At 38.9% G+C, this 532,494-nt stretch overlaps 29 protein-coding genes, 5 long non-coding RNA genes and 3 other non-coding genes across 45 annotated transcripts in view; 15 read left to right on the top strand and 22 right to left on the bottom strand.

Annotated features, from left to right (window-relative positions):
• LOC134670730 (beta-1,3-glucan-binding protein-like) overlaps positions 1-1,977 on the top strand; it is a 6,524-nt gene extending 4,547 nt beyond the window's left edge. The window contains exons 6-9 of the mRNA XM_063528540.1: positions 202-302; positions 708-828; positions 1,282-1,412; positions 1,750-1,977. Of these exons, the coding sequence (XP_063384610.1) occupies positions 202-302; positions 708-828; positions 1,282-1,412; positions 1,750-1,941 (545 nt within the window). The 3' untranslated portion in view covers positions 1,942-1,977. The remainder of the gene's footprint in view (positions 1-201; positions 303-707; positions 829-1,281; positions 1,413-1,749) is intronic.
• A 312-nt stretch (positions 1,978-2,289) lies between these two features.
• On the bottom strand, positions 2,290-3,930 carry LOC134670539 (uncharacterized). The gene is made up of 3 exons (XR_010099081.1): positions 3,831-3,930; positions 3,128-3,202; positions 2,290-2,473 (listed from the first exon to the last, which is right to left on the bottom strand). It is a non-coding gene; the product is annotated as an uncharacterized LOC134670539 (long non-coding RNA).
• A 9,147-nt stretch (positions 3,931-13,077) lies between these two features.
• On the bottom strand, positions 13,078-15,440 carry LOC134670732 (ankyrin repeat domain-containing protein 12-like). Of its 2 annotated transcripts, none has more exons than XM_063528541.1 (2): positions 15,286-15,440; positions 13,078-14,796 (listed from the first exon to the last, which is right to left on the bottom strand). In XM_063528541.1, the coding sequence occupies exon 2, from the start codon at positions 14,315-14,317 to the stop codon at positions 13,664-13,666; it is 654 nt and encodes a 217-aa protein (XP_063384611.1). In that variant the 5' UTR covers positions 14,318-14,796; positions 15,286-15,440; the 3' UTR covers positions 13,078-13,663. The 2 variants fall into 2 exon arrangements, with proteins under 2 accessions (XP_063384611.1, XP_063384612.1); XM_063528542.1 differs by having other exon boundaries at positions 13,078-14,799; positions 15,290-15,439.
• Positions 15,441-21,920: 6,480 nt separating this feature from the next.
• Positions 21,921-129,689, bottom strand: LOC134670743 (uncharacterized). The gene is made up of 17 exons (XM_063528560.1): positions 129,330-129,689; positions 73,101-73,236; positions 71,305-71,482; positions 59,267-59,653; positions 58,776-58,897; positions 41,015-41,284; positions 40,323-40,639; positions 38,650-40,203; positions 38,153-38,378; positions 35,548-35,676; positions 34,648-34,795; positions 34,052-34,193; positions 33,354-33,473; positions 32,269-32,464; positions 30,097-30,250; positions 29,427-29,605; positions 21,921-24,060 (listed from the first exon to the last, which is right to left on the bottom strand). The coding sequence occupies exons 1-17, from the start codon at positions 129,514-129,516 to the stop codon at positions 23,943-23,945; spliced, it is 4,563 nt and encodes a 1,520-aa protein (XP_063384630.1). The 5' UTR covers positions 129,517-129,689; the 3' UTR covers positions 21,921-23,942.
• On the top strand, positions 24,566-28,542 carry LOC134670850 (facilitated trehalose transporter Tret1-like). Its single transcript, XM_063528669.1, has 4 exons — positions 24,566-24,582; positions 25,592-25,768; positions 26,129-26,342; positions 27,297-28,542. The coding sequence occupies exons 1-4, from the start codon at positions 24,566-24,568 to the stop codon at positions 28,425-28,427; spliced, it is 1,539 nt and encodes a 512-aa protein (XP_063384739.1). The 3' UTR covers positions 28,428-28,542.
• Positions 129,690-134,986: 5,297 nt separating the features above from the next.
• Positions 134,987-148,569, top strand: LOC134670740 (RIB43A-like with coiled-coils protein 2). The gene is made up of 9 exons (XM_063528556.1): positions 134,987-135,161; positions 136,157-136,297; positions 137,254-137,408; positions 140,642-140,777; positions 142,290-142,394; positions 145,372-145,511; positions 146,495-146,582; positions 147,345-147,451; positions 148,373-148,569. The coding sequence occupies exons 1-9, from the start codon at positions 135,039-135,041 to the stop codon at positions 148,512-148,514; spliced, it is 1,137 nt and encodes a 378-aa protein (XP_063384626.1). The 5' UTR covers positions 134,987-135,038; the 3' UTR covers positions 148,515-148,569.
• Positions 148,570-150,778: 2,209 nt separating this feature from the next.
• Positions 150,779-162,458, bottom strand: LOC134670538 (histone deacetylase 11). The gene is made up of 8 exons (XM_063528347.1): positions 162,339-162,458; positions 162,108-162,231; positions 161,721-161,831; positions 161,053-161,144; positions 155,460-155,664; positions 153,808-153,974; positions 153,117-153,225; positions 150,779-152,144 (listed from the first exon to the last, which is right to left on the bottom strand). The coding sequence occupies exons 1-8, from the start codon at positions 162,344-162,346 to the stop codon at positions 151,959-151,961; spliced, it is 1,002 nt and encodes a 333-aa protein (XP_063384417.1). The 5' UTR covers positions 162,347-162,458; the 3' UTR covers positions 150,779-151,958.
• LOC134670537 (uncharacterized) lies at positions 158,567-159,646 on the bottom strand. The gene has a single exon (XM_063528346.1). It carries the CDS (start codon positions 159,638-159,640, stop codon positions 158,573-158,575), a length of 1,068 nt encoding a protein of 355 aa, XP_063384416.1. The 5' UTR covers positions 159,641-159,646; the 3' UTR covers positions 158,567-158,572.
• Positions 162,459-162,697: 239 nt separating the features above from the next.
• On the top strand, positions 162,698-169,517 carry LOC134670728 (dynein regulatory complex subunit 4). The gene is made up of 12 exons (XM_063528538.1): positions 162,698-162,854; positions 163,218-163,391; positions 163,654-163,758; positions 164,463-164,618; positions 165,078-165,251; positions 165,379-165,457; positions 165,947-166,130; positions 166,498-166,621; positions 167,105-167,253; positions 167,948-168,046; positions 168,749-168,823; positions 169,296-169,517. The coding sequence occupies exons 1-12, from the start codon at positions 162,804-162,806 to the stop codon at positions 169,435-169,437; spliced, it is 1,512 nt and encodes a 503-aa protein (XP_063384608.1). The 5' UTR covers positions 162,698-162,803; the 3' UTR covers positions 169,438-169,517.
• Positions 169,518-169,537: 20 nt separating this feature from the next.
• On the bottom strand, positions 169,538-173,059 carry LOC134670729 (vacuolar-sorting protein SNF8). The gene is made up of 4 exons (XM_063528539.1): positions 172,702-173,059; positions 171,342-171,543; positions 170,431-170,577; positions 169,538-169,695 (listed from the first exon to the last, which is right to left on the bottom strand). Exons 1-4 carry the CDS (start codon positions 172,967-172,969, stop codon positions 169,563-169,565), a joined length of 750 nt encoding a protein of 249 aa, XP_063384609.1. The 5' UTR covers positions 172,970-173,059; the 3' UTR covers positions 169,538-169,562.
• Positions 173,060-173,155: 96 nt separating this feature from the next.
• Positions 173,156-179,332, top strand: LOC134670727 (uncharacterized). 2 transcript variants are annotated; one of them, XR_010099120.1, is made up of 3 exons: positions 173,156-173,629; positions 175,957-176,145; positions 178,356-179,332. It is a non-coding gene; the product is annotated as an uncharacterized LOC134670727 (long non-coding RNA). The 2 variants fall into 2 exon arrangements; XR_010099119.1 differs by having other exon boundaries at positions 173,158-173,629; positions 178,981-179,332.
• A 25,401-nt stretch (positions 179,333-204,733) lies between these two features.
• Positions 204,734-204,806, bottom strand: Trnar-ucu (transfer RNA arginine (anticodon UCU)). Its single transcript has one exon. It is a non-coding gene; the product is annotated as a tRNA-Arg (tRNA).
• A 264-nt stretch (positions 204,807-205,070) lies between these two features.
• LOC134670737 (uncharacterized) lies at positions 205,071-231,978 on the top strand. 2 transcript variants are annotated; one of them, XM_063528550.1, is made up of 17 exons: positions 205,071-205,354; positions 205,465-205,559; positions 206,245-206,401; positions 206,859-206,984; positions 208,308-208,453; positions 217,155-217,238; positions 218,418-218,540; positions 223,525-223,686; positions 224,920-225,339; positions 225,957-226,025; positions 226,644-226,702; positions 227,370-227,504; positions 228,228-228,316; positions 228,927-229,017; positions 229,716-229,814; positions 230,436-230,593; positions 230,901-231,978. In XM_063528550.1, the coding sequence occupies exons 1-17, from the start codon at positions 205,168-205,170 to the stop codon at positions 231,878-231,880; spliced, it is 3,180 nt and encodes a 1,059-aa protein (XP_063384620.1). In that variant the 5' UTR covers positions 205,071-205,167; the 3' UTR covers positions 231,881-231,978. The 2 variants fall into 2 exon arrangements, with proteins under 2 accessions (XP_063384620.1, XP_063384621.1); XM_063528551.1 differs by lacking the exon at positions 217,155-217,238.
• LOC134670736 (uncharacterized) lies at positions 208,905-214,610 on the bottom strand. 3 transcript variants are annotated; one of them, XM_063528549.1, is made up of 3 exons: positions 214,348-214,610; positions 213,806-214,235; positions 208,930-213,339 (listed from the first exon to the last, which is right to left on the bottom strand). In XM_063528549.1, the coding sequence occupies exons 2-3, from the start codon at positions 214,208-214,210 to the stop codon at positions 213,274-213,276; spliced, it is 471 nt and encodes a 156-aa protein (XP_063384619.1). In that variant the 5' UTR covers positions 214,211-214,235; positions 214,348-214,610; the 3' UTR covers positions 208,930-213,273. The 3 variants fall into 3 exon arrangements, with proteins under 3 accessions (XP_063384617.1, XP_063384618.1, XP_063384619.1); XM_063528547.1 differs by lacking the exon at positions 214,348-214,610 and having other exon boundaries at positions 208,905-213,339; positions 213,806-213,949; XM_063528548.1 differs by having other exon boundaries at positions 208,927-214,235.
• Positions 231,902-235,637, bottom strand: LOC134670745 (uncharacterized). Its single transcript, XR_010099124.1, has 2 exons — positions 232,581-235,637; positions 231,902-232,262 (listed from the first exon to the last, which is right to left on the bottom strand). It is a non-coding gene; the product is annotated as an uncharacterized LOC134670745 (long non-coding RNA).
• A 1,219-nt stretch (positions 235,638-236,856) lies between these two features.
• Positions 236,857-253,934, bottom strand: LOC134670738 (ankyrin repeat and LEM domain-containing protein 2 homolog). Its single transcript, XM_063528553.1, has 13 exons — positions 253,781-253,934; positions 253,432-253,672; positions 251,524-251,679; positions 246,881-247,044; positions 246,373-246,513; positions 244,581-244,754; positions 243,734-243,886; positions 243,144-243,322; positions 241,689-242,749; positions 240,991-241,112; positions 239,561-239,696; positions 238,926-239,052; positions 236,857-237,034 (listed from the first exon to the last, which is right to left on the bottom strand). Coding segments are annotated over exons 2-12 (2,520 nt in total). The 5' UTR covers positions 253,664-253,672; positions 253,781-253,934; the 3' UTR covers positions 236,857-237,034; positions 238,926-239,050.
• Positions 253,935-254,498: 564 nt separating this feature from the next.
• LOC134670726 (WD repeat-containing protein 18) lies at positions 254,499-255,959 on the bottom strand. The gene has a single exon (XM_063528537.1). The coding sequence runs from the start codon at positions 255,853-255,855 to the stop codon at positions 254,533-254,535; it is 1,323 nt and encodes a 440-aa protein (XP_063384607.1). The 5' UTR covers positions 255,856-255,959; the 3' UTR covers positions 254,499-254,532.
• A 3,167-nt stretch (positions 255,960-259,126) lies between these two features.
• On the top strand, positions 259,127-303,547 carry LOC134670742 (malignant T-cell-amplified sequence 1 homolog). Of its 2 annotated transcripts, none has more exons than XR_010099123.1 (5): positions 259,127-259,271; positions 300,869-301,021; positions 301,220-301,320; positions 301,770-302,113; positions 303,394-303,547. XR_010099123.1 is itself a non-coding variant. In XM_063528559.1 (5 exons), exons 1-5 carry the CDS (start codon positions 259,261-259,263, stop codon positions 303,473-303,475), a joined length of 549 nt encoding a protein of 182 aa, XP_063384629.1. In that variant the 5' UTR covers positions 259,127-259,260; the 3' UTR covers positions 303,476-303,547. The 2 variants fall into 2 exon arrangements, 1 of the variants encoding a protein (XP_063384629.1); XM_063528559.1 differs by having other exon boundaries at positions 301,770-301,971.
• Positions 261,022-265,405, top strand: LOC134670725 (adiponectin receptor protein). The gene has a single exon (XM_063528536.1). The coding sequence runs from the start codon at positions 261,379-261,381 to the stop codon at positions 262,537-262,539; it is 1,161 nt and encodes a 386-aa protein (XP_063384606.1). The 5' UTR covers positions 261,022-261,378; the 3' UTR covers positions 262,540-265,405.
• Positions 303,548-304,268: 721 nt separating the features above from the next.
• On the top strand, positions 304,269-321,429 carry LOC134670724 (electron transfer flavoprotein-ubiquinone oxidoreductase, mitochondrial). The gene is made up of 15 exons (XM_063528535.1): positions 304,269-304,328; positions 304,693-304,797; positions 306,839-306,951; positions 307,871-308,069; positions 308,827-308,918; positions 309,477-309,636; positions 310,148-310,260; positions 311,395-311,614; positions 312,604-312,759; positions 315,764-315,888; positions 316,419-316,536; positions 318,336-318,443; positions 320,021-320,134; positions 320,722-320,796; positions 321,227-321,429. Exons 1-15 carry the CDS (start codon positions 304,295-304,297, stop codon positions 321,313-321,315), a joined length of 1,821 nt encoding a protein of 606 aa, XP_063384605.1. The 5' UTR covers positions 304,269-304,294; the 3' UTR covers positions 321,316-321,429.
• A 153-nt stretch (positions 321,430-321,582) lies between these two features.
• Positions 321,583-325,074, top strand: LOC134670723 (uncharacterized). The gene is made up of 2 exons (XR_010099118.1): positions 321,583-322,545; positions 323,261-325,074. It is a non-coding gene; the product is annotated as an uncharacterized LOC134670723 (long non-coding RNA).
• Positions 325,075-325,772: 698 nt separating this feature from the next.
• Positions 325,773-392,461, top strand: LOC134671007 (uncharacterized). Its single transcript, XM_063528827.1, has 5 exons — positions 325,773-325,891; positions 389,445-389,680; positions 390,766-391,003; positions 391,585-391,740; positions 392,195-392,461. The coding sequence occupies exons 1-5, from the start codon at positions 325,853-325,855 to the stop codon at positions 392,459-392,461; spliced, it is 936 nt and encodes a 311-aa protein (XP_063384897.1). The 5' UTR covers positions 325,773-325,852.
• LOC134670722 (cytochrome P450 6B7-like) lies at positions 331,659-334,166 on the top strand. The gene is made up of 3 exons (XM_063528533.1): positions 331,659-332,786; positions 332,945-333,198; positions 333,988-334,166. The coding sequence occupies exons 1-3, from the start codon at positions 331,672-331,674 to the stop codon at positions 334,164-334,166; spliced, it is 1,548 nt and encodes a 515-aa protein (XP_063384603.1). The 5' UTR covers positions 331,659-331,671.
• LOC134670536 (cytochrome P450 6B2-like) lies at positions 345,782-348,192 on the bottom strand. The gene is made up of 3 exons (XM_063528345.1): positions 346,952-348,192; positions 346,289-346,542; positions 345,782-345,974 (listed from the first exon to the last, which is right to left on the bottom strand). Exons 1-3 carry the CDS (start codon positions 348,064-348,066, stop codon positions 345,796-345,798), a joined length of 1,548 nt encoding a protein of 515 aa, XP_063384415.1. The 5' UTR covers positions 348,067-348,192; the 3' UTR covers positions 345,782-345,795.
• On the bottom strand, positions 352,551-355,461 carry LOC134670849 (cytochrome P450 6B2-like). Its single transcript, XM_063528668.1, has 3 exons — positions 354,344-355,461; positions 353,266-353,519; positions 352,551-352,789 (listed from the first exon to the last, which is right to left on the bottom strand). Exons 1-3 carry the CDS (start codon positions 355,459-355,461, stop codon positions 352,611-352,613), a joined length of 1,551 nt encoding a protein of 516 aa, XP_063384738.1. The 3' UTR covers positions 352,551-352,610.
• On the bottom strand, positions 356,522-359,022 carry LOC134670721 (cytochrome P450 6B2-like). Its single transcript, XM_063528532.1, has 4 exons — positions 358,772-359,022; positions 357,764-358,656; positions 357,152-357,405; positions 356,522-356,705 (listed from the first exon to the last, which is right to left on the bottom strand). The coding sequence occupies exons 1-4, from the start codon at positions 359,006-359,008 to the stop codon at positions 356,527-356,529; spliced, it is 1,563 nt and encodes a 520-aa protein (XP_063384602.1). The 5' UTR covers positions 359,009-359,022; the 3' UTR covers positions 356,522-356,526.
• Positions 383,769-384,934, bottom strand: LOC134670846 (uncharacterized). The gene has a single exon (XM_063528665.1). The coding sequence runs from the start codon at positions 384,858-384,860 to the stop codon at positions 383,913-383,915; it is 948 nt and encodes a 315-aa protein (XP_063384735.1). The 5' UTR covers positions 384,861-384,934; the 3' UTR covers positions 383,769-383,912.
• Positions 392,462-393,413: 952 nt separating the features above from the next.
• LOC134671005 (uncharacterized) lies at positions 393,414-398,257 on the top strand. Its single transcript, XM_063528826.1, has 5 exons — positions 393,414-393,520; positions 394,340-394,866; positions 395,681-395,839; positions 396,954-397,132; positions 397,927-398,257. The coding sequence occupies exons 1-5, from the start codon at positions 393,451-393,453 to the stop codon at positions 398,255-398,257; spliced, it is 1,266 nt and encodes a 421-aa protein (XP_063384896.1). The 5' UTR covers positions 393,414-393,450.
• Positions 398,258-399,174: 917 nt separating this feature from the next.
• Positions 399,175-405,057, bottom strand: LOC134670711 (uncharacterized). Its single transcript, XM_063528526.1, has 5 exons — positions 404,912-405,057; positions 403,371-403,537; positions 401,246-401,417; positions 400,222-400,317; positions 399,175-399,319 (listed from the first exon to the last, which is right to left on the bottom strand). Exons 1-5 carry the CDS (start codon positions 404,954-404,956, stop codon positions 399,176-399,178), a joined length of 624 nt encoding a protein of 207 aa, XP_063384596.1. The 5' UTR covers positions 404,957-405,057; the 3' UTR covers position 399,175.
• A 2,450-nt stretch (positions 405,058-407,507) lies between these two features.
• On the bottom strand, positions 407,508-417,979 carry LOC134670534 (fibroin light chain-like). Its single transcript, XM_063528344.1, has 7 exons — positions 417,891-417,979; positions 411,762-411,850; positions 411,190-411,385; positions 410,485-410,616; positions 409,239-409,336; positions 408,467-408,611; positions 407,508-407,845 (listed from the first exon to the last, which is right to left on the bottom strand). The coding sequence occupies exons 1-7, from the start codon at positions 417,924-417,926 to the stop codon at positions 407,759-407,761; spliced, it is 783 nt and encodes a 260-aa protein (XP_063384414.1). The 5' UTR covers positions 417,927-417,979; the 3' UTR covers positions 407,508-407,758.
• A 10,150-nt stretch (positions 417,980-428,129) lies between these two features.
• On the bottom strand, positions 428,130-481,732 carry LOC134670532 (uncharacterized). 2 transcript variants are annotated; one of them, XM_063528340.1, is made up of 4 exons: positions 481,728-481,732; positions 437,029-437,074; positions 435,838-436,201; positions 428,130-428,313 (listed from the first exon to the last, which is right to left on the bottom strand). In XM_063528340.1, exons 2-4 carry the CDS (start codon positions 437,068-437,070, stop codon positions 428,162-428,164), a joined length of 558 nt encoding a protein of 185 aa, XP_063384410.1. In that variant the 5' UTR covers positions 437,071-437,074; positions 481,728-481,732; the 3' UTR covers positions 428,130-428,161. The 2 variants fall into 2 exon arrangements, with proteins under 2 accessions (XP_063384410.1, XP_063384411.1); XM_063528341.1 differs by lacking the exon at positions 481,728-481,732 and adding an exon at positions 478,030-478,033.
• LOC134670533 (uncharacterized) lies at positions 448,685-503,153 on the bottom strand. 2 transcript variants are annotated; one of them, XM_063528343.1, is made up of 5 exons: positions 503,150-503,153; positions 452,712-452,753; positions 451,030-451,072; positions 450,018-450,176; positions 448,685-448,876 (listed from the first exon to the last, which is right to left on the bottom strand). In XM_063528343.1, the coding sequence occupies exons 2-5, from the start codon at positions 452,745-452,747 to the stop codon at positions 448,776-448,778; spliced, it is 339 nt and encodes a 112-aa protein (XP_063384413.1). In that variant the 5' UTR covers positions 452,748-452,753; positions 503,150-503,153; the 3' UTR covers positions 448,685-448,775. The 2 variants fall into 2 exon arrangements, with proteins under 2 accessions (XP_063384413.1, XP_063384412.1); XM_063528342.1 differs by lacking the exon at positions 503,150-503,153 and having other exon boundaries at positions 452,712-452,824.
• Positions 460,315-463,203, bottom strand: LOC134670531 (uncharacterized). Its single transcript, XR_010099080.1, has 3 exons — positions 462,847-463,203; positions 461,840-461,882; positions 460,315-460,512 (listed from the first exon to the last, which is right to left on the bottom strand). It is a non-coding gene; the product is annotated as an uncharacterized LOC134670531 (long non-coding RNA).
• Trnat-cgu (transfer RNA threonine (anticodon CGU)) lies at positions 461,674-461,745 on the top strand. Its single transcript has one exon. It is a non-coding gene; the product is annotated as a tRNA-Thr (tRNA).
• On the bottom strand, positions 466,080-468,892 carry LOC134670560 (uncharacterized). Its single transcript, XM_063528367.1, has 4 exons — positions 468,770-468,892; positions 468,159-468,222; positions 467,804-467,913; positions 466,080-466,244 (listed from the first exon to the last, which is right to left on the bottom strand). The coding sequence occupies exons 1-4, from the start codon at positions 468,809-468,811 to the stop codon at positions 466,131-466,133; spliced, it is 330 nt and encodes a 109-aa protein (XP_063384437.1). The 5' UTR covers positions 468,812-468,892; the 3' UTR covers positions 466,080-466,130.
• Positions 484,135-484,206, top strand: Trnaq-cug (transfer RNA glutamine (anticodon CUG)). Its single transcript has one exon. It is a non-coding gene; the product is annotated as a tRNA-Gln (tRNA).
• Positions 503,154-526,660: 23,507 nt separating the features above from the next.
• On the bottom strand, positions 526,661-528,724 carry LOC134670530 (uncharacterized). Its single transcript, XM_063528339.1, has 2 exons — positions 527,535-528,724; positions 526,661-527,187 (listed from the first exon to the last, which is right to left on the bottom strand). The coding sequence occupies exons 1-2, from the start codon at positions 528,339-528,341 to the stop codon at positions 526,723-526,725; spliced, it is 1,272 nt and encodes a 423-aa protein (XP_063384409.1). The 5' UTR covers positions 528,342-528,724; the 3' UTR covers positions 526,661-526,722.
• Between the last annotated feature and the right edge of the window lie 3,770 nt (positions 528,725-532,494).

The raw sequence follows: 532,494 nt of genomic DNA, 5'->3' as shown, positions 1-532,494 counted from the left end.
CGCGAAACCTACTCACCCCGTTTTACGGTACCTATCTCTAAAGAAAGACGACGCGTTATAAGGCCCTTCCCCCAAAGACAGAACACACTCGTATGGTTTTAAAAGCCCTTCCGCGTAGACGAAGTATAATCGTTTTCAGAAAGACGTTTATTATTACCAGTGGACGTCTTTCGTGTTATTGACTCCTTATTTATTTTCTAGAGATATTGCTTGAGCCGTTATTGAAGAAGTTTGGAATTAACAGCAGGAACACTGGTATTCTGAAGATCGCCAGCGCTCGTGGAAACGCCAACCTGAATAAGGTATATTATATATAATGTTTTATTCAAACATTGTATAAGTACCTACATCTTGGTTTAAGTGTCCTACTGATGGACAAAGCTCTCCCCTGTTCCTCGAAACTACTCTTTGCTGTATGTATCCAAGTCGTTCCGTCATCTCTTTTTTAATCCCCGGCAAACTTATGAGGTCTTAGTGATTATTTATGGTATTTAAACAAATGAATGTCAGTCATCGTATACGTATGTAAGTATATAGGCATAGCAGCTAAGTCCCTAAATCCGCATTGGGCTATAGCTCAAACGCTCTTGTAAATACATTGAGGAGAGGTCTGTGCCCAATAGTAGGTAGAACATGTAAAAGCTGGCTGTGCGATATAAGTATAATAAGCGATCTACCAAGGGAATAGAATTATTCAATTCTTGCAGAAGCTGTACGGAGGCCCCGTCCTGGACTCGAGATGCCACGACGCCCTGCTGGTCACGAAACCAGAACCGGAGACGGCCTGGAGTAATGACTTCCACGTGTATTCTGCCAAGTGGACTCCTGGTGAGTCTTCCTCGCGTTTTCATGGGAGCTCACGGGAGCCTGGGGTCCGCTTGACAAGTAATCCCAAGAATTGACGTAGGCACTAGTTTTTACGAAAGCGACTGTCATCTGACCTTCCAACCCAGAGGGGAAACTAGGCCTTATTGAGATTAGTCCGGTTTCCTCACGATGTTTTCCTTCACCGAAAAGCAACTCCAAAGCAAAGCAAAGTGTCCTGGTGAGTGCAAAACTATAATTAAAATGTCGAAATATGTTCTCCTAGCATTAGGGGTTTGGGGTCACTTAAAATTCAATGTTTTTTTCTATGATTTATAGTAAAAGCTTATAAAATCAGGTAGTTAAGTTCGTTAGTAGGTACATATAGTAAAAGTTGCTCAGTACTTGTAAATAGCCAGACCTTGGAAAAACTTCCTATAAAGAAACTCAAGAGTAAAAACTGTCTTTTTTATCCAGAATCCCTGGTCCTGTCCGTGGACGGCGAGGTATACGCGACCGTGGAGCCGGCCGCCAACGGGCTGCGGGGCAAGCTTCCTGAGACCTGCTCTGGTGACCAGGCCAATGGCATGGCGCCCTTCAACGAATTCGTAAGTCCTTTCCCTTTCGAGAATCCATTGATATACGAACTCCAAATGCTTCCAGGGATCGATTAGCTACGAGGCTGTGGCGTCTCCTCTAGCTGTGTCACTGCCAACGTCGTGCCATAATAATCTAACAGATAGCGTAAGGGAACTAGAACGCAATTAGTAAGAGACCTACATCGCGCTTACGGAGTTTTAAATGTCAGTTGCTATATATATAACTTCCGACCAACTCTCAGCGGACTTCGGTCCCCAGGCATAACACCCGCCTGGAGAGAGTACTCTCTATTGCCTCTCTACCTTCCACATGACAACAATACGAGTATTACTCTTTTTATTCCAGTTCTACCTGACCCTCGGCGTAGCAGTGGGAGGTGACGCTGAATTCCACGACTCGAACGACTCCAACTCCCCCAAACCCTGGAGGAACGGCCAGGTCAACGCCGCCACCAATTTCTGGAAGAACCGCTCCTGGAAGGCAACCTGGACCCAGCCCGAGCTGGTGGTCGATTACGTAAAGGTCGAAGCTTTGTAGTCTAAGGGCTGTTCACGTCTTGAATACTGTTAGTGACTTTAAACTTTTAACAGTCCTAAAATAAAACGATATAAATTATTCGTTGGCCTAATTCCTTTCCTTTCTTAATTCGATTATACATAGTGTTATGCAGTGTTTTTTTTCGATGACGAGCCGACAGCGCCAAATTCAAACTTACGAATGTCAGTACCAACAATCACAAAAAAGTGTGATTTTACAATAATAAACTGAAATGTTGATTTTAGGTAAATCAGTGAATCAGAGTAACTAAGTCGACCTATAGTTTGTGTAAGAAAACTAAAATTGATCAGAAACTAGAGTTAGTTAAATGGTGGAAGTGAAAGTCAGTTTTAAACTTAGAAGGAATTTATTGAATCACAAGAGACAACAATGGAACAGCACTATAGTGACGAAGAAAGTGACGGAGAATGCGACGGGGAAGCAGTTCTCCAGCGCAGCCGCGACGCGCGCGCCGAGCGGCCGGCGCCTGCGCGTGCGCGGTCGGGCCTCGTCCATCTTTAGCAGCAACCACCTGTTGACAGTTACATAAATAAATATACATGCAATGTTTCCCACTGACTTCCATTATTTTGCGGGTACGGTTTTTTGCAGGATCCCGTTTTAGTAGTATAGGTGGTAATATAGTAATTTTCACACGAGGATTCTGTTTGCGGGATCCCTCATGCATACTACAGAAAACGGGATCCTGCAAAAAACCGTACCCGCATAAAACTGGACGTCAACTAATAAAACAGCTCTAAGGTGACCAGTTGGAAAAAATAGATATTTATAATCCCTGCTAATATTTTACAAATGCGATACTCGATAGTCACTCTGTCTGTCTGTTACCTTTCCACAGTTAAATCGCTAAACTAGATGGAATTTGGCATAGAGATAGTTTGAGATTTGGGGAAGCGTATAGGATACTTTCCATTAATCATCCTCATATACGCAAACGAGGTCGCGTTGCGGGCAGTGCCGCTGCATATAAAATAGGAATAACTATTAATTTCATAGAAGTTTGGCATTTAAAATAACACTTGCACTGCGTGGACTATCAAAATCGTTGCAGATTTCTCTAAAGCTATTTTGGTAACTGTCTATGTGATGCGGCCCATAATTGTTAATAATGCTAATAGCTTAATAGATTCATATTTTGAAAAATAAACAGAATTTGAGCAAATACCTTTAGAGGAACAGTCGTTGCAGCCCTTGTCCTTGCAGCCGCAGTTGTCTTTGCAGGTGCCGTCCGGGCAGGAATCTAGAAACAGTCAACACTTATCATCATTACCTACACCTTATAAAACAAAGTCCTCCGCCGCGTCTGTCTGTTTATGTGTTTGTTTGTATGTTCGCGATAAACTCAAAAATATTGAATGGAATTTGCATGCTGTTTTCACATATATATAGAGTATATATATGAGTAGTTATGTATAGAGTGATTCTTGAGGAAGGTTTAAGGCCTGTGCACACCGGCTGCGTGTGTGTGACGTGCACGTGCGGCGTTGTAGTATACAGATCCTTATGAGAGACGGCACACCGCTTGCGTGACGTGTGCGTGTGCGGCTCCAACATTTTAGCGCACGCACACGCGCACGTCACGCACACGCAAGCCGGTGTGGCTCGGCCTTTAGGTGTATATGATTTGTTAACCCGTGCGAAGCCGGGGCGGGTCGCTAGTAGGTACAAAATTTATCAACAGATGATTAAACAGGAGAAGAAACTGCAACAGCAATTCTCCTTGCAATGACAACCGACAGAATTGTGACAGAAAAAGCTGTTAATGAACGAGTAAAACCCAAATAACACAATGTAGAACAAACACTTCTTTGGACAATATAATAAACGTTAACGACTCTAGTATGTAGCTTAGTTCATTAAAATCTTACCTTTGCAAGGCTCGCAGGGGGAAGGCATGATGAGTTGTTGATCTTTGGTTTTATGAAACTGTGTCGATTCCGTCAACCGGTGACGTTTTATACGACTGCAGCACTGCAAAAACATTCGGAACAAGGTTGGACTTATTGTTCAGCACAAATATCCGGACTCTTTGGTCTCGCTTGCTTGAATTTGGAACAACAAGTGTTTTCACACCTGGATACAGTGGATACTGTGATATGCCATAGAGGGGTCTAAAAGATCACTGTGTTACGTCTTTCCTGTAGATATACACAAGAGTTAAGGGCTATAAAGGTTAATTTTCTTATTTAACCCTTATCCACGTGAAAAGAAAAATGTAGGTACTTACAGTTCGCGCGAACACACTAGTTTTCTCTCCTGTGGGCAATAGTTAACAGCTTGTGGGCATGTAAGTAATGATTTTATCATAGTTCTCTAAATAAAAGGAGGACCTTTTCACGTGGATAAGGGTTAAATAAGAAAATTAGCCTTTATAGCCCTTAACTCTTGTGTATGTCTACAGGAAAGACGTAACACAGTGATCTTTTTGACCCAGAGAAGTTTCCAAAATTGCGAAATTTTAGCAAATTATCAAGGAAATCGGAATTTTCCTTTTCTAAATAAAAGTCTCCTCTCGTGCCTTAAATTTCCGGGAACTTTCCTAACTTTTTGCAAACATTCCGCAACTTAACTACGTAGTGAAACAAAAATAGGTACCTTCTATTTTTAAGAGGTCCATGACTTCCGACGAATTATCGTTTTAACAAACGTTTCAAAGAGGTATTAAAGTATTGTAGTATTAATGTAAAGATATATTAAATTTTATAATATTTATTTACGATACAAGTGCGAAAAATAGGAAATTCTCAACGAGTGGTGAATTTGAAAACACGACCAGAGAGAGTGTTTTAAATCGACACGAGATGCGAATCTAGACACGCGGCAGCGTGTCAAGCCAAGTTCAAGCAAAGGAACTGGCTAGCCAGCGCCAAGTGTAATATTACACGAACCACTTGGTGCCACTTTTGACCCTTCTATAACTCAAAACATCTTTAAAGTAAACACATAAAACTACGTGTGTTTAATTATATCCATAAGGACATCTAGAATCCCAAATTTCATGAAGCTAGCTCAAACGGTTATAAAGATATGAAGGTCAAAAAGTCGTAAATTTTAAGACTGACTGACAGACTTATAGTACCTAAACCTAATCTACTTCCAGATGACCTAGAAGGATGAAATTTGGAATCCAGCTCAGTTATTGTGTGAAAACGTAGGAAAAAATCTAAAAATAAAAAAAAAGTTATAAAATAGGGGGGGTCCCCATACAAAAAAACCATTTTTTATTGTGACTGACATATAAGTACCTAAACCTAACCTACTTCCAGATGACCTAGAAGGATGAAATCTGGAATACAGCTCGGTTATTATGTGCAAGCGTAGGAAAAAATCTAAAAATAAAAAAAAGTTAATGAATAGGGGGGGTCCCCATACAAATTTCTTTTTTATTGTGACTGACATATAGTAACTAAACCTAACCTACTTCCAGATGACCTAGAAGGATGAAATTTGGAATCCAGCTCGGTAATTGTGTGTAAGCGTAGGAAAAAAATCTAAAAATAAAAAAAGTTAAAAAATAAGGGGGGTCCCCATACAAAAAACCTGTAATACGCGCTAAACAACCGGCCAACGGTGTGTCGTTGGCGTCGCGCGGCACCACATAATTAATACAAAGAACAGAAGTAAAAAACATGCAGCGGAAACACAAGAAAAAACACTAAATCTCAATACCTGCCTAGTTTTCTTTACAAAAAGTATTGATATCCCATCAAAAACATAAATGTAAAAAAGGAGAGCCAAGTTCAATACAAAAATTATGCTTGGCTGTGGGGTTCGACGCAAAAAGAATGGAGATCTAAATGAGTGCCAAGTTCTATGCAAAATCCAAATAAGTATTTATAGGAACAAAATAACATTATAAACAAGTATTAAACTCTATTTCTTTGCTTTACTGGATACCTATAACAATTGCTGTTATTTAAAAAAAATGTGAGATCTTAAAGTAGGTTAGATTTGGCTTGGCCAGTTTTTATCAGAATTACTAAATATATATGTTGAATAACTTTATAAAATGACTGACTTTAATACTTGTTTATAATGTTATTTTGTTCCTATAAATACTTATTAGGATTTTGCATAGAACTTGGCACTCATTTAGATCTCCATTCTTTTTGCGTCGAACCCCACAGCCAAGCATAATTTTTGTATTGAACTTGGCTCTCCTTTTTTACATTTATGTTTTTGATTAATACTAATAGACCAGCAAGCCCCGGAAATGGTACATGAAAAAGCGAGCAACGAATCTTAACAGTTTGTTTGCTATCTTTAATACTGAATTTATAGGAACAAAATAACATTATAAACAAGTATTAAACTCTATTTCTTTGCTTTACTGGATACCTATAACAATTGCTGTTATTTAAAAAAAATGTGAGATCTTAAAGTAGGTTAGATTTGGCTTGGCCAGTTTTTATCAGAATTACTAAATATATATGTTGAATAACTTTATAAAATGACTGACTTTAATACTTGTTTATAATGTTATTTTGTTCCTATAAATACTTATTAGGATTTTGCATAGAACTTGGCACTCATTTAGATCTCCATTCTTTTTGCGTCGAACCCCACAGCCAAGCATAATTTTTGTATTGAACTTGGCTCTCCTTTTTTACATTTATGTTTTTGATTAATACTAATAGACCAGCAAGCCCCGGAAATGGTACATGAAAAAGCGAGCAACGAATCTTAACAGTTTGTTTGCTATCTTTAATACTGAATCCAGGCATCTGGCAGCTGTTCATCGGTGTCAGACAAGTCACGTGCACAGTGCAGGCAACCTGAAGGATGCAAGTTTTACAGCTCTGGGTTTGGTAATGATATACTTATAATATGTATATCATAATAACGACAATTTGCATAACGTGTATACCTACGTGTTTTCACATACATAATTATAATCACGCCTATTGCCCGGAGGGGTGGGCAGAGACCACGGATTTCCACTTACTACGATCCTGACATACCTCTTTGGTATGTCAGGATCGTAGTAAGTGGAAATCTTCATACACGCCCGCCGGTTTAGGGTGCTCTTGACCTGGCCTTTCTTCAGGATTTCCCCAATCTGATCAGAGAAAGTCTGCCGAGGTCTACCCCTTCCAACTCCCACTTCAACTTCTCCCTTATACACTCTCTTTGTTAGCCTTCTCTCACTCATTCTTTCTACGTGTCCAAACCATCTCAACATACCTTTCTCAATACGTGTTTTCTGTAAAAGTAGAAATCTTATTGTCTATTTGAATTATAGCCGGTCAAACAAGTTTATCAGTTGAAAAAGGCGCGTAATTCACATTTTCTATGGGACGGCGCTAACCCTGCGCGCCTACAGTAGTATCCAGACGGTCCTGACCAAATCGGTTGATTTGATCAGGAAAATAATTTGCGGCAATTACCAATTTTTGATTTATGATGATATTAGAGCCGTTTAAATTGAAAAAAATGCCCCAGAACGAAAATACTGGCGTCACAAATTGGTATTCTTGCGATCGCACCTCATTGTATCGGTAATAGGTATCGGTCATTATCGGCGGTTGGATTCGGCGAGCCAAATTGGTGTTTGCGTCCGCACGTCCTGATTCGATCGGGTAATTCAATCAGATTGGCGAAAAATTTACTAGTCTGGAACGCTTACATTTTTTAATTTGTCGCTCTTTTCTATTGACGGAAATTGCTTGACAGAGTGTAATTAGTCCAATTTTATTTTATTGTATTTATTGCAGTTAATGCATGTTAGATATTAAGTAATGTAATGCCAATTGGCACGTAACGTTTATCTGTAAGTGCTAATTGATTGAAGTGAATAAATAAATAATGAATAATTTGACCCAGGTTTCCTTGTTTCCCCAATTATATTTTCCCGGAAATTGTGTAGTTTTCCAGCGACACGCACGATTGGTTGTGACGCCTAGCGAAAACCATTGTGGCATTTCCGGTCCTTACAGCTTCAACCTTCGTCTTAAATTAATGAATGATATTTAAGAGTTTTGCATTATTATACTATATCATTCAGACTCTGAAAATCGAGGGAATCGTTCTGAACCATGTGCCAGACTGTAAAAGGTAAGATTTATTTAAATTAACTTTATTCAATTATTTAACTAACGAATATTCGTTTTTATTATTATCTTAATAAATTGTTAATTAAATAAATATAAGGCTTCAAAATATTATTACTTACCTAAATGTACAGATCGTATCAATACATAATTATTATAAACGTTGTAAAATACAACGCAATGAATAATAAACTAAACGCCTAAAATTTTATCATAGCAAACGCGCCTTACAAGCATTGCGAAAGAACTTACTACTATTAGTAGGCACCATCATCTATTCATCTCATCTGTCATCTATCTTTCATCTATTGTAGTGTGTAGTTGTATACCTAGAATCAGACCGTGAAAAGTCTGCAGCGATTTTGATTGCCCACGCAGTGCAAGTGTCATTTTAAATGTCAAACTTGTATGAAATTATGACGTAAAAATAACACTTACACTGCGTGGGCTATCAAATCCGCTGCAGACTTTTCTTGGTCTAACTTTACCTACCTACTTTATCATGTCGGTTTTTTGATATTTATAGCTTAAATGGCTTAGACGTTTAATATTTGTTAATTTCAATAATTAACTGTATTATACGTAGGTATATGTTGTTGTGTCCTTACAGAGGGCGTCACTTAAACTAACCCAATTATATGTAGGATTGTAGGTATCTTCATAACTGGGTTGTAATAATATGCATTAACGATTTTATTCTATTTCGTTCTATTTTAATATTTAAAAAAGTAAGCTGCCTCATTTTAAAAATACATAAAACCTTATTTTATTACAGAATCCGTTCATCAGCAACAATATGAAGACACCTCAAAATCGCAACCTAACACTAACATGGAACCCGTGAAACTAGAAAAAACCGTCGAGATCTGTCCACCCGACTGTCCATGCCGAGAGAAGACCAGCTCCACCTACCTACCCCTCATCTTCAATGTACTTGGCGTCTTATTTGCCGTGTTCGCAACCTATATGATGATAACTACGGATTCCAACCTTTATCTGATATTCTGGATATGTTATTCCGTTCTTAGACGTATGATGGGAAGAAACAAAAGTTTGAAGATGAAAGATGACTGATAAAACTGTTATTTTAGTGTCTGGATGTCTGTTACCGGCGTCGAATTATTTATTCAAATGTAGGTACCTTAAGTAATTGTAAGTAATTTATTGAATATTTATTGATATGTAATTTAAGTTTAAAAAATATATTTATTTCAAATATATTAATTTGCTCATTATACTTATTGCAACGTCCTTATAATAAAATTAAAGTCAAGTTTTTGATCTACCCTCATCCTTACCTTAGCATTAGAAATTTACGTACTTTACCATATAATAATGACCACATAATATAACCTGTGATTAAACTTATTAGGCTAGTAGCAGTTACCTATAAAACATGGAAACACTGGCATACAAAAATCTATTTTATTAAATAAACCTAAGATTCAAAATCCCTTGATAATTACAGACAAAAGTCCAGTCAATTGAATTAATGTAAAGCGAAAAATCAAGATCATTTCTTGCGAACCTCCATTTAAGTTTTTTATAGTGTTTTTTGTCTAATTTGTCAGATGTCTTCGGGTCGGTTGTTTTTTGGGCGTTCGTTCCAAGGCCACGGTTCTTGGTTTTATTCTCACCCACAGAATAAGTTTTGTGAGATGAGTTTCGACTTCAACTTTGTTATTAACTTATACATACATAATACATACGTAATTTACAACAGGTAGGTATTTGAGAGAAAAGTAACAATAATTAACAATCGATCATGTAGCAATCGGACAATAACGAAATCAATAAATAAATAGTTCACCTAAGTACCTCCATTTTATAATTTCCTCAACTATGTCTTGGGGTCCAAAAAAATCACGTCGGAACTGCGTAGTTACTTGTTGACTTCAGTGGTCACCAACCTTAGGCACCAAATATTATAGTCTGTTTATTTAAACTATAAAGTATTACGCTATACATTTTCTATGCAAGAAACAACCTCGCAAGGCTAAATGTAGGGTACTTTACAATGTACCTACATAATAATGATTCCATCACCGTTTAGTTAAAAAATTATTACTAAAAATGTAAAAAAAATTAAATAACAATATTATAATATTGTCTACATAATATTTGTTGTAATCTAATTAGAGTAATTAGAACAGAACCTTTCATGAACCAAATAAAGTAGCTTTTCTTTTGTTTCTTTATTTACTTTGTGGTATGGTGGCTGTCAACCACTGGAGTTAGGATCATTCAACTCCCATAGCGGAACTGTTTGCTGCAAAAACCTATCTCCGCTCCGCCCCGCTCCGCTCCGCCCGCTAAATTGCTGCAATGGATAAACTACCGGGAATTACAAGAAGATGTTATCATTGCTGTGGTGAGAGTTTTCAAAAAAGCACCTCTCTTCTTCCTCGCGTTATCCCGGCATTCTGCCACGGCTCATGGGAGCCTGGGGTCCGCTTGACAACTAATCCCATGATTTGACGTAGGCACCAGTTTTACGAAAGCGACTGCCATCTGATCTTCCAACCCAGAGGGTAAACTGGCCTTATTGGGATTAGTCCGGTTTCCTCACGATGTTTTCCTTCACCGAAAAGCGACTGGTAAATATCAAATGATATTTTGTACATAAGTTCCGAAAAACTCATTGGTACGAGCCGGGGTTTGAACCCGCGACCTCCAGATTGCAAGTTGCACGCTCTTACCGCTAGGCCACCAGCGCTTCCAAAAAGCACCTATAGTTCGTTTTTTTTAGCATTAGAAAGAACTTGCAAGAAGGTAAGCGATCTTGACAAGTCTTTTAATTGAAATACGTTTTTTAAAAATCAGTAGCTATTACTTATGAAAGCAGAAGAATATAAATGATTGTATTAGATTCATAATTGTTACATATTTGCCGTGACTTATTTTTTAAACGTGTTTTTCAATAAAAAGACACATCAAGATTGTTTACCTTATTTCTAATGCTAAAAAAACGAAGTATACTCGTCAAAAATATAACTGAAGATAATAATTAATTTGTATGAAGAATAGGAAGTCTAAAGAATTCATAATTTTTAAAAGTTGGTTAAGAATGTTAACATATGTTTTAATTATTTGCTTGTGTTACAGGGCCCACACGGTATTTCAGAATCTCGGAACAAGCCTATTTGTGTAAGGTCACAATATAGAATTTCAAACATCTTTCTTAAATTTTCTTGTCCACTATATATATAAATCTTATACATAAACTTATAAATCTTGTCCACATACCTAGAGTCACAGGGACGACATCCTATTTTTTTTTATAAAAGTGTAAAAAGTGTGATGAAAATGTAGGTAGGTATGTAAATTGTAGATAAAAATAAATAATTAAAAATCAGAAATTGTGTGTGTGGTTCAAATTATCTCCACTCGTTGCGAATTTCCTACTTTTCGCACTTGTATCGTAAGTACTATTATTATATGTCGTTTATGAATAATACACCCATGACATACGGACGTCCATCATGAGGAAACTTTCCATCTTTGCCATTACATGGAATCCTCTAAACGTCCGTAAAAAAGTAAACGATTGAGCTATAGTTGAGGTAACATGCGCCATTATTATACAGGGTGTTTGGTACATCGTTTGCCAAATTAAAACGGCAGATAGCTTGAGTCATTTGCTATCTTCTAATGTTTAGAAAAACAAAATTGGCCATGTTTTTTTTTAGGGTTCCGTACCCAAAGGGTAAGACGGGACCCTATTACTAAGACTTCGCTGTCCGTCTGTCCGTCTGTCTGTCACCAGGCTGTATCTCACGAACCGTGATAGCTAGACAGTTGAAATTTTCACAGATGATGTATTTCTGTTGCCGCTATAATAACAAATACTAAAAACAGAATAAAATAAAGATTTAAGTGGGGCTCCCATACAGCAAACGTGATTTTTGACCAAAGTTAAGCAACGTCGGGCGTGGTCAGTACTTGGATGGGTGACCGCACTGAGAAAATGAAATGGCTAGAAATAAATAAGTTTTTGCTGTCTACAACCGAGTGACTTGGCTCGGAGGGAGCCTGCAAAGTTCGTTGTTAAAAATCAAAGAAGTCAACTAGGTTAACGTAAGTTGGTAAAATTCTGCAATTAAATTTATTAAAAGTAAATAACACGCGTTTATATTGACTAAGACACTTATTTGAAAACAAATTAGTACTTGGTTAAAACAACCAAGAACGTTTAGCAATAATTGCTTGTTTGTCAATTACAAAGCTTTATTCCGCATTTTAAATAAGTCTTGGTTGTATTCAACTAAATAAATTTTAACGAAGCCAAATTGGTACTTTGCTAGAGCTTATTTTTTTTCGTGCGTTTTCTTTTTGCATTTTTTTCCGTTTTTTTTTTGCTTTATGGTACGGAACCCTTCGTGCGCGAGTCCGACTCGCACTTGCCCGGTTTTATTTTTACTACTACGCAAGTAATAATTTGAAATTTACGTAAAACTATCATAAAAGTGAAAAAAAAATTATGCACCAAATTAAAAATTTCTAGGCCTGAGAAGATAGCAAATGACTCCACCTATCTGCCGTTTTAATTTGGCAAACGATGTACCAAACACCCTGTATTGTAACTCAAGTCTCAACATTGTAAGGTCCGGTGGGTTTCCAAAGTGGGATCGCGGCTAAACCGGTCGAGTTTTTGTTTACGGCCGATCATTTTATTGTTGCTATAAGTTACTTATCTCTGTCGCGCTAGGAGCTGGCACACTGTTTTAGTCAACTTTTTTAATACGGTCTATTATGTTATGCGCGAGATGGGGGCTATTCATAAATTACGTCATTTCAAATTAGGGGGGGGGTCTGAACATCGGATGACGGTAGCATGAAGTAGGAGGAAATGGGAAAAGCGTTATAACCACAATATTTGTGAACTGTTAAGTGTTAGGTACCTACTTTAAATAGGGATAGAAATATCTAAGTGTTGTAATGGGAGAAAATATAATTATATTTAAAAAACCTCAACTATTGCGCCCTTATTTAGGCCCGATTTACACATTGATTGAATGTAGCGTTATTTTTCATTACTTTTTAGGTAGAAATAATAAAAAGAAAAAAAAATTATAAATTCACATTTATATAATTGAATCATTTAATCACTGCTAACAAATTGTTTCGGTATTTAATAGACATTTATATTATAATCCAATGAAATGATTATCAGACGATTGATGTCGTCCTAGACATTTAACATCGAGATAGGGTAATATTTAGATTTGAAAATTTCTGAAATTCATTTCAACAATGATATAGACACTTATTAGCAATCAATATGAAATTGTTAAATTCAATAATCCTAAACAGTCGGGTGGTATTCAATCTATCACATTAACATTTGACGCCAGAGTCAAAACTCACCTCCTAACATCCTTAAACTAAACTTAACATAGTTAAAAATGAACACAATTAATTAAGGTACTTTTGTTCTAATATCATCGAACGCATATGGCGAAATATTAATTAAGACCCAGCTTTACAAAGATCTTATTTCAATTAGTAACGCTAAAAATGCAATTACAAAAATTGATCGTGAAGAACAATAACAAAGACTAACGGATCTCTATAAAGCCAAAGCTTAATGAGTGAAGAAACAGGTTGTTAATGGCATCCGTTAGATAGAAGAATGAGATTTCGTGTAAAGCTCAAGCAGGCAAGTCGAAGTTGGATACATGGACTTGTGGCACGTGGTCAGGGTCGGTGGTCGGCTTGGTCTTCGCGTCGCAGATGCCCACCTCCTTCAACTTCCATTCCCATTCCATCACTTGTACAGCGTGGAGGGTCTCGGCCTCGATGTGCTGCCGGCGCAGCATACCTTCCTTAATCTTCTCCCACTTATCGTCCACCTCCTGGAGCCACGCGTTGATCTGTCGCCCGTTGCAACGCCCCCGGCGAGTCGTTCTGTTCTCTTCTTGCTCTGGAGGTATCTCGGTGTATATCTCCTTCCCGCGCAGGATTGTGCAGACAGAATAAGGCATCGACTGATTGCTCACGGCCCTCTCGGCTCGGCCGTGAACCCGTAAAATTTCCTGCTCGACTGCCAACACCAGCTTTTCTTTTTCAACCAAATGCTGGGTGACTAAGCGAGTGCGTTCCTTCTCTTGGGAAGTAAACTCTTCCACCATCTGTGGTGGAAGTGTCGTCGGGATTTCGATCTTGCTTTCCGGGTTTACTGTGGACTGTAAGGTGTAAGTGCGTCTATTCATCAGATAATTGTTAAAGTCTTTAGGGGGCTTGGGCTTGACGGGCAGGAGGTTCTTCTGGCGAACTTCGATCGTCTTTCGAATGTGTATGTACATTTGGTAGGCATTGGGATGGTTTGTTGCTTCCGCTCTTACTTTATCTAAAGGTTCGTTTTTAGATATTTGAGTGTCTTTGGTGGCTCTTATTTTGCGTTTGCGCGGGTGTATGTCGATGGGCTCGGGGCGTGCGCTTGCGACGGCCGGGGCCTCATCTTGGGCGGGCGCGAGCAACGCGTCGGGGGTGATCGGTTTCTCCCTGTCCTTCTCCTTGTCGGCATCGCTGTTCCTGTGGGCGCGGGCGAGTTTCTGCGCCACCTTGCCGCGTTGTGGTCCGGAGGGGCGAGCGCGGGTCGGCTCCTGGCGTATCGCCGGCAGCGGAGCGCCGATCGTCCGATTCCCCCACGTAGCAACTCAGTTATTGACCCGAGAGCGCACTCGTCTGTGCTAGATGTCTGGGCACCGCCTGCGCGCGCAGCCGCTCCGCACCGCTTCAACTCTAGATATACCAGCCTAGCCGAGATGCCGGCGCCTTGTGACTCCTGTAAAGGTAAGCAACTTTTTAAGAACTGGAATATTATTTGCAGTGTGGTGAAATACTGCAATTGAGTGATGTGAAAAACACGTGGCGTTACTTGTTGTTGTTTTGCCGGCGGAAATTAATTTATTTATGTGAATGACGCAGTTACGTGAACGCTAAATATTTAAGTAGTAAGTATTGTATTTGTAGTTAACTTTCGTTACGGAGCTTATTATATTTAAGTCTAAAATGTCTTTTATAACGCACTTTTTCGAACGTTAAACGTGAACCAGTTATATTGTTTCATATTTGTATAGTACCTAAATAAAATAGCAGTGTCTCAAAATAAATCAACAAGACACCACGAACATTACCTACACCAATCGTAAATATTTCAATGCAAAATCATATTTTGTACAAATAAACACCACAAATTAACATCAAATCCAATTCGCACAATTAACATCAAATCCAATTCCAATTCAAATAATCTGTTGAACAATAAAACTCACCCAATATCCTCAACTTTCACAAGCCACTTAACACGTTAACTGCGATAAGTGATTAGCAATAAACCGGGTAGTTGGATACAGCAACTTGTTATGTAGTGCGGTGTAGCCGGACTGCGCTGTGCAGCGGCCGAACGTCAATGCATTTTTGATCCATAGAGCAGCCTCCCCCCGGAAGTTGTCGCATAGCCTAGGATACAAAAGTCTCCTTAAGGTGGTTCGCCTAGGTTACTCAAAACTTAACTCTCGCTAGATGGCACCACTTTCGCAAAATTTCAGGTTTTATTTTTTTGTGAAATGGTCATGGTATTTGTATACTTAAAAGTATGTTTCGCGCACTCTTTAAATAAATATTGAACAATTAAAGTAAACATTGAATACTTCATTGTGCAAAAACCACCTTTTTAATTCGACGGAGTGTTGCTGTCACGCTTTTTCCTAGTATTACTCACACATGCAAACAGTGTTTCCGTGATCCTTGTAGTAGACAATTTCACACAACGTAAGTATGTTGCATTGCAATAGCGTAACGGTATGTTCATGGAAATAACTACGTGCAAGAGGATTGGGGTTCAAGACTGGTGCGAGTAGGTAATTTCTTTTTGTTTCTCCTTTGTGTTATCTTACCTTTAAACGAGCAATTATTATATATATGTTACTGTAAAAGCCCGAAGTACGGCAAAACCTAGGATTTACCGGTAAAACCTAGGTTTTACCGATGCCGATCGGTAAAAGCCCGAAATGTTAAATCTTACTAGTTTACTTCGGGCTTTTACCAACACCGATATGGTAAATCCTAGGTCTTACCACGGCAACCGGTAAAGTTTGAATCATGCACTGATTCTTGAGATTATTAGATGAAAAGTAGGTAGGTTTGGATCTCCCGGTTCTGCTGAAGGTGAAAGAGAACTCTACTAGCCTGCATCGTGGCTAGGCACCCAGGTTTAGGTATAGTTAACTTTAAAACCGAATCTGCAGCTGGCCACTTTATTGAGTAATAGAAACGCGTTCCGTATGTGTTTCGCTTTCCAGATGACCAGGGTGCCTAGCCAAGGTGCCAATGGTTTACGCTCCGTAGCGACTGAAGCGCAGCCGTGTCTGTCGCATTAATATGGCAGAGTGATAGAGAGAGGTATTACCCTAACGTTCGCTACGGAGCGAACGACTGGCATCATGGCTAGGCACCCAGATTTAGGTATAGTTAAGATTACCGCCGAATCTGCAGCTGGCCACTGTATTGAGTAATAGAAAAGCGTTCCGTATGTGTTTCGCTTTCCAGATGACCAGGGTGCCTAGCCAAGATGCCAATGGTGTACGCTCCGTAGCGAACGAAGCGCAACCGTGTCTGTCGCATTAATATGACAGAGTGATAGAGAGAGGTATTACCCTAACGTTCGCTACGGAGCGAACGACTGGCATCTTGGCTAGGCACCCAGATTTAGGTATAGTTAAGTTTACCGCCGAATCTGCAACTGGCCACTGTATTGAGTAATAGAAACGCGTTCCGTATGTGTTTCGCTTTCCAGATGACCAGGGTGCCTAGCCAAGGTGCCAATGGTTTACGCTCCGTAGCGACCGAAGCGCAGCCGTGTCTGTCGCATTAATATGGCAGAGCACAGATATAGGAATGAAGTATTATATGCTCTGAGTGGCAGAGTGATAGAGACAGGTATTACCCTAACGTTCGCTACGGAGCGAACGACTGGCATCTTGGCTAGGCACACAGATTTAAACGCTTTTTAAAAATCAAAAAACTATTACTTATGAAAGCAGAAGAATATAAATGATCGTATTTGATTTATAATTGTTACATATTTGCCGTAACTTATTTTTAAAATGTGTTTTTCAATTAAAAGACACGTCAAGATTGTTTACCTTATTTCTAATGCTAAAAAAAACAAACTATAGTAATAATTGTGTTTTTCATTCATAGACAAAATCCATTATTTTATCCACAGGAAATTTTATATATCTCTTTTTTATTGCAGTGAGGATGTCCTGATTGTAAAAATAAGAGAGATTAGGTAGAGTATAATTTCTAATTTTCTTTGTCAAAAATAAACGAATACGTGTAGCCCATACCATACTTAATCAATCGATTTATGATAATAAGAAAAATTAAATAAAAATAAAAAAACAATACGAAATTTAGATGTAACAAAAATACAAAAAGTTATGTTCCAGCATACAATTGACTGGGGATCGAACCGGGAATCTTCCGTTTGTAAGCAAAAAAGCGACTGTTTGCATAACACGCCATGATAGTTCTTAGCTAAGCTGACGAACTTCGGGTACTTATTCTCGCTTAGGTCAATTAAGTACCTGTCAAACGTCAGTGTCAACAAAATTGCACTAAACATGACGGCACTCCAAATTCGCGCCGTGGTCAGCCCGGCAACGTCGGAAATGGTATGGCAACGTCGCAAATGTATCTGTACACGACATTTGTGACACACACATACGTAAAATTGATGAAAATTTAACTATGATTTTTGCATGATTTCTGTATGAAACATTGTTTTCCTGTTAATTTCGCGCAAACGAATATTCGAAGGAAGATAAATGCGGAAATATTTATGTACTAATAGTGTGTAGTTACTTAATGAGCTTTGATTGAATTTTGTATGAAAATCGAACCACCTTAACAAAACATAACCATAACGATCTAGTCATAACTAGGCTGATTTCTGGAGCAAGACCTACTTTACTGAAAATTGTGCCAGTATATAATTTTGCTTGAGAATTTCTCTGATTTAAACATATTTTGAAAGACTTTGAAAGACTTAATAATAAAACATTATTAAATCGGGTCTCGCGAATTTATTTTGGTACCTTATATTTTTGACGTTTCGAGTTTTAAATGTTATAATATAATTAATAAAATAACTATATTCGACAGACAAATACTAAATAAAAAGGCGCCGAATTATTGATATTGATAATTTCCTCGAAGCTTTAAAATTGAATTCGTAGTAAGTTTTACGTCGTTACAATTTGTTTATATTATATACAGGTAGATATATTTTACCTATGCAGGGATAGTATATACATTCAAAATAAAACTGCAAAAACAAAAGGAAGGTAGGCAACTAGGCAGTCCTACTGTTAAGATCTAAGATTGACATTTTGATAAACATATACCTACTTACTTATTGTAAATATTGTAAAAGTTTCGGCACAAAATGAAGGAATTCCAGTTGAAATGAGTAGGAAGGTAATAATTAAAGAGGAAATAAACCCATAATGTAAACCTTCATTGATAATCTCTCTAGAAACGGTGTCGTCACGCCATCTAGCCAATGACTTTTTCTTGATTTCGTGAGTGACGTTTATGGCATTTATAGTTTTATACAATAGTTAAAGCGACAAGGTTTTAAAATAGTGGCCTAGGAATCAAATTGGTTAACTGTACCTACTTGTAACGTATGATTTAATTATCGAGTGATCAAATCGATTGCACTTTGCTTAGAGACGTTTGTAGTTGAACTATGCCCGGCTATTTCTGGACCCAACGAGACTGTCTGGAGCATTGCAATCATTGTTACTGTCTCCGTGCTGTATACACGGTATATATCTTGCTTAGGCTTAAGGATGACTCACGCTAGACCGGGCCGGGACCGGGCCGGAGCTTCCGGCGCTTGATTTTCTGTAGAAAGCACCACGTGATCACCGATCAGCCGTCATAGAAAATGACATATCGGACGCCTCGTCTAACGTGAGCGTTTAGCTGTGTAAAATGTAAAAAAAATCTATGGTTAAAACTGCATCATCCATCCAGTGGCGCCCTCATTGGGGGAACTTTGTTTGCAATAAACCAATTAATTTCTGTATAAATCAATATATTACTATTGTTGACCTACAGATTCCCCAACTTTTGGTCTTTATCGCATAGTTTTATTTTTTGCTTTATAATTATCAACTAAACGGCAAACATGTGGCATATGGTACTTATGGTGGCCACATTTTTCCTAGTTAGGATGCCACTTAGGACATGACACTCAATCATAAACTAGGAATCCTCTAGACCGAGTTTAGAGCAATTACTTCATGCAACCGATGATGCCAAAAATGCGGGAGTGCGCGGGACGAGGAGAGCAAAGTTTTGTGCCGTGATTGGTCCGTTCAAAGACACGGACGTCACATAAAGACACTTTCGACTCTAACATGGAATAGAATTACCATATTATGCGTGGCAGAGGGGGTAGCGCGACTATGCTCAGTCTGGTGGATGTCTAGTCTGTGCACTCAATTAAGTAAGGTGTGTGAAGCGTGTTAGTCAGTTGTTGTACAGTCGACTGTGTTTACAGACACGTGCGGCGGCGGCAAGGCCGCGTGCGGGGCCAACTGTACCTGCGGGCCCAGCTGCGCCTGCGGCGACGGCAAGGCTTCCGGTATGTCACCGTCTAAATGTTTTCTATTTTAGGGTTTTTTTTACTGTTCCAAGTTCATATGTTCTTAAGAGCCTCCAAAATTAAATAATTTTTTTTTTTCAAAGGAATGAATTTTAATTGGAAAATTGTTACTAAAATATATTTTTTTTATGTTGTAAGGTTTACTCGGGTAATTCCGAATGTCGAAAACTGTCGGATAATTCCGAAATGAGACTTTTATTATGATGGAATTAAGGGTGATTTTCATCTGAATTTCGGAATTATCCGACATTCGGTATTACCCGAATACACCTTACCATCCATAACTCCACTTGGTATGGCGATAACCGATAACATAAAGGAAAGAGGCGAATATTTTAGGGTATCCATTGATTTTTTTCATAACAAATATACAATATCTTGTCAGTAGAAAAAGGCGCGAAATTAAAATTTTCTATGAAACGATATCCCTTCGTGCCTTAGGAACGTCGTGCCTACATTTTTCTAATTTGCCGCCTTTTTCTACTGACAAGGTCTGCTTGACCAAGTTTAAAATATTTATGATAAAAAATAACAATGATATTCATCCTTGCTTTCAAGATTATTTTACGAAGTTACCGCATTGCACTATACCTAAAGCCGGATACTCATTAGCGAGCCGTAACCGTAACCGTTGCATGTACTGTAACCAAAAAACATAATGTACGTACACACTATGTTTTTTTGGTTACAGTTCATGCAACGGTTACGGTTATGGCTCGCTAATGAGTATCCGGCTTAACTTGACCTAAACTGCAAAACGTAATTCAAGACCAAAAAAAGTATAAAATGTTGCCACTTTTTTACTAGCGCGTCTTGTATTTAAGTACAAATAAGTAAATAAAAGTACTTTTTTAAATAGCAGGAGTAAAATTACTAATGAATAAATTATCTTAGCGTGATTATTTATCAGAAGGAATTTAGTATATTTTACAAACAAATTATTGCAGTGGCAACATTGTCTTACTTTTTTTGGTCTTGAATTACGTTTTGCAGTATAAGTAGGAAATCTAAAATGACATTACTAGAAAAGTGTGACAGTGTGTAAACATTGTTTTCCAGGTGGGAAGCCATGTTGCCAGGGTGGGAAGAAATAAATCAGCTATAATAAAATGTAATTCTCCGCTATATGTATCCTATTAACTGCATAATAGAATTAAGCTTAGAATATAGAACTTATATTTTAAACGATAAACCTTTTTGCTATTCGCAACACATGCTTATATTCTTTTAATTTATATAATTATGTATCTACTTAATACTTAGGGTAGAATAACACTGCATTGATTCTACGTTGTCTTAGACTTTGAATCGGCGACAGCGTTACGTGAACGAGTCAGTGTGATTTCACCTTTAGATTTGTTAAAATGGATGCTATGAAATTTAAATCTAGGTTTATAATATTTAATGCTTAAACATGTTAAAATTATATAGTTTATGTTTGTCACGTTCAGTGTTGGATAATCTTGTACGAAAGAAATGGTAGTACTTATAATACTCATTAACTTAAGTAAGTAAACTCATGCACGATCACGCATAAAATGTAAAATTATTTAGTGCATAGTTTAGTTTAGTAAATAAATGTTTAAATTTGAAAGGAGTCTATTTTCTTATCCGCCTCCTAAGGGTTACTTGCACCATCTCACTAACCCGCGGTTAACCGGTTAAATCTGGAGTTACCATGGTTTCCAGTAAAATTTGACACTAGGTAACGGTTTAACCGGTTAACCCCGGGTTAGTGGAATGGTGCAAGTGGGCCTTAATGTCCTAAACCAGACGTGGCTCACTCCGCGATTTCGTCCGTTTCGTCGCTTTGCTACAGGTAGCTAAAAGTACATCCGTTCGGCCCCAATTTTGGGGTTTGCCATAAGCCACGCGTAGCGCTGTCGCCACCTAGCGGCCATATCTGTGCTGATCGTGACAGACGCGTTTTGTTAGAGAGTGAGTCTTCTGTACCTAGTAGGTACTATTACTTATTCTGTGCCTAAACTTAAGTTAAAATAAAACACCAGGTTCCAATAAAAGATCTCTTTATTATAGGTACTTAAACGACGATGTATATGAATACAATATCTCTGGAAGCATCTGACGGGACTCGGAACATTAATCATGACACTTCTTTCTTACCAATAGGTGCTACATCCTAAAAATATAGGAATTTGATTAACATTTACATTTATTTAGTTACATATACATCGCAACAATATAGTAATAAAACGAGAAAATCAATAAAAAAGCTTTATTAACTAAAATTTCATCATATCCGTAAAACGGCTAAGAATAAAAGTTAATAACCAATTTATGTCAAGTTTAACTTTTTATTAACATAATTAATGATTAATAGTCTTATTTAATAAAATCAAAATCAGTCTCACACCAACTGCCATATTCCAATTTTAATATTAAAAAAAAATATAATTACTTAAAAATGGAACCTGGCTGTTGATGTTGCCAGTTTTTAAAACGGGCCATATAAAATCATCGTTGTACAATGAAAAAATATATGCAACGTAAAGGTAATATCGAACGATAATAGACAATCCACTTACACTAAGATTTTAGAGAAACATTTTTGAAACAGTATACTAGACCTCAGATTATAAAGACTCCCAATTCTTACAGAAAATCATCGGGACTAATCGGAATTACTCCATGTTTTAGATCAAGTAATTCATTCTACAGATGAAAATATTGCAAAGAAATTCTATAGACATTTTCAAACTATGTTACCGACATTTCCTAAAGGCGGGATTCCACCAGCGTGCGGCACTGTGCAGCCAATCATATTCAGTACAAATATGCTTTTACCGCACAGTGCAGCACACTGGTGGGATCCCGCCTTTATTGTTATTTTACAGCAGTCAAAGTAATTCGATATTTCTACAATGACTTAAAAATACACATGTTCAAGAGAACCGGCCTTATTCATACTTGCTTATAGCTTATGTTTGTTTCTTTATTCCATACAATGACATATCACTCATACTCCGTTATAATAGGAGTCCCGTTTTGGAATTATTCATTACTTTTTTTTTGTTTTTTTTTTCTTTCGAATTTACCCCAATACATTTTACATTGTATGCTGGTAGCCTTTATGGAACCCAATAAATTTAAGTTCTAACTGAAATTTTCTATAAATAAGACTGGCACCTTTTTGTGTCACACGTTTAACTCTTACTTTAAAATTAGGAAATCTGAACAACATTTATAATTGGTAATAATGGACTTTATTACTATGTATATTAGAACCGCCATAGAAAATATTTTAACTTGACGCAATAAATATATCTACTGTTCTATTTTCATATGTATAAAACAGTATAATCATACAATCAACAAAACATGCAATTATTTGTATAATAAATGGAACGTACTGTTCCTGTTACAAATGCATTTTAATAACACGCTCGCATAAAAAATAACGTATGAAATATAGCTATACATACCTATTTCATTTATAGTAGAAAAAATAATTATCAATATGGCAACCCTAAATATATATTTTTTAATCTAATCACACTCGCACAACACTATGACTTGAATTTCGAACGTACAAACTATGAGGTCAAAATATTCACCACATTTAAAATCTATTCTCGATCACAAATATTAAAATAATCACTGAAACATCACAATAATATTTCTGCGAAAACTACAACAGATATATAACTACTCTGTCAATGTACGATTCTGGTCATTGAACAATCATGCAATTATTTAAAAAATTACAAATCTGTAACCTACATCTACATGTACAGCCATTTTGACTCCTAGGCCACTAGGACTGTACGTACTTGTACGTACTACGTACACTACGTATCCGTAAAATTAGCTTAAAACAGCCGGTAAGTTTGTCGAAAACAATATTTTTGACAATAAAATACCACTGAGTCAAGTAATGTTGAAATGGCTGCCTATTGGCGGATATCATTTAATCAATTACAATTAATCAAAGACCAGTGTCCTACAGCTTGCCAAAAAAGAGTAGGAATTAAAAAGTGGCAACACTAGTGTCGTCCCGTTTTCTTATATTAATTGGTTTGAAAGGGACGACACTACAGTATTGCCACTTTTTAATTTCTACTCTTTTTTCCAACCGAGAAAATCGAAGTTCGCAAATTGCGGGGATTTTTCTCTGTCACTCTATAATTACGCCTTCATTGGAGTAAAAGAGAAAGATCCCCGCAATTTCGGTTTTTACGGTAGCCCCTCTGTACCGTGAAGCAATAATTCGACAGAGAGTTTGTCTATGGCACGGGCTCCTCGTCAGTCCCCTCCTCGGAGTCGTACACCGGCGCTCCGTTCTTCATTTGAATCACAGACTTCTTCCGGTGTCTATGCTCTTTCAGATCTTGCTCGATGTTTCTGGAATAAAAAAAAACGTTTAACCACTGAATAAGTAAATATTTTAGTCACGTTGAAAGTAAAGTGGTAAGACGGGACTGAACAAATCGGTTGATTTGATCAGAAATCAAATTGGCGTCAATCTCCAATTTTAGATTTATAGTGATATTAGAGCCCTCTGATTGAAAAAATGCCCCAGAACGAAAATACTGGCCTCACAAATTGGTATTCTTGCATCCGCGCCTCATTTTATCGGTAATATCGGTCATTATCGGCGGTTGAATTCGGCGAGCCAAATTGGCGTTTGCGTTCGCACGTCCTGATTCGATCGGGCAATTTAATCAGATTGGTGAAAAATTTACTAGTCTGGATACGCCTTAAGTAGTCACGTTGAAAGTACCTAAAGCCCCCTCCAGACTATGCGCGTGAATCAGACAGCGAAATCGGCTTCGCCCGCGATTCACGCGCATAGTCTGGAGGGGGCTTATAGCATAAGCAGTGGTATTTTACTCGTTACCTTGTACGAATGTACGCACATCTTCAGTAAACAAACAGTGCGTTAATAATTTACACAATTGCTGCCTATTTAATTAGAATCATGATTTTTAGGGTTCCGTGGTCAACTAGGGTCCCCTTAGATTTAGTTTCTGTCTGTCCATCGGCCCGTCCGGCCGTCTGTCCATCCGAACAGAGGGCTTACCGCGAACCACGTTCCACGTGCCTCCCTGTCACACTAACTTAGGAATTTACAAGTGCGACAGAAGGCAACACGTCGAACGTGGTATCATCGTTAGTAAGTACCTACACATTATGCTAAACTGGACTATTTATGCCATAACAGTTTAAGCTCAAGGTTAGTTATTAATGTTATAAGTGTTAGTGTTAGGTTAACTTATTAGTTTTATAGGTATTAATGTTATGGATTATGTTGGTCCGAACTAAACAATTTTTTTTTATAACAGATTATGCCATAAAGAATTCTCAAAAGTAAAATTATGTCAAAACAAGGGGAACCATTTTTACCTACATATAAACATAGGTAGGTAATTTTAACATTCAACGCGAACCCGCACTGTGCCTACATAATTACACGGCAACCACGGAACCCAGAAGATAGCCCGACATGCTCATGGTCGGTTTTAAAATTTTGATGGCATTGATATGTAGGCCCAGTTATATTCTCTACGCATTGCGTTACATATCTACCAATAAAATTGATAACAATTGCCGTTATGAGTGAAAAAAATAAGAAAATATCCCCATTTTTAAAACAAGTAAGTGGACAAAGGTCGCGCGATAAACACTTAGATATATGTATTTACTAACTTCTGCCCGCGACTCTGTATGCGTGGAATTAGAAATTTGGGCCGCTTATTTTTTAACCCACCTATATATTATTCTTGCGTCCGCACCTCATTTTATTGGTAATATCGGTCATTATCGGCGGTTGAATTCGGCGAGCCAAATTGGCGTTTGCCTCCGCACATCCTGATTCGATCGGGCAATTTAATCAGATTGGCGAAAAATTGACTAGTCTGGATACGCTTTAAAGTTTGTATGTATTTATTCAGTGCTTCGTAACATCGTCGGTATGCTGCAGCGTCATCAGCTCTTGCGGCTGCGGCATGGGGTTCCCAGCAGTGCTCCTGCCGCAGCTGCAGGGCCCAGGGTCTAGCATCCCAATCACTCAAGACCAGGCCTCATGGATAGGTAAGCGCAGATATACACGGTGGCAAAAAAATAACTGCATTCCCGTTACCAGGGACGTTTAAGGATTTTACTGAGCAATTTTCACTATGGAAACAACCCCGACATCGCAAAAAAACATTTCTCTCCCATGGAAAATGTACCAGCCATATATGAAACATGCTTTTTTCCCGATGTCGAGGTTGGTCCCATAGTAAAAGTTGCTGCAAAACCTCTCTGGCAACGGGTATTTTTAGCCACCATGCATAGATAGTGAGGAGACCCAATAATAATAGCAGTATTCACGCCAAATGCTACATTATACATCAAGTATGAAAGCTTCCAGTATAGTGTGAACTTAGCGTAGTCGGAGTAATCATAAGTCCCAGAGTAATTTTTGCAGTTGTGAATTTAGAGACTTCTTTTATTCGACAATACATCTGTTCCTGTATTTGTTGTTTTTGCTGACAGGGTCTGTAGAAATGTTGCCGATGTTTTTGGGCAACTTCGTCGTGCCGGCGGCGATGGCGCGCGCGGGACGGCGCGCGGCTCACCTCGCCGTCATCATAGTCACACTGATCAGCTGGGCTATATTCATCCTTGCTACTAGTTATGAGGTAAACATCATCAACTGCTCCTGCCTTAGAGATATACAAGTCATCATCACAACAGCAAAAGTAATGGTCGCGCCGCCATGTTTTCCATGCTATCAGCAAAAGTTGAGATAGTCAACGAACAACTTCCAACTATCCTTATCCCTTCATGGTGTCAGACGCCATTGTGTGCATGTCTGGTCATATACCGTACTATATCTGCCCGTCTGCTGGTATCCCGCTGCGAGTCAATGTTTAGGTACTCTCTCTTGATGGAAAGATGTGTCAAAAATTGGTTCTGCACTGCTGCACTGATACTAACATATAACAATGCTTGATCATTAGACAAAGACAGGCTACAGTCGGTAAGTATCATCAACAAACTTTATGTTTATAGAAACTTCATTATTCCGTGTTTAATTGGGTGATGGTGGATTGCCCCGCCCAACCCCCAGCATATGTGGTAAAATATGCGAAATGGAGGCCGGCAGACGTGGGCATTTTTTCCCTTCCCGCTCTTGGATATCGACACATGAAGGGTCAAAAATTTGAAATCATTACGAATCAACAAACCAGTTGAGAAACTAAAATTTCCAAATCACCTTAGAAATAACGGAGCTATGCCTTTTTAAATAAGTAATTGTATTGTTCAGCAACTTAGGATGCAGTCTCGGTAAATTAGGACTTATTTATTTATTTATTTATTTAATCTTTATTGCACAAAAGAAAAATCTTATAGTACAAAAGGCGGACTTAATGCCACAAGGCATTCTCTACCAGTCAACCTTAAGGCTAAGCAGAGACTTATGATGAAAACCAATAAATGGTCAAGGGATCTCTGTAAGGAAATGTGTTTGGAGTCATTGTACCTATTTGTTCTGAATATCACTGTTTGAAGAAGTAATTTTTTGTTTGCCTCTAACTTAGTTTAGAAGTTAGTGTCACATTTATTCGTTTAAAAACATTGCTCTATTTTAGGCGATGTTGGTTGCAAGGATCCTCCAAGGTGCCGTAAGCGGCATGATGATGCCTCTCCGCTCTGTACTGGTCAGCGAGTGCTCCAGCCCGCTCTACCGCGGCGCGTTCCTCACAACTGTCTCGCTCGCACAAATCATGGGCATCATGCTAGTCCACCTCATCGGCACATTACTCAGCTACCAAATGACTGCACTCGTCTCTATGTCCTTCTCCATCATAGCTTTAATCATGACGGTATGCTCTCCCGAGACGCCCAGCTGGCTCGCGACGAGAGGTCGACACGACGAGTGCAGGAAAAATTTCATGTGGTTACGAAGCCAGGAAGAATTACAAGAGTTAGAAAATATGATACTCGCCACTAAACTGCACGAATCCAATGAAAATCACCAGCTTAAGATATTTGCTTTCGCGAAAAGGGAATTTTATAAACCCATTCTGTTAATGAGCGCATTGTTTAGCATGGTGAGTTTTACAATTGGGACATTGATGGTTGTGTATCCCATACCTCTTTTGAATGTTCTGATGAGTTCTGATGCCAATACCTCAGCTTGGATGGTAGCGTTAGACGTTCAAAGTATTATGTCTAGCATCGTCGCAGTTTACGCTGTTCATAAAATCAAAAGAAGAACTTTACTTTTTATTACCGGGGCCTTATGTGTCGGCACGCAAACAGCGATCGCTGCTTACGCCTTCGCTAAAGCAAAAGACTATCTTCCATTCGACACTATCTGGATACCCGGGACTCTCGTAAGCACGCAAATGATATGCTTATATATAGGTGTCATCCCACTAGGTCCCGTGATTGCTGGCGAAGTATTTCCGTTGCGATTTAGAAGCTACTCTGAAAGCATTAGCTTACTGTCGTTGTTTGTGACCGTCTTTGGCGTGCTGAAGACGTTTCCTGATCTTTGTTCGGCCGTGGGTGTTCATGGGACGTTAGCGTTGTACTGCATAGTTATTGTAGCGTGCATGGCAGTGGTGGGGATGCTGCTCCCCGAAACGAGTGGTCGCACACTGCAGCAGATCGAGGAACATTTCAGAGAGGGAGGCAGGTTGTTGCCAAACGAAGCTGACATAAAGGAAAATGAACCGTTAAATCGATCGCAAAGTCCAGTCAAACAATCCGCCTAAGATTCAAAAAGTCAAGAAGACTAATAATGCGTAAGCGTAATAAAGTGGTATTCAACGAATTTACTTTCTGTACTTTTAGCTGAATATACGCCTAATTAATATTATTCATGTCATTTTCTTTAAGTGAACGACTTTTATGTTATGCAGAACTGCATAGTAGAAGACTTCTATAGATGCCCTAAACTTATTTTGAACTTAAACAGAATATACACAATTGAGGAAGTATATCCTACGCCGAGTCAGACGACCCAACGGAGCCACGCTGTTACCTAATGCCAAATCTAATGTTTAATTTGTCTTTGGTTTTTATTTGTATTTTTTTTGTTGTTTTCTTGTATTCTTAATTTGTAGTTTCACAGTGCCTTAGTTTTTAGGGTTCCGTACCCAAAGGGTAAAACGGGACCCTATTACTAAGACTTCGCTGTCCGTCCGTCCGTCCGTCCGTCTGTCACCAGGCTGTATTCACGAACCGTGATAGCTATAGACAGTTGAAATTTTTACAGATGATGTATTTCTGTTGCCGCTATAACAACAAATACTAAAAACAGAATAAAATAAAGATTTAAATGGGGCTCCCATACAATAAACGTGATTTTTGACCAAAGTTAAGCAACGTCGGGAGTGGTCAGTACTTGGATGGGTGACCGTTTTTTTTTTTTTTTTTGCATTGTGGTACGGAACCCTCCGTGCGCGAGTCCGACTCGCACTTGCCCGGTTTTTTACTGTAATGGTGTGTCACTTATTTGCGTAGGTAATAAATAATATGTACCTACATATGCAAAGATCTAAATAACTGATCATAGTGATCATGATCAATTAATTGATCATAGCTCAGAGAGATCATCACAAAATCATCTCATAACAGTTGTAACTCGTAGATAGCCCCTATTTGGCCCCTTGGCCACAACTCCGAAATATCCGTCCTAGTTCCCCGGTTAGGCAGAATGCCTAAATGCATTACTCAAGTAAAAAAAAAAAAAATATTGTAGAGGGGCCTACCTTGCGCTGATCAGTGGATGCAAGGCGCTCTTAAGGCTGCTGAACAGGTACGGATGCAGTCTCTCGTGCAGTGCCAGCACATCTCTCGCACAGTCCAGTTCCGAGATGGAACGCCGCACTTGTACCGATTCTGTTGAATGCTCACGTTCTTGCCTGGAAGTAAATATTAGCAGTTTTAGCTAGTTACACAAACAAAATTTTAAATAAAAGTGTTTAAAGTAATAGGCGTTCATAATATTCAACTTGTAAATTAATGGATATTTCGGCTGGTTTTAAATATGAGTAACAAATGAAAAATATGGCGCTTAAGCCTTTGAACGCCTCAGAAGGTTTAACCTTTAACCCATTGTTTGGCAAAAACGGCTACAAACGCGTATGGTAACAATCTGGCATGTTATATCTATATATACGCCATTAATCCTGGTTCACACCGCGATTTCGTACATGAGGCTCACACCAATTTTTGTGTCTAGCAATAGTAGTGCCACGATTACTCGCGCTTGCGCCACCTGGCGGTCATATCTGTCATAATAGACGCTATACGCGTTTTGTTAGAGAGTGAACCTTCTGTACCTAGTACTACGAGTATTATTTATCCTGTGACGCCACGCCTTTGCGTATACATAGCGCCAAGGACGTGTTATACAGTAACAGCAAGTATAACAAAAACTAACCCATCATTGTCCGCGTGGTGCGCTCGCGCGTCGGGAATCGCCTGCGCCGCCCCCGCGCGGAGGTCGGGCAGCGCGCGCGCCGCGCCGAACGCGGCCAGCGCGCGCGAGCGCACGTAGATCAGCGGCCGGATTATGCGCAGCGAGTGCTCCCTGGAAATAACAGGTTATGTTAAAGAAAAACATATAAGTGGTAAGAAAAACGTAAAACATTGCACATAACCTTTCCGCCTGGTACGGTTGTCTGGAAGAGATCGCTCTTTAGCGATAAGACCGTTGTCTACCTCTACATATAATCAATTGTTCTTTTCTTTTGTATCTTTTTACTGAGGTGTGCCAATAAAGAGTACCTATTCTATCTATCTATCTACCTCGCCCTCCTGTCAATTGTAATCAAGAACACTTTATTTGATGTGGTTCTTGTTCAGGCTTCCCAAAAAAATCTTACCCATGAATCTAAGGAGGAATCGGAACTAACATTTCTGGAATCTAATAATAAGGTTCTCAACATTGGAGCTTGAAAAATACCTGACAAGAGTGAGGTGTGACTTTGTGAATTTTTTGGGAAATCTCACAAGCAATAACGAAAGTTTCCATTTAGAAAATAGGGAATGCCGTTTCCCATAGGAAATTGTTAGTGTCTGAGATGTAGATATATCGTAATTTTGAAGCTTTTCATCGCCACATCAGTAAGGACTGATTTATACGGCGCGCAAACTCGTATGCGATTTTAGTTACATTGAGGACTATTGGTTACATCCAATTCAGCCGACAGTCAAATACCGCAATGTAATGAAACACGCATGCGAGTTCTGGTACAGTTAGCCAAGAAAGTGGTCTACCACTTTTCGACTCTATCATCTGATTCATAGAGTCGAAAAGTGGTAGACCACTTTCTTGGCTGACCGTACCATGTAAATGGGCCTAAGGCACTGGTCCCACCGCGAGCTAGTGAGCTATGAGCTATCGGCTATAAACACGAACAAAAGATAATCACTCCCGTGTAAATAAAAGAGACACGGCGATACTTATAGCTCACCGCTGGGCGAGTAACTATAAATATCGCCGTGTCTCTTTTATTTACACGGGAGTGCTTATCTTTTGTTCGTGTTTATAGCCGATAGCTCATAGCTTACTAGCTCGCGGTGGGACCAGTGCCTTAAGTAATCTGTAACACAAACAATTTGGAGGTATATTAAGTACATTTGGTCGTTATATTACATCAACTTACCTCACTTTATAGTGGGGTTTGACAGCGCCGAGTACGTCGCAATGGCAGAGACTGAGCACTAAGGTGTCATTCTCCATTTCCAGTGACCCACTACAAGCAGCGTGTGGGAAATGGATATGACACTTGTATTAGAAAATTACTCTCAAGTGTGATACATTCTTATCTACTTAAATATACACTGTAGGTATTGAAAGTAGTATCAAACTTAAGTGTTTTTGATTAATGCAGCTTCGTGGGTGCAACTAACATTCCTTTATAATCTTACCTTAATTCTAAAGTGTGTTCTGATGATTAAATTGCTTCGTTACGCCTAATGGACAATCAATAACACACTAAAATCTATCATGATTATATACAGCTACTAATATAAAATCAAAACTCTTGATACTATACCTTATTTAACTCCACCGTCCCGGACGCACAACTAAGAAAATATTTTTGTTCGCACCGTTTGAGGTATCAGGTATCCTAGTTTACCTGACTCTCTATGAGCATCTACCGTCCTCAGCGCCCCATGGAAGGCGCTAGCTATGAACGCTCTCGCGGCATGGCCTAGATGTCGTGCGACGGCAGCGACACCGTCGCTATGCGCGGTTTTAATAAAAAACTACTTTACTACCTCATAAAACTCATTTGAAACAAAAATTTGACGGCCCCGGTTGCACCGCTGAGAATTATCAATGACCGCGTTTTACTGCGGTTAAATTGTGAACTTACCTGACTCGATAATGAGCTTTGACAGTCCCCAGCGCGCCGCCGTGGAACGCGCTAGCTATGAACGCTCTCGAAGCATGATCCAAATGTTGTGCTACAGCAGCTTTGCTAAAAAACTACTTTACTACCTCATAAAACTCATTTCAAACCAAAATTTGACGGTCCCGGTTGCACCGCTGAGAATTCTCAATGACCGCGTTTTACTGCAGTTAAATTGTAAACTTACCTGACTCGATAATGAGCCTTGACAGTCCCTAGCGCTCCGCCGTGGAAGGCGCTAGCTATGAACGCTCTCGCGGCATGGTCTAGATGCTGAGCGACGGCCGCGACGCCGTAGCCGTGAGCGGCCGCCGCCGCGTACGCGCGCCGCCGGACCGCGTGCGACGCCCAGCGGTGGAGCTCTGCGCGGTTGCTGTTACGCCCTGAAATACAAAGGGTTAACTGTTAGGCCAAAAACGTTATTAGGTATATCAAGTCTACGAAAAAACCCTAGATGCCACGATATCATGTGGCATTCGTAAGTACAGATCGCAATTCGTAATAAATAGATCCGCAAAAATGTTGTTCTAGACTGGTTACTATTATATATGTTCATTTGAAAATTTACTGTGAATTAAGCACAAATAACTTGAAAAACAACACTATCACATTTGTTTCGTCACTGACTCAATATTATATAATATATCTTCATTTGAAAATTTACTTTGAATAGGATTAATAACTTGAACAACAACACTATAACTTTTGTTTCGTCACTGGGTGGGGTCGTGGGGTCTGAGGCACTTCGTAAATCAAACTAGCAAGCTTTCTGATTAACCTAAAATTGATAAATAACCAGCAATTCTCAAGACTTTTTGAAGTGCCTAGCTAAAAGCTATATTGAATCTTAGATTAGTGAATGAAATCCTTCGTAAGATCCTGTGTTGTTGAACAGTGTCCCTTACATATAATTGATCGAACTAACTCCAAAAAAAATATTCAAAAGGTGTCGGAACGTCTGATAGGTGTGTCGGGGGACCACAGTCAAAGCGGGCTCCTTCTTTGCGCAAAGCTTGAGTCTGGCGGTGCAAAATCAGGTCAGCATTCTGGGGTCTATCGGCCCGATTCGAACTTTGACGTTTTTTATTTGAAGAAACATCACATTTGACACTGACATATCTAATACATATCGATTCCAGTTCTATTAACTGACGTATCTTAAAGTTCGAAGACCAGTAAGTTGGAAACAGGGGATTTGAGGGAGTTTGTTTTTATATTTAGTTGTATTTTAGTTTTAGTCCCTTTAGGTTTTAAGGTTTAGTTTTAACTTACTCTGCGAGTCCTCATCGTCCAGCTTGTCCTGGTATATGAGTTTCACGCCCAGGGTCCGGCAGTACGCCATGAGGTGCAGCGGGTCCACGTCCGAGTTCGACTCGTGCACGAATAGCGCTCCTGAAATTTATAATGGAACTTCTTTACCACCACAATAATGGTCTACAACAGTTACCTATAGACCGCGGGCCAGGAACAAATATCGCCAGTCATCGCCTCCCGCTTGATACTTTGTCAGATGATAGTTTAGATGCTATCATGGATTAAAAAATAGTCAGCAGTGTATCACGGTGGAAAGACCGTCAGTTAATCACATGAACATGTAATTTTTTTATGGCAATAATAAAAGTTACTATTCTTCTAAATCTGAACGAGAAATAACGACACTGGATTAATTTAAGGATGTTAGATGAGCTATATCTACTAAGTAAAATGACAAAATTTTACGTATTTACTATTTTAACTGATTTCCATTGGCTAACAAGATCTGTCGAGTGGACGCACGGCAAAAGCTAAAATGCTGTAGGTCGTCCATTAACTAAGGAGAGTAGCAAATAGTGCAAGAAGCTTATAAAATATACTGGCTGCAGAAGAATTTTGGTTAAAACAAGCTGATAGGTGTTACTTATGTATTTCAAGACCACAGGGTCTTCAGGGTCAGGGTCAAGGAACAGTCCTTGACTTGTAAAAATACTTACCGATGCTAAAGTGCGTGCCCTTGGACCTCGCATAGAACTGGTACTGATGCATGGTGTGGAGAAGCGCGATGGAGTCCCGGCCTCCTGACAGGCACACCAGCACCTTGTCGCCCGCTCGGATCATGTTGTATTCTTGAATCGCCTGGAATTACAAGAGTTTGTGTTCATTTCTGGTTTAGTTGGTAGCTAGGCGATCTTCACACTGATGCCGCAAATTTTGATAGCTATAACTGAACAGCGCTCATAGGTATGCACATGACGTGCGCTTACCTAAGTGTCGCATCTTTGCAGTTTATATTTGGCTAACTTCGGTGAAAACGTGATTTTTGCCGTGTAGGTTGCGTGACCCATCTACCGCGCCGCATACTTAAGGGTGCATGGTATTTCTCCTATCCAATTTCTTTGTCCAATGTGTATCTCACTTAAAGAGAATGAGACGCAATGACAAAGAAATTTGACAGGTGGAATACCAACCCTAAGAACTTTTCCAAATAGATTCGCTACTAAAAGCATTGTTTGCAGTCTAGGGATACGTTCTTTCAATCTTTACTCAAAGAACGTAGGTATCCTTTTGTCATCTCTGTGGTGGGTCTCACCTCAACCGTGGGCTTCCACACATCCTTTGGAGGGCAATGCCACTTGCCCTCGTCGTCCAAAGTGAAGTCGGGTAGCGACGTATCGGAGCACGCACTGCTGTCGTCCTGCTCTGACTCCTCCCAGCAGCACTCAGGCTTGAACAAGCTGCTGTGGAAGAGGAAAACAGAAGATTTAAATAAAGTCGATATAATTCTGCAAGTATCGCTCGGGCTGAAGCAGAAAAGCGGTTACATATGCTGGCCAAACACTTAAAATTCTGCCATTTCTGCCGGTTTATCAGGTTCGCAAGTCGCCGTGGCTATTTTTGCTCAGCGTTGCATTTTGAAATAATTTAATTGCCATGGTTACTCGATATATTGTCTGTGGTAGTACCTAATAGCAACGAATTAGAGCTCATTATATAGGTAAAGCGTTATGTTATTGCTATAAAAACTAAGATGGGTTAAGGAACTCGCGGAACGCTCTAGGCTACTAATAAGAAAATAATAGAAAGCCAAAACAATAACGTTTATTCCAAAGGCCACTGAGATTTAGCCTTGACATCCACTGAGATCATCAGCCAGGTCACAAGTCTAGATCAAATTTGACTTCTGGCAATTTATCCTCTTAGGATTTAAGAATAAGAATAAGTATAATATTTATTGGTAGAGAAAAGTGCCTTTATGGTTTCATTAAGACGTTGCCTTCAGAAACAATTTGCAAAGAAAGATAAACAAAGGGCTGCCAAATGCAGAACGTATTTATCAAGAACCAAACTAACTACATAGATGTTTACTGTTCACGAAGCTCAGACACGTTGGAATTGGAACAACCAAGAATAAAAAAATGAAAGAAAAATCAGATGATCTCAGTACACATCACGCTCTCTGCATAAAGGGCAGTATTAGTGATTCCCTCACCCTTTCTCAAAGAGCTCGTCCCGCGAGTCCCTCTGGTCGGTCCCGTAGCCGCTCGACCCGCTCGAGCGCGAGCTGTTCTCGGAACCGCTCGACGCGTTCGAAGATCGGCTCGACCGTTTATCCTTACATCTGCAACGGGGAACACTTCGACTTAGAAGCTGCTATGGGGTTGTGCACAAATCACGCGAGATGTTTTCGGCTCCTTTTTGACCCCCAGACTCCTTGGTGATATTGGGTGAGGTTTTAGGCTACCCCTCCTCCCCCACTTGTATTTTTTTGATTTTTTTTACCCGACCGGTCAAAGCCACGCGCTCCAAAATTTCGTAAAATAGACTCGCTACCTATTTTGAGAGCGAAGTGACCGAAAAAAAGTGATTTGTACACAAGCCCTATTGTAGAATAATGGACCGCAGTAGGACGGACGATATGGTAACATTTTTTAGGGGAGTCCGTTGTAAAGGTCAGCGAGAGATCGATTACTGTCTTGGTTTAAAGGAAAAAACCTATGCTTAAATGTAGGCATTTCAACAAACTGTAATTAGGTATATTGATGAATTTGAACATCATTGAAAGGGTCTAGCCGCAATCCTACAGTGAAACTGCCCCTGGCTGAAGTGTATACCTTTCTTAGGTGCGTTAATTTGTCGTATTATAAGATATCTTTTTACCAAATTCCAAGCCTAGAATCTCCTTGGTTTGGCCAAAAAAAAATTTTTTTTAAAACGTTTTTATTTTTTTGTCCCTAAACTAGTGGTTCGATTGTTTTGAAATTTGGATATTACATGCACTTAATAGCAGCATTTAATTTTCAGCTTAAATCCAGCTAAAAATCCAGCTTCTTACTTGTTTACACTTCAGCCAGGGGCAGTTTCACTATTGGATTGCGGCCAGACCCTTTAGATAAGTTATTAAACACTGAAATGAAGCACCATAATATTCAATAAGTAGGTAATTATTACTACATTTATTTTCATTCACATATGTACGTTCATCGTAAAATGCGTAGTAGGAACGTTTTCTCGATAATGTTTTGTAATTTAACCGAGTCGAATCAATTTTTTTGAACACCAAACAGTCGAATTAATTTCAATCGATATTCCTCCGTGGAACAACAATAGCGCGCAATAATATTGAAATGCAGTTATGGCTCTACAAATAAGATTGTGGCAGATATTTTTGAGCGATTCGTTGTGTAAGATATTGCAGGTACCTACATAAGAAATACGTATTTTACCAAGTACGGCAAATGTACCTACAGATTCCGATATTCGTCTTCGATAAATAAGTAAAGTCAAATATGAGTAGATAGGTAAATAAATTACAATCGCCTAGTGGAATATCTGAATTCGTCAATCATTAAATTAATTCAAAAGAAATCAAATCAGACCAATAAGATCTTTCTCGAATGGTCGGCGAAGGTCGAGCGGCTTGGCGCCGGCACGCCGATAACGTTGGCACTGCCATTTGGCACCGCTGGCTGAATAGAAATAGTTGGGATTGCCAATAGATGCATTCTGGTTATGATAGAGCTAATACTGCTCTATCTACTGGTGCTGATGCGCCTCGCACTGATTGCTTGAGAAATCTCTTTTGTTATTGATCCAAAAAATCTCATAATTTTAATTTAATTCATATCGATATTATTATTCTTTAGATTATAATTTCGGTATTTTCGGACATCACGTTATCAAAAATATACTTCCTATACAATACAGGTACATAGAGTTAGACCAAGAAAAGTTTGCAGCGACTTTGATAGCACACGCAGTTATTTTCATACGTCAAACTTCTATGAAATTATGACGTATAAATGACACTTGCACTGCGTATGGTATCAAAATCGCGGCAGACTTTTCTTGGTCTAACTTTATAATCTTGCCTAAATGCCGACCGAAGTTTTACCAAAGTACCTATGGTCGTCATTTATCCTTTCTTCCGCTTCGATTAACCCTTACATAATTAACAAAATTGTCTACTTTCACACTCTAATGAAAAAAAAAAACGTTTTTATTTACATTTTTATACAAACATGAAAAAGAATTGCCAACAAGTTGATAATGTAATGCTCGGATAATAGAACTTAGTTGTTGGAAAGATACTTACATATCTCGATCTTTCAGACATCTATGTTATAATATAATGAGCCTCATTGTCTGTCTTGCTCATCAACATAATTACATGAACATTAAAATGTGTAGCGGAACAAAAGGATAAAAGACAAAGTCAGAAAGATAATTTGTCCGTAGTCTAGCGTAATAAATTGTGAAATGAAGCATACCAGACCGCCTGACGGATTGCCAACAATCACAGAAGCTAATTTGCTTTGAAATTGACACTGGCTAAAACTATTGCCAAGTTTTACAACGAGAGTATTAATCTTTGACTAACGGTTTTTTCTTATCGATTAACATTTTGTCAGATTAATACATTTTTACGTCTTCATGTCCCCAAGAAAAGACAATCAAGCCTGACAGGTTTGCTCGAGACTTTTTCGATCGACCCAATGTTTGTACGGGAAGAGAAGGGTAGGTACTTAAAGTACAAAACAACCAAGCAATATTATCTCAAATCTAGTTATAAGACTTATAAGACCAATTAAACTGACCTGTCTTTATTCTCCTGGTCGTCAGGTATGTCAAAGACCACTCTTCCTTCAGCAACCACTTCACTGTATCTCTTGGCGGAGCGTCCGTGGTCACCTGAACACACTGGCACCCCCTCGATGATGTCTGGCACCTCGCTTTTGTCATGTTTTTGGCACATTCTCAGTCTACCTTGCAGCTTCTTGGTTTTGTTGGTTGTTGTTGGGTCAGAAGACGTTCGCCATTTTACTGTAAAAATAATTTCAAATTAATATCACAATGTCGCATAGGTTATCCGTTCATGCGGTCAAAAGATAAAACAATAAAATCTTGTCGTTCAAAAGCATTTTGATCAATAAAATGCAGAGCAAAACTGGACAACAACTGTACAAAACTAGATTTCATAAAAACAATGAATGGCACTTGTAACAAAGCCATAGCGTAAATTGATTGCTGTTTTGATTGATTTATATTACTAGAATTTTCTACCGTAAATTCTTGCTAAAATATCAACACTTACCGAACTCTAAATATGAATCAGTCTCAGTGTAACACATGTTAATTCCACTGTCTTGTGAGCTGACTGAAGGATTTTGGCACCAATGTTTTTTGACAGAACAATGTCTACAGGTCGTGTCTGTGCAAGCTTCGTCGTCAGAGAGTTTGTTTGAGCTTATCGACTTGGGCATGTTTGGGGAGTTCTGTGACGTCACCACCTGGATAATAGTTTCTGGCGTTGAAGTTTCACTGGAGTTAAAGGAAATATTGTGCGGGCCCGAAGCTTCGTGCAGAGGTGTACACTGAGCAGATTTTGGCGATGGCGAGGATGGCGATCTTTTGAAGCATCTATTTTCTTCTTCCATATCCAACTGAGTCGGCAGAACAGGGCTTGTAGGGCACTTTCTCAAACACTGCGATGTTCTTTTCAAATCTAATCCTAACTCCGGCCCAGATCCTATCCTCTTTCTCCCCGTTTGTGAAGGTGAACTCTTTCTGGAACTATTTCCGGTGTATTCAGGTGATATCATCTCGTCAACCTGATTAACCATTTCCCTGATCTCGCTCTTGACTTCAGAAGCCATTTCCTTTGACATTCCCATTAGATACTCAGCTACATCCATCACTGATACAGAATTCCTATCACTCTGACTAGAAATTGAGTTTATACTAACATTCGACTGATCAAGCGCTTCAGAATTTTCCAAAATATCATCTACCCTGGATATTACTTCGCGGATTTCTGACTTAATCTCAGTACATATATCTTTTGTCATCTCTTTGACATAGGCCTGGAGATCCTCAGATGTCTGCGATGTCAAAGACGTCGTTGGAGATGAGCGTCCAAGCTGACTACAGTCAGATGTGCTGCTTTGAGTACTAAAAGGAAATACTGGAGGTGAGATCATGGGATCATCCAACGATTGGAGATCAGTCTGACTCCCGCAGTTGCAGAAACTAATTTTCTCAGTGATACTGCTTGGACTAGTTTCCTTCAACCCGAGGTTCAGTTTTGTTTGGGCACTGAATGCTACAGCAGGGCTATCTGATCCTAAACTATAGCATCTCGATCGAATCAACAGAGGCTGTGCTGACTGCGGACACAGGCGAAGAGGCGATATTGATTCTCCAACAGCAAACTTAACTGGATGCGACGTCGGAGTACCTTCTTCCTTCGGCGGCGTCTCTCTAAGGCTAGACTCTCTTGAATAGAACTTTTGTTTCTGCTTTAATCTAAATATCTGACAGTCGTCGATAGCCGAAAGACTGAAGTGACGCGGCGAAGAACCTAAGATAGGAGATGAGGTGATATTAGCTCTCGTGTGTAGACTCTTTCTGGCCCCGGTGTATCCGGAAGGATCAAATGGCACAATATGCTTGACATTCGCTGACCGCCCCAGAAGAAGGTCATGGGCCTCTTTGGGTAACATGAACCAGCGCAGATAGTCGATCCGCGGGTTGAAACTGACTTCCGGCTCGGCTGTCGAACATTTCATTGCCAATTTCCTTGCCCGGTTGAATAGATTTCTGGCAGTTTGCAAGCATTCTGTGTACGTTTGCGGGAATATTCCAGGACCTGAAATAACCGTTTACATGTTTAATGATTTACAAACAATGCGGCTAATAAACAGTCGCTGACATAATTAGCGTAGATATAAACATTCCCACAATCATTACGCGTCATTGTGTGCTTACCCGAGACTCTTCTTTCGTTGGCCGTAACTTTTCCGTCATTGAACCTCAATGAATACAGGGATTTTCTGTCTCTTAGTGTGGAGCATGTGTGGTGTTTCCACTGTCCCGTCTGCGGGTTCACCACGTATTGCGGCAATATCTTCCATCCTTCAGTAGCAACCATTTTCAATGCCTCAAGGACGAACGCCAATTCGCTATCGGACATGAAGTATTGTAGAGAGACCCTGCAGAAGCCAGGCCTGAGGTGCTCGTTGTGTATGGGTACATCAGGAAGCTTGACAGCGCTTAGTTTCCTCACTCGTGCTATCTCCTTTTGTCTGTAAGATTAGCGAATTATTAACTACCTGGATGTGAGCCAAAACTACATTCATCTGAATAATAGACAGTGTTTAGTGATGTACTAAGTAAATTTCCCTGTCGTCCTAATATTTGTTTTAATGTTATGTTAGCTAAATATTTTCGGCACCTTAAAGCCGATCGAAAAAATGCGAACAATGACCACGGTTAAAACAATATTAACTTTGCGTTGTTTGCAAACTCAAATCATTTGGGAATTATTTTCAAACTTATATAAACATCTGCAAACACCAAGCCGGTACGTGTCGAACCTATGACAATCTTAGGTGCGAGATGTTCAAACCTTAATTGAAATCATATTGTGTTAAAGTCACTGCTAAAAATACTCTACTCACGTTTCGACATGCAGCAGTTTCTCATATTCCTTCAACAGTTGGTCATCAATGCCCAGTATATCCGAGCCGTAGTTCAGGTTACTGTCGAGCCCTCCCCTGGCCTGGATACCGAACACGTCGTTCAGGACCGCGCACACGAAGTTGTGGTGGAGGAACGTGCCGCGAGGATGCTTCACCATGAGGGAGAAGATGGGCAGACGGCGGGCGGTCGGAGACTCGCTGCCGAGGAGGATCAGCTCAGGAATGTTCTTGATGTGGGATAGGACTTGTCTGCAACAGAAGAAACAGGAATTTAGGAAAATTAAGCTTAACGGAAAGTTCAGGCAAAGTTTACGAATATTAAGACACTTTCGGCGCGATTCGCGGGAAATTAATTAGAGATTAACTAGATATAACATATGTGACGTTCCCCGGATAAAGGTACCTTATGGCGGCTGGCGCTTACGTCGCATAGCGCTTCAATAATATTATTGCGGCGCCACTAAGGTATCTAGTTAATCTCTAATTCATTTCCCGAATGGCGCCGTTTGGGTCTTGACGTACCTACTAAAAACAACAACTTGGACAACTACCTATATACAAGTGTTAGTGGATCCTTAAGTTTGTTTTAAACTAAATTAAGTCTGTTGATTCTAGTTAAACCATCCTTCGAAGTCCTCAGACCACTAGATAAGGACATTTTATACAATTAATAATTTAAAAGTATCTAAAAACTCTAAGACTCCTAAGATTCCGTGTGGTCTTAATTTATATGCAACAGTATCGCTCCTCAGAAATTCAATGCAAACTTACTGAATGGATGCGGATATGGCTGCGGCTTGGCAGGATATTGGCAAGTATCGTGATGAGAATGGAAAGCTTATTAGGTATCTGCTTGAGTATTCTTATTGAGATCTAAATATCACACATCATACGATCAACAACATGATAGTGGTCGATACACTTGTTAAGCACGGTTCTGTTATTATACGTATAGAAGATTTTTTTATGAAAGCAGAACCAGGCGTGGCTCACTCCGCGATTTCGTCGCTTTGCTACAGGTAGCTAAAAGTGCATCCGTTCGGCCCCAATTTTGGGGTTTGCCATAAGCCGCGCGTGGCGCTATCGGCACCTAGCGGCCATATCTGTGCTGATCGTAACAGACGTGTTTTGTTAGGGAGTGAGTCTTTTGTACCTAGTACTATTATTTATTCTGTGGCAGAACTAAGAAAGTATTGGCTGTGTGAAAACTGCGTGTTGAGGGAAATAGTGACAGCAATGTATGGCAAAATGTTAACTGTCGATGGCCTATGGAACGACTTTCTCATAGAATTTGATAGCCGGTAGTTATCTAAATAATAAGTGATAACTAACAATAAGATATACCCACCAGAGGCTTTGAAAAACGTAAAGAGTAAGTATAAAAATAATGTGAACTAGTACGAAGGCGATAAAAACACCTATTCATAAACTAGTGCATTAATTGTAAGTACATAATTGTTTGGTAATGAGGTAAACAACTACAAATACCAACCTCATTGTAACTATTGTTACGCGTTAATAATTATAAAGTGGATCTGTGCAACCATTGTACTCGTATCGGCTCTTAGGCAACGTGTGGCTGATAAGGAAATACAAATAGTTTGTTTCAGTTTTATTTTATTGTTCGTCACAATAAATATTATTTGCTTACATTTGAACATTTTGACTAACGTTTACTACAGTAATGAACAGGGGTAAACAATATACATATAAAAATATGTCATTTATTTCAAACCGAAATGCAATCACAATGTTAAATGTTGGCATTTTCCCCAGCAAAAATAAATATTTACCTAGTGTAATTGGGAAAGATCTCCGGTTACTCACCATTATTCAATAACTACAGTATATGCATTGAAGTTAATTGAACCTTCATAAAACTTATTGCCAAAGGAGATACTCATAGTCATAGTCTACCGTTACCTACACTGTTGTTTATGACATGAGATATAATCAAATGTCTAGACTTCTAGAGTACCTACTGATCTACTGATAACAATCTTGTTGATACCCTTGGATAACATGCCTAATTTCAAACCCAGGAACAACTTTTCCAATTTAAATTCAAGCCAAGCCTATCTAAACTAGTTGTAGACTGGAGATTTAAATCTTTGTAATTTGGAGATGTCAGCTCTTGGATGGTAGCCAACCTACCGCGAATTTAAAATGGCTCATGTACACCCAACTGCAAAAGTGCATGGCCTATTTATGAATGAATTCCATGTATAAGTAATGCCTCTATGCACTTTTGTAGCTAGTTGCACATTGAGTTCTGTCCTGTATATGATATTTCAACAGGGAGGTACTAGGATTAGGACCTATCGGAAAAAGACTTGGTAACGTTTTTTTTTTTAAATTTAAACATTGGTATTATGATGCATATCTGCATCGTAAACATAATATATTTTGTGTAAATGCAATATGTATTCTGCAATGCTGAGTGGTCTACTTTTCAAGGCGTCCTGGGATAGTAAGTCAAAAATATTAAACTCTTTGGGTTCTGATTCAGTACTTTAAGGGGCCCACTGATTAACAGTCCGCTGGACGGTATCGGCCTGTCAGTTAGAACAAAATTTTGACAGTTCCGAACAAGTGACAGGCCGATACCGTCCGGCGGACTGTTAATCAGTGGGCCCCTTAAACCAGTAGTAGAGTAGATCGTGCCTACTTATTTGTGTTGCAAGTTAGCGCAAATCTGGCATACCTATGTTAGTTTATTACAGACACATAAATACCTACCTAAATACCTATGATATCGCTAATGGATTTCATCTAATAAGTAAAGAAATACACCTATAAGATTAACACTACAATAACCCGTGCAACATGTCCGTGCCATGTCAATGGCATTTAAACTGTTCAAAGAACTATTGAGAAAATCTTCCGGCTACTGCTACGATCACATAAATATTGGCACGGCGGGAACGCATGAGCATCCTTAAGTCGATACTAGACATGCGTAAGAGTATTTTTTATAAGGACTTTAAGATATAACCCGTGGAGTACCATAGTTTCAGACGTGTGACATTAAGTCCATTTGGGTCATAGCGAAGCGACTCATTATCAGACGTGTTACCACAGATCAATATGGTTAATAGTTATTTGTACAACAAGAGATCAAAGTTTGATATTTCTTCGAGTGCTTATTTTGAGTCCCGTGCAAGCGAAAGATTCTATAATATATTCTGAGTGAGACAAAATGACTCAGTGAGCAAAATCGCATTTTGCTCACTGTTTTCAAGAAGCAAAGTACCCTTGTTCGAGCTGCTGAGGTGAAAAATTTCTTTGCATTAACTTGTTCGCCGGGTTAAATTTGTACTTACAGCTTTATTACGAACTCGCCCAAAACGTGCGACTGAAGAGAATTTGATCATCAATCATTTAAAGTGCGCATCGATAACCGCGTTTCGACAAAAAAGGTAGTTATGAATATTTTAGTCTATACTTTGATAGAACGCCACGTCGCTTTTTACAAGCTTTTATTGAAATTGTTATTTTCAATAAATTTCTTGTCAGAAAGATGGGAAGATCAAAAATGCTGACTTGACTTCGTGGATTAAATAGTCCAAAAGCGGAGAAGAAATTCCAGAGAAAAAAGATAACTCGAAGAGGATGGATAACGAGAGTTTGCCGTGTGGCTATGGCTATTAAGATTTATCTTAGTCAAGATCTATCAATGTTTCAAGATACATAATATGTGTGAACCCAGCATTATAAGAATCGCTCAGTGAACTATTAACATTCTCATTGATTATTCTTCCTACATCAGTGGCCTTGGCTCCAACACATTTAAAACTACTGTTACATTTAATGTAACTACATTTATAACCCTACTACTACTACCTTAGCAAATCGAGATCGGGTCTAGTTCAAACTATTAGTTCGAACGTGAAACTTGCGTGAGCAAGGTCAGTGGGCGAAACAAATTGATTGTAAATATTGTAATCGCAATGATAATAATTAATAACGTTTGAGACGTCTGATTAATAACTATTTTAGATGTACCTATTTATTTGTATGTATACTTATTGTAACTAATAAATTTAGGTTTAGGTTAAACATTTAGGTTTAGCAGGTAACGTATGTATTGTAGATACAAAAAATACGATTGTGAGACAGCAACTTATTTATTAATCAACGAAGAACTTGATCCGGTTCAGTGACTCCGAGAAAATTGTAGCATTGATAGATGTTCCAATGTATCGAAAGGTTTCACTTAATTACAACCCTAATGGCTTTGAATCTGAACACATGCGTGCGTGGATTGCAAGTCTTCAATTGAACACCATTTCATAGAGCGATCGTCGTTATTTTCCCGTGGCTTAGAATGTATCGAAAAGTATAATAGTCACGGACTTTTAACAAGCTTGAGAGAACATAGCACTCGTAAAAAGGAAAATTTTGACAAAAAGCTAGTCCCTATCGTACATACGTTAGTTTGTTAAAAAGCGTGGGTCAAATCTTGGATGCAAAATTTGACACATTTCCCGATTTCCGATTGAACTGAATTTTTTTGCATATACTCGTCCTTATTTTGAATCGGATGACAATGCAATACTTATTATGATGAAATGGAGCTGATCTGGTGATGGAGAGGACTCACAGGGACATGGGAACTCTTGTGATAAAACAACGCAAATTTAGTGTTTGTGGTTGTTAGAATTGTCTCGATGAGTATAGTTGCCCGTTGAAAGAAAAGTACAGTCAGCGATATTTAAAATCTTGTTACAATTTTTTTTTTGCCAAAAACTTATATCAACAATATCCATCATCATCATCATCATCAATATCCATCGTAGGCCACGTCTACGCCTCGGCTAGTCTGTGGCCATGAGTAAGCCCATCCATAAAAAAAAAATATCATTGCTTCGATAGTGGAGTGGAAAAGTAGGATGGATAATCTATGACGCACTTCTAGCTGTGTGGGAGTGCATTTGCATGAATAAACGTTAACTTTACATACCCATTAAATTAAGTATTTAAATAGCAGAGTGCCCAGTTGCAGAAACTAGATTCAACGGACTGATTTTATGCTAAAACTAGCGGAGGGAAAGAACTCTGGCAAACTAGTGGCAAACGGGATCCTATCATGAACCGTGATTCTGTTGCCGCTATTGTTATAGTACTAAAAACATAATAAAATAAATATTTAAGTAGGGCTCCCATGTTACAACAAAGGTGATTTTCTGATAATGGTACGGAACCCTTCGTGCGCGAGTCCGACTCGCACTTGGCCGGTTTTTTTCATTTATTTAACGGGACAATGACGTGATTGCATGTACTATCAAAATATTTTATTATATTCACAATGTCTAGGGAACCCCACCACACTATTGTATGTAACACCCGAACTGTTTCATCTCATGTTTACGTCACTGCGTTCTATTTCCATAGGTCCAGGCGCCAGTTCGGACCAACTTCATCTGAACCCTGATTACATAAAACTAGTATGAATTCACGGGTCTTTGTTGGATAGCCGCGTCCAGTCCAGTTTCCTATATTGCGCGATTTATGATGCCACGGTTATAAAACTGCTACAATTGCCAATGTTTCCAGTAGATATATGCACGTAGGATTTACACGCAAATGAGCTTCGTTATACAATATATGTAGGTACCTACATGTGCGTTCAACATTCATTAAAAATATCTCATGAAAGAAAGGTAACGAATCAGAGGGGTCTCGTCTCGAGTAGCGGCTGAACCTCTAGTTTTTCCGCACTTTAAACAATTCTTTACACTTTAGACTGCCTAATATTCATCTAAGATTTGTACATAACTACCTACATGTCACATACATTATACAGGTAACAACATATAGTTAGTCAAGTTTAAGGTGAGGTTGAGGTTGGCCCAGGCCGATTTAGGGATGACTCACGTTAGACCGGGCCGTGTCCGGGCCGGAGCTTCCGGTGACTTTTTTATGACATGACAGTCGATCACGTGACGGTTTCCATACAAAACGATGGGCCGGAAGCTCCGGCCCGGACACGGCCTGGTCTAACGTGAGTCATCCTTCATGGTGTTCATAATGGTATCGACTTGGGTCGTCCCATTCGTTTTTCGTCAAGTTCTTAAATTAGTCCTATTCTGCTTTCGTCACGCATCCTACATTGAAAGCCACCGACGATTGTGACGAATGTAGAATGGGTGACGAAAGCAGAATAGGACTAATTTAAGAGCTTGACGAAAAACGAATGGGACGACCCAGGACGATACCTTCATAATGTCCCAAACAACTTCAAAACCACAACCGATTATGATAAGTAGGTATGAATCCTTTCAATATTTCACCTTAATTTGCTTCATCATCATCATCTCAGCCATAAGACGTCCACTGCTGAACATAGGCCTCCCCCTTGGACCTCCATTCGTACCGGTTGGAAGCGACCCGCATCCAGCGTCTTCCGGCGGCCTTAACAAGGTCGTCCGTCCATTTGCTTACATTATGCCTATTACAGTATGAACACGAAGAAATCAATTTGAGTTTGAAAAGTATATTTATCTGCATAATAGCACTTGACAAACAATACAAACCACATTTGCCAAAAACGTAATTCATCGAGGAAATATGCAGTGACTGCCAATGCCAGACTCATAAGACATGACACGATACGAATACGATTGGTACCTATCTCATAAAATTATTAATAGTGTTCTGTCTGCGACAACTGAATATGTCCTCAGCATTCAAAACAGAAGGTCATTAACCGATCCAATGGTAAGGATTATGAGAACAAAATAAATCTTTTAAATTAGAAGTTTTTCATGTTTATTTTATTTGAATATTGTTTACACCAAAAACAAAACGGTAGAAGTTTAAAATCCTACTAAATCTAGCCCCTGAGTTATCTTTACATTTCGGATCACTTTGGATATGCTAATACTTAACAATAACATGATTTAAAACAGGATTAAACTTAATTGGGCCGTGCGGGTCTAAAGGTCCTAAAGTACAGAATAAATAATAGTACTAAGTACAGAAGACTCACTCCCTAACAAAACGCGTCTGTTACGATCAGCACAGATATGGCCGCTAGGTGGCGATACGAACGGATGTACTTTTAGCTACCTGTAACAAAGCGACGAAATCGCGAAGTGAGCCACGCCTGCCTAAAGCGAAAATAGAATAATGTATACATTTGGTTTATTTTCGTAAGTCAGTACTTCAATGTATCTAAAAAGACGCACTGAGTATTCAATGCCCTTTGGCGCCCACTCGTCTACAAACACCACAGTTACTTACGTAATCAAACCTACAGCGGACTTCGTCTACAAATAGTTACACTCACCAAAAACAATCCAATGTAATCATTATGTAAAAGAATAACCTACATGTCTGACCTACATGGAGCCCAGTTTTATATGTCACGTGGCAGGAAAATCTTTTGATCTAGTTTCCAAGTTATATGTCACTTTCGCGGAGTTAATGTATTTGTCTGTGTAACACAAGCGTGCAGTGTTAGATGTAAAAGCATAATATATCATCCGAAAACTTCTTCTAAATGTTAACACGTCTTGGTGTCACTGAGGTGTGATACATTAATTATTTTGTTGACACCGTTGTAATTATGCAATTTAAAAGTAAAGCAAACCGAAATTCATTCGTGATTCCAGTTAATCCGACTACAAACTATGGGTACCTATTGTACCTATTGTACTGTACTATTGTATGTATTTAATTGCACGCTTTTGTCGACCTTGACCAAAAATCGAGAATTAATACTTATATACTTTGCTAAAAATGCGCGCAATGACTTCACTCAGGAGTAAAATTTGTTTAACCCTCCTGCCTTGAAACCTTCGTTCGCACGTGGTTCAATTTTGGAATCTTTCGCTTGCTCTTATATCAATATTAGCAGTATTAGCACGAGTAATTAAACAACTTTGCCCCCTTGTAAAACAAATAACTATTATTCTACTAATAAATATTTATATAAAGTACCTCAGTAGCTATAGGTCTGCACCTAGCTATTATTTTTATGTTTCTTCTCCAGTACATTGGTACCGCCTTCAGCTATAAAGAAGGTCGATAAAAATTAAATTTTCTTTGCAAGACGTCTTATATCGATGCATCTCGCATGCAGTCAGCTAGACTGGGGCAACCACGTGTTAACTTGTAGGGATGTGTATTGTGTTATCGGGTCATATTAAATACATATGTATTTTTCAATTTAGCGTGAAGTCATCCATTTTTGCTCTGTAGGGTGAAATTGCTCATTGAGAAACCATATATGGGCCATCTCATTGAGTAGGGGTATTCACGTCATTTCAAATTAGGGGGGGGGGGGGGGGGGCTGAACATCGGATAATGGTAGCATGACGTAGGAGAAAACGGGATCATTCGAAGCATGATTTTTGGATGATTTTAGGGGGGGGTAGAGGGGTCAAAAATCGACAAAAATCGATGACGTAATTTATGGACAGCCCCGTATCATGAATATAAATTACGAAATAAAAGGACTGTTTTACGAGCCCGTCTATTGGTTAATGTTTATTTATTGACGGTTTAAACAGAGTACGATCCTGATTTAACAATTCGTTACGGTGTTGATCTTATTATGATACGACTTTGAAGATCGTATCAAAACCAGTTCAAACTCATGACAAATTGTTGAATTAGAATCAACCTCCAATTTTGTTAATATAAAAGAAAAAGAAAACGGTACTTCGGTAAAACAAAAACGCTGCAAGTTAAGACTGTCTTACTGTGTGTTATGCGATTACTCGGTCATTTTTAAAATTATTTTTATAACTAAAATATTTTTACGCAAATTTAGGTAGGTTCGAAGACAGATAAGATTGGAACACTAATAAAGCTTTGTAATTAGATTTATCCATTTTTCATTTCGTTCTAAACACTGTAATTTCAGTAATTTGACAATTACATTTGGCAATGATTACTCCTCAACACTCTTTAGGAATAATCATTGCCAAATTTCACTGTTTAGCTATTTACTCTAATGCACCTTGCTTGGTCTTTTTATGCGTTTTTCAAGGATAAAATGTCTTTTTTTGTATTTTATTGATCGCCAAATGCAGGCATTGCCTTACCATTTAAAAATATAAACCGTTGATAACCTTTTGCCAAAAATAACTACGTACGCTTACCTACAGTTTACATTTGTTATTCCTCGATACATTTTATTGTTCGATGTAAAATATTTTTTATTTAGTTAAATAGGTTCAGTGTCACGCAAAATAGGCGCAGGACGTCGAGTTGCGGAAAAGTGCCCGTACTACAATACAATACAATGCAATACAATACAAATACAATAGGTTAGGTACAGTGAACAACGTTATTTATTGTACGTAAACCTAATCGTGCGTTATTTTTCTTTGTCCATTGCTGTATTTTCAAAACATTTTCGACAATAAATGACTTTTTTGTTGTATTAATGAACATCTTGAATTTAAAGCTGCGAGGAGACAACAAACTTCCGAGTATCATTAGTCACTCATGGCCACGGGTACAAGAATCTCTTGTTTTTATCAGCACTTGCTATTTGTAAGACAGCCCTAGTCCGGAATCGAATTCAGGTCATCTCGACACGCGCCCTCTAACTGGCTAAATGGGTCACTGGAAATAGTCCGTTGCTATGCAGTGGCGACAATGACCGAAGGACAGTGGTACATAGTATGACATTCTTTAGTGACCAGGTTTATTACATCAGTCATTAAATAACTGTTAATAACTCTAGCAAGAGGTATTTTACCTTGGGTTTGAAGGGTAACATTGCAGTAGACTCTTATAAGCAGACATCGTAAATTTTATAACATTTTTGGTGCAGCGTTAACACCACTCGTGTTAACGAAATTGGTATAGACGATTCCAACTAAAATGGTAAATTAAGATTAATATTAAAGTAATTAACGCTAATTAATCATTAGGGTTGAAATTGTTTATACCAATTCCGTTAACACCACTCCGCTGCACCGAAAATGCTATAAAATTTACGATATCTGCTTATAAGCATAGAGCATTTAATAACCGGAGCGGAGTTGCTTTTAAGAGCTTATCCCTCTGCCGAAAACCTTGCACAATTGTGCAAACTTTTGTATGGACTGACATTTATCTGACATGGCTATTTGTACGTTACATACAAATCATGTAGAAATAGCCATATTTACAATTGACGCAAAAATATGACAGCCAAGGCGTCTCGAGTTACTAAATGCTCTAAGCTTATAAGACGCACCGATTAAAACCGTGAGGTATAAAGCTTAACGTATTATATTTTAATTGAATTAGTATTTTTCTGTTATTAAAAGCACAGCGAAAGTCGTACAAAGAAAGAAAATGCCAAAAAAAATACGTTCGGTCCGGTTAGTCAATATTTTTATTTAGGTATAATTACTTGAAAAACATACGTGTGAACACTACCTGTTTGATTTTCTCGACTGTAAACATTATTTTTAACTTGAACCAATATTCCAACTAATATTTATATAGGTACATGTACATTCTATATTACATGATATTACTGAAAGAACAAGTAGGTACCTATCTAATAAAGAAAGAAAATTGTTTTTTCCGACCATTTTCCTGAAATTTCCTGAAGGAAACGAGGCAAATGCAATGAAATGGCGCCTGAGCTTCCAATTGGTGGGAAACGGTTCTGGGGAAGCGGGAAATTCACCCATCCGCCACCAATAACGCCCTTCCTTCAATCTACAGTAGTTTGCAGAAATTTACTGCCTTTTAGTTAAAATTTCATACGCTAGATTAGACGGTCTACGGTTATAAAGTCTACGGTATTTAAAATATGATTTAGTCGCAAGATTTGCACTGGACTGTAGAAATTATCGTACTCGAATAAAATACCCGTCAGCTTTTGTGAATCCTCGCACGATCAGACAGAAAGACGAGTCAGGTGAACTGTTTTATGGCAGTTAATTTTTTTGCTTTTCTTACCTTGTACTTGTTACTATACGGTAATATTTGTCCGAGTAATCTGACAAAAGGAAAAGTCGGTCTTTTATTTCACTAAGCCAGCTTTTTACTTTACCCCGTGTTTTACCCGCTGTGTGATATGACAATAAGTGCTATCTTTGAAAACCGCGTTAATTTTACTTACATAACAAGTAATAGTTATGGAAACTACTACGTTTTTCTACCCGTGGAATCTTGTCTCACCTGAATTGGCTCACTGTTTCTATGTCATTACTCATTACCTAACTTGTTACTCTAGCCACAGAATAAATAATAGTACTAAGTACAGAAGACTCACTCTCTAAAAAAACGCGTCTGTTAGGATCAGCACAGATATGGCCGCTAGGTGGCGACAGCGCCACGCGCGGCTTATGGGTTTCCCCAAAATTGGGGCCGAACGATGTACTTTTAGCTGCCTGTAGCAAAGCGACGAAATCGCGGAGTGAGACACGCCTGCTCTAGCTGTAAGTTTTCCTAACAAATCAAATAAAATAAATATAAATAAAGAGATGAGTCGCTTTTACACTTAGCTATAATAGTATGCAATTGTTGGAACGTGGCAAACGTCGACGATAAATGACAAATACGCGACTATCACACTCTACGTGTGACTACTGACGTAAGTCGTATCACTCTTCTATACAAAGTGATCACAAAACACATTCGCCACAAAAAAACATTGTTAGGTACAGGTTACCTAATATAACACATAACACATACTAACTACTTTATTATGCATAAGACCACAATGTAGATAAAAAAACTATACCTAGTTTCATACGAAATTTTTGAAGCAAATGTGGATTCCTACAGAATGGAATAGTACGTCTTATAAAAAAGGATGAAGAATCCAATCCAGGATATACCCACTTTATCCTATTCTTTACATACAAAAGAAAAGATATTCAGAAAAGTTCAATTTTTAAACAATTCAATACAGGTCAAAAGGTAGCCAAATACAGCTGTCTCGGCGCCCAATACGAATTCGTCGCATTTGGCGTCGAGACGCTTGGTTCGTGGGGCAAGGCGCTCGGGAAAAGGCTAAGGGAGGTAACGGGCGACCCCCGCGCGGGCAGCTTTCTCGCGCAGAGAATTGCCATCGCAATCCAACGCGGGAACGCTGCCTGCGTGTTGGGCACCCTCCCGAAGGCACCAAATTTTGATAGGTATTTTTAATTTTTAGTTTTAGTTATTTTAATTGTAGTTAGTTTTAGTTTTATATTTCTGTTTATGGCTTTTAGTAATTTAAATTTATATTAATACTGACATAGGAAAAGAACGATAACTCTATACAATAAAATGTCCCCTTTAATATGTAAATTCAATACAGAATCAAAGTTTACGTATTAAAATGGGTTGATTTCCGCATACAGTGCCTCGGCGTTATCGCAGCCAGTGCGACAAAGTATACATTGTTAGACACAGGTATTTGCTAAGTATCGTTTGCTTTGACAGTTTGCCTACAATCAGTATGTTTGTTTGTACGGGCGGAAGGCGCCATCACGCGCCGTTTGAGTGTATCGTCGGTATCGACATGTCATTGAGACATCTTCAATGCAAAATGACAATAAATTGACTTAGCTTCGTCGGAGCCATGTCAATAAATTCACTAACGCCACAATCTTGTTCGCATTATGTGACGAATAATAGTATTCGAGTACGGTTATGCGTGGGAATGTTAGTTTATTTTCACAACTAAATTAGTAACCAACGCATTGAAAATAAACGCCGGTGGTGGTCTGCTCGCGTTTCCTTCAGTCCAAGGACAAGCATGGGTAATTACTAATTAACAATGACAGTGAACACGCTTCTCAGCGTTTGAAGATATGTAGTTTGTTTAATAAATTAAGAAATTTGCAAGTTCTTAAGCTATACAAATAGATGAAGATATTTTGCAGGAAAACCCGTCACATATTTACACTGTCCATACAAAGGAAGAGTTTTATATAACGTTTTCTTCAGTAATTTCTTTGTAAGTAAAGTAAGTAGATATACATGATTATATTATTGTTGTTGTTGTTGCTGCTACTACAAGTCTGTGCTTGAGCCCTTTTGCTGACACACTTACGGCTCGATTCGGAAAATGAATTAGATTTCTACTAGACTTCAACAAGTTACGATATAATTTAAAGATATTTGTAAGATAGATATGTCAAATTTGACGTTTCCGCGATTCTGGAGGTCCTTTTGAACGATTTTGACAAGTTATGACTTAAATATCCAAGTCACATCTAGTCGATATCTAATGTAGATCTAGTTGATCTCTAAATCTTCTCTAGATATTGTTTGTACCTTATTGTTTGTTTCTGCTTATGTGTGTTTGTAAATAAAATAATATATTATTCTTCTTCCCTTTTTTAACTGGTTACCCAATCTGAGAGCGTTTTCGGACCGGTACCAGATCGGACAATGTGAATGCGCTTTTACAATTTCTATACTTCATTTTATATTTACTTTAAATAAAAGGCTACATTGTACCAAAAGTTAATTCAACGTCATGCATAGAATCGAACTAGATCCGGGCCAAAGTCAACAGCCCCGCTTGTTTGGCGAAGCCGCGCAAACAAACTTAAACTAACAGACATCTATCCACGTGTCCGTCTGATCTATAAGCCATTTCTAGTCTGATTTGACCTCTAAGCTCGTAAAAGCGCGTAGATATCTAAGGTCACTTATACTGGTTTTCTTGGTGGCAACGAGGTTAGCGTCATGAGTAACATAGGATAGGACATGTATTCCTATTGCTAGCTTGGAAAGTCAAACGTTCGAGCTTTTTAACCGTAATCAAAAAGCGCACTAAGAGCTAACGTTGCGCGCGTTGTACCAAGCCGTCTGTAATCTTAATACCTATACGACGATACAAAAAAACCGGGCAAGTGCGAGTCGGACTCGCGCACGAAGGGTTCCGTACCATAATGCAAAAAAAAAAAAAAAAGCAAAAAGAAAACGGTCACCCATCCAAGTACTGACCCCTCCCGACGTTGCTTAACTTTGGTCAAAAATCACGTTTGTTGTATGGGAGCCCCATTTAAATCTTTATTTTATTCTGTTTTTAGTATTTGTTGTTATAGCGGCAACAGAAATATATCATCTGTGAAAATTTCAACTGTCTAGCTATCACGGTTCGTGAGATACAGCCTGGTGACAGACGGACGGACGGACGGACGGACAGCGAAGTCTTAGTAATAGGGTCCCGTTTTACCCTTTGGGTACGGAACCCTAATTAGAAATCAATCGGGCTGGGGCGGGTCTGCCACCAACTCATGGCAGTAAATGCACCAGCAGTTGAACACGTCCGTTTGACTGTTCAAATTCAAAATTTAGGCAATGAAGTAGGCAACGACAGTCGAACCGAACTCGCATCAAGAACTATTCCTAAACGACCTATTCACAGCTGCACAATACGTTAATTTGTCGATTGAGTCGGGTGTGCTACAGCCTGTACGAATATGATGGTCGTTCTTGTCTACGTGACAGCGTGATAAAACAGTGTCCGTCACTTTCAATCCCGCGGTGTTAAAAAGCGCCAGTTATTTTGTCTCGTGGATAAAACCATCCATAATACGCCGGCTGCCCTTATACTAGTTCGCCTAACAATACGGTTCGCCTGTGCTTTGTAAGCGATTAGTAATAACGTCACAGTTGACACGACCCAATAGAAGCTGTGATTTTCCATGCGAATGTCGATGCAAATTGTCGCCTAGACGGTGATAACAGATGAATAGATAGTAGATAACGAATACAAGTTTCAATAATATGCCATTTATATTATAATCTGGAGGAAATTTCCAGCCGTTTTCTAACTTTTTTATTATTATCTATTACGTATTTGCATGGGTTAAGAGAATTTTTATTTTAAAGGATATTCAATTAAAATCCAAGCTATCAGTAACTTTTATCCGTATATTAAATCGAGAAGTTACGACTTTTACGAGATTACACGAGTAGGCACTAGATATATTCCTAGGTAACAAACGCTTATTTATTGCTGACCGTACCTATTTAGAGGTAGCATACTTGTAAAAATTTAGCAGTAAATTGAATTAAAATCTCTTAAATCAGTTAACTCGCTCAATAGATATTAAATTACATCAAAACATGGTCCATTTTCAAACTGAATTATTTAAAAACTGTTACTAATATACATACATAACATAAGTAAATGTATTACATAAACTAGGTATATTACGGGCTCATTTAAAAACAATACGCGACACGGTATGTCCGTACATGCGATATTTAAAAAGTAAAACATGTCACATAGATACCTAGCTACTTGTAGCATAAGTAGTAACCGTCTTTGAAGTCTTAACATTATCTTTGTTCCACCTATTGTACTGGTATCATAGGCTGGTAGTGGTAGGTATCCTACTTTAGCTATCAATAATACTGTGTCAACGGAACATAGGTATCACCTTTGTTTATGTTATAACAATGACTAAAACATGTGTAATGTCGTATTTTTATACACAGAAACCACAACAAAGGGCATGTGTTTCGTGCAGTAAAAGTAGACTATATACCTACAATGATCTTATAACAATAAACAAGCGCGAGTCGGACTCGCGCACGAAGGGTTCCGTACCATAATCCAAAAAAAAAACAAAAAAAAAGCAAAAAAAGAAAACGGTCACCCATCCAAGTACTGACCACTCCCGACGTTGCTTAACTTTGGTCAAAAATCACGTTTGTTGTATGGGAGCCCCATTTAAATCTTTATTTTATTCTGTTTTTAGTATTTATCGTTATAGCGGCAACAGAAATACATCATCTGTGAAAATTTCAACTGTCTAGCTATCACGGTTCGTGAGATACAGCCTGGTGACAGAAGGACGGACGGACGGACGGACAGCGAAGTCTTAGTAATAGGGTCCCGTTTTACCCTTTGGGTACGGAACCCTAAAAAGGTTTTTGTAACTATCGCTTGGTCTAGCTGGTGTATTAAAAACTTCGGTACCTTATCCAGGATTTTTTCAAAGGGTCAAAATAAGGCAGGTTATAACAAAATAGATAACGCAACGGAGAACTCACAATATATATCGGAGATGATAATGAAGACGATTTTTCGATTATATAGCCATGATACATACCTATTATATCGGTAGTATTGTGATAGATAGATAACATAAAGCGACGCCATAAAGACGGCTATGAAATAGGATCCCCTATTGTTGTCAAACAAGAGACATACCAACGTATAACAACTACGAATATTCCGGTTACCTATGTTTACAGAAATGAGTGAATTATAGGTAAGTAGAAGCACAGACCGACACGTGAATTATGGATGGCTATATCCACGTGATAAAATACCTAAATGTCACTTTTTAACATCACGCGATTGAAAAAGATGGACGCTGTCACATAGACAAATCGTCACTAATTTGAAAAAATCTCGTATCTCGCACTGCTACTCAAAATTAAAACGCAGCAACTCTGTAGGTATGCATCCCGTACATAGTCACCACATTTTTCTATTGATTGACAGAAAAAAACACGAGTTTTTTATTTTTCAAAGTATTCACGAAATACGACTATCGTATCCGTACATTATGAGTGTAATCGATGAAAGATAATTTCAAACGATTCTCATAAATTTTGTAAAGTCTGCGACACTCATCAGTGACTGCTGGCACGTCACGTGGTTGATATGTCTTGATTCTATCTTGTTTACTCGTACATAGTTATGAGGTTCATTGAATTAAGTTGTTAAAATGATAACTTATTCAGTGACTGCTGAAAGCCTTGGAAGTTTTCGGTATAACGATTGTGGTTCAGAAGTTACAACATAAGTAATTCAACATACAAATTCCCAGAACTAACTCAATTCCCTTGGTGAGAAGGAATTTATTGGATTAAAGCGTTAAGGGATCGATTCATACAACGAACTTTGAGGTAAGTAAAGTAGCATAAATGATAAAGTAGTAGAGATTTGGAAATATACTTTAGATTTTATATTAAGTAATAAATAAGTTTGTCTAGAACCCGAAACCTAGATATAGGTTAGCCATCTCTAAGTTCTCTAACACGGTTTTGCTTTTAGCTAAGTTATTCAAACAATCGCAATTTCTATTCTTGCGATTGTTGTAAGCGTGCGACATAACGGATCGTTCTCACCATTACTAAAGGGGCCCACTGATTAACAGTCCGCCGGACGGTATCGGCCTGTCAGTTGTTCGAAACTGTCAAAATTTAGTTCTAACTGACAGGCCGATACCGTCCGGCGGACTGTTAATCAGTGGGCACCTTAATCATTTTATTCATGTCTTAGTCTCAGTAAGTGCGTTTGTAAACGTAGGAAGCGCTTTTATTTCAAAAGCTTATCAAAATGTTATCAAAGCATGTTAATTTAACATTGAACAAGGTAAAAGTTACTCTTAGGTTGAGGAATCTTTAGAACAGCACAGCAATGGGACCCGGCTATATCCAAGCGATATCGCTGTCAATCTCATTGGGAGCATTCCACGGGCTGTCCCGTACAAACGCATTGTATTTCCTGTGTTGCGACTTTTTTCTCGGCATTTAAAGCAGGCGATTATTTCTCTGTGCATATTTTTACCATTTGTCATAAAAAAGAAAACTCTTATACCTTTAAATCTTCAGAAACCTCGCGTTTGTACGGGACAACGGTAGACAATTTCGTGGAATGCTCCATTGACGGAGTTAAATATTTCAATGGGGGCGCAGCAACTCAGTTTGATGTTTAAAACAGTGTCATCGCTTTTTCCCCGTTCCTGCAGTCACAATCCGAATATAATCTTAAACCTGTATAGCTATGTGTGTAATGTAAGTAAATTAGGTTACTGACCTGGTAATGTTGTCCTGTCTGTCCGCAATCGTCTGCAAGCTCACAGCATCTCGCAGCTGCATAACGAGGGCTGTTCTGACCGCGTCCGTGCATCTCCACTCTTCAATCCTTTCACAGAGAACCTGTCGATATTCATTTAATTCACTTTTTGATTTAGCTAAATCCGAGTTTTAATGAAAAACTAAAAAAAAATGTTTAAAGTGTCATTATTAAAATGATTAGGTATTTGAGCGATTTTCGTCTGTATTTGTGCTGCCAAAGAATTTGATCCACCAAAACTCGAAAAGTCTACTGTGGCTAACAGAACAGTTTAATGAATTTAATATCGTTTTCGGTTAATTTAACTATCCATTTTCAGACTCCATCGACAGACCATCAGCTCGATGGTACCAAATTAACTATTGTACAAAAGAGAAATATTCTTTCCTAATATCGGCAGATATGAAGTAATCTTGCTCTCATTCAAACTTACCAAAAAATCAATTTCTTACCTCAACATCATCAGAATAAATCGGAGTATTTCTAAACACGTCCTTCTTGACAACAGCCACGTACGGCCCTTGCACTCCTCCCACAAACTTCTCACAGTTGAAGAACAACGCATCCTTCTTGACCATCTCCTCTTCGACCCCGGGGAATGTCGGGTTCATATCAACCGCACACGTTGGAGCTACTAAAGTATAGTCCCAGAAGGCCCAAGCGCCGTACTGGTGTAATAGGAGCGTTGTAGCCACGTCGTCGGCTAAAACTCCTGTGAGCTTGGATGCCGCGGGGAAGAAGCCGATCATGCGCTTGCCTGTTCCTGAGTATCTTTGAAGCTTCTGTTCTAGGTTGTTCAGGTCGATGAACCCTTCTTTTGTTTCTGGGATTTTGACGATCTGGAAATAATGATGTTGGTTAGCGGTTTGACAAGACAATGTACATAATAGATTCCCCATCGGCACACTAACCTCCTCAACGATGGGTCGTGTATTAATAATAACTACTGTAACTTTCTTATTATTCAATAAATTTAAAAAAGGAATAAAGGTATTGAAGGTAATGCACATTTCATAAGTGTATTGGTGATCTGGTGGTGGTACACATCATATCTTATCATATTTATTTCAGTTCTTGTTAACTTCTAGATTTCATTGATTACTTCGTCTTCATGGCTTATTTCGTGATCTTCAAGATGCCTAAAATATTTATTTGTGATATCAAAAAAACTCTTTTTAACCTCGAGATTGAATACCAGCCGTTAATCTTAAAGATGACTGATTTCTTGCAGATTTAATCCAACAGATAAGACAAGATTTACTTGTATTCATTACGGCCTTACAAATGTAAGTTATTTTTGGGTTTGCTAGGTGGCGTGGCGTTACAAAATGAAACGCAGAAGATTTCTCGTGATCAAGTCCCGTTATTCCACAAATAAATGGCGCAAAAGCCTCGCTAGCCCTCACCACGCACAAGCCACTTATCAGAATAGTTCCCGCTTTGATTTCGTCAACTCCCAAGGGCGGTCCCTACTTTGTCTCGTAATATTTCATGGAGCAGAAAATGTCTTATTCAAAACGCCAGGAAAGTTATGTAATAAAATCACCCTGCTAAACTTGGAAATTTTGTCTGGATTAACAATTTCAGCCAATCTTAGTTTTAAAACTATATTCGTCAATTTAGTTACCAAAAGATTTTACGATACAATAACATGGAAAATGTCAAACAAAGCATAAAAACATCAGTCGCAGTTCTAATTGCGTATTTATTCTAAACAGAGTTACTTCTGTTAAGTGCGAATAGATTAATTGGCTCCCACAAGGACATTAGGTGCCATAAAATCAAACTAGGTACGTACCTAGTTACCTACCTAATAAATAGGTACCTATTAAAATCGGTAGTTGTGTTTGTTCCTATCGTGGGTTCAAGGCTTTGTTTGCCCATTTTTATTTTATATCTTGAATATAAAAAAAAAAAAACTTTTTCTCAAAAATGGACGGCAAAGTCGACCTTGCCGTCTAAAAAATAGGTCGCGAAGCGCGTAGTTTATGGTCAGTCAAAATTTAAAAAGTTAAAAACATTGCAGTCTCGATTTTGGGACTGCAATGTTGCATACAAATTCCATTATTTGTCGTGTTCCAAACTTTTTAAAAGTTCTAATGGCCATATCAAATAAAGGCACCGGCCCATTAAACAGCCAAACAGATGATAAGTACAGCGACTATTTAGCTGTCTCAAATAGGTTGGCGTATTTTTGGCAGAAAAATACACTTCTATTTTTTTATTAAAAAAATAAAAAGGCGGCAAGGGCTTTTTTCTGTGAAAATATATACGTAAGAACGTTGCTTTTGTAAAATATTTCTATGATATTTATGTTTCTTGCACCATTTTTGAGAAAAGCACTATATATGACTCGGCTGGAAGGCTACTTGCTGGCTTCGGATTCAATTAAACGGACTCCCAAGGTCGTCCGTTTAAAACGAATCCTCAGCCTGCAAGTAGCTACTTCCGAGCCTCGACAATAATGTACTATTATTCACAGTAAATACAAACTTACTCGTACGTAAAAAAAACTACCAAATTGAGTAATGTGGAATGACCTTCTGCTTTATTTATATCCACTCGGCCGTTCACACAAACCGATTTGAATGCAAATTCGGGCAATCGTCCTTCAAAATTGTAGGTATTACCTGTGGGTATAGGTACTTACTTATATAAATTTACATTATAAAAGTATGTTTTGAAGTACATAAGGTGTATTCGGGTAATACCGAATGTCGGATAATTCCGAAATTCAGATGAAAATCACCCTTAATTCCATCATTATAAAAGTCTCTTTTCGGAATTATCCGACAGTTTTCGACATTCGGAATTACCCGAGTAAACCTTAATAAAAACTATAGGTATTAGCTTGATACCTAAACCTAAACCATTTTTCTATTTCTTTTTTGAGGTCTAAATAATAGGACTGTAGAAACCTATAAATACTCGTATCAATAGTATCAATACATTTGTAACATATAATTTAATAAACTCGTGCTCATGTGTTTTTACAAACATGAGGAAGATTGAATTAATATTACTCGTATTCTACACACTTTTATTTTTTAGCTTAGCTTCACTTCTCTTTCTATGGTGCTTCAAATCTTGTAACTTAAATTTGGACCACTTCCGGGTGTCTGATTGAGCTGAAATTTAGCATTCTTACATATTTCCGATGACAATGCAATTATATGCTAACATGGAGCTGATCTGAAGATGCAGTTGGAAGGTAGCCAAAGGAACTATTCGACGGAAAAACATAAACACACTGAGTTTAGGCTCATTTGAAAGGTCTCGAGAAGTACTTGATAGGCAAGCAAAGGAGAGAAAGTACAGACGGCAATAAAATAGTGTAAGTATGAAAACATATTTTTGACGGTTACTTATTTTCTTACATCTTTATGTGCCTCAAACTCTGGACATTACACGAAATAGGAAAGTTTAGACTGATGATGCCCACCATCTGGCAAGTATAATTCTTCACAATTATATATGTTTGTCTACAACTACTAGAAGCATCCTTATGTATTTGTAATAAGGCTTACGATGTCCGCAAACAGTGTGTTCGATGGTACATACAATACAAAAACATTGTCAAAGTAATTAGTATATGTGCTATTTGCTAAACTATTTATGTTAATGAGCCTTCTTATTATGTTTACCAAAACAATGTTTTTTATTACTACGTTTTGTGACAATAACAACCCATAATTACCAAATATTACTGAAACAATACAAAATTAGTAAATTCTACGACTGAGTTTACTTTTCGCAAAATTGAGGCTTTCAAAAGTAAATCTTTTAGTTTTTAGTGTAAGTATGCCTTAAGTGTTCTTATTTAAATTGTAATCTGCCGTTTTATTCCTGCTTTCAGTTCATAATGTGTCGCAATGGGCCGTATATTTTGAACTAACTAAATGGTCAATAAACTTTTCAACTGCAGATATTGCCTTCGTTTGCGGATCATTAGCAAGATCTTCATACAAATATAAGCCTTATGCCGATGCTATAGGATAGAGATTAGCCAGACAATAGGTGTTGTTATATTTAAATCAATTCAATGTCACTAAACAAATTAGACGGTGTGGGTGTCAGATGTTGATGATTATAGGATTGTTGACTACATGTGATGAAAATAATACCTACTGCAGGTTATTTTTGCCTGCTCGTGTAATTGGAATCTTATTACCTTATTCATTTAAAAAACCGTATTAGAGGCATGACGATTGTGCGCATAACTTTCTATAGCATATTATTTAGATTTAGGTACCTTTTATTATAAATTCTCTAGAATTCCTCAATATTCTATGATGTATAATTATGTATAAACAAGAACATTATAAAACGAATTCCAAAATCTATGTTTCAGAGTATTAAAAATTACCTCATGTAAGTTAGCAGTCTATTGCCATGCTTTTAAATTTTATGAATGTTTGAACGACCTGAACACATAGGTAAGTAAAGGCTTCTAAAATCAGTACACAGTACAGTATTTATTTTATCCTGTTTTCAGTACCTAAGTATTTGTTGTTATAGCGGCAACAGAAATACACATCTGTGAAAATTTCAAATGTCTAGCTATCACGGTTCATGATCTACTGGTGACAAACAAACGGACGGAGAGACGGACAGTGGAGTCTTAGTAATAGGGTCCCGTTTTTACCCTTTGGGTACGGAACCCTAAAAACAACCACGTGTTATGTTTCTGTTTCCATGTAATCGTCAAGAAAACATAAAGATGGATTCTGTTCTGCAATACACATTAAGTATACACAAACTGACCTATTTGGCCCGCGTACGCTCGTCCCAAATAGCGAACATATTGCGACTAATCCGACTGCAAACAAACACAAATGCCAGTTGTACTTGTATTACAAAAAGAAAACATAATATCACGCGATTTGACATATTTATGTTGCATGATAGCCGTAAGAATAGAATTAGGTAATATGTTATTGTTTTCTGTATAGTCTGCGCTCTAACCGGGACAAATGCTTGAAACGTGATCGATAAAAGGACTCTTGGTTAAGTATTTAAAATAAATACAACAGAATGGTGATTAAGTATTTAAAATAAATACAACAGAATGGTGACCTTAAACACTCCTTCTTTTATTAGGTTCTGAACTATTTTGGTTAATTTATATTAAATTTACTTTTAGCGTTTATTTTGGGCAGTATCGTTTTATTTTATTTACTTAAATCAGTTTCAACAACTGGCTTGTTCAAACCCTTTATGAATAAAGTTGGTGAGAAGTATATATGGTCATAATTAGAGTAACAGAATTATAAAAACGTAAACGTAAAAAATAACCTCTAACACTGTGATATAGGACATATATTACAGTTTAAACGAATAAAAGAAAACCTACGAGTCGGGTTGGCAAGATGCAACAAAATTTAAATATGCTAATACCTACTAAAGTAGTAACCAAGCCTCTAGATAACCTTTTTATTTATACATATAGGTATCTAGCGGTGCCTTTGGTTCCACCCACATGGAATTTGGTCTCGTCATTTTCTGTCCCTTCTTACAGTGAATTTCCAAAAATAAAGTGGCTTATTTCCGTCCTCAGGACTTATTTAAGCTTTAACACGCCAAACACCCAAAAATACCTACTTATCGTCAAAATCGATACCGTGAAAAGTTAACTGACAGACAGATTTTTTTTCGCATCTAGGTACTGTCAGCAACAGCGGTTGCTAAGCGGGCGAGGTGTTCAAAATTACCTTGACATGCTCTTATTCTCTTAACAATAAAGTCGCGTCAATATCATTTTGGACACCTCGCCCGCTTAGTAACTTCTGCTGCTGACAGTACCAAGATTGTAATCTGATGGGTCTGTGTAAGTAAATGAGATATTTGACCTGTAACTTCCAGATAAACTCAGATAACACTGAAGAAGAATTTCTGTTCCACCAGAAAATTCCTCAGCTGCAGATTTTCTTTTCACTTCGAATATTTGCTTCTACCATAGATTCCAATCAACAGTTTATATCACAAGTTTTCTCATTTCTCCCCCAAGCGGCATGATGGTACTAATATCAACATTAGCTGTAAATAAAGAAGAAATGAAACTCAAAATCCGAATTTCATAATAATTATATTATTTCATAATAAAAAGTGTAGTTAGTGTCTGGTACCATCGCTGGGGCTGCTAGAATCAATCACAATAATTGGAGCATACGCTTTAGGTACCAACAACATTCATTCCATTTCATAGATAGTTCGTTTTCGAACTCATTGCATTGGGATTCTTATATTTAGAATCAGTTTCATGGTTTCCAAATATATAGTCCCAATAATGCTCTATTTTAATCCCTCCAAGTGAGAAGACGACATTTTTAAATAAAGCAGAAATCATAATATAAAATTCCATTCTCATTTGTATGCACGTCTTGTATTCTCAACATATAACATAAATACAATAACAAGGTGCTAACAACAAACTGGCACGAGAATCTGTGTTATCTGTGCGATTGTTTCATTCCTGTACAAATGAAGATATACAGAAGTACCGATCCATAAGTACCTACGCTTAAGTCGATTCAATCTATAGAGGATTCGATCGTCGAAACTGACGTAGTATCGGCACAGACAACTGTAAAATACGGGTCACTACAAATCACTGTCAATTCACAAATCAGAGCATTCGTAAAGGAGTCCCAAATGACTTTATAGAGAAGATGAGATAAAAGTTTAAGTGCAAAATCTTTTGTAAATCTACTGCCGTATTTCCAATAATACGGTGTATAATGTCACATTGATAAACCTGCACGAGTCACGACTGATGTCCAGCCCAGTATGATGTTCGTATTTGTCTACGTGACAGCGTGATAAATAGTCTCTGTTAAAAAGCGACTGTTATTTTGTCACGTGAATAACACCATCTATAATACACCTGTAGGGCTAAGATGGTCGGCTCTTTATCATTTGTCACCATGCCTGTCACGTTCTAACAAATTTATAAGTGCGAAAGTGATGCATGGCATGACAGGGGATAAAAATGCGACCATGATACCGCTTCTGGTGGGTTCCTCTAACTTAAACCAAAGATTCTGAGTAGTGCCCTTGTCGGCAGTCTATTTAGCATGCGGCTCGCGTATACGCGTCTTTACGACCGGCAAATTCCTATCGTTATCAGAAGTGCAAACCGTGGGCCCGATCACGCATTTGCCATGCAATGGGTGAGGTTATTCATGATTCATGATGCAGTTTTCTATATTATAGGTATTCTATAGTACAGCGTATTCAACTTTTTGTTTATGTACTTCTCCTTCCTTCCTTGCGTTATCCCGGCATTTTGCCACCGCCTGGGGTCCGCTTGACAACTAAGCGACGATGACAGTAGTTTTTACGAAAGCGACTGCCATCTGACCTGCCAACCCAGAGGGGAAACTAGGCCTTATTGGGATTAGTCCGGTTTCCTCACGATGTTTTCCGTCACCGAAAAGCGACTGGTAGATATCAAATGATATTTCGTACATAAGTTTCAAAAAACTCATTGGTATGAGCCGGGGTTTGATCCCGCGTCCTCCGGATTGCAAGTCGCACGCTCTTACCGCTAGGCCTCTAGCGCTTTTTAATCTCCCTACCATTTTTTTTTTTTAGTAAAATGCTACAAGAACACCCTCAAATCACAGAAATACAGTTCATTCCTTTGGCGTAAACCGACCCATCAAAGTAACAGGCACTTCAAATGTTCCTATTTCCGCCTCGTAGTGGCAGTGTCAGAAAAGTTCACGACTGACCCATTTTTCACAATACAATATCATTTCAATGGCTTACCAAGCGCAAGCAAGTAAATCCCTAATCCAGTATGAAAGTACTCTCAGTTCACAAATAGTCTAAGAGGTCTAGGGGTCACATTACACTGGTATAAAAGAGTCAAGTAGCCCGCAACATCAATGACACAGCCAGGGTCGACACAGCTGCAGCGTGTATCATTTGCGCGAATAGATGCACCGGACGTGACATTCAAAGACGGAATTATTATTTCTGTTGGACGGAGGAAATTTTGAAAGCAGTTGATAAAGGCATAACATAACATGAATAGTTGGCTGATTTAGACTCCAGTTACGATCGCCATTTTCGGAATGTTTAACGTTTGGAGAATACATTTTTCATCGCTTGGCATTGCGAGGCGAAAGAATATGTAGGCCATGGTAAACGAGGAGGGTGAGAAACACCCCGTCAGGTAAACGTCCCAGTGCTCGATATGCTAATGCTGAATAGTTAACTAAGTTGACACTCTTTTGTCGCCTATATTGCTTATGACGTAGGACTAGGTATGTTTAAAGATGACATATGTACTGGGACAGTGACAAAGTACCTACCTTGGGCCTTGTAGTTTCAAAAATATTACACGACTTTGTCATTAGAATATCCTTACACACCCTTACATAAGCATAGATAAAATTTACATTATTTAATAATGTTTTATCCCCTGAGTCCGGATATTAAGGGTAAATGACTAGATATACGAGGTTCATATGCGACCCAGATTGGGAATTTATGTCACTTGAGAGACCCTCCATAAATTTTCCGATCCTAAGTAGGTAAACCTACGCGCATTTCATCTTACATGTTATCGAAACGCTGACCTTCTCAATCGATTTTATGCGTAACCCGCTATCGATAACTTGCTCGGATATCAAAAGTGCATACGATTTCTATAAAACTACTTACTAGATTTCACCGAATCAACCAGCCATTTACAGAGTGATTTTGTAATGTATGACCATACTTTGCTGAGTGAATATGTATGTCATACACTGTATGACATACAGGACTCATACTGGACAACTTTTACTATGGGCCCAACTCCGAAAACGCAAAAAAAAATTGATATCTCATACAATTCAGTGAATTACGGTCATGTCAATGTTTTCTATGGAACGTCAGTTTTGTTTTTGCGTTTTCAGGGTTGGCTCGATGGTAATAGTTCTTCTGTATGACGTACGGTACAAGTCGTAGAACTTCGGACCTTATATCAATGTTCACAATTAAACTCTTTAATTTAAAGGATGGTTTTCAAACTAAAAAGCGAGGCATTCATTTCGAAGGACGACCACCGGTAGTCATACCCATACACGGATCGTTAGATTTCATTTGCATAGGTATGTTTTTTTTATAATTCAGTTGTTATTATTATAGGCAGCCCCATGTTATAATAGGGTTTTAAAAATATCCCTTCAAGTACATGAAGTGAATCTAGGACGAGCAATTTAAGCATTCCTTATAGTAACGCGAGGGCAACACGCGACAGCCATTATATGTGGGCTGGCGACCCAAATATGGGCATGTGTTATAACGAAGGTATAGTAAACATTTCGGACCCGCATACCGCAAAATGTTGTTGTGTAGGTAACGTTTTGATGTAACCTGCCTAAGTACCTACTTACATTATGTTTTTATATGTGACCAGTCCGCGTTTTGAGGACATAAGTGGAACGACCGATATAAAATAATCTCATTTTTAGTGTCCTCAAATGCGTCATATATGTATGTATAATGTTTAGGTACTTACAGATTTAGTTATGATCAAACAACAAACAACATTCTTCATCCATAAAGATTAGATTGGGCAGAATTGGTGCAGAGTGCAGACAAGCAAAATTTCTACCAAATACATGTTTAATTACCTCGTATACTTAGTACCTACCTCTTACACCTACAAATAATTCGTTTGTTCATGCTGATTCGGAAGACCTAAGCAAATTTAAATTGCTCTTTTCATCACTTTGTACGTGGGCCATACTGAAAGTCTCTGGATTCTGATATATGAGACGACCGACATAATTTTTCTAAGTGGCCAGTCCAGGAATTTTCGGTATGCCCTAAGTACTGCCCGATTCGAGCTTTAAGTTACTTTACTTAATAGATCTCGAAACGATATGGATTAGATGAGTCAGTGTCAAAGGTTCCGTTTTTGTTTGAAGAAACGTCACGGGTGACTCTGACATATCTAATCCATATCGTTTCTAGATCTATTAACTGACGTATTTTAAATATCGAAACGGGCCGGTAGTTTACAATGACTGCAAATTATTTTGTGACTGTTTTAGCTTTTGCAAAAACATTCTTTTAGCTAAGATGTCACGATACGACGATAATACTCTTGTTAAAGTGTTCTTCTGTTGCTTGTTGACCTTAAGTAGAGAAGGACGGCACGATAGCCTAGCCCCGGCGGGAGCTAACAGTCTAGCGGCAAGGCTCTATTCAGTTAGTTTTTCTGGGCATTTTCCGCAAATCGACATCCAATGTGTCTATTTTGCGTGAAACGAGGTAGCCCTACTCTAACCACCACAGCTCCTCTACGAAACCTAACTCTACCCTCATTATAGAGTTTAGGAACTTAACACATTCGCTGCCAGCGACTCGCTAGGTGGGTTCTCTGTTCATAGGTGCTTTTTCGCTACAAACGGGAAAAGTTGTGTTATTGGCTACGCTATACGCTTGTAGCACGTGGCTCCCGCTGGCAGTAAATGTGTTAAGCCTTACCCTTGATTTATCTTGAACCTTGGAACCTTACGCCTTGGCCATGAAAAAACGCCCAGAGGCCGGGGATAGTGCCGTATGTACTTATGTAGTTTGCACAGTTGTATGATGTGTGGTGATACTGGTAATCGAAAACGCCATTATCTATCACAGCGGTTCTCAAACTTTTTTGGTGACGGAACCCTTTCGGCAAGCGAAATATTTGACGGAACCCCAAATTAAAATTTTTCGTTCATCACTGCGGACCAGATATACCTATAGAAGAGCTGGTTTTTTTCTTATTATTACAAGTATATTTTCGCGGAACCCCAACAGAGGAACACACTTTGAGAATGGCTGATCTATCACTATGAAGCGCTGGTGGCTTAGCGGTAAGAGCGTGCGACTTTCAATCCGGAGGTCGCGAGTTCAAACCCCGGCTCGGACCAAATTTTTCGGAACTTATGTACGAAATATCATTTGATATTTACCAGTTGCTTTTCGGTGAAGGAAAACATTGTGAGGAAACCGGACTAATCCCAATAAGGCCTAGTTTCCCCTCTGGGTTGGAAGGTCTGGGAAGGAAGAAGGATGGCAGTCGCTTTCGTAAAAAACTAGCGGGATTAGTTGTCAAGCGGATCCCAGGCTCTCATGAGCCGTGGCAAAATGCCGGGATAACACGACGGAAGAAGAAGACAACGCCATTATCAGCGTCGAGTGAGCGTTTTTCATGCCCTCTGAGTTACGACACTTACGAGTCTTACGACAGATAGAGATACCTATACTTCGTTTTTTTAGCATTAGAAATAAGGTAAACAATCTTGATGTGTCTTTTAATTGAAAAACACCTTTTAAAAATGAGTTACGGCAAATATGTAACAATTATGAATCTAATACGATCATTTATATTCTTCTGCTTTCATAAGTAATAGTTTTTGATTTTTAAATAGCGTTTTTCAATTAAAAGACATGTCAAGATCGCTTACCTTCTTGCAAATTCTTTCTAAAGGCCCATTTACATGGTTCGAGTTTCTCGCCCCGGCCGTGCGATTATCGTAGCACGAGGAAAAATATAGTATCATGTAAACTATACGTACGATATCGCAAAAGACGGAGCGATAATCGCCTCGCCCTTGATGATTGGATGTCTCCGTGTAAACAAAATATGAATGCGAGAATCGTACTTCGAGTTCATGTGCTATTCAGTCGCCATCATGAGTGTATTTTTAATCCGTATTTTATTTTCATTTTGGACCAAACTCTTTAATTGCCACCTCATGCAAAAATGAATAAAGTGCATCCCTGTTTATTGTTGTTGACTTATGTTTATTGTAAGTGACATATTTAAGCATTCGTAGCTTTTATACATCTGAAATAACCTTACGTATGTTGAAGCTCCAAATTTGTACGTGTTTTTGGGAAATTTCAAATGTTTTATTGATTGCCATAACTCAGAACAAAGTTTTTCTTTTCAAAATGCTGCTGTCTCCCGCTAACTTTTTTTTCTTTAAGTCAATACCATTCCATTTTAGCTAAGAGCCATAATAAAATAAATGCAACTTACTCGTAAATGATATTAATATTAAAAATAATTTGAGTAATGACTAATATAATTACAAATATATACAGTATGGTGGTAATCATTAGTAAATAATCACGTAATTTGACAGGTAAAACTCGTATGAAAATCGGTTCGCACCGATTCGTGCGATACTCGCACGTACGTTAAAAATGTCATACGAGGACCAGTTTAGACGAGTCGAGAAATCGTATGGGAATATCTCCCTGGAATGCAGCTCCCCGTGTAAACTATTTCGCCTGGCGATAATCTCCGTTCGAGTATCGCATGACATAATCGTAGGCGAGTTTTTATTTCTCGCATGAGTGTAAACATTTTTATACGATAATCGCCTGACGATTATTGCATACGATAATATCATACGATTTCTCGCCCCAAAACGTGCGAGGAACTCGCACCATGTAAATGGGCCTTAATGCTAAAAAAAACTATAATCATGTAGGTACTGACCTCAGCATCGAACTCGCGCCACACCGAGAGCTGCCGCTCTGTCTCGCGCGCCGACACGAACAGCGCGACGTTGCCAGGCCGCAGCGCGCGCAAGAAGCGCGGCAACGACGCGCCGAGCACGACAGCATCGTCGGCGCCCGCGCCGACCGCTGAGCGGATTATCAGCTTCGATTCCGATCTGTGGTAACAAGGAGAAACATTCGTTTTAAATGTAGATAATGGAGAAAGTGGCATACTACCGTATTCGAACTTCAAGATATTCACAAGAGACGACACGTACTAGATCCATTCTAGATACGTTATAGTTTAGATATCAACTAGTTCTCTTTTGCAGCGCAATTCGGGCAACCAATGTCACTTTCACGTTAGATAGAGTAAGCTATATCTATTAGATGTGAATTGGATCTCTAAGTCATATCCTGTGGAAATCGTTCAAGAGTATCTCCGGAATCGCGCAAATGTCAAATTTGACAGGTTATAACATAAACATATCGTTATCGCATCTTGGTGATGTCTAAAAGATATCTAATAGATGTCTATTTCAAAATCCGAATCGGGCCCAATGACAGCTGACTGTAATATCACGTCACTTTGCTACGTTTGACGATATAGGCTTACACTTTTCACTGCTTTTCAGTGCGCATGACACAAGTGCTGCCTCATGCATTGTCGAAAGTTTTCGCTTAATAGCGTGCTACGTGCTACGACGTAGCATTCGTAGCACTCCCGACTACCTCACCTGTAGATCTCACTCTGCGCAGTGCGCAGACGGTGTACGGCAGGATAGTACATCCAGTCGCATGAGTCGGAAACCATGACTAGCCAAGTACCTATAGCCACGCACCCGTACCCCTCTAGCTACTGTATATTGTACTACAATAATTGTAGTCGCAATCACTAGGGGAGAGCGGGGTTAAACGTGCCGGAGGTAAGTTGATCCGATGGGAATAGGAACGCAAGTAAACCATGGAGCGATTCGTATGATGTTTGTCGCGAAAAGTCAGACCACTATGCGGTTGCAGGAGCCGTTTTCGTTGCTTCCATTATAGTGGAATAGTAGTTATGGAAAATAAATCAAAAACGAGGGCACAACGAACCCCACGGATAATCACATTTTTGGTTTGGATTTTTTTTACTATCTGTTGATAGTACACAACAAATGATCATATATTTCGACGAACTGCAAAATACTCTTTTAGCGTGTGTGAACTGAGATTTAAATATTTGACGGATAAGTTATAAATTTTACGGGATAGTATTGAAGAGTCTCACCTGTAGATCTCACTCTGTCCCGAGGTGTATGACAGGGCTGTACATCTGGTCGCATGTGTGGGCAACACATGACTGGCGACGTACTCCTACACCCATAGTTTCAACACTACTGAAGAGTCCAATAGTCTCACCTGTAGATCTCACTCTGTCCCGACGTGTACGACAGGGCTGTACATCTGGTCGCATGTGTGGGTAACACATGACTGGCGACGTACTCCTACACCCATAGTTTCAACACTACTGAAGAGTCCAATAGTCTCACCTGTAGATCTCACTCTGTCCCGACGTGTACGACAGGGCTGTACATCTGGTCGCATGTGTGGGTAACACATGACTGGCGACGTACTCCTACACCCATAGTTTCAACACTACTGAAGAGTCCAATAGTCTCACCTGTAGATCTCACTCTGTCCCGACGTGTACGACAGGGCTGTACATCTGGTCGCATGTGTGGGTAACACATGACTGGCGACGTACTCCTACACCCATAGTTTCAACACTACTGAAGAGTCCAATAGTCTCACCTGTAGATCTCACTCTGTCCCGACGTGTACGACAGGGCTGTACATCTGGTCGCATGTGTGGGTAACACATGACTGGCGACGTACTCCTCCAGGCACTCCAGCGCCCGGCCGGAGCCATTGTAGTCGCAGTATACCACTGGAAGGAATAAACAACTTTAGAATGATTTTATGTGAAGACACAGAGAATCTACTATTAGTTGTAAAATAATTATAAGCAATATGACTGAATTTACAACAGGATAAATAGGATAATTATTACGATAAATGTATTATTGTATTAACTTGCTAAATTATAATGTGTTTTTTGTGAGTGAAAATTAATTAGCTTGAACAATGTTTGCCATATTTCACGCCTGAAACACAGGGGATCGTAGTTCAGGCACATGTAAACTATCACTATTTTTAAGTCTTTGTATGAATGTAACCATGAAATACGTTGTTTTTTGAATAAATTATGTTTATGCTTATTTCGGAAATCGCGAAGCGTCTGGTTGACGTAACTGGTGACTGAAGAGCTGGCGGCTACCTCGCACAACGTATCAGCATTGCGGTACAGCGGGGAAATGCCGCCAGCATCATTGGTATAATGCCTTTAAGATTTAAGCCAGTTATTAATTGATTTTAAAAATACCAATACCACTGTATATATCTTATCAACTAATATGTTTATTTGTCATGATGTAGAAAATAAAAACAAGAGTGACCAGTGAAACACCATTGCGTGTTGTGCAAGACAAAGACAACCTAATATTTAAGCTTGATTATAATAATATTGGAGTTGTTGGTAACACTGAAGTAACTTAGCACTATAGCAAAATCTTTAATACATATTTAGTAAATATGTTTTCTTGTTATGTATGAAAGTGTAAAACTAACGAAATCGTCACTTAAATGTATTTGCTATATGGGGGTTTTCGGGGTCGATAAATTGATCTAGCTAGGTCTTATCTCTGGGAAAACGCACATTTATGAGTTCTTTTGTAGGTTCCGAGCAAAGCTCGGTCTCCCAGATATTATAAAATAAATCGTTGTTAAAACAAGTAATTAAGAACATGTTTCACGTTTATGCACATTCTGATCGCGGCAAGATAACACATAAGTGACATAGCTATTTTACTGTATGGCTTATAGTTCGTTTTTTTAGCATTAGAAAGAACTCCACAGAAGCAAGCGTACAGTTTTTATCAGGCTCTTTGATTGTTAATAATTATTGAATTATCTAATGTAGCACGGTCAATACATATAATTTACTTCAAATTATTACCGCTAAAAGTGCCGGATTTGGAACCACAAGCTTACTTCTGCGAAGTTCTTTCTAATGCTAAAAAAAACGAACTATAGGTACACCTAAGTTGTGTAGATAAGACCTATCTTTCCAAGTCTCAAGAGGATAGTTGAAGTATGTTTACAATTTTAACCAAGATATTTACTCAGCTGGACCTGTACAAAGCGAAAATTAAGCTCCTACATACATACATATATAGGTATATTTATCTTGGTATTGTAAGACTTGATCATGTGTATTGTCTCCTAGAGCAGCCATTCTCTAAGTGTGTTCCGCGGAACCCTAGGGTTCCGCGACACCCCTGCAGGGGTTCCGCAAGAATTTAGAACACTATGCTTTAGTCGCCTCGAAAAATGTTATGTAGGGTTAGGTCAAATTCTATGTACAATATAGGGTTCCATCAAGTATTTCGCTTTCCAAAAGGGTTCCGTCAAAAAAAATTATTGAGAACCGCTGTCCTAGAGTATGTGCGGAAAGAGAAGTCGTGGGATGTATGGGGGTGGAATGTTTCACGACTCTTCTTTTTCCGAACAGACTCTATATTTTTTAAGATCCAATCATTGACACCTACCTACACTACTACGAATTAAGACTAGGTACTTACGACATTTGACAGGGACCTACAGTAAAAGAACGGACCCAAAAAATAAGACTAGACTAGAAATCATTAGACTTTATATCGACCGGGATATGAACGGAGCTCGAAAACAATACTAAAGGTAATCACGGTTCATATCCCGGTCGATATAACTCTAGTGAAACTAACCGCAAATCTATAGACTAGTATTTTCTGGACATACAATACGTTGTTTATTCGCTATCAGTCATACTAAGTAAAAAGGCATCTATTTTATGTCGCGTCCTCGCCCTTTGACCAACCCCCGTGGGGCTCACTAATAACTTCATGCTGCCGTAAAAACAAATTGCTCATAAACATAAATTCGTAAGCCCCCAAACAAGTGCGTAAATTACCGAGGGGACACCCTGTATTACGTACGTTCAAGTGTCATTCGCCTGTTCATTATACAGGGTGCACGTTTGAAGCGATAAAATGAAAAGGTTATACAGGATGGACGATTGAAGCGATAAAATGAAAAGGACTGGTAAAGAAAATAACCTGTCGATATTTAATCCCATTTTTATGCCGCTATTTTATTACACTAGGACATATCGATCATACTTATCTATTGAAAAATGCGTTTTTTTTCTAGCAGCTACATTAGCTACAAGGAAAAAAGCACGTATACAAAATAACAACAAAAAGTTAAATAACATTATATCGGATATCTTCGAAGACAAGTAAAAACTAAATACTCGTACATAATTATAATGGTGAAAAATACCAATATCTCCAGAATTAAGAAAATTGCCGAACATGCGTGAAAATGAAACCAGTACCTAGCTAAGCTACTTTACAAGTCCTCTTTATTTTATCTCTTAATTACGGCCCACCCTGTATAAAGTTTTACTCTACCCATGTAACTTAATGAAAGTGCCATTTTCTCAAAAAGTTTTTCACTTAGCAAGTTAGCAGCCTCTCATTATACAAAGAGGTCTTTGCAAAATATAAGCCTGAAAATATAATATAATATAATATTATACATACCTATAATTCAAGCCCATATAAATATAAGCTCAGTGGTTCCCAACCTTTTAACCGGTTATAATTGGATTGGTAAAGGCGTTGACCGTGGTTAGTCAGAAGGTTAATTGCTTCTAAAGGTCTGGCCTTACCACGATCAGTAGATCGTGAGGTAGTAACCTATTGACCATCATTTAGTTATGCCTATATTTTTTTCAAAACCTTATTTTAGAACCCTGTTATCAATATCATAATAAAACCCCGGTCGAGAAAAGATTGGAAAACACTTGCTGCTAGACTCAATGTAAAAAATAAAAGTGTGCCTTTTCTATAGAATTTACAATAAATATTCTACACGGGGGCAAAGTTATGTTGTTTAATCCCTCGTGCTAAATATTGATAACCGAGCAAGCGAAAGATTTCAATTTCGAAACAAGAGCACCGCGAGTGCAAAATGCAATTTTCTCATTAGTTTTCGAAGAATAAAGACAGCCTTTACGACCTGCGGGCGCAGCACGGTTCCATTTTTATCGACTATCACTATGCGCCTCCCTTTCGCACTTACATACTTGTTAGAACGTGACAGGCATGGTGACAAGGGATAAAAACGCGACCGTGCTAGGCCGCCTGGTCTGGTGAAAATTAAATTTTCTTTTATTACAAATTAGCCGAAAGTATAATTATGACATAATTTCGTCCTACCATAACAATGTCGTAAGAAATGCATAACAAGCTCTGAGTTCGTCGAACCTTGGGTCCAATGTCAGACAGGTTGGCAATGAATCTAACACAGATGCTGCCGATAACATAAACAATGACATTCGGCGCTGCGTAATCTGTATTATTATAACTTGGAACTTAATATATGTATAAGTATTTATACCATTCTGAAGCTTATGCCATTGCAATAAAAGCGACAATTATATTCACATTTATAAGGCGATTGTATGTAGAACTGAACAGACAGATCAATATGTGTAATGCAAAATCGTGATATGATTAGAATACATTTATCATGAATTAAGCCGTTTTAAATGACAATCGCCAAAATGGGAGTGATACTTATATCATGTATTCATTCGAACTAGTTTCAAAGATCTGTAACATATATCATAAAGATATTTTAAACTGGTGTCCAACAAGTTTGTTTGGAAGATGTGTTTCTCAGACAAATCTGTGAATGTTATGTTGTTTGTCCTTGTCTGCCATTTTGACTTATGTAATTGTAAGAAAGGGATAAAACATAATTTAACTGGCCCGTATTACTGTTAATGTCAACGTTAACTTTGTGTCCTAAGTTAACGGACGAGGTCATTCCACGAAGGTCGAACCAATACATTCCTCAAGAGCGCAATAATCAAAACAACGCGATTTCGATAACGTCCACATATGTTTACCATATGCTTATCACCATTAATTAAATAATACTACAAAATAACCTTAAAATAATAAAGACACAACTGCAAACGAATTTTATAGTACTAACGTCGTTTTGAATTTCAGATTATTTCTACTTGGAAACTAAACGTCTTATATGCAATAAGGATCGCAGGCAGATTCGTCATTGTACAAGTGTACACTCGTCTTCCGTAGTGAGATATGGGATATTTATAAAGAGTTATAATCCCATCAGCCAGGAGAGAACCAGCATAAAAAACCGGGCAAGTGCGAGTCGGACTCGCGCACGAAGGGTTCCGTACCACAATGCAAAAAAAAAGCAAAAAAAGACGGTCACCCATCCAAGTACTGACCACTCCCGACGTTGCTTAACTTTGGTCAAAAATCACGTTTGTTGTATGGGAGCCCCATTTAAATCTTTATTTTATTGTTTTTAGTATTTGTTGTTATAGCGGCAACAGAAATACATCATCTGTGAAAATTTCAACTGTCTAGCTATCACGGTTCGTGAGATACAGCCTGGTGACAGACGGACGGACGGACGGACGGACGGACGGACAGCGAAGTCTTAGTAATAGGGTCCCGTTTTACCCTTTAGGTACGGAACCCTAAAAAGGCTGATTTAGACGGCGCGCGAACTTGCATGCGATTTTAAAAATTACATTGCGGACTGTTGGTTACGTCCAATTCAACCGACCGATCAAAAACCGCAATGTAATGAAATTCCCATGCGAGTTCTCGCATCGTCAAAATGAGCCCGTGTGAGAATTACAAATAGTTGTCACTGTTTATAAGATTAATTTACACTAGGAATATATATCTTCGTGAATGACTAGGGCTTCATGACCCATATCCATCCACCATATTTCAATTACAATGCAAAGTTTATCATAACGTTTATTAAGCAAGCCACTGACGAGCCTTCCAAATGGATGCCGTTACAATGGATTCATCCAAATGGAGGGCATCCTAATATTAAACATTGTACGTTTCTGACATTCACGGACCGATTTTGGATTGCAGCCACGCTATTTGGACTGTTGGAAGGCTCGTCAGTGGCCACCTTTAAGGAAAACTACTACGATAATTAGAGTGTTGTTATGGCGCTCACGTGGTGAAAAACATAACATTTAATACCGTTAATGGAACATGAGGAAGATGTAAACACTAGTTTAATTATTACCGGCAATTTTTAATTAAAATTGTGTTTATTTTGATCTGCGCGTGTTAACAACACGTGGTTTAATTTTGTATGGTTTTCAGACCAATACTTAGACCACATTATATGTTTTCAATCGATAATGTGTTGTTTTTTCCTGAAATATTATATGTATGTACATATTTGTTAACGCTATTGTATGATATAACAGGCAGAATTTATTGTCGAATGAAGTAATCAACATAATTATATAATAATAAATAGTTGAGTAGGTTTAGATAAAAATTTATATCAACATTTTGTTTTATTTTGTGTAACATTTAACCCGGAATTCATCTTTACATTATTGATTTTGTCAAAATATAGTGTTCTCGTCGAGTAGACTACAATAATTAGAAATATTTAAGGCTAACCCACAACTGATGCATTTACAGTCTCAAATTTGCATTCAATAGCAAGAAAAAACGAAAAAAATCAAAATCCAGCTGTTTTATATGGCTAGTCCATTATTCAACGGTGACGAACGAAAAATTATAATTCAAAATATTTCGCTTTTCAAAAGGGTTCCGTCACCAAAAGCACCCATTCACCCATGGTTTACAGCATCCAGTCGCAGACGCTTAAATGGGTTATACATATATATAAGTTTTAAATTAACTGTTCAGGCCGCGTAGCCAAGATGCCAATCGCTTAAAGTGACATTCCATTTCCAACTGCAGCTGCAATACTGTTCATTTTCTATGGAAATTGACAATGACAGCGACGCGTTTCCATAGTAAAATGAACAGTATTGCAGCTGCAGTTGGAAATGGAATGTCACTCTTACGCTCCTTAGCGATCGAAATTCAACTGTCACTGTCGCACTAATATGGAATAGTGACAGAGAGACATAATGCTTTTCGTTGTCGAAGCGATAGCGATTGTAACCTTGGCTAGGCCGGCAGGCCCAATGAAAATAAAACTCTTAAGAACTTCACGGCTACCATCAGTTTGGCATTAACATAAACGCTATCGTGAACGTAATTTACTTTCGATAGGTAATTTACCGTTTACTCGTACTAATTAAATAATAATTCTTGCTCTTTTTTTAGTATAGTGAGAAAGGGACAGTATCGCTTGGAGTGGAGTGAAGTTAGGCACATAAGACCGTAAAGAAACGTAAAACGTGACATGCGGCACGTTTATTCACTGAAAGTAAGTGAAAAATACTCTGCCAACTGATGGTAGAGGCTCTTATACTATTTGTAGACGAGTGCCACTTGTAAAACCACGTTCTTCGTGAAAGTTGAACAACAAACGGTTATCTTTTGTGAATGGTGTTGATTATTTACTCAGAGATTAGATATAATCCTTAAGCCTTGAAATTAACACTGTCTAGTTTGAAGTGGTCTTATCCAGTTTTAAAAAGCTACCTACAACTATATTTTCCAGTGGTTTCACCAACAGGTACATACCTGTACCATACGAGTATATATATACAAAGTGTCCAGACTTAACATTCAATACTTAGTAGACAGTGTCAGATGTATTTCCACGTGACGAACACAATGGAAACAAACAGTTACTATTTTACGACCCAACTAGACACGTAAACTAACCGTGGTATAAAAGGCATTATGTTACATGCATTTAATACTTTACAAACGATTTAACGTCATTTTCATATGCCCTTGACAGTTATGACTAGGAAGCTAACACGATGCAAGTACATTTCCGATGTTTTATAGAATTATTTATGGTGTCGAGGGTGCCAGAATTACATGGCTGCATATTACGCATGTGCTCTGTGCGTTCTATTAGAATCCGCATATAAATCATTTAGAATTATCTAATACATTTTGAAATTCGTCCTCATTCGTCATCGTAGGTAATTTGAAAAGAAAATATGTAGTGTGTACCACGAAATACTGTGGAAGAAAATGGACAATCGAGGCCATAATCCCTCTGGTGGGTAGGTACTACAAATTAGCGCATTTTTCTGCATGAAAAAGATATCAAAACAAAAATGCAGTTTTCTAGTAGGTACTAACCAACACCATTGAGCTATGCCGCAAAAAGAGAATCATAAGACCGACGGACATGGCGAAATTTCATGTCCCTAGTTGACTATGAAACTACAAAATCCTGTATCTTCTCATTAGGGTTTCTGGTTTCTCGACCTTTTTAATTTCTCGAGGCACGGGAATTCTCGACCAAGATTTCTCGAGTTTCTCGAGTATCTCGAGAAATTCTGAAAGCTCCAAAAAACACCATGTTATTTAATTTTTATTGCTTTTTTACAAATCAGACTCATAGGAATCGTAGGTGAGATCAATAATCAATCATATAGTACATTTTTAGTCACCATAAATTGCACTTAATAATCTAAAATACAACAAAAAAAAACTATAGGCGATGTGTTGTGCTATAGTGTATTTCTTTAGGTATTCAACAAAATATAAACAAACTACAATATGGTATTTTATTACGCAGCAATATTCAAGTCAATCAATTTAACTCGATGTGACAAAACTTACAGAAGTTTTACTACGTAATATTAATTACTCGTACTTACTCAACGTAACAATAAAGCTGCTAAAATTGAAATATTTTGCTGATAGGAATATATCGGGATGATTTGATTTAATATCAATAGCAATTTAGTTTTGTTAGTACACTTATTACATGGTTCTATAATTCGTTACAATTTTTTTTAAAGCGTTTTTCAATAATAATACACTACATGAATGTCATGATAGTTCAAAAGTTTCAAAACATGGTTCGGTTAAAACTAGAACGATAGGGGACGGATCGAGGTAGTTTTTTATTTGGTTGGTAATAATTGTTTTAAGTAGGCCTGAAAATGTAAAAAAAAACGGGCAAATGCGAGTCGGACTCGCGCACGAAGGGTTCCGTACCATAATGCAAAAAAAAAAAACAAAAAAAAGCAAAAAGAAAACGGTCACCCATCCAAGTACTGACCCCTCCCGACGTTGCTTAACTTTGGTCAAAAATCACGTTTGTTGTATGGGAGCCCCATTTAAATCTTTATTTTATTCTGTTTTTAGTATTTGTTGTTATAGCGGCAACAGAAATACATCATCTGTGAAAATTTCAACTGTCTAGCTATCACGGTTCGTGAGATACAGCCTGGTGACAGACGGACGGACGGACGGACGGACGGACGGACAGCGAAGTCTTAGTAATAGGGTCCCGTTTTACCCTTTGGGTACGGAACCCTAAAAACATTGTTTATATTTATTTAACTACCTAAAGAAATACATTATAGACACATCATGTGTTATACGCGTGTTTTCTTTTTATTTATCACAAGAGTTTTATTTCTCGAGTTCTCGAGGCATTGAATATTTTTTTCCCGTCTCGACTTAAGACAAATTTCTCGAGATTTCTCGCCTCGGGAATTCTCGAGCAGAAACCCTACTTCTCATACATAGAAAAAAAGGCCTAAAACGTATGCATTCTTTCTGAATTTAAATTCCATATTTTATTTATATTTGCTTTTATCATGTATCAAGCATTTGTGCGGAAACTTAATAATGGCCATATTAGTCCAAATTTTTCCGCCACAACAATAAAAGTTCTCCAATTCAACTCGGCCGTAAAAAATAAACGAAAACACGTAAACAAACATTGAAATACGCTTTGCCTCGCCCTGGGCGGAGATTTGCAATGTAAACATAACAAGCGCAAATAATCTGGTGGTGATTAGATTAGCAAAGCCATAACTTTACATGTGGGTTTGTAGTTTGCTTGGCCTTGGAGGTTTATGCCTGTACTTATTGGCAGGAGATTTTAAATTTTTGTGTAGGACGTATACACGGTGGCCAAAAATATATATATATTCCCTCTCTGACATCGGGAATATACTTATATTATAATATAAGTATATTCCCGATGTCAGAGAGGTTTTGGGATTATACTGACCAACTTTTACTATAGGACCAACCGAAATCGCCAAGAAAAAATTTACCCTCCCATAGTAAATGGCCCAGCCAAAATTTATGAAACAGCCAAATTTTTTGTATACAGGTGTATAGGGTATAGTATATAGGTGTATAACTATACCTATATGTCGGCGGCCGATCGTAAGATCAGGCATATCGTGAAATTCCTATGCATATCGTGAAACGTGAAAATCTTTGACTCGTTCCCTGAGTCGACGGAACCCCGCTACGCGGGGCTCCTATTTCTGGCCACTTTGCCCTTCGGGCATCTGAAGTAACCTAACGAACCTATCCTACCATATATTGGTTTAATTTGACTATCCTCAAAACAATACACAGGAACATGACGATCTGCCTGCCGCCGACATATATACATATTACCTTCTAAACGTAGGCACGTCCAGCGCGAGGTATCAGTCGATCATGAATCATGTACAATTAGGACCGTTCTATCACAATGTTTGTGGGAATTTCGGATAAAAAGGTACTTATTACACTTGATGCATAAGGACCCTTCTGTGATGGAAAGCCAGAATATATACGCCCGTGCAACGGCGCGCCTCAGCAGAACAATAAGGCTACGTTCACACGGCGACTATTCGATTCGGTATTTTCTCGCATACGGTTTTATTGTATACGGGACGTCTGTTCACACGGCGCAAGATCCATTCGGTTTTTTCTCGTATACTGTATTTCCGTATACGTGACAGCCGCTCACACGGCGTCTATTCGATGCAATATGCTGCCGCCACACCACCAGTCGTTGAGTGCACGCACGCCGACATGGATCCTCGTATTCCAATTCTTTTATATGTTTATTTATTATTATTACCCGTTAAACAGACTCTGGCGCAGTGGTCGTCACGTGTTGAAGATCTTGTGGTTAAAGAAAACTGAAGTGATGTCTTCTGAATATCGCTTGTTTTATTTTAATAATCGACAATAAAAAAATCATGCAAAAACTTGTATAAATAAAATAAAATAAAATAGGGACAACACAAAATTGGGCAGCTAGTGGGTGGAAGCCATATTTGCAAGAGATTTGCGCCCCCGTGCGCGTCTCGTATAAGTCGTATACGAGAAACCAGTTTGTCCGTGTGAACGACTCAACGTAAACGTAAGCGCCACTGAGTATCGCATTCGATAAAATCGTTTCGAGAACCTCGCATTCCCGGTGGCAAGACCCTACGGTATACGGTAAAAAATATGTCTCGAATACGAGATTTTCTCGTATAGACACCGTGTGAACGATCTTCAGGTTGCCATACAAATTTTGCTGTCACTACGATATTCGATAATATCTCGTGTACGGTATACGGGAAAAATTACGCCGTGTGAACGTAGCCTAATTGTAGCGCCAATATTGACGAAATCATTAGTAACGCCGCACGTTGTTAATAGCTGATATTCCAATCGCTTACGCAGCCCTACTACGTAGGCGAACAACACACGAACGCGAAGCGAAGCGATGCGGCGCGAGGTGAGTCAATCCTTTGATACTTAACGTTCACACGGCGACTATTCGATTCGATATTTTCTCGCATACGGTTTTATCGTATACGGGACGTCTGTTCACACGGCGCAAGATCCATTCGGTTTTTTCACGTATACGGTATTACCGTATACGTGACAGCCGCTCACACGGCTTCTATTCGATGCAATTACCTGCCGCCACACCACCATTAAAAACAGGTTGACACCGACAAAGAAGATTCGAAGCGTTTTTTCAAGACATCAGAAATGATGGACGTGTGTTTTTTAATTATTTTCGCCAGCTTTGACAATTTATTAATAAGATTGGAGCAGACCACCTTGCTAACGACGTTTCTAACACAACTGCCGGCTGCCTGCCCCCTCGCGCGTCTCGTTTACGAGAAACCAGTTTGTCTGTGTGAACGACTCAACGTAAACGTAAGCGCCACTGAGTATCGCATTCGATAAAATCGTTTCGAGAATCTCGCATTCCCAGTTGCAAGACCCTACGGTATACGGTAAAAAATATGTCTCGAATACGAGATTTTCTCGTATAGACGCCGTGTGAACAATTTTCAGAGTTGCCATACAAATTTTGCTGTCACTACGATATTCGATAAAATCTCGTATACGGTATACGGGAAAAATGACGCCGTGTGAACGTAGCCATAGAAGTGTCCTTCGTGGACGATCTCGTTGCGAGCGCGAACGCCTTGGGCCCGCCGCGCCGCGCCGCGTCGCGTTCGCGAAGCAAAGTGTTCGCGAGTTGTTCGCTTACGTAAGACGCAGCGTTATGGTAACATTCCATTTCTAACCGCAGCTGCATTACTGTCAATTTTACTATGGAAATTGACAATGACAGCGACGCGTTCAGTACCGGTAGTGCAACTGCGGTTAGAAATGGAATGTTACCATAGCCAGCACTCGCCTTACGCGAACTTCATATATGCACATAATATTAGATTAAGGTCGTATAGACGTGAAATAATGAAACTTTCATCGCCATTCCAATGGGGTCGGCCAGTCGAAGTAGATGGCGACAGCATAGGTTTTAATTTCAGTCCTACAGATAGGTAAGTAATGTTTTTTAGCCCTTTGAGCCAAATCTCAAAGAAAGAAAATTGACAGTGATATCGCCGGTGTATGTAAATACTAAACCGGTGCACCAGTGGGGTTAAAAACTTTTTTAGTACCTATGAGTTTAGGTCATGCGACTTTCCTGTGGATCATAAAACGAACAGACTTTAAAGCATTTTTTTTTTAATATTATAGGACATTCTTACACAGATTGACTACCCAAGTAGCACAGATAGCTCTATAACTACTCACTTTTAGTTCTATCTAACGCTCTGTGCGTATTAAGACACTTATAACAGCACACTCGTGGTCCTACAGCTGTATAATAGATTTCAGTGATATTTATATAGCTTAGGGCTGATTAAAAGCTGCATTACGGCTCTGAAAACTACCATTAATACGCAAAGAGTGATATAAAGGTACATTTGCTACGAACCTATACAGCTTTAAGGGTTATCAAATGCTTTAACCGTTATAAGGTCTGTTTAGTGGATAAAATTACGCCATGTGCTGTATAAGGAGGTAATTGTGGACTTTTATTACGTTGACTTATTAAGGGAGCACAAGTGAACTATTATGAAGCTAATAGATGTATAATGGAAAACATGTGGCACATTATACAGCTTTTCGCTTAACATGTTTACCGCTAAGCAGCTTTTATTACGCTGACTTTTAAGGGACCACGAGTGAACTAATATAAAGCCAATAGACGCATAATGGAACACCTGTGGCGCATAATACAGCTTATCGCTGAACGTGTTTACCGCTAAGCAGCTTTTATTACGCTGACTTTTTAAGGAAGCACGAATGAACTATTATGAAGCCAATAGACGTATAATGGAATATACGTGGCGCATAATACAGCTTATCGCTGAACATGTTTACCGCTAAGCAGCTTTTATTACGCTGACTTTTAAGGGAGCACGAGTGAACTAATATGAAGCCAATAGACCTATAAATGAAACACATGTGGCGCATAATACTGCTTATGACTGAAGATGTTTACCGCTAAAGCAGCTTTTATTTTGCTGACTTATTATAAGCGAGAACGAGTGAACTGTTATGAAACCAATAGACGTATAATCGAACACATGTGGCGCATAATACGGCTTAGCGCTGAACATGTTTACCGCTAAGCAGCCTATTTTACTACCATTGAGACTGTGTGTATAGCGGCTATTTAAACGTTCACAAGATGCCTTATAACTGTTTAGAGGTTCACTAGTGTATCGAAAGAACGACTTGGACTTTATAGTGGTTCACTTAAGTATCTTAATCAGATATATAACAGTCGTATGCTGCATATTAGAATTTTAACGGTTCACGTTGCTTTTTAACATTGACCGCCATTTTATTGTATATAACCTACAAAATTTAAATTACTTTTCCAACTTTTAAGGGCAACAATAACGTTTTGTGCATGAGTTCTTAACCTAAATCACTAGTTTAGCACTTCCTATAACGTATTATTAACTTTTTATCTCATAATTCCGTCCAAACCACTAAAGTAGTTTTTACACAATAGCTTATTTATATCATTAATTTAAATAAATCCTGATTATTCTCGTGGCGCATTGAAATTTTCTTAGATAATGTATATATATAATGTCAATAAACTTGCATTCCCAAACATCTTTCTCACATTAATATATAAAAGATCATGTACTAACATTTAACTAAACACTTTAACAAAATGACTTATGGTGTTGTTGCGCTAAAGGTTTTTGCTTCAATATAAATATGTTTTTTAAGGCAGAGGTATGTTAATAATTATCTTTTATTCAGCCCAACGTCAATCTTTCCCGGTATTAGGGCGCACATGTGACATATTAACTGAATAAAGCGTAACTGGTGGTCTCTTACCCAGTCAATATACACCTCTTATAACTCCTGTTACCCCTTATAATTCCATTAAATTGCTGCTACAATGCTCTTAAACAGCTATGTGAACTTAAGGCTGCATAATTTGTGCCCATTTAAGAGTTATAAAAGCTGAAAAGAGGCTTATACAGCTCTTATGCAGCTTTTTTATTCCAGCTTCAAGCGTATTCGTACTTCATTATGCGGCTGCTATATAGCTAATCTGTGCTACTTGGGTAAGTCCCACAGTAAGCTCAAGAAGGCTTGTGTTGTGGGTACTCAGACAACGATATATATAATATACAAATACTTAAATACATAGAAAACAACCATGACTCAGGAACAAATATCTGTATCATCATACAAATAAATGCCCTTACTGGGATTCGAACCCAGGACCATCGGCTTCGCAGGCAGGGTCACTACCCACTAGGCCAGACCGGTCGTCAACCTAACCTACTATACTACTTACTATACTTTATCCTATTAGATACGTTTAGTTCAATTTCTATGATGAAAAATCATAGAAAAATGTATCCAATTCGTTAACTTATATAATGTCTACAGAAACGGTTTTCCTGAACATTGTTGACCCAGAACCCTGCTATAAACAGGGAGCTACCATGAACATTGAACATTGAAAATGTAACATTCGTTATATACGTCTCTATCACTCTTGCATATTCAAGCGATAGAGAGACAAACAGAAAAAACAAACTGGCTCGCAGGCACTGTCGTCGACTGAGGCCATAGTCTAATAAAACACGGTCTTCTCTTCCCAGAGTGACACAAGCCTACGTCACAATAACATGGCCGCTATATATAGCGCTATCGCATATTATCATATAGCGCTGTCGCATGATGACGTAGCCTTGTGTCAGTCACGTGACCACGAAAAGACGGGAAGAGAGTACCAGGCGGAGTATATTATTATACCATGGACTGAGGCGATGCGGTTGGAAGCGGTGGGAATCACAGGTCCAAGGCCGTGTACTGTGTGCTCTGTCAATATTGGACGTTGAATTAACGGATTTTAGTATTATTTATTAAATTATTACCTACGTAATTGTGATGGATTAAAAATCTAAGCGGGTAATAGTGACTAACATCAGTTGCCAAGTCGACTTCAGGATCCCCATGAGCCGTGGCAAAAAGGCGGGACAGTCAACGCGAGAAAGGAAGAAGATGAGGGGCTTAGGTTTTCCTCGCGTACAGTCAATATCCTCTTGGGAAATCTAGAGCTTTCTGGAGCTGGATATATTTAAATATGGTTTTGGCTTACAGTCAGCAACACTATTCGCTTAGCACCTTTTCTTACAAATTTCTATGCATAGGGGGACCACCACGGGACCACTTTTCTATGTAGCTGATTGTGGAAGATACTGTACCGTTTATGTTTAATTTCGTCCCAAGAATAGTAAGTTTCTATAGGTAGGTATTCGAATTTTTGGCTATCCGAACTAGTTTCTGTCCCAATTAGTTCGGATAATCGATGTTCTACGGTAACAATAAAATAAATGAACAGTTAATAAAAAACTATCCTCACCACAGACCACTGTGCAAACATTGAAAAAAACCGGGCAAGTGCGAGTCGGACTCGCGCACAAAGGGTTCCGTACCATAATGCAAAAAAAAACAAAAAAAAGCAAAAAGAAAACGGTCACCCATCCAAGTACTGACCCCTCCCGACGTTGCTTAACTTTGGTCAAAAATCACGTTTGTTGTATGGGAGCCCCATTTAAATCTTTATTTTATTCTGTTTTTAGTATTTGTTGTTATAGCGGCAACAGAAATACATCATCTGTGAAAATTTCAACTGTCTAGCTATCACGGTTCGTGAGATACAGCCTGGTGACAGACGGACGGACGGACGGACGGACGGACAGCGAAGTCTTAGTAATAGGGTCCCGTTTTACCATTTGGGTACGGAACCCTAAAAACGAGTGGTAAATATACAAAACCGAGTGGTAATATACCTTCAAATCAAGAGTGAACAGGCACCTTCTGGGCGAGCTCGCTCCATCGTAGGCCACGTCTACGCCTCGGCTAGTCTGTGGCCATGAGTAAGCCCATTCATAATAATAAAAAAAAAAAGCGGACTAATTTTAATTTCACGTGTGTTACGTAAGCATCACGTTTCTGTCCCTCGGAATAGCCGCGGCCTTGATCGGGCCAGTCGATGTTTAGCAGTTTAATGGCGATTGTAATGACTCATTGTGATATTCGTATCTTAAATAATAACACTGTGGGTTCAAAATGTTCAAATGCGGTAAGGCGAGCTCTCTATTTGCCATGCGCGCAAAGTAATAGTAATATCAACATTATCAAGCAGCGTGTCAGTAAGTGATATTAAAATTAGCAAATATAAAAATCGATGTCCGCCATTTGCAAAGCATAAGATTCGTTTATTTTATATTATTTACGACATAGGTTTCAACATGGCACACTCAGCGTTCATAAGTTCAAAACAAAATTCATCTCTTTCGTTCACCAGTTCGAAAGAGAGGGAAGTAATAATAATCCCGAAAACGGCAATCGGCATGTCGGCGCCTCGCGTTTCGCTAACCACCCACAAAAATAAATGACATCATCGTGTTATCGATCCAGCCACTACAGAGGTTTCATTGAACGTTTAAAAATAAAATTTAAAAAAGTTTTAAGACCTTGGCATCGCGAACTGCCACGTGGCTTAGAAACGGACGATGGAGAGGGAGATATTATAGGTATATGTTTATATAGGTAGTTAAAGTTACGCACGTTTGTTTATTTACGATCATTTTTACTATTCATATCAATATATTTATTCATAACAATATTGCCAAGAGGAAAATTTTGCGTTTTGTTTTCAATTCATGGTATACCGAAGGATATTTGTGGTAACACAATATTCTGTTTTGTTAAGTGGCGTGCCCAGTGTTTGGAAAACATCAATGTTGCCAACTTGCCATGTTTTGCAGAACTGAACTACCTACCAAATTCTGCCAAGGATGGAGAATGGAGGAAGTTCGCCAACATCAATAGTGGACTTGTTTACTTTGGGTTTGTAGGGTGTGTTTAACATTAACACTATTTTTGATTTCGGATCTTTAGAGGTAACAGTAACGTTTTACTTTTACATTCATATATAAACTAGACGGGCCCGCAGCTCCGCTCGCGTAAATGAAATAAAGAGTTTGTCTTATGTTTAGTTAAATACCGATATTATTATGTATTGAATTGAACCCTGCCAGGGTTTATAACTGTGATAGGGACTTCTTATTTGTAACCGATATTTGGATAACTTACTTCGCAAATTTCTCAAAAAATTATGTGATTTGATAAAATGCAAGATTGTATTTTTTCATCTACGTAGGTATTTATTTAAAACCTGTTTCAACATAAAATTATGGGGTTGCATTTGAATTACGCATTATAGGGAGGGGGGAGGGAGTAGGACCCCCCCCCCCGAGCCCATCCCCAAAGTTAGGAAATCAATAGTTACCACGAAAATATTTTTTTATTTGTTGAGGTTATGTTCAATAATACAACCAAAGCGTACGAAAGGGTAACCAATTTTGAATTTTGTATACATATTTTTGAGCACTATGTCCGTATACATGTTTTTGACCACTGTATTTCGTTTTTGACAGCGAGTCAGGTGTGTTGTGAACGCAACTTCAAACTCGCATAAAAAAACTACGCGTCTCCTAGACACGAATTGGGTGTCATTTGAAAGGGGTGACCAACCCCTATAAAATGCCACCCTTCCCCCCGCCCCTCCCTATAATGCGTGATTCAAATGCTAACCCAAAATTATTATTTATTTTTATAAGCCCAATTGTAAACACGTTCATTTGAATAATATCCGCCTTAAGACGAATATGTACGACCACCGCCCATAAATCGCATTTTCATACAAATGTAAATAGTCCCCATTTCCCTGTCTGGATATTGACATTACTTACGACGGCTACGGTGACGCAACGACCGAAAATGAGTCCTGGCTTCCGACACCAAATCACACCATGTTTCCCGGTCTTGCGATAGCTCTCGCCAGTCGCCATGGCCGAGGTTGATCAGATCTTGAGCAACCCTTGAGCTCCAAAATATCTGAGCATGCACTTTAACTACATTATAATTTACATTGTTCAGATATTTGTGAACACCTCACCCGTTCTGATATATCTGATGGTGACTGTTCAGCAAGAAGAAAAAATCCTACCTGGTCGAGTCGTATCGTATTACGCGAGAAAACAGTTCCCGAATTGGTTATATCTGTAAAGTCATTAAAGTATAATTATCACACACACATTATTACGGGCACCATCCCTTAAACTGATGGGTTCTCTGGCCCATCTCGGAAGCCGTGAAAGTCAATCTGAATAATATAACTCAAAAAGAAATTTAAAACAATAAAATACAAATTATTAACACGATATTAGTTAAATTTTTAAGTAGTTATATTTTAATTTTAGTTTAGTTTTTAAATCTTTAATTTATAGTTAGTTTTAATGATATTGTAAAGTATTAGTTTTTAATCTGCAATAAATACATGAGTTTACGATAATATTAATTTGATTGATATGTCATGTCATAAATGGCATAAGGCACTCGTATGGGCTATGGACTAAGGTTGAGGTTGGCAGCACTTTTTATTTTACTTCGTGTAAAAAAACTCAGAAATACCTGTATACCAACATGACAAACATAATTTAGGTTACTTTAACTTACGGATAATTTGGTCTAGGCTGTAGCACCACCAAACGAAAACAACCGAGAGTTGCCGAAAATGGGCGAATATCGTAAAATCAAGATTGTTATGAAAATTTCTTTTACTTATTGTAAATTAAATACGCATAGAAAGCGATAGTTTTTATGTTCTAGTTTTATTCCTATATGTAGATAATAGATTTAAACAGTTTTTTCTTATCATACGTGCGTTGTATTCGAGATACGTGTCAAAAACTTTTTTAGAAATTTGTAAGGCGCCATCTCTCTTCTTCGCTCGTTTTTTATCCCGTTCTGGTTTTTCAATTTTATATATATGATGATACATACTATTAAATTTGACTTATGTATGTATCAACCAGCCAAACGCATTTTTTGTCAGACTTTTTAAGTTAGTCGCTAGCACAGATGACATCATCACTTCAAAGAATGTTGGATTTGTATGGTTAAAGTTGGATCATTTGGGAATGTTGGATCATCTGTTTATCGGTATTAATTACTTATAGCTGGTCAAGCAAATCTTGTCAGTAGAAAAAGGCGGCAAATGAAAAATGTAGGCGCGAAGGGATATCGTCCCATAGAAAATTTGAATTTAGCGCCTTTTTTTACTGACAAGATTTGCTTGACCAGCTATATATATATCGGTATTTTTAAAGCATTTGTTTTTTACGTAAGCAAAGGCGAAAAAAATGACTGCAATTTTTAAATTGAAATAAGTAATATAGTTACAGGCAAATTTTCTACAATATTACGTAACTATAAAAATTCCTTTTACAACTTCGTCGCGAATTTATGTCGTCGAACAACATGTTCAATCAATAAACAATTGTATCAATAATTGTTTTGTATGTAATTGTAACCTTGAGTGAATCATAAATGAGTTTCATGAGGATCAAAACATTTTTAAAGTCAACTTTGGTTGTTTGGTTTGGTTGTTATTTCATAACTTTTCATAAGGGTCGGTACTTAGGTTACAATTTAAATCTACTGTCGAACATATACAGCTTGGCAAAAAAGAGTAGAAATTAAAAAGTGGCAACACTGCCGGCCTAGCCAAGGTTACAATCGCTATCGCTTCGACAACGAAAACCATTATGTCTCTCTATTACTCTTCCATATTAGTGCGACAGTGACAGTTGCGTTTCGATCGCTACGGAGCGTAAGCGATCGGCATCTTGGCTACGCGGCCTGTAGTGTCGTCCCTGTTTCTTATATATAGTTGGTCAATCAGATCTTGTCAGTAGAAAAGGCGGCAAATTTGAAAAACGTAGGCGCGAAGGGATATCGTCTCATAGAAAAATTTAATTTCGCGCCTTTTTCTACTGACAAGATTTGCTTGACCATCTATATATTGGTTTAAAAGAGACACTACAGTGTTGCCACTTTTAAATTTCTACTCTTTTTTGCCAAGCTGTAGGTATAGATGGTCAAGCAAATCTTGGCAGTAGAAAAAGGCGCGAAATTAAATTTTTCTATGAGACGATATCCCTTCGCGCCTACGTTTTTCAAATTTGCCGCCTTTTTCTACTGACTAGATCTGATTGACCAACTATATATCACATTTTTCGCACAAGTAGGTACTTAATTATCACCTATCACAGCGTGTTATCTAAAACCTTGTGTGATTGTCATGTAAGTAATGGAATCGTCCTAGACCTACAAACAAGTTCGCTAAACCCTGTTATGAATGAGTTTTATCAAATCATTTAGATAATTTTTCGTAAAAAGATAATCGATATTTTGATACGATGATAAAAATATATTGTGTTATAAATAGGCAAATATCCATTGGTAAACAATTTTATTACGATTGTGACGACATGTAGATATGTAGAAAAAGTAATGTAGATATGTAGATATGTAGCTTCTAAGTTCTGCCTTTAAATACATGGCTTATCATACCTTGCAAAGATATTTTTAAAACAAAAGCTTTATGTTGATTAAGAAAAGAAAATCAAGAAAACATCGTTGAGATTACATGGTTGATTTTTATATCTTAAAATTTAAATAAAAGTAACGATATAAAAAAAAAGTTTTCTAAAACTCGCATTCGTTAAAATATCTCCACGGGTGGTTCGTCAAGCAAGACCCATTAAAATCACAGCGCGTGATAAAACTATTCACTCAAAAATCAAGAGTACCGTTTTTTTTTTAATTATCTATCGCCCACCATCTCTAAATTCGCAAATCGCATCATGTTAAGCTCTTCACGAGTTATTTATAATGAATAATTTGTCACCGTGTAGCGTAGGCGTTGCTGTCCGTACAGCGTTAGCGGTATATTTGCAAAAAGCTTCTAAATATATGCGCACTAGCAGTGGCGGATTTGCAGTCTTTGCCGCCCTAGGCCCCGAGCCTTGTAGCCGCCCCTTTCTCAGCATCAGCACCCATCATATTGACTACATTTAGATCAGGCAACGAAAAGATATACATGGTGTGTCTGACCATGGGGCTTTAAATCCAGGGCTTGATTTTACTCGCTAAACTTAGCTACTTTTACTATGGGACCAACCCTAAAATCGTGGGAAAATTTTTGGCTTTTCCATAGAAAACGTCGACAATCAACCAAAATGTATGAAAAACTAAAAAAAAATTCGTTATTTCGGGGTTGGTGCTATAAAAAAGTAGCTCAGTTTAGCGAGTAGAATCGAGCCCTAGATTTAAAGCCCCATAGTCAGACACACCCTGTATTACAGAGGGAAATGCTTGGGACACATTTTTTACTTAGTAACTTTTTTAGGGACGGTGGACGGGCAGCAGCGTCCCTCAAATTCGGTGTACTCGACTGCGATCGCCAACCCGCCTGCCAAGCGTGGCGATTATGGCATTCACCCCCCATAAGGGGGAGGCCTATGTTCAGCAGTGGACGTCTTATGGCTGAGATGATGATGATGATGAACTTTTATAGACTCGTTAGGAGGTGAACATATCAAAAGTCCCCTTGAGCCCCCGTAGGGGGGTTTGGTTTGAAGGTCACATTTTTCGGTTTTTCGCTTATTACATCTCAGAAACTACACGTCATTATTCATTTTAAGTGACAGTTTTACCAATAACATTGACTTTTTATGTACCTACAAAACCATCCCAAAAATCTACAAAAGAAACATAAGAAAAACATTTTTTTTTCCTTTTTTCTTGAATAACTGCTAAACTTTTTAACCTAAAATTATAAAAAAAATATATTTGAAATTCTTACAATGAGCTCTTTGATTTGATATGTAACACGATATAGTTAGAAAAACTTTATTTTTAAATTTTCTCACTTACCCCCAAAAATGGCCTCCATATTTAAAATTCATTTATTTACGTTACACGTCCATCTTTGGATCACAAACTTACATATGTGTGCCAAATTTCAACTTAATTGGTCCAGCAGTTTCGGAGAAAATAGGCTGTGACAGACGGACAGCCAGACGCACGAGTATAAGGGTTCCGTTTTTTCCTTTTGAGGTATGGAACCCTATAAACGGGGAACAAGGCGCGAAGGTGTCAACAATATACGAAATCGACGCCACACTCACGTTCGCGGCTTCGCGCCGCGATTGGCGCACAAGTGTGGATGGCCCTCCAGATATCGTAAAAATTGTAGCTTGTAGCAAATTTAACCAACTTTCATTTTGTATGATGATCATGTCGTTAGAACGCATAGTTTCCTAGATATAAGCGAAAAACTGAAAAATGTGACTTCAAACCTCTCTCTTCCCCCGGCTCAAGGGCTACGGCCCCCCGGCCGTAGCACTTTTAATATGTTCACCTCCTAGATAGTCCAAATAAAGTTAGGTACAAAGTCAAAAATTGTGTTTCAAGCATTTCCCTCTATAGGTACTTTTTTTTTGAGAATTCGTTGCCTGGCCTAATTGTGGGTAATTTTTTGTTAACATCAGCGAATTTTTTGTCACAATTTGCCGCCCCTAATATCTCGCCGCCCTAGGCCCGGGCCTACTGTGCCTTATGGGAAATCCGCCACTGCGCACTAGTGTCCTACCGAAGCTGGATTTTTTGCCGAAACCGAAGCTTCTTTTTTTGTCTTACTTTCGGTCGAAACCGGAACTTTTAGACGTGTCGTTACTGTCGTTGAAAAAATGTCGGTCTTTTTATGAATAATGAATTTAATGAAATACCAAAATATCGGGCAAAAGCGTGTCGGACAAAGCCTAGTCTAATGAAGAAAAAACTTTTGTCAATAAAAAGTATTTAAGTATATTTTATTTTATCTTTATCAAAATTCACCGATCAATGATAGAAAACTAGCGGAACGCGATCCGAAAGTGCAGTGTTGTAAGTTTCGGCGCGGTCAAAAGGTTCGGCAGTTATTGGCCAAAACCGAACCTTAGAGCCGAAACGTGATTTTTATGCCGAAACCGAAACTTCGGTCAGACACTAATGCGTACCATCCGTTCACACTGTTAACTGATCATCTGTAAACCTTATTACAAAGATATAAGGTCTACTAACGGTCAATTAAGAGTTGCTGTTCGTCGATCAAAGTCCACTCCCCAGCGAGAGGATGATGTCAGGTAAGTTTTTTTGGTTTCGAATTTGGAATGCTAAGTTTATCTGAATGCATAACTCTACTTGTTATTCTTATATGTATGCATTATACTTCGTTTTTTTTTAGCATTAGAAATTAGGTAAACAATCTTGATGTGTCTTTTAATTGAAAAACACATTTTAAAAATAAGTTACGGCAAATATGTAACAATTATGAATCTAATACGATCATTTATATTCTTCTGCTTTCATAAGTAATAGTTTTTGATTTTTAAAAAGCGTTTTTCAATCAAAAGACATGTCAAGATCGCTTACCTTCTTGCAAGTTCTTTCTAATGCTAAAAAAAACGAACTATAGTTACATACAATTGAACTTGCAAATCACTGCTTGCAAGTAAATTTTAATTTTTAGTACTTATTCACTTGAAATTTTCTAAGTACACTTCGATGTCGATTCTATAAGAGTACAATAAATGCATTCTGAGCAAAAAAGCCTTTAGTAAAAAAAAATGTTAAGTATATAAAAATTGTGCTGATCAGTATCTATACAGTGTGGAAAGATAAGTCGGGCCCTGGAGGGACACTACCTTAAATCCTTAAGCTGGCTCATTTTACCTAAAGGATGATTCCTTTATTTTAAAAAGAAACAAAACCGCATTTAAAGATTTTTTTTTTCTTCAATTTGGCTTGTCTAAAAAAATCTTGAGTACTAATACTAAATATTAGATTTTATGGATATTTTATACGACAGACGAGTGTAAGACCTTACCTGTTTCTTGGAGAAATGTTATCATTAACTGTATCGACTAGTAGAATAAAATGGCGAGTGTTTATTTTTTGGAATTTTTAGTCGGTTGGAGTCCCGGGCGAGGCAAGTGAGTTTTAGAAAATCTTTGAATGCAGTTTTGTGTCTTTTTAAAATAAAGGAATGTCTCCTTTAAGTAAAATGAGACAGTTTAAGGATTTAAGGTAGTTTCCCTCCAGTACCCGACTTATTTTTCCACACTGTATATAATTTTCTTTTTTGTATATACCTACTCTTTATACTACCTATATTTTAAATTCAGTATGTGTATCTAAGTGCCTATATTATTATCATTGCGTCATTCAGAAAAAGGTAATGTGTGATCCTCTACTAACATTATGTTATGAATGCTAACAGTTCCCTAACCCCCTCAGGATACGCTAAAACCCCGTCTCTGTCCTACACATAAGCCAAACCGTTTGCAAAAGCAGGACAGTGCACCCCAAGGCAGTCAAGGTTAGAGACATCCTTGCGTATTTGCGTCGTTACGTAAAATTACGCACGAGGATACGCTTCCCGGTCCCAGTATTGATCTTCACATTCAGGGTCACCAATGTTTTCTAGCTATCTCCCTCGCACACGCTGCCCCGTCCTTGTCTAATCCGCTTCCATTATTGGTTCCCGTGTTTACTACGCAGTTATTTTTGGGACTGCCCTTTCAAAGTTTATTTTTGCCACGTGCCTAGTAAGGCTAGTATATGTAAACAGGCCTCTCTGCTTTCCTTGAATAGCGGTGCCGTCATATAGCGACCATACAAAATACTACTACATCCATATATAGCCGTATTATTTTGACTATTCACAATAGTGTATAGTTCGTTTTTTTAGCATTAGAAAGAACTCCACAGAAGCAAGCGTGCAGTTTTTATGAAGCTCTTTAATTGTTAATAATTATTGAATTATCTAATGTAGCATGGTCAATACATATAGTTAGTTTACTTCAAATTATTACTGCTAAAAGTGCCGGATTTGGAACCACAAGCTTACTTCTGCGAAGTTCTTTCTAATGCTAAAAAAACGGACTGTAGTGTGGAGAATGTTTCCCTCTCACTGTTCGTTACGTTACTATATAGGTATCTAGGTTAGATTTATACCGGCACATCTGTGCAGTTGTGCACAGCTTTGTGAATAACTTGGTCTAGACTCTAGACACAGGCTTTTATTCGCTTAGAGGTCTACGCCTCGTCTAGTCTGTGGCCATGAGTAAGCCCATTCATAATTTAAAAAAAAAGAGGTTTTTCGTTTGCATGAATGATTTGTTTGAGTTGTTTTGTTTCTAGACTGATATTGAAGCGCCGTCTGTAACCTGAAATAACCTTGTTGTTATGAATGAAGAATAAGTTTTCTTCCTACATATTTTTTGGAGCATCAGTATTCTGATCTATCTATTTGATCTGATGTTACAGCTACGACACAGAATAAATGATACTCGTAGTACTAGGTACAGAAGACTCACTCTCTAACAAAACGCGTCTGTTAGGATCAGCACAGATATGGCCGCTAGGTGGCGACAGCGCCACGCGCGGCTTATGGAAAACCCCAAAATTGGGGTCGAACGGATGTACTTTTAGCTACCTGTAGCAAAGCGACGAAATCGCGGAATGAGCCACGCCTGGCTACGATCAACCCATGATTGCAAGTAGGTATTGTAGGTAGTAAAATTTATATTACAAGTATTACAATGACGCCCTAATTCAAGGAAAATAAAACGCTGTATTGTGCTATGATTCTGGCGAACTTAATACCATGAGGCATTATCTACCAGTCAACCTAAATGCCTAGGAAAGGTATAAAAGGTATCTCTGACGAATCAAACAGGCCCCAGTGTCAACTACATTGTTAAAACCAGAACTAGGGGAGACCGAGGTGAGTTGTGACAGAGGAGAGTTGTGACATCGTCGATTTTTTGGAATCTATTAACTAGAAACTAGGTCGCAACAGTGTGCGTTTGTTAGCTCGTAACTTGAACTAACAAACGCGCGCTATTGCGACCTAGTTTCTAGTTAATAGATTCCAAAAAATTGACGATGTCACAACTCTCCTCTGTCACAACTCACCTCGGTCTCCCCTACCAACCATAAAGCCATAATTTTCTATGTCATTGGCCACTTGGCCACTTGGCCAGTGGCCAGACGACATCTATACCGAGTTGCTTTATTTAACGACCTACGATGAAGATGCAATCAAACGCATAAACTAACTATAAATTGACATGGGGGCGTATTCCGAAACGTAAAATATGATACCAATACAGTGAAACCTGGTTAATTGGCACCTGGATAAATGGAAAACCTCAATAATTGCAACCAAAAGTCCGGTCCCGGTCCCTTGAGACCAAAAGGCCTCTATAATTGAAATTTTGGAACCTCTATAATTGCAATTTAGATTTTAGTGCTTTTCGTAATTTTGCCTCTGTAATTGACCACATAGCAACTACGACCTCTATAATTGACACTGTGTTAAAAAAATCCGTTATTTTTACCTCTATTATTGCACGAGTCTTACTTATTACCTCTGTAATTAAAATAATGTAGTTGTAGACAGCAGAAACAATATTTTAATAGCAATGATCATTTTATTTATATCTTCATCCAGAATTCAATTTATTTATTGGGTATCTATCACAGTAGGTGAAATAGTTTTGTTAAAATCAAAAACAAAGTATTCTTTTTACATTCTAATAAAACTTTCTTTTACAATTCAATGGAATTTTTTAAACCCGAATTATTAATAAGAAAATAAAGTAGTAATTAATGTAGTGTAAAAGTGCAAGTATTGACAGAAGCTATGTATATATAGCTTTTTTATAGACCAGAAACCCAGAACGTAAGCGTGTTAATCTACTTTCATTGGTTATTTGCACCTCTATAAAAGAAATTTGTCAGAACGCAACCTCTATTAATGAAAACCTCTATAATTGACACAACGATTTTTTGAACCTCGTTAATTGACACGACCTGCTTAAATGAAAAACCTGGTTAATTGACAAAAAATGGCCGGTCCCTTGAGATTGCAATTATACAGGTTCCACTGTATAATAGACCGTCGCGTGGGAATATTTTTAACTTCGGAAGTCAAAAACTTGAATTTAGTTGGATTCAGAGTTTATATCAGTATATCGTGGTGTTATATGTTATATAACTTATGTACGCGCGCGATCAGTGCACGAGTTGCAGTCGCCGCGAGCATTCGAGCCTGAGGAAAGACCCCCGACGGGCCCGAAACATGTCGCCAATAACGACTAAAAATTCAAGTGAGTGAAACCGTTGTCGTATAAACATTTTAAAATATGTCTCACGAAAGTTTAATATCGATAACTTATATAACATTTAATATGTAATGTAGGTACTTTGGAAGTTTGGACTAATGGTTTAGAAATAGTCCCACGCGACGGTTTACATATTTATTCATATTCATTTTATTTGTATTAATCATACATTGTCAGTGTAGTGTGTTTATTTACCTATACTTAACCAAAGACGTCGTTATAAGTAAATGTAACAATTTCATGGCAACATGATGATTACCTGAAACAAATAAATATAAATATCATTAAAATATTTCATTTTATGAATGCTGTGTTTTTATTTTGAGAAAACGAACTTCATTGAACTAAGTAAGTTGACTCTTAAAGACACATTTATTCAGTAAGTTACGAAACTGACTCTGATTTCCTTAAAAATGCAAAGGAAACTATAGTTTCCGAGCAAAGTGCGAACAATTTTAATTTAGATTGAGTTCTAGGACTTCTAGGTATTCGTGCGGAATCGACAGATCGAAGACCTGCAGCTAAGCGTTTCCTGTGCGAGCAACGAATTTTATTTCTGTACTAATTTCGTAACTTGTCACAGTAACAATAATAATTATGAGATCCTTAGCAGCATTGACATTGAATGTCACAAGGTACGGAATTGTACACAAATCGAATTCTTGGCTACATATACATATATCATAATTTATTAATAGGTAATTATCATAAAGTCAAAAGGATACTTTAAATGTAAAACAGCGCATTTGCGCAACACGTGTTGAACTTCGCCCAACGATTTTTCCTATTTTAAGGACATGGAAATATTCCTGGTGAGAGAATGTGCATAATCGTAAGCAGTGTGCCTACCGCTAACACCGAAATTCGCGAATTGCGGGGATCTTTCTCTTTTACGCCAATGAAGGCGTAATTACAGTGACAGAGAAAGATGCCAGCAATTTACGAACTTCGATTTTCACGGTTATAGCCCAGTAGCCAGTTTGGCATTCTCACTAGCTTAGCTACATTCAAATGTGTTTTTCCTGGCCGTTACTGCGAGTAAACAATAGCGACCTCTTACCCCGATTGGTGAGACTGTCGCAGTAGCCTGGCAACCTTCCATATCGCTTTAATCCAAAACATTCCTGAACACATCATACATTTGTGTACCGTCGTCTTAACTGGCTATACGTGAACCTTATTACAAACAGATAAGAACCACCAATGGTCAGTGAAGAGTGTTGCTGTTAATACCAAGCATTGGCTTTTGCTCAATGCTCTTAGTAGAAAAACACACAGACACATAAGACTTTCATTCAAGAGAATTTCGCCTATACGTTTAGATCCGCTGTGATTTTCCACTTCCCCTTTGACCTTTCTGTATCACACATTCACAAAAGGGCTTTGCCATCAGATTAGTATGGAAACTAAAGGGTGTCCACTTGTCCAGTGGCAAATTCCAATTTCAAATTCATTCATTCACATTCTGAGAATAATAACATAAAATTTCCCAATTCTAACGGAGCTAAAGATATCTCCGAACTTTTTAGAATGGCATTGGAACATTCAGAATGTTTGCATGTGCCGTCGCTCAAAGTTTGTTAGGTACTTGTTGACGCTTCTAAGACACGTGTTTTTTAGTTTACTCGAGAATGTTTAAAAGAATTGCTACAAAAATAGATTCAATGGCTTGCTGTAACCGAACCCATCTATTTAGCGCGAAAAGCGCCTATTCCTGAGACTGAAAACAACAACTACGAGTAGCATGTATTCCAATTGCAAGCTAGAGCGGTTGATAGAACGACCAGTGTAAGTAAGCGCTCGATATACGAACATTAATGAGAAATCGGGGATCAAAGTAATGCTAGACTGCTTGAGGCTAATACTTTCCCGCAATTTTTAACGGAAATAACCGCCCTTCACAATAGGTATGTTATGATACACATAACATGCCGGGTACCCGGTGTAGGTACCTATTATTAGGTCGACCTGTATGTAACTAACTATGTAATGGAATCTAAGGTAACTAATTTAACCATCTTCCAAGGATCGTAGCGTCATGAAAATTGGCAGCTGTATGTAGTTCTGATGACAATACAATAATATGGTACTGTCGAACTGATCTGATGATGGAGACAGGAGGTGGCCATAGGAACTCTGTAATGAAACAACGCAACCTAATTGTGTTAGGGGTTTTTAGAATTGTCTCGATGAGTATTAGTTGTCTGTCGTAAGAAAAGTACAGTCAGCGATAAAAGCTTGTACCAAAATGAAATTTTTGCTAAAAACTTATTAACAAGCTTTTATTATTACTTGTGCAAGCGACGCAAGCGTACTAGTATCTGGCGCCATAATGTAACATAACCTCGACATCCATAAAAAATAATGTGACAGTCTTACAGTAGTCATCGTCATAACGGGTCCCGTCCATAAGGCACCAGCCGCTCATGATGCTCAAGTAAGCTTACTTGTACCTGACACCGTCTCTCAACTCTCTCATCACCGTTCTCAAAGTGACGGCCCAAAGCCCGTCCGGTTGTATGATCGCGACCATGATTTAGCTACAACAGTAGCAGCCACTCATACTCGTAAAGAAAGACTATGATAATAAGTACTATTGCTTATTCTGTGGAAAGACAAAGCAAATCGCAGTTATAACTAGGTACGAGTAGGATTAGAAAACATCTCGGCGGGCATTAATGTCAACAATCAGCACACACCAGCCCGGACACGTGGTACACTATTGGATGGTACTCAAATATATTTCAAATAATTCATATAATTTATTGATTTGAGTTCTGGCTACGTCTTCTGGCTATTAGGATGTATGCCCAAAATAGCTTTAGTGACATGACATAAAATGGGCATTTAATGGCATTCATGAAGAGGTTTGAGGCAGGTCGCGTTTTATGATTTCCGCATGACAAAGTCATGGTTAGTGCCAAGGCGACGTGAGTATTGATCAGCAAAATATGAAGTGTAAGTAAATATTTAAATATCGCTTACTGCTTGCTATTAGTAAAATATGATATCTAATCTTTCCGACAAATGAAAACACTGTCCTATATATGGTTACCGTCGTTTGATTACAAATTGTCGCATGAACCGTATATATTTGTGGACTCAACCCCACTTTGCACAATGTCTACAATGGTACAGGTGCAAACTTGTAATGCGATGCGATATCATCAATTTTGCAAACTTTGATTCGATGTCACTTGTTTTGTTATGTAGTTTGACACCTAGGTATGTGTGTTTACGTACGTCAATGGAATTGACCACAGAAATTGACGATCTTTCGATGACTTGACTTATGGTCTAGTCTTACTATATTGGTTGATCCATAGCCCATTAAATAGCAAAACCGTCATGTGTAATCATTACCAGTTATTATATCATTCTCAGAATGGTATTGATAGCAAATCATAAAGCAACGGGATCCTAGGTGTACCGCAAGGCACGCTTCGGACCATTCTTGTTCCCACTCATGACATTCGATAAGAGGCGTAGTAAGCTCAAGAATGTAACAGACAGCCCTATGTAGTAATATGACTATCCTGTTTACAGAGAACACTGAACAGTGTATAGGAGTATTTAAGTTAGCTGAATGTGAGGCACGTGATGATTCAACGTGGCTTGTTTTGTTAACGAAACGGAAGGAAGGATTTTGTTACATCTTTAGTGGATTATTTGCTGCGTCGATCGATTGGTAATAAGACAACTAATGAATGTGTTGAGCAAGCGGAAAAATAAACACAAATTATTGCTAAATAAGGACGCAAAGTTTATTACCCTTTAAACTCATTGTATTTGCGGAGACGCGGAGACGTTATTAGCTTCCTTATCCTGTTTATGTTCGAATTTTTGTTATGTTTTCACGTGCTTATTTCCTGATTTGATCAAAAATATTGTATCACTAGTAGGTAAACTAGGTGATTAGCACTTGTAAAAGTGCGTAGTTCAAATTGTGAGCATATTCAGAAACTCAAAATATAATTCAAAATTCTTCTCGCTTTATTTTCTTTGTAGTATTACATTTTTCTAGCAACGAAAACTAATACCTGTTTGCCTAGTTTCATGTAAGCATGTCGTTTTAAAATCAGAGCGATTGCAATAATATGTTAGGTACACAACGAACAAAAATATCTAACACGATCTTATTTGTAGTGCCACAACTCCACAAGAGCGTGTCAAATATTTTTGCGGCCTTCGAAAAGTAACATATTATTGCACCTAACTTGGCAGCTGCTAATGTAAATGTAAGCTGGCAGTAACTTCTTGTGACTCTTAGGTAAATAATAATTAATAAACTCTTCCGGTAGTCGGGTAAAGTAAATACTTATACGCCAGTAACGTCAATACAAACAAGCAGTCAACAATATTGGAACTACAGTCAAAGATCAAGATTATCAGTCAACAAACACTCATTGACTGCGATGACTGATGAAGTTATCAAGGAATTCCACGACCGAATGAATACTGAATGGTAGTTAAGGATTTCCGTCAGTACCGTGGCGACGCACGTGCCGATACTGACAGTAATATTGATGCTGGGTAGAGAAGCGCCGAGTTTCGGCTGATAGACAATATTAAATTAAAGCAACTTTTATTAGAGCCGTTTCGGGAACGCGTGGGAAGTTAGGAACGGAACTCGCTGTAAATTAACTTGATAATTTAAAGCTAAGTATTGAAGGTTTTTCGAAGATCTGTGATATTTATATTTTGACAATAAAGTTTACGGATTATAAGTGTGGACCATGGTACCTAAGCAGCAGCGTCACTTGCGAAAAATCAAAAAATACTTAGTAACAGTCAAATGAATGTTTGATTCGTCAGGTGAATGGGAAGGAATGCATGACCTCTTGGCTCATTTTACATGCTCATTGTGTTTTTTTTCATGTAACATTATTGTTTGTAATATTGTATTGACCACAAATAACTTTTTTTGGCAATTTTAAACTCTTCAATCTCGACATCCTTTACTTAAGTAACCATCAGCGCAATTTTTTGCTTACCTACGTCCTTAACAGAGAACAGAAGGCTCTAAATTCTAAATAATATGTAAATTATGTTATGTGATGAAGTTATCTTTCTCGCATCGCATGGGCGAATGATAAGAAATTGACATCATTTTGATGCTAAAATGTCAGTTAAAATTGCTGCCGCCCAGGGCCCAGCCCGTAGCTAACGTTTCGGTTTCTGCTAGTACTATTTATTCTGTGGTTTCGGTAGTAACATTTTTATTGACTTGGCTTACAAGTTGTAACTGACATACGTATAACATCAGCTGTCTGTCCCCTTTAGCGTCCTAACTGATCACATATAGAGCACGAATGTGATGAACTGTTGTCTGCTGTGGGCAAACAAAATAATAAATCAGGGGGCACACGTGAGTGGCATAACTTATACATGAATCATACAACATGATTGTTTTTGCATCATATCGCGGTGTTACAAATAAAACTAACTTTTTCTTTTAGGGTAAAACCATTACCCTCTAAAAGGAAAAGACAGAATCAAACATCTGTACAAAGTATGTACCTGAGATTACTTTCTATACATACTGTTATAAACAATAAAATATATTTTCGTTTATGGAAGTTATAAGGGCTCTTTTGAAAAGTAATCATAATTTAATCTGAGAAGAAGAAATATATGACATCGTACTCGATTATTAATATGAAAACAGAACACAACGGATCTTTTCCTCCGTTGGAAATGTAAAAGGAGGATTAATATATGATATGAGGAGGACGGAGGTAAATATTGAAAAACGTTCACTTTTAATACATATCCCTCACTTGTATATTATCATTACATATGTTTACTTACTGGTCTTTTTACACGACTGCCCAAAAAAAAGAGTCTATTGTTAATCTTTGGGATCCATATTTTCAAAACTATGATAGCATATTTTTTAGTGTTCCGTACAAAACTTTTTTTTTGAAGTTGAATATTTATGTACTTTAGGAAACTTCCAAGTGAACTGAAAAAAACATTATGTATAAAACAAAATACAACAACACCAAGCTTAGATTCTCAATAAGTACCTAATACCTAGTTTGTTTTATTATTTTGGTAAACCCGTAGAAAAACTATTATACAGATATATACAATAACATATATCCAAAGGCATGAAAACGGGTCACTTCTTACATAAAAAAATATTTTACAAAGTGACTTTTTGTAAATGTTTTTGGGTGAATTATTATGACCTCATTGTTATTCAAATGAATTAGTCATCGTTATGCTTTCGTCATTCGCTACCACAACAGATGATTGGATAACTCATATGAATGCAAATTTAATACGATCCGATAATCATTGACGCAAATTAAGTCGTTAATTATGAACTAGTCCAAAATGAACACCCTGACGTCTGGCTTGGCGTCAGTGTCAAAGCAAATATTTTATCGGGCGATAAGATGACGTGTGATACAGAAGATAAACTATCAATGACTTTCAGAAAAGTTTTTTTTAGATGTTGCACATAACCATGTAACTTTCTGTATTTTTTGGCATATGGCTATTGGCAGATATTTATAATATCTGCCTAATCATACAAGCAAGTTCAGTGTTACTTTGTGGTCTGGCAAAAGAATTAATTTAATTATTTAGTTGCAAGCATGATTCATGAACATGACAAACTTTTTTTTTAAGTTTATAGGACTACGCATCTCTTGACATTTCCTTGATAAGCCGGTCTTGTCTTGGCCGTATAAAGGCAGAAATATTTACAGACCGTAAAAAGTCTGCAGCGATTTTGATAGCCCACGCAGTGCAAGTGTCATTTTAAATGTCAAACTTCTATAAAATTATGACGTATACATAACACTTACACTGCGTGGGCTATCAAATCAGGTGCAGACTTTGTTTGGTGCGACTATAAGAATAGGTAATAGAATAATAATTATCCCTACGAGAACGAACTATAAAGATTTCTTCCTACTTTAACTGAATGTAATATTCTCAGTGTAGCTTACTAACCGGTCTGATCGTTATAAAACGTTTAGGTTAGGGGAAATAAGCACACGTTCATTATTCTCATAACATGGTTTTATAAATTATAACAAAAACATGCAGAAACAACGGCTGCTTCATACATAATTTATTTATTCACAGGAAATCTAAAATGAAGTATGGATGAAATACGTGTTCTATTTATTAAGGTGAAGTAGGTAACTAAGTGAAATAACTAAGATAATATACATTTGTATTTTCACTATTATATGTATTATTTTTTGTAAAGCACTGTAGTCAACATAGAACATTCTATTCAGCCAGTCATTACTTTTTTTCTGTGCCTCAACTGCCTCATCCTTAAAAAATACAAAAAGTTGGTCAAGCAAATCTTGTCAGTAGAAAAAGGCCTTAAATTAAAATTTTCTATGGGACTATATCCCTTTGCAACTACGTTTTTTCAAATTAGCAGCCTTTTTATACTGACAAAATCTGCGTGACTAACTTATACATAGGTATACTCTGGTCACGCTCTCGTCAAAGTCAAACACACTGTATATGTAGTGTTACAAGTTACAAGACAGCGGTGAGTATTAGTTATGTTGTCGCGTTCATTGGTTCACTGCCACTACCATCAGATATGTATACCTATACTTTGAGTGTATACATGAGGGAGAAAAAAAAATACAAATTACTATTATTAGCAAGTCAAGCTAATGACCAAATGACAAATAGGCCGTTTTTTAGTAGGTGTCAATTTTATTTCATTTGGGTTCATAGGGTTCACATATAATTACTTTTAAATGTTTCTTTTGAAGCAAATAAAGTTTAATTATTTTTTGGCTTTAAAACGACGCTGTCAGCGCAATTTTTCATCAATGTCTGTCATTCGGTGACAAGCATTGGAGACAAAATGGAAACGGATCTCCAAGCCACGTAATTATTCTTAGAAGTTTCTCTCGGAAAGTGACGTTCGAATGTTTTGGTATGACGATAAAAAATCGTCTTTTGCGAAGTTAAGATTTATGGAGCTGCATTTTATTCTTCAACTTTTTAGTCATAAATTTAGCCATTCTTTAAACCATTTGTTCCAGTCAAGTTAAAAAAGAAGACACTTGAGAAAAATGATGAACATACAAACTTACAAAACAGCTTCTAGATATGCTAAAACCATATTAATACAAGATAATTCAAACTCAAATAATTCATAATATGCTCGTTCGAAATTTATTTACACGGTCAAAAACAAAATAAAACATGATTTTAAAATATACAAACCCGTCTTTGTTCAAGTGTCTCGTAATTTCACTATGAAGACAAGATATTCCTCTAGATAAAAACCTATAGCCATGATATACCATATGTATAACCCATTAGAGAATGTCAAAGCATTCTTGCCGCTCGAGAGGCAGTCGCTTCTACTTCAACGATTTCCGAGTAGGCCTTCGTACATTTATATAGATTATGTGTACCTTGTGTATATAATTACCTATTATAGGGCTTTAGGTTCCGCAGAACACAGTGTTTTAGAAACTGCTCTTGAATCAAGATCATGCTCATTCGTTTTAAAATCTAGTCATCTTCAATGGCATATACATTTTATACGATTGATTTAAAGCCCATTTTATGCCTAATACCCTGCTAAATTTGAAAAAACGTAGGTAGAGTCAGACCAAGAATAGTTTGCAGCGGATTTGATAGCTCACGCAGTGAAAGTGTTATTGACTTCAAACTTTTATGAAATTATGACGTATAAATGACACTTGCACTGCGTGGGCTATCAAATCCGCTACATTTTTTTTTGTCCGACTTTAGTCTATAAAACTCCAAACACGAACTTTCTACTTTTGAATTATGTTATGTACTTACTCTAAGTAAAGAAAAAAATAAGTTGCGAAATCAGAAAAGAAGGGCACACAGGCTGCTTCTTTCAAATCGATAGGTACATAAACGTGAATGAATTCGAAATCGATTCATCAAAACGTATCAATCTTATCACACCTACACTTGTCGCTTAGCTAAAAATACATAGATAAACTATTTTCTCATCTCTCACAAAACATAAAGATAACGGACCATAATAGCGGCCATTTAGCGGTTATTCAATGGCATCTAAACGATTGCACGTCATCAGCTGAGGATTTATTTGCTTTAGGTTTTGCCGGCTTCCTATAAGCGACAAGCACTGCTACAAAGTAGCGGCTAGTCTTAGCCTTGAAATTGTTACCTGCAGAAGGAACTTGACTCTAATATCAAACGGGCCGACAAGTTGATTTTAAATTGTTTTAGTTTAGAATTCTTTAGTGTCATTCCGAGTCGTTGTCTCATCGTTATTAATACATTCATACATTCTTTATTAATATTTGAAACATAATTTGTTTATTAGGTTTGTAAATCAAATAAATACATAGAGTCGGACCAACAAAAGATTGCAGTGATAGTGTCATTTATACGTCATAATATAATTTCATAGAAGTTTGACTTTTAAAATAATACGTGCACTGTGTGGGCTCAAAATCCGCTGCAGACTTTTCATGGACTGACTCTAGCCTAATCATTATGCGATTACAAAAATCTAAGAAAATTATGAATCCCTGTTTTTTAGTGAAATTATAAAGGTCAAGTTTAGCAGACTTTACACTACCTATAGATAATTTTCAGTGTCACAATCGCAATAATAAACAGTTAATCACAACACTTTAAGAACAAGAACAAAGATATCCCTCTAAAGATGCAGGAAAATGTCACAACAAATATGACACAATAGCACATTTGAAAATCCAGCACAGCTTCGGAGAACTGCATATAGGCCTTTAGGTCACTATTGTTTATATGTACGAGCTAATGAGGCTACTCGCTAAAGAAAGTCGTAAAAATAAAGAAGTTATATAATTTACGAGTATTTTTATCGGTTTGTTTGTTTTAAAGTGCTGTGGAAATGGTACCTAATTATTGTGACAAATCAGCTTTAAAAAAACCTGAATACGACGAATATTTCCTTGACGAATGGTGTATTCCCATTTGTCCCCGCTGGGTCACAAGTGGGAATAGGTGCATTGATATAAATGAATCCCATTTGTCTCCGCCTCATGTATTTATCCCGCATTCACGTGGGGCGGGGAAACTAACCCTTGCATAAAAAGAGGGGTGTTATAATATAAGTTTAACGTAAGTATATTGTGTCGAGATGGTTCTTAGATAAGTTTCAACTAGCTAGATGAGTAGCAAATGTACCTACAGTCAACTGTAAAAATACGGGTGTAGCCGGTGTAGCCAAGTTATTCAAAAATATATCCCATAGTTCTTGATTCGCTGACAACTATGGGACATATTTTTGAGATGATTTGTGCATCCATATTTTTACAGTTGACTGTACATAGACGAATCGCTAGAGGCGCATTGTTCAGAATAAACAGTCAACCAACAAAAAGACAACCAACATTCCATTATTTCCATTAAACTAATACCAATGTTGTTGTTTAAACCTTATATGTTTTTATCAGCACTGAGGTAAACCTTGCACCAGCCTTGCGCCTTATCCGGCTAGTGCACCAATCTTGATACTCAATTAAGATTATGATACGAGTATTTAAGGCCGTGCTACTCACATTGGAAACACTAAGCAGAATTAAGGAAGAATTTTTCAAAAACTGAGAAGTCACGTCAAGGCTTAAAATTAGGAAGTAGAATAAGGTACTTCCGGGACAAATTTCTATCGGACTAACTTGGTCCACATTGTAGACCTTGTAGACCCCACAACAAAATCTATGGTGAAGGATTACACTAGAAAAATCGACATAATTTTCTTTCGAGATCATCACCTTAACATTTGAAATAAAAAACTCGACACTGAAACTTAATTCCATATAAAACTTGTAAAATTACTTCATTCATTATTTTATTAAATACTTACACAAATTAATAGTGTTCAGTAGTGATCTGCATTTCCCTGCGGCCGTCAGCTAAACAAAACCTTAATTTTTTTTTATTCTTATTAAAATTCTGCTTACAAATTAGAAATAGGTACCTAGATAATACATCACGCAAACCATCAAGCCCTACCCAGACAATTCAAACACAGACAAGTAATATAAAATGCAATAAAGTGGATTGATGTGTGTATTCCATTACTAAAGCATAGTATTTACTGACGGGAGCGCTCCTGATGGAACGTAGAACAAATAGCAGACTTTATCAACGTTCCACTGCAAAAGGTACAGTCACCTGCAATAATATGTTACTCTCCGAAGGCCGCAAAATATGTGATACACCCTTATGGCTCTACAAATAAGATCGTGTCAGATATATTTGCGGCCTTTGTTGTGTAACATATTATTGCAGGTGACTGTACCTTATGGTGTCTGGTGCCGCGATTCGGGAAATGAATTAGAGATTCACTAGATATGATAAATGAAGACATGTGACGTTCCAAGGAAAAAGGTACGGCTGGCGCTTACGTCGCATAGCGCAGCAATAATATTGGAGCAGCGTTAATAATAGCGTAAGCGCCAACCGCGATAAGGTACCTTTACCCATGGGACGTCACATATCTTTACTATATCGTATCTAGTTAATCTCTACTTCACTTCCCGAATCGCGCCGATAGAATAGACGTTTCAATTTCCTATCGCGTTGCAAATGTCGCCTTTCTCCCTACGCTATGTCACTTTTATTGTATGTTAGACGAATTGAGTTTTTATTTTCCCTTTTTAGGGTTCCGTACCCAAAGGGTAAAACGGGACCCTATTACTAAGACTTCGCTGTCCGTCCGTCCGTCCGTCCGTCTGTCACCAGGCTGTATCTCACGAACCGTGATAGCTAGACAGTTGAAATTTTCACAGATGATGTATTTCTGTTGCCGCTATAACAACAAATACTAAAAACAGAATAAAATAAAGATTTAAATGGGGCTCCCATACAACAAACGTGATTTTTGACCAAAGTTAAGCAGCGTCGGGAATGGTCAGTACTTGGATGGGTGACCGTTTTTTTTTTTGCTTTTTTTTTGTTTTTTTTGCATTATGGTACGGAACCCTTCGTACGCGAGTCCGACTCGCACTTGCCCGGTTTTTTTATGTTTCGCGGTTCTTTACGTTTTCTTGTTTCATTACGAGTAAACTGTAGTCCACTTGCAAAAAATAAAAATAAAAACATTTTGATTGTTTGAGGTAAATAGGACGTCTTATTAGAAAATTTGCTATTCAGGAGAAGATGAATGACGATTTGATGTCACCGCTGTATCTCTCAATTTCCTTGATAATATGAATGATGGATTGAACGTCATAGGTCGAAGCGGCAAAGGTCATTTTATCAAGAAAAAAAGTTAAAAAGTCATCAGTCCAAGTCAGACTGCCCTGTCGTGACATGATTCAACGATCAGACGACTTCTAAAATAGAATTGGCGACCGGTCTGGCCTAGTGGGTAGTGACCCTGCCTATGAAGCCGATGGTCCCGGGTTCGAATCCTGGTAAGGGCATTTATTTGTATTATGACACAGATATTTGTTCCTGAGTCATGGTTGTTGTCTATGTATTTAAGTTTTTATATATTATATATGTCTTTGTCTGAGTACCCACAACACAAACCTTCTTGAGCTTACCGTGGGGCTTAGTCAATTTGTGTAAAAATGTCCTATAATATTTATTTATTTATTACTATTAGAATTTAATCAAGAGAAGGCCTTATGAGTTTTAATAAATTCAACATGTGCCCTACTTGCATGCCAGTTTCCCAGTGGAAACACCTGCGAACAGGGCCAACTCTCGTACCCATTGGCAAAAAACCAAGAGACTAAAGCATACTTTCCGTCACCCACAAAGCTTATGTATATAAAATTATTGTCGGCTTTTTCCACGGAGCAACACACATGTGTTCAACACAAATTATTTGTTGTAAATGAGTATAAAATTTAGTCTTAAAATGTTTGTGCGGAACGCCAAAAATATGGTACCTAACTAACTTTCAATGCAATCAATCTCAAAATTATCGTTCGTATAAAAAATTCGTTTCTATCACATGTTGCAAATGCCACAACTGCCACAAGAGACCAAATGCCGCGATTCAGTTCGATTCAATCGCCGCAAAAAGTCTCCGTGTGCGACCTCCCTAAGTCCTAAAGATGAAGATACGACAACAATGATGACATTGAAATTTCAACAACAGTACCATCGCCCACACTGTTAAGTTAGTGTTAACTGTGCATCGATGGACCTTATGCCTTTTGTAATAAGGTCCACCGATGTACGGTTACGAGTGTTGCCGTTTGTACAGATCACACAATCAACTCACAATGACAATAGCTCTTCCAACTTCAACACTACGAGTCACGACGACCGCATTATACTAAAACAATTGATCGACAGTTTAAAAAAAGTACATGTCATTACGCTGATGTCATGTACAAATTTGGCCACGCAAAAAAGGCAACCATTAATTATACAACGGGTTCAACCACCTCCGCGCGTCAAGCTGTCTACTCTGTACCACACAGTATTTTTTGCCAACGCGAAAACTAAGCCGAATAATTAAAAGTGACGGGTGTTCAGTTTCGCTGTCGGTGATCAAAGGTTGTCGAACCGCCTAGTTAAAGTATCTAGTACTATTAATTTAAACCAATTGTAAGTTCGATGGCCTTAAATCGTATCCTGTCGTAAATTGTCCTTTGGGTTGTAGGACCGAGCTACGTCCTTTGACCGTGAGCCCACGGTGAACTCAACCAAATTGAAGCCAGAAACACGATAAAACTACGACAAATTGCCAATTAAAAAGGGTATAATAACTGGTTTATAACATCGATTTGATCACAGACAGTAAAAAATATACATAGAAAGTTGTTAAATTTAGATTTAGTTTAGACCCACTTGTGTATTTCGAACCCTAATAGATTCCGGAATTCCCGGGTCAAGCAAACTTACCCCGCTCTACTCTAAATAAAAAATACTACAATACAATGTAGAAGCATAAAGCATAATGTAATATTGATCATAAATAATATTGAAAGAAATAGGTTAATATGACATGTGGGTGTTAATGCTCATAACATAATGGTCGAATGTGGGCAGCTTAGCTGATATCAATATTATATCAGCTAACGTACTGCGATTAAATATTTATAAAATTTACATTATTCATTATATTCTAATTTTTTATTTGTATAAAGACCATCTGCAACGGCGTTTTCCTATCATAATCATATGGAAATTAATTAATTATACAAATCGAAAACAGATGAGGTATTAAATTTAGTAGTTACTTGAGCACATAATTAAGCTTTGCCGTTATAAAATAAATTATATCGGAATATTATATACAATTTAACATTTCTACGTCAAGTGGGACACATGCGCTCTCCGGTAGGCAAATGCGCCCATAGGCCAAAGGCCAAATGCACCTTGCCTAAACACCACACCAATATGCATTTTCCCAAGGGAAGTTGACCCCCGAAAGTGCTCGACGTGCTAATGCCCAATAGATAACACCTTGCTGTCACCTCTATTGACAATGGCTTAAGTTTCAAGTTGACATGTACTGGGAACGCGTCGAGCACCAGTACGTTTACTTTACGTATATTTTTATTTTCTCCAATTGGCTACTCCAGTTCTCGTATTTTTTACAGGATAGGTAGTTTCTATGGATAATGTCACAGATATAAACAGAACTATTTATATACACGGTGTAACATGAGGAAACCGAATAATTTTAACCACGCATTTCTGAGCTCAAAAGAAGTAAAAAATGTGAGTAATATGAGTTTAGGTCAAGTACGCCAAAAAAAATTTTTGTTTTGTTTTGTTTTTTCAATTATTTGAATGTCTTTGTACATAAAAAATAAACGTTATTGGTAAACTTGTCACTTAAAATTGATTTTTAAATTTTTTTTTCGTTGAACCTACTTTTTGCAAAGATTTACTTGTCACTTTTTGACATCTATCAATGAGGATATTTAGACTACGTCCCATAGCAGCAACATCGCCATCAAAAAGGCCTTTTACACTATGTAACAATAAAAACTTGTGTTTTTTTAAATTAATAATATCTCTGAAACTAGGCGAATATCAAAAAAGTTTATAGGACGTTTTTGTCTCTAAATATGATCAGGAATATGCTGTTAAAATTATTCGGTTTACTCATGTTACACCGTGTATAACTAACTATTTTAAGTATTTAGGTATATGCGTATCCTATTACTGTAGATACCATTACAATCTTTCCATTGGTCACGTGATCTTCAGTGGCACAGAAATACGAGACGGCTTTTATCTTAAAAGGTGGATCAATACGTATATTAAATTACGTTTTCTTGACAATGCCCGATCAGGCTTACGAGACAAACATGTTTGTTTAGTATTATTCTAAGAACATAGGTACATACATAGGTTAAACATAGGTTGGTCTGTGTAAGATGTCTCCAATATTTATTTATTTTTATTTTATAAACATATGTGACGTTCCACGGGTAAAGATACCTTGTGGCGTTTGGCGCTTACGTCGCATTTAGTATTGGACCGTTGTTAATGATAGTGTAAGCGCCAACCGCCATAAGGTTCCTTATGTAACTTCGTATAAGATGAATAAAGTCTAAGGAAAAAACGTGCCTCGGAAATCAAGAAATAGTCATTCTCGCATAGATGGCGCACACACCTTTGGCCTATTCACGGCTAGATGGCGACACCGTTTCATATCTCACAATTTTAACACATACTCGTAGGTAGATATCAGTGATGAGCATGGGTCAAAACAATATAAAAATAATAAAATCATTTATCCATATATATATATAAATTTTTTTGATAATTCTATACGTGTTAATTTTGAGTTTTAGTCGTGTGTTGATAGATGGCAGTAAATTTACAGTGACTACAAAATTTACTATGACAGGACCCCTCTATACTATCTATTCTCTTTGATAATACCTAGAGAATTGATCTATGCTATACAATACACAAACAGTATGAATGAAAACGTGAGCCCTCGAAAATTAATATTACTGCCACGTCGAATGCCATCATAGCAATAAAAGCCATGAATGAACATACGTATTGATGTGCATTACGTTAGGCAAGGGTGCCATTAACTGTTTGTAAATATATGGGTAAATATACAAGGTATATGTATTTTTAACCGACTTCCAAAAAGGAGGAGTCTATTATCAAACTGGACTATTTTAAATTGATATCTAAGCTGTAATTTATGACAAAGCGACGACATTTTGACAAACAGCCTATTATTACGACGGTTGATAATGACACAGTGCAACATTTGTTAATTCATGACAATTTACAGGGCAACGACCTTACAAAATAGTACCTACCTATATATACTACTTGATAAGATTAAAAAGACCGCCTATTTTACAAGCTTTTATTTAGTTTCACCTGACCGTTGTCTGTCTGTCTGTCTGTCTGTAATCAAATCTTGCAAGTTAAATTTGATCCACTTCCCGATTTCCGATTGAGCTGCAATTTTGCATGCATGTATAAATCTGATGACAATGAAATATTATGGTACGGATATGGTATGGATCGAGCTGATCTGATGATGGAGACAGGAGGTGGCCATAGGAACTCTGTGATGAAACAACGCATCCTAATCGTGTTAGGGGTTTTTTTTTAGAATTGTCTCGATGAGCATTAGTTGTCTGTCGTAAGAAAAGTACAGTCAGCGATAAAAGCTTGTACCAAAAATGAAATTTTTGCCAAAAACTTATTTTTTCTTAACAGTAACACACATTACACACATGTGCCACAATAAATTACACGTTCTATGATTAAGAATTGGATGCCAGGCTTCGAATAACACTATATGTACCTACTTAAGTAGAGTTAGATCAAGAAAAAGTCTGCAGCAATTTAGCATACGCCGTACAAGTGTTATTTACGTCATAACTTCATAGAATTTTGATTTTTAAATTGCTCTATTTAAATTTCGCCCCAATAAAATTGGAAGTCCGCATATTTTTTTAAAACATCTATGTTAACTAGTAGGCCTAGCACATGATTGGCACGACAGGATCTCGCGGCGAGATACTGTCGCGCCAATCATGTGCTAGCCCGGCTGGTTCATATTAGGTAGCTTAAAGTCTCATTAAAAGGTCGATGTACTAAATTCTGAGGTCAAAAAAACGTAAATAGGTAAACTGTAATGGGCGTTGCCCGCCCCGATTCTCTACATTTTTAACGATCACTGTTTCCACGCCAAAAAACCATTAGCGAAGCAAACACGTCATAAATTTCGCAAATTTATTTTTGCGGCTAATATTCGCGCTGTCAGTAAAACTATTAGAAGTTTAGTACCTGCCAATATTGTTTTCACTGACATATATAAGTTGGTAATATTGGCAGTATGTCATGTGCTCTTACGTCTAAACTTCATTTAAAATTTAAAAAAAAAATCACGTCTTGTCTCTGGGCGGGGGCGTTGAACTTTTGTCCCAGTTTCGAACGTCAACAGGTAATCAACGCGTTCTCAATGTAAGATAATATCTCGAGATGTCATACAACTAATTAAGTTGTAAAAATGAATACTTTAAACAAAATTTCTTCTTGGCTTTTACATATACCATATTTAGTTACCATTTATTTTTAGACTTTTATAGATATTTTTAAAGTCAACTGCTTATTAGTTTTATGGCATTATGACGCTCTTTGGATAGGTTAGTCAACTGGGGAATTTGATTTACATAATTGTTTTAAGTTTCAAGTTTCATCCGCTACTCGCTAGTACCGTAGACAAAACTGTAAGATGATATTAATAAAAATAACGATGGGCCGTCTTTCGCCTACCTTACCTAATTTAAATTCATTACTTGATTCCGCAAAACGCAAGGTTTTTTTACTTGACTTATCAGATAGCATTTCCTTTTCCATCCATACCTAGAGCTCCTTCTATTACCTTAGTATGGATGGATGATGTAGGTACCTACTTGGATGTAACTTAATTTCTTTGAACCTAACGTTCGGAAGTTTTAATCGTTCTAATATTCAGCCAGCCCACCTTCATCGAGATCAAACTTATCATTTGGAACTTGGCCCTTATCCGAAACAATTACATAACTAAATAGCATGCTAAATGTCAAGTTCAGAAGGCAGTTGGCCTCTACGCCCACATTACATAAACGAGTGCCTACAGTCTATTTATTCATGAGGAATTTTATACTCGCCTGTATAACTCATCCAAAAGAATTGACCGTGAGATTTGTAACAGTGACGCGTTATCAGAGTCCAAGCTTTTAACTGGTCTGTCCATCTATGGCGATGTGATATCATGATCGTAGTAAATATCATGTATATACACGTATAGTTATTACAAGACGCATTGAGGGTCATACGATGCATAATTTCCAACTATAATCACGTCGGCTTACCGGAAATAACGAGAACCTTTCCTGGTTTTATTGTATGCAGTTTGTTGCTAACCATGGTCAAGCGATAGTACCCATTATAATGTGATAAAGCTAAATATTACTTATTGATTTTGCCATTTGAGTATTCAGAGACTTCAGCAGGCGTATCATGGATGGCTTTATCAACGTGATAAAAATAACTGTCACTTTTTAACACCGCGGTATAGACAACGGCGGATACCTACCATTTTATCACGCTGTCACGTCGACAAGAACGATCATCATATGAATCATATCCGTGCTGGGTTTTCAATCTTTTCAAAGAACGGTCAGTCAACGGCGTCAACGCGTAGGTGGCTCTTTTGATGTTGCTTATGTCTATGGGACGACGGACGACTAATATGATCGCGCTCAAAGCTATTCGTAAAGTTTAGTTAACTTTGTCGTAAATGATACTTTTAATCTAGGGACACTATCTTTATCAGTTGACAGAACATGACATGACATTACGATATGACTTTGATCTGTCTGAAACGCAGACGATGTAGTGACATTGATGGTAAAGAATGAAATAATCGAAAAGGACTAACATATATAAGTATATATAAATCCGAATATCAAATAAACAAAGGCCTTCGATAAACCTAAACAATTGATAAATAAGACAGATCATTTACCTACTAGATACATGTTAGATACAAACAACATTTAGTCATAGGTACTCATTGTGTTTATCACTTTATACTTGACGACAGCATGTCTAGAAGGATATTTCGTTCGTGACTCAATAACAACACTCGACCTTACAATTTTATTAACAGATATCGATCTAAAAGAACCACAGTAACGCTTATACTGGACTTCGCTATAGTGTATTTACTTACTTACTTCGCTGTACATAGGTATATTATGCCCAAATCTTAGTGTTGTTGCCCGAGGTTCCGTTGCCGGGCGTCAGACCTTCAACATCTGCCTTGTACAAAGGCGAAACACGTGTCGAGTACCTACTTATTGTTATTTTGCTGAAGGTTTATTATATTTATTTGCGTATTTATCTTTGCGGTGGGAGGGAACTTAAAAAATACGCAAGTATAACTACTAGCACGCGCTAGTCCACATTACGTCTAGTGGAATTATTGCGCTATTCATTCATGAACGTGATTCAGGGGCCAAATTCGACACGTACAACTGTCAGATTTCGCATCCACGTCAAATCAACAGTTGATTTTATCGCATACTGAGTTATGATTCCATCAACGGTGGATAATATCATTTGGTACAACCAAAACTCCACTCTAAACTAAGGATGGTTCGGTTTAGTTTGCTTGTCACCCTAACTGTGGATTGTTAATGTCAAATTTTGACATTGTACGTATTCGAGAACTTATGATTTTTCCCACATCAACGGGATATCAACACGATACGTCAAACGTCGCTTGTCGAATAGGGGTCAAGATCTATTGTTGTTATTGAAACTTCGCATAACAAATTAATATTTATTATTTAAACGTAAGTACTGTACACACTGAGGTGTTTCATTAGCATATTGTTTATTTTGAAAACTCTTACCCAATCGTAACGACGTGTTTGAACATTACGTACCTGCAAGTAAACAAAGCGATAAATAATTTATAATCGCAACTTCAAGGTTTCCTCGAAGAAAACAATGGAAATATTTCGCGTTTCGTTCGTTCCAAACTCCCAACTTCGGTTTTCAATTTCCTACATACATTTGTAATAGTAAGCTCTTCCTATGAAGATCTAAGATAAAAAACCGTGTCGATTGTGCAAATGTTTTTGTCATCGGCCACTTTTTGTTTTAAACAACTCAATTGGTCACAAAAAACGCTTTTGCTACGAGCCGTGCGCACTACCTATAGGTACCTATTGCGGAAGTTAGTCGTGAATGTGTGTCGAAAATAATAACTAAGGGCTTCGTTTAATTATTTATCAATTTTGGCACATACAATTGTTCCATGGAACTTTATGTGGGATGTAGGTATGTAAATGTGTTTTTTATAAATCTTTATTTTAGAAAAACATCCGAGACGTCCTGAGAGCTGTAACGAAGGCGTCAAGGCTTACTATCATTGATCCTACACTTGCTAAATCTTAAAGTTATATTATAGCCGTTACAACTAACATACTTATATGATAAACATATTTATTATGCAGTAGTCTTACACTGACAACATTTGAAAGAAGGAATATTACCTAACTAAGTAATTTTACAGTAGGTACATATGGTGGTAATTAATCGCCCTACTATACGTGCGTATGTCGAAAATTTATAGGGCCATATATACTGTAAAACGTTGTACCTACAATATATGCTACAATACATAGCGAAAAGGTTTTGCAACTCATGTTGATTTCCCTCCCTCCCTTCGGTCGTGTTTTAATTTATCGCCACTCGCTGCGAATTTCCTACTTTTCGCACTAGTATCGTAATGTAAGTACTATTGTTATCAAGCGTAGGTAACTTACCAGAGCTTCAAGTTAGAACTATTGCATTGCAGTAGTAGGTAGGTAATAGGTATTGCTAGGGCTGATATTCCTACAGCTTACCGAGATACCGCGCGGCACGGGAGTCTGAACTCTTCGAGAGACCCCGAGACAGGCCGAAGCGCTCTGTACGGCTACCATCAGTTTGGCACTGACATACATGCCATCGAGAACGTAATTTACTTTCTATACATCTCGCTCGTACGTGTTAGTGCGAACGATAGCGTATACGTCAGTTTTGACACTGTCTCATGACGCATGGTGCGGGCTTTTGTAGCTTAGCGGTAGATCGAGCGTGCGACGGATGTCGCGGGTTCAAATCCCGGCTCTTACCAATGAGTTTTTCGGAACTTAACTTACTACTACTACTAACTTACTCAGAATCACGAGGACTATCGATTTGAAATGAAGAAAAAATCAGTTTTGTAACACATTTTCACATAAGTACATTTTGTATGGACCGTTGCCGGACGTCAGACCGTCAACAGCTCCTGAGGATGCCTCGTAGAGAGGCGAAACACGTGTCGAGTATTATTCTTTTGGTGGTGGTTTGTTATATTTATTTGCGTATTTATTTTTGCGGTGGGAGGGTGAGAAAATTAATTGCATGAAAAAAATACGCAAGTAAGTACCTATAACGGGTTAGCACTGATTGACTAGCACGTTATCTTTTTACGCGGATTAGCAAAGTAATATTTTGGTTTTAATTAATATGGATTTCCGCAAAGTAACGCCTGATTCTATTCACGATACAAAAACTGGGGACACTTTTTTCTTTGTCTCATTCAATAGTACTCGTGATTCTGAGTCTAAATAACCCAAAAGTTGATGGTTTTTCGAAAAAAAGGAAATGATACCATTTTTTTCTGGAACCCTAAGCGGCGATTGCTCGCCTGCGGGCGATATGCTATGCTATACGTCCATGTTATTCGATTTCGTTTTACGATCGACACTATAGTTAATCGCTTACCGCTACTAGCTTTGAATATGACTATTTATGCCATTCCTCATAATTATAAAGTAACATTAATCGCAATGGGCCACGGCCCACGTGTAAAGATTTTTTGCACCGTGAAATAAAAACAAATGTTCATCATCATCATCATCATTTCAGCCTATATACGTCCCACTGCTGAGCACAGGCCTCCTCTCATGCGCGAGAGGGCTTGGCTATAGTCCCCACGCTAGCCCAATGCGGATTGGGGACTTCACATACACCTTTGAATTTCTTCGCAGATGTATGCAGGTTTCCTCACGATGTTTTCCTTCACCGAAAAGCTAGTGGTAAATATCAAATGATATTTCGTACATAAGTTCCGAAAAACTCATTGGTACGAGCCGGGATTTGAACCCGCGACCTCCGGATTGAAAGTCGGGCGTCATATGGATATGTATCCACTCGGCCACCACTGCTTAAATTAAAAACAAATGTTAGTTATATATAATGAGAGTTGTCGTAATTATATTTACTTACATTTGCTTTGTACATATAGTTCTGAACCTTATTCTCATAAGTTAATTTTTTTGTTTCATAAGTACTTAAATGCAATGTAAGGAAATCAGGTAAAAACTAAAATCAAGAAAGCTTGTGGCTATCTAATACATTTAATCATTGTTATAAAGAAACGTACAACAGGTAGTTAAATAGACAGGTATCGATAAAATTACTAAATATCCATCTAAGGGTCTATTGCCCAGCAGTGGGAGAGCTGTTACTACCTATCACGCATTGCAAAGCACTCACAATGATATGATTGATAGGTAGGTATATGTGATAAAGGCATACAATCCATATTCTACTTATTTACGTTTAATACAACATTGTAGTTGGTTCCTATCCTACCCCAATAAGTCAAATGTAGGTTACATTACAATACTTTCGTGTAAATCTTGGTATAAATATCGACTGCAATACCTACTTTACCTTCATTTCTGTTAAAATACGTATAATTCCTGTTTAATTTATTTAAAACTAGTCCAAAATAATCTAGCATTATTTTTTTAAACATTAGGGCAACCCCACATTTTCAAAATGATGCGTCATATTGTGCGTCAAAATAGCAAGTCTCCTTTACGACTTTATAGTGTTACCGCTTTATCATTTTGACAACTACCTATTCCGTTTCACAACGTTACTAAGTAATCATATCTACGAAAATTAACCCAATTCATTCTTTATTAATAGCCCGCAGTGTGGCTAACTGTGACATAACAGTTTTATTTCCAGGAAACAATAATAGGTCAGGAAATGAATGCTCAAAAAACGTTGTAGAGGGAAATGCTAGGAACACAATTTTTGACTCCGTACCTTTGTTTAGACTAGTTAGGAGGTGAACATATCAAAAGTCCCCGGCTGTAGCCCCGGTGCTGCGGGGGGAGAGGGGGGTAAGAAGGTCGAATTTTTCGGTTTTTCATTGATATCTTGGAAACTTTGCATCTTAGCGACATGACTACTAAGACAAACCGAAAGCTCATAAAATTAGTTACAAGTTTTATCCAGTCAAGTTTTTCGATATCTTGAATAGTTTTTGAGATAGACGCTCTTGAAAGTTTATTTAGGGATTTTAATGTTATCTTGATATCTACATCAGTGATGCTGTTAGGCCATGTTTGGCATCATTTTCGTATAAATCGGGGGTGCTGAATTCATTTATGGTATCACATTGACACTATTCCGAAGTAAAAACAAAATTAAAAAAATATATATTTTTTAAAATCCCTCTTCACACTTAAACCGCTGAACCAATTTCGTTGAAATTTGGTACAGAAATAGTTTCAGTTTCGACACAGGACATAGGATAGTTTTTATAACCAAAAGCATCTTTTGAGGATGTGAAAAGTGGGGTGGAAGTTTGTATGGGGAGTCAGTAACCGCTGAACCGGTTTAGGTGAAATTTAGGATGGTATACATCTGTGATTTAGATGAAAATGATACCTAACATGACTTCAAACCTTACCTTAAGCAGTATGAACCTCAGGAATTCAGTTTCGTCGATGAAGTTGAATTCCCCCCATACTCCATTTCACAACTTTAAAGGATGATTATTGAGATAAAAAGTATCTTATGTCCTGTCTTGGGACTCGAAATATCTGTATACCAAATTACAATTAAATCGGTTGAGCGGTTTAAGCGTGAAGAGGAATTAGAAAAAAAAGTTATTTGTATAAAGTTTATATGTTTTTTCTTAGGAATGGTGTCAATGTGATACCAAAAATGAATTCAGCATCCCCGATTTATACGAAAATGATACCAAACACGGCCTAGCAGCTTCACTAATGTAGATATCAAGATAAAATTTAAAGCCCTAAATAAACTTTCAAGAGCGGATATCTCAAAAACTATTCAAGATATCGAAAAACTTGACTGAATAAAACTTGTAACAATTTTTATTGGCTTTTGGTTTGTCTCAGTAGTCATGTCGCTAAGACGCATAGTTTCCAAGATATTAGTGAAAAACCGAAAAATGAGACCTTCTTTCCCCCCTCTCCCCCCCCAGCACCGAGGCTACGGCCGGGGACTTTTGATATGTTCACCTCCTAACTAGTCCAAACAAAGTTACGGAGTCAAAAATTGTGTTCCTAGCATTTCCCTCTATAACTTCTTATTTCTTGGCCTATAAAACGGGGCAATTAATCTAGTCAGAACCGCATTATGTTTATTGTGGTTAATTTACTTCGCTGTTTATTATTTGAAGCAGCTGGCCGGGTTGAGTTCATGCCAACTTTCATTGTTTCTTTAAGATCAATCAGTCAATACATACTGGTCATTTATAGTCGTGTTTTATTCGTGAATAGATTACACCACAATGTTAATGATGAAAGAGATACACGGAAATATTATTACGGCGTAATTTTTCGCTATTGTTGTCGTGCTTGGTATTTGAGAATACCTACACCTATAATGCCTATAGTATTTGCCTTTTATTTCCTCGGTCGTGACAGGTGATTAAATAATGTTTAAAACGATTTACCTTAAATGTGTATGGAATAAGTTATGTCAGCATTACTAAAACGTTTTTAAATTCACACATCGATTACGTTAGATAATCGAATGGCAAACCTGAGGGCCTACCGCGAACCACGTTCGACGTGTTGCCTCTCTATCGCACTTGTAAATTCGTACGTAAGTGTGACAGGGAGGCAACACGTCGAACGTGGTTCGCAGTAGGCCATCTGAGTGACATGCACGCATTAGCTGTCCTTAATGTCCATGCAAATCCGGCCAGTATGCACCGAGACACGTGTCACGGGCACTTATCATGCAGATTGTGTACTCTCAAGGACTTCACCTATATAACTAAGGACTTTGATTTAAAAGGAAAACGAAAACATAATACACAGTGTGTTACTGAAGGAAAAGCAATTACTCAAACCCGTTAATGTTTAGGTCATACTAAGCAACTTTTTCTAATCGCGAATATAAATTGACTCTCCCATAGGAAATTTCAACATCAGACCAGCAAAATGTATGAAACATGTTGGTGTTATGATACTATGGTAAAAGTTGCTCGTATGACGTGGTATGACCTAAACATTAACGAGTTTGAGTAATTGCTTTTCGTTCAGTTACGTACTGTATGTGTGATTTCAAAAAATTTAGGTTATATGTATTGATTTCGCGTAATGTGTTTCTTGTTGCGCTGATTAGATTTTTGTTTAACTATCAAAATATTTTCATACAATCATAGTCTGTAATTATTTATTTATACTTTATTGCACATCAAATAATAAGTACAAATGGTGGACTTAATGCCTTAAGTTAAGGCATTCTCTACCAATCAACCACTGGGCCAAAAAGAGACGTTTGTTGGTGCAGGCTTTGCACTGTATTTGAGAATAATTAAGAATAATCACTACCTAATTAATACTTACAGATGAAATGCTAATTAATATAGGTACCTATTATGATGGAATACTGTATTTCATAAAATTAACTGTGGGCTTAAATTTCGGTCACCTAGTATTATTGTTGTTACATTTACACTTATATGGTTTAAACGTAAATTATTACCATTGTCAACCATTTTAAAGAATCGGCCCGTAGGATAGTTATCTAGTTATCTAGTTTAAATATTTGTACACGTGTTTAAATAGGTATATGAATACGTGTACGTACACAGTAACAGGTAGATAGGAGTGTCTGAAATATTCTATATGAATTTGTACTTACAGTCAATTGTGGCTAGCGATTTTGTACACACAATATACATAATATGCATATACTTAAGTATGTAATTTCTTCAGTTATTTCGTCTTATGCAACTAATATACCTTTTAGGTGTAGGTATTATAGGCTTAGGTATTAGGGTTTCGATTCAAATTCATGTATTGGGTAACTAAAAGTACAAGTTTGTGTAAGGACTTCATCGATCTCTGTCAAATCGTTTTTAGGGTTCCGTACCCAAAGGGTAAAACGGGACCCCATTACTAACACTTCGCTGTCCGTCCGTCCGTCCGTCCGTCTGTCTGTCACCAGGCTGTATCTCACGAACCGTGATAGCTAAACAGTTGAAATTTTCACAGATGATATATTTCTGTTGCCGCTATAACAACAAATACTAAAAACAGAATAAAATAAAGATTTAAATGGGGCTCCCATACAACAAACGTGATTTTTGACCAAAGTTAAGCAACGTCGGGAGTGGTCAGTACTTGGATGGGTGACCGTTTTTATTTTTGCTTTTTTTGTGTTTTTTTTGTTTTTTTTTTGCACTATGGTACGGAACCCTTCGTGCGCGAGTCCGACTCGCACTTGCCCGGTTTTTTTTTTATTACCAGCTTAGACGCCTATTTTTAATCAATGTAAATTTTTGTAGATGTGATTTTAATTGGCATATGCAATAAAGAATACTCCTATCCATCTAACAATGCTTACAATTTAGTTTATTACCATGTAAGTAACGATCAAATTTACAAACTAGGTACATTTATTCATTTATCTCACAATAATAATCTAAATAACTAATAAATTATAATTTTATAATATACATACAATGCTTGCTTACAATGTTATAATATACATATGCGTATATAGGTATAATCTTTATTCAAATTATAGAACCGGTGAGGTAAATTATATGAATAATAATTATAATTTGCATTATAACATTGTGCCTATTGTAATTTAAATATAAACAAATTACGCAAAGGCATAACACAGTGCACAGTGAGCGCAGTGACTAACAAACGACACGTGAAAGACCACGTGAGCGCTACTTTTATCTACAACTTCCTCGATTAATGTGTTGTAATATATACCTATTTTATAATAATTATAAATTATAACGTAATGTGATACATGGTGTTTTAGTCACCTGCAATAATTTACAGGTTAAATACCTATACATATAGGGCATTAGGGCATACTGAGCAACTTCTACTAAGTATGGGATCAACCCCGTCATCGCGAAAAAAATTGACTTTCCCATACAATAACGTAAAATATTTTTTCGTGATTTCGGGGTTCGTCACATACCTAGTAATAGTTGCTCAGTATGACTACAATACATATATTCATTTTGTAAATTATTGCAGGTGACTAAATTTCCACACTGTATTACAATCCTCGTAAAACGCGCAGTAATAAACTAACCTTCAAAGAAATAAAGAGAAACATTCCAAATATGCACAGAAAAATGTAAAAAGCAAGGTTTTTGCTCCCGTCTCTCCCAGCCAAACCTGTTTTGGGCCGGCAAATACCTTTCACCTTAATATCTTCTCATAGGTCAACGAAATCGAACAAAAACTTCGTTTATCAAGAAACGCCTGTAAAAAGCAAATTAACGCTCGCTTTCGTCGATTGTTTCGATTTCGAGCAACGTTGATTCGTTTTATTAGCTACGCCCAATGGTCGAAGGTCGTTCACAGACGCGGCGTGGAAATATTTTTGCCCAGTGCTCTTGTGACACAAATATCACAACACAACGCAGACATGTGCGTTTAATTGAGAAGAATTATTTATTTAGTTTGCTAATGCTTTTTTATTTACGGGCGTAAAAACATATCATGACAGCGCAGCGTAATAATGTCAAACAGACGCTTGGAATAAAATGTGCCGGATTGTAGACGATTCAGATAAATATTAAAAAACTGTAAATTGAAAATCAATATATGTAAGTAGTTGAAACAAATGTTATACTTATCAAAACTTCGCACACATTAATTATTCGATTATGTTAAGGTTAAATGATATGCGTTCTTCCGATTAAATACAAATAAAAATCAATACTTCGCTATATTTTATCTATTTGATCCCAAAGTTCGACCACATTTGCAATTGAAAAGATTATTTTGTTCATTAAATCATTAGGTAATAACGTGATATGAGAGTTATCTGTATTATTTGTATTTAGGTTCAAGTTACACAACCAATGTGGGCGCGGTCGCTGCTAAGCAATCATATACTCTGTATCTTTAAGTATTTAAATAAAAATAAACAAATAATTTGTACATTTTCGGGTAGTTATAACATTTATTGGTTAACCGATCAAGTACAAAAGCGCCTAGATCTGTCACAGAACGACATGACTTTAACCTACATTATTCGATCATGTAATGTTTTCATCTACCCTCAACTGGCTTACTCTTATTTAAATACCTACCTAAAGATACAGTCATAGAATAAACACAAAAGAAAAACAAACTAATTTGATTAGTTAGACTATTCTAAAATTGTTATTCGACAGATGCCGGGCATGAATTAAAATGATTATCTTAAGAAGGCCTTTTTTAAATACTTTGATTTCTACGCCCAACTAGATTTCGCCTGGTTTGAATATCTGTACTATCTGTTTTTTATACCTATAATCATTTAATGAATTAACAATACTTATCAGGTCAATTTTACACAAATCAACGCAGCCCTATAAACATATTTAATTATGAATGTGAATTCTCATACTTGCTGATTAGTGATTAAAATTTCAAATTATTTGCTCAAACACAAAAAAATACTAAAGATTATCTTGCTCAACTAAATCTCAATTTTTTTTCATAATACACTGCCCGAGTATTGTCTATTCTTATCAACCAATTAAAACAAAACAGACTCAGTTATCTGGATTCATTGTACCTATTCACTATCTACTAACACATTTTGCTTTAACAGCGAAATTAAGGTTAAATCGTCGACAATCAATTAATTAGTCGGGTGTAAGCGGAACCAAGGCTCGTTATAAAACCACAAACTTATAAATCATAGAACAGGTAATAACGTAACCGGTTAGGTAATAAGGTAAACAGAGCTGCAGAAAGTTCAATGATTCACGACTGACCTCAGTCCTATTTTACGCTAAACCGCATTGGGTTTTTTTAATAGTTTTTTTTATATTAGGCATATATAAAAAAGGATTGTGGTTACTAAAATAAATATAATTAATAATTAAGTTCAATTACCTTTTCTCCGTCCAAAAGGTCCGCAAAATGCATTCCCATTTCCAATTACATTGTCATTAATGTATTTTATCAGTTTCCCAGCATCCTCCGTCTTCTGCTGGGAGCTGATCCATCTCGCAGGCAAATCCTCCTGCATTGATTCGGATTTTCCTTTTGTACCTCTAGATTTCTTCAAAACACTTGTCATAACTGTCACATCACACAACTAGTGAATGAAAATACACATGTATTTGGATGAACACTTTGTTTACACAATTATAAGTACCACTGGGCAATGTGCCGATGAACGAGTTCGTTCATAAATACGCGCGCGTCGCGTACGTCCGTCCTCGGCTCGAGTGGCGGGACGAATGAGACCTTGTTTGTACAATCGTATTACGTAGCGTAGCGCGTGTAATTGTGCTATACTGTGTTATGTGGTGCTGCTAGGGCAACGCAAACAATCCGCGCCGCGCCGGTGAACCAGTGTTGCTATTACCTTCAAAAGCATTTCGTGAAAATTGAATTTTAAATTCCAAATGACATTTTTAGAAATTTAAATATGAACTGTGAATACATTTTGCTTCCTTTTCAAGCACAAGTAAATTTGTAATAAATTTGATAGTCTGGTATTTCATGTCATTTATTGCTTTTTATTATTGCAGCTCCACCAAAGCACCACTCAGAGGGGCTACCGCGAAAATAGTCATTCGCAAATTGCGGGGATCTTTCTCTTTTACTCCAGTGAAGGCGTAATTAGAGTGACAGAGAAAAATGCCCGCAATTTGAAGGCAATTGGCGAACTTCGATTTTCGCGGTTATAGCCCAGTACTCACGTAGTTTGTATACCTAGAGGCGTATTCAGATTATAAAAATATAATGCCAACATCAAACTAATCTTAGTATATCCCTCTCGCACTAATACATTAACAAGCAGGATAAGAATAATTAAATTACTTGTTGTAAGTAAAGATATTACATTAGAATAACCTATCTTCCTAATTTAAAAAAGCTTTTTAAGGGCCTAAAAAAAGACTATTGGAAACCACGGGTGACCCTAGGGCAGGCTCATTCCTAGACCAAAGAATAGGCATAGCTATTCAGCGTGGGAATGTAGCCAGTCTTATGGGCACCCTTCCGCAGGGGACAGATCTGGGGGACCTAAGGTAGGTGGGTAAGTTTTATTTATTTATTTTATTAGTTTTAGTTTTAATTTATTTAGTTTATACTTAAGGTGGTTCGCCTAGGTTACTCAAAACTTAACTCTCGCTAGATGGCACCACTTTTGCAAAATTTCAGGTTTTATTTTTTTGTAAAATGGTCATGGTATTTGTATACTTAAAAGTATGTTTCGCGCACTCTTTAAATAAATATTGAACTATTAAAATAAACATTGAATACTTCATTGTGCAAAAACCACCTTTTTAATTCGACGGAGTGTTGCTGTCACGCTTTTTCCTACTATTACTCACACATGCAAACAGTGTTTCCGTGATCCTTGTAGTAGACAATTTCACACAACGTAAGTATGTTGCATTAGCGTAACGGTATGTTCGTGGAAATACGTGCAAGAGTATTGGGGTTCAAGACTGGTGCGAGTAGGTAATTTCTTTTTGTTTCTCCTTTGTGTTATCTTACCTTTAAACGAGCAATTATTATATATATGTTACTGTAAAAGCCCGAAGTACGGCAAAACCTAGGATTTACCGGTAAAACCTAGGTTTTACCGATGCCGATCGGTAAAAGCCCGAAATGTTAAATCTTACTAGTTTACTTTGGGCTTTTACCAACACCGATATGGTAAATCCTAGGTCTTACCACGGCGACCGGTAAAGTTTGAATCATGCACTGATTCTTTAGATTATTAGATGAAAAGTAGGTAGGTTTGGATCTCCCGGTTCTGCTGAAGGTGAAAGAGAACTCTACTAGCCTGCCTCGTGGCTAGGCACCCAGGTTTAGGTATAGTTAACTTTAAAACCGGATCTGCAGCTGGCTACTGTATTGGGTAATAGAAACGCGTTCCGTATGTGTTTCGCTTTCCAGATGACCAGGGTGCCTACCCAAGATGCCAATGGTGTACGCTCCGTAGCGAACGAAGCGCCACCGTGTCTGTCGCATTAATATGACAGAGTGATAGAGAGAGGTATTACCCTAACGTTCGCTACGGAGCGAACGACTGGCATCTTGGCTAGGCACCCAGATTTAGGTATAGTTAAGATTACCGCGGAATCTGCAGCTGGCCACTGTATTGAGTAATAGAAACGCGTTCCGTATGTGTTTCGCTTTCCAGATGACCAGGGTGCCTAGCCAAGATGCCAATGGTTTACGCTCCGTAGCGACCGAAGCGCAGCCGTGTCTGTCGCATTAATATGGCAGAGTGATAGAGAGAGGTATTACCCTAACGTTCGCTACGGAGCGAACGACTGGCATCTTGGCTAGGCACACAGATTTAAACGCTTTTTAAAAATCAAAAACTATTACTTATGAAAGCAGAAGAATATAAATGATCGTATTTGATTTATAATTGTTACATATTTGCCGTAACTTATTTTTAAAATGTGTTTTTCAATTAAAAGACACGTCAAGATTGTTTACCTTATTTCTAATGCTAAAAAAAAAACTATAGTAATAATTGTGTTTTTCATTCATAGACAAAATCCATTATTTTTAACCACAGGAAATTTTATACATTTCTTTTTTATTGCAGTGAAGATGTCCTGATTGTAAAAATAAGAGAGATTAGGTAGAGTATAATTTCTAATTTTCTTTGTCAAAAATAAACGAATACGTGTAGCCCATACTTAATCAATCGATTTATGATAATAAGAAAAATTAAATAAATATAAAAAAACAATACGAAATTTAGATGTAACAAAAATACAAAAAGTTATGTTCCAGCATACAATGACTGGGGATCGAACCGGGAATCTTCCGTTTGTAAGCAAAAAAGCGACTGTTTGCATAACACGCCATGATAGTTCTTAGCTAAGCTGACGAACTTCGGGTACTTATTCTCGCTTAGGTCAATTAAGTACCTGTCAAACGTCAGTGTCAACAAAATTGCACTAAACATGACGGCACTCCAAATACGCGCCGTGGTCAGCCCGGCAACGTCGGAAATGGTATGGCAACGTCGCAAATGTATCTGTACACGACATTTGTGACACACACATACGTAAAATTGATGAAAATTTAACTATGATTTTTGCATGATTTCTGTATGAAACATTGTTTTCCTGTTAATTTCGCGCAAACGAATATTCGAAGGAAGATAAATGCGGAAATATTTATGTACTAATAGTGTGTAGTTACTTAATGAGCTTTGATTGAATTTTGTATGAAAAGCGAACCACCTTAAGGTAAAAAAAGCTGGCCATTGACAAAACGACAATAAAACAAGAAAACCCCATGACAACGTCACTGTTTGTTCCAGCCCATCGACACCCCATACTTTGATAAATTATGAAAGCCCTTGTTACCAACATTGAGGCATAGAAATAATCTTATCGAATTAAAATGACTGCTGTTGCATTTTGGTGGCACATACCATACTTGCTTTTAACATAGACGTATTATACTTACTTTTCTTTAGGTTGGTATGATTGGTAGTAAAACGTCAAACGTCATTTGAATTGTCGTGAACGTGAAAATACGTGGTTATTTTTTATTGTAATTGGTAAAATAACTTTAGCTGTTATTTAAATGGGGGCCAAATCTTTAAGGAAATGTGAAGTTTGTAGTGGGTGTGTAAGAAGACTAACTACTGACGCATTTTTGGCCAAATTTCCAACTTGATCCGAACAGGTCGGTAAACTGATGTTTGTATGCAATATTTTCATTTTTTACTTTGAGTCGTTAACAGTTACTAATTTAATTAGTTTTAGTCGTGTACAATCCATGATTAAAACGAAAATATTTTGTGAATAAAGTATTTTTAAGTAAAAAACTAAGTAACCTATGACACGAATAGTGTACGACCAATTTTATCGATAATCTCTTTATTTCAGATGTCGATTATGGGCAAAGCTGAGGAAAAGGAAATGAGGATTTGGCGTATTTATTTACCTATTCAAAAGCTGAATTGAAACAAGTTCATTTGTGGAAATCATTCTCCATCCAGTGCCTTCAATAAAAAGGGACCAGATTAAAAAAGAATGCGCGCGAATTCAGCATATTGTAATATGCCTACTTGAATAATAAACTATGTTATTTTTATCATGTAAAATAAAATTGTTTATATATATATAATGTTCTTTTATTTTGTTAATAGGTAGTACAGTAGGTAAATACAGCAGCACGTATCGCACATTTATCGATATCGATAAACAGTAGGTACTGGAAGTGTCGAGCCCTAGCGTTGTTTTTTTTGTGTTGGTAGTATTGTGTGGTTTTTCTTTTTTTAACAATTATGGCCTGGATGCGAGATCTTTAAGCCTGTATTTGGTGTGTTGGGATATGTACGTTCATAATTCGGTTCGAGGATTGTTCGAGAGTGCCGACTCTTAAAACGTAGTGATTATATGCTCTTTGGTTTGTTCGTTACGCGCCTCGTAGTGGTATTCAGTCGCCATTACTATTTTTATATCTTTTGTACATTGTAATAATTATTTAAACCCTTCTCTTCTTTCTACATTTCATAAGTAAGTATTATCGTTTACTTTAAATAATTGCGCCAACATGCTACCTACATACGAAGTATGTAGGTAGCATATTGGTAAGGATAGTTTTCCCATGGTTTTCCCTTACCTATATTACTACAAATAGCTGTTTGCCAACCTGTTTAAATTTATTTATTTATTTAAACTTTATTGCACATAAAATTATTAACTTACAAATGGCGGACTTAATGCCATAAGGTATTTTCTATCAATCAACCACTGGGCCAAAAAGAGACTAAATAAAAAGAGATTTAAATAGTTATTGTATAATATTTATATAGGTATATATTTCGGGGATATCGGGAACGGCTCTAACGAATTCGATGAAATTTGGTATAAGGGGGGTTTTCGGAGCCGAAAAATCGATCTAGCTAGGTCTTATCTCTGGGAAAACCCGCATTTTTGAGTTTTATATTGTAGTCACTGGCATACCATCCGGATCTTCGTTTTTTTTTGCATTAGAACAAACTTATGAATTTATTACAATGTGTCCGATTATTAAAATTTATATCTTAGGTAATACCCTACCCATCTCTTTACCTTTACGCATGGTAAAATAATATACTCCGCCTGGTACTCTCTTCCCGTCTTTTCGTGGTCACGTGACTGACACAAGCCTACGTCATCATGCGACAGCGCTATATGATAATATGCGATAGCGCTATATATAGCGGCCATGTTATTGTAACGTAGGCTTGTGTCACTCTGGGGAGAGAAGACCATGTTTTATTACGCTACGTCTTACGTAGGCGAAAAACGCGCGAACGCGGCGCGGCGCGGCGCGGCGAAAGCGGCCGCCGCCGCGCCGCGCCGCGCCGCGCCGCCTGACATTCGCGTGCAAATCGCGCCGCACCGCGTTCGCAACGAGATCGCTTACGTAGGACACTTCTATGGGCATCAAAGGATTGATTTCGCCGCGCCGCGCCGCGCCGCGTTCGCGCGTTGTTCGCCTACGTAAGACGTAGCGTTAGACTATGCCTTTACGTATTACAGAAGGATTTACAACTTCACAATAGTCAACAAAGAACCAGTCATTCATACAATATAGACCAATCATCATCAGTCAGCCAAAATGATAAAAATGCAAATAGCCAACGAGCAGGACCGGAAGGAGGCCCAGAACAGAGAGAGACGGCGGCAGTGCGAGCTAGAGAGAAGATCGAGGATTTTTAATGCTAGGAACAGGAAAATTGGGGTAAGTTTAGGGAAATGTATTGTAATTTGTTTCTTTACCATTCTAAAATATAAATTATGTATGCTACTATATCCGTGGCATAATTTATGTGTCGTTCCACGGCAAAAGGTACGTTATGGCGGCTGACGCTTACGTCGCATAGCGCCGCAATTATATTGGAGCGGCGTTAATAGCGTAAGCGTCAACCGCGATAAGGTACCTTTACCCCTGGGACGTCACATATAGGTACTGCACAGTCACCTGCAATAACACAGCGAAGGCCGCAAAAATATCTGACACGATCGTTTGTAGAGCCATAAGAGCGTGTCACATATTTTTGCGGCCTTCGAAGAGTAACATATTATTGCAGGTGACTGTACAGAGTCTACAGGTATATAAAGTTGTGTTCCTGATGGCTGTCAGGGACCTTCATTTTTGTCCCCATATCTGTCACTTATTTCCAACCGTACATAGGATCAGTGGCGTAACTAGGGGGGGGTTGGAGGGGGCACGTGCCCCGGGCGCCGTCCAAGGGGGGGGCGCCAAAATGGGCAAAAGACTACCTCTCCGCCTTGCCAAAGGCACAGCAGGGATACTTTCGTCAGTCGTATTTACCACCACTGTGAAGTGTGAAATGCGGATGGTAATCTGGCCCTCCGGCAAATTTGTTGCCTGCCCCGGGCGCAATATCCTCTAGCTACGCCACTGCAAAGGATGACGCGCGATCGTCACTTACCATCAGGGGAAACGCAAGATTGTTTACTTTTGACAGTCTTGACGATATGTATCGTCCTAATGGCTCCTCTACACGGTGGGCCAACGCCGACCATCCAAGGGTCTGTGCCTAATGCCCGTAGTACCTCTTCAGTTCGATGAAATTTAAATCCTATTCAATTGGAACAGAGTCGTTTTTGCTTTGTTTCGCTCAATTTTCCAACGCATCAACTCTATTTCCTACATTATAGGTTCGAATTTCTGTGGCAAATAGAATTTTCATAACCTCTACATATAATCAGGTGGACCTTCCATTCCTGGAGCGTCAGGTGGCGGAGAAGCGAGCTGAGCGTAATGAGCAGCATCAACGTGACCTCGCGTTTGCTGCGCAGATGATCAAGGATAGCAACCTGGCCAAGGTGCTGGAGGCTAGAGAACAGGAGGTACCTTTGATTTAACTATTATATACTCCATACCAGGCGTGGCTCACTCCGCGATTCCATCGCGTCGCTACAAGTACATGCGGCCCACACCAACTATGGTGTCTGAAAGTAGTAGTTGCCGCGGACTGCTACGGTACGGACGCCTGACGCATGTGTAGGCCTGTTGTTTGTTGTAGTTTGTAGTGTGCGTGACCGCTAAAGACGCCGCCCCAGTGTCACAGAATAAATAATAGTACTAGGTACAGAAGACTCACTCTCTAACAAAACGCGTCTGTCACGATCAGCACAGATATGGCCGCTAGGTGGCGACAGCGCCACGCGCGGCTTATGGCAATCCCCAAAATTGGGGCCGAACGGATGCACTTTTAGCTACCTGTAGCAAAGCGACGAAATCGCGGAGTGAGCCACGCCTGACTGTACTCCATACCAGGCGTGGCTCACTCAGCGATTTCGCCGCGTCGCTACAAGTATTTTTATTAAAAACCGGGCAAGTGCGAGTTGGACTCGCGCGCGAAGGGTTCCGTACCATAAAGCAAAAAAAAAACGGGAAAAAAATGCAAAAAGAAAACGGTCACCCATCCAAGTACTGACCACGCCCGACGTTGCTTAACTTTGGTCAAAAATCACGTTTGCTGTATGGGAGCCCCACTTAAATCTTTATTTTATTCTGCTTTTAGTATTTGTTGTTATAGCGGCAACAGAAATACATCATCTGTGAAAATTTCAACTGTCTAGTTATCACGGTTCGTGAGATACAGCCTGGTGACAGACGGACGGACGGACGGACGGACGGACGGACGGACAGCGAAGTCTTAGTAATAGGGTCCCGTTTTACCCTTTGGGTACGGAACCCTAAAAACGAGGCTGACTACGCGGATGTAGGATCCAACATCCGATATCAGTGAAGACAATGTGAAAACGCTCCTAACACCTCTGACAACAGGTGCATTTTCCAGGAGCGCCGGCGCATCGGCGCAGAGATCGACAACTACCGGACGCTGTACCAGCGGCCTCAGGACCGGCGCGAGTTCGACCTCAACGACCCCGACGTGCTCAAGAAGCAGTTACCCGCACGGGCCAGTGACGTCATCGGCATGTCCAGTGCGCAGAAGTCAGTATAACACACATATATAATATATAAGTATACACTAGATCAGCGGTCGGCAACCTTTTAGCAGCCAAGGGCCACATAACAGTTAAAGAAGTGGACGCGGGCCGCAAGTGAGAGGTTCGCGGGCCGCTGGTTGCCGACCGCTGCACTAGATGAAGCAAATATCACGATTTGTATTGAAACCTAGCGTGCCGACTTTGTACCACCTACTGTGACGTCACAGCCATAATTTAGTGGTGGGAAATCCAAACCGATTCAATGACACCAATGCCCCTATGCCCCCGATTACGATTCAACTTTCTTGCTCATAGACTGAGATTTTATATCTGCGGTCTCGCTCACTTCCCGCTCTCCTGTGAAACACGCTCTTTCTTTGACCCCACCAGTGCCCTGTTTATCAAAAGCTTGTAACTTGTAATACAAGTGGAAGTCCGTTTTTGACAGCTTTTGTTAGATAGAAAGGGACTTCCACTTGTATTACAAGTTACAAGATTTTGATAAACAGGGCACAAATACAAATACAAATACAAATACTTTATTTATAACGCCAAGTTACATGTCATGATCTCATGATGGTTTTACATTTAAATTGGTAGGTACATTTATTTTAATATTTACAGTAATTTACACATTCGATAAATAATAATAATAATAATTGGTACAGGTATAAGGGCAGCTTGTGGCGAGCTGTTGGGGAGTAACGACCCCACGGACCCGAGTGCTCCCGAGAGTCGGTCAGGGTCTCCGTCTCCGGCGTGTCTTCGTCGGTCGGAGTGGACCCCAAGGGGACCCGCAGGACTCTCAGCTCTGGCTTGCCTTAATTGGCCGTCCAGAGAGGAGTCGCTAGAGCTATATGCTCCAGGGGTGGAAGTGAAAGATGCATAAGACGCGAGTTGGCACAGTGGCTGGTAACAGCCACTGGGTAGAAAGCGGCGCACACCTCTCGACACCCCTGAGCCGCTCACACCGATGTTGCCCCTGGTCGTCTTCACGACGGCAGTTTCAGGGGCCCATCTAGTCAGCGGCAAGTCACCACCTGCCTCGATAACGTGTGTTAGCATTGTTATGGCAGGTGTCCGAACTCTTTACAATAGCCCAGTTTCATAGTCCACCCAAACTTCAATCCATAGACCGGTATACTATTCACTTTCGCTACAATAGTCCCAATGCCTGCTGAGACCGGTTCATGGGTGTCTATTGTTGCACCTGTGAACGGGTTCCAGCAGGCGTTCTACATGACATTAAAGCTCTCCAACAGGCCTCTACGTGTTGGATCTGTGTCCCCACGCAAGCCTATCAAAAAACCGGGATTATAGGCCCGTGATATCCAAGGAGATACAAATAATAATTGGTACATGTGATTTATAACATACTGTATACTTATGCTATCATAAGTTATATTTATATGTTAGGGAGCTCAAAGAACTCGTCTATAGAATAAAATGTATGTCTAAGAAGCCACTTTCGCAATCTTGACTTAAAGGCCACCGCAGAAGCCGCAGTATTTTTTATTTCGTCCGGCAGTCTGTTGTACACTGACGGGCCGACGACGTACACCGACCTTTCGGATTTGCGCAGTTTGTGTGCTGGGGTGACGAGGAGGTGGGCGAGCTTGTTGCTGCGCAGCTCGCGGGATGGGTTCACACCACGTTGACGGAACGTACCCAAGTTGTTGTACGTGAAGAGAGCTACCCTGTAGATGAACTCGCAGGGAAGGGGCGTAATCTTTAATTCCTTAAATAGCTCTCTGCACGATGCATCTTCGGGCACCCCGGCAATGGCGCGCACAGCCCGCTTTTGCATCCTAAAAGCTCGCCCGGCGTCTGCTGCGCGTGCCCACAGTTCCACGCCGTAGGTAATGAGACTGTGGACAGTCGCGTAGTAGCATGACAATACTACGTCGCGAGAAGCCGTGCTCGCTAGACGACGAAGCGCGAAGCATGAGCGGCCCAACTTGGAGCAGAGCTCTTCTATGTGGTGGTCCCACTTTAGGCCGCTATCGACATGGAAGCCTAGCAGCTTTGTCGTTTGGACCATCTGCAGCGCGGTTTGCTGTTCGGTGGTGACCCGGCAGGGTGGCGGTGATGTGCCATTAAGCTGGAATACGAGAAACATAGTTTTTTCCTTGTTTAATGCCAGACCATTTAATTGGAACCACCACTCGAGCCGCCGAACTACTGAATTTAATTTCCTCTCCAGCTCTTGTGCCGTTGGCGCAGTCACAACGGCGGCCACGTCGTCGGCATACATATAAATTTCTGCTTCGTGTATGACACTAGGCAGGTCATTTAGTAGCAGGCTGAAGATGGTATTTGATAGACACGAGCCCTGTGGTACGCCCATAGTGTTTATCATTTCGGTCGATTTGACCCTTCCCTTGTCGCCGAAGACCTTTTGTGTCCGGTGTGACACAAAAGATCTCAGCAACGATAGAACCGGACCCCGCATGCCATAAAAAGTTAATTTGTCGGCTATAAGATGATGGTCAGCGGTGTCAAACGCGCGCGAAAGGTCGCAGCATAACAGCGCGACATGCAGGCCGTCTTCGCGCGCGCTCAGCACGCGCCACACCACTTCGCGCACCAGGTCGGTGGTGGAGCGCCCGGCTCTGTAAGCATATTGCCTCTCCGACATTATGTTAAGCCGCCCGGCAAAGGACAGAAGCCTTTTATTCAAGCCTACTTCAAATATCTTACTTACGGCGGGGACTAGCGATATTGGTCGATAAGATTTAATGTCGGTTTTTTTACCCTTGCCTTTGTAAAGGGGTGATATTTTAACTTTTTTTAGAGGTGAAGGGTATACACCCTCTCTAATGCAGGCATTGAATATGTGAGCTACAATGGGCGCAATCGGTTGGATGACTGATCGGAGTAGACTTGGTGAAATTCCGTATAGGTCAGTGCTATTCTTTGGGGCTATCTGTTTGTTTATTATTAATATTACTTCATCTGGCGAGAACGGTGTCAGCCGCAGAGAGGCGTCTGTGGGCGGCATGGCTGCACTCAGCGCGGCTTGTGCGCGAGCTAGGTCGGCCGGTGGCGCCCCGCATCTACTAGCAGCCGTAATAAACTCCGTATTAAGGGCATCTACCGCTTCCTGTTTAGATTTAAAAACTACCCCCTGGGGGTTATGTAATATATCAGTATAATCGAGCCTGTCGCAATTTCGTCGGCCGAGCACTGACCTTATCTAAATTTACATAGTTAGTTTTAGTTTACTAACTTTCACAGATTCGAGGGTGAGGATCTGGAGTACGAAGAGCGCAAGAAGATCATGGCCGTGCAGAAGAACTCTTGGCTGGAGCAACAGGTGCAGGAGAGGAAGGCAGCTGAGGAGGAGCGCAAGGCGGCGGAGGCTGCGTACATGGTGAGATTTATATAACGTGTCATGCTGTCATGGTCTTATACAAGATCATGGCCGTGCAGAACTCGTGGCAGCAGCAGGTGCAGGAGAGGAAGGCAGCTGAGGAGGAGCGCAAGGCGGCGGAGGCTGCGTACATGGTGAGATTTATATAACGTGTCATGCTGTCATGGTCTTATACAAGATCATGGCCGTGCAGAACTCGTGGCAGCAGCAGGTGCAGGAGAGGAAGGCAGCTGAGGAGGAGCGCAAGGCGGCGGAGGCTGCGTACATGGTGAGATTTATATAACGTGTCATGCTGTCATGGTCTTATACAAGATCATGGCCGTGCAGAACTCGTGGCAGCAGCAGGTGCAGGAGAGGAAGGCAGCTGAGGAGGAGCGCAAGGCGGCGGAGGCTGCGTACATGGTGAGATTTATATAACGTGTCATGCTGTCATGGTCTTATACAAGATCATGGCCGTGCAGAACTCGTGGCAGCAGCAGGTGCAGGAGAGGAAGGCAGCTGAGGAGGAGCGCAAGGCGGCGGAGGCTGCGTACATGGTGAGGTTTATATAACGTGTCATGCTGTCATGGTCGGGGTCCCTTTGTTTCCCATAAAGTTTTAAGTCATAATGTATTGTTTGTCACATTATCGTTAATCATAAAACTGAAACCGTTAACTTTTCAGGATTTTTGTAAGGTTATTTTATAGATGGGTTAGGTTAGGTTAGGTTTGTTTTATGGCAATCCTGAAAAGTTACGCGTTTTTGAGAAAAATCAATTATGACTAACGAAAATTCGGACAAACAATACATTATGACTTAAAACTATTTGGGAAACAATAGAGACCCGTCATGGTCTTATACAAGATCATGGCCGTGCAGAACTCGTGGCAGCAACAGGTGCAGGAGAGGAAGGCAGCTGAGGAGCGTAAGGCGGCGGAGGCTGCGTACATGGTGAGGTTTTTAATGTCTTTTTAATAACCACTTGTCATGAATGTCTGAATGATCATGAATATCATGATTTTACATATATACAAGGCATACTCTTGCACAGCGACCCTGTTAAAATATTCGAGTTTTGCGCCTTTTTCTACTGACAGTATAACTATATTATACATATAATATCAGTTAGTGCTGTTTAGTTACAAGATAAAGATGCTCAGTATGCGTAACTAATATCGTACTTATCTATTTCTTCTCTTCTTCTTAGATCTTCCCTTTCTTTTTAGACTTGTTACTCTGGTTAGTACCTATCACAGAAACGATACAGTATGCGGTTAATTAGGGAGACCTAACTGGCGCAGTCAGGTAGATTCAGTACCTATTACCGCACCTATTTTTCAGTGTCAAGTTAGGTTTGTATTCCATCTGTCCTATCCAATTTCTTGTTCCAATGTGCATTACGTCTCACTCTCTCACTAAGCAAATTGTGAGAAGCAAATACACACTAGACACAAAAAATATGACAGGTGGAATACAACCCTAGAAAAGGCAACAACTCAAAAATAATGTAAACAATAATGAACTTTACGCAGATGGCGATAAAGGCGCGTGACGCTCGAGCAAGCGAGCTGGACAGGCTGGAGGGCGAGTGCCGCTACCGACTGGGGCAGGCCAACCTGAGATACAACGAGGCTTTGGTAATACGTGGGCCATACTGAAAGTTTCTGCATTCTGATATACCGGGTGTGGCCTGTAACATGAGCAAAAAATTTAACTGTAGGCTGTACTCCTCATCCTGACCAACATTTTTTGTTCAGCGACTTTTAAAAATAACTTGTGGTTTGATTTTTAATACACTTTAAAGTTTATTCTAAGACGCAATGTATTGCGAATGTTGTTATGTTATGTTTCGTCAATCACAAATGATATGGCGTGGCGATGGTGTCCATTGAAGATAATATTTATTTTGTATGAAAAATAGAAAGTCTAAATACCTACCTACTTCATAATTTTTAAAAGTTGTTGAACAAAAGTGTCACCGTTTGAGGAGTACAATCTATGTTTTAATTATTTGCTCGTGTTACAGGCCACATCCGGTATGAGGCGACTTAAATTTTCTAAGTGGCCAGTCCAGGAATTTTCAGTACGCCCTAAGTATGTCGTTAACACTTTTCTATGTTGCTGCTCCTGCCGCTGCCGCAATGTTGCCCCAAATATTCGCCAATGTTGTCCACGGCGCTACCACTACCACAGTCTATATAATTTTTAAGAAAAAAAAACCGACTTCTATGGGGGCCGGTGAAAGATTATTGTAGATGGTACACTATGTAGAAAAGGAGGTAAAACCACCCACTTTCTACTAGCATTTCGCTTCTGTAAGGGTCGTAGTTCTAGCCTAACCTAACCCACTTCTCTGATAGCAGTTCAGTTCTGTGAGGATCGTAGTTCAAACCTAACCTAACCCACTTAACGGCCCATGCGGTGCGGTGTACGGGGGTTTAAGCGGGAGGAGCTAGTAAGATTGGCATCATCATACTTATTACACATTTTATGGTAGGTAATCATAGTGGTTTTCCGGGTCAAGGTCCGGGTCCGAGTCCGGGTCTGAGTCCGGGTCCGAGTCCGGGTCCGAGTCCGGGTCCGAGCCCGGGTTCGAGTCCAGGTCCGGGTCCGGGTCCGAACCGGATCCGGGTATGAGTCCGGTTCTGGGTCCGAGTCCGGGACCCAGTCCAAGTCAAAATCGAAATTCGTAATCACCAAATGTGTACTATGCGTTGTTGAAGAGTTCTATTCTGGTCATCATCAGCAGTTCCATTTCATCAAATGCGACAGTTTTTAATGTAAATGCTTGATTTTATGATGAAAATACTTAAAAATCTATGCGTATGCCTTTAATATTTGAGGAGTTCCCTCGATTCCTTATGGATCCCATCATCAGAACTCGAGCTTGACAAAAATGTGGCTTAAAAACTTAACTTGCTTAACAAACATAACGAAGAGGAAAAATCGCCAAACGTGAACTATGCGTCGTTGAAGAGTTCTGTTCTGATCATCATCAGCAGTTCCACTTCATCAAATGCGACAGTTTTTAATGAAAATGCTTAATTTTCTGATGTAAATACAAAAATCTCTATACGCATGCCTTTAATATTTGAGGAGTTCCCTCGATTCCTTATGGATCCCATCATCAGAACTCGAGCTTGACAAAAAAGTGCATTAAAAACTTAACTTGCTTAACAAACATAACGAAGAGGAAAAATCTCGAAACGTGAACTATGCGACGTTGAAGAGTTCTGTTCTGATCATCATCAGCAATTCCACTTCATCAAATGCGACAGTTTTTAATGAAAATGCTTAATTTTCTGATGTAAATACAAAAATCTCTATACGCATGCCTTTAAGATTTGAGGAGTTCTCTCGATTCCTCATGGATCCCATCATCAGAACTCGAGCTTGACAAAAATGTGCATTAAAAACTGAACTTGTTTAACAAACATAACGAAGAGGACAAATCGCCAACCGTGAACTATGCGTCGTTGAGGAGTTCCGTTCTGATCATCATCAGCAGTTCCACTTCATCAAATGTCACTCTTTTGGATGTATATGCTTGATTTGATGATAAAAACCCAAAAATCACTATATGTGTGCCTTTAAGATTTGAGGAGTTCCCTCGATTCCTCATGGAACCCATCATCAGAACTGGGTTTTGACAGAAACGGGACCAATCTGTATGCATATACATTCAATCAAAAAAATAATTTTCAAAATCGGTCCTGTAATGACGGAGATATGGAGTAACAAACATAAAAAATAAAAAAAATAAAAATAAAAAACATACAACCGAATTGATAACCTCCTCCTTTGGGATTTGGAAGTCGGTTAAAAACAATACACGGTTCGATTCGGAAAATGAATTAGATCTCTACTAGACCTCAACAAGTTACGATATGGATAATTTAAAGATATTTGTAAGATAGATATGTCAAATTTGACGTTTCCGCGATTCTGGAGGTCCTCTTGAACGATTTTGACAAGTTATGACTTAGATATCCAAGTCACATCTAGTCGATATCTAACGTAAATCTAGTTGATCTCTATATCGTCTCTAGATCTTGTGATTATCTCGTTTCCCGAATACGCGTGACTGTCATTTGACGAAGCCGTCTAGACAGGGCAATCGTGCGTGTTGCGAAGGGAGGGTCGTCAGCTAGGCCGGCAGGGCTATCTCTATCGCTACGACAACGAAGCGCTTTGTGTCTCTCTATTACTCTTCCATGGAGCATTCCACGGACTGTCCCGTACAAACGCATTTTATTTCCTGTGTTGCGACTATTTTCTCGGCATTTAAAGCAGGCGATTATTTTTCTGTGCATATTTTTGACCATTTGTCATAGAAAAGGAAACTCTTATACCTTTAAATCTTCAGAAACTTCGCGTTTGTACGGGACAAAAGTAGACAATTTCATGGAATGCTCCCCATATTAGTGCGACAGTGACAGTTGCATTTCTATCGTTACGCTGTAAGCGATTAGCATGTTGGCTACGCGGTCTGAACAGATTCTCAAGATCCTTTCATAGATTTTTGTTAGGACAATAACAAGTATCGTCGAAACACAGACAATTATCATGTCCAACCACATGTATGGCGTCGTTAACAGTCATTTTGTGTTTTAGGCGGCAGAGCGCAAGCAGCTGGAGCAAGTGTTGAAGGAGCAGGAAGATGCAGACAACACAGCCGAGATGTACAACAACCTGACCTCCGACATGCTCACCGAGAACCCAGATGTCGCTAAGAGCGCCCTCGGCAAGAACAGGTATGTACGCATCGGCTCAGAAATTGGTCGCTCTATGTCACATAAACTAAAGGGCCCTTCGGCGGGCACAGAAATCTTCTCATGATAGAGATGAATTGGGTTATAACTTATAACCCCCTCCTAGCCTCTAGCCTCCCAGACGTCAAAACTTGCCAATAAAAATGCAATTTTGATTTATCAAGATGAAGGTTCAAATTAGAATAAAGATAAAGATAAAAAGATAAAAAATAGTTTATTCAAGTAGGCATATTACAATGCGCTTATGAACGTCAAATAAACCTTTACCGGCTCCAACCGTACACCTCTGCCCCGAGAAGATTTAAATCCCCCCTCAATTGGAGGAGGGTATCCCAATATGGGACCGGCAACAAACTCGGCGGGACACATCTTTTCAAAACATTATTATATCTTTATAATTAACATGCATTACGAGTAATTAAGAAAAATACAATTTAAATCACTATAGAATTCATGTAATTATACTCAATGGAACATGAGACCTTTTTATAGGTCTCTGGGCGGCTAGAGCCTAGAGCGGGTTGAACGTCACGTACCTAGTCCACCAATATCCCACTTCGGAAAAAAATGGGTGTATAACTCTTCTTAGCGCCACTTGCACCGTCCCACTAATCCGAGGTTAACCGGTTAAACGGTTAATCCAGTGTCAAATTGTACTGGTAACCATGGTAACTCCAGATTTAACCGGTTAACCCCGGGTTAGTGGAATGGTGCAAGTGGCCCTTAGATAAAGTTGTTAGGTACTTTCGTGTATAAGTAGTAAAGATACGTCCGAATACAGGGTAAGTTTTTAAAAGTAGATCCCACTCAAACATTTTTATAACAAGTTGCAACCACTGTTGCCTTTGTAAAAAGTTGAAGGTCCCAACCATGGGTGAGGCTAGGCGTTGATAATAGGGTGGTACCGGTACCCTGCGATGTATAAACCTACCTATATTGTCAAACTCAAAATCATTTTATTCCAGGGCCATTGGTTTCATGTACAAGGGCATGAACCAAGAGGAGCTAAAGAAATTTTACGCGGCACAGAAAGAACAGATGGCCGCTGCAAAGGTAAGAGCCAAAGTCAACATTATAATATTAAAGATACATATGCTAATGTATATATGTTAAAACTTTGTTTTATAGAGCCTGGCCGAGTCAACTATCTCCATCTCTGCCGCTCGTACAGTAATACCATCGCCACACACTCTTCTGTCCATCGGTGGACCATAAGGTCCACCAAAGCATAAGCATAAGCTTTTTGTAATATTTTTCATAATCAAGTACTCATTCAAGTTTGTAAAATGCCGTGTATTAGGATAGGTACAACAGAGCGCCAAAGGAATGCGAGGTATTCCCTGACTAAAACTAACTAATCCCCCAAATTACATAATCTAATCCCCCCATCTCCGTTCTGCCACCGTGGGACTAGACGCGGACTTGCGTTTCACCCTTATATTACGTCGTTACTTTGCCACTGATTCGCACTAAGCGCTATGCATCCAGCTTTATCATGCGAACGGCTAGAGTGGAATTCACTTCCTGCAAATCTATTCTCAGTCCACTATAACTTGAATCTCTTTAAATCGAGAGTGAATAGACATCTCTCGTAAGCATGTTCCATCCTAGACTGCATCGGCACTTACCATCAGGTGAGATTGTGGTCAAATGTTTACCTTTTTCCAATAAAAAAAAAACGATATCGTGGCAAAAATGTGAACTTTCGTGGGTCCATGAGGTTTTATATTATATATTATCATCTGTTAGCTAATGTGTCCCTAATAACCGCCAAGCGGCTTTGACGTGCACATTTCACATGCATATGGTTTTCAGGCGAAGCGCGAAGCTGATGACAAGATGGAGGCGGAGTGGCAGGCGCTGGCCAAGTCCATACAAAACCAAGTGGCCACGCAGGACATCCTGGACAAGAGGAAACGCAGGTATGGTCATACCTCCCGAATCCCTATAACTTTTTATAGGGTTCCTTACCCAAAGGGTAAAACGGAACCCTATTACTAAGACTTCGCTGTCCGTCCGTCCGTCCGTCCGTCTGTCACCAGGCTGTATCTCACGAACCGTGATAGCTAGACAGTTGAAATTTTCACAGATGATGTATTTCTGTTGCCGCTATAACAACAAATACTAAAAACAGAATAAAATAAAGATTTAAATGGGGCTCCCATACAACAAACGTGATTTTTGACCAAAGTTAAGCAACGTCGGGAGTGGTCAGTACTTGGATGGGTGACCGTTTTTTTTTGCTTTTTTTTTCGTTTTTTTTTGCATTACGGTACGGAACCCTTCGTGCGCGAGTCCGACTCGCACTTGCCCGGTTTTTTTTAATTTATTGAACAATAAGCAAATTAATCTACGTTATTATAACAAGACCCATCGTGGGCAAAACCTTGAGGAGGTTTGTGTGCCGATGGGGAGTTCGAGAAAATAACATGATAATATACATATCTATCTTAAACTAAAATTAAAATTCCTAAGTAACTAAGTACCTACATGGTAGTAGGCTAGTAGTAGGTACAAGACGTTCGCCCAAACCTCATTGGGAGTTGTAAGAACACAGTTCATAATTATTTTAACGTGTAATTTGTGTAAAGTTAGACCAAGATAAGAGAGATTTATACGTCACTATAGCTGACCCGGTGAACTTCGTATCTACATATATTTTGTCTCCTTTTCTCACGGATTAGCCTGGCCGCACACGCTCGGAATTTTATGTAGGTACGGAATGACATGTGTAAGCGAGACAGCACCATGCATATGTAGAGCGACGTCCCGTTCCCATCTGTCATTCCGTACGGAAACCGAAGTGCCCCCGGCTAGTCTATTAATTCCCCTTTTCTCCCCAGGGAAATTGCCCGTCAGCTAATGGAGGAAAACCAGCTGTTGGCCATGGCCCAGAAGGAGAAGGAGAAATACTTCCGCGAGGTGGTCTACAACAACACGCCCACCGATCTCTACTACTCGCAGTTCAATACTACCACTAGATAAAATGTGTCGATTCGGTGTATTCCCATTTGTCCCCTTCCCACGTGACCGCCGATAGCCATACAAATGAAAAATCTAGTATTTGCCGCTGAAGTTTGAACCTTTAGTGCAGGGAATAGAGTTGATTTTGGTTTTGTTTGAAAATTGAACGAAGCAAAAGAAATGCGACTCTGTCCCAATTGAATATGATTTAAATTTCATGAATCTGAATAAGTAGGTACTATAGGTAGGACCTTGGGCCTCAGGAGGTTACATGAAGCGGGGACAGATGGAAATTATTTATATGAAAGCACCTATTCACACTCGGCGGGAATACACCATCGATTCCGGCCGCGTAGCCAAAATGCCAATCGTTTATTACGCTTCGTAGCGATCGAAACGCAACTGGCCGCGTAGCCAAGATGCCGATCGCTTACGCTCCGTAGCGATCGAAACGCAACTGTCACTGTCGCACTAATATGGAAGTGAGATAGAGAGACATAATGGTTTTCGTTGTCGAAGCGATAGCGATTGTGACCTTGGCTAGGCCGCCTGTCACTGTCGCACTAATATCGAACAGTGATAGAGAGACATAATGGGGTATCCAGACGGGACTGACAAATCAGTCGAGTCGTTCAGGAAAATAATTGGTCAATCTCATCTAGCGTCCACACGTACACAAATTAAATCACCAATTTGCATTCTACCATGAAAAATGGCATTTTTGTGTCCGCACCTGCTGATGTGATATGTGATCGGGGAATCAAATTGGTATTTACGTCCGCACGGCCCGTTCGATCGGAGAATTTCATCAGATTGGCGAAAATTTGTCTCGTCTGGATACAGCTTAATGCTTTTCGTTATCGAAGCGATAGCGATTGTAAAGCCCCCTCCAGGCGAAGCCGCGAACGCGAGTGTGGAGTCGATTTCGTTGTCTGCGAAAATCGACTCCACACTCGCGTTCGCGGCTTCGCCCGTGATTCACGCGCATAGTCTGGAGGGGGCTTAACAGTTTCGATAGTGCATAAAACCAAGACCTAGGATAGTTCTCACTTCAGATTATTGGAACGTAGTATTTCTGTTACGAGGTCACAAGAACGAACATTTTCAAACCTAGCACTTTATACTTTGAGATTTATTATTACTATATATGCTTCTATAGAAAACTTAGGTACTCATATGGGTTCCATAGAAATTAATCAAGGGTTATTTTGGCAAAGCAAACAACAGTGCGAACAAAACCTACAGCTTGGCAAAAAAAGAGTAGAAATTAAAAAGTGCAACACTGTAGTGTCGTCTCGTTTTCTTATATCCATTGGTTTGAAAGGGACGACACTACTGTATATTTGGCTAAACACAGGACGCTTCCCAAAAGGAATTTCGTACATGGACCCACTAGCTCATATCTGTATTGAACGCGCTTAATTATCATTTGACAATTAATTGTTTACCATATATGAATTGCTTACGCTTCAACATATCTGATGGCAAGGAATTAGACCGGCTCCCTGCCGAAACCGGCTCACTGAGTAGTTACGGACCTCCCATATTATGAATCATGTTGCTGTCCCTCTCGCACAGTGTCATTGACCGCGGGACAGCAATATAATTACGCGCGTGCCATAGAGATAGGAACAGGCGAGTCAATGTACGAAATTCCGCGAGGTAAGCGTCCTTTCTTTAACCGCCAGCAATTTTTGATCGAGCGTGCTCGTGTCGCCACCGACAGTAAATTGTACCACGCAGAGTAAGGGCCACCCCAGATCTAGCGTCCCTCGAGCGTCGGCGTCTGGTCAGCGCTATGGAAAATGACGTCGCTGCGCAGTTGCGTCGACGTTGCGTCGAGCAGCGGCCATAGAATTGTAGACGCCGACGCTCGAAACACGCTAGATGTGGGGTGGCCCTAATAAGGTTGGCATAGTTACGGGAGTTATAAATGTGCTGTAAAAACCAAGTCAGATCTTTGACTTATTTATCAGACTGTGGCGAAATGAGCTGGATATGTAATGTCTTATATATCAGACTCTGGCGGTTAAAGGGTTAGTACAGTGCGACCGATTTTTTTTTCAAAGTAGTTGTATAGTTTTAATTAGTAGTTTTGTAATTGTGTTTGGATGAAAATGTGTTACTAATTCTAAAACAAATTGAAGTTTAAATACAATCTGTATGAGCTACGGACTAAACCCATCTAATATAGGTTTAGTTTGCTAGCATATATTTTATTTCACATTGTTAATTAGCCATTTAGATGTTGTAACACATTTGATTTATAAATAAATACGCAAGTGTAGAAGAAAATATTTTATTTGGACAAAATAATATTTCTATCACATTGTTGAAGACTAGGCTACATCTTTTCAAGACGATAACAGCAAATTTAATTTGCACTAACACTTAATAAATATAAATCTTTGGCACCTTATTAAATGAGATCAATCACTTCACTAACATCGATTTCAAGATTAAAAAGTTCTTAAATTCAATAGTAGGTATTTCATAAGTTCTTACGACGTGAGCATCGAACCAAGAGACAAAAATACATATTTTAACCTTTTGGACGCCAATGACCGATATATCCGCACCGCAGGTCCAACGCCAAAGACGGATTAATCGGTCACAGACCACAGAGCAACATAGACCTACGTGCATATGAATAAAGTTCAATTTCAGTTTTGACACTTCCGTGACGTGGCGTCAGAGTGACAGCTTTTGTGTTCGACACGGCGTCGAAATGGCTGTTGGGCTCCCATTTGCGTAATAGTAAGGAATTAACCCTTCGTGGGCGAGTCTGACTGGCACTTGGCTGGTTTTTTTTTATTTACCCATAATAGCAATTACAACTGCAATCTCCGAAATTAACCAAAAAGTTTCTTTTAAGTATTTAGCTTGAATTTCTTGAAATTAAATTGGATTTGTTGTCCATTCACTGCATTTTTGACAATGGGGTAGACAACTATCAAAGGTTTGCATAGATGGTGGCATCATAGCTTGCCCCTTTTTCTATGAGATTTGGCTTAAAGGCCTGGCATCCAGGGTATTAAAAAAACAAAAAAAATACACAACTCTAGGGATTGATAGGGCAAGCTATGATTGCGCCATCTACTAAAAGCTTCCACCGGCCAACCCCAATTGCCGATAGCTGTATTAGAGTCGGACCAAGAAAAGTCTGCAGCGGATTTGATAGCCTACGCAGTGCAAGTGTCATAATACCTACGTCATAATTTCATAGAAGTTTGACGTTTAAAATGACAATTGCACTGCGTGGGCTATCAAAATCACTGCATTTTCTCGGTATTGGTATGGTATTTTGATAGCCCACGCAGTGCAAGTGTCTTTTTAATCGTCAAACTTCTATGAAATTATGACGTATAAATAACACTTACACTGCGTGGGCTATCAAATCCGCTGCAGACTTTTCATGGACTGACTCCAGGTTCTTAAGCGTAAGTGGCGCCCTCATCACCGAGCTTAATCTTCATCTTCATCTGGCACCGGGCACTGACCAGTGATCAGCCCTTTTCTGTGCAAGTTCATGATGGAGTCAGCGATGATCCTGGCAGTCTTCCGGAGGTACCCACCGCTCGTCAGCATCACTATCGGGATCTTGTGGGATCGGCACATTTCGAACACGAATTCGTCACGTTTTATTATACCCTGAAAACAAACGTTCAATTATTGGTATCTTTTGATTATCCTTGGATTCCTTGGTATTGGTATTGCCAAAGAGAATTTGATTTAGAGGCGGATTGTCAAAGTAAATTTTGTAGCCACAGTTACTGCCATCTTTCGACACATGATTGAAACTTTTAGGCCATCAGATCGGAGCTGCCAAGGTCCTGAAAAATATCTGAACGTACTCTAAAACCTTGGCAATAGAGGCATGTTCAGATATTTATGAGCACCTTTGCCGCTCCGATATATCCGGTGGCGACTGTACTTCGAGCCGGTAAACATTAACCTCGTAATAAGGCCTAGCATACAAAATTTTCCCTATTTTTAATTTGAACCTTGCTGTATACTACTATACAGCAGGGTTATTTTCGATTTAGGGTTATTTTCGATTGTTTTAGGGCCAATGAAACAAAATAAATGCTACTTTTTGCAGTTTTGGAAAAGTTCGAATTAAATTGAAACAGACATTGTATTGCACTTTGGGCCTTAGGCACTTGTCCCACCACCGACGATGAGCGATAAGCGAGTAGAACAATAAACTAGAAACTAGTGGGCGAGCGGCGAGAAGCGAGTGTTAGCTCCAATAGTTTTGTCGCTCGGCTATAGGCGAGTGTTCGAGTGCGACGGGCTATTACTCGCGTCACTCGCTCGGGCGCTGCAGCGTAGCCGAACACGCAGACTTATTGGTCTCGCAGCTTGAGTTCTAACTACGAAGCGAGCATCGCCGAGCGAGTACCGCTGAGCTAGTTTTATCTTATCGTGGCGACAAACTAGTAGAGCGAGTGTTCTCGCCGGCAGTGTGAACAGCCAGCGATGAACTATTAATACATGTGTCTCTTTTACCAACACAGGATCCTAATCTTTTGTTCGTTTCTTGGGCGAGAAAATCGCCGATAGTTAATCGCTTACTCGCTCTTGGTGGGTCAAGTGCCTTACGAGGTTAAAAGGCCTCACCACACTGCTAATCCTCAGGTTGCCGAGAGGGTCCGAGTCGAGTATGTCTGTGCCGGCATTGTACACCAGAATGTCGGGTGTGAACTCCTTTAATGCCGCTTTTAGATTCCTGAAACACCAATATAAATGCATTATTAACCTTTTGGACGCCAATGACCGATGTGTCCGCACCGCAGGTTCAACGCCAAAGACCGATTAATCGGTCACAGACCACAGAGAAACATAGGCCTACGTGCATATGCATAAAGTTCAATTTCAGTTTCGACACTTCGGTGACGTGGCGTCCGAGTGACAGCTTCTGTGTTTGCCACGGCGTCGAAAAGGTTAACATGAAATAGTACAAACAGCAATACTCTTGTCCATAGGTGGACCTTATGACTTTTGTAATAAGGTTCACCGATGGACAGTTAACAGTGTGGGCGATCGTACAAACTGTACCAAACTCCATAATAAAAGAACAGTATAATTGAAAAACCGGGCAAGTTGAAATTTTCACAGATGATGTATTCTGTTGCCGCTATAACAACAAATACTAAAAACAGAATATAATAAATTATTTAAATGGGGCTCCCATAGAACGTGATTTTTTTGCCGTTTTTTGCGTAATGGTACGGAACCCTTTGTGCGCGAGACCGACTCGTACTTGACCGTTTTTTTTTTAATTTGAGAATTTCTGAACCAATTTACTTACTGCCTCAGTTTCACCATATACTCGAGATCTTCGACGCGATGGCCGAGCTCGACCTTGCGCCGAATGGCCTGCTTCGCCTCGCGGTCTCTAGGGTAAATGTGCTTGTTGTACATGTCCATTATGTACACCTCTGGCACGCCTAGGAAGTCGTGCTGGTATCCGTTACCCTGGAATAGAAAACGATTTACCCCCTTATTCATAAACGTTTACTAAAGTTGACAAGCCGATAATAATCGTTTGTCCCTTTCCGACGTTTTGTTCGTATTCAACTCATTATTTTTTAACCCCCTTATTCATAAGGGTTAAAAAATAATGAGTTTTATCGACGAATTTACTTGAATTGGAGGACCAGTAGGCCGAGCTCATGATTGGCGCGACAGTATCTCGCGGCGGGATAGACTACCCGTCTTTTTCTAACTATGTTAATAAAAGAGGGACGGGTAGTTTATGTCGCCGCGCGGTACTATTGCGCCAATCATGTGCTAGCCCGGCAGAGACCCGTTCATGGAAGTTTATAACTTAAAATTCAAGTGGAAGGTCTCTAAACGGAGCGGCAGCTGGCTTTTACGAGGCTTAATGATACATTTCGCTTCACCAATTTATGAGTCTGAGAGGAGCTTCGGAATAAAAATCAGTTGCTGGTGCTGGGATGCAATCTATTCCATTTGGGTCAAGTTCACAAGGGTGGTATTCCACCAGTCCAATTTCTTGGTCCAATGTCATTGCGTCTCACTCTCTCATTAAGCAAGCGAAGTAAGCGAAGGCCTAGCATCAGTCGAACCTACAGGGGGTCTCACCTGATGAGCGTCCAGGTCGACGATCATGGCCGTCCAGCAGGAAGCGGATGAGCAGCGTGATGTCCGCGTAGGGACAGAAGCCACCGCGGTCGCTGCAGTGAGAAGACAGCAAAGAGCGAAGGACTAACATCGGTCGAACCTACAGGGAGTCTCACCTGATGAGCGTCCAGGTCGACGATCATGGCGTTCTGTATGAGCTCGCTGTCGAGCAAGAAGCGGATGAGCAGCGTGATGTCCGCTTAAGGACAGAAGCCACCGCGGTCGCTGCAGTGGTGGAAGACAGCCAAGAGAAGGCCTAACATCGATCGAACCTACAAGGGAGTCTCACCTGATGAGCGTCCAGGTCGACGATCATGGCGTTCTGTATGAGCTCGCTGTCGAGCAAGAAGCGGATGAGCAGCGTGATGTCCGCGTAGGGACAGAAGCCGCCGCCGCGGTCGCTGCAGTGGTGGAAGACAGCAAAGAGCGAAGGCCTAACATCAGTCTATCCTACAGGGAGTCTCACCTGATGAGCGTCCAGGTCGACGATCATGGCGTTCTGTATGAGCTCGCTGTCGAGCAAGAAGCGGATGAGCAGCGTGATGTCCGCGTAGGGACAGAAGCCACCGCGGTCGCTGCAGTGGTGGAAGACAGCCAAGAGAAGGCCTAACATCGGTCGAACCTACAAGGGAGTCTCACCTGATGATCGTCCAGGTCGACGATCATGGCGTTCTGTATGAGCTCGCTGTCGAGCAAGAAGCGGATGAGCAGCGTGATGTCCGCGTAGGGACAGGAGCCGCCGCCACGGTCGCTGCAGTGGTGGAAGACAGCAAAGAGCGAAGGCCTAACATCAGTCTATCCTACAGGGAGTCTCACCTGATGAGCGTCCAGGTCGACGATCATGGCGTTCTGTATGAGCTCGCCGTCCAGCAGGAAGCGGATGAGCAGCGTGATGTCCGCGTAGGGACAGAAGCCGCCGCCGCGGTCGCCGCTGCAGTGGTGGAAGCCCCCGCCCACGTTCACCGCCCAGCCACGCTCGAGCGCCAGCTTCCCAGCCAACACTGAGCCGCCGGTCTGAAGTCTGCAAACGTACAACAAACGTTACAACAACAACATAAAAAGCAAATGGCTGTGACATACCGACGACCGGTCTGACCGAGTGGGTAGTGACTAGTGATCCTGCCTGTGAAGCCGATAGTCCTGGGTTCGAAATTCGAATCGCGGTAAGGGCATTTATTCGTGTGATGAACACAAATATTTGTTCCTGAGTCATTGGTGTTTTCTATGGACCTATATATTATATAAGTATGTATATCGTCGCCTAGCACCCATATAGAATCTGTTCAGGCTTTGCTTAGTTTGGGGCAAGGTTGACCTGTGTCAGATGTCCCATAATATTAATTTATTATTTATACGGACAGACGGAATCTCTGTAAGCTTGTCAGCAACGCGTGTACGCGTAACTCTACTAGTAGTTATTGATTTTAAAGTGCATGTACTTAATATGCAAGTTGCAACATATACCTATCTTATCTGAAAGCGATGCAGACAATCCTCATAGATAATGAGGATTATTTATAGCATTATACTCGTATTACAAAGGCGTTTATGCGATTCAACAAAATGGTACAGTCGCCATCAGATATATCGAAGCGGCCAAGGTGCTCACAAATATCTGAACACGCCTCTATTGTCAACGCGTCTATTGCGAGTGCGTGTTCAGATATTGTGAACACCTTGGCCGCTCCGATGTATCTGACGGCGACTGTACCTATTACCATATGAAAATAGATTACCCATTAGTGGTTCAGTCAAGTGTAAAAATATGTGTGCACACATCATACTCCAAAATATATCCAATAGCACTTATGTCAGCGAATTAAGAACCATGGGACATATTTTTGAGTAAGTTATATGCACCCATATTTTTACACTTGTTCACTGACTACACTTGCACTGCACTTCCTACCTTTTGTAATGAAACACTTTCTTGACAACTTAATACTCATTTATTCCGAAACCAAATTTACTATATATAGGGGCTGTGGAAAAATCTTAATAGCGCGAAGTAGCCGACAGAACAGCGACATCTACCGTGAAATTGGGCAACTATAAAAACTAAACATTACCACTACATTCAACAACACTTGACTGTACGATGATCAGAGGAACCATCGCAATATTAGGAAATGGGCACAAAAAATCAATAGTTGTGCCAGTATTATTTTATTGATAAAATGTGCTAAATTTATACACTCTAAGACTTATCTAAGATTGAAAGATTGGCCTCCTAGATCCTTAAGAATATATTCTTAATTTCTTATACAGTAATCATTCTAAAACTTTATTGGAGCACGAAATAATGGTAAAATCTTGTTTGTATGGTAGTCTCCTAGGCCAACAGATTGAAGTTTTAAATTTTAATTGATTACTTTTGATTTGACATACAATTTCTAAAATTTATTAAATCTAAATGTACTTTATTTAAAACCAGAAACATAATTATTTTTTATAATTAAAAGTAACCTTAAATTAAAACTACCTACAAAACTAAAACTAATACAAAAAAATAACTTGGGGGACCTAGCCCAATATGTATATAGTAGTAGTAGTAGTAATCACTTTATTGTACACAACACAGGTAGGTATATTTAGGCTAGATCACCCAGATCCGATCCCTGTGGAGATAAGGCTGGCTGCGTTCCCCCTTTGGATAGCTATGCCAATACGTTTGGCGAGGAACGAGCCAGCCCTACCGTCCCCGTGACCTGGAATATTTCTTTATGGCTCCTCTACACGATGGGCCAACGCCGGCCACTCCAAGGGACGCATTTATGCGTTAGAGGGAGCAAGTGATATTGCTATCTCATTCTACCGCATGGCTGCGTCCCTTGGAGTGGCCGGCGTTGGCCCATCGTGTAGAGGAGCCATTAGAGATCTGTCGGAATAATTTGTGAGTGCCTGGACACCACGATCCCAGAGTTTCGACTGTAAATGCCGCAAATATATGCCGGTCAGTGAGAGCTACATATTTGTGGCATTTTGCCGCCTCATAAGCTACGGCCGCCGCGCCCGCTCTCAATGATGTTGAACCAAGGTGGGACGGTACCAGGCTGTCCACACACGTTGCGTCCCAAATAAGACGCCGTCCCACACTCCAGGGAACAAGGGTCATTCTGTCGGGCCTCTTGCCATCGTCACGCGCGAGGCCAGGCGGTTCAAGAATGGCTGGTCAATCTAAATCAATCTAAATTATCCTTAAACCCTTAATTACAGTACAATAAAATCACTTCGTAATAACTCACAAAGTAAAAACTTAAACAAAACTATATAAATAACTCGTTTGGCGCCAATTTATAATGAAATGTAAGTAACTTTTATTAAAACTACATAGAGGTTTTTTATCGGGCGCATTATGCGTTATTACAATGAAATAATCTCAAGTAGTCAGATTGTTGCGATTGTTTATTACAGTAAGTATCTAGGTAAGGGGTTGTGCACAAATCACGCGAGGTATTTTTGGCTACTTTTTGACCCCCCCTCCCCCTTGGTGTTATTTGGTGAGGTTTTTGGCTACCCCCCTCCCCCCACGCAACCTCACGTGTATTTTTTTGATTTTTTTTCCTTCGACCTAATTTTAAGATAAATAGTGTTGTATTTAGAAAATATTGTTTATTTTTCTTTTGAAGTGCAGAGTGAAGATATGCTTAACGAAACCGAGAAAAGGTATTTACTCATGTGGTTGGTTTTTTTTTTCTTAGTTTCGTTTACTGTAGAAAAATATACTTGCGGTTTCCTTATACCCCCCTCCCCCAACGTGATCTATCGTGAGTTTTTCGTGACCCCCCTCCCCCCATCGAACCTCGCGTGATTTGTGCACGACCCTAATGTACCGCATATAGTGACTGATATATGAACCTACAATACGTAGGTACTTCTGCGGAGTTCTGTCTAATCCTAAAATAATAAAACTATTATCTGTCTTCCCGTTATATCTCTTCGGTTAACGAAGGGAAAAGAAGTTGATTTGTTTCATCATCAACCCAGTCTACAAAGTCTTGGCCGAGTTTAACAGCAATCTCCAGCATCAGTATACAATCAACCTCAGCTTTATGCGCGTCCCTAGGCTTCCGCTTGAACACCCGTGTGTAGGTTTCTGGCAATTCGTAACTAACGCCAGGCATATTTATTTCTGGACCCCATGGATATTGACGTTTGGCTCTCTTTTTATCTTTTCTTTCATATTTCCGTCGATGATTTTTCAAAAATCTCCTCAGTCCCTCTTTTAATTCAGTAATAAAGGCATTCAAGGCGTCCTGTCCCGGTAATGGAGTAATTGACGGCATTGAGGAATTACCGGGATTCAAGGCGTCCTGTCCCGGTAATGGATTACATGACGATAACGAGGGATTATCATTTCGCATTGTCTCCAAAATCTTTCGGATTCCTGGCCTTTCCTCAAAAGCGGCATCCCGAATGATATCCCTTTCGCGATTGATGGGTTTTGATGAATTTGCGGGAATTAAACCGAGCTGTTCCAAATATTCTTCAACATATTTCTCGTCTCTTTTCTCCTCTAAAATATCGTAGAACGCTTGGTGAGTGTCAACACAGACGAGTTCACTAGAAAACTTCACCTGAAGTTTCGTGAAATACCTCTTTAATATAATATAGTCAGACTGGAAGCCATAGTGTGCAATTATACACACAGGTTTTGCCAGAGAATAGAGAAATGTATCGATCAAATGGAAACAAGACTCGTTAAGGGATAATTCACCTTGTAACATTTCCTCCGTGAAACCGCCTGTACCGTCGGCGCGCGCGGTATAACTTATCTTCTGTGTTTCTGGCTTAAAACACCGCGTAAGCTTATTTAAAAATTTTGGAATTTCGGGGTTTTCTTGCGAAATACTATCAAGGAACTGCTGACGATCCACTGCCACCATGCTTAACTCCGTTATTTCATTTGAATCTGCATATTTGCTGGTAGTTCCCAAGTCGAGGAACACGTATGTGGCTATCGGAGCCATGGCTGCGACTGAGCTAATTTTGCACATTTATTTATATCCATGAACGACTTGTGACGCATGCAATTGATAAAGATGCACCCGAGCGAACTTATTACCATTACATTGTAAATTATCCACTACGTAGGTATTTAACAGCCAATAAGCTAGCTACTATAGGAGCATTCCATGAATTAAAACCAAAAATATTACTTTGCTTATCCGCGAAAAGATAACGTGCTAGTCAATCAGTGCTAACCCGTTATACTTACTTGTGTATTTTTCTTACTTGTGCATTCCATGAAATTATTGTCTACCGTTTGTGCCGATTGTTCACCGTTTGTCCCGTACAAACGCGAATTTTCTATAGAATTGCATTGTATAAGAGTTTCCTTTTCAAATGGTCAAAAATATGCACAGAAAAATAATCGCCTGCTTTAAATGCCGAGAAAAAGTCGCAACACAGGAAATAAAATCCGTTTATACGGGACAGCCCGTGGAAAGCTCCTATAGCCAACAACCCTGATCGTTTATATCTTTCGCACACATAATATATATGTAATACCATCTTGATTACTTTTTTCCTATTTTTCAGTTTAATACTTGGTTAGAAAAAGCCGCAAAAAGAGAAGTCCTAAGAGGAATAGGTATGGTATGGGAAACCAGGTCAGAAGAGTATTGGACATTTTTATATAACATAAGAGGAAAATCGACGACTGCATCTCCACACCAGGGTATTCCCTATTTTCCTCACTGGATAATTGGCATTATAGAAACCTGTCCAAAAATTATTAAATTGCACAACGGGACTTATTAAACACACGTAAACGTAAAAGTTGCCCGTTGGTCCGATGACATAAAGGAGACTGCGGGACCAGTCTGGATAAGGGTGACCAACAATCGCTCAAAATGGAGAGAGATTGGAGAGGCGTATGGCGTATGCCCAACGGTGGGCGAGCACACGCTCACAGAATAAATAATAGTACTGGGTACAGAAGACTCACTATCTAACAAAACGCGTCTGTCACGATCAGCACAGATATGGCCGCTAGGTGGCGACAGAGCCACGCGCGTCTTATGACAAACCCCAAAATTGAGGTCGAACGGATGTACTTTTAGATACCTGTAGCAAAGCGACGAAATCGCGGAGTGAGCCACGCCTGACACGCTGAAGAAGAAGAAGAAGAAGAAACATAAAAGTAAGTAACGTAAGTTTTTAGTAGCACGCGGCTAGATGTTGATGTCAACTTGAGCCAGTCTTCTCCGAGACCACGGAGACAACGCCGTCCTCGAAACGTCGGAGGTAAATCATAAAACTTAAATACGCGATTAAGTCCTCTAGTGCAATTTAATAATGTTTAAAAATCGTTAAAGTTGAAATCAGTGCTGTCCAGAAATATCAAGATAAGAATAGCCAATCAGAGCTGGAGAGGAAAATATAAAAGTTAAAAATACATACATACCTCATAGGCCTCAAATACGCATATTGGACACATATATTCGGCAGCAACGCAACCATGGGCACCTCTGTTATAATGGCCACCCTCATACTCCACTGAAATATAAATTAAAGTTTTGTCATTCAGCTTTATATGTAATTTTTTTTTATTCAGTGACGTTGGCAAACAAGTGTGCTGGGCTGCTCCAAATTCGAGGACGTCCGCCATTTGTAAATTTTTCATTGTTAAGTTTAAATAAATATGGACCCCGGAATAAAAAAAAAGGACCAAGGTCCAAAAATAAAAGTAATAGACACAAGCAAACAACAAATCAAAATATTTGTCATCTTACAAACAACAACACTCCTAACTGTACATGGGTGGACCTTATTACGAAGGGCATAAGGGCCACTGCTGTACAGTTAACAGTGTAGGCGATGGTAACCTTAACTTTATAGTATTCTTTCCTATATTTTTTTTTATATAAAGTTTATTTGTATCAAGAATTTTCCCACCTTATAAAATAGGAATGGTGTTCAGTCAGTAGGCTTAGCACAAGAGCGCCGCGACAACGTCTCACGCACAAGTTACACTACCGGGCCTTTTCTTTTGAAAATTTGAAATAACGGGTATTCATCGCGCGCGAGATTCTGTAGCAGCACTCTCATGCTATGTTATGTGAGAATACTTACTTTTAATGAATTTAGGTATCGTTTTGTATGAACTCGTCTCAAATCTCTTTTCTGAGCTTCGTTAGGTTTCACCAAACACTCGTCAGTAATGAATTCTGCATCTTTTAGATACTGTAACATATTAATATTATTAATTAACCTTTTGACCGCCACAACATCTATAATATCTAGATAATTATATTTATAGTTTGATTTTTAATTATTTTTTTTCTGGCTTACTCCCTGCATTAAAAAAAATTAGAAATTTAAATTTAAAAAAGCAAATATATGTTACCTGATTTTTTTGCAATAAAATACGGCATACTTTCCATCGGATCGAGTCTTTCGACCCGGTCGGGCAGCAAACGTGTTAAAAGTAGCAAGAAACTACCAAAACATTCGACTTACTTGAATAATATTACTCCACTTCTTGGCGTCAAAAACGTGAAATTTCTCTAGACCGCAAACGGACACATTGTACTTTTCGTCGTAAATGAGTGGCCACTGATTTTCATTTATATCGAAGTATAAGCTGAAATAAAATGAATACGTATAATGCGCTATGTTTTATTAGTACGCAATTTCGAGAAAATATCAACAATGTTGTAGCACAACTACAACAAAGGACAAGAAATTTACCTGGTCATTTTAAATAAACTTTAAAGTTGGAAAACTTGTTTACATTTTACGCGTTATTTGGTCATTTTCGATATTCCGCACAACAACATTTTGTATTTTGGTATTGAGCGAAGATTTGACAACAATTTTGACAGCTGTCAGTGTTTACGGAGATACATACAAACTATTGCTTAAGAAAGAACCAAAATAATAACTCAGAATAAATAAAGATTTCTCAATGTGTTTTATATCAAAAAATTTTAAGTAGCAGCATAATTAACTGAATTTAACTATATTATATTTACCTATGTCTTTCTATGAACGTCAAACGTAGGTACACAGTTGCTTAGCAACGCCATTATGACGTTACAAAGCGCGAAATGTAAACAAAGCAATGTGAGCGTACGAGTCATAATTTATTTAAGTTAATTTTCTTTGTTTAAGTAACTAAAATACATTTAAAATTGTGATCCTGATGATTGCATTATGGAAAACACAACCTATAACGTGCTTCAAACGGAAGTCGACTTTTATAGGGTAAGCTCGTGAAAATATCGACCTAAGTAATCTGAATAACTAATCTCACGTAATCCAAGTATTATAGGCACTTCGCTTCAATCAGGATATCCGATTTTAGAAACCGGATTCCCTATACCACCACCCTAAAAGATAAAAGAAATATATATTTAGACCGTTATAGGGAAAAATGGACTAGGTACTGCTTACGAAGCCGGTAAATTCACATTTCTCATACCTTGTACCTACACGATGAAAAGTTTATAATTTCTTAATCAGTGACGGACTCTTTACACTCTTACCTCAGTATTCCATTTTTACTACCTATGCCATGACGTTCAGGATTTCGCTAGAATTATTAAAATTATTTTACTCTTTTCATAGCAAAACCAGTCGGTAGTAGACCAAGAAGTCCGTGTTCTGATATCGGACAACGAGAAACTGTCTCGCCAGGTAAAGATGCTGCTCAAAGAGAAATTGGAGAGTGAGGCTCACCAAGATGTAGACTACAGCAAAGAGTTGGAAGACCTGAGGAGACAAGTCAACCTTATTGCTAAGGTATTTTTAACTGCAAATTTAGAACCAATCCGGACGATTTAACCTTGATTGTCGTATTATACGATTCGATGCAATCGTTGTTAGAATCAGCAAAGAGTTAATATGTGATTTTAGTTACATTGGGGACTATTGGTTACATCTAATTCAGCCGACCAATCAAATACTGCAATGTAGTGAAACTTGCATGCCAGCTCTCGCACCGTCTAAATAAGCCTTAAAAGTTTCATTTCAACCATCAGGTCATGTCAATTTCTTGTTTTAGGAGAGAGACTCAATTCACGTCCTGTGGCAAACTTCCCAAAGAACCATAGAGGCGCTGGAGAACGAATTGCAAACTTACCAAGGATATGAAAAGGGGAATAAACAAGTGCGTATCCTTATATTCAAGTTTTTGCTTTGAAGTTCAAAGTCGATCCAAGCCGACTGCGCCATTATTTACTTACTCACTTACTCCGTTGGCTCAGTGACCCAAATTGAGACTTGGCCTCCGATAAAAGACAGCGCCACTTGCCACTTTTCTCGGTCCTGTGCTGTGCGACCCCAATTGTTGACTCCAAGTCCGCTCAGATCCGCCTCCACCATGTTGCACCATTATTTCATGTTGTTTTTTTCTAATGTTACTACACCTTTTATAAATAAAACAAAGTCGCACGCCGCGTCTGTCTGTTTGTGTGTTCGCGATAAACCCAAAGAACGGATTTTCATGCAGTTTTCACCTATCAGTAGAGTGATTCTTGAGAAACGTTTAGGTGAATAATTTGTTAAGATTTTGTGTAACCCGTGCGAAGCCGGGGCGGGTCGCTAGTCTATTATGAGCCTTAACTCATTTTATATGTTGGACTAGCCCATCACTCCCATCACAGGTCATCACCATCAACCACCATACATTTCATTCGATCTACTGCAAGTAGGTAAAACTGCGGTCCTACCGCGAACCACGTTCGATATATCACCTCCCTGTCACACTTACGTACGAATTAAGAAGTGCGATAGAGAGGCAACACGTCGAACATGTTTCGCGAGAGGCCCTCTGGTGCTTCTAAAACAGACCGACCATTTTATTCTTTCCAGGATATAAAAGAAGAAAACCGTAGCCTTGAATTGAAGCTCGATACAGCACTAAGGGATTATATTGAACTGGAATCTAAGTATAAGGAACTACAGAAGAAAAACAACTTTATGGAGAATGAGCTGATGAATAGGGAAAAGGAAATTAATAGTTATAAGGTAAATCAGGCACTACCATCACCTTCAACATTAAATGTGAAAATGGTCCTTCAAACCGGATCAACTTTCTGTCGTACGGTCAGCCAAGAAAGTGGTCTACCACTTTTCGACTCTATTAATCAGATGATAGACTCGAAAAGTGGTAGACCACTTTCTTGGCTGACTGTACCACAGAATAAGTAATAGTACTATACCGTACAGAAAACAAACTTCCTACAAAACCGAATTATGCTGTCCCTTTCTAATATATGGCACTATCCCTTTCGGCTATTTAGGCTTGTCAAAATTCAAGTAATTATCTTATCTCGGGTTGTGCACGCAAAGGGGCCTCGAGTTGCGCCAACCCTAATAATTGCTCGGAGCAATGCCGAGCCGAACGGAGCCGAGAATGTCCGAATGGTCCAGTTTCCTACTTACTTGAATTTTATTCTAACTTCTATATTAATTCTGTATTTTAAGGAAAGAGGTAAAACATTAGAAAACAAATTGGAGAAGACAGCGAAAGATCTAGAAGAGAACAGGATCAACTTAGCAGTGGAAAAGAAAAATAACGAAGATCTAAGGTCGCATGTGACAGCATTGCAGAAAGAATGCACTGAAAGAATTAAGAAAGAAATGGAGGCTAAGTCAAAAGTATGTAATACGTTAATATTATTTGGTGAAGCTTGATAATATAATGTTCTTTTTTGCCGCAAGCTAGTATATAGAAAAACATAAGTCAAAAACTGAAGTACCTACAATTGTTATTGGCATTCCTCAGGTGGCTGAAGCGTTGCAATTATTCGATTTGGTGTCGCGGGAGAAGAATGAATTGCAGAAAAAACTCGCGAAATTAACAGGTACTTATATATAGGTATATCCTTTATCGTTAAATCAGGGGCTCGCTTTAAAGGACCTGATAAAGAGAGGCAATGTCTACAAAACCCCTAGTTCGACAGCACAAACAGAGCGGCTACCGCGAAAACCGAAATTCGCAAATTGCGGGGATCTTTCTGTTTTACTCCAACGAAGGCGTAATTAGAGTGACAGAGAAAAATCCCCGCAATTTGCGAACTTCGATTTTCGCGGTTATAGCCCAGATGGTGCTGTACTGCGCCATCTGTTTTGTCGTCACGCCATGTCAACGAAGTCAACGTTTGACAATCAAAATAACTACATTGAGTAATATACGGAGCCGTACACCGCCATCTGGTTTAGCCGTCAAATTCGCAAGCACGAAATTGTCTTAGATTTTCCACATGTAACACAGTAAATAAAGCTTAGCTTCTGTGACATCGCGGAAGGTGCCTAAGGTGGACATTTTCTCGTAACGTCATTTCTTTTTGCAGGTGAAATGTCCACGCTAAAACAAACCTTATCTAGAGTGAAACAAGACATAGAATCCAGCTACAGAGTGGAGCTAGACGAAGTAAAAGAGAAATACAACGAGAAGGTGGCGGACATGCTGGAACATATCAGGAACTTGGACACGGAGTTGGTTGAAAAGGGGTTGTTGCTGAGCAAAACACTTAGGTAAATCTTATACCTAGTTACCAACAAAACCTGGGTCTTGGGTCTTGATGTGTTTAGTTTTGTTCTGCTCTGTTCTCTTCATCAATTTTTTTAATTTTTTTCTTCTTTTTTTTGTTCTGCTCTGTTCTCTTCTCTAGTACTTATTGCTTGTGACGCCAATATCAAACATTTGCATCTACCAATCGCTGGTGTTGGACTGTGGCATCAATATAAGTATATTACATAGCCCCCCATCCGCAAACCGTCTAATAAGGAACTTCGTTCCAAAAAAGGTTGATCCCTCCGCGTACTTAATGTGTAAGTACCTATTTCTATACAAAATGCGTCCATTTTAAACAGCTTCCCCAAGTTTTTTTTCATATCTTAGGGAAAACAAAGTCCTCCAAGCGTCGAACGAGAGCTACCTAAAGCAACAGAGGAGTGAACTCAAATCCGTGGACCCGAGGCTGGCTCTCGCAGAGCAGCGACTGGAAGCCTTGTTCCAAGAACTGGTAAATTAAAAATGTATATTCAGCAGCAGAAGTAAATTTACACATGCACGCTTCCCGCTAAAAATAATAGCACAGTCCTCTCTCTAAGTTGGACGTGAACAGGTTCACGTCATTTTGAATGTCTTTCCCGCTTAACTTGACCTAACTACCGACTAACGGCTCGGCCACGACATTATGCGACTGGCGACGGCGGCAGCGACAACCATAGCTTAACGAAAGGTACGATCGCTGTGTCTCGCTCCAACCTATGGTTATCGCTGCCGCCGTCGCAAGTCGCGCAATGCCGAGCCGTAAGCACTATAACTGGCTCATTGTCACACTTATCGCTTTTTATTAGTATATGTCTATGGCAAACTAATAAATGTCTACTGACAAAACTCTCTACTGAGAAAGACGGTAATGTATTGTACGCTGTCGGGCTCCCATACAAACTTTAAATTTTGCGGCTTACAAAAATAATACATTTGCATGTTATGGTCGTAGGTCGCATCAGAAAGACGGAACATCCAACTGGTTTGCGAGAAGCAGAGCTTAGCCATAGATATACAGAGGATACAAGATAGCCACGCGCGTGAAACCAAGCGTCGTGACTGGGAGGAAAAGTTACTGAAATCACAGTGCGATGAGCTCAAGTGAGTGATACGGAGGCTGTGCCATAATTGTGAAAAAAAACACTACTTAGTCGACAAATGACCCGCGACACGAGTCGCCAGCGACGTCGTCGGTTGAAGTGGCGCTACGTTGCCTGACTTCTCTCGGCATTTATGTTATGACAACAGCGCGCGACACATGGGGTGAAGGGGCTAGCGCAACATTGCAGGATATCACTCGACATGACTAAGAACAGGGGGCCGATTTTTGAATTTCGATCGTTCGATTTCGTCACTCGAAAATCGGTGGAAAACGGTGAAATGCTAATTTTTGAAATACGAGCTATAGAAATTGGGCATCTAGTGGTATTGACCACTGGTTTTCAATTCTATTAGTAGAATTTAAATGCCTAGTAGTGGAGATATTATTGAACGAAATACACGAAATCGAGCGGTCGAATTTCAAAAATCGGCCCCCAGCGTGCTACAAGCAAAAGCGTGCGACAGATGTCGCCATTATGTGTCATACATAAGCGCGTGATGTCGCCAGTATGCGAGACATAGCTTCGGGATGTCGCACGACTTCGCCTGACATCACTACCGACTTGAGTCGCGCGGTGTCGCCAGATATGTAACTCGTCGCCGACACATGTCGCGGCGGGACACATTTAACATCAGCCTAAGCCTCTTAAAACCTCCGTTTTGGAAGACAGCTGTCAAATATTTCCTGTTTCAGAATTCAAGTGGAACACTTGCAGAAATCACTGGATGAAACGCACGGTATCATAAGCAAATTGCAGACTATGCTTACATCCAGAACCGAGCTTAACCAAAAGTAAGTACAATCCAGTAGGGCTAAGATGGTCGGCTCTTTATCATTTGTCACCACATGCCTGTCACGTTCCAACAAATATGTAAGTGCGAAGGTGACACATGACATGACAGGTGATAAAAATGCGACAATGGTACCTGCTTACTTATTTCTTATTATTGTTTCACTCTAGATAAGGTTTGTTTTAGCGTGGACAATTCACCTGAAAAAAGAAATGACGTTATATCGAGAAAATGTCCACCTTAGGCACCTTCCGCGATGTCACAGAAGCTAAGCTTTATTTACTGTGTTACATGTGGAAAATCTAATAAGTACAATTTCGTGCTTCGAATTTGACGGCTAAACCAGATGGCGGTGTACGGCTCCGTATATTACTCAATGTAGTCATTTTGATTGTCAAACGTTGACTTCGTTGACATGGCGTGACGACAAAACAGATGGCGCAGTACAGCACCATCTGGGCTATAACCGCGAAAATCGAAGTTCGCAAATTGCGGGGATTTTTCTCTGTCACTCTAATTACGCCTTCGTTGGAGTAAAAGAGAAAGATCCCCGCAATTTGCGAATTTCGGTTTTCGCGGTAGCTGCTCAGTTTCCCACCGTTGAGTCACAAAAATATAAGAAAATTTGTAATACCCCAGGATACTGAAATGAAATTGAAAAAAAAAACGTCAAAAATAAAGCATATACCTTCTTGTTTTGCAGAATGGTGTCAACTAAAGAAGAGGAGTTAGCAGAGCTGCATATACACTTGGACAATCAAATGGAGCTTAGTAAAAAGTAGGTCCTTTGCAGAAATGAACTTTTCGAGGGGTCAACAGCCAAACAAATAAGAACTCCACGCCCGTCACATAGTCATAGAGTTCTAATTTGAATGCAAAATATCTTGACTTATCGGGTTTGACTGCTCACCCCTCCTCTTAATCTTTGACGATGGCACAGAATAAATAATAGTACTAGGTACAGAAGATTTTCACTCGCTGACAAAACGCGTCTGTTACGATTATTAGGACAAATATGACCGCTAGGTGGCGACAGCGCCACGCGCGGCTTATGGCTAGTCCACAGACAAAACAAACATCCTACCAATTCAAAGTCTATGGGCTAGCTACCTGTCGCAAAGCGACGAAATCGCGAAGTGAGCCACGCCTGACGATGGCTCCCAGCAACAGCCAAGCAACAGCATGATACTTTAGTAAGTCTTATGTATTACAATATTCACAGTGACTTAAATTCAGTAATTAATTTACAGGTGGAAAGAATCCTACGTAGATATGACAACCAAATTAAAGAAGAGATTGGACGATTTACAACAAGAAAATAAAGAACTGAGATCTAAATTAAAACTACCCTCAATGGCGTCGTCAATACAAGACGATAGCTCGATAAGCTGATAAATATTTGTACCTAATTAGAATCAAATTAAAATGGATTTACAGTGCAATATAATTTTAATAAATCATTTATTAAACTTAATGGTATTTAATGTATATACAAATTTTTATTATACTACATACTATTATTGCGCTGCTACGCACTCTGAGAACATGCTAGGGAACCAATACAACATCTCCTTGTCTTGTGTGTCGATCCATGCTAGGCCCTCTTTCACCATGTGGTTTAATGCGTTTTGGGCTCTCGTTTCGTTCCAACTGAAAATCAGATTGTTAATGTTAACAAGGCACATTATTATTAAGCTTGAGAAAAGTTTAGGATGAAAATGCAAGACACAAATGTACGAAAAATTTGCGGTTGGTTTAGAAACGTGAAGATGGACTCACAAATACCTAAAGGGGATAAATATTTAATACATATTGAATAACAATTATAATAGAACCATGGCCTACACATTTTGGGGTGAGTGTAGGGCTTTTTTTAACATCTTAAGGCGTGTCTCCATATTGCGCGGCAAACTATCGAACATTGGGTCACGAGGCAGCCGCGCGCCATGGATACCGGGTTGGCTCGCGAGCCAACTCGATGAGATTGCGTAATATGGAGACACGCCTTTACACAAGGAAGCGCAAAAAATAACGGCAATTGTACTAGCGTGGCGGCTGGAAGGCTTTCTGATTCTCTACTTTCTAAAGTTACTTAGCACTTTCCAGGATGCTGACAACAGTTACGAAAACACTATTTTAAGGCCAAGTCATTGTAAAAAAGAAACTTAGTTCTGGGTTATTCCCACTAGTTACCACCAAGTTCTTACCACTGGTAACTACTGGGAAAAAAAATCCCTCTAGTTACCACCAACTCGGCTTGGTGGTAACTAGTGGGATTTTTTATTCCCAGTAGTTACCAGTGGTAAAAGGAGGAAAAAAAATTCCCAGTAGTTACCACTGGTAAGAACTTGGTGGTAACTAGTGGGAATAACCCTCATTCCTCACCCTAGGTCCCCAGTAAGTATGCTAGTGGAGATCCAGGCCGTGCCCAGGGTGCTGGCCTTCTGCAGTACCAGGGTCTGGTCCAGGTTGAGCTCTCCGGGCACCGACTGCACCAGCCATCTGCCCTTGCCAATGGGAACTACTGTGAATCTGGAATAGAGTGAAGAGTTTCCAATGTAGATATTTTTTGTCATATCGGAACTGTTCGATTTTGTGTGGCATCTTTGTTTGGGAACACACTACGAGACAGACCAAACAAGTATCCCACTATTTTTTTTTTATATTTAGCCATCAGTGACTTGTGAATATCACATGACTTTGTTTGTATGTTCAGGTGACTATTTTACATTTATAAAGCCAGGCTTTGCCCACTAGCAAAATAATATTCATATAGACATTTTTTTCCCCAATTTCCCTGTAGGTCCCCATGCTCGTAAATTGTACAAAACTGAATTTTGAAAATAATAATTAGCAGCATTCCACGGGCTGTCCCGTACAAACGCATTTGATTTCCTGTGTTGCGACTTTTTTTTCGGCATTTAAAGCAATCGATTATTTTTCTGTGCATATTTTTGACAATTTGTCATAGAAAAGGAAACTGTTATACCTGCAAATCTTCAGAAAATTCGCGTTTGTACGGGACAAACGGTAGACAATTTCATGGAATGCCCCATTAATTGTTGATCAGTAGACATTTTGATAGCCCAATGGCCCACACAGTGCAAGTGTCATTTAAAACATCAAACTTCTATGAAATTATGACATATAAATAACATTTGCACTGTAGGACTATCAAAATGGCTGCAGACTTTTTAGCTCTAACTCTATAACAGTGGGCTCCCCTAATTCATGTACCTACTTATCAACTTCTTTAAACAGTACCTACTATCTACATATCATCCCAATAAACTCACCCATTGCCAAATATCTTTAATTTCTTAACAGCAGCCAACAGGTCCTCATTAGTAATATCCTGATGCTTCTTGGCCTTCCCCCTGGCTGCAATCAGTCTCGTCCGAAGCTCCTCAAGTGTGATCAGGCCTCCGTTCTTGTAGTTTGTTGCCATACACACTTCTACTATTTGGACTCCTAACTCGTAATAAAAATCTCCAATGCCTAAAAGATAATGATATATTTTATATGGTGAAACAATGAGAGTTACTTTAAAGCCATAACATAATATATATATATTTTTTTTTGTATTGGTACTTTTCTTTATGTTATGTGAGGTAGGTACCATCGCCAACACTTATGCCTTATGCCTTTTGTAATAAGGTCCACCAATGTACAGTTAGAAGTGATGCTGTATGTACAGTCACCTGCAATAATATGTAACACAACGAAGACCGCAAAAATATCTGACACTATCTTATTAATAGAGCCATAAGAGCGCGTCACATATTTTTGCGGCCTTCGAAGAGTAACATATTATTGCAGGTGACTGTACTAACAGACTTTGGGAAGGAAAGGAAGGACTGGGTTTGTATAATAGTCTGAAATGGGTCAGGAACTTTTATTAACACTTTAACTGTCCCTCGCCTTCACTACTCACATGGATCGATACGTCCGTGCATTACAGGTAATGCACAAATGGTATGCAGGTATAGAGCATTCCCATTTCTGACGTCACTTGGACGTGACAGAGCTAGTTTGACGGTGCATGTCATATAATGCACGGACGGTAAACGTGTCAGTTAAGACATTAACTAAAGCTCACAAATTATACAGCTTTATTTTAGAGTGACATCATCAACCAGGAATTTATGACTCAAAAACACAGAGTTCCCAATGTTATTAAATGGTTTTTAGGGTTCCGTACCCAAAGGGTAAAACGGGACCCTATTACTAAGACTTCGCTGTCCGTCCGTCCGTCCGTCCGTCCGTCTGTCACCAGGCTGTATCTCACGAACCGTGATAGCTAGACAGTTGAAATTTTCACAGATGATGTATTTCTGTTGCCGCTATAACAACAAATACTAAAAACAGAATAAAAAAAAGAATTAAATGGGGCTCCCATACAACAAACGTGATTTTTGACCAAAGTTAAGCAACATCGGGAGTGGTCAGTACTTGGATGGGTGACCGTTTTTTTTTGTTTTATTTTTGTTTTTTTTTTTGCATTATGGTACGGAAACCTTCGTGCGCAAGTTCGACTCGCACTTGTTGTATGTGATAGCACAAATTTAACCTTAGTTTTCATAAATCTGAACGTTAAAGCCTAATTAAGTTAAAGCAAACAACGTTAAAGCAACAAAAAATATTCCAAATACAAACCAAGAACTGACCAGAACCCCTTTCCAGAAGCCAGAGGGTCTACACCAATCGCAGCGCACATCTCCTGGAACTGCCTACGAAACTGAGCATTCTTCTTTATCTCATTCTTATGTTTCGTGGCGAATTCCTCCAAATTCTCCCTGAACACTTCTAGTTGTTTGGACATCTGTTGAAACTGATTCTCTTGTATTTCGGACCCTTTTTCTCTGTATTTCTCTTGCTCTAACTTTTGCTTTTGGATGGCGCCCACTCCGGCTCGTCTTCGCATCTTGATTATTGTTAAATATGAATTATAAACTGAATATAATATAAATAATAGGCTGAAAGTAAAGTTGTTGATTTTTCTTTGACTTGACACTCTGAGAAGTTGACAACTGCCCGGGAGCCACTAATGTACGACCAAATAATGCTCAACCCAAGAATGTACAGCCCAATAATAGGCGTCCATGGTGGACGCGTATTATTGGGCTGTACATTCCTGGGTTGAGCATTCTCGGGCCGCGCAATATTGGTCCGGGGCGATAATACGAAGCCACTCTTTTCACAGGGCAATAATGTACGACCCCATAATTCGCGTCCAATAATTTGAGTCCCTTGGCTTTCAATTATTGGGCTGCGCATTATTGGTACAGGTCGAGAAAGCCCGACCCAATAATGTACGACCCAATAATAGGAAGCCAAAAACCAGAGAGATTCTTTTTTTTAAGGGAGCTGTCAAAATTAGTAGGGACGTTCTGACATTAGCTCTTGACAATTTAAAAATAATCGGTTTTTTCTAGTGCCATCTTTCAGTGACATTGACAGTATTGTATTGACACTTGTTGGTTTACAAATACAATAAAATGAATTCTAATAAAAGAAACAGTAGACTCAGTAGAGGTACGAGGTACTGAAAAAATATTAATTAATGGAGAAGCCGAAGTTGGAGGTAAGTGCCGCAATTCAACAACTTAAGCTAAAAAAATCTTCGTGTCCGCATGGTATTCCCTCGTGCGTATGGACTGTACAGCATGGTGCTGGCGGAGCCGCTATGGCACATATTTAACCTCTGTCTCGAGCTAGAAGTATTCCCAGAAATTTGGAAAATTACTTGAGTGATGACCAGTATTGAAAGGTGGATCAGGAGATAAGGCAAGAGGGTTTCGACTTTCGACCGACACAAAGTTTGTACCCCACACTTAATTTTTTTAGACTGCATGAGAGACAGACAGCAGTAAGTATGTAGATTATGAAGGGCACAGATTGAAACCAGCAGTGACATGGCAGTTTGTTCAAAAGAATATCTTGGTTATATTTGACAACCAGTCTGGCCTAGTGGGTGCCTAGCCTAGTGACCCTGCCGGTGAAGCTGATGGTTCTGGGTTCAAATCCTGGTTAGGGAATTTATTTGTTTGATGAGACAGATATTTGTATATTGAATAATTATATTGTTGTCTGGGTGCCCACAACACAAGCCTTCTTGAGCTTACCGTGGGACTTGGTCAATTTGTGTAAAAATGTCCCAATATATTTATTTATATTGAGATTGACTGAGAAAACAAGGTGTATGCTACAAGGTGGAGGTTTCTGCAAAACATATTGGTGAGTCCATTAAGACAGCTGTTTATCAGAAAAACTGAGACTGGGTCACTGATCAATGGGTCAAACACCATCAAAAACTACTACTTAAGAGCAAAAAAATTGTGTTTATGGGGTGGCCCCAGCTCCTCCATGACACCTAGCAGTTCAGGTCGCTAACTGCCTCCTTCAATGTGCACGGAGTCCCTAGGTATTGGTTCCTGTATTCTTCTACCTTCTACCTACAGTGTAGGAGAATATGCTTTACTGTTTCTTCTTCTTCCATGCACACTCTGCACATGGGGCTGTCTGTTTTACCCATATTATGTAGGTGTTTGATTAGTGCAGCGGTCGGCAACAAGCGGCCCGCGAACCTGTCACTTGCACCCCGCGTGCCTCCTAGGCTATTTTGTATGTAATATTGACAAACAACAATGTCTGATAAAGTCATAAATATTAACAAAGTGCGGCCCGCATCAACTTCGGTAACTACTATTTGGTCCTTGGCTGCTAAAAGGTTGCCGACCGCTGGATTAGTCTGTTATGACCTGTGATTAATCCTACTATTTTGCGTAGTTGGTGTGAAATGAAATGAAATGAATGAAATGAAATGAAATGAAAAATTTATTGATAACAATTTGTTACATGTCTTTTTTTCCATATAAGTACTAGTATTGGTCTAGTATTCTATGTGCATATACCTGTAAACATAATCCAAATTATATAAATAAAATTAATCGTTAAAATTTGCAATATATCGAAATTATTATTAACAATGAGAATGTAATTTATATCGGTACTATACAAATGTCACGCCTGTATTAATTATTAAATTACTAGTGGAATATTAAAAAACTCACTGTAATCGTAAAACGTGTCTGGGTGTTTTTAGTAATATTTTGGTGTAAGCTTGTAGTTTTGTTCTTTGGTCTGCCTACAGGTGTTCATTTTAGTCCAGTACTTATTGTGACACTCTTGGCAGCAGTCCGTCACAAATGAACTACGAGCGGTCGGGTTGAGCTGGAGCGAGGCCAGAGTGGTCGCTGAAGATAGGAAGGCGTGGCGCGAGCTTGTGAAGGCCCTTTGCACCTCTGGGGTGCCTTAGGACAACAACAACTTATTGTGAAGCTGGTTTCTGAACCTTTCCTGGCCAGTTCATCCGCTGCATCGTTGCCTCTTGATCCACTATGCCCCTTTATCCATTATACTGTTACTTTGTTGCCTTCTTTGCTCACTTCAGTGAGGCCTCGATGTCATTCAAGTATGAGTTCCGATGTAAGTTTGTAGCTACCTAGTGCTTGCAGTACTGATTTACTGTCTGACAGTATTAGTATATTTTCTTGTTTTACTTCTCGTCTTTTTATCGCTTTGCAAGCTTCCATTATTCCTACACATTCAGCTTGGAATCCCGTATTGTGTTCCCAGTGTAACCCAGGGGTTTTGAGATGTATATGTTCAGGTCCTCCGAGAAGACACCACATCCGGTCCCTTCATTTGTTTTTGAGCCATCTGTGGATATTCTTAAATTTGTTTGGTATAGTCCTTGTACAAAAAGAAACATAAAACATGAAAGAACACACATCATTAGTACAAAGGCGAACTTATCATGTAATTCATGTATGCGGCACCGCGATATAATACATTCGGTAAAGACACACTGAAAGAAAACGAACTTAAAGATGTTCTTCTGTTCTGCAGGAAAACAAGAAGATTCGAGGAGAATGGTGTGGCACTTAATGCCGCCGGGACAGTAACCTAGCTGCAGCTCCAACTCTAGGGAATTGGGCTGAATGAACGCAACACGTGATCGACAGCCCACCTGCTTCCTGCCGAGCGTCCCTACACTACATCTACATGGATTCGCTTATTCTGCTCTACAAAACTTCTGTAAGTAGAGAATGCACAAGTGCAAGAGTTGAAGGATTGAAAGAGCTTGTCGTCTTACCTGACAGTCTTCCACACATTTACCTTAATTAATTTAAATGATTTTAATAATTATAGTCCTTTTTAGGGTTCCGTACCTCAAAAGGAAAAAACGGAACCCTTATAGGATCACTCGTGCGTCTGTCTGTCAGTCTGTCTGTCTGTCTGTCTGTCTGTCCGTCTGTCACAGCCGATTTTCTCCGGAACTACTGGACCAATCAAGTTGAAATTTGGTACACATATGTAAGTTTGTGACCCAAATATGGACATGTAACGTAAACAAATTAATTTTAAACATGGGGGCCACTTTTGGGGGGTAAATGAAAAAATTAAAATAAAAAATAAAGAGCTTATTGTAAGGATCTCAAATATATTTTTTTTATAATTTTCGAATAAACAGTTTAGAAGTTATTCAAGAAAATAGGCAAAAAATGTCCATTCCCCCCCCCCCCTTTATCTCCGAAACTACTAAGTCTAAAATTTTGAAAAAAATACATAAAATAGGTCTATACCTATAGATGACAGGAAAACCTATTATAAATGTACAGTCAAGCGTGAGTCGGACTTAATTACAGTTTTAGATCCGACCCCTACGGATTTTTTAAAGAGATTTCAATCACATATTTAATTACACAAACGGGTCTACCGCGATATAATTTCATTGTTTTTACCTTTAATTCCGACGTTTCAGCTGAGTTGCACTAGCTGTGGTCACGGAAAGACTGACGTCCCAACAAACCCACAAACGCCAACCAAACGCGCGTCCAAACGCGGTAGACCCGTTTGTGTAATTAAATATATGTACAAAACGCGAGAGTTTAAAGTGTTAGATTTCACTCACGTTTCACATAAAAAATACATTGTTAACAGTGCCGGATTAACCAATAAGCAAAACAAGCACGTGCTTAGGGCACCACGTTCAGGGGGGAGCACCAAAATGCCAGGATTCGGGCCTGGTTCGGCCTAAAAGTAAAATTGCGTTTTTTATATCGAAACATTTTCGCGCTCGCTTCGCTCGCCTTTTCAATAACTTTCTAAGGTATGACAAAGGTGACATTCGGGTGACGACTGCAGCAACATTACTCTGTTGCAAAGTACTGTCAACTTAGTTAAGTTAAATATAGACCTGTTTAAAACAGCCAACGAAGTATTCCTAAGAAATACTAGGAACACTAACAGGCTGGTCATAAATAAAATGCAAAGAACTGCCACTTTTAAGAAAAATTGTTATGCTATGTGTGTCAATATATTTAATAAGTTACCCAACAACATAAGAGAATTGCCCAATAGTAAATTTAAAAGAGCACTTTTTCAATGGCTGCTGTCTTCGACATTTTATTCTATTAATGAATACCTTGTAAATCAACAATCTAGTTTTTAAATTATGTTAATTGAAGTGGTTTTGTTTGAGATAGATACATGATATATTATTATTTCATAATTGACAGTGTATTTTTATTTCTATTGTTGTTGATAATTAATTTGTATTAAACTAGTTTAAGTAGGTTAAGTTAGGTATATATTACACTAAAATTTGCATGCTGCATAGTCAGTTAAGAAAGATGGGACTTAAAAATGTATAATTTTACAGAAACAACTTGTATATAACCTTTTTTATCGCAAATAAAATGATAAAAAATGATTAAAACTTCCGTGATAAAATGATGTGACTGATTTCCATACTAAAAGTAAAAATGTACAACTGTCTATCGTCTCTATGTCTATATTGCGTTTTTATATCGAAAAATTTTCGCGCTCGCTTCGCTCGCGTTTCAATCACTTTCTTAGATATGATAAAGGTGACATTCGGGTGGCGACTGCAGCAGTATTAGGTAATCTGTTGCAACATTACTGCAACGGCACTGTCAATTTTCGTGATAAAATGATGTGACTGATTTCCATTCTCAGCTGTAATGCGGCATTGAACTTCTCTCAATTTACCAAAAAAAATCAATGTAATCTTGATGACCCTAGGGAGAGGGGGCACCATGGTCTAGAAATGCTTAAAGCATCAAAATATCTTAATCCGGCACTGATTTTTAAAAATTGTGTAATATACGGAACCCTTGGAACGCGAGCCCGACTCGCACTTGGCCGGTTTTTTTTTCAGATTACCTCAATTACAGTATACTACAATACAATTCAAATACTCTTTATTGCACACCTCATTACAGAAAACAATACAAATAATACAGGAAGAAGAGATTAAACAACAGGCGGTCTTATCGCTAAAAAGCGATCTCTTCCACACAACCTTACTACTTTTGAGGTTAGAACAACCCACGAAAACATTTAATGTAAAGTGTTGCCAAGACTAGTTGCATAAAGCTTTTACACTAAAAAAGTTATCAGATCCCGTAGTAGGTACCAAGACTTTTACTCTGTCATTCCTAACTTTATAAGCTCTAACAGTATAAAGCCAACATCTTGGTCAAACAGTACGGCTTGGCCGTTTCGTTGGTGTCATACTCATATGGACAATCCCGTAATGACACTTTCAGAATTTGAAAGACCTTTGTTGCTACTTTGTACAACAAGTCCACTGAGGGAGTGTTTGTAAAAACGACATATCAGTTTATATAAACTACGATAATACAAGGTCATATAAGCAGGCATAATTTTAAAACATTTAACATTTAGGTTTTCAGAAAAGTTACGTACCTATTTCTAGCGACATCTATGTATGTAGGGCCTATATAAAATAAGCCAGGAAAGTTATGAAAGTGAATTAAAGTTCATGTTGCACTGATAAAATCATTTTAAACAAATATTCTAAATATAATTATTCTCAAATTTCAGGAGCTGATACAAGCAGCCAGAATGAGTCTCTGCTGAGTCGCCGGCGCCGGACGTGCGTCGCGCGCCTCGGGCGACTGACGTCTTCGTGTGAGTCGCCAATTGCAGGGGAAGATACGAATAGTTAGGTATAAAAGCTACTTTAGTCAACCTCGCCTCAGTACTGTTTGTATTGACTGAAATACAAGTAGCATATATGAGACGTTCGGACGTATCCGTGAAAATACGAAGGTAAAGGAAATTGCACTACATTTTTAGAACCTATTCACCTGTCAGTAAAATATTGAAAAGGAAAGTTCATGAGTTTTATTATTTTCTTTCCTCCAACAGCTTCACATGGAGCAAATGTAAACCTTTTATGTTAATATAGTCTGGCTACTGAAATTTTACCTACATTTTTGGCGGGAAATTCATAAAATCTTGGGCTGGTCACACTTTGTGTACTAGGAATTATAGTTTTGATACTAGATAGTATTTTTGATATTCTGTGTACAAGTAAGGTACCTAAGGAAATAAGTTAAATAAACGTTTACGTGCACTCTAAGTCAGCTCACATAATTTCTACCATTATTTAAAGTGCAGTCAACGACAAACACATATGTTTACGTTCCAATATTTAGATTTTATAGATATTTTTCAGGACTTTTAGTTTATCCGTTTCTTTATACATTTGTCCTATTTATGGGATTCAGGCATTAATAAATTCACGTAGTTAATCAAAGTAATAGGCAAATGTTAGAACTAGTACTTAAAGTATCAAAATATTTATAGAGCACCAACCTCCTAATTTGTTTACATTTGGTTAGGAGTTGTAAACATTGCAGTTTTTCGTTATACAACGCTACACGTCGACTTCGCACATTGTCGTAATTATTTACGAGCTTGAATAATAGTTTGCGAACCTCACTCAGTATAGAAATTATTAATATTATTTAAAAGAAACCCCTTATAAACCGCAAATAATTTGAATGAATGACATAAATTGTCAACTAACTTTTAGCTTTTTTTTAAATCATAGACAATTGGTGATACAACAACGAAATATCTGTCAACAAATTTTGGCTAGCCAGACTAATATCAGTAATGTCAAGGTACAACGCTCTTTAGAGCATATTGCCATTCCTTTTACTCGAGTGGCCTGTGGGTTAACTATACGAAGCGAGCCTACGATGCATTAAAAGTGCAGTATAACAATGCATTCAGAATGCTGTTGGGCTTACCTCGTAGATGTAGTGCATCTGGCATGTTTTGCGAAGCTAGAAGTTTTCTGGCAATCATGCGCAAGAAAATAGTATCTCTGCTAGGTCGAGTTAGAAGCAGTCCCAAACATACATGTTCGAAAAGTAGAACTCCCTTAGTAGGCCAAGCAATAAGAAGTTATAGAGGGAAATGCTAGGAACACAATTTTTGACTACGTAACTTTGTTTGGACTAGTTAGGAGGTGAACATATCAAAAGTCCCCGGCTGTAGCCCCGGTGCTGGGGGGTAGACTAGTTATAGTCCAAACAAAGTTACGGAGTCAAAAACTGTGTTCCTAGCATTTCCCTCTACAACGTTTTTTGAGCATTCATTTCCTGACCTATAGATCGTGTTTCAATTTATCGCCTCTCGTTGGCAATTAAGGTGGTTCGCTTTCCATACAAAAAAAAAACAATTACATAAGTACCTAATAGTGTGTAATTACTTAATATAACGCAATTGTTTTTTGTATGGAAAGCGAACCACCTTAACTATTCGCACAACGTTTTGTAGTTGCAGTAAGTACTTACATATGGCCGGTTAAATTTTCGAAATAGGTATGTATTTACGTACAGTGCTAATTGCCGCACATAGAATAATTAAAGTTTGATCAATCGGAATATGTTCCTAAGTCACTTATTACATTTCGAATTATAAGTCTGTATTTTACAGCTTTAGATGTGCATGACTGCATATGCACATCTAAAGCTGAAAAATGCTTTCATGAAATTATGGCTAAATTATGTTAATAGGGACAAATGTATCATTTTCAACCAAATGGGTTCTTATTATCTGTTGTCAATAAGGCGCTATTTCCATAAAGCTTCAATTTGAAATCAGCCTCGTCGACAACCGACAATGTTAACCTTTTGGTTGAAAACGTCACAAATTATGGCGATAGAGAATACAATGTTCTGTTGCCAGAGTGCAGCACTAGTAAAACCCGTAAACGAGTGAATTGCAAAAAAGTGTAGGTAACACAATGGAATATTCACAAAAATATGAAAGAATGTAACACAAAATGAAGAAAATGTATGTGTTTTTTTTGTGTTACGTCACACAAAGGACGCCAAAATCGACGCCGCAATATTTTTCACGACGTGTAGAATAAAAGTGGCGTCGAATTCAGGAATCCGCAAATACTATGGTAGCCGATAGCCAAGTAATTTATCAATAGAACAATGTTAAAACAGTAGTAGAAACGGTGAGCTTTGCAAACTTTTAGTAGATTGGTTTGGTTTTGGTAGATTTCTCGGTTTGGCATGCTTGATGCTCTTCACATCACCACAGACGGAGGTCGACAGTTCGAATCTGTCTTGTTCAACCAATTGATGGAGGCACAGCATGCACGCATACGAAGTATACGAACCACATATTAAGTTGACTGTACCTTGTTCCAAGCCTTCAAATTGAGATGGCGACATTCGTTTCATACTGGCAACACCACAGTTCCGATGACGTCAGGCGCAATACCGGCTTTTATAACGGGTTTTTTCCATGCTTTTTCGAATCCAGCTGGCAGGCTGCGCGCCAATGCTCAGGTCATTGGCGATTTGTTTCTGGCAGAGGAAACACCTATTAGTTTAGAAAATTTTCTAAGTAATTTTCTAAATAATTTCAGTTCCATTATGGCGAGTTCAGATACTAATAATGTTCAACATGATCCGGGTGCAACGGCTTTAACTGAGCATGAGCGGATGACCAGGTTAGAGGATGTAGTGTCCAAATTGGCCAACGAGGTAAGGTCTTTACGTGACAATTTCTCTACTCGCCCGCGGGAATACTCCAGTGATTCGGACGTGCTATCAATTGTCTCGCCTGAAGATCTGGAGACTCCAGAGGCTCCTCCGGTGCCTGTCCCGGGGCCTGCAAAGGATATTAGTTTCAAACTTGAGACTACCCTCAAGTCAGCGGGCGCGATAACCTCAAAGGAGCATGCTGATATTTTGGACAAGTTGCAGCATTTCAATTCAAACGACTGGTCGCAGGTACGGTACATAGATGCTCAGAATACGTACGTGTCATCGCCTGGCTTTACTGATTTGGAAAGTAATGACATGATAAAGTCTTTTGATCGTAACCGTGCCCTCGCCGTTACGGAAAAGACTCTAGCTGCTGTGTCTCATGCTCTCATCATACAAAATGAGAAATTGAAAGCTGGCTTTGAGACCTTCGTGTCTTGGATAAGCTCGCAAGGCGATTGCACGGTGGAGGCGGTAGCAGACAAAATCAACGAGGTGTTCTCGGAGGGTGACTATTCTCGCATTCACTTGGACCTCTTGCAGATGGTCTGTGGTCGTCGCGCAGACATTATCCAGCAACGGAGAGATGGAGTACTGCACTTCGTCAAGGACCGCTACATGAAGGAATCTCTTCGAAAGATCCCTCCTACACAAGAGCACCTCTTCGATGACAAGCGGTTTTCTGAGTGTATAACGAAGAATGGCGGAATCGACAAGGTATTTTTTTGTCCACGCACTCCTGCGCAAGGAGTTGCTAGCAAACGAGCTCCTGCGCAAGGAGTCTCACAGCCGGAGCAGAGCAAGAAGGCTGCGGACTATTCTGGTTTCCGCGTGTATCCTGGGCCCTCTGCTGCTCCCGCTCAGGCTCCTCAGGACAGAAAGCGAAAGGCTGGGCCATTTCGATCCAATCAGCGAAGCGACAAATATTACAGGAACAGGCAAGGTAAGCGATCTCGCAGGCGCTACGACTGACTATCTCGGCTTTCAAGCGGGTCAACTGGAGCTTTATATAAACCAATGGAAAGCCATGGGGGCTCCAGACTACATAGTCAAAATTCTGTCTGGGTACCGGATACCCTTTGTCAAAAAACCGCCTCTAGTTCACCCCTCCAGACTTTCATCAAAATTATTCACGAAGGAAAGTCCGGAAATGATCGCTCAAATGAAAGGCATGATAGAACAGGGTGTGCTAGAGCCGGCTTCATTGACCCCAAGTTTTGTTTCGAACATGTTTCTGGTTCCAAAAAAAGGTGGGAGCGTACGCCCAGTCTTCAACCTAAGACAGCTAAACCAGTAAATATATGTGGCCAAATTTCACCTCATCAATATGTACAGTCAGCAGCAGATATACCTGAGCGGGCAAGGTGTCCAAGAAAACATATACACTTCAATCGTCACAAAAATAAGTACATCTAAGATGTCATTTTCACGTAGGCTTTCAGTTCGTCACAAATACCTTAACTTCTGAGTTTTTCTTTAACACATACACCCTTATTTAATCACAATGACAATAACGGTTAAAAAATCAGTGGTAACTAAGCAATCAAATTCAAGCTGCTGTCATTAATACCTACACGCACTGCCAATCACGTACGTCAGCAGCCAGGGTGCCACCAGTTGCTAAGCAGTTGTTATTTCAATGGTAACTAAGCATCAACATTTTATCTGTTTAACTTTAAAATAAATACTGTAGCACTACGAACTGACACCTCCTTTCTTAAAGAAGTATTTTATCGTTAAGTGTCAAACTTATACAATAAATAAGTAGGTTCTACTAGAATGATCGGTTTTTTTATTTTAACTGTCATATGCAGCTGTTCTTCCAAACCGTTGATCATATTATATACCTATGTTAATATATTTATTTAGCCCACTTATTGTAGTAAAATATACTATACAGGGTGGCCCATTTAGATCGGCCAGTATGGGAAAATCTGATACTATACGATATACACCGATCTCTTCTTAGGAATCATGTCATCGATTTTAGTAACACGAAAAACTGCATTCATACATTAAAAAAAAATGTGTACTCAGCTCGGGAATCGAACCCCGAACGTTTTGAAAAATAAAACTAAGACTATTTCTATTTAGATATCGATTGTGTAGGTCTTAAGCAATAAATGTTACTATGAAACATGATGTCTGAAATGAATAAAATGCATTGTTTTCATATCCTTTAATTTAATTTAGTCAGTTTTCGAAGATACCAGCATTTTTAGGGTTCCGTACCCAAAGGGTAAAACGGGACCCTATTACTAAGACTCTGCTATCCGTCCGTCTGTCCATCGACATCCGTCCGTCCGTCCGTCTGTCACCAGGCTGTATCTTAGGAACCGTGATAGCTAGACAGTTCAAATTTTCACAAATGATGTATTTCTGTTGACGCTATTATAAGTAACAAGAAATACTAAAAACAGAATAAAATAAAGATTTAAGTGGGGCTCCCATACAACAAACGTGATTTTTGAGTAGTAAATATCAAATGGCATTCCGCACAGGAGTAATCTAAGTAACGCCCACTGCGGGTTCAAACCTACAACGTCCTGATAGAAAGTCGTACATACGCTACATGTGACATTATCTTCAAAAATTATATAAACTAATGCGAAATTAACATAAAACCAGAAGACACAAATTAATAATAGAAATGAAATCCAAAAAAAAAACAAAAAGCTGTAATCTCTAGGTGCGTACGACTGAGATTTGAACCCGCGGTCTCTGCTTTGAAAAGCAAACGCCTGTTACTGAGACCACGACGTGCCTTGACAATTGGCTCTTAATTCGGCTTCAGTTAGCTTTTGCTATGTGTCATTCGTCTTGACGATTCTGTTAAAAGAAATAGTTTGCAGTAAGTTGACCGAGAGGCTCCTGTCAAATGGTTGAAGGGCAAAACGTGAGATAGATGTATGTGATGACAAGACTGTACTGCTTTCGATGATTGTCAAAACGCTTTACCTGAAATTAGCATGGCTATCTTTTATTCAATATTCGACCATACTTGTATGCTTTAAAGTCTATTTTTCCATATTGTTCAGATATATTTGACACGTTGACCGCTTAGATACCAGTGGTTTTTTGACAGCTAAGGTATCAATGATTTGTTGTAAGTGTAGAAATTAATGAATAGCGACTGTTAAGATATTTGTGACATGTTGAGCGCTCACAAGTAAATGCTATCATGACAGTCAACAACTTTTTGACAGTTTAAACGTTTACCTCTCTTTGAGCACCTGGAGTGTATAGCGACTTCTGCTGCTGACTGTACAAGGTCCCAGACTTCCTTCAACCACGAGATTGGCTCGTAAAGCTCGATCTCCACAACGCATACTTTCGTATTCCAGTCAAGGCCTCACACCGGAGATTCCTGAGGGTAATGTTTCAGCACCGGCTTTGGCAGGTGACCTCCTTGCCGTTCGGTCTCGCATCATCTCCGAGGACATTTGCTCTAGTCACCAACTGGATTGCGGAAGTGCTGAGATCTCGTGGTATCAGGGTCATCGTATATTTGGACGACTTTCTTCTTGCATGCCAGAGCCGATCATTGCTTCAGAATCAAGTAAGACTCACCCTACAGATTCTCGAGGGCCTAGGCTGGACTATAAATTACGGAAAGTCCGTCTTAATGCCCCAGCAGTCCATGGAGTTCCTGGGTATTCGATGGGACCCTTGGAGCAACCTGAAGTCACTCCCAGAAGCAAAGATTCAAAATGTTGTGCAAAAGTGCCAACAGATGGTAAATCACAGGTGCGCTTCATTAAAACAGGTCCAATCTTTGCTGGGTCTAGTGAACTTCGCCAGTTTCGTTGTTCCAAGGGGTCGACTCAACAGCAGGCTGTTGATGACGTTTTGCAACCAGCTGCTGCACATGACCCCAAGAACGAAGGTAAAGCTTCCAATAACCCTATACAACGAGCTGGATTGGTGGATCCACAACGTAACTGCCACATCTCCTCTTCACCCTCCAGCGCCCCAGTTCTTTTTGACTACGGATGCGTCGGGCCAGGGCTGGGGCGCTCTGCTCAACAACAAGCAGTTAGCTGGCCAATGGTCGCAGTGGGAGGCTCGTCAACATTCAAATCTCCTAGAGATGATGGCAGTACAGAAGGTAATAACATCGCAGAGCCACTTACTGACGCAATCGTCTCTAATGATTATGTCGGACAATCGAACGGTTGTGTCATATCTGCGCAACGAAGGCGGTACGAGGTCACAGCAGATGATGGAGATGACTTATCGGGTACTGGATGCGCTGGACCGCTATCACGTTCACATGACAATCCAGTTCATTCCCGGCAGATACAACACGGAAGCAGACAGACTCTCAAGGTTTCGCGGTCAGTCGGAGTGGCACCTGCTGTCGCCAGCGACGCACCAGATATTCAAGGTTTGGGATACACCGCAAATAGACCTTTTCGCGTCGAGAAGAGCCCATGTGGTGCCGGCATATGCGACTCTAGACCAGACGGATCCGGATGCGTCCTTCGTCGATGCGTTCAGTCGGAGATGGGTGTATCAACTGGCGTGGATATTTCCTCCGCCGTGTCTAATCCCGAGAGTTCTCGGTCACCTGAACGACGCGGAGGGTATGTACCTATTGATCGTGCCGAATTGGGAGAAGGTGTTTTGGCGCAGCGACCTGAAGAGCCGATCCCTGGCCCCTCCAATAGAAATTCGGGACCTGGAGAACCGGTTAGTAGACACGCAGACTCTGAGACCTCCAATCGATGTCAAGCGGATAGCTTTAGAAGTCTGGCTGATACAGGGTGGGCCGCATTGCTAGGAACGTGGAACGATAAGCAAAAGGATTTACTTGCAAGCGGTTGGCGAAAATCCTCGTTAGCTTCTTATAAGCCAGCGTGGCTAAGGTGGTGCAGGTGGTGTACTGCCCATAATGTCGCCAGAGACAATCCAGAACCGCAAGATTTGGCCAGATTTCTTACAGACTTACACTTAATAGAAAAGTTATCGCATAGTACGATTTGCCTACACAAATCTGTTGTTTCAACTTTTTGTCCCGTACGTTCAGGCCCACCGCTGAGCTCGCATATAGTTGTTCGCCAGGCTTTGAAAGCTATAGCTTTGAGTAGACCAATGTCTCGTAAGGAGAGTATATGGGATGTGAGAGATTTGTGTACTTATTTGGAGAATAACGAACCTTTACAAACCAGTTTATTTGAGGTGTCTAAGAGATGTGCGATTTTGTTATTGCTTTGTTCAGGGCGACGCGTACACGACCTGACGTTGTTGAGTATAAATGATTCCAGTTGTAAGATTGATTCTGACTGTATTATATTTTGGCCCGAATTCGGTTCCAAGACGGATAGTTCATCGCGCAGGCAATCTGGTTGGAAATTTTTAACGTGTGATTACAATAAAAATATAGATCCCGTTTATTGGATAAAATTATTAATTTCCTTGTCTCAGAACCGAAGAGGGAATATAAATAACCTATTTATTTCTATATGTGGTCCTGTAAAGCCAGCTTCACGAACCATCATTGGTGGATGGGTAAAGGCAGTCCTCAAAGACGCTAATATAAACAGTAGTGCGGGCAGTGTCCGTTCCGCAGTTGCTTCGTCAGGCTGGCTTGATAATCATAATATTAATGATATCTTAGAAAGAGGCAATTGGCAAAGTGCGACTACATTTCATAAGTTTTATAGAAAAACTGTTAGAACTCTTAATTCACATTCTAATCCTTTAGATAGATGTTTTGATACGATATAATATACGTATTCTAATCAATATTAATATAAGGTCATACCAATCAGGTATTAGTGATTTTTATAGTAATACAATACAGGTTTACTTATAAATCTATCTAGTCTTTTATTCACATTGGCGATCTTTTGAATACTAACAATCCTTTCTCATCCAGCAGTCGATAACAAACACTTCTCAATTTGAAGGCTTGGAACAAGGTACAGTCAACTTAATAGACAAATTTTACCTAAAAATAAAATTTATATTAAGTTACTTACCTTGTTCCAAGCCTGATTTCATTGCTGCCTGCTGGCATTTTGTAAAATTTTAGATTTTATTTTATACTACACGATTAATTTCATTCACATACGCATTTTATCATAATTATAATACTTATATTTCAGCGAGAGTAAGTATTATTTATTAAAGCTTTTATTTCAGCAGTAGGGTTTAGTCTTAAGCTTGTTTTTTTCAGCTACGGGTATGTCAATGAAATACCGTGCTACCTATGTAAACAAAACAAGTATCTTCAGCAACTCTGAATACTGTGTTTGTTTACATAACAAAACTTCGCCACCTGTCTACCCACAGTGGCTATTTTGCCACCTGTCTATCTACAGTGGCTACCTACCGTCCACCGTCATACTATTGGACGGTAGGTCAAGATAATCAAATTGAGAGTCCAATGACCTGAGCATTGGCGCGCAGCCTGCCAGCTGGATTCGAAAAAGCATGGAAAAAACCCGTTATAAAAGCCGGTATTGCGCCTGACGTCATCGGAACTGTGGTGTTGCCAGTATGAAACGAATGTCGCCATCTCAATTTGAAGGCTTGGAACAAGGTAAGTAACTTAATATAAATTTTATTTTTAGGTAAAATTTGTCTATTACACTACCATCCTGGAGCTAATTGGATTATTTGCATCTACTATTATAGTATATACCTATGCCTTATTTTTACGCCTAAGACCCTAAGCTTTTAACAAAAACCATTATTTCTTTTATACCTACGGGCGGTTTAGCTCCCGTACCTACCTCTATTATACCTAGCCACGTGCTAAAGCAACAATGTCCTTTAAATCCGTATCCCGTATCGTGATAGTATTAAGATTCAACTCGTCTACATCGAGGTGGTCGATCGTCCTAAATACATTACCAAAACATGTTAACTCGTATGAGCCGTTACATAGATTTGAACCTTAATACTATCATGATAATTATTGATTAATATTTTTAAATAATTTGTTAAGCATATTTACACTTGCAAATATACACTTGCAGCATTCTAATATTATGGTATGGTAAACATATAACATGTTATATATTCGCGATTCATGTCGACAGCCCTATCAGGCCCCCGCCCGCCGCGCGAGCAGCCGCCACCGCGCCCGCGCCCGCTCACTCGGGGGCAACGTTGTTGTTCAATCGCTCGTGCTAATATTGATACCCGAGCAAGCGAAAGATTCCAAAATTGAACCGATAGCGTAGCGAGTGGTTAAAAAAATGGAATCTTGAGCGTTGCGAGGGTTTCGAAGCGCGAGGGTTAAACAAAATTTGCTCCCGAGTGAAACACAAAATGTTTCACCACACCGACCCGAAGCAAATATTAAATGTAAAATATCAAACAAAATCAAATCCAAATTAATGTTACCTATTAAATATTTATCATCCAAAATCATCATAAAAGTCAGTTCTACCAGCAAACATAAGAAAACAACTCAAAATTTGCATTTGATTACTTTGCCTCACATGTGAATAAAATGCAACTTTGCTATCAGTTTTTGAAGTGCTATACCTAGCCTTTCCGAGTAGGTGTGGTGAAAAATATAATGTTCTAATGCTGAAACGTATCACTATCACTGTTTAGTTAGAACAACATGAACCTCATAGAACCCTCTTTCAAGTGCTATTGAAAGAGGCGGCTATACAGGGCCTGGGGCCTAGGGCGGCGAATAGTTATTTACGATACAAGTGCGGAAAAGAGGAAATTCGAACGAGTGGCGATAAATTAAAACACGACCGAAGGGAGTGTTTTAAATCCACACGATTTGCAAATTACCTATTCGCACGTGTATCGTACAACGTTTTACAGTACATGGCCCTTTAAGCTTTTGACATACGCACGAAAAGTGCTATTTTACGCACTAGTGCGGGAAAATAGGACCATAATTATATACTTTAAATGATATTTTTATTATTAATTTGTATAAATGAATGTCATTAGTCATTGCCTACATTAAATGTACTTAATCTATGCTTCCATAAATATATTTACTATCATTATCAATATATTACAAGACGTTGCACATATGTCGTTGTTTCACTTATATGCACACCAATATAGCCTAATATAACTGGAAAGCCTGGCAGGCTAATCTTTTAACACGTTGGCTGCCATGAACATTGAACATCACCGTTGGCATCACGTAATCTTCTCTGTGTGCCCATGAGCATCACCAGTAGAATCGAAAGCTCGTTACCTCTTTATTGACCTCAGTAATAAATGTATAGTCAGATGCTGGGATCACTAAATTTGTAAGGGGCGTGGGAGATACACTTTAGGTGAAGGATGGTGGGCCGCCAATGTGTTTAATACTTCGTTTATTTTTGGTAGGCTTAATTTTGCTGCCCTTTTTAGGGTACTTACCGTAGGGAACTACTACGTTAAAAAAAACCTATGCTAAAATAAAAGGTAAAAAAACCTATTTCTATCTAAAGAGTTTGTATAGGTGTAACTGGGTCACAGCTGAATTCTTATAATGCAAACCGAAGGGCTATATGCAAGAGTACTCGTATGGAATAACAAACACCTTACGACAAAGACCATAATAACTGTCTACCAAACTTGTGTCTTTAGAGAATACTCTTGTAGGGGGCCGAAACCTGGACGTCGTAAGCTAATCAGGAACGAAGACTTAATTAACACCTTCCACGTGCGCTGCCTTCGGAGTAGGTAGGTATGGTATACTAAACATAACATGGAAAGACAGGGTTACTGGTTACCAACGAAAGTGCGCTGGAGTTTGCTAAGCTTCCTAGTATCACCGCGCTTATAATCTGAGACCGCGCTACTCAAACAGAGACGTTTGCGGCGGCTAGGGCATGTTTAACGAATGGACAGTGCTATTAGGCAAGTGCAACGTAAGAGCCGTAACACACTACCGCACCGCACCAAGGTCATTGTGGGATGCACCCATAAGTAAGAGGGAGAAAGAGATATCGCTTTCTCCCTTTTACTTATGGGTGCGTCCCACAATGACCTTGGTGCGGTGCGATAGTGTGTTAGCTACTTAAGACGTCATTACTCCGCTTTAAAGACTGCGTAAAGCGTAATATGATTGCGTTTAACAATAAAGCACTGCAACTCATGGAAAGACCTAGCAACACACCGCGTTGAGTGGAAGAACACCTTTTAAGAGGTCGCGTAACCAATGTTAGGTCCTGGTTTCAAGACTTGGCCCGAAAACCAATAAGACATATATGTGCGATGAGGGTCGCCTTAATGCGAACCAGGTATGTTGCGGATGCAGATTTTTTATGACATCCGCGGATGCGGATATTTAAAGCCTCACATCCGCGGATGCGGATGCGGATGTCAAGATTTGGTACTCAAAAAACGTCAAATGTTACATATTTAGTATTTTTTATTTAAAAAAAAACGAACCGTTTAGTATTTGAACAAGAATATAGGTGACGTTCCACGGCAAAAGGTACCTTATGGCGGCTGGCGCTTACGTCGCATGGCGCCGCAATAATATTGGAGCGGCGTTAATAATAGCGTAAGCGCCAACCGCCATAAGGTACCTTTACCTGTGGGACGTCACATAGGTGTGTTTTATTTAATAAACAATAACTTGGCCGGTTTTTCGGGATCTAGACGATTTCGTTATATATAATGACGAAATTACGTACATAAAGGCCCCAGTACACAGTGAAGGATGGGCCATGCCACACCCTGGCCATTGTGTACAGGGGGCTATGCTATGGTATGCAATGGCGGACGACTGCCGTCAGTTGTATCAGCCGTGGTAAGCAATCGGGGAGTTGTCGGTTTTTTGGCACACTTCAAAGGAATCGTGGCGTACCGTGGCCTGTGGTGTTCACACAGTCAGGGCCGGATTAAGCATGTCGGGGCCCCTAGGCAGTCCGAGGCTCGGGGCGCCCTATAGTCAATTCTACACACAGCATATTCAGTACAGAGAAATAATTTTGCGTTTTTAATTTCAATCTTCAGGCGTCGGCCGAGCCGATCCAAATCGAACGATGTCTTTTTCGCTCTTATTGCGTGGACAGAAAGCTTTATTCTATAGGTTTTTGCCGATTCCGCGTCGTGTCAAGTGTGGGGAGAGCCCTTTAGGCTTAAGGCCAATTCCCAGTGGAATACCAAAGATGTGAGCTTCAGCGTCACTTTCCTATCTACGTCTAATGGCAAATTTAAAGCGAGGCTAGAGGCTAAAGCTCAACTAGTGCCACAAAGTTGATTTTCTCAATAGTTAATATTTTGCGAGGCTGAACAGCTGATTGTCCGACTATAAGACCAAACGCCGAGCCACATGATTAGAATTTAGAATTAACCTAATAATGAAGTATCTCCATATGTTTAAAATTACTTAAATTACTAGAGTTAGACCAAGATAAGCCTGCAACAATTTTGATAGCACTCGCAGTGCAAGTGTTATTTTAATCGTCAAAACTGAACACGTATAAACAACACTTGCACTGTGTAAGCTATTGTAAAGAACCAAAAAACAATGCGAGCACAGCGAGCGCGAAATTTTTTGTTAAAATATCGCAAATTGTGAAAGCTTGTTAAAAGGGTATCGGGTATCGATCTTCATCTGGGCCTAAAAGTCCGAAGTGCCATAGTGAGGCGAGCTTTCATGCGAAGTCAAAGCCGTGCTTCATCAGGCTTCAGGATAAATAGTTGAGCACAGACACGAACCAATGTCCATTGTATTAAAAAGCGAGACCTCAGGACGAGCTTGGCGCAGCGAGGCCAAAGGCTAAGCTGAAGTAGAGGACATGTGGAACACAAACCAATGGTAAATTAAGGTAAAAAGTGAAGGTGAAGCATTCATATGAAAAACTGGGGACACGTTCTTATTCTTTCTTTTTCTTTGTTTTTATCAATAGTCATCGTGATTCTGAGTCGACATAACCCAAAAGTTGTTCGAAAAAAAGTAAACCATTTTTCCTGAAAACCTCTATTACAAATTTACAACAGGTACGCAGAATACGCCCTGTAAACTGTAACTTAGTGCTTCAATTTTATTACAGTATTTCATTAAATTAAAGAATGGATCGAATATAAAAATAACAAAGCATACTCATTATTATAAGAATAAATAATTTACTCATGAATTTTGACCCTATGGAACAAAATTTTTTTTGGTGCGCGCTGAGCCGCCGGGGCCCCCTAGCCGAGGCGGGGCCCCTTAGCCGAGGCGGGGCCCCCTAGCCGAGACGGGGCCCCTAGGCAGTTGCCTACTTTGACTTAGGGTTAATCCGGCCCTGCACACAGTCGCCATTGTTTGTTTAGTTTCTTGAATTTTTGACCGCTTGATTCAATGTTAATAGCACAAAATGTCATCATTGTGGAGCAATGAAGAGACTTATCAGTTTATTATAGATTTATATGAATCAGAGCCTGCAATTTTTTTTTTTTGATGCACCATTGTGTGAACACCTACGTGATATAGGCCTACTGTTGCGCATTGCAAAGCATGGCTTGGCATGGACCATCCTTGACCACTGTGTACTGGAGCCTTTACACTTACGCCAGCGGTGCCGTCTCTAATACGTTCCTGTTAGGTACCTACTTGGTCGACATCCGCATCATGCGGATGCTCCGCATCGATTTTATGCGAATGCGGATGTTGAAAATAATGCGGATGTTCCGCGGATGCGGATGCGAATATTCGCAACATCCCTGGTGCGGACCCTCGTATTACTTGACAGAAATGTGGACGATTATGCCGTTCAAAAATTGTGTCATATATATATATAGCCACGAGCGGTCCTGTCGCTAGATCACAGATGCTGCTTAATTATTTTAATCATCTGTAAATATATAAAAGGCCTGATGATGATGCTTTACGCGGCCATTGCCAAGATGAGGGGGGCGAAGTGCACCTGCCGTGTTAATGCGTCGTTTAATTGTACATAAGCCCGAAGTACGGTAAAACCTAGGATTTACCGGAAAACCCCAAGTTTTACCGATGCTGATCGGTAAAAGCCCGAAATGTCAATCAATAATACCGGTAAATCAAAGAAAAATCCGGTAAATTGAGGGCCGCAAGAACCGTTACGGGTTTGTATTTGTAACGTCATAGAAGCGTCGGTTCCGCCAGCATCGTTGTTTAATCTCTCTCCTCACACAAAACTAGTGTCCGACCGAAGGTTGGAGTCTGTGCTCAACTACTTATCCTGAAGCCTGAAGCACGGCTTTGACTCCACATGAAAGTTCCCCTCACGGGGGCACTTCAGACTTTTAGGCCCAGGTGAAGATCGATACCCAGCCTTGCGATATTGTCAACAAAAAATTTGGGGCTCGCTGCGCTCGCGTTTTTGGCTGTTTTGGTTGACCCTGTATCTACATGTTAGCTTGACTGGTGAATGAATAGAGTTAGACCAAGAAAATTCTGCAATGATTTTGATAGCATTATAAGCAGTGCAGTGCAACTAGTGCAAATGTTATTTATACGTCATAATTTCATAGAAGTTTTGACGTTTAATAATAGTCCGGTGGCCGGCTGCATGAAACAAACCTCATCAAAAAATAGAATATACCTACCCTGTAGAGGTACCTGACATTTAGTAGCTTCCAACGCACTTGGTCGGCCTAATAGGCTTAACCTGGCAGATTTTGTACAAATGGCAAAAACGTTGGACAAAAATTCATCAAAAAAAACCTCATCGAAAAATAGAATGAAACTTGTATGGTAGGATACCTGACCTTGAGGACAGTAAAAAAAAAGTGGTCGGCCTCACCTTAGCCTGGCAGTTTTTGCAGTCCGACCAGATTTATTGGGTCACGTGAGAGCTACAATTTACCTCATCGAAAAATAGAATGAAACAAACGGATTATAATAGCTAAAATAAGCCTGTTGACGTATGTCTTGGTCGGCCTCACCTTAACCTGGCAGTTTTTGCAGTCCGACCAAATTTATTAAAAAATCATCAAAAATTTTTTATCGAAAAATCGTATGAAACTTGTATGGTACGATAGCTGCCTTTGAGGACAGTAAAAAAAAAGTGGTCGGCCAAATCCTGTGTTGGCAGGTTCCTGTGTCCGACCAATTTTGTGGTACCACGTGAGAGCTACAATTTACCTCATCGAAAAATAGAATGAAACAAACGGATTATAATAGCTAAAATAAGCCTGTTAACGTATGTCTTGGTCGGCCTCACCTTAACCTGGCAGTTTTTGCAGTCCGACCAAAATTATAAAAAAATCATCAAAAATTTTTTATCGAAAAATCGTATGAAACTTGTATGGTACTATAGCTGCCTTTGAGGACAGTAAAAAAAAAGTGGTCGGCCAAATCCTGTGTTGGCAGGTTCCTGTGTCCGACCAATTTTGTGGTACCACGTGACTGTGAGAGCTACAATTTACCTCATCGAAAAATAGAATGAAACAAACGGATTATAATAGCTAAAATAAACTTGTTGACGTATGGCTTGTTACGGATGGCTTTCACAAATTCATTGTGGCGGTGTGCGGCAGAATCCACTTGCATCAAATTTCATGCCACACATTGTGACTGGACATTAAGAGATGAAATGTATAAGATAAAATGGTTTGAAGGGCACATAACGCCTTTGCGAGTCGAAGAAATAACAAGATGATTATGATTAACAGTAATTATTAACAATAAAAGGGTTATTTCCACTAGTTCCCACCTTTTACCACTGGTAACTACTGAGAAAAAAAAATCCTAGTAGTTACCACCAACTCGGTTTGGTGGTACCTACTGGGAATTTTTATTCCCAGTAGTTACCACTGGTAAAAGGTGGGAATTTTTTTTCTACTAACCGAGCTTCGAAGGAGAAATGCTACAGTTGATGGAAAAAAGGCTGATTTGATACAAAGATAATCACTTAATATATGTGAGGTTATCTTGTGTATTTTACCATTTATTAAAATTTTGGAAGGCTCACGTGCAGTTTTTCTTGTTATATTACAAGTGTTCGATTGAAAACTAAGCTTTGGTGTATACCTAGATCACCTGCATGTACAAGAAGGCGTTTCATATACGCCCGCCCATCAGATAGGTACACAAAGTCATGATGCGTATGGAATACAGCATGTGTAGCCAAGCCATTATGCCCTAAATTATGTACTACTTCGTTAAAACTTAGCTTACCTGTGTATTTACTCTTTCCAAAATATTTATCTTCCTTAAATTGCAGCCTACACAAACGGTCTTTGTCATTTGCCTTAGTTTTTTGGTACTCAAAGCTTTTTCTCACCGATTTATGCATATCGGGTCCTTGGGAAAAAAGGGAGATCCTATAGGTATATTTCCACAATTTGTCGCACACTATTGCAGTATTGTGGAGAAAAAAAAACATACAACCGCATTGATAACCTCTTCCTTTGGGATTTGGAAGTCGGTTAAAAAAGGAGAATGTTTACAATTTATTGGAAACAATGTATGTGATTTGACAGTGACAGCAACTCCACTATGGAGGCGCCACCTGGCGTGATAAAATGTCAGTTATGCCTCCTCATTCTATCTGTAGTGGAAAAGTAGGATATACGATTCAAAACTTGTCAAAAATCGATGAAAACCTTTTTATTTTTGACATCTGTGAGACATCATCTCAACGTAAGTGTTACTCTGAAACCACGTCGGTAGTTAGAAAACGTTATTTAGATATTAAGTAGATAGATTTATGAATAAAATTTGAACTGAATGTTTTCTTTTTTTTTAAAGCCCTCTAAGACCTCCATGGACTCATTTACTTATGACTTTTTTCAGTTAGCATTATTAAGTTAAGTTCAAGCTGCGAAGAAACCATATTTTCAATAAAGAAATTATTATTCTTTATAAATGTGGTCGGACTGCAAAAACTGCCCGGCTAAGGTGAGGCCGACTAAGCCATAAGTCAACAGGCTTATTAAGCTATTATAATCCGTTTGTTTCATTCTATTTTTCGATGAGGTAAATTGTAGCTCTTACGTGGTACCACAAAATTGGTCGGACACATTAACCTGCCAACACAGGATTTGGCCGACCACTTTTTTTTTTACTGTCCTAAAAGGCAGCTATCGTACTATACAAGTCTGCAGCGGATTTGATAGCCCACGCAGTGAAAGTGTTATTTTAAACGTCAAACTTCTATGAAATTATGACGTTTAAATGACACTTGCACTGCGTGGGCTATCAAATCCGCTGCAGACTTTTTTTGGTCCGACTCTATGAATTTTACACGCTTTGGAATGAAAATTGTCGAGTTACGAATTTTTTTCAAAAAAATGTATGGTGCAGAAACAAGAAATCATTATTAAGTACCTACTCAAGAACCGCAAAACAAACCGTAATATTCTCGCAGATGGTTATACTACGAATTATTTGTGATTTTTTGGCATATTACATATATCCGTCACGGGTGCAGCTTTTTAAAAAAAAACATTAATTGTTTCTATGGAAAAAGCACGAAAACCAAAGTCAACTGTTGTGAGATATTTTGATTTTTTGTACCGGCTAAATACATTTTGTTTGAAAAAAAATCATAACTAGTATTTTCGACTCAAATCGTCTGAAACTTACAACTTAGCATAAACATACTGGGCAAGACCCATTTCAGTCAAAAAAAATCTTAATATATATTATGTTGACTTTGGTTTTTGTGCTTTTCCCATAGAAACAATTAATGATTTTAAAAAAAGCCGCACCCGTGACGGATATAATAATATGTAGTATGCCAAAAAATCACAAATAATTCGTAGTATAACCACCTGCGAAGATATTACGGTTTGTTTTGTTTCTTGACTAAGTAATAATGTTTTTTTGTTCCTGCTCCATACATTTTTTTGAAGTGAAAACTTCTTTAGCGGCGCTGAGCACTTTTTGAGGTGGGGAAAAAATGATAAACTCGATACAGCGTAACACATAACGCGTAACGACGACGACGACGGCTGACGTCATGTGTCACGCACAATGTTATTCACCAAAGAACTTTAGTCATAACCAGGTCATAACGTATCATAATCAGGTGAATTATTTAAAACTGGAACTTTTATATTATTTAAGCAATAAAGCTCAATGTTCTAATCTTGTACGGGCTGAAATACGAGAATCTCAGTTACATTCTAACTTTAGGTATTCAAATATAATTCAATAAAGCTGCATCTTGATAAAATCGCTTATAAAAGTGAAAACTCAGAATATCATGACATCATGACCAAATATATTTAGATGCGAGGTCTGCAAAGTAATTTTACAATTTCTATTCGAATTTTAAACAATTAACGCTACAAATTTAAGCTCACTAGCCAGCAATTTCGGAACTAAAGTTTTTCAATAGTAAGGAGGATGGGTCAATTATACATAGGTAGTGCTTGGACTAGTCATTGAGTTTTCACTTCTGTCGGCACTCCAGGGGGCCGATTTTTGAAATTCGATCGTTCGATCGTTCGGAAATCGGTGGAAAACGGCGAAATGCTAATTTTTGAAATACTAGCGATAGAAATTGGGAATCGAGTGGTATTGACCACTCGTTTTCAATTCTATTAGTAGAATTTAAATGCCTAGTAGTAGAGATATTATTGAACGAAATTTAATACACGAAATCGAGTAGTCGAATTTAAAAAATCGGCCCCCAGGAGTGCACCCCGATTTTTTTTTTAATTCGTAACTCTCATTCCACAACTTTCATACCTAATCGTCTAAAATTCATAGGTTACTATAACAATGCCTAGCAAAACCGATTTCAATCAAGAAAACATAAAAATAACTTCGGTTTCTATGTCAATGACAGCCTAATTTCAGCCCACAGTGTGGCGTCAGTCCTCACAAATTGGTATTCAACCGTCCGCACCTCATTTTATCGGTAATATCGGTCAATATCGGCGGTTGAATTCGGCGAACGAAGTTGGTGTTTGCATCCGCACCTCCTGATTCGATTGGGCAATTTAATCAGATTGGCGAAAAATTTACTAGTCAGGATCTGGTCAGGATACGCCTTTAGCCCCCATTCCCACGGGCGCTTTTACAACGCGCGTTAAAAAAGCGTTTGAATGACACCAATAGATACATGTGTATTTATTCACACGACAGCGGTGGCGCTAAATAAATTTTATCACGCGTTGTTAGATTTTCGACTTACCTAAGCCTTGGTCATTAAATCGAATTTAGAGTGCGGACAGATTCAAGCGCTTTTTAACGCGCGTTGAAAAAGCTCTCGTGCGAATGGGGGCTTAAGTAGCTAACACACTATCGCACCGCACCAAGGTCATTGTGGGACGCACCCATAAGTAAGAGGGAGAAAGAGATATCGCTTTCTCCCTTTTACTTATGGGTGCGTCCCACAATGACCTTGGTGCGGTGCGGTAGTGTGTTAGCTACTTTAGAGTCCGTCGTTGCGACCGGCTGTAACGACCGATTTGTAAAAATGCATCGTTAAGCCCGCTCCACACTCGTGCGCGAATCGCGGCGCGAAGCCGAGTCTGGAGTCGATTTCGCATATCAGCGAACTAGACTCCACACTCGCGTTCGCGGCTTCGCCCGCGATTCACGCGCATAGTCTGGAGGGCGCTTTACATTAGGTCCGTGTTCTATGTATAAGCCCCTTTAGCAATCACCGCTACCTGATTGGCTACTAGGCTAATCAAATTCAAATTTTTCAGTTATGACATTTATAATGGGACCAACTTCGTAATCACTTAAGCTTTTTTGGCCGTTTCATACATTTTGATCGAGTGGATGTCGACGTTTTCTATGGGAAGGCCAATATTTTTTTTGGGATTTCGGGGTTGGTCCGATAGAAAAAGTTGTTCAGTATGACCCAGTATGACGGGCGTAAGCCATAATGCTATGTTGGGGGCTGCAATAGTGTCCTGGCTGCTCCTTCGTCGGATGCTATTGCAGCTTGTACGAAAGGCTTTAGTATATAGAATAAGTTAGTTGTAAGAATGTATAAATTTGTAGTTTTTTATGGAGCGACATGTTCACCTCAGTGACAAGCTCTAAAAATAAATAGAAAAAAAAAGTATGACGGGCGGCTATACTAATCTGTAGACACATATTATTAATCTGTGAGCTAGTTCAGCTAATATTTCACGTGCATCTGTTATTTGTGCACGCTTTTTGGAAATAATTATATCTCTGGCGTCAACAATCGGAATCTTTTTTTTGAGTTGAGGGATTGCGATGTTGAGGCTTGATTTTTGATCTGAAAGAAATTCAATCAAGATTAATTTTATCATGAGCAATCCAAGCTATAGTCCGTTTTTTTTAGCATTAGAAAGAACTTCGCAGAAGTAAGCTTCTGGTTCCAAATCCGGCACTTTCAGCGGTAATAATTTGAAGTAAATTATATGTATTGACCATGCTACATTAGATAATTCAATAATTATTAACAATTAAAGAGCCCGATAAAGACTGCACGCTTGCTTCTGTGGAGTTCTTTCTAATGCTAAAAAAAACGAACTATATTCAATAGCAATACACAACAGTATAAGCAAGTTACCTTTTATTTTAATTCCGTCGTATTTGTATGATATCCTTTAAACTCTTGTCAATTAAAGGCATATCCAGATTAGTCAATTTTTCGCCAATCTGATTCAATTGCCCGATCGAATCAGGAGGTGCGGACGCAAATACCAATTTGGCTCACCGAATTCAACCACCGATAATGACCGATAATGACCGATATTACCGATAAAATGAGGTGCGGACGCAAGAATACCAATTTGTGAGGTTAGTATTTTCGTTCTGGGGCATTTATTCAATTTCATCATCATCATCGTCATCTCAGCCATAAGACGTCCACTGCTGAACATAGGCCTCCCCCTTTTTTGGGGGGTGAATGCCATAATCGCCACGCTTGGCAGGCGGGTTGGCGATCGCAGTCGAGTACACCGAATTTGAGGGACGCTGCTGCCTGTCCACCGGTGGTCTTGGACGTGGTTTAAGGACATACCCGTTTATTCAATTAAGAGGGCTCTAATATCACCATAAATCTAAAATTGGAGATTGACGCCAATTTCATTACTGATCAAATCGACCGATTCGATCAGTCCCGAAGGAATAAGGAAGTCTTCGTTAAATAATACAAAAAGAGAGTGTGTAACTCAGAAACTTAGGTCAGATCCAACGGTCTACTTCTGTTAAAAACTATTAATAAGAATTCTCTGTAAAGGCTTCGTCACACAGGCGCGTTTTCCGGGCGGCGCGTGAGCGGGGCGCGCCGCGTAACTAAAGCCCCTCATTCACACTCCTACCTTGTCGTCCGCCTCGCAGGACTACGGTGTAAGATATAGCTCACACACCATCCTACTTTGTAGTCCGCCTCACAGGACTACGGAGCAAGAAATAGCTTACACACGGTACTAAGGGCCTACCGCGAACCACGTTGGACGTGCTAGGCAGCACCCCTGCCCTGTCACACTTACGTACGAATTTACACGCGCGACGGAGGGGCAACACGTCGAACGTGGTTCGCGGTAGGCCCTCTGTTTTGCCGTCCATCACCAGTACTATGGCATCCTACTTGAGTTTGTAGGACGGCTCGTAGTCCGCAACCCCCATACACGATCCTACCCAACGAGGCGGATTATGAGGCGAACTACAAGGTAGAGTGTGAATGGGGGGCTTAACAGACTATCGCACCGCACCGTGACCTTGGAGTGTCGCACCCATAAGTGAGAGCGAGAAACGTATATCTCTTTTCTTTGTTAGTAGAAAAAGGCGGCAAATTGGAAAAATGTAGGCGCGAAGGGATATCGTCCCATAGAAAATTTTAATTTCACGCCTTTTTTTACTGACAAGATTTGCTTGACCACCTATAGCTACTTTACATATAAAACGCTCACGCCCCGCTCGCGCGCCACCCGTAAAACGCGCCTGTGTGACGAAGACTTAATTATAGTTCGTCAAACATATGTATCTCTGGTCAAACCAATTTGACAGTCAGTAAGCCCCCATTCGCACGACAGCTTTTTCAACGCGCGTTAAAAAAGCGCTTGAATCTGGTCGCACTCTAAATTCGACTTAACGACCAAAGCTTAAAGTCTAAAATCCAACAACACTGAATAAAAGCGTCACCGTTGTCGTGTGAATACATAAATGGTTATCCATTTGTGTCATTCAAACGCTTTTTTTAACGCGCGTTGAAAAAGCTGTCGTGCGAACGGGGCCTAAGAACCAGGAAAACTATACTCATTTAAAGTAGCTAACACACTATCGCACCGCACCGCGACCCTGGTGCGTCGCACTCATGAATGAGAGCGAGAAACAGATATCTTTTTCTCGCCCTCACTTACCGGTGCGAACTTGGAGGATATAACCAACGGAGACGCCATGTCTAAAATTTTCGGTACAAAATAGTCTGCCGTTTTTTGCGGGGGAGGGGCATATCAAATGTATAGGTACGTCATGTCAGATAAACGTCAGTCCATACATATGGTTGACATGAGGTTGACCATTGGCCGCCTATTTTCGACAGAGGGGAACGCCTGTTAATGGCGGCTCCATTGTTAATTACTCCGAGGCTGATATGCGAAATCGACTCCAGACTCACGTTCGCGGCTTCGCGCCGCGATTCGCGCACGAGTGTGGAGCGGGCTTTATCAATAAAAAAAGGCGCGAAATTAAAATTTTCTATGGGAAGAGATCCCTACGCGCCTAAATTTTTCAAATTTGCCGCCTTTTTCTACTGACCAGATCTGCTTGACCAAGTATACATTTCATGGATCGAACAATTGTTTCCGTCTGGAAAGCCCCCTCCACACTCGTGCGCGAATTGCGGCGCGAAGCCGCGAACGCAAGTGTGGCGTCGATGTTCGCAGACAGCGAAATCGACTCCACACTCGCGTTCGCGGCTTCGCCCGCGATTCACGCGCATAGTCTGGAGCGGGCTGAAGAAAAATATATCTCTTTCTCGCTCTTACTTATGGGCGCGACGCACCAAGATCGCGGTGCGGTGCGATAATATGTTAGCTACTTAACCTTACCATTATCTGCTTATTTTTTGCGCATGGCAACATTACTGAATCGTAAACTTAAAAATCGTCGCCCCATCCCTAGAATATCACTCTATGTGTCAAATATTTATAGTCTGTGGTGTGGAGCGAAAAGTGGACGCCAATTATTGGGCTGTACATTCTTGGGTTGAGCAATCCCGGGTCGAACATTATCGGTACGGGCCAATAATATGCGACCAATATTCGGCGTCCACTAAATGGATTCGTATTATTGGGTCGTGTATTATTGGGTTGAGCGTTATCAGGGTGTACAAGCTCGGTCCGTGCCAATAATACGAAGCCACTCTTTGAACAGGGCAGTAGTGTACAACCCAATAATACGCATCCAAAAAAGTGGACGCCTATTATTGGGCTGTACATTATTTGGTCGTGTATTAACCGGACTCCAACTGCCCGACCTGACAGAAATTTGACACTTGAGCTGCTCAAGTGTCGTTCTACGCAAAGTATTTTGCATCGTTTATGTTCTGTTTTAGAGTTCCGTAGAGTTGATGAACCAGTGAGTGTGCGTGTTATATTCTTTGTCATGAACCCTCAAATGACAAAATGTGGAATGTCTTTATAATTAATGTCAACAGTCAAAATTCTATGAATATATGACGTTTATAATGACACTGCCTCACTTTGTTGTATCGACTATTTATTTATGGACAAAAAATAAAATTTGGAAGTACCTAACTCTATTTTTGGACAAAAATTAATATACAATCTGGAAAACACGCAGGGTTGTAATCGTAAAGTCAGGTTCAGTCGGGTTACATTGACCCAACAGAGGGGAGAAATCCAATAAAATGTGCCCAAATGTAATGGGTCCAGATAATAACTTTAACATAACTATAATTCAGGGTTGGGCAGTATTTCAATTACATGTATTTGAAATACGTATTTGAAATACATTGTAGTATTTTGTATTTGTATTTCAAATACTACCTGGAAAAGTATTTTGTATTTGGTATTTCAAATACTGCACTCACATGTATTTTGTATTTTGTATTTCAAATACTTCAAGCTTCAAAATACATTTCTACAAAATACATTTTATTAAATTCTATGATCCTAAAATGGAACGTTTTTTTTAAAAATATAATGTACAACTTGTACGAGGGCAAATATGTACCATGCGCGAGTTATTCTGCGCGGAACTTTTCGTCAACAGCCAGGGGATAGAGTCATTACAGTAGTTTCCGTCCATGCTCTAGTTTTCGACCACTTGACAGATAGGCAAATAATATATTTCATTTTTAATTTACTATTTGCAGCAATGTAGGTTTATATTCAAATTTCGTCAAGTGGATGAAAACTAGAGCTGGACGAAAACAAGCGCAATGACCCTATACGTTTTTAGGAAAGGATATTCGTTAAACAAACTAAACGATTAGACAAAAAGAATTAAAAGTATTTTGTATTTTGTATTTGAAATACATTATTTTAAACACTGTAATTTGTATTTTGTATTTCAAATACCAGTCACCAAAGTAGTTTGTATTTGGTATTTCAAATACTTTTAAAAATGTATTTTGTAATTTGTATTTGAAATACGTGGAAGCCAGTATTTTGCCCAACCCTGTATAATATATAGACTAGACCAGCCGCTTCCGAGAGTTAAAAGTTAAAACTGTTAAAAGCTAGATGTGAAGGAAAACAGCAAGCTTCAATAAAGTTTTTAATAATAATCTGTATAAAAAAATAAAATCCTTTAAAAACGGACATGTCGGAAGCCGGTGTTGCTCGAAGCTTCAAAATCAATACTATTACAGTTTCTTCTGTTGGTTACAATAAAGTTATTGGGTTAAATCAGTTAAATGCCATGCAATATAAATTTAAATACTGTTGAAAAAAAATAAAAAGTATATAACGTCCATCCCTGGTGGGGATCGAACCCACGACCTTTGGATTAGAAGTCCAACGCGCTATCCTCTGCGCCACAGGGACTGTTGAACAAGTTGTCAAAATAGCGGTTCAGTATACACGACGTAGTTCGTCAGTGAGGTCGCTTACTTGTTATTGTAAGAAAACATATATATTAAATAATTAAATTCTTCTGGAAATTCAGTATACTTTTTTAATTAATTTCGTATTATATCCGCTAAAACATTCATATTATAGGGCGATAATATGAATTATAAATTAATAATCACTAATTTGATATCCCGTCCACGGAAATCATAGCGGAAATTCGTCAAAAGTCAACAACAAAACAAACGTCAGTCAGATGGCAAGTTTTCAAATTGCAGTGAAAAGCTCTTTATTTTGGACCCTAAATTAGAAAATGAAGCAAAAATAACACATAAGAATGGAACCTTACTTAAAAGAAGGCCATCCGATTCCTACGATTCAAAATCAAGATGTGAATAAAGCCGAATCGGTTGAAAACTTTCAGAAATTCTTTTACGATTTGTTTGATAAAAATGGTATTCTCAACGACTTGAGAGCTTACTTACGCGGGCATATTGTTGATGTGTTAAAAAGTGCGCAAACTGGTATGTGAAATGCATTATACATTAATAAGAATCATATATAAAATAGAATGATGTTGTTTCAAGCGAGCAAGCCATTGTCACGACCATGTTTTCATTTGCTATTATTCCAGGAGAGCCTCCGTCATGTGAAAAGCGGTTTACGCAGCGTCTGGACTCTACTTTCCAGGCTTTGAACATGCTAGTTGCCGAGTATTTGCTATGTTTGGTAAGTTTGAAAATAAAACTTGTTACTTCATTCACTAGTACAATTACATACACATTATGTAGATATTTAATGCTATTTGAAAGCAGAACATGTGATCTATTACACGCCCCTAACAATTTGTTGGCTAGAGACTGTTCTCATAAGTTTAACCATTAAATCAGTACAAAATGGATAGTTGAGAATTCAAACTTTCTCAGTGCTAAATAGGCGCATTCTGTTTAGGAAAAAAATGCAAAATGAGTTCTAAGTTTAAGTTTGACTTTACCCAATTTTTGAGTTCTGACATCTAGATAGAAACTAACCCGCTTATTCATAAATGCGCTACATGCCCCAATTAGCTAATAATCTGTCATTTATAGTTCGTTTTTTTAGCATTAGAAATAAGGTAAACAATCTTGATTGATTGAAAAACATTTTAAAAATAAGTTACGGCAAATATGTAACAATTATGACTCTAATACGATCATTTATATTCTTCTGCTTTCATTATTATTAGTTTTTGATTTTAAAAAAGCGTTTTTCAATTAAAAGACTTGTCAAGATCACTTACCTTCTTGCAAGTTCTTTCTAATGCTAAAAAAACTATAGACTTATGGATTTGCAAGAAAGGGATAAAACATAATTTAACTAAATCAGGCTCATAAAGTTTTATGAATAAGGCTGTAAATGTATAACAATGTTTCAGGAGTTCAACTACAGCCTCTCTGTGTTTGTGTCGGAGATACCGCTAGCCAACATGGTGTTTGGTCTCGCCAAATCCCTCATGGGCATGGGGGCCGATGGAGAGGCCACCAAACTTAGGTTCGGAGATAATGATGTGTGGTCCGTATTGAATTATTTAGGTTAGTATGGTGACTTGATGACTTTGACTTATGAAGTTAATTGCTTATGATTATATGAATGGAGCATAACTTATCTATTATGGGGTAGCTAATGCAGAAATATATTTTAAGTTATAGGGAAGAAGAAATATAGGGAATTTCTGTTAAATAATTTCTTATTCAATAATTCTTGGCTCCAGTTCAAAGGCATTATGTAGAGTTGAATATTGGAGAACATTTTCCAATCTACATACTTATGTACAGTTGCCATCAGATATATCTGAGCAGCTTAGGTGCTCACAAATATCTGAACACGCCTCTATTGTCAGGGCGTTAGAGTGCGAGTTCAGATATTGTGAACACCTTGGCCGCTCAGATATATCTGATGGTGACTGTACTTCAATGACCTATTTTTAGTTATTAATTGATTTTAGACCAATAACTTACAAATTTTAGTATTGTTTAATGATTTCTTTAGGTGTTAAGTGTGACTCCGAGCATGCCAACGCCATTGTAGATATGTATAAGGCACAGGAAAAGACTTCACTATTGCTTTGCATCCTCAAGTGTGCACAGCTGTGTGAAATAGAATTAAATGAAACTGGTAAGAATACATAATAATTTTATATAATTTTAGGGTTCCATACCCAAAGGGTAAAAACGGGACCCTATTACTAAGACTTTGCTGTCCGTCTGTATACTCTGTATGTCTGTCTGTCAGTCTGTCTGGCAGTTGAAATTTTCGCAGATGATGTATTTCTGTTACCGCTACCACCTACCTACCACGGCCGGTTTTATTTATGACTTAGGAGGCAAAGGGTTCATCCATTAATTACGTCACACGTTTAGGGGGTGGGAGGGGGTCAAGAAAATGTGACATGTTGTGACATGGGGGAGGGGGGAGTCACAAACATTGTGACGTCATTTTAACTTCATCACTATTCATCAGTAACCGAAAATTAATTTATACTTTTTTATTCGCTGTACATTTAAATTTAAATAATGAGGTTTTGGAAGTAGGTAATTTTCGTTCCTAATTAGTTTTGTGTTATAAAATTACTTTACTAATATTTCTTATATCAAAAATATTTTTTAATTAAAAAAATAATGACGAGTTAGTATTGCCGATTTCGTTGAAAACAAAATTGCCTAAAATGTGACGTCACACCAGGTGGGGAGGGATTTGCAAAATGTGACCAAGTGTGACAAGGAGGGGGGAGGGATCAAAAAATCTAGAAATTCGTGTGACGTAATTAATGGATGATCCCAAGCGAGCAGAAGCAGACGAACCGGCAAAGGAACCGGTAAGAAATTACCGTTACCATGTCTCCCATGGACAGTGTCCATCTGTTGCAGGTGTCCATTGGACACCTGTAACAGATGGGTTGCAAGTGCATTTATTTATTAAAACTTTATTACACAGTAAAAATTGTACAATAGGCGAACTCAGTGCCAGAAGGCATTCTCTTGTTTCTCTACCAGTTAAATAAATAAATATTCTAGCTATTTAAGGGCCCCCCCACATCTGGCGTCTTTCGAGCGTCGGCGTCTGTCGGCGTCGGTCCAGCGCTATGGAAAATGACGTCGCTGCGCAGTTGCGTCGACGCTGCGTCGACGTTGCGTCGACGTCGGCCATAGAATTGTAGACGCCGACGCTCGAAAGACGCCAGATGTGGGGGGCCCTTATGGAATAAGTGAATGTTTGAGGTTCTGTGAGAAGATGGATGCACGTCCTTCTACTGTTTATTAAAATGTGTTAATTTATGTTTTTGTAACTTGTGATGAATTGTAAACATATTGTATTCTTTTTCTTTAATCATTAAGTTAGCAGTGGTTTGGTATTGTTACTGTTATGCTGTTTAACTTGTTTTGAAATAAATAAGTCAATTGTTTAAATTGAGATTTAAAATAATTTTTCAATTTACAGTATCACAAGGCAGTATCTCCTCCAGCTCGAAGAGTTCCCAGGATAAGCGGTCGCAATGTAAACACGTTACATTCTGTAAAGCATGTCGCGGACGATACAGACGGCTAAAGGAGAGATATAGGAAGAAAAAGGCACGTTATCTGCAGGTACTATGTATTTTATTTATTTATATGGTTGATACCATGTAATTTAACAGTTTGCATCTCGATACATGTAAGTACAGTCACCAGCAAAGATGACCGCAAAAATATCTGACACGATCATTTGTAGCGCAACAAGAGCGCGCCACATCTTCATCTCTTTGTGTAACATATCATTACTGGTGACTGTTTCTGCACATACTTAACCCTTTTTTGGCCACCAAAGACGACAACTGCTACAGCTCAATATCAACTTTCGTACATTTCGATATGGTTCACAATATAGACTAGGAATCCTCTAGCTAGACCGAGTTTAGAGCAATTATTTCATGCAACCGATGATGCCAAAAATGTAGGGGTGCGCGAGACGAGGTGAGTGAAGTCCCGTGCCGTGATTAGTCCGTTCAAAGACACGGACGACACACAAAGACACTTTCGATTCGAAAGCTCGCTCTATACTGACTTTCAAGTGACCTTTTGACAGATGTCATTACATATTTCATGTACCGTCTCGTACATATTCCCAACCACAAAAAAGGTTTATATAAACTATATGTTAACTATCTTAGAAACTAACTATGTTATACAACTTAACTATCTATTGGTAGAACACACACTTTATATATGCTTGTTCTTATGATAGACCCTTTAATTGTCCTTATGGAGAGTGCCCTTACTTTTCCATCAACTCCGGGGTAGACCTCTACCACTCTAGCCATGGGCCACCTCAAAGGTGTTACATTATCATCCTTAACTATCACTAAAGTATCTACTTCTATATTCTTACAATCTTTGCGCCATTTTGGCCTATTTTGTAATTGAACAAGGTACTGTTTATGCCACTGCTTCCAAAAGTTTTGAACCATACGGTTACATTGTTCCCAAAACTTAGTAAGACTAACAGGCCCTTTAGTACAATCTTTTTCAGGATATGTGGTAAGAGGAGCACCAGTCAAAAAATGAGCAGGGCTAAGATATGGAGTCTCATTAACATCGGTTGTAGGCAAAGCAGTCATGGGCCTTGAGTTACAAATGCCTTCAATTTGTACGATTACCGAATTTAATTCTTCGTATGTTAAGACGGTTTCACCTACAACCCGCTTTAAGTGGTATTTCACAGATTTTATTCCAGCCTCCCACAATGAACCGAACACAGGAGAATAACTCGGTATAAATTTAAATGAAATGCCTTGATCAGCAGCAAAGAGCTCTACAGCATTCTTGTGGTCTGTGGCAGACTGCAATTTATACAACTCATTCAATTTATTTTGAGCCCCTTTGTAGGTACTGGCATTATCACAATAAATTATGTTTGGCTTATTTCTACGCGCTATAAACCTCTTTAATGCATTCATGAAACATTCAGTGGTCAAGTCTGAGACCAACTCAATATGCAGAGCTTTGGTTGTGAAACATACAAATAGCAAAATGTATGCCTTACGTATAACAGGTTTTCTCACCCTTAACATTTTTATATTATAAGGACCTCCAAAATCCATTCCAGTCTTTTCGAATACCCTGCAAGGCGTTATTCTGTCATAAGGTAGAGAACCCATCAATTGCTCGGCATTTTTTGCTTTTAACTTAAAACAAATTATACACTTATTTATAACACACTTAACTTCTCTTATGCCATTAATGATATGGTACCTTAAACTTAAATCTGACAAGACAAGCTTTGCCCCAGCATGCAGCAGAACCCTATGCTCTTTTTCTATTAAATAATGCACAAGCTTACAGCCTTTTGGCAATATTATGGGATGCTTAGTGGCATAAGGCACATCAGCATGCTGTAACCGCCCACCTACACGCATTAAGTGCATGTTATCAAGGAACGGGTTCAACGCCTGAAGATTTGACTTTAGAGGCGACTTCGAATTCAAAGCCTTTATTTCTTGTGCAAAGTACTGCGCTTGCACCCATCTGAGAACAATTTTTAAAGCGAGATCCAATTCTTCGGGCGTTAAATTCCCTGACAGTCTATCTTCTAATTTAACCTTACAGTTATTGACAAATCTATACATATAGGATACAATCCGTTTAATCCTATCTATATTAGAACAACCTATGAACAGAGGTAGAGGCTCACTCTTTTCAGTTACATGTGAGACCCTTAATTCAGGAATTTCTCTTGGTATTTCATATCCAGTTTTGGGCAGAAAATCAGCTGTTTTTAAGGATGTAGGTCCATAGAACCATAAGTTATTACCTTGCAATAAATGCGGGTCAACGCCCCTTGACAAAAGGTCGGCTGGATTGTGCTCTGTAGGCACATAATACCAAGAGAAGTCTTGAGTCGTCTCCTGTATATATTTGACCCTATTGGCAACATAGACATTGAGCTTTAATGAGCTTGTTGCGAGCCAACACAATACAACTTGAGAATCTAAGAACAGGTATACCTTTACCTCAAATTTATCCTTAATGAGGTCATAGACCTTTTTAACTAACTTGGCCAGCAACAAAGCTGCATTAAGCTCTGCTCTAGGGATACTTAATTTTTGTATTGGATTCACCCGTGACTTAGAGCACAATAGGCCAACGCTAACACTATCATCTAAATTTACAATCCGGAGGTATAAACAACATCCATGAGCCTTTACACTAGCATCAGCATATCCAATTATATCTATAGTTTTAGCATTAGATGTGTCTAAATTTCTTTTTACAACGATGCTTTTCATTTTATTCAAACTAGTCGCAAACCTTTTGATCCCTTCATTTAGGTGGTCTGGTAGCGGAGAGTTCCACTGGAGCTTTTCCAACCAGGTCTGCTGTAAAAGCAGCTTAGCATTGACTATGGCAGGCCCGACTAAACCTAAAGGATCAAAAAGTCTGCTGACAAATGACAATAAACTTCTTTTTGTGTAATTATCACAAACCTCCTGTTTAGGGGCAACCATTATAATCGTGTCCGAAGCCAAGTCACATCGGATGCCTAAAGTTTTCACAATTGGGTCCTTTTCATTGGAAAAGTCTACTACTGCCTTAGTTTGTGAGCTAAGTGGGATATCATCCAATAAATTGTCTACATTTGAGCACCACTTGTGCAGTTCAAAGCCACCTAACCTTAGTAAGGCTATCAATTGTGTCTTGGCTGACAAGATTTGATTCATATCATTAGCAACCAGGTTGACATCGTCAACATAGGTATTATATAACAGAGCGTCTGCGGCCAGGGGATAATCGTTTTTGTATCTATTCACCAACTCTAATAGGCACCTAATGGCTAGAAAAGACGAACTTTTTAGACCGTAACTTACAGTCTGCAGCTGAAGGCATTGTATGTCGGAATTCTTATCTTTACGCCATAAAATGTTTTGCAACGGCCTATGCTCTGGGGTTAATGAAATAGCCCTAAACATTTTTTGTATATCGCAGTTCAAAATGAACTTATATAGGCGAAACAAGACCAAAATACTGAACAGATCATTTTGTACAACAGACCCATTCAATAAAACGTCATTGAGTGAAATTTTAGCCAAAGTAGGCATTGATCCATCAAATACGACTCTAAGGGATGAAGTTTTACTTGAGGGGTTGAAAATAGGGTGGTGGGCAAGAAAATAAACCGCCTCACCTTCTAAGTTGTACTCTGAAATGTTGACATACCTTGCATGGCCCAACCGCACATACTCATCTATGAAAGCTTTATATTTTGAATACAATTCATTATCTTTTTTAAAGCGCAATTCTAAATTTAAGAATCTTTTTAAAGCACATGACAGTGAATCACCTAAATACAGATCAATAATATTCTGTTTGAGTGGCAATGCCACCTCAAATTTATTATCTTTCAAGACTACAGTCTCCTGAAATATTGTTTCAGCTAACTCTTGTTCAGAGCTGGCCTCTGTGTATGTTTCTGGAACCTTCTCAGTTAACCAAAATTGGGATACAATATTATCTAATTTACCTTCATCATTATTTTGTGTTAGCTGTTGACAGCAAAAATTTGAAGCTAAGCTTGGAACCGGGGCTGCGCTGGAGCAACCGGCCAGGCCAGCTACAATAAACCCGAAGCGTGTATTTTGCAGCACCAGCTTGCTAGGCAAGGCAGGTATCTGCTCCGGCAGAAGTGCCTGAAAGAATACGTGGGACGCTAATAGTATATCAATTCTTGAAGAAATATCAAAACTGTCATCAGCTAATTGGATATTAGGTGGTATGTTTATAACTTCATTTCTGAGAGAGAACTGTGGCATATTAGCCGTAATATTTTTAACAACATTACATGTCACTGCGACACTATAATCCGTTACCATGGAATGAACCCTCAATGAGGTTTGCATAGCCTTAAAGCTGGGAGCATCGCACACCCCTGAGATTGCTGAATCATCAGGGTATAGTTCGCATCCTAAACGCTCTGCTACATCAGAGCGCAAAAAGGTAATCTGGCTACATGTGTCTAGAAGACAACGAACAATCATAGGTTGCCCGTGCTTATCATATACCCTAGCCTTTATGGTAGGTAAAAGATCAGTACCTCTCCTACTTAATAATAAACTGATGTACCCCGATATTGGGTTCTCAGTTTCATCAATCTGTGAGACTGCCGCACACTGCTGCGGAACTTCCTCATGCAATAGAGTATTATGCTTGCCCTTGCAAATGGCACACTTGAAAGAATAGATGCATTTTTGACCAACATGTTCATTTAAACAAATGCTACACAATTTATTAGACACAACAAATTGTTTTTTTCTTATGAGGCTCCATTAATCTGAAAGTTGAGCACTGATGCAGCTTGTGAACATTAGATTGACAGTACTTACATTTAGACTTCAACGGCTTAACCACTTTAACATTACTTGTTGCTGAGCTTATTAAACTAGAGCGTCGCCCAGTGGGCGTGCGCTCTCCCAGCGACTCCAAGGCAGCAGCTCGTTGCTCTAAAAAGGTTAAAAAATCATTGAGGTTTGGCAAATCACTGTTGCCTTGATTTTCTAAATGGTAAGCTCTCAAAGTATATTGGTCAAGTTTCCTTTGCAAAATTGTAACTATCACTAAATCCCACTGAGAGACTGGGGCACTTAAATTTGTTAGCGCACCTAGATGCTGCCTAGTTACTGAAACTAAGTTCCTTAAACATCCAGCAGATGCCTTTTGCATGGGGGGCAAATCTAAAATTGATATGATGTGATGGTTAACTAATTGTTTCTTATTATCATATCTTTGTTTTAAAAGCTCAATAGCAATTGGGTATGATTCGGCCGTGAGAGGTAAATAATTAATTAGCGCTAAGGCCTCTCCACTTAAATAAGTTTTTAAATAATATAACTTCTCGCAGGCCTTTAATTTGACATCACCGTCAATGACGCTGTTAAATAGTGAGATAAAACCTTGGTAATCACCTACCTCACCAGAAAACACCTTCAAATTAATAGGTGGCAGCCTGAATGGCGACGCGTTACATCCCCCGGGGGAGGCGAAAGATCGCTGCGGTGACATGAGCGGCGCAGCCTCGCTCAACGCTGCATTGATTATGCCCGCATAAAAGGAGCGCAGTACATCGTACTTGTCTTCGAAATCTTCTACCCGTTCTTGATCAGCTGGATCCAGTAACAGGATTTCGAGGTTGAGCTCCTTATACTCCTCAAAGATCTTCTCCAACCTATCCTTCTTTTGCTGATAAAGCAAAGGGTCCGCATCTACGCTAGAAGAAGCCGATTCAGCTGCCGCTTTAAACGCCATCATCCTTGTTAAAGCAGCTTTTAATTGTCCCCTGGCCGCTCGCAGTCTCTTAACATCATCGTCCGCCATTTTGTAATGGAGACTTGCTAACACCCTTAAACAATATTCAACAACTTAATTAGATAATTTATCTAAATACAGTTATACACACACGTCACACGTATGCGAATACAAATTAACAATAACTAAGTATAACTTATAGTTACCTGGATCAACCGAAACGTATAAGTACAAATTGTTAAAGCTTTGCACACCGTGCCGCAAATAAATTGCAATTTGCAATGCAAATAACTTATAAACACTTGCTTAGCACTAACTTAGCGTTCATGCGGTTAATTTTTTGCAATTGTTTATGCAACCGCACTTTCTTACAAAGAAAAAATTGGAGAGTTAGAAAAACAAAGTATAAGCCAAGCACAAATAACACGAATTATTTCCTTTGTCGAAACGAAATTAATGGCGTCGTCGGCGTCCGATATGAGTGAATGCGTGAACGAAGGATGCGTTGCGCACGGCCAATAGGCGCACGCGGCTGCAACACGAAGCTTGGCACGAAGTCCGGCGACGTTTCGTTTTTGCAAGCTATGCTCACTCGAGCAACTTGCAATTAACTTGTGCGTATTGAAGTTACCGATTATAAATTTGCATAACCAAAACGCATATGAGTGAAGTTATCATGAGGTTATACAAAGTTGATAGCTATTGGTCCTGTTTCTAGCGGAAATAGATGAATGAATTTTAATGCCAAATGAACGAACTAAAAAAGTCAAATGTTCTAGAAAGGGTACCCAACGGGAAAATAGCTAAATAAATGCAACCCTCCAAACGTTCAACTAGCAACTATGCTAATTGTAATGCTGTTTAACACTTTTTAACACTGCAGCCACTGTCTTTTAGAACGGAACTGTCTTTAATATTGGATAGTATGTTACACTAAATATATGTAGACCACTATAGGGGCCATTAAAGTTCGAAAGAAATGTCAATATCACTCCGTTTGCACTGCACACGGAGACGTAATTTAACTGCTAGCACAACTTGCGTCACGCATGCAAATATAGCTCACTGAACTCTGAAATTGTTCGAACTTCGAGACATAAGAATTAGTCCACACGAGCACTGCACGCGGGTCATGCGCAACTTGCGTTTTATTTTTAAAGAATCCCTGCTCAATGAACAGACACCGAAACATTCGGTATTTAGTATTGCGTCCCGGCGAGCACCGCACCCCGGAAAAACGCTGGTGACAACTTCCCACACCAAAAAGTCACTACGCACACGCACTGCGTTTTTGTAGGTCCTCTATTTTGCAACTTGCAATTAAAATCTTGAGCACAGAGCACCTCACATCAGTTCAGCAAACTTGCGCACTGCACAATACCGACGATATGGAGTCGGCCGCTGATCTAGCACGCACCGCATGTCCACGCACATTGTTCGTAGCTACAGTTATTAGCGCTAACGGCCCATCGAAGGACCATAATATGTTAGGCACTAATGAAACATATTTTAAATATTAATAAAGTACTGTATTTCCACTCTTCTAACTACTACATCACACATATATTGTTCATAACCGTTAACGCTTGTGCTTAGATACGAGGTAAACTCTATACTGACTTTCAAGTGACCTTTTGACAGATGTCATTACATATTTCATGTACCGTCTCGTACACATGGAGTAAAATTACTAGAGATGCACCGGATATCCGGTTACTATCCGGTATCCGGCCTACCCGGCCATTATTTTACTATCCGGCCGGATACCGGATAGTGAACTACTTACCGGCCGGATACCGGATAGTAACATTGCTTGATTTCGGAGTAAACAAATTGGATTTAAGAAACAGACACGGTCATAAATTCATAATCGTACTTGTTTATTATTTTAAAACAATATAATAATTCCATTGACTTGCACGCGCACTCATTTCGAAGTTAGAAATGAGTCCGCGCGAACGTTCACTAGGAAACAGGTCAAACCTGCAGAATGCGCACCTGAAAAACCGAAATGTAGGTATAGTTCCGCTGGCCGTATATCCGGCGGCCGGATACCGGATATTCGGCTGATGGTTAGGCCGAATATCCGGTATCCGGTATCCGGCCAAACAACTATCCGTTGCATCTCTAAAAATTACCGTATGCGTAGCAGAGGGGGTAGTGCGACTATGCTCAGTTTGGAGGATGTTTTGTCTGTGGTTCACAATAACGCGCGCGTTAGGCGCGGTCAGTTCAAAGGGTTAAGGAAAACGAATTTATCAGCTTATAAACACAGTCTCGCAGTGCGCAAGGCAACAAGGGGCCGATTTGTGAAATTCGACCACTCGATTTCATGTATTTCGTTAAATGATATCTCCACTACTAGGCGTTTAAATGCTACTAATAGAATTGAAATTGAGTGGTCAATACCACTAGATTCCAAATTTCGATCGCTCGTATTTCAAAAATTAGCAATTCGCCGTTTTCCACCGATTTTCGAGTGACGAAATCGAGCGATCGAATTTCAAAAATCGGCCCCCAGGACGTACATGTTGAATAAATGAGCATATATCTTATAATATGTCCAAATGTTAGTCCGTTTTAGGCTTTAGTGCTTCGCTGACCAACTATCTGCCTTCCTAATGGACACTTAGGATTATTTATTGAATCCATCCGTGGGTAGTAAATGGACACAATGTGTGGCTCCTCTTCTTAAACCCATCCTTGGGTCCTAAGGACCAATCCTGCCAAAGAAAATCTTTTGTTCAGTGAACGCAGCATTTGACCTTTTTATGATGTGTGCAAACACAGCTAAAAGGTTTTCTCACATTGATTATAATACTTTATCGTAATAATCATAAAGTCCGTTATATTAGGCGTTATACAATTGGGCACCGTGATTTAAATATCGACGAAACGTAGAAAATTAAATGGATTAGATAAACTGAGTTGACTGTCGGTCAATGAGTCACGAATTAAGTTTTTAATACCTTTACGAAAATTATACGTACGCACTATGAATTTCTGGTTGCAGAAGGCACAAGCGAATGCAAAAGCACTGAATGTGGAAACTCTTATCAAGAATATCAGTGTATTGGAACGAAGCCTAGTTGACGAGGTCTACCGCATTTTACTATTAGCCCATTCAAAGAAACTTGTCCACTAAAGCTTGGTTTTTTTAGGATAGCGATGCCGTCTCCATGCAAAATAATACGGCTAAATATGGATGTCGTAGTATCTTGTATGGAGAGTAGACGGCCGCTATGGAGCATTCCATGAAATTGTCTACCGTTGTCCCGTACAAACGCGAAGTTTCTGAAGATTTCAAGGTATAAGAGTTTCCTTTTCTATGACAAATGGTCAAAATATGCACAGAAAAATAATCGGCTGCTTTAAATGCCGAGAAAAAGGTCGCAACACATCAGGAAATAAAATGCGTTTGTACGGGACAGCCCGTGGAATGCTCCTATATGACGGCACCGCTATCCAGTTATAAGGGCCAGTTGCACCGACCATATATTGATTACCGATCAACGACACTCAACTATTAAAAAATTTCGATTGCGCTGGCTGGTGACAAAGGGTTTGGTGCAACCGGCCATAAGTATTTTAAAATCTCGCCTGTAGTTATTATTATTTCATATTTACGTTTAAAAAAATTGGTTTACTAATAGTTAGTTAGTTATTATTAATTTAATTAGTTATCCTAGAGTAATATTGCGTTGCGTAACCGGAGTCAAAAGGCGTACAGATGTAGATTATAATTGTTTTCCATTGTACTTTCTCGGAAACGTTCGTATTTGTCATGTTACTCAAGTCAGCGTCAGTACTTATTGTACTGACACTGCCTGAAACGGCAAGACACGTTCGTACGTTTCCGTGCAAATACGATGAAAAATAATTATGCACTACAACTGTACCATTATTTATTATGTTAAAAAAATTGTAGTCCTAATTTACTGTACTTTTAGTCCTTTCAGTTTTTTCTTTGAATGTCAGTTAGCTCATTTTGGAGCATTCCATGAAATTGTCTACCGTTTGTCCCGTACAAACGCGAATTTTCTGAAGATTTTCAGGTATAAGAGTTTCCTTTTCAATGACAAATGGTCAAAAATATGGGCAGAAAAATAATTGCCTGCTTTAAGTGCCCAAAAAAAATCGCAATACAGGAAATAGAATGCGTTTGTACGGGACAGTCCGTGGAATGCTCCTTTACATGTTTAAGTACATATTGCGAAATAAAATTCAGCATTGCGTTACAATTCTTCAAGCTTGTCTTGCACCTGTATGCTCACAGATGTTCGAACAATTGAAGACGGTATACGAGTCGGAGTTAGACATGTTCAAGGCCGAACACGAAGGGAAACTCAAAAACTCACTCGCCAGCCATGTGAAGCACTTCCAACGGATGCAAAAAGAGGTATACGTCATAAACAAAAACGTCACTCACACGCCATGGTCATGGGCACAAGCGAACTACTTTGACAGCGTCCGCCATAACACTACATGTAGGTATAATTGTCCTTGGCGCTGTATAGTTACTATGTACGACATTGCTGTATTTTATGTACGACACTCGGTCGGGTTACATGACTATACTCACCGTTCTTAATTTAAATTGCTAAAGTTCTCAAAATGGCACAAAAACCATTAGAAACCGCGTTACGCGAGTTGCAAAAGACAGTGACTATGCTTGTGAATAAAGTGAGTGCACTTGAAGTGAAAATTACGGAGCAAAACCAATTAATTCAAGCTCAAATTGAAGTGACTAACCGACCAAATGCAGATGTCGACAGCGAAACTTCTAGGACTACCCTCGAGTCATCCATACCTGCTGTACCAGCCCCAAAAGCGCTGCAGCGCCCCGCACGTCAAGCGCGTATTAACGCTGCCGCTGCACTGCGAGGTAAATCCAGCGCTGTAGCCGCTGTGCGGAAACGAGACACGAATAAAGTGAGTAAACCCGCCGTTATACCTGCATGTACAACACCCGAATCGAGCCGATCCGTCACGAGCACTCCATCGAGCACGGCCACTAAATTAGCGATCGAAACTGCGGCTGATACTTTTAATTCACCGATGCCAACGCCCAGTGATGGAATTTCACCGCCCACGGATGAATCGCAATCTGAACCACTCAATGACTTTCAATTAGTAACGAGTAGGAAGAATAAACGCAAACATCAAAAACGGGAAATTATCGTAGGAGCTGGAAAGGAGGACGACGACCTGAAAACGGTTGAGCGATTAAAATATATTCAGGCATGGTCATTTCAACCTGACACAACGGTCGAAAATGTGACTAACTTTTTGAAGAAAACTGCAAATAGTGTCGATTATTATGTTGAGAAACGCACTATAAACTCGACCAGACATGCATCTTTCATAATTGGAATACCCGAGAATCTTTTCGAGCGTTTCAATTCGCCGACAGTGTGGCCCCCGCGCGTTCGCATCTCCGAGTGGTTTCTTGTGCGCCCCCGCAAGCGGCGGGGAGAACAAGACGGCAGTAACGTCGAACCCACTCGCACATAAGGCACTGCTACCGCACCCGCGGTCTCCCCCCGCTCCGACGCATCATAACAAACAAACTACAACAACTCCGACATCTGTAATTACACCAGCTGATCCCGCTCATGCGTCAAGAAACAAATGTAAACAATTGCGAATTATCCAGCAAAATGTCCAATGTTTGCGTAACAAAGTATGCAATGTTGAGTCGTTGCTTAAATCTACTTTAAAATGTGACCTACTTTTAATGACAGAACATTGGTTGGTAGCTAATGAAATAAGCGTTACAAATATAATGAATTACAACCTTATCTCGTCATTCTCGCGTTCTACTCGGCGACACGGTGGAGTGTGTGTTTACGCGCATAATAGTGTGACATTACTTGAAAGGAGTGACCTTTGTAGTTTCTCGATCGAAATGCATATCGAAATAGCCGCGGTTCAACTAATTGAGACCAATTTAGTTGTATTATGTATTTATCGCTCGAATACTGAGGGAGACCTTACTATATTTTTAACTCAATTAGAATTGTTATTATTAAAAATAATTAATGAGGATTCGTACATTCTAATGATGGGCGACATAAATATCGATCTTTTGCAAAGATCTACTCATAAACGTCAGTTAATGGGCCTTCTGAATCTCTTTAATATACACTCAATTGTCAGTTTTCCTACTCGAATCCAGGGATCGTCCAGGACATGCCTAGATCATGCTTATACTGATTTGGCGAAAGAATCGGTCAAAACATTCCCGTTAGATCTCGCTATAAGTGACCACCGTGCCGTGGCTGTGGAAGTGACTATAAGAGATTTTAAACAAGTTACCCGACATGCTAAAAAAAGGTTAACTTCACAATCAAGAATGAATAACTTCCTTGACTCAATTCGACAATATAATTGGTCAACCTTTTTAAATAGCGATAATTTAAATTTCAATAGCCTTTTAAGCGTTTTAGTAGATAAACTAAATGCCCATTGCCCCATTAAAAAAGTCATGTTATCAAATAAGAATAAATATTGGTCTAACAACTTAACTGAAAAAAGCAACGAATTTTTACAGTTATTAATTATGCTACAAAAATTTTACCCCAAAAATATACAACTTATAAATTTCATTTTAGCCTACAAATGTAGGCATAACAGCCTTCTTAGAAAAACAAAGCGGGAATTTTTGAATGAATCCATATCTCAGGGCACAAACACCTCTAGATCGCTATGGTGTATGATTCAAACTCAAACGAATAAAAGCATTCAAAGTAGTGACTCGTTCGCCGTATTGCGAAACTCTGTGTGTGGCGCGGCCGGCAGCGACGTGCAGCTGGCGGACTCGCTTAATGCATACTACTTGTCCGTGGTCCGTGATACTCCGTTGCGGCCTGATATTGCTAAGGCGATGCATTTTTTACGTTGTGGTGTGCCCCTGGTGATGGAGTGTATGTTTTTCGTACCCTTTAGCGTAGAGGAACTGGTGAAATTGATAATGCGCATTAAACCTAAGGATACGAAAGACATCTATGGCCTGCCAGCTCATACCTTACGCGTTTTGCCGGCTTGCGCCTTGCAAGCACTTTGCCACCAATTTAATAACTCCGCAAACAACGGCACCTACCCTGAGTCCCTTAAAAAAATAAAGGTCACACCGGTATACAAAGGGAAAGGTAGTAAAACGGAACTAAAAAATTATAGGCCTATTTCGCTGGTCCCTGTAGTCTCAAAGGTGTTCGAGTTGGGGGTTTGTGATCGCCTTATGCGTTTTTTGAGAAAAAGGGACAGCCTCTGCAGACAGCAATACGCCTACCAGGCCGGTAGGTCGACGACCGGTGCGGCTCGCCATTTGCTACGTACCGTTTTATGTCACTTGGAAGGCAGGAGGCGGGTGGCTGCCGTATTTTTTGACTTATCGCGCGCTTTTGATCTGGTAGACCACGGACTTATCGCAAACAAACTCGAGCATTATGGTGTCCGTGGTATACCACTCGCGATCATTACTTCCTTCTTAGCGAATCGATATCAGGCTGTGGAGGTGAATAGTGAGAGGTCAGCAGCTGAGCCGATCGGTGATAGATCAGTTCCCCAGGGGTCTAACGTAGGCAATAACCTGTTTGTTCTACTTATGAACGATCTCCCCTATGACTCACCTGCGGTTGATTTTGTCATGTATGCCGACGATATTTGCGCTATAGTAAACGCGGAAAATAGAGCACAACTGTGTGAGAACGTCCAATCTGTCACCTGTAGAGTTTTAGAGTGGTTTCGGGCAAACGGAATGATCCTAAATCTAGATAAGACAAAGCTGTTAGAGTTTGATCTTAAACAACCTGTAGCTACTTCTACCGATAATATAGGTAAACAGCCTATGCAGGTAAATGTCGAAAATGTGCCCCTGCCGACAACTAATGACGCATGTTTTGTAGGTTTCATCTTTGACCGAGGCCTTCAATGGCAATGTCAAATCGATAAGGTGTGCGCCAAATTAAGTTCTGCACATTTCGTCATTTCTCGCCTTGTGCCCTACCTGTCACGCCCAAACATTGTCAAGGCCTACTACGCGTATGTCCATTCAGTCCTGTCATACGGATTAGAGCTGTGGGGCCTCGCTGCAGACAGAGACCGGCCATTTGTCATCCAAAAAAAGATTATTAGGACAATGGCGAGAGTTGCCCCAGATACACCTGCCCGCCAACTTTTCATTAATTTCCGTATTTTAACACTCCCCTCCCTGTTTATTCTCGAGGTGGCAAAGTACGTCCGAGCGAACTTGTCTTCGTTCCCCAAGAAACAGTGGAACAGCAAAAGATTCCGGGACATTCGCCAGCATGACTTGGACCAGCCCACTCATCGCCTTAGGAAGACTGGCAATAGTATACACGTAGTTGGCACTAAGATTTACAATAACATCCCATGTGACATTAAAAACATGAACACCATTTCGGGTTTTAACTCACGCTTAAAATGTTTATTGGTTCGGAAGGCCTATTACTCCCTAAATGAGTTTATTAACGAGGGCAATGAGACCTGACATTTATTTTTTACTTATATAAAAATATGAACATTCCATCTTTTATTATGCAAATTGACATGTAATTTTTTTAGTTAATTCTACTATCCTTAGTTCATTAAGTGAATTGTATATATAAATGACAATGTATGACCATTACTGAATAAATGATATGATATGATATGATATGTATAGGGGGGCATGACTAGATACCACGACTTTTAAGTGTTTTTGGCGTTCGAAAGGTTAACTAAGGGTAGCTATATAGGGTAGGGTAGCTTCATATGTGTTAGTTATGTATTGTCTTAAACTAAGAAAACTATCTTTATTTATACTGTTCGCAGTACCGGTAGTAGTACGGAAGAATAGGGCAATTATTGAACTAACTAACATCATTGAAATTATTGGACAATAAACCGTGTTACGTGTCATTAGCGAACCCGGGTATGTCCTTAAACTACGTCCAGGACCCGGGTATGTCCTTAAACCACGTCCAAGACCACCGGTGGACGGGCAGCAGCGTCCCTCAAATTCGGTGTACTCGACTGCGATCGCCAACCCGCCTGCCCAGCGTGGCGATTATGGCATTCACCCCCCAAAAAAGGGGGAGGCCTATGTTCAGCAGTGGACGTCTTATGGCCGAGATGATGATGATGGAACCGTGATACAAGTGTAATAAAGTGTATTGTTACTTTAATTTTTTGATAGTACTTAGTGACTTTTGCTTGTCACTCGACGAAATAGAAGTAGGTATTAGCGTGCAAATACAAATCTTTTACTAGGACCCAGTATATCACCACTCAAGCTACACGTCGAATTATGAAGGTCCCTTCAAATGTTTAGGATATGATTTTGTGATATATTTAACCCTATCTGTTAATATCTTTGACAGTTGGAAGAATCGTACAAAGCCCGCGAAGAGGCCCTAAAAGCGAACATCGTCGACAAGAAGCGCTTCCTGTGGGGGCTCGCGCAGGCTCTGAGGGCGCAGCACGCGCAGATGACCAAAGCCATGCGGGCTGTTAGGAAACAGACTGCGGAAATCGCTCAACAGGTTCTATACTTACTTACTTACTGCTGTGGCGCAACGACCCGAAGTGGATCTTGGCCTCCGACACCAAAGACCGCCATGCTACTCTGTCCAAAGCCGTTTCTGTCCAGTCGACGGCGCCGAGTTCGCTAAGGTCTTTCTGCACTTCGGCACAGAATAAATAATAGTACTAAGTACAGAAGACTCACTCTCTAACAAACGCGTCTGTTACGATCAGCACAGATATGGCCGCTAGGTGGCGACAGCGACACGCGCGGCTTATGGCAAACCCCAAAATTGGGGCCGAACGGATGTACTTTTAGCTACCTGTAGCAAAGCGACGAAATCGCGGAGTGGGACACGCCTGACTTCGGCTCTCCAGCGGTACCTAGGGCAGTTTGACGTTATCACAGGGCTTAAGCAACATGTACTATAAGCTGCAAAATTGCTTACCCAATTTAAATTGTCGAGAGTACTCGTGAGTCATACGAACACTGAGCTAATTTTACGGTTTAAGTGACCTATTTTTAGTCCTCGCGCGACATGTTTCGGAGAGCTTAGGTTCGAGACCCAAAGACATGATTTCGCGTCCGAAAACGACAACCGAAATTCAAGATTTATAACTTCATGGAGTCAATGTCAGGGGCGTTCGAACACTTAATCTCTTTGGACACATTTTTGTTGAAGTGTCGTCGCTACATTTTAAAGACATGTCTGGTGGTTTAGAAGTAGGGGATCAATAATATTCCTTCTCATAATTGAAAAACTTTGATCATGTTCAAAGGGACAATATTCTTATTAAATTAACGGACAAAACCGCTCTAATATTGTACTTTTTTGTAGCATTACCATAACTTCATTTACCGTTGCCCCAGTGCTTTGATTATACAAGAAAGTTTTGGCTATATTCGCCACTCTTAGCCGCATATAGTATGGTATTTACTATGTAATAAAAAACATTTTTAAGCCTTTATAAGGCAGAGGGAATATATTGCCCACCTGGTTTTGAACTTTATTTCATAGTGATAGGATTCAATTTTGCATAATTCCTGACACCCTTATGCCTTATAAAGTACATATGGTTTCCCACACTAGTGCGTAAAATAGAACATTTCGTGCGTATGTCAAAAGTTTAAAGAGCCATATGTATTGTAAAACGTTGTACGATACACGTGCGAATAGGTAATTCGAATTTCCTCTTTTCCGCACTTGTATCGTAAATAACTATACTATGTTATAAAAAATATTTTTTAACAGGAACAAAACCTGAAACTGCAGCGGACAGAAGCCGAAGAATCTCTAAAGAAATGCGCTGAAGAAATGAGACAGCAAATAGCAGAAGAACTGAACATTCTAGAACGACACTTAGACACCATGAAGAGCGAGAGAGAAAGCATCAATAGAGAGAAAACGAACTCTGAAACCAAAATAAACAATGAAGTCCAAAACTACTTACAAAACCATTATCATCTATGGAAAGAAGAGTTAAATGTACTGAAGATATGTATGGAAAATGCTACGATTCAGCCTAAGAGTGTAATAGAAAGGAGTACGGTCACTGATGATGTGTTTAAGGGGATGAACAATGAGATAGAGAGAGACAGAGTGGTTAGAGAAGCAAGGCCCAACCAGGTTGTTAATGATTTGAAGAAACAGAAGAATGTTAATTTTAATCAGGTGAGTTATATTAACATATTTATTATAACTTGCAAGGTACTTCGTAGTCTATACAGCATAAAAGAGATTTTTGACCCGATTCGTAGTTTAAGATACGTCAGTTAATAGATCTAGAAAATATATGGATTAGATATGTCAGTGACAAATGTGACGTTTCTTCAAACAAAAACGTCACTTTTGACACTGACACATCTAATCGTTTCTAGATCCATTAGTTTTATTGACGTATCTTGAAGTTCGAATCGGGCGGTCAGAACCTTTTTCGAGTTCTAAAATAATTTCAGAAAGACTCCAATTCATAAAGGAGCCCACTGATTAACAGTCCGCCGGACGGTATCGGCCTGTCAGTTAGAACAAAATTTTGACAGTTCCGAACAACTGACAGGCCGATACCGTCCGGCGAACTGTTAATCAGTGGGCCCCTTTAGGAGCCGCCTCGCTAGGAAATTGCCGCGGGAAGCAACTCGGTCGGCGGAGATGTGCCTCGCCCGCGGCAATGCGGCCAAGGCACATCTAGATATACCGAGTTGCTTCGCGCCGTATTATCCTCGCGAGGCGGCTCTATCTGTGTGGACCTGCCTCGTGAAATGTTTTAAATTATCTAATGTTGTCGACAGGCCAAGTCGGAAGCCGCGTCTCGCAGCTCTTCGAGTTCGGAAGAACGTCATATGCGCAGCGAGAGACAGGTCAGTGACCTTCTCTATTATTTAAGAGGTGGACATTTTACATAAAATCAGTTGTATGACGAAAATATTAAATACATTTATTGAACGTCACAATCCATCCATGTTAAATTAATGATATACCTACACTTTTTTGACCACTATTATTACTGTTTTTTTTTAATTACATTTCTGCTCCCGAATTGGGCAAAATACTGTCTAGCCTTAGAATTGGACAATGTGCTAAAAATTGACAATGGCGATTTCACTCCTAACCTAACAGACAATTAATTTAAGATGAAAGTGGACCACCGCTCAAAAACGCTTCTCAATACAAACGTAGTCCCCATCTTCCTCTTTTATAATAAACACACTTCACTGTACCTACGGGGGTGTGAATTGATGGCAACGCCGATAGCGCCATGTGTCTACATTATTACTCATACTCAACAATTGTAATTAAAAACTGAAATAAATGTCATATACTAAGAAAAAGTGACCAAGGCCTCCAGTGCCCCAGGCTATATAGTAGTGTTTCTACTTGATAAAAACAAATTTTAATATTTCCTGGAAAATAATTTAATTTGTTCAAATACTTCATTGAATTGTAATTAAGTTCTTAATTTTCTCTTCTGTTTTCAGTCAACACACGTCAGGCCGGTATCTCCTCAGCGCGCACCCGTTTCGCTTCTAGAGCAGAGGTGGGTCTCACTGGTTGTTTTTTGAAGGAGCAAGTAAAAAAAAAGCGAAATGAAGGCCTACTAAAGGCGAAGCGAGGACTTTGGTTATTACTATGTTTTTTTTTGTCACAGGATTTTCTAAGGTTTTGTAGAATTAACTGCAATTCTAACACATTATGAGTTTTAGGAGTACAGTCAGCAGCAAAAGTTGCTAAGCGGACGAGGTGTTTAAAATGATCTTGACGCGACTTTATTGTTAAGATAATAAGAGCGCGTCAAGGTAATTTTGAACACTTCGCCCACGTAGCAACTTTTGCTGCTTTCTGTACGTGAGAAGCAAGGCATAATTTTTGGATTTTACTCATACTTCACGAATTTAGTCCTGTTACATAATCTTTTTTTTATTATTATTATGAATGGGCTTACTCATGGCCACAGACTAGCCGAGGCGTAGACGTGGCCTACGATGGAGCGAGCTCGCCCAGAAGGTGCCTGTTCACTCTTGATTTGAAGGTTGCCGGGTTATAAGAACACGGAAATCATAGGGAAAACAAATTTTGATAAGAAACGCTCTGTGGCTCGACCCAGATATCTTTCCATTTCCCTCTTACATTATCTTATAATTTATTCTGTTTACAACCTATGTGGAAAGGCCATTTTTAGTTACGTTCTATTTATTTTCATGTAGCATACGAGAGACAGAGTGTGGCTGGCGAAAAGGCGCAGGTGAAGAGCGCACTATACTCCCTAGTGCAAGAATATTGGTCCCCGGCGACACCATACCGTTCGTGGGCGTCGTCGGTCGCAGGAGCGACAGCCGCAGGTATTTATTATATTACTACATTAATATTATTAGAAAAGGCGCAGGTGAAGAGCGCACTATACTCCCTAGTGCAAGAATATTGGTCCCCGGCGACACCATACCGTTCGTGGGCGTCGTCGGCCGCACGAGCGACAGCCGCAGGTATTAATATAAAATATTAGGCTAACCAAACCTTGTGTTACTAAACTTCCTAGCTTTTTTGCACGTTTATATCACACTTGGTAGGCAATTTACTAGGTATGTCCTGGCCTTTGTGGCAATGTTTCACTTCACCTTGTCCGCTCCGATATCGGACGTCAAAGGAACCTTGGAATTAGAAAAAGACTACGCGATCTTGACGTGTCTTTTAATTGAAAAACGCTTTTTTTTAAATCAGTAACTATTACTTATGAAAGCAAAATAATGTAAATAATCGTATATGATTCATAATTGTTTTATATTTGCCGTGACTTATTTTTCAAAGGTGTTTTTCAATAAAAAGTCACGTCAAGATTATTTACCGTTTTTCTAATGCTAAAAAAAACGAATTATAGAGAGTGCCATATGGCATCAAATCCTTCTTTTATGGGTTAAAATTTTCGTTTGAAGAACAAAAACTATTAATCAACGAATAAATAAATAAAAAGACGCTTGTTACTTTCTCTTCTATGTGTTTGTATCCGTCATCAAAATCGAATCAATGTGAAATTGGTGTTAACCGTTGTAATGTGTACATAATTGCAGACACCTGCTGAACCGGTGGCGTATGCTCCGGCGCCGTGTGTCACCGTTCGACGCTGCGCTGGCGCATCCCGAGCCGCCCGACATACCAGGTGAGTAATAACACAGAATAAATAATTAGTACTAGGTACTCCAACAAAACGCGTCTGTCACGATCAGGACAGGTATGGCCGCTAGGTGGCGACAGCGCCACGCGCGGCTTATGGCTAGCCACCAAAATTGGTGTGGAATGGATGTACTTTTAGCTACCTGTTGCAAAGCGACGAAATCGCGGAGTGAGCCACGCCTGGTAATTAACTCCACGGCCGATTCGGCCACGGCGACTGCTGTCAACCCCGTTGCTGTCTCTGGTGTGCTCGCAAGTGGCTGACGTAGCCGATCTTGTTGCTAAGAGTTCGCGAACATTGCGGGCATGGCATACCCGGTGAGTAGGCGAGTCCATCACACTTCAGTCACCCCTGCTGAACCGCCGCTAAAAAGTCACTTTTTGACACTATGGATTAGCTTGTATTTTATCATGCAATGCTTTTCAAATGGCTTTTCCTTGTTGTAAGGAAAATTGAGTCTAAAACTGTAAATTAATAGTGCAGTGTACTTTGACTTTTGCCATTTACTAACTTCGCTACTTCGACACCAATAGATATTGCATCCATAAATCGCGAACGCTTTGAGTTCTTGATAAACGAATGTTTTAATTTTCAGATAAAAACATCGGGATCCGAGTACAGTCTTCGGAACCCATTCGTAACACGGGAGAGATTCACCAGGATACCATGCCATCAACGCCGACTAGGTAAGTCAATATAAACCATTTTTAAATGAAACTAATAAGGGTTCCGATTTGGCCATTTTGGCACATTTTTTTTTGGCATTAGAAAAATGGTTTAAACAATCTTGACGTGTCTTTTTACTGAAAAATAACTGACGGTAATTAAATATGTAATAATTATATAGCTGGGATATGTATATAAATTCTTTTTAGTTTCATAAGTACTATTGAAAAAAAACCGGGCAAGTGCGAGTCTGACTCGCGCACGAAGGGTTCCGTACCATAAAGCAAAAAAAAACAAAAAAAAGCAAAAAAAAAACGGTCACCCATCCAAGTACTGACCCCTCCCGACGTTGCTTAACTTTGGTCAATAATCACGTTTGTTGTATGGGAGCCCCATTTAAATCTTTATTTTATTCTGTTTTTAATATTTGTTGTTATAGCGGCAACAGAAATACATCATCTGTGAAAATTTCAACTGTCTAGCTATCACGGTTCGTGAGATACAGCCTGGTGACAGACGGACGGACGGACGGACAGCGAAGTCTTAGTAATAGGGTCCCGTTTTACCCTTTGGGTACGGAACCCTAAAAAAAAGACATGTCAAGATAATTTTCCTTCTTTTAATGCTAAGCGAGGAACGTTTAGGATTATGAGCTTTCATATGCGAAGGTTTAATAATATGTTAAATTAAATATTCCATGAGAACCCTTCTGTTTCAGAGATATACGACCTGCAGTTGATACGGTAACGGAATCTCCGAAAACAGGGGAAAGAAGCCCGCGGTCCGTCCTGAAAGAAGCTAAAGAGAAATTGAAAACGTTAGTCATTTCATATACCTTCTGACGGAGTGTTTCTCATAACCAATATAACATGTTATCTACTTAGGCCCACTTGCACCACTCTACTAACCCGAGGTTAACGGGTTATGCCTGGAGTTACCATGGTTACCAGTACAATTTGACACTAAGTTAACGGTTTAACCGCTTAACCCCGGGTTATTGGGATGGTGCAAGTGGGCCTTAGAGCATTTAGTAACAATAGTAACTGGAGATTTCATCGCTGTCATTTTCTTTACGAAACAGTCTGCCGATTTTTGCGGGGGAGGGGACGTCAACTGTATTGCTATTTCTACGTGATTTGTACGTAACGTACAAATAGCCATGTCAGTCCATAAAAGTTTGCACAATTGTGCAAGTTTTTCAGCAGAGGGGTAAGCTCTCAAAGGCGACTCCAGTTATTAAATGCTCTAAGGTTATCTATCATATTATGTTATATACAATTAAATTGTTAATTGTATATACCCCGCTTATAATGCTGGTTGTCACTGTGTGAGTTTGACAGCAATATAATTTATGCACGTGCAATAGAGATAGTAACAGGCGGGTTAATGTACGAAAATCTATCTGGAAAGCGTCTCTTCATTACTTTCTTTTCGTCAGCGTGACCCGAGCGTCGGCCTCGCGCGAGAAGAGTCCGAGCGCGATGCTGCGCGAGGCCAAGCGCCGGCTCCGCAAGTTGGAAATCGAGGCAGAGGCCGTCGAGCGCTCCTACAAAGAGTTCCGTCGCCGCCGGGTCCAAGGCCTTCAACGGGATGATCGTACGTTTACATTGTATCTAAGCACAGAATAAATAATAGTACTAGGTACAGAAGACTCACTCTAACTAAACGCGTCTGTTACGATCAGCACAGATGTGGCCGCTAAGTGGCGACAGCGCCACGCGCGGCTTATGGATAGCCACCAGAATTGGTGTGGAACGGATGTAAATGTGTAGCTACCTGTAGCAAAGCAAAGCGACGAAATCGCGGAGTGAGCCACGCCTGTAATTACGTTGACGTATTATTTCCAATTTTTAACGTTTATTTGTTTACAGTCCCACTGTAATGCTATTCAATTTGATTCCAGTAACGCCTTGCATACCAACTACGGAAAGCAAACTGTCGACGCATCACAAGGAAGAGGCACCTGAACCCAGATCACAACTGCGTCCGACAGATTCCGTGCATTTAGACATAGAGAAATACCTCAAGAAGTACCAAATCAATCTCGACTTAGGACAAGACCATTTTAAAAACAAAAATACCGCAACCAAACTAAAGGATCCGGAAGCTTGTTCCGAAATAAATAGAAAATTTAAACGCATACCTAAACAAGACTACTTAGAAAAACCTATTTCAGAATTTAGAAAATTATACTACACTAACCCGGAACGGGAATATCACAATCAAATATCTCTGGACAGTGATGAGCCTTTATGTAGAAGCAGAGAGAGAGAAAAATCGTCGGATATGAGCATAGAGAAAGACAATACAAGAAAGGAGCTAGAGATACTTAAGCAAAGTATAACCAGAAACTACGAGTTGCAAGATCTGCCAACGAAAGACACTATTGACGTATCGAATGAGGAAAACACATCCGATAATATTTTGTTAGTAGAAGTAGAAAATGTTAGTGAGGTAAAAGAGATAAATGTTGAAGATCAAACAGACATGGTAGTAGTTATAGAAAGCTCGGTGGATTCCAAGGAAGTGGTGTCAGAGCGAGAGGACAATGCAGAGCCATCGTCCAAAATCACCATAGTCATCAGTCCAAAGCATATAAAGGAAAATAATAAAACTCCATCGGTGCGAGAAGATAACATTATGACAGCGAAAGAATATTACGCAGCGAGCGGCGAAAATTATACTCCAGAGAATATACAAATAGAATTAAGAAATGAACCTGACTCTGAACTACAGATACCGGCGCATAATTCAGTTTTTGAAACTATAGAAGTTGTGGACTATCCCGATGACTTTTCGGACGATGTGGACTACTACAAGGCGGATGATAACTCTCCTATATCCCTCCCGAAAACATCCGAAGATGAAAACTTTTGGGATTAGTATCTACAAATGAAACAAAGCTCAACTATAGTCATAATTTATTTTTCTAATGTTTATTGTGAATTAAACATATAATATAAAACATACATATTATTTTACATCTCTTTTATATAAAAGTACAAACATTCGTAAACATATTTCTCAGTGAACATTCCACTCGCATTTTGGCATTTAAACAGGACAGCACGAATTAAAACAAAACTATAAATGCTAACGCAGTGAATATTTTTTATTGTCTTATTCGGAAACCGACGAAATGCAATCTAGAAACATAAAATAAAACCTATAAATATCATCAATACAGACTCCTAACGTGAGATTTTTAAAATAACATTATGCTGCCATATACTGCAACGTCTTCGGGCAAGGATTCATTTCATGTCTTTCTGAGGGTGGTATTCCACCTGTCCAATTTTTTTGTCCAATGTGTATTTTGTCTCAAATTTTGCTTTATTAACCTTTTGAACGCCAAACGGCGCATCCATTTGCCGTTCCACTGACGCCACGGGGGTAAAATTTAGTTTTGTGAATAATGCCAACCTAAAAGTGTTTTTCAGTAGATGTTCACCAAAAAACGATCGATGTCAAATGCTGTTGTTGTCACGGTTTTGCGTTGACGTCAATTACCGTCTGTGGTGTTCAAAAGGTTAATGAGAGTGAGACGCAATGACATTGCACCAAGATTGGACAGATGGAATACCACCCTAATATAAGGATCGAAAGAAACAGCATTCAAAATTCTTTGCCCTAAATAACCCAAAAGTGCTTTCAACAAACGACATAGAACACAGAGTGTGCAATCTTAATAACTAAGTGACGTCATAACTCGGTATTCAATTAACCTTTTCGACGCCGTGTCAAACACAAAAGCTGTCACTCGGACGTCACGTCACCGAAGTGTCAAAACTGAAATTGAACTTTATGCATATAATGCACGTAGGTCTATGTTGCTCTGTGGTCTGTGGCCGATTAATCCGTCTTTGGCGTTGAACCTGCGGTGCGGATATATCGGTCATTGGCGTCCAAAAGGTTAATTATAATTGGCTAATATTGACCACTAACATTGAACACACATTGGATCACACTTTGTTGTTTAATGAACGATTATGTTCAAACTACTTGAAAGTTATTCATTTCACATGTGCATTCATTATGGACGTTCTAATTTTAGCCGTGTACTATTTTAAATCCATTGAATGGATTTTCTATGGCTACTGGTGTCAATATTTTATATTACGCACCGAATTCTGATAACAAATTTATCACGAATTTTTATTATACATATTACTATGTCAGACAGTTATGGGAGCTCTATACATTTCAACATTTAGGACAAGTCTTTACAAGTTATTTTAAGACGTGTCATGAACGTTTATTAAATTCAATCACTCCTTTAAACATTTATTTGCTTAGTAACATTGCAACAGGAATTAATACAATATGCAAAAGTAACGATATATTGAAACAACTCTGTATGTCAATTGAATTGATAATCCTAATAAAGGAAAAGTGTGATTTCGTTGTTCAGTGAAACTATAAGTACGCTCAGATCAATATATAGGTACTGTCGCCATCAGATATATCGGAGCGGTCAAGGTGCTCAAAATTTGCTGAACACGCAATCTAACGCCCTGCGGGCGCAGCACGGTTCCATTTTTATCGACTATAACTATGCGCATCCCTTTCGCACTAACATACTTGTTAGAACGTGACAGGCATGGTGACAAGCGATAAAAACGCGACCGTGCTACGCTGCCTGGTAATAGTAAATGGTGTTCAGATATCTGTGAGCACCCTGGCCGCTCCTATATATCTGATAGCGACAGTACTAACCTTGTTTTTACCTCAGATAGTTAAATTACAGTTGAATCATCCGACTTATCTTTCATTATTATAGTACAAAATTGGGATGCTTTGAGAGTAAATCGTCCAATCTGTCATTTTACTATTTGAAATATAAAAACACAGCTTACGCTAAAAATAATCTACATACAATTACAATACTGCCCGTAAGCCGAATAGCGCTATCTCAAAACCAAATGATTTTGAAAATGGAATTCTCAGTAATAGAAACTAAAGTATAAGTTAGCAATGAATTTTCGTTTGAGATAGCGCTCTTTGGCTTAGCAGGGCAGAATATAACATTGTCATTTTCACATTCCTGTAGGTAAGCACCATTAATAATAATTAGTTTGCAAACAATTAAGCTGCTTTTTTACTGGATCTAAACTGAACTATTTTTACGTGTGAGAAATGTGCATAATGAAAGGTCAAACGAAGCAGCTTTAAAAGTTAATAGTCATCTAAATTCCATATAAAAAAAATATAGGTAATCGAATTATAAAACAGAAATATTCTGAAAATCAACTGAATCAAAATTAATAATTCTTAGCAATTTTAATATCAATTACGGTAACCGAAAATAGTAGCATCGCTGTGGTTAGAATTTTGTTTGCCGAAATAATTTTTATAGCAGTACCCTTTTTGCAGGGCAAAAATAGTTGTAGTGTCGTCTATGTTTTTCGTGGTAATCCCTCAACTTTTATCGTCGAGAATCGCCTCAGCAGAAATAGTAGTCCCTGGACTATAAATAATATCCCATATACACGGTGTAACATGAGGAAACCGAATAATTTTAACCACGCATTTCTGAGCTCAAAAGAAGTAAAAAATGTAATATGAGTTTAGGTCAATTTGGCCAAAAAAAATTTTTTTTTGTTTTGTTTTTTCAATTATTTGAATGTATTTGTACATAAAAAATAAATGTTAGTGGTAAACTTGTCACTTAAAATTGATTTTTACATTTTTTTTCGTTGAACCTACTTTTTGCAAAGTGTTACTTGTCACTTTTTGACATCTATCAATGAGGATATTTAGACTACGTCCCATAGCAGCAACATCACCATCAAAAAGGCCTTTTACACTATGTAACAATAAAAACTTGTTTTTTTTTAATTTATAATATCTCTGAAACTAGGCGAACATCAAAAAAGTTTATAGGACATTTTTGTCTCTAAATATGATCAGGAATACGCTGTTAAAATTATTCGGTTTACTTATGTTACACCGTGTATAAAGCGGTAGTTTAAATAGTCTAAAATTGAGTCGCTTAAATTCAAACTTTGGTAAATCTATCTGTCAGATTATGCGATATTGGCATTAAGAAAAGGTAGTAGGGTAGATATTTGCTGATAGGGTCGAATGGATTTACCCGAGTTTGAAGTTAAGCGATACAATTGACGTTTTACAATTCAGTCACCACAAAACATATTATTCCGTACAGCATTATATTTTTCAGCTGTCATACTTGTTTTCCAGAGACTACACATTTTATACAATCAATGAAACTGATTACTAATGTGCTGTCAAAAGCTTTCCAAAATTACTAAATTTCCACTCGGAAAAATTTCGGAAACTTCTCATATTTCAGTATAGGAATCAAAATTTCCGTTTCCAAAATTTATTTATTTTGTTCCCTATGAAATTTCCGAGAATTTTGTAACTTTATGGAAATTTTGCAACTTGCACATGAAATAGGGTGAATTAGGGTGGCCACCTGTCCAATTTCCTCGCATCTCACATTTTGCTTAGTGAGAGAGTGAGACGCAATGCATATTGGATAGGTCGAATACCAACTATAGGAACGTCCAGTGCGAAGTGGAGGCTTGTCATCAGTGATGTTATGGCTCCTCTACACAATGGGCCATCATATTGGCCCACTAAACGCCAGCTTGTAGAGGGTGCTTGGGTGGTTGGGAGGGAGGGAGGGTGTCGGATGGCTTGTGGCGCGACGGGATGGCGATGGGATGACCGCTGGGTCATCGTGTAGAGGAGCCATTAGGTGAGGTATGGCGGTGGTGGCGGTCAGAAGCCGAAGCTGACGTTGTGGCCGAGGTTCTTGGTGGCCAGCGCCGAGCGCGGCGAGTTGGGGCCCGTCACTCGCAGCCAGTTTGATACCTGGAAATATATAAATAAATTAATATTTCTTAACAGGTACCTTCATGTTATTTGTTACAAATTATTTAGAGAGGTAGCACACGATGACTTTTGCAGCTATTCAGTAGCGATACAGACGCGAAACAATACCGATACAGTCGCGGTGCTGTCACTGGTCAAGTGGTCATATGTCATATACCCTGACCGTGTGCCGCAGTGGGGTGCAGTAGGAGCTAGTCCACACTCGCCTGTAGCGGCACGGAGCGGTCGTGGTACGCTTCTGGTGCGAGCTGCAGGCGGTGGTTGGGCGTGGAGCAGCGCTCGCGCGGCCGCGGCGTGGCTGTGTGCCGCAGTGGGCTGCAGTAGGATAGTCCACACTCACCTGTAGCGGCACGGAGCGGTCGTGGTACGCCTCTGGTGCGAGCTGCAGGCGGTGGTTGGGCGTGGAGCAGCGCTCGCGCGGCCGCGGCGTGGCCGTGTGCCGCAGTGGGCTGCAGTAGGATAGTCCACACTCACCTGTAGCGGCACGGAGCGGTCGTGGTACGCCTCTGGTGCGAGCTGCAGGCGGTGGTTGGGCGTGGAGCAGCGCTCGCGCGGCCGCGGCGTGGCCGTGTGCCGCAGTAGGCTGCAGTAGGATAGTCCACACTCACCTGTAGCGGCACGGAGCGGTCGTGGTACGCCTCTGGTGCGAGCTGCAGGTGGTGGTTGGGCGTGGAGCAGCGCTCGCGCGGCCGCGGCGTGGCCGTGTGCCGCAGTGGGCTGCAGTAGGATAGTCCACACTCACCTATAGCGGCACGGAGCGGTCGTGGTACGCCTCTGGTGCGAGCTGCAGGCGGTGGTTGGGCGTGGAGCAGCGCTCGCGCGGCCGCGGCGTGGCCGTGTGCCGCAGTAGGCTGTAGTAGGATAGTCCACACTCACCTGTAGCGGCACGGAGCGGTCGTGGTACGCCTCTGGTGCGAGCTGCAGGCGGTGGTTGGGCGTGGAGCAGCGCTCGCGCGGCCGCGGCGTGGCCGTGTGCCGCAGTGGGCTGCAGTAGGATAGTCCACACTCACCTGTAGCGGCACGGAGCGGTCGTGGTACGCCTCTGGTGCGAGCTGCAGGCGGTGGTTGGGCGTGGAGCAGCGCTCGCGCGGCCGCGGCGTGGCCGTGTGCCGCAGTGGGCTGCAGTAGCTGAAGGACGCCGATGCCACGCTGTCGTTTAGCTCGTGCGCAGCCCATCTGTTAACAGACTCAATAAGTTATTTGTCAACAACTCCATTTTCGAGTCAAGCTTTTACGCTGACTGTACTTTTCTTTCAACAGACAACTAATACCACATCGAGATATTTCTAACAAACCCAAAAACAATTAGGTTGCGTTATTTTATCACAATTCCTATGGCCACCTCGTATGTCCGTCATCAGATCAGCTTGATGATACCAAAATATTGCATTCTCATCCAACTTACATATAATGTATGTGAAGTTACAGCTCAATCGAATCATGGAAAGTGAATCGGTTGCAAAATTTAATCCTAACATACACATTTACAAACATTGACATCGATTAGACCAAATAATATTCTGATATTTGTACTGATTTTACAATATTTAGATTTTCTCCTTTATACTATCGGACTTTCTTGATTTTCGTAGGTTCCCCTCATGGGCCACCATATTATTGTATTGTACATTACGGGCCTTACGGGCCTTAATATAATAAATAAATAAAATAAAAAGCCTTTTTATTCCTTAAACACATGTACAAACTATTTTCAAATTAAATACTATTTTGTGTAATCTAGTAGTGTTAGGACCCCTTCCGGGTATAGGCCTCCTCCAACCTCTTCCACCGTTCTCGGTCTTGTGCCTCTGTGAACCAGTTGCTCGACACTCTCTCTATGTCGTCTGCCCAGCGAGCACGGGGACGCCCAGATCCTCGTTTCCCACATGGTCCCTTCCAGGTAGTTAAACGCTTTGTCCATTTATCATCTGGCATTCTCGCGATGTGACCTGCCCACTGCCATTTGAGTCTTAATGAGTGCTCGAGAGCGTCAATTACTTTAGTTTTTTCTCGTATATTTTTGTGACGTATTTTATCTATTAACTTAACTTTCAAAATTTTTCTTTCGATTGCTCTTTGACATGCTCTAATCTTGTGTTTAATGTAGCCTGTGTATTTCCACGTTTGACAGCCGTAGTTAAGTGTGGGAAGGAGACACGAATCTAGTACTTTTCTTTTTAAATGTAGTGGCAAGGCGCCTAGAAGTATACTTCTAGGCCTTAATATACTCATTAAAAACCAAAATTATATTTGAATACTATTTAATATTTGAATACTATTTAATTGACGATGAAAGGTTGATGTGAAAAGTGCAAGGGTCGAATATTAATAATAGCGGTGCAGTTAGCGCCTATTCAATGTGAAAGGCAAAATCACAAGCGCACTGAATCTCATAGCAAACTCAGACTAGCTTCAGGAGTCTGAACATCATGCCATATGAGACTTAAGATCGGTTTTCCTAGGATAGCGGTGCCGTCATAATAGCGGCCGTCTCCATACTAAATAATACGGCTAAATATGGATGTCGTAGTGTTTGTATGGAGACGGCCGCTATATGATGGCACCGCTATCCTAGGAAACCAGAGCATTAGACACCGTTTTAGAAATCGCTATTCGGTCTATCTCTGTTAACCCCTTTTTTCAGTTATCAAAATAAGGGTTCTATTTGTACGGAACTCTAAACTAAAAGATATTAACTTGCCTCTCTCCGTAGGCGAGTAGAGCGCGACGGTATGTCGCCAACGATACACGTTGGGGTACGATTCGGGACTAATGCTACACGGGGCTAGTGCATCCAACACTAGTCGGAGCACCTTGCTCGGCTCTTCTGTCATGTCAAAATAAGAGTTCCTAGTGGGAAAGAAAACCTAAAGGGTACTAACTTGTCTCTCTCCGTAGGCGAGTAGAGCGCGACGGTATGTCGCCAACGATACACGTTGGGGTATGACTTGGGACTAATGCTACACGGGGCTAGTGCGTCCAACACTAGTCGGTGCATCTTGCTCGGCTCTTCTGTCATGTCAAAATAAGAGTTCCTAGTGGGAAAGAAAACCTAAAAGATACTAACTTGTCTCTCTCCGTAGGCGAGTAGAACGCGACGGTATGTCTCCAACGATACACGTTGGGGTACGACTCGGGACTAATGCTACACGGGGCTAGTGCGTCCATTATTAGTCGGTCCATCTTACTCGGCTCTTCTGTCATGTCAAAATAAGGGTTTCTAGTGGGAAAGGAATCCTAAAGGGTACTAACTTGTCTCTCTCCGTAGGCGAGTAGAGCGCGACGGTATGTCTCCAACGATACACGTCGGGGTACGACTCGGGACTAATGCTACACGGGGCTAGTGCGTCGAATACTAGTCGGTCCATCTTACTCGGCTCCTCTCTGTAATATAAATTTTAAGTAATTGAATTGCGACGATGCTTGTTATCAAGATATCTAATCACAATGCGGTAACAGTGGTAAGTGCAAGGTGGTTGATTGTAGGGTTCATAAAATTATGGATATTCTCTTACAGGATCTTGCAGGAGGTTGGGGTGAATACAAGCAGTATCCGTATCAATTCGGGTCAAAATGAATACTAATATTTACCTGGGTAAAATTAACCAGTATAAATCGAAATGAAAATGACCCGTACTCGTATAAACCGGGGTGACAATGAACAGTACCCAAATATACGGGGGTGAGTGTGAACAGTATAACAGTACCCGTATATGAAGGGCTCGGCGAGCGCCCTGTCGCTGGCGTCCACCATCTTGTCATCGTCGTCGTCAGAATGCTCCGAGGCAGTTTGGTACTCGTCAGAGTTGCAGGACTCGCCAGACTCGTCCTCCGATATCTACATGGAAATTAATACTTTGAATAATCGAAACTTGTAGTATAAAGGCCTGTGCACACCGGCTGCGTGTGCGTGACGTGCACGTGCGCGTGCGGCGTTGTAGTATACAGATCCTTATGAGAGATGGCACACCGCTTGCGTGACGTGTGCGTGTGCAGCTCCAACATTTTAGCGCACGCACACGCGCACGTCACGCACACGCAAGCCGGTGTGGCTCGGCCTTTATAGTGATAATAATAGTATTTGAAAAGCCATGTGGCTATCTAGTCTTATTAGAAGCTAAGTTTATTTCTCGATTATAGTCAATCGCTGTCGTTACACGTAGCTTTCCATTAGAGTGGTCCTAATGCTTTAATTAAATGCAAGAAGGACTTGAAATAGATTCGAAAGATATACCGGGTGTGGCCTGTAATACGAGTAAAAAATTAAACTGTAGGCTGTACTCCTCATACTGACCAACATTAGTTCAGCAACTTTTAAAAATAACTTTTGGTTTGATTTTTAATACACTTTAGTTTATTCTAAGACGCAATGTATTGCGAATTTTGTTATCTTTAAGGCGTGACAAGCAACGTCAATCACAATGATATGGCGTGGCGATGGCGTCCATTGAAGATAATATTTATTTTGTATGAAAAATAGGAAGTCTAAATACTTCATAATGTTTTAATTATTTGCTCATGTTACAGGCCTAGGGTTGTAAAAAAACGGTTTTTTTTCTGACTTGAAAAAAAAACATGAACTAAAACCGTCAAAAAAAACCTTTTTTTTTCTGGAGTACGTTTTTTTTCAAAAGTATGAAAACTCAAAATTTGCAAGGCAGTTAATACTTTTATACGGTTGTTTTACTTGTTTTAGACTTTATGTTAACCATTAAACCAATTTAATTTAACAACTTTGATTAATAACAACATAAATGAAATCTGTAGTGGTAATTATCGCAATTTACTGTTGGCAACACAAACGCCTCTCGTCGCCGCATCGGGGAATTCAGGAATTCCCCAAAAATTGTTTGTATACTGAACGTTATGGAATTAAAATGTACGTTGTTACTATTGAGCATATTTTTGTTCATGTGAAAAAAACCTAATTTAGAAAAAAAACCATGGTGCTAGGTTTTTTTTCATAAATTTGAAAAAAAGCATTTGGTTTTTTTTCTATTTGCAACCCTATACATGCCACACCCGGTAGAGTAAGGAAAAATGAGCATCAAGCGACAATGCTCCATCGGTGGACCTTATTACAAAAGGCATAAGGTCCACCGATGTACAGTTAAGAGTGTGGGCGATGGTACCTCTGCGGGCACGACGGTGCACTTGGCGGTGTCGAGCGTGTAGAGCGCCGGCGAGGAGTCCCCGCCGGGAGAGTTCACGCTCAGCGGCCGGGACGTCTCGTTGCGTTGACTCTTGCCGTCGCCTGATAAACAGATCAGTTATATGAGAGATGTCAGCGAAATAACTATAGACCAGTGGTTCTTAACCTAGGGGTAAATACCCCCGTGGGGGTAAAACTGGTATTTTACGGGGGTAATAAGCTAACCTAATATAACAATACAACAAACGTACACGTTTTAATTTTTATTACCATTGGGAGGAGGGGTAAAATCAGGTTCCCTAGTTAGTCATAGGGGTGACCGGACTGAAAAGGTTAAGAACCACTGCTATAGACGGACTCTTTTATACTCTTATGGAAGATTCATGCAGAGATCACTTCACTCAGCTAGTCTTTCCTGTGACCATAACAGCTTGTGATGCTTAATGGTCTGAAATAAATTGATTGATTCATTAATGCCAATATAAATAAGTTAAATAACAACAACAGGTTTTACCATCAGTAACTTACAAACCTTTACACGTTTTGTTTTTCAAGATTTCTTCACTTACCAACGAAGACAAAGCTAAAAACATACCTGTCACAACATTTTATTTCTCTTAACAAACATAAGCGTTGATATGTTTACACATGAATAAAAATACTATAAATGACACTTACCAATGTCACAATCGAACGTCAGCCTTCTAACCAGGCTCTCAGTCTTCGGACTAGTCGACAATATCGACCGGTTCTTCCTGAACGAGGCATTCTTCTTGCTATTCCTCTCGAAATTCTCAATCTTCCACTCACACCTGCACTTAGCCGCTTTCCCCCACAGCTCTGCACACTCCGACTCGGACACAGACGGCCCTTTAGTCGCCTCTGACTCCGCTAGCTCTTCACTAATAAAACTAGCTAAGCATTTAATGTGACTATCTAATATGTGGGACATTCGTAACCTGCTTGGACCTCTTGCGGATCTGTGCTCATCGTCGGAGCTGAATATATCGTCGTTCGGACAACGTAGTTTTACTAGAAACTCCGCTAAACTGTTCACGTCGTCTGTGTCTTTAGTTTGTCGCTTCAACATGAAGACGGCTAGCTGAGCTAGTCGCGAATGTATCAACGCGAAGTTAATGTTCTGAAATCGTTCATCGTCCATATAAGTGTACATTGTATGTTGGAGGTACTTCGCTTCGGCTTTTAGAGATTCTCCTGCTACTTCTGGTTCGGATGTTAAGGAGAACGTTAGAGCATCGGCGATTCTTTTAGCGAATACTTGGCAGGTTCGTTCGATACAGACGAGTTGGCTGACCGAGTGGTTTGTAGGGTTAGTTGGTGATGCGACGTCGCCGTTGGTTAATGCTTTTGTAGGCTGCCGACACATTCTTTGTCTTATAGGGTCTGTTTTCTTCCAATGCGCCGGTCTGTCTGAAGATATTATGCAAGATTTCATGGCTACACATAGTTCAGACATGGGGCTGAGTACGGAGTTTAGCTTCATAGGGCTTTGTGATTGGTTGCCTAGGTTGCCTAGACTGATTCTGGACAAGGAGATGTCGTCGGGAGACTGGGACTGAGCGCAGCTGTCGCTGTAGGCAAAAGAGCAGGCGCTCTCGTACTTGGTCTTGAGATAGTCCTCTAGTAGCGCCAGACCCTCAGGGGTTCTGAGGTCTGTGAAGGTGTCGAGGAAGGGCCAGTACTCCTTCCAGCCTACTTTCATTTCTTCTGCTAGGTTTCTGTAACAATAAATTAAAATTATAATTATGTAAATGGACTTCGTAGTGTGGGCATATTGTTTTAGGGAGAAAAAAGATGTAGTTTGTCCAAAAATAATTGGCAATATTGTATTTCAACAATGTAGCAATATCGACAACTGCTACAATGTGTGTTTTGCGGTAATTTTTACTTTCGAAATTATAAAAACCGGTAAAAATTGTTAATTAGACAAAATATTTTTAGGTAGAGTCTGTTCGGAAAGAGAAAAGTCGTGGTATTGGGTCCCATACATTCCTTTAACGTGTAGTTTTTGAAATAAAGAATTTTGTATTATGTATTTTTAACCGACTTCCAAATCTCAAAGAAGGAGGTTATCAATTCGGTTGTATGTTTTTTATTTAAACAAATCCTAACCTGCCGACAGTCTCAAGCCCTTTAGTCATCTCTTGTAACCGGAAAGCCGGCGCGTGCAGCCGGGGCCCTCGCGGCGGCGTCTTCCACTTCCGGCGGAAGCTGTCGGCCTCGCGCGCCGCCATGGGGCCCGCGAAGGCGCGGATCTCGTAGCGCGGGCTCAGCGGGTCACGGTTGATTTCCTGGAACACATATGTTCTCTGTCAAGGCATTTTCGTCAGTAGAAAATTTTCAAAAAAATGTAGGCGTGAAGGGTTATTGTCTCGTAGGATATTTGAATTTCGCGCCTTTTTCTACTGACAGACTTGTTTGACCGGCTATAACTCACGGTCACTTAGGAATGGGAAAGTTTACACGATACTTACAGTTAAAAAAAATTAAGTGATGTGTACTGTGAGACATCGGAATTTTAATAAGAATAAGGTATTTATTTGTAGCGACATCGTATCAAGTCAAGTGTGATTTCTCCTCCTAAACAAATAGTAGATAGTTAACCAAGGATTGTTACACAACATCGTTGATGAACCATTTCACTTGAGATATTTTAAACATTGTCGTTATGTTGTATGTATTCGCCCGCTCGCTGTACCGACCGGGGGCTGCGCGGGAGTGAAGGCGCGGCCGATGGCCGGGGCTGCGCTGCCGTCCTCGGCGTGCAGCACCGGCACGTAGAACCGCTCCTCCAGCATGCCCAGGATGCGGCGAGCGCACTCCGGAGACGCGTTGTTGGCGCGCTTGCAGATTATCTGAAACGAGAAAGAGATGAAATTATAACACATAGTGAAGCGCAGCCTACTTATCCCTCTCGGCCATTTTGAAAGACTCTTGAAAGTCCAAATATCAGTATGCGCTCAAACAAGGGTCCGCTTTCGTCTAGGCTCCGAACGGGGAACGCAATACGTTTACATTGCGTACGCTTATTTTAAAACACGTATTGACAACTACCTACTATCAGGCGTGGCTCACTCCGCGATTTCGTCGCTTTGCTACAGGTAGCTAAAAGTACATCCGTACGACCCCAATTGACCGTAGTTCTGTAGAAAGCGACCAACTTTTTATTTTTGTCAAAGTGACTTACACCCTAACTCAGTGGCTTTGGTCGCTTTCTGTATTGATAAAAAAATTGAGTTGGTCGTTTTCTGCATAACTACGGTCAATTTGGGGTTTGCCATAAGCCGCGCGTGGCGCTGTCGCCACCTAGCGGCTATATCTGTGCTGATCGTGACAGACGCGTTTTGTTAGAGAGTGAGTCTTCTGTACCTAGTACTATTATTTATTCTGTGTTACTACGCCTGATTAAAGAAATTAAAGATTTAGGATCAATTGCACCAAATCGTCTGTAACAGATAAAATGCTTGTTTATTTTTAAAGAGTGATTTTGCAAATATCTCCAAGTTTAGTGTTGGTGTGACTGACCCTTAATTAACATTGCATACTTACATCTTTAGGCTGCTCGCCGAACTTGTTCGTGGCCTGCTTGTTGCACTGCGGGAAGGATGTGAGCACGTCCACGCACGCCTCGGCGCCGAACTTGGCCGCGAAGTGCAGCGGCGTCTCGTTCATGCCCTTGTCGGGCGTGTTCAGATAGCGGTCTACTAAGATCGCGGCGAATTCCTGAAACAATTTTTTAATATTTAGCCTATCAGTATGTCCCACTTCTGAGCAAAGGTCTCCCCTCTTTCCCGCAACTTGGCTGTCCAAATAAAAATTATGAAACTAATTATTTTTATTTGAACCAAAACACTGCACTGTACAAGGTCTGCACGAAGGCAGGGTTGCCGACCGTCGTCAGCACGAGGCTACACATCTCCGCGTTCAGCGCTTTGGCTGCTACGTGCAAAGCGTTGTAGTGGGAACCTTGTGAACTAACACTAGATAGTACTCTCACCTTGCAACAGTCGGCGTCAGCGTCCAGCCCATACAAGGTCTGCACGAAGGCAGGGTTGCCGACCGTCGTCAGCACGAGGCTACACATCTCCGCGTTCAGCGCTTTGGCTGCTACGTGCAAAGCGTTGTAGTGGGAACCTTGTGAACTAACACTAGATAATACTCTCACCTTGCAACAGTCGGCGTCAGCGTCTAGCCCGTACAAGGTCTGCACGAAGGCAGGGTTGCCGACCGTCGTCAGCACGAGGCTACACATCTCCGCGTTCAGCGCTTTGGCTGCTACGTGCAAAGCGTTGTAGTGGGAACCTTGTGAACTAACACTAGATAATACTCTCACCTTGCAACAGTCGGCGTCAGCGTCTAGCCCGTACAAGGTCTGCACGAAGGCAGGGTTGCCGACCGTCGTCAGCACGAGGCTACACATCTCCGCGTTCAGCGCTTTGGCTGCTACGTGCAGAGCGTTGTAGCGGGAACCTTGTGAACTAACACTAGATAATACTCTCACCTTGCAACAGTCGGCGTCAGCGTCCAGCCCATACAAGGTCTGCACGAAGGCAGGGTTGCCGACCGTCGTCAGCACGAGATTACACATCTCCGCGTTCAGCGCTTTGGCTGCTACGTGCAGAGCGTTGTAGCGGGAACCTTGTGAACTAACACTAGATAATACTCTCACCTTGCAACAGTCGGCGTCAGCGTCCAGTCCGTACAAGGTCTGCACGAAGGCAGGGTTGCCGACCGTCGTCAGCACGAGATTACACATCTCCGCGTTCAGCGCTTTGGCTGCTACGTGCAGAGCGTTGTAGCGGGAACCTTGTGAACTAACACTAGATAATACTCTCACCTTGCAACAGTCGGCGTCAGCGTCCAGTCCGTACAAGGTCTGCACGAAGGCAGGGTTGCCGACCGTCGTCAGCACGAGATTACACATCTCCGCGTTCAGCGCTTTGGCTGCTACGTGCAGAGCGTTGTAGCGGGAACCTTGTGAACTAACACTAGATAATACTCTCACCTTGCAACAGTCGGCGTCAGCGTCCAGTCCGTACAAGGTCTGCACGAAGGCAGGGTTGCCAACCGTCGTCAGCACGAGATTACACATCTCCGCGTTCAGCGCTTTGGCTGCTACGTGCAGAGCGTTGTAGCGGGAACCTTGTGAACTAACACTAGATAATACTCTCACCTTGCAACAGTCGGCGTCAGCGTCCAGTCCGTACAAGGTCTGCACGAAGGCAGGGTTGCCGACTGTCGTCAGCACGAGGTTACACATCTCCGCAATCAGCACTTTGGCTGCTACCTGCAGAGCGTTGTAGCGGGAACCTTGTGAACTAACACTATATAATATAATCACCTTGCAACAGTCGGCGTCAGCGTCCAGCCCGTACAAGGTCTGCACGAAGGCAGGGTTGCCGACCGTCGTCAGCACGAGATTACACATCTCCGCGTTCAGCGCTTTGGCTGCTACGTGCAAAGCGTTGTAGCGGGAACCCTCCTGGAAAAGGCACTTCGTTTATGCAATGCAATGCAAATGCAGCCAAAGTAGTATTTTTCTAGAATTTTGTAGAGCCACAAATATTAACCTGGTGTCTACATAAAAAAAAAAATTTTTGATCGCAATTTTGCCGCGTATTTTATCGGTAATCTGTAGAGACACTGTATGAACATTCATTCTTGTGATAATATGTGGCGCTCAATTCTTGAATATTGAATATAATCATCATTTCTTAAATCATGGGTAGTCTGGGTACGTCTAAGTTTATGTTGTTCCAGCGGACTTCGTAGCGTGCATCGTTGTTTGAAGATAACTCTATATTATAAATTTACCCAGTCCATACCTAGTATTTCCTAGTATTTCGTACCTGCATTATAGCCGGTGTGTTTCCACTGCTGACGAGATACCGGGGGTTGTCCCACACTCTCTCCCTCACAGCGGCCAGCAGACCCTTCTCGATCGACTTCCGAAGGGCGACCATGTCTTGGGGCGACGGTGCTTTGAAAGGATATGGCTTTTCGCCCATTAGAGCTGGAATTAAAGAAGAAAACAACGTTTATATGTAAATATCTGGGTCACAGTTAATGCAGGAATTACCTTCGGTTAAAGCCGTTAAAGTGATGCCAATTAACGGCTGAATTCACAATGCACTTAATTTCACTTGCTACTTAGACCAGTTAGGAGTGAAAAAGAACATTATGAATTTGTGACGTTAACAGCCAAGATCCCATTTTTAGGGTTTTCTTATAAATATTAATTATAAATTCGACTTGTTTTTTTCTACTACGCAAAGTTTGCTGTCTTTCAAAGTTTGCCTGTTTTAAAATAGACAATTAGTGTTATGCATCACTGATATATAAATAATGGTTTTAAATATGTATCTAGTTTTTTTGTGGCATCCCGCCAATGCCGTGTAACATGTTTGTCATTACACAATATTAATACTTATACTTATGAATTATGTTGCAATATTATGGAGTCAACGATTCAGATGTACAGTCGTCATCAGATATATCGGAGCGGCCGAGGTGCTCACAAATATCTGCACAAGCTCTCTAACGCCCTGACAATAGAGGCGTGTTCAGATATTCGTGAGCACCTTGGCCGCTCCGATATATCTGTACATCAATAGTTATATATCTCTGAAAGGCTCTATTAGAGACACATACAACCCATTGCAATGAGATGGCATTTAATATACCATAGTTTTTTTCTGGCAGGTGATCATAATATAAGAGGTATTAGGTAGCGATTAAGTACAATAGTACTACAATAACAATTCTATTATTCAATGTTGACCTACATGAATAAAGCTAAGCCACGATAAAAATGGTCCTTATTACAAACGGTGTAATGGCAGTTTTTGCTTGCAATGGTTACGTATAGTATGATTAGTATGTCGTTATTATCACGCGAGTATTAACTGATTATCATTGGACCGTATGTATGTGCCATAAGGTTCAAATACTGTCAGGTAACAGTGCTGGCGACTACCTAGCGCCACTAATGGTATTTACTCACGCCTCTAGAATTAACACCCATCTAATAAATAAGACATAATAGGTTCGCTAATAAGTATCCAATTACTTTAGCTGTTGCCAACGTAATTCTAACGAATGACATTCATTCCTTATGAAAAAACTCGTACAGTCAGCTACCAGTAACTAAGCAGCTGAAGTGTTCACAATGACCTGCACATGCTTTTATTATCTTAGCACTGAAATTGTGTCCAGTTCATTTTGGACACCACGTCCTGTTAGCAATTTACAGTTCTACTATTTCTGTACAGTTCCCGTGACAGTTCCCTCACATGTTAGAAAGAATGCATGACCATATTCATAAACTGTAACCCTTACGTTTAAGCTCAAAGGAAATGGTAATTTATTTATTTATGTTAATTGGGGCGTCCGCTAGCCGTCGCGGGTGCACGGAGCGGGCGCACGCGGGTACCATTGTAGGTAAAATTCGTCGCACGCGTCCGTGCCAGTTAGCAACTATAACGTTTATTTAAATCAAAACATACATACAGTTAGTCATACTTACAAACTAAACACACACAAGTTACTAACTAAACATTGCTGCCGCTCCTAGACGCTTCTGGTGCAAAAGTGCCCATAATACTCGCGGCATTGCCGCGCTGGATGGCTATGGATAGCCATTGCACCAGAAACGACTCGGAGCGGGGGTCCTCCCCCTTCTGCCTGTCGACGGCCTATGTCGCGCACCATGTTTTTCGGGTCCGCCCCCCAGCAGCCCGCCGTTTCTACCGCGAAAGGGACAAAAATGTACTGCTCCTAGGGGGGCAGCATAATTCTGCCGCTTCACTGCAGTTAGCAACTGGACGCTCATACTATTTAATCCGTACACAGCGGGAAAAAGTCGGATAAAAATTGAAGAAATTTTAACTTTATTTTCACTTTAAGTTCAAGTTTCTTCAATAAAATATCTCGAGTTATCAACTTCATTTTTTGTTGACCCGCTCACCCGCTCCGTGCAACCGCGCCAGTTAGGGGACGCCCGTAAGATCTCGCGGAAGAAGTTGCATATGTCACCATGATGTTTCTACATGTACAATGTCCTAATTGACCTAAACCGCAAGTGGCGCCAACAAAAGGGCAGAATAACGATATTAACCATTATCTAAAGACAAACAATCCAATTTCACCCGGAAACAGTACAAGATAACATTTTCATATAAACATTATGTTATTGTAGAAAATTATATCATTCGGGTTATCCCTGTTATCAATAATAGATACGAAATTAGGTCAATTGTTATCGGAGGCAGATTGAGTTAATTTTCTTTTATAACAATTAAGAAAGCTTAGTAAATAGATAATTTAAAGCATATAAATATTAAATAATGAATTTAGGAAATACGTTTCTTAATAATATTATAACGTCATGGTTCTAAGTGTGAAAAATAAGATTAAATATTACATTTAGGGGTCATCCATTAATTACGTCAGCACACGAATTTCTAGGTTTTTTTACACCTCCCCCCCTCCTTGTCACACTTGGTCACATTTGGCAAACCCCTCCCCCCTAGTGTGACGTCACATTTTTTCTACGAATTCGCCAAATCGAATTAAGTAAGTACCTAAGTATTATTAATATTTTATCAAAATATTTATGACGATATAAATATTAGTAATTTTATAACCCAAAACTGCTTAGGAAAGAAAATTAAACGAATAAAAACGATTATCCTTTTAAAAACTTGTTATTTAAATGTACAGCAAATAAAATAATTTAAATCAATTTTCGGTTACTGATGAAGTTAAAGTGACGTCACAAAGTTTGTGTCTCCCCCCCACCCCCATGTCACATTTTCTTGACCCCCTCCCACCCCCTAAACGTGTGATGTAATTAATGGATGACCCCTTATTACACTTGTGTTAATATGCAAAAACAAAACCTTTGTTTATAAATTTTAGTATAATGCTGTTGAAGTTGTATTGTGACATTCTTCTATTACGTAAGTATACTGCGATACAATTGTATTAGATAATATTTTATGGTTTTATTATACAACGGTGCATGGAGATACTATTTTATAATAACGTTACGAAGTCTATTCATTTCTTTGTCTTTCAAGTCTCTATGCACAGTGTTATAATTAAACCGTAAAATAGCTTGTAATACTTATTACAAACCAGGGCAATGCCCCGCACATATAAGGCATCTAGTATCGAAATTTAGCCCACTCATTCTATAGAGATTCGTATACGTAACAAAGTGCCTAGTGCCTACATACTTTAGGTAGGCTAGTGATTCATAAGGCTTACACATACACAATTATTAACTTGAACATACTAAACATGTGAAATGTGAAAATGTTCACAGTTTAGCAGGCAGCCTTAGAAATAAGATTAGACCGTTTTAATGGCTCCGTTCGTTATTACATGCAGCCATAAACAGTCACTGGCCCACGTTTCAGTATACACGTGACGGTATGGAAACGAGCACACGTAATAATAAAAGTTAATTGCATGTGTGTTCCAATTCAAAGTTTTTTTTTTTCGATGTGGCGCTCGCACAGCTCTTGTGAGCACGGACCCCGCTAAGGATACGGGCGAGCCTTGCTCATATGCATATCTGTCGCCAGTGTTCCCTTAGTCGCCTTATACGACACCCACGAGCAGAGATGGGGTGGTGCTATTCTTTTCTGATGCCGGCACCACACAGCACTCCAATTCAAAGTTAGTTAATTCTGTCTGGAGCCTTAACAGGTGGCTGTGATCAGTCGAGGAAGGATCAACCTACACCTATCATTAATTAACGTAATTACTGTTCTCGCCACCGCACAGTACAAGTTCGTAATGTAACTACGCCACTAGGGTGTCGCCGACGGTTTTTCCCCATCCTGTACCCGTTATTTTAACTTTCTCTTTTGTACATATCTGTCGTCTATGCTAATAAGGGTCGGTTGCACCAAACTGTTCGTATCGTTAAAAAGTTCGCAAAATTTTTATGTATGGAAAGTTTCATAGTAAAGCGCCGGGGCGCGCCGGCTGAATTGATCAGTCTGTCAAATGTGGTTGGTGCAACTGGCCCTAAGTCTTATGCAAGTGTTACTCACAGCCATCATTGCCATCCGTGGTGCCGCAGGCTCGGACCCGCGCAGCGCGAAAGACACGGCTTCCTTCCGGTCTTGTAAAGCCTTGAACCTGCCCAGTTTGTCCTTGGACGATACCAACCCGTTCATAATTGCAAAACACCAATATGAACCACTCTAGTAGTATAGAATTATAGTCAGTAACTTTAGGTATTTAAATAAAAGTAAACAAAATCTACCCTCAAATGGCTCCTTAAGCCAGTTGAGGGTATATGAAAACATTACATGATCAAATAATGTAGGTTAAAATCAGGTTGTTCAGTGACAGATCCAGGCGGTTTTGTATTTGGTTGATTAACCAATCAATGTTATAACTACCCTAAAATGTACAAATTGTTTGTTTACTTTTATTTAAATACCTAAAGATACAGAGTATAGAAAGTACCACTCACAGCTATCATTCCCATCCGTGGTGTCCGCAGGCTCGGCCCCGCGCAGCGCGAAAGACACGGCCTCCTTCCGGTCGTGGAAAGCCTTGAACCGGCCCAGTTTGTAGCGCCGAACCAGTTCCAGCGCCTCCGCCTTGTTTTCGTACACGTGTATTGCTTCTGTGAAAATGTTACAATACTTACAATGTCATGAGTATATAAGAGGAAGCCTGAAAGTTGCACCCATAACAGAAAAAGTAAGGGCAAATCGCCTTGCGTGGTACGGGCATGTGATGCGGAGGGATGAAAGTCATGTGACGAGAAAGATACTACAAATGAATGTGAAGCGTAGTACGAGGAGAGGAAAACCGAGGAAAAGGTGGATGGACTGTGTGAGAGATGATATGAAACGAGCGCAAGTGAATGATGAGATGACGGGTGACAGAGAGGTGTGGGAAATGGAAAAAGGGCAAGAGAATGATGACTTACAATGTCATTGTGGGGCTAATTGCTATTACCACAGGTATTTGATAGATGGTGTATTCCCACCCCACGTCACCGCCACGATACATGAGGCGTGGAGGGAATACCTACACTGTAATGATAGTAAACTTTTTTGCTCTCTCTATCAGCAATGAGGCAATGAGGATAAATAAACTTTTGTGAAAATTTCCTTATAATACCCAATTTTCAATCCTAATTATTACTAAAACCCAAGTTAACTTGTTAAACAGCTAAAATAATCAGTGAATTAGCATATAAATTGACAATATATTTTTATAACTGAGGTCTAAACTAGTTTTAAATATGCAGGTTTTGAAATGAACAATGGATGAATTTTAATCAGCAAATGACATGATATGCCAAGGTCTTTGAAAACATATATTTCAAATGACATTCTCAAACTTGCAAGTTAATGAACTCTTCGTCTATAGGTGATCCACACAGAATGAGTCAGGAAAGTGCAGCACAAAGCGGCATGGTTTGTGTAAACATGCCTTATACCTCAAGATTCTGTAGCCAAGCCACCCTATAATAGCCTCTTAAGGCCCAAGGTCCTACCTATAGTACTTCTTCAGTTTGAGGAAAAAATCATATGCAATTGGAACAGTCTCTTTTCTTTGTTTCCTTCAATTTTCAATCAACTCTATTTCCTACACCTTAGGTTCAAATTTCAGTGGAAAATTTTGGATTTTTAATTTGTATGGCCTTAAGAGACTAGATTTTAAACTTTTAGGAAAACCCAAATTACATTTTTTACTAACAATTTTTTACATAGCCATTCCAGCATAGGACCATACAATCCATAACACATGTTTACAAACAGAGATGGGGTACAAAAAATGTAGGCAGCCTGTGATCTTTCAGATCTTGCCGTTGCATACATCTTTGCACCTATAACACCTGCATATTTTTGATTTTGTTTAGAAGACTGAATCCAATCAACAGAAGCCTACAAATCATTAGTCAAGAAAGCAGATGAAAAACTAAAAAAAAGAATTGTAAACATTTCTTCTGTTTGTTAACGTCAAGTTGTTTATTGAATGTGAGTGTCAACAAACACACTCACAGACCATTGAATTGCTAGTAGATTGTTATAAGGTAAGAAATGCTTCCAATTGTATTATTGACATACAAGATAACAATTAAATACCTATGACACACTTTACTTGATACTTAGAAATGATAAACTACTTAGTTACAAGCATGTTTGAATCTTTTAATACATTGAAGTAAAACTATTAACATCATCATCATTGGCCCTTGTGTCTATTACAGACAATTTATGGTGTAACACTGAAGAGACACCGTTGCTGAATAAACTGATGCGAGACAGACATGGTCTACCACAGGCCCGACAAGAGAGAGTTGCGGAAAACGGCACTGAGACTCAAAAACTAGTAACAGATGTTTGAAAATTAACAAGTTTACCTTCATCAGGGCCCTTTTTAATTTCGCAAGGAATGTACACCCCGTAGTACGTCATCGGGGGCTCCGTCGGCGAAGGGCTCACGGTTGCGCTCCTCTTCAAAGTGTCCAATCGCAAAAGGCGACTGAACAAGCCCATAGCTCCTTCCCTCTTCTCGGGCGGCGACGTGGATATCTCGTCTTTCATACCTCCTATATCCTTGTTACACTCCGGTATAGTGACGGCTTTCGACATCACGTCCAGCTGAAAACAATAAACAAAACAATGTTTTGTTTGTGACGCAAAAATGTTAATACAACCTCGAGTTTATTTTTAAGATCGTGTGCCATTAACATATTCTGCTCAACTTACCTTGAATTAACAAGATATCATAAAACCATAGCTGCAGCACTTGTTATTGACCAGCGTTTATGTTTTTAGTACATGGTGCGTGAGAATATACGCCCAGAAAATTACTGCTGTATTTTTAAAAACAGACAAAAATGCGTTGCTCGAAAAGGGTGACGTTTGCTTTAACTTTTTTTTTATTTCGTTCTGAAATCAAACTTCGAACGGATATTTATATTTTCGTATTGTTTCCCAAATCCAATCTATTTCATAAAACTGTACACTTTTGATTGTTAGTTTTATTTGCTTCACATTATTTCATGCATAGTCACATACTTTTAAATAAACCCGTAAAATTAATATCTTTAAAATTACTTCAAGACATCATTTTATTTCTGAACGAACTATTGCAGGGGTTGCCATGTCAATAAAAAGACGTAATTTTCAAAAAATTCCGAGGTTGTAAAAAAATCGACGAACTTTTCGCACGATTCAATTTTGTTCTTTAAATCATTACAGTAAATAAATAAAACAGAGTACGAAAATTCGAGGAAACCGGACTATAATCCCGATAAGATAAGGCCTAGTTTTCCCTCTAGGTTGGAAAGCCAGAAGCCAATAGCTTTCGTAAAAACTAATGCCTACGCCATTTAGTTGCCAGGCGGACCCTAGTCTCCCATTAGCCGTGGCAAGAAACCAGAACAATGCTAGGAAAGGAAGATTAGTAAATAAAACACAGAAAAAGAGCTTCAATAAAAGTCTATTTATTCACAAGTTCATTTCTTTTTCTTTTTGTTTTTCTTGCCTACATTATTATGGCCATTTACAATATTATTAACTTCCTTTTGAATAGCAAAAGCATACAAGTTTGAATTAATTTTCTTCAGATTTTCTATTTCTGTTTTAAATTTATCTTCATTGTCTTTGTACTCATTTTCTGCTACTTGACTAATATTTTGTTCATAGTTGTCTCCAGTTGAAATTGGCCAGAAGTTAAGTTTTTTGTTTACTATTACTTCAAGTTCAATGTGGTCTTCTGAAGTTTCCAAAGACCTGTCTAAAGAGTGAAGAACTATGCTCGGTTTAAACTCTTGCTTATAAATGGCAGGGTAATTTGTGGTAAAATAAGCATTAGTTACAGGTCCTTTGTGTTTTATAGTCCTTATTGGTTGTCTGCTTGCAATATGCCAAAGTAATACCCGCTCATCATTAGATGCAGACATCAATGTCTCACCGTCAAGAGAAACTGACAAACAGTTCACAACTGACTTATGTCCAGTAAAAACTGGCGTGTTCTCTGTATTCACCAGCAGGTCTCTGGTCCTGGGCGGGTTTGTTAGACTTATTTGGAAGATCTTTCCTTCTGTGGTCCCAATAAACATGCTCAGCTCTAGAACATCCATTGTAACTGCTGACAATGGAACATCAAAGACTAGATTCAGCAGCATCTCTCCCGATGCTAAATCATATATTTTGCATGATCTGTCCCCTGACACAGAGCAAAGTCGGCCATGCATGCCTGTTTTGCTTACATATAAATCAGAAACAGGCAGCGAGTGGTCTGAAAAAATGTAGACAGGATCATGTTGACCTGCTGTGGTTTGAGTCACTAGTTCAGCCTCAGGATTAGCAGCAACGGTAGCTAAAGACCACACCATAACCATTCCATCTTCCGCTGCCGATACGAAAAATCTTCCATCTGGTGTAAACTTTAGCAGTACCACTTTCTGGTAGTGTCTACTTATTATTGACAATAGGCCGCCAGAAGCGATCTGCCATAAATAAATCTTTTCATCAATGCCTGCCACGCAAAACGCTCCATCGGGACTAAATGCGAAAGCACTGGCTTTTCCTGGCAGAATGAACCGCATACCTTGTACTGTTTGGTGCGAATTCAAGGGCCAGATGTGTAATATCGGTTTTGTTTTCTCTACAGCTGCTATGTAGTCGCTAGCGATGAATGATAGGGTTTTTGCTTCAGATGTTCCACCGCCTTTATATGTTTTCAGATTCGTGCCAGTATGAGGATCCCAAATGCAGCTAGTCCATAAAGTATTGTTTGAATCAGTTGTCACTAACACTTCCAGTAAGCTAGACATGTTGAGTTTATCTTAGAATACGTTTTTGTATTCGTAAAGTATGAATTTTGCACGTGGTATTGAAATAAGCACAACAAGTACAACAATCCACGTAGTGATTATATGCTCAGTGCAACAATCTTTACAACTTTTTTTCTTTCCAAGTGACATGTAAATGATTGTTGCCAGAATAACTAATAAATTTTTTATAAGTACGTAATTTTAGAATGCACAAAGAGCCGTGTGTGATATGATTTGATAAAAACTTTTTACAAAAAAAAGAAAACCGACTTCAAAAAGGATGAAATAAAATATTATCCTTTTTAAGTCTATGCGTTACCAACTGATATGTTTGAAGTCGGTGCCAAGCCAACTTTTGAAGCATACCATGATTTTGGTGCGATTCTATAATGATTTACGTTGGATTGCCTTACACGACGACAATGAACGTACTTTCTGTAGGTACAGTCGTCGTTAAAAATATGTTTACACTTTTCGTCTTATATTACATATTACAAAGGAGTACGGTGCAAAAGTGTAAACATATCTTTGACGTCGACTGTACCTAAGAACACACGATCAAATCTTCTTGGTACAGTCCGTACCATGTTTGTCGGCACGCAAGCGTGGGATTGGGACTGAGTTATTTCCCGTCCCTTATTCAGAGGACTACATTTCAAAATATAAAACAATTCAAGGAATTTACTTTCTTGCCAAATTTCACCTAAAGCGGTTCAGTTGTTTAGCCATGAAAAGGCGACAAAGAGGCAGACAGAATTACTTACACATTTATAATTAGTTATTAGTACAGTTCTAATGGGATTTATAGTCATAAAGCTGATTATTTTTGACGGGTATTGTTACTACTTGGCTTGGCACCGACTTCAAACATATCAGTTGGTAACGCATAGACTTAAAAAGGATAATATTTTATTTCATCCTTTTTGAAGTCGGTTTTCTTTTTTTTGTAAAAAGTTTTTATTTTTCCATTTTTAGTTTTTAACGCATTGTTAAAAAGTGCGCGACGCATGAATGAAAAACAACATCATGATTAACACTAAATTCGTGTACCTACTTTAATAAATATGTACTTAATCAGGAATTTTTTCGAGTCCGTCTGGGAAATTATAATTCCTGACACTACACTAAATCCATCCTCCGCCCCGCCGCTGACCCAATCCCTCAACTCCTCGATCACTCTACCTCACAGCGCATCAACCCCTGATCCATGAACCCCTCGACCCTGAACCAGCAGCCCTTCAACCGCCATTCCCTTAACTTCGCTTCGCCTTAACTCCTAACCCTAACCCCCGATCAGTAGCCTTACCAGCTTACCAAGAGTTTGACATTGATTTATTCGCTAGCGTGTGTGTAACTTACTTTCTTTGCATCTCGCTCGTACTGGTATATTAGTGCGAGCGAGATGCATAAATAGTAAGTTACGAAGACGTTAGCGTCGCTAACTTAGCGAATATGTCAATGTCAAACTCGTGGTAAGGCTACACTTGGCTACACTTGCACTACATCAAATTGGCGGTTTTCGGAAGCAAATGCTCGAGTTACTTTAGAAAACACCGAAATCACTTTACACGTGCCTTTAAAAACTGAGGAGTTCCCTCAATTCCTCGTGGATTCCATCATCAGACCAGAACCAAAAATAATACGGAAACACCTTGGAGGTAACTCCTTCCAAACAAAAAAAGAATTACTCAAATCGGATCACAGGTGCCGGAGTAATTGCTGAACATACTACATTTAAAAAATCATCATCATTATCATCAAAACAATCATCATCATCAGGTCTACTTCATCAAAGTGGTGGTTTTCGGGAGAAAATGCTCGAGTTGCTTAAGAAAACACCCAAATCACCATGCATGTGCCTTTAAAAATTGAGGAGTTCCCTCAATTCCTCATGGATTCCATCATCAGACCAGAACCAAAAATAATACGGAAACACCGTGGAGGTAACTCCTTCCAAACAAAAAAATAATTACTCAAATCGGATCACAGGTGCCGGAGTAATCGCTGAACATACTACATTTAAAAAATCATCATCATTATCATCAAAACAATCATCATCATCAGGTCTACTTCATCAAAGTGGTGGTTTTCGGGAGAAAATGCTCGAGTTGCTTAAGAAAACACCCAAATCACCATGCATGTGCCTTTAAAAATTGAGGAGTTCCCTCAATTCCTCATGGATCCCATCATCAGAACAGAACCAAATTAAAATGGGACCAACTCGGAGGTAGCTCCTTTCAAACAAAAAAAGAATTACTCAAATCGGACTACGGATGTCGGAGTAATCGGTGAACGTACATAGAAAAAAAAAAAAATAGCCACAACCGAATACAGAACCTCCTCCTTCTATGAAATGGAAGTCGGTTAAAAAATAATTAATTTTAGCTGTGCAGTGCAGTGTTAACTTTAATCTTAATTTTATTTGAAACATAATTTTCAATAAGTGGTTGGTCTGTGACAAAGAATCTGTGACATGATCTAGAACAAGGGCCCAACCTTTTCTGTTCTCTTTCACGACGCAGCAACTAGTATCATTTCTCTCTCCTCGCTCTTTTAAAATGCCGTTTGTCAAAAAAGGACAACCATACTGTTGACAAGGTGGACTTCAAATCAAGTGTTGCCTTTCTTGATGCGCCCAGGCTGTGCATGTGTGCGTAAAAGCGTATATGTGTGCTCTTTTAGGGATGTGAAAAGTCGATTTTAATCATGTTATATATCGATAAACGCTACACAGCGGAACGAAATAGCGATTAATTGAAGCTTCAATATCTTCGTTAAACATAAACATAATTGAAATGCTAATGGATAATGACTATATTATAATATAATAATATAATTCAATTATTGCGGAACACCTATTTTAGGAGGTATTTATGTATTTTAATTAAATATCTGAACTTTCCCTTGGTTCCCTGCAGGGGCGTGACTATAAAATTGTGATCTGATAACCACAATAAAGAATAAAAGCGTTTTTGGTCATTTTAGGTATCGTTAAGCCTTTGAAGTAAAATTAAAATTGCAAGAAATGTCGATAGTTTATCGATATGACTTTATCGACATGGCTACAGCAACGTAGGCCGCTTTGTTAATCGTACACTAAACAAAAGTGGCAACAGTGACAGCTCGCTGAGACACCGTCTATATATATATTATGTCTATGATCTAGAAAGGAAAGTTAAAAATAGCGGGTAAAACGCTTCAAGATCAACCAATCATAGAACTTTATGCCAATACAAACCAATAGCAAGTAAGCTCAAGAAGATATAAGAATTCAGTGTTTACGTCAAAATCAAAATTGTTGTCAAAAAAGTGACAGGAACGTTGCCTGTATTATCCGGTGTCACTATTTCGTGTGAACTATTCTGCCAAATTTCTGGGTTCATCTACATCAAGCCTTCAATCAACATGTTTAAGAAGTAAGTGATATTTATTAATTTACCTAACAATTTTGATTTAAACATCTATTCTTTTGCTTTTTAAGGTTATAATTGTGACTCGTTTGTGTTAATATGAAACCACTCAGTTATTGGTCGATTTTCAGACCAATATCCAATCAGAAAGCAGTATTTTTGCTTGACGTCACACGCGTCACACTGGTGAATAGTGTTGGGCATTGAACTTTATAATCGATTAGACTTGGAATGTCATACGGAATCGACTGTCGAATCGGTATAGTATTTACGTCATTTTATTCGTTGCGTAGCAAGTGAAAAAATCAGCAGCATTATATTAATAATAAACCTAAACGTTCACATTTACACACTCAGTTAGGCGAGGCTACTTAATAACTTATGATTTAGGGGAGGGAAAAAAGCGCTGGTAGCCAAAAAAGCGCTGGTAGCCTAGCGGTAAGAGCGTGCGACTTTCAATCCGGAGGTCGCGGGTTCAAACCCCGGCTCGTACCAATGAGTTTTTCGGAACTTATGTACGAAATATCATGTGATATTTACCAGTCGCTTTTCGGTGAAGGAAAACATCGTGAGGAAACCTGCATACATCTGCGAAGAAATTCAAAGGTGTATGTGAAGTCCCCAATCCGCATTGGGCTAGCGTGGGGACTATAGCCCAAGCCCTCTCACGCATGAGAGGAGGCCTGTACTCAGCAGTGGGACGTATATAGGCTGAAATGATGAAATGATGATGACTTAATAACTTATGATTTAGGGGAGGGAGAAGGAGGGACGGGACAAAAGCTTATAATACGAGATTCAAGCTAACGAAGGAGTCACGAAAATGTGGCCTAGCATGAATAGACTAGTCGAGCAGTTATTGTATTTTTTTGTCATGGATGGATTTCTAGTCTAGTCATAAAATTCCTAAATTAAGTTCTCCTCATTTAGCGATTTCTCATGGATACAATACAAGGAAGCCGGTCTGGACCCTGGTCCGCTTTTGACTTACCGTACGAATTGGGTCTGGCTCTGAATCATATTTTCACAAAAGCGACTACCATCCTTGTCCTTCAAGCCCACAGAAAAAACTAGAATTTAATGTTTTTTTTTTACCGATAATCAACTGATTAATGAAGTGATAAGTACTTAAAGTCGATAACACGAGTTGGGGTTCGAACCCGCGACCTCTAATTTAGAACCCACATATAGCATGACAAAAAAAAGTAGAAATTAATAAACAATGAGCTCTTTCATTTGATATATAACACGATATAGTTTGAAAATCTTTTTTTCTAAGTTTCTCATTTACCCCCCAAAAGTGGCCCCCATGTTTAAAATTCATTTCTTTACGTTACATGTCCATCTTTGGGTCACTAATTTACACGTGTACCAAATTTCAACTGATTTGGTCCAGTAGTTTTCGAGAAAATAGTCTGTGACAGACGCACGAGTGATAAGGGTTCCGTTTTTCCTTTTAAGGTACGGAACCCTAAAAAGTAGCAATACTGTAGTGTCGTCACGTTTTCTTAGATTGATTTGAAAGGACTTTGACGACACTACAGTATTGCTACTGTTTAATTCTACTCTTTTTCTACTGACAAGATTTGGTTGGCCCACTATAGTCGCATATTTCTTATCTATGCCAGTATTGCGAGTTTCGATTAATCGATTTATTTTCCGGATTGAGTGGCGGATTGTGCACATCCCTCTTTCCGATGACATGACAATGACATCTGCTCAAAGTGCTCAAGAGAGAACGAGACGGCAGAAACGATCGGAAAATCATGGCGCTCGGTCGGAGTGTAGACTAGATTGACGACGACAGTTACTTTCTTGCAGCTGTTCGCTTGCTGCGTGATACGTCCTGACTCCGGAGTTACTTGCGATTGGACATTGATCATTAACAAAATTATAGTTCATATGTTCGTAATATTCTGTTGTGTGAGCTCATCACACGAATTAGATAAGTGAAATCTTGCGACATTTAACAAAAGATATTGCATTGTGTGCACTGTGGTTTTAGTGACGTAACTGGATTTCTCGCAAACTGCCCTCGTGTTTACCGTTAAAGGTCGCCTATGTGTCGTCGTGTCGTCTAATGTTTTTGATTGACGCGTGAAAAACAGTCAAGATGTGGGAGTTGGACTCCGATTCGGGGTCGCATAGCGTGTCGTCCGACGGGCTGCGACGGCGTCAAGGATGGGACCCCGAGGGCGAGAGCTTGGCCTCGCACATGGACGAGCTGGACGAGGTGCTCGCGGAGGAGGAGGAGGGCTGTCCTCTACCGTCCACGCCCGAGGACCAACATCTGCTCGACGCGGAGATGGCCGAAGTGTTGAAAGCGGGCGTTCTGTCTGACGAGATCGACCTGGGAGCGCTAGCTCACAACGCCGCGGAGCAAGCGGAGGAGTTTGTGCGCAAAGTGTGGGAAGCGTCGTGGAACGTGTGCCACTTCCGCCACCTACCCCGTTGGCTGCAAGACAACGACTACCTCCACAAGGGCCACCGTCCGCCCCTGCCTTCCTTCAGCGCCTGCTTCGCCTCCATCTTCCGCATCCACACTGAAACTGGCAACATCTGGACCCATCTCCTCGGCTGCGTGGCCTTCATCGGCGTCGCCATCTACTTCCTAACTCGACCATCCATCGAAATTCAAATGCAAGAGAAAATGATTTTCGGCGTATTCTTTGTGGGAGCTATTATTTGCCTCGGCTTTTCGTTTGCGTACCACACACTCCACTGTCACTCTGAAATGGTTGGGAAATTGTTTTCAAAGCTTGATTACTGTGGAATAGCATTACTCATAATGGGGTCATTTGTTCCTTGGTTGTACTACAGTTTCTACTGCCACTACAGACCAAAGATTATTTATCTATCTGTAGTTGTTGTTTTAGGAATACTTTCTATAATAGTGTCGCTTTGGGATAGATTCTCGGAGCCGAGACTGCGGCCGCTTAGAGCCGGAGTGTTTATGGGCTTCGGTCTTTCTGGGGTGGTGCCAGCTATTCATTATGGGATCACGGAGGGCTGGTTCACTCAGGTCAGCAAGGCATCACTGGGCTGGTTGGTTCTGATGGGTCTTCTTTACATTCTTGGAGCTATGTTCTACGCCCTGCGCGTCCCAGAGAGATGGTTCCCTGGGAAGTGTGACATCTGGTTCCAGTCCCATCAGATCTTCCATGTGCTTGTGATTGTGGCAGCCTTTGTCCACTATCATGGCATCAGCGAGTTGGCCTCCTACCGGGTGACCGTCGGCGAATGCACCATGCCCCCCTCTTCCATAGCTTTTTAGCCCCTTATAAATTGTGATAGTAGACCATAAATAAATTAGTAGGAAAATACATTCAATGACTACACACACATTATATTTTTTTTACATGTTGATTTTAATTGCATTTGGATATTTATTTTTATTTGTAAACTGCAGTTTTTAAAGTAACAATTATGTATTTAAATAAAACACAAAGCTTTAGAAATTTATAACGATTGGCTATTCTAAAGGGCTTAAAACTTATTTATTTGTCTTAAAAATGTTTGTTGATCATTATTGTTACAATTGTTTGAATTTTGAATAGTTACCCCCTTATTCATACCAAACCTCAATTAGATAATAATCGTTTGTCTTTATCTGTCATTCTGACTTATATATTTGTAAGAAAAGGATAAAACAATTTAACTAAAGTCAGTCCCGTAAAGTCTTATGAATAAGGGGGAGAGTTTCTAATGTACTTTGCACTAAATATTGCACATTTTGTTTCATTTAGCGTGTAGTTTTAGGACTTTTAGGGTAGTTTGGATTATTTTTTATCTTTATCTCATTCTTGTACTTAATATTCTGTTCTGTATAAACAGCAACACTCTGTCCATCGGTGGACCTTATTACAAAAGGCATAAGGTCCACCGATGGTCAGTTAAGTGTGGGTGATGGTACAACATTTTGTTCCTGCATATAATCTAGTGATTGTGAATCACATAAAAAAATGAACTGACCACAATACAAGCCCAAGATTCACACATTGCCCATGGTCCCAAAAATTGATGATTAGTAAACCTCTTGTGCAAGTTTTGAACTGATTTCCATGCTCTAATTACTTTGTATATCATTATAACAGTTTTCCATTTCATAACTCATCCTTCATTGATTAATGTGTTTGCATAAGTATAGTGTACATTGTAGTTAATTTCTTGAATCTCATACTTAGTTACTGAGACATGTATTGTTACTTGACAGTCCATAATATCCATACAGCAAACCTAATTTGCTATTACACACAAAGTATGAAGATTGTGACGGATTTCTTTGCTTTCAAACTCTGTTCTCATATGTTTCACTGTTTCTATATTTAATGTTAATTCTGTCATCATATTTTTGCCAAAACCTTGAAACAACTAATTGATAGAAGTCACAGAAATAAACTCCATGCTTCAAGCTAAAATGGTGGCTTTGACTGTCAAGTAAATACTAAAATAGTATTATTACGGGTCTTCTATACTATTTCAATACAATTTCTTCTTTAACATTCCATCATTTCAAATTAAATAACCATATTCTCAGATACATATTTTGTGGGATATTTTCTCTGTCTTTGTTTTAGAATTTTTTTGAGATTTAGTTTACATTTTCAACACAGCAAACCATTGAAAAATCGCAGACACAGAGCTCATCAACTCATCAACTTTCTAGAAATTAAATCAAATTGTAGTCTGCAACTCTGCACTAAAATAAGAAAATAAGCATAAAGTTAATAAAAGTTATTCTAAATTGTTGTAAGTGTTCATAAATGTAAAGATTTTATGAGAAAAAAAAAGTTACGGAGGTAAGTAAGTACATACCTTTAAATACAGTGCATTGGTATGATGAAAAAAATGCTTAAGTTATTTGTGTACCTAGTATTAGATAACTGAAAGATGGTGTAAAATTCCTAATAAAAACCGTAAAATGTAAAAAAAAATATTGCTTTATACAAAACATTAAAATTTGTCGTTTCGTTATTGTGATGAGTGATCCAGTACTGGCATATCAAGGATAGTCGGCTTAGATTTGACTGACAATGAAAGACAATATTTTCCACGTTGTGTACAGTCAGCTGTAATAATGTCTTGTACGACGAACAAAATATATTGTGCAGAAGGGTGATTTTATTTAAAGTTGTACACTACACTTTTTTTGAGTCCTGGTAGGTACCTACCTAGGTTTTGTCTTTTATTTCCATACCGTTAGCATTTCCATAGACTTTGTACAACGGTAACGAAAAATGTACCTATGGAAATTTTGGGACCCTCTTTCTTCTATAAGGATCGAAAGGGCTCGTGACTCTGACCAGAAATAACATCAAAATTCCAAAATCGGAAAAAGTGTAGTATACATCTTTAAATAAAGTGACCCTGAAATATGTGAGGTTCGTTTTCAAAATGTGACTGTACATTTATTGCATATTTAAAAATTATACTACCTGTTCAGCTATGCAGTATACCGGACCCCATTTAATGAGAGCATCAGTCTACCAAAAAAACTATCGAATTGAATTCCAACGTTCAAATCGTAGTTTCGTGATTTAAACATACAATTTTTTTTCTTATACACCCAGAACTGAGGTAAGGGGATTCAGGGAATACTGCGTAGTGTAATAGGCAAAGCGTGGTGTTAAAATTATATTATTGGTTAATTATTTCTGAAAAACAAAGAGACCCAGTTTAAAAACTGGTGTTTGGGCACAATATATGGCTTCAGATATAATTTTAATACATGTGTCTGTAGTCTGTATCTTTAGCTAGTTAAATAAAAGTCAACAAACGATTTGTACATTTTCGGGTAAGTAGTTATAACATTTGTTGGTTAACCAACCAAATACAAAACAGCCTGGATCAGTCACTGAACAACCTGACTGTAACCTACCATATTTGATCATGTAATGGCTTAAGGAGCCATTTGAGGGTTTTGTTTACTTTTATTTAAATACCTATATATACAGAGTTTAATCGAACTTATTGTACTGTTTAGAAATAAATAGAAGTTAGGGTATATCTAAAACTAAAAGATGGTTGCGTAAAATTAAGAATTCACTTATGAGATATTTGTTAAAAAAAAATATTTTTGTTTAGCATTATTGTTTGGTGGGATAAAATTATTATGTAATAAAATAAATTAAATACCATGATATTATCTTTTAATTATGCTATGGCCCCATATTTTGGATGACTTAGTTTCACTCCTTTTCACAGATAAGTAGGTACTCACTGCTGAGGTGAAAAGTTGTATGTGCTATAATCACAAGATCAAATCTATTCATTCATACATCGATACATCTTGTGCTTTTGAGTCCCTCGCTATACTCATGATTCTACATTAGAATTATAGATTGTTTCTATTGCCTGCGCATTAGTCTCATGCTAATTATCCGTACGATTGTTTTGTTTAACATTTTCCTTAATTACTATCCTATTGTGTCGCGTATATTGTTCTTACTCTCAATGCTGCATTCAATAGATATTAGATACCTTTGCCTACCTACTTCACGTAGTATTTATCTATTAGCTACAAATGCTACAATAAGTATGTTTTGAGATATACCTATACTTTAACCTTTTCGCCGCCATTGACTTGATAGAAAGTCAGCTGGTACCTGTCGTGCCTCACACGCCACGACTTCATATCAAGTCGTGGTTTTGGTCAGGTTTGTTTACATGCAATTTTTGACACGACGTTGATGACACTTTATTACTTGATTGATGAATTTTAAACAAAGTAACAAACTAACAATCATATGAGCGTTCTTTTATTTATTGCCATGTGAAATGCCAGATGTAAAGGACTCGCGATCCTGGCCGCGTAGCCAAGATGCCGATCGCTTACGCTCCGTAGCGATCGAAACGCAACTGTCACTGTCGCACTAATATGGAAGAGTGATAGAGAGACAACGGTTTTCGTTGTCGAAGCGATAGAGATTGTAACCTTGGCTAGGCCGGCTGGCTAGAAATAACACAAAAGTGGCAAAAAAGCTAGGTCACAATCACAATATATAAAAATTACAAAAAATAAGAGAAACGATCATATCAACTCTGCATTCACGCGTGAGTCGGTCAGGAATGTTTTATATTATAATTATAAGATTAGATTCATCACAATAAAATCTTATAACAAAGACCTACCGTGCTATGGCTACCTATTATAACTCCACTCGGTCAACTGATATTCTACTCTATGCTTTTAAAATAGAGTAGGTATATATTCCTTAATGAATAAGCATTCTTCACTAATTATCGATCCCTTTGACCTTGTACTCGTAGGTATAATACTTTAGGTAAGTACTTACTTCTATTCGAGTTGTATATTTAGACCAGCGGTGGAACAAAAATGGGTTTTGATAACATTAAAGTTTTTTCTTTTTTGATATGTTATTGTAAGCATGTTAAATAACATTCATGTAAAAAGTTAGAAAATTTTAGGTGGAGCGTTCGGCCATATTTAAATTTTTAATTTTTGCTAAATAACTATGTAAATATAAAATTAAAGTTACAAAAAACTTTAACATATTCAATAACACTTTAATTTATTCACACTATTCGGTTTTTAGAAATCTGGAACAGCTGCTTTCTGGTGAACGTAAAAACAGGAATTATTATGAAAATACAGAATTAGAGTAGCTGATATTGCAAAATTACGATATTATCTATCAACTTAGTATACATGTAAAAAGTTAGAAATGTAGACAATGTGCTTGTCTAGATATTGATTTCTCGTTAAGCAGTATAGCCAATATTGAATTAAAGTTTGTAGAGTTAATATTACACGGTCATAATAAAGATCTTACTTCTCACACAAAAGATTAGAAATATAAAATCACGGCGACACTAAATACTGATACGTAAGTATGCATTCCGAGCTTATATTAAGTTACATTTCAAACGCGCGGCGTTTGCGCGCGCCGCGCTGTGCGCCGTGGCAGGAGGCAGCGATCGACGGTCGCGGGCTAGCGGTTAGCGCGGTGCCCTTAAAAATACGCAAAGCGTTTATAAAATTATTATCAATGGTAAATAGTTATTTTACACAGTACACTAATGGAAACTTACCTTCCCTTATTTATTTCTATATGTACTAGGGATTGCCCGCGGTTTCGTTTACATAGAATTCGTTATCGTGTTAAGTACAGAAATAATAGATACATTAGAAAATTATTTTAGGTGCATTGTCATACAGATAACTACCCTTGTTAAAGTATTCTTCAAATTCAATACACAGGTGTCATTTCAATATAATTTTGCGTAATTTGGCGCTTTTAGGTTATAAATGACTAGCGACATATATTTTTTAAGAGCGATCATCTCCGATAATATTTACTTTATCATAAAATCAATTTCAAACTGACGTTATTCAATATTTATCATTTTAAAGTCAATATTACCAACCAACTGATCCAATTTACCTACGGTAACAACTCAAAATTTGCATCAAATTAAATGCCACTTTTCTTATCCGTTACGAACAATCAAGAGGGCCTTTACGAGCTGATGTGGTGAAAATTTTATTTAACCTTCGTCCCTTGAAACCTTCACTACGCTCAAGGTTCAACTTTACGAACCACTAACTACGCTCGTGATTCAATTTTAGAATGTTTGAATTTGTGAATGCCTCGAACAGCCAAACTGTGGAATGAACTGTCCGATACGACCTTCAAACCTTCAAAGACCCCCATCTTAAAGGTCGGCAACGCGCTTGCAACCCTTCTGGTGTTGCGGGTGTCCATGGGCGGCGGTAATCGCTAACCACCAGATGATCCGTCTGCTCGTTTGCCTCCTATTTAATAAAAAAAAATGTTTCGCTTGTTTGGGTATCAATATTAGCACGAGCGGTTAATCAACAACTTTTCCCCTTGTAAAACAAATAAATAAGGTAGATGAGGTGCAGGCATATGAGGCCCGGCGGGTAACAAGGCCCAGCATTCAAAAATAGCAGTTGCTCCCTATTATTCCCAATTATTCTGAATTTGTACTTGTTGCTAAGAAGGCCCACTGTCAGTGCAGGTAAAAAGGTCTAGTCCCGGGCCTTATTGAACGTATGAGATGAAATATTAGATTAAAATATTTTAAGATAATTTCAATATTTTTAATCTCTTATTAATAAGGTCGATTTGAAGAAACTTCTATGAAATTATGACTTATAAATAACACTTGCACTGCGTGGGCTGTCAAAATTGCTGCAGACTTTTCTTGGTCTAACTCTAATAATTTTTCACTTGCTTTATTGACCTAAAGACGTTTTAAAGAATCAAAAAGTCTAATAACATTGAGGCACTTATACTTTTTAAAGGCAGTAACTAATTACAAGTGACTTTTTTTTGTTAATACATAGGTAGGTATTTACGATCATCATCATATATTTAAGAGTATGACTCTTGTCGGTGGAGCAAATTCCATGTTTGGCGGTCCTCCGCCTTCTCTTTGACAGCCCGATACGACACGACTTTGATCTTTTCCTTTATTTGATCCATGTACGCTCTCCTTGGTCTTCCCCTCTTCCTGTTTGCTTCAACTTTCCCTTCTATGATATTTTTGATAAATTCGTCGTGTCGTATCAGGTGCCCAAGCATCCTTCCTCTTCTATTGTCTATAGTTCTTAACAAACTCCTCCTCTCTCCTACTACATAGGCCACACTGAATGTTTTGCACTACTGGCCACTGGTAAACATTTAAATTATGAATTGTATATTTTAAAAAATACAGGCTTTTGATTATGGAATGTGACAAATGTTGGCGACAAATCGATCGTCTTTTGTTTTTAATGGCTTGTCAAAGTAAGTCAGTGCGTTGAACGTGGCTTTAACGCGAAAATATTTTTAGAGCTATGATTTTGTTATGATTTTAAAAGTTCGCTTACTCCGCAAGAGTGTAGTGCTTGCCTTCAAAATGCTTTTGGGATTGAAGCACCACATCTGAGCATCGTGAGGCGTTGGTATGGTGAATTTAGTAGAGACAGTATTATTCTAGATAATGATTTTCGTGAAGGTCGACCGTCCACGGCGATCATTCAAGGAAACGTGGCTACTGTGAGACGACTCATTGAAGAAAACCCACGAATCACCTATGACGAAATTTGAGGACAATTAGGGATAGGTATGAGACAAATACAAAAGATTTTACAAGAATATTTAAAAGTCGGGAAGCCTTGTTGTCTTTGGATTCCTCACGAATTAACTTCAGTCCAAAAACAGGTACTTTTTGACTGGTGCCGAGAAATGCTGCGTAAGTACAAGCAAGAAAGTTCAAATGCTGTATATAACATCGTTAGAGGAGATGAAATCTGGATTTACTGCTACGATCCGGAAAAAAGGCATTAGTCCAGTCAATGGGTCTTTCGAAGGTGACAGGAGGCCCATAGAAGTTCAACAAGCCAAAAGCGTTGCCAAACATTTTGATCGTCTGTTTTTTTTAAACGCGACTTTTTTGTACCGTACTTTTAAATAATAAAATAACGTTAAATACTGAGTAGTACACTACCATTTGTGTGCCCGCAGTCATTGAAAAAGACCGCGAGAGACGACCGAGAAGCCGCATCCTCCTGCGTCATAATAATGCGTCCACCGATACCGCAATAAAGGCAAAAACATTTTTTAATTACGAAAACGTGGAAAATGTCTCTTATACGGATTATAATCCAGACATTGCACCCTGTGACTTCTATCTATTTCCCAAAATTAAGGATTTAATTTGGGGTTTGACATTTAAGACCCCGGATAAGGCAGTTACTACGTTTCATCACCACGTCGAAAACATGCAGTCAAGTGATTGGGCCTCATGCTTCCAAAAATGGTCTGAGCGAGTGAATATGTGCATAGAATGTAAAGGGAAACATTTTGAGAAGCAATAAATGTATTATTATGGTTATAAATGATTTTATTCAAAAGTTACGCAAAACTTTCAGTGCGGCCCTCGTATGCGTAAAACCTCTTCGTTAGTTTTCTTTTCTTTTACGATAGAATTGCGAAAAATAGATATTTTGCAACGAGTGACGAATTTTAAAACACGGTCAAAGGGAGTGTTTTAACGTGCTTATTATAGCACCGGTCGTAATGTAGCACCAGATGTACTGTAAAAATTATGTTAAAAGATAATACTTACTGTTACGAATAAATATTTTTACTGTAAAAAAATATCCCACCAAACACATTTTCATGTAAATTTTGTTGCTAAGACGAAACCATAAGACTCGCACTGTCAAAAAGTTGTCAGATCTCTTGTCGAGCCAAGCTTCAAACTCTACAAGCCCTAACTTCACTAACTCTACACCTTAGTCAAAATATGTGGCTTGGCTGTTTCGCTACCGCCACATGGGCATAAGGTGAAAAATTTATTAAATTCATTATTTTTAGGGTAACGTACCTCAAAAGGAAAAATACTGAACCCTTATAGGATCACTCGTGTGTCTGGCTGTCCGTCTGTCACAGCCTATTTGCTCCGCAACTACTGCACCAATAAGTTGAAATTTGGTATACACATGTAAGTCTCTAGCCCAAGGACATACACGTAAAGTAAATAATAGAAATTCAAATAAAGGGGTCACTTTTGAGATGAATGATAAATAGAAAAAAAAAACTATATCTTGTTATAATTAATATAAGAGAATTAGAATATGAATTAATATAAGAGAATTTTGTTAGAATTTTAATTAGTATAAGATAGATATGTATATTGTCATGTTATTTTCTCGAACTCCCCATCGGCATACAAACCTCCTCAAGGTTTTGCCCACGATGGGTCTTGTAATAATTATGTACTTTATTTAGCTTATTGTTCAATAAATTAAAAAATATATATATATATATATATATATATATATATATATATATATATATATATGTATATATATATATATATATATCAAACGAAGGGGCTCATTGTAAGAATCTCAGATATATTTTTTCATAATTTTAAAATAAATAGTTTAGAAGTTATTTAAGAAAATACGCAAAAAATGACCATTCCCCCCTCCCCCCTTATCTCCGAAACTACTGGGTCTAAAATTATGAAAAAAATACACATATTAGCTCTCTTCCTATAGATGACAGGAAAACCTATTAGAAATGTGCAGTCAAGCGTGAGTCGGACTTAAGTACCTAGTTTTCCGATACCTACGGATTTTTTAAAGACTACTCACTTTTCTCTTAAAAAAATATATTGTTAAAAATTGTGTAATGTACAGAACCCTTGGAACGCGAGTGCGACTCGCATTTGGGCGGTTTTTGTATTATACTTACATACAATAGTTCTTGTAGAAACGAAACGGCCAAGCCACACACTTTTGGTGTAGAGCTATAGTTCGTTTTTTTTAGCATTAGAAAGAACTCCGCAGAAGCAAGCGTGCAGTTTTTATCAGGCTCTTTAATTGTTAATAATTATTGAATTATCTAATGTAGCATGGTCAATACATATAATTTACTTGAAATTATTACCGCTAAAAGTGCCCGATTTGGAACCATAAGCTTACTTCTGCGAAGTTCTTTCTAATGCTAAAAAAAACAGACTATAGTAAAGTTAGAGGGCTTGTAGAGTTAGAAGCTTGGCAAGAGATCTGATAACTTTTTGACAGTGCGAGCCTTATGGTTTCGTTTGGGCAACATTGTACATCAAAATGTTTTTGATGGGATTTCACTTCTTTTTGTAAGTTGTTTATGACAATCTTCCATCCCCTAATTTAAAGGGTTGGGGGTGATTTACTATTAAAAATCCTGAAATAAGTATCTGGGGGCATCTGTTACACAATGTACTTCTTACTGATTCCCCATATAACCCTTCACCCCGTAAGGGTAAACTTTGGGGTTGAAATCTGCCTTCACCCCGTAAGGGTAAACTTTGAGGTTGAAATCTATTCTATATCCTTCCCCATGACAATACCTATCTACATACCAAATTTCAACTAAATCGGTTCAGCGATTATTGATTTCCCATACAAAATTAAACCCCATCTTCATCCCCTTAGGGATAAATTTTTTTTGAATTTATTTGTTGTTTGTGTACTAAAACTATCTTACATACCAAATTTCAGCTTCTTAGAGGACTTCAGGAAGTACCCGGTATTGATGATCATCAAGTGAGTGAGTCAGTGACGAAATCGAAGTTTTTAGATATGAATAAAATCTGAAGTATAAGAGCTATGCAATTGATATGCTTAATAAGTCCGAGAACTTTGTTTATCTGGTATAATCCAACCCCAAGTTATGAGGGTTCCAAAAAACGACGAAGCGCTTCGAGAAAAGGTAGATAGTGCCCTTGCGCTTTTCTCGTCTTGGCGGGGGCACTGCCGTGCCCCCAGATGTTAAAAGATGAGACTACTGTAACTAATAAAGATTTATGTTTAGTTACCTACTATTTTGGCGTAAACTAGACAATTTTTATATCTTTAGTTATTAAGACCCAAAATAATTATTTTCACTTATTATAAATAAATCCTCCTGTTATGAAGTATCAAATATTGTTATTTGTATATGTACCTATAAGTCTTAAGTTAAAAACAATAAAATCTGTTATTACCTACTGTCAAAATGATTATTTTTTGCGGGATTAAGACAAGTAATACACTGGTAGTGTTCAATAAGGGCCATAACAGGACTTTTATAAAAGGTATATTTTCCAAGAGTATCGTAATATTTTTATAACTATTTTGGTATAATGAAGAAACTTAAATAAATGAGAAACCTATTCGAGTGAGTTTTTCATACTTCATATCCTGTTTATTAAAAAAAAAAACCATTTTAATTTAAGGTGGGCTGTATATAGGCATATACGGCCCACACGGAATATACAATAAGGTAAGTGAGGCCACTTACCTTATTGTATATTCAGGATGTATACCGTGTAATATTGATCAGTTGGTTTATAATATACATATTATGATATTGACGTTGAATAGGACAGGACATGACAATAGGAACCAGAAATAGGTATATTTGGTCAAACCAATTTGTCAGTAAATAAAAACAAAAAACTATATTCATCCTTTTCTTTTGGGTGCTAGTACTAGTGTAAGTCAAAGATAGTATGATGATTCTCCCTGTCTATGTTTGAAATGAGACAGTCCTTTGACAAACTATGTATAGTAAAAAATAGTTGTGAATATCTTGTACATTTTTATTACAATATTAGTCAAGATAATGAAATATAGCTGGTCAAGCAAATCTTGTCACTAAAAAAAGGCGCGAAATTCAAATTTTCTATGGAACGATATCCCTTCGCACCTACATTTTTCAAATTTGCCGCCTCTTTCTACTGACAAGATCTGATTGACCAGCTGTAGGTATTTTTACTTAATAAGATATTTTAATTTCACGTAATGTCCGCATCTAATTTATATATGTGCACGGTAAACAAACAAATGAATGATAAGAAAAGACAGACAGTGTTACTGAGCGGGAGGTGGGGCGAGGGGCGAGGTATAGGTAGGCTATGATAGGCTCTCGAGCGCCGCGCCGGCGACTGACGGACCAGCGCGGCGTATGTATGAATTTCGCGCCTTTTTAACTAGATTTTACTATTACAATGCAAGCTACACACAGAAATTTCTTACTTTCCATAATATGGCTGCGTATATTATTTTATAGTAATAGACTTATTTTTACAGACTCTAATTCAATATTAGATCTTATAGGACAAAAAACGTATATTAATTCTAAAGCATATATCTTATTCTTCTAGCTTTTTAGCTTGCCTATTAACTTATAAATTTAGATATGTTGTTGTGGATTTATTAAACTTTAATTCAATATCGACAAAATAATAAGCTAATTGTAGTTTGACAAAGAAGCACGTTAAAAAAATTTCTAATAATTTTACATTATAAAGCGTCATACATATTATAAACAATGGAACTTAAACATTGCACTTTAATTCAATATTAAAAAATCATTACTAAAAATATATAAATACCTAATTTATATCTTACGCTCGTTCTAACTTTTCATCATATATAGCATATATGCTTAAAAATATGTCCTATATCAGATAAGTATCACTTTTTCAACTTTAGAATTATCAAAACTTTTAGTGCAAAAATCCGGTCCCACTATTGAGCTAATTCTGTGGATCTGTGGCCATAAACTAAACTTAATATAACTACCTAAGGATTTTTTTCAGGGTACCTATACTTAATTAAGGAAGACACATTTTTCCGGGTACTGATAGGCGGTGTTATCGGTATAACAGACAAAAGTGGTCTTCTAAGTAGGAAACCTTTGGTGGCAGATTAATCGGATTATTATGGAATAAATACGTGTATAAATAAAGTTACAGTTTCCTTTTCAACTTGGGGTTAATACGAACGCGGTCCGGAATCACAGGAAGACAGGCGGAAACGGATATGGCGTGACAATGAAGGGCTCATTTCTGTCTAAAGAACCTAATAAGTATGTGGCAAATATTTAATTTTTGGTACAAGCTTTTATCGCTGACTGTTACTTTTCTTCGCACAGGCAACTAATACTCATCGAGACAATTCTAAAAACCCCAAACACAATAAGGTTTCGTTGTTTTATCACAGAGTTCCTATGGCCACCTCCGGTCTCCGTCATCAGATCAGCTCAATGACACCATAATATTGCATTGTCACCCGACTTACGTATGTATGCAAAATTTCAGCTAAATCGGAAACCGGGAAGTGGATCACGTTTAACTTGCAAGATTTGATTACAGAGAGGCAGACAACGGTCAGGTGAAAGTAAATAAAAGCTTGTAAAAAAGTACACCTTTCTTATGTACATAATATGTATAGGTCGTCTATGTCATCATAGCCCTTCCAGTCCTTCGTCCTTCCACTTAAGTAGACGGGAATCCATCCAACTCTGAATTAAGTATTAGGAACTGAGGAAGGTATTTACGTAGGTACACCTATATGTATATGCCGCCCTTAAAATTTATAGGTATGGTATAGGTACGTGTTACGACGTAGGGTGGGTTCGCATTAAGTCGATTAATGGCTCTTAGCCATCGATATCATTAAGCGATTGTCGAGCTTAGGAGTCTATTTAGCTGATATCTGAAGGGTATTGACCTCTGATCCAGACTCTACGACCTTATTCAGGTTAAACTGTAACGTGAGGTCAGTCAGGTCAAATTGTTATGTAGGTGCCTGGGTCATACTTAACATAATTTTGGAAGATATTTAGAAGTTAAAAGTTCAATAGCGCTACCGTCTAGGCTAGGAGACCGTACTTAGTATTTATTATTTGTCCAAATGCTTGATGGTCTCCTGGGCCGGGTCGGAAATGACCTACTAAGCAGGAGGTCCCGGGTTCGAATCCTGGTAAGGACATTTTATTTGTGTGCTTATCACAAATCATTCTTCCTTAGTTATGGATGTTTTTCATGTATACATATAACTAAGTAGGTACATATTCATATAAATTTACAATATATATCGTCGTCTAGTACAAAAATGTACCTACCTTATAATATTTTATTTATTAAATGCGCCTCTATCAGTCGTAATTCTAACAGAGGTAACGGCAATAAATAGGTAGTTATTGACGTTATTTCGGCGTTATTTTGCGGTATAAGCGATTAAATTCGTTATAGGTAACCTAATCATATAGATAAACTGTTTTATCACGCGAGACCTCGTACATTGCGATATGATCCATACTAATATTATAAAGGTGAAAAGTGTGTCTGTCTGTCTGCCTGCTCTACCTACCTCTGCACGCTTAAACCGCTGAGCCGATTTAGTTGAAAATTAGTATAGATATAGTTTGAGTCCCGCGGAAGGACATAGGATAGTTTTTATTTATGAGTAAAAAGGGGGGTGGAAGTTACATGGGGAATCAATAAAAAGCAGAGTGGATAAAAATAAGCTCCCCAAATTACTTATTCCACGCAGGCGAAGTCGCGGGCAAAAGCTAGTTGGGTTATATATAAAGTACATACTTAACAATTTATCAATTTATAGTTGGTAGACGTGATAAAGTACCGGTAGGTATTGTTTTGAAACTAATTCACATGATATCAGCGATTCCGGGAGTTTAACTTATCTACACTAGAGATATATTCATACTAGTTTATACACATTTAGAGATATAGGCCTTTATTTATTATATCCACAATACATAAAGGTACGAGAGCGCTGGTGGCCTAGCGGTAAGAGCGTGCGACTTTCAATCTGGAGGTCGCGGCGGGTTCGATCCCCGGCTCGTACCAATGAGTTTTTCGGAACTTATGTACAAAATATCACTTGATATTTACCAGTCGCTTTTCGGTGAAGGAAAACATCGTGAGGAAACCGGACTAATCCCAATAAGGCCTAGTTTACCCTCTGGGTTGGAAGGTCAGATGGCAGTCGCTTTCGTAAAGACTAGTGCCTACGCCAATTCTTGGGATTAGTTGCCAAGCGGACCCCAGGTTCCCATGAGCCGTGGCAAAAATGCCGGGACAACGCGAGGAAGAAGAGAGACAATACATAAAGGTACAAATGGTGGACTTAATGCCTTAAGGCATTCTCTACCAGTCAACCACTTGGGACCCAAAGTCAAAAGCTTGGGTACCAACGGTGAACCTTAGGGTTTCCCACGGCACAGATTAAATAGTCCACGGTAAATACTTCCGCCGAATCTGATTTTCAAGTAGAAATATCATAAAAATTCCCAAATCTAAAAAAAGTTTAGGGTTTAAAAATAATGGCCCACATGTACATTGTTACAGATAAATGATGTTACGTGCCTAAAAAGCATTAAGTCCGCGATTGGTCTAATTTCTGCAATAAAGTATGTTTACTTACCTATATAATATCCTACTACCTAGGACTAGCAAGCGCAGAGTAGGACGTCCACCCACAAGATGGACAGACGACCTTGTTAAGGTCGCCGGAAGACGCTGGGTGCGGGTCGCTTCCAACCGGCACGTATGGAGGTCCAAGGGGGAGGCCTATGTTCAGCAGTGGACGTCTTATGGCTGAGATGATGATGATGAAATTGTTATAATCAGATTGTGACGTTAAAATGTATTTTCTTTCCTTGTGGTAAAAGATCCACGAGAACTGAACACCGTTAGTAATCCGATCAGAGAAGCCTCACTGTAAACTGATCAGTGCTATGGACAATTCTCCGCTATTATAAATACCTACATACAAAACTATCAGTAACACAGAGCTGACCTTTTGTGGACCTTATGACTTTGCAATAAGGTTTCATCATCATCATCATTCTAGCCTTCAGTCGCCCACTGCTGAGCATAGGCATCTCTTCGTGTACGCCACTTATCCCGGTCCTGGGCTAGTCTCATCCAAAAGTGCCCCGCAATTTTCCGAATGTCATCCACCCAACGAGCTAACGGACAAAAGCATAAGGAGCAAAAGGTTGACGGATTGGTGGCCGCTTTCGGATGAAAGAAGCGCCTGGCAATAAGGTTTACTAACAGTAAAGTATCTATCAATGTGGATGATGATACATAACCCGCGTGCCGCGGCCGCTGCAGGCCACCATCACAAGCGCGGACTTCTGGCCGAAGGGTATGGTGTTTCGGCGGTACCGGGGCAACCTGCCGAATCCTACGCCAAGTCAGACGACGCAACGGAGCCACGCTGTTACGTCGTCGCCCAAATCTAATGTTTAATTTGTCTTTGGTTTTTATTTGTAGTTTCTTTGTATTGTATTTTTTTTTTAGTTTCACAGTGCCTTGGTTTTACTGTAATGCTGTGTTACTTATTTGACTAATAAAATAAAAATAAATAAAATAAAATAATAACACGCAAAGGGCTTGGCAAGGTGTGAAGTCGGTGGTTGGTAGAAGGCGCTGATAGTCACAAACACTTAATCTTATGGAATGTCGCACAACCACAGAATAAATAAAAGTACTACCGTACAGAAAGGACACTTCCTACAAACCCGAAGTTTAACAGCGGTTCAGGGTCGAATCAAGCTATCCCTTTCTAATGTATGGCACTATCCCTTACGGCTATTTAGGGTTGTCAAAATTCAAGTGATTATCGTATCTGTGATCGCGCTCGCAAAAGGAAGTCAAGTGGTGCCAACCCTAATTATTGCTCGGAGCAATACTGAGCCGAACGGAGCAGAATTCGACCGAAGTGAGGAGTGTCTCCCCACTGGCACAACAATACCTACTTAACATATACTTACCTTCTGTAATAAGTAGTAAAGTTTACCATATATATACATACTTAGCTTTGTAGGTAATTCTAATGGGATGTAATGTTGTTTACGTCTCTTAATGGCCTACTATTAATTAGCACGGACGCCAGACAGTACACAATCATCTAATTAAAGGGGCCCACAGATTACCAGTTCGCCGGACGATAAGTTGTTCGCAACTGTCACCTTTTACGATTGACGCCATTAACGTGACAGGCTGATATCGTCCGGCGAACTGTACTGTTACCATCAGTTTGTCACTGACATAAACGCCGTCGAGAACGTAATTTACTTTCTATACATCCCGTTTGCACTAATATGCGAGTGCGAGCGAGATGTATAGAAAGTAAATTACGTTCTCGACGGCGTTTATGTCAGTGACAAACTGATGGTAACCGTACTGGTGATCTGTGGGCCCCTTACAACTTGCTATCACGTTTACCGTGTCATTGCTTATATCAAATGTCTCTGTGAGCTGAAATCTCGCGAACCCCCATCCATGGATTTGCCGTTTTGATTTTTTTTAAAGAACATGTATTACATGTATGTATTTACATGTATCATCGAATTCATCGAACTTGCTCACACAAAATTTTACAAGGATCGCTCGATTTGGTGTATGAAGTTGGGCGATTTCCGGCAAGATATGCTAGCCGTATCTATAGATAGACTCACCACTCCCACCAGCAGGCGTGGCTCACTCCGCGATTTCGTCGCTTTGCTACAGGTAGCTAAAAGTACATCCGTTCGACCCCAATTTGGGGTTTGCCATAAGCCGCGCGTGGCGCTGTCGCCACCTAGCGGCCATATCTGTGATGATAGTGACAGACGCGTTTTGTTAGAGTGTGAGTCTTCTGTACCTAGTACTATTATTTATTCTGTGCCTCCAGGTGGGTTTGGAATGGAATTGGAGACTCTTCTCTGAAAGATCTTATTTCTCCTCTACACGATGGGCCAGCGCCGGCCACTCCAAGGGACGCATTTATGCGTTAGAGGGAGCAAGTGATATTGCTGTCTCATTCTACCGCATGGCTGCGTCCCTTGGAGTGGCCGGAGCTGGCCCATCGTGTAGAGGAGCCTTTAAACTATGGGTGAAAAAAAAGAAATGTATCTACAACGTTTATTAGGTATGGCATAACGTACCGCGAAATTTCATCCACCAACTCACCATTTTCGTATATAGCAAGTTAAATCGATATTCTGTTCTTCCAGTCGTCGGATCGGCTTAAAATTTGATATAAAGTAGATATAACTTTCTATGTGGCTTGCACACTTTCACTTTAAATGTTAATTTGTTTTAATTAATAAAAATAAAAACTATTTGTAACTGTGCCATGTTTTGATTGTAAAATACTTAAATTTAGAAATAGGAAAGGAGTAGGACAGGGATCACAGGGATGGCAAACCTTTATTGATTAATGTCTGTTTAAAAAAAGACGCGACCTTTCCGGTTTAGCCCTTATCCCGCGCATTGAATGATTACCTACTACAAAACAACCGCGATAAACGAAATCGTTTATCGCGATTGTTTTGTAGTAATAATTCAATGCGCGTCACACGAATATAGAAAAGCGAACGAGAGGCAGAACGTAATTTCCATTTTCGTTTTTCGCGGTAGGCCCTCTGGTGCTCCTAATAGTGCTATTAGTACTACTAGCAGTAGTAGATTTAGAAGACATAGGACATATTTTCCTTCGTCAAAAACATATACTTACCTAAGGTCGCCTCCATAAACTCGCGAACTAAATTGACATGAGTTTGACAAATAAAATGATACCAGGAATAGCAAAGAAAAAATAGTCACGGGTATATGTCGATAAAATGATATCGATAAGTAAAATATTGCACTTACTACCCATGTCATAAAGGGGTCACAAACGATTTCGATTAATATGAATGTGACGAGAAAAGTGGTTAATTCGATTGTAAGATTGTGTCGTTACCAATCAAATCAGGAGGTGCGGATGAGAAACTGACAAATTTCAGTGTCATGTTAGTGTGCAACAACTTGCCGTTCTTTATTTCAAGAGCTCGGTTGTCGCCATAAATCTAAAATTGGTGATTTAATTTTATACATGTGGCCGGTAGATGAGATTGATCCATAATTATTTATACTTGGTCAAGCAGATCTTGTCAGTAAAAAAGGCGGCAAATTTGAAAAATGAACGCGCGATGGGATATCGTCTCAAAGTAAATTTAAATTTCGCGCCTTTGTCTACTGACAAGATTTGCTTGATATTGACCTAATTGTCAACTTAAACGTCCAGTTTAGGGACTGGTCTTCACAATCGAAGCCATAGGGATACCGAGGCGATTTAATTTTTGCGTCCACACCACTCGAATTAAATGAGAAATTAATCACATTATACGAAATATTTCCCCGTCTGGGCCGGCCTTTTTTGTATTTTGAGCCAAAATCACTTTTTCTATGTTATCACCTACAACTTACCTAATTGTTACTCTAGCTGTAAGTTTTCCTAACAAATAAAACAAAATAAATATAATAAAATATTTATTTAATTACAATATGTTTATTAAATATCCTTGTCTCTATTAGGTACTATAAAATTGCACAATTTTGGAAATACCGACATTCTCTAATTCAAACTTTTTTGAAAATATCGATATGAACAACACTGGCCAAACTGTGGTATCATTTGTGCACATTGACCTGTCAATTTAGTTCGCGAGTTTCTGGAGGCAACTGTAGGTATTCATAGCCCCTCTCTCATCTTGGAGGGGATAGTATAGTATGTGTGTTGGATGGAATTTTATTGATGATATTTTCCCAAGCGTGTGCGTTTGTTGTATCAAAAGTAAGGGCGCATATTTTAAAGATAATTGGTATTTAAGCTAAAGATTTTAATATAATGCCACTTTGTAAAAAACGTTTAGGTATGTAAGGAAATAAAGTAAACCTAAAAATTTTTGTCAACGTAGGAATTCTAGATTCATGATTATGTCTGATTATCTCATGTGATAAAAATACGCGCCCTGTTTAAAGCGGTTTGTTGAAAGTGTTGAAACGATTTCATACCATAGGCACAGAATAATTAATAGTACTGCCGTACAGAAAGGAAACTTCCTACAAAAACGAAGTTTGACAGCGGTTCAGGGTCGAATCATGCTGTCCGTTTCTAATATATGGCACTATCCTTTTCGGCTATTTAGGGTTGTCAAAATTCAAGCCTTATCTGTGGTCGTGCACACAAAGGGATGTCAAGTTGTGTCAACCCTAATAATTGCTCGGAGCGATGCTTAGCCGAGCGGAGCCGAGTTTGACCGAAGTCAGGAGTTTCGCACCCCTGCCATAGGTAACCAATTTACTCACTTTATATTTATAACCTACCAGCATCGCGGTTGTGTAATACCTGCAATACTTACTTTCAAAGTAAAAGGACATATCTTTATAGTTTATATTATGAAATTAAGTCCTTTAGATTTTAGGACATTGCATCGCACACTACTTTTATGGGTCAGTAACGAATAAAGACGTGAGGGAAATACATTATCGTCCGTTCGTTTTACCGTTAGGTGATATGCTACTTGGGACGGTTATAGGAACTTTTTTACATCGATCTATCCGTACTTATAAAAGGTCAAATGTTAGTAACAAAGGTCGTGGCACCTGCTTAAGGGCCGGCTGAAGACAATTAACCGTCTATCAAAGTCATTGTAAGATCATCACCAATTAGTTATACCATCTGCTTGCTTTCCGATGGTACCACTAGCACAGAATAAATAATAGTACTACCGTACAGAAAGGAAACTTCCTACAAAACCGAAGTTTGACAGCGGTTCAGGGTCGAATCATGCTATCCCTTCCTAATATATGGCACTATCCCTTTCGGCTATTTAGGGTTGTCAAAATTCAAGTGATTATCTTATCTGTGGTCGTGCACGCCAAAGGAAGTCAAGTGGTGCCAACCCTAATAATTGCTCGGAGCAATGCTGAGCCGAGCGGAGCCGAGTTTGGCCGATCTCAGGAGTTTCGCACCCCTGCCACTAGGTGTATTTGTTCTGCTCTTTCCAACCCAACATCTATTTTATCTCTCTAGATACTACAGTTGCGGCGCTCTTGTGTTAAGCCTCCTCCACACTCGTGCGCGAATCGCGGCGCGAAGCCGCGAACGCGAGTGTGGCGTCGATTTTCGCGGACAGCGAAATCGACTCCACACTCGCGTTCGCGGCTTTGCCCGCGATTCACGCGCATAGTCTGGAGGGGGCTTTAGAAGTACTGCGACTGCGCTGTAGTTAAAAGAAAGACGATGTATTTAGATAATAGTTAAGTTTTCCAAATGTTAGTTAATTATTATTCAAAAATATATTGAAATCTCTAACGATACTTAGCAGCAGAATTAATAGAAAATGTAATCAAATTTAATATAAATTATACACGTAAGTATATTAGGTATATCAAATGCGATTGTGATTTTGGCGGCCCGCCCGAACAACCGTAGATTTCAATTTTGCGCATTATGGTATTGTGAGAGTCCGTTCACACACATCATTTTTGTTGTAGCAAAATTTTATTGGTAGTAATTTCTGCTCCCTTTGGTTGGCGATTCCTGCAGCTACAGTTTAGTGCACTTAGCGTCAAATAGAAAGTATCGGCCAAAATAATAAAATCGTAATGATAATGAGTATAATGACGTACTTAGTAGAAATTTAAGGATGTGTCCCGATATAAATAATTGGCCAGTTTAATTTAAATAGTATGCCGTCACTATCTATTTGATGCTGAATTTATTTACCTACAAAGCCTAATGAGAACCTGTACCTACTTATGTGATTTAGTATAGCTTAGGCCTTAGATTATATAATAAACGTTTCTTTCTCTTTGTGAGTTTCGGCCTTCCTAAATTATAGAGGGTGTTTTGTTCATTTGCTATCTTCTCATGCCTAGAAATAAACGAAAATTGGCCATTTATTTACTACTACGCAAGTAAAAATTTGAAATTTACGAAAAAATTGCGTAGAAGTGAAAAAATAAATGTGCGCCTAATTTAAAATTTCTAGCCCTGAGAAGATAGCAAATGACTCAACCTATCTGCCGTTTTAATTTGGCAAACGATGTACCAAACACCCTGTATTTAACACTTTCGGTGCCGGGCGCCCCGTTTCAAGTACAAAATGAAAATGAACACACATACGTGTTCCTGACAGTGAATTGTTAATGTGTATAATACTCGACACGTGTCTTTATTTGTTTACGACATATTACCAAACCGCCACCCACGCCGCGTCGAAGGCTCTCGACTGACAACAGATGACGGCCAACAGGCCACCGGCCGGCTATCTGATAATGTGTGTGTAAATTGGCCTGCAGGCCACGGACTGTCCGGCAGATATCTGTCGACGCTGACCGGAATCGACGAGCCGTAGTCCGAATAGCCGTCAGTCCAAAATCTGAAATAGAACTGTTAATGTGTGGCCTGCTGCGGTTAACTGACAGGCTAACATCGTCCGGCGAACTGTCAATTTGTAGGGATCTGTCAAAATTATATCAGACTATTGCCGGCAGGCGGCCGTACGGTGGGAAAATGACGACTCGTCTGTAGTCGCAGAGGTGGCAGCAGACCATTGCCGGCCGGCAATAATCGCTTATGTTTGTGGACGTTATTGGTCTAGGACGGCAGGTCGCCCGATAAGGCCATAGACTGCAGGCGGACTGGTAATCAGTGGGCCCCTTAACTTTAGATCCCCAATCCTGACATAAGCAATAATACGCGAGACAAATCGGCCCTTTAGAAGTAATAACACAATACAATAAAAAACATGTAAAAAACATGAAAATACTCAACGCTTATTATTTCACTCCTCAATAAACGGGAAAAATAGAGATAGGTAGGTAACTTATTAATTCAGATTTAGATATTTATTCTCATAATATTAAATTATAGTATAAATTATGCTAGACTAATCTACCTACATGAATTTATATTATGATCGTCATTCGCAGTTTGAGTAGAGATTTTCTTTTCTAGGCAACACCTTTATTCACCCCTATTCATAAAATACGTCATTTCAAATTAGGGAGGGGGGGTCTGGACATCGGATGACGGTAGCATGAAGTAGGAGGAAATGGGGTCATTTAAAACATGATTTTTGGATGATTATAGGGGGGAGGGGGGTCAAAAATCGATGACGTAATTTATGGACAGCCCCTTAGGATGGGAACTAATAATGTGTAGTGTATGTAGTCTTTAAAAGAAAAAGAAAAAACTTTTAAGAAAAATAAATTCGTATTAAAAGCTTTTTTTGCTAATAAATTCTACTCAAAGATGATTACACATTGACCCAGTAATAACGTGTCATCGTAATTCGTAACGTCAAATGGCACTTCTAGTCTCCGTAGTCTTAACGATGTAAGTGCCAAGTATTAACAAAATAAGATAGCTCCATTGTGTTGGAAAAGACAAATATAGATCAAGCAAGTGCCGTTCACGGCCGTCTGGCATCTGTACTCGATACAAGAATGGCATTCCTTGGCTATATTAAAACAAAACACAGGTGGCACCTCTGAACTTGTACTTTCCTTTGCATATCGGTCTGTCGAATACTTTCTAATAAGCAACCACTAATATGTAAAATCGCTTTTTAGCGATAGCCGATAAGGCCCCTGTCTCTGCCTCTATCTTTAGTCAATTGAGTTTCTTTGTAACTGATTTCTTTTTTGAGATGTGTAATATAGAGTATATATTCTAATATACTACTTTATACCTAATAATACCTATATCTATCTATTTGTGGTGATGTTAAATCGTTTCTTAGTTTTTACATATTTATTCACGTCACCTATTCGGAAAAGGGCGTTTTTAATACAGTTGCTCAAAAAGTGCTACTTTACGTAGCTGTTTAGCGTGCGGAAAGTTGGTTATCTCGAACTAATGCTTTTTACTTTTCCAATTTTTTTAAATTTATACTTGTTCCAATTCACGACTACTTATTGATGAGTGTTAATATTAGTTTCCTTTAAACGTCGTAATCAGCATAAAAACCTACCGTTAATGTAAGAATACGAAAAATATTACATATTTCATATTTAATTACTTACCTCTTCATCAATATAACACGTTTATTTTTTAATATTCAATATTGAAAATTCCGTTCTTAATAAGTTGACTGGATGGAACGGAATAGCTGCCAAACGCCCATAGATATAATATACTTAAAGACGACGTCTAACCGAGCTGTCACTGTTACCACTTTTGTTTAGTGTACGATTAACAATGTTTTTCTTATTTTTTCGCAACTGTATTAAAAAAAGTCGTTCGATACACGTGCGGAAATGTCATTCTTCACTCGTCCCGAGTCTTGCCACTCGCCTGCGGCTCGTGGCAAGATATCTCGGTACTCGTGAAGTAATGACATACCTTCCGCACTAGCATCGAAATGTACTATTTCGAACTATAAGTAAAACCCAAAATCATAAAAATATTACGAAGCAATAATAAAGTTTAACTGTTAAAATATCACTAGGTAGTTAATAAAATATGCATCATAGCGGAAACACCTACCTACTCAAGAAATATGGACAGTCGGGTTCACAAACACAAGTAAACTTTTCAAAAATATATTAACACGCCTCTAAGTCACTGACAATTAGGTCGTGTAAACATATTTTTGGAACGTTGGCTTGTAATGATGTTTACGAACTCCTCAGGTCAGCCATCACCTGTCAAAGGCATTCTTTTGTAAAGCGATGTCTGTATTGTCTGTCTGTTAATTAACCGCTAATGGAAAACTGTGAATAATTACCTAAAATCTAAATAATGATTTTGTTATTATTGTCATATCAAAGAGATACACATTCTATTACATTTTAGTTGCATATCACTGGTTTATTTTTCATTTAATGTTACCTTGTAATACAGATCTTACCATATATCATATCATATCATATCATATCATATCATATCATAACATTTGATAAATATAGATAACGCAGTGTTAACCTAAATAGTAAATGAACTTTGAACACGAATCGAGGTAAGTTAACAATTAATTATTGATTAAGCAGCTTTAGTTTTAGGGTTCCTTGTTTTTCTTTTTTAATAATCTGGCAAATAAAAGTCAGCTGTAAATTCTTCTATTTCTGTAACAGGTTCAATATTTTATCCGTCACATTAGTTTTTGTCTTGTTTACTGCACATCATTTGTTAGGATTCAGCGTCATGATCTAGACGGGCAGTAAAATCTATTTTAGCCTGTACGGCTGCCGAGGAAGTATTTTGCACGTATATCTAGTCTAGATCTACTACGAATAGCAAAGGACTGAGCAGCCTATCAGGATGGCCAAGTTGTTAAGGGGTCCACAGATTACCAGTTCGCCGGACGATATCATGCAGCCTGTCAGTTGTTAACTGACAGGCCGATATCGTCCGGCGGACTGGTAATCAGTGAGTGGGCCCCTTTAGAGCAAATCCAATCTGAAAACGTAAGTACATAACGAAGGTAAACCGTAGGTAGGTAATAATAGATAGATAAATACATACTTACAAACATGAAAAACGTCCATAATTAAGGATAAAATTGTGAGAAACTTTAAAAACACAAATTAAGACTCTATTGTAGGCCTTATGTCGAATTTGAAACTGATGAAAAAAAAATACACGGAAATTTGACTTTATTTCCAAGAGACTCCAATTCAACCAAAGTTTGGCTTTATAGAAAAACTGACCGCGTGCATTGATGACGTTATCGTATAATATAGTCAATGGAAAACTTATTCAATTGTTTACCTTAAGTCCCGGGCAATAACATTCAAATTCAAACTGGTTTTCCAATTAGCTGTTATCCGTGTATCGCTGTTACAACAGAGGTCATTACATTGCTATCAGTCACGTGTTTATATTAATTGTTTATGTATATATTGCAACTTACAATAAAATTGTGTGTCTGATTTGACTATATTGTAGCGGGTTAAGTGTTAAAACCCTCTGCGATTTGCGTTTTGCATATAGCATGTGAATGTCACGTGTTAAAATTAAATGTGGTTAGCGGTGTTGCTATGATTTTCGTGATGCATTTAAATTAAGTTTATACGTAACTAACATATAAATATTATGAATTATATGAATAGTAATTAAATTAAAATAGAAATCACATGCAAAGGTCGACCGACTTTAACCGAATCGAGAATCCTCCTTTTAAATTTTGATGTCGGTTAAAAATACCTACGGAGTATGTAGGTACTCGTAATGATCTGATTTTGAACTCTACGTCCGTTTAGATACTTCTGCTGCTGATTTTACAAATTTTGATTTTCCTTTCATCGTACTTGATTTCATGATTGTGCCACTTTATAAATGAAATATCCAGTTTAATATAGGTACCTTCTTAATTTTATCCGATCGAATGCTGGGGGAGTGGGTGGGGGGCCTACCGCGAGTACGGAGCTAACAGTACGGCGGCACAGAATAAATAAGAGTACTAGGTACAGAAGATTCACTCTGTAACAAAACGCGTCTGTCACGATCAGCACAGATATGGCTGCTAGGTGGCGACAGCGCCACGCGCGGCTTATGGCAAACCCCAAAATTGGGGTCGAACGGATGCACTTTTAACTACCTGTTGAGCAAAGCGACGAAATCGCGGAGTGGGCCACGGCTGACGGAGGGAAAATCTAAATTTGGTTATCCGCTTCTCTATCGCTATTCTAGGAATAGAGATGCAAATAAAATAACGAAATTTACATTTTCGATGTTCTCGGTAGGCCCCTGGTATTTAACGTTTCGCATCTTATTAATAAAGCGAGTAAAACGTGAGCGCGTTATAATAAGATTACACGCACGGTCGCCTCATCGCCTGTTCTTGAAACACGTGTAAGGAAAGTCTCGTGTCATCACATCACATGTTAATTAGTTACTGGAAAAGTCGTAATAAATTAGATCCCGTACATATTTGTTCTTTGTTCATCATCATCATCTCAGCCATAAGACGTCCACTGCTGAACATAGGCCTCCCCTTTGGACCTCCATTTGTACCGGTTGGAAGCGACCCGCATCCAGCGTCTTCCGGCGGCCTTAACAAGGTCGTCCGTCCAATTTGTGGGTCTTTGTTCATAATAAATATAATAATTAATTAAAAAAAAAAATATTTTAATTTTACATATTGTCATTAGTCAACTTTGCTTCTTTTAATTGAGACCAAGAATTGAAAAAAAAATGTGTAATCTCGTGTTTTGAATTAAGGCCCAACACGATGATCATTTGACCAATTTGATAAGGTAATTGGAGTCAATTTCATCTAGCGTTCACAACTCCACACACCATTTTCAGATTAATGGTGACATTCGAGCGCTCGAAATTAAAAACAATGGTCTCAAACGCGCATACTAGCGTCGAAATAATCGGATCAAGTGGGATCGGAGAGCCAATTTCATGAGAATATCTTATTTAAATAACGTACTCGTATTTAGGTATTTATTTAATTTAATCGTATGGCAAGATTTGAATCGCTTAAAACATTAGAAAATAATAAAGAATTAAAGAACTACGAGTATATGCAATGTCTTGGCCCATAGGGGGTCTTCACGCATACGTAATATGGTTGGTTGCCTGTTACCCCGGCTACACACGTTAACGATAAATCGTAGCGATTAAACTGTGCAGTCCGATATGCGCAGTTTTATCTACCGTGTGTATGACAAATCGTTACGATAATCGACAACGATTTGTCATACACACGGTAGATAAAACTGCGCAAATCGGACTGCACAGTTTAATCGCTACGATTTATAGTTACGTATGTAGCCGGCATTATTGCGTTTATGTCAAATACGAAGCAATGCGTCCATCGTGTTGCCATGTAAGGTCGCTGAGTCCAATAATAGGACACTTCCTCTGTCCTTAAGGGCCGTGCACATAAATAGGACGCCTATCGTCGTGTGTGGTCCTTCGTTCCGTAGGTACCTATAGGTAATAGGTCTTATTACGGAAACCGCGTAGACGGTTAGTCGCCTTAGTCGGATATTTTCTGCTGAGATGAGACGGACTCTATTAATACATTCCGTGATCTGCCTCTTTACCTATCAGGGCATAAGGTATCATTCGAATATGAAACGAAAAAAAATCTATTTCCGATGTTCGCTATAGGTATGCGCTCGTTCATCCTCATGCAGAAATGAGAATATGTAGAATCGGGAATCTGTAGAAATGGGAATGTGTAGAAACGGGACTCTGTAGACATGGGCATAATCCGTTGATTCGTAGCGATGTCAAGTCACGTGTCTCTCTTCTCGTGTTTGACACCTATCTGCTAACTTCACCCAACTGGTTTAGTGATAATTATGCTTGTGTCGAAATATGTCATTGACCTAGCTATGTCAACCTTATTAATTGAGAACGAGTTTAGGGCTTTACAAGTGGAATAGTTAAATATAACTATTCCACTTGTAAAGCCCTAAACTCGTTCTCATAAGTGTCATAACATCGTTTCGATGACATAACTTATTAGTTATGTCATGATCCACTCTTTTAGAATATTCTGAATGTTCTAATTGTAGTTGAGTTCATGTTGATATTAATCGCATTGTTAACACATTTTATGGCTCCTCTACACGATGGGCCAGCGCCGGCCACTCCAAGGGACGCAGTCATGTAGAATGAGATAGCAATATCACTTGCTCCCTCTAACGCGTAAATGCGTCCCTTGGAGTGGCCGGCGCTGGCCCATCGTATAGAAGAGCCATTAAGAAACACATATCTTCCCTGTTTCTAAAGTCTCTTCTAGTGTGCGTTTCTTGGAAAGTGCATGCAATACCGACGCTCGGCATTCGCTTTCCACTCGTGCAAATATACGGTTTTTTTCTTCTTGTTTTATGTATAAGATGCACCGATTATTGAGTGCTTTAATAAAATAACTCTAAAATTTAAATTTATAAGCATCGGCAAAATTAAAAGCTGCGCCATCTGTCGAATACCTATCTAAAGAGGCCCACAGATTACCAGTTCGCCGGACGATATCAGCCCGTCAGTTGTTCAGAGCTGTCAAAAACTGACAGGCTGATATCGTCCGGCGAATTTGTAATCAGTGGGCCCCTTTAGAACCATCGCTTTCGTCTTGTGTATCATAATATCATAAATCCGTTTACCGAAAACCGGAACAAAATCGGCCGATCCGTATTGGAGATTCAAACTGACTCTCAAGTCTCAGGACAGCCTTTCTCTAGGTACAGCCGCCATCAGATATATCGGAGCGGTCAAGGCGCTCACAAACATCTGAACACGCCTCTATTGTCAAGGCGTTAGAGTGCGTGTTCAGATATTGTGAACACCTTGGCCGCTCCGATATATCTAATGGCTGTACGAGAAAACCCATCCACACTTCAAAATTTGGCTTGGCCGGACTTCAAACATTAATATCACATCATTCATCAAACATAATATCATATTGGTAACGCAAATAGGGTACCTACTTATGTACTTAAAAGGATATATTTAGATAATATTTCATTCTATAATCCTTTTTGAAGTCTGCGGGTTTACTTTCTTTATTGCTTATTATTTCCTGTATCTGTTGATAAAGTAAACTCGGGTAATGAGCAGACTATTTTTAGTCCATTTTATATTTTCCCGAAGAAAAAATGTAGTATCCATCTTGATTTACTTATAGATATTTGATTTGAATATGGACGATTCAATATAAAACCCATTAAAGACCGGTTTTCCTAGGATAGCGGTGCCGTCATATAGCGGCCGTCTCCATACTAAATAATACGGCTAAATATGACAGTCATAGTATTTGTATGGAGACGGCCGCTAGATGACGGCACCGCTATCCTAGGAAACAAGAGCGTAAAGATCGGTTTTCCTAGGATAGCGGTGCCGTCATATAGCGGCTAAATATAGATGTAGTATTTGTATGGAGAGTTGGAGACGGCCGCTATATGACGGCACCGCTATCCTAGGATAACCGATCTTTATGCTCTGGTTTCCTAACTAAATAATACGGCTAAATATGGATGTCGTAGTATTTGTATGGAGACGGCCGCTATATGACGGCACCGCTATCCTAGGAAACCAGAGCATAAGCGTTTATTTGTCTGAATAGTCTAGGCGCCGGCATAGGTAACCTAGACAGCCTAGACTCCTATTGTGGCTATGACCCTGAACTCTGGATGTCTGGCGTGTACAATGCTGTGTCATGCACTTAAACGGTATTATCGATATCGATCTGTTGCTCCAATATTTTACTCAATATTACTCAACACAATAGCACGTCGTCTACCACAAGTTAGCATTTGACATTTATGCTACATCTATTTTGCTTATAAAAATGAGTTTCGTGTGACAATAGCAGGTGTATAAAATTGCTTTTCCGCATGGCGAATCGATATAAATAATATGTTTGTTCAATTTGTATCGTTTGCGTGTCACCCCGCACGCCGGTGAAATTTAGATGGCTTTTTATATAAAAGAAACGACCAGAACGAGGTTAACTAGCAGACGACGAATCAGCTCATTGGAGGTGTATTCCCATTTGTCCCCGCCGGGCATGGGAATAGGTGCATGTCGAATTTTGATTTATTTTCAATTTTATATCACGTTCCTGTATGCATATGCATACCCTAGCTGTATATTCCTAGCCGATAAATTTGACTAACAAATTGACGAAAAACTTCAAAGTCCGCACGAATCCCCCTAATCTTTTGTTCCTTTCTAATTTTCTGACTTATCGGGTCCAATGTGTTTCCATAACTTCCAAAAGCCTTTCCAAGCGTAAGTATACTTAGTTATCGTTATCGTAACCCAATTATCGTTCACATCCGTGATCGACGTGTCCTGGTTTAGATAGTAGTTAACAATCCTTATTTTCACATTATTTTTCCTTATTTCAAATGAAACAGGATGCATTTTCGCCCACTTTAACTGTAATATAATAAAATTGTAAACCATTTTATCGTTGCGGTCCTAATTCATATATTCCTAAAAGTGTAAGGTACATTTTTGAACAAATTAACGTATTAGATAATTTTGTTTCATTGGAGACAATATCCGTTCAGCTGTTTATTATCTAAACTATTTTAGTCAACGTTATTATTTAGAAAAATCGCTATAATTATGTTTTGTTGATATTATTATGATGAGTACGAAGTTGCGATGGGTTAATTAAATTATGACCATGGAATTATGAAATGAATAATGTGTTCATGGGATTATGCAATGATAATAATGTGTAGACAGGTAGGTAGGTATATATATATCTTGTAGCATTACCGCATAATATTTAAGTAATCTTATCTTATATCTTTAAACGAGCAATTCTTGTTTATATATGTATACAGGGTGATTCAGGAGACGTGAGCAGGACTAACACTGCGCATTTCGTAAATTATAAGCAACTGTTTCGTATCAGTATTAGTGCGGTTAACGTTAATTTTCTAGTCGTGTTGAAAAAAAAGTTATTAATTTATTTATGACATGCATGGTCACCCTACAGTTAGAATACTAAACTACAGATATTCTGTGTCAAATTGAATGTCATCACGGTCTGGTTACTTTTGAAAACTCGTATGTCATTCAAGTTTGACATTTTATTTTCTTCGTAATCAATATGCTGTCATTGCGGTTAAAGAGGTTTTATGTTTATTAATTAGATCTTGTAGGGTGACCATGATTGCAGAGAATTAAATTTGCTCTCGCCAAAAATTAAAAAAATAGGAAAAAGTGTGCTTGTTGCATTTTAATACGACGGTGATCGATCAATTACCAGTTACTGAGTGTGCAGGATTAGTCCTGCTCACGTCTCATGAATCACCCTGTATATAGGTATACCTATATTTCGGATGTCGGAAAAAGCTCTAACGATTTCGATGAAATTTGCTATATGGGTGTTTTCGGGGGTGAAAAAACGATATAGCTGGGTCTTATTTCTGGGAAAACGCGATCTTTGAGTTTTTATATGTTTTCCGAGCAAAGCTCGGTCTCCCAAAAATTTACTTTATAAATTCAGTTTATAACGAATGCAATATAGGGTTCATATTAATTATAATTATCTATCGCAATAGTCGTGTTCAGATATTGGTGAGCACCTCGTCCGAGTTGTCCGCTCTCCGACATGCATGGGCCATTGCATTGAGGGGGCATTGAGACATATTTTATAAAAGGGGCCCACTGATTAACAGTTCGCCGGACGATATCAGCCTGTCAGTTAAACGCAATATTTGGCAGTTCCTTACAACTGACAGGCTGATATCGTCCGGCGAATTGTTCATCAGTGGGCCCCTTTTATATCTCTCAATGCCAACATTAGAAAAGAACAAGACCGAAAAGTGATCCCATAAGTGTTCCGTGAACAAAGTTTTGTACGGAACACTAAGAAAATTATAGAGGTGTGTTTATACTAAGGTACTTATTCAGTGCCCGACGCGTGACGTAGGTAAAACAATCGATTTGGTTCAAGGTCCGTGTTTAAGTTTATGTTTATCAACATTAGTGTCACACATTTGTCTTTTGTGTAATTTGTGTTTCTAGTCTTTGTAGATTAGGTAATCTATCTAAAATATCTAAATAATTACTTATTTGTATTACTTACGTTTAAAATATCTTGAGGAACTGCTTTGTTAATTACCTAGTTCCGGTTTCGTTTATTGTTTTAATCTCTTTAACATTAGGTCAGTAAATGAATGCTCAAAAAACGTTGTAGAGGGAAATGCTAGGAACACAATTTTTGACTCCGTAACTTTGTTTAGACTAGTTAGGAGGTGAACATATCAAAAGTCCCCGGCTGTAGCCCCGGTGGTGCGGGGTAGAGGGGGGTAAGAAGGTCGAATTTTTCGGATTTTCATTGATATCTTGGAAACTTTGCATCTTAGCGACATGACTACTAAGACAAACCGAAAGCTCATAAAATTAGTTACAAGTTTTATCTAGTCAAGTTTTTCGATATCTTGAATAGTTTTTGAGATACCCGCTCTTGAAAGTTTATTTAGGGATTTTAATTTTATCTTGATATCTACATCAGTGATGCTGTTAGGCCATGTTTGGTATCATTTTCGTGTAAATCGGGGGTGCTGAATTCATTTATGGTATCACATTGACACTATTCCGAAGTAAAACCAAAATTTAAAAAAATATATTTTTAAAAATCCCTCTTCACGCTTAAACCGCTGAACCAATTTCGTTGAAATGTTGTATAGAAATAGTTTCAGTCTCGACACAGGACATAGGATGGTTTTTATAACCAAAAGCATCTTTTGAGGATGTGAAAAGTGGGGTGGAAGTTTGTATGAGGAGTCAATAACCGCTGAACCGGTTTAAGTGAAATTTAGGATGGTATACATCTGTGATTTAGATGAAAATATACCTAACATGACTTCAAACTTTACCTTAAGCAGTATTTACCTCAGGAATTCAGTTTCGTCGACGAAGTTGAATTCCCCCCATACTCCATTTCACAACTTTAAAGGATGATTATTGAGATAAAAAGTATCTTATGTCCTGTCTTGGGACTCGAAATATATGTATACCAAATTACAATTAAATCGGTTGAGCGGTTTAAGCGTGAAGAGGAATTTAAAAAAAAAGGTATTTGTTTAAAATTTATATGTTTTTTCTAAGGAATGGTGTCAATGTGATACCAAAAATGAATTCAGCACCCCCGATTTATACGAAAATGATACCAAACACGGCCTAGCAGCTTCACTAATGTAGATATCAAGATAAAATTGAAAGCCCTAAATAAACTTTCAAGAGCGGATATCTCAAAAACTATTCAAGATATCGAAAAACTTGACTGAATAAAACTTGTAACAAATTTTATCAGCTTTTGGTTTGTCTCAGTAGTCATGTCGCTAATACGCAAAGTTTCCAAGATATTAGTGAAAAACCGAAAAATGAGACCTTCTTTCCCCCCTCTCCCCCCCAGCACCGGGGCTACGGCCGGGGACTTTTGATATGTTCACCTCCTAACTAGTCCAAACAAAGTTACGGAGTCAAAAATTGTGTTCCTAGCATTTCCCTCTATAACTTCTTATTTCTTGGCCTACATCTCACTTAATTTAGGCGTGCGTACCTATGGGGATACATACATATATGTAGAGGGTACATATGTAATTCCAACACGTAGAGGCCGTTTGGAGAGCTTTGATGTCATGTCATGTAGAATGATTATTATTACGTAGAGGCCGTTTGGAGATAGGGTGACCAGATACAAATTTCAAAAGTCCTGACAAAATTCCTGATTTTCGGCCGAAAATCCTGACATGAGTTGTCGCGGTCGCGGCGGGTGGCGAGGTGGCGGGCGGGGGGGGGGGGGGGTGCACCGTTAGTCCAGTTTCTACGTTATAACAGTGCGCGTGTCGTGTCCTTAACATGGCGTCTAGTAGCAAACGCCCGAGACTATGTACTTTTACGGATGTTTGAACTGAAAGAAGGTAGAGAGCCGAGTGAAGTGTATTGTACTGTATACCATTTTATTGTTTTGTTTATTTGTCCTTCGGGAACAGCGAAATGCTATACATGGAAGTATTCTGTCGGCTCAATTATGACCCAACGCAAACTACCCCGCGATAGGCGGTACTTACAAACTGCTCGATTGGCAATCTCAGTACGACCGAGATGACAGTCAGTGACAAATGGCTAAATTGATTTATAAAAACAACGTTTTTTTGTAATTAAAAATATATTAATGTGTCGTGAAGTGGTGCAGAAGCTATTTTAGTTCATACCAAGGACAGTGGAATCACTTTTCACTTGTAGTAAACAGATAACTTCAGTAGAATTTGGAAAAAACATGACGATTTGTTTTCAATACTACCGTGCTAAGCTAAAACGTAACAACTGCATACGACTTTCATAACAACATACGACTTTTTAAATTGCGAGGATAATAGGGATGGTGTTATGCTAAATGAAGTAGACTATTTTATTAACTTGTGTTTGGTCTAGGTATTTTCTATATAATTATAAATGTAGTAATAAATTCCTTCTTACAGATTTGTATTTTCCTTTTTTATTTCATGAGATGGAGCTATAAAAAAACTACCTAGTTATTTCAAATTAATAATCAAATTTGGTATTGTCATTTTACATTACTTTCCATTCAGATTCCCACAAGATGCTATTCGCAGAGAACTATGGAAAAAAGCTGTCCAATTAGAGAGACATGAAATTGAGTGGATGCCTGGCAAGATATCTAGAATATGTTCTATTCATGAGATATAACCCGTGAGATAATCATACTCGGTCTCCTATATGTAGATACATTTTTCCTATCATGCTTTCACTGAATTAATTTAACAAATACACACATAATCTGAAAATGTTGATCATTTGAATCCACCCTCTACTGTCACATTTATGTATAGTTCGTTTTTTTTAGCATTAGAAATTAGGTAAACAATCTTGATGTGTCTTTTAATTGAAAAACACATTTTAAAAATAAGTTACGGCAAATATGTAACAATTATGAATCTAATACGATCATTTATATTCTTCTGCTTTCATCAGTAATAGTTTTTGAATTTTAAAAAGCGTTTTTCAATTAAAAGACATGTCAAAATCGCTTACCTTCTTGCAAGTTCTTTCTAATGCTAAAAAAAACGAACTATAGGTTCTCTCTCAAGCCATTTCCGTCAGTAGAAAAGAGCGGCAAACATATTAACTCACATTATAGACGGGTCTAACGCGAATTATATTCAATTACCTTGATTTACCGACGTAAATCAGTTTCGTTTCGTATAATGTGAGTTAATATGTGTTCAAAACGCGAAAGTTTAAAATATTATAAGAGCGGCAAAATTAGAAAATGTAAGCGCGCGAACGGCTGTGGTCTTATACAAAATTTTATTTTTGCACCTTTTTCTACTGACAAACTTGCTTGACCGGCTATATACATATAAAATATTCTGAACTGAAAGTGGGGATTTATTGTGACTCCGCCTGTTCAAATATTTTTGACCCGATTCGTGTACCCATGTAAATTTTGCAGACTGTGTAGCCAGTCCTATTTCTAAGATCAAGTTCGCCATACATTTACTATGACGTACTTGATCTTAGAAAAACGGACAGACTATACCTGAACGTGACTTCGCACTGCCATGCAGATTGATAATAAAATATACAAAATACTTATTATAGCGGAATACATTTATACAACAATGATATATTTACTTATGTTGAGTTAGTCTGTCATGTCATAACAACATTTTAACTAGTTATCTTTTAATCTGCATTAAATTATTATACGTGAATTATTTGACTGGTTCTTCACTGTATGGCATAAACCTATCCCTGTCCAAGTCATATTCTAATCAAATATGAACCGCGAACTCTCAGCGGCCAGTACGTACAGCAAGAAGGTTATTAGCGGATTAATGTCGCTGATTGGTAGTTATTGACATTATATGCATTTCATCTACACTTAGCTATGTACCATTAGTGTAATAAAGATGACTATTATTTCGTTTATCAGCTTTGATTACAGGCTCTGTAAACGCGTCGTCTTATTTGAATGTAGGCGTAATTGTGTATGTGTGCTAATTTGGCCCGAGAATTTGAACGGTAATGTTCCTAAAGGCGGTATCCTTAGTTATATATGATCGCAGTTCGGGAATCGGAAATGCCAAAATTCCTGACATTTCCCTTTTCCGGCCGCATTCCTGACATATGCCTAAAATTCCTGACATGTCAGGAAAATTCCTGACGTCTGGTCACCCTATTTGGAGAGCTTTGATGTCATGTCATGTAGAATGATTATTATTAGGTGAATAATATTTAGTGGTAAATAATATTCATGTACTAAATACATATTATATGGCAGTGTTTAGCACCTAATACCTACTTCAGGTACATTTTTCGAAACAAAAAATTCTTCGTTCCAATCTCTGTCACCTATCTATATAAGATATCTTTCCAGTATGGGAAAATACTGGCTACGAGGTATTTCTGTATTTCGGTTCGAGTAAGATAATGTTCGAGTAAAACAATAAGTATAATGTTTTCAAATGCATTGGTAATAGGAATTAGGAAGAACGGAGAACTGCGCGCCATGGTATGACCTTTCCGTGACCTTTTCATAATGTTTACGCGGCGAGCCGTCAGTAGGGGAGCAGGGTAATAAATAATAATAAAATAATGACACTAAAGCAACGTGACATCGAGGCCGAGTTAAAAATTATAAAATAAATAAATATTTATACTTAGAACAATTTTACATAGAAGTAAGTACATATTATGTAGGTAAGTAAGTATATATTAATTTTAATTTGTTTGTAGTTTTAGTTTATTTAAATAAGTTATTTTATATTCAATATGTTACACATAGAGAGTTTCTTTGAAATAAATGTAAGTATACAACGGTAAGTATGTATTTATACGGGTGTTAATTAGTCACGTGCAATATGTAGGTCATACTTTTACTATGAGAAAAAAAAAATGACTCTCCCACATATATTTTGGCTGGCATCATGTTGATATTTTGTAAGGGAGAGTCAATTTTTTTCACAATTTCGGGTCCCATAGTAAATGTTGCTCAGTATCACCTATACACCCCGCAAATTATTGCAGGTGAGAAAATTCACATCCTGTAGGTATATGGTCGACTAGTACTACCTAACCCATAACATAATACAAGAGAGCAATGAGAGAAGAGCTTATTGTGGGCACAGAATAAATAATAGTACTAGGTACAGAAGACTCACTCTCTAACAAAACGCGTCTGTCACGATCAGCACAGATATAGCCGCTAGGTGGCGACAGCGCCACGCGCGGCTTATGGCAAACCCCCAAATTGGGGTCGAAAGGATGTGCTTTTAGCTACTTGTAGCAAAGCGACGAAATCGCGGAGTGAGCCACCCCTGCTGTGGGACTAGGTCGATCTGTGTAAAATTGTCCTGTAATATTTATTTACCTACCTACTTATTTACTATTTATTTATTTAAATCGCAAGAACAATAAGGTAAACGATTGGAACTTTGGTTTGGAACCCCAAAACAACAGAACAGAGATAACAAAAACATGTGACCAACGACGCGTAAAGTAAATGGGGAGCGGATTTCAAAACGGCCTATTTACTTCCTAATGCCGTTTTATAATGAACCTTAAGAGTTACCCTATTAGGTCTACTTTTAAACAAACGGGGCAATGGACTTGAGCCTTTTTGGTGAGTTAGTGGAAATTGATACGACATTGACAGGGTGTCTTGATAACGTAGGTACTTACGTGGTACAGTACCACTGGTACTTGACGTACCTACCAGTCGTGCGCATGAACGGTATAGAACAGCGGTTCTCAAACTTTTTTGGTGACGGAACCCTTTTGGCAAGCGAAATATTTAACGGAGCCCCAAATTAATTTTCGTTCATCACTGTGGACCAGTGCAGATATACCTATACCTCGTTTTTTTTAGCATTAGAAAAAAGGTAAACAATCTTGATGTGTCTTTTTATTGAAAAACACATTTTAAAAATAAGTTACGGCAAATATGTAACAATTATGAATCGAATACGATCATTTATATTCTTCTGCTTTCATAAGTAATAGTTTTTGGTTTTTAAAAAGCGTTTTTCAATTAAAAGACATGTCGAGATCGCTTACCTTCTTGCAAGTTCTTTCTAATGCTAAAAAAAACGAACTATATAGAAGAGCTGTTTTTCCTACAAGTATTTTCGCTGAGCCCCAACAGAGGCTTTGCGGAACCCTAGGGTTCCGCGGAGCGGAACACACTTTGAGAATGGCTGGTATAGAAAAAAAAACTTACCGTAGGTATACCTAACTACTACCTAGGTACTTAGTACCTAAATAGGTATTAAGGTACTAAGTCGATCTAAACCTAAATGTTAGCTCCGAAAGGTAGGTAAACAATTTTGTTCACGAGTGCCCGAGGAAGTACCTACCTACACCATTAGAAACCTCAGGACTCTCAGGATTTTCTAACACTAAAGGAAAACGCAGCCCCTTGGGTGGTTCATCAGAACCTTGATAATTATCAGCGATACAAAATCAGTCTATCGATACTCAAAGTCACCTAAGTATTATTAACTAGAGCTACTTTAAGAAAATTCATTATCCCTCAATTAACATAGATATCCATATTCAAATATTTAAATTAGGAGACTAAAATAAAAAGAACGCAATTTCAGCATTGAGCTCCAACAGTAACCTTTCGTCCTAAGGGTTAACGGTGTGAATTTTAATGAAATGCCAGCACATGTATGTATACTTATATGCTCGCGCGGCTATAACATAAAGCTGGCTTTTATACAACAAAACCAAACACCTAACCTTTACTAGTTGGTCAAACCAATTTGCCACTCAGTAAGAACCAGGAACACTATACTCATCTTTTTGGGTGCTAGTACTAGTCTAAAGGGCCCCACAGATTACCAGTTTGTCGGACGATATCAGCCTGTCAGGTGTTCGGAGCTGTCAAATTTTGCGTTTAACTGACAGGCTGATATGGACTGATGGCCCCTTAAGACAAAGATAGTATGATTCTCTCTGTTTCTGATTGAAATGAGATAGTCCTTTGACAAACTATTCTCGATTCCAGGTTCGACGAGAAGGAGAGCATAAGCGGTACGCAGCAGCTCAAATCTTCGGTGCAGAAGGGCATCAGGGCGCGCCTGCTGGAACTGTACCCGCACCTCGAGCAGTACATCGACCAGGTGCTGCCCAAGAAGGACACCTTCAGGATTGTCAAATGGTAAAGATCTTCATCTCTTAATTACTTTTCAAAATGATACGAAATTAAAGGTAGGTAAGCCGGCAGCACGCCGCCCGGTCGGTCAGCTAGGTATCGATGGGCGGATGTGGTGGACGCTGACCAGCAGTGGGACTAATAAAAAATATAAAATGATTACGACAAGCTGGTCTCTTATACTTCTGTTCTTGTTGATTCCAGCCACGACCACATCGAAATAATGGTGAACAGCGCGGGAGAGCTGCTCTTCTTCAGACACCGCGAAGGACCCTGGATGCCGACATTAAGACTGCTACATAAGTGTAAGATTTTCTATATCATATATACCTACCACGCTTTTTCGAGACATGTAGGATAATGATGTCGGGTTGTCTTTCTGTCCGTGACGCAGGACTCGCAGGAGACGAAAGTGAAACTTCTTAAAGAAATATTAGCTATGAATGTTAACATCATTCCCATCCCATGGGGATTGTCAGTGTGAGGATTTTATATACCAAAGTGGACGTCATATACCTACTAAAGAAAAAGTGTCCTTTATGCAAGTCCTCCGGTGGCCGTGGAATCGAACCGGCTTCAACTTACGTGGCTAAGATTCTGAGCACTAGACCACGGTATTTGCCCCAAAATATCGAGTATATGCAATAATGGAAAAGCATTTCACCAACTCTGAAAGGCGAGCAGTATGTGCCTGCACCTCCTTACGGGATTGCGCTCTGTTCAATTAGTTTTAATTACAAACATTTTGTTTCAGACCCATTCTTCCTACCAATGCAGCAAGTCGACAAAGGCGCCATTCGCTTCGTCCTCAGCGGCGCCAACATCATGTGTCCCGGCCTCACCTCGCCCGGCGCGAGAATGTCGCCAGTCGACAAAGGACAAGTTGTCGCTGTGATGGCTGAGGGGAAGCAGCACGCGTTGGCTATCGGGATGACCTCTCTGTCTACTGACGACATGTAAGGCTGTTGCTATCTCATTCTAGCCTTCGCTCGACGCGTGAATGTCGCCAGTCGACAAAGGACAAGTTGTCGCCGTGATGGCTGAGGGGAAACAGCACGCGTTGGCTATCGGGATGACATCTCTGTCTACTGATGACATGTAAGGCTGTTGCTATCTCATTCTAGCCTTCGCTCGACGCGCGAATGTCGCCAATCGACAAAGGACAAGTTGTCGCCGTGATGGCTGAGGGGAAGCAGCACGCGTTGGCTATAGGGATGACCTCTCTGTCTACTGATGACATGTAAGGCTGTTGCTATCTCATTCTAGCCTTACTCGACGCGCGAATGTCGCCAGTCGACGAATGCAAGTTGTCGCCGTGATGGCGGAGGGGATGCAGCATTAGGGCATGCAGTACCGGTCCCGGTACCAAGAATTTCATTTCCCGGTTCTGGGCATGGCCGGAACCGGGATTCCCGGTTCTTCCCGGTTCTCAAGGCATCTTTTGATTACTTTTAAGAAATTGTTTCTGTTAGCGTACAATCTTTATGAATGACTTATTTTCATATAAATAATTGCATAAGAATTAATAAATGACTTATTTTATTATAAACAAACACTTAGTTGGCGTTCCAACCTATTTTACGAAATTAACCGGCACACATTGGCTCCGCCTGGGCCGAGCCGCACGGCCGTAGCGTAGTCGATGCACTCAGCACTATATGACGGCGCGGCCTGCCTTCACGAATGCCTACTTTACTAGGTTAATTTATCGGGTTATTTGGGTCCCCCGTTTCATAGCACCATTATTAAATGTTATATAATGTCCCGAGCTAAAGTACTAATACATTACTACTATTGAAATGGGAATAAATAGTCATACGATGAGAACCGGGAAGTACCGGTACCGGGTCTTCAGTACCGGTTCTTTTGATACCATAAAATTCCCGGGAATTCCCGGGATCATGAGAACCGGGAATTCCCGGGAGCATGCCCTATGCAGCATGCGTTGGCTATCGGGATGACCTATATGTCTACTGATGACATATAAGGCTGTTGCTATCTCACTCTACTACTTCTGCGGAGTTCTTTCTTGTTCCAAATTGCAATCAGCTGCAGCCAGATGGAGATCCATCTGAGAGAACGAGAGAGACGTACGTTGATTTAAAAAAAGGTCACTAAATCTGGAATCAATAAACCTTTATCAAAACTTTGTATATGTTTGTTTGAGACGAAATTTCATTATTTTTAATATTTTTTCGAAAATTATGTTGAGTGATCTGTGTAATGGAGTTCTTTGTCAGTAGATAAAGGAGCAAAATCCAAATTTTCTAAGGGAGGACAAACCTTCGCGGTTAGCACCTATGTTTTTTTAATTTGCCGCCGTTTTCTACTGACGGAAATGGCCTGCCAACCTATAAGTATAACGTTTTTTTTTTCAGAGCTAAAGTGAACAAGGGCGTGGGCATAGAGAATTGCCACTATCTCAACGACGGCCTCTGGCAAATGAAACCTGTGAAGTAAATCGTTCGCACTAAATCATCTTGTACTAATATTTATGTTTTAAGTTTTTTAATAAATACTTCTTAGCTTACATTCTGTAGTTTTATTTCTAGTTTTCATAGCTTTAGCTAGAGCATATTTATATATGGTAGGTATAGTTGGTCAAGCAAATCTTGTTAATAGAAAAAGGCGCGAAATTCAAATTTTCTATGGGACCATGACCATTCGCGCCTACATTTTTTAAATTTTCTGCCTTTTTCTACTGACACGATTTGCTTCACCAACTATTTAAAATAACATTTAACAGTCGTAGGCGTACCTACGGTGGGGCAAGGTGGGTAAGTTGCCCCAACCCTGGTTTCTGACCACAAGCTAAGAATTTCTGTTTCAACCGTACTCTGTTACAACGTACCCAGCTGGGTACGCCCAATTTTAACTTATCGACTAGGTATCAAAAAACAACTTTGTCTGTAGAAAAAGAACGGAAATGGCTTGGCAGACATGAATGGTACAAACATGTACTTATTGTACTTAATCACATTTTACTACTTTAAATTCATCAAAATATTACCTCAGTCAATCTTGATAAATGAATTGATTAATTTATACTTCGTCAAGCAAATCTTGTCAGTAGAAAAAGGCGCGAAATTCAAATTTTCTATGGGACGATAACCCTTCGCGCATACAATTTTTAAATTTGCCGCCTTTTTCTACTGACAAGATTTGTTATGAATTTATTTATAAAACATGATTGCGTTGATGAAACGGAACGTTAACGTCAAAAGCAGCAAATGAGCAAAACAAACAGTAGTGCAGTATCGGAACGCATGCTGTAAAAACATGGCGGCGGCAATTGTTAGTTCGGCTCGTCAGGGTAAATAAATGCTTTTTATATTAAACTTTACATATTATCATGCTCAAACTAGTTTTAAACGGGCTCTAAAAATGTGTCTTATGTATTAAAAGTGTTACTTTTCATATATGATACATTTAAAAAGTTGTTTTACAGTGACGTTGCGTATCAGCTGTTTGTGAAGTTATCGTATTTTATGAATTATCTCAGTGTTTTTAAATTATTGGACCTTAAGTTTAGTCGAAAATACTTCTATCAATGTTTGTTCTGAATAATTCTAAAGTTCCGTTACGCAATGTAGTGTCAGAAACAAAAGTTCAAAGTTCACTTTATTTGTTTTGATCGGTATTCAATTGTTTTGATTTATATTTTTCATAATTTTCAGTGGGGAGGCTAACAAATGCTGCTAGAAGACTTTATTCAGACCAATTCCCGAAAATAACAACACATTATACGATACACCCTAGAGATAAGGACCCAAGATGGAAAGGTAAATTTTGTTGTGATAACAATTAGGGTTGTCTCATTAGTCATTACATAATTAAAGGTAATTTAATTACAGACTCATCAAATTTACTCTGAATTTACTAGTAAAACATTTAAAAGTATAATTAGGTATTTCTATTGAATCATGTGCCTAATATTGTTGTGCAAGGTCATGGCCATGATATAAACATGTGGTTACTATGTGGCATAATCATGTTGTTGGATGAGTGCCATTGAATTTCATAATTTTTTTACGCTCTTTGAAAGTGTTTAGTAATATATTATTAGAGTTTTTAATTCTACAAAATTCTATATTTAGAAATGTGCATTATTTATAACAACTAAGAGTGCACCACATTTTATTTATTGTATGAAATCTGCTCCAGAATAAATTACAGTATAAGGAAACCTCAGAATGGAGGAACGGAGGCTGACATTGAAACTCGAATAAACAAAGCCCGAGCTGCATTCAGCCAGCTTAAACCTGTGTGGAACTCCTCTATCCTAACGAGAAGAACTAAAGTGAGGATCTTCAACTCCAATGTAAAGGCCGTGCTACTGTACGGGTGCGAAACCTGGTTTGTCCGCAAAGACCTAATGACAAAACTCCAAGTATTTGTGAACAAATGCTTAAGGCAAATCCTACATATCTTTTGGCCTAACTGGATCACAAACGCTCACTTATGGAGAATAACCGGACAAGCCCCCGTACACAAGGAGATCCAGACGCGGAAATGGCATTGGATTGGACATATCCTCAGGAAACCTGACACCCACCTATCCAAAGTGGCCCTGACCTGGAAGATGCCCGGCAAACGGAAACATGGTCGCCCTAAATCGACTTGGCGCCGTTCTGTAGAGCAAGAGCTGGGTGTATTGGGGATGGGGTGGGAGGAGGCTACCCAAGCTGCCCAGGACCGGAGTCAGTGGAAGAAAAAGATTCGAGCCCTACACCCCAGCAGGGGGTAACAGGATGGAAAGAAGAAGAAGAAGATAAGGAAACCTCACGTGTATTTTTCTACAGTGAACGAAACTATGAAAAAAACACCTACTACATGAGTAGATACTTTTTCTCGGTTTCGTTAAATATAAATCTTCACTCTGCATTTCAAAATAGTGAGTCTATTTAACGAAAATAGAAAAATAAACAAGATTTTCTATATACAATACAATTTTTCTTAAAATTAGGTCGAATGAAAAAACATCAAAAAAATACACGTGAGGTTGTGTGGGGGGAGGGGGTAGCCAAAAACCTCACCAAATATCACCAGGGGGAGGGGGGGTCAAAAAGTAGCCGAAAACACCTAGCGTGATTTGTGCACAACCCCTAAGGCATATTTTGATATCAGAAACTACATATCTATTTATTTACAATATGAAGAGTAGAGATGATAAGAAAAATAATAACAATTCCATTTGTTTTAAATGAAACCATTTTATTTTTTGTTCAATTACTATTTTATTTATATTGTCTTATCACAATCAGCTCGTTAAATGGTCTTTTAGAACATATTCAATATTATATTAATATGCATACATCCTAACATAAATGTTCCATTGCGGGAACTATCCCAATAGTTGTCACTTTCAGCCTTAGAATTAGGCTATCAACCTCATCTTTGTGGTTGATAGTTGTTTAGGTACTTTAGTTCATTTTTTGATCATCATCACCAGGACGTCCACTGCTGGACATAGGCCTCCCCCTGCTGGACAGAGTGCCACAATGACAGGTCTTGTGCAACCTTCTACATCCAGCAGACTCCCATGGAGCAGAGTTCATTTCATCACTAGTTTGTATGAAAGCGACTGCCATCTGAACTTCTAACCTAGAAGGTTAACTAGGCCATATTGGGATTAGTCCGGTTTCCTCACAATGTTTTCCTTCACCAAAAAGAGACTGGTAAATATCAAATGATATTTACGAATAAGTATTATTAAATATCAGTATTATTACCTGATTCCTATGAGTATTGGTAAATTAATTTAATGTAATTACCTATGTCTGATATGATAGCATGTTTTAATATAGAGATATTATTTTGCAGATATAAATATGGAGCGTATGGCAGAGGAGACGGACATCCTGATCATTGGTGGTGGTCCAGCGGGCATGGCTGCGGCCATCAGAGCTCGGCAGATTGCAGAGGAGAAAGGAGCTGTAAGTTCATATTAAAGTAGAATGTTGCAGATATAAACATACAGCGTATAGCAGAGAAGACAGACATCCTGATCTATTGACATATAATATCTAAGGATGGGCACTACGGGCACTAAAAATGTTACTAGTTCATCGGTGTTACTCACGAATTCCAGCCAATCGTGCAGTCTAACGCAACTAGTTGCGACCAATAGCGCGCGTAATGCGAACTCATCGACCAATCGCGCGCGTGATGCGAACTAATCAACCAATCGCGTTGTACTGACCCCTGTCATGCCTCATTGTTATTGCCTGTAAAGCCAGTCCTAGATATCTATGTCAATGTCCTGATCATTGGTGGTGGTCCAGCGGACATGGCTGCGGCCATCAGAGCTCGGTAGATTGCAGCACCCCAAGCACATGATTGGCGCGACAGTATCTCGCGGCGAGATAGACTACCCGTCTTTTACTAACTATGCTAACAAAAGAAGGACGGGTAGTCTATGTCGCCGCGAGATACTGTCGCGCCAATGATGTGCTAGCCCGGCAGAGGAGAAGGGAACTGTAAGTTCATATGTGACGTTCCACGGCATTGCCGAAAAATTCACGTTTCTTGTATGCCGACCATTTAATTTTCACCACACCAGCTCGGAAAGGCTTACTTTGCACTTCAAAAACTGATAGCAAAGTTGCATTTTATTCACATGTGAGGCAAAGTAATCAAATCCAAATTCTGAGTTGTTTTCGTAAATTTTGTTTAACCGCTCGTGCTAATATTGATACCTGAGCAAGCGAAAGATTCCAAAATTGAACCACGAGCGTAGCGAGTGGTTCGAAAAACGGAATCTTGAGCGTTGCGAGGGTTTCAAAGCCCCCTTGTAAAACAAACAACTATTAATTTATTTAAAGCGTTTTGCAAATAAATTAATGACCTTCACAGGAAGTACGAGTAACTTTACTAGAGAAAGCTGCCGAGGCCGGAGGCCATATACTCTCAGGGGCCTGCGTGGACCCCATCGCGCTGAACGAGCTCATACCCGACTGGAAGGAGAAGGGGGCTCCCATGGACACGGTGGTTAATGCTGACAAGTTCGGATACCTGACCAAGAGCGGGAGGATCCCTATCCCTGTTTTGCCAGGTTAGAATATAAAAGAAAGCAGCCAGAAAGCTTCTATTGAGGCGAAATATCTCTTTACTTGCGATTCGTTTTATATTTACTATTTATTGCTAGTCATTTTTGCAGTTTTGAATTTGGAATCTTCTTTTATTCCATTATGGTTCAAAATAAGATTTTAATTTGTTATTTTTAAAGGAACTCAGGACTGGAGGATAGATAGAGTATATACAGTGTGTTTTCTGTAATAGGAGCAATAAATTAAACCGTAGGCTGTACTCCTCAAACTGACCAACATTTGTTCAGCAACTTTTGAAAAAAGCTCATGTTTTGATTTTTATTACACTTTAAAGTTTATTCTAAGACGCAATGTATTGCAAATTTTGTTATGTTAAAAGCGCGACAAGTAACGTCAAACACACTGATGTCTGCGTACATTGAAGGCAATATTTATTTTGTATGAAAAAGAGGAAGTCTAAAGGATTCATAATTTTTAAGTTTCTGAACAAATGTGGGTCAGTTTGAGGAGTATAGCCTTTAGTTTAATTTATTGCTCCTGTTACAGGAAGCACCCTGTATACCTATAAACAATAATGTACTTATTGTTGTAAGTCAGTAGTTGTATGTATAGTCGTCAGTTCGATACTAGTGGCATGACTCGAACGTTTGGAGTATAATACTTATAAATGTTATGGCAAAGTATTCAATATTATATTTGAATATTAAAATAAGTAGGCATAGTTTCGTTAATGTTTGACGTTAATATTAATGACGTTTACAGGTATGCCTATTTACAACCACGGCAACTACGTAGTCCGGTTGGGACACCTGGTCAGATGGATGTCGGAACAGGCTGAAGCGGCCGGCGCCGAGGTAAATATACTCTGTCAAGCCATTTCTGACAATAGGAAAGAGCGGCAAATTTAAAAAAATGTAGGCGCGACAGGGTTATCGTCTCATAGAAATATGAAATTTCTCTCCTTTTTCTACTGACAAACTTGCTTGACCATCTATAGCAGCGGTCGGCAACCTTTTAGCAGCCAAGGGCCACATAGTTAACGAAGTGGTCGCGGGCCGCACTTTGTTAATATTTATGACTTTATCAAACATTGTCATTTGTCAATATTACATACAAAATAGCCAGGGAGGCCCGCGGGCCGCTGGTTGCCGACCGCTGGTCTATAGCGTATGATATAGTATCCTGATTGTAATTACTTACTTACTCAATGGCGCAGCAACCCAAAATGAGTCTTGGCCTTCGACACGAGTTGATCCTGTGCCATCTCCCGCCAGTTATGGGCAATGTAATTACAGGTTATGAATTTGATCTTGATTCGTTACGGATATGACTTATCAATGTCAAAAGTTACGCTTAAATAAATGTCAACATATTATTAAAAAAAAACATATAACATCAGTGCTTTCGTTTAGGTGTGGCCGGGCTGCGCAGGCGCCGAGCTGCTGTACCGCGACGACGGCTCCCTGAAGGGCGTGGCCACCGGCGACGTGGGCATCGCCAAGGACGGCAGCCCCAAGGACATGTTCGAACGCGGCATGGAGTTCCATTCCAAGATCACCATCTTTGCTGAAGGTACACTCACTCACTCACTCACCTGCAATAAACCATACTACATATCCATACTAATAAGTAATTATAAGTAATAAGTAATGCGAAAGTGTGTCTGTCTGTCTGTTACCTCTTCACACTTGAACAGCTGAACGGATTTAGTTTAAATTTGGCATACAGTTTAGTTTAAGTACCGGGGAAGGACATATGATAGTTTTTATGTCAGAAGTCATCCCTAAAGAGGATGAAAAGGGGGGTGGAAATGAGAAAATCAATGAAGTGCCTGTTAATTGGTGTAAACATTTAAGCATATTATGCTCGAATTGCTATTAGATTTTATCCAGGCGCTGTACTTACTCTAGCTGCTGTCACTAATTCCACGCAGACGAAGTCGCGGGCAAAAGCTAGTATATTATACAACGAAGGCTGCAAAAATATCTGACACGATATCTTATTTGTAGAGCCATAAGAGCGTGTCACATATATTTGCGGCATTCGAAGAGCAACATATTATTGCATATAATATATTTTCTAGGTTGTCATGGACATTTAACAAAGATGGTATCCAACAAGTACAATTTAAGAGAGAAAAGTGAACCACAGTCGTATGGTATCGGTCTGAAGGAGTTATGGGAAGTCAAACCCGAGGTATTTACAATTTTAAGATATTTTGATTTTGATTTTTTTATTTATTTACATAATTATGTAAATAGACAAGTCAAACTTATGGGCATAACAAGCCTTCTATCAATAGACAAGCCTTCTTATGGGGCACACAGTAAGCGGCCACGGCATAACACTTTACGGGCCTGATTTAGAAAATTATGTTTTATCCCTCTCTTACAAATACATAAGTCAAAATGACAGATAAAGTCAAACGATTCTAGCTAATTCACGCCAGTAACGCGTTTATTCATGGCCGCTTACTGTGTGCCCCATAAGAAGGCTCAAAGTCACCCAAAGGGAGAGGGCTATGCTTGGAGTCTCTGCGTGATCGCATCAGAAATGAGGCCATCCGCAGCAGAACCAAAGTAACCGATGTAGCCCTCCGAATTGCTAAACTTAAGTGGAAGTGGGCGGGGCACATTGCCCGTAGAACCGATGGCCGTTGGGGCGGAAAGGTTCTCGAGTGGCGACCACGTACCGGAAGGCGCAGCGTGGGTAGACCCCCCACAAGGTGGACTGATGACCTGGTGAAGGTCGCTGGAGTCCGCTGGATGCGGGTGGCGCAAGACCGGTCATTGTGGCACTCTTTGGGGGATGCCTATGTCCAGCAGTGGACGTCCTCTGGCTGAAATGATGATGATGATGTTGAAAGTGTTATGAATAAGGGGGGTTAGTGTTTGTCACCATCCCTAAAATTGTAACCTTCAATTGGAATCAAGTATGTCAAATATTGTGACGATTACTTGAATTTTTCCTAGAAATTGGCAATCAAATGAAACAAATAAAGATTAAATGTGAGTACTAAACAAAATCGTAGTTTCTTTGAGACATTGTTTTTGACGTGGTAACGTCTTATAAATCGATGAACACCGGTAGCATGCACGAAAAAGTGACATGTGGACAAATCTCAATGATAACGTTGTGGACAAATCTCCATGGTAATGGCCACGTTTTCTTATGACGTTATCACGCAAAATTATCGTCCGTAAACTGACTTAAGAGCCAACCATATTTTTTTAACCGACTTCCAAATCTCAAAGAAGGAGGTTACCAATTCGGTTGTATGTTTTTTTTTTACAATTAAAAATATTACACGAAACTTTTTACCATCCCCAGAACCACAAACCCGGCTTAGTCGAGCACACAATCGGCTGGCCATTAGACAAGAATACATACGGCGGTTCCTTCATCTACCACTTGCAAGTGCCGGAGGGCGAAGCCCCCTTAGTGGCGACGGGCTTCGTTATAGGACTCGACTACTCTAATCCTTACTTGAGTCCGTTTAAGGAGTTTCAGCGATTCAAGTTGCATCCATATGTGAAGCCACTTTTCGAAGGTAATAAACTAATAAAGCGAATTTAACTAATAATACATATATAGGACCACCACCAGTGTCTTATGAGTTAGTTAGACCAACATTCGCCGAGTCCACCTGCAAATGGAGATAGATTTCAAGGACTGCACTACGGCTTAACGACCTTATTGTTTAATGTAACTGATTAGGTATAGATAGGTAAAGTCGACGTCAAAGATATGTTTACATCTTCGAGCAACACGGAAGGGAGGCGGCATTCGCACTATTTCCCCTCTGCCGAGGTACAAGATTAGCGCGTCAATCTAATCTAGCGCGGGTAATAAAACTAGTTGCACTTGGATTTTTCACTAGACCGAGTCCAGACGCGCGCGTGAACACTGCTGCACAAAAATGCCTATTTGCTCGGTTTTTTGTTATAAAAAGAGGTCGGGGACATCAAATTTACAAAAAGAAAGTGTTACATTTCACATGTAATACTTTTTTTTACATATCATACGTTAAATTACATTTAAATACAATGATTATATTTTAGTCTCAAGTAATTGTTGGATTTATCGATTTTGCTCGCTCAGTACAAATTGCAGATCGGTCGAGCGACAAATCCGACTTCTCATCTCTCAGAATACAATGACATACTTCAACGAAAATGTGTTAGTGTGCGTGTTGTGACACTAGTCACTCGTCCGTACACAAAAAGAGATCGAGGTTTGCAAGATTTGTCTTTGACGTGTGTCATTTTCTATGTATTTGTGTCTCATTACAGATTGGATTTTGTATGTAAGTGTGTGAGAAATGCGACTGTGTGCACCTTTGCCCCCGCGAAAAATGGCAGAAAGATTTGTACGGCGAGATATCGCTTGGGCCCCTCCCTTCCGACGTGTCGGAAGCCGTTGTTGCTCGAAGGTTTACATGTTTCGCCTTATTACAAAGGAGTAAGGACAGTGTAAACATATTTTTGACGTCGAATGTACATCTGGTTCTTTTGAATCCAAGAGCATGTTATATTTCAGGTGGATCTCGGATAGCGTACGGTGCCCGCGCGCTGGTGGAGGGCGGCTGGCAGTGCCTGCCCATTCCAGTGTTCCCCGGCGGCTGCCTGGCCGGCGACACGGCCGGCTACCTCAACATGCCCCGCATCAAGGGCACGCACAACGCCATGAAGAGCGGTCAGTATACTGGTTACAGTGTTCCCCGGCGGCTGCCTGGCCGGAGACACGGCCGGCTACCTCAACATGCCCCGCATCAAGGGCACGCACAACGCCATGAAGAGCGGTCAGTATACTGGTTACAGTGTGCCCCGGCGGCTGCCCGGCCGGAGACACGGCCGGTTACCTCAACATGCCCCGCATCAAGGGCACGCACAACGCCATGAAGAGCGGTCAGTATAACCAGTGTGCCCCGGCGGCTGCCTGGCCCGAGACACGGCCGGCTACCTCAACATGCCCCGCATCAAGGGCACGCACAACGCCATGAAGAGCGGTCAGTATACTGGTTACAGTGTGCCCCGGCGGCTGCCTGGCCGGAGACACGGCCGGCTACCTCAACATGCCCCGCATCAAGGGCACGCACAACGCCATGAAGAGCGGTCAGTATAACCAGTGTGCCCCGGCGGCTGCCTGGCCGGAGACACGGCCGGCTACCTCAACATGCCCCGCATCAAGGGCACGCACAACGCCATGAAGAACGGTCAGTATACGCACTGGGGAGACGCTCATGCATTGACTAGGAATCCTCTAGACGGAGTTTAGAGCAATTATTTCATGAAACCGATGCTGCCAAAAATACGGTGTTGCGCACAGACCTATATCGAGTAGACGGAAAAAGTGTATGTACCTCGCGTGCCGAAACGACGATTATAAATCGTCGTTGCTCGCCGCGGTGCTCAGTCCGCTCTCGACCGCTTTCCGTGTGTGACGTTCGGATGTGATTACAAAATGGCCCCTTGCTCGATAATAAACTGTTCAAACACCACCAAAAATGTAGGAGCTATGAATCAAGACATTTCCTTTCATCGGTAAGTACTATTTGCCCTAAAATAACTGTTATTTAAAAAACAATTTATTTTGATGCTCAGTATTAATTTCATATAAAAATTAGCAGGCGACTCTGTGTCTAATGCTACTTTTCCGTTGCGGCTTTAATTTGACGCGCCAGACTTGGCAAGCATTGAAAACCAGCAACGAAAATAAAACAATCCAAACTTGTCGAGACGCGTTCAAGGTTGATTTCTCATTCGTCTGTCAAAAGTATGATATAGTGTTGTACCCTACGATTTTCAATGCCGAATTCTTAATCGATTAAAATCGATTTTGAAGACAGAAAAAATGATAATTATTTTTTAAACCTACTATTTATGTCGCCGTGTGATAAAGTAGTAGTCAAAATGAAATCATGAAATGATACGACACGCTTCTCTCTCTTTCTTTTTGCATAATTTTCTTTTTGTTGTTCTTTTCTCAGTGCACTTAGTTTCGAATCTTTTTTTATTTTTTCATGACGTATTCGGCTAGCTCTTCTTTTGGCATCTAAAATTTCTTCCCTGGTTTTATTTCGCGATTTTGATGTTTCTATAGCCTACAACAACATATATACTTTAGTGAGTTATATCCAAAAAATTGAAAATTGTCTAAACTTTATACCTATACATGTACATATAAAAAAGTATTAAATACAATCTTTTTTTAGAATAAGTAATAAGTTCTATTTTAAAAATTCAATTCAAATATTATTAAGGAATCTAATGATTCCGTTAAATATCATTCGTCTGTCTGTATCATTCGTCTGTCTTTATCATTCGTCCGTCAGAAAATCGATGTCATTCACGTTAATCGATTTGTGATTTTTAGGTTATCTCAAATTACCTTGCATTTCTATACTAATCTCTCCTGTTTCAATAAAATATCAACGAATATTTAATATTTTAACAAACTTACTTGAGATTACGCGAAGATATCCACCAGCGTCGACAGAATGAAACCGCTCGAAAGCGCGTCCTCTCACGTTGAAACTACTCGGCGTACTATTCGATTTTTGGCGTGCTTCGCGGGGGAGCGGGAAGAGAGCGAGCGGGACCGCAGATATAAAATCCATGAGTATGAGCAAGACAGTTGAATTGTAGCGGGGCAGAGGGGCATCGGTGTCTTTGAATCGGTTAGGATTTCCCATCACTAAATTGCGGCTGTGACGTCATAGTAGGTGGTAAAAAGTCGCACGCTTGGTTTCGATATAAATCGACGAACTCTTTCCTTCTATCTCGATTATTGTTCTGTGGTGTTGCGGGGGACAAGGTGAGCGAGGTCCCGTGCCGTGATTGGTCCGTTCCAAGATACTGACGTCACACAAAGACACTTTCGACTTTAAAATTTAATGGAGTAAAACCAGTGGGGAGGCACTCCTGACTTAGGGCAAAGTCGGCTCCGTTCGGCTTAGCGTTGCTCCGAGCAATTAAGATTGGCACCACTTGACGTCCTTTTGCGTGCACGACCACAGATAACATAATTTGAACTTTGACAACCCTAAATAGCGGAAAGGGATACCATACATTAGAAAGGGATAGCATGATTCGTCCCTGAATCGCTGTCAAACTTTGGTTTTGTAGGAAGTGTCCTTTATACGGTGGTAGTATTATTTATTCTCTACCAGAGAATTAATCTCTACCAGAGCTCTGATTTTGTAGCCCATATACTGAAGTGACATCCCAGCCATCCTCGGGGCGGCAAACTTTTCCTTTGATTGTTAGTTCCGTGTAGTGAGTAATTTAGGTACTTATTTGATATAAACAAGGCTAGCATGTTATACTTATGTGAAATACCATAAATTACCTTTCATTCCCTGACTATATATTTTTTTTAATATTATTGAAGAATCGAAGTAGAAGAATTTTTCCTGTCTCAATGGTTTTAGATAGGTTAGATAGGGAATGGTTTTTGGTCCAAAATTATAAGTAAATATATTTTGTATTTTATAGGTTCAAATAAATATACTTTAGATAGGTCTTCACCGAGGGCCATTCTTTCATGCAATAAGCTGACAGCACTAGTAATGAAAAAAATCCCATGATGAATTCAATTATAAAAAAAATCTAAATGATGTTTAAACTTAAAACAATGTGTGTATATAACAATTAGTATAGTTTCCAACACTGGTATCTTATGATCGTTACATTTTCAGGCATGTTGGCGGCCGAGGCCGCGATGGATCTCATAATATCGGGCGAGGCCACTCACGATAAAGGCGTCGTGCCCTCTGCATACGAAGACAAACTTAAGCATTCCTTCGTGTACAAGGAGTTGAAGGTAACGGCAACACTAACTGACCATTACTGTCCTTTCCGTCTTGCAATAAGGGTTCCATGCATGTTGGTCGAGGCCGCGATGGATCTCACAATATCGGGCGAGGCCACTCACGACAAAGGCGTCGTGCAACAAACGTGAATATCTGTAACTGTATCTTGTCAAGCAAATAAATGATTATTTATGATTTGTGCCCTCTACTGGTAACGACAAGCTTAAACAGACTTCGTTTATTAAGGTGGTATTCCATCTGTCCAATGTGTATGGCGTCTCATATTTTGCTTTAATGAGAGGGTGAGACGCAATGACATTGGACAAAGAATTTGGACAGGTGGAATACCATCCTAAGGAGTTGAAGGTAACAGGAATATTATGTTGATATTAATAATACTTCTACCAAATTTTTTAAAGATCGGAACAACTATACCCGTTAGACAAACTGTCGAAAATAAAAAAAATATGCACTAATGATGACCTAGGCTCACTATATGACCTCAATAATAATACCGTAATATTGGTAATGTTGTTTGCAGCAAGTCCGCAACGTGCGGCCGTCCTTCCACACGAAGCTCGGGCTGTGGGGCGGGCTGGCGTACGGGGGCTTCTCCGTGATCTCGCGCGGCGCTGAACCCTGGACCTTCAGCCATGGAGGTACTCTACGAGTATATTCATAAAACAGTTCCGTTACTTAGATACTTTTTAGGGTTCCGTACCCAAAGGGTAAAACGGGACCCTATTACTAAGACTTCGCTGTCCGTCCGTCCGTCCGTCCGTCCGTCTGTCACCAGGCTGTATCTCACGAACCGTGATAGCTAGACAGTTGACATTTTCACAGATGATGTATTTCTGTTACCGCTATAACAACAAATACTAAAAACAGAATAAAATAAAGATTTAAATGGGGCTCCCATACAACAAACGTGATTTTTGACCAAAGTTAAGCAACGTCGGGAGGGGTCAGTACTTGGATGGGTGACCGTTTTCTTTTTGCTTTTTTTTGTTTTTTTTTTGCATTATGGTACGGAACCCTTCGTGCGCGAGTCCGACTCGCACTTGCCCGGTTTTTATGATATAGGAGTCTAACGAGCAGTCGAATTGCCTGATGGTAAGCGGTTACCGCCGCCCAAGGACACCAGCAACACTAGAGGGATTGTAAGTGCGTTGCCGGAATTTAAGATGGGAATATAATCTTTTCTTGAAGGTGGTATGGGCACAAAAGAGATAGGTACAGAAATCAATCTACATACAAAGCGCGCTCGAGCAACGCACACATAGACACAGCTCACGGACACGATATCTCGGACCGGTTGGGACCAATGCGAGCGCGAGTGCCATCCGCGTGAGACACGCTTCTGTTAACTTTTTTGTACAATAATGAAGAAACAAAACAAAAAGTTATTATAACTGTACAGTGGACGGTTGTTTAAATTCAACATTAACCGGTGAATTGTCGTTTTTTAAGCTACCAGTGGTTTCAGAGAGAATGCGTATGCGAATTTATTACATTTTACATGAGAATGCGAATTTATTACACTTTAAAATATAATAATCGTGCATTTCGCCAATCTCGAAATCATCGCAAGATATTTTCTGTGGCAAATTTGTAATATAACAATGACATTAAAATTAAAATAGCTATTTGAGTTATTAATGTTATTATTAATTTATATTTCAATTCTTCCCGTTTCATCCTCAACAATAAATCAAACAACTAGATACTAGATACGATACGATAGATACGAGTGCCACTACCACGATAGTTTTTTGTGCATAAGTCATAGTTCGCAACAATCGCAACCCTAGAGCGACCGCCGAGCGTAGGTATGAAAAGTAAAGTACATACATGTGATTGACTTCTGTACTTATCTGTTTTGTGGTATGGGTCCGGAAATACCGCTGGCGACAGTTCATGCCAGTTTACCTGTGCGAGGCAGGAAGTTTCTGGCGAAACACAGTTGAGGATTGCCAGCCATCTATACTCTGTATCTTTAGGTATTTAAATAATAGTAAACAAATAATTTGTACATTTTCGAGTAGGTATAACATTTATTGGCTACCCAACCAAATACAAAACCGCCTGGATCTGTCACTGATCGGCCTGACTTTAACCTACATTATTTGATCATGTTTTCATCTACCCTTAACTGGCTTAAGGAGTAGATTTTGTTTACTTTTATTTATAAATACCTAAAGATACAGAGTATAAGTTGTAAAAATGGAAATGCTGTAGCTGGGCGATAGCGGAAGGCAATGCACGGACATGGCTGTAGGATTCATATATTTGGGTAGGATAGAATGATAGAATTGACGTTTGTCACTTGATCATGTAATTGCCGCATAGCGGTTGGACAAATAATCATGTCCCGGGAGTAGCTAAGTAAATTAATATAAGAAGGAAAGCAGCAGACAGTGTAAAACTGTTTTTAATTTATAGTATAACGTTGTTTCAGGAGCGGACCACGCGAAGCTGAAGCCGGCGAAGGAATGCCAGCCTATAGAGTACCCGAAGCCCGACGGAGTCATCACGTTCGACTTGCTCTCCTCCGTCGCCTTGACGGGTATAGTCACCATTAAAAATATCTGTACTCTGTATAGTTCGTTTTTTTAGCATTAGATAGAAGGTCAGCGATCTTGACATGTCTTTTAATAGAAAAACGCTTTTTAAAAATCAGTAACTATTACTTATGAAAGCAGAAGAATATAAATGTATTAGATTCATAATTGTTACATATTTGCCGGAACTTAATTTTAAAACGTGTTTTTCAATTAAAATACATCAAGATTGTTTACCTTTTTTCTAATGCTAAAAAAAAGAACTATAGTAATACGACGTTTTTAAACATCTGAACACGCACTTTTTGATAACGGAAATCTTACTCATACCTACAATGTCTGTTACAAAGTAGTTCAGCTCTGTTTTAATATTCCAGACACTACAATAACAATTCGATTGCCAAATCTACTACCTAATAATCACCCTAGTTTTATACCAATTTCGTACTATAAGTACTCGAAACTGGAATAGGGAATATTACGCAAAACTCTGCGTAGGGGGCGCCACTACCACTATCCATGACAATCTGGGGGTCTATCGCTAAACAAGAAAATCGAAATTTCGTTATCTAACCTCTCAATCACTCTTGCATATTCGAGCGATAAAGAGGCAGGTAATTAAGTTTTGATTTTCGCGTTTCCCGGTAGGCCCTTGTTTACAAACCAACTTGATGCAACAATGACATATTTTATGCCTGTAAATGTTTTTACAGAAAACAGAACAGATTATGTATATTATAAGTTACTCTATGGTTTACTAGCTAGCTTAGTGCTGCACTCTAGCGGCAGAACATTGCAGTAATACCCCCTATTCAAGACCAAGAAATCTACGAAAGATACGTCACTGTCAAAAATGTCGTATGATAGAAGTAAAAAAGGGAAATAGTTATTTGTTTTACAAGGGAGCAAAGTTGTTGTTTAACTGCTCGTGCTAATATTGATAACCGAGCATGCGAAAGATTCCAAAATTGAACCACGAGCGTAGCGAGTGGTTCGAAAAATGGAATCTTGAGCGTTGCGAGGGTTTCCAAGCACGAGGGTTAAACAAAAGTTGCCCCCGAGTGAAACACAAAATTTTTCACCACACCAACCCGAAGCAAATATTAAATGTAAAATATCAAACAAAATCAAATCCAAATGAATGTTTTTAAATATTTATCATCCAAAATCATCATTTAAAAGTCAATTCTACAACAACAAAACAACTCAAAATTTGCATTTGATTACTTTGCCTCACATGTGGATATAATGCAACTTTGCTATTCGTTTTTGAAGTGCAAAGTAATTCTTTCCGAGCTGGTGTGGTGAAAATACTATTGTACTAATATATTATTGCAGTGGCAACCTTGTGGTAGATTTTTTGGTCTTGAATTCCAGTTTCGTGTATAAATGCCAGATAGGTTGGACAAATGGAACTGTCAATTTCTTCTTCTTCTTGATCGGGACACTTTTGACGGAGCGGTCGTGGTCATCATAGGAAGTCTCCCTTTGTGACACGTTTACCGGCTCGCCTCCACACAGTCAATTTAGTGACTGTAATATAAAGACACGGTTTAATATATGTTATTTGTGTTACTTTCAGGCACTAACCACGAGGGCGACCAGCCGCCACACTTGACGCTGAAGGACGACTCGATTCCCGTCAAGAACAACCTCGGCATTTACGACGGGCCCGAGGCCCGGTTCTGTCCCGCAGGTAAACCGCTGTGCAAGGCTCGGAAACCGGTTAAATATCCGTACTTGGTGCGAAACCTTTTTATTTCGGTTTCGCTCGAAAAACAGTTGTTTTTAAACCGGTTTTTAGAAGACATTTCCATAAAGTTCCTGTCAAATAAACCGGTTTAGATCAATAAAAATCGCTTTCTTCCTATATCGGTGTCTATGTTTACGTGGCACACCACCAGGCCGGCAGGGTGTCTCGTCGCTCGTCGAATAAACCGATTTATTTAGGTTACAATAAAGGTCTTAAAACGTTCGCGTTCTTATGAAAGTTTGGAGGAAACCCGTTGCGGTGCGCGGCAACTATAATGCAGCGTAATGGTGCTGACACCAACAGTACTAGTAGCGACGCGATGAAATCGCACAGTGAGCCACGCCTGGTATAGGCAAATTATAAGTGGCGCATGTATTAAACCAAGGGTTTCATTTTAGTATGTTTACATTAATATATCGGAATTTTCAAAAGTCATGATTCGACCCGGACAACACTTTACGATTGTTACAAAAGACTTTCGAAATGTGTAGGTACAACTGTACATGTCGCTAATTTATATGTATTTCCAGGTGTATATGAATATGTACCAATGGAAACAGGAGACGGACAGAGACTACAGATAAATGCACAAAACTGCATACATTGTAAGTACACTTAGAGTTACATAACTAACAAAAATGTTCCGGTAAGCACTGAAACATCTATTTAAAATTTAACTGTAGTATTTGTTGTTATAGCAGCAATAGAAATACATCATCTGTGAAAATTTCAACTGTCAGACTGACAGACAGACTGACGGACAGACGGGCGGACGGCCGAGTCTTAGTAATAGTGGTAATAGGGTCCCGTTTTTACCCATTCGGTACGGAACCCTAAAAATATGTAGTATTTAGTAACTAACGTAGCCATAAGCCAAACTAACAATTAAATGGATAAAATTTAAAAAAAAAATTCAAAATAAATTTTATATACGTTAGTTACTTAACTACTACATTATTTTTTAGGGTTATTATTCATATGACTAATAATACAAAGCTGGGTCTCCCAGATATTAAATAATAATAATAATTGCAGGTAAGACGTGCGACATCAAGGACCCGTCGCAGAACATCAACTGGGTGGTGCCGGAGGGCGGCGGCGGACCCGCGTACAACGGCATGTAAAACCACACGGACCAACTATACCCCTAAAACCGCTTCTACACGACACAATCTGATTGCCGATCAGCGGCGGTATCACGGTCGCATTTTTATTACTTGTCATGTCATGCGTCACTTAGCACTACATAGATTTATATTATAAACGTCACACTTCTATGAAATTATGACGTTAAATAACACACTACGTATGCTATCAAAATCGCTGCAGACTTCATGGTCTAGTTCAGCGGCCAGCAACAGGCAGCCCGCGGGCCGCACGCGGCCCGCGAACCTCTCGCTTGTGGCCCGCGAGCCCTCTGGCTAATTTGTATGTAATATTGTCAAACAACAATGTCTGATAAAGTCACACATATTAACAAAAGTGCGGCCCGCGTCAACTTCCTTAACTACTATGTGGCCCTTGGCTACTAAAAGGTTGCCGACCGCTGGTCTAGTTAGACAGGTAGAGTTCTAACTGTTAGAACGTGACAAGCTGACCAGCATGATGACAGATGATGAAAAACCGACCATCTTAGCCCTACAGTACGGATATGATGGTCGTATTTGTCTACGTGACAGCGTGATAAAACGGTGTCTGTTCTACCCGCAGTGTTAAAAAGTGACAGTTGTTCTATCACGTAGATAAATATGGATAAAGCGATCCATAATAGGCTTGCAGATCGGACAATTGAATCACAACTAATCTTAACCTTATAAAATCAATTTCGACTACTTCGAAACGAAATAAGTGTTCCGTGAACAAAGTTTTGCACGGAACACTAAAAATATGGTCACCAAAGAAAATTGCCCTATTGTGGTCTGTACCATTTTGTGATCAATGAAATCGAGTAGGTATTGACCATACAACGAACATGTCCTAATATAGTAACATTGCCCGGTACGTCATATACGTGAGTGTATCCAAGAGCAATGAAAACGGACAACTTTGTTTAATTTTTCTATATGAAGTGAGCCTTTTTCATTCCGCTTAAAAGTGTATATATGTACAGTGGAATATTTTACATATGTACATATGACTAATTCATTCAGTTTACGTGTAAATAAACTCTGCAATGTTATGTTCAGAAGTAATCAGTATTGAAATCTCATTCAATTGTTTACTTTATAACACCTTGTTTTGACATACATTTTTTTAACTAAATCACGCGGTTACCTCATGCGCCGCATTCAGAGACCGCGCCAGTGTGATAACCCTTTCATATATATTTTATCGCGACAGATATAATATAAAGTGTCATTCTTAGTTCAGTCAAAGATATATGTAACTCCGTATAAGATAAATAAAGTCTAAGAAAAAAACGTGCCTCGGATGTCAAGAAAAAGTCATTCTCGAATAGATGGCGCCATATACCTTTGGCCTATTCTCGGCTAGATAGCATTGGCGACACCGTTTGATATTTAACAATTTTAACACATATCAGTGAAAGAACATGGGTCAGTGTGGAACAATAAAAATTTAAAATCATTTATCCCTAAACATATTTTGATTAATTTATACATTTTCAATTTTATTTTAAGTTTTAATCGTGTGTTGATAGATGGCAGTAAATGTACCGTGACTACAAAATTTACTTTGACAATAGCCCTCTAGACTATCTATTCTTTTTGGTTCAGTATACCGAAGCGCTGATGACCTAGCGGTGAGAGCGTGCGACTTGCAATCCTCAATTGAGGTCGCGGGTTCAAACCCCGGCTCGTACCAATGAGTTTTTCAGAACTTATGTACGAAATATCATTTGATATTTACCAGTCGCTTTTCGGTGAAGGAAAACATCGTGAGGAAACCGGACTAATCCCAATAAGCCTAGTTTACCCTCTGGGTTGGAAGGTCAGATGGCAGTCGCTTTCGTAAAAACTAGTGCCGGCGTCAAATCATGGGATTAGTTGTCAAGCGGACCCCAGGCTCTCATGAGCCGTGGCGAAATGCCGGGATAACGCGAGGAAGAAGAAGATTCTTAGTTCAGTATACCATATATGTACTTGCTAACTATGTAAACAAAAGTCACTAGTTAATTCATCATTCTATGACAATTTCAATATGGCGGTTTGTTTACATAGTTAGCAAGTTCCATAGAATGACACTTTATACAAACTGTATATAAACAACTGTGTATTGCTGTTTGTACTGTACTACATAATTTTAAACCTTAAGCCAATTTTGCTTATTGCACCTTATTGGTTCTAGACGTAGTATCTTCTTAACAGTTTGTGCGTTCTAGCTCCCTAACGCCATCTGTTAGATTATTATGGCACGACGTTGGCAGTGACAGCTAGAGGAGACGCCACATAACATAGTTTCCCCTACATACCATCCACAAACCTTAAAAGATAAAAAATAGTTTATTCAAGTAGGCATATTACAATGCGCTTATGAACGTCAAATAAACCTTTACCGGCTCCAACCGTACACCTCTGCCCCGAGAAGATTTAAATCCCCCCCTCAATTGGAGGAGGGTATCCCAATATCCCAACTTAAGATTCGAATGGTGATTACATCAAATGAAATTGTAACTGTTATATTCCTTAAATCATGGAATATGTCGTCGGTGCTTATATATTTACGTGTGTTTGCGACGTGAATGATATTTGTGTCGAATGGCAACTAATAAGCAACTTCATAATACTAAATATTAACTGAAGAATCTGACAAAAATAGTAGTATGTGTAGCAAGGCTCGGAACCGGGTTTTTCGTCGTACAAATAATACCGGTATTATTTCGTTCTTTGGTTTATTATTTCATAATGGGACAATCTAATAATACGATGTTGTTACCTAAATACATGATTCAGTCCTAAGAGCATAAAATAATTAAATATATTGGGCTATTTCGGGTTTTAAAAAAAACCGGTTCCGAGCCTTGGTGTGTAGGCTTCCAAAGTAACTTCTGTTTTGACTGTTACTCCTTAAGCCTAATGGTTACTTAGTGGGTAACCGTTTATATGCTTATTTACAGTTTTGAGAAAACAATTTATTGAACGATTCCTTTTGATCGTTGTCACTACTGCCAGATTTAAATCAAATATTCACTAGCAAAAACTTCATATTATATTATATACCGTCAGCCGAAGAGCATGGCGATATTATCAATGAATTCATTCATAATACGCCAAAAATATGTTTATACTTTTGCACCTTACGACTTTGTAATAAGGCGAAAAATGTAAACCAATTTGTGACGTCGACTGTATCTATCAAATTAAATAAAACTTTGGTACGATGTTACTGTCTATTTCTATCACAGTTGTTAATCAGAATAAATATTGTTTAATACAATTTGACCTTTTTAATATAGACAGATAACGTATAAGTAAATATTTACGCACATATTGTTTTATACATACTGTTGTTTATATTTTTAGATTGGAGTTTTGACTAGTGAACCATCATGGAACTGTGTACATTGTATAACCAAAGATAATTGAATGTAATAGAGAGGTAGAGTCTATAAAATAAAACGTGCCTCTTATTTTGACATCAAAAATAGATGGCGCTGTACTGTAAATGTCAATTTTTGACAATCTTAGTTACCGCAAAACGTATGGACATGTATAGCGCCATCTCGTTTACCTGTCAAATTCGAAACACGAAATTGTCTTAGATTTTACGCAGATCTTACTCAATCAATGTATCTTTGGTATAACTATTGTTATATTTTAAATTATTAAATGTACCGTGCAAATGTGCGAGTGTTAGATATCCAATTTTAGTGTAAGCGTTATTTTATACAAAGTTGTCATTAATAAATGATTATTTTAGTATAACTAGTTTTTACTTTAGAAGGCATTGGTTATTACCTTACGGTTCTTTCACTTCTGGATCCACTAGAATCTTAGAGCACTTAGTAACTGAAGACGCCTTGGCTGTCATTTTCTGTACAAAACAGTCTGCCGATTTTTGCGGGGGAGGGGCACGTCAAATGTATGGCTATATGTACATGATTTGTACGTAACGTACAAATAGCCATATCAGATAAACGTCAGTCCATACAAAAGTTTGTACAATTGTGCAAGGTTTTCGGCAGAGAGGTGAGCTCTTAAAGATGACTCCGGTTATTAAATGCTCTAAGACTAGAATAGGTACAACAAATGTTACACTTTGTATGGTAAGACAAAGATAGTATGATTCTCTCTGTCTATGTTTGAAATGAGGCAGTCCTTTGACAGACTATAAATGACCGTAGTTATGCAGAAAGCGACCAAAGTTTTATTTTTGTCAAAGTGACTTTACACCCTGAGTCAGAAGCTTTGGTCGCTTTCTGCATTGATAAAAAAAATTAGTTGGTCGTTTTCTGCATAACTACGGTCAAATGATAGAAATTTTCTAAATGCAAAAGCCAATGTAGGTTCTATAAACTTTTTGCAGCCAAAAGCGGATATATATTTTGTTGATTTTATTCTTACATGTCATTCAATGTCCATGTTAGTTTGACGGTTTCCATCTTTGGTTTCCTAGATAATATCGGTACAATGTTTAAAATACCAAGTTTTTCGAGATATTTCTCAACAATATCCCAATGATGAACCATCCAGAAGAAAGAAGATGTTGCTGATAGCTGCCTTCACCTTGTTATGGATTGCCGTAAGTAAAACTTTGTATGTACACAAATTTAAAGTTTATTATTATTTTTTACTCAAACGGGACCTAATAAGGATAAAATAAATAAGCTTTGAAAATAACGTTTTGAATACGACATTATAGTTTGTAGCAATTATACAATAGGATTAGCAGTCGGGCTCTAATAGGAAGCTACAAACTATACCCCTGTGGTCTAGAGACTGGCTTGACATCAACATCTGGTACGCGAAACTTCTGAACCACATGCACTTCTTCTTCTTCTGTTACTTAATCGGCCAGCAACCAACCTTTCGTGAGACACAGACATATAACTAATACCTGCATTAAGAACAGGTCACTCACGTATTTTAAGTCGAAAAACGTTTGACATGTTTCACTTCGATGAGGGTCATCAGGAGCTTGCGTCTGCGCCGGTCCGTCACCGTCAAGCTCTTGATGACACTCCTCGGTACGGCGTGAAACATGTGGAGCGTTTTTCGACTAAAGTAAGACCGTAAAAAGTCTGTAGCGATTTTGATAGCCCACGCAGTGAAAGTGTCATTTTAAACGTCAAACTTCTATGAAATTATGATGATGATTATTATGGAATTATGATTATGATTAATTATGATTATGTATAATAACACTTACACTACGTGGCCTATCAAATCCACTGCAGACTTTGTTTGGTGCGACTATATTTATACGTGAGTGACCCGTTCGTAATATATTTAATAGTTTTTGTTTGTTAGACTAGACATAAAAATTCAAAATCGCTCTCCTTCTTGATTCGACTGTCAAATCATATTACTATTTGGCAACCGGGTTTTTTAACCTAATTAGACCCCGCTGAATCCGAATTTGCCGGTTGCTCGATCGAAATCATGACCGGAAGTGAGATATTTGTCATTAAAGGTCCCTTTTTTTAGTTTTTCGTAAATAACTCTTAAACGGAGGCGCATAGCAAAAAATGTTCTATTACATAAGTAATCTGCATAAAATTGCCTACAAGAAAGATTCAGTGCAATTTTTCGCTAGGATCAATATTCAAAGAGATATTAACGCGGGAAATTTAATTATAATCACTTCTAAGGTCCCTTTTTTTAGTTTTTCGTAAATAACTCATAAACGGTGGCCAATATCAAAAAATGTTATTAAACGATAATAATCTACACAAAATTTTGAACAAAACAGATTCAGTACACTTTTCGCAGGGATCAATATTTAAAAAGATAATAAAGAGGGAAAGGTCTAGTATAATGAATTCTAAGTTTCCTTGTTTTTATTTATTCGTTAATAATTTGAAAAGTATGACTCATAGCAAAAAAAATCTTATACCTAAATAATAAACATAAAATTTCCTGCAAGAAACATGTAGAACACTTTTCTCTAGGATCAATATTTATAAAGACAAAGCAGCGGGTAAGTTAATTATAAATAATTTTAAAGTCCCTTTTTAGTTATTTGTAAATAACTCGTAAACGGTGTCGCATAACAAAATAGGTTTTTAAAAATAAATTATCTACATAAAATTTCCTCCAAAAAACATCTGGAACACTTTTCTCTAGGATCAATATTTAATGCGATATTAATGGAAGAAAGTTAATTACAATCAGTTCACAGGTCACTTTTTATTAGTTTTTCGTAAATAACTCGTAAACGGTGGCCCTTTGCAAAATAATATTCTACATAAATATGAAACATAAAATTGTCCACAAAAAAGGTTCTGTACACTTTTTTGCTACGTTCAATATTTAAAGAGGTATTAAAGGGTGTACGTTAATTATAATCAATTTCCAGGTCCATATTTTTAGGTTTTCGTAAATGACTCGTAAAGTAAGGCTCATAGCAAAATAAGTCCTTAATGTTCTTGTAAATAAAAAATCGGCATAAAATTTTCTACGAAAACATAATGAACACTTTTCTCTGGGATAAATATTTGAAACGATATTGAAGAAAGAAAGTTCATTACGATCAATACACATGTCACTTGTTTTTAGTTTTTAGGGTTCCGTACCTCAAAAGGAAAAAACCGGCCAAGCGCGAGTCGGACTCGCGTTGCAAGGGTTCCGTACATTACCCAAATTTCAACAACGTATTTTTTATATGTGAAACGCGAGTGAATTGCCATTAAAAAACCCGTTCAAAAACTAAGTAATGTGCGACTCGCGCTTGCATATTTCTAATAGGTCTTCCTGTCATCTATAGGTAAACCCAGTAGTTTCGGAAATAAAGCCCCCCCCCCCCCCTCATAGCCAAACAATGACCATTCCCCCCCCCCCCCCATTTATCCGTTTACGAGGCATTTACCAAAACCTGAAAATAGGGACTTGGAAATTCATTATTATTGATTATTGAACTTACCCCCTTTAATACCTCTTTAAATATTGATCGTAGCGAAAAAGTGTACAGAACCTTTTTTGTGGACAATTTTATGTTTAATATTTATGTAGAATATTATTTTGCAAAGGGCAACCGTTTACGAGTTATTTACGAAAAACTAATAAAAAGTGACCTGTGAACTGATTGTAATTAACTTTCTTCCATTAATATCGCTTTAAATATTGATCCTAGAGAAAAGTGTTCCAGATGTTTTTTGGAGGAAATTTTATGTAGATAATTTATTTTTAAAAACCTATTTTGTTATGCGACACCGTTTACGAGTTATTTACAAATAACTAAAAAGGGACTTTAAAATTACTTATAATTAACTTACCCGCTGCTTTGTCTTTTTAAAGATTGATCCTAGCGAAAAGTGTTCTACATGTTTCTTGCAGGAAATTTTATGTTTATTATTTAAGTATAAGATTGTTTTTGCTATGAGTCATACTTTTCAAATTATTAACGATTAAATAAAAACAAGGAAACTTAGAATTCATTATACTAGACGTTTCCCTCTTTATTATCTTTTTAAATATTGATCCCTGCGAAAAGTGTACTGAATCTGTTTTGTTCAAAATTTTGTGTAGATTATTATCGTTCAATAACATTTTTTGATATTGGCCACCGTTTATGAGTTATTTACGAAAAACTAAAAAAAGGGACCTTAGAAGTGATTATAATTAAATTTCCCGCGTTAATATCTCTTTGAATATTGATCCTAGCGAAAAATTGTACTGAATCTTTCTTGTAGGCAATTTTATGCAGATTACTTATGTAATAGAACATTTTTTGCTATGCGCCTCCGTTTAAGAGTTATTTACGAAAAACTAAAAAAAGGGACCTTTAATGTCAAATATCTCACTTCCGGTCATGATTTCGATCGAGCAACCGGCAAATTCGGATTCAGCGAGGTCTAATTAGGTTAAAAAACCCGGTTGCCAAAAAGTAATATGCTTTGCCAGTCGAAATCGTTTTGATGAAAAATATGACCAGTCTATGTGTAGTTGACCCGTGATCGGGGGGCACGGCAGTGCCCCCGCCAAGTCGAGCGCGAAGCAAACACTGCCGTACCATATTTACTGGAACCATTTCGCCGCATTTTCAGGCCCCTATTTGAGAACCTCTGGATAAGACCAGAACGAAGAAATTTTGGTCATCCAGTAAGCTATAATCACATACTTAAAATCCAAAATTTCAAGTCTGTAGGTCATTTAGTTCCGAAGTTAAGCGAAAGCAAAGTTTCGCATTTATGAAACTCACTCATGATCATCAGAATAGAACTAGTACTTCCCATAAACTCAGAGAGCTGAAATTTGGTACAGAGTTAGGGTTTAATGGCCACATAAAGGGAAAACCTAAAAATATTGCAATATCAGTCACGTTTTAAAGATCTAAGAACTGCATAAGTAAGTTTGTAATCCCATATAAATATATGATATTACAAAGTTACTGTTGCAGTTCCTACAAATAGTAGGTAAAGGTACACTACGATGTACGATGCAGTGCCAGGGGGTTTCTACAAAAAGAAGTGAAATCCCACCAAAAACATTCTGTAAAAAACTAGCCAAGTCTCGATGGAGCTGCTTGTTTATCTCTAAAAAGTAATGAAATCTAGACAAAGTCGTGCCAAGTCTAAGGTTCCTTACTGCGATTTCTTTATTATTATAGTTAATGTTGTGTGACTTGGCCGTTGAAGGGTACACAAGGGTACAAAACCAGGTGCTCCATGACACCATTGCACCAATCTGTCGCCAGAACCGCTACCCATTGACGATGGAAAATTGCCACTTGGAAAACGTTGATTCAATAACCAGTCAATTGTAGGCTTGATAAAGCTGCGTATTTCAATAATACTTATGTATGGGCGAGCCTGAAACAAACACTTCTTTTTGGTGCAATGGCAGATTGGTGCAATGGTGGCATGGAGCACCTGGTTTTGTACCCTTGTGTACCCTTCAACGGCCAAGTCACACAACATTAACTATAATAATAAAGAAATCGCAGTAAGGAACCTTAGACTTGGCACGACTTTGTCTAGATTTCATTACTTTTTAGAGATAAACAAGCAGCTCCATCGAGACTTGGCTAGTTTTTTACAGAATGTTTTTGGTGGGATTGTTTTTACTCGATCGGATATCTTTCGCACAAGCAGATAAAATTTCTCAGTCGTTGCAATAAGGTTATCGAATAAGGTTAAGGTGGGAGTCAACGAAACAATGAAAACGACTTTTGTCCCCTTCTTGGCTTTTCAACTAACAAGTGGTGCAGTTAAAATTATAATCTCCTACTACTTACGTTTTGTAATTTGTATGACACTAGAAATTCTGTAGGTACCTACGTGTATATTACTAGTACTGGTATACAACAAACTATTAATATGCAATCTATGTCTAAGATATAGAGTAATTTATAATTTATTTGAAACAACACGTCTTAAAATTTTATTAATACAGACCAACATGTAACATAGGGAATAATTGGTTGTTTCCAAGAGGATATACCACTCAGCATGTGTCGGAGCACTTAGTGCAACGACGCTGATTTTCAGTGGACCCTTGAACTTATAATATAAGAAATTAAACAAATGCGTAGAATAATTATAATGGCCGGCATAAAATGATACGATATCGATGAGAAACACCAAACAATGCCACCAATTAAACAGTCATATTGTTTATGTCGCTACGCGGGGCTCCTATTTCTGGGCAGTTTGCCTTTCGGGCATCTGAAGCAACCTAACGAACCTATCCTACCTATATATTGGTTTAATGTGACCATCGTCAAAACATTACACAGGAACATTACGATCTGCATAATCTTACGACCGACCGCCGACTTTACACGACCCTAATACCGGGCAGTTTTTGTGACGGTTAAATTAATTATAAGGTCAATAGGTAATTTAGAATATGGTCTTTATATATATCTCACTGTCCATGTACATAGGTACATTTGTTTGTTTGCGGAACCACTAAGGTCACTTATCGACGGGCTGATGAAATGTTCTATGAAAAATTCTCATAAAATAAATAAATACAATAATACCTACAATACAATAAAAAGGCAAACATTGTGTAGATGTAGAGCAACCACCTCTGCATTTTGCTACCTAAATACAGTGAAGTAGGTAAATAATCATTTACAAAAAAGATACATAATTATGTGCACATTGCAACTTTGATACTCGTAGGTAGGTAAAGTTATCTGACTGACGATAGCCCAAAATTAAAACCTTTGCGATTGCGATAAAAAACTTTGATGCGTTACGTAATGTAGTATACGTAGGTATTATTTATTGATTACCGAGTGGTATAAATACGCTTCATTTGTAAACAAGACGGTAATCTTATTTTATTTAAAACACAGCGCAACGCCTACGCTCCGCAAACCGAAGTGCATAATTAACGTCTATTTGTTATACAATGTTGTGGTTGTTAGTGGGTTTATTAACAATAGTACTACTGTTGTACTTTTACGGGACTCGGACTTTCGGGTACTGGGCGAAGCGCGGGGTCAAGCACGATGCACCCGTACCGTTCTTTGGCACCGCGAAACGGCAGTTCCTCCAGCAGATAACCTTTGCCGACATTTACCATGAGATGTACCAGAAGTATCCCAATGAAAGATTCGTCGGATACTACCTCATGACTAATCCGTTGTTGATTTTAAGGGATCCCGAATTGGTTAAACATGTTTTAGTGGCAGACTTCAACCATTTCTATTCAAGAAACTTGCATCCGATCGACGATAACCCTGAACTGTTGTTGAACAATCTGTTTTCCTGTGAAGGCGATCTCTGGAAGTTGTTGAGGCAGAGGATGACTCCCGCCTTCACGACTGGGAAGTTGAAAGCGATGTTTCCCCTGATCGTGACGAGGGCCGAGAAGCTGCAGCGCGTGGCGGCCGAGGCGGCGGCGAGCGGCGCCGAGGTCGACGTGCGGGACCTCATGGCGCGCTACACCACCGACTTCATCGGCGCCTGCGGCTTCGGCATCGACACTGACTCACTCAACGATAAGAACTCCATGTTCAGAAAGCTGGGTATACGCATATTTATCCAGGACACGAGAGATGTGGTAGTAGCCATCTTGAAATATGCTATGCCTAGTTTGATGAGAAGTTTCGCCTTCCTACCACCTTCTGTTGAGAAACTTTCATCACAGTTAGTTAAAAGTATAATGAAGGAGCGGAATTATAAAAATTCGGGCAGAAACGATTTCATTGATTTACTTTTGGATTTGAAAGATAAGGGAAAGATGGTGGGCGAGTCTCTGGTGCACAAGAAAGCTGATGGTACGCCTTGTGTGGCTGAGAGGGAGATGGACGACGACTTGATGGTGGCCCAAGTGTTCGTGTTCTTCGCCGCCGGGTTCGAGACGTCCTCCTCGGCGACCAGCTACACGCTGCACGAGCTGGCGCACCATCCCGAGTACCAGAGGAGGTGTCAGGAGGAAATTGACGCGGTGCTCGCGCGTTACGATAACAAACTATGTTATGAAGCTATTAAGGAGTTGAAGTATTTGGACATGTGTTTCAGGTCGGTAAAGAATAGGTACTTTCATAATCAATTTTTAATTAGTATTTCATAATAGATTTAAGACTTAGAGGCGTTCCATGTTAAAGTCTGTCTTTAATTTCAGTATTGTGTTTAGTGTGCAGTTGTATGTACGTAAACGTATTCGTCATTAATTTCAGTGAAGCCATGAGAATATTTCCCTCCCTCGGCTTTTTGCAACGCAAGTGCGTGAGAGCCTACACTATCCCGGGCACGGACGTGACCATCGACCCCGGGGTCAACATCATCGTCCCGGTCAAGTCGCTGCACCTGGACCCGCAGTACTTCCAGGACCCGGAGGAGTTCCGTCCGGAACGGTTCCACCCGGACAATATCGCAAGCATAGACAAGTATATATATCTACCCTTCGGGACAGGACCGAGAGCTTGTATAGGTAAGTTCAGTGAGTTGTCCTTATATGTAAATCTTCGACGCATTCATCATCTTAGGGGTCATCCATTAATTACGTCACACGAATTTCTAGGTTTTTTGAATCCTCCCCCCCTCCTTGTCACACTTGGTCACATTTGGCAAACCCCTCCCCCCTAGTCGACGTCACATTTTTTCTACGAAATCGCCAAATCGAATTAAGTAAGTACCTAAGTATTATTAATATTTTATCAAAATATTTTTGACGATATAAATATTAGTAATTTTATAACCCAAAACTGCTTAGGAAAGAAAATTAAACGAATAAAGACGATTATCGTTTTAAAAACTCGTTATTTAAATGTACAGCGAATAAAATTATTTAAATAAATTTTCGGTTACTGATGAAGTTAAAGTGACGTCACAAAGTTTGTGTCTCCCCCTCCCCCATGTCACAATATGTCACATTTTCTTGACTCCCTCCCTCCCCCTAAACGTGTGATGTAATTAATGGATGACCCCTTATTAGCCGAAAAAAGTTCACTGTTAAAGTGCTGATGGATTTATCGAGCAATTACCTACATCCTGCCTTTACATGGACATAATAATATGGAACATTTATTTTCCTGTGGTAGAGGTAACACCTTATTCCTGTAGAATAATAGATAAGCGGTGAGCGCCTAAGTAGTAGGTACTCGTCAGACAAGAATACTAGGTATCTTTTGGAAATCAGATTTGGCACATTCAAGCACGCTTCAAATAAGCATATAATCGTTTATTAACGTACAAATTTAATTTCTTTTTATATTTTCAGGTGAGCGTCTAGGCTACATGCAGTCCCTAGCTGGGTTGGCCGCGGTTCTGAGCCAGTTCTCCGTGGCTCCCTGCAAGAGCACACTCCGCAAACCGATTGTTGACCCCAAGGTTATGTCTGTACAGAGTGTTAAGGGAGGCCTGCCGCTCGCCCTCACCCCTAGGAAGAAGACACAATGAAGCCGCCGATTTTGGACAATTCACTGCCATCTTTTAGTTGCTAAAGATTAAATATACGAGTAGCAAGCCAAGCGATGCCCACGATAAAGATTTTGTGATTAATGTATCTCGGGTCACAATTAGTGGTTATTTTTATGATTTTTCAAAGTGAAATGCAAGAGACAAAACATTTTTTCCCATTCATTTTCATCTTCGCCCTATTCATTCATCGACCCTCTCCAACCGCTCTCACATTATAAGCAGTTAGTTCAACATATGTGTTGTCATCCCTATTGTTTAATTTGTTATGTTATTTACTAAATTAAAGTGAGTGAGGTTCAGGTGAGGGTTCACCGGTCAAGGTGAGCAAAATGTTTAAAAGTTAAATATTAACTAGGTAAATTAATTAGGTAAATTATGTTCTTACAAACATAATAAGTCAAAATATAAGTCAGACAGACCCACGAATCTAGGCATGTGTTGTTCACGAGTGAGTGATTTAAATGAATTGACTCGCTCAGTAACTCAGTCGCTCAGTGTTTCTTGTTCGCTCACGATTCGAATGAACCGGCCGAGCGTGACGAGCGAGTGAGCGAATGAGACGATACGAACAGGCGCGGATCCAGCCCTCAAAAAGGGTTGTGGTCACAGCCACTCCAAAAACAGCCAAGTGCGAGTCGAGGGTACCTGATGATCCCCGACCAATAAATTCGCAGAGGGATCGCAAGCGATTTATTTCAGTCTACTGATACACACTTAGATAGATTACTACGCTAAAAAGCTAAAAACTAAGCTAGAAATAATTGCCCCTGTTAGTAAATATATAATTCTTGCAAATAATTAGGGCTCTGTATTCAGCTGGGGTACCTAGCCTAATAATTCTCCGACCAATTTTTAGCAAATTGTCGATTCGCTTACAACGTTTCGCCGAAAATGGTTTCGCAGAGTCAATTATTCGTAGATGTAACTTTTGGTCGACTAACTTTTGGTAGACTCTTGATTCAACATATCATTCAGATCGCTTCTGTGTACATAAATTAGCAGACCAATTTGGTAGAGTAATCTTTTCATCAAGCAACCTTCAGTCGAGTAACGTTATATAACTTTTTTTAAAGTTTTTGTCAAGTGGCACTCGATCACACTACATATAAGTATTGTGGACGGTTTTGCCTGTGGACACTGCCGGTATTTAAAGAACTACTAACGATAGATAGACTACCATCGTGAACTTAAAAAAATGCATTTGCTTATGGCTCCTCTACACGATGGGCCAACGCCGGCCACTACAAGGGACGCAGCCAGGGCCGGATTAAGGCAGTGCGAGGCACGGGGCCCCTTACAGTCAATTCTGCACACACAATATTCAGTACAGGGAAATAAGTTTGCGTTTTTAATTTATATACAATAACAATTTTGGTAGCACTCGCAGAGCAAGTGTTATTTTAATCTTCAAAACTTCTATGAAATTATGACTTATAATTAGCACTTGCACTGCGTATGCCTATCAAAATCATTGCAGACTTTTCTTGGTCTTACTCTATTCATTTACTAGTCAAGCTAATATGTAGATACAGGGTCATCTCAAGAACCAAAAAAGAAACGCGAGCGCAGCGAGCGCGAAATTTTCTGTTAACAATATCGCAAATTGTGAAAATAGACCTTTTTGCGATATTGTTAACAAAAAATTGTGAATTTTTTGTTTACAATATCGCAAAAAGGCCGGGTATCAATCTTCATCTGGGCCTAAAACTCCGAAGTGAAGCGATGCTAGGACACCCTGACTAACGAAAAATCAAGCTTTATTCGTCTAAAGCTTTGCATACTAAGCGATGATTTCGAGGTCTTTGTAGACCCTGGAGACAATATCAAGTCCATAATAATTGCTGAAAAGTTGTACCAAAAATATTGTCCATAGGTACAAACCCTGCCTATAAAAACAGTAGTTGTACCTATGGACAAAAATATCAATTTTAACATTTATTTTATATCTATGGTTCCTATTTAGCTAACGTGGGAAAACTAGTCTGCAATTATAGACTATATAATAATTATTCAAAAGAAATAAATAAGTTTATGACATTGTCAATAGTTTATGATTTATGAACAAAATAAGGCCAAAATCTGGAAAATGTCTACATGTAGATAGAGCACTTGCCCCTACACTTAAGTAGTCGGAATTTTACCAAAAATGGCATTTTTGTAAGGTTTATGGAGCCCTTTCCATGCTCATATAGACCTGCGCTCTAAAACTCCTATGACAGTCAAAGTCAAGTAAAAGCTGGCATGGCACGTTTAAAATTTAAATTTAAGACTCCATAAGTTAACAATTTAAAAAAAAATGCTGTTTATATTCTGTATCACTAATAATTTGAGTTGTCAGCTGATACTAAATACTTATGACAGGTAGTTCTATTTAACTAAGTACCTTCATAGGTATATAGGTACCTACCGTGTTTCAGCCAATGGAATTTACTCGGGCAATTTTACTTTTACCAAACTCAACGATCATTCTACGATAAGTAAATCTGCTTACCTATCGATCAACTGACTACCTAATCTGCGTATTTATATTTACCTAATGAAATTCTATCAAATGTTCCTCTGCCAAAGCGTCTGCGAAACAAAAATCGGCGTAATTCTACTCGGGGAAACAATCGGGCACCCTATTAGGGTTGTGGGCATGCCCACCGTGCCCACAACGGTGGATCCGCGCCTGGATACGAATAGGTTTCCGAGCGGTACGGAAGAATTCGGAGGGTGTCGTCGGGAAAACATGGCGGGATCGTATCGAGTGATTCGCCATCTTGGTCAGACATTGGCTGTGTGTATCTGTGTGCTCGTGAACAATATAGGCAATATATCCACTGAGCGGAATAGCGAAATTAACGAAATGAGTGATATAATTATATCACCGCGAGCGAAAGATATGAATCAATCTTTTGAACTCAGTGAAGTGTTTTGTGCAATCTCTACACTATTCATAGCTATAGCCCGACAAGAAATTATAGAAAATAATAGAGGGCGCCACTGCCCACTTAACTGTCACATTTTTGACGTAAAATACTTAACATGGCAACAATTTAGTAGAGAATTTTTTAAATATAGATGGTCAAGCAAATCTTGTCAGTAGAAAAAGGCGGCAAATTTAAAAATTGTAGGCGCGAAGGGTTATCGTCCTATAGAAAATTTGAATTTCGCGCCTTTTTCTACTGACAAGATTTGGTTGACCAAGTATATCATTTTATTTAATTTCTACTATTTTATGTCGCACTATAATAAAATTATGAATTAGGTACGCCATTAGTCTGCATAAGTACCACGAGCACTTAGGGGTCATCCATTAATTACATCACACGAATTTCTAGATTTTTTGACCCCTTCCCCCTTCTTTGTCACACCTGGACACATTTGGCTAACCTGGTGTGACTGTGACGTCACATATTTGGCAATTTTGTTTTCAATTAAATCAACAATTTAAATTAGTTTTTATATTAACAAAAATTAAAAAACATTTTTGACGGATTCATTGTTACCCGAAGCCGAAAACGATTCTAATTGCAAAAACTAGTTATTTAACTATTAGTTAACAGCGAACAAGAAAATCAAAACCATTTTCGGTTACAGATGTAGTTATAAAGTGTCGTCACAAAGTGTCCCCCTTGTCACAACATGTCACATTTTCTTGATCCCCTCCCCCCTAATCGTGTGACGTAATTAATGGATGAACCCTTATCTCGAATGTGATTCTAGTGAAATGTAGCAGTAATCAAACTCAAATATATACCTACATAGTTTATATTTATATCGGTTTTACCCTGGCCACACGGTGGCCAGTAGCCACCAGTCGGTGACATCGTTTGTATTATTGAGTTATTCTAAGCTTGGCCACAGACTTTCTGAATTTTCTGTACGGAATGACATGTGTAAGCGAGACAGCGCTATGCATTTGTATAGCGACTTCCCGTTCCCACATGTCATTTCGTACGGAAAATTCCGAACGTCTGCCGCCAGGCTTAGAAAAACTCAATAATACAAATGTCACCGACTGGTAATAGCGATAAGATTTGACCTACGGCAAACCAGTAGATTATGTAACATAATAAAAACAAAATAATTTTAGAAAAAAAGGGTCCTTGAGAAATCACGTTTTAGGCGTTTCGAGCGTTCAAAGTCAGTTTTGCACAAACAAAATATTAAGCTTACCGGTTTTAATTATAATAATAATATAAAATCATCGAATATTCATCATCGTTATCATACTGTCCTGGCCGGTTTCGACCATGGCGACTGTTGCACTGATAATGAGAGCGACGTTCGTGACCTCTCAGGTGGCTCAGTGGTTCGGGTACCTAATCGGTTTGATAAATATTATCATGACGACGGTCCCTGGTTATTTATTATTATTACAAGCTTTTCACAAGCTTTTATTTAGTTTCACCTGGCCCCAATTTCACCAGGGTGACAGGTGCGACAATTGTAAAACATCACTGTTGCTGACGTCATAGGCATCCATGGGCTATGGTTACCGCTTACCATCGGGCGGGCCGTATTCCAGTTTGCCACCATCATTGAATTATTAAAAAAAACTTTATTATATCGGAATAAAACAGATATTTCTCTTGCTAAGTTTATGACAATTGTCACAAGAAACACTACAATTGTAACGAAATTCCGACATATAACTCATTTCCTGTCAAGATTCACCGACAATTCTACAAATATGTCGACTAGAAGAAAATAATTCTTGTTTCACAACATAATTGTACAGTCAGCATCAGATATACCTGAGCGGGTAAGGTGTCCAAGAAAACATATACACTTCAATCGTCACAAAAATAAGGACATCTAAGTTGTCATTTTAGCATAGGCTTTCAGTTCGTCACATATATCTTAACTTCTGAGTTTTTCTTTAACACATACACCCTTATTTAATCACAATGACAATAACGGTTAGAAACTCAGTGGTAACTAAGCACTCAAATTCAAGCTGCTGTCATTAATACCTACACGCACTGCCAATCACGTACGTCAGCAGCCAGGGTGCCACCAGTTGCTAAGCAGTTGTTATTTCAATGGTAACTAAGTATCAACATTTTATCTGTTTAACTTTTAAAAAATACTGTAGCAGCTACGAATTGACACCTCCTTTCTTAAAGAAGTATTTTATCGTCAAGTGTGAAACTTAGACAATAAATAAGTAGGTTTTACGAGAATGATAGGTTTTTTTATTTTAACTGTCATAGGCGGCCGTTCTTCCAAATCGTAGAGCATATTATATGTTAATATATTCATTTAGCCCGCTTATTGTACTAAAATATACTATATAGTACTAAAATACGATGCTCCGAATCGATCAAAGAACGAAGGAGAAAATAATAGAATTGAAACTTAACACGTTCTCTGTCCCAATCTGACATGTAAACCTTATGGCTTTGTAATAGAGGCTAGCCGTTAAAACCATCACTGCCATGCATATACACCTACGTAATATGCTAACTGTTGACCATAGGAATGACGAATTTTGTTTTTACAACATAGCAGAGAGGATAGAGTATACGGAGTTATATACAGTATGTATCAGAACGAAAGGCCAAGAAAGAGACCCATTAATGTTTAGGTCATACTGAGCAACTTTTACTATGGGACCAACCCCGAAACCCCGGAAAAAAATTACTCTCCCATAGAAAATTTCAACATCAGACCAGCAAAATGTATGAAACTTCCAAGTATTTTTCCGCGTTTTCGGGGTTGGTCCCATAGTTAAAGTTGTTCAGTATGACCTGTGGACCTAAACATTAATGGGTCTCTTTCTTGGCCTTTCGTTCAAACTAACGTTCGTACTAACAATAAGTTCAAAGATATACAGTATGTATCAACATACTGTATATCTTTGAACTTATTGTTAGTATAACCAGTATAACCTAGCAGTAAACATCAAATGGCATTCCGCACAGGAGTAATCTAAGGAACGCTTACTGCGGGCTCAAACCTACAACGTCCTGTTAGAAAGTCGTACATACTCTACATGTGACATATCTTCAAAAAACATATAAACTTATGCGAAATTAATATAAAACTACAAATTAATAATAGAAATGAAACCCCAAAAAGAAAGCTGTAATCTCTAGGTGCGTCCGACTGAGATTTGAACCCGCGGTCTCTGCTTTGAAAAGCAAACGCCTTAGTCACAAGACCACAACGTGCCTTGACAATTGGCTCTAAATTCGGCTTCAGTTAGCTTTCGCTATGTGCCACTCATTCGTTTTGATGATTCTATTCAATAAACAGTAAGCTGACTGACAGGCCTCTGTCAATGGTTGAAGGTCAAAACGTGAGATAGATGTATGTGATGACAAGACTGTACTGCTTTCGATGATTGTCAAAACGCTTTACCTGAAATTAGCATAGCTATTATTCATTCAATATACGACCATACATGTATGCTTTAAACGTCTATTTTTCCATATTGTTCAGATATATTTGACACGTTGACCGCTTAGATACCAATGGTTTTTTGACAGCTAAGGTATCAATGATTTGTTGTAAGTGTAGAAATTAATGAATAGCGACTGTTAAGATATTTGTGACATGTTGAGCGCTCACAAGTAAATGCTACCATGACAGTCAACAACTTTTTGACAGTTTAAACGTTTACCTCTCTTTGAGCACTTGGAGTGTATAGCGACTTCTGCTGCTGACTGTAATACACACAATTATAGCAAACCTGTCATGTTTCTAAGTATTTCTATGGAAAATATTTTATTAAATTGTAATATGTCACCCTGACCGTTGTCTGTCTGCAATCAAATCTTGCAAGTTAAATTTGATCCACTTCCCGGTTTCCGATTGAGTTGAAATTTTGCATGCATGTATAAATCGGATGACAATGCAATATTATGGTACCATCGAGCTGATCTGATGATGGAGACAGGAGGTGGCCATAGGAACTCTGTGATGAAACAACGCAACCTAATTGTGTTAGGGGTTTTTAGAATTGTCTCAATGAGTATTAGTTGACTGTCGTATGAAAAGTACAGTCAGCGATAAAAGCTTGTGCCAAAAGTGAATTTTTTGACAAAAACTTATTCATTTTTTTAAATAGTTTCCTTTGGTTGTAACTAATTAGTCCAGTCGTAATAGTCGGACCTAGCTAACTGCACAGATTTTCCAATAATAAAGTACCTATAGATGTATCATGCCTCATTACAATCGTCGATTTATATGAAAGTAGGTATGACATTTATTGTGGCTGTGGCAATTTAACACTTTGTCACGTCTAGGGCCAGACTAGGGAGGTGCATGGGAGCGCCTAACCCCTCAGCTGTGGGAGATGAATATGGCCGCTCCCCCTCATCTGTGGCAGCCTAAGGGGTCTGCTCCACAGACAGGGTTTCTAGGTCCACGTGCAAGTGGAAAATTGCGATTTGTTCCGTTTTTTACAATGATACAGTCTATAGTTTGTATTTTTTCTGCTCTTTATTTAATTATCTAACTGCTACTTAAAATTACGACCATTAAACTAACATAAAATAACTGTACAGTCGAATTCAAATTATAGGTACCGAAATGTATCTTTCATTTTCTATTGTAATAAAAAAATAAACAGTTTTTAGGCGTATCTGTTACTCTAATAATGTACATAATGTAATCATACACATCAAAAAAACATAAAATGTCAGGCTTATCAATTAAATACATGAAATATACCATTTGAAAACTTTATTGAAATTATGTCTGCCCTAAAAATGGCGCACGTAAATAAGTTTCTAATTACATGCATTGTGGAGTCCTACCACACCCTATGTAATAATTTTATACATAAATAAGAAATTTAAGTTGTAAACTATTTGTGGCCAAAGTAATAGTAATGCAGGTGCAGTAGTTATATGGTAAGAAATGTTTAAAAAATGCTTTTATTTATTCATGCACCATTGATAGCCCACAAAATGTTGAAAAATCACAGCAACCAGCAGCCTTAATCCAAAGAAATTCCGTTTCTCAGGGTATTAATGAAACAATATTTAATAATAAATAATCGCACTTGTTCTTATTAAACAAAAAACATCTAAAAACTTGATCTGAAAACAAGACAAATATAGACCAAATCACATCTATATGGTTTGATTAATATGGACATACCTAGACCGTAAGAGCAATAAAGGGATATTTCAGAATGTGTGAAGAGTAACACCTAAAATCTTAATAGCAAACCCCACCACCATCATTATTATTATCATCATCATCATCACTGTCGCCTAGTACCCATATTAAAACCCTTGCATAATTAATTAATATTAATTTTTTTATACTCGTCAATCTCAGTATAAAGATTTCATGGACCAAACTATAATCTTACAAATTAAATGTCCATCCCTTGCTCTCACTCATTACAGTTGCGCTGAGCTGTGTTATTATAGCCTATGTGGAAAGAGAAGTATCGTAGAATTAGTTAGTAAGTGGAATGTCCATGCTATGCAAACGTGCGTTAGTAACATGACAGCGCCGTCTGTGGCGACAGCCTGGCAGGTGCTCGTCCAGTCTGTTGCGACAGCCCGAGAGGTTATGTGCCGACCGTTATTTAGTTTGATAGCTATTATTCGCTTTAAACAGATTTTAAACTAATTTCATTGTATTTAATAAAATCTATATGAACTACGACATATTATGATTGTTTTGAGACATAGTAAAACTTATACAAATAATAAGAAACCGAGTAAGAAAATTTCGGCTATGACTTGGCATGTCATTTCTTCACACCTTTAGCACTTATTTTATTCTAAAAACAGACCCAAACATAATATTAACAAAAGTTTACTGACATTTCCTCAGCTTTTTAACGGTTTCACCATAAAAATCCACAATTTTACTATAAAAACACGTAACATGCTACTCGTCACAGTGGCTGTTTTTGACTGACGAAAGTTAACGACTTTTTCAACCGTTGATCATTCAAATGTTCGCTCGCTAGCTGTCTTGCTTCATTCACTCCACGATTAAATATGTCAGAGCGAGTTAAACATATGTTTCACTGATATTTTACCTTAAGTTTAGGCGCAAATTATGCGAACCTGGCAGGTTGAGCCACAGATAAACCGCCAATTTTATGACCGCCTGAAAGGCGCTCCCACAGTTGAGGGGCTAATACGAAATGTACAGGTATCTCTGAAAACCATTTATGTACTTACTAAAAGAACGAGCTCCTATATAGAGAGGCGACTTAAAACACTACTCGCCGAACTTGACAATATAGTAACACTTTCAGCCGACCGTTAACCCATGTTTCTGTAGAGTCAAATAGCCAGGAAACTCTGACTGCTAGCGCATTTAAAACGAAATGCTACTTTATTTTATCCTTTTTGAACTCGGTTTTATTTTTTTTAAGAAAATTTTTGAACAATCAAGAGACCCCTTAACCCTTATCTTGGCAAGACTCAAAATATCTTAAATATAAATATTTTTTTAGTTTTTCGTCACCTTTTGAGCATACTAGACTATTAAAAAATAAGGAAAAAAATCGAGGATTTTCCAGTTTCGGAAAATCATATGTATCATATTTGATACAATGCCAATCCCTCGACAAAATAGTTACCTACTTTTTAAAAGAAAAATGTGGATTATAGTAAAAATAAAACATGTAATGCAACAGAAATTAACATTTATTGCTAATTAAACGCAATCTAAAGCATCAGATGACTATTGCACCTGTAAAAATGAATTATATCTACGAATACCTGATCACATGGGCGGAAAATTTGATCCCGTAAAGTTGCAAAAAAGTCGTCAGCAAGAAGTTGAGTAAAATATGAAAAGTAAACAAATAAAGTAAAAGTAAAAAAAAATTGTTTTTTTACTTTGGGGCCATTTTTTGCAATTCATATATTTTTCCGTGCTACGTGCTACGGCGTAGCAAAAAGGCTACGGCGTCCTAATATACTGTTAAATAACATCCGTTACTTAAAAAAAAACAAAGTTCACTAACTAATTACTATGATGACTAATATGACGTATTGAAAACATATATTTCAACCCCTCACAAATATAAAAAAAAAATAAAAAAATAAAAATCATCTACAGCTATTTTGACGACAACTTGGCAATGTATTAAATATAATACACATGTACTTTTATGAGTTCTTGGCAATGTATCAAATATGATACGTAATAGTTTTATGTAAATATTTTATGTGTTAAATGTTTTTAAATGGGACCACTATGTGAATCCTAATACACTAACAGATAGTAAGTGTATTAAAATGTAGATTATGCAAAAATATATACTAATCTAAGAAATAAGTGCAAAACTTACAGCACGAAACAAGATCTGTTGTTTCCGTGGCGCCATGTAGATAATTATTAATTAATTTACAATGACACTTGTATGTATTATTTTTTGCTATAATAAAGGAGGGTAGATCGACATATCTATAGCAGAATTATTTTGTTAAGTAATAAAGTGAACCTGCTAGATTTTTTTATGTTCCATGTATCACGGGTGTTACGTTGCCAAGATAAGGGTCAGCTGGGGTGGTGAAAATATTCCACGGGCATGTCGCTGATGTCGCTTTCGAAATGTTTTTGGTATAATTTCTCTCCATCAAATACGTAGAGCTTATAATTATTGCCATTTTGTCGACCAAGTCATTAAATAGTAGAAGTATTATTAGATGTAAAATACTAAATAATGATCGTGTTAGCATTTATATTTTCTGTACTTACTCATTTCATTCTGTATTATTCCAGACTAGACAATACAGCTTAATAATTATTTCTTCTTTTTGTTAATAAAGTAAATCTTGTCAGTAGAAAAAGGCACGAAATTCAAATTTTCTATGAGACGATAACGCTTTCGATAACGTTCGCCTACATTTATCAAATTTGCCGCCTTTTTTTACTGACAAGATCTGCTTGACCAAGTATAAATTGTATCATTAATACAGTGTACCAACATTAGGTTAAGTATATTAATAATGACAGTTCGCTTAAGCCCGCCGAAACATCACTTTTGGCGCGTAAAACGTAGGTATATATATATGTTATCTGTGGCAATCCTATTTTCGACTGACAAGCATTTTCCGCTTAAGCCTGCCGAAACATCACTTTTGGCGCGTAAAACGTATATATGTTATCTGTGGCAATCCTATATTTTCGTATGACAAGCATTTTGTATTGCTAAGAGAGAAGCATTTCTAAACGTTATTGATTAAAAACCTGTGAAGAAGTGGTACGTGTTCATATTTCAAGCATCTTACGAATCCCCTGGAAAGGCTCACGAAGTGGCCTTTCAATCGTAAACGACATTCTCGTGGAATTACCCTATGGCAAAAACGGATTGCCGTAACTAATAACGGTACGTTAGAGACACAAAAAATGTGTAAAAAAAGAGTCCTTGGAACAGCACGTTTTTAGGGCCTATTGAGCGGTCAAATTATTCTAGGTATGCAGCAGTTTTGCATAAGAAAACATTTGTATAAAATAACTGATAACTTTATTTGCGTTTGGAAATGTAAACTTCTATATGGCCAGGGCCCTGGTTTTAGTTTATTAATACAGTGGTAATATCACCACAAACGTCAAAATTAAAAAAGTATGACGTTTATTGCGCCACTCAAAAAAAAGGAGAATAAAAAAGAATAGACGGACTTTAGTGCTTTCACTGGGTCTTTTTCCTGGCGATAAGGGCTAGGGGCAGGCCTCCCTTGACTCTCTGAACGCTCACGACCTTAGTGTCCATGGTCAGCTTGCGGCGCGTGCTGATGCTGGGAGCCACGGAGAAGTGTGTCAGCAGGGCTGCCAGACCGGCCAGCGACTGCATGTAGCCTAGACGTTCGCCTGCCAAATAAAAAATACTTAGGAACTTTATTAGATTAGCGTTTTTGTGCGTGTGCTACGCGCCCGCTGCATTTTGCGTATAGACGTTCATTCTGGCATATGCCGCACACTCCGCATACGTAAAGGCTTCTGTTTGAAATAAGTATATTCATCCTTTTGACTCCTTTAATAAAGACACAACATTTATGGAATCAAAAATATTTTCCATTTCATCCTCCAAGTTTTTGATGTTAGTTAAAATTAGAAAAATAGTTATCATATCATATTTTACTTAGTAAAAAAAATTGATTTAAGTAATATAGAGAAAACCTCACCAATACAAGCTCTCGGTCCGGTCCCAAAGGGCAGATATGTATACTTGTCGATGGCGGAAACATTGTCCGGGTGGAACCGTTCCGGACGGAACTCCTCCGGGTCCTGGAAGTACTGCGGGTCCAGGTGCAGTGACTTGACCGGGACGATGATGTTGACCCCGGGGTCGATGGTCACGTCCGTGCCCGGGATAGTGTAGGCTCTCATGCACTTGCGTTGCAAAAATCCGAGGGAAGGAAATAGCCTCATGCCTTCACTGAAAATATAAATAATTATAATTATCTGTTAATTGACTTAGGAAAATAAACATTGTATTTAAGACAACAATAATTCCACGAATCGTAAATGAATTGCATAGCTACGTTGAGATTTGAAGAAAGCATAAAAAGGCATACCTACTATGGCATTATTGGTTCCCTAAGATAACCATTGCATCACTGCAGACTGTACTATCGTTTACACTATTAACTGATAACTCGTAAACTTTATTGTAAAGAAAATGGGTACTGTGAAATTATGACGTAAAAATAACACTGCGTGTGCTATCAAAATCGCTGCAGGCTTTCCTGGTCTAACTCTACCTACATTATACACACCTTCAAGAAACCTACCAATTTTTGCCTTCATTACATTCGAAATATTGGGACACACTCATTATCTCCTACCTAAAACACTGTTCCAAAAATTTCATCTCCTTGACGGCGTCATAAGATAATTTGTTATCATGACGCGCGAGTACCGCGTCAATTTCCTCCTGACACCTCCTCTGGTGCTCGGGATGGTGCGCCAGCTCGTGCAGCGTGTAGCTGGTCGTCGAGGAGGACGTCTCAAACCCGGCGGCGAAGAACAGGAACACCTGGGCCACCATCATTTCGTCGTCCATCTCAATCTCAGCTACACAAGGAGTGCCATCAGCATTTTTGTGCATCAGAGATTCGCCTATCAATTTTCCTTTCTCTTTCAAATCCAAAAGCGAGTCGATGAAATCATTTCTACCCGAGTTCTTATAGTCCCGTTCCTGCATTATGGTTTTTACCAACTTCATCATAACTTTCTCGATCTCTGGTGCAAAGAAGTGAAAACTGGTCATCAAACTCGGCATGGAAAATTTAAGCATGGCTACAATCATATCTCTCCTTTCTTGTTTAAATATGCGTTTACCCAAATACGTGAACATATTGTTCTTATCGCTGAATGTATCAGTGTCAATTCCGAAACCACAGGCGCCGATGAAGTCGATGGTGTAGCGCGCCATAAGGTCCCGCATGTCGACCTCGGCACCACTCGCCGCCGCCTCGGCCGCCACTCGCTGCAGCTTCTCGGCACTCGACACGATCAGGGGAAACATTGCCATCAACTTTCCAGCCGTGAAAGCGGGCGTCATCTTTTGCCTCAACAACTTCCAGAGATCGCCTTCATAGGTTACCAGATTTTTCAAAAGCGGTTCAGGATGTTTGCCTACAGGGAACAGGTTTCTGGAGGAAAAATGGTTGAAATCAGACACTAACACATGTTTAACTAATCCGGGATCCCTTAGAATCAGCACCGGAGTAGTCATGAGATAGTATCCGACGAATCTTTCGTTGGGATACTTCTGGTACATTTCATGGTAAATGTCAGCTATAGATATCTGCTGGAGGAACTGTCGTGTCGCGGTGCCAAAGAACGGTACGGGAGCATCGTGCTTGACCCCACGCTTCGCCCAGTACCCGAAAGTCCGCGTCCCGTAAAAGTATAACAGTAAAACTATTGTTAATAAACTCACTAATAACCACAACATTGTAAAACACAAAATTGACGTTTAACGAAATTAAATAATAATATTTATGAACTGGGATTTACGGAAAATACTTATGCACGCTGCGCTGACGCGCGTTTATCACTGTAGTGTTTTAAGTCAAATGAGATTGCCTTCTTATATGTTTTAAAATGAAGCTTCTTTATACCAGTTGCTGGTAATCAATAAATCTAGACACGCGGCAGCGTATCCAGCCAAGTTCAAAGAAAAAGGAACTGGCGACGCAGCAATCGTGTGTAATATTACACGAACTATTTCGAGCAAATTTTGACCCCTTTACAACTTGAAACCTGTTTAATCTACACACATGCAATTTAACACATTTATTCAAACTCCTTAGCTTGCCTAGATGAGGTACAAAATTCGTATATACAAATAGTAAATTAACGTTTAAAAACCGGCATTTTTGTGACTGACTTTTAAATCTAAAACCTAACCCACTTCCAGATGAGTCAGATGACCTAGTAACTTGAAATTTGGCATAAAGGTAGTGAGGCGTACTTATACAAAGAAAAAATCTTAACTGAATTTTTTTTACAGTTAATCGCGTGTTAGCGAGGATCTCCTTTTCAGCTTGGGCAAACCTGCTCTCATGATGAATACTAGTATTTCCTGTACAAAAAGTAATGATATCTCAACAAAAATATAAATGTGAAATGAAAGCCAAGTCCAATATTAAGAATATTTATTATGGGTGCCAAGTTCTGTGCTGTGTAGAAAATCCTGCAATTTTAAAGGATTTGTCTTAGCTAGTCTTTATGTAATTTGTTTTGTTGGTAAAAACAAAATCTAGCCAAGTCAAATCCTCTATAATTGCAGGATTTTCTACACAACACAGAACTTGGCACCCATACATAGATCTCAATTCTTTTGTCGGCGAGTCAACAACGAATTAAGAATATGTGTATATTCTTAATATTGGACTTGGCTTTCATTTCATATTTATTACGTAACGTAGGTATCAAAGTGAATTTTATCGCATAGGCAGTTTTTATTTTGGGCTGTCGTCAGTTAGATAACTTACGTACCTACCTATCAACCTTTACGCATAATTATGCCTCATTTTGTAAATAAATACATTACGTAACAGGGGTCACCAAAATGCGAACCGCAGTCCGGATACGAAAATAAGCAATATACGCGGTCCAAGTCGCGTGCAGAAGCTACAAAACCAACTCAAATGATTTATAAAGGGGCCCACTGATTACCAGTCCGCCGGACGATATCAGCCTGTCAGTTGACCGCAAAAGGCCACACACTAACAGTTTTCTGTCAGTTTTCGGCCTGACGACTTACACGAACTGATCGTGTGTGGCCGCCTGACGATTCCAGTCAGCGCCGACAGATATCCGCCGGACAGTCCGTGGCCTCGAGTCCAGTCAAACACACATCATGAGGTAGCCGGCCGGCGATCGACACACGTTACAGCATTAGTAAATTCTATTTTATTCCTAATACTTAAGAGTTCATAGTCCCTAATAAGCAATATAAGCATACGACTTTTTGTCTTCGAACATCACGGATCCAATACTTAATTCTGATATTTGCTTGTAATTTCATACACAATTTACGGCCAGTAGACCTTATTAATCTTAAATACGGTAGGGCTTCTGTCAAATTGAAATAAAATTATTCCGAATGTGCAAACTACGTCACCAGATGTCACTATAAAATTTATACAATTTTAAGGCCTGAATACAACAATGCGAAGGTTGCATGTATCTAGTTTGTCAAGACTTTTCTTTATTTATCATGTTGTTACCTCGCAACTGTTGTTTACTGTCAGTCAAAAATAAATGTCGTAAAGAGAATTATAACATAAACCTTATTTTTTCTCCATTAATTTTAAATGTGACATATTGTATTTGCGTGGCTTATATATTCGAAAATACAGACATGATTATTGATTGCTGAAAGTGTAACCGAGTAAAAAAGGAGCAAGCATTCAAAGATTCAAATAGGGAAATTAGCCTCCCAATATTACCTAAAACACTGGTTAAAATTTTAATAGTTCTCAAGATAACGCCGAGAGGTATACCATCGTTGGCGTTCACGGCAGCTAGCAATGAAAAGACTAGCTATGAAAAATACCTTTATAAGAAAATCGAAAACATAATATCACAATTCTGATTTTTTTCATGGCATGACATTCTGCAAAAATTGTGCGATTTGATTCTATAAAGTACGCTATAAAGACACGTGGTAGGAACACTAGCGCAAGTACGGAGATACCTCACCTAACCTAACCGAAGTACCTGCTTAGACAAGAGATAAGATTTATGCCTGAAATTCTTCAGCTACAAGTTGGATCCGAATTATGACAACATTAATTCATTCCGTTTTAAGTTAAAAGAATATCTGGAGCAAACTGTGTTCGGCGTTACAGAGCGTGGCGTGGCGATATTACCTACCTGCAATTCTCCTACTATGTGACAATTATTACAAAAAAAGGATATGGAGTTAGAAGCTGCAAGCGGTGGATTCAACCTACTTTTACTTACACCGGCTCTTATTTAGGTGCTATCTTTGTATACCAAATTGAAAGAAATGAAAATACTTTACTGTTATGTTTTTGTTTTACTTATTCATTCTACTCTTTAAAACCTTTTCTACATAATATTAGGTCCACTTGGGCGGTTTACGAGTGATTTTTTTGTTTGATACCTTGTAATAGATTTTTATAATTTACAAGAAATCAAACAAAAAAATTACGTACATCACCAGATATAGTAATCCACTTCGTCACCTTTTTCTGGTAGTATTTCGTTTCTGTAACGGTCTGGCGCCCCCTACGCAGAGTTTCGCGTAATATTCCCTATTGATAACCTTGGTCCTTCTCAGATTTGAAAGTCAGTTAGGTAATAAAAGCTTGTAAAATAGTTTCTGGTTGGGCCAGTAATTGACTGGTAAAGAATAACTTAAAACATTAAGTCCACCTTTTGTACCTTTAACTTGTTTTGTGCAATAAAGTATAAAATAATGAAATAAATAAATATTTAAAGTACATCCTATTTTACTAGTAGAAATAATAAATAGGACCAAACAATGGAACTGTTACAATTATAGAGTAGGTAACTACTTTATGCAATCTGTTTAATTACGGAGGCAAACATAAGAAAAACATCAAAATCAAATTTCATGTAACTAATAAAGTTTCATAATTTCCATTATAGAGGACCTTTGGTTCCAAAGGACCAGAACCAGAGCTTTGGTTGCAACTATTGAGGTTTTCCATTTATCCAAGTAACCAATTAACCAGGTTTCACTGTAGTAGTAAAATATAGGTTTACATTTTTTGCCTTAACTATTACAAAGGAATAAGGTCCAAAAGTGTAAACATTATCTTTGACGTCGACAGTCCATTTTGAGGAAAAAATTAAACTAGTTGAAAAACACGAAACTGAAGGCTCTCGACTGACAACAGATGACGGCCAACAGGCCACCGGCCGGCTATCTGATAATGTGTGTGTAAATTGGCCTGCAGGCCACGGACTGTCCGGCAGATATCTGTCGACGCTGACCGGAATCGACGAGCCGTAGTCCGAATAGCCGTCAGTCCAAAATCTGAAATAGAACTGTTAATGTGTGGCCTGCTGCGGTTAACTGACAGGCTAACATCGTCCGGCGAACTGTCAATTTGTAGGGATCTGTCAAAATTATATCAGACTATTGCCGGCAGGCGGCCGTACGGTGGGAAAATGACGACTCGTCTGTAGTCGCAGAGGTGGCAGCAGACCATTGCCGGCCGGCAATAATCGCTTATGTTTGTGGACGTTATTGGTCTAGGACGGCAGGTCGCCCGATAAGGCCAGAGACTGCAGGCGGACTGGTAATCAGTGGGCCCCTTAACATAACAACTAAAAACAAAATATACATATAACCGATTTTCAACTCAATAATGCAATATTTACAAGAATTGCTCGTTTAAAGGTACAGTCGCCATCATATATATCGGAGCGGCCAAGGTGTTCACAATATCTGAACACGCACTCTAACGCCTTGACAATAGAGGCGTGCTCAGATATTTGTGAGCACCCTGGCCGCTCCGATGTATCTGATGGCGACTGTACAAGATAAGATATAATGTGTAGGTATAAAATGTGTATAAAAAGAGTCCTTGGAACAACACGTTTTAAGCGGCGGACTAATACTGCCCTGCTAAGCCGAAAAGCGCTATCTCAAAAACAAATGATTTTGAAAATGGAATTCTCAGTTATAGAAACTAAAGTATAAATTAGCAATGGATTTTCTTTTGAGATAGCGCCACTTGGCTTAGCAGGGCAGAATAAGAGATCAAATTATTAGGTACGCAGCAATTTTGCATAAAAAAAACATTTGTATAAAATAAGTGCAATGTTTATTTGCGATTGGAAATCTTAACTTCTAAATGGCCACCCTGGTTTTAATTCATTAGTCATAATATAATAACACCACTAACGCCAAAATAAAAAAAGTATGACGTTTCTTGTATCACTCAAAAACAATGCATCTTAGTAAAAAAAAAGAATAGACGGACTTTAGTGCCTTCATTGAGACTTTTTCCTGGCAATAAGGGCTAGGGGCAGGCCTCCCTTGACGCTCTGAACGCCCAAAGCCTTGGCGTCTATGATCGGCTTGCGGCGCGTGCTGATGCCGGGAGCCACGGATAAGTGGCTCAGCAGGGCTGCCAGACCGGCCAGCGACTGCATGTCGCCGAGACGTTCGCCTGCCAAATAAAAAAAAAATACTTAGGAACTTTATTAGTTTTATTACTTTTATTAGTTTAACGTTTTTTGTGCGTGTCCTACACGCTCGCTGCATTTTTCTGGCATATACCGCACAGTCCGCACACGTAAATGTTAAACAGTTAAACACTTACCCCCTTATTCATAAACGTCTACTAAAGTTGACAAGCTGATAATAATCGTTTGTCCCTTTCCGACGTATTGGTATGATGGAAAAGGAGCAAACGATTATTATCAGCTTGTCAACATCAGTAGACGTTTATGAATAAAGGGGGTTAATCTTCAAATTGAAATACAGAAGTATATTTCACCCTTTTGACTCCTTAAATAAAGACACAGTATTTACAGAGTCAAAAACATTCCCATTCCATCCTCAAAGTTTTTCATGTCGGTTAAAATTAGAAAAAATATTTTACTTAGAAAAAAAATGATTTAAGTAATATAGAGAAAACCTCACCAATACAAGCTCTCGGTCCGGTTCCGAAGGGCAGATATGTGTACTTGTCGATGGCGGAAACATTGACCGGGTGGAACCGTTCCGGACGGAACTCTTCCGGGTCCTGAAAGTACTGCGGGTCCAGGTGCAGCGACTTGACCGGGACGATGATGTTGACCCCGGGGTCGATGGTCACGTCCGTGCCCGGGATAGTGTACGCACTTACGCACTTGCGTTGCAAAAAGCCGAGGGAGGGAAATATTCTCAAGGCTTCACTGAAAATAGTAATAATGTCTGTTGATTGACTTAGATGAACATTCTTATGTATTAAATTCGCAAGTATCGCTCGCAGACGTATCTGCTTGATTCGATGTAATCATTTCTGCCCGAGTTCGTGATTCGTTTAGATTAGCGTTGAAAATTTCCGGAAAAAATCCCGTTTATTTCCAAACGGCTCTTTTTTTTCGGATTTTTACGGAAAAAGACCATGAGATTTACCTCTTCAATTTTTCTGAATAAAACGAAAAAAGCGATTTAAACAGGTTTCAATCGGTTATTTTTCTAAATACTGGTGACATTTGACATCGGATCCGTGTCAGTGTCAGTTCAGTTCAGTTCAGTTCAATTGTCATTACGCTTGTCATTCAGTTGGTTTTCTTCTTTAAAAATCCAAAATAAACAGAACAAAACGAAAATGTCATAAATTCTCGAAAAAATCATTTGATTTTTTCCGACATTTTCAACTCTAGTTTAGAAAAACATTGTACGTACCTATATTAGATAAAGATAGTAAATTAATAATGCATCGATTAATCGTAAATGAATTGCATAACTATCTTGCGATTTGAAAAGCTACAGCATATGGCAATATTTTTTGCCTAACATAACCAATACATCGCTGCAGACTATAATATGAGGTCCACCATGTCCAAAACTGACAACTCATAAACTTTGATGCAAAGAAATAAGGTCCAACTTTTGTTAGTACATATTTTAAGTAACGCAATAACATCAATAACTTGCATTGTATACATGTTCAAACACGTGATAGCTATTTCATTTTTGTCTTTGCAACAGTCAAAAATTGGGATACACTCACCTGAAACACATTTCCAAAAACTTCATCTCGTTGACGGCGTCATAAGATAATTTGTTATCATGACGCGCAAGCACCGCGTCAATTTCCTCCTGACACCTCCTCTGGTGCTCGGGATGGTGCGCCAGCTCGTGCAGCGTGTAGCTGGTCGCCGAGGAGGACGTCTCGAACCCGGCGGCGAAGAAAATGAACACTTGGGCCACTATAATATCGTCGTCCATCTCAATCTCAGTTACACAAGGAGTGCCATCAGCTTTCTTATGCACCAGGGATTCGCCTATCATTTTTCTTTTCTCTTTTAAATCCAAAAGCGAGTCGATGTAATCATTTCTGCCCGAGTTCTTATAATCTCGTTCCTTCATTATGGTTCTTACCAAATTCATCATAAGTTTCTCGACCTCTGGAGGAAAGAAGTGAAATCTTGTCATCAAACTCGGCATGGAAAATTTAAGGATCGTTACTATCATATCTCTCGTTTGTCGCCTAAATATGCGTTTACCCAATTTTCTGAACGTGTTGTTTTTATCACTGAGTGTGTCAGTGTCGATGCCGAAGCCGCAGGCGCCGATGAAGTCGGTGGTGTAGCGCGCCATGAGGTCCCGCACGTCGACCTCGGCGCCGCTCGCCGCCGCCTCGGCCGCCACGCGCTGCAGCTTCTCGGCACTCGCCACGATCAGGGGAAACATTGCTTTCAATTTCCCAGTCGTGAACGCGGGAGTCATCCTTTGCCTCAACAACTTCCAGAGATCACCATCACAGGTAACCAAATTTTTCAAAAGTGGTTCAGGATGTTTGCCAAGTGGGAACACGTTTCTGGAGGAGAAGTACTGGAAATCGGACACTAAAACATATTTTATTAACTCAGGATCCCTTAGAATCAGCACCGGAGTAGCCATGAGGTAGTATCCGACGAATCTTTCGCTGGGATACTTCTGGTACATCTCGTCGTACATGTCAGCGAAGGCTATCTGTCTGAGGAGCATTCGTTTCGCTGTGCCAAAAAACGGTATGGGAGCATCGTGCTTGACTCGATGCTTGGCCCAGTAGCTGAAAGTTCTCGTCCCATACAAGTAAAACAGTATTAATACAACTGTCAATAACCCCACTAATGGCCACAACATAGTAAACACAAATTTAAATACACAACACAAATTGTATTTACTCCGGTTGTGTGAAGACGGTCTGCTGCGACGCTGAATAAGAAAAATGTGAGCCTTGTAGGACTATCAATTTATCGTTTATGATTAGATACTTAAATTGACATTATCTGCGTGATCAATTTTCCTTGCATGAATGCATTACAATGTGTAAAAAATATCTTTGGGTACATTTGTGTCGGACAATTCTTTGCAAGATATAGTGATATTTATTTACTTAATAACAAATATATTTATACGGCATTACGGAAAGCGGGAAAAATATTATTTGGGCATGTTGGTCGACGCGGCCGTCGACGATTTTTATGCAACAATACGCAAAAAGTTAGTATCCGTTATAGGACGTGTGCGGGGTTTGCCAAAAGTATCCTACAGATGATTGCGGTCAGTCTGGACTGGATTCGCCCGTCCTCGCCCGCTTCATGCATCTGCATGAGATGAAAAGGTGTTCACGGGATACATGAGGCGACGGAGGCGGTGGTCGCATCAATCAAAATCATCATTTAAAAGTCAACATAAGGGAACTCAACATCTGTATTTGACACACGTGGATAAAACTTTCTCATGAGTTTCTTGAACAATCAAGGGTAGTGAATGCTGGGTAGTGAATTATTATATTCATCTACGCCTATAGATGAATAAAATAATTCACCTACGAGGGCATTCCACGAGCATGTCGAACTTAACTTATAATTCGAGTATAAAGACAAAAAATGTGTAATTTTTTACACATTTTTTGTGTCTTTTCTGAGTTAATGGAACAACACGTTTTAAGCGGCGGATTGAGTGGTCAAATTATTTGGTAAATACGCAGCAGTTTTGATAAGAAACCATTTTTATAAAGTAACTGCCAAGTTTATTTGCGTTTGGAAATGTTAACTTCTACATGGAGAGGGTTCCCGGTTTTAATTAATTAGTCCAGTGGCAATAATAACACCACAAACGTCAAATTTAAAAAAAAGTATGACGTTTATTGTGGTACTCAAAAACAATGCAGAATAAAAAAAGAATAGACGATCTTTACTATCTTCACTGGGTCTTTTTCCTGGCAATAAGGGCTAGGGGCAGGCCTCCCTTGATACTCTGAACGCCCAAGACCTTGGTGTCTATGATCGGCTTGTGGCGCGTGCTGATGCTGGGGGCCACGGAGAAGTGGCTCAGCAGGGCTGCCAGACCGGCCAGCGACTGCATGTAGCCGAGACGCTCGCCTGCCAAATAAAAAAAATTTCTTAGGAACTTTATTAGATTAGCGTTTTTTGTGTGTGTGCTACACGGTCGCTGCATTTTGCGTATAGACGTTCATTCTGGCATATGCCGCACCGCACAGTCCGCATACGTAAAGGCTTCTCAGTTTGAAATAATTCATCCTTTTGACTCCTTTAATAAAGACACAACATTTACGGAATGAAATATATTTTCCATTCCATCCTCCAAGTTTTTGATGTTGGTTAAAATTAGAAAAATAATTATAATTTGGGGTCTTCTGTCACAAGTATTTTACAATACTTACTAGGAGATTCCAAGCATAACTAATTGTGAATTGTAAAATGTTGTAATCCAAATAAACAATTTTTTCAATTTTTTCATTTTCATTTTTCATATCATATTTTACTTAGTAAAAAAAATTATTTAAGTAATATAGAGAAAACCTCACCAATACAAGCCCTCGGTCCGGTCCCGAAGGGCAGATATGTATACTTGTGGATGGCGGAAACATTGTCCGGGTGGAACCGTTCCGGACGGAACTCCTCCGGGTCCTGGAAGTACTGCGGGTCCAGGTGCAGCGACTTGACCGGGACGATGATGTTGACCCCGGGGTCGATGGTCACGTCCGTGCCCGGGATAGTGTAGGCTTTCACGCACTTGCGTTGCAAAGCGCCGAGAGAGGGGAATAGCCTCATGCCTTCACTGAAAATATAAGTCATTATGTGATAATTTAATTTGAAAACCCATAAAAAGGCATAGGTACTATGACAATATTTTTTCCCAAAGATGATTAATGAATATCTTAAGATTGTATCACCGTCTCCACTGTATACTGACACCTCGTTTACTCCACCGACACTCGACTTTTGCTGTCAGTACAGAAACATACCTATTATGCCCCTTATTAATATAGTTTAGAAGTAATCTACATTCAAAGTTGAATTAGGTACATTTTTTTCAAGACATCAAACCGAATATCCCCTTTGGACTAAGATCCGACTAATTGCTAATTTGAACTCTAAAGCAAGGAAAATAAGTTGACACACTCATTATCTCCTACCTGAAACACATTTCCAAAAACTTCATCTCCTTGACGGCGTCATAAGATAATTTGTTATCATGACGCGCTAGCACCGCGTCAATTTCCTCCTGACACCTCCTCTGGTGCTCGGGATGGTGCGCCAGCTCGTGCAGCGTGTAGCTGGTCGCCGAGGAGGACGTTTCGAACCCGGCGGCGAAGAAGACGAACACCTGGGCCACCATAATATCGTCGTCCATCTCAATCTCAGCCACACAAGGAGTGCCATCAGCTTTCTTATGCACCAGGGATTCGCCTATCATTTTCCCTTTCTCTTTCAAATCCAAAAGTGAGTCGATGTAATCGTTCCTGCCGGAGTTCTTATAATCCCGTTCCTGCATTATTGTTTTTACCAATTTCATCATAACTTTCTCGATCTCTGGTGCAAAGAAGTGAAAACTGGTCATCAAACTCGGCATGGAAAATTTAAGGATGGCTACAATCATGTCTCTTCTTTCTTGTCTAAATATGCGTGTACCGAGCTTTCTGAACATGCAGTTCTTATCGTTGAGTGAGTCAGTGTCGATGCCGAAGCCGCAGGCGCCGATGAAGTCGGTGGTGTAGCGCGCCATGAGGTCCCGCACGTCGACCTCGGCGCCGCTCGCCGCCGCCTCGGCCGCCACTCGCTGCAGCTTCTCGGCACTCGTCACGATCAGGGGAAACATCGCCTTCAACTTCCCGGACGTAAACGCGGGAGTCATCCTCTGTCTCAACAACTTCCAGAGATCGCCTTCACAGGTAATCAGATTTTTCAAAAGCGGTTCAGGATGTTTGTCAAGTGGGAACACGTTTCTGGAGGAGAAGTGGTTGAAATCAGACACTAAAACGTGTTTAACCAATTCGGGATCCCTTAACACATTCAATACCACTAAGTGCTACGGGTTACGCTCGTAGCGCGTAGCCACGGTTTCGTCGTATGTAGCGCGTAGTCGCTACGAACAGTGTACCCGACAGTCGGGTTCTTGGTGTTGAATGTGTTAAAATCAGCACCGGAGTAGTCATGAGGTAGTATCCGACGAATCTTTCGCTGGGATACTTCTGGTACATCTCATGGTAAATGTCAGCTATAGATATCTGCTGTAGGAACTGTCGTTTCGCGGTGCCAAAGAACGGTACGGGAGCATCGTGCTTGACTCCGCGCTTCTCCCAGTAGCTGAAAGTCCGCGTTCCGTAAAAATATAACAATATTAATGCAACTGCAAATAATCCTACTAATACCCACAACATATTTAAACACAAATTTAAATTGAATCCGGGTGTGTGAAGGTGAAGACGGTCAGCTTTGTCGCCGAACAACAAACATGTGAGCCTTGTAGGTATACCTATCAGGTTGTTGTATGTTGACTAAGTATATAATTGACATTGGCTACGTACGTGATAATCTTATATGCATTCGTGCATTAACACATTATCTTCTGTGTTAATAAGCATTATCTTCGGGCAATGTCACTTGCCGAAGTTCTTAAATCTGTCGCCATGGCTAAGACTATTTTTTTTTGTAGTATCTGAGACGTCGCCTAAGGGTCAATCCAAACACTGGGCAGTGTTCATTGATATAACAATTAGTATGCATGAAGTTTATAGGTATTTGACCGAAATATATTTTATTCGGATGTATGTTGCCGTTATATCATGTTACAAATGCATTTCCGTTATTAAATTATCATTTAATTGCTTAATTGTTTTATTTCATTAATTTTTGTACCACTTTTTGGCATTTGCGCTAAGTTAAGCCGCGGTCGACCAAGAACAGTTGAAGCTCTAAAAGTCAGCTACCCCTACAGAGTATTAGGTACCTAGGTACATATTTTCTATTTTTAACCGACTTCCAAATCTCAAAGAAGGAGTTTATCAATTCGGTTGTACGAGTACCTATGTTTTTATTTTATTTTTATTTTTTTTATGTTTGTTACTCCATATCTCCGTCATTACTGGACCGATTTTGAAAATTCTTTTTTTTATCAGGTTGGGTTCCATGCGGTCGGTCACCAGACTATCTGTTATTATGATTTACAAATTGCTTACTATCGGCATGATAACACCTGCGTCTCTATTTACAATTTAAATAATCACTAGCACTGGGTACGGTTTTGCCGCATGGTATAATAATATAGTCCGCCTGGTACTCTCTTCCCGTCTTTTCTAGGTCACCTGACTGACACAACCGTACCGTACCGTACCGTTTTTTTTTATATATATATTTTTGTTTTTTAAGGCGATAGAGTCCTTCAAAAATGGCCAACATGGGCTAATTGACTATGCCGCAATGAGAGGCGTAGTATTAAAAACTGATATCAATTAGCCAAAAAAACAAAACGGTCCGACACAGATAATTTCATAATCATTTAGATTTCTAAGTTTGGTTAGGATTGGTTAAGTTTTGGAGGAGGAAACAGTCGAGTACGAAACCTCGATTTTTGAGATTTTTACGCAGGATTTTCTCACCTTGTCCTTATCGCACTAGTTTTAGGAGCCGCTTCCGTTAGCGAGAAGATATTTACCTACAATATTTAAAACTCAGCTCCCGTTTCGTCTTAAAAAGAGGCGGTTATTTTATCACGTGGATAAAACCATCCATAATACTCCTGCTAAAGTGGCTAAAATCGATTTCCACATTACTTGTTTATCCATAACGTTATTTGCCTAATTCCTTTAACCCTTCCATAAAATTGGGGGGATGAAAAATGGCGATCACCCTTTACGGTCATCGTAAAGTGTATCTTGATAGATGGGCCGTTAAAATCATTTTCCGCGGCGTTCGGTCGGCTGGGGCACAATAAAATTAGTAGAGACAGTTTTTTGGTTAGTGTACCTAGCCGACCACTGACTAACAGTCCGCCGGACGATATCGGCCGGTCAGTTGTTCGGAACTGTCAAATTTTTGTTCTAACTGACAGGCCGATATCGTCCGGCGGACTGTTAGTCAGTGGTCGGCTTGCATTTAAAGGGGTCCACTGATTAACAGTCCGCCGGACGGTAAACAAAATTTTGACAGTTCCGAACAACTGACAGGCCGATACCGTCCGGCGGACTGTTAATCAGTGGGCCCCTAAATAACCGGAGTCGCCTTTAAGAGCTTACCCTTCTGCCGAAAACCTTGCACGATTGTGCAAACTTTTCTATGGACTAACGTTTATCTGACACCTCCCCGCAAAAATTGGCAGACTTTTTTGTACAGAAAATGACAGCCAAGGCGTTTCCAGTTACTAAATGCTCTAAGACCCTTTTTATATGAATCTGGACGGATGTGATGGATGTTTTGCACCTCTTCTTCTTCTCTGTCGTATCGCTCTTGACAGAGCGGTCGTGGTCACGTTGAGGCGTCCGCATAGGTAGTAGAGGCGGACACAGTTCTTCGCACGATCTCCCGCCATCTCTCCCTTTTGGCAGGCTGTCTGGCACAGTCAGATACGCGGTTTCCCACTGCGAATTTTATTTGGTCAGTCCAGCGCATAGGTGATCTGCCGCGCGATCTGGGCTATAACCGCGAAAATCGAAGTTCACAAATTGCGGGGATTTTTCTCTGTCACTCTAATTACGCCTTCATTGATTGGTGTAAAAGAGAAAGATCCCCGCAATTTGCGAACTTCGATTTTCGCGGTTATAGCCCAGATCGCGCGGCAGATCACCTATGCGCTGGACTGACCAAATAAAATTCGCAGTGGGAAACCGCGTATCTGACTGTGCCAGACAGCCTGCCAAAAGGGAGAGATGGCGGGAGATCGTGCGAAGAACTGTGTCCGCCTCTACTGCCTATGCGGACGCCTCAACGTGACCACGACCGCTCTGTCAAGAGCGATACGACAGAGAAGACTTATGGCAAACCCCAAAATTGGGGTCGAACGGATGTACTTTTAGCTACCTGTAGCAAAGCGACGAAATTGCGGAGTGAGCCACGCCTGCCCAGGGATATATTTTTTTGCGATTTTTATATCGGTCTGTTTGTTCTAGTAACCATCTTAATATATTTTAGACATTAGGGATTATGACCCCAAAATCTCACAATAGTCTTTGGCGTTCACCGATAATGGATATAATCGCCGGGATCGAAATTTCCTAAATCCCGATTTCCATAGTTCTAGGTCTTAACATAATATTTTGACTGTGGCGAAGCTAAAATTCGCTTTACGGCCTTTTCCGCACCTGCCCCTCTATTAAATGGTAATTGTGTTTTCTATTACCATGTTTTTATGTGTTTTACCATTATTTATACTATAATATATCGACACACACCAAACCCCGTTTTCAATTGCAGTTCATTGAATTATTTTAGAATACGTATGTTTGCAAACCCATACTGCCAACTTGGAATCCGTGACGTAGCGTAGGAAAGTCGTCTCCGATGGTATGACTATGGTCACATAAGCCGCAGACTGGTATACTACGTAGGAAATACATGCCTCGACCTCACTTTCTCGGAAAAAATTACGTCGTGTGAACCTAGCCTTATCGTATCGCTTTCTTCTTCACTCACACCTAATGATTTTTGAAAGTTACTGAGGCCGTGCCGGGAATAACGAAAAAGGAAAATTCGCTCGAATACCTATGCAAGAACGATAGAGAGGCAGATAAAGAAATATCAATTTTAGTTTTTCGCGGTAGGGACCAAATAAATCTAGAACGCAATAGCGCGGTCTATATAGAAACCCCAAAAATTGTGTCAGCCGACCGTAGCAAACTTCCTTCCTATAATCTCGGACCCAGCTATTTTATGATGCGAAAAATTAAACTGTCAACGTGAGGTGAATGCGGATACGGCCGTGTGATGTCATAAAGCAAATGTCACTTTCTTAAGCGAAGCCGCGATTCGCGCACGCGCTGTGGGGAAACACTCCTGACTTCGGGCAAACACGGCTCCTTTCGGCTCATCATTGCTCCGAGCAATTATTAGGGCTAACACAACTTGACGCCTCTTTGCGTGCACGACGACATATAAGACAATGACTTTGACTTGTATTTTGACAACCCTAAATAGCCGAAAGGGATAGTGCCATAAGTTAGAAAGGGATGTCATGATTCGACCCTGAATCGCTGTCAAACTTCAGTTTTGTAGAACATCCTTTCTGTACGTTTTCAACTATGATATCGTCTTATAAATCGATGAACACAGGTAGCATGCACGAAAAAGTGTCCCGTTGTGGACAGATCTTCATGGTAACGTTTTTCATCAATATTTTCTTTTGACGTTATCACGCAAAATTATCGTCCGTAAACAGACTTTACAGACAAACATATTTTTTTTTAGATTTATCGTGTTTTTTTGCAACAATCCATCTAGTCCCGTGATGGCCACTGATTCGTGATTACTAACGACGCTCCATTTTGCCGTGCTCGTTTCACTGTGCCCCTCGTTACACCTCCTCTACAAGCGCAAAGGAAAATAATTACATCACAAATTTAATATAAACCTTAATTAAATTTCAAGAAAATTGACTGCTTGCACTGAAAAATAAGACAGGCGGGCGAATTTATACTCGTAATAAAGTTGTTCGCGCTAACACCCTATTTCAGCGCGATGGGCCATTAAACATTTTTACGATGTAAATTTGTTTGGACCTCAACCCCTTAACCTTGGGGCCTGTTATCTCACGTGGAACTAGACTACTTTGGTTGCATCACTTGGGGTTTGATAATTTACTTGTTGATTATTGAAGGTATGGATGGTTTCGATAAATACTTGAGCACACATTTCAATGTTTAACTTAATTCAGCAACATGTTTTTAAATGTGGTATCTATATACTTATATAATTATTTCCACAAAAGGAGCATTCCATGACATTGTCTACCGTTCCGTACAAACGCGAATTTTCTTAAGATTTGCACGTATAAGAGTTTCCTTTTCTATGACAAATGGTCAAAATTATGCTTAGAAAAATAATCGTCTGCTTTAAATGCCGAAAAAAAGTCGCAACAGGAAATAAAATGCGTTTGTACAGTCCGTGGAATTCTCCAAAAATATTTCTAGAAAAATGATCTGGAGCGCGCCAGATCTCTATGATCTTTTTTCCATTTTTTATTTCAACGTATATGTTTATTGATTGGATAATATCTACTTCTCGTACCTACTCGTAAAATAATACTTCATTAAGTAAGGTCTTATAAATTAACGTTTTAATAACGAAAGTGACACTTAAATTTGTTTATATGCTCGATATCGAATGTGGTGTTTTGTTTTTAGTCGCAGAGTGTACAACATGTTCTAGTTGCGCGGGTTCTTTAAACTACCCAATTATTAACTACTAATAGATAGACCAAGGAAGGGTTTACTTGGTCTACTTTTACGCTCGGATTGTCACTGGGCCGACAGAAAACACTTACGACATCTAATGTCTTGACTGTCGATGTTTTTAGTGTTCCGTACAAAACTTTGTTCTCGGAACACTTATGGGATCACTTCGTCGGTCTTGTGCTTAGATTTTGCTTTAAGTATATTGGTTTCATTTAATTTAACAGTAATTATTTGCGGTTGATTTCCGTTTCATTAAAATAATGGGCGATAGCAGAAGGTAACAGTTCTTTATGTAATTAGGTACTTAGATAGTTGTATTTTTATTCTCATAATCTTTAACACGAATTTATAAATTCGTATAAGTAATTATTAGTTAAATTGTTCTATGGACTAAAGGGGCCCACTGATTAACAGTCCGCCGCACGGTATCGGCCTGTCAGTTGTTCGGAACTGTCAAAATTTTGTTCTAACTGACAGGCGGATACCATCCGGCGGACTGTTAATCAGTGGGACCCTTTATATTGTTGAGTTTTAAAGCGAGTTAGTTAAAAAAGTGCACTAGTAACGCTCGATTTAAATTAGTCGAGCAATGCCAACATCCCAAACACAATTCGGGTTTATTTTGGTTAGTAATTTAACTATAAAGCGGCAATGTTATACCTACCGCTGTTTATAAATCTGCCTGAAGCGAGTTTCCTTCGTAAAGTTGCCAATTAACAAAATTACATTATTGTATTAGAGGTTAATATTGCCATGTTAATGAAGGCAAAGTATGCGACTAGACTTGTTACATGAATCAAACTGAATAAAACAATTGTCATTTTATGAATGATTAAATCTATAAAAAAAATTAAACTATTTAAAAAAATTGGTACTATAAACGGAAGCTAGTTATTTAGGTATATATAATATTAGTAACAAGAGATGAAAAAAATATATAAGGAAAGAGAATAAAATTTCTAATAAAAAAGAAAATAATTATACATAGCCCTCTAGGCACGTAGTATTGTCTTCGGCTAAAATTTCTAATAAGCAGGGTAAGTTCACTATAAGACAGGGTTTCTTAAAGTGGGGTCCACGGACTCCTTAGGGGTCAATAGCATGTTTATCAGGGGTCCGCAGTCAGTTACTTTCTTACTGTAAACATATCTTATTAGTAAATCTGGTAGTAAACTTGACGAGATCTAAGTCTAATGAAACTTATAAAAAAAGTAAATTTGAAAATATAGATACGGGTTTTTATTACCTATTTCACTAAAATTATTTTTGACAGGGGTTCGTGGAATTGTTTAAATTATTAAAATGGTCCGGGACTGTAAGAAGTTTAAGAACTGTAACAAGATTTATATAGGCATGACGAAGTGGGAATTAATACAGTTTAGCAACTGTATTCTAATACTTCGTTGGATCAACTAATTTCTGTAAATTATTAAAATAATAAACCCTACTCAAGGTTTATACATTTTCATTAACTTCGATATTAACCATCTCCATATCGTGTATTATTTTTGAAATTGCGTCATCTCACATCTTACATATCTTTTATTTCTTTTTCTTTGGACCCGACTTGTATTTGGACTGTCCGTATTTCCTGATGTCTCGCTTCTTTCTTCAGGGTATCTAGAAACCGGTACAAGGATTTACTCTTGTCCGTTATTATATTCAGCCTATGGTGCCAGCCTTCAAGGCTCTTGCTAGTTCGATGGCGTTGACGAGCACAAAAACAAAATTTAGGTGTTATCCTGTTGAACCATATATTGAAAAAACCTGTTTATTGTTTATGTTCAGATTGTCATCTGGTGTAGTACTTTCAATATAAGACCAAGCCTCCGGGATACGTGATTCCGGAAACAGAGATAATAAGGTTGTTAAAACAATTTTTGTGCAGTATGGATCTTCATTTAATGATAACTCTTTTTCCTTTCGCCATATTGCCTTCTTAATGTGGTACTGGCATCCAGAGACAACTGCGTTTGGGAAGACGGTTGAAACACCATTCATAATAGCTTGTTCATAGTTGCACTTGAAATTACATATATTTAAAGATAATTGCGTCTTCAAAATCGTAAAGCGCCTCAGAAGTGTTCTCTTCCTTGTTGGGAAGCAAGCTAAAAATCATAGGTACAACACAATCTTGTACTTCTTAACTCACAATGGATTGTAAAAAGTTGATAGAATGGAGCGGGGGTGGTTTTAAATGTACCATCAGCTAAATACGTGGTGTTGCTACTTTGATCAAATCTCTGAAAAACGGTGAGCAAAATATGAAAATTTCATCACTGTTTGCTCCATCTTATACCATAAAGTCGTCAGAAATCAAGTCTGGAATTTCAATATCAGCGATGTTATCGAATACTGTTTGTGTTACGTTAAGTTTTCTTTTTCTTGCATTATACAATCCGTCATTTTTAATTTCAAAGAGTGGTACCATATGATCTGCGATCTTTTCCTTCAATGTCGCCATACATTCTTCATACATTTTTGTCACTGGTTTGTATTCATTTTGGCATCGAAATTTACATTGATCCATTGCGATATCAATATAATTTTTTATGCAATTTGCAAACATGTATGTGGCCCTTTGCGTGTTATCGTTTTATTATCCAAAGCCAACGTAATAGACCCATTACAACTGTGTCTGTTATTAGGTTATTACATCTCCATTTTGTAGATGACTTATTTCTTCCAGCCTGCGTATATTGAAACCCGGCTCTAACATTTAGTGGTTTCGGCTTTTTTTATGAAATGTTTTTATAAAATTTACTCATTTAATCATTGCAATCATGTACATCATTATTTTTATATTATTTTTAATTATTTTGCCATTCATTGGTTGCTATTATTATACCGCACACAGCTATATGCTTGTTAGCGACGCTACGACAAGGCGCGGATTAGTCTAAGCTAGATTTAAAATAAATTCGATTAAGGCTGTATTCGAAATAAAGATTTACAGATAGGTAGGGAAACCGCGATTAGATTGTTAATAGTTATAAGGACTTGTAATATTCGTTAGTTAAGTCGTAAGCTCGTATTAAGTTTTAGGTCACCTAGTACGATAGGTAAAAATGACTAAACTTATTTTCGGAATCCCAAGTAATCCCTATAAACTAGGCAAATTAATGTAGACACTGCCATTGGTCAACCAAAGTGGGCGGGTCAAGACAGAGAAGTCACGAAATGAAAGGGACGGCACGATACGCTCCCATTGGTCGATCAAATCCGGGCTCAGCGCGACAGTATAGCGCAATTTTCACTATGAAACTAGCATGTTTCCTTTAATAGGTCATTATCCGTTAGAGTTACATCATGTCAATGTTTGTAAATATTGTAGATCATTAGCCTAGTTACCCAGTAAGATAAGAATCGTAAGGCAAAACAAGCAAACAAAGCCCTGCGAGCGGGCACAAGGGTAATAAAACGCCTATTGTTCGCGAACCGTCGGCTTTTTGTTATCGCTCATGGATAGGTCGAAGGGATTACTGAGCTCGTTATCGTTTATTTTTGTAGCTAAGTAACGTGTTTAACTATTTGTAATAGTTTTAAGTCGATAGTTAATTAGATATTTATAATATGTGTTGAATGTAGTAATGTTTAGTTTTTATAGTTGCCCAATTTCACGGTAGATGTCGCTGTTCTGTCGGCTACATCGCGCTATTAAGATTTTTCCACAGCCCCTATATATAGTAAATTTGGTTTCGGAATAAATGAGTATTAAGTTGTCAAGAAAGTGTTTCATTACAAAAGGTAGGAAGTGCAGTGCAAGTGTAGTCAGTGAACATTGGTCCTTCGGAACAGGATAATCGTGAGTACAGTGACAGTGGAAATGTGAAGTGTCAAAGACTTAGTGAATTTTCGCGGTAACAAACACTTAGAATATTTCGCGTGAAAAAAGACATAGTGCAATTTCGAGTGAATTTAGAACTTAGAAAAAAACCGCTGAAAAAACACTTAAAATAATTTTCTTAAATTTGGACTTAGTCGATTTTGTGAATTCTTGGACATAGCGTAATTTCGGTTATAAAATGACTTTGAAAAATTGTGTTCAAAAATAAACTTAGAATAAAAATAGACTTTGAAATCTGTCACTCACTTAGCAAATTTTAAACAAAATGGCTAACATAGCATCACAAGAAGAACTTTTTAGTCAGATCAAAAGGCTTCTCACCAATCACAAGAAAACTTCGTCAACGCGTTATACAGCAAGTTACTTGAAAATACGCATAGAGTCGCTTGAAGAATACTGGAATCAATTCCTTACTGAGCACCGAGAAATTTTAAAGTCTTCAGTAAGCGTCGATGAGAAAAAGGAACTGAAAGCGCTCTACAATGATGTCGAAGATTTCTATATGGAGTTCAAGACTAGTTTGTTAGAACTGACGGAATCTGTCACAACTCAAGAAGGTGCCTCACCTCAAGTGCCTCATGCATCACAACCTCAAGTTGTCACAAAGAGTAAACTCCCGCCGATAAACCTCCCTTCGTTTTCCGGTGATTACCAAGAATGGATGCACTTCAAGGATTTGTTTATCTCTATGGTACACAATGAGCCGGGTCTGAGTGACATACACAAGCATCATTATTTGAGGTCAAGCTTGAAGGGTGAAGCAGAACAAGTCGTCCGTCATTTCGAACTCACAGCTGCCAACTATGGGAAGGCTTGGAACGCCTTAGTCTGCCGCTACAGCAATGATAGGGTTATAGCTAATACCATACTGAATCGCCTGCTCTATCAGAGGAAACTCACGTACGAATGCTCTAAAGGCCTCAAGGATCTTCTTGATACTACAAACCAGTGTCTCAGTAGTCTAGCGAATTTGAAGATTGACACAACTACTTGGGATTCGATCATAGTGCATATTGTAGTATCTAAATTAGATAGCGAAACTCACAAAGCTTGGGAGCAATCACTTGGTTCTTCTATAGAGTTACCCAGTTATAAGAAGCTCACATCATACTTAGAGGGACGATTCAGAGCGATGGAAATGGTACAAGCGACACAGAAGAAAGATAAGAAAGAGACCACATTACAACAACCAGCTACTGCACCTAAAATAAAGAATGTGAGATCTTTCACCGCTGAAGTTGATACGGAATGCACATATTGTAAGAAAAGTCACTACATCTGTCACTGCACTGAATTTGCACAACTCGACATAGATCAACGTAAAGAATTTGTAAAGAACAACAACTTATGCTTCAATTGCCTTGTCAAAGGACATTCCATACGGAATTGTAGACAAGCCACAACGTGTAAAACCTGTAATCGCAAACACCATACGCTTTTGCACTACCAGAGTATAACTGCGAATACAGTCACTATGGAGATACCCACAGAACCTGAAGACACACAAATTAAGGAAGTCACAAGTCTGAAGGTTTCACAAAAAGGCAAGAAAGTGATATTGGCCACGGCACAGATATATGTGAAGGATAGCAGTGGTTCTCTCGTACAACTTAGAGCCCTTGTTGACCAAGGCTCAGAAGGCACCTTCATTACGGAGTCTGCAGTGCAACTGCTGCGACTGAAGAAGACTTTCCAGCCAGCTAATATCACGGGTCTTGAAAATCAAACTTCAGTGCCACGATACGTCGTTAACTTAGATATACACTCACTATGTAATGCAAGTTGACGCTCACGTACTCTCGAAGATTAATAGTTGGTTACCCTCAAAGGAGTTTGACATCTCACAATGGCCTGCCCTGTCCCAATTGCAACTAGCAGACCCTCACATGCAATCGCCGGGACCTATTGATGTTCTACTGGGCGCCGAGGTCTATGCATTTATTTTGCTAGACGGACTACACAAATATAACGATGACAAGCTTATAGCACAAAACTCTAAACTCGGATGGTTTGTCTCTGGAGCGTCTCAATCACGAAGTGATCTGCCACCTCACAATATCATAGCACACCACGCACTTATCGAGGTAGATCAACTCCTACGCAAATTCTGGGAGACTGAAGAGTACAAGCCACATGAGAAACCTATGACACATCTTGAGACACAATGTGAAGAGCACTATAAAGAAACTCACTCAAGACAAGAAGATGGTCGTTACGTCGTACGCTTACCGTTCAAAGATGACCACGAAAAGAACTTAGGCGATTCTCGACAAATCGCACTACAGAGACTAATGCACATGGAGAAGAGATTCGCAAACAAGCCTAAATTTCAGAAGGATTATGCAGACTTCATAGATCAATATCAGAAGCTGAATCACTTAGAAGATGTAGACCCACAACATAAGCCAACTCACAAAGTCTACCATCTCCCACATCACGCTGTGATAAGAGAATCCAGCAGCACCACAAAGCTTCGTGTGGTCTTTGATGGCACTGCGCAGCCGTCAAATGGCTCATCTCTGAACGACGAATTACTCATAGGACCATCACTATTGCAAGACTTACGAGATCTCATTATTCGTTGGCGTACTCACAAGATATGTCTGCTTGCTGACGTAAAGCAAATGTATCGCCAAATACTCGTCGCTAAAGAAGATGTAGACTATCAGCGCATACTGTGGCGCGCATCTCCACAAGATGAAATCGTCGAGAAACGTTTGTTAACTGTGACATATGGTATGTCATGTGCTCCGTTCCTCGCTATCCGCACCCTGAAGCAGCTTGCACAAGATGAAAAAGAGGAATTCCCAGACTTAGTTGAAGTCATAAGTAATGACTTTTATATGGATGACTTACTCACAGGTGCGAATGACGTGGAACAAGCTACTAGGTTACAGAGTCGTATCACACAAGCTATGGCTAATGGTAAATTTGAGATGCACAAATGGGCATCCAACAGTCCTGACGTCTTGAAAAATATACCTAGCTCAGAAAAAACAAATCAACAAAGTGTCGAGATCAAGCTTGATGATACCATCAAAGCTTTAGGTATCAAATGGAACTCACATCACGATGTCTTCGAACTTAAGGTAGATATTTTAGAACTCACAGACCGTTATACCAAAACGTCAGTACTGTCGGACATTGCGAAATCATATGACCCTTTAGGTTTTTTAGGGCCAGTGATTATCACTGCAAAAATGTTTTTGCAAAAACTTTGGTTAAGTGGTATTGGTTGGACTGATGAACTTCCTCTCGAACTTGCCACAGAGTGGTCAAGCTACAGGGACCAGCTCTGTCACATGCCGACCTTGTATTTAGATCGTTGGGTTCACACACAATTTGACGGCAAGGAAAGAGTGGAAATTCACGGGTTCAGTGATGCCTCTTGTTTAGCTTACGCTGCTGTTGTTTACTTACGAGTTATCACGCCCCACGGAATCCACGTGTCACTAGTCATTGCCAAAACAAAAGTGGCACCTGTAAAACAAGTCTCCGTCCCACGATTGGAACTGTGTGGCGCGGTACTGCTCTCGAAGTTACTCAAAGATGTTCAGCACAGTCTTCGTTTGCCTGAGGAATCTGTCTTTGCGTGGACAGATTCAATGATTGTCTTAGCGTGGCTTCGAAGAAACCCTAGCACTTGGAAAACGTACGTAGCTAATCGAGTCACTGAGATTGTTAATAATGTAAGTAGTGGCCGGTGGCACCACATCAAATCGGCAGAAAACCCTGCAGACGTTGCGTCGCGTGGCATTCGTCCCGATCTGTTTAAAGACTGCGAGTTGTGGTGGCGCGGACCCACTGTACTTCACCAAACGAATGATTTTGATAAATGTCGCTCGCTCTCTCTCGACATACCAACAACACAACTAGAAGCCAAAGAAAATTCGAAAGGAAATGATAGTAAGATAGTAGCACTTAAAGCTAGTATATCGAATGAGAGTGATGATCGACTTACCTATTTGGCTAGGTACTCTACTCTGACAAAATTGATTCGCGTTACAGCGTACATATTGCGATTTGTAAAGCTGTGTAAAGCACACGTTGATGCAAAACTTAATCAGACAGTTCCCGAGACTTTTCCTCAGCATCTTACAGTTACAGAATTGAGATATGCCACAAAGGTTTGCATTCGACTCTCTCAGGAGTTTTGGTTTCAGGAAGAGTTACAAATGCTGAGAAAAGGCCAAAGGCTTCCGAAATCTGATGTTTTGACCCCACTTACCCCGTTTATAGATGAAAGTGGCATTATTCGAGTGACAGGACGTATACGTAATGCAAATATACACTTTGATACAAAATCACCTGTCGTTCTAACCTCGAAATGTAATTTAGCTGTATTGATTGTGAATGATGCTCATATTCATTGTTTGCACGGAGGTCCACAACTGACTCTGAATGGAATTCGTTGTAAATACTGGATAATCGGTGCTAAGAATTTAGTTAGGAAAGTTATTCATAAATGCATTCCTTGTTTTAAACAGTCTGCAACACCGATCAACCAATTGATGGGTCAGTTACCTGCGTGTCGTGTAACGCCAGATAAGCCCTTCCGTAAAAGTGGAGTGGATTTTGCTGGTCCAGTCCAGTTAAAACTGTACCCTGGTAGATGTCAACGCACTTGTAAAGCCTATATTGCTTTGTTTGTGTGCACCGTGACCAAGGCCATTCACCTAGAACTTGTGAGTGACTTGTCCACGGCTGCTTTTATTGCCGCTTTTCGTCGTTTCACTTCTAGACGCGGTCATTGTAGTGATCTGTGGAGCGACTGTGGTACCAACTTCGTTGGAGCCTCTAAAGAGCTTGACACTATGTTTAGGAATAGGAACTCAGAAGTAGTTGGAGAAATATCTGAGATTTTGGCAAACGACCAAACTACATGGCACTTTATTCCTCCTGGCTCACCACATTTTGGTGGACTCTGGGAAGCCGGTGTGAAATCGATCAAGTCTCACCTTAAGCGTGTAATCGGACAGACTCTTCTCACGTTCGAAGAGTATTCCACACTTTTGACTCAAGTGGAGTCTTGTGTAAATTCTCGACCGTTAACTCCCATTAGTAACTCGATTGATGATGCTTCTCCAATTACACCGGGACATTTTCTTATAGGCGAAGCTCCTATCACTGTTCCGGAAGAAAGTCTCACAACTGTGCCAGTATCCCGTTTGGATCGGTGGCAATTACTCCAAAGGATGTTGCAATCGCTTTGGGCTCGTTGGAGTTCTGAGTATTTAACAACACTACAAAACCGGTATAAATGGACCGTTACTAATCCTGATCCTGATATTGGAGCAGTAGTTTTGGTCAAGGATGAAAGACTCCCTCCCGGAAAGTGGTTGTTAGGTCGTATAATAGATAAGCATCCTGGTAGAGATGGTTTAACACGAGTGGTTACGTTGAAAGTAAAGAATGGTACTTTGCGTAGACCTATTGCTAAAATTTGCCCTCTACCTCTGGATTCTTAACTATCTGTTAAGAAGTTAATGTGTTTTTTTTTAGTTTTGAGGAATAGCTCTATTTGAGTTTCACTGTGTAATTTAACCTTTTATTATTGATTCGTGTAGATTTTCACGTGTTACTAACTTCACTATTCTGATTTAGTTTTATTTACATGGATCTTTATGAAGGACTAGTCGTCCTTGGGGGCCGATAATGTTGAATGTAGTAATGTTTAGTTTTTATAGTTGCCCAATTTCACGGTAGATGTCGCTGTTCTGTCGGCTACATCGCGCTATTAAGATTTTTCCACAGCCCCTATATATAGTAAATTTGGTTTCGGAATAAATGAGTATTAAGTTGTCAAGAAAGTGTTTCATTACAAAAGGTAGGAAGTGCAGTGCAAGTGTAGTCAGTGAACAATATGAGTCGCGAAGCGATATGGAGATAATGAAAATTCATCCGAAAATGACCGTATTAAGTGACTAGCCAATCATAGGCCGAGAAAAACCGCGAATTAAGATTTGATTTTATCTCCCTATCGAAGGTGATTCTCTTTCTAGATTTTTAGTATAAAAGCCAGACGGCACCGCTTCGGATCGTACAGTAATCCAGCAGCAGCCGAAAAGGAAAAAGGAAGAAAACCGAAGAAAGCCTGAAGGATCCGAAGCTGTACCGCCTAGTCGTTATAGGAGCATTTTTATATGAAGAACGCCGTTAATAAAAGTCAGTTTATACTCGGAATCTTTTAATTAATCGTCGGGGCGATCGAGGACAATTCGTTGAGGGCTTCGCATTACGGTGCATCAGAGTCTGGGCCGGCTGCGGTTTCGAGCGAGGCGCCAGTAGACCAGTTACCTTCTCCAACTGCTATCGTCGGCTATATTGGACGTTGAGAGTTCAATATTTTCTGGTCCTTCGAGCCGGATCTACTGTCAGCGCACCGGGACGTCGTGTTCAAGACTACAGTACCTGCGAAGCAACTGTACAAATGACTGACAAAATGGTCATTACGCGTTCGAGGAAGGCAGCGTCGGTGCAGAGCGACGAGGATAGGCGACGTTATCTGGCTGAGGGCGCGGCGGCCGCGGAAAGGGCTGCCCGCGCCGAAGCGGAAAGGGCACATGGCGCCGAGGCGGCGCGCCCGCTACTGACACCTATATCGTCGGCCGGCGCGCTTAGCGATCGTCCGCGGGCCGCTAGCGCTGAACCGTTTGGCGCGGCGACCGCATCACAGGATACCCTCAGGCCACAAGGGACCCCCTCGCAAGACAATACACTGTTGTGGAGCAGGGAGCTCCGCAAGCGGTTACGACGACTTGCGAGGCCCACACCGTTACCAGTGCGACGGGCGAAGGCGAAGCCCAAATATATCGCATCTACGCAGCAACAGGGAGTCACTATGGAGTCGAGCACACCGTATGCCCCTGCACCCAGTCAATCCGTACATTCGTGCGCTAGTACGGTCATCGAGGCTAGGCTCTCTCAAGTCGAGCTTGAAGCGAGCGAACGTCTAGCGGAGATACAGCGAAAGGAGTTGCAGATCGAAGCCGACTTAATAAAGAAGAGGCTAGAAGCACAAAAATCGCAGATTCGAGCGGAAGGAAGTGTAGGCGCAGTCTCAGTCGTAGGGGACGTCGAGCCACAACAGAAGCGGATCCTGAAGTGGATAGACGACTCTCAGGACGATAAGCCGCTAACCGAACATATCGAGAAGAGGTTAGCCAACGAGCCACCACCGGACTACGAGACTCCTAGACGACCTACGCGGGACGAGCGACATATGCGACGCCGCTCACCGAGCCGCGAGGAGCGTCAACAGCGATCGGAATCGCCACCGGAGGAGCCCCGTACGCCGCACACGGCGCGTACGCAACATACGGAAGGCACAGTTGCGGAGTCTATGCTGCACTTGTTCGAGAAGATGCAGATGGCGGCTCGCCCGGCACCTAAGGATATCTTCGAGCTACCTCACTTCTACGGCGACGTGAGCGAATGGCGAAGTTTTTACAATACCTACGTCGAGACTACGAAGCGCTACAAGTTCACCAACTACGAGAACGTTGCAAGACTGCGTATGGCGTTACGCGGGGACGCTAAGATGTGCGTGTCACATGTCCTGTCTACAGCTACTCGTCCAGACATGGTTATACGTATACTGAAGAAGCAGTTTGGCCGAAGCGAGGTGCTTTTGGATAAAGCAATCGAGGACCTACGAAGACTGCCACCGTTGGGGCCGAGTGCGAACGACCTCAATACGTTTGCAATCAAGATTATGAACGTCGTATCTACTATCATGGACATAGATAGAAGACACTACGCCGACAATCCGTTGCTGATACGAGAAGTAACCGACCGTTTATCGCCTCATCTACGAAGCAGATGGTGCGACTACGCCAACAGACATCGAGATACTGACGACCCCGAGATCCTGCAGTTGGCTGATTTCCTAATGGAAGAGAGCGAGCTAGAGATGTCGTTCTGTCACGCTCGCGCGCCGGTGAAGCGCGCGCAGGGACCGACGACAGCACCGTTCACGCGCGCGCCCGGCGCTAGACTGAACGCGCCCGCGCCGCGCAACTTCATCCCTACTCCAGCTCCGGCCGCGAATCGATGCAGCGGAGCGCAGAAGGCTACGTACGCGGCTCGACAAATCACAGCGAAGAGCACGTGTCTGTACTGTGGTGGCAATCACATTACTACAGATTGTCGCAAGCTGGCCGCACAGAGTATAGGCGCTAGATGGGAGTGGGCAAGACTCAACCGCATATGCTTCAGATGTATGGACGCGAAACATTTGAAGTCTCAATGCAACGCGAAAGGGTGTGGCGTGACAGGTTGTCCGCACACGCATCATCGTTTGCTGCACGCCGAGCCTATGCAGGCTAACAATAATAACAGCGGAGCTACAATGGCGGTAGCTCAATCGACGCATCGAGTGGTCGCCTCACCGAGAATGACGTCATCGTTTGCGGCAGCGGCCGAATCGGAGCCGCGGCCTACAGAACGAGAGGACAACGACCCGCGCGTCTACGTGTCGTCAACCCCAAACTTCAACGTGCTACTGAAGGTGCTGCGTGTAACTGTCACGGGGCCGAAGGGAACGGCTCAAATATTCGCGTTCCTCGACGATGGATCAACGCTTTCCATGATTGATCAAGACGTCGCGGACGAAATCGGAGCAGTAGGCGAAGACGAACCTCTATGTCTACGAGGTATAAGAAACCTGAAGCATACGTCCATCACGCAAACTGTAAAGGCGCAAGTGGGACCACTACGAGGAGGCACCGTGCACGAAATCGTCATGAAAACCGTAGAAGGACTTGGAATACGATCGCAATCACTCAACAAGGCCGAGTTGATGAAATATAAGCACTTAGAAGATCTGGGCGACGAATGCTACGTGGGTACAGGAGTACCGCAAATGCTGATTGGAGGCGATTTCTGCCACCTGAAGACCCCCATCGAGATCAGGCAGGGCGGAGAAGACGAGCCATGCGCGATGAAGACACCCTTGGGCTGGGTATTTTTCGGGCGCATGCCGCGCATCATTCGTACAGTCGAGCAAACCGTACTTCATTGCCGCACAGATGACGACGAGTTAATCGATCAAGTGAAGAAGCATTGGTCGATTGAAGCGTTAGGAGTAACGAATAAAGAAAACGTCAGTCCGAGCGATCAGCGAGCCATCGACATTTTCAACGCTACAGTACGCAAGACCGCAGCGGGCCGGTACGAGGTCGGTCAACTGTGGGCGACGGACAACGTAAAGCTACCACCGAGCTACGTTATGGCGCGATCCAGATTACGCAATTTGGAGGTGAAGATGCGGCGCGATAAGGATTTCGCTGAAGATTACGAGGCCCAGATCCAGAAGCTGCTTCAGAAAGGATACGCGGAACGTATCATGGAGCCGCCGCAAACCGACCGGACTTGGTTTTTGCCGCACTTCAGTGTTTTCAATTTAAATAAAGGCAAAGGAAGAGCCGTTTTTGACTGCGCGGCAAAAAGTCAAGGAAATAGTCTGAATGACTATATTTTATCGGGGCCAGACCTACTACGGAGTTTGTTAGGAATCCTACTACGATTCCGCGAATGGAATTTCGCGGTCGTCGCGGACATTCAAGAAATGTTCCTGCAAATTCAAATGCGAGAAGAAGATCAACAGAGCCAGCTCTTCTTATGGCGCGGTACTAGAAGAGATATGGAGCCTCAAGTCTACAAACTGAACAGAGTTTGTTTTGGCAACGTGTCATCACCTTTCCTAGCGCATTCGGTGCGCAATAGGAACGCAATCGACAATCGGGACAAATATCCGGACGCGGTCTACGATATTCACCACAACCATTATATGGACGACTACGTGGCATCGTACGAGACCGAAGATGAGCTGCTACGGGTATCGCAACAAGTGCGAGACTCGCACGCGGAGGGCAGCTTTTACCTACGAGGCTACGCGAGCAACAGTACGCGAATGTTAGCGAGCGTCGAGCCTGAATTACACGCAGCGCAAGGACCGACGCATCTGGGCGAAGGTCAACCTACGGTTCTAGGCATGACGTGGGACCCTAGAACTGACACTTTGGGCTACAACACGAAAATGCTGCGAGTTCCCGAGGCTGTGAAGCTACAGGAGCGGCCGCCGACGAAAAGGGAGCTACTCAGCGCGATAATGTCCATTTACGACCCTATGAAACTTATCGCACAATACGTTATCAGCGCGAAGATAATATTTCAACGAGTATGGACGAAAGGTACGACGTGGGACGCACCGCTAGAAGAAAAAGAAGCCGAGGACTTTTTTCAGTGGCAGAACGCACTGAAACACGTAGCGGCGCTACGCATACCTAGGAGGTACGAGTCACCGAGCGGAGCTACGAGATATACGCTGCATATATTTACCGACGCGTCAACTGAAGCCTATTGCGCCGTGGCATATTGGCGTATCGAGAACTCAGAAGACGTACGAGTCAGCCTAGCAGCGGGCAAAAGCAGAGTTTGCCCCCTGAAAGTACTGTCAGTACCACGATTAGAGCTGACAGCCGCAGTGATCGGAGTTCGACTGGCCGAGACGATTAAAAAGGAGCAGCGATACGACGTCGAGAGGATTATCTACTGGACAGACTCGCGAGTACTGCTAGGATGGATTAAGGACGACGCGAGAAACTATAAGCCGTTCGTGTCACACCGTTTGGCTGAAATAGCTGAAAAATCGGACCGGCGAGCGTGGATGTACGTGCCAACCGACGTGAACCCCGCAGACCACGCTACGAGAGGAAAGCCGGCAAGAAAAATCACCGCACACGACGAGTGGTACAAGGGACCGTCATTTCTTTACCGACCAGAAACGGAGTGGCCGAGTCAAGAAACAATCAGACCGACTGAAGACCTTCCTGAAAAGAAGAGCGGAGTCATAGTAGAGACTACGTTATCTACTACTACGTCAAAGTTAGATCCGTCGAGCGTGCTACCGGATATACGACGCTTCAGTAACTACGATAGACTGATAAATTCGACAGCCTACGTTCTGCTTTTCATAGAGAAGCTGAAAACCAGAGACAAGACGCTACAGCTGCAAGTGAAGCACATAAAGCGAGCCGAGCATATGTGGCTTCAGAATAGTCAGCGACGAAGCTTTCCCGACGAGCTACGTGCACTGAGCGCAGGACGTGATTTGGACAGGAAATCGCGAATATATACTCTAGCACCCGAGCTGTGCGACGACGGCGTGCTACGCATGAAGACAAGATTGGGAAACGCTCCAGTGTTGTACACATCGGTACGACCCGTAATACTGGACGGCAAGGACTCATTTACCAGATTAATGGTCCAACGCGCACACAGGCGAATGGCGCACATTCACAACGAGGCGGTAATAAATCAGCTACGTCAAGATTACTGGATCCTACAACTACGACCTACCGTGAAAGCTGTAGCGCGAGACTGCGCGCTGTGTAAGCTACGTCGAGCTTCACCGCGAGCGCAGCCCCTTGGCGATCTACCACCCGAGCGGCTACAGGCTTACCAGAGGCCATTCACCTACACCGCGCAAGACTACCTCGGGCCTATGTACGTGACCATAGGACGACGACGAGAAAAACGCTGGGTGTGTCTGTACACATGCCTAGTAACACGGGCTATTCATTTGGAAACAGTACATAGCCTGTCAACCGATAGCGCTTTACTGGCGTTAAGGCGCTTCGCCGCACGAAGAGGATGGCCGAGCGTTATGTACAGCGACAACGCGACGTGCTTCAAGGCGGCATCGAACGAGCTACGCGAGGCCTACAGGCAATGGCTTCCGCAGTTGCAACAGTACGGCGTACAACAGCGTATGGACTGGAAGTTCATCCCCCCCGGCAACCCATCGGCAGGCGGAGCCTGGGAGCGAATGGTACGCACCGTGAAGACAGCGATGCTCTATACATTCAACACTAGAGCGCCAAAAACCGAAGTGTTCGAGACTCTACTGGCAGAGATCGAAAACATCGTCAATAGAAGGCCGTTAACGCACGTGAACGTCGATCCGGACAGCGAGGAAAGTCTCACACCTGCGCACTTTCTTTTACTTCACAACGCGAACCTACCTATGATTGGCGCTTACGACGAGAACGACAAGCGACAGTGGAGGGCTGCCCAGGCGCTAGCAGACCACTTCTGGCGGCGCTGGACCAAGGAGTACTTTCCACTGCTGGCACCGCGCAAATCATCCGACGACGGAGGACGACAGATCCGGCCGGGAGATGTAGTCATCATTTCCGAGCCCAGCGGACCACGCAGCGTGTGGCCTAAAGGAGTCGTCGAGACCGTCTACCATGGACCCGACGGACGGGTTCGCTCCGCAGACGTCAGGACGAGGCACGGGACGCTGCGCAGGCCGAGCTGCAAGCTGGCGGTCATCGCGTCGCAACCCATGCACCAGGAGTCTTCGACTGCGGGGACAAAATGTTAGCGACGCTACGACAAGGCGCGGATTAGTCTAAGCTAGATTTAAAATAAATTCGATTAAGGCTGTATTCGAAATAAAGATTTACAGATAGGTAGGGAAACCGCGATTAGATTGTTAATAGTTTTATTTTATTTTATTTTATTTTATTCGGGATGCTTACTGCCTAATATACATAGGTTAATAGACTTATCTACTATATGCAAATTACAAGCTTCCACATATATAATGCTAAATAACATAAATATAAAGGTCTCAAATTAGCAGAGTATTACACTATATAGGAATATTCCTGATAAACTAACTATGAACGCAAACTTAAGTCAGGTATCGTTAACTATCTATTGAAAATAATATTTTTAACATTATTAATCTTGCTGTGAAACAAATCTACATCGGGCATATCATTAAGTTCATTAAATAACCTAATTGTACGAGGGAAGAAACATTTTTTACGAATGTTATTGCGAGAAAGAGGGAGGCGAAGCAAGGGTCTTCTGCGCAGTTGCGAGACAGGTATATAAAATTGTACTTTGCTCACAAGATCCGGGGAATCGACTGTACCTTGGGCAATTTTCATTAATAAACTTACGTCATTTGCCAATCGTCTCTTAAATAAAGGGACAAGATGGAATTTTTTGCATGACATAAGATAGTTGTCCATAGATAGCTTAAATTTAAAGGAGAGGAATCTAACAAACTTCTTCTGAATTTTTTCAATATTTTCTGCATACACCTTATAGAACGGGTTCCATATTTGAGAAGCATATTCGAGTTGAGATCTTACATAGGCACAGTATATGATTTTAATTGTTTTCATTTTTTTAAAGTCACCAGCAGATCGAATCAGAAAGCCAAGAGCTTTATAGGCTTTGTCAGTAATACTTTCTACATGCTCATTAAAAGTAAGTTTATCATCATAAATGACACCTAGATCCCGGCAGGACTTTTTAGTTATAAGGTTATGTGATTTAATTTTGTACACACTTTTATAAACATTTCTTTTTCTAGTAAAACTCATACTAAAGCATTTTGAAACATTTAAATCTAAATTGTTGTTTTTACAATACAAATCCAGTCTATCTAAATCGTCTTGCAATAATTTTGCCTCAAATTCACTATTAACTATTTTGAAGATTTTCATATCGTCCGCATAAAGCAGAAACATACTATTGATAAAAATTGAACCAATATCGTTGATAAAGATCACAAATAAAAGTGGCCCTAACAATGATCCCTGGGGAACTCCGGAGGGTACCCTTATCCAGGACGACTTGAAGCCATTAAGAACAACAGCCTGAGTTCTATTTAATACGTAGGCCGAGAACCACCTGAAAAGATCACCACGGATACCCAGAGTCTGTAATTTGAATAATAATATGTTATGATCTATTCGATCAAAACATTTGCTATAATCGGTATATATCACATCAATTTGGTTACCTTTCCCCATATTGTATGAAACAAAATCGTTAAAAGACACTAAATTCGTGACGGTAGATTTTCCACCGACAAAGCCGTGTTGCTGAGGAATGATTATAGACTTGATATTGACATAAACTTGATTATAAACAATACGCTCGAAAACTTTAGCCAAGATACATAATTTGGAAACGGGTCTATAGTTTTCTATATTATTTTTTGAACCTGATTTGTGAATTGGTGTAACATATGCAGATTTCCATATAACTGGAATTGCCCCGTCAGAAAGGGAACGACCGAAGATGATTGATACTGGGGTTGAAAGTTCACACGCACAGTTAATAAGGAATGTAGCCGGGATTGTGTCAGGTCCTGCCGATTTGTTAGGGTCAAGTGACTTTAGTAATTTATAAACCTGGTTGCTATCTACTTCAATAGAAGAAATGTCACAGGGAGTGGGTAAACAACTATCTGGGACATTACCTGGCACGCTGGAACAGCTCTGTGAGGGTTTCAGAAATGTAGAGGAAAAGAACGAGTTAAATAGCTCACTTATTCCCGCCCCGTCACTACTTGATTGATCCTGGTAGGTCATCGTGGCAGGTAGCGCGCCATGTCTTCTTTTGTCTTTCATGAACGTCCAAAATAATTTAGGGTTTTTCGTTATAGCCTCCTCCACGTATTTTATATAATTTTTATAGCAATGTTCTTCTGTTTTAACCAACCTTAGACGAAGTAATTTAAATGTTAACTCATCACGCTTATTATTATAATTTTTATATTTTTTATGAAATTTAGATTTTTCCTTTATGAGTTTAATTAACGCTGGAGTGTACCATGGCGGATAATTAGTATTTTTGCTTTTTCTGGTAGGAATGAATTGACTTCTCAACTTGTAAAGAGTAGAATAGAAAAAGTCAACCACTGCCTCAATATCGCCAGTTCTAAGCTCAACTTCCCAATCGATCTCCGATAAACGAGAACGTATATTGTGGTAGTCACCGCGGCTATAAGCAAAAGTGGTACGTACCGGCGCCTGAAGGGAGCAAAGTTCAATAAAACCGGGCCGAATCAATAATGACTGGTGATATGGATCTTCAGGGACTAGAGCATCCTCAGACGCTGAAACACACACCAGGTCATTACACAGTACTAGGTCGAGTATACCTCCAAATCGATTTGGGTTATTATTAAATTGCATTAAATTACAATCATATAACACATCAATGAATTCCTTGATTTTATCACTAGTGACATTTGAAGGCTGGAGACCAGGATTACCCGGCAACCACTGAATGCTACTCATATTAAAATCACCCAGTACCAAAAATTTATCTGAGACGTTAGAAAAAGTAATTACCGATTTGAGCTTAGATAGGAAATTAGACAGCTGAGTGTAAAATTTGTTACCTCTGTTCTGATCACAGAGGTATAACGCACAAACATGCAGGTGAAAAGTTTTTTTACGTAGATGGTCTCTAAGAGAGATCGTAATCCATAGGTCTTCTGCCGAGGACTGCCAGTCAGCAGTCTGAACTGAGAGTAGATCTCGCCGGACCGCGATAAGTACTCCGCCGCCTTTCGACTGGCCCGTCTTAACATAGTCACGATCGCGACGAAAAACTAAATACCGGTCATCAAACAGTTCACTATCCAGCACCCCAGGTAACAACCAAGTTTCACATAAGACAATTAAATCGTAATTATTTAATTTTACACTACGGCTAAAGGTGTTAGTTTTAGTCCGGAGGCCTCTCACATTTTGGTAGTACACTGAAAAATTATCTAGACCCATTTCATTGATAAAAACTTTAAAATATAACCTACTAAACAACGCATGTTAAATAATTTCCCTCTTATAGTTTCCCTCGTTCTCACAAAACTCAAACACAATAGTACAAACACCCTCTTAAGCTCAAAATCGTACTTTGGGCCGAAAAAAAACAAACTAACTTTTATGTTTAAGCAAATATGATTTAAATTAGTATACAACAATTTGCATAGATACAGCCCATTCTTTAACACAACAAAGGAATGCGACCGGTCGAGCCCAGTTAGCCGCCGATAAGAAATGCAATAACAACTTATGTTTCTCAAACTGTAATAATTGCAAACATTAGATTCAAATATTCTACAAAGTAAAAAAATTATAAGTACTCTATGGAATTCTTGTTTGATACCCGTAGCAAGGAGTATAAAATATATAGTTATTTTTAAGTACACGACAAAAAAACAAAATAATTTCACTATCGAATTTTTAGTAGATCTTTTTCGTTTTTTATTGCAATTACTTGCGAGGAAGTGTTTTTTCTGACGAAGATTTTTGAATTTTTTACCCACTTAAATTCGTACTCGTGTTCTTGGGCTAGTTTTTTCGTTTTAGACAGTAGAATTTTATTGCGCACCGTCAAATGATCATTTACGTAGATTCTGCCCGTCCCTTCAAGACCTAAGTCCAATGGGCAAAGGGTCCTGTTCTGCTTCGCAGCTGCCACGAAGTCCTCCTTTACATATCTGTTAATGAATGACAGAACTATTGACTTATCTCGAGAACTATTATCCCTTGAGGGCACACGAGCTACAAAATTAATCGCTGGATTAGCTAAAGGGCACATTATCTTGCTACCGATTTTTGACACAATGTCAAATAGATTTTCGTGATTTTTCTGTGGCACTCCTTTTATTTCGACATTGTTCAGCCGCAACCATTGATCAGTATCACTAACGCACTCTTCCAGCTCCAGAAGTCTTGATTTCAGAGCGGGTAATTCCTTATGGGCTTCTTCGACCTTTGTTAATCTCTCATCCAGGTTTTTGATATCCGTAGCATACTGATTAACGGTGGCTCTAAGATCACTGATATCGCTTCTAATCTCCTTGATATCAGACGCCACAGTCGACAGAACTGCAAGCGACCCATTCACTTTATTTAACTCCTCCATGACGTGCTCCAGGGTTAGAGTTTTTGCAGCGACCACGGGGGGCTCAACAGAAGAAGTAGTAGGTGGAGCGGGACTGGCACCACTTGCAGCTGCAGTTTTGCAGTTGGGGCACTTCCACTGCCTTTGCCTCTCTCCTAACTTACGCCATCCTCCCTCCGTAACCCCAGCGCATTTATAGTCAAGATAATGTTTGCACCGGCTGCACTGGATAACATCCAGTACATCTTCGTTACATCTAGCACACTTAACCATCGCGGATTCAAGAATCGAAAACGAAAGTTTGGGAACCGTAGATCAGGGATTGCAACGACGTGCGCTTCAACCCGTGTCGAGACCGAGACTGAGTTATAAGGACTTGTAATATTCGTTAGTTAAGTCGTAAGCTCGTATTAAGTTTTAGGTCACCTAGTACGATAGGTAAAAATGACTAAACTTATTTTCGGAATCCCAAGTAATCCCTATAAACTAGGCAAATTAATGTAGACACTGCCATTGGTCAACCAAAGTGGGCGGGTCAAGACAGAGAAGTCACGAAATGAAAGGGACGGCACGATACGCTCCCATTGGTCGATCAAATCCGGGCTCAGCGCGACAGTATAGCGCAATTTTCACTATGAAACTAGCATGTTTCCTTTAATAGGTCATTATCCGTTAGAGTTACATCATGTCAATGTTTGTAAATATTGTAGATCATTAGCCTAGTTACCCAGTAAGATAAGAATCGTAAGGCAAAACAAGCAAACAAAGCCCTGCGAGCGGGCACAAGGGTAATAAAACGCCTATTGTTCGCGAACCGTCGGCTTTTTGTTATCGCTCATGGATAGGTCGAAGGGATTACTGAGCTCGTTATCGTTTATTTTTGTAGCTAAGTAACGTGTTTAACTATTTGTAATAGTTTTAAGTCGATAGTTAATTAGATATTTATAATATGAGTCGCGAAGCGATATGGAGATAATGAAAATTCATCCGAAAATGACCGTATTAAGTGACTAGCCAATCATAGGCCGAGAAAAACCGCGAATTAAGATTTGATTTTATCTCCCTATCGAAGGTGATTCTCTTTCTAGATTTTTAGTATAAAAGCCAGACGGCACCGCTTCGGATCGTACAGTAATCCAGCAGCAGCCGAAAAGGAAAAAGGAAAAAGGAAGAAAACCGAAGAAAGCCTGAAGGATCCGAAGCTGTACCGCCTAGTCGTTATAGGAGCATTTTTATATGAAGAACGCCGTTAATAAAAAACAGTTTATACTCGGAATCTTTTAATTAATCGTCGGGGCGATCGAGGACAATTCGTTGAGGGCTTCGCATTACGGTGCATCAGAGTCTGGGCCGGCTGCGGTTTCGAGCGAGGCGCCAGTAGACCAGTTACCTTCTCCAACTGCTATCGTCGGCTATATTGGACGTTGAGAGTTCAATAATGCTGACCAGCTAACATTTTATTTTCTCGGTTGTGATATAATAACGGTGAATTATTATGAGACAAATGACAGAACGGTCAAGTCGCTCAGTACAAAGTTCCATAAAAACCCGTGAGAAGCCCGGACAGGCTGAAAGCCGTGACAGAGCGAGCACATTAACCACGTCGAGGATGTAAATGGGGTGCTCCGTAACGGCGTGTTGTGTTTAGGAACTTTATTCACCTGCCTCAACTGTTTTGATGAACATTTTGTTTGCGGCACAGATCGCTTGCCTCTGGATGGACTATACTCAATATTTTCCAATTTTTATCACAAATTTAATTAGACAATGTATTTAAAGACGTACGTTTGGAAAAATTATGAAGAAATGGCGCGAAATTTTGGAGAATTGGCGCGGAAAGTTGAAAATGTAATTGAATTTTTGGGTTAGATCAAAATGCATACGCATTGGTGCACGAAGATGTTGTTTTTTATCAGATGAAACTACACACTACATAACATTATTAGCAAACAACGCCGTTCATTAGTTTTCTCTTAATTTCATTGAAACATTGGTGCTGTTGGAATGGGAGCACAACCGTTAACTTTAATTGCGATCTGTTTGCGAGCGGTAAACCGCAATAATGAACGTGACATCACAAATGAAACTAATCCACATTATTTTTTTTTAAATACGCATTTAACAAAAAAAGTACTGGAAACATTTTGCCATTAGCAAGGGTTAGCTGCTTGTTTGACTTTTCTTTAATATCGGTCGTCGGTCGATGCGTTTTTTTTAAGCCAGGCAATGTTGGCTCTGGGTACGCAAAAATAAAGAAGGTAATTCGATTTAAACGCCGCGGCTCTATATTTTACATGAAATAGAGCACCTTAGTTTAGTTACCGTGTACAGTCAGCTGCAGAATTTGCTAAGCGGGCCAGGTGTTCAAAATGATCTTGACGCGACTGTATTTTTAAGAGAATATGAGCGTGTCAAGGTAATTTTGAACACCTCGCCCGCTTGGCAACTTCTGCTGCTAACTGTAAATGTGTCTAGGGGATGTAAGTCTGTGATTTGCGGTTGCGTGAGGAAAACAAACCAAGAGTGTTCATGCATTTGCCGAGATAGACCCGAATTTTGCTTTTGTTACTTTTCTTTATATACCTACTTTAAGTACTTACAAATTTAGTAGAAGATTACAAAATATTTTATAAATATTGTTTTGAGAATGTCCTTAATTACTTTCCAAAAAATTACCATAGCGTTGAAAATATTTTGACAGTTATTGTAAATGATTAACTGTAAATTAATTTCAATTAGGTAGCTTAATGGCTCTCATGGGGCTTTAAACATGGCTTCCGCAAATAAACGACCGCAGTTGAATTTGACCGCTGCGGTTGGTCAATAGATTGTTAATTATTACATGCAATGTAGCGGTTTAGCATTGACAGGGCACATTACACACGTTTTGTATAGATCAAACGAAAGCTAATTAATCAATCAATCAAAGCATTTATTTTCAGGCAACTAAGGCCCATAGATACATACCTTACAAACTAACATAAGTATATACAAAAATAAAAATCTTAAATACTAAAAAATCATATTCGTGACTCAGTTTTCTGTTGCCGTGCCACCTGCTCTGGGGTAGGATTCGGCAATTTCCCACGGAACCGCCGAAATATTTCACCCTTCGGCCAGAAGTCCGTACTCGCGATGGCTTCCAGCAGCGGCCGCGGCATGCGCACCACAAACGAGTTGATGATAGAGGATCACAAGAGCTACCGATTTAAAGCGCTACGCTTGTAGCCAGTAGCGCGTTTTCTGCTTTGTAGCGCCGACGGACAGAGAACCCTAACTCTAGGAGGGTTCTATTAACCTTATTTATAATATTACACCTCTTCCTCTCACACAAGTCTTTCTATTATCTAACTAACAAGAAACATTCATAACTTCCTGTTTTTTTTAAAATTATGATCAGCTTATGTCTGCGATTTTGTCTGACGTATATACGAATTAGTATTTCCATATACCACTAACAGCAAATTCCAACCCCCTTTTGACCCCCTTAAGAGATGATTTCTGGAGTATAAAATCTTACTTTAGACTTAGACTTTTAGCCAGGGCACTAAAGAATATCTTCATATCAAATCTTATCTTAATCGGTTCAGCAGTAACAAGTGACAGCTGACAGACAGAGTTACTCTACTCTCCCCTTTAATATACTCGAATTATGGTCTCTACAAAGGGTCCCGCCGCAAGATCAGCGCTGACTTTCGGGTCAGTATTATGTTGAGGCGAGACCATTTCGTGGTAAACTTTAACTCTTACCAATTTTATGAATAGTTGTAGTTTTTAGTTATACTTTTGTATGTCATTTTAGTTTTAAGTTTATCACGAATAAAATACTTTATTCTAATATTAGTAGGCATAAAGTTTATATACCTTGCTAAGCTCCGTATCACAATATTTGCTTAAAGATAAGTATATAAGCTTATAGTCTCTTTTGATTAAACCAGAAAATTAGAATACTTCTTGAAGAAGCAGTGAAGTTTAATTCAGTTGTCTAATGGAACCCCAACGTTATTATACTCGGGAGTGATTTTTTTCATAAACTCGTTTAATGCCATCGCTCCACTTTACAAACAACGAATTGAAAAAGTTTCTCGTAATATGATTCTTGGAGCTTCGTTCAGCATGTGTTACTCTTGGTATTTTAAGATATTTTTAAAAGTACATACTCTTATCTTGTGTTTTTGTATTATTGTTTGGATTTTTTATAACTTTTTGACTCAAAAGTGATCACAAAGCTTGACTCTTGAGTGACAATGTCAGGGTTCTTTTTATAAGTGGGTTTAGTGTTGTTGGGTAAAATACTTCTTCTTATTTTGAAGTTGGTTAAAAAGAGAGTTTAGGAGCAATTCCATGAAATTGTCTACCGTTTGTCCCGTACGTATAAATGCGAATTTTCTGAAGATATGTAGGTAAAAGGAAGTTCCTTTGCTGTGACAAAAGGTCAGAAATATGCACAGAAAAATAACCGTCGGCTTTAAACGCCGAAAAAAAGTTGTAATGCAATACATGAAATAGAATGTGTTTGTACGTACCCGTGGTTGTACGGGAAGTAGGTAAGTAAGTGTCATAAGGTGCAAATTTTGGTATCGGATGAATTCACTTGGCACAGAGGTAATGTACGTAAAGCTAAGCCAAAACAGCCCGGTAGCCATCTGTCACCCCCTGGTGGGTAGACAAGGGGCCGGGGCATCCAAAGTTACACGCCGCGCTTTAGGTAAAAATTACATCTGTGCCAAGTAAATTCATCGGATACCAAAATTTGCACACCCGATACATTGGGTGATACAACTTCCCTCACTATGGAATATTCCTTCAGTCAGCGGCACATGTGTTTGACATTGACACGAATAATGTTCTTTCCAGTGTTCCGCCGATGACTACCCAGACAACAGCACGTACAGCACCGTTTCTGGCATCGCGGCGTACCGCTCTGCTCTGACCTTAGACTGGCTGGACAAAGGGTCCCAGCAACGAAAGTTCGCACATGCATTCGGGACAGACATCCCAATACTCGCTAAAGACTTCGACGTATCGGAGTGTATGGATTACAAGAGACCAGCTGCTGGGAAGATCTCCAGGCTTATGCTGGAACTGTTGAAGTAAATACCTTCTTATGTAGCGTAGTCAGCATCAATAGCAGCAGATGAAACGACGCTCCAAAAGGACTGGCAGATACTTTTGGAGCTTTGTTTTCTTCGATTCTTTTCCAAATATTATATTAATTATCTCTACAGTTCGGGTTCAAAAGTATCTGTCACAGACTAAATTGTTCTACACATACCCCAGCCGGCGAGAGCAAAAATGCGTTGACAGCTTAATAGTGCGAGGACACACACTTTTGGTCGATGTCGATAAAAACAACACGATGTACTGGACCACCGTTATGATATGCAGAAGTATTAATTATTGTTGTAAACAAAATTAAAACTAAGTGTTTGTATTTATTCAGTATTTTATGTAATTTTCGTAATATATAATTAGCATTTTTTCTAAATTTTCTGATTTTAAACTCCTTCGCCTTGCCGATAAAATCCATTTCATCCAACTAAAGGACCGTTCTAAATCTACTGTAGTAATCGGAGCAAAACGAAATAATTCATAGTGATTATGAATTTGTTCTGTATTAAGTAGTTCCACTTCTCTGCCAGATATCAATTTATTTAAATTGTTTAAAGTTAAAATGCCAACGTTCTTCTTCAACACATTCTGATACTTATTGTGAATAACTTTATAATAATAATAATTTTATGTTGATAGAAAATTGTTTTAGGGTTATTCTTAGAAACGCGTGGAGGTATCAAGTTGAAATAAATAACAAATACTAATTAATGGCTCAGTTTAAAAAAAAAATTGTGCTTAATTAAAAGTCGACTATTCTATCGACATCCATATGTCGATAGAATAGTCGATATTTAATTAAGCACTAGGAGCAGACGCATTTTTGCTCTCGCCGGCCGGGGTATGCTACATTATAGAGACACATGTATATCCTTTTGCTATTACGCTATTAGAAAATGCAACATTTTTGGACCTGCTATTTAAGCTTTATTAGTTGTTGATAAAAAACTAAATTCTATTCACTTCCGACTATTAATGGCCGTTACAGTGTTACTGACGGATCCTAAATGTACAAGTATTTTCTATTTCAATGACAATCACATAATTCGGAATCATATATTTTCAGAAACCTCGAAAGTGAAGATGGAATAATCCAAGAGTTAGCTCAGACACTAGCTCGGATCATGCTGCTCATGCCTACATCGAAGTTGGAAGAGGAGCCAGATTTAGCAGCACTAGTTCAGACCCCGCAGCTGATGCAGGGCGAGCCCCATGACACCTTGCCGAGGGTTATGGCTGCGGTGTGGATGCTGGCTGCAGACCCTGGCATCACCAAGGATAATGGCTGGTGCCCCATTGAACAGGTCCTTAAAACTGTGTGTCATAACGTGCATGTCTTGCGGATTATTGTTGAATTATAGGGCTCCTCGTCACCCTACCTATACCTTTCTAGTACCTACTAGATCATCATCATCATCATCATCACCTACTAGATTTATACCTATAGTTCTATTTGCGGTGAGGAGACAATTGCTGATAGAGAAAGCCATCAAAACTTAAATGAAGCATGGAAATGTTGAAGTACTGCCTAACTCTCACTTCATTTCGCTGGCACTGATGATGGCAATAATGATGAATGACTATCATGGTCCTTTTCTTCAGCTTGAGACTGTTACAGGGTTCGTCGGATTAGTTAGTGTCCGGATTAGCGATGTAGTGTATTGGGGCTGTCCATAAATTACGTCATCGATTTTTGTCAATTTTCGACCCCCCCCCCCCTAAAATCATCCAAAAATCATGCTTCGAATGACCCCGTTTCCTCTTACGTCATGCTACCATCATCCGATGTCCAGACCCCCCCCCCCCCCTAATTTGAAATGACGTAATTTATGAAAAGGCCCATTGGGTGTCTGCGCCTCCAATAATAGTTGGCTTATTGCTCCAGCTGACGCAGTACGTGGACTTGGCCACGCCTGTGGAGATCGCAGTACGCATGCGCGCTGTGGATCCTATCCTCGCGCGCGCACGCTTCATACTAGAAGACTTTCTGCAGAGTGTCGCTCCTATGAACATCAGGAGGGTCCCGACTATTCTGATGATGGTAAATGCTTCATTCTTAACCCCTTGGCCGCCGAGGACGTCAAATTCCAACAGGGTTCACGATGACGCGCCGCACACGATAGGCGGGGCGTTTAAAAATTTTAATAATCAAGTACCATAGGTATAGAGAATAAGTAAACTTATCACTAAACATAGTAACAAGTTTGAGAAACTCTGCTCTACTCCTACTAAAGTTGCATTCTATGGAACTTACTTGCTTACTATGTAAACAAACCGCCATATTGAAATTGTCTCTGAATGATGAATTTACAAGTGACTTTTGTTTACATAGTTAGCAAGTTCTATAGAATGACACTTTACATTTCTCAGATTGCAAACTCTTTAAGATTACCGAGGATTTTGAAAAGGATCTATTTTATCGCGGAACCGAAATACATTAGAAATTCTGATTAATTTACATATTTGGTTATAATGTTATTGTTATTCTATTTCAGTCAACACCCAGATCCGTGTTTAGCAAAAAGAGCCCTCTAAACGCCACAAAGTCGCCTGCGTATGATCGTTTAATCTATCCCCATTTGGTCTCCAACGCGCCCCCCATTCGCATGGGGTTCGTGAGCACGGCCCAGGCACCAACCGTTATAGGGAGTGATATCCTGCGGGACGAAGACCAAATATTATTTACCACATTTTCACCAGCAAATGTAAACAAATTGTCTATTTATACGTATTGTCTAGCCTTGTGCTTTTTTAAGATTTGAGTTGTTATTAAGATTTGTATGTTTGTGCTTTGACTAAAATATTAAAGTGATATTCTGTTGATTTTTGTTTTAATAGCTAAATCACACGAGGAATTTCCACGATGTGTTTTCACTGCGCATGACCCGATATGAACCACTAGGGCGTGAAAGACATTTTTAACTTCTGGGACGATATTTGTACGCACCTAGATATAGTTTTATTCATATTCTTTTATAATTGAAAGTTTGATTTAGTATGAGTAAATATACTGCATAGGTAATAACACTTAAATTAGACTAAGTATAGATTCAAGAGGTACGACTAGAAATCTTTTTTTTTCATACCGCATAACGATTTAAAAAATCGTGGGTATACCTGTTTACTCAACTTTAACTTTTAAATGTCATGGACAGAGTCTAGGTACTAAAATGATGACAAGTTTCTCAAAATAAGCATTGTCAGGAATTCTTATTAATAATGCATGTATAATATAGTTATCGTTTATAATTTTTAATTTATTTTCCGATTCAGTTAATATGTGACGTTATCTATGAAAAGGGACCTTATTGTCAATGGCGCTTACGCCATTGCTAACGATGTTCCGATATAAATACAACGCCGCGCGACGCTGTGCGGCGTATGCGCCATCGACAATAAGGTCCCTTTTCATAGATAATGCCCCATATTTTGACTATAGGTTATAGACTACGAAATACTAAAAAAACAGAATTCAATTAGAATGATTATTGTATTTAAGTAAATAATTTATCCTTACTTGAATGTAGAATATTGTGATTGTGATATACGAGTAATGTATTCGACTATAATACTTTTATCCTTATGGTATGATGTGTACAGGACATTTTTATTAATAATTACGAGTATTATGTATTAGGACAGAACATAAACTGAAATCAAACAGGAAGGGGCTCTGTGTTTTGTACTACTAATTGTTAAATTGTTTTAAAATTAGGTTACTTCTATGAAGGCCTAAAACGAACGAACGAAAATGAAGATTCAGATTTTATGTACCGTGATAATCCTGGTTATTTGCAGCAATGAAGCCTTTAATAATCATGGTAGGTGTTTGTTATTCATATACACATAATAACTACATAGACTTATGTATGATAGACTTATCATTTAAGTTAGATAATTTTATGAGAAGTTACTCTAGTTAGATTTGCTTTGGTTTTGAACGAATCTACTACCTAGATAACCGCCGTGTATTCTACAAGATACCATTAACTACCTATTTTCAATTTCGCTGTGACTGTATTCATTTCTCTTTGGTACCATCACATCCATCACGCTCCGTGATTGTTATGCCATTTTTTAGGGTCCTAGCTTAATTGGTTGTTCAATATGATTTTGTACGCTACAATGCAATATCCAATTTAGCTAGAACCCTAAATGGCTCAACTATCACGGAGCGTGACATTATATTCTTTATAAAATACAATGGTACTAGTAAAATTTTAATATATCAGTAAGTATAATATCCAAAATAAGTATAATATCCGACTTAACCTTTTTGACGCGGCGTCAAACACACAAGCTATCACGCCGAAGTCACCGAAGTGTCAAAACAGAAATTGAACTTTATGCATATACACGTAGGTCTACGTTGCTCTGTGGTCTGTGACCGATTAATCCGTCTTTGGCGTTGGACCTGCGGTGCGGATATATCGGTCATTGGCGTCCAAAAGGTTAATGACATTTTGTTTTGTTTATTTGTGTGACATAATAATACTAGAGAGTTATTAAAATACGTCGAAACGTCACACAATGTGTTGCTTATTTCTTCAAATCAAAACAAAAGCGCCTGAATACGCCTTCATACTGATATGAAGGTTACCTCTGAGGTTAATTTATCATGTAATTTTTATGTGTTTTAGAAAACGAGAAAGAGGTAACAATACCCATCAAGGATTTAAATAAAGTATTATTATGCCTAGAGCCAGACGATCAACTGACTAAACTGACTAAGAGTTCTGTAAATCATACCGATTTACTTTGGAAACTAATCGATGAACATCCTAAACTCAACATTGAATACAGCAGGGTTCACAGCTGTGAAGTTAAAATAGATGCCGAATACCCTAAAACAATTCTTGCTGTAGTCGCTCCAAAGCCACTGGAAACCTCCTCTCGGATACCTATGTATTTTTTTGACACTCCTTTTCCGAATGCGGAGGATGTAGATGAATTCCCCAACGGGTTGTTTCCACTGCGTAGACATTGGAAGTCTTTGAAATATGCATTTAGTCATTATTTGACGACTCATGGATACCGGAGGCTGGTGGTTGTCTCTGATGACTCGTATTATAGTGCAGCGTTCGAGGCAGAGCTTATAGAGCATTTTAAAGATAAGGAGTTCGTGTTTGATGTACAACGAAAACCTAATAAAGGAAGCTTCGATCGGGTGAGTATAGCGCTTGTTGTTTTTAGGATTCCGTACCTCGAAAGGAAAAAAACGGAACCCTTATAGGATCACTCGTGCTTCTGTCTGTCGGTCTGTCCGACCATCCCTCCCTTTATCTCCGAAACTAATGGGTCTAAAATTTAAAAAATTATACACTAAATAGTTCTTTACCTTTAGGAAAACCTATGAGACATGTGCAGTCAAGCGTGAGTCGGACTCTATTACTTAGTTTTTGATCCGAACCCTATCTAATCTTTTAAAGACATATCATTTACGCTCTACGTAAAAGTCCGACTCGCACTTGACCGATTGACCTTGTCCGAAACACTTGAACCAATAATTTTGATTTAAGGCCTGGCCAAACAGCCGGCGCGACGCAGCGCCGCGACCGCGCCGCGCGACCGCGGCACATGCTAACAGGTTACCGACGTCAAACAGACTGCGTCCCGCCGGTATCACGCCCCGCTTCTGTCGCGCCCTGCGCCGCGCGGCCCCTTGCGTCCACGCGGCGCGTGCGCAGCGCTGCGCCGCGCGGACGCGGCGGCCCGCCGCGTCGCGGTAGGTCACATCAGTCGGATCGGACGTTAGGCAGCGAGCGGTGCGCCGCGTTCCCGCGCGGCCGCGCCGCGTTCGCGCGCGCGATGAGTGCGTGTTGAGAGCGTGAGGCCGGCGCGATCCGCGCGCGCCCTGTTTGAACAGGCATCACGCGGCGCGGACGCGGCGCTGCGTCGCGCCGGCTATTTGGCCAGGCCTTTAAAGTGTCTCTTCTGGTGGTCAAAAATTGTGGGTTCAAATCTCTGTTCATTTTTTTCAGGCAATGAGATACATAAAAGATAACAAAGCGTACATAATAATTGTGAACATCGACAATGCGAACGCGCAGAAGCTGTTACAAGCTGCAGAGAAACGCAGATTGTTGTCGAACCGATACTTGTGGCTCGTCAGGGATTGGCCATTTGACAACCTCAAACGAGTAAGCCCATTCATAATAATAAAAAAAAAACGGGTTGCACTCCGGAAGTGCCAGCAGAAGTGAAATCTCAACGTCATTTTAACTTAAAATATTAATAACAGCGCCATCTAGTGCAAAATGCCTGCAGCACTATGCATAATTGAGGTTAACGCCATCTAGCGTTATTTCGTCGCATTACTTCAAACCCCTAAGCACATCACTGTGAGTACCACAGTTATATTAATACCACTTTGAGGGAAACTCACTAGATGGCATTTAAATAAAAAAAACAATGACATTGTCCGTCACACGTGATGTACGCAAGCGCCCTGCGCCGCCTAAACGAAACAGCAGGCTCAGCACATACATTTTCGCCGCGCGGTAGAAAGAGAGGGTTACGCCTTACGCTGTCCCGAGTATAACATTTTTTCCCCACCTCTAAAAGTGCACAGCGCCGCTAAAGAAGATTCACTTCACAAAAACGAATGGTGGTAAGCAAGGAACTCACATTCAGGGGACCCGCATTCGGGCCGGCGCTGCGGCTGACCAGGCCCAAGTTCTCAAGCGTTCTCAAATACTCGGCGTTGCTAAACGACTACGAGTTTGCGGTGTTAACGGTTGACACCACAGGGGACCCCGGAGGACCGTGAACCACGTTCGATGTGTTGCCTCCCTGTTACACTACACGTACGAATTTACAAGTGCGACAGAGAGGCAACACGTCGAACGTGGTTCGCAGTAGGCCCTAAGGGCTTGCGCGTACCTCTCTCAACGTATTTCCCTTGCGATACAGAGAGGTAACGCCGCCAGTGTCATGGGGTCCATGCCGTAGTCAGATTTGTTAGAACGGGTATTCTATTCTCTTTATAATTGGTTTGGTTTTTGTAGTCTTGTGTTTAAGTATATTTTATATTCCTAGGTTTAACTTTAGTTTTAATAATATTTACATTATGTAGGTATACATTTAATTAGTAAAGGATTGCAACCACTAACAAGAATTCAGGGCTGTAACCGCGAAAATCGAAGTTCGCAAATTGCGGGCATTCTTCTCTGTCAGTCTAATTACGCCTCCATTGGAATAAAATAACTTTTTGGTATTTTTCTTTATCAATTTAGAATGAAATTTGTATTTCAGAAATTCAAGCTAATGATTTCAATGACGCTATCGCCCTACCCCATCCCAGATTACAAAGCTAAATATGCTCATGACGGACCTAACCTGAACAGTGTTTCGCGAGGGTTAGCGCTTATATCTGACGCTCTTCAGAGTGTGACGAACGTCACTGTAAAGGAACGCATTGATTATTACTACAAGTAAGTTTGTTCTTCTTCTTCCTCGTTGTCCCGGCATTTTGCCACGGCTCACGGGAGCCCGGGGTCCGCTTGACAACTAATTCCAAGAATTGAAGTGTGCACTAGTTTTTACGAAAGCGACTGCCATCTGACCTTCCAACCCAGAGGGGAAACTAGGCCTCATTGGGGATTAGTCCGGTTTCCTCACGATGTTTTCCTTCACCGAAAAGCGACTGGTAAATATCGAATGATATTTAGTACCTAACATAAGTTCTGAAAAAGTTATTGATACGAGCCGGGGTTTGAACCTGTGACCTCCGGATTGCAAGTAATAGGGTCTCGTTTTTACCCTTTGGGTACGGAACCCTAAAAAGAGTATGAGAGTGTGACGAAGTAAAATTTCTGTTATTACAAGCTTTTATTTACTTTCACCTGACCGTTTTCTGTTTGTCGGTCTGTAATCAAATCTTGCAAGTTAAATTTGATCCACTTTCCGGTTTCCGATTGAGCTGAAATTTTGCAAATTTTGCATATGTAAGTCCGGTGACAATGCAAAATTATGGTGTCATCGAGCTGATCTGATGATGGAGACCGGAGGTGGCCATAGGAACTCTGTGATAAAACAACGAAACCTAATTATGTTTGAGGTTCTTAGAATTGTCTCGATGAGTATTAGTTGCCTGTGAAAAAAAAAGTACAGTCGGCGATAAAAGCTTGTACCAAAAATGCAAATTTTTGCCGAAAACTTATTAAAATTTACCTTCATTCCGATTGTAACATTTGACTCTAATTTAATTTTAAACGTTTTGTTTCAGTGAAATATACAAGGAAATGAACAGGTCAGACAAAACTGACCTATCAAAGGCGTATATACGCAAATTTATATCTGGCCAATTGGTTGGCATGAAAAATATAATTATCCACGACTCTGGCCGCATTGAGTCCCCTTACCAGAAGGACCGTGAATTGACGGGGAAGGATTTTTCCGATTTCGACTTGCCAGAGCCATGCTTCCAGAGGTCCATGGCCTTCAGCAGTCCTTGTAATGACACTAATATTGTGATTATTTGTGTGGTGTGGCTCATGTTCATCGTTATGGCGATTTTGTTAATTTTCTTCTTTAATAGATGTCTTGTATGGACGTAGAGTACCTATATCGCTAGTATAGTATTTTTCATTTTAGAATACCATATTTACGAAAAAGCTTCAAAATTCTCGTTGTACTAAATTTGTAATATGTATAACTTTATAACTAAGTTTAATTATATTTTTTTCTAGACATACCCAATTAAAAACGCCAGAATACTTACGAGTAATATATATTAACGTTAATAATTATTAATATTGAAATTTATTGTTAACAAGGTTTTTTCGAATAAAATATTATTCTATTATTCTCTTCTATAATTTTCATCTTGGCTACAACCTCTGATTTTATATTTGATAGAAACTTCAAACTCGGGTAAATCCATGTCAGATTATGCGATTTTGGTATTTAGAAAACGTAATAGGGTAGATATTTGCTAAGAGTCGAATGGATTTACCCGGGGTTTGAAGTTTAGCGACACATTTTAACAAATACTTAAAAGTTGTAAATTCGGATCATACTAAGTTTACGTGCCGAGTGCTACGTCAAGAAGTACCTACCTAATGAGCTTATAAGGATATGTTATTAACATATGAACTTAAAATACTGAAGATTTGACGATCACGCGGGTTTTAACTTTTTCCCTTGATAACTCTGAAATTATACTTCTGATTAAATTTCGTCATACAAATCCCTCGGCTATAGGTATTACTAGCTATTTTATATTAAAATTATACTGCTATGGAATGCAGAGTAAAATATACAATTCAAAATAAATGAAAATTAGACATGTTTTCGTTTTTTTTTCTATCAAGCCAACTTAACCTTTTAAGATCTTGCAGTCTGCTCTCGAAAATATAGTCTACTCGTAGTTTCTATATGAATTTCTTCATTGCAATGCCTTTCGTTGAAACGTGTAAAAATTCAAAATAAAAACTGCAATTTTGCGGGAGGGCTCCCTCTCTTAAAGCATTTATTTATCCAAGGTTTTTGACTAACTCCTTGAAGAAGCGGAGGTCCTGTTTGTCCCCTTGGCCCATGTCCTCGTCGTCCAGGAGGTCTGCCGGGGGCGTGCGGGTCGGGGGTCGCTTGTCGGGCACGCTGTTGACGAACTGTAGGATCTACACACATACATCATCAATATCATCATCTTCCTCGCGTTATCCCGGCATTTTTCCACGGCTTATGGGAGCCTGGGGTTCGCTTGACAACTTATCCCATGATTTGACGTAGGCACTAGTTTTTACGAAAGCGATTGCCATCTGACCTTCCAACACAGAGGGAAAATAGGCCTTATTGGGATTAGTCCGGTTTCGTCACGATGTTTTCCTTCACCGAAAAGCGACTGGTAAATATCATATAATATTTCGTACATAATTTCCGAAAAACTCATTGGTAGGATCTACACACATACGTACACAAATACACGTAGAGCCCGTCTATGCTAACTGCACCGACTTTGACAAACAAAGTATGGAAATGTCATTATAAACGTCCAGGGGGCCAATCTTTTGCGATACCTACAGATAGTGTTGGCTGGTTTAAAAGATTTCACATTTTATGATGATTTAGTAGCACTATGTTATTATATATTACAAAGTTTGTACAGTCGCCTTGGTCTGACTCTATCCATGTTATCGTCATTTCGTGGGTAGGTCGCGTAACAACATTTGTATAACTGTATATACATATACATAATATATATAGTCCTCCTCGCCGTGTCTGACTCCTTATTGACTCTTAATTAGGAATATGGAACGCTCTAATATGACTTGCGAAGCCAAACTTGGTTTTGAAAATGCGATTGCATGGTGCGCTATGGAGCTGACCGGCTGAGTTCTATTCAGAACTCAACAGCGGAAAAACGGGGGGTCAGTCCTCAAGCGTCACCTAATAACTAGCGGTATACCGAGTGATTCCTGGGAGGAGATTACGTTGCATAGAACGGAATGGCGCGCAACTGTTCATTTGTATAAGCATTGACAGTATAAAACTAAATTTTAATAGTTATTAGTGTTATTACCCTGTGGCTAATATCGCGTAGACCCTGGAGGTTTTTCAAGGCCATCCTTTTTTCTTCAGCAGGGTATGTGTGAAACTCTTCAAATGACTGCTGGAGCTAAAAAAAATACAATTATTTAACGGTGTTAAACTTTGACACTGATGATTTAATTGTGTTCAGGTCTATTACTTATTCCAGGCGGTTAAAGAAACTGCACGGTAATTACAGTCGAAAGTATTTTTATGACCCATTTCGTACATTGTGACAATCAATATGAAAGTTGCTAGACCTCATACTATTGACCGCATTAAAATCCGTTCAGTCGTTCGCGCGTCGTCGTGCTTTCGCGAACATACAAACACACAGGCAGACAGACGCGGCGGGGGACTTTGTAGTGATTTTAATATACACATACCCGTTCCAGCAAGCATTTAGCGTCCCTATAACGCTGTAGGAACACGATAGGTGTGACCACTGCCGCGTAGAAGGCCACCTCGCGGTCCACCGAGTCCATACTTTCCGATAACCTGTTGATTGTGACCCGGTATCGCTGTAGGAGAGCGGCATTTTGGTGCTCGCAGTAAATAACGGTACTACATATCCGTTTTAGCAAGAATATATCATCCCTATAGCGTTGCAGAAACACGATATATCTACAAGAATACGATAGGCGTTAGCACTGACACCTAGAAAGCAGTCCCGCGATATACGAAGTCGACGCTTTATGATTCGGAAACGTTACTTCCTAATTAAATTCATCTTTTACTAGCCCGCCCCAGCTTTGCACGGGTTAACAAATTGTACATTTAAACCTTCCTCAAAAATAACTCTAATCCTCGTAACCCAGGGCAATTTTGGCGCTTTTGGATTAGGAACTTTTATTTCTATATCAGTTCAAAACTCGAATTTAATTTGTATTAGTAAAAACCGCATGAAAATCCGTTCAGTCGTTTTTGAGTTTATCGCGAACATACAAACACACAATCAGACAGACGTGGCGGGGGACTTTGTTTTATTAGGTGTAGCGATTTTAATATACACATACCCGTTCCAGCAAGCATTTAGCGTCCCTATAACGCTGTAAGAACACGATAGGCGTGACCACTGCCGCGTAGAAGGCCACCTCGCGGTCCACCGAGTCCATACTTTCCGATAACCTGTTGATGGTGACCCGGTATCGTTGGAGGAGAGCGGCATTTTGGTGCTCGCGGTCAAAACTGCAAATTTACAGTTTAAAGTGTCATTCTATGGCACTTGCTAACTATATAAACAAAAGTCCCTTGCATATATAACTTCGTATAAGATGAATAAAGTCTAAGAAAAAAACGTGCCCCGGAAATCAAGAAAATGTCATTCTCGGATAGATGGCGCACACACCTTTGGCCTATGCTCGGCTAGATGGCGTGAAGACAACGTTTCATATTTAACAATTTTAACACATAGATATCAGGGGATGAACATGGGTAAAAATGATATAAAAATAATAAAATCATTTATCCATATATACACATTTTTTTGATAGTTGTATACCTGTTTATTTTGAGTTTTAGTCGTGTGTCGATAGATGGCAGTAATTTTACGGTGACTACAAAATTTACTATGATAGGACCCCTCTATTTTAAGTACTATCTATTCTCTTTGGTCCCTACTAGTCCCTAGTAAATTCATCATTTTTGACAGTTTTAGTATGCCGTTTTTTATATAGTTCGCAAGTTCCATAGAATGACACTTTACATTTGCATAATTATTTAGTTGGTCCAATAAAATAAAACATAAGAATACAAAATACAAATACATTGATTGATTTCATTAAACTAAACGGATCCGAAAGTGATAAAAATCGCAGACGTAAACTATTTATATACAGTTAAAGTCGTCGTTAATAGTTAAAGTTTTAATACATATAAAACAACTTAGGTAACTTTTTAAAGTTAGGTAATTTAGTTATTAAGCTAATTCGTTAAGCACCACTTGCACCATCCCTATAACCCTGGGTTAACCGGATAAACCGTAAACCCAGTGTCAAATTGTACTGGTAACCATGGTAACTCCAGGTTTAACCGGTTAACCCCGGGTTAGTGGGATGGTGCAATTGGCACTAATGCGATTAATTCGTTTTACTTGTTTATAAGTACGTGGACTCGAAAATATATATTTTAAAAGTATATAAATTTAAGTCTATTTTTTCGACCACGCATACCGCTCGCCCGTCAAAATATTATCGAGTCCAAAGCAAACATCACGCCTGACTAAGTTGTGTTGTGTAACAAAGCCATTAAAATGCAATTTCCCATTAAATTTCGGCTTGATGAAACACAAATATCCGTCGGTGTATTCAGGCAGTGTTTGTGCTTCGTGATTACACCTTTTAAGCTCTACATTAATTAACTGCGGGTACTTAAAAATATCCACTTGCACCATTCCACTAACCCGGGGCTAACCGGTTAAACCAGGAGTTACTATGGTTACTAGTACAATTTAACACTGGGTTAACGGTTTAACCGCTTAACCCCGGGGTTAGTGGGATGGTGCAAGGGGCGCTTAGACTGCTTAGAGTACCTAACGATGAATGGTTTTTTTAGGCCCACTTGCACCATTCGACTAACCCTTGTTTAACCGGTTAACCCTGGAGTTACCATGGTTACCAGTACAATTTGACACTGGGTTGACGGTTAAACCGCTTAACCCCGGGTTAGTAGGATGGTGCAAGTGGGCCTTAGATTAGCTTGTAAGTCTGGAGGTACTAAACGTACTGTTTTCAGTTTTCAAACTGATAGTTGTGATTCGATCGCTGTGAAGAGTAAGCGATTGGCATGATGGCTACGTGGCTAGTGTAGAGTAGATCTTTCTCTTTTACTCCAACGAAGGCTTAATTAGAGAGACAGAGAAAAATCCCCGCAATTTGCGAACTTCGATTTTCGCGGTTATAGCCCTGATTTAGACGGCGGTGCGCGAACTCGCATGCGATTTTAGTTACATTGCGGACTGTTGGTTACGTCCAATTCAACCAACCGATTAAAACCCGCAATGTAATGAAACTCGCATGTGAGTTCTCGCACCGTCTAAATCAGGCCTTATTCTTGTCAGCAGAACTCCAATACAGTCTTTAACCTCTAATCCGATTTTTAGGGGATAAATTATATCCGGCAATCGAGAATGACTCTACTTACTACGGTACTACGGCACAGATCCGCCTGACAACGTCTCTAGGCGTGGGTTTGATCTTCTTGCACCGCGACCATGGTTCCAATGTGCTGCTTGCCCTATCCTTCCATCCTCTAGGCAATTCTCTTGGCAGCAGATCGGGGTCCGGGTCTTGGCTTGAATTTGGTTTATACTGGAATAGGTCTTGAGTTTAAAAAAATAGTCGTCAAGTATTATTAAGACGGGTACCTTTCGGATCCTCAGATATCAATTTTATCATGATTAGAACAAATTTTCCGTCGGACGTACCGTTTTCGATATACGGGCAAAAAACTGAAAAAGAGCTTTTGCACACCTCCTGGGATGGAGCAAACTCGCATTACACGCCTTTAGGACCATATGAAGGCATTAAAACAATTTCCAGCTTGCTGGGAATTATTTCTTGGAATAAATCCAATTTGATTGGCCTAGGATGGTTTTACGGTATTTAAAAAATTCCAGTCGTTTAACCTCCTGAGTCCCGTTACCCCTTCAAAGTACATATAAAACAAACAATTATGAACCTTACTCATAATCAAAGGCATCGTAACCAGAGATGCGAAAAATACTTTATAAAAAGTATTTAAATACAAAATACAAATACTTCCTTGATAATATTATTTCAAATGCAAAATAGTTTTTGAATTTTTATTTAAATAAAAAATACGAAATAGGTATTTTCAAAATACTTTTTTAAAATACAAATACTTTTCGATAAAAGGTACTCTGAGTAGTGAATACCTAGTCTGAATTAAAAAGTATTACTCGGAATTTCCGAGTTGAAAAGACTCTCTTTATTCATTGAAATCAATCCTCTATCTAAAGTGCAAATTTCTAGTTGTTTGCTCATATTGACCGGTAGGATGTAGGTATGGATGATGGTTTTTATCGGCCAAGTTTTAAAGTATTAATTTGTTATGTTTCACAGCTAGTATAATTAATGCCTCTCGTTAGTGTGATGAAAACGTCTCGTTTGTGTTTCACCAGGGCAATAAAGTTTGTTCTCCTCTCGTGCCTTGAAACCCTCCCAACACTCAAGATTCCACATTTTTAACCACTCGCTATGCTTGTGGTCATGTGCGACGTTACTAAACAGATTCAACAGTTCCATGTTAAAAGAATGAGAGTTGCCAGGAAAGTAACATCAGAAGAGATTGTAACTCCTACCTACATTACCTACCTACTATAAAGTATTTTGTATTTTGAAAATAGAAAATAGGTCCCAAAAACTATTTCAAATAAAATACAAAATAGTTTTCTTCAAAAGGTATTTAAATACAAAATACAAAATAGGTATTTTGCATTTTGTATTTGCATTTTAAATACAAGTATTTCAAATAAGTCACATCTCTGATCGTAACCTCCCGAAAGGAAAATAAAGTTCCGACGCAATAAGATTGAAATTTCGGTTTTAATTCTTTGTGTCGGGGCCTTAGGAGGTTAAATCGCACTTTTAGAGGTCTTATGGATATATGAAGTACGATCTTTGTAGACTCTCCATGCTAAATCAGAAACTACATCAACTTACCATTAGAGCTAACCAAAATATGACATGGTATAATTTCGGTCCCATCTCTATGTGCCCATTTTGGTCTCAACTACTTACATAATTGTTATTCGATTTTGAGATCATGTACTCTGACTAAATTGAGCTATTGAATTGCAAATTTATTACAATGGTAATAAAGTAATTATAATGATACGCAGTGTTTAACTTTCATGATTTTCTGACAATACTGGTCAACATGACAGCGAAAAGGTGGAGATGGTCATCAACACTTACCTACTCGGTTATAGTTTATCAAAGGACTGTCTAATTTCAATCATAGACAGAGAGAATCATACTATCTTTGTTTTACACTAGTGCTAGCACCCAGAAGAAAAGGATGAGTATAGTTTTCCTGGTTATTACTGATTGACAAATCGGTTTGACCAAGCATAGAAAAATAAGTATTTATGGAGAATACAATCTAGAAAGTGATTTCTGTAAAAGATAAATTTAATAATGAAATACGTATTATTTAACAATGTTAACTTTCCGATAGAGTCTGTGCGGAAAGAGAAGAGTTGTCGAATGTATTGAGCCCCATACATTCCACGACTCTTCTCTTTCCGCACAGACTCTATATCCGGAAGGCGGACAAATAAACCGTCGGTAAAAATACCTTGACTGATTGTGAGTTAATAACTTTTTAGTGAAAAGTTCTTGAGGCGTGTTTGTGGTAAAAATGCTTTTATTAATGTCACTGTCAGTTGTTATTGGTCAATTGGCATCAATTGGTCATGTACAATCAATTGGACTTATTACGGGAATATTAGTTATTTATAAGTTTATTTGCTTTTAATTCTATAATATGTTCTGCTAAATGGAATTATAGTAAGCAAAATGTTATAAGTATAAGTGCTAGAACTGCAACTTAAGATCCGACGCGATAACGGTCGTGTTCTTACGTGACGTGATGTGCATGTATTATTGTGGTGCATTGTTTTTTTATGTGATGTGATATGGATAGTGCGCTGTGTGGTGTTAATTAATTGTAAGTAATATGCATTCCAGCATGAAGATCCGACTGTTTTTGCCACTCGAAGGTAAGTTTTTGTAAGTAGATTACCACCATTAACCCTTTAACCGCCACAGTCTGATATACATATAAGACATTACATATCCAGCTCATTTCGCCACAGTCTGATAAATAAGACAAAGATCTGATTTGGTTTTCACAGCCCATTTATTACTCCCGTAACTATGCCAACCTTACTCGGCGTGGTACAATTTCTGTCGGTGGCGACAGAAGCACGCTCGATTTAAAATTGCTGGCGGTTAAAAGGTTAAAATATATTTCAATTTAGGGTTGGCGATTTTCACTTTAGGATTGACGGCCCTGAAATTATAAATTACTTACTTACTTACTGGTGTAGGTATTCATTACTTACTTTTGTTTTCACAACCACTACGAATACAATTTCTACTTAGGTATTTGAAGTTTTTAGTGACACCTATGTAAACACTGACGATGTTAACCTCATGAATAAGATATAATATTTCGCAGGGTTAAATAACTTACTCCGATATTTCTCAAGCATTAAACTATTGATCTACACTAAAAAGACATATTGACAATATTTAAAAGCAAACATACGCCTTTATAGAATAAAATGGCACCCATAAACAGCTCGCTACTTGATACCGTACTTATAACTTAAGATAAATAAGCTCCGAGCTTTTAGTTTTTAAGTTATTTATTTACTTAGCGCAAACTTTGGCTGCAGAGTGGAAATTAGTTTCAGAGCATTTCTCATTATCGTCTTTACCACGCTGTATAGCTACGGTATGTGAATTAAGCAGGTATTTATGAATCTTGTGTTTGGTTTAAAGAAACACTTCGTTTTTTAATTTCGTTTTGGACAAAGAAAAGGATAAAGTACATTTTCGCCACACGAGCGCGAAAATAGTCTCTTTCTCGCGTTTCGCGCTCGTGTGTGGGTTATAGTGTCTCCTTTTCTTTGTCCAAAACGGAATTGAAAACGAAGTGTTTCTTTAACACCCCTTTAGCACACCTTTAACGTACCTTTTGTTTAGGGTTTTTATTTTAAGAATAGGTTCTTCCAAATCTAAATAATAAATTGATGAAAAAGTAGCATTTTAACCACAAGATTGACATTGAGTGAATTGACTTAAGAGCCCTTCAACGTGCACACTAGCGCCACTGCTATATAATCGTGATTATTTCAATTTAACGACAGGTATTTAAAAATGGGGGCCGCTACGGACTGTATTGTGTATTTAAGTACGTTTTGAATACATCTAACTAGTTTTTATGTTGCTGGATTCGTCGATCTAGGAACTCAAAACAAAAACGGACGTTTTTACTTTGGACGCATAGATCGACAAATCCAGCAACATAAAAACTAGTTTGATGTATTCAAAACGTACTTAAATACGTAATACAGTCCGTAGCGGCCCCCTTTTTTGAATATCTTTCGTGAAATTTAAATAATCACGATTATTTAGCAGTGGCGCTAGTATGCACGTTGAAGGGCTCTTAAGTGATGATTGTAAATGAATAGTATTTAATAGCGTTCATTTAATGAATATGAAGATTAAAATAAAACGAACTAGTTAATGCCGGAAAGTTGGATACATCTTTATTAAAGATAACAGAAAAATCGTTAACCGAAATGAAAGCCAGGTCAAGGTGTTATAAAATAGGTAACGTATATTTACAATAAATAAAATCCTTTCTATTTCAGTTGAGACACTAAGCGTAATATATGTTTCAATATTATATCAGGTGTGCTCAGGGAGAGTATATGGCCGGGTGGCATGTTTATATATAGATACTATATGTTGGCTGGGATATGTATGGGTGGTCGCTTAAGCGCTAGCAGCTTGGACGAGGGCTGACTTGGCGATGGCAGCGGCTTGAGCTGGGTTTCCACCTGAAGCGACAGCGCGGAGGAACTGGAATAAAAAAAAATATTAGTAGGTAGGTAAGTAGGTAGGTAGGTGGTAGATAGTTGTGCAAGATTCACTGGCTTAGGGGGTCTCCAAATTATTTTAACTGAGGGTTAATGCCCGCCCTTCGCTTCCCTTTTTCAGGATGAATTGTATGTTGTTCGGCTATTTTCCCGAGTCGGATCTGGCCCGCAAGCCGTTGTTTGAAGATCCACGTACTATAGTTCAGTTCATCCCATATAAGATTAGTGTTGTAAATTCCCTTTACTTTAAGAAGCTGGATTTCATTCATTAATTAAATTATAGTAGGCTATATTCAATCTCTATAATTTATTACATGCCAAACTGTACCGAAAGGTTCCTTTAGTCGTTAAATGATAACTTGATAACATACAGAATACACAGATAAGATATAAGTTATTAATAACTCGGTTTGGAAAAAAAAACACTCGGGGTCTACCTAGTTTCATCTCTGTCACGCGATTATTGTGGAATGGACTTGAAAATCTCTATAGTTCCCTCCGAGTACCAGGAGTGCAGAAGTCTGAGAAGCGCTCCTGTAGTTTGTTAACCACTATGACCAATATATTAAGAGCTCTGTCTATGAAGAACTTTAAAATCACTCACGTTGGCAGCGGGGGTCAGAGCGCGTTGGACGACGGCCACGACTTGCGGCACGGAGGCGGCGGTGACGGCAGCTCCGACGTTGTTGCTACGGCTGTTGAAGGCGCTGTACAGACGCTTAGCGGCGCAGTACTCCTCGTTCACCAGTCTGGGGGTGACATTACAGGTTAGAATTACAGAGAAATAAACTGAGTAGGTGAAAAAGGATAGAAACGTCAGTTCGGCAAATTGAGCTCACATGGCTGAGTTTTAGAGATGTTGTCCGATCATCAGAAACCGAAGGGTTAGAAAATTTATCCATGGAAAGATGGCTTTTATTGAAACGTTTGTGTGAAGAGGCTGTGCAAACGTACAAGTCTGAGGATGACATAGCAGGTGACTAGTCAATAAAAAAGCAGAACAGAAGAAGGGAAAGAAGTTTTAGAGAAGAGTCCGATCATCAGAAAATGATGGTGATGATGATGATGATGAGATTTATGGACGGTATTTTATAAGATAACGTTTTTGTGTAATCGTAACAATTGGTGGTTTAGCTGTAAGGCGTGCGATTTCTAAAGCGATGATTGGAGACTCGAACCAATAAGTTTCTTGGAACTTATAGACTAATTCCGAAACAGTCTAATTTACTCCTGTGAATTACAGAAAAAACTAGTGTCTGTGTTAATTCTTAAAGCGCTGAAGTGGACCTTGGGATCCTATAAAATGGCAATGGAGAAGCGATAGAAAAGGATGATGTCTCTTACTTACGGGTTTAAGTTACTTATAGTTTACTTACGGGAGAGTGTATGGGCTAGCTGCGTTAAGGACAGCATCCCAAGCTGCTTCGAATTGGTAGGCTCTGCCACCTCCAGCGCAGTTGGAGCGTGGTCCAGTCTGGAATCACATTTAAATATAATTATTTAAACAGAATAGATCATTTTATTGGTGTTTAATTACCGGCTTCTCAATTTACTTAACAAATGAGAAGTATTGAGATCCAAAGTCAAATCAGCATTGGTACCTCTTGGAAATTCGTGGAACTGGTGATTTCTAATAACGCGGCTGGCTCTTCTTGTTGAAACCTTGCTGACTTACTTATCTACGAGGCAAGATAAAATGAGGGCTCTAATATAACACTTTAAACTCTCGCGTTTTGTACACATATTTAATTACACAAACGGGTCTACCGCGATATAATTTCATTGTCTTTACCTTTCGTAAAGACTTTTCGGGTCTTTCCGTGACCACAGCTGGTGCAACTCAGCTGAAACGTCGGAATTAAAGGTAAAAACAATGAAATTATATCGCGGTAGACCCGTTTGTGTAATTAAATATGAGGGCTCTAATGTCTAATGTGGGTCCTCCAAGCGATAAAGGACACACGAAGAATTAAGGCCAGAGTACACTGGCTGCGTGTGCATAGACGTGCACGTGCCGTATTAATAAAAAATTGGTATCACATTGACTGGCGATCGGGCGGTGAAAAGAGCGCTTGAGGGAAAACCGATAGGACGCCGCCCGGTCGACCTAGGTATCGATGGGCGGATGTGGTGGATGCTGATCTGCGCGAGCTCCAGGATGAAAACTGGCGAGGAAGAGCACACGGGATCAGTGGCGAGCAGTCGTGTGGGAGGCCAAGACATACTAGTAAGTAAGTACATTGACTGGTGCAAACTGTCTCTTCTATAAAAAGCAGGATACCTGTAAGTTAATTACCTCGACAAATAAAAACCACAACTAGCGGTCTCGCATGCGTTGGGTTCTCGCTTCCGACTACATACATCAAGCGCGACTTCAAGTATGGACCCGCGCGCGAGAAAGCAACTTATGCCAGACCGCCTTATGTAGTCTTAAAGGCATGTGCATACCGGCTGCGTATGCGTGACGTGCACGTGCGCTGCGGCGTTGTAGTACAGATCCTTATGAGAGATGGCACACCGCTTGCGTGACATGTGCGTGTGCGTCTCCAACATTTTAACGCACGCACACGCGCACGTCACGCACACGCAAGCCGGTGTGGCTCGGCCTTAAAAGGAACTTACAGCGTAACGGACAGAGTTGGGGTTGTTGGCGAGTTGCACGATCAGGTCGATGCTGTTTTGCAGACGGCGGATGAAGTTGGCGACGGCTTGTCTGATGGCGCCGGAGTTGCCAGAGGCGACAGCGTTGGCGACCTGGGCAGGAAAATTACGTTCTCTTTTATATGGATGTGGACGTGGTGATATAGGTCTTCATAGGCAATCAAGGCTTTTATCTATTATACGAGTATATTATGCTTAAAAAACTCTTAAGTCAGTGAAGCAACATGAAGTTATTACAATCAAATAAACACGTAATTTTTGGTGTAACTTATGTCAAAAGATAAAATCGTATTATTGTACCAAAATTCGAGGACAGAGGAAATTTTAGGTAATATATGCTCGTATTGACCGAGAGACATCGACTTTCTAATACCCTTTTTTTGGCAGTTCGGAATTTGTAGTAATCCTGATCGGCCCATCCTTGTAAATGCAAGCGATGTAGATACGCTAATCGGAATCAGCCGGCCTAGCCAAGGTGACAATCGCTATCGCTACGACAGCGAAACGCTTTGTGTCTCTCTATCACCCTTCCATATTAGTGCGATAGTGACAGTTGCGTTTCGTTCGCTACGGAGCGTCGGCAATTGGCATGTTCTCTACGGGGCCTGCTGTCACGCCGATTCCTCATTGTTACAGGGACAAGGAAGTTTAAAACTGGATACTTACAGCAGCAGCTTCGCAAGAGTCACCAGGGTTGCCGGTGGCTAGCTCTCCGAGAACGGCGATGGTTTGGGCCACGGCCAGGGCTTGGCTACGGGCATCTTGTTGGTTGGCGAGGTCATTCAGGATTTGTTCCACAGTCAGGATGTAGATGTTGGTGTCACCACCGTCGACGATCTCGAAGGAACGGTCGGTCACGTAGCTAAGAAAAAACGCTAGTTAGAAAACTACAGTTATGAATGGAACGGAGGTAGCGAGGAAACCAAATCTAGAATTGCTGACAGTTTACATAACTCTCTACAGAGTTCCCTTCTCTAAAGTTACTCCGTATTGGATAGCTATTCCTTAATGCTGATCTCTTACGACTCTTACATATACACATAATATACAGTCAGCCATAGAGGTATGCATTTATACCTGACCAGTGACCACCCTTGCATAAACTTCTATCCAGGGTATCAGTAATTATAATATAATATAGCCTTTTATTTCTACATAAAATTTTACATCAACCCTCCAAACAGGGTATCAGTAATTACTGTAGCCAAATGTACAAAAAAAAAAAGTTCCTTAGTTACCTGGAGACGAGTCTGCCATTGTCACGGGTTGGAGCGATCTCGTTGATTCCATATTGGGATACAGAGACTGATGGCGCGGCGAACGCGCTCTGAAATGAATACAATTTAATTTTAAGGATGATTGAGTTTTTATTAAATAAGACGGGTTTTCACCGAAGGTTTATTTAGGTCGTTATAGCCTGCTTATAGTGAAAATGTAAGTTGGTGTGAAATTTAGTACTTTAAACTTTAAAGCTAGAATTTCATATAAAACTTTTTTTAATCGGAATTATCCCCCATTACGCATAAAATGGGGGCGATATAACTAGCACACTTGAGGACTACTACGCGGTTACAATTTCTAAAAAGTGAAAAAAAGGTTATCTTTCCACACAATTTTAAAATAATGAGCACATAATATTCTGTCCAAATTCATACAGTTTTTGATATCAGAAAGAAGTGTCCAGATTCGTAATTCGTAATCTGGTTCTTGTTTTTGAGGGCCTACCGCGAATATCAAAAACTAAATTCACTCCGTTATCGCTTTTGTATATTCTAGCTATCACTAACTATCACTAGCTATAACAGATTACATTTCGATTTTTAGTTTTCGTCAGATTTCGATAAAACTTATAGGATAAGTAGAGTTCCCTAGGTCCCTAGTCCCGTAGGGACACATTGAGCTTTCCTACTTCTGTCCAGGATGAGGAGTTGACCAATCTTACCATATTTTACCCAAATGTCACAAAAAAAATCGACACAAATAAATATCAGTCATCAGTAATTTAGTTTTTACGGTAGACCCCTTGTTGTCTATAGGCAACAGAATCGTTTGTTTGCAATAAAATAAATTCTCAACTATATACCAATATAAACAAGGCTTTTCACTAACAATCATCGGGAAATATCCGATACCGGCTTTCGCTGTCAGACGGGCAAAAGTTTTCATAACTCACGGGGGATCTGCATCTGCATGATGCCAATTACGCGTGTGGTTGTTGATCCGGACGTGTTGCAGTTGAATGAATGTTTATTGCAGTATTTGCCGCATATCGGCTCTAAGTGAATGAAGTTTGCAGTATACCTAACTAAACTTATCACGTAGTTTTTTAAATATCGGATACCGGCTTTGCCTGTCAGGTGGGCAGCAGTTCTCATAACTCACGGAAGATCTGCATCTGCATGATGCTAATTACGCGGGTGGTTGTCGAATGTTGATCCGGACGTGTTGCACTTGAATGAATGTTTATTGCAGTATATGTAAGTGAATGAAGTTTGCAGTAGGTACACCTAACTAAACTTATCACGTAGTTTTTTTAAATATCGGATACCGGCTTTGCCTGTCAGGTGGGCAATAGTTTTCGTAATTCACGGGGGATCTGCATCTGCATGATGCCAATTACGCGTGTGGTTATCGAATGCCGATCCGGACGTATTGCACTTGAATGAATGTTTATTGCTGTATTTGCATATCGGCTCTAAGTGAATGAAGTTTGCAGTAGGTATACCTAACTAAACTTATCACGTAGTTTTATAATATCGGATACCGGCGTTGCCTGTCAGGTGGGCAACATTTTTCGTAACTCACAGGGGATCTGCATCTGCATGATGCCAATTACGCGTGTGGTTGTCGATCCGGACGTATTGCAGTTGAATGAATGTTTATTGCTGTATTAGCTGCATTTTGGCTCTAAGTGAATGAAGTTTGCAGTAGGTATACCTAACTAAACTTATCACGTAGTTTTTTAAATATAGGATACCGGCTTTGCCTGTCAGGTGGGCAACAGTTTTCGTAACTCACGGGGGATCTGCATTCTGCATGATGCCAATTACGCGTGTGGTTGTCGAATGTTGATCCGGACGTATTGCACTTGAATGAATGTTTATTGCAGTATTTGCCGCATATCGGCTCTAAGTGAATGAAGTTTGCAGTAGGTATACCTAACTAAACTTATCACGTAGTTTTATAATATCGGATACCGGCGTTGCCTGTCAGGTGGGCAACAGTTTTCGTAACTCCCAGGGGATCTGCATCTGCATGATGCCAATTACGCGTGTGGTTGTCGATCCGGACGTATTGCAGTTGAATTAATGTTTATTGCTGTATTTGCATATCGGCTCTAAGTGAATGAAGTTTGCAGTATAACTAAATAAACTTTTCACGTAGTTTTTTTAAATATAGGATACCGGCTTTGCCTGTCAGGTGGGCAACAGTTTTCGTAACTCACGGGGGATCTGCTTGCATCTGCATGATGCCAATTGCCCTACTAACCTGTAAACCTATCGAAATGCAATTCTTGCCTTGTAACTATTTTTAAGGTAAACTAATAACAACGTATTTAATAATAAAATAAACACGACTGACCTACTTTATAGACATTACAGACACTGACACAGCAATACTTGGTTACTAAGTGTAAGATAATTCAATACCTATTTTATGTCTCTATGTTCATGATTTTATTTTGTTTCATTGTTCTTTAAATTAGTATATAATCTCTTTGCCTGAGATACAGGATATTCCTAGTTCAGGCGCACGTAACAATATACGTAAAATGTAAAAGTTCACGCATAATGCAACATTAGCAATAACGTTTTCTCAATAAATTATTCTTATTCTATTCTTATTCTTCTTAATTACGCGTGTGGTTGTCGATCCGGACGTATTGCAGTTGAATGAATGTTTATTGCAGTATTTGCCGCATATCGGCTCTAAGTGAATGAAGTTTGCAGTAGGTATACCTAACTAAACTTATCACGTAGTTTTATAATATCGGATACCGGCGTTGCCTGTCAGGTGGGCAACAGTTTTCGTAACTCACAGGGGATCTGCATATGCATGATGCCAATAACGCGTGTGGTTGTCGATCCGGACGTATTGCAGTTGAATGAATGTTTATTGCTGTATTAGCTACATTTTGGCTCTAAGTGAATGAAGTTTGCAGTAGGTATACCTAACTAAACTTATCACGTAGTTTTATAATATCGGATACCGGCGTTGCCTGTCAGCCGGGCAACAGTTTTCATAACTCACGGGGGATCTGCATTCTGCATGATGCCAATTACGCGTGTGGTTGTCGAATGTTGATCCGGACGTATTGCACTTGAATGAATGTTTATTGCAGTATTTGCCGCATATCGGCTCTAAGTGAATGAAGTTTGCAGTAGGTATACCTAACTAAACTTATCACGTAGTTTTATAATATCGGATACCGGCGTTGCCTGTCAGGTGGGCAACAGTTTTCGTAACTCACAGGGGATCTGCATCTGCATGATGCCAATTACGCGTGTGGTTGTCGAATGTTGATCCGGACGTATTGCACTTGAATGAATGTTTATTGCAGTATTTGCCGCATATCGGCTCTAAGTGAATGAAGTTTGCAGTAGGTATACCTAACTAAACTTATCACGTAGTTTTTTAAATATAGGATACCGGCTTTGCCTGTCAGGTGGGCAACAGTTTTCGTAACTCACGGGGGATCTGCATTCTGCATGATGCCAATTACGCGTGTGGTTGTCGATCCGGACGTATTGCAGTTGAATTAATGTTTATTCCAGTATTTGCATATCGGCTCTAAGTGAATGAAGTTTGCAGTATACCTATTAGGTAGGTAATGTAGCTACATTTGCATTAACTACCTAAAATTATCACGTAGTTTTTAGTGTTCCGTATTTTATAAGTACACTCGATACTGATAGTTTTGCTCTTTTTACATTCCACGATTCTTTTCTTTCTGAACAGACTCTATTAACTTTATATATATTATACAGTAATAAAACGAATCACGCAAACGTCAGGAGAAATAAGAGAGATTAAGTCCCATTTAGTTTTTATTGTTTACAATTAAACTTATTAAGTTCTTTTCCCTATTCACCGTGAAGGTAACGTTACGGTAATATAAATAAAATAAAATGGAACTCCGTAAATAAATTCTTAGTTCGGTCTGGTCTATAAAAAACTGCAAAAATATATTACCTAACTACCTATTTGAATATCGGATTATAACTATCATAGATCTATAGATACATGTCATAATACAAAAAAGTAACATTTATTGTATAGTATATTTTTTTCCGTTTATATCATTTTGAAAGGGCAAAATGTTTTATTCCTTCAGTCTTCCTTTCCAATGTTACAGTTAAGTTAAAAAGCGGCCAAGTGCGAGTCGGACTCGCCCATGAAGGGTTCCGTAGTAGCAAGTAACATAATAAAATTGCGGTTTACGATTTATGACGTAGTATTAAAAAAAAACTACTTACTAACTAGATCTCGTTCAAACCAATTTTCGGTGGAAGTTTGCATAGTAATGTACATCATATATTTTTTTTAGTTTTATCATTTTAGTTTTAGGAGGGGGTGGACACATTTTACCACTTTGGAAGTGTCTCTCGAGCAAACTATTCAGTTTAGAAAAAAATAGAAACCTCAATATCATTTTTGAAGACTTATCCATATTCCATACCCCATACCCCACACGTATGGGTTTGATGAAAATTTTCGGTTTCAAGTATGGGGAACCCCCAAAATTATTGTTTTTTTTTCTATTTTTATGTGCAAACTTAATGCGGTTCACAGAATACATCTACTTACCAAGTTTCAACAGTATAGTTCTCATAGTTTCGGAAAAAAGTGGCTGTGACATACGGACGGACAGACAGACATGAAAAATCTATAAGGGTCCCGTTTTTTGCCATTTGGCTACAGAACCCTAAAAATGCCGACAAAATTGCGCAACGTTGTCGCCCTAGCGCCGTAAGCGAGATGCCAGCAGCAGGATACTATTTCACACGCATTCGCCCAAATCCAAAAATAGACCTGACATTTCTACGAATTTGTCGATATTTGGCGAGCACTTTAGTAGTGCGAGGTTTAAGAATTTTAGCATAGAAATGGCGCACTTTGGCACACACAGAACCTATAGGTTCTAGCCTACCTACCTACCTATAGGTTATAGGTAGCTTTAGGTGGGTACCTATAGGAACATAGCCAATTTTTACCTGGACTCTGTTTGAGTTATCTTATCTTATTGTTTTCGGGGGCCCTTGCGGACACACTTCGACCCATAGGGATCTTTTGTGCAGTTACCCCCTAGAAAAGATCCGTCAACTACTCAAGAGCTTTCCCCACCATATCCATGTGTCGGATGATGGATCTCATGGGTAGAGTTTTAAAGTCCTTCGGTTCCAGGTATCCTGCTCCAAAGTCCTTTATTGTTTGACTTACAATTAGAATCCGTCTAAGCTAACTTTTCACCGATTTGGATAGAACAAACTGGGAGGCTGTCATTAAAACGTCATTATTTTATTGAAATTTGATATTAATGATGACATGCCAGTTGGCAACACTATCATTGCAAATCCGTGCAGAGTTAGCTTGGTCCGACTCTAACGCTGTCCAGTATATCCGCGAGACCAATAGATACATCAGAAGGCCTACCTAGCCAATCGTTTATCGAAAACGCTATTCGAAACTTAAATAATGTATGGAAATGACCACTTGACTTTTCGTTCGAATCATATCCCAATACAATTTTACTTTGGGTTATTTTTTCCCATAGGGCTTTTACTGACTGACTCGCTAATTTTAGCAAGTTGGATTCAGCCAATGTGAGGTGTGGACTATTGACCAATGGGAGAAGAGAATGTTCAGTTAAATTTTTACTTTTCGATCGGCGTATTCCGATAAACTATTGTCATCTTGTTTGTCAGTAAGCTGTCCAATCAGTCAGATAATACTTTCATGTATCTAAACTCTAATCTAATACCTTTATACGAGCAATTCTTGTTTTTTTTTTATTATTATGAATGGGCTTACTCATGGCCACAGACTAGCCAAGGCGTAGACGTGGCCTACGATGGAGCGAGCTCGCCCAGAAGGTGCCAGTTCACTCTTGATTTGAAGGTTATCTATATATTTCGGGGATCTCGGAAACGGATGTAACGATTTCGGTGAAATTTGCTATATGGGGGTTTGCGGGGGCGAAACATCGATCTAGCTAGGTCTTGTCTCTGGGAAAACGCGCATTTATGAGTTTTTATATGTTTTCCGAGCAAAGCTTTGTCTCCCAACTCTCCCAGGTATTATAAGATTAAACACCAACGCTAGCTAATTTGGAATATGAAGAAAAATAAAAATAAAAAAGAACTTACCGAAGCGACGAGTAATACCAAAGCGAAAGACAGCATTTTGCTGGTCTTTTATTGACCAAACGGTATATACTATACGCGATTCATACTCGACGCCACTACTATATATACATGCGTTGAGCAAACAGAAGTCGATGCATCTGTGTTAACAGAAGCAAGTTTGCGAACTGCTGGCAAACATATTTACAGTCGATTGCACCTGGATTGTTCCTTATCCTTTTCATAATACGGCATAATATCATTTGTTTTTTGATTAATGAACTGACGATGTAAGTTTGCTGATTGGACTGCTGGCAAAGATATATTTACAGATGTATGAGTTCGAATGATATTTATTGTCTTATGATTAAGGTCGGTATTCTCGTGTTTTTGGATATGTAACTGAATGTATAAGCTTGCTGACTGGACAGTTGGAACAATGGTTTTAATTGGGACGTATTTGTCGATGGTTGAGCATTAACGCAAATCGTCTTTATTGAAGACAATGCAAAATTAAGATGTTATTTTTATGTTTAACGTCATTCGTTGTGTATATTGGGACACGTTCAAGGGTGCTTCAGGGTTATTCAAATTTGATATGTCATTTTTAAGGCTTAAGGGTCATAATCATAACAAAAGTCAAGACAACAATGTCCCCCACGCCACACAGTCACAGAAATTGGATTGGAGCCTAGTCCTTGACTCTAAAATATCACAGAAGTCTTGTCAGAAAATGCAGGATCTATACAAGACGAACGTTGATTAGTTAATTTCGACACTCTTAAAGGAATCAAAATCTATAGGGTACATCCCATTGACCTAGAACTATGAAATTTAGCAAATAATATCGTCTTATTATTAAGGAGTTATAGCTTTTATTTCACAATCTATAACTCCCGCGGGAGCAATAATATATACCTAGGCCTTTTCCCATCAGTACACCTGCCTGAAATAAGATCTTTTTCGAGCAAGTGTGATGAAAAGTAATCTTTTCTTTTTAATAATAGGAATTTCCGCAAAGTAATACCTCACTATTAAATTATAAGTATTACAAATGATACTGACGGACGATCTAACAGTGTTAAAATAATACTAAGGTCAGGTACCTATATCATTTTGAATTCCAAAAAAGCGGCCAAGTGCGAGTCGGACTCGCCCATGAGGGGTTCCGTAGCAGCAAGTAACATAATAAAATTGCGGTTAACGACGTATTAAAAAAACTACTTACTAATAGATCTCGTTCAAACCAATTTTCGGTGGAAGTTTGCATGGTAATGTACATCATATATTTTTTTTAGTTTTATCATTCTCTTATTTTAGAAATTACAGGGGGGACACACATTTTACCACTTTGGAAGTGTCTCTCGCGCAAACTATTCAGTTTAGAAAAAAATTATATTAGAACCTCAATATCATATTTGAAAACCTATCCATAGATACCCTACACGTATGGGTTTGATGAAAAAAAATTATTGATTTTCAGTTCTAAGTATGGGGAGCCCCCAAAATTTCTTGTTTTTTTCTTAATGCGGTTTATAGAATACATCTACTTACCAAGTTTCAACAGTATAGTTCTTATAGTTTCGGAAAAAAGTGGCTGTGACATACGGACGGACAGACAGACAGACATGACGAATCTATACGGGTTCCGTTTTTTGCCATTTGGCTACGGAACCCTAAACATGGTAGAGTTGAGAATGTCCCCATTTTCAGAAGCGAGTAGGTACCTATTTAAGAGAATTTATCCTACTGAAAATAAACCGTTTACAAACATACGTCCATTAATAGTTTAACCATTAATTCCACATGCTGCAACATAGTTACCATGCAGTTACGACTCACCTAACGTTTTGGTCGCTCGCATTTCCACTGCTCTCCTTCCCAACCGCTTATGTCATTCAAACGTCATTACAAAATCAACCTTGATACCTTACTCACAGACTTCAAATTTAAAAAGGGATTTTAAAAGAGATAAGAGGTTGATAAGGTAAGCGTTCGATTTGCAGTTAAACCATAACTATGGAAATAAAATGGCGGCTAACAGACATTTGACACTTTGTATGTTGCCATTACGACAAGTGTTTAGTAAGTCTGAAGCGAATGCAATAAACGGTCTTAGAGCGTTTAACTTTGTACTTAACGTGAGATGTAGGAATCCTTTTAGAAAACCCGATTGAGTACTAATAACATATGAAGAGCTCTAGCTTGTAAGACCCAAACCAATTTGCGCTTTTGAATTTAGAACTTTTTTTTGTTTTAATAAGAGTTTAAAACTCGAATTTAAGGGTTATTCGCGGACGGTCTAGAACGCAAAATGACTAGTGTAACATTTTGCCTATATCGCTCTTACTGCCGTATTCGAACTTCAAGATATTCATAAGAGACAACACGTACTACTAGATCCATTCTAGATACGTTATAGTTTAGATATCAACTAGGTCTCTTTTGCAGCGCAATTCGGGCAACCAATGTCACTTTTACTTTAGATAGAGTATCTATTAGATGTGAATTGGATCTCTAAGTCATATCTTGTGGAAATCGTTCAAGAGTATCTCCAGAATCGCGCAAATGTCAAATTTGACAGGTTAGATCTTAAACATATCGTTATCGTATCTTGGTGATGTCTAAAAGATGTCTAATACTATCTCTATTCAAAATCCAATATTCTATGTCTATTTCAAAATCCGAACCGGGCCCTTAGTCTACATCGCGAACGGTCCAGAACGCAAAATGCCTACCTACATCATTTTCCGTCGTGAAAAATAGGCAAGCCGGTGGAGGTGGAAATTGAGTTCTTAAAAATTGAGAACTAAATGGACTACTAACTACTCATATAATATGGACGTCTCGCCATTGACCCGCCATGCGTTCTGCTATCAAGTAGGTCGTATGCTTGTTTTCTACTGTCGTGATATTAAATAACCGGCCAAGAACATGTCGGGCCATGCTCAGTTCACCGTAAAGCTAAGTGGTAAATATCAAATAATATTTCGTAAATAAGTTCTCGATAACGCATTGGTGCGAGCCGGGATTTGAACCCGCGACCTCCAGATTGAAAATCGGACGTCATATCCACTCGACCACCACCGCTTGCGTAAATATATAAATGTAACGGGTACAAATAAAAAAAAAGCTTGTTAATAATCAACGTTAAAAATTTGGCCATGTCAGGCGTGTCTCACTCCGCGATTTCGTCGCTTTGCTACAGGTAGCTAAAAGTACATCCGTTCTGCCCCAATTTTGGGGTTTGCCATGAGGCGCGCGTGGCGCTGTCGCCACCTAGCGGCCATATCTGTGCTGATCGTAACAGACGCGTTTTGTTAGAGAGTGAGTCTTCTGTACTTAGTACTATTATTTATTCTGTGACCATGTTGTATTATAGGACTATAATTACCTGACTGTACGGTATGTAACTTCAAATATCTTAGTTTAAATGCAAGTGTCAGTCACGAAGCTATCCATTTCCAACTGTCAGCCATCGATTACCTATAATTGAAGTGACCGCACGTCTCGGATGTTCGTGAGGCGCACTATGCATTCCAAGTACTAACTTACTTCATCCATCATTCTGAACCCCTAGTGTATGGAGTTATAGGTTAGCCTAATTATACTCTGTGTCTTTAGTTATTTAAATAAAAGTTAACAAAATCAAACCTTAAATGGTTCCTTAACCCTTTACCAGGCTATGGGGTATATATTTCCCACATACGGTACCTCACACATGTGTTCTATTTTAGATGAGTAAGACTAACTTTCGATTGTCATTTTGGAAATGTCAGCCTGGTAATGGGTTAAGCTAGTTGAGGGTACATCAAAACATTACACGATCAAATAATGTAGGTTAAAGTCAGATCATTCAGTGACAGATCCAGGCGGTTTTGTATTTAGTTGTTTAACCAATAAATGATAAAACTACCCGAAAATGTACAAATTATTGGTTTACTTTTGTTTAAATACCTAAAGAGTGTAGTACCAATATCAAAATATTGAGGTAACGTTTCCTACATTGTTGTAACAAAATCTTTCTCCAGCGAATAGTTTCGGCAATTGAAAACAAAGAGCATTGAAGATGCAAAATCATCTCAGAAGTATACTGTGAAAATATAGAATATTCCTCCGAGATATCAAACTTGCTGGAGATTTGTGTAATAAGGTACTCCTGAAGATATTTCTATAGTCTTACAAAGTCAAATCCTGCTGGATAAAGGTGTGGAGCGTCTTATAGCGGATAAATCAAGACGGGAAATTAATAGATTAAATTAGTTTTCACCTCAGCAGCTCGAACAAGGGTACTTTGCTTCTTAAAAACAGTGAGCAAAATGCGATTTTGCTCACTGAGTCATTTTGTCTCACTCAGTGACCTTTATAGTCAAATGTCATTTCAACATTCACATTCAAGTGACCTTTATAGTCAAATGTCATTTCAACATGCGGGGTCTAATACAAGTTCGATATACTTGGGTTCTATTATCTCTGTCCCTCTAGGTATGTTCTCACTGCTTAGGGTGAAAAATTTTGTGTACTACACGAGATCAAAGTTATTTACATCTCGTGCGCTTTTGAATCCTTTACTACGCTCAAGATTCTAAATTAAATTCACTCGCTACGCTCGTGAATCTATTATAGAATCTTTCGCTTGCACGGAACTCAAAATAAGCACTCGAAGAAATATCAAACTTTGATCTCCTGTTGTATAAATAACTATTGTTTCCTTCATTACTCTGGTTTATATTGTGTGTATCTATAGCTGATTTAAGTTGTGCTATTAAAATTTGTAACCCTCAGTGTTGTCGTAATTATAATTTTATGCAACTAGGTATGTTTTAGTATCTTTTATTTATAACAAATAATCTCTATCTACATTTTTTTTATTGCATTCTAAGAACGAGATCGATTGAGTTGTTTAACTTATTTACACAAGTGTATCTGTATCCCTCTCCATTGTTGCATCATCAGTACGTATTATGTGACAAATACATTATAAATAACAACTGATGACAGTGATCATGTCTATGTTAATGGTGTGTTTTGAAAACCACGTCACAAGTAAGTACATCACTTGTATGCCACAGGCATGCTAAAGATTGTAATCTTTAACCTGATTGTAATCTCTAACCTGATTGTAATCTCTAACCTAACTCGCCATAATTTCGTTTCCTTTTTGAAATTTTGGTTACTTGAAGTATTAAAAAATATTTTTAATTCTTAAAACTGAAAAAAACACAAAGAAATTTTTTTCGTTAACTTTAACCTGTAAAGTCCATTCCAATAGAACTTGCTAACTTTGTAAACAAAGGACGTAACTTTGTTTTGTCACTGTTTCTCCTTGAATTTTCACATCATCTCATCAAACACCATTGAAACACATACACTATACACTATTAAAGCGGTCGTTACCGTAAAATACAACAATATATAACTGTATCTGGGATATTTCATTAAAAGTTTAAAATGGTTTCATAAGTTAGGTTATTAGGCCCTGATGTAATGACGTTTTTGTTTCTTTTACATTCTACAATTGTCTATGATGCTTGTATGTTGTGTAATTGCTGTATCTCAGCCTGGTGACAGACAGACGGACGGACGGACGGACGGACAGCGAAGTCTTAGTAATAGGGTCCCGTTTTACCCTTTGGGTACGGAACCCTAAAAATGGTAACACTATCGCACCGCACCACGACCTTGGTGCGTCGCACCCATAAATGTATATAGTTCGTTTTTTTTAGCATTAAAAACAAGGTAAACAATCTTTATTAACCGACTTCCATTTCATAGAAGGAGGAGGTTCTGTATTCGGTTGTGGCTATTTTTTTTTTTTTTTCTATGTACGTTCACCGATTACTCCGACATCCGTAGTCCGATTTGAGTAATTCTTTTTTTGATCGAAAGGAGCTACCTCCGAGTTGGTCCCATTTTAATTTGGTTCTGTTTTGATGATGGGATCTATGAGGAATTGAGGGAACTCCTCAATTTTTAAAGGCACATGCATGGTGATTTGAGTGTTTTCTTAAGCAACTCGAGCATTTTCTCCCGAAAACCACCACTTTGATGAAGTAGACCTGATGATGATGATTGTTTTGATGATAATGATGATGATTTTTTAAATGTAGTACGTTCACCGATTACTCCGACATCCGTAGTCCGATTTGAGTAATTCTTTTTTTGTTTGAAAGGAACTACCTCCGAGTTGGTTCCATTTTAATTTGGTTCTGTTCTGATGATGGGATCCATGAGGAATTGAGGGAACTCCTCAATTTTTAAAGGCACATGCATGGTGATTTGGGTGTTTTCTTAAGCAACTCGAGCATTTTCTCCCGAAAACCACCACTTGAATGAAGTAGACCTGATGATGATGATTGTTTTGATGATAATGATGATGATTTTTTAAATGTAGTATGTTCAGCGATTACTCCGGCACCTGTGATCCGAATTGAGTAATTCTTTTTTTGTTTGGAAGGAGTTGCCTCCTAGGTGTTTTCGTATTATTTTTGGTTCTGGTCTGATGATGGAATCCATGAGGAACTGAGGGAACTCCTCAGTTTTTAAAGGCACGTGTAAAGTGATTTCGGTGTTTTCTAAAGTAACTCAAGCATTTGCTTCCGAACACCGCCAATTTGATGTAGTGCAAGTGTAGCCGTACCACGAGTTTGACATTGACATATTCGCTAAGTTAGCGACGCTAACGTCTTCGTAACTAACTTTTTATGCATCTCGCTCGCACTAATATGCCAATACGAGCGAGATGCAAAGAAAGTAAGTTACACACACGCTAGCGAATAAATCAATGTCAAACTCTTGGAAAGCTGGTAAGGCTACTGATCGGGGGTTAGGGTTAGGAGTTAAGGGGTCGGGGATAAAGGGGTCGGGTAATGGTGGTTGTAGGGCTGCTGGTTCAGGGCCGAGGGGTACATGGATCAGGAGTTGATACGCTGTGAGGTAGAGTGATCGGGGGGGTTGAGAGATTGGGTCAGTGGCGGGGCGGAGGATGGATTTAGTGTAGTGACAGGAATTGTAATTTCCCAGACGGACTCGAGAAAATTCCTGATTACATATTTATTAAAGTAGATACACGAATTTAGTGTTAATCATGATGTTGTTTTTCATTCATGCGTCGCGCTCTTAACAATGCGTTAAAACTAAAAATGGAAAAATAAAAACTTTTTACAAAAAAAAGAAAACCGACTTCAAAAAGGATGAAATAAAATATTATCCATTTTAAGTCTATGCGTTACCAACTGATATGTTTGAAGTCGGTGCCAAGCCAAGTAGTAACAATACCCGTCAAATATAATCAGCCTTATGACTATAAATCCCATTAGAACTGTATTAATAACTATTATAAATGTGTAAGTAATTCTGTCTGCCTCTTTGTCACCTTTTCATGGCTATACAACTGAACCGCTTCAGGTGACTTCAGGTGCGTAGTTCTCTGAATAAGGGACGGGAAATAACTTCAGTCCCAATCTCACGCTTGCGTGCCGACTAACATGGTACGGACTGTGCTAAGAAGGTTTGATCGTGTGTTCTGAGGTGTGTTCTTAGGTACATTCGACGTCAAAGATATGGTTACACTTTTGCACCTTACCTACTCCTTTGTAATAAGACGAAAAGTGTAAACATATTTTTAACGTCAACTGTACCTACAGAAAGTGCGTTAATTGTCGTCGTGTAAGGCAAACCAACGTACATCCTTATCGATTCGCACCAAAATCATGGTATGCTTCCAAAGTTGGCTTGGCACCGACTTCAAACATATCAGTTGGTAACGCATAGACTTAAAATGGATAATATTTTATTTCATCCTTTTTGAAGTCGGTTTTCTTTTTTTTGTAAAAAGTTTTTATGTCTTTGTTTTTAATTGAAAAGCACATTCAAAAAATAAGTTACGGCAAATATGTAACAATAATGAATCCAATACGATCATTTATATTCTTCTGCTTTCATAAGTAATAGTTACTGATTTTTAATAAGCGTTCTTCAATTAAAAGACATGTCAAGATCGCTTACCTTCTTTCAAGTTCTTTTTAATGCAAAAAAAAACGAACTATGGATGCAACGCACCAAGTTCGTGATGCAGTGCGATAGTGTGTTACGGCCTTAAGTAAAGGACTAAGTAAGACTCTTGCCCATCACTAGCAAATTCATCATTCAGAGACAATTTCAATATGGCGGTTTGTTTACATAGTTTGCAAGTTCTATTGAAATAGACTTTAGATGCCACTATTTTGAGAATCACTCTTACGAACATATTACTATAACATTGCTTTGCTGCATTGCTGCTGCGCGGATATTATCCTGGACATTTCCAGCAGTCATGCAGTCGCTTGCAAAGATACGTTGCGGTGTTCTTCAGGCTCCTTTAATCTTGGTAATTGCTTTATCTTTAATTACTCGTATCTATGTAGGTATGCGTGTTTTTATTCCGTTTTAATGAGAAGAAATCACCGTGAAATTTGAACGTGATATTTTGTGCAATAAAGTAATCGAGAAGCCAAGTCGCCATGGAAATTACCAAAGGGAGGAGGGAGGGGATGCTGCCCCCGTCGCCACCAAAATTCCTATATTTCCCTTCCTTTTGTATCAATCAACATGAACCTGCTAGGATATCGGCTATATCAAATTGCCCCTTACCTGGGTCAATGGGGGCACTCCAGGAAAGTGTCCGGTACGTCACGCATTTTTTTTATACTTATGACAAAGCTAAGAAGCGAATATTTGGCACGATAACGTTCATCATCATCATCCTAGCCATAAGACGTCGATTGCTAAACATAGGCCTCCCCTTTGAACTTCCATACGTTACTGGTTGGAAGCGACCCGCATCCAGCGTCTTCCGGCGACCTTAACAAGGTCGTCTGTCCATATTCTGGGTGGATGTCCTACGCTGCGCTTGCTAGTCCGTGGTCTCCACTCGAGCACGTTGTATCTCTGTATCTGATGACGTTAACTTAGCTTTAAACTCAACGGTAATTAGTTAATACTGATTACTGCAGGTTATTAAGGTAGCTGGCATATACACGGTGTAACATGAGTAAACCGAATAATTTTAACAGCGTATTCCTGATCATATTTAGAGACAAAAATGTCCTATAAACTTATTTGATATTCTCCTAGTTTCAGAGATATTATTAATTTAAAAAAAAAAAACAAGTTTTTATTGTTACATAGTGTAAAAGGCCTTTTTGATGGTGATGTTGGTGCAATGGGACGTAGTCTAAATATCCTTATTGATAGATGTCAAAAAGTGACAAGTAACACTTTTCAAAAAGTAGGTTCTACGAAAAAAAAATGTAAAAATCAATTTTAAGTGACAAGTTTACCAATAACATTTATTTTTTATGTACAAATACATTCAAAAAATTGAAAAAAACAAAACAAAAAAAAAAAAATTTGCGAAATTGACCTAAACTCATATTACATTTTTTACTTCTTTTGACCTCAGAAATGCGTGGTTAAAATTATTCGGTTTCCTCATGTTACACCGTGTATGTACGTCACGTGTCCGAGAAAGTAGACCTTTATATGAAATACCCCAATGGCTGGGCTGGCGGCGATCTTGCAAGCCACCATGAGACATCGATTTCCCCGCCGACACTGCGGCCACCCCCCAACAAAGACGGATAATCCCGTCTTTCCGGTGGATCTTCTTTGTGATTGCAAACTGGGACTTTACTTCGCAAATAAAGAAACTAAAGGTAAAGTCGGGATTACTTTGATGCCAAATATTGTTCACTTCGTTCGGTTTAAGCCAATGTCTCCTTTGTGCGACTTAGTTTCCATGGCAAATCGTGCCGCTGGTAACTAAAGTTAATCTTAGTATTGAACATTGCTTAACTATTAAAACTTGAATAGAAGGCAAAGGCATAGCAGATTTCATCGTGATTAAATTTGAGCACCCTAAATAAAATAAACTAGTGGCTCATTGAGCTGTATAGGTAAACAGTAGCAACACCGTTCTAAACATGAAAGCTAATAAGCTAGATTATCCTCTGTAATAGGTTACTAACATAAATGATAAGCTATAATAACTAAAAAAAAAAATTGAATTATTATGTATTTATTAATGTCTTCAGTAAAAAAAATCTAAAGATCCATATATCATTCTCAGAAAAGTACGCATCGCGAGTTTTTGGTACGAATGCCAAAAAAACGCCTACAATTTTTATACGAGCGATTACAAACCTTGGAGCTTCAATTCTTAAAGGTAATGCGAGTATGCTTTGCTTGTCTGCTAGGTAAAAATATATAAAAAAAACAATTGAATACAACACGTCAAAATTCCGAGTTTTCATTTATTATCCCATACCATTAATACCACTATTCGTCGAGTCATACCAATTAAGCCACTTCCTCCAGGCAACCCGTTTCTTGCCGTTATTCTTCATTGAGAACAGCTTCATTAAGGGGTTGTAGTGGTGCAGCAGAGTAATGATGGCACGTAATTTTTCTGTAAACGAAAACATATAAGCACAGAATAAGTGATAATGATAAGTAAGTAGGTACAGTGGAAGGGAAACGCGAAAGATACCAAAGATTTCATCTTATACACCGTGTTTTTATTGAATTCCGTTAACTTCGGGGTATGGTTAAGTACGTTTAAGAGAACTAAATGCCATAGTTAATATTTAAAAAAAAAAAATCCTTTTTTTTTGCAAAAAAAAAGGGAAATGTAGCATATAGCGTTGTTGTAACACGGACATTACATTTAACTCAACCAGACAATTGAAATCTGTGACATATCAATGTCATTTCGAACATCGATCGACCGAGATTGTACTTAAGTTTAGTAGCAAATGTATGAACTCATTCTAAACACTTATCAATATGTAAACCGGGCCTAAGGCAAGTGTACACGCTTGTAGAGGTCTTATAAGAAAAAAATAAATTATTGATAAAGATAAAGATAAAGATCATTTATTTGTATTAAACATTACCAGTTACAAAGGTGTTCATAAAAGTTATGGTGGTAGGTTTACATGTTTAACCTCATTTGGTATACAAAGGAGTAGGTAACTAAAAACTAAAATTTTACATATTAATTTAACCCGTGTCAAAAAATTCACTCATACTATAAAAGTTTATGTTGTTAAGCCATTCGTGTAATTTCTTTTTAAATAAGATAATATTCATAGTGCGGAATTCGATTGGTATTTTGTTGTATACATTTACACTAGTAACAAGACAACTTTTTTTATGTTTTGTTAATCGAGAATGGGCATCAGGTAGTAGTCTGTCTGGGTCTCGACAAGAACGAGGATGACTGTCACATGCTTTTTTAAACATGGACTTGTACTTGTGGACAAATATGCACATTTCATATACGTAGAGCGCTGGAAGAGGCAAAAGACCGAGTTTCTTAAATAGTGGTCGGCAGGATTCGTCCGGCCGCATTCCATATATTGCTCTTAAACATCTTTTATGTGCGACGAATGCTCGGTTTCCGAAATGGAGTTAATTAAAATATCGGTGTCTTTGAGAAAGTTACTTGATTTAAGCTCAGGATGCACCCTTGCAATTAACGGAAATAAAAAAAAACACGGTATAGAGTGCATCAATGTAATCAACTTAGGGAAGTTCTAATAAGTTTTTGAGATTTCAAAGATGTTTTGAGTTACAGAAGTGTTGTACATACCTAAGTAGTTACGTATGACAAATTTTAAAAAACCGGCCAAGTGCGACTCGGACTCGCGTTTCCAGGGTTCCGTACATAAGTCCGACTCACGCTTGACTGCACATTTCTAATAGGTTTTCCTGTCATCTACAGGCAAAGAACTATTTTGTGTACTTTTTTCAAAATTTTAGGCCCAGTAGTTTTGAAGATAAAGGGGGGGGGGGAATGGTCATTTTTGGGCTATTTTCTTAATTAACTTCAAGCCTATGTATTTTTAAATTATAAAAAAAACATGTCCATCTTTGGGTCACTAATTTACATAAGTATGCGTACCAAATTTCAACTTAATTGGTCCAATAGTTTCCGAGAAAATAGGCTGTGACAGACGGACAGACAGACAGACGCACGAGTGATCCTAAAAGGGTTCCGTTTTTTCCATTTGAGGTAAGGAACCCTAAAAAATTAATTCTACAAACGCGTGAACTTTACAGAGGTCAAGATTCCTTTTTCGAGCTGTAGGGCTGAAAATTCAACTGATGAGGTTAAATATTTCGAGTTACGGAGGTTTTCGATTTAGGGAGGCAATGAGGATTTACGGCTAATTGTGTCGCTTAACTTCAAACTCGGGTAAATCCATTCGACCCTCTCAGCAAATATCTACCCTACCTTTTGTTAATACCAAAATCGCATAATCTGACAGATGGATTTACCCGAGTTTGAAGTTATGGGCGCATATTAATTCGTAAGCAGCGTACGCGCACCGCTACATGCAGTGCGCACCAACCTCAAGCAAACCAGTCGAGCCGGGCAGGGCGAGCGCGGGCGCGGGGCGCGGAGCAGCGGACAGCGGTCACAGCGGTCGCCCGGCAGAGCTAGCCAGGCCGCGATTGCGCACACACGTACCACTCCACATCAATTCCGCCGCGCGCTATCGATACGCGATCTTATTTGTAAAACTGTATCGCTTCAATTTCTCATTTCCTATCTTCTGTATCGTCCTGGTTCTTTCTGCATTATATCTTTGTTAATTTCTTCTATCTACGTGTTTTCTTCAGACGCCTGCAACCTTCTGCTTAGACCCGATAATTAAATAGCGTCTATACCTATCATATCCCGCTATACTGGTGACCCGCGCGTAGGAAGTGCGCTGAAGAATGTCGGAGAACGAGTCGCGGGCCCACCCAACGCCCGCCGCACCCGCCGTTCCCGCAACGGATGACGAGGCGAAATCGGTGTTCCGACTCGGTGCGAAGATACCCCCATTTTGGCCGGAAGATGCTGCTTTATGGTTTGCTCAAATTGAAGGTCAGTTCTATAATGCTAGTATTACTGCCGATGCTACCAAATTCCATCATGTAGTTTCACGCTTGGATTACAATATAGCATCCGAAGTGAAGGATATTATTGTGTCACCGCCAGCTACCAATAAATACGAAAAGCTTAAAACTACGCTTATTAATCGCTTGTCACAGTCACGTGACCAGAGGCTTAAGCAATTATTGATGCATGAAGAGCTTGGCGATAGGAAACCCTCGCAATTATTGCGTCATATGCAATCGCTAGCAGGAACCACAAGCGATCCTAACGATTTTGTGCGCACAATGTGGGTAAGCAGACTACCTACTAATATTCAAACTGTACTTGCTTGTCAGGAGGATATTCCGTTGGACGTGCTAGCAACGATAGCAGACAGGGTGCACGAGGTCGTCGTTCCAGCAGTACCGGCACCGCACGTCGCGGCTACCAGCAGCCGGACGACGTCACACACAACCATGACGCAAGGTAGCAGTGAACTAGAAAGGCAAGTAGCAGCACTGACCCAGCAGGTAGCAACACTGATGGCAGAAAGGCACTCCGGCCGCCGCAGCCGTTCTCGCAGCACCCAGAACTGGAGGTATCGCAACCGTTCTCGCTCTCGATCTCGCTCAGGCAAGCAGAATCCTGACCATTGTTGGTACCATAACTGTTTCGGAAACAACGCGAAGAAATGCGAAGACCCTTGTTCTTACAGCAAGGGAAACTCCAACGGCAGTCGCTAGTGGCGGCAAACGACTGTCCTCGATCCCCTGGCCGTCTCTTCGTCACCGACCAACATACCAAGGTGCAGTTTCTGATAGATACGGGATCAGACCTGTGCGTATACCCAAGGTCAGCCATCAGAGAGCGCCGGAAAAGGACTGAGTACGTATTGTGTGCAGCTAACGGCTCGCCAATATTTACATATGGAACTATTCACCTGGAACTGAACTTAGGACTTCGTCGCGCGTACTCCTGGAATTTCGTCATAGCTGACGTCACGAAACCCATAGTAGGCGTGGACTTCCTGAGCTTCTACAGTCTTCTGGTAGACTGTCGAAATCATCGTCTCATTGATTTACTGACCACTCTATCCATCCAGGTGCCACATAACAACTCAACCATGTCCATATCATCCGTCAAGGTCATGTCAGGCGATACGAAGTACCACGATGTCCTGAAGGTGTACCCTGACATCACAAGACCTGCAGGTAAACCAGTAAAGCCTAAGCATACAACGGTTCATCACATAAGGACTACACCTGGACCACCTGTAACCTGCCGGCCTCGACGTCTAGCTCCTGATCGCCTGCAGATAGCTAAAAAGGAGTTCGAGGCAATGCTCCAGTGCGGTACAGCTCGTAGGTCAGAGAGCCCATGGTCTTCTGCTCTTCACCTGGCCCCAAAGAAAGACACTGGATGGAGGCCATGCGGCGACTACAGAGCGCTGAATGCAAGGACGATTCCCGACTGTTACCCACTGCGACACATTCAGGATTTCTCCTACCAGCTAGCAGGTACTCAGGTATATTCAAAGATCGACTTAATTAAGGCCTACAATCAGATACCTATTTTCGAAGATGACATTCCCAAATCGGCCATCACGACACCCTTCGGTCTCTTCGAGTTCCCCTATATGACCTTCGGACTCCGCAACGCTGGCCAGACTTTCCAGAGGTTCATAGATGAGGTACTCAAGGGCTTAGATTTCTGTTTTGGCTACGTAGATGACATACTCATATTTTCGCGGACCGAGGACGAGCACCTGGAACACCTGGAAACGGTATTCAAGCGCCTCAGCGAGTATGGTGTACTCATAAACCCAGCCAAGTGTCTTTTTGGGCAAGAAGAGGTCACATTCCTGGGCTACAAGGTCTCTTCTGCCGGAATACAACCCATACCAGAGAAGGTGCAAGCCATAAAGGAATTTCCAGTACCTAAGACAGTGAAAGAACTGCGTCGCTTCTTAGGTATGACCAATTTTTATCGGCGTTTCTTGCCAGGTGCCGCTCGGATCCAAGCTTCACTCAACGCCCTACTCTCTGGACCTAAGATGCGAGCAAATCAGCCAATCACTCTCTCAGCAGAACAACTTGAAGACTTCGAGGAATGTAAGTCGAGTCTCTCACAAGCCACCTTGCTCGCTCACCCTGACATGGATGCCGAACTGTCAATTTACACAGATGCTTCTGACACTGGCATCGGTGGCGTGCTCCAACAACGTAAAAGAGAATCTTGGGAACCGTTAGCCTTTTTCTCTCGTAAGCTGAACCCCGCACAAACAAAATACAGTCCCTACGATCGAGAATTGTTAGCGGTTTACGAAGCAATTAAATACTTCCGCTACATGGTTGAAGCAAGACACTTTACGGTACACACTGACCACAAGCCCTTGACACATGCCTTCAGCACACCTCGAGATAAATGCTCACCGCGCCAGTACAGATACCTCGATTTTATTGCGCAATTCACAACAGACATCATATATGTTCCAGGACAGGAGAATGTCGTGGCTGACACCATGTCACGCATCGAAGAGATAGTGTCTCCTGTGGACTTTACAGCACTCGCGCAGGACCAAGAAGGTGACAACGAGCTACTGACACTACTACAGAATGGTACTAACTTGAAAGTCGTAAAGGTCAGAATCCCAGGTAGTAATCAGCAGCTCTATTGTGATGTGTCAACTGATATCCAACGACCGTACGTAACTGCCAAGTTTCGACGTCAGGTTTTCACAGCACTGCATAGCCTCAGCCACCCTGGTGCATCAGCAACGGTCAGGTTAGTTACTCAACGTTTCGTCTGGCCGGGCATACGCAAAGACTGCCGCCGATGGGCTAAGGAGTGTAACCAGTGTCAGAGCAGCAAGGTCACACGCCACACATCAGCTCCACTGTCGTCAATCTCCACACCGTCGTCGAGGTTCCAACACGTGCACATAGATCTCATTGGCCCATTACCTCACTCACACGGATACAGGTATTGTCTCACAGCAATCGATAGATTCACTCGTTGGCCTGAGGCATACCCATTAGCAGACATCACTGCTGAAGCCTGTGCTATGGCTTTTGTATCCGGCTGGATCGCTAGGTTTGGATGTCCAGAGCACATAACGACAGATCGCGGAAAGCAATTTGAATCCCGTCTGTTCAAGGCTATCGCAAACATCATGGGCACTAAGCACCACCAGACCACGGCTTATCATCCAGCAGCGAATGGTATGATAGAGAGGCTGCATAGACAGCTAAAGGCAGCTATCATGTGCCACGACAACAGCAGTTGGTCAGAGACCCTACCGATAGTACTACTTGGCATACGCACAGCATGGAAAGAGGACATACAGGCTACATCAGCTGAGCTAGTATACGGCGAGTCACTTCGCTTGCCGGGCCAGTTCCTAAGTCCCAAAGATGACTCAGCAACACCTGCTGATGTAATGGACTTTGCACAAAGATTACGGTCGCACATGGCCAAGGTATCACCAAGTCCACCAAAGTGGCACATTACCAAAACTTTCTTTGTTCCCAGGAAACTCAGCACCGCATCCCATGTGTTCCTGCGAAAAGGGCAGGCTCTCAGGTCTCTTGAGCCACCCTACACCGGGCCACACAAGGTTATCAGCCGGGCCGATAAGACCTTTGACATCGAGGTCAACGGCAAGGTCGTCACCGTGTCCATCGACCGGCTCAAGCCGGCCTTCTCCGTCAATGAGGAGGCGCCTTTACCCTTGGCGCAACCATGCGCGCCGCCAGCGCAACCATGCGCGCTGCCAGCGCGACCACGCGCGTCACCAGCGCGACCATGCGCGGCGCCAGCGCAAACACCACCACCAGGCCAGCCAAGGACAACACGTAGTGGGCGTCGAGTCACCTTCCCGGACTATTACCACTTTCGACCGTAGCAACGGTCTCGGCGGGGGAGTAGTATGGGCGCATATTAATTCGTAAGCAGCGTACGCGCACCGCTACATGCAGTGCGCACCAACCTCAAGCAAACCAGTCGAGCCGGGCAGGGCGAGCGCGGGCGCGGGGCGCGGAGCAGCGGACAGCGGTCACAGCGGTCGCCCGGCAGAGCTAGCCAGGCCGCGATTGCGCACACACGTACCACTCCACATCAATTCCGCCGCGCGCTATCGATACGCGATCTTATTTGTAAAACTGTATCGCTTCAATTTCTCATTTCCTATCTTCTGTATCGTCCTGGTTCTTTCTGCATTATATCTTTGTTAATTTCTTCTATCTACGTGTTTTCTTCAGACGCCTGCAACCTTCTGCTTAGACCCGATAATTAAATAGCGTCTATACCTATCATATCCCGCTATAAAGTTAAGCGACTCAATTGGGGTTCGAGTTATCCAGGTTCCACTGTAACAAACGCGCTTGACCCCGCCCCAAATATGATTATAGGTAGGTACTTCACTCGCAGCACACTGACAGAATTTCAGTTCGGTTAACAACACGATGATCGAGCGTTCGAAATGCCGGTGTGTTGTGCCAAATATGGGTGCTTGACAATTTCAAGTAAATAACAACTTTTTATTATACTACCTTGTACGCCGAAAAATACGTATTTTTAGCAATGTCCGGTAATACTGAAAGTCAGGTATTCCATCCTATTACAAACGGAACCTTTCTGACAACCTACAGTATTTGTATCCAATTATTCTATTATTATGCCATTAGGTATTCCTGTTACCATTAGTAACAACCAAGGCTCGGAACCGGTATTTTCAAAGCACCGAAATTAACCAATATTTTTTATTATTTTATGCTTTGTACGAAGCGCTGAATCATGTATTTAGGTAACAATTTCGTATTGTTAGATTGTTCCGTTAAAAATGGAATAATAAAACAAAGAACGGAGAAGGTAGTAATAATACCGGTATGTCCGGTATTTTTAGTATAATGAAAAAACCGGTTCCGAGCCTTGGTAACAAATCAACGCAGCCATGAAATTAAAATGTTACCGATTACTAGCAATTGGTTAATACATAATATATATGATATTCGTATGTATGATATTTTTTTTCAAATACAGTTTTGAAGACCGAAATGTTTTTACCTTTATCAATTTTTCTTAATTCTTTTTTTCTAGGTTTCCGACCACGACCTCGACTACGATACATATTGTAAACGCCAACATCGCTATTAGTGATGCCATTTTTGTCATCTGAATCTAAATTGTCGATGAAAAGGGCGCTTTCAGGCATATAATACACGTCTCGGCCTACGTATAATTTGATCAGGCCATCATCATCGTCATCTCTGGCTCTGAAAATGCCATAGTCGTCATTGTAATTATCATCATTGTTTCTGTAATATTTGCCTTTATGAACGGCGTCAAGGATGTCATCGTAATCGTTATTATCCTCGTCGAAAATGGTTCTATCGTGATCGTCATGATCGGCGTTCGAACCGGTAATCATCTGAAAATAATGTATTTAAACATATGTAAGGGTAAACTACACACTAAGGCCCACTTGCACCATTCCTCTAACCTGGGGTTAACCAATTAAACCTGGAGTTACCATGGTGACCAGTAAAATTTGACACTGGGTTAACGGTTTAACCGTTTAGCCCCGAGTTAGTGGGGTAGTGCAAGTGGTGCTAATTAGCTCCGAAAAGTACCAGTCATTGGCGTCTATTTTTGTAAAAAAAGTCACAAAATAAAGTCAGTGCTAAAATGTGTGTTTGGAGCACATCGGTTGCGGATGTGTAGACGGGCACGTGCGTGGGCGCTAAAATGTTTTGAGCCTTGTTACGCACACGTTACGTAAGCGGTGTACCGTCTGTCATAAGGATCTGTAATTTACTTATTATTTTATTTAACTAGTTTTTTTATTACTTCTTACTTAAATATTTTAGAATTGAGTCCATAGTAACAATTAAAATAATATATTCGTTACCAAACCGTATGGTAGGATATAAAAAAGCATAATTAAATACTTGCACCATCCCACTAACTCGGGGTTAACCGGTTAAACCTGGAGTTACCATGGTTACTAGCACAATTTGACACTGAGTTTAACCGGTTTACCCCGGGTTAGTGGGATGGTGCAAGTGGCGCTTCATCATCATCATCATCATCATCTCAGCCATAAGACGTCCACTGCTGAACATAGGCCTCCCCCTTTAAGTGGCGCTTACTGAAGTGATTTTATTTAATGCTATTTAGAGTCGTAGAAATTAAATCATAAGTCGATATTGCCAACTCCATACTATATGTGAGTTGCATAATCTTAAAAAAACTTACCATTAGAGCAACCATGCTGCAAAAGCAGCGATAGACAGCCATGGTTCCGATAATATCTTACATTTCAGACTGAATGAACGATAAGCATACTTAATTTTAAAAGGCGAGCCAGCGCCGTGACGAATTAAAACATAAATTCTATTAAATCATTATGTATAAAAATTAAAGTGTGATTTAACCGTGTGTACAATGAAACACAATTCATTAGTACGTTCACGACCAAGTTTTTTTTGTAATAATTGTTATTTGAAAAGCATGATCCGACTGATTTCGAATAAATAGAAATAGTTAACTGGTTAGGATGTTCTTTGGAAAGCCATTCTAATTAATAACACTGTGAACAGATCCGGTCAAGTAGTAGTCATAGTCAATAGTTAGAGCACAGTATATGTAGTTACTTTGAAAGATAAGCAGAGAGTCGCTAATACAATACTTTGATTTAATAAAAAGTCGACTTTTTCGTTTTTGCGCGTTACAAGTTAGCAACTCGAGAACTGAGCGGTTAATGCCTCAAATGCGATACCTAATTGAGTACCTAGGTATGGTCAATGAGCGTGAAAAATCGGTTTGCCATGAAATCAGAGGGCCTATCGCGAACATTCAATTAAACTCTGGAATGAAATTATCGCCCGCGTTATTGTCGGACCGACCTTCAAGAAAATTAACGTAACTATTTATCTTAAAGGCCGGAAATGTACTTGCGACCCCTATGCTATCCCTATCCTCTTTGCGATCCCTATCCTATCATCAGGCGATTCATCTACTCATTTGCCTTCATATCATAAAAAAACATCGAAAATTGAACGACCGTTAACCCTTTACCAGGCTAAGGGATATATATTTCCCACTTACGGCACATCAAACATGTGTTCTATTTCCAATCAGTAAGACTGACATTCGACTGTCATTTTTGAACTGTCAGCCTGGAAGAGGGTTAATCTCTGAATACCGCTTAGGTATACTGGTTCCAGATAAATCATATAGCATGTTGCAATACATTAGCAAATAATAATATAATAATATTACCTAGTTTAATTGCGGATTTCAATTTCATAACATAAATTGTAAAAGGACTAAACATGCATTGTAAGTTGGTTATGATTATGACTGCTTTGACGCAACGCAACGCAACGTATAGTATCAGGATTTACAAAGTAGTTTTTTTTTAGGGTTCCGTACCCAAAGGGTAAAACGGGACCCTATTACTAAGACTTCGCTGTCCGTCCGTCCGTCCGTCCGTCCGTCTGTCACCAGGCTGTATCCCACGAACCGTGATAGTTAAAATTTTCAGAGATGGTGTATTTCTGTTGCCGCTATAACAACAAATACTAAAAACAGAATAAAATAAAGATTTAAATGGGGCTCCCATACAACAAACGTGATTTTTGACCAAAGTTAAGCAACGTCGGGAGTGGTCAGTACTTGGATGGGTGACCGTTTTTTTTTTCCTTTTTTTTGTGTTTGTTTTTTTGCATTATGGTACGGAACCCTTCGTGCGCGAGTCCGACTCGCACTTGCCCGGTTTTTAACTCTACGAGTACCTATGTAGATTAGTATAGTTTCAGGCCTTTTTTTAATCTCTACATATGTAAGTTAAATAAAGATCCTAGAGATAGTTATGACTATGTATTAAGAGTATAAAACAATATATCCGTCGTATTGGTATGATGGAAAGGGACAAACGATTATTATCGGCTTGTCAACTTTAGTAAACGTTTATGAATAAGGGGGTAAGTGTTTTGGCATATCTAGAGCTGTAAACTTAGACTTGTATTTATTTAAAGAATAAAGAACTCGTGTTGGTTGGTTTGCGTTGGGAGGAGTTAAAGTTTCACTGCCCGATTCGAACTATAAGGTACATCAATGAATACCTAGATCTAGAAACTATATGAATTAGATGTGTCAGTCTCAAAAGTGACGTTATTGTTTGAAGAAACGACAAATTTGACGCTGTATCGACAAATTTGACGCTGTATCGACAAATTTGACGCTGTAGCGACGATCTAATCAATATCGTTTGTAGATCTATTAATTGACATATCCTAAAGTTCGAATCGGGCGTTTCAACGAGAATATGAGCTTTTAAGTAGGTACAAAAATACAAAATGCAACACGTGATTCGCCTCTCTTGCATTTGAAGTAATTTTTGCTTCATCATCATCATCATTGTTCTTAAGAGCCTCTTGTCGGTGGAGTAATCGCCATTCCGTTCTTTTCTCTGCCACTGTTTTGAGCTCCTGATACGTCACTACATTAATTTTCTCTTTGGCCTGGTCAATATATGCACGTCTTGATCTTCCTGCGAATTTTTGCTTACATACCTTAATTTATTAACTCCAAGGCCGATTCGGCCACGGCGACTGCTGTCTCTACGGAACTGTACCTACAGTCACAGTAATATGTTACACAACGAAGGCAGCAAAAAATATCTGACTTGATCTTATTTCTAGCCTTCGCACTTCTACACAAGTGAAGTCCCCTTTTTCCTCTCTGGAGATATTACATTATGGAAAGCGCAGGGCGAAATCATTTTACCATACCTACTTTTAAAATTAGTAAAATATTAAATAGCTATATATTAACACGAATGAAAATATTTTGACACAAGTTGTATAAGTATCCACTACAGCTATGCCCATTCGTTTGACTTTTTCTGATTTGTATATTATGTAGGTACTTATTAGAAGAGTTAGAAGCGAAAAACAAATTACGTATATTATAATGAAAAATTCGAATAAAATACGAAGGCCTATGGCATAGCTCTGCTCTGATCGATGTATACTTACAACAAATTGTGACAAAATATTTTTAATAGTGTTAATATTTTACTAATTTCAAGAAATAAATATGGGGACTACGTTTATATGAAAAGGTGGTTTCGCGCTGTCGTTCGTTTTAATTGATAATAGACCTTACTGCGAAGATATAAGATCTATCGAAGGTCACTTAAGGTGCCTGTTGTACGGATTCCCAATTAAAAACGCTTGATATTTAAAACCACAGTTGTCTTTATTTATCAACTTTCACATATAATCAGATTTAACTAGATCTTTAACGCTGTTTCCATTTTCTGATGCAATCTATCTCTGGCTGTCAAAGTGACAGCTGTCAATCAGTGATGTTCCATCACTGAAGGACTCTACAATCTCTTTCTTTCTTAATAAAACAAAAGAATTCTAAAAGAAGTAATAACACATTTAAGAGATACACACATAGTATAAATTTAGATGCGGTTACAACATAATAACCAAAAGAATTGGAACATATTACTAAACAAACAAGTATGTTCTATCATATATATGAAAGACATTATAACACAAATTGAAAGAAATTAAAATACAGTTTAATTACCCTTGGCATCATTGAGGTATTACATCTCAACACATGCTGAGTTTATCAGCACGTCCTACGGGTGGTTATAGATTGTACACTTTATTTGTTCATACATTCTAAGATGAGACTAAGGACAAAGTCTCGATATTTAACAGGTGCCTGTCTCTGTCGCTTCGGTACAGTACTAGTATTAGAGTCAGTAACAATGTCTGTGTCATTTGTCATGTCTGGTAAGCTTTTATTTTTCTTATCTGGTATAGTGTCCGTCATGTCCAGATCCTCTTTCTTCTTATCTATTTTTCTTTCTGTAGATTCTGATAATGTTTTGTCTATGCCAAATCTGCTAAGGTCTCTATCCTTTATAGGTTTAAATTGTGAAGAGTTCCTTCTGACTATTTTTCCTTCTGGTGATTGAGCTGCTACCGAATTTCCACTTTTCCATATAACTGTGTGTTCACTTGGAGAAAATGTAGTACTTAATTTGTTCTCCTTTCTTTGTTTGACCAAGACTTTATCTCCAGGGTGAATTTCAGACTCTTTTACATGTCTTCTTTTGTCAGCATGTTGCTTGAATTTGTCTTTTTTTAATCTGTCCATGTCACGCATTGCTTCATCTCCAAGGCAATTATTTTGTACTATTTCCGGTAATTTAGTTCTTATGCTCCTTCCCCGAAAAACATTTCCAGGAGGAAGTCCGGTGGTGCTGTGTGGAGTTGACCGGTAAGCAGAGAGATAAATGAGCAGCTCTCTTTTCCAGTTTTGTTTTAATCCCTGTGCAATTCGCAGTCTTCTCAAGATATTTTTATTCTGTCTTTCAATTTCTCCATTGGCTTGGGGCCACAACGGGGTAGTATGCCTTAGCCGAATTCCATTGATGTCAAGGAATTCCTTGAACCTTTGGTCTATGAAAGCAGGACCATTATCACAGACTATTTCATCCATTATTCCTTCCCGATATATAATTTTTTCTAAAGTCTGTATTGTTACTTCAGCTGTTTGTTGGTTTAATATTTCCACTTCCAAGTATCTACTGTAGTAATCCACAATGCATAGAAGGTAATGCCCCGAGGGCAGTGGCCCAAGATAGTCAATTCCAACTAGTTGCCACACTTTAGTAGGTAATTCTGTGGGCATTATAGGTTCTGGTGGAGCTCCTCGTCCTACCAAGCGGCAACCTTCACATGTGTCACACCAGTATTCTATATCGCCATCCATGCCTTTCCATCATACCTTGCACCGTAGTTTAGCTTTCATAGAATTAGTAGCAAGATGTCCTTCATGCCCTATTTCCAGTATTGGTGGTACCAATTGTTTGGGTATGACTAGTCTAGTACCTCTGAGAATAACGTCATCCATTGTACATAGCTCTGCCTTTATTAGTTCGTATGCTCTCAGTTCTTTGGTCCAAATATCTCTTTCTATGGCATCCTTTAGCTGCATCAACTCTTCATCTTGTAGAGTGGCTTCTCTTACTTTTTCTATAGTAACAGCTTTTATGGAAGTTTCAGCTAATGCCAGTACCAGTCTATCTTCTTCATCTTCTGTACTTGGCGCTGGAGATTTGCTGCTGGTGTTAATCAGCCTTGAAGGTGCATCTGCAATATTGCTCTTCCCAGGCTTATATATGACTTTGAATGTAAACGGTTGGAGTCTTAACACCCAACGCTGTATACGGGCACTTGGCTTTGAATTTATAGAGTAAATTATCTCCAACGGCTTATGATCTGGTATAATTTTGAAGTCTTTACCTATCAGATACATGTATAAGGTTTCACAAGCCCATACGATGGCGAGGGCTTCTTTCTCAGTTTGTGAATATCTTTGTTCAGTTGGAGACAGAGCCTTGCTTATATATTTTATTATAATTGGCTGTTTCTCACTTTTTATTCTCTGATTTTGAATTAGTACTGCAGCTATGCCTATGGGACTAGCATCAGTCACTAAAATTGTTTCAGCATCTTTATCATAAAAGCCCAGTGCAGGAGCCGATGATATAAGTGTTTTCAGTTTTGCAAAAGCATTTTCATGTTCTTTGTTCCAAGTAAAGTCAGAGTCCTTTTTGGTAAGTTCTCGTAATGGTCCAGTAATTGTGCTAAAGTTGGGAATAAATCTAGCAGAGAAGTTAACAAGGCCCAAAAAGCTCCTTACTTCTGCTTTATTTTGCGGTTCTCTGAAATCCTGTACAACTTGTTGATTTGTCTCAGTCGGTCTTATTCCTTCAGCAGAAATGTGATGTCCTAAGAAGTTAATTTCAGTGACACCAAATGAGCATTTCTTTTCATTCAGAGTTAAACCACTATCGCTAAGTCGTCTAAGCACTTGGTGGAGTCGGGCATCATGTTCTTCTCTTGTTCGCCCACCTACACGAATATCGTCTTGGCTATTGGCAACACCCTCTATATCCTGTAAGAGATGTGCAATTACTCTTTGAAACATTTCGGATGCACATCTAATTCCAAAAAACAGACGCTTGTATCTAAACAGACCAAGGCTGCAGCTGAACACCGTTATCTTTTTTGATTCCTCCTCAAGCTCCAGTTGGTGGTACCCTGCCTTGAGGTCCAGTGTAGAAAAGAATTTACATCCATTAAGATCCGCCAATAGTTCCTCAAATGTCGGTAAAGGAACACGCTCCCTCAATACCGCTTCGTTCGCTTTTCTCATGTCAATAACCAGTCTATACTGACCTTCTTCTTTTTTTCTTACCATGTGCGAAGGAGAGACACAGGGAGTAGGTCCAGTTACTGCCTCTATAATGTCATTGTCTACTAACTCTCTAATCAGGTCTTTCTCAATTTCCCTATTATGGAAAGGTTGTCTTCTAATATTTTGAGCTACCAACTTTACATTACGATCAATAGGTATTGACAATTTGAAGTCTTTAAGCTTCCCTATTCCGTTGAAAATGTTAGGATATTGCCTCAAAACATCATTGCCATTTAGAATATTATTAACATAGTTGACCTCCGGGCCCACTCTCAGCAACCCCAGCTGTATTGAAGTTTTCCTACTTAACAGAGATGGCCCACATCCATTAAAAACAAGAATCTCTGCATCTACTTTAATTTTACTGTCAGGAGAGTACAATACGGTTTTAAAAAATCCTGACCTTTGGATCTCTTGGCCTCCATAGGCGTAGTATATTTCATTTGCTTTATCAAAGAGTTCGCAATCCAACCCTGATCTCAAAAACTTTTTGAACATGTGTTTGTCTATAATATTTATTGGTGCACCAGAATCTATAATAAAAGGCGAACTTACATGATCACCTACTATGATCTCGAACTTATTGTCCTTAGAATTTATCACTGCAAACACTGAATTTACACTTTTTGACACACTTTTATTGTCACCTTCATCATCTGAACTGTCCGAATCCTCTGAACAGGATTCAATTACATATTTAACCATCTTCTTCTTTTTCTTTATGTCTTTCTTTATTTTTGTTTTGCAGCACTTAGCAAAATGACCTTTTAACCCACATTTGTTACATATCTCATTTGCTGCATTGCACTCTGCACTTTTAGCAAAATGTCCTCTCCGTCCACACCGATAACATTCCACATTGCTGATCCGATTAACACTATCTTGTTCTTTGTCCTTTTCTTCTTTCTTTATATTTTGGTTGCTAACCACCTTTTCCATCTCATAGAGTCTAGATATTTCCATGATTTTATTAAGTGTCAGGTCCTTTCCTTTTTTTAAAAACTTGAGTTTTAGGGTTATGTCAGTACTTTTCTCAATAACTTGATCTTTTATAGCATCTTCTTTTTCCTGAAAGTCGCAAAATATAGCTTGTTTTCTTAACTTCACTATAAATTGCTAAATCGTTTCTTCTTCTTCCTTTTTAATATTACGAAACTTCTGTCGTTCGTAATTAATATTTACGTCTGGTTCAAAATACGAGTTTAGTCTTTTTATACATTTTTCGTAGTCTGTAGTGCCGTCGACCTGTTCGTCTTTTATGTTTTCGTATATTTCTTGGACCTCTGTCCCTGCTTGGTGTAGTAATCTTGCTACCTTTTGTTTATCGTTCAACCCGACCTGGCTTTCTATATAGTATTGGAAATTTCTTTTCCATAATCGCCATCTTTCCGGCAGTGTACTAGCCTCTTCATACGGGTCAAATTTTGGCCCCGATGACCCTGCTGCATAATCTTGAAACATTATTAACCGCGTGCCTTGAAAGTGCGTGCGATGATAGATTATGTATTTTGCATCCGCTTTAATCACCGACACACCGTAACATTCTCGTCGCCAAAATCGTTGTACGGATTCCCAATTAAAAACGCTTGATATTTAAAACCACAGTTGTCTTTATTTATCAACTTTCACATATAATCAGATTTAACTAGATCTTTAACGCTGTTTCCATTTTCTGATGCAATCTATCTCTGGCTGTCAAAGTGACAGCTGTCAATCAGTGATGTTCCATCACTGAAGGACTCTACACCTGTTATGTAGGCTGCATCTAGGCTGGGTGACTCTGACACCGGAAGCTTTTAGCTAGATGAGATATCCGGAAGATTACGGCGGCCATCTTGTTTCCGGTGAATTTAATGTAATATTTTATACACTGAGATTAAGCACGAAAAACATCTTGGGTAAATTTAATAAATAACGTTACCCATGTTGCGTTGAAATTTCTCGAGATTTCAGGCCTATACTGCGCAATGGTTGCAAACTTGGATGTAACATTTCGAACATATTGTTTTTTATTAAACCTATTTGACTTTATCGCCATACAACTAAATCAGTGTTTTTCAAACTTTTTCATGACGCGAACCCCTTAGTACGAACTAAATGTTTGGCTTGTGTATTGTTTTAAAGCTGGCAGAGGCTTCGTGACCTGAACGCGACGCGACGCGACCCACAGTTTGAAAAACACTGAATTAAATAAATAAATATTTTTTTAGTTCAAACAAAATATGCACGTTTCCACGGTTTTAAAACTAAAATATCTTCCATTTCAACAACAGTCAAAGCTGAAACCAAACAAGACGTACTCGTTTTTGCGCTTTGATTTATTAAAACTCATAGAACTTTTTTATTTGTCAATGTTGGATGTCGGTGCCCAAATTTTGGAGCATGTTTTGAGCGTTTACAATGGATTAAAAGTACAGAGGTAGCACCAAAAAGAATAAAGGAATAGTCTGGCAAACTAATAATGTCAATAGAAAAATGCGGGAAATTAAAATAAAGGCTTCTTGATGTTCCATAAAAATTATGTGTTTGGATTTCTACTGACAGATTGATTTGCCACTTGCCAGACTATTTTTCTGCGACCAAATACTACGCACACAGTAAACAATAAATAGTTATTTAATTACGTTTTCTTCCAACAAGCCTGATTTTAAGGCAATTACGAGTAACAAAACAACAACAAAATAAAACAAAAACAACAAAATGAAACTAAGGTAAGTACCCCTATTAACGAGGGGGTTAAGCAACTTTTACAAAGACAGCCAAAAATGAAACATAAGCTGGCTCTGTATGAACAAAGACATATTTTTTTATGATAGTTTGTACATCGAAATTTATATTTCATTCGTTTTTGGACTTGTTTTGGCCAGTTATATAGAAAAAAAAAATTATTAAACCCAAAACGTCGAAATCGCCTATTACCGTGGTAATTGATCATTGCTACCCAAATACCGCGGTTAAGGGTTCCTTTTTACGAGGGTAGATAAACCCATCGTATTTTTAGTTCCTTCTTTATATACCTACTTATATTTATTTGACAATAGTAGTTAAATAAATAGTAGGTATTATATTTAATCAGATTTCCAATCGTAAGATTCCATTAATATTTTTTTTGGTTTTTCTATAAGGAAAAATAAGAGGATTTTTAGTAAAACATAATTATGTAAGTGAATTCCTTTGAGTCTACTTACACCTACTAATAATAATATATCTGTGGTCGTATCAAAAATACATGCTGTATACAAGTATCTACATAAAACAACATAAAATAAATAAATATATGGGGACATCTTACACAGATCGACATAGCCCCAAACTATGCAAAGCTTCTACTATGGATACTAGGCGACGATATACATACGTATATACCTACATAGAAAACACCCATGACTTAGGAACAAATCTCTGTGTTCATCACATAAATAAATGCCCATCAACATCAAATTGATCTAATGATACAAGATATGTGAAATCAAATATTAAAATAAATTAATATTGGATGTACTGCATCTTTTATAAATAACACATAAACCAAACATAATTTTAAATTAATTAAAACTAAACTTAAATATATACTAAATATGTATAAAATAAACAACCTACTGAAACCCGTACCGGGCTGCCCCCGACGCAAAGGTGCCCATCACGCTCGCTGCGTTGCCGCGTTGGATTGCGATTGTATGTTGGAGTATTATATGTTCTAATTAAAATAATGCAAAAGGTTTTATAATAATTATATTATGAACCTATTTATTTCCTACCAAAGTTGTAGGTGGGTCGGTATTGGGTTCCCATACATCTTATTAACGAGTGATGTCTTTTGTAACCATCGCTAAACGGTTTAATTCACATTATTGTAAAACTCATTTACGAGTAATAAAAATAAATAAAGATCGCGTATATTTTGAACACAATCAAAATGGAAGATACTAAATATTACGAAACATTGTATAAAACAGACTTGCCAACCATGCTTTTGTTTTTATGTCAATATTTAAACAAGATTCTCATATAATGGTTTCTAAGGAAACCTCCAGTTAAGTGCTTAAAACTGTAGTCAAAATTAAGAGTTCTTGAATAGATTTCATACCACGTTAATAGCTTTTTAGCTTTATAAATGGTTAAATATTTCAATAACATCAAGAGTTAAGGAAATATGTATTTACATATGAATATATAACCCTTCGAACTTAAAATACCGTTTCCGCTATCACCGAGGTATACCTCGAAATTAGGAACCACACCAAAAAATGGAACCCAACACCGAGGTTTTTAATTTCCTGTTTTTTACTATTGGTAAGCAAATATTTAAAAATTGAGGATTTGGGAACCATAAATATCATAATTAAGAATTGATATAAAGTCTTAGTCTTTCTGTAATATTCACCATTGCTATGAAAATCACTAAATAAAATACGCGTTTGCTTACTTGAGGTCTTGCGCGTTAGTATGGAGCATTCAAATCCTGCGCTCCCGATGAGTTAGTTTACGGTTTTCCAATTGTTTACTTTGTGTTTCTTTAATAGTGCTATACTTATTCGACAGTCAATATACAAAGCTATATTTGTGTGTACTTCAATTTTTATAAAGTCAATAGGCTTTCTTATAAAACGCCTTTTTGTACATACCGCGGTAATCAGTGCCGATTTTAATGGGCTCGTTAATAGGGGTACTTACCTTACATACTAATACTACTTACTTACTACTTTCTAGCAACAAAATAAAAGTGTAGCCAGAATAGAGACCCCCTTATAAGTCCTGGGAATGTTTTTCAGAGCGGCAATATCTATATCAATACCTACACAAGTCGTATCACTCAATGGAAAATAATAGAAGATTTTGTATGATACAATTCGTGTAAGTATTTTTTGAAGAAATTGTCAGGTAAATCCCATTTTAAGTATTGTTCCTATTCACCCCAGCCAGCTCTATTCACCCCGGTTGACGGCATTATAAGATAAAACTTACATAGGCTTTATTTTCCGCACATAGTACCATTAGTGCGGAAATAATCATGTAAAATATAATTATTTTTAGCATTTTACACGTGCTTCAATAACAAGCAACGAATTTAAAAATGGTCGCGATCTTTTTTTTAAATAGGCTAAATAATATAAAAGTAAACGTTTACCTTATCTGATGGCTTCAGGCTTGGTTGAGTACGAATTACAGACTTGTAATTGAAATGATTGAAGACACGTGTTGAATTATAACATTTATAACAATGTAGTTACATAGATAAAAAAAATTGGAAACCAGAACAAAAATATAATAATAAAATGGGACACCTCTAAGTTTCAAAATGTAAGTAAGTAAGTAGGAATTTTAATTTCCAAAATGAAATAAAAATGTACCTACTTACCCAATTTCTGACTGATGCTGACAAGTATACACTCGCAGTATTACTGGAGTATTTAATAGGTAAGGTAGGTAAATGCGGCAAAATCCGTAAAAAATTTGCTTAAAGCAGATTTTGCTTTAAGCTAAATTTAAATCTATTTATATTTAGATGTATACCTATCTGTAAAATCTAATCATATGTTACCGCGGGTCTTTTAATAGTATTTAAAACTGTCAAAAGATAAAATATTCCCTAACAAACAAAGAACTTAAATGTTTTAAAAATATATTTATTTTTCAGTTCTAATATTTTGTAAATTCTTTCACCATTATTCCGATGTGGTTTCCATACTTTCAATGATCACTTTCTATTACTTATCAAAATGATGATCACTTTCAATTATCAAATAGTAGTCGGTGTCGATGTCCATTCTTGTTGTGGATCTTCTATCTCTCTCTATGTTACGTGGAGCTGTAATAATGTTATATAATAATATACATGGACGTCAATTCCAACTTACATTTCTAATTATGGCGAAAAATTCGTTGTGGCAGTGGGCAAAAAAAGGTCTATAAATATTACCCCTAAATTTTCCGATTAATTAGTAAGAGTGTAAACTAGGGTCAGTGTTGCCAACTCGGAGTTTGAATAAATGCTAGACTAATGTCTAGATTATGCCAACATTTTTGGAATATGCTAAAAAAAATCGTTAAATGTCACTTGAAATTAGACACTTAAAATACATACATTTATCAAATTTGCCGCCTTTTTCTTCTGACAAGATCTGCTTGACCAACTTTATATAGTCCGTCGACGTCCATCCGTCCACAAAAGTCAAAATTCATATGAAAATATGAGCCTATATAAAGCGCATATTGTTGCTATGCTAAATTATGCTAAAAATATGCCAGACGCTAAATGGAAAATTTTGGTGCCAAACCGAGTGAATATATGCCAGATCTGGCATCATTTATGCCAAGTTGGCAACACTGACTAGGGTATCGATATGGTTATCGATATCTCCATTATCTCCATCGTCAAATCAGCTACCATTAGTATTCAGCTAAGCAAGCACTCGCTGCTATTAATGCTGACTGTACTAGTACCTAGGTACCTATGTTTAAATAATATATTTACTGACCGCCTGTTGTCTGCCTTTACATTTAAGAGCCCTTCAACGTGCACACTAGCGCCACCGCTAAATAATCGTGATTATTTAAATTTAACGAAAGATATTGAAAAAAAGGGGCCGCTACGTACTGTATTGTGTATTTAAGTACCTTTTGAATACATCAAACTAGTTTTTATGTTGCTGGTTTCGTCGATCTAGGAACTCAAAACAAAAACGGCCGTTTTAACTTTGGACGCATAGATTGATGAATCCAGCGACATAAAAACTAGTTTGATGTATTCAAAAGGTACTTAAATACACAATACAGTCCGTAGCGGCCCCCTTTTTTCAATATCTTTCGTTAAATTTAAATAATCACGATTATTTAGCAGTAGCGCTAGTGTGCATGTTGAAGGGCTCTTAATCAATTGTACTTTTCTTTTGTATCTTTTTACTGAGGTGTGCCAATAATGAGTATTCTATCTATCTATCCATATTTACCTTGTAGAGCTTCTCTAATAAGCCGTTCTATATAATTGTCCGATTCCTCTGACACTTTCGGTTCATAGTATTCACTCCTCGGCACATAACTGTACTTGAAATGTGAACTAGGCTTTCCGAAATATTTCCTCCATGAGACTGGTATGGCGATATGTACAGCTGTAAATTATACGCCGTTTTTTATTTTGTTCTAACTTTTTTAGGGTTCCGTACCTCAAAAGGAAAAAACGGACCCTTATAGGATCACTCGTACGTCTGCCGGTCTGTCCGTCTGTCACAGCCTATTTTCTCGGAAACTACTGGACCAATTAAGTTGAAATTTGGTACACATATATATGTAAATTAGTGACCCAAAGATGGTAATTTTTATTTATAATTTTAAAATACATAGGTTCGAAGTTATTTAAGAAAAAAGCCAAAAAATGACCACCCCCCCTTTATCTCCGAAACTAATGGGTCTAAAATTTTGAAAAAAATATTCAAAATAGTTCTATAGATGACAGGAAAACCTATTAGAAATGTGCAGTCAACCGTGAATCGGACTTATGTACGGAACCCTAGAAACGCGAGTCCTACTCGCACTTGGCCGGTTTTTTTCGTCATAAGGTAAGGTCAAGACCTTACCTTATGCTCTAAGGAGCATTTAGTAACTGGAGACGTCATGGCTGTCATTTTCTATACGAAACTGTCTGCCGATTTTTGCGGGGGAGGAGACGTCAAATGTATTGCTATTTCTACATTATTTGTACGCAACGTACAAATAGCCATGTCAGTCCATACAAAAGTTTGCACAATTGTCCAAGTTTTTTGGCAGAGGGGTAAGCTCCTAAAGCGACTCTAGTTATTAAATACTCTAAGGGTAAGGCGGGGTGAGACTCTTGTTGAGAGATCACTTGTACAGAATCCTCATACTTTTTGTCTTGCCTCGAGCAAAATAAGCTATGTTAGTCTTACCCCACCTTTAATTCGATATATTTTTTGCTTTAATTAGGTACTTAATAATTATTCTTACCATTACTATGCGAGATCGGCGAAGCTTCCAAGGGTAGTGCAATCTGAAATTTTAATGAAGAAGCGTTTAAAATATGGAGACGGACCAAACTAACAATGCATTTGTAATGATAAAGTGTTTTAGGATCTCATCATTAATGATCACATTTTTACCAAAATATCACATTTATTCTCTCACTTTATTATTTTTCTAATCGGGACAAAGTTAGATTAGACGGATTATACTCGTACCTATGCTATAGTAATAATTCCATGTAGGTAGGTAACTTAATTTAATGATCATTAATTCAGTATGGAATAGTCATACTTATTTAATTACTTATACCTAGGCATTATTAGCCATATGAATAATATTTTCATATTTGACGTTGTTAATTTAAATTAGATTTTTGTTGAAAATTGTTATACGTAATGTGTATGACTTGACATTTGCAGAAATCGCGAAGCTAATGGTTGACGTAACTATAGTTCGTTTTTTTAGCATTAGAAAGAACTCCACAGAAGCAAGCGTGCAGTTTTATCAGGCTCTTTAATTGTTAATAATTATTGAATTATCTAATGTAGCAAGGTCAATACATATAATTTACTTCAAATTATTACCACTAAAAGTGCCGGATTTGGAACCACAAGCTTACTTCTGCGAAGTTCTTTCTAATGCTAAAAAAACCGGACTATAGTGACCGAAGAGTTGGCGGCTTCCTCGCACAACGTATCAGCATTGCGATACAGCGAGGAAATGCCGCCAGCATCCTTGGTACAATGCCTCAAGGGCCTATTTTAGATTTAAGCTAGTTATTAATTTATTTTAGTATAGGTACCTCTGTAGGTATAATTAATTATGTAAATAAATTGTTTTTAGTTTTCCAACTAAAAAAAGCAATAGTTATTATCTTTTCAAAAGTAGTTTTAGTTCACCCGCTCTCTTTAGAGATTGTATGCAGGCGCGAAACGCTTATAATATACTCATGGACACATTTAGAACGCAAAAAAAGGTTTATTTACTGGATTACATCAGTTACCAGTGTTGCCAACTCGCATTTTGAAAAAATGCTAGACTATAATGTCTAGATTATGCCAAAGATTTTTGAAATATGCTAAAATAATGCTAAAATGTCAACTTGAAATTAGATACTTAAAACACATTCATTTTCCAAGTTTGCCGCCTTTTTCTACTGACAAGAATTGCTTAACCAACTTTATATAGTCCGTAGACCTCCATCCGTCCACAAAAGTCATAATTCATATGAAAATATGAACCACACAAGGCGATGGCGCATATTGTTGCTGCCAAGTTGGTGCGAACTTGGTTTAGACTAAATTATGCAAAAAAATATGCCAGATGCTAAATGAAAAATTTTGGTGCCAAAGCAAGTGAAAATATGCCAGATCTGGCATCATTTGTGCCAAGTTGGCAACACTGTCAGTTACATCACCTAAAGTAAAATCAAAATTAGTAATCATTATTTTTTTGCGTTCCTTTAAATTTGTCCACGATTGTAGTTGCAGGTATATGCGATATCAAAGTCTAAGACGACATACTATATTATCTTACATTTTGTATATAACATAATGTTCTGAATTAAGTACAGTTGAGGTTTAAAATATCTATATCGACATTGCGCGTATTTGCGTGTGTGTATTCAAATAGGTATATTAAACTAGAAGTATGTATTTTAAACTTACCATGAATGCTATGACACCAATAGTTAATAGTCCCATATTTCTCTAAACTAAGCTTGAATTCACTACATTTGGATAGCACATGATTTTAGTCTTAAATACCTACTTTTGAGATATTTAGTCAATAGCAATTATAAAAGACATGAAAGTAATTTCCGCGGCGTGTATTGTATAATTACCTCATTTAGTTAAGACTGTAAAAACATGTGTGGCTTTCCATCAGAGAAAGTGCTTTGCATAGTGAACATAAGGACCCTTTAGGCGTGGAAGCATGGAATGCCACCTAAAATATATACCTTTAATTATATACCTTGAGTTACCCGAATGTGTAAATCAGATGTAATTTGAGAATAATAGGTAAACTATATTAGCAAATGAAAACATTAAACCATAATTATTTGGAGTAGAACAAAAATGCGCTTAGGTAGGTATATGATTACCTAATAGTTTTGCTACGATCGTTCTCGTTTATCGGTGCGCGCAAGATGCACTTGCACTTCAAATCGTGTCATATTAGTTGTATAACACTAGCACACCACCTCTTTTAAATGGACTGATAATTACGTAATATTCCGGTTATCACTGCACTTGGTAATTGGTCATTCATGCGTCAACAACTCAACATTAATTAGAAACCTATTTATACGCTAGGATCATACATCGATAATTACATCAACACATTCATTGGTTATTACTCTTTAGCTATTTGCAAATTTTCTTCGCAATATCTACTTACATCTAACAAAGTACAATATACCTACCATAGTTCTCTAGAAAGCGGCGAACTTTTCATATTTGTCAAAGTGACTTACTCGTACACCATACCATAACTCAGTGGATTTGGTCCCTTGCTGTAATATTAATATGTATTGTTTAGTTAAGTTACAAAGAGAAAAGAGATTAATTAGCAGCTACACCATTATTTAAAGGGGTCACAAAAAGTTTAATCGATGCAAACTCGAATTAGAAATACTAATACATAAAATAAGTATTTAAATGTTTTTCAAATTATTCATAAAGAAAACGCATCTAACAAAATAAATGTAACGAGTCCAAATCAAAAAGGCTCGTTGATAATCAACGTTAAAAATCAAAAATAGTTGTATTATATGACTATAGTTACCTGAATTTACGGTATCTAAAATGTTCGGGCATGTGCACAGCCACACAAAACCGCTGACGCCACCTCCTACACTGCATTACTTATTTTTACACGAAAATTCCGCCAGCCGGTACACTCGGCCGCAGCCATCCGTCACGCCACCTGCTCTTTTATTAAACGTACAGTCGACTACAATTTGCTCCGTGGTAATAGAATTGTGAACGCTTGCGGAAGTGTAATTTTGAAATGCCGGGTTTCTCGTAGGTGGAAGCAAATACTATTTTATTAAGATGTGAACTAGCTTTCCGACTACATACTTATTTCGTTTTTGAGGTGCTGTTCTAAATTGTGTCTACTCTTTAAGGCTTATTTAGATGATGCGAGAACTCGCACATGCTAGTTTCATTACATTGTGGGTTTTGGTCGGTCGGTTGAATTGGACGTAACCAACAGTCCGCTATGTAGCTAAAAACGCATGCGAGTTCGCGCGCCGTCTAAATCAGCCTTATGGTTCCTCTACACGATGGGCCAACGCCGGCCACTCCAAAGGACGCAGCCATGCGGTAGAATGAGTCGCCGGCGTTGGCCCATCGTGTTGAGGAGCCATTAAAGGAAGACGAACTCTCATTTGAATATTATCTAGTATTTGACGTACCTCATTGTTCGAATACGGCTGTGACTGAAATAGCAAGACACGTTCGTACGTTTCTGTGAAAATAATGCACTAAATCTGTAGCAGTCATATTAGCTCGCGTCTACGTAAATTACTTTTTATTAGGGATGTACCGACTAGTCGCCGACTACTCGGGAAAGCCGACTATCCGGCCACATTTGTAGTCGGCGATTAGTCGGCGACTAGTCGGCGAAAATGGCCGATTAGTCGGCACTTTCTTAGTGAAAGAATACCATATGTTTTATGTTTATTTTACTAAAATACCTATTCAGGATGCAAACGAAAACTTTTGTTCATATAAATAAGTGACCGTTTGATCGTTATCATATGTTGGTGGGCTGGTGTTTTCCTCTACAGGTCGTTCTCAACTGATTCTCGTGTAATCATGTGCAAGTTCGATAGTTAATTCTTTAATTATTATTCATTTTTTTTTTATGATAGAGCCATGAGGAACTATGTATTATGTTATTGCAAAACTTAGAGACAGACAGAGCACGTTGCTCGTAAAGACGCTGACCACAGGGGATATATAGGTTCTTAACTGGCGACTACGTACGGGAAATAGAGATTTGGAAATACCTCCTACAAGCTGTTCTAGACGGTCTGCTCAGGATCGTAAAATAAAAGAACTAAAGACAGAAATTGAACGAGGATTCTTGTGATAGATCTTTGAATCTGTAGAGAACTCCTTTTAGCCAAGCTAATATGATAAATAACGCAACCAAAGAACCAAAACTATTGTTTTTCACCTGAATTTATACGAAACGAATGATCTGGCCGACTAGCCGACTAGTCGGCCGACTAATCGGCCATTCGAGCGCCGATTAGTCGGCTAGTCGGCTAGTCGGCCAAATCAATAGTCGGTACATCACTACTTTTTATACATCTCGCTTGCATTAATACGAGCGAGATGCATAGAAAGTACTGGTCAAAACTGGTGTTAATTGTACAGGAATCCCTAATAAAATTCACATTTGTTCCAAAAATTCACTAACTAGTGCCAAATACTTTCGGCCTAGTTTCATCTGAAAGCTTGCAGCATTCCACGGAGTTTATCACCGGAGCATGTCTAGTGGTACACCGTTACACTGTTAGTGCATTGCGGTATTGCGGGTATGCACCCTATGTGCAGCAGCCTGTGAAAAAATGTAAAATTGCCTCCATAGGGAGGATGACACAATGAATTTTACAACAAAATCTAGTAAAATAGATGGCAACTGAGCAATTTATCATATGTGGACATTAACATAAATATCTAAGAGACAGAGCTTTGCTCGGAAAATATAAGACAACTCAAAAATGCGCGTTTTCCCAGAGATAAGACCTAGCTAGATCGATTTATCGCCTCCGAAAACCCCCATATAGCAAATTTCATCGAAATCGTTAGAGACGTGTTTGTGAGATCCCCGAAATATATACTTATATAAAAAAGAATTGCTCGTTTTAAGGTATCAGATATATGGAAATGATAAAAAAAAGCCGGAATCACTTAGTTTCAAAATTTAAGTAAAAACTTAAAAAAAAAAAACTTTCAAAAAGGTAAAAAGTATTGGAATGCCATTTCTTGTTGCGTTTTATCAAATAAAACTTTGTATTGCATTTATTATACATAAACGCAACATTTTAGCGACAAAATCGCAATTTTCTTGTTTTCCATACTAAGTTGGGTTTTCAGTTTTGTTAGGAGCGTTTCGCGAGTGAGGTACGACTGTCGGACATTGACTATCATTTCTGACTTTTGTATTGTTTCAATGCAATGGTTAATAATATACACATTCCTGAGATCCTAAAACCAAGCCTGATCGACTGATACTATTAACCTTTTCGAAGCCGCCGTGTCAAACACAAAAGCTGTCACTCGGACGCCAGGTCACCGAAGTGTCAAAACTGGAAATGCACGTAGGTCTATGTTGCTCTGTGGTCTGTGATCGATTGATCCGCCTTTACGTTGGACCTGCGGTGCGGATATATCGGTCAATGGCGTCCAAAAGGTTCCTACTCGTAATAAAAAATATGGACTATCGGCGCGATTCGGGAAATGAATTAGAGATTCACTAGATATGAAATAGTAAAGATATGTGACGTCCCACGGCAAAAGGTACCTTATGGCGTTTGACGCTTATGCTATTACTAACGCCGCTCCAATATTATTGCGGCCTCCAAAGGTACCTTTTGCCGTGGAACGTCACATATCTTTACTATTTCATATCTAGTGAATGTCTAATTCATTTCCCGAATCGCGCCGTCTGTCTATTTCTAGAATCCTGCGAATATTTCTTCTATGCGGTAACCAATTACCTATATATTTTGCCGCGCGTTAACACGCGATACATGCTGGCCAGGAAAAATACAGCCCACGCGGGCAGTTAATTCCCAAGCTTCATCACCCTGTAGATTTATAGCAGTCAACCGCTGAAAGATTGTTTGTGTACAGGGTGCTTTAGTTTTTATTTCTATGTCGAATAAAATTTATGGGCGAATAAATTGGATTTACGATCGGGAAAGCTGAAGTGTAAACGTGTTTTTGAATAATACATAATATACAAAATGTGAAAGGAGATTTGAGGTGTCAGTACCTATTTGGATGCATGTAAAAAGTGTTAAGTTAACTTTGCTGCAAGCCAAATTAATATTTCGATTTGAATAGACTTGTCAAAATACTTTGCATCTACAAGGGAGTCCATAAGTACTTATTACCTAATATCGCTATTGTGGAAACATAAAGTTGTCTATATCTGCTATATTTTTAATAGGGTACTGGTGAACTAGGGTTACTTTGAATCGCGGAAAAGTATCTTCACGAAAAATAAAAATGTTATGTCAAAATTAACAAAATTTCTGCACTAGAATAAAAAAAAACATAATTATATATTAACTTAACTTAAAAACATACTTATTGAACATTGAAAATTGAAAGGTATTATTAGGTAAAGTCAAGTGTAAAAATATGGTTGCAGACAACCTACTCAAAAATATGTCCCATAGTTCCTAATTCGCTGTCATAAGAGCTATGGGACTTTTCGAGATGATATGTGCACCCATATGTTTACACTTGATTTTACTTACTTATTTTGTGCATTTTGTCGCATTTTAATCTACAGTGTTCCCTTCCAGGAAAACTTGCGGGTCTCATCGACCGTAATAGTGTGGGGACATAAATCTTCGCACCCTGTATATCCTTGACTCCCGGCCTGTGTACGATGTGTCTTATGGGCCTTTATTTGTCTTTTTGTTTTTCCCGTTATTTGTGGTTTCGAATGTGTATTTATACATTTTACATGTAATACTTTTATGGGAAATACAAAATAAATGTACCATTTTATATACCTACTGGCTGATATAGGGTTTTGATCTTGATCGAATATCAGAAATAAGATGGTTAGTTGTTCATACTAAAAAAATGACTGACATTTGACGACCGGTCTGGCCTAGTGGGTTGCCTAAGAAGCCGATGGTCCCGGGTTCGAGTCCTGGTAAGGGCATTTATTTGTATGATGATACAGATATTTGTTCCTGAGTCATGGTTGTTTTCTATGTATTTAAGTATTTATATTATGATATAGGGTACATCGCCAATTATTAGCCAGTTTTCAATTACTGGCCACCTATACTAAAATGAATTCTGTGTATAGGTGAATATAACTCATTTTTGTAAGAGGCGGCCAGTTATTGAACGAGTGGGTTGTGGATAAATTTCAGTTACTGGCCATTTTCCTTATACTGAAAATGAGTTTTATTTATCTGTAAATAGAATTCATTTTTGGAATAGGTGGCCAGTAATTGAAAACTGGCTAATAATTGGATTTTCGTACCTTATATACTAAAATGAACTTTGTTCACCTATAAATAGAAATCAAATTAAGTGGCCAGTAATTGGGGGGTGGCTAGTAATTGGCGATGTACCCTATATCGTTGTCTGAGTACCCACAACACAAGCCTTCTTGAGCTTACCGTGGGGCTTAGTCAATTTGTGTAAAAAATGTCCTAATAATATTTATTTATTATTTATTTATGTTATGTTATATAAGCGGAAATGCATTGGCGTTCTCAACCACTTTAAGGGGCCCACTGATTACTAGTCCGCCGGAAGGTATCAGCCTGTCAGTTAAACGTGACAGTTCCGAACTACTGATCGGTAGTAGTGGTAATCAGTGGGCCCCTTTAACACAGAGTTGCAAGAATCACCCGTCAGGGATACAGTGCCCATTTATGATGAGTTATCAGAGTCGAACTCTGCACACACTGGAATTAGGGAGCGACACATATAACATTCTTTGTGGCACTCCCACTCTGTCGGTCCAAAGCCGGTCGGTGCAAAATTAACTTAAATACAATCTAATTTTTAATAATTTTTTATGGCATTTTCATATAATATGATAGTTAATTTAATGAAATCACTGCAGCATTGTGAGTTTACTGCGACAAAGCACTAAAACCAGCAGCATGGTTCCAAGCCGTAAATCTCCACTAGGGAAAATTAAAATCCCGAAAATGCAAGCCGCATTGCGTTATTGCGACAGTAATAAAATTCATTAGGGACATCTGTTACCGGGGCCTATGGGACTTGCTTGTACATGTACAGTCAGCAGCAGAAGTTGCTAAGCGGGCCAGGTGTTCAAAATGATCTTGACGCGACTTTATTGTTTAGAGAATAAGAGCGTGTCAAGGTAATTTTGAACACCTCTTCCGCTTAGCAACTATTGCTGCGGACTGTACAGAAGCAGAAGTCGATAAGCGGGTCGGGTGCTCAAAATGACCTATACACGATGTTATTTTCTAAATATAAATAAAATAGTTCAGTACCTAATACTTAGGTATAGAATATTGACTACAACTGAAAGGCTTAAAAGTTCGAGATAGGATCTTGAAATTTTTATACATAATAATTAGGTGTGTCGTTAGGTAACAACCATTACTAATATGTAGTAATTACAAGCTTTTATTTAGTTTCACCTGACCTTTGTCTGTCTGTCCGTCTGTCTATCTGTCTGTCTGTCCGTCTGTCTATCTGTCTGTCTGTCCGTCTGTCTATCTGTCTGTCTGTCTGTGTGTAATCAAATCTTGCAGGTTAAATTTGATCCACTTCCCGGTTTCCGATTGAGCTGAAATTTTGCATGCAAGTGTAAATAGGATGACAATGCAATATTATGGTACCATCGAACTGATCTGATGATGGAGACAGGAGGTGGCCATAGGAACTCTGTGGTAAAACAACGAAACCTAATTGCGTTTGGGGTTTTTAGGATTGTCTCGATGAGTATTAGTTGCCTGTGGAAAGAAAAGTACAGTCAGTGATAAAAGCTTGTACCAAAAATGAAATTTTTGCCAAAAACTTATTTTACTATAACAAGAGCCACCGTGCTAGTCTTAGAGCATTAGTAACTGGAGACGCCATGACTGTCATTTATTGTACAAAACAGTCTGCCGGTTTTTGCAGGAGGGGACGTCAAATGTATTGCTATTTCTATATGATTTGTACGTGACGTACAAATAGCCATGTCAGTCCATACAATAGTTTGCACAATTGTGCAAGGTTTTCGGTAGAAGGATAAGCTCATGAATGCGACTCCGGTTATTAAATGCTCTAAGGTGCTAGTACAGAACCTAAATAAGGTTAATTTTTGTTTAATTACATTTTTTGCAATTAGTGATGAGTTTGGGTGTCACGTGACGCCATATATTATGGCATATACGAGTATGCCATAATATATGATGTATGAGTGTGTTTCTGCAAATAAACTTTATTTATTTATTTATGTTGAAGCATAAGTACCCAGTGGGGAGCAAAGTAGGTACATTTCATGGAACTTCGGATTCATATGAAAACAAGATTTGTTTTTTTTAATTCTATTTGTTTAAAATAATTGGAATTATTCGTCTTCTGCTATCCACCCACTCCATTTTGCTCCAGTTGCTTGAATGGAAATCAACTTTTTTCTTATTTTTCCCTTTGAGAAGCAACACTTTTAACATCGGTTTTCTTCCCCTGCTGGTTCTTAGGCTCTTTACAACTCCAACGAAATAGGTATCTGTAATAAAGTATATTTTTTATAATTCTACCAAAGAAAACCAAACAACACAAAAACTAAAAACAAAAAAAACGCTACAAAAGTAAAATTTTGGGGAGGGTGGGGGAGGGGAATGTTCACGATCCCAGGACGCCCATGGGCCTTGGGCCTCCCCTCCCCATTCTACCAAACGGCACATTGTGGAAAACGCCAGTATAGTTATGTAGGATTGGTGGGTAGGCTTCTCCCCCTCTTTTTCAGTAGAAAGAGCCAGGAGATGAGAGCCGCCCCTAAAATAAGTCTTCCGTGTATCTGAGTCGGTTGTTAAGAGCCAACAGGAGTGGTCATTTCTCCATACAAACGTACTCCTCGTTTTCCTCCGTGGTTTTTGAAGCTAGAGCAATGATTTTTTCAAGACAGATTAATATTGTCAATATCTGTGTCGGACCGTTTTGCTTTTTTTGATATTTTTGTTTTTTAAGGCGCTAGAGCCCTTCAAAAATGGCCAAAATGGCCTAATTGACTATGCCGCAATGAGAGGCGTGGCATTCAAAATTGATATCAATCAGCCAAAAAAGCAAAACGGTCCGACACAGATAATCTCATAATCATTTAGATTTCCAAATTTGGTTACGATTGGTTAAGTTTTGGAGGAGGAAACAGAGGAGTACGAAACTTCGATTTTTGAGATTTTTACGCAGGATTTTTCGCCTTGTCCTTATCCGTAGTTTGAGGAGCCGCTTCCGTTAGCGAGACTGGTATATTTACCTAAAATATTTAAAACTCGGCTCCTGTTTCGTCTTAAGAAGTTATTATGGACAGCTATTGGCTGTTTGAAAGGCTACGCGCCATGAAACTGATTTGTGCTAAGTATGTCTAAGTAAAGTAAAACTTAGCAAATTAAGGGGCCCACTGATTACCAGTCCGCCGGACGATGTCGGCCTGTCAGTTAAACGCAAAATTTGACAGCTCCGAACAACTGACATGCTGATATCGTCCGATGAACTGGTAATCTATGGGCCCCTTGAAGCTTCCGATCGCTCTGTGTCACGCTCCAACCTATGGTTATCGCTCCCGCCGTCGCAAGTCGCTCGATGTCGTGGCCGAGCCGTTAGAGTAGGTCAAAGCCCCTAGCCTTTTAAAGATAGCATACACCAGAGAATTTGGGACGGGTCTCGTCGTGGCCGGGTGGTCTAGTGGTCAGGCCGTTAGCCGCGTAAGCTGAAGACGCGGGTTCGACTCCCGCCTTGGCCACCGGGGACTGGTCACTTTTTCTTTAGTGTATGAGCTATTTCAGTTTATATCTAAAGCTATGCTAAATACAACGATTTCAATATTATTTATTTACCATGGTAACTTCTCGTGTCAGAAAAGCCGAAGTGTGATATCGCCTGGAATTGGTAAAATTATCATTATTAGTATATTTAAATATTATCACATGATTGCTGTCAATATTATCTAATAAAAGCGATGTTTACACTAACTTCCCAGTGGTGTAGGTTAAAACTTCCTCCTTCCTTCCTTCTTCGAGTCTTCTGATTTAAGACTACTGAAATCAGACTACTCCGAATTTTCAACTAGTCAGAAATCCGAGTCTTTTGTATGTAGTCCTGAGTCTTTTTCAGAGAAGTTTACATATAAAATTCATGAATTAGGTACACTATACCTACAATAACGCTTATTTTTACAAAATTGTGGACGGAATCTTATTTGGAGACTTGAGTTCTTTTATATAATTTTTGTTTAAAAATATTCAATAAAGGACTCGGGACTTACAATATTCGGAATTGGTATGAGCGCAGTCACGTAAAAACGATTAAAGTTCTTTAAATTTAGAGTCACAAGACTAACCTCCTAAGTCCTGAGTTCCTTTAAAAAGAACAAACTAAAATCGAATTCTGAACTGTAATGGAATAAAAGAAGGTTCCAAATTCAAAACTGCAAAAATGACTCTGGGTGTATGTGCCAATATATGGCCGCACCGTGTTGGTATCGTCTTGGGTAGTCCCATTAGTTTTTCGTCAAGTTCTTAAATTAGTCCTATTCTGCTTTCGTCACCATTCTACATTCGTCACAATCGTCGGTGGCTTTCAATGTAGAATGATGACGAAAGCAGAACAGGACTAATTTGAGAACCGAAAAACGAATGGGACGACCCAAGATGATACCACCGTGTTTGACGTAGCACTTGGCGTGTAAACTTAACATACACTTTCTCGTATTACTCTTTACTAGGTATAACTTAGATTTCTCCCACTTTTATATCCACTTGTCTCGAAATTTTTGGTAATATTTATGTATTTATTTTTATCGTTACGCCAATTTAGTATTTTTTTAAGAAAAAGGAATACTCACCAAAATAATGAATACAAAAATCACTGCAATCTTCATTGCGCTTCAAGATAAGACTGAGTGACGCAGCATTGTGATGGACAGCATAGAAGACGAAGAGACGTAACTAAACCCGTGCAACACTCGAAATTCGAACTTCACTAGTTGTATTAAGGTATACATTTGAATAGAGATTAATTAGGATTTGTAACTTGAATTTTAGCAACGTAGTTTTTGTACTTGTGTGACAAATGTAATGTCGCGTTCAGTTGAGAATTTCTTAACACCATATGAATAAGGTTTAATTATGCTTGGCTTACTCTAAATTTATTTACTTGCGTATGTAAAAGCGATAGGATAAAATTATCGGATTTTTAAGGTATAGAGCTATTTTTCTTAAGGCTCTTACTACTTTTCTGTGTTGTTTGCTTTAATTAGTATGTGTACGCGCACACGAACGACACGACATATAAGCTAATGGGTGGTATGGATAAGTGGGTGGGATTCGTACCCAAAACATAAAAACGGGACCCTAATATTAGGGTTCCGTAACCAAAAGGTAAAAACGGGACCCTATTACTTAGACAACACTGTCCTTCTGTCCGTCCGTCTGTCTGTCACCAGGCTGTATCTCATGAACCGTGATAGTTAGACAGTTGAAATTTTCACAGATGATGTATTTCTGTTAAACATCGTGAGAAACCTGCATACATCTGCGAAGAAATTCAAAGGTGTATGTGAAGTCCCCCATCCGCATTGGGCTAGCGTGGGGACTATAGCCCAAGCCCGCTCGCGCTCGAGAGGAGGCCTGTGCCCAGCAGTGGGACGTATCAAATAGGTACTAAAAACAGAATAAAATAATTATTTAAGAGGGGCTCCCAAAAAACAATTTTTTGCCGTTTTACGCTTAATGGTACGTAACCCTTCGTGTGCGAGTCCGACACGCACTTGGCCGGTTTTCTGAGTCACTGACCTACAGAAAACCTAATAGAAAATGGCGATAAGTTTTTTTATGAACAAACGTGTTTTTGATACAAGGATTTAACGACGGCTGATGTACTTTTATTTTAAAACGGTTAATATCATGTACTCATGAAAGCAATCCTAAAAAGCCTAAACTCATCAACGATTGCATTGTTTTAATACAGAGTTCACAATCGTACAGTCACCATTAGATAAATCGGAGCAGCCAAGATGCTCACAAATATCTGAGCACGCCTCTATTGTCAAGGCGTTAGAGTGCGTGCTCAGATATTGTGAACACCTTGGACGCTCCGATATATCTGATGGCGACTGTACTACATAATTACGGCGAAAATGTTGCAATTAGCACCATAGTGCATCAATATTAAGGTCTTTATTACACTAAAATTTTCGGCGTAATTAATACGACTGAGAACTAGGGAATCGATGTTAATGGTAACATTCCATTTCTAACCGCAGCTGCACTACCGGTACTGAAAGCGTCGCTGCCATTGTCAATTTCCATAGTAAAATGGACAGTGGTGCAGCTGTCGTTGGAAATGGACTGTCACCTTAAGGCCTCATATACGATGCGAGAACTCGTATGCGAGTTTCATTACATTGCGTTATTTGATCGGTCGGCTGAATTGATGTAACCTCAATGGTCCGCAATGTAACTAAAATCGCATGCGCATGCGACTTCGCGCGCCGTCTAAATGAGCCCTAACTCACCATCATCAAATCAGCTAAATTGTGTCATAATATTACATAGTCACTGGATTCAGTTGGATGCCACGGGGCTGTCCATAAATTACGTCATCGATTTTTGTCGATTTTTGACCCCCCCCCCTAAATCATCCAAAAATCATTCTTCGAATGACCCAGTTTCCTCACGTCATGCTACCATCATCCAAAATCCAGACGGGGGGGGTCTGACGCTACCTTGAAATGACGTAATTTATGAATAGCCTCCAACACGTGGTCAACAATAGCCCCATTTACCCCCTTATTCATTCGATTAGCTAATAATCGTTTTTCTTTATCTGTCATTTTGAATTATGTATTAAAGGGTATATAATATATATGTAACAAAGGGTGTCGAAAAATGCTCGAGTGGAGACCACGGACTAGCAAGCGCAGCGTAGCACGTCCACCCACAAGATGGACAGACGACCTTGTTAAGGCCGTCGGAAGACGCTGGATGCGGGTCGCTCCCAACCGGCGCGTATGGAGGTCCATGGGGGAGGCCTATGTTCAGCAGTGGACGTCTTATGGCTGAGATGATGATGATGATGAACAAAGGGCCAAAATATAATTTTTCATCACACTCGCTCAGTCAATGTGGAATTGCATGCAGGTTTAGCGGGAGTTATAGAAAAAGCGTTCTCCCTAGGGAGTTATGAAGTTTCTAGTGCCATAATTAACAGTTTTTTGTCTTTATACTTAATTTTTGTATCGCAAGTGTGATGAAAAACATTGTGTGTAACTCGGGCGTAATAATATTGAAAACTCGAGTCTATAAATCGCTCCGGCAAGCCGTCGCGATTTAACTTAAGACTGATTTAGACGATGCGACAACTCGCATGCGAGTTTCATACCATTGCGGGTTTTGATTGGTCGGTTGAATTGGACGTAATCCACAGTCCGCAATGTAACTAAAATCGCATGCGAGTTCGTGTGCCGTCTAAATCAACCCTTACTCTCGTTTGCTGAATATTGCGAAACTTACGCCCCATGTTACACAATGTACTATAACTAAATCGGGCCCGTACATTTTTATGAATAAGGGGGTTAGACTGTTCAAGAACTTGCATACAATATTCGATACATTTCTAACTACATAGCACAATGAACCAAATAGTCGATCCATAGGGTTTGCACGACGGATCCGAAATGTATGGGAAGATCCGCGGATCCAGATCCGGATAATTTCATACATTTCGGATCCGGATTGCAAACCCTATCGATCCACCAAACACCGCAATGTAACGAAAATCGCATGCAAGTACTTGAACCGTCTAAATGGGCCTTACGCTACGTCTTACGTAGGCGAACAACGCGCGAACGCGGCGCGGCGCGGCGCGGCGAAATCAATCCTTTGATGCCCATAGAAGTGTCCTACGTAAGCGATCTCGTTGCGAACGCGGTGCGGCGCGATTTGCACGCGAATGTCAGGCGGCGCGGCGCGGCGCGGCGCGGCGGCGGCCGCTTTCGCCGCGCCGCGCCGCGCCGCGTTCGGGCGTTGTTCGCCTACGTAAGACGTAGCGTAAATCTTTAAATTTTGAACACCTTTTCTTTGCTTAATATTTCATCATTACGAAAAAAAATGTTATAAATGTATTGAACTAAAGTAGAGTGTCAGCGCAGGTCTCCCAGCACTTGATAACCCCTGGGGTGTAGGGCTTTATAGTATATGAATCCTTTCCGTTCCTTCGCCTATTTTGAAGCCTTCTTGAGACCTGTACACAGATATCATTATACAATTTATTTTTTTATACAATTTACATCAAGTAATAAATGCACATATATTATTACAAATTATACATAGAAAATACCCATAGGTATATGAATATACCCATATGTGACCACCTACGGGTGAAGGTGCCTTATGACGGTTGGTGTTTACGCTTTTATTGACGCCGCTGTAATATTACTATTACGCGCCGTAAGCGCACGCCGCTATAAGGTACTTTTTCCCGTGGAACGTCACATATAACTGATATAAGTATTTATACAGTTGTTCCTTTTAAGATACTATATTATTTAGGAAGAATTATTATTTATTGTCCATTCTTTCGATTGGCATCCTGAAAATAGGGATGATGTTTTTTCACATACGTCGGTTTGATTCCCAGACGAAGCAAGTCATACCACAAAATATAACAATACTGGTTGTCATGAAATTAAGATAAAATAAAAATTACAATATTTTTTTTGGTGGTTGTAAAGTAGTGACACCCCTAGATTTTTTTTCAGATTTTTTTTTCTACTATTTGTCAGAACATCAATATTTTCAGAAATCAGAAATCAGAAATATTTATTGTGTAAACTGTGTAGGACTGTAGGTACAAGAACTATAACTAAGTACATTTTTTGATGAGTAGTAGGTTTTTTATATTTTATCTTAAGTTAAGTATTTATATTTTATCTTAAACTAAGTTTTCGGGTGGGACTTCCTGTCAAAAATCAGCAATATCAAAATTTTGTATCAGATTTCCGAACGCAACGTCTGCGTTCCCGCGCACCTCCAGAGCTGTCAACTTCCTTGTGTTTATTCATGTCAGCCTAATACCATTAGGGCTTAATAAAAAAAAAACATTTTTAACAGAAAATAACAGTAACGGTAACAGACTAAGTATAGTTCGTTTTTATAGCATTAGAAGAACTCCACAGAAGCAAGCGTGCAGTTTTTATCATGCTCGTTATTTGTGAATAATTATTTAATTATCTAATGTAGCATGATCAATACATATATTTTACTTCAAATTATTACCGCTAAAAGTGCCGGATTTGGAACCACAAGCTTGCTTCTGCGAAGTTCTTTCTAATGCTAAAAAAAACGGACTATAGATCAGGGGTCTCCAAACTTTTTTACCTGAGGGCCATATTGCGCCTCAGAAACTTTCGCGCGGGCCACCGTCGGTTTTTGCGCCGGGTGGTGTCGGTTGCTGCTGTTAGGAACAGTTCCACTCTCAATGAATGCCGAACCCCTGGAGCCTGACTCCGTCTGACGGTGGGCACTCGCTTTGGGTGTCGGCGGGCCGGATTGGAACGCGTCTCGGGCCGTGATTTGGAGACCCCTTGACTAGATAATAGGGTATCGTCTTGGGTCGTCCCATTCGTTTTTCGTCAAGTTCTTAAATTAGTCCTATTCTGCTTTCATCACCCATTCCACATTCGTCACAATCGTCGGTGGCTTTCAATGTAGAATGCGTGACGAAAGCAGAATAGGACTAATTTAAGAACTTGACGAAATAAGAATGGGACGACCCAAGACGATACCGATAATAGGGGTAACCTCCAACTGTAAGTCCGGCGAAGAGCGAAGAGCGGCAGTAACATCTGAACACTGGCATATGCACAAGTCGAGGTTCACCGGTGCGTTTGGGAGGCAGTTGTTGGAATTCACTGCAACAAAGTGGTTAACTGAATAGAATAGAATAGAATAGAAATGGTTTATTTGGTGTTGAAAATACATGCTTAACCTATAATACAACTTATTCTAGTGAATACTGAATTTTGTTTTTTTGAAGTGAAAACTTCTTTAGCTGCGCTGTGCACTTTTTGTGATGGGGAAAAAATTTTAAACTCGCGACAGGTAAGATTCGTTAGACATGACTAAAGATACAGACCGTCTATACTTAAACACATACCCCAGTCATTTAGTCTGTGCTCCTGACAAATGCAGTATAACAAGTTTACTAATAAAGTAAACAGCTGAAAGAGAAAGTTTTTTTACAGTTCTGCAAGTATGGAATGTTTGATTGGAAATATCCTCCTCTTTTATAATATTAATTTTGGTTTCTTAAATATTAAAACTTTTTGAGATATTGGGGAAATAAAAAATAACTACTTTTTCCTCCCTTTTTTTGTTTGTAACTTTTGATATTTTTTGTGTGCTAATACACGCTTCGAATACATTTCTCTAGACATCATGACGAATCTAATGAGGTATCACACATATTTTTAGGAGTAGTATCTTTATTTTTCACCGTTTTCAGGATCTCGAACAGACTAAAAGATTAATACACTTTAGATCAACTCTATGTTTGATCAATTTGTATTGCATATACTTGTTGTCTTAAGCACAAACATTCATTGGGTCAATCGGAAATAATTATTTAGTGTAGCATTTTTTATATAATACGTACCGGTATGACGAGATACTTTAGTGATTAGTTTATCAGTAAAAAAAAAACTACTTTTAAAGCCATTTTACAAAATAAACTATTTTTACTAAGACAGACACTACGTAAAATCTTACCAAAGTATAGAAATGTGGATATTTCATTTTTATACCGAGCATTTTTAGTTTTATACCGGTGAAAATATAACGAATAAGTTAAAAACTAATTATGATTTTCACTGCCGCAAAGTTAATTGATTTATCACCGATTACTAACTAATTAATATGAGTAATTAGACATTTGTTTAGATTGATTGATTTTGAATTTTTAATTCTCAGGAATTTCGAAAAATATTAATGGTAGGTGCATTTTTAAAAGTAACCTTTCTTAAGACCCAATTGTTAAATACGAGTATTTCCCAAGGTCAGGATGTTGGGAATTACATATTTGACATATAGTTCTTTTTTATTAGTTTTACAAAAAGATTACGCGAAATTGACGTGACTTTTAATTGAAAACCGCTTTTTAAAAATCAGTAACTATTACTTATGAAATCAAAATAATGTAAATAACAAATTAAAAGTGTTTTTCAATAAAAAGACACGTCAAGATTGTTTACCTTTTTTCTAATGCTAAAAACACGGTTCTATAATTAAGTACCTACTGTCGCATTTGTAGCAATTATACTAAAGATTTTTTTTGTTACACATGACAACATACCTACGGTACGGTACGAGACCAATCACACACTTTTATAATTAAGTATATAATACAGGTATGGTATAATACAGGGAGCCGTGTATGTCCTTAAACTACGTCCAAGACCACCGGTGGACGGGCAGCAGCGTCCCTCAAATTCGGTGTACTCGACTGCGATAGCCAACCCGCCTGCCAAGCGTGGCGATTATATATAAGCGTGGCATTCACCCCCCATCCGGCACGTATGGAGGTCCAAGGGGGAGGCCTATGTTTAGCAGTGGACGTCTTATGGCTGAGATGATGATGATGATATAATACAGGACAGTTATAAAATTACAATACCAGCGTCGATCCGCAATAATTAGCAAATATCCAGAAATAACGAAATCGTAGAACCTAAAAATAGTAATTGGAAAATAGAATTTCGTTGCAGCCTTTTCAGTGTAAAAAAGCTGAGCTAGAATTTTTAGGGCCGGTATGATTTTCGCTTTGACGATGGCGGAGTAAAGGAAAATTGAGTAGTGGCTCACTTACGGCTAACTGTGTACGCGCGGCGCAGTGTGCACCTAGTGCCAATGTTGTTGTAGGGTTGCCATTACTTATATGGTTTTAGTATCTATTATATAGCCGGTCAAGCAGATCTTGTCAGTAGAAAAAGGCGGCAAATTTGAAAACTGTAGGCGCGAAAGGATTTCGTCCCATAGAAAATTTGAATTTCGCGCCTTTTTTTACTGAAAAGTTTTGCTTGACCAGCTATATTTAGATAGTCAATATTAAATAGTTGGTCAAACCAATTTGTCAGTCAGTAAGAACCAGGAACACTATATATACTCATCCTTTTCTTTTGGGTGCTAGTACTAGTGTAAGAAAAACATAGTATAATTATCTCTGTCTATGATTGAAAAGAGACAGTCTTTGACAAACTATAACTAGTTGGTTGCGCTAACCAAGTTAGAAGAAGATATATAAAGAGTAGGTAAGAAATAAATCTAACCACTTTAACAATGTAACAAAAGTACACAGACACAGAACATATTTTATTGCCACCTTTTAATCTTAAATAAATCGGTGGTAATTTTTTTCTTATTAATAACATGTGGTGGTTAAAATGTATTTTAGCAATTAAATATATATTAGCAAACAATGTAACCGTTAATAGCAGTTAATGAGTATACTTTGTCAGTAGATACACAAATCTTACACAACACACAAATTGACTAAGCCCCACGGAATAAAGACAAAGTCAAAAAGAGAAAGACAAAAGCGCGATAAAAAAATAAAGATAAAGGGGCGAAATTATTTTTTTTATGGGAATCTGATTCTACGTGCCTACATTTTTCAGATTTATTGCCTTTTTACTGACTCTTTATTTAAATATTTATATTATATCATTTACTGTAGCAACCCTACTGATATGAAACGGAATTCCTAAATAAAACTCGATACCGAATATTCTGCTTTCAAAAAACTTCAACCGGAATGATATTAAGCCTACCGCGAACCAAGTACGATCGATGTTACCTTAACGTTATAAAAAAACGTACGTAATAACGTTATAAATATTTTCCACATTTTTAAATAACTTTTCGTAGTAGGTAAGCACCTTTATTGTAAAAATAAATAAGAATTAATGGGAATGTGTATTATTTTGAAATAGATTGAGGACTTTAGTGCAACGTAACACGTAAATAATATTATTATCAATACAGCAGCAAAAACAAGCATTAATTAAAACCAACGCACGCTTGAATTACGCAATCCAGCGCTGAACACTGTTTTTGCTTTATCAAATTACAAGGCCCGAAATGTAGACACAATTTCATTTTCATATTTGTTTTTTAGAAACATTGCGAGGGAAAGTCAAATATTCCCATGGCTTTATTAAAAGTTTTCAGTACCGTGAGTTTACTTAACAATGTAACACTAAACTCTCGCGTTGTGTACACATATTTAATTACACAAACGGGTCTACCGCGATATAATTTCATTGTTTTTACCTTTATTTCCGACGTTTCAGCTGAGTTGCACCAGCTGTGGTCACGGAAAGACTGACGTCCCAACAAATGTCAACGGAAACGTCGGAATTAAAGGTAAAAACAATGAAATTATATCGCGGTAGACCCGTTTGTGTAATTAAATACTTAACAATGTGTTATATGATTGTGAATGTTTTTATTATGCTCTAGGTTTCCGCCATATTGCTTTTGAGAAGGTATTGTGAAGGCACCTATTCAACTTGGAAAGGCACATAGTTCATTATTATTATTATTCATTTGAATATAGGATGTCTATTTGAATCAGGGACTGAATGAATATCGGTATATTATATTATACAAATTAACCGGTATTCAATTCCGGTATCTTGGTTGATTAGCTAATTTGATCACTCATTATCCTTACCTAAATACCTACTATATTTTATAATATCAAAGAAATAATATGAAAGCTATGAGATATTTTGATTTCTAGTTATACCGGTAACGGTCCCTGATTTGAACATGGAAAATTGATATTATTGTGACATCACACGCAGTGCTTCTTCCTTGTTGTCAAAAACCGGATAAGCGCGAGTCGGACTCGCCCACCGAGGGTTACGTACTTTTTACTATTTGTTGTTATCGCGGCAACAGAAATACATCGCTATCACGGTTCATGAGATACAGCCTGGTGACAGATGGACAGACAGACGGACAGTGGAGTCTTAGTAACAGGGTCCCGTTTTTACTCTTTGGGTACGAAACCTTAAAAATGCCTAATTTGATGTGATTAACTGATTACCTAATATCATGGTACCTACATAACGCTGTTACGACCGGCGAAATACCTACATCTCTAGAACACTTATTTAGCAATGAATTCATAAGATTTTAAGCTTGTTTAAACAAAGATACGTCTGTTTACAATAAAACTCGGTATTTGTTTCTGGCTTCAGGTGTAGCCACAGTATTTAATATATAACAAAGGAAATTCCTAACAAAACGATTATGTAGCTTATGTTAGGTAAGCTAAAAGTTCAATGGAGAGGGCACCACTGAACAAAATGTAGAATAGAATATAATAGATTTTATTTGTAAGCACAAACAAACGAGACAATACATAAGGCTGCTATTTAACTGATCACCAGATTTAATAAAATTTAATACCAAAAAAATCTACTTTACCACCCTAAAATAATGAATGATCACCAAAATTATAACACCATTTTAATGTGAAATGATTACCAATTTTATTACATTTTACTATCCTATTAAAGGAAATGACACCAAATTAATCATTATTAACCCAAAAATTGTAAATAATTACCAAATTTCAAACCCCAATTTAATGTCAATTGATAACCAAATTTTTACATCGTGCTATCCTATTAAATAAAATGACACCAAAATAATCATTGTAAACCCAAAAATAGTAAATGACCACCAAAATTAGAACTCCATTTTAATGTAAATTTATAACCAAATTTTTAAATCTTGCTATCCTATTAAAGCAAAGCAAAATTTTCTAGTAGCATTTCGTTTCTGTATGGGTTGCAGTTCAAAGTTTCAAACCTAACCTAACCCACTTTTCTAGTAACATTTCGTTTCTGTAAGGTTCGCAGTTCAAACCTAACCTAACCCACTTTTCTAGTAGCATTTCTTATCTGGAAGGGTCGCAGTTCAAACCTAACCTAACCCACTTTTCTAGTAGAATTTCGTTTCTGTGTGGGTCGGAGTTCAAACCTAACCTAACCCACTTTTCTAGTAGCATTTCGTTTCTGTAAGGGTCACAGTTCAAACCTAACCTAACCCACTTTTCTAGTAGCATTTCGTTTCTGTAAGGGTCGCAGTTCAAACCTAACCTAACCCACTTTTCTAGTAGCATTTTTTTTCTGTAAGGGTCGCAGTTCAAACCTAACCTAACCCACTTTTCTAGTAGCAATTCGTTTATGTAAGGGTCGCAGTGTTAACCTAGCCCACTTAACTGATAGCAGTACAAACCTAACCTAACATACTTTTCTAGTAGCATTTCAGTATGCCTACCTAAGTTATGCGGTGCGGGGTACGGGGGTTGAGCGGGAGGGGCTAGTAATTTTGGCATCATTGTACTTTATTTGGTAATATGTATAAATTTTTTGGTATCACAGTGGTTTATTTAGGTGAAAATATCGCATTTATTTGGTCTTCAAGATTTGGTGATCATTAATGATTTTTGGTAATCATTCAATATATTTGGTATTCGAATACAATTTGAAGTGCAGTCGTAATTAAAATGGTGGTACATTTGTAATTTTAGGCCTTATTTTTTTGGTGTTCAGTAATTTTTTTTGGTAAGCATGATTTTTTATTTAGGGTACCAAAGTATTTTTTGGTGGTCATTATATTTGTAGCCAATACATAATATAAAAGAAAACATAAAATAAGATGCGAAAGTGGGCGGGATACTGCTCTGGACCGATCAAAGTGGCGTGCTCTTGTGTTGGAGGCCAAGACTCATTTTGGGTCACCGCGTCAACAAAGTAAGTAAGTAAGTAAAATAAGATGAAAGTGCCACGAAATGGCCCCATCTCAGCATGTTGCTGGTGGCTTCCAGCGCTGATCTTCCGATGAGACCATCCAGTGAGAAGAATCACGGGAGGTAACATACAAGAAGAAAAAGACATAAAATAACATACAGTAAACAAATAGTTAAATAAGAAAAAAGTTACACAGCAAGAAGATACGACATATCGACTATATGAAAATTAAGATTATTCATATGTTCCAAGGTTAATAGCTTCGTTTTTGCCTTAAAAAGGGTGAGTCAAACTGTTTCTATTCCAGCAGCGTTAATAGCATATAATGGTTATGTAAATTCTATTTTAAGGTATGGCGTAGTTATCTGGGGAAACTGCACAGACAAACATAATGTTTTTATTGTTCAAGAACGCTGTATTAGAGCCATTTTTTCGATTAGTCCGACTGACAATGAATCATGCCGTCCATATTTTATACAAAATAATATTCTTACTTTCCCCTGTGTCTATATCTATGAAGTTTCAGTTTTTGTTCACAAATATAAATATTTGTTCACAGAAAATATATCATTGGGTACTCGTGTAGTAAGACCTAAATACAGACACAGGTTACCTAGGCCATATGTTAACTTGTCGCTCACGGCTAAAAATGCGTATATTATGTGTATCACAATTTACAACAAATTACCTAATCGTTTTAAAGACATGGAACTTGAGCATTTCAAAACAAATATAAAAATGTGGCTAATAGAAAAATGTTTTTACTGTATAAATGATTACTTAAGTTTAACATGAGTGTTCCTAATATGTAACTAAATATGTATACTGTAAATGTATGTACACCTGAAAAGGTAAAGTTTCGGTGTAACTTGAAACTTGAAACTAAGTACATATTAATATGTAGGTACTGATTCATCCCCTTTCGTCTTAATGACATGAAATCATGATAAGAAATATTTTCCCTGATATTTTTACGTGCCCCGTTATCTAAAATATTAGGCAGGTACCGCAGGGAACTGCAAGCTTCCGTGCAAAAGTTATTTTATCCACAGGACTTTATCTACTGGTGCCGTTGCACGCCCCGACCGTTTGGCAGCGCCGAAGGATATCCTGACCCCGTTGGAGTCACGTCCTCAGTGAATATGCATTCTCGTGCCAGCAAAACAGTCTTTCATTTTTCATGTTCTTTTCAATTATTTAAGCGATGGTGGCCGGTCGAGTGGATATGACGTCAGACTTTCGATCCGGAGGTCGCGGGTTCAAATCTTGGCTCGTACCAATGACTTTTTCGGAACTTATGTGAAGTGTACTGTTCGGTGAAGGAAAACATCGTGAGGGAACCTGCATACACCCGGGAAGAAATTCAAAGGTGTATGTGAAGTCCCCAATCCGCATTGGGCTAGAGTGGGGACTATAGCCCTGTATGTGCTGTAGCGTGGGGAATATAAAGAGGAGGCATGTGCCCAGCAGTGGGACGTATATGCGCTGAAATTATTATTTATTATTGTTATTTCAATCATTAAAGAGACGAGGCCCAACGGAACTCTATTTACTAAACCACCGGCAAATAGTTCGTTATAAAAACAAGAAAATGATTTCGCGTGTGAATATTGATTTTTGCCGTGATTTCTACATGATGCTAGTTATGTGGTTTTAAAATCGGGATCGCTGCTGGCTAAGATAAATAACAGTCAAATTTACTTTACAGCCGACTTTACTTTATTTAAGCAAGTACAGGAAAATGATTCTAAACGGGTGAATTATTTGGCTCAAAGGTTAACTGGAAGATATCTATCAAAGGGATAAGTTCCCTTTGTACTAATGACGAATGTTCTTTTTCCTGTTTTGTTTTGATTTTTATACAATAAAGTGTTTTACTACTACTACTACTACTTATTTTAAACGGGTTACTTCACGTATTAGTCGGCGTTGAGTAAGTATTAACTAAATTCTGTTCACTCACCTTTAAGCATTTGTAGCTATGTTGTTAACAAAATTAATTAAGTTTCTTCAGATCCTCTACTATGTACCTAAATAATATAGATAAGACTTCTACTTAAGGCTCGCCACGTTAAAGTATCATGTCGTGCGATTATGCTTATTATGTCTTTTTTTGGTCAATTTTAAAAAATGAACAAAGAAGACATGAGACATGATATAATCCGTCGGTCTCTTGCCACCATCAATGTATCGGCTCTTCTTGAGCCGACTGGCATTATCAGAGACGATGGCAAGAGGCCCGATGGGGTGTCCTTGGTTCCTTGGAGCTTGGGACGGATGTTAGTGCGGGATGCTGCGTTGACACACTTGAAATTTTTAAACGTTACAAATTTAAGAGCCTCGGTACCATTTTGTACCATTTGGAGTTAAAACTCTCGGTCCATGGGGTCCCAGCGCGCACAAGTTGTTCGCAGAAATCGCGAAGCGTCTGGTTGACGTAACTGGGGACCGAAGAGCTGGCGGCTACCTGGCACAACGTATCAGCATTGCGATACAGCGAAGAAATGCCGCCAGCATCCCTGGTACAGTGTCTCAAGGCCAGTCTTGACTCTACCATTGACCCTTGGGTCTATTTTAGATCTAAGCTAGTTTTTAATTTCGTTTAGTAATACCACTAGTATACTCTACTCGTGTATCTTGTTTGTAAATAAATTATTTTAAATTATTTATTTTCTGTTGGAATTCTTGCTGTTTTGTCTATCACCTGCCCTAGAAGCCCTAGTGTCATTCGATAGCGTGACGTGACGTACGCATTTGCTTTCAGTGTCATTTAGTAAGAGATTTTGAGTTTCCAATATGTCCCGCTAGGTGCGCTGTTCAAAATACCATACAAAAATAGACATAACGCAAAAGCGAACGCTCGTCACGCTATCGAATGGAATTTACGCTATGGGCTCTGTACGGCTACCATCAGTTTGGCATTGACATACACGCTATCGTGAATGTAATTTACTTTCTATATGTCTCTTTCGCACTAATATGTCAGTACGAGCGAGATGCATAGAAAGTAAATTACGTTCACGATAGCGTTTATGCCAATGCCAAACTGATGGTAGCCGTACTTGTTATTTTTCTTATAAAACATTAATATTTCATGATAATCATGATACACCTGTCCCTTAACATGACCGTTTCTCTTTAAGCCGGATCCTAATTAAAAATACCTTATTTAAGGTGCAGTTCCTTTGCCCGAGACTGCATTTAATAAGGATTAGTCGGCATTAATTCTGAGAGGAATTACTTATCTTTTTGTCTCGTGTTGCAACTTTGAGGAGATTTAGTAACTATACAAGCATAATTATAAGTATAGTCTGCTATAACTAAATGTATTTTTAGCATTGACTACCACTTAAGTATCGCAAATTCAACAAAGAATATTAGAAAAAAGTTCAGGAGGTCAATACAACTTACAAGCCTATTCGAACGAACACTGATAACTATCAGAATTATATCTGAATGATGTCATTCATGTATCGTCCGCCTCGCTTGCGGCAATACAATGTAGGTACGAGCGAAATGCGCGCCCGAATTACAACTAAATTATATCATTTTGATGTCGAAGTGAACGTTAGAATTGGTCTCCAGACTAATAAAGATCGTCTTTTTTATTCAAATGCCCTCCCTTTCTCTAAATTTACAACTTGGAATGCTGCGGACGTTTTTTGGCACGATCCCTAGTTTTTGCATGGTGAATTAAATAGACAGATTAAAGAATGTGGCAAAACTGTTACGGCTCGGCCACGACATTGCGCGACAGGCGACGGCGGCGGCGGCAACCATAGGTTGGAACGAGATACAGCGATTGGACCTTTCGTTCTCAACTATGGTTGCCGCTGCCGCCGTCGCCGTTCGCGCAAAGTCGTGGCCGGGCCGTTAGACAGTCTATAGGCGACATAGGCGTGCGATTGAAATGGCCGAAATGTAAAGAAGCTATGATTTGTAATATTTATAGCCTTACCACGACTGCCTTATCAGTCTCAGACATATAACATCTGCGTAACTTACTTTCTATACCTACATCTCGCTCGTAATAATATCGAATCTCTCTCTTTAACTGAAATCTTAAACCTAATTAAAAACATTTCTATAAACTTAGTTATTACTTTAAACCTAGCGGCGTAGCACGGTGACGTTTTTATCCCTTGTCACCATACCTGTCACGTTCTAACAAGTATGTAAGTGCGAAAGGGACGCGCATAGTGATAGTCGATAAAAATGGAACCGTGCTGCGCCCGCTAGTTAAAAGCACACTCGAAGCAAACTTCGGGAAGTATAAACTGCCATCAAAAATAAACCGACCAGTAACTTTGACTGCGCAAGTATCCGGCCATAATTCGGGGGCTTAATAACCGGTTATAACCGGCTGTAACTAGAGTAGAGATGTGCCGTGGTAACACAGTGGGTAGGTACTCGGTACCTGAAAATTTCCCACTTTACCGGATTGTTGGAACTGCCGTATTGATGCAACCGCCGGACTATTGGATTTGTTTGGAAAATAAAAGCTAGGTATAGAAAATAAATTCTATAAAGTACATATAAAATGCAAACGCTCTGTAATCCAGCGTTTGGTTGTGTAAACTGCCGGATTATAGAGCGGTTCACCTGGGTCGCCAATTGCCGGATTTCTGGGCATGTCGGATTGGCGAGCGCCAGTACACCTATATACTACTAAGCACCGGTGTGCCTACTTATTTTTTTTTCGATTACAGGCCAAATCGAATGTACACTTATATCAGAACGACATCAAAATGATGTTATTTAGATCTTCTTGCTTGGGGGCGGCAAGTCCCCTACAATCCTCAGAACTTGGTCTGCATAGCCTTACATACGTACCCTGCCTACTAAACTGCATGTCTTGGGTACGAATCCTAGTAAGGGCATTTAATTGTGTATTGAGCATGGATATACATATGTTCTTGAGTTGTGGTTTCTATGTGTTGTATATATATCGTCATCGTACCTCTAGTACTTTTCTTCAGTGTAAGGCTAGCTGCATCTGTGTAAGATTGTCCCCATTTTATTTATTTCTCGAAGTGGCACATCACTAATCTGGTCGCAGCCGATTCCACCCGGTACGGAATGATTCAGTACTGGAGGTCCGCAGCCTTTGCCAAATCCACTTAGAGTAAGTGCACTTACTGGTTTTTTTTTCTGTGGCAAAAGAGTAATCGGGCGGCTTAAGTCGGAATACAGATTAATGTCTTAGGGTAATTTTCATTTTATTTAAATCTGAAAATCTAGACTATGTTTTTTGGGGATTTTGTAATGGGGACGGATTAGCGAAATTTCCTTTGATGCTTTTGAGTTCATGCGTTGTTTTTAAGTCTATAAGTATTAAAGATCTAAATGTTTTGATAAGAAATATAATTATAACATTAGGGGCCCACTGATTAACAGTCCGCCGGACGGTATCGGCCTGTCAGTTGTTCGGAACTGTCAAAATTTTGTTCTAACTGACAGGCCGATACCGTCCGGCGGACTGTTAATCAGTGGGTCCCTAACCAAATATTTTTAATTTGACCAGACTGCATTAAGTAAGTACCTACTTCTCTAAGGTCATATTGTACTGTAGTCATCAATCAAATCATATCAAAGATCAAAATATCCTAAAAAACTTTCAGTTCCTGTTAGTTTCGAATTTCGTATTTTCGTATCTAATTCAACGGAAAATTACGGTTTTTTTTCAGAACAAGTTGTGATTCCGCGTTCATTCTGCCTAGAATGAAGAGCTCTTCAAACCAACCAAATTTTATCGAAATCAAACGAAAAAAAGTCGATAACTATTTAAATATCGGCCGGGGGCGGTTAACACATTTTGTAGGTGCTTTTCGCTATTATACGGTTTTTCCTATGTTATTGGTATCAGTCGTATACGATGTATTTATTTAGCGCGTAGCTCGCGCTGGCACTTAATGTTAAGCCCGTTAATGACATTAATTATGTGCACAAAGCGCTAGAGTTAAAAGTGTTATAATTTAAAAATCGTCCCCGAAATATTATATTTTCTCACCTTTACGAGTGTCAGCATTGGCCGACTATAATTGGAGTGACAAAACGCAACACGATTAATCGAGCCGGCCCGCCGGTCGCACCGCAATTGATTGCCATTGGAATTGATTGCTATTAATTTAAACTGTGAACTAGGCCGGCATTCACACAGAGCATACCAACATCTGTAGCTATACTGGCATTGACATATAATATCTAAGGACGGGCTAATGGGGCACTAAAAATGGTACTAGTTCACCGGTGTTACTCACGGATTCCACCGAATCGAGCAGTCTAACGCAACTAGTTGCGACCAATAGCGCGCGTAATGGCTCCTCTTCACGTTGGGCCAACGCCAACGCCAACGAGGGATGCAGCCATGCGGTAGAATGAGATAGCAATATCACTTGCTCCCTCTAACGCATAAATGCGTCCCTCGTTGGCGTTGGCGTTGGCCCAACGTGAAGAGGCGCCATAATGCGAACTCTCCAACCAATCGCACGCGTGATGCGAACTCATCAACCAATCGCATTGTATTAGCGGTTTCACACCACTGTACGCCAGTACAGTACGCCTTTCGTAGTCTTATGGGGAAAGTTTAGTAGGTACCTTATTAACATAGTTTCGACGTTCAGCATCACGACCCCGAAATTAGCCAGTATAAAACAAGATTAGGGTCATAAATATCATCATTATACCCCTAAATTTGTCCAGGAATTTTAGCTAGGGCTCACTAAGTGAGTGCCTTAGAGTGCCTTGCGGTCCGTTCGGTAACAAATAATTGACATAGGCGCTAGTCTTTTCGAAAGCGACTGCCATCTAATTTTCCAAAGTTGTTATACTGTGTTCATCGTTATTTGCGTTATTTGACATCTGTCACTCACAACAGCAATACAACGTAAAATGTCTTGCACATCGAAATCACAAAGGAAAACAATTGCACTGCGAACGTTTACGTTCTACGTCTTTTTTTTTTAAATTTTAGGGTTGGCCGGACACCACCGTTATGAATCGGTAGTTGTCTAAGTAAATCGATATGAATTTTTAATTTTTCTTTTAATAAAAGTAAGGAAAAGGTGGATAATTAACTGTAAATATGGATATATTTATCGTCACCTAACAGACAACAAATTTGACACAGAAATGACATAAATAAACTTTAAAATAGATCCCCAGTTAGTTTAGATTTTGACGATGGGTGCGACCTACTCGGTCGGTGTATTAAATGCATTTACCTTGCGGGAAAACCATATTATTCTAGCTTTATTTAAATCTCAAATAAAAAGTCATGATACGTCACAATTCGATACCTCAGTCTACGTGCCATCCAATCGTAATCGCTTGCTGTGTCAATCGATTTGGGTTAGTTACATCTCTATATACGTCAGTCACAATGTGTCAAATAACGCAAATAATAATGCATACAGTATAATAAATAAATAGTTGAGGTCCGGAATCCTAAAAAGCAAAGTTCAGAAATCATATCGGTGTGAGTGGCGCCGTAAGATGTCGACCCCTTTCAACGCCAATTCCATTCTATTCCACTCGGCAACTTTGAGACTAGTGCTAACTTAGTTTTAATAGAGCTATCTATTAACACTTCTATTCGACATTTCCAGGATAAACGGTTGAGTGATCAGTTGAACAAATCGTTAGTACAGTTAGAACAGTCCTTATCTATACCTACTCTGTATCTTAAGGTATTTAAATAAAAGTAAAAAAAAACTATATATATCTATATATGTAGCGTGGGGACTATAGCCCAAGCCCTCTCGCGCTCGAGAGGAGGCCTGTGCCCAGCAGTGGGACGTATATAGGCTGAGATGATGATATAGGTATCTATATATCGGAATATACTTTTCACCTCAGCAGCTCGAACACTCTCAAATGACTCCTTAAGCCAGTTGAGGGTAGGGTCGATAAAAACATTACATGATCAAATAATGTAGATTAAAGTCAGAGGTCATTCAGTGACTGATTCATGCGGTTTTGTTATAATTTGGTCGGTTAACCAATAAATGTTATAACTACCCGAAAATGTATAAATTGTTTCAAATTTTATATTAAAGGAAAAAATGGAAAAATTACGCTTCCGGCAGGACTTGGACCTGCAACCTCAATTGCTTAAATTAAATTGTTTGTTTCCTTTTATTTAAATACGTACAGATACAGACTATAATAACTGTAGATAGGTAAATACATATGTATATACCATTTACTTTTTTTACCAGTTAACATAATTTTTGATGAATTATAATGATCCTAACCTTACAGATGTAATGCATAATCGTTTTCAATCGTATTTTCTCGGAAACGTTCATATTATTTGTCATGCTACGAGTATTTCAGTTAACCGCAAAAATATGTGACATGCTTTTATGGCTCTACAAGTAAGATCATATTATTGCATGTGACTGTACCTACCTAAATAATCAAAGAAATTTGAACGTAGTTTTTGCCAAAGCGACGGAAGATCGAGGAGAGTCTCCTCGATCTTCCGTCTACTTAAGTAATCTAAGACTAAACTAAGACTAATTAACCCTTTATAAGGCATACGGGTGTCAGGAATTATGCAAAATTGAACCCTATCACTTTGAAATAAAGTTCAAAATCAGATGGGAAATATATTCCCTCTGCCTTATAAAGGCTTAAAGTAGGTAATCATTCGAGTGAAACATTAGTATCTAGTTAATTTACCCTAGATATATAAACCCAAAGTCATTAACCTTTTTCATTATCGCAACGAACATTAGCTTTAGTGCTCGTAAGAATAAAGCGAGAAGCCTCGATAAGTTATAAAATGGGATTAAGCTTTAGTGCCGCTAGGTGAGCCTAGATTACATCCAGACAAGATGGTGCACTTCGCGCGAGAGTAGAAAAAGTTAAACGGACATTATTTTAACGAAACTGCATTTCATACACAGCTGAGATTTCTTTTCTCACTTTTTAGAGTTCCGTACCCACAGACGAATTGCACGAATGCGCTAAACGCGAGCGGAGGCGAGCCGTCAAACGTGTCACAAAGGGAGACTTCTAATGATGACCACGACCGCTCTGTCAAGAGTGTCCCGATCAAGAAGAAGACCCACAGACAAAACATCCTCCAGACTGAGCATAGTCGCGCTACCCCCTCTGCCACGCATACGGTAATTTTACTCCATGTTCGAGTCGAAAGTGTCTTTTTGTGACGTCCGTGTCTTTGAACGGACCAATCACGGCACGGGACTTCGCTCACCTCGTCCCGCGCACCCCCGCATTTTTGGAATCATCGGTTGCATGAAATAATTGCTCTAAACTCGGTCTAGAGGATTCCTAGTATAGACTAGCCACACATACATACACACACAGGACATAGACATAGACATAGACATACATACATGGACATAGGTCCAAAGGGTAAAAATGGGACCCTAATACGCAGACGCCACTGTCCGTCTGTCTGTTTGTCACCATGTTTGCCACCTTGGTGGTTCTCAATGAGACCTAATGATGACTAAATTAAGTACTTACATAATGTACACGGCGGGATGAAGTTGATAACTAAGATATTTTATATTTTATTGAAGAAATTTGAACTTAAAATAAAATGACCTAAAGTTCAAATTTCTTCAATTTTTACTCGCCATTTATCAACTTTTTCCCGCCCTGTACGGATATATGGATGGTCAAGCAAATCTTGTCTGTAGAAAAAGGCGCGAAATTCAAATTTTCCATGGGATATATCCTTTCGCGCCTACATTTTTCATATTTGCCGCCTTTTCCTACTGACAAGATCTGCTTGACCCAGTATAGGCCTGTACGGATATATTTTCGACTGGACTTTCTTCCGTTTTTCTGTATGTGCCACTAATCGGCTTACATTAGCTGATCGATGCTTCCGCTCTTACAAATCGACTCGGAGCCAGGACCGAATTAATCTACGTACCTTATTGCATAGCCGACTCCACTAAAATAAAGACCAATACTTCCTGCTTCCTGTTAAAAAGCGCTGGTAGCCTAGCGGTAAGAGCGTGCTTTCCGGAGGTGCGTAGTACGATATATTATTTGATACGTTAGTCGCATTCCGGTGCAGGAAAACTTGTACATGCATGTATTGTATAAGGTATGTGAAGTCCTTTGATAAATTTTGCCCCCTTCCAAAAAACCCAAATATGTCAGAATAATATTATAATATAATAAACAAACTTAAATACAGCGTGCTTTCGAAAGCGCGCTCCCCTAGGGCGTGAGTGTGACGACGCGATGTGTGAAAGAGATAAACTAGGTCATGCGTACTAGAGCCCACGTGGATACCGATCGCAACTTTCGCCCGAGCTTCCGAGCGGTCCCATGGTGTAATGGTTAGCACTTTGGACTCTGAATCCAACGATCCGAGTTCAAATCTCGGTGGGACCTTATTATTTACGTCTCGTTTCTTAGGAGTTTTATGTCGTTTTAATTTTTAGTTTTATTTTTGTTTTATAAATTAAAATTCTCATAAAGTTAGAATTAAGGATATAGAGTCTGTGCGGAAAGAGAAGAGTCGTGGAATGTATGAGGCCCAATACATTCCCCGACTCTCCTCCATGTAATAAATATTTATGATTTTTTTACACTGAATTTGTTTTTTTTCTTCTGTTTGGTTTATTATTAGGTAGGTATATATAAATTATAGGTAGGTACTCCTAGTTCTCCATATGTTATCTGACAACTGCGACTTGTGACGGTCACCCTTAAAATTTTCTGTGGGTTGAGCTTGCAATGCTTGCATGTGACTTAAATACAATATTGTAAATTCATTGTACCAAACTTTAGTACTCATTAATTTTCTCTATAATGTCTCAAAATCTATCATATCTTAGGTATTGATTTTTAAGGATGATGTCACTCATGTTATTCTATTGATTGTTTTGCTTCATATAATAAGGACAGAGAGATGTGAGGTGAGGTGAGGTGATGTATTATTTCTTGGAACGGATTCTTAATAATCTCATCCACATAAATCAGAAATGTAATAAAATCACGGAAGGAATAGAGACAGACGATTGATTTAGCGCAATAAGCCCCCATCGACTTATTGGCGAGGCAATTACGGAAGCACTTCAAATCAGGAATCGGAAAAACGGGAGTTAAAAATAGTAGTGCGAGCGGGGCGGGGGAGGGGCGTCCCTGTTAGGGCCGATACAGACGGACTGCAACCCTAGGTACTGCAATTTGTATGAGATTTTTGGGTTCCGTACCCGAAGGGTAAAACGGGACCCTATTACTAAGACTTCGCTGTCCGTCCGTCCGTCCGTCCGTCCGTCCGTCCGTCTGTCACCAGGCTGTATCTCACGAACCGTGATAGCCAGACAGTTGAAATTTTCACAGATTATGTATTTCTGTTGCCGCTATAACAACAAATACTAAAAACAGAATAAAATAAAGATTTAAATGGGGCTCCCATACAACAAACGTGATTTTTGACCAAAGTTAAGCAACGTCGGGCGGGGTCAGTACTTGGATGGGTGACCGTTTTTTTTTTGCTTTTTTTTGTTTTTTGTTTTTTTGCATTGTGCTGCGGAACCCTTCGTGCGCGAGTCCGACTCGCACTTGCCCGGTTTTTTTTTAATTTATTATTAACACAAAGCTTATCTTCTTCAGCCTAGCGTTTGCCCGGCCTAGCGCCAAGGTCCGCTTTTCTGCTCAATCTTCTCTACTTTGCCCGGTCTTCGGCATCCTCAGGTGTGAGATAAGGTTTAACTGCCGCTGAAATTGCAAGCCGACATGATTTTCATCCAGTTTCTCTTGATAATTTACGTCTGCCACATAGTGCGCTGTTAAAAAAGGAAAGATGCCTACCTATTCAACAGGTAGTAACTTCGCTTGCAAGTCATCTCTACAGGTCGCAATACTCAACCGATTTTCGTGAAAGTTTATAAGCAGGTACTTACATATTAAATAGTTTTTTGGCGGTTCAGTTTTTTTTTTCAAAATTATGAACCATAAATTTATAAAGTATTTATAAAGTTATGCTCGCGAGTTGTACAGCTCGCAGAGCCACTAGTGTTTTTTCCTTAAATATATTGTTTTAAGTAGTAAGTAAGAAAGAAAGTGCGACCTCACCCCTAACACGGCGATTTAGTCACTCCCGAGAAAGAATAGCTGCCATCTTTGCATTTTTATTGGACATTCCCTCGTCTTTCGGATTTGAATAAATACCAGGTAATACTGTTCCCACGCATTGACAGAACTTACCTAAAAGAATTTCCAATTATTGCCATATTATTGTCACGATGATGAAGTGCAAATATCGGATTTTACGGGGCAAAATTTAATGACAGATATTACCTATCGATAAACTCAATTACGCTTCTCTCAACTAGTGATCGCTTTAAGAATTAACATGAATGGGATTAAATACAGGATGGTCCAAACTTTGACGTCCAAAATTTTTTTAGATTCCTCACGTCGTGGGTTATCAGAATACAGCCCACGTATTTCAGCCGATTTTTAGTAGTTTTCGAGTTATGAATTTTCTAAATCTTTAACTCTTGTTAAGAAATTCCGTAAGTTGACTGAAGTAGCATGACAAATTCAAAGTCTGAAGAAAATACTATGGAAAACAATAATTGTTTTTTTAATTGAAAATACGATGGAAAACAATAATTGTTTTCCATCGTATTTTCTTCAGACTTTGAATTTGTCATGCTACTTCAGTCAACTTACGAAATTTCTTAACAAGAGTTAAAGATTTACAAAATTCATAACTCGATTATGCACTACATCTGTACCCCGTTTTGCGTTAAGCGAGCAGGACACAGCACGTATATTGATAGCGTTGTCTCTCTCAAACACCGGAGGGGATGACGTGTGATAATGTACGTGCAACCATCATACAGGAAACACAAATCCTCAAAATATGCCAAGATTTTCCATTAGAGCTACCCGTAAATGGAGTTTGGAGAGGTTCCCAAAAAGCTTTTTTCAATAACGGCCAGAGGGTCCATAAATTAAGGTGATATCGCAGTCAATTCCGGCACTCTCGTCATTAAACTTTTAAATCCAGCTTATTTAAGGTCAAAACAGGCTGACGACGAAGATATTGAGTTTCAGAAGTAGGCAAATGCAGGTCTGAAATAACACTCGGCTACCTTCTTCCTTAATTTGGTACAAATCCCGAAAAGTCATAAGTTCAAACTTCCTCGGCGCTCTATGGTTCTGGTTACAAAAAAAATACAAAAAGAGGGTATAAGATTTTGTACAATATTTTGGACACTGGCTGCCTGCAATTAAGGGCTAGAAAATCACCTCGCAACTTCCTTTACCAAATTGATATGATAGGTATTCTCTTTCACACCAGCCGAGTTTAAATTCTGATATCACTTTCTGTCTTTACATTTCACGTAATTTGTTAAGTGTCCCCCCCCCAAAAAAAATTCTGATGCGATATTATTAAATTGAATATAGTAATTGACTCTGCAAAGGAAATCTCGTCTCGGCATTCGATATTAATAAGTTATTTAACAAAACTCATATCTCACACAGTGGTGTTGATACAAAAACCACCCAACGGCATAGCAGTTACAGTTCAAATTTGAATGAAAATTGAAGCTCCATTAGATTTAATTGAAGGTGATTCGAATCGTGGAAACGTACCGTAAAACGGCGATGTTAAAAACAACTTTTCCTGTGTACAGCTACAGTACATCCAGTATAACAGAAGAGATCGCTCTTCCGCGATAAACTCGCCTATTGTCTGCCTCTACATTTAATCAATTGTTCTTTTCTTTTTACTGAAGAGTATTCTATCTATCTATAACTTTGAATTCGTGATTCATATTATAGGTTTACCATTCAATTAAGGCAATTGGCAATGACATTGTGAAGAAACCGGGACCCATTAAATGAGGTCCTCCTTCCAGTTAAGTAACTGAACCTTGTTTTCGCAAAAACTAGTGCTTGAGGAACTAATATAAGGATTTTTGAAGGCCAAATTAAATTGGAACAAATTGATGTAAGTTAACACTTTAAACTCTCGCGTTTTGTACACATATTTAATTACACAAACGGGTCTACCGCGATATTAAAGGAATTAGGAAAGGAATTAAAGGTTTACAATGAAATTATATCACGGTAGACCCGTTTGATGTAAGTTGATCCCATTTTGCTGTCATTGTCGAATGCCCCCGCTTCAGGGGTCGCAATTATACTGTTTACTGGAGGCAATGTGCTGGGTAAAGGAGAATAATATCAGGCCAGGAATGAGTTCAAAGGCAGGCAATAACAATAACGGACTCGATAAAAGCAAAGAGACCAATTCAATTATACTTGAAAATACGGGCGGCCAGATTCAAAAAGTTTTCGTACCGAGAATTTTAACTGGAACGGTATTCGACATTTTAAATGACGTTTTGGTGCGGAATACTGATTTTAATATGAGTAACTTCTGCCCGCATTTTTTCTTCTTCCTACCGCGCGTTTATCCCGGAATATTTCCACGGCTCGTGGGAGTCCGCAGTCCGATTCTGCCCGCTTACTAGGCATTTCCCGCAAATATACAATCATCGTACATATTTTGCGCTAAACGACCTCGGCTTAAGGGTTCCCCCAAATATGTCAACGCGGAATCGGCAAAATCCGATGGAAAAAAGCTTTATGTCTGCGCAATAAGAGCGAAAAAGCCGTCGTTCGGCTCGGCTCGCATCGGCCGGCGCCGGCCGACGCGTTGTCGGCTTCTTCGCTCTTATTGCGTGGACATAAAGCTTTTTCCTATCGGCTTTTGCCGAATGCGCGTCGATATATCTGGGGAGACCCTAACGCAAAACAACGCTATAACCTAGCGCTACTTAGCGCTGCTCTGACCACCCCAGTTCCATAAAACCTAGCAAGGTTTTCATGTTGTTAACTGCTTCCTAAAGGGCCCACATATCACCAGTTCGCCGGACGACACTGGCCTGTCAGTTGTGCGGAACTGTCACCTTTTGCGATTAACTGACAGGCTGATATCGTCCGGCGAACTGGCAATTTCTGGGCCCCTTTAGTGTACCCGGAGGCTATAGGTAGCTGGTTGCAGTCCAGCAGAATGTGTTTTTTTTGTTTCCTCTGTTTCCATGCACGCTCTGCATATTCGTAGCATATACGTTTAAAAGCGACAATAGCACCGGCGAACCCTCGAGTTTAGTTGAATAAAGTATTTGACAAATCTTGCAATTCTGGTAAACTAAGGCGAAGTCACGATTTGAAAGAAACAATGTGAAATAGCGCCTCTGTTGTAATGTGCTAAATTTTGTTTATTTTTTTCGTCCAGATTTGAATAAAACATTTGTTTTGTCCTAAATCCTAAATCTACAAAAATAAGGAAAATAAATTAGTTATTTTGTCGCTACAATTCAAGCTTAGCTAGCGAAGAAAAACAGCTCAAAAGGATCGGTATACATTTGTCGTGTAGTTTTTTTTGGCAAACCGAATGCAACTTAAGAATGAACATAAATTATATTATCATCAACTAACGCAATCTGGTCAAAATTGGCCCGCTTTCGAAATTATCTCAATCCATCTCACTAGGTACTAAAAATGAATTTTAAACGCACTCACAATTGAATAACGTACTTAACGAGGAAATACGAGTTTATAACGAATGAAAGAACGGCTTTTTAATAACTTAGACGTGTTTTAATGTCCATTACAGTTGCGCTATGTTTCGTAATTTAAAACGTCCAAAGCGACACTAACTTCAGCTTAACAAGTTTATTTTTTGCCGTCATGTATTTATCTGAGGTATTCTGAGTCTTAAGTGACACGCGCGTTTAATGGACATACGACTTTTTGTGCCAAATACTTTAGTATTTCCCTCCCACAGTGTAATCAGCAAGTTCTAGCAAACAGTGCAGTATAAACAAATGAAATTAACAATTCAATTTGCAGGTGTTTTATTAAACCCCATTTTTACGGGGTTGAAACAACAGTATTGTGCGTGAACAATGGATTCTGAGGCTTTTTGTGGCTGCGGTTTGCATTGGATCTGATTGTTGCCGGTTTTGTAGTTAAATTAAACGTGGAAACCGTATTTGGTGAGTTTTGTTGTGAAAATGCTTTTGTAAGTACGCTATTGTAATGTTGCCTTTAATAACGAGTAATTTACGGGTTGATAAAATACGAGTACTTATGTAACCGAGGTCACGGACATGCTAAATAAATAAAATGAATAAATATTGGGGACATCTTACACAAATCGACCTAGCCCCAAACTACGATATAACGTATATATATATCTCACTACCCATTAGCACAGAATAAGTAATAGTAATTAGGCCAGACCAGTCGTCGAAATACCTATGTAAAGTTTTTAACAAATCAAAAAAAAAAAACTTCCTTATTTGAAAATATAGTTTTAATTTATAGTTTAAATAACTGTTAGAGCTTTTTTTTAACTGCAGCACTACCCGTTGATAAAAAAAACTTCTATTGTTTTTATTGGCATCACTTAGGGAATGCAAATCGGTTATTTTCGGTTATTTTTTGTATGGAAATAATCGGTTATTAACCGAAACCGCTGTTATTACCATACAAAAAATAACCGATTTGCATTCCCTAGCATCACTAAATTCACATTAACTAAATAAATCAAATGTAATATCAAATTCCCGCAATTAGAAATAGTGTTGTAACCGGGATGCTGCTTAAAACATCTGACACAGATGATAAAGGCCTATTATTATATTATAACACGTTACATAATCACTGTTTATAAAAGACAAAAGAAATCTTTGCTTAGGGAAGAAAATATTTTAAAATATCCTAACCTCTCTTTGAAAGTGAAAACTGCCTTTACCTTAACCTCATGTCTTGTGTAGGTCCTGTACTCTGCTCGAATTTTGATTAGCCATCTTTTTGCTTGTTTTTCGAGATTTTTAATGCTCTATATACACCACAACCGATATTTAATTATTGAAGCCCACGATATTTGAACACCACACAAATTCAGTGTTGCCAACTCGGATTTTGAAAAAATGCTAGACTGCCTAAATTATGCCAAAGATTTTGAAATATGCTAAATAAAAAAATACTATAATGTCACTTGAAATTAGACACTTAAAACACATACATTTTTCAAATTTGCCGCCTTTTTCTGCTGACAAGATCTGCTTGACAGACTTTATATAGACCGTCGACGACGTCCATCCGTCCACAAAAGTCAAAATTCATATGAAAATATGGCGATGGCGCATATTGTTGCTGCCAAGTTGGTGCAAACTTGGCTTAGACTAAATTATGCTAATTTTATTCGTGTTTATTTTGAGTTTTAGTCGTGTGTCGATAGATGGCAGTAAATTTACAGTGACTACAAAATTTACTATGACAGGACCCCTCTATACTATCTATTCTCTTTGCTCTAACAAACGCGATGCACCACCGACCGCCGAGGTTCAAATGAGTGAAAACCTACAACGTCTCAATATATAGGTACCTACGCCCGTCCACCCCAGTCAGTTGAGCTGTCACACCCATATCATAGCAACACAAATTGAACTTTAAGCGGTCTGAACAAGGTTTAATTTGGAAAGGACATGGGGTTTTGGTCATTAAAATATATGTCAGACGCAGGATCTTACGGTTGGTGCCCGTGGGAAAAAATACGTGAGAATTCTATTTGTAGTTTGCGGTTTTGTTGTTATTACTAATAACTTATTAGGGTGGTGTGCAGGTAAATACATAGCTACCACCTAATTGGTCACTTTTTACCAGATAGAAAAATGTGACTAATAGAGTCCGTCTTTTAAGCCAGTTAGCTAGCACCGATTTATAGAGTCATTTTATAAACATGAGATTTTCATAAAAAAAATGACATGAATGGCGACACTAAGTCATATTAAGTACTTACTATATTTTGCCATTGTAAAAACCAGCCAGAGTAAGCTTGGTCTGACTTTAGAAGCACTTTAATTTTAATTAGGTCATAGATAGAGTCTGACTGCCTGCATAAATACATATTTTCCTATTTATTTTATTGATATTTTCCAGTACTAAAAGTTTATCCGTTTCTTTACACACTTGTCCAGCTTGTCCTGTTGCTGTTGTCGTATTGTTGTTGTTGTGTTGTGTCCTAATTGATAATATTATACCTACCTACTTACCTGATCTGTTTACTTGACGTAAGTATTACATGTACAATTTACATTACACGACAAAAAAAATTAGATACCTATTTCCATTCCGATAAGTGTAATAGGTAGGCATAGGGTATTAATATAAATTTTGAAGCACCTAAGTATAGGTATATAAATCTCTTACCGCATATCAAAGTTAAATTTTAACTAATTCGTTAGAAATAATGACCGCCATTTAATCTTCAGGGTTTTATTTAATCTCGTTTAATTAAAATGTAAATTGCTCTCTTACTTACGGCGGCGAAATGGGATCGTGGAAGCAATTACGCTTAGTAAACTAACAATAATATAATTATAGAATAATGTAGGTACTTAAGTTTTGAGTAATATTATATATGCCTGAGGATTAACTAGGTATTTAAGTGCCGACCAAGTGGGAAAGGGTGGTAACGAAACAGAACTTAGGTAATAAAAAGTCTGACTTAAACCTTTCCTTTTCTTGACTACTAAAAGAGAGGTTGAAAAAAAATGCGAATTAAAACCCCAATTTATATCTATAATATAAAAAATATTTATCTTCAAAATCGTGGAGAGCATAATGTGCAGGGGGCAATTTCGACTGAGGGATAATTCCAAATAATCGAAATATCTTTCACGTTTTACATTATTAACTGGAGTGCCCTATATGTCCAGATAGCGAAAAAGATGTGTTGCGTGTGACTCTAGTTAATGCACCTTAAACAAATTCATTGTCAAGAAAAGGATTAATACTTCTTATCCATAAATCATAAACAATAATGCAAAGGGTACATTCCATACAGCATACCATAAAAATTAAAAACCAGTAAAAATTCCCCCAAATGAAATTCCGCTTCAACACATACGTATTACCATAATGACAGGCAGGCAATTGGTGGACTCGCGCGCACCGTGGCACGCGCCCCGCCACACAGTTATTTGATATATCCCACATCACGGTCAATGCTTTCCTGTCAGTATTTTAACTTACCTCTGACTTGTCGTTACATCTTTTAAAACATAAGGGTCATTCTCCAGATCTGTGCCTGCGTCTAAACACCGTGAAACCATACTAAATGTATGAAAACGGAGTTGAGTAAGACCGGAGTCATACAATTTTAGAACGACCCATAAGGTCAATGTGGAAAGACCGTCATATATAGGACAAGAACTCTCGTATTTATATACGTACTTCGCTCAGAGCTTCGCACCTCTTCGTCCGATCTTCTGTAAGTGGAGTATGTATACAAACTCGAGAGTTAAAAGCGACGAAAGAGCTTTTGCAGACGGTCTTATTTATCTGTTAGACGGTCTTACCCACTTTAACCTTAGCAGCTTTTGTTTATACTGTGTTGATATTGTCAAATTACTTATTTATCATTAAATTATTTTTTCTTCTAGTCTTAGGATTATTTATATCTTTAAAGGTGTATTTAGTCAGATTAAAAATAAAAACTCGAACTGCCCACTTATTTCAAAGAAATCGAATTGTTGCATACCTACCTACCTAATCAAACGAAATACTAAATATTTTTTAAACTATAATTTAGAACATTTTAAGAGTTATACCCAGTTATTGCAAATGTTGTAAACTAAGTTTACTATAATCTAAAACATGCCTTAAATCAAAATACTGTCCTCATTTCATGGCACCGTTCCAAAGCTCCCAGTTCCCACGCGAAATATTCAGTTCCCTCGTAACCCTTCGTACTTGGTATATCTTGTCGTTCCCTTGATTGACATGTTCGTTTGAGCTCAAATATTTACGGCGACAAGGTTGCACAGATAATTCTTTTTTTTGGAGTTACAAGGACGTCGGAAGTGTGTGTATGTTTGTTTATTTATTAAGGAAGCTATCGGATTGGAAGGAATTTGGAACGAAATTTGAAGGTGTATCAATATGTGTATTTAATCGGCTTATAAAGAAAATACATTTTATTGAAGTCTCTTTATGGTTAACTCTGAAAAATATTGAAATGTATATGTATTTTTAAGTATGTATTTGTGTTATAAAAAAAATGTGGAATTTTAAAAGTTGTTAAGTAAATGAAATTTCAGCTTTTTCGTAACAAAAATCAAAAACAAAGACATTATGTTATCATTTATTAAACAAATAAATTAATTACTTAACTTTTTTAAATAAGTAAATACCAAGTTACCTATCCAAAAGTATGTAAGTATATTACTTAAATACCGCACTAATTTCTATTAAAAATCCTTACTTTCCCCCTTTCCAGTCGTTGCATAAAAAAAGAAACGTTCGTTAAATTTGCACAAGCATCCTAACCGCTTTACACTAAAACATCATTGCATTATTTCCCATCCACGGTGCGTGTGAAATTCCGTTACCGGGTGAAGGTTGAACCATTTTTTCTGACCCCACTATTAAAAACAATACATGTCCACGTCACCGCGCCATAGAAAAATGAGTCCTATTCACATTGCAAACAGTTTATTTTCAAGTGTAAATGGAATATGGTTAGGCTGTTGTTTTGAGTGGGGGGGATTTTTTGTGGGGGTCAAGTTCTCAGTCCCATGGATCGTGGGATGCGCCGGCATGGGAAAATATCTTGTTTGCTTGGGATATCTGCGACTTGACTTTGGTAAATATGGGTTATTGAATTTAAATATGCATTTGGGTTATCTACTTGTAAGTACAGTTAAAGAATTTAATTTCCGACCCATTTTGTACCTTGTCACAGTGAGTCGGACTCGCGCACAAATGGTTCCGTACCATTACGCAAAAATGGCAAAAAAATCACGTTTGTTGTATGGAAATGGAAGTATTTATTTTAATCTGTTTTTAACTAGGTAGTAATTGTTGTTATGGCGGCAACAGAAATACATCATCGTGTGAAAATCTCAACTGTCTAGCTATCACAGTTCGGGAGATACAGCCTGGTGACAGAAAGACAGACGGACAGTGGAGTCTTAGTAAAATAGGGTCCCGGTTTTACCCGTTGGGTACGGAGCCCTAAAAACAGTCGACACATGCAAAGAAAACTGGTATTATTATGCTCAAACAATTATTTCCGGTTTATATTATTATTATTCTGTTTATTATTTTTGGTTTTTATTAATTGAGAATTAACAATTTAATAAATAACAATGTCTTTCTTACGGTATTAAGTAAGTATTTAAAAAAATGATCCCCTAATATTTGCCAAGGGGTTCAAATTGGTTGTGTATTTATTATAGTATACGTACTCGTATAATCGGACTTATAAATGAATTGAATAGTCGAATTAAGACATCCTTTGTGACGTTTATAAAGCTACCCTTGGCACGTGCCATTATAGTCCCTGCCCTTGTGTATTGTATCACCCGGGAACCGAACCCGCTTCCCACAGGAAACGTAACCGACAATCCAGTTCACACGGACAATTGCGATATTTATGCAGCATGTAATCGGACACGTAGTTGGAAATCATATTTACAGTACATATGGTCCTATTTTCCCGCACTAGTGCGTAAAATAGCACTTTTCGTGCGATGTCAAAAGGTTAAAGGGCCATATGTAGGTACTGTAAAACGTTGTACGATACACGTGCGAATAGGTAATTCTCAACTCGTGACGATTTAAAACCGTGTTTCAATTTATCGCCACTTTTTTTTTTTCGTTTCGAATTTCCTCTTTTCCGCACTTGTATCGTAAAATAACTATTCTGACTCATGTAATTGATTGTAATTCAATGTATTAATTATATTAATGTAAAATAAACATTACTATTCTTAACATTTAATTAATACAAAAACATTAATATTGTCGCAATCACCAGATATCGTAAAATTTTATAGCATTTTTGGTGCTGCGGAGTGGTGTTAACGGAATTGGTATATAATTAAATAAATAAATATATTATTTATTAGGACAGACATTTTTTTACACAACTTGACTAAGCCCCACGGTAAGCTGTGAATATTTTAGTTTGGGTACCTAGTAGGTACCTACTCCGTTGATAAAGTCCCCCTTGGCGCGTGCCGCCACAGTCCCCTCCTGTGTTCACCCGGGAATCGAACCCGCTTCCCACAGGAAATGTAACCGACAATCCAGTTCACACGGACAAGTGCATCATTTACTTTTATTCTAGTTTTATTTATTAGTTTATTGGGATTTAAGAAAACATGTCCATATTCATGCGAATTGCGAAGTTTAAAATGAGAGCGGAACTTCCATTGTATGGGAGCGGCTTTTTGGCGGAGGGTTCGTGAATTGTTTATGACTCTAGTCTCTTGCTACCCAAAGATTGTTTGGAAAAGATCGCTTTATAGCGACAAGACCCGCCTGTTAACATCTCTATTGCACTCGCATAATTATATTATTTTACACATGGATACAAATTAACAACACCCCTTTTTTGTGTTGAGGTAAAAAATAACCCAACTAATAGCCAAATCGGAAAAGCAACTACCAACAATATTAAAAAGTAAAAACCACCCTTAATAAAATATGTTTTCCACACCCACTTTATCAGAAGCCGGTGTTAACAACCATACGTTAAGGGCGAGCCCTTAGGGATATACCATACCATTATCATATCGGAACATATCCCTCTGCTACTACACACTCTAAAACAAACCTTAAAGCAATAATAATAAGGTTTATTTTCCAGTAAACGAGAGTTGTAAAAGTGAACTTTAGTTTACATCGCTTGGAATTGAGACTTTATAAGAAGGGTGTTAGGGCTCGATTTTGGTTGAATTGTTTAATTAATGCAACGAATCGATGTTACAGCAATTATTTTAATGGGTTCTCGATGCGGTTTTTCCTCTGGGATGTGGACATGATTAAAGCACGGAATGAAAAGAACAATTGATTATATATGCAGATTAAAAAAATACATAAGGTTTACTCGGGTAATTCCGAATGTCGAAAACTGTCGGATAATTCCGAAAAGAGACTTTTATTATGATGGAATTAAGGGTGATTTTCATCTGAATTTCGGAATTATCCGACATTCACTATTACCCGAATACACCTTAGATACCTACACAAAATCAGTATTTTCAGAAGCATATTGAAATACTTATTATATTTCATGGAATCAATTTTAAGTAGTAATATCCATAATCGTAATATGATTCCATTAAATTTACTTACTGTCTTTAAACATTCATTTAATTTGTTTCTGATACCCATATTTAAGAGAGCTTCTTTTGACGTATCGTCAGGTGACAAGCAAAAGTCACTAATTACAAAAAAAAAACGACCTTCTTTTAGTAGGTACTAATATGGTTCACTATGGCTATGAACTTGTGGTGGTAATTAATGAGTTTTGCTTGTCACCTGACGGTATAATATATATAGCTAGGTACAGTCAAGGAATTTAAATTCCGACCCATTTCGTACTTTGTCACAAAGTACGAAATGGGTCGGAATTTAAATTCCTTGACTGTACTTTGTATTTTGTGAATTTATATTCATGAATCGATACATTCTGTGTGGAGTAACGGGAGTGTCCATTAGACAGAGACAAGTGGCGGGAAAGAGGGGAGGCCTTTGCCCAACAGTGGGACACACTAACAGGCTAAAATAATTAATGTACCTAAATGTCATCTGCAGGATTTAATAAATGTAACACACATGTTTTCCTCTGTTGTAGTAAAATTAAATACCCTGTTAAAATGATTGTATCAAAGTCCTTTTTACTATTTATACCACCTAATGATATCCTCCTAAGGCCCAGCCGTACAAATGAAAAATGCAAAATTTTCCACAGAAATTTGAACCTACAATGCATGAAATAGAGTTCATTTTGCGTTGTTCAAAAACTGGACGAAACAAAGCAAAAGCGACTCTGTTCCAATCGAATATGATTAAGTACAATTCCATTGAACTGAATAAGTACTATAGGTAGGACCTTGGGCCTCAGGTGGATATAATAAATGCCTAAATGATACCCTAGGGTTGTGACACTTGTGACGTAACAACAAGCCACAACCCTCAATACGGTTTTTAAATTAGCACTTAAGCCGTTAACTACCGTTAAAAATACAAACATGGGGTCGCCCCGTTCCCCATTCAAAAATCGTATAATAACCAACTATTTACCACTTAACGAGCCACGCGCCGATGCCTTAACAATGAAAGAGCTTAATACTTACAGTGTCATTGAATCTTGTTACTTTTTGGAATGTAGGGGTAACATGTTTCACGGGCCCAAAGTTCTGGGAACGGGAATGTTTTGACAAATTCACACGGGTGGTGGGAAAATACCGGGACCGTGGGAGTTTCCGTTAGCGGGTATTTTAGGATGAAAATGAAGCGATGGTAGTGAATTCCACAATGTTCTCTACCTAACCGATTGATTATATTTTACCAAAAAAAAAATAAAAAAAAAAATAAAAAAAAAATCTAAGAGCAACCTCTATAGGTCGAATTTAAACTGTTGTGAGACATACTAACATTGAAAAATCCGAAACACGTCGCGCGAGTGATTAAAAACAAGTGAGTCTCAACCGTAAAATTAATTATTCAACCTCTATTATAGAAATATCATTCTAATCGGTTTACCCATTTAAGAGCTACGGTGCCACATACACATACACATAGCGGACATACTTACAGCACCCCTCTTCTCCGGAGGAGGTTAAAAAATTTAGAGTACAAAGCTGAAGTCTAAAAATACTGTAATTTTGGGAGAAAGGTGGCATTTAGACACCGGTCCGAAATCTACGCAAGTAAAACCGAAGTAAAGCTAATATTTAACATAAATTAACCGTTAAATGTACTATTTAATTTTGAATAAGCCAATACTTACAACAATTTGCCGCTTACCAAGGCACGTGCTATGGTCGCAAAAGGGCTTATGTGCCTACAATATTGTAGTAGTTTTTGGTCTTTTTGTCTGTTAGGTTAGGGCAACTGTCACACGGGCCCTAAGTCACAGAATAAATAATAGTACTACCGTACAGAAAGGAAGCTTCCTACAAAACCGAAGTTTGACAGCGGTTCAGGGTCGAATCATACTATCCCTTTCTAATATATGGCACTATCCCTTTCGGCTATTTAGGGTTGTCAAAATTTAAGTGATTATCTTATCTGTGGTCGTGCACGCAAAAGGAAGTCAAGTGGTGCCAACCCTAAAAATTGCTCGGAGCAATGCTGAGCCGAGCGGAGCCGAGTTAGGCCGAAGTCAGGAGCTTCGCACCCCTGCCTAAGTCCTGGGAACGGGAATGTTTTGACAAATTCACACGGGTGGTGGGAAAATACCGGGAACGTGGGAGTTTCCGTGCGTGGGATATTTGAAGTTTGGGGTTAATTAGGATTTGATGTTGTATAAATATATACAGTAAACTAACCCCGTCTGGACCATCTCTGTACCTATAGTAATGTTTGATATAAAACTATCCTATTCATTCATCAGTTTAAGCTTGAAGCAGTTTAAGCGTTACTAGGTCATACTGAAAATTCCTGGACGGGCCACTTAGAAAAAATTAGTCGTCTCATATATCAGAATCCAGAAACTTTCAGTATGGCCCACGTACTATCGCATGTGTAATATTAGTAGAGATTTACAAAACAAGGAATCATTCAGCATAAGGGAAACATTCCATTTCTGGCCGCAGCTGCACTTCTAGTACGAACGCGTCGGTGTTACTGTCAATTTCCATAGTAAAATGAATGGATGTGGGCTGTCACCTTAATACCTTATCAATTTGACCGTCAATATGTAACCGCAAAGATGTCATATTATTTTCACTGTGACAAGGTACAAAATACAGATGTAGTACAGTGAAACCTGGTTAAGTGGGACCTGGATAAGTGAGAAACCTCTATAGCTGGGACTCATGGTGCGGTCCCGACACTTTAGCACTGAATTACCTCTGTTAGTGAGATAAAACGAACCTCTATAACTGGGATTAGTTGTTGTGATTTTATAGTCCCAATTACCTCTATAATTGTCACAGTGAGTGTATTTTACCTCTTTAACTGAGACTATATTTATAAGATTACATTTTCCTAATTGTTTTTTTAGAATTTTATACGAATTACCTCTGTATCTGAGATAACGTCAATCTATGACCTCTCTAACTTGGACTTTATTGATCTATTTTCGTATTCTTACTAACTCTTAGTCTATTCAATCCTCTAATTGTGTCTAAACGACTTCAAGTTTCATTTAGTTACTTTATGTAGTTAAAACTATCGAAACGAAAGCTGAAATCTTGATAAGTAACAAGAATAAACAAATTTTCATTTAATAAATTTCTAAGACGCAATGAAGTCCGTATCAAATTTAATTGAAAAAATGTATCCTTTGGAAAATCATTCAAAATAAATTCAAAGAAATATTTAAACCGACTTAAAAAATATTTAGGGACAAGGATTATTTTACCTATACATTTAAAGATAATTACAAAATACCCTATTAACCACCTCTATAATTGAGATATATTCTCTATTCTCACCTCTATTAATGGGAACCTCTGTAAATGAGACAGAAATTTATTTGTACCTGGCTAACTGGGAGCCTGGGTAAGTGGAAAACCTCTTTAAGTGAGACAAATTTGCTCGTCCCTTGAGATCCCACTTATCCAGGTTTCACTGTATATTTAAGTAAATCAAATTCCTTAACTGTACTTTAAAGAAAGATAGTAATTCAATTGTTATTGTGGTATAGCTAAGGTACCCTTCATAGTTGGAGGTGATTTAATAATTTGCACTTCTACGTACTTAGTGTACTTACCTTCTGGGGAAAAAATAGTTTTAGCATGTCTACTTTTAGTAACTACCTAACTCGTCTATATTTTTTTTTAAAGTCATTGCGCTCTTATGAGATAAGTAATCAAAACGCTACTTGATTTTTATCTTTTTCCACAGGAAACACATTAGATCCAACTCTTAGCTTCAGCCACATCTACATCATCAACCCAAACAACTAATAAACAACCCTGAAATGTTAATGCTAACGCCCCTTCCTGGCCCGTAAACAAAGTCTCCATTTCTTGCGAGTCCCGTTCCTGGCCTGGCCCTAGGGAGATGTAAACGGATTTCAAAATGGAGGCAGGATGTATTGAATTATTTAGCTACGCTTTTCTGTATTGAAACTGTATTGTATTTGTATACGTCTTGACGTTTTACTAAATACTTAAATGGGTAAGTAGTACTACTTTTTATGTTGTTATTTTGTTTCGGTCCCGTCACCCAGGCGACAATAGTAGCATTGTTTGTTGGAAGACTGCGATAAGACCTTTCTTATAACATCAGTCTTCCAACAAACAATGAATGAATGTTATAAGCCCTTGCTTATAACTGCGAAAAAATCTTTTATTTTAAATACAATGAAACCATGAACTTAAGATTTCCAAAAAATTTAAAAAGATTTTACAGAGGTTTGTAAGCGGTTGCTAAGTGTTATGATTATGAATAAGGGAATCATCAACCAAACCAAATCGATTTAAATGATTTAATCAGCCTAAATGTTTTCAACTCCAAACTTTTACTCAATTACAGTGTAGGGACATAACATATAGTAGATTGTTAACCAAGGGTTGAAAGGCACCCATTTCTGTCGAGGTAGTTTGGCGCTCGAACGCAGTGAGAGCGCCAATAGTCCGAGACAGAAATGGTGCCTTTCACCCGAGTTAAACACTCTACTTTTCATATCGAATGCGAGGAAACCAAACAAGACAAGGCAATTTCGCAAAATCAGTAATGAAGTACCTAATAGATCTACGGCCATGATTTTTTTCCTTAGGACTTTCTTACAATCGGAGACTTTACATGTGTGAAGATTAATAACCCCTAGCAAAAATCATGTAGATTGCAATATTTCCAAAAACACACATTTTTTAACAAACTGCAGTAATTTTAAACTGATTTGGTCATTATAGTATGAAAATTAGCGGGATTGCCTCTTGCTTTTTAATTTTATACTTTTTCGTTCTAAAAGCCGCAATAGACTACCGGACCGCACCGCGACCTTGGTGCGCCGCACAACGTAATAACATAATAAAAGTATTTTAAATATTAAATAACAATTTAATTAATAATATAAGTAATTTTTATCTTGTATTTTATTTTCATGAAACTTTAAAAATCAATTTAATATCGTACAAACCAGTACAAACGTTTAACTGTGGCTGTATAAGATTCTGCCTTTGCTCATTTACGCAAGTGTAAGGTTTAAAAAATATTTTTGGTGTATTCCTTTTGGTTCCCGCCTTTTGAAATCGAGTAAATAGAATTCAACGAAAAAAAATCAAGAATAAATTGTTTTTAACAATTCACTTACATAATTTTTTATAAAAAAAGGATCAACGTGGGATTAGTAAAATTAAACAATTACCAATTGTTCCAGGCGAGGAAATAAATACACTATTTTTCATTTTGTTTCCACCCAGTTGTTCGTGAGACGGGGACGCAGAAGAGTACACCACTTTTCTGCACTAGAACATAAACGTATCACTTTCTGCGCACCTTTTAGAACAACAACGACCCACTTTCAGAGCATGAGATATGAAATAGTACATTTCGATGCTAGTGCGGAAGGTATGTCATTACTGTTATTACAAGAATGACATTTCCGCACGTGTATCGAACGACGTTTTTTAATACAGTTGCGAAAAAATAAGAAAAACATTGTTAATCATACACTAAACAAAAGTGGTAACAGTGACAGCTCGCTTAGACGTCGTCTTTAAGTATATTATATCTATGGGCGTTTGGCAGCTATTCCGTTCCATTCAGTCAACTTATTAAGAACGGAATTTTCAATATTGAATATTAAAAAATAAACGTGTTATAATGATGTAGAGGTAAGTAATTAAATATGAAATATGTAATATTTTTCGTATTCTTACATTAACGGTAGGTTTTTATGCTGCTTACGACGTTTAAAGGAAACTAATATTAACACTCATCAATAAGTAGTCGTGAATTGGAACAAGTATAAATTTAAAAAAATTGGAAAAGTAAAAAGCACTAGTTCGAGATAACCAACTTTCCGCACGCTAAACAGCTACGTAAAGTAGCACTTTTTGAGCAACTGTATTTAAAAAATACTTATCAAAACCAAAATATTACTTTGCTAATCTGCGTAAACGATAACGTGCTAGTAAATGTAAAAAATACGCAAGTAAGTGTAACGGGTGGGATAATTGACTAGCACGTTATCACGTTTTGGTTTCAATTAATATGGGTTTCCGCAAAGTAACGCCTGATTCTATTTTTTTTTTGGTTTTTATATGGGGTCTAAACGCATTTATTCAATAACAAAACTTAATACAAACTATTATTAAAATTAAGTATAAACTAAATAAATTAAAACTAAAACTAATAAAATAAACAAATAAAACTTACCCACCTACCTTAGGTCCCCCAGATCTGTCCCCTGCGGAAGGGTGCCCATAAGGCTGGCTACATTCCCACGCTGAATAGCTATGCCTATTCTTTGACCTAGGAATGAGCCAGCCCTAGGGTCACCCGTGGTTTCCAATAGTCTTTTTTTTAGGCCCTTAAAAAGATTGTGAGCGTCACGACACCACGGCCCCAGGGTCTCTACCGCGAACGCCGCAAATATGTGGTTGTTTGTAAGACCAGCATATTTGCGGCGTGATTCTATTCACTATAAATACTTATAATTAAAAAATACTTCCAACTTCCTAGTCCGATGTTTTCAATCGCACATGGCAATGTAATCAAGACCCCTATCAACGAACACAAACAGCGTACCATCAAGCTATGAGTCAAAGCAAAATGGATGATTCCAACGTCAGTTCACAAAGGACGTAACCGCCATACCATCGCTCACACTGTTAATAACTAACGTAAACCTTATTACAAAAGGAATAAGGTCTATCGATGGGCAGGTAAGAGTGTTGCTATTTGTACATATCCATTGACATGCGGCATTTTGTAGTTACGGGCATTCCAACCTCAGTTCACAAAGGACGTAACTGCCATATATTTGCCATTAACATACGACATTTTGTGGTTAACAACATTTCAACACTTGAAAATCAATCGCATACTGCGTGAAGCCTAAGAGGATTAAACAAACTCTTTTGAATGGAATTTGTTCGATTGGATTATGTGTGGAATAGCCTCCTAAGGCCCAGCCATACAAATGAAAAACCCATGCCACTGAAATTTGAACCTATAGTGCAGGGAACAAAGTTGATTTTTGATTGTTAGAAAATTTAACAAAGCAAAAGAAATGCAACTCTGTTCCAATTAAATATGGTTTAAATTTCATCGAACTAAAGAGGTACTATAGGTAGGACCTTGGGCTTTAGGAGGATATGAAAACTGTTTTTAACAAACTAATCCAGTTTTGAACGTGTATAGCTAAAACCTGAATCGGATTTTCGAATGGATTTTATTGTGAAAGTTGGTGAGTTTATGTTTCACGAAATTTATTTTTCTATTATTTGAGCTGAACAGCTTTAAATTGATTTTAACGAATATTACAGTATTCTATATTGTTTTTGACATTCTAGGAATTTTCAGTATGACCTATATAAGTACTTATAGGTACATAAGTACTTATAGGAAAAATCGTCATAATCAATTTGCCACGACAATTAAAAATAAAAGTAGGGCGCGAAAAGGTCACTCGTCCATAATAATTATGTTAATTTTATTGATTTAACGTTTTCATCTCATAATTTTCCTGATAATTATTAAGGAGAGTAATTTTATAACTGAAAAGCTAAAATTAAATTTCCTACTCACCTTTTTTTGATAATTTGCCTTTGTCCTATTTTCAGATACTTACTTGTGAAATTGTCCCAATACATTCAGGCGGCAGATGAAAATACGTAATTTTTATGAATATTTTCTAGTCTGTGCCCGGCCGGGACAAAATAGGGAATACACCGATGAAATGTCAATAGTGTGTTGTGAGCCACTGAAAGAAAAACAACTTAGCATCCTTACGAAAATAAATAGCGAACATTATTCCTCGTCCTATAAGCTAAACCTTTCGTTACCTTACGAGTACATATATAGTTACATACAATGGCCGACCTTTTTCACCATCTTTTTACTTAGGGTTGTTATTATAGTCACTTACAGAGTATTTCATTAGAAAATGAACATTTACCTATTCTTATTTATTTTTAAATATTCTTATTATTTACTAAAAAAAAGTTTGTAGTATTTAAGTGAAAGTATGAATAAGAGCTCTCAAGAAATCACATGTTCTAACCATATATGTGGGTCATTTAATCAAAATTGTATGCAATACTCTTTTTTTCAAATTTATGCGATTTCTACTCACAAGGAAGGGTACCCAACTGTCCGACTCCGATTTGATTTATTTTGATATATGTTATAGAGTAGTCTAAAGTAACGGACACTTTTTTTTTAGCTGCCCAAACTCAACCTGTTAGGAGAAAATGGCCTTCAAAGTACTGAAAATTTACCAAACCTTCTAGTTTCTATGAAAAACTTTTTTCAAAAAAATTGATAATTAATTACTGGTTTCGTTATATGTTGGAGAACATGAATAAAGAATGGGGACGTGTTTTGTCATTTCACCACAAACTCATTTTTTATATAAAATTATATTTATTATATTTATTTATTTATATATATGTCGAATACCGACGGTCTTAAAGGCGGTGGGCGCGTGGGGTAGTATCTCGATGTATTACTTCACAGCTAAAGCAGTATGCTACCATTTCTACCAGTGCATGAAATAAATACTCGGACTCGTTAACCATACTAGTGCCTACCATATTTCAGTACTTAATGTAAAAAAAGAAGTAATTGCTATTAGGAGGTTAACTGATTAAAAATAAAAATAAAATAAAAAGATCACATGAAACCGTTTAAATCTTTATTCAGCTCAAACTAGGCCGGCTACAACCCTAGACATCTGACCTAAGAAGATTTAGCCCTATATGGGACCGGCAACAAACTCAGAGGGACAAATCTTTTCAAAACAAGTTAAAACAACACATAACACATCCTTTCTTTATTTCACAAAAGTAAGCTACTAATGAAACATAAGAAACCAAAATAACACTTGAAATAAAACACTTAGCTAAATGGTTAAACAACGCTAGATTCTATAAGCTATCAGAATAATCCTTCAGGTATAAGCCTTCAGGAACGTAGCGAGTTAGGCACGAGGTTGGCTAACGAGTACGTCCGATCTCTAGCGCGGTCCGATCAAGAAGAACTACCAGCGGCGGAGCCACCCTGCTCCCGCTTCAAGTCAAGTTGGCAAACCTGCTCGACCAGTCTACCAACATAACGACAAAATGCCACTCGTGCCTACGCTCACTCGAGAGAAACCTCTCGACGTTCCAAAGCCTTCTACCTGTCATTTTAGTTCAACAACACGCCAATAGATAGCGTTACTCTCTACGCAACTTTATTTCAACAATGCGCCAACAGACGGCGTTACTCTTTGCGCAACTTTATTTATTTCATTACAACCAAATAATACGTAGCTCAACATTTCTAATCGATTTTATACAGGCGTCTAAAATAATGAACTATAACGCTGCAATAAGTCTTTCTGGTGTCAGGCTCCGACACGGCCATCCTGCGCTACACACGTCCTCGTGTGTGGGTGTATGCATTTGATTCTGTAACAAAATACTCTGCACAGTATCTCATCGCTCGGTCATTCCTGACCAACAATTTGGGTCTCACTCAAATTACTATCAAAATCAAACTTTTATCAATCAAACCAGAAAAAATAATTGTTCAAAATTACTTTAACAATCCTCAATTCTCTAGTCAAAAATAGTCCATCGAGCAACGACTAAATAAAAAATAATCATCAGTAATCATCGCCGCTACCTAGCGGATACACTCCAATAATCATCGCCTCCATCTGGCGGATACTCTCAAATGTACGTGAAACAGAACAATCTCAAACAACACCAACACTAATCGCAACAGCTCTAATTCATTGCTCGACAGTATCACTACTATTGTCATCAATATCAATTTACGGGAAAATTATCTGATAAAAAAAAATATCTTTGGTCATATGTGATAATAATCATTATAGGACATCTCAAAATAAATAGCATACTGACTTAATAATGCCAATTTTACTCATATCCTCATATGAACACAGTACATCAACGGGAATTCATTTTTAACAAAACAACACCAGTCCTTCGGTGCATAGCCAGTCCTTCGGCAGATACCAGACCCTCGTCAGAAGTAACCATCTCAGCCGCGTAAGTGCTACTCCTCGCAAAGAGCATTCTGCACATAAAAAGCAGACCACTTGCACCTCTTACATGCTCCGGCACTTCTGATGCGGTCACTAAACAATACCCAGTCCATCGGGCGTGCCTTCAGTCCATCGAAAGCAAAATAGTAGTGCCCAGTCCATCGGGCGTGCCTTCAGTCCATCGAAAGCAAAACAGTATTGCCCAGTCCATCGGGCTTGCCTTCAGTCCATCGAAAGCATGACAGTATTGCCCAGTCCATCGGGCGTACTTTCAGTCCTTCGAAAGTACAAGCTTTCAGTCCGTCGAAAGCAAAACCATGTTAAGAGTGAATTCCAAAAAGAAAATAGAAACAGGCTTTTAAATCATGTTACTCAGAACCATTGGTACTATCAGCGTCAACTGATCGACTGAAAATGAACATTACTGATCAAAATCACTAAAGGTCGCTTTCTACTTTAGCTTTTAACAACAAAAACTCGCTCAACACTTCTATACAGAAGTAAAACGTTTCAAAATAATCCCAACGAAATGGGAACTGCTCACCAGATTAATAAAGCATGATGCACGCGACCAAGTCAAAGGTGGTGGTGGTGAAGTCCGACCCAAGCACGAAGGCTGATGCTTTCCGCCTTGCAGTTGCCGTTGCTGCGGCAGATGGCGAGATGCACGATGTAGTTTAACATAGCTGGGTGTTACTGAAATCATCATTTGCACGGTATTAGGTTTATCATGTAAGCAGGCTAAACTCAAAGGTTTATGAAATGCCCTAGTAGTGGACACTAAATACATGTTGCTACTTTTAAAAATCTCAGATTAAAATTTAAACTTCAATGAGTGTTCTATTTCATTCTATGAAAAAAGCAAACGTGTTCCAAAAATAAGTAACACTGTAAAATGGGCCAATACAAAAAGCGAAAGCTTATTAGTTACGTTCGACTGTTATGCTTCGCCATTACACTCAAAATAAAATTCACTAATAAACAATCAGAACGAAAACCTGTCCTTTTATTTCCAAATCTCCAGAACAGACGATACTGCACAGCTGCTTCTGTGTCACAGGCGTAATGGTGTCTGTAAGTTGGCTCAGCTCGGGCTGCAGGACACTGTAACATTAATTTTCATATGCGTAGCTCATGTTTCCATAGTCTGCACGATTTGTAAACTATCACGCCATTACGGGCAATAATTTGTTGTAATTTTATTAACTACTAAACGTTGCCACCCTAAGGATTGCATAATCCTATGCATTAGCAAATCAGCAGGATCAATTTCTAACGGTGCATTGATTTTCATAAAAAAATAATTTGAGGGTAGATGCACAAGTGAGCGATGAAATAATATCACTTCGCGACAGCCAATATCTGATTTAAATTAACAATATGGATTTCACATCAAAATAATCCAAGATCACTTAGATTTCAATGGATTATAAAAATTAATTGTATTTTCATGAAAAATCATTTATCGAGGGTAGATTCGCAAGTGAGCTATGAAATAGTATCACGTCGTGATAGCCGATATTTGGTTGTAATTAACAAGATGGATTTCAAATCAAAATAACTCAAGATCGCTTCGATTTAAATGGATTACAAAAATTAATTACAATGAAACTTAACGATCCCAGAGATGACGTCACGTAACGACCGTTATGCTAGACTGCCTCAATCATAATTCACAATTTCACAATAATTCTCACTAAATAACAATGAATTACACTCACCTTTCAATCAAGGTTAGACACGTGAGCTTACCATTACCACGTGCCTAGATTATGGAATGTAGGTCACCAGAAATACACCACGCTCCCAGGTGGCTGTGTGAGCAATACATGATACCTTGACATCCCACTTGCTGATGTCGAATACCGACGGTCTTAAAGGCGGTGGGCGCGTGGGGTAGTATCTCGATGTATTACTTCACAGCTAAAGCAGTATGCTACCATTTCTACCAGTGCATGAAATAAATACTCGGACTCGTTAACCATACTAGTGCCTACCATATTTCAGTACTTAATGTAAAAAAAAGAAGTAATTGCTATTAGGAGGTTAACTGATTAAAAATAAAAATAAAATAAAAAGATCACATGAAACCGTTTAAATCTTTATTCAGCTCAAACTAGGCCGGCTACAACCCTAGACATCTGACCTAAGAAGATTTAGCCCTATATGGGACCGGCAACAAACTCAGAGGGACAAATCTTTTCAAAACAAGTTAAAACAACACATAACACATCCTTTCTTTATTTCACAAAAGTAAGCTACTAATGAAACATAAGAAACCAAAATAACACTTGAAATAAAACACTTAGCTAAATGGTTAAACAACGCTAGATTCTATAAGCTATCAGAATAATCCTTCAGGTATAAGCCTTCAGGAACGTAGCGAGTTAGGCACGAGGTTGGCTAACGAGTACGTCCGATCTCTAGCGCGGTCCGATCAAGAAGAACTACCAGCGGCGGAGCCACCCTGCTCCCGCTTCAAGTCAAGTTGGCAAACCTGCTCGACCAGTCTACCAACATAACGACAAAATGCCACTCGTGCCTACGCTCACTCGAGAGAAACCTCTCGACGTTCCAAAGCCTTCTACCTGTCATTTTAGTTCAACAACACGCCAATAGATAGCGTTACTCTCTACGCAACTTTATTTCAACAATGCGCCAACAGACGGCGTTACTCTTTGCGCAACTTTATTTATTTCATTACAACCAAATAATACGTAGCTCAACATTTCTTATCGATTTTATACAGGCGTCTAAAATAATGAACTATAACGCTGCAATAAGTCTTTCTGGTGTCAGGCTCCGACATATATATATATATATATATATATATATATATATATATATATATATATATATATATAATAAATAAATATAATATATTTTTATAGTTGGGTCAGAAACACGAGCTGTTTCAATCATAATATGCCGAAAAAAAGTGTGCCGAGGTTTTTATTGTTCCATGACCATTTTTCATAGACTTTGTATGACGGTAACGGAATAGAAGAAACGAAGAAATCATGAACATTTTGGGACACTTTTTTTCTCCTTTAGGATCGAAAGGGCTCGTGATTCTGAGTGGAAATAACAAAAAATCCCAAATTTGAAAAAAATGTGTAGGTAGTGTACAACTTAAAATAGCCAAATAAAATAGCCCAAGTAAGTGTACGTACGTTTAAATAAAGGTTACTTTAGACTGGTTTGCACTAGAACTCACCTGAATCCGTACAACCAATAGCAATAGTTCGGTATTTACAGCAGATCGACACTGCGGTCACATTCGGCGGTGTGTGACATGTGACAAAACTGTCACGCAACGGTGGCACGCACCTTTGTCACGGCTTTTAAAAATGGGGGCCATGAAACGAGCGGTTTTGGTAAGGCGCAAGCGGAGTGTTATATAAGTTACGAAGCGGGCAAAAATAGTTTGCAAATGGTTAATGGTGCTCCCAAATTGGCTGTTATAAAATGTTATACCTATACATATAACGTCGTGTGACAGGGACAACATACTTAAACACTATCAGTATTATCATGTTGTCCTTGCCATACGATGTTATATAACATTTTATATGAGCCAGTGTGGGAGCACCAAAAACGGAGGATTAAAAAGTCGCGTACAATAAAAGAAATTGGTGTGTATGCAATGATTTAGCAAAAACTAACATCATTGTTTCTACCTATATTAGGTACCTACGTACACGGGACATGGGGGACATGGCGGGTTAATAATATTAGACTGTGAAATAAGTATTCCCGGAGTCATATACTATACTCTGTATCTTTAGGTATGTACTTAAATAAAAGTAAACAAATAATTTGTAAATTTTCGGGTAGTTATAACATTTATTGACTAACCAACCAAATACAAAACTACCTGGATCTGTCAGTGAACGACTCACTTTAACCTACATACATTATTTGATCGTGTAATGTTTTCATCTGCCCTCAACTGGCTTTACTTCAGCCATTTTGTCTTTTTCCCATCGTGGTATTAGACAAAGTAAATAAATATTTAAAATCTTGATTAACAGAAAGGTTTAGTTTCTTTATCTACGCACATATCATTACTGCTCTAAAATGCATTCAGAAACCGTAGGAAATGACCAGCATTATGACAACCAATTTTACTATGAGAACTTTTTTATCTGTGGTAGTAGGTAAAATTTGTACTTTAAAGTTATAACTTTACAGATTTTTGTAAGGTTATGAGTTTTAAATTTGGAACAGCTGTCAAAACTCAAGTGGGTGTCTATTCTAGTATCCATAGAAATTAAAACAATTATCGATACGAAACGTCAATTCGGTATATTTTTTTAATATAAACCGTACGACATTTGATCTCGAGTGGCATGAGAATAGGGACTTCATTCTTTTATCTATGAATTAAAAAAAAACTACGGATGCGTGACATTTGTGAAAAAAGTTTTCATTTACCGCCATTTGACTTACAGTTTCATCTTTTAATTAGTTTTAGGTTATAAAATTGATTTGATAGTTGTTTTTAAACAAACTTTAAGCAAAAGTATCGTGTAAAATGAGTGATAAAAAGATATTTAGGAGCTGCCACCTCTCAAATCTGCGAGTTAAGTCAGACAGCAACGATGGATGTCGGTTGAAATATGAGGTTAGTGAATATATAATAGAATGTAATAATATGTGTGTAGATAAAGTAGTGTATGTAACTGTACATAATAAGGCATTAAAACACTCGTGTGATCCTTTTAAGAAACTCACTTCGTTCGTTTCTTAAACCCACACTCGTATTTTAATGCCTTTCATTATGTAGCAGTCACATAAACTACTATTTCAAGTGTACTTGACCCTTCCACTCATCTGTCCTTTAACATCATTACCTACCCAAACTATTATGATATTATAAAATTAAAAGCATTAAAACATCCCAAAAGATATTCTATTTCTCTTATTTTATGGCCCCACACATAACTACCCTCGCAACAATCGGCTCAGCAGCATCCCCGTAATGGGCGGTAGTGGGTTAAAAAAACATATTCACACGAATTCTTTACGTTCTTGTGGGAATTTTTTTTTGGGTCAAGTGGGAAGCGTTCATAATTTGTGAGGCTGGGAATTGATGGTTTGAGAAAGTTTTGGTGACAATTTTTGTCTCTTTGTAATTTTGGTAAGCTAGATAATATTTGTTTTTAATAGGCCTAGGGTATTTGACTGTATTTACAATAAGTAATTTTGCACCATGCAAGAAATAAAGCACCAGAAGATTAATAGAGACGCGTAGATAGCAGTAATTTTTAGGGTTCCGTACCCAAAGGGTAAAACGGGACCCTATTACTAAGACTTCGCTGTCCGTCCGTCCGTCCGTCCGTCCGTCTGTCACCAGGCTGTATCTCACGAACCGTGATAGACAGTTGAAATTTTCACAGATGATGTATTTCTGTTGCCGCTATAACAACAAATACTAAAAACGGAATAAAATAAAGATTTAAATGGGGCTCCCATACAACAAACGTGATTTTTGACCAAAGTTAAGCAACGTCGGGAGTGGTCAGTATTTGGATGGGTGACCGTTTTTGTTTTTGCTTTTTTTTGTTTTTTTTTGCATTATGGTACGGAACCCTTCGTGCGCGAGTCCGACTCGCACTTGCCCGGTTTTTAGACACTATTTCTATTTTATAACCCGTATAAACCAATAAAGAGTAGGTACCTATGTAATTGGATTGTGACGTCAAATGTTTCATATAAATTCCATAGTAGCAAAATCGTTTTGACAGTTCAAAACAAGAAACTGATTTGACTAGTAGTCAAATACTCTATAGAAAGGTATTAAAAAAACTTAAAAAGATAAACGGGTTATAAAATGTAACCTGTTTTCAACCGCTACGCTTTTATTTATTTTTCTTAATAAAATTAAAATAAATCATTATATCCAAGGTCACATGTAAAATCTTTTCACACTAAAATCCGATAGATCCGCTTAGTCGTCGGTTCTTTTCCCACGGGACATGGGTTCGGTTCCCGGGCGAACGCGGCTCGGCGCGTGCGTTCCGGAACCAAATAGAGGGGTAGTCAAGTGTGTGTAACACTACTAAATAGGTACTTAATTCAGGCGGTTGGTCAGTTAGTTACGGTGTGGTTTTCTAGAAGAAGTTAGTTTAGGTTGAAGTTAAAATATGTACCTAGTTGAATTCATTAATTTTTACTACTTATCGTAATAATAATTAGATAAACCAACCGTCTGGATGATTAGGTAAACTGTGGTAAACCAAATGAATTATGATTCAGTGTCTTATTTACCTCTACGCTAAACCATAAAACTAGGAAAACATTTTTGAGAATATGAATTGTTATACATCCTGTTTCAACGTTTTTATCAGAAGGTTGTTGAATGTTTTCGATTTTTTTAACATGCACAAATACAAATTTAAACATAGGATTTCATAGATCCGTTGTAACGAATTCATCCTTTTTAATACCTACACCCTGGGCCTTTTTTTGTTTGGCATCAAAATTATTAGTACTAACTTTTTAATAATTGTTAAGTTTCATTTCCTATGCCTCATTAAGTGTTCTATCACAAAATTCCTTAAATATAGGTTATTAAAGATGTATAAAAAGGGGTCATTAAAACAGCTACCTGCTCTCGAACCGAAATCGACCCTATTACCCTAAACCAAATTATCTCACGGAACCAGGAATCCCACGGTTATGGTAGTTTCCCACCAAAAGGTCGTGTGAATTAGAAAAAAAAATGTATAACTGTCTTAGGACGCAAGGGGACGCAATAAATATGTAAATGCAAAATGGAAATATACTCAAGCTGGTGGTGATATTTATATACTTTCATAAACTTCTAGGTAACTAAATATTTAGATTACCTGGAATAGAATAGATAAACTTAGGCACTTTTTAGTTATACTAAAATTACAAGTTCCTTGAATGTGCATTAGGTAGGTAAAGCTTATATCGTCGGGTGACAAGCAAAAGTCACTAAGTACTATCAAAAAATTTAAGTAACAATGCACTTTATTACACTTGTAACACGGTTCATTGTCCAATAATTTCAATGGTGTTAGTTAGTAACTTTTGCTTGTCACCCGATGATATTTTGTTCTTATAATTGCCAGTGCTTATCAACGCATAGCTGCTGTAAATGCAACTGGAAAAGTAATTGAATTAAATAATTTAATCTTGCTTTCTGCCATGCATCGCTTCGTATTTATAATCGTTCAATCCTAAAACTCCCGCTAACCGAAACTCCCACGGTCCCGGTATTTTCCCACCGCACTGCGTGTGAATTTGTCAAAACCTTCCCGTTCCCAGGACTTAAACCCGTGAGACATTTAAGCCAAACATTTAAAAAGGTAACAAGTTCCAATGATACTTATGCACTTAAGCTCTTTCGTTGTTGAGTTGCGGGCGCGTGCCGTGGTAAGTGGTAAATAATTGGTTATTAGATTGTATAACTGCACCCTTTTGAATAATAGGATATTAATACTATTATCAGCAATGTTAGTTTCCTTTTTAGGGAATATTTTCATATAACAATTAATGGAAAGCAATGGGTAAAAGTTTGTTAGGTTATTAGGCTTCCATTACCATTACCCTTGTGCCGCCGACTTTAAAGTGCGCCAATGTTTATTTTTAGGGTTCCGTACTTCAAAAGGAAAAAAACAGAACCCTTATAGGAACACTCGTGCGTTTGTCTGTCTGTCCGACCATCCCCTTCGCCCCTTTATCTCCGAAACTATTTATAAATAGTTATTGACCTATATGACACGAAAACCTATTAGAAATGTGCAGTCAAGCGTAAGGCGGACTTAATTACTTAGTTAATGATCCGTCCCCTACGGTTTTTTAAAGACATTTTATTCACATTTCACATAAAAAAATACATTGTTTTAAATTGAGTTAATTACCTACGGAACGCGAGTCCGACTCGCACTTGACCGATTTTTTAGGGAATATATTTCTTACCTTTGGTATAACAATTAATGGAAAGCAATTAAAAAAGTTTTTAGTCAAATAGGCTTCCCTTACCCTTGTGCTGCCGACTATTACGCAGTGCCACAATGTTTATTTTTATATGTGAGTGTGTACAGTCCTGCAATAATAAATGTTACACAATGAAGCCGCAAAAATATCTGACACGATTTTCTTTGTAGAGTCATAAGAGCGTGTCACATATTTTTGCGGCCTTCGAAGGGTAACAATAATATTGCAGGTCTCTCTTCTTCCTGGGGTTATCCCGGCATTTTGCCACGGCTCATGGGAGCCTGGGGTCCGCTTGACAACTAATTCCATGATTTGACGTAGGCACTAGTTTTTACGAAAGCGAATGCCATCTGACCTTCCAACCCAGAGGGGAAACTAGGCGTTATGGGATTACACCCATCCTTTCCTTTCATCCTTTCCTTTTCTTTTCTTTTTCCTACTTTAATGTAAAATGACATGTAATATGAATTATTATTAATAAACGAATATGAATATGAATATTAGTCCGGTTTCCTCACGATGTTTTCCTTCACCGAAAAGCGACTGGCAAATATCAAATGATATTTCGTACATAAGTTCCGAAAAACTCATTGGTACGAGCCGGGGTTTGAACCCGCGACCTCCGGATTGAAAGTCGCACGCTCTTACCGCTAGGCCACCAGCGCTTCCAATAATATTGCAAGTGACTGTACGTACCTACATATGTATATTTACTTTTACATTAAGTATTAAGTTTTTCAATGAAATGATACCTGTTTTCCGATTTCTTGTTTTGCCCTATAGCCATGACATAATTTTATTAACGCATTTTTTTTATAAAAGTTATACAAAATGAACTTCTTCACTTTGAATTGTAAATTCCATTTCATTTAAAAATATTTAATGTAAAGTAAACCATTTCCTTCTGAAGTAGTTTCTTTCTTTTTTGATCCATTTGAAGAGCGTATGTTTTATGAACTGAAGCTTTCAGGCTTAGTGTAGCCCTTTGAACGTTTTTCATTTGCATTATTCCTTTTACACTCTCCTGAGCTACTTAGGTACCGAGCATTAAAATGATCTTAAAAATTATAAACTTAAAATTTGGAATATTTTTGATATTTCACAGACACCTGTAAATTTACGGAACCCGCCGTGTGCGAGTACAACTTGCACTTGGCCGTTTTTAGGGTTCCGTACCCAAAGGGTAAAACGGGACCCTATTACTAAGACTTCGCTGTCCGTCCGTCCGTCCGTCCGTCTGTCACCAGGCTGTATCTCACGAACCGTGATAGCTAGACAGCTGAAATTTTCACAGATGATGTATTTCTGTTGCCGCTATAACAACAAATACTAAAAACAGAATAAAATAAAGATTTAAATGGGGCTCCCATACAACAAACGTGATTTTTGACCAAAGTTAAGAAATGTCGGGAGTGGTCAGTACTTGGATGGGAAACCGTTTTTTTTTTGGTTTTTTTTGCATTATGGTACGGAACCCTTCGTGCGCTAGTCCGACTCCCACTTGCCCGGTTTTTTTTTTCTTTTAAAAGTGGGTAGTTATATTACCGCAGTAAAACACATAATTAAAATACTTCGTATGCGAAGCCATATATGGCGGATATGATATTTAACTCTATTGACAGCTATTATAGTTCAAATTTCAACAAATATTTTTTTATTACATGCAGTAAGGGGTTAAGATGGCTTACCTACTACCATAACCGAGCGACTACCACCAGGCGTGGCTCACTCCGCGATTTCGTCGCTTTGCAACAGGTAGCACCAGCTACAGGTACATCCATCCACACCAATTTTGGTGGTTAGCCATAAGCCGCGCGTGGCGCTGTCGCCATCTAGCGGCCATATCTGCCCAGATCGTAACAGATAATTTTGTTAGAGAGTGAGTATTTTGTACCTAGTACCAAAGAGAATAGATAGTATAGAGGGGTCCTGTCATATTAAATTGTATAGTCACCGTAAAATTACTGCCATCTATCGACACACGACTAAAACTCAAAATAAACACGTACCTATACAGTTATCAAAAAAAATTCTATATGTGGATAAATTATTTTATTATTTTTATATCATTTTTACCCATGTTCACTCCCTGATATCTATGTGTTAAAATTGTTAAATATGAAACGGGGTCGTCACACCATCTAGCCGAGCATAGGCCAAAGGTGTGTGCGCCATCTATCCGAGGATGGCTTTCTCTTGATTTCCGGGGCACGTTTTTTTCTTAGATTTTATTCATCTTATACTTAAGTTATATATGTCTTTGCTAGTACTATTATTTATTCTGTGCTACCACATATATCCTTATGAGTCCCGGAGGATATGTTAATTTCACTACTATTACATGTTTCAGCTGTGCCTGACATCGTAACGATGTACCTTAGAGTAAACGTTGCCCATTAGTTACAATATAGCCTAAGTGACTTAGAAAAAGCATGTCGCTTACGCCTTTTTAAAGAAAAGAAGAATCTAACTTATTACGGGGAGGTGGCCTAAGTTCATAGGAAGAAACAAGTCTCTTATGCCTCTTTTGAGAGAGGGGAAAATAAAAGCAATATACACACTAACATTTCTTGCATGCGTTGGAGTTTCTATACAAAATCAAGGGATGCATTTTCGCCATGTGATTGAAGTCTTGTCACTCTTAGGCAACCTCAAATTTTGTTTTGCTGTTTTTATGATTTTAAATATTTACTCATGACATTAACAGCGCCATCTATCTGATCCTTTATGCACCTCTTAGAACCCTAGCTTATCCAAATCGATATTACATATCTAACAAGGGTACGTAGTTCCAGAGACAGTCCATAGGTGTGGACGCTGTAATTAATTATAATAAATTTATGTACTCTCTCATCACTTTCCGAATTTACGCTATAAGAAGCACACGCTGTTTTGTCTCCAACTCCCATCAAGATCCTCCGACCTCCGCCCACGTGCCATCAGACATTTTGATTTTGATTTGGAGGAACGAAAAAAAGGTTTAATTATAATATAGTATGGAAATACGGATGATGATACACGTTGTATGAAGGGAGTTATATATCATTATAATTCTCATTACCATTAGTTTCTGAATACACCCTCATGCATGTAGCCGCCGGCAACATTGTGCACACCCCCTTAACTTTAACGGTTATTTCCTGCCCTTTAAGACCGTTAAGTGTTAACTTGCGAACGTAATGTGGTAATAATCCATTAGGATACATCATCGTTTGTGTTTTAGTTTAGAAGCTATCAGAGGGCCTACCGCGAACCACGTTCGACGTGTTGCCCCTCTGTCGCACTTGTAAATTTGTACGTAAGTGCGACAGGGAGGCAACACGTCAAACGTGGTTCGCGGTAGGCCCTCAGTACTTCAGTAGGGATTGCGGGTTAGAAATAGATTAACGAGTCCTAATGGGGTATATGAATCAGTTTGATGGAGACATTAAGCATTTGTAATCATGAACTTACATGCACATAAGTAACTGATAATGTGTCAACCTTATTGTAAAGGCTTAAGGTCGTCTAACGGTCAGTTAAAATATTGCTTGTTAACTGGTAGGTACTGTCAGCGTCAATAGTAGCAGATGAAACAACGCGCCAAAAGTATATACCACCACTTTCGCGCTTGTCATCTCATATATGGGTTCAGGGCACCGAATACATCGATACCATATTCACCCATTATAGGATGACATTCTTACACAGATTGACTAAGTCCCACAGTAAGCTCAAGAAGGCTTGTGTTGTGGGTACCTACTCAGACAACGATATATTAATATTTAAAAATGTACTTAAATACATAAAAAACAACCATGACTCAGGAACAAATATCTGTGTCATCAGACAAATAAATGCCCTTACTGGGATTCGAACCCAGGACCATCAGCTTCACAGGCAGGGTCACTACCCAATAGACCAGACTGGTCGTCGAAACTGATGGTGGTCGTAAGGACTCTTTGTTTAGCTTACATTACCAGATACGCACTTTTTATAACCATACGGCCATGTTCAAGCTTGTACAAATAGAAAATATTTGTAGGAGCTTGAACTTTTACAAATCATCTTAAGTTTAGAATAGACTCTGAATATTTGACTTGTACGCTTTGGAGAGTACATTAGACAACCTGTAGTAAATCCCAATTCCGTTAAATTTTCCTCCTTCATCCTCCACTATATTTTGGGTCTCAATTTGCCCTCTCGAATACATTTCACGCGCCAAAGTTTCTTAGCGGCGCCTCCGCACATCAATAAAGGCCTCTCAACCTAATGTTGAAGAGATAAAGTTGCATTTTCTTTAGCAGGGAACTGAAATTTTTCGAGTATGTTATATGCCTCGAAGTGAGAAATTTCATTTGAGACGATTTTGCGATTTCTTTTACATGTTCCCTTGGGTGTTGGCCGTTGATTTATCTCCAAGAATATTTTCTTTTTTTTGTGTGTAGGTATTCAAAAAATTTGTTTTCTGTTACGCACTTTATGAGATGTTCTTTGAAAGTGTAATGTTCTCTGCGATGCGTGTTTTATTATAAGATTTGATGTGCCATTTTGTTTCGGGACTTTGATTGGCATGCTTGTTCATTTTTAACTGTCTTTCAAAGGGACGTCAATTCTAATAGGTGTATGTTTTAGGCGTTATTTGAAAACTATGTCATTTGTAGGGTTCCGTACCGAAAGGGTCAAAACTAAGGGTAAATTGTAGAGACTCCACTGTCCGTCTGTCTGTCTGTCACCAGGCTGTATCTCATGAACCGTTATAGCTAGACAGTTGAGATTTTCCCAGATGATCTATTTCTGTTACCGCTATAGGGCATTTTCACTTAGCTGTGAAAAAAAAAAAACTTAGCTGTGCACCTTTAACGGCCGGTTAGCAATCGTTACAAAACTAACGGTCAATGTCAAATCCCATACATTTTGTCAGGAATGTAACGGTTAGATGTTACTGAAACACGACTTAAGTCGCGCTTTAAAGTACAAGTTAAATGAAAATGCCCTTTAACAACAAATACTAAAAACAAAATATAATAAATATTTGAGTGGGGCTGATGGTTAGATTTTAACGTCGCCCATGGGTACAATCGACGTCAAAGATATGTTTACACTTTTACACCTTACCCCTTTGTAATAAGGTGAAAAATGTAAACATGTCTTTGACGTCGACTGTACCTACAACATAATTTAAGGTTATTTTCTCTAAGTTCTAGACTTACAATTTTTCACCTAAGATGTGTGTGTCGCTTTATTTATAAAGCGAAACACACACATCGAAAACGAGGCAAAACAAAACACATAATAAATAGGTACAAGGAACAAGGAAGGCCTCTTTCCTATAAATCCTGTAAACCCCCTAGAATTTTCATACCCCCGTATCTTACCCCGCGCCGGGATAATCACCCATAAATGTCTGCCAACTTATTAAACTAGCTCTTTAACAGGTCCCTTAACCACTATTATAGCACTAGCCAATAAACCAATAACTTTCTGCGGTCTTACAACGGCTTTATACAACACAACAGCATTATACTTTTATACAAACTTAAAAAACACCCTGTAAAATATAAAAACGCTCTTATTTATAAAGCTGTAGCGATTAGTTTTCAACTATTGGAATTTAATCGGCAGTAGAGTTGTTTTTGTCGAACAGAGGACGCATTGGCCTCTCGGGGGTAGTATTGCCTCATAGTTCATAGTGAGACCGCAGGTTTCATAGTTGTTGTTTTATATTGAAAAATATGATGCATCGAGTGAAGTAGTAGTTGGTATTTTATGGTGTTATTTAATGCATGAGAGATGGCACCAGCGTTGTAGCAAGACCCTTTATAAGTTTTGAAAAACTTACAGCGACGTAATCTGACTTCTTTTTAAATTGATTGGCTAGTTTTTTTAATGAACATACACACATAACCAGTACCGTCTTTAATACCATAAGGGCACACGGGGCCCGTGCCCAGGGCCATCCTCAGGGGGGCACGAAGGACAGACAGTAACAGTACATTTGACTATGATTACCCATAATACTTCTAATTATTATCTTATATGAATCTCCTTAGTAGAAAAATGTTACTTTAATTATCTTTCTTTACTTTTCAAAAGGGCCCAAATGCTTATGTGCCCAGGGGCCCTAACATAGTTTAATTAAGACGGCCCTGCACATAGTTAACTACTTATACTGCAAAACGTAATTCAAGACCAAAAAAAGTAAGAAAATGTTGCCACTGCAATAATTTATTTGTAAAATAGTAAATTCATTTTGATAAATAATCACGCTAAGGTAATTTATTCATTAGTAATTTTACTCCTACTATTTAAAAAAGTACTTTTATTTACTTATTTGTACATAAATACAAGACGCGCTAGTAAAAAAGTGGCAACATTTCTTACTTTTTTTGGTCTTGAATTACGTTTTGCAGTTTAGTTGTTTTACCATACGTTCAGTACCTATAATTAAAATCATCATAACCACCTCAAGTCTTAGAAACATCGTAATTTATAGAAATACTTCGCAAAATTTCCTTCATGTCGTTATTTATAGTTCAAAAGGGCAATGAAAATAGGCCTCTGATTTTGAGGTTCATTCGTTCTTTGAAATATTATGCCCGAGAGAGATTCTTCTCACATTTTGTTTACTCATTCCTAGATTACTCCCTGGTTAGGTACGAAGAAACCAGCGGGTAAGAAAACTTTTGAAATTTTGGATATGATTTGCGTTTTCTCTGGGGACGCCCTTGAGTTTGCCTTGGACGCACAGTGATTCAACGGCCTATTCGTTATTCAAAAATTAATAATTCAAATGAAAACGGTTCATTTTTCCATTCAGACGGACATGTTTTTCTTTTTATTGCTCTTGCGTAATCAAAGTGACTTTCTCTTTGGTCGGTCCCTCAATGTCTGAGGATCGTGGTCAGTATCAAGGTTGCATCTGAAGCGGATGATCTGTCTCCACCGGTTTCTGTCCAACGCGTCTCTGACGACCATGTAGAAAGCAGAGGACGACGAGTCTTTTACTTGATCGGTTCATCTTATTGGTGAACGACCGCGTGATCTCCTGCCTTCGGTGTATCCACAATCAGTTTTTCCAAACTTTCGTCGCCTCTGCGCACTGTATGTCCGAAATATGACAGTATGCGCTGTTGGCTTAATGGTGGATAGACTTTTTTTCACTAGGAGCTGGGTTAGGATTGATGCATTAGTACGTCTTGCTGTCCAAGGTATTCGCAACATTCGTCACCAGCACATGAGATCTAGTTCGGATATAGATATTATAGAGTTTTTCGCTACTGTAAAAATAATTTCCATTTTCGTTCAGATATGAAAATCATTTTCGGAATCTAAATGAATTATTGTATTAATTGTAGCTCTAGCGTTGTATGATGGTCTTTATGACTTATGACAGTTCATATTTATAATTATGAGCTGTCTCACGTTGAATGTTTGCAGATTTTTTTTTGGAAGTCTAGCACATTTTTTTAATCCAAAAGAGACTAGAAGGAACTGTCATAGGGATCATTATTCAACGCGAGATATACAGCTAGGTAACAAGCGTCCTTAAATTAGTGTGGACCTTTTTAATGAATTGTCTTTTGTCCTATAGGTATATACAGGGGTCGTACAAAAAGTGCGGATGACGTCAAACCACTTATAGGATGATTTCAAATAGTATTTTTGATTTTCATAAACAATTATCACTTATCATGTATCAACCTCTTTATTAAACGATATCGCCACTTGAAATGAGTAAGTACGTTTTTGACTGACACATTGTCAATCAGATGAATAATAAATTGACTTCGTTATTGTTTAGCTATTGTATCTTCACGATTATATTTAGCTAAAATTTATATTTACTAATGTATAAGAAAACGCTCTAAATGTCATCTTTACTCGAATATTGTGGCAATTTTCCGTTTTTGGAGGTACGTGACACGGAAGTTTAAATACAAACTCAAACATCATCCTGTGTGCAAGATTACGTCATTTTTACGTCATCCGCACTTTTTGTCCGACCCCTGTTATATACGTCGTCAGTTTAATAAAAAGAATGAAATGTGAGATTTTTCAGGCCTAAGGGACGTACATACTAACACACAGTTTGATTACGTCCGGGCATTCGGGGAATTTCGCCAATTCGCAAACAGAACGGCTGACTTGACAAGATTTATGACGTGATTTAAAAAATCGTGACCAGTTGTGAATATATTCGTCTTTTATTTCAACGTTTGTATTTCACTGCACATATTATATGGAGAGTCAAAGAATTTCAAAAATCCAGATATAGAGATCTAATTAAAAATACCAATAGTTGGTGTTTGGTGTTTGGACTTTTGTCATTGATACCTATTCCGTTTTTTCAATGATAATCCTATTTGAATCATTTAACTTAGAAGATTCTGAGCTGTTCTAAATGGTTAGGAAGGGTCTTTTCTATTGTTTCCCATAAAGTTTTAGTACGTATTCTTTGTCCGCATTTTCGTTAGTCATAATTTGTATTTTCTTAGATATGCGTAGCTATTCAGGGTTGACATAAAAAATCCTATTAACCTTACGATAGGATAACCTTACGAAAATCCTGAAAAGTTAACGGTTTCAGAATTATTATGACTAATGATAATCTGACAATCATTATGACTTTCAATAATTATATCAAACAAAGGGATACGTGGTTGGATAATGTTAATCAGAATAGATTTGGAAAACGTAATTACCTACCGATTGCACAGTTAATAAATCGATTAATGTTTTATCAAATACCAAAGTGCATTAATTTCAAGATAACACTATCAGATAAACAATAAACGTAGGTAATGGCAACTACGTAAATAATTTACGGTGGTCTTCACATCGAATAAAGCTTGAACACGCCAAAACGTGGGCACACATTTTTGCTTATACATTTTGGAAAGGGTGGTTAAATTTTATTACTTTACTTAAATTAAAATCGCTATAGTATGAGGAATATATGATACCACAATAGTTGTCAATTGTATGATTCGTTTTCATGATAACGAGCTTTAAACAATAACTGAGCGAAATCACTTTGCACCAATAGAATTGGAAAAGTCGATTAGGCTAAAGAACCTTGTGAAAATGTTAATATATCGAGGATCGATTAGTTTTTGTGTTTTTGAAATGTTGCGGAGACGTCAATGAATGGAAAGACAACCAGAAAGCAGAATAACACGAGATACAAATGAGAAAAAAAAAGAAACTAGGAAAATACAGCGTTCTTACATAAAGACCGAAACCAAATTTTTCTTATGTTGCAAAAAACGTACAAATATCTCAAATTTATGTACAAAAAGAGAAGTCAAGTTAAATTAAGAGCTAGCAAGAGCTTATCTGCTCCCAAAATAGTGGTGCTAAATGAAATTTGTATGCAAAATGTAGGATATTAAAACGTTTGATCATTTTTAACGTATTTGAGCGTGTTAGGTGTTAGACGATGGTTCTATAGAAATACATAGGTACTTCAAGCAATACACAAAATAAAAAGTTTGACTTGTATGAGTTGCTAATACATTCCCGAAGATTGCAAGATAAAAATAATGCTAAGTATCCCCATTATTTATTGGTTGAGCCAGCTACTTGTGATTGCATCAAGCGACGCCGTTAATTGATTCGCATAAGGGACATTGACTATAGAAATGTATGCAAGAAACATTTGCGAAAATGACCTAAACCTATTTTAAAGAAGCCACAGCTCACAGTTACTATTTTGGTAGCATTCATCGTGTTGTCATTACACTATAACAGTGACGAAGGGGTATTAACATGATGGACATGCTGACAATGCCAAAAGGGTACTTTTGGCGGATGGTAATAAATGAAGGCGGATGGCAATGGACTGGGCCCATATCAATGAATATTTGAAAAAGACACCCGTTAAAGTTATATTATCAACTTATCCGCAAATAACTCTGGCTTGGACTACTTAAGCATACAGTAATCATGTCGTGCAAAGTGCCTGTGTCCTGATGGTCATCACGAAGTCTGTGACATGTCAAATCCTGAGGCTGAAATGATAGTCTAGTATATTAGCATGATAAACTATAATCTTTTCAATTATATTCAATATATATTTCGCTCCATTAGACCTTTATTTTCTATTTATTTGTAATTTTATGTGCCCACGTTTTGGCGTGTTCAAGCTTTACGGAAGAGCGGGGCATCGCTATAGTTCGTTTTCTTGAGAGAAGGTAAGCGATCTTAACATGTCTTATAATTGAAAAACGCTTTTTTAAAATCAGGAATAACTATTACTTATGAAAGCCGAAGAATATAAATGATCGTGATCGATGATTCATAATTGTTACATATTTGCCGTAATTTATTTTTAAAAAATGTTTTTCAATTTAAAAAGCACATCAAGATTGTTTACCTTATTTCTAATGTCTGTCATGCTAACACCGGGGTGACGTGCGTATCCGCATCAGTGTGATAACCGCGTATTTGTGTTATTATCATTATCAAGTACGTATTAATCGTATTATATATGAGCAAACGTACCTATCTTGTTCCTATTATTATAATGTAGATTAGGTATATAATGACGGAATTAGCCACATTGATCTTATCCTAGGAGTTCATAATAACACAACTTATCTTAGATAACCAACAATTAGGTATAAATATCCGTATTATATTACGACATTTATACATGCGTGTCAAACAAATATGATTTATTTTTATTATACAGATGTACCTAGTGGCCCTAGCGTATAATTGTTTTTTAGGGTTCCGTACCCAAAGGGTAAAACGGGACCCTATTACTAAGACTTCGCTGTCCGTCCGTCCGTCCGTCCGTCCGTCCGTCCGTCCGTCCGTCCGTCCGTCTGTCACCAGGCTGTATCTCACAAACCGTGATAGCTAGACAGTTGAAATTTTCACAGATGATGTATTTCTGTTGCCGCTATAACAACAAATACTAAAAACAGAATAAAATAAAGATTTAAATGGGGCTCCCATACAACAAACGTGATTTTTGACCAAAGTTAAGCAACGTCGGGAGGGGTCAGTACTTGGATGGGTGACCGTATTATTTGCTTTTTTTTTTTGCTTTATGGTACGGAACCCTTCGTGCGCGAGTCAGACTCGCACTTGCCCGGTTTTCATCGTATTTTCTTGGAATTGTTCGTATTTGTCATGCTACTTCAGTCAACCCCAGCACTTTTTGTAGGTCCTGAGACAGATTGAAATAGCAAGACACGTTCGTACGTTTCCGTGAAAACACGATGGAAAATAATTATGCACTGCCTACATGACCTACATCTGTATCTGTTTGGCAGTAGGTTGTTTACCTATTCAATGGCAAAAGCAGGTATTTATCTCGAGTTACCGCTTTTTGCAAAGTACCTTTTGTTCATGATGCTAAATGAAGTTGTAATCTGTAAGTGTTATTTTTTATTCCTGGATACCTATATTGACACATTTTGATTTTTTTCGTGTAATTCAATACACAAACGGCTAAGAGGTAGGTTATTCCTATGTATAGAATATATTTTTTATAACAAGTTCTTTAATATTTGTTAATCTATTAAATCGAACTCTGCAGAAAATAACTTTAATAAAAATAATACAGCAATTTAATATCTTTTAACAATACATACATATATAACAAAAATACTTAAGACTTCAAAATATTCTCACGTAATATTTATTTGAAGAGAAACAATTCAGTCTTTTTCAAAAACAGAACCGGCTATAATTTTAGTAATAATAAAATAATTTATTTAAACAGCAATAAGTCCAAACTCAAAAGCAGTATCAATAATACCCAAGATCCTTTCTCTTAATTTAACAATAGTCGATACATCCAATAATGAGGAGTTCATCTGCGCTATTGTGTCTTCCACCATCTTCTCTTTATCACCAGTCATTTCTTTCATATCTATCACATCTTTAGATTCCCTTACTAACATAGACGCGAGCATCACGCCAAGACTAACCATCAGTTTCCCATATCGTCGAAGGTCTGCGTCGAGTTGGTCTTTGGGAAATACGCGGTTGGCTTTAAAACCATAAAGGTTTAGTGAGTCGTCGAGAATTTCGTGGTAATAGTCGATCCATTCTTGGTAGTGCTTCAGTCTGGTGGCGTGGTCTGTGCAGTTGAATATAAGGTATAGAAGATCGCCAGCGGGGTTGCCTTCCCTTGACAGCTGGTAATCGATCATTACGTCATTAACTGGCTTGCCGTCCTGGAATGATAGATTTTTAAATGATATAGCATCGTGACCAAATTCTTAAATAAAAGTCTTCTAAATCGTCCCTAACTGTAATATTTTATTATATAATATTTCAAGAAAAGTTTATCCTAAAGTAACACCTGTGTAATAATATAATAATAGTTAAAAAAAATTTTGGCTTAATTTAGTCATGAAGATTTAATTGAAAACATATTAGAGTTGGAAAATCAAAATCGAAACAGACTTTTCTTGGTTCAACTCTTTGTATATGTTGCTCGAATTTTGAATATTAAAATGTTTAAGCAAGATTAATCATAGTTCTTCCTATTAACGATGCAAACAAAAATAAAAGAACTTACCTCAAGTCGGAACAAGAAATTGTTATTCCAACAGTCACCTTGCAGGATTACAGAATATTTTGAACCCTTTTCGTAACTTTGCATTTTCTTAGCAATTGGAGCAATCTGTGTCATCGACCCTCTTAATGCGTTCTTGTGCTTGTCGCTTACATCATACATCATTTTGAGAAGATCATTCTCGCCCTTTTCAAAAAACTGATGTGCTTCTGGCTCATTACCTATAATTGCCCACATATTTAACAGTCTGTTTGAATAACTTTCATATATTTCCGGTTCAGAATCTTTGAACACATAAGAGAGTGAATGGTATTTGGCCAAATCTTTAACGACTAAACGAACACTTTCATTGGTTAAGGGTTTCATTCTGTCGAGCATCTCAAAGCCTGCCTCGTTTAAATCTTCAAGCAGAATTAATTCGTACGGTTCTTCGGTCACAACTCCGTAGCAAGCGGGAAATCTTACTTTTTCATCTTCAGTGACACCGGCTGCGTTTTGAATTTCATTCAGCTTAGGCAAAACTAGATTGTACATAACGATTTCGTTATTGAATAGAATCATTGTTTTCATCATTAGTCTTAATTGTTCGGCTACAGGTGCAACTTTTCCGATCATCTTAAATGTAGTTCCATTTTCCGCTTCGTATATGAATCTCTTCACGTGTGCAATGTAATTATCCCCTTTTTTACCCACTTGTTCTACAACAATTTTTCCTCTTGTGAATCCCTTTTCCTGAAGAACATTTTCAACTAGTTTTATTTGAGGGTCAGCTAGGATTTCAGTATCGCCTTCAAATGTGAATTGCGCCATTTTCCTCTACTCTTTGAGCACGTCTAAACTAAAAATTACTTCACAACGCCTTTTAATATGCTTAGTGATAAAATATCAAAAATAATTTGTTTTTGTAGGTAATTAAGATAAATAGGTAACGATAACGTTGAGGGTTATCTACAACAAATAAATATAATTATGTTACCAAGTTCTCATAATTAGGCAAGTCACCTAATAGTGCCTAAGTACCTAATTGTTATTAAAACAAAATAATATGCATGTAATACGGAATTAGAAAACTTTTGTATGACGGGTTTTTCTGTAACTAGTGGAAGAAAAGTTTATTAAGTATTTAATATTTATTCGAATTGGAGATTTATGTAACGCTTAAGAGAAAAACCTACGATTTGTGAGATTTTGGGGAAAGTTGCAAACAAAGGCCAATTTTTGTGTTTATAAAATGCAGTGCCAACGCCAACGCTTGTGACTTCCATTCGTTCCTTTAATAACTGTATTAAAACTTATACTTAAACAGAACGTAACTATAATATAGTATCCTTAATTATTATGATATAGCGGTTTATTGATCATAATCTTAAAGCATCAATTAATGTCAATGCCATACGATAAATAAACTAATCAAAAGTAAATAACCAATAAGGTGTATTCGGGTAATTTCGAATGTCGGATAATTCCGAAATTCAGATGAAAATAACCCAAAGTTCAATTATCCGACAGTTTTCGACATTTGGAATTACCCGAATACACCTAAATTAGAACCACATGAAAAATGATTATAAACATAATACACTAAGCTTATTAGGTGTCGAATAAGCTTATTGTGCCTGGAAAAGAAAAAAAGGAGCCACTTTGAAAAACTATGCTTTGAAATGGTGAATTAGCAAGAGAGATTAGTTGAAGATGTCAATATTTCTTTAAACGAAAAATATTTATTTACTGAACAACATTTTTTAAGGTGGATGTCTAGGGATGGGATGCCGATTATCAGCCAAAAGATGGCGTCACTGTGCACGAATTGTGGATTTTCACTATTTCTCCCAAAATACAAAGTTTCATAAGATGTGTTGATATGTCCGAAAACTATAAAAAATACTACATCCAAATCGAGACATGTTCAACTCAACATTGTCTCATTTCGTTATTATCGGAATCCAACTGCAAAATATTGCAATTTCTTGCATTCACGCACACTTACGTACTTAAAGTCACCTTAAAGTCAGTGTCAAATGTCAGCAGATTCGTAATGTTACAGTAAAGTAACCTAGAGGGCGCAGCGGATGAAATGTTTATTGTTGAAAAAAGATTGGAAATTAAATAATAAATTCTTGTTTGAGCAACGATGAAGAATTACAAGGCATTCAGAAGCAACTAATGTTTTCGACCATCAACTGTCATGTGCTCGTGGCACCCGTAGCCTCTATTTTGAAAAAAATCAGATTGTAGCTAAGATACATGGTTCAAACCCCGACATAGCCAATTTTTTTCATTTTATAATTTTAGCATTCTCTTTTGAATCATTTTAAGCGTATGTTATTCTTCGAAACTAAACTTACGTGAGTAAAATATTTTCAGTATTTTAATTATTTTTTAATAATATTATGGGAAGATTTATAAAAGTATTTTTATTTTCCGGTTTTCAAAGGATATAAATACTGATTAAAATTATTTAAAAAAAGTCATGCATGAGGCTAATTAGGATCGCAGAATAGGTACATAAGAAGTCAACTATCGACGAAGTATAGCTGGTCAAGCAGATCTTGTCAGTAGAAAAAGGCGGCAAATTTGAAAAATGTAGGCGCGAAGGGATATCGTTCATAGAACATTTAGATTTCGCGCCTTTTTTTACTGACAAGATTTGCTTGACCAGGTATAAAATAAAAGTTTCCAAAATTTTATTGAAGTGATATACCTACATGAAATAATCAAATACAACACATTTACTTAAAATAACTTTTAAAATAAGGCATATAAAATTACCAAAAAGATGAAATAAAATAAATAAATAAATACAAAAAGAAATGAGTCTTTGTTCGTGGTTTGAACCCTGTCATGCTGTTCAACTTGTTAGACTTATACTCAATAGCTAAAAGCCACTAGACCATTTGACCATAGTAGACCCGGGCGAAAAATGCCTTCTTATTTAAGTAACCCATTACTGTCAAAAATATCAAGTTTGAATTGATTTGAAATATAATTTTTCATTGTCGACTTATTGACATCCAAACGTTGCGAGCATGTTGTACTTTAAACCATTTGGCAACGCCGCACGGGGAAATCTTCTGAAAATGTATGTCCTTTTATATTTTGATATTTATGGATATTTATTTATTTATTTATTTAAACTTTATTGCACAGTAAAAATTGTACAAAAGGCGAACTTAATGCCAGAAGGCATTCTCTACCAGTTAACCTTTGGGCCAAACAGAGAACAAGTAGTAATAGGTGCAAGAAAAATTAAAAGTACGAAAAATTAACTATTAAGTATACATTTTTATGTTGAACAACATACAATTTCAAATATATATATAATATATTGCTATAATATACTTACTTATACATACATAATATACTAACATACATATGGGTACATATAATATAATATAATATTATATATATATATATATACCTGCTTTCAGATATATGAGGATTCTTCTACTTATGTTGCAAATTGATTAAATTATCGAGAGAAAAATGCTAATGCTAAGAAAACAAGAAATATCCGTTTCATTTCTCATGCTATTGATTCGGTTAAATTGTGTTCTAATGTATGGGGAAGACAAACTAATTATAGCCAGCCTTTTATGAATGTAGTATGATATCTTAGGGTATGGTGCTTTACGCACACTAGCGTCCCTTCCCCTCCCCCTGACGCAACCCCCCCTTTTTGCATGAAATATGTCCCGGTTCACAGTTTTTTACATTTTATGAGGAAAGTATACATTTTAGGAAAAAAGTGTCAATGAAAGAAATAATCCTTAATAAATTCTTAATAAAAAAAGGTCATATTCATTTTTTTACATGATGCACCATATTCATGTATTAGCTTGTTAAAATTCGAAATAACATAGTTTTTACTTAGGATTCGAAACTCATTAATTATACACGGTGTAACACCAGGAAACCGAATAATTTTGACAGCGTATTCCTGATCATATTTAGAGACAAAAATGTCCTATAAACTTTTTTGAAATGCGGCTAGTTTCAGAGTTAATACCAATTTAAAAAAAAAAACAAGTTTCTATTGTTACATAGTTCAAAACGCCTTTTTGATGGTGATGTTGTTACTATGGGATTTAGTCTAAATATCCTTATTGATATGTCAAAAAGTGACAATTAAGTAACACGTTGCAAAAACTATGTTTTACGAAAAAAAAGTAAAAATCCATGTTAACTGACAAGTTTACCAATAACATTTACTTTTTATGTACATACATATATATTCAAAAAATTAAAAAAAAGCGGCCAAGTGCGAGTCGGACTCGCGTTCCAAGGGTTCCGTATATAACACAATTTTTAACAATGTATTTTTTATTTTATTTATTTAGATATTTAATTCAGGGAACAAGGCCCATATTACAAATACCTTACAGACTAACATACATATGTATTTTATAAACTTAAAACTATACATTATTTATGCGAAACGTGAGTGAAATCTTTAAAAAATCCGTAGGAGTCGGATCAAAAACTGTAATTAAGTCCGACTCACGCTTGACTGTACATTTCTAATAGGTTTTCCTGTCATCTATAGGTATAGACCTATTTTATGTATTTTTTTAAAATTTTAAACCTAGTAGTTTCGGAGATAAAGGGGGGGGGGAATAGTCATTTTTTGCCTATTTTCTTGAATAACTTCTAAACTGTTTATTAGAAAATTATAAAAAATATATATTTGAGATCCTTACAATAATCTCTTTCATTTGATATGTAACATGATATAGTTTGAAAATTTTTATTTTTGAATTTTTTCATTTACCCCCCAAAAGTGGCCCCCATGTTTAAAATTCATTTGTTTACAAACTTACGTATGTGTATCAGATTTCAACTTGATTGGTCCAGTAGTTCCGGAGAAAATCGGCTGTAACAGACGGACAGACAGACGCACGAGTGATCCTATAAGGGTTCCGTTTTTTCCTTTTGAGGTACGGAACCCTAAAAACAATAAAAAAAA

Source organism: Cydia fagiglandana, chromosome 14 (genome assembly GCF_963556715.1).
Source record: "Cydia fagiglandana chromosome 14, ilCydFagi1.1, whole genome shotgun sequence".
Lineage (NCBI taxonomy): Eukaryota > Metazoa > Arthropoda > Insecta > Lepidoptera > Tortricidae > Cydia > Cydia fagiglandana.
Note: the sequence above shows the minus strand (reverse complement) of the source record. Positions and strands in the feature narration are given on the sequence as shown.

Coding starts and splice junctions, on each gene's coding strand:
- LOC134670732 (XM_063528541.1), bottom strand. CDS start 14,317: ATGTACATACACATTCGAAAGACGATCGAAGTTCGCCAGAAGAACCTC.
- LOC134670736 (XM_063528547.1), bottom strand. CDS start 212,877: ATGATTGTTCGTTGTCTTCTAGACACATGTAGCCAGATTACCTTTTTG.
- LOC134670740 (XM_063528556.1), top strand. CDS start 135,039: ATGATAAAAATGCAAATAGCCAACGAGCAGGACCGGAAGGAGGCCCAG. Junction 137,409..140,641: donor GGCATGTCCAGTGCGCAGAA/GTCAGTATAACA, acceptor TAACTTTCACAG/ATTCGAGGGTGAGGATCTGG. Junction 145,512..146,494: donor AGCGCCCTCGGCAAGAACAG/GTATGTACGCAT, acceptor ATTTTATTCCAG/GGCCATTGGTTTCATGTACA.
- LOC134670534 (XM_063528344.1), bottom strand. CDS start 417,926: ATGCTGTCTTTCGCTTTGGTATTACTCGTCGCTTCG. Junction 411,851..417,890: donor TGGTATTACTCGTCGCTTCG/GTAAGTTCTTTT, acceptor TATTCATTTCAG/AGCGCGTTCGCCGCGCCATC. Junction 411,386..411,761: donor AATGGCAGACTCGTCTCCAG/GTAACTAAGGAA, acceptor GTTTTTTCTTAG/CTACGTGACCGACCGTTCCT.
- LOC134670846 (XM_063528665.1), bottom strand. CDS start 384,860: ATGGTTAAGTGTGCTAGATGTAACGAAGATGTACTGGATGTTATCCAG.
- LOC134670538 (XM_063528347.1), bottom strand. Junction 155,665..161,052: donor GCGTATTTGAGGCCTATGAG/GTATGTATGTAT, acceptor GTACGTTTGCAG/ACTTCAGACCGGCGGCTCAG. Junction 152,145..153,116: donor ACCTGAGGATTAGCAGTGTG/GTGAGGCCTTTT, acceptor GTTTGTTTTCAG/GGTATAATAAAACGTGACGA.
- LOC134671005 (XM_063528826.1), top strand. CDS start 393,451: ATGAAGATTCAGATTTTATGTACCGTGATAATCCTGGTTATTTGCAGC. Junction 393,521..394,339: donor TGAAGCCTTTAATAATCATG/GTAGGTGTTTGT, acceptor TATGTGTTTTAG/AAAACGAGAAAGAGGTAACA. Junction 395,840..396,953: donor CATTTGACAACCTCAAACGA/GTAAGCCCATTC, acceptor TTTGTATTTCAG/AAATTCAAGCTAATGATTTC.
- LOC134670722 (XM_063528533.1), top strand. CDS start 331,672: ATGTTGTGGTTGTTAGTGGGTTTATTAACAATAGTACTACTGTTGTAC. Junction 332,787..332,944: donor TATTTGGACATGTGTTTCAG/GTCGGTAAAGAA, acceptor CATTAATTTCAG/TGAAGCCATGAGAATATTTC. Junction 333,199..333,987: donor AGGACCGAGAGCTTGTATAG/GTAAGTTCAGTG, acceptor TTATATTTTCAG/GTGAGCGTCTAGGCTACATG.
- LOC134670537 (XM_063528346.1), bottom strand. CDS start 159,640: ATGTGCAAAATTAGCTCAGTCGCAGCCATGGCTCCGATAGCCACATAC.
- LOC134670729 (XM_063528539.1), bottom strand. CDS start 172,969: ATGCGAAGACGAGCCGGAGTGGGCGCCATCCAAAAGCAAAAGTTAGAG. Junction 171,544..172,701: donor GGGGTTCTGGTCAGTTCTTG/GTTTGTATTTGG, acceptor ATTATCTTTTAG/GCATTGGAGATTTTTATTAC. Junction 170,578..171,341: donor TTAAAGATATTTGGCAATGG/GTGAGTTTATTG, acceptor ACTCTATTCCAG/ATTCACAGTAGTTCCCATTG.
- LOC134670560 (XM_063528367.1), bottom strand. CDS start 468,811: ATGCTCGGTATAAAAATGAAATATCCACATTTCTATACTTTG. Junction 468,223..468,769: donor ATCCACATTTCTATACTTTG/GTAAGATTTTAC, acceptor TTTCTCTTTCAG/CTGTTTACTTTATTAGTAAA. Junction 466,245..467,803: donor CGCCGGACTTACAGTTGGAG/GTTACCCCTATT, acceptor ATCTGTGTACAG/GTCTCAAGAAGGCTTCAAAA.
- LOC134670536 (XM_063528345.1), bottom strand. CDS start 348,066: ATGTTGTGGTTATTAGTGAGTTTATTAACAATAGTTTTACTGTTATAC. Junction 346,543..346,951: donor TTTTTGGAACAGTGTTTTAG/GTAGGAGATAAT, acceptor TTATATTTTCAG/TGAAGGCATGAGGCTATTTC. Junction 345,975..346,288: donor CGGACCGAGAGCTTGTATTG/GTGAGGTTTTCT, acceptor TTTATTTGGCAG/GCGAACGTCTAGGCTACATG.
- LOC134670728 (XM_063528538.1), top strand. CDS start 162,804: ATGGAAAACACAACCTATAACGTGCTTCAAACGGAAGTCGACTTTTAT. Junction 166,622..167,104: donor AAGCCTTGTTCCAAGAACTG/GTAAATTAAAAA, acceptor TTATGGTCGTAG/GTCGCATCAGAAAGACGGAA. Junction 167,254..167,947: donor TCACAGTGCGATGAGCTCAA/GTGAGTGATACG, acceptor TTCCTGTTTCAG/AATTCAAGTGGAACACTTGC.
- LOC134670530 (XM_063528339.1), bottom strand. CDS start 528,341: ATGGCGCAATTCACATTTGAAGGCGATACTGAAATCCTAGCTGACCCT. Junction 527,188..527,534: donor ATTTCTTGTTCCGACTTGAG/GTAAGTTCTTTT, acceptor CTATCATTCCAG/GACGGCAAGCCAGTTAATGA.
- LOC134670532 (XM_063528340.1), bottom strand. CDS start 437,070: ATGGCTGTCTATCGCTGCTTTTGCAGCATGGTTGCTCTAATG. Junction 436,202..437,028: donor GCAGCATGGTTGCTCTAATG/GTAAGTTTTTTT, acceptor CATTATTTTCAG/ATGATTACCGGTTCGAACGC. Junction 428,314..435,837: donor ATTAAGAAAAATTGATAAAG/GTAAAAACATTT, acceptor TTTCGTTTACAG/AAAAATTACGTGCCATCATT.
- LOC134670742 (XM_063528559.1), top strand. Junction 301,022..301,219: donor ACCTTCAGGATTGTCAAATG/GTAAAGATCTTC, acceptor TGTTGATTCCAG/CCACGACCACATCGAAATAA. Junction 301,321..301,769: donor ATTAAGACTGCTACATAAGT/GTAAGATTTTCT, acceptor ATTTTGTTTCAG/ACCCATTCTTCCTACCAATG.
- LOC134670726 (XM_063528537.1), bottom strand. CDS start 255,855: ATGTCTAGCTTACTGGAAGTGTTAGTGACAACTGATTCAAACAATACT.
- LOC134670738 (XM_063528553.1), bottom strand. CDS start 253,663: ATGTCGAAAGCCGTCACTATACCGGAGTGTAACAAGGATATAGGAGGT. Junction 244,755..246,372: donor CTGACGCCGACTGTTGCAAG/GTGATTATATTA, acceptor AAATTGTTTCAG/GAATTCGCCGCGATCTTAGT. Junction 239,697..240,990: donor GCACCGTCGTGCCCGCAGAG/GTACCATCGCCC, acceptor ATTTCCATGTAG/ATATCGGAGGACGAGTCTGG.
- LOC134670721 (XM_063528532.1), bottom strand. CDS start 359,008: ATGTTGTGGGTATTAGTAGGATTATTTGCAGTTGCATTAATATTGTTA. Junction 357,406..357,763: donor TTTTTGGAAATGTGTTTCAG/GTAGGAGATAAT, acceptor TTATATTTTCAG/TGAAGGCATGAGGCTATTCC. Junction 356,706..357,151: donor CGGACCGAGGGCTTGTATTG/GTGAGGTTTTCT, acceptor TTTATTTGGCAG/GCGAGCGTCTCGGCTACATG.
- LOC134670724 (XM_063528535.1), top strand. CDS start 304,295: ATGGCGGCGGCAATTGTTAGTTCGGCTCGTCAGG. Junction 306,952..307,870: donor TTGCAGAGGAGAAAGGAGCT/GTAAGTTCATAT, acceptor TGACCTTCACAG/GAAGTACGAGTAACTTTACT. Junction 312,760..315,763: donor GCACAACGCCATGAAGAGCG/GTCAGTATACTG, acceptor TTACATTTTCAG/GCATGTTGGCGGCCGAGGCC.
- LOC134670743 (XM_063528560.1), bottom strand. CDS start 129,516: ATGACAAGTGTTTTGAAGAAATCTAGAGGTACAAAAGGAAAATCCGAA. Junction 40,640..41,014: donor AAACTGCTGCATGTCGAAAC/GTGAGTAGAGTA, acceptor CTAATCTTACAG/ACAAAAGGAGATAGCACGAG. Junction 34,194..34,647: donor TGTGGAAGCCCACGGTTGAG/GTGAGACCCACC, acceptor TTGTAATTCCAG/GCGATTCAAGAATACAACAT.
- LOC134670737 (XM_063528550.1), top strand. CDS start 205,168: ATGGAACCTTACTTAAAAGAAGGCCATCCGATTCCTACGATTCAAAAT. Junction 223,687..224,919: donor CTGCGGAAATCGCTCAACAG/GTTCTATACTTA, acceptor ATTTTTTAACAG/GAACAAAACCTGAAACTGCA. Junction 230,594..230,900: donor AGGCCTTCAACGGGATGATC/GTACGTTTACAT, acceptor ATTTGATTCCAG/TAACGCCTTGCATACCAACT.
- LOC134670849 (XM_063528668.1), bottom strand. CDS start 355,461: ATGTTGTGGCCATTAGTGGGGTTATTGACAGTTGTATTAATACTGTTT. Junction 353,520..354,343: donor TTTTTGGAAATGTGTTTCAG/GTGAGTGTATCC, acceptor TACTATTTTCAG/TGAAGCCTTGAGAATATTTC. Junction 352,790..353,265: donor CGGACCGAGAGCTTGTATTG/GTGAGGTTTTCT, acceptor TTTATTTGGCAG/GCGAACGTCTCGGCGACATG.
- LOC134670533 (XM_063528343.1), bottom strand. CDS start 452,747: ATGGGACTATTAACTATTGGTGTCATAGCATTCATG. Junction 451,073..452,711: donor TTGGTGTCATAGCATTCATG/GTAAGTTTAAAA, acceptor TTAAAATTTCAG/ATTGCACTACCCTTGGAAGC. Junction 450,177..451,029: donor GCCGATCTCGCATAGTAATG/GTAAGAATAATT, acceptor TATAATTTACAG/CTGTACATATCGCCATACCA.
- LOC134670725 (XM_063528536.1), top strand. CDS start 261,379: ATGTGGGAGTTGGACTCCGATTCGGGGTCGCATAGCGTGTCGTCCGAC.
- LOC134670711 (XM_063528526.1), bottom strand. CDS start 404,956: ATGGGACCGAAATTATACCATGTCATATTTTGGTTAGCTCTAATG. Junction 401,418..403,370: donor ATCTGTGCCGTAGTACCGTA/GTAAGTAGAGTC, acceptor GTAAATTTGCAG/TTTTGACCGCGAGCACCAAA. Junction 400,318..401,245: donor CTAAATGCTTGCTGGAACGG/GTATGTGTATAT, acceptor TATTTTTTTTAG/CTCCAGCAGTCATTTGAAGA.
- LOC134670850 (XM_063528669.1), top strand. Junction 25,769..26,128: donor GGTAAGCGCAGATATACACG/GTGGCAAAAAAA, acceptor TAATTTTTGCAG/TTGTGAATTTAGAGACTTCT. Junction 26,343..27,296: donor TCCTTGCTACTAGTTATGAG/GTAAACATCATC, acceptor GCTCTATTTTAG/GCGATGTTGGTTGCAAGGAT.
- LOC134671007 (XM_063528827.1), top strand. CDS start 325,853: ATGTTGCTGATAGCTGCCTTCACCTTGTTATGGATTGCC. Junction 389,681..390,765: donor CTTATGCTGGAACTGTTGAA/GTAAATACCTTC, acceptor ATATATTTTCAG/AAACCTCGAAAGTGAAGATG. Junction 391,741..392,194: donor TCCCGACTATTCTGATGATG/GTAAATGCTTCA, acceptor ATTCTATTTCAG/TCAACACCCAGATCCGTGTT.